At 39.1% G+C, this 549,637-nt stretch overlaps 10 protein-coding genes and 1 long non-coding RNA gene across 23 annotated transcripts; 8 read left to right on the top strand and 3 right to left on the bottom strand.

Moving 5' to 3' along the window:
• Positions 1 to 4,758: 4,758 nt before the first annotated feature.
• Positions 4,759 to 106,555, bottom strand: LOC126380075 (protein phosphatase 1 regulatory subunit 12A-like). 10 transcript variants are annotated; one of them, XM_050029271.1, is made up of 21 exons: positions 105,913 to 106,555; positions 73,427 to 73,557; positions 70,276 to 70,394; positions 69,109 to 69,257; positions 67,607 to 67,762; positions 67,067 to 67,253; positions 64,226 to 64,396; positions 63,906 to 63,984; positions 61,488 to 61,571; positions 59,980 to 60,072; positions 57,682 to 57,789; positions 56,649 to 56,750; positions 54,092 to 54,299; positions 52,927 to 53,061; positions 47,646 to 47,823; positions 46,200 to 46,339; positions 44,078 to 44,137; positions 18,353 to 18,508; positions 13,539 to 13,622; positions 12,677 to 12,775; positions 4,759 to 8,037 (listed from the first exon to the last, which is right to left on the bottom strand). In XM_050029271.1, exons 1-20 carry the CDS (start codon positions 106,153 to 106,155, stop codon positions 12,677 to 12,679), a joined length of 2,682 nt encoding a protein of 893 aa, XP_049885228.1. In that variant the 5' UTR covers positions 106,156 to 106,555; the 3' UTR covers positions 4,759 to 8,037. The 10 variants fall into 10 exon arrangements, with proteins under 10 accessions (XP_049885228.1, XP_049885229.1, XP_049885227.1 ...); XM_050029272.1 differs by lacking the exon at positions 61,488 to 61,571 and adding an exon at positions 61,771 to 61,854 and having other exon boundaries at positions 56,649 to 56,747; XM_050029270.1 differs by lacking the exon at positions 61,488 to 61,571 and adding an exon at positions 61,771 to 61,854.
• A 2,126-nt stretch (positions 106,556 to 108,681) lies between these two features.
• Positions 108,682 to 245,296, top strand: LOC126380064 (disco-interacting protein 2). 2 transcript variants are annotated; one of them, XM_050029256.1, is made up of 18 exons: positions 108,682 to 108,908; positions 143,167 to 143,244; positions 212,121 to 212,201; positions 226,424 to 226,552; positions 226,919 to 227,155; positions 230,431 to 230,552; positions 230,913 to 231,213; positions 232,100 to 232,411; positions 233,495 to 233,687; positions 235,663 to 235,875; positions 236,663 to 236,832; positions 237,091 to 237,294; positions 237,839 to 238,060; positions 238,897 to 239,105; positions 239,757 to 239,988; positions 240,244 to 240,353; positions 240,432 to 242,047; positions 242,232 to 245,296. In XM_050029256.1, the coding sequence occupies exons 1-18, from the start codon at positions 108,824 to 108,826 to the stop codon at positions 242,482 to 242,484; spliced, it is 4,767 nt and encodes a 1,588-aa protein (XP_049885213.1). In that variant the 5' UTR covers positions 108,682 to 108,823; the 3' UTR covers positions 242,485 to 245,296. The 2 variants fall into 2 exon arrangements, with proteins under 2 accessions (XP_049885213.1, XP_049885214.1); XM_050029257.1 differs by lacking the exon at positions 212,121 to 212,201.
• A 472-nt stretch (positions 245,297 to 245,768) lies between these two features.
• On the top strand, positions 245,769 to 254,793 carry LOC126380105 (uncharacterized). Of its 2 annotated transcripts, none has more exons than XM_050029337.1 (6): positions 245,769 to 245,875; positions 251,588 to 251,738; positions 252,140 to 252,499; positions 252,799 to 253,155; positions 253,578 to 253,817; positions 253,894 to 254,793. In XM_050029337.1, exons 2-6 carry the CDS (start codon positions 251,673 to 251,675, stop codon positions 254,293 to 254,295), a joined length of 1,425 nt encoding a protein of 474 aa, XP_049885294.1. In that variant the 5' UTR covers positions 245,769 to 245,875; positions 251,588 to 251,672; the 3' UTR covers positions 254,296 to 254,793. The 2 variants fall into 2 exon arrangements, with proteins under 2 accessions (XP_049885294.1, XP_049885293.1); XM_050029336.1 differs by having other exon boundaries at positions 245,769 to 246,031; positions 253,894 to 254,792.
• Positions 254,794 to 261,044: 6,251 nt separating this feature from the next.
• On the top strand, positions 261,045 to 261,952 carry LOC126380185 (uncharacterized). The gene is made up of 3 exons (XR_007568445.1): positions 261,045 to 261,159; positions 261,438 to 261,493; positions 261,595 to 261,952. It is a non-coding gene; the product is annotated as an uncharacterized LOC126380185 (long non-coding RNA).
• A 577-nt stretch (positions 261,953 to 262,529) lies between these two features.
• LOC126380066 (arf-GAP with Rho-GAP domain, ANK repeat and PH domain-containing protein 2) lies at positions 262,530 to 323,057 on the top strand. 2 transcript variants are annotated; one of them, XM_050029259.1, is made up of 12 exons: positions 262,530 to 264,175; positions 264,398 to 264,593; positions 281,445 to 281,568; positions 307,448 to 307,566; positions 308,416 to 308,539; positions 309,551 to 309,763; positions 311,048 to 311,262; positions 313,509 to 313,745; positions 314,287 to 314,501; positions 314,852 to 314,996; positions 315,384 to 315,508; positions 316,149 to 323,057. In XM_050029259.1, the coding sequence occupies exons 1-12, from the start codon at positions 262,665 to 262,667 to the stop codon at positions 316,279 to 316,281; spliced, it is 3,357 nt and encodes a 1,118-aa protein (XP_049885216.1). In that variant the 5' UTR covers positions 262,530 to 262,664; the 3' UTR covers positions 316,282 to 323,057. The 2 variants fall into 2 exon arrangements, with proteins under 2 accessions (XP_049885216.1, XP_049885217.1); XM_050029260.1 differs by having other exon boundaries at positions 311,048 to 311,238.
• Positions 323,058 to 337,943: 14,886 nt separating this feature from the next.
• Positions 337,944 to 541,059, top strand: LOC126380200 (dynein axonemal heavy chain 5). Its single transcript, XM_050029458.1, has 51 exons — positions 337,944 to 337,997; positions 339,860 to 339,997; positions 340,245 to 340,392; positions 341,541 to 341,664; positions 343,488 to 343,672; positions 350,883 to 351,043; positions 352,452 to 352,568; positions 362,358 to 362,639; positions 364,575 to 364,899; positions 367,120 to 367,343; positions 368,488 to 368,635; positions 368,932 to 369,113; positions 369,335 to 369,538; positions 370,589 to 370,862; positions 371,597 to 371,651; positions 381,927 to 382,066; positions 384,440 to 384,585; positions 391,103 to 391,232; positions 408,007 to 408,176; positions 408,974 to 409,192; positions 409,939 to 410,167; positions 410,606 to 410,805; positions 411,333 to 411,508; positions 412,055 to 412,160; positions 413,852 to 414,111; positions 416,472 to 416,691; positions 472,191 to 472,390; positions 505,386 to 505,861; positions 506,451 to 506,662; positions 510,446 to 510,670; positions 511,920 to 512,092; positions 526,874 to 527,029; positions 527,916 to 528,126; positions 528,652 to 528,846; positions 529,532 to 529,723; positions 530,285 to 530,389; positions 530,596 to 530,714; positions 531,036 to 531,397; positions 531,492 to 532,478; positions 532,614 to 533,106; positions 533,196 to 533,838; positions 534,208 to 535,002; positions 535,075 to 535,323; positions 535,403 to 536,971; positions 537,045 to 537,213; positions 537,291 to 537,443; positions 537,805 to 538,780; positions 538,874 to 539,030; positions 539,389 to 539,541; positions 539,861 to 539,993; positions 540,717 to 541,059. The coding sequence occupies exons 1-51, from the start codon at positions 337,944 to 337,946 to the stop codon at positions 540,968 to 540,970; spliced, it is 13,974 nt and encodes a 4,657-aa protein (XP_049885415.1). The 3' UTR covers positions 540,971 to 541,059.
• LOC126380083 (uncharacterized) lies at positions 354,303 to 359,116 on the top strand. The gene is made up of 3 exons (XM_050029303.1): positions 354,303 to 355,217; positions 357,081 to 357,090; positions 358,610 to 359,116. The coding sequence occupies exons 1-3, from the start codon at positions 354,498 to 354,500 to the stop codon at positions 358,915 to 358,917; spliced, it is 1,038 nt and encodes a 345-aa protein (XP_049885260.1). The 5' UTR covers positions 354,303 to 354,497; the 3' UTR covers positions 358,918 to 359,116.
• Positions 431,007 to 432,785, top strand: LOC126380091 (outer dynein arm-docking complex subunit 4-like). The gene has a single exon (XM_050029314.1). The coding sequence runs from the start codon at positions 431,007 to 431,009 to the stop codon at positions 432,783 to 432,785; it is 1,779 nt and encodes a 592-aa protein (XP_049885271.1).
• Positions 433,295 to 435,076, top strand: LOC126380090 (outer dynein arm-docking complex subunit 4-like). The gene has a single exon (XM_050029313.1). The coding sequence runs from the start codon at positions 433,295 to 433,297 to the stop codon at positions 435,074 to 435,076; it is 1,782 nt and encodes a 593-aa protein (XP_049885270.1).
• Positions 435,771 to 450,476, bottom strand: LOC126380160 (membrane-associated progesterone receptor component 1-like). The gene is made up of 3 exons (XM_050029426.1): positions 450,120 to 450,476; positions 439,230 to 439,379; positions 435,771 to 437,387 (listed from the first exon to the last, which is right to left on the bottom strand). The coding sequence occupies exons 1-3, from the start codon at positions 450,394 to 450,396 to the stop codon at positions 437,284 to 437,286; spliced, it is 531 nt and encodes a 176-aa protein (XP_049885383.1). The 5' UTR covers positions 450,397 to 450,476; the 3' UTR covers positions 435,771 to 437,283.
• A 1,439-nt stretch (positions 541,060 to 542,498) lies between the features above and the next one.
• Positions 542,499 to 547,572, bottom strand: LOC126380201 (ADP,ATP carrier protein 1-like). The gene is made up of 4 exons (XM_050029459.1): positions 547,383 to 547,572; positions 545,493 to 545,754; positions 544,230 to 544,464; positions 542,499 to 542,793 (listed from the first exon to the last, which is right to left on the bottom strand). Exons 1-4 carry the CDS (start codon positions 547,570 to 547,572, stop codon positions 542,551 to 542,553), a joined length of 930 nt encoding a protein of 309 aa, XP_049885416.1. The 3' UTR covers positions 542,499 to 542,550.
• Between the last annotated feature and the right edge of the window lie 2,065 nt (positions 547,573 to 549,637).

The following is a 549,637-nucleotide window of genomic DNA, read 5'->3' on the forward strand; positions in this document are numbered from 1 at the left end:
AATAATCATCAAATGGAGCTTAAATGTTTCATCTTCGATTTCGTAACACTTATTATAAGCATTAACATATCAGGGCAAAGCTTTAGTAACTAAGTATAAAATATATAAACAATCAACATGGTACTAGGAGCCGTAGAATCGAGATAACTTTTAATTCCAAATTCATTTAGTTCCATTGAAATCCGTAGGAGTTCTTTCGTGGCGCGTTTTTATGAAGTTACAACGTGGCTACACACATAACAGATATGACGGGTGTGTAATGGACATCGAAGGTCTGGGAACCTCTGGCTCTTAAGAATATTATGGGCCTGGATCCGCGCGAGAACGCGACAACCGGTTTGGTAATATACAGAATAAGTACAATTTCACATTTATGTTTACACTCTTGAGATCACAATAATGTACAAATTTATTTCATCTACTGTATAAAATTGAAAACCGCCAAGACACCAGGACAACAAAATAGTTTTTTAACCAATTACTTATGTTTTTTTTATTTTTTACGTAATAAAATCATAAGTGCTTATACTTGTAGTCACCTAATTTTATTTTGGGTTATACCTACCTGTCCTTTCCCTTTCGAAGAATAATAAGAAGAAAATGACAGGTAAGTATAAATTAAAATAAAGTTAGGTCTGTTGGAATTGTTAATAATATGTATTATCTATTACAATATTCATTATTTACAATGAAAAATACAATACCAGGGAGAATTTTTGAAAGTGTCTCTTAAGTATTTACTCATTTATTTTCTTGATTTCAAGAAAAGTGGAAAATGGAAGTGGGGTGGAAGCAAGAGAAGTGTGTCAGAAGCACATGGGAAATACGCGTGATGTATGTAAGTATGTCAAAAGTAATAACCGACACTAGAGCGTGAGCCATGAATAACAGCGCCACTGTAATTTAAGTACCTACGTAAGAGGCACTTTTCAAATCACCTTATAACAATTACATCTATTAGCAGTTAATTTACCTACTTATAATTTATACTAATATGTTATTTTCTGGAGTATTAGTAGGTTAACAATGTATTTTTAGATTTCGCAAGTAGGGAGGCTTAGCACGCACTACGATTAAACGCAAGCGGTTTAACTTTTCGGACGCCGGAACGCAGATCTCAACCAGACACAATGTAAACTGTATTGTGCCTGGTGTCTCGGCAGATGAGACTCAGAGGTTAAGAATACTTAGCTGAAAAAGCCAAAACGTAACACGTTTTACGTTTTCAAAATCAGTCACTGAAAAACGTCGCTTGTATAGAGAAACTGGCCTTTACCGAAGTGCGTGCTAAGCCTTAGTATTAGTTTCTCTCTCGTTATTATAGAAAAGTATTAATAGTTTTATATAAAAGTCAGAAAAAATTGTACAATTATTGTAATTTTTTTCTTAAATCCCAATTATGGTAGTCAGAGGTACATCCATCCCAAGATGAACTAAGTCCCACACCTCACAGAGCTTTCTGTTAGACCATGATAGGGTGGTCGCCGTCTATAATCACAGAAGGGCTCTACACTCTACACGCATATAATATATTATTATTGGTGCTAATTCCTGCACGCCTTATTTTAAGTTACACCTGTCATTTTCTTATCCGCCGGAAAGAAAAGTGACGGATAATAGACAGGTATAAAATTCGGGATGTGTTCTGAGGTATAAAATCTATATAACGAACGTCATATAGGTAGTAATGCTATAAATTGACAGTACATATCAAACGGGTTGCGTACCAGAAATATCCTCCTGCGGGCCTAGCACCGTCAACACGCGATTTTATTTCGCCGCGACAGAGATCGTCTGTCTCTTTCTGTGCAGTACTGTGAGAGAGTGACGGGTGACGTATGTCGAGGCGAGAAAGAGCGCGCGCTTACGGTGCTAAGCCCGCTGGCCTATGTTACTTATTAATTTAAATCCATCCCTTTCCTTTTCGGCGGGCAAGAAAATGGCGGGTATAACTTAAAATAAAATTAGGTATCTACAGGAGGGTCATTGTATAGTGTACTTATCTATGAATAAAACGAACTCTTATGGTCCTCCACTCCAATAATGTTTTACCAATAATTCCATGGAATAAAATCCAGGTATGCTCAAAACTGACAGCTAGCATTTCAAGGTTAGCCCAACTGACCTCATCCCATCCTACGTTACCATTTCATAAAAAATATATTACCCACGTCCAATGTTACTTTGCAAGGAAATTTTGTACTTTTAGTAAAAGATTTACGTACAGTTTGAATGATTTTTATATGACAAATAATTAAATACTTACATAAGTCAGTAATTCACTTAATTCTCCATAAAAAATTTACGTCCTTGGAATGTTAGAGATACCAATTTAATGGTAATACTTACGTCATCAAGGGCTAGCAATGGCGGGTTGTCATAGGATTGAGCTTACCTGGTCTTCTTATACCATGAATAATTCTATCTACTTACTTACGTATTCACAAAACCTCACTATTCTATCTTTCAGTCACCCGTGGAAGCACATTATAGTGTCAACAGATGGAAATCAGGGGTCTAAAAAGGCTGTATTGAAGCAACTCATCTAGAAATAAATATTGCAATTTGACAGTTGCATGTAAGTAAAACCAAGTGCGCAATGTCATCATTATGATAAATAGGAATATTGCATTTTTAGATTAATTGCTTCAATGTGACCTATTTACCCTTTCTTCTTGAGACACGAAAACCAGTCATTATACCTAGTAAAATTGATGATGATATGATATGAGTAAGCGGAAGCGGTCAGGTACGCAGGATATCCTAGTAAAATTACAGCTCAATTAATATGACAGCATCACGCCTGTATCTCCAAAAGGGTTGGCAGGGGTGTATGGTGTCACACTCGTCGCCAGCTATGTTCAAGTCCCATGTAATATGGGGGCGAGCCTATGCCATTATCCGGGCACAAGTCCTGGAAAGCACGTGATATCAATTCAAATATGAACATGAATTCCAACTAGCATTCCAAATAGCAAATGATTACGATAATCGACAGAGATAAAATATAACCACCATCTGTCAATCTGTCCATCGGTCAATCTTATACATTTATTGGTGCTAATTCCAGTACACACAATCTAATTTTATTTTAAATTATACCTGTCATTTTCTTAACAGCCGAATATGAAACGGACGGATGATTGACAGCTGTTAATTTTAAAAATAATGGAATGAATGAATGACCCGAATCCAATAGGTATCTCGCTGGTGTGCAAACAGTATGACGTGCGCCGTGAACGTAATTCTGTCGGGTTATTTGGCCGATATATTTTTTTTACAGCACCATTGTCGCTGACATGTCGGTTATCATAATATGCAACTTGGCTAAGGCCAGGGCTATCACGGGTTCCGTTATTGTCCTGAGAGCTCTCAAATTGCTCAAAGACACTTTAGATTAACGAGTACGGTCACGATTACTAATATGTATACACTTTGATACCATGTCACATTAACTTTTTTGACAAATTAAACCGTAAGTCTCATTAAATGTCAAATGCGACAGTGCGACAGGGTTCTAAAGTGCGTGCTATTGCTCATGACTGTACATAGTGATTGTGCTCAGTACTGACACAATCGTAAGCATACGGTCACGTCTAATACGATGCACTTGAGAATTAGAACCGTATCGCATTAACATATTTGACAAATCGTAACAAAATCTCACTCAATTGTCAAATTCGTTAATGCGACATGGTTCTAAAGTATAATCTTCCACATTCTTATGTTGTACATACATATTTCTAGACATGACTTTTAAAAGAAATGTTTAGTTATTTTACACGGCTTGTATGAAGAATAAGTAGTATCTTTCGTACTCAGATATACTAGTTTTTTAACCCCATCCGTAAAACACTAAATTTACCTATTTCCTGACAAGAAAACCTCTCGGATACCCAAATTAACTCCATTGAAGCACAATACATATATCGGTATAAATTAACTATACACTAAAGGACTATTGAACTGCGCGACCGAGGCAAATTATATTTACAAAGTTACAAATCTGTTTAATATAAATCTTTAGTACATGACAGCCATCCGTATTTGAGTTATAAGTAGGTTTTCGATTTAGTATTTTACGAGTAATATCCTTCTTTATTTGTCCTTATTACACTACCCAATAAATTGGACCCGATGCGCCGGGATCGGACAATGTAATAGCACTTCACGTTGGCCACGATTTCGTCATACATTTATACCTACACGCGGTGGGTCGGGCTTTAAAAAGGCCCTATTACACTGCCCAAGGGCCAAGTGCAACTCTTATCGAAAGATAATTCTTTATTTTTGGTAGGTACCTTTGTTTGTGATCCGGCCAAGTAGTTAATGCCATCTGCGGCAAATCTACAATAAGTCACGTCAAAAAAAAAACAAAAAAAAAATTTGTTTGTGACACACGTATACGACGGACGGACCTTACTCATTTACGAATTGATATGTTGTCGCTTCATTTCGGTTACTACAGGACCCAGGGCCAACCAAGAGTCAAAAATGACAACTGTCAGTTGTCAAGTGTTCGTAGGATGAGGTGTTCCGATTATAGCCTCGTGCTAAAAGACTATTTAATTTAAGTCTGTTTAAACCACCCACAACTCAAACAACGGACACGTTTACTCACTACTTGCCCAGAAGAAGAGATTGTTTAAACACTTTGAGCATAGCGCAGCTCGGTCGCACAAACACTACTCGTTAAGGCACACCGTAATGCCGCTCTGTGCTACAACTCAAAAGGAAAAGAAAAAAACCAACAAAAAATAAATTAATCAAGAAATTTATTTCATTTAACTCTTACCTCAGGAAATAAATAAAAACTTCAATGAACAAAAATTTTAGAACCGCTAAGTTATAAAAAGGCTAGAATTTTATACATACAATAGTTTTTTTTAAATATCATTCGACGCCTATACTGCTTCGATAAACACATAAATTAACGTCCAAGATAATAGTGTAAACTTGTAAAGGATTGTACGCATAACTCAAATATATCTTATAATAATAGGTATTTGTGATTGACTCCCTCAACGTTCTTACTGTGGCCTACTGCCATAAAATAGGTTCGGATTAAACCTAAGGAACCCTAAAACAGTAAAAGGTCGTAAAATTCACAATTAGGTTAAGTTAATACATAACTTTTGCCACTAATAAATTAATACTATAGAAATAGGAATATACGCAGCCACTCCTATTCCTACGAATAATACCATTTGTCAAAAAATGATAACCGATTTTTACAGCAAATAAAATATATTGTTGCATATGACGTGGCCCCCCAATCTGAATAAAAACATTACACTTCATTTAAGTATATAACAGTCTATTTCATTAATACGAAAGAAGAACAATTTTAAGTTTTACTCGTGCTCATAAAAAATGGCGTACAAAATCGATATATCACATTTCCAATTCATTCACGACTATTGCTTATAAAACTCTATACATAATATATATATATTAGTAATTCGAGATATATATATAACTACACAAAAGTATTGGCGGGTGCAGGGCCCGCTGTTGGGTTTAACTAACCTACTTTACACTTAACTTTTTAGGAATACATCAAAATATCAACACGAAAGTCACTCGTAGAAAACAATAAAGAAAATTGTTCATAATCCGTCAATGTTCAGCAATACGTTGCATCTTGTTCATGAGCCGCCAGTATGCGACCAATGCGAGGTATCGTATGCTGAGTCGTTATATGCTGTACCTAAGTATAAGTACGCACAAGGTCGACTTTACGTCAGTTGTATTATTAGGCCGCAAATGCGTAAAAGGCCGACAATTGTTGTACAAAGAATAGGCCACAAGAAATGTTCACCTTTACCAACCTTGAATGAAATTATCCACAAGAGTCATTAACAGGAGTTTACAGTCCGAAATACCAAGTGAAATAATGCACGCGGACGAAATACACCAGACAAAAAATAAGATACATTTTACGAAACGTCGAAACGGAAACTTTCTATCGAAATACTGAGTGACGTCATCAATAATAACTGTCAAACGTCGTACTCATTGTTACTTAACTCGTCAGGCAAGAACAGAAAACAGTTGAAGTACTTAATTCGTAATTCAAATTCGAAAATAAATTAAAAAGAAAAAGTTGATATATTTTCGGCCAGCTTAGACTGGCTTCTATTCCAAGCTTATTTTTTTATGTAGCTTTTTAGACGACAGTCATTACAATTATTACATTAGAAACGAGTGATATTATTTTATAGAAGTAGGAGGTTGTAATATCAGACTCATCGGAATATATACAAGACTGAATTTGAAATTGCAAGTATTTTTAAAGATAGTATTCGTTAACAAAGTGATTCAGATTGAAAAAGCATTTCATTGTACAATTATAGTATGAGTAAGAAATAAAGAGAAAGTATTAGGTTCATAGGGGCTTGATCAAATATGTAAGTATAATTCCATTTCAGAAATAAATACAATTCCGATTGTTTATGAACACGTATTTTGTTTATGTGGTCTAGTGGTTAGAGCGTTAGGCTCACGATCTGGAGGTCCGGATTCGATTCCCGACGGGGACATTGTCCAAATCACTTTGTGAGAACAGTGTATTTTGTTTGGTAACGACATTGCAGGCCGAAAAAGTATGATGATTCCGTGTTACAGAGGGCATGTTACGCCGTTGGTCCTGGTTAGTATCCGTAAAACACCTCAACCAACCCTCAGTTGAGCAGCGTGATGGAATATGCGTCATCGGGTTGGTTGAGGGCAGACCTGTGTTCAGCTCTGGGACTTATATAAACTGTTTATGTTTTATGTATGTTGTAACAACTGACACCAAGCTGGCGCGCAAATTGTTACCTTTACGCTTGTAGTATATTACAAACGCATTTTCAGACTAGTCAAAACAGTTACTTTTGACTAAGCGTCAAAGCAATAAATTACTATGGATTTTCGACCAAATTGTTGATTTTTACTCATTAAAAGTTGCAATTAAGTCAAAATTAAACATAATATAATAAAATATATATATGCCGCTCCATTGTCGTGTTCTTAGAACAATAAACAACTGTTTTTTTTTTCTCTAAATAGATAATTTCATTTCAACAAGGTTACGAGGATAATTCATATGGATTTTGTACTGCAATCATTCGTAGAGATTGTTCATATTGATATTTTCACTAATAAACTACAATCGGACCAGCGATCGCCATGTGGACTACAGGGGAAGCGTATAAGGAAGGAGGCCGAACGTCTTCGTCGCTCTCGCTCTAACAAGAGCTGATAGAAAGGGACGGAGACGTGGGAAGCTCTTTTTACATAGCTTTAATGAACACGTGAGCTTGATGTAGTCCGAACAGAAAGCTGGATTAGAGTCACAATGCAATAAAGGAACTATTTGATGTGTATACCGCCGCGAGTGAGAGGCTAAGGCGCAGAAGGCTCAGATCTCAAAATTTTAGTCCTGTATCGACTCAGTTGTCATTTGGAGAAGCGCTTCTGCGCTCAGACCGTAACGACTCAAATTGAAAATGGCGCCACGGGCATATACGTGCTGACTAAAACGCAAACATTTTTCATATTGATAACTAGAGTAATAAGTATAACATTACGTCTTTAATTCGTTAACATAATACATGTATACTAGAAAAAAGATAAGTGACTTGTTTAGACGGGTGACACCTAGCCGTTCTGATCGAACCACATGGTTTGCATGCCACACCGCGGAAGCTCCGTACAGACATCTCGTTCTAGCAGACACTACACCCCGTGTGTGCGAGCGAGACGTACAATCCGGGCGCGCTCCTTACTCCTTACGAGCTGAAGAGGGTACGCAAATCGGGGGTGGGGTGAGGTAGCTCGTATCGGTGCGGGGCCGAGTGTCCCTTCTATACATAGCATTATTGTTTATTCTATGGTCGGGGGTGGCGGGGTGAACTAGAAGTGTGCCAGTGTGACGTCAGCTCGCCACACGGGCACCATATCAATTCACTTTGACAGTTTGCTGATCACTCGAATGAGGGCTCCGTTCTCGTCCTTCAATCGCTGGTTTTCTGCTTGTAGCGCCTGCTGATACTGAAATATAGTAAAAAATATTTTTAGAATACATAAAAGCTTGTAATTAATAACATAGGAGGGATTTTATTATAGGACTAGTTGAATACAAGTCTAAATAGAAATAAAGTTTTTTAATATTTTTTGATACTTTCGGTGTAATTGACACCGGCCAAGTAGTTAATACCACTTGCAGCAAATCTACAATAAAAAAAGATATAATTGAGGACACTATTAGGGACCTTTCGCCCAGCGCGTTATCGTATCAATTGTCTGTTTTAGTATAAGATAACAATCAGGATATCCTTTAAAATCTACATCAATAGGTGTCTGATATTTTTTAAGAAATAATGAGTAATGACGTCATGGTTTTTTTTTTTGAGTAGGTTGTCCAATACTGGCAACCTTAGAATATATCGAATCACGCTGCGCGGAAGGTCACTTAACTGTTGTTGGTCACTTAACGGTCAGCTAGTTGCAAATAATGACCGGTTTTGATGTTTACGAATATTTCACATAAATAAAGAAAAGATATAGACACTTTTTAAAGGGATGGTTCAAGTTGATTTGGTCAGAATATTGGGAAGCACAGAATGACTCAGTCTGTGTTCGTGGCACGCACACGCTGTCAACTACTAGGTACCAAATAAATAAGCTATATTACAGACATTATGTACAAAATGCGCAACACTCTGGTGTTAGATAAACTAAATCACCTAAAGGAAAAGGTAAGGCAATCTTTTCTGAACATTCTGGACACCTAAGATCTGTCAAATCTAAGCAAGCGACTCACATGTCGCTCAAAAGCGACTCTTTGAAACAGGAGGGTTAAAATGGCCGCATCGAAGTGATTCATCCAAAAAAAGCAATATTACAATTTGACATTTAAAAGTAAGAAAGCAATGTCAACAAAAGTCAAATAGCAATATTGCCTTTTTAGATGGAATTACTTCAATGTGGCCTTTTTAATGACCTCGTCATGAATTCTCGTTGCGATCCAATTTAACCGTCAGCGCAAAATGTCAACTTGTATTCTCTTTAGAGCGAAGCTGTGTAATCGTCTGAGGCGCCAACGCCATGTCTACATAACCAGTTTAAAAAATATACTGTTTTAGTCCCTCTGTTCAGTTTGACCCTGAAGTGGATCGTATTTCCTCCAGATTTGCCAAATTCAAATTCTTAGAAGACATAAGGCGCGTCGTAACTTCACAATTGGAATCTGTTTTTTTTTTTTTTCTAAAAAATTGTGGCTATGTACTAGACATTCTTTTGCCAGTTACTCAATAAATAATTTTAGAGTTGTCGAGAACTAAAACGGACAATAACAAAGCATGCAGCACACTCCAGCCGTAATTTGCGGACATTGTGTTTCAACCAGATTCTATAGCCATATTTACATTGTAATCATCCTAAATTGACAATTAAAACGAATGAATTGGAATGAGGAGGAATCAAATACACATCACGCTGGTATACAACCAGCTTGACGTGTGCCGTCAACTTTATTCCGTGGGGTTGTACCCCAACGTTAAAGTTTTGAAAGGGTTGTTTAAGAACTCTGCCTTTAATTGACAAGAAGTCCATTCATTTTTAACATATCAACTACCCGTCCCTTTCCTTTTCGGATGATAAGAAAATGACAGGTATAACTTTAAATAAAATGAAATGTGTGTTACTAAATATGTCAAATATGTCAATGCGAACGGTTCTAAAGTGTACTTATATGTACATAATAATATAATGCTCATGAGAAGTAGACATTTCTTATATTTTGTCTAATAAAATCTAGAAAAACACAATATAGCACGATATGACTGCGACATTCATGGTTCCTATATGAATATTTAACATATCTACCCGTGGTAAACACCCTTCACCCTGACCACCAAACTAGAAGAATACAGGTCAATTCTTGACCTATTCGATTTAAAAAACGACCTTTCTAAATTTCTAGTATCTTTGTTTCCCCACAAACTTGCAATAGAGCGTTGTGGAGTATGCGCCATAAAATCCGCGGCGCAGTAGTTGAATAAAAATGGCGATCGTCCGAGCAGGTAGCGATTGCGGTTGTCATGGTTACACGCTGCCCCTCGCGGCCTCCCCTCATACCGCACTTCGATTGAGACCCAATAATTTGTCACTGCACATTTAAGCTCATTGTTCAAGTTATACGCTGCGATTATACCTTCTCTGACCGGTCAAGAATATCGTTTGAATGTCTATTGACGACGAAATCTTCGAACATTCAAGAAGATAGAAAATTACTTCACTCATACACCTTACCAACTACTTAATCAACAAAATATACTTTGTATATACTTAAGCAAAGTACATTTAACAACCAAATATGATGATAATGTCGCGAGGAATTACTAGTCTTTTATACCAATACCACGATTTTTTATTCTTTATATAGCTGGCAATGAGAACAAACGAGGTTTTTTATTTTTCATATATTATGATAGTATATGAAAATCCATAAGTATCTGTGTAATTATTTGTGTTATACGACTTATAAGTACCGAGATAAAACGAATTGAAATTCGCCGGGCGCTGAGTTTTCGCGGGTCGCCTTGTGACGTCACATCACATTATTCGGCCGCACAGAAACATTTTAGTAGTACAGTCATGTGCAATATAATTTTAGACCTCTTTAGGACTCTGTCGCACTAACATATTTGACATTTAGTGAGACTTACAGTTCAATTTGTCAAAAAAGTTAATGTGACATGGTACCAAAGTGTATACATATTGCTCGTGACCGTACATACTCGCTTTTTCCTTTCGTCGTAACTTTTGAAATATTTGTCCAAATTACGTAGTGTAAAAGACAAAGCATATCTACTTTAATGGTGAATAATCCTGGAAATTATCGCGCTAGGCTCTTAATTTTGTGTTATCTCACAGCCACGAATGCCGCAGTCGACCGTCGCAAGTTAGACACGTTTAAAAGCATGCTGACCATGGCACACGGTTAATGTATTATTCATTATGGGGCTCGCGACAAATAAGGCACGGGGCATGGGGTTCATCTCTCCTTGTGACATATCTCTTATACTCTAAGCCCTTGTACATAAGACGCGATTTACTTGGGTATATGTACCTAAATAATAAAACCAAACTAGTTTTTTTAGTCAGTCCCGCAGTGGAGCAGCGTGGTGAAGTATGCTCCATACCCCCTCCGGTTGAATGCGGAGAGGCCTGTGCCCAACAATGGGACGTGACATTATGTTATATAGAATAATCAAAAACACATTAATATAATAAAGATTACATTTTCGACGCCATTTGGATGACAGCGGGTAACAGAGCTGCGGCGGCAGCCATTATTTATCGTCACACAATTCGCGGCCTTATGACTGAGAAGCAACTTGTCAGTCTCAAGTGCTAGAAACTACTTATTCCTAGTATAACGTAGCTATTTGCCTCTATTTCTCATTCGCATCTCTATCTGTCGAGAATATTACTTGAACTCGTTGTTTGGCGTTCCCTCAAGCTAACGTGTTTAGCCAGACAAGGCGAGGTATAGCGCTGGTAATCAAGAAATTACTGATTGTCGTGAAACATGAGCGTCACTATTATTTTTGTCTCTTGTGCTCTATAAAGCGGTTTGTCACAAGTTTCCTTATACACTTACAGTTGCTTGAAAGCGTTTGTTCCTAGAAATAAGGCCGAAAATAAACCAGTCCAACTAGTCAAAACAAGTACATTTTACTTTTAAGTCAAAACAGTAACTAATACCGAATTTGTGAATAGAAAATGGTTTCCATTAATTTTGGCGCAAAACCTGGGCGGTTAAAACGGCCAAATCGAAGCAGTTCATCTGGAAAAGCAATATTGCTATTTGACATTTGTGTGCATTACGCACTTACTTTTATAAGCGTGAATGTCAAGTTGAAACATTGTTTTTTTTTGAGGAATTGCTTCGACGTGGATGATGATTTTTAACCGCCCAGGTCCAAAATTAATGAAAACCATTTTCTATTATGCTTTATTACTCATAAATTTATAATTATTATTTCATTTAAAATTAATTCATAAAATAAATGAGTATTCATTATATTTACTGTATATATAGGCTACTTGACAACTGTTGGAATTTATAATGAATTTATAAAATATATGAAATAATTCCTTGTGACGTCATGGTAAAAAAATCCTAACATGAGTCAAATAGAAACAGAGTTGCTGTAATTTCCAGATTACCATTTTTTAATTTGTTTTTGACCCAGTCGACTGCAGTACTGTTACCAATTCTTACTAAAACTAGCTGCATCTCTTTCATGTCCATATTGTAAGTAGAGGACGGAACTAATTGGGTAGTATTCTAGTATCCTAGGTCAAAGATAAATTATGAAATGCTGATTACTAAATAAAGACAGATCTAAAACTGACGAAAAACATTATTTTATTTATTCTATTTATTTATTTTTTAACTGAATTTGAATCAAGAACAACGTACTAAGTCAGTTTTTCTATGACGTCACAGTGTTTTTTTTTTTAATTTCGTGTTTTGACGTTTAGTAATAAGTAATCGATTTGTCTAGTTGGAGACTAGCCTATTTAAGAGCTGTCAAACCATAAGTCTGTGTCCGCCCGAGTACGCGCCATTGTAACGTAAGAGACATGTCACGGAGGCCCCAAGCTCACATACAGTTACCTATTTAGCGGCAGAGTTGGTCAGTTTGCTCACGACCCTGGTTAGGGCGCGATTCTCCGCCCTCAACCGTTCGTTCTCCGCTTTTAGTTTTTGCAATTGCTACAAAATGAATACGAACATTACAACTATTTGAATGTATGATCCCGAAGTCGACCGGAGACAATCCGGCCGGTAGCTTTACCTCAATAGACAGCAGGACGGATATATAGTATACAGCCGAGTGCGAAAGAGAGGTGTGTCTCTTACCAAACACTGAGCTGCATAGGTACTTTCCGCTACCAATAAAAAATAAACAAGCGACGAACGTGTGTCTGGTTATTTGAGAGCTAAGCAAAAATACCTAGATACCTTGTTTATGTTTTATTGGTCAAGGAGTAGGTCACAGGACTTTATACAAGCTGGTAGACAAGGTGGTATGCTTCGGCCGAGGCTGGCTACCAGCCTCCAGGCGAAGCCACTATTGAGGAACTTAAGACGTAAGCACAGAAGGCGTTGCGAGTACTAAGCTCAACTTACTAGCATCACGCCTATCCCTGATGGGGTTGGTAGAGGTATCTATGTTTAAGTCCCATACAAACCGTGTTACCAATAAAAACACGCGATAAACGTGTGTTTAAGGCATTTGAGAGCCCAGCAAAATTGAATCCAATTATCAAATAATTCGACTGAACTTTGCTTGGCTGTCAAATACACGTTTGCAGCTTGTTTATCTTTTATTGGTAAGGCGGGAAACACATTTTTTTTCTTGTAACAAACGTCTAGGAGTGTGGTGGAACCAAGAGCCCAACAGACCGTCGCTTATCATCAGCAGAGATTCTAGCCAAATGTGAACCTTATTGGATTAAAAACTAAGTCAATTTACCTTAAGCTCCTCTTCCATCTCGGAAAGTTTCCGCTCCATGGCTCTCTTTTCTCGCTTCTCGATTTCGGATAACGAGTTCTGATTCTGTAAATGAAATAAATCAAATATGAAGAAGTAAATATTGGGCTCGCTTTAGTACATATGGTAAACATAAAGGTTTAGACAAAACAGTTGTATATACATTGTTTTAAGTTATTATCACAATTAAAACACATAATAACGGGTTCATACCGCGTTTAAAATGGGGATATCCAATCCAATCCAGTGATCATGGCACTTGCAACAGTGTCGAAATATCGGTAGTCTCATATCTCCATTTTAAACGCGGTAACAACCCGTTATTAAGTGTTTTAAAACAGTTGTACCTAATGATGTCCCGTTCCAGGAAATGTAGCTTTTGTAAAAACTCTTTAATAGTAAGGACTGGCTGTTTTATTTTTTTGGTTTTTTATTCAAATTGCTCTTACTTGTATTCTGATAATTGACTAACTAATAAAGCTCTTCTTACATAACCTTTGCGCCATTTAAAGTGGGTACATTCACAGAAACGGCACACCATTGGTTGTATTAAATGACTCTGCTCATCCATAACCATTTACCATATTATTTTTTTTGAAATACAGTAACTATTACTATTATAACAACATGTAAAACATAACGCTTAACATTGCACCACATTGTAGGGGTGTATTGTATATTCACACATTTCTAGCCAGCTGTGTTTAAGTTCCACACACACACACACACACACACACACGTCGCATAATAAAATTTATATCGCGTAAATACAGCGCACTTAGACAGGTTTTCGGGTGAAATTTTAAGTTAAAATTTACGTGAATTTCGCACATTTCTTGTCATCTAAACGCAATATTTATTTATTATATTATATTCTAAATTCAAAATCATTCGCGATGCATTATACGCAGCGACTGCAATATCGTTCGCTACAATTGAGATAGCAATATTTAACAATAGAGTTGTTATTAGCTAAAGCAGCGCACAGCATTATCGGAGAAGCATCACATATAAATATAGCTTCATTTCCTTGGCTTGAATGTAATTCAAATACAAATTAAAAATTTCAAAAAAAAAACATTCTAATGTCGTAATAGTGGTCCATAATATTAGACGATTAAGACATATTTGTAAAACAGCTGAGGGGTTAAAATAGCCACATCGAAGCAATTCATCTAAGAAAGCAATATTGCAATTTGACATTTGCGCATATAACGTGGCCATTTTTCACCCCCCTGATCGCGTTTTACATTTTTAACCGTTCCCACTCATCAAAGAATGAGTCTTGCTTTAAATTATTTAAATAAATCTTTAACACTCAAGCAACATTATTATGTACATTTCAGTAATTCGCGGACAATAATGTTGATAGCACGTTTAGACATTCAGGTTTACGCGTTACTACGGGTTAAAATCAGGGCTATAAGGAGTAGAATGTGATTTTAACGCGGTAAGAACCCGGTAGTTTAGATAGTGCATTTATTATTTATCGAAACAATAACCTTAATGCGCTGTTGTTTATTGTCTCCAATAAAAAAAAACCCACGCCTTCCGCGCGGAGGTCCGTTATTCATACATTTGACAGCAGCTTTCGACAGTCGAAGAACGCTTTGTCTTTTCCGTGCTATTTATACTTTTTAAATGACATTACAAAGCTCAGGTTCACCAGTCGAGCGATTCGCGGAGTGATGCGCCAGCGTAATTAGTATTTCTGTTTGTAGTGGGCGATATTACTCAAACGTTTAAAATAGGAGAAATGGTGACATTGGCAACGGGCTCGCCAAGGTACTCGCAGTCATTACCTGCCGGGTCTGCATGACAACCGCGCCGCGCGCGGCGCGATTTATATTGAGCGCTTCGACCAATAAACGATAAGAATGCTAACTACGTAGATGGACGTCAAGCGCCTATTGGTCGAAGGCTGCGATTATTATTATTATTGCGTATGGCAGACAAATATCCTGCTTGGATCAAATATCCAGCTTAAGCTCCCTTAACCAAGTCTCTGCTGCATCCGTCACACAATGCAGCTCGGCTATACCACCTGGGAACCGGTGCAGAGGGCACTCGTTCACTATGTGAGATATGGTTTGGTCCGGGTGACCACATTCACAGTATGGTGACTCATTTAAGCCCCATTTACATAGGTGATGGTTTGACTATGGAAGGCTGCGATATAATTCGGGCACGCTACAGGTACATATCGTGGCTGACTTTGCTAACTGACGTACCTGTATTATTTTGCTAAAGTGATTTGCGACGATATCATACATACATAAACAAACGCTAATGATCATTGTTGTGCCGTCCCGGGATTGTTCCCAAAATTATTGCAAACTTCATAACCTAGCCGTAAGGCAGGTAGGATTAGAGTCATCATCATCACCAGCCCATTAACGTCCCCACTGCTGGGGCACGAGCCTTCCCTATAGATGGATAGGGAGATCGGGCCTTGAACCACCACGCGGGCCCAGTGCGGATTGGTGGCTATTAACGACTGCTAATGCAGCCGGGACCAACGGCTTAACGTGCCTTCCGAAGCACGGAGGAGCTCGAAATGAAAAGTTTTTATTTTTCTGTGGTCACCCATCCTATGACCGGCCTTTGCGAAAGTTGCTTCACTTCAACAATCGCAGACCGAGCGCGTTTACCGCTGCGCCACCGAGCTCCGCAGGATTAGAGTACATACTAATAATCCATAGTAATCCCTAATGGGGTGGGCAACTTACAGATACTTTTGACACAAAGTCCTAAGACGATATTAGACATCTCTAATTGTGATACGCATTTCATAAGCGCAATAGCATTAAAAAATCTTAGTACAAAATTCGCTCAGCGTAGGTTTATAAAAGCCACATGGAAGCTAAATCAACTAAAAAAGCATTGCACCTCCATATTTGCACATGTCAAAGTAAATATTAAATGTCAACAAGCAATATTGCTTATTTGGATAAATAACTTCAATTGCCTTTTAGACCTTAGAATAAAGAATAATATTATGCATAGAACGGACACTCAGGGGGAAATGACGTACAATGTTGCCATTGTAATAAAAAAAAAACAAAACAAAATAAGTGTTGTCGTTGAGCACGACTTAAAAGTTACTAAATATTGTACGTTAATAATTATTTATTAAACAGAAACAATTACGATGAAAATTATTATTAGTGGATAAAGTCACCCAATTACAATGTATTCTTGAATTTTTACATATTTTCTCGAATTATGGTCGTCTAGAAGAAGTCGCTTCAAGCGATATGGCCGCCACTTGCCATGTGGCTAGTCGGGTATCTTTTGTCACTATTTTCTTGTATTGTAAAAATGAAAAATGAAAAATGCTTTATTTACCAAAATAATTAACACAAAGCGGTTGAAGTCTCTTTTAAGTTATTAAAATACTCGTGATGGAGACTTCGCCCCTCCACTGACAATGTTACATTGCTTTTGGTTATATAGCCATAAAAATTAGAATGTTACAAAACTTGTTATACTTACAAAGAAAAGTAAAAACGAAAATTTAAAGTTTAAAGCAAGTACATACGTGTGTGTGTGTTTAATTTCTATTTTAGTGCAATAAAGTATATTTGTACGAAGTGTCCTGGCTGTTTCAGCTCTTTAAATTACTAATACACGAGTAACCTATATACTCAACATATAAATAATAGATCAGCATATTCAAGTCTATTATCAAAAACTAACATATCAATCACCGACGCACCGTCATTGCTCTGTCTTAAATCTCGACTCTAAGCTGGCTTCTTGGAGCATACGTTCTATAGTTATAACGAATTTATTTCATAATTTTATTTTAATATTTAAGAAGGACTTCTTTATTACTGGATTGTATTCATTTTATAATAATTATTTTTTAATGTGTAATGATTATATACGATATAACATGTAATACGAACTATCACTACATAGTATAAAACAAAGTCGCTTTTTCTGTCCCTATATACTATGTACGCTTGAATCTTTAAAACATTGATTATTTGATTTGATTTTTGATTTGAAACTACGCAACGGATTTTGATGGGGTTTTTTTTAATAGATGGATTCAAGATGAAGATTTATATGTATAATAACATCCAATAAATAGTGTAGAAATACTTATTTTTGAGGTTTTTAATGTGATGTCCTAAATTTCTTTTTATTTTTTTCCTCAGCATTGCACCCGAGCGAAGCCGGGGCTGGTCGCTAGTTATGATTAGATGAATATGAATATAAATCGTTTTGGCTCACAAGCAAAAGAACTCATAAACTTTTATAATTATCTAATGATGATATACTCTTTTCTATTTATATACATCGCTTTGCGGTCGTCTTGAAGAACTCGCACATTAAATGCCGATATTCCTTTCTGTTCACTAGTAAACCGTTTATTTGTGAACTAAATAGCATTTCAACATGTTTACAATCAAATTTTTGCAAACTACAAATAATAAAAAGATCTTTAAAAACACATTACGGGCTACACTTTGATGTAAAAAATGATTATTTCATCGCCGAAGTATATTGCGGAGTTACTATCCGGCCTAAACCTGTTAGTGTTGTTGCGGCAAATCTACCATACCACACTAACACAACACACTATCACTTACAGGATAAGCTACGACTAACAAGGTAAGGTTGCCAGTATTGGACCGCGTGTAACCATTTTTGATGACGTCATATCTTATCCACACAAATTCCATAGACACGTTTTAACGTTTCGGAAAACATATTAAATCGTCAGTTGTTTAGATGTCACACGAATCGCGTCGCGCTGTGAGGTTGCAATATAAACATGGACATACCACTTGTGTGAGCCTGGTGATGGTGGCGCGGGCATCGCGCAACTGCTGTTCAGAGGTGGACAGGAGCGCGCGCAGTCGACGAACTTCGCTCTGCGACGCCTCGTACAGCGCCTTGTAGTCGCGGTCTTCGCCGTCCTCCGTGCGTTCACTGCCCGACTGAAAAAAACAACGACATCGAAATTTAAAAATTAAAAAAGAAAATGTCATCATATCAAACTCCTATAATAAGTGCATAGTGATGTGCTGTTGCTGGGAATAGTCCCACTTTAGTAAAACGGCGCAAAACTTACGTAAAAATCATAATACAAGAAAAGCAATGTAAAAAAGCAGCCAGTGTCCATTGTATTAAAAGTTTTTACAACGGGAACATTCCTACTTTTGAAACATTCCAGGGAACGTCACATCACTGGTATTATTTTGTCATCAACAAGACTCGCAGCAATTCCTGAATCGATGAAAAAAAATATAATTATATCTTTAATTTGTGTTCACATTTTGTAGTTGGAATTGCAACGTTTTTCTTTGTCGGATACGTAATTTCGGAGCTGCTTGTTTTTCACGCAACTGTCGCTTATTTCGTTAGCAAAACTTTCAAGAATCACCCATCTGTTTGAATTTGGAATGTTAAATGTGAAATTGAAGTAGCATGTAGTAAAAATGTCTGGTATTGAATGTGTTCCTCTAGTTATTAAATAACTTGTAATGTACCCTCACTGATTTAAAAGATGTGTTGCTGTTGCAGTTTCTTGTCATTTCTTCTGCTCAGCCATAACACCTTGCGGAATAATGTAAATTCAAAAATGTTACATTGACCTTCAACAAGTTTATCCATGATAATTATTTTGAATAAATGATTCTGATTCTGTAAGTTCGTGAACCGTTATTTTATTAATTGTAATAGTTGTATCTACGTACTGATAGACAGATATGTAGGTTCGCAAACATCGCGCCACGTCCCTTATTTACGGGAGCCCTATTCGCATGCGTTATTACCTATATGCATCCTGTGAATTATGCAACTTTTACGTATAGGGCGACGCAATAGATATCCTTGTCCCATGCGTATTATTAGTCTAGTTAAGAGAAAGCCAGTTTTTAATGGGTTTGATTCCGGGGTCCGGTCCTAAACCACGGAACTACGGGTTTCGACCATAAACGATTGTGCGATATCTCAAAACGTCGATAGTGAGGTACACATTACCCGATGTACATGACCCCAAACCAATTGGGCGGGATTTTCCTTCGAGTCGGAAGGTCCAGTGGAAGTCGTTTCAATAATATAACACCCATAACCCTAATAACACCCTCCAGGCTCAATACTTATAATTCTAATTTTAAAAGGAATCGAAATTCAAAACATGCAGACCGAAGCATAATTTCAAAATGGCCGCGTTTAAGTTCTCTATTTTGTACTACGATGAGCCGTGTGTTTTAAGACAGTTATTAAACAGAAACTTTGTAAAAAAAGTTTATTATATTAGTGATTATCTAGAAGATATGAATGCATTGGATTAGCTGTCCGGGAACTGATTAGGGAATGCAATCCCGATATAAACGGATTACATACATACATTTACATAAACAGCTAGCCTATATACGTCCCACTGCTGGGCACAGGCCTCCCTGGGGGGGAGGAGTCATCAGACAAAGTCTGAAAATGTATACAATGAACGTAAGGCCGACTGTAACGACTACTTACATCAGTAAGTAGTAACCGGGACCAACGGCTTAACATGACTTCCCATGCACGGGACGACATGATGATGATTTCTTACCGACGGGGTAAGCAGAGACTCTCACTCCATTTGCTTCGATCCCGACATACTTCTCTTGCCTCCTCATTCATCAATCGTTTCATACAATTGAAAACAAATTCATTTTATTTTTATTAACTCATCACTTTTAGGCCCGTGTCGGATTTAAACCTGCTACCTTACAATGAGAGTCGAACGTTCTTCCAACTAGGATACCACAAGTTTAGAATACAAGTATGCAATGAGTCACAATGAAGGGACAAGTTGTTGAGTTGAGGCAGTGGAATTTCCGTCATCTGAGTCACTTGAATAAGTTTGCAACATTCTAGGCTTGTATGTACAAGATGTTTAAGTATTGACAAACCTACTGTGATATACCTACGTAGTATTCTAGTACAATATTAATTTCTTAATATTGGTTGCTAGAAGGAAAGAGTGGAAGGGGAAGACCAAGAAGAGCTTACATGGAACAGATTAAAGAAAAGGTTAACGTCGTGTCTTATGGGAAGTCAATGGATTGGCCTTTGATACTTTTTTAGACTGGGATGGAAAATGCTACACCGACAAGAGCGTGGCTCTTAAATTGATGATGATGATTAGTTTCTTGGACGTTAACAACATATACGTTATAATATAGAAGCAATATTGCTATTTGACATTTGTTTAAGTTGCGCACTTACTTTTATATGCGCAAATGTCAAATTGCAATATTGCTTTTTGTAAATGAACTGCTTCGATGTGGCATTTTTAACCACCCAGGACTCCTTTTAATCAACAAGAGGGAGAGCATACTCCACGCTGCTCCACTGCGTTGGTGGTATTTCGAAAGTGTATTTATTGTATTCGTTTACTTTTAAGAACATCTGCCCAGCTGTATTCTGTCTAATCTCACGGTCTTTTATAATGGGAAAATCTTGTCGTGTAAGTCAACCTTGACCAGAATAATATTGTGAAAGTTCGAAAGCTTGTGTGTGAATTATATTTATCTTAACATAAGACAATTTTAATTTACTGCATTTTTTTTCGTACAATTTGTGTCTTTGCTTTCTAGTGAGGGCTAAAGTCAAAGATATAACCTATACCGTCGTCTTAAAGTGAAAACCAAACAAGCGCCTTTTTAAAAAACATTTGGATGTAATTTTTGATAATCTTCTTCTATACCAGCCTCATCAACCCTGGTGTCAGGGTTATGATTGAGCCGCCAAAGGCTCATGTAGTTGTTACATGGCTCATGTAACAACTACGTACTTACATCAGTAAGTAGTAACCGGGACCAACGGCTTAACGTGCCTTCCGAAGCACGGATCGTCTTACTTTCGGACAATCAGGTGATCAGCCTGTAATGTCCTAATCAAACTAGGAATCACAAAGTGATTTTTGTGATATGTCCCCACCGGGATTCGAACCCAGGACCTCCTGATCGTCAGCCCAACGCTCAACCACTGGACCACGGAGGCGATTTTCACCGTTTTGTTAATAAAACCTCGCTATAGACACGCTAGGTTAAATCCAGGTATAAAAATTTGTGGTCTATTTTCTTTGTTGAAGAAAATCATAATATCATAATGCTGTTTTCAAAAAGACGTTTACGCGGTATTTAAAATAAGGCGACGATATGCCATAATGCACCTGCATACAGCTGCGCTTCGTATACAAATACAAATGTAGGAGGGATAACCCATGCACACGCTGAGCAAGTGTTACACAGCGGGTGAACGTGTTGAATGCAACGAAGGTACGGCGAAGCAAAGCAACGTACACAGTATCCGTCGGAGGCGAGGGAGTTGAGACTGAGTGAGCGCGTGTTGAGCGGCTCAAGCGCGTCGAGCGCCGACAGCGAGCGAGACTTCTCCTTCTGCAGGGTCGCGGCGCGCTTCTTGCGCTCGGGCCGCACCGGCGGCAACTCCGGCGCGGGCGCCTCCGCCACTTTCGCCGGCGGCACCGCCTTCGGCTTAAAGTTCTTTTGACTTGCCAACAACTTCTTGTCCAACTTTTTTAACACTGGCGTCATCAAGTTCATCGACCCCAACGACGCACCACTCAAGTATACCCCCCCATATCCCGAACTCGTCCCCCCGTATATCCCCAGTCCCGCCCGACCGAAACCGGCACTGTATGGGTTATAGTTCCTGTAACTACTAGGACTGTACGCGTTGGAGGAGTAGTTGGTGGAATACGGGTTGTATTGGTTGCTGAGCATCGAGCTGAACATGCTCGGCGACGAGCCATAGTGCGTGGTGAGGCTGCGCGGCCGCGACGAGTACCTGTCCGACTGTTTCCGACTCATTCTCGATCACATGTCACGGCACAGGGCGCGAGGCGAGCGATCGGCGCGCTACATGAAAACACACTGACTGTTCCCCAAGTTTTAATTCTGAGTGATAATATTGTCGACGCCCACACCAAACACCGGTTCGCGGGCGAGACGATGTGACGCACTCGAGAGTTCAGACGAGGCATACTCCGACAAGTGAGCTGCATCACCTGCGGATATATCGCCAACCAACACCTGCCACGGCCGCGCCTCGTGCGCCGACATTGTCCAGACCCTAATAATGTACACTGTACTATCACTGGCAAGTTATGAGGACGACAATGGTTTATAATTACAAACTACAAGCCAGCTATTATTACCGGTGACGCCTCATCGATCAGTTAGCGGTTTCCTTGGAAATTGGCAAGGGGATCGAAGGCCACGGGTAATGCGTGAGTCCGCCCCACTCGAGCAGGTACGCACGCGCCGCGCTAAAAATACCGCGCGGTTCTTACAACCGCGCCGTATATTATAACTAACATAAATAAAGTGACATGTGGGCTCGTAAGATCTGAATACAGTAGCCGGTGCGAACAACAGCACAATATTGCACTTGAAGACGGACCTGCAAGTGCAGACAGACGAATAACAAACAAACGTAACGAAGTGTGTAACTTTGTTGGGCTGTTAAATCACAGAGCTAACTCGGTTGTCTCGTGGCCCCAAAAATAAACTCTATTCTCAAGTTTACACGACTCCTGTTCATACGACCCAAATACTAGTATCTCTGGTGATAGAGTCAACCACGACTGGAATCCACAGTTCGCTGGAAAGCAAAAATAGATATAACACAATCCGAATGATTTCGAAAGGACCGTTTACGCGTAGAGTGAAAATAGACGAAATGGTTTCGAAACAGGTCACTGAAATTTGTGATGAAATTAAATTGTCGACGATGAAAACACTTTGCGAATCAAAGAAGAAGCAAATCGAATGCGGGAGAATTTTTGACGGACGAATTTTAAACGTTTCGAAAATTGTGACATGTTTCGTAGACAGACACGCAACAAGCACGAGTTAATGTCTTAACTGTATTTTATAGTATGAATGCGATAAATAAGATTTATTAAGTAATGGTGGTTAAAGTGGGATTTGTTTTTCAAGGATCGTTTATTTCACACTGTTTACCAGCAGTTATTTGGTAATAATAGGATTTTCCACTGAGATATGGTAAATGTAAAAAAGAGATGTTTAGACTTTTGAAAGAAAGAAAGACAATATTTATCAAAAAAAAATTGCGACAGTCAACAACCCTGGCATCTGCGTCGGCGTCTGGTACCTGCCGATTAAAGTCCCAAAATGTACGATTATTGAAACCAATTCGGATTTCTACCACCATCACTTGATAAATCTTATGATTTCCGGGTAAATCTCAAGAATTACCGTATTTCGGGCTTTCACAGTAACATATACCTACAACGGAGACAAAGCTAGTCCGAAAATATCGGTTGAAGCAATGACCGAATGGCAAGGAGTAAAGTTCTCAGCAATGACGTACCGCCGCCTCGGTGTGACGCGAAGAAACCGACTTTCATTAATGACTGTCAATTCGCCGACTATTAATCGCAATAGACTGGAAATATACAGTCAGAAAATGCGTTCGGTTGTCTCCGTGATCTGTGACGGACAGAAACAGTGTTCAAACAGTATACTTGTGCGACGGAAACCATATTTCAGTCACGAATCGTGGTTATTGTAATCGTTTGTAATTATTTTCTTAATCCACTGAAGTATACATATTATAATAATTGTGCTCCTAATTATTTTAAATAATCTTCATTATAAAGTTCGTTTCATCATTAATTTAAGAGCCACGCCCTTGTCGGTGTAGCATTCTCTATGCTACTTTTTTACGGATAAATAGGGCAATGGTTTCCCTTTTTCCTTCCGCCCCAGTTAAAAGTTCGTTTATTTAATATTAATAAGTGTTAAGGAATAGTACTGCTAACTGTGAAAGATATCGATTTTATATATCTAACGTAGAAATCGTAGAACAACCTACTGCTTATTACCAATAAATATAAGTATCTATCTCAATGTTCTAACAGAAATCTCTGAGAAGCGTGGACACTTTGTTCCTCTGACTACCCTAACTGGAATACAGTAATGAACTTTCGTTGAGTTACGTGTTATGTTAAGAACAGAAAGCATAATAGATGGCTTTCTTATATAAAACATATATAAACTCACACCTAATTCCCACCGGGTCAAAGCAAAGATTATGGAATTCCATTTCGATTCTACTCTTGTTGCTTTGCTTGATTCTTTTACTTTCCATGTTATAGGTGGCTTTACTGCTCTTCTACAAGTCTACTAAAATCATAAAAAACAGTCTATGAATGCGACATTGACTAGACTTAACTAATAAATATCTTGTTTTCAGAATCAAAAACACTATTCTGTCTGAGATGGTTTTGAAAACCACTAAAGCGCGACCTTGTTGGAATACATTGCCTTAACACTCACACACGTGCTTAACCCCTCGCGGGACAAGCAACATCTACCATACCACAAGTTGGCAAGAGAAAAGTCATAAAACATAAAAATGTCCGGAAATTTTGAGCATTCAGGACGTTAGACAGGCAGTATAAATATATTTTGTTACTTTGTCCGATACTGCCTAACGTCATAGCCATGTGCAGGGCGCTAAAAATAATATACATCAAGCCACGGTACATTTCACCTACATCTTTGGGTTTGCGCACTTCACACCCACAGCCATCATGCGTTTATTACGATGAATAAAAAAGTTACAAGTACCCACAGCTGGTTATGATTAGTGCTAGGCAGTAAGTTGCGTACCTACCCAAGGTCATAGAAAAATCTCATTCTTACCATGAACTGCCTTAGCGCTTAAGTGCGAACAAGACAGATAGTCCGCGCGCGCTCTCCCTTACTCCTTAGCGCTCAGGTGGCGAATTATATCTACCTCGGCGCCCGTATACTAACCGGTGCGGGGCGGAGAGTTACTGTGCTATACGTAGTATTATCCTTTATTCTATGATAATTAACACACATGTGCTCCGGAGGGCACGTTGAGCCGTTGGTCCCGGCTATTAGCCGTAAAACACCTCCACCAACCCGCATTGGAGCAGCGTGGTGGAGTATGCTCCATACCCCCTCCGGTTGTTTGAAGGGAGGCCTGTGCCCAGTAGTGGGACGTATATAGGCTGTTTATGTATGTATGTAATTAACACACATAATAACGGGTTCTTACCGCGTTAAAATCAGGGACACATACACACACACTTTATTCTATGCTTTGAAAACTATAACAGGCAAAGGCAGTGAAAGGTATCGTAAACTTTTATTTTAGTCTGTCTGTTCAACACTTCAAAACGGATCTGTTGTTTTTTATTCAGTGTATAACTTTTATTATATTTATTATATTGCATGCTATACTATATCATACTATACCTATCAAATTATTTTCCATTAGCATACACACATTTAACAATATTATTTGTTTCTTATATCCGCAAAAGGTGTCACCTCAACCAGGTAGGTTTAGTATATTGGATTGCGCACTGGTTCTCTGCATGGTTCTCCTTAAAGTTCTCCGTATTATTTTTGACAATTGATGTTACCTAAGAAGCATAAACATTTTAAAATCGGTCTGTACAATGCGCAATCTCTGAATACATGCGGTGATGAGTTTGTTGCTTTAGTTCAACAATATTCACCTGATATCCTCGCTATTAACGAATCTTGGCTGAGAACGGGCTGTGAAAAACTAGCACCTGCTATTCCATCCTATATCTTTAAAATGGTACCTCGACCCCAAAGCATGCGTAACGGCCGTGGTGGGGGATTAGCCTATTACATTCGGCAAGGTATTAATACTAGGATTATTAAGCACGATAACTCTTCTATTGAGCAATGGTGGCTCAGAACAAATATTAATGGTAGAAAAATAGCAATTGGCACGGCATATCGGCCAGAATGGGTAACTGTCGATGCTCTTCTGGATGTTTTATCGTGTACAATCTCCACTCTTGCGAACTTCGATAACATTATCTTATTGGGTGATTTTAACATTGATCAGCTGACCATTGCAGATAGTAAGTTTAAAAAGTTCCATACTTTTTTACAAGCCGTGAATCTAACCCAAATTGTAACGGAACCCACACATTTTACAGATCATAGCGCGACTCTTGTGGATGTTATATGTACTGATATAGAATACAAGCAGGTTGAGCTGTGCTACCCTTCTGGTTTACGTGGTCACGCTATGGTTTTTGCGTCTCTGAACATAAAGAAAGACAAATACGTGCCCAGATATATTACTTACAGGCCAATTAAGGACATAGACGTTAAAGTGTTTGATAAAGACTTGCAAACTTATGACTGGTTCTCTCTGAGTCATGTTCAATCAGTTGACGACATGTTAATACTTTTTAATACTTTTGTGCTAGACATATTCGATCGCCACGCTCCTAAAAAGGTGGTCTACTTGAAAAATAAACCAATCCCGTGGCTGACCGATAACACAAATTTAATTATGGATATGAAAAACAAAGCATTACAAAAATATCGTTCCACTCATCGTGACTGTGACAAACTATATTATAAACAGTTGCAAAAACAAATGGACATTATGTTTTTTAATGATAAACGTGCTTTTTTTAATCAGTCTATCAATTGCAATGCTGCAGACCCAAAGAGCCTGTGGAAGAATCTTAAAAAGAATATATTGCCCGATTCCTCAAATAAGGAAAGTCTTCCTGCGAAATTTTCTGACCCCAACGAGATAAATAAGCATTTTTTGCAACTTCCCAACTGTGAAAATATCCCCGATACAGAATTTTCTTTTTTTAATTCTCATACTTTTGGTGCAGCCACCTTTTGTTTGAGGGAGGTGGATGAAAGTGATGTCACTAAGGCTATTTTGTCGATACAGTCTAATGCTCAGAGCTACGATGATATTAACATGGATATGGTGTTGATGACACTACCTTTTACTTTACCTTTTATCACGGCCATTATAAACAAATCAATCACTTCTGGGACATTTCCATCCATATGGAAAACTGCTCTCATTACACCGATCCCCAAGAATAGTAATGCAAACGAATTTAAAGACCTTAGACCGATTAGCATCTTACCTTTTCTCTCTAAGGTGCTTGAGAAAATTGTCTTCTGGCAACTGTCAAAATTTGTTGATGATAATAACATCCTACCTAGTAACCAATCTGGTTTCCGTAAGGGTTTTGGCACCAGTACTGCACTGTTGGATGTTATAGACAATGTTTTGGCAGCACAAGAAATAGGGCAGGCTACTCTGCTTACCTTATTAGATTTCTCACGAGCTTTTGACTCAATTAGTATTCCTCTGCTCATAAGCAAAATGTCCTATTACGGATTTGAAGCTACAACAATATCTTGGTTCTCCAGTTACTTAACCAATAGATTTCAATTAGTTCAAATACGTTTAGGCAACGGGAAGACTGTCCGCTCTCAAGTAGAACCTCTGAATAGAGGGTTGCCCCAAGGATCTATACTGGGCCCTCTTCTTTTTATTATTTATACTGCCGACATAACTAAGCACATCAAATACTGCAAATATCACATCTATGCAGATGATGTACAAGTATACATACATGTTGACCCGAATGACGTATCTCCTGCTTTAAACAATTTGAATGAAGACCTTAATAGTATAAGCCAATGGTCTGCTCACAATGCTTTATTACTTAATTCAAGTAAGTCTCATTTTATGATTTTAGGTTCCAAAAATCAGGTGGATAAAACAACTCAACAGAATCCCAGAGTAGAAGTTCTCGGTACTCCCATAGAGTGTGTTGCTAGGGCGCGAAATTTGGGTGTACTTATGGACAGTAAATTACGTTTTGAAGACCATGTACTAAGTGTTGTAAAGAATTGTATGTTTCGGTTAAAAATATTATATAAAATTCGTCCTTTCCTTAATGAAGAACTACGTTTGACGTTATGTGAATCACTAATTTTATCAAAATTAAACTATTGCGACGTAGTTATCGGTCCATGTCTTTTGTCTACTTCGAAGCGCGCCCTACAACGAGTACAAAATGCATGTATTAGATTCTGCTACAAGGTTCCCCCCCGTAGTCATATTACGCCGTGGCTAAATACTAAAGGACTACTCAATATGGAATCTAGAAGAAATCTTCACTTGGCCTCGTTAGTTCTGTCTGTGATAAAAAATAAAAAGCCTCCATACCTATTTGATAAAATCACATGGAAATCTTTCAGGTTTAACTCTAGGTACGTAAATACTTTCCTCCTTGTAACACCTTTCCACAAAACAAGAGCATTCGAGGGGAGTTTTCGCCATCAGGCCACTAAATGCTGGAATGATCTTCCTCCACCACTTCGTAAACCTTCCATGGGTTCTGTTCGTTTCAAACAAATATTAAAAGTCTTTCTGCTCAAAAAGCAAATGTTGCTCTGATGGCCTAGGACTCCAGGAATGGGTTACAATTACAATTATAAAAAAAAAAAAAAAAACATATTATTAATGAACTTATTATTCTTTCGAAGTTTTTTATTTATACTATGCAATGAAACTGGCCTGTTTTTAGAATTAAAAAAAAAAAAAAAAAATACCTACATACTTGTATGTTTAAAAATAAATAAATATAGACATATATTTTGTTGTTATGCATTGTTCGTTGAATAACTATATAAGTATATAATAATACATATCTATAAAAGTATGAAATATTATAAAATAAAGTATCATAATTAGCTATATATATTTAGTTTATCCAGTTTGTACGTTTAAGTTAATTATTTACATATTCAAACCAACATATTATTATACCTATGTATCTAACTGTATCTATAGCTGCTTCCCCGGGATTTGTCGAATGATGTAGGTGCGACTGAAAATCAGCGTTTGCTTCCCTTTGGGGCAAACACATGCTGAGTCGTTTTTACCTTTTCAAATAAATGCGCACTATCTCACACAACACTTTTGTTATTAATTTTATTTTATTTCTTTTCTTTTGGTAAATGTTTATAGCCTATAAGTGTTATTTTAATGTTATGCTTTTGTTTTGTGTGCTGTTTGTTTGAATAAACGTTTTCTCTCTCTCTCTCTCTCTCTCTCAGTTGTGGGCAGTTGTTTGTTACTAACATATATGGATACAGTCCGAATTAAATAATTTGAATTTGAATTTGAAAGGCAAAGGTAGTCAGGATCGGGCAGTGAAATAATTCATCGGGAAAACGAGGCACGATTTCTCATGTTTTAATATGCCACACGACGGGTCGTGCTCGATCAATCGCGTAATATAATAGAGCTTTGAGATCTATTACGATTTGAAAACGCGTTGTGTTTGAGAAGTGACGCAGTGGCATTTGTCTATGAACTGTCTTAGGCATTTGTGTATGTCCTAAGACTTATATCAGTGCGCTTAATAAGTTAAAGTATCTTATTCTGTCGAGTGACGGACCCGTTGGTGGAAACCTGAAAAAACTCATACATATTTCTCCAGTACCATCAGAGTAAGGTGTATGATGAAATTGTATACAAATCGGCGTGCTATGTTTAGACGACCCTTTTAGTCGGCGCACAAGATTTAATGCCACGCGAAGGGCAAACATTCACTCAATATTCAAGACGAAAATATTCAAATTGCACTATAAAAAAATAATCGCTGACTTGTCTTCCAGGCAAGGCTTTTTTTTTGAGTTAGCGGTAACGATTCGGCTGACCAACATCTGCACCTATTCACACACAAAAAGACATTATCAAAATCGATTTAGCCATTTTCGGGTTTTTGCAAGATTAACACACACGGCAATTGTTTTTTTTTTATTATATTAAAACTTCCTCGGATGGCATTCACTAGTACAGTCATGAGCAATATCATGTACCCACTTTAGAACCCTGTCGCGCTATCATATTTGACATTCTTCTTCTGATCGTGTGGGTTGTGAGGTGGAATACCAGCCTCGTCAATCCTTGTGTCAGGGTTATGATTGAGCCGCCAAAGGCCACTGACATGGCTCATGTTAACGATTACTCACTTACATCAGTAAACAGTAACAGGGACCAACGGCTTATATTTGACATTGAATGAGTCTTACGGTTTAATTTGTCAAAAAAGTTAATGTGACATAACTAGCATAAGCAACGTATATTGCTTGAAGCGATATATGTCGCATCTATGTCGATAGCGTGCATCCTGCCGGGGCCGAGTCATAAGTGTTGCCATTAATTATTTTTTAAATAATAAAAACCACAATCTGCGCCAACCAGAAAAACATGTTAAGGAAATGGGAACAGTAAACACACTTGCTTCTGTCAACGCAAACTATTAAAATTTCGTCGCGCATATTTATTTATTGTACTTATAAGTATAGAATCCATACTAATATTATAAATGCGAAAGTAACTCTGTCTGTCTGTCTGTCTGTCTGTCTGTCTGTCTGTCTGTCTGTCTGTCTGTCTGTCTGTCTGTCTGTCTGTTACTCTTTCACGCCTAAACGGCTGAACGGATTTTGATGAAATTTGTTATGGTGATAGATGATAACCTAGAAATGGTCATAGGCTATAAATAATCACGCCATCGTTCGTAGGGGGTAGGCAGTAGGCAGATAACTAAATTGAGTTAGTGATTTTTTGTCGTTTTTGTTGGGACTTTTGCTCTTTCACGTCTAAACGGCTGAATGAAATTTGATGAAATTTAGTGAGGTAATAGATGGTTACCTAAAAACGGATATAAGATCAAAATGATCACGTAATCGTACTTAGGGGCTAGGAAGTAAGTAGAAAACTGAATTGAGTTAGTGATTTTTTATGGTTTTTGCTGGGAGTTTTGCTCTATCATGCCTAAACGGCTGAACGGATTTTTAATGAAAGTTAGTTAGGTGATAGATAGTACCCACCTACCTAGAAAAGGATGTGGGCTATTAATATTCATGCTATCGCACTTAAGGCGTAGGCAGTAGGCAGAAAACTAATTAAGTTAGTGATTTTTAATCGTTTGTTTTAAAAGTTTACCTCATTCACGCCTTAATGTCTGAACAGATTTTTATAAGACGTGGTTTATTTAAAGATAGGATCCTAGGCACGGACACAGGCTACTTTTTACGGCGGGAAAATGCTTCATTCCCGCGGAAATCTAGCGTGATCGTGTCAAGAAGCGCATGACGCCATAGCTACTAAAATGATTTTGATGTTTTTTTTTTTAAACTGAGTGTTACTAAGACTTCAAGTTAGTATTTGATCACTTTTCTAACTTAGAGGGTAGGTATGCGCCATAATTTAGGGAATCCCTACTAATATTATATATGCGAAAGTAACTCTGTCTGTCTGTCTGTTACGTTTTTCCGCTTAAACCTCTCAACCGATTTTGATGAAATTTGGCACAGACAATCTTTAGACCCTGAGAAAGAACATAGGCCTTTATTGCGAAAAAAAGGGATGCAGAGGTTAAAATAGGGGTTGAAAGTTTGTATGGGATATTTTGCGTACGGCTGTGCAGCATGGTTCAAAAAGGCATCTATTGGGACCTACATTACGGACTTAACCAGCGTCCAAAGAATGGCTTGCATGATAATAACGTGAGATATGTCGTCCACACCAACCTTGGCAATGGAGGCGGCACTAAACCTGCGTCCATTCCATCTGTACATAATCGGGGAAGCTAGACTCGCTATGCTCCGAGCTAAGGAAAGGGGTAAGACGACATGGGGATCAACTGTCATGAGAAAACTCAAAGAGGACCTTATGACTGACCCGGTTATGGCGATGCCCTCAGACGTCATGGTCGGGACTCATAACTTTGTGAGTTACTTCAAGGTGGTAATACCAGAGAGAGAGGAGTGGTCTAGAACTCTACCCTCGCCCTTTCCCAGTGCGGATCGGGTGTGGTTTACCGACGGCTCTAAGCGAGATGGGCTTTCAGGGGCGGGTATATAAGTGCCCCAAGCGAAAGAGGGTAACCAACATGGGGGCACACGCCACAGTTTTTCAGGCTGAGATGTATGCCATCATTGATTGTGTGCACCAAAATTTGGGGAACATAAACAGTAACATTCTCATACTGTCGGACAGCCAGGCTGCTCTTAAGGCAGTGGCGGCGACTGAAGTAGACTCATTACTCATTCTAGAGTGTATAGATAGTCTGAATAAGTTGGGGGCCTCAAATTCGGATCGGATCGGATTCGGAGAGAGAGATCGGGAACAAGTCTAATCGGACCCGAACCCTTCTGCGGGATCTCGAAAAGCACCTCTAGATATCATCTGGGGGTGCGACTAGGAAATGAATCCAAGGAATTTTGGCCCAACTCAGTTGGCCTGAAACATTCGAAGCAGCTGATTAGACCTTTTTCTAAGAAATTCTCATCAGAAATCGTTACTCTCACTAGGGGGCAGGCTAGGATTTTAATAAGGGGGCATTGCCGACTCAATAAGCACATACACAGAATGGAGCTGACTGAGTCTCCTTTATGCAGATTCTGTTTAGGGGAAAATGAGACGCCACTACATTTGCTGTGCAGCTGTGAGGCTCTCATACATAGTAGAAGCCGTACACTTGGGGACTACATAATGGATCCCCAGGAAGTCGTGCAACTTTCTCCCAAAAAGACGTTGGATCTCTTCGAACGGATCGGTCTAGAGGAGAATTTTTAAATGTAGGGATTTAGGTCACAATAGATCTGACAAGGTCGCAGTGATCTCGCGGGCTGCATTCAGTTCGGTCTCCACAATTCTCAAATAATAAATAAATAATACCCAAATCTATACCGTTCCTTTAATATAATCCTTAACATTCAAATTAAAAGTACGCAGACGAAGTCGCGGGTACCAGCTAGTATAGAATAATACTAAGTATAGAACGATAGTTCTCCGCCCCGCACCAATTCGTATCAGAAGCAGACCTCACCCCCTCTGGATCTTACTTTCTCTCTCTCTCTCTATTTAAGAGCTGCGCTCTTGTCGGTGGAGTAACCGCCATTCCTCTCTTCTTCCCGCCAAAACCTTCACCTCCCGATACGACACGACCTGCACCTTCTCTTTTATTTGTTTCATAAATGTTATCCTAGGTCTACCCCTTCCTCTCTTCCCTTAAATTTTTCCTTCTATAATGTTTGTTATAAATGAATCGTGTCGTATCAGGTGGCCAATCATATTTCCTCTCCGGTTCTCTATAGTCTTCAATATGGTTCTCTTTTCTTCAACTCTTTCCAGCACTTTTTCATTTGACACCATTTCAGTCCAGCTTGGCTGGAGCCAGCCAGCTTAGCTTACAGATCTTACTTTAAAAATTATAATTTTAATTTTAAATTGACAATGGTATTACTTCCTGTAAACATCGTCTAATTTTATTTTAAGTTATATCTGTCATTTTCTTATCCGCCGAAAAGGAAAGGGACTGGTAATCGACAGGCATAAAATTTACGAAACACACGTCAATTTTAAGCACAAATCTAAAACAACCGTCTAAAAATTTTTACATTGGCCAATAACCCGACAGAATTATGCTGACAGCACAAGTCAAACGGTTTGCATACCAGCGAGATACCTTTTTGATTCGCTCGGGTTATTCATTCATTTACTCATTCTTCTTAAAATTAAGAGCTGTCAATCATCCGTCTCTTTCCTTTTCAGCGGATAAGAAAATGACAGGTATAACTTGAAGTAAAATTAGGAGGTCTCTGCCTGCAGAAAAGTTAAATAAAAATTGGCCAATTTTTATTTAACTTCTTGTAGTTTCTTTTAATGTAATGTTTTAATGGCAAATAGATACTATGGGTCTGAGCCTGAAAATAAAGATAATATTATTATTATATTATTCTAAATGGCTGTAATCCGCTAAGGAGTAAGAGAGAGCGCGAATTTATAATAAGTGTAAAAGTTGAAATGTCGAATAAACTTTTTTCTTTCCATTGCATCACTAAATTACCAAAAAAAAAATAAACGGCCTTGAATTTACGAACATAAATGAAAACTTTTGCAGATGATATCACATATTACATACATACATAAACTCACGCCCGTAATCCCTAATGGGGTGGGCAGAGCCACAAGTAATCAAAGACAACTTGCAGCCACTGTTGATACGATGTCGTAAGCTGGATATGATAAACCTTATGGTAATCATCAGCCTATCGCCCATAACATTAGTCCATCATGTTAGAGGACACGATCCCTCTGTCGGTTTTTACGACATGCCCGGGAAGACGAGCACCTGAACTGAAAAATATTTTTTATTTGCTTCCGGAACAGCATAGAAGATTGATTTCATATATTAAATAAAATAAATTAAATATCGGGAGTCTCATATCCCTGATTTTAACGTTATTATGTGTTTTAATTATGATTTCACATAAACTGTCACTCGTACGGCCCTGTTTTGCAGGATATTTTTTTTCCTTACTACGTCGGAATACGTCCAATTAGACTAAGTAAAGATCCACTGTCGTTGGATTCCAGCCAATATGTCACACTTATCACTCGAACCGCTATTTATCGGGGCTTTAAACAATGAACTGGTCTCATTACATCCTTGAATTAATGATAAACAATGTATTGTATGTATTTTCGTTACAGTTTTTTTTTACGTACAGGAAGACCTCGACATCGCAGCTATTCACCTGTAATTGCGCAATGTAATCAAATACCAAATAGCAATATTGCTTTTTTACTCTGATTGCTTTGATGCGGCCTTTCTAACCTCTCTGGAAAGACGTACATCCCAGAGCAAGCCAAGTAACATAACATAGCATCACGCCTATATCCCCGAAGGGGTAGGCAGAGGTCTGTATAATATACCCCCACTCTTCGACAACTATTTTGAAGTTACATGTAATAGGGGGCGAGCCTATTGCCATTAACCGGGAACAGATCCCGGAAACCACGTGATATTGATTAAGCCAAATAAGCCAAGTAAAAAGGAAACTATAGTAGACGACAGGTCGACATGGGAATTCTCTAGTGACGTGACGTTTTCAATATCGATATATTTTTATTATGTATCTAACAAAATGTGAATAAAATAATACCACGTTTTCATTTAAGTTAATATTTATTCATCTGAATCATCTAACGTTAATTTTATTTCTAAAATATTATTTTTAGTTTTCAATAATTTCTTAGCAAATATATGTAAAATATACTTGCTATATTTATAATTTTGATTGACCATAAATATTTAGATTAGATTTCTTTTAAATCTATTGTTTTTCTTTTGTGTTAATGTTAATTTCTAATTCAATAAATTATGTGAGCGAGATTATAATCGATAAACGCGGTCGATACGGACTCGTGCGACACTAAGACTAAGACGCCGCGGGGACTGTGCGGGTGTGCGGGGCGACCCCGCCTCCGCGGCTCACCTCATGCCCCGATTGCCATGTCGACCTGTCGTCAACAGTACGGTAAAGGGCGTGGGTACAAGCATGGACGATGAGGGGCTTAATGGGCGCGCGGGCAATACGCAAGTTGATCGATGTCGGCCCCCACCAAGTGTCTACGTATATGCTGAAGAACTGTTTTCTTTCCATCACGAAGCCTGTACAGCACGCCTTATATACAGGGTGTTAGTGACATCGTAACGAAAGCTTTGAGGGATGATTCAGACCATGATTCTGAGTTAATATCAAGTGATATTTGCTGTCGGAAAATTCATGAATTTTTTTTTTAATTATTTTCAGTTCCATACTTTTGCGACGGAAAATTCCACTTGATATCAACTTAGAATCATGGTCTGAATCAACCCTCAATGTTTTCGTTACGATCTCACTAACACCCAGTTCAATATATTTGATCATGGTACGTATGTACGTATTTCTCTCTCTCTCTCTCTCTCTCTCTCTCTCTCTCTCTCTTGCGACTCTACTTCATAAATATATTCCGTCTTTCATCTACCTCAACACATCCGAACCATCGACGCATACCTTTCTCAATTCCGCTCTGATATATTTTAATAACAACATACCTAGGTACATAATAAGAACAACTTTATGAGTTGCACTCATCATTATTTAAAGCTAACGAAGCGGATATCTTACGACTTTCGAAATAGAGCTTAAATATATTTTGCTCTACGGAATACGATACTGACTTGGCATGTTTTGGGTATCATGCGATCTTTTTGTTTTGCTATTCGTCATTTGTATTTTTTTGTCATCTATAATGATGTGATCGGAACTGTTATTTATACCGGATGTTAGCAATAGGGTAGTTTTAAACTAGTCAAATCAGTTACTTTTTATTAAACGTCAAAACACGAATTACTATGGAATTTGTATGAAAAACCAGACTGCGACGTCATAGAAAAAAGTGTTAAAATGTCGTACTTATTCTTATTTTTTCTTGATTAAAATTCATAAATAAGTTAAATAGAAAAAAAAAGTTTTTTTGGTTTTAGATCTGTCTTTGTTTAGTTATCACAATGTCGCAACGTGACATAATGTCGCTTACTTATTATTACATTTTTCTTTAACAAAATTCATAAAGAAAACTTTTATGGAAAAGAATGGTAATTAAATCTGTCTTTATTTAGTAATCTGAATTTCATAATTTATCTTTGACCTAGGAAACTACCCAATTCTATGGAGGTCATTCCTGTGGACACTTTTTTATTTTAAGTTATACTACCCTCAGAGTTATATCTGTCATTTTCTTATGCGACGAAAAGGAAAGGGACAGATGACTGACAGCTGATAATTTGAAAAATGAATGAATAACCCGTAATTAAGTAGACGTCTGCCTTTTACGTGTGCCGTCAACTTATTAAAGAAATCTGACACGGGTTCTTCTGATGGGTTATTTTACCCAAGGCTAAAATCAGCAGAAGTCGGCTAACAAGACAATGTCAAATTTTGAGAAGCTTGCTTACATTTATGCCTAAACGTGACAAACTTGTCAGTGTTCCACTGATTTTATGCCTGCCGATTACCCGTCTCTTTCTTTTTCGGTGGATAAGAAAAAGGCAGGTAGAAACTTTAAATGAAATAAGCTGGTGTGAACTGGAATCAGCACAGGTTAAGTAAAGTTGCTATAATTTCGGCTTCGGTGGTCGGCTTACCTAACCTCAAAATTTGACAGATTCGGTTTTTCACAGACAGTCGCTTTTTTTTTATTTATTGCTTTATTTTTTTTATTTTCTTTTTAAATTTTCAAGTTTTCAACCCGAAGAGAAAACCAGCCCAATGCCGGCTCCGTCACATACCTCCAGTATGAAAATTCCTTGAGTATATGGGTTTCCTCACGATGTTTTCCTTCACCGCTGAGCTCAATTACACTTCATTACAACTTATTAAATATGCACTAAATCTGTTAGCAGTGTGAGTACATCGCTCCCACGTCAGAGGTGACCTTGCGCGTGTGCATAAATATCACCGCATGTCACAAGGCTATGAAATAACCCTTGCAAATTACCCCGAAAATTAATATTTGAAACGTAAGAGAGAATTTTACACGGAAATATTAAATTATGCGGTCGAAAACGTCTTAAATAAAAGTGAAGATATCATACATGAATTCAAATTATAAATCAAAATAATACCTACATACTCCCGTCCCGTATCCCCACTAGCATACATTGGACACTCCGTATAAGTGCGAGGGACACATACATAATTTCCCCTTACTTTTAACGGCCATTTATGACTAAAGTAAAACCCAGAGGGGGTGAGGTTGATTTCCGGTACGAACTGGTGCGGGGCGGAGAGTTACCGTTCTACGCGCAGTTTTATTCTTTATTCTATAATACTGAATATGTGACAACTAGCGACATGAGGCCTAAGATGCGTTTGTATAATGAGCTCCAGTAGCCATATACAAAGACTATGCATGACAAATGCTCCTTGCAGTTAGGAGTGAAACATGTCACGTACCAAATTGGTCATCTCGCCCATTAAACAAGATAAGGTCGTCGGTAAGGTCAACGATACCCATGTTTAGACTGAATGACCGTTACTGATACATCTAAATATCTAAAAAGGTAATACTACTTTTTTTGCCGAGCAGTAGTGCCGTGTGAACGAGGCTTCTAAAGGCTATTTGACGTGGTGTTGGGCATTTGCTAGGTGAGCGTCATCAATTACCATCAGGTGAGATTGAGGAGCTCGGTGGCGCAGCAGTAAACGCGCTGGGTCTGCGATCGTTGAAGTTAAGCAACTTTCGCGAAGGCCAGTCATAGGATGGGTGACCACAAAAAAAGTTTTCATCTCGAGCTCCTCCGTGCTTCGGAAGGCACGTTAAGCCGTTGGTCCCGGCTGCATTAGCAGTCGTTAATAATGTGATGGTTTAAGGGCCGATCTCCCTATCTATCTATAGGGAAGGCCCGTGCCCCAGCAGTGGGGACGTTAATGGGCTGATGATGATGATGAGATTGTAACCAAACGCGAATCCATAATTTAAAAAGGAATAAAAAATATATTTTGTGTAAGTACATTGGTTCGACCATTACAGACGGCGATACAGCTCACCACTTATAGCGTTGGTCTAACAGAAAACTCGGTGATGCGCAGGTCATTGCATGCGATCAATGTACTCTCTCTACCTACCCCGATTGGGAATAAGGTCATTAGCTTATCATCATCTCCCTAGCATTATCTCGCTTTTCACAGGGTCCACTTACCTAGCCAGAAGATTTGACAGATTTAGTTTTTTACAGTAGCGACTACCTGTCTGACCTTCCAACCCGCGAAGGGAAAACCAGCCCAATATACGTAGGTTAAGTCACATATCTCCGAAAATGCATTTCTCGGGAATGTTGATTTCCTCATGACGTTTTTCCTTCACCGCTGAGCACGTGATAATCATTTATGATCCAAACATGAATTCGAAAACAAATTCGACAATCATTGGTTTAGGTCTGTGCTGGATCCGAACCTGCGATCAAAGTGAAGCGAGCGTTCTATCATCTGGGCTATCACGGCTTTAAAGTCGTTAGCTTATGTGAAGTACAGCCACGTGAACCGTTTGTAAATCAAAGTAAAGTGAAAGATTTCTTGTTCAAATGTCTTCTGCCTGCCAGATGTCGCGGGTTCATTAGCCTCATTATTTTGATTGCAATTGGAAACTTCTCTCTTCCGTCACAATCTCGTCGTAAATCGTTCATTCGTCATTCACTCACGCGTATTTATGTAGTCAGATACGTCAAGGCAGTGTTTATTATTATTGCGTATCTGTCTACCTAATAGCACACCTCGCACACTTGGTATTTCTTTAATTTTTTGACGTGACTTATTGTAGATTTGCCGTTGATGGCATTAACTGCTTGGCTGGACAAATGGGGAGCGCTGAGGCTCTCACCCGGTAGAAAATTAAGGCAACGGGCCTGAGGGTGCCCAGTTGGGTGCGAACCTAGGCTCAGGGTGTCGTCTGAAAGAATTAATCGATAAAGATAGCGATAAGCGCTGAATGAGGGAAATCGTCGACCACGCCGGCACATTTGATACAAAAATCACATTCCCAAGGCGTTTTCTCATTACATCCGGATCCGTATCATATCCGATCCGAGCCCGTCAACCGTCGTAGAACTATTTGTATTTGCCTCAGACGTATAGTCATCCGATATTAACTATCTGGTTCCTTGTAGGCAAATGTTATTATAGCATTCAAGATTTTTTTGCAAATAAACTAAATACTTAAATGCTTCGATGTCTCTTTTTTCTTAAGTTGTTTTTTTTTTTCTTTTTCTAATCTTGTTATTAAGTTTTACACGTGTGGTGCGGTACACACACTAAACAACTGTATGATATAATTTTGTACGTACCTAATTACTACATAATAATAATTAGTTAGATGTTATAATATTATTATAATAAGGCACCTAGTGTCGCCTCTTTTATATTGCCGTGCCCTTGCAGGGCGTCACATGTACCTTTTTACTATGTTCCACCTTAATTTATGTTTGTGACATGCAATAAATGAATATGAATGAATGAATGAACCTAATATTAGTAAAAAGCGACTGTCTGTGAAAAACCGAATCTGTCAAAATTTTAGCCGAAATTATAGCAACTTTACTTAACCATTAGTGCTGATTCCAGTTCACACCATCTTATTTTATTTTAAGTTATACCTGCCAAATTACTAAATTGTATAATAATATTTTATGTACATACTTTAAAAAAAAGGACGTCTAGTGCGTTGTGCCGAGATTTTACTTGCAGCTTCTTTTCCCCGTCTACACAGGTTGTGAGAAACTGCCGTAGTTTTAGGCGGATGAGATGTTCATTTTGTGAAAAATAAAATCAAATACATCATCATCATCATCAGCCCATAAACGTCCCTACTGCTGGGGCACGGGCCTTCCCTATGGATGGATAGGGAGATCGGGCCTTAAACCATCACGCGGGCCCAGTGCGGATTGATGGTTATTAACGACTGCTAATGCAGCCGGGGCCAACGGCTTAACGTGCCTTCCGAAGCACGGAGGAGCTCGAGATGAAAACTTTTTTTTTGTGGTCACCCATCCTATGACCGGCCTTTGCGAAAGTTGCTTAACTTCAACAATCGCAGACCGAGCGCGTTTACCGCTGCGCCACCGAGCTCCTCAAATCAAATACATAAATAATTTAAATAGAAAAAAGAAATCGTTTTTTGTCACCTTTAGATCTGTCTTTATTTATTAATCAGAATTTCATATAATTTATCTTTGACCTACGAAACTACCAGCTGAGTGAGGCCCTTTTATCTTAGGAAGTCCACCACCACCTTATGATCATTCTAATGAACATCCTCCTATGCTTTTTGTAATTGTTTTGTGAATTTTTTTATCCATTTTATTGTCTTGTCTTTGTGTGTGGCGTCCTTTTATTATAAACAATTTATATTCTATTCTCTTCTATTCTATTCAACTGACGCGGGGACGATATTTTGTTTGATTTTCGTATGAAATTGTGCGCCTACACATATTACGATCGAAGATCTAGCCTGTTTGTCTGTTAAACTAGTATTCTATTCCGGCGTAGCGGAGTAATGTGAGCAACATTTTAGCCGCCCGCTGATGTCACGGGATCGTTCGGACAATGGCAGTATTTTTAGCCTACGACTAATACGCGTTTGACAGACGGCCTCAAAACTTGATATATGAGGCAGACGAGAGAAGCGCGTCGATACATCTGATTATAAAAACTATCTACATTCAAAACAAATTTCATTTATATTCCTTAAAGATGCAATTTCTACCCTTACCTTACCCTGTTCATCTTGCGGGAGATGTACTTCTGACTTCCCCAATAGGGTATTTGACTGGATCAAAGATAAATTATAAAATTCTAATCTAGAAATAGCCAGACTAACATGATCAGAAATCTATCTCATTTAAGTTTCCGATTTATTTTTGAATTTAGTAACAATGAGTACGGCGTCTGCCCGCTTTTATTGATGACGTCACAGGAGAGTATTTGCATACAAACTCCAAAGAACGCTTTCGTTTTGACGTTTCGTAAAAAGGAACTTTTAAGTAGGTTGTCAAGTAGCCTATTGGGTTATATAGTCGTGAGCTCGCCTTTTTTAGTGTCTTTACCAAATTGGGGCGTCGTGGTGGAGTATGATCCATACTTGCTCCGGTTGATTGAGGGGAAATCTGTACCAGGGGGGTTAAAACAGTCACATCGAAGCAATTCATCTAAGAAAGCAATATTGATATTTGACATTTTACTTTTATACGCACAAATGTCAAATTGCAATATTGCTTGGGAGGTATAAAAGGGATTTATTTATGTCGTTATGTATGATGCTATTTCCATTTCATATTTTGAACTTTCAAATATGGAATCGGACTTTACGGAAAGTAGATCTTTAGAGAAGTAGATATTTTGGGAAATGGTTCTTATAGAACTAAAGGCATCAAGTCACCAAACATCCAAATGTAATGCTAAGATCATTATATTATTTTGCGCATTTCATACAAGACAGCGTTCATTCTTGACATATAGTCTGAGAAGACTAGGTAAAATTCCAGAGTCTATATCCGTATTGTTGACTCAACCGGACAAAGTAAGCGTAACCCACGTCAACACACGTTCGCCGGGTATAATATCCAATGCGAGGCGAACATTTTGGCTTTATTGTGGATGGAAATACACCTGAACTACGCCTTAATTTCCATCAGACGGATTGAGCGTACTTAGAGACCTTTCTCGTTTGCAATTTTAGGGTAAGGTTACCAGTATTAGACCACATGTAAAAAAAGCTTGATGTTTTACTATTTTTAACGACGTCATAACTCGTTATTTAAAACTTTCTTAAGCATGTTTTGAAAGTTAAAAGTGTATCTAGGTCGTCATATACCCTGTTCTCAGTCAATCAATCGTGACATCTTTGGATATCGCACGAATTGCATCGCGTCATGAGAAAGCTTAGGCTAAAATGTATCCTACCTTAATAGACCGTAGTTCTCGAAGTACGAAAAACTTTTAAGAAAGAAAAAACTCCTGTAGATGAATCAGGGCAAATAAAAGATTAAAAAAAGAGTTAAAATTAGTGGATGTCTACTAATTTTATTTTAAGTCATTTCTAATCTTTTTTATCCGCCGGAAAGGCATGGATGATTGTCAGCTGTTAATTTTAAAGTGAGTGAGTAACCCGGGAGAATTAAATAGGTATCTCACTGATATGCAACCCTTTTGACATGTACTGTCAACTTAATTCTGTCGGTGTTTAGGCCAATGTATCTTGAGGGTTGTTTAAATTTCGGCCTACGATGTAGTGTGTTCTATAAATTTTATGCCTGCCGATTACCCGTCTCTTTCCTTTTCAGTGGATATTAAAATGATAGGTATAGCTGAAAATTGAATTAGATGAGTGTGTACTGAAATCAGCACCGTTGTGTGTTATTATAGAAAAAGATTTTTTATTTGAAGATTAAAGAGTTCCTATTTGAAACGCTAAATGGCGAAAGTTTTTAAAAACGAGGCAAGTTAGCGCTCTCACAAAATGTTTCTACGAATGAGGCGATTCGACGCAGGTTGTTTTATGAGATTACAATTATTTGATAATTCAAATTCAAAAATATCTTTATTCAGTTGGTAACATAGAAACACTTTAAATCGTCATTGGCCCCGATTCCTGCAGACACCGCCTAATTTTATTTAAAGTTATATCCGTCATTTTCATATCCGTCGAAAAGGAAAGGGACGGATGATTCACAGCTCTTAATTTTAGAAAGAATGAGTGAATGAATGAATAATACGGGCGAATCAAAAGGTACGTCCCTGGTATGCAATCCGTTTGACGTGCTGTCTACTTAACTGTGTCGGGTTATTGACGGATGTAAAATTTTTAGACGGTTGGTTTAGATTTGTGCTTAAAATTGACGTGTGTTCCATAAATTTTATGCTTGTCGATTACCCGTCCCTTTCCTTTTCGGCGGATAAGAAAATGACAGATATAACTTAAAATAAAATTAGATGGTATTTACAGGAATTAGCACCATTTTTTACATAACGAACGTCTCATCCGCCTAAAACTACTGCAACTTTTTATAACCTGTATAGCCAGGGAAAGGCAGCTGCAAGAAAAACGTCGGCACAGGGCCCTAGACGTTCTTTTTTTAAAACATAAAATTTAGTTTTACATTTAATAATTTGGCTGCTTAATATCAGTTCCCAGACAGCTAATGCCATGCATTCATATCTTGTAGATAACTTCTAGATACAAAGTAATTACTGTCTTAAAACTGTTGAAAGGTTTTAAAGGCTTACCTGTAGGGTCTCTGTGTCGCCGTCGCCCTCGCCGCCCCCGCCGCGGTCGTTCACGATATCCTGCCGTACAAAACATCATGGTCACCAACCAGCATTATAAACCCACATAAGCGCTACTTATCCTAAAGCTACGCGGTCACTTAAGCACCATCAGGGGCCTGTTTTATAAAACTTACAATTGTAAATCACAATGACAATTTGGTGTTCGTTACGTAGCTAATATGAAACTGTAAAATATTCGTGATCACACACTCCGCAATGTACATCAAATTGTCATTGTAATTTACAATTGTAAGTTTTATTAAACAGGCCCCAGAGCGGGTCTGTGGTCCAGAAGTTGAGCGTTGCGCTCACGATCCGGAGATCGCGGGATCGAATCCCGGTGGGCACATATCACAAAAATCACTTAGTGGTCCCTAGTTTGGTTAGGACATTACAGGATGATCACCTGATTGTCCGAAAGTAAGACGATCCGTGCTTCGGAAGGCACGTTAAGCCGTTGGTCCCGGTTACTACTTACTAATGTAAGTAAGTAGTCGTTACATGAGCCATGTCAGGGGCCTTTGGCGGCACAATAATAAATAACCCTGACACCAGGGTTGATGAGGTTTGTAATTCACCTCACAACACACGCGATAGAAGAAGAATAATGTTCAGAGCATGTTTGCAGGTTTAAATAGATATAGGCTAAGCCCAAATCAAGTTCCTTTTTTAAAGTAAAGTGACACCGGAAATCCGGTAAAAGTGGCGCAGTTTTCTTGGCTCCCTTTCAGATTGGTGGCGTGGCTAAGGTACAGAATCGTCACATCCACTTTCATAGACCATGGACATCTGCCAATTTCCTATCTTCCAAATAGCATTTCGCACAAATAAATCTTCAAAAAGCACCATTATTTATGCTACACGAAAAAATACATCTCTCTATAACGTTTTGGAACTGTTCTCGATGTAAACACGTATTTCCGACTTCAGATTAATTAGCAGTGGAATATATTACATTGGAGATTGATCGAGACATGTTTTACTAGAATAGTCGTACTAATTTTGTAGAATTAATTGGATCATTGCCTCTTGCATTCTGCATCGATATTACGCGTTGCAAACTGAAATGCCTGCGCAGTGTTATTTACAATTCTAATCTTAAAATCGGGTTTCGGCGTACAACGAAACGTTTTTACAACCTTCATAAGACATATAGTGCAAACCCTGTAAGCTCCTATTTGGAACTAACAATACCTAGAGATTTTTTGAATCAATTAGTATATCTTCATGAATTTTTCGAGAGGAAATTCCACTCGGTATCAACTCAGAATCGTGGTCTGAATCATCCCCCTCAGTATTCGTTACGGTGTCACTAACACTCAAACGTACTTGTATGGCTACCTATTCGTATATGTACGGGGTGTAAGTGACATCGTAACGAATACTGAGGGGGATGATTCAGCTCATTATTCTGGTTTAATATCAAGTGAAATTTTCCATGATATCATGAAATTCGCGACGGAAAATTCCACTTGATATTAACTCAGCATCATGAGCTGAATCATCCGTCTCAGTATTCGTTACTCTTTTACTAACACCCTGTATAATAGAACTGTTGTAAAATATTTCAACAAGACAACTGTCAACAGGCAATAAACTAGGATCAAATAATAATGTCATACTACAAATCACTCGATATATCATACCCAAATAATCTACGATCGTAAACCTAATTGGCAAATGCTCACACGCAACGCATTCCTTGTTTTAATACTCTGTACGCTTGTCCGATGACAGCCGATGCATTATCTGTGTTCTATGACATAAATAAACAACAAAGAATCATACTACATATACAACTGACACTCCCCCACCCCCACCCGCGCGTCGGGGTGAGAAGGGTGGGGAGATCCTCAACAGGCAGTCCGCAGACGCGAAAGGAAATACCTTTTGTACTTTATTATTGTCCATAATAGCATAGCAGTTGGTGGTGCAGAACATGTATGTAGTCCTCGAGCATTATAAGTTTAAGAACCACCAGTCTAACTAGCCGTAAGCCATTAAGGAGTAAGGGAGCGCGCGCGCGCTATCTCGCTCTCACTTACGCGTTAGACAGCACACGGTAAGAACGAGAACTCACATCCATATCGACATGTCCGACGCCCGTGGAGCGCCGCTTGGGCCTGCGCCTGCGCTGGATCACGTTCAAGGCGGCCTGCGTGCTCGCGGGGGACACGCTCGACGACTTGCTCTCCGAACTGCTCTCCCGCTCTTCTTCCCCTGCGCAAATAATATTACAGTCAATTAGAGATCCACGCACATTATACTTACTAGATTTTAACGGGTCTCTGCGTGGTTTAAATGTAATAAGCTAACAACAGTACATTGTTCATTGTTAACGGCCTCCGTGGTCCAGTGGCTGAGCGTTAAGGTCACGATCCGGAGGTCCCGGGTTCGAATCCCGGTGGGGAAATATCACAAAAAAATACTTTGTGATCCCTAGTTTGGTTAGGACATTACAGGCTGAGCACCTGACTGTCCGAAAGTCAGATGATCCGTGCTTCGGAATGGACGGTAAGCCGTTGGTCTTGGTTACTACTTACTAATGTAAGCAAGTAGTCGTTACATGAGTCATGTCAGGGGTCTTTGACCCTGGTGTCAGGGTTACTACCAGCGGGCAGATTACCAACCTTGGTAATCCACCTCACAACCCACACGAGAGAAGAAGTACATTGTTCACCGAGGGAAGAAAATGGCTGATTAGCCAGAGGATGCAATGGGGTCTGTTTACCCCGATGGACAATAGGCGTGTATTTATGTATAGAATTTAAGTAATAGGGTATTTTACTGAGTCAAAGATAACTCATGAAATGCTAATCTAGAAACAAAAGCCAGTCTGCCAGATGATCAAAAATCAATGTCATTCTTCTTTTTGATTTATTGACAAATTTTCGTTACTAATTAAGTAACGATATCCCATGGTTGACACTTTTATTGATGACGTCACTCAGACTATTTGAAAAGCTTCCTTCTCTCTTTTAAACTTCTATTCTGTTGTGCCCGAAAGGGTCTATGATGTGAAACTCATATGTAACTTACAAACTTGTAGACCATCATAGTAGTATGCAAATAAAGAATATTAACAGTACTCGCAAATTTTCGTTTTGACGTCTCGTAAAAAATATCTCATTCGACTATAGATAATTATATAAAATACCCTATTAGAGAACCAAGGCATAAATATTTAATAATTGATATCAAGTTCTAAACAGTCAAGGAAACCATCGTGCCCACCAACCAAAACCATGGTGTTTTCAATGAGGTCAGATTGGCAATGGCTTCTTCAAACAACCGGACCTGGTGCATCTTCAGACAAGGTTAGAGGACCCTGGTTTACTAGCCAGAACACGACGAATTTATTAAAAACATCATAGAGAGAAAGAAAACCAAGAAGAGCTTACATGAAACAAATTATAGAGGAAGTGAACGTCGTGTCTTGTGAGGAAGTCCAAGAATTGGCCTTTGATAGGCAAGAGTGGAGAACGCTACACCGACAAGAGCGTGGCTATTTAATGATGATACTGACCAGCCGTGCGCTCCTCTTTAGCCGGGGTGGGCGGTATGCTGGTGTTGGTGGGGCCGGATGGTGGGCGACGCAGCGGGATGGTGACCGTCGTCTCCGCTGCGCTGGTCACCGTCGTCGTCGTCGTCGACAACGTCGACGTCGTCCGCGGTGGCATCGCCGACGCATCCTCCAACTCGAACTGTCCCATACATATCATTATTAATACTGTACATTGGTTTATTGGTAGGACTATCATAACCAAAGACGCCGTATTTGTATGTTTGAAGAAGAAGAAGTCGTAGCATGCAACATTCATGACGCGTGTAAAACGTGACAAATTAACCAATTGTATTGGCTCACCGTTAGCCACAATATGTTGCCAGATAATGGACACGTATTTTTAATTTTTAGCGTCCCGCAAGATGTGCGGATGCAACGGCAACAAAAGTTGCTGAAATTTATTATTTTACCTCGAATAGCACTACTTAACAAATGACGCTAAAAGCTGTCCTGTCTGAACACGCTTAACTTCTCCAAGTAGTTATCCAGGTAACTGCCTATCCCGGTAGGAACAGGAGGAATATGAATAGTGAATGTATAATACGGCGCCTTTGTCTATGATAGTAATGATGTGCGGAAGAGCTACATACCACAGACACGATAGAATGTTGCCAGTTGATTTTGAAGTTATTAAACATAAAAAAATAGTTTCCTAGGTCAAAAATAAATTATGAAATTCTGAATACTATATAAAGGCAGATCTAAAGGTGACAAAAAACGTTCTCTTTTTTCTATTTAATTTATTTATTAATTTATATATTATTTATATATTAATTAATTTATTTATGAATTTTAATAATGAAAAATTTTATAATATAAAAAATAATGAAAAAAATATATAAGTATAAGGGCAACATTTTGTCACTTTTTCTATGAAATCACATGTTGTTTTTTCATATAAATTCCATAGTAATTTCATGTTTTGACGTTTAGTAAAAGTAACTGATTTGACTAGTTGGAATTCAGCCTATTTATACCATAAAATAACATCACGCCTGTATCCCCGAGGGTATAGTATACGAGTGAACCCAATCCTCGCCAGCTATGATTAATTCCCATGCAATAGGGAGCGAGCCTATTGCCATTAGCCGGACAAAACCCTGGAAACCACGTGATATCTATTACGTACGATCCAAACGTGAATTCAAACTCATAAGAGTCAGGTTCAGCGGTCTAGATGCCGAGGCGGTGGTTTTCGAACAGGACTACCACGATTTCGGTTGGTTTATGTAGTGCTTACATCATCCCCCTAGCACTATCCCTAGCATTACACCGCCTCAGCATCTACTGTTGACGACAGGTCGACATGGTTTAGGCCTGTCCTGGATTCGAACCTGCGACTTCATAGTGAGAGGCAAGCGTTCTACCAACTGGGCTACCACGGGTCCTCCTTTATGTATAACTAAAAAAAAAAAAAAACTTTTTTTTTTTGTATGTGTTTAGCTTTATTTTTTAATAATAACAGCACTCAGATGCTGTTATTTGTTTTTTGATTTAACAACATTATCAAATGGCAACATTTCCGCGATTTCCTCTCCTATACTCCACAACTTGCTAAGTTATAATGACTTTTTGAATCTATGAAATGAAATGTGTAATACTAGGCAATACAATGAAAAGGTGCAAAATGCTGGTCTGTGATAAACACTTACAAGAATGAAGGATTATCATAACAAAGTTACAAAATATAATGAAAAACTAAAATTAAAAAGGTTTTTTTTTTTTAAATAAACCCTCACGCCGCTGTATAAATTACAGTCACTGAAACATAATTTTCATTATAATTTTGTGACTTAATGAAAAATTTCGGGATTCAGAAAATGATAATGAACATACAAATACCTTATAAATACCATAGCAAGCACCAAACTATCATATTAATTGTTATTCCCACACTAGCACATAAAAAGCAAATTAGTGTTAAGATGATATATACGTCTCTTTTGCGCTACGCAATTTACTATATCTCTGTCCTGCGGGATTAAAAAGGCCACATCAAAGCAATTCACCTAAAAAAGCAATTTTGCTATTTGACATTTGTTACATTTTACTATTATATGCGCAAATGTTAATTTGCAATATTGCCTTTTTAGATTGCTTCATGTGGTATTTGCCTTTTTAACCCCTTTTACAAAGTATAAAAGAAAAAGGACTTTAAATTTATAATAAATAAAATAAAACAACCACTTTCCCGCCATTGTGTGTAATAAACTTAAAGAAAATTACATACGGACAACGCTGGGTGGTATAAAAATGTAATCATAACGTATATATAAAATCTTTCTGCACTGCTACAAATGACATTTACGGCAAAAGTTTAGTAGGTATTAGAGGCACTATTTTCCAACTCGAGAAACCAAAATATGATAATTAATTTTATATCTTTATACCGCCTGCACCGAACCATGCAAGGAAGTGAATAGAGTAGTTGACAAGTGCTCCATACACAAAGAGACGATACTGAAATTTGTAATGTTCGCGGTTTTTAGGCACCAGTTACACAATTTAATATGCGGCGTGGTTTATATATTATCCCTTCATTAAGGTGCCACAACAGCATTTCATACAAACAAGTAAAATACAATTACACGTAAACGCCTTTGAAAACGCACATTCGGATTTGATTTTTGTTAACAAAACCTCGCAATAGGCAAGTTGTTTCAAACCAGGTAAAAATTGTAAGGTTTCCCATCAGAATGTAGTTATTCTTAAGGTATTTTACGTGGCTAGGATATGTTCTTTTGTGCCTGTCAATTACGGATCCACACAACGGATTATAAGTCTGTAACCATGGCAACAATTTATAATAACTTCATACAATGCGTTCGGTACCGTCTCTGAATGCATTGTCCTTAAATGTTATGACCCTACGAAGAGATAGACAGAGATATCCCCATGCTACCACTAAGCCAATTCAATACCTACACTGTAAGCTCGTTTCGTACTAGCACAATACATTGACAAAGACTTAAGACCCCGTTTTGTTACTTCAAACCATGCACGATACCCAGATCGTGTGGCGATCGCTAGCGCTCGTCGATCGTCGTCGCAATAAACTCAATTTCAATCTGAATCAGACAAAGTTTTCTTTAGTAAATACGTAAAATTAACCTAATAATTTACCATGACAATGGCCCCGATTCCTGCAGACACCGCCTAATTTTAAGTTATATCCGTCATTTTCATATCCGTCGAAAAGGAAAGGGACGGATGATTCACAGCTCTTAATTTTAGGAAGAATGAGTAAATGAATGAATAACCCGGGCGAATCAAAAAGGTACGTCGCTGGTATGCAATCCGTTTGACGTGCTGTCTACTTAACTGTGTCGGGTTATTGACGGATGTAAAATTTTTAGACGGTTGGTTTAGATTTCTGCTTAAAATTGACGTGTGTTCCATAAATCTTATGCTTGTCGATTACCCGTCCCTTTCCTTTTCGGCGGATAAGAAAATGACAGATATAACTTAAAATAAAATTAGATGGTATTTACAGGAATTAGCACCATTATGAATTCGTTTTTTCTACCTTTTAAAGTCTAGAAGGGGCGTTCTAAATAATAGAAGTAACTGTTAACTACTTATAAACATGTATTTCGAGCTCTAAAAGCAATACACAATGATAACAAAGACGGAAATAATACAAGAGCCACCGTGACAGTTGAAAAATCCCGCCGATCTCTATTTTTTCTTTTTGAGTTTTTTTGTAGATGTGTAAGACTATCATAAATGACAGTGGCGCAAATTAGAAACTTATATTTTAACAGTTTTTAACAATACTAATAACATTTCTATCTCTTTATTTTTTCTATCTTGCAGTTTTCAAGTGAAGGACGGCACTACTTTTGGACATAGACTAAAATAATATATTAATTCAGTTTCGTCCGCCAGAATCAGCACCATTCTGAACCTATATTCAATAAAATATTATCTGGAATGACCCAAAATGTCTTGCAGCTTTAGGCCGGTCGCACTTTGGACTCATTTCCTTCCGATATTGCATCATACTCGTACGTATGCGTATACACTTTGAAACCACGTCACATTAACTTTTTTGACAAATTAAACCGTAAGTCAAATAAATGTCAAAAATGATAGTGCGACAGGGTACATGATATTGCTCATGACTGAACAAATACCGTTCTAGAACAAACATCTCGCTTAAGAGTGGAAGTAAGAGCGTTTCCATAGTACTTGAAAAGTCCAGATTGTTTCAATGTTCGTACGAGACGAACGCAACCTTTTTTAAGTAACTTATTGTAGGTTTGCGTTAGATGGCATTCATGACTTGTCCGAACAAATGGGAAGCTCAGAGAGCTCTCACCCGGTACAAAATTTAATACAATAGGCCTGAGGGTACCCAGTTGGGCGCGAACCTCTGGCCAGGACGTCATCTAAGAGGATTATATTTGAAAGAATCAATCGACCGGGTTGTGAAGCGTGAATGCAACCGGCCTTAATATAAAATCGTCTAGACGTTTATACGTGAATTTTGAAGTAGGTGTAAAGATTAAAAAAAAGAATAACGAGTATAACCGAACAGGTAATAAAGCGACGACGAGCGACTCGCGGTAACACCGTTCGGCCGCGCACTGGACGACAGCAAACAATAGAGCGACAGCAGCGACTGTGAAAGACACGCGCGACATACTGACGCGCGACATAACCATTCGAGATTATAGTGACAAATGATTTAACTACATTTATGATTAAATACACTGATTTTGAGAAGTTATAATTCCGTAAACATAAAGGAGGTTAAATCATTTTCGGCGGTAAAAAAGTATGTCAGGGAATGACTGGGCAGGCTTTCATCTTGATTATGCGTATGCATACGCACGGCATCGCATCGTTTGTTTCATAGTCGTTGCTATCGCGTCGCACATATAGGATAGTATAGGACGAAAATACAATTTCGACTTTGAAAAGTGTTCTCTAATTGAAAATGTTCCATTATAGATAAAAAAAATTGTCTAGTAACGTCCAGATAGCGAGCCGGGGTTCGTTTTCGTATAGACACGGCGAGACTGCACAGTTTAAGAACCACACGGGAACTTATCGATATGAGTAACCGCGCGGTTACGTCCTAACGATTACATAGGTACTCATATAAATAAATTATTACGCGATTCTGAAACGGTGCGCTTCCCGCCGTGTTTGCACGAAGCCTCAGGGTATCGAGAACCGGGACTTTCGATACTGAATCAGTATCGAAAACCGGGACTTTCGGGGTGTTGTCGCGGACCTTGTTGGCGGGGTCGAGCCGCAGCCGCCACGAGGGCCGGCGCTCCGAGTTGGCCGCGATGGTGGCGGTGGCGGTCGCGGTCGCGGCGGCCAGCGCGAGCGTCACGGCCACGTCGCCGCCGCCCTGCGCCCGCGCCTACGTCACAACCAGCCTCGTCACGCCACTAACCTTCACTTGCTCAACAATTTTGAATTTCGACTGTCTAACCACGAATAGTTTTAAATATAGGTCGACAAGGATCTTGTGGCGCTGACTTGGTGCCTATTCGGACAACCACCAACTTAATTTGAATAATTTGACAGATCTAAAACTAGCTCTATCTCTGTCTAGCACTTTTTGTAAGCGAAGGACGGCACTAGTTTAAGAACTGTCAAACTAAAATTAGGTTAACTTTGTGTGCGCCCGAACAGGCACCATTATACAATTATGGTGACAATATTTGACAATAATAACTGTCAAAAGTGACGTTTCCATAGGATGCGTAAGTTCCAACTATGGCCACGTCGCTAGAAATCCTTGTCGCTCTATACTAACCTTCAATCACTGAACTATTTTGAATTTGGATTGTCTAACCACGAATAGCGTTCCAGTAATACGTACAGTTTATACGTATTTAAGTCTATTACAATTTGATACCCTTCGAGGTAAACAGCTCGAATAACAACTGTGTAGTTTATCTGAAACACCTATCCGAGGTACCAGAGAAATTCAAACCGATTGCGAATTTCATTACAAATAAATCGTTCCAAATATGAAAATATGTTAAAGAAAGTTGATAACAATTTGTGAATACTGAATTTTGAACTCTAAATCGATTCTCATGGCACGTGAACACATAATTATTTAGATGTCCGTATTAACACTAGCGACACACAGTAATTATGCATTATTACTGTACAGTTAATCAATTAATGCAAACATGTCGGGACATGGTGAATGGCCAAACTGATATGAACACGTTATCCTTAACAAACTCAACGTATGTACAGTTCTCATACTATAACACTTTACACATTGTCGATAAACTGATCCTAAAATTTAGAAAAATAAAGATTAATTTGCGTCATTAAAAATTAGTCACTAGATCCCCTTTACCAATCATTATTTTTTTTAATAATCCCCTCCCGTTCGTCTACTTTTTTTACTTGTTTCTCGACATGAATACCTGACTTTCCGAAGGGGTGTCGTCGGGTTTCTTAGGGCTGGCGGGTGCTGCGGTGTCGTTGCCCGCTTTCTTCTTGACGAGTTGCTCGGCGGACTTGATCTCGTCGAGGGTGACGCCCTGGGTGGAGCGCCGGGTCTCGCGCACCCTCTTGGCGTGCGCCTTCCTCTGCGTCTCGCTCTCCTCATCCCGCACCGGGGGGACAAAGGACCTGGCATCATACAATCATGTCAAAACCTCTGAAGTGCTACACATCGTGTGCTTCTATTTTCAGGCTACCTTTCCACCGGAGCAGAGCGAGGCAACGCAGCGGAGAAACGGATACATTTTTCGTTCGCAACTCCCTGTATTGAGTGATATCTCTCCGTTTCTCCACTCCGCTGCCTCGTTCCGCTCCGGTGGAGAGGCAACCTTAAATCTCCATCCGCAATCATCGCATTTATTTAAGTTTAGTTTAATTATATTTCACAGGTAACATTTTCGAATACAAGCAATTGCTAATTTTGATGAACATTCATCAATTATTACATTTTATCGTGCATCTGAATTTGAATTCGGAACTAAGTAATTTAATGCTGTTTATTCGCGTGGGAATCAAAAAAATAGAAGCACTGTAAACGTACGTTGATTAGCACGACAGCAGGGTAGAAATATCGTCTCTCGTCCCTTTCGCACTTGGCTGTAAACTATATGTCTGTCCTGCTGTCATTCTAATCATGCTATATTTCATGAAGCATAAAACGTTCGCTATTAGTGCCTAGTTCAACAACCACAAACTTAAATGTATTTTTTTGATAGGTATTATAATAATTCCGTCCTTACGATAAGTGCAAGACGGAGATAGCTTTAGATCTAGCAAATTAGGTTAATAATAAATTGGTGTCTGTTAAAATCGTCTAGGCACCATTATGCAGATAAATTAAAAACAAAAAACTATTAAAAATCCATTTAAAGCCATGAGGAAGAACAGTGGTAGGTATTTTTTTATTATTTTGTGATCTGGCTTAACTGGGTGTACAAGAAAGGTGCGATTTCGTTATTGGTAATTTGGTGACGCAACTAATAGGTAAATACACAATGAGGATAAAAACTAGAAGCTCGAATGTAGGCGGCAGCACTGTTGAGTGTTCCTCAAATTTTGACAGTTATCCATACGGTCCAGCTAAAATGTGGAGCAACGTGGAGTGTCTCCCGTCTTAAGGATGAGTTATGAAAAAGAAATGCCATCAGTTGGAAAAAGGCAAATTTGATTAAAAATATGTTTTTCTAATTTTTCTTCTTTCCGATCTTTAGGGAATAAATATAACACTATGATTTTGCAGTTAAACGCTGCGCAAAGGGTTATAGTGTAAAAATATAACCAAATCAATATGTTTCTTTACTCAAATAGAATGGGGAACTGTCAAAATTCAAGAGCACTCAACAGTAGCGCCACCTGATGGGAGAAATAAGCAGTTTTTTATCCCCAATTGTACGATTTTTATTTTTAATTGCCTAGTCTGTCTGTCTGTGATAACTCAAAACAAGCGCTGCCAAAAAGTAAATTTAAAACCTGTCAAAAACTACGTAGTTAAAGGGTTTTCGATTGATCAATGGCCACTATAAATACTGAAACAATGCAAATTGATTATGGCTAAGTTCTTATAAGTTTTCAGTTTATGTATAAAATCTGTTCCCCTTTATTGATACCAATCAAATTACTTATATCAATAAGAAGTTAAAAACCTTTGCTCCGTGAAAATGACACAATCATAAGAGGCCAATTCTTCAATAGTCAGATAGAGTCTATTCGTAGAACATAGTGTTCCGAATATGTTTTTTTTTATACAAAATTTTGCTAATGATAAATAATTTATCTGCTTATTGAAAAATCAGCCTAAGTACTCATTTTAATATTTTAGATTTACTCGACATTTATAGGTCGTCAAGGATCTTGAAACAATTGGATAACATTGGCAGGGGGCGCTGGTGTGCGCCATCTCCATACATTCTCCATTTACAACAACTGTCAAAAATGACGTTTTCATTGGATGCCGCATTAGTTCCGATAATGGCCATGTGATCATTCTCGCTCTATAGATGACATTTACATATATTTTTATTAAAAAAAAAACAAATTGCAGAAATCACGACGATCCCTATCTACACATCAACATGCAAAAAATGCCAACCAACATAAATCAGTCATGCGAAATTAAAAAAAAAAACAAAATGGCTTATAAACGTCCGAGCACAACTGAGGACGAAGCGAAACCACTAGCACAATACACACTGGCTTATCACTTGGACATACACTTTATAGCCGTCACATACTGATAAATAATCTGAGAGGTTGTCTCTTGAATAAGTGCCTGATAGGTGGAGAAGGATTTTGTGGCACTTGGATGACATTGTCAGGAGGGCGCTGTGCACTCATCTCCTCACATTCTCCATTTACAACAACTGTCAAAAGTGACGTTTTCTTAAAGTGCAGCGTTAGTTCTGACTATGGCCGCTAAAGGTCCATGTAACTCTATACGAGTATGTCCAAGCGATTCGCCATAGGAACAATGTAGTGTACTTGAAGAAGTTCTTGAATATATTCCCGGGCGACAGTTTAGTGGGCGTGGTGGCGCTCGGCGTGGAATTGCTACTGTTCGAGTTGGACTCCGTGCTCTCGCTGCTACAACCACACCAGGACAATTTACTCTATCGTACCATCACACAAAGTACGCCTAGCTACTCATTTTAAAGCCTTCTCTTCTTATCGTGTCGATGGCAAACTAAGTAGTATCGGCCCAAAACTTGGCAAAGTATGGCGCTATCTGCAGCGCTCAACAGATCCTGCGTGCAAGTGTTCGAGCAAGCAGGACACGATGTAAAATGTTCCATCGTTTACTCGTTTTAAATTATTGCGCACAGAACACAGGTGCTAAAACGCCACCACAAAGAATTTGATTGGATGTCTCCTCCCGATTATTAGGGTAAGGTTGCCAGTATTGGACCACATGTAACAGAGATTTTCGTCCACTTTTTAGTGGTGACTTAAGTAATAACATGAGTCTAGTCAGGTAACTCTAAATAAGCCAGACACCAGTTGGTAAAATCGGTCATAGACCTCACAACCTACATGAAAGTGTTTCTATCCAAGATGTACTACTCCTGGATAGAGACACCGTCATAGTAATTCTTCAATATTTTCTTCAGGAAAATTGCTAGATGATATCCAGAAACCTTTTCAAATCAATCAATTCGATATCAAAGTAAAGAATTGATCGGGTCTAAAACGGCCACATGGAAGCAATGATATTGCAATATGACATTAAAATTTGTGCGTATAAAATTAAGTGCGCAATATCGGGAGTCTCATATTCCTGATTTAAACGCGGTAAGAACTCGTTATTATGTGTTTTAATTAAGTGCGCAATGCCAGCAAATGTCAAATCCACGTCCAGCAACCAGCAGTGGAACAGGTGGAGTATGCTCCAGACCTGCCCCGGTTGATTGAGGGGAGGTCTGTGCCCCGCAGTGGGACGTATATAGACAGTTTATCTATGTTATATGAATTGCTTGCATATGGTCATTTTAACGCTCCAGTAGTGGTGTAACGTTACCTCCTGACGGTGGTCTGTGTGGTGGTGGTGGTAGGGTTGGTGGCCGCGGCGGTGGTGGTACCAGCCGTCCATGTGTTCGCCTCCCTGTCCTTCCTCTCCGGAGTTACTCTGGAAAATAATTGAATACATTATAATGGGTAAAGGAGTTTAATGAAAGGTATCGGAGCGATAGCCCCAGACCTAGGACAGAGAGAGACAGAGAGAGAGAACTGCCGTCACTAGGTTGGCAAACGACAGACGTTGTCAAGGCAAACAAAAATGGCGAGCTCCGTTCGTTCGAAACTGCTAAAGACATCTAAGGCTACGCACACGGCGCCTATTCGATTCGATTTTAGCACGTATTCCGCACGAGCGTGGAGCAATATGTCAAACAAACACGCAGACTCAAGTTTTTATATTGACACTGCTAAATTTAATAAAATCTCTAAAATCTTACGGTAAATATAATGTCTTGTGAACGTAGCCTAAGAATGTTCTTGGCATTTTAAGTCCGAATGAATAGATAACAGTGAGGTGAAAGCTACGCTAGCTATAATTCTATAGTTCTAAGTTTTAACACAATCATTTTTTTCTCATAATTATGATGTGTTAAATCACAGCAAATATAATGTGTGTAATAGGGTAGTTTCCAACTATTCAAATTAGTTACTTTTTACTAAACGTCAAAACACGAAATTACTATGGAATTTGTACGAAAAAGCACACAGTGACGTCATAGAAAAACGTGATAAAATGTCGCACTTATTATTAAATTTTTTTTTATTAAAAATCATAAATAGAAAAAAGAAAATGGTTTCGTCAATTTCGAATCTGTCTTTAATTAGCAATGAGAATTTCATAATTTATCTTTGATCTAGGAAACTACCCAATTGGACATAAGTTTCACATAATAAAAAAACTAATGTGCATGTGCTACTCTATTGCATAATTTGTGTACTTTGTTTGTAGTTATAGAGAATAATAAGCAATAGGAAAATGTGGAGGGGACTTAAATACTATAAGTACTTAAAACTAAAAAAATAACAGTACAAAACGTAATATACACAGATACGTACATAGACATAAAAAGCGGAAATACAGGAAGCACACATAGCAAAACGAAAGATAGTATTAGATATGTTACGTGTGATGTTGAATGGTGTCGCTGTTACATCGACGGCGGTTTGGGTTTAACTCTTCATACATCCCGTAAGGGCCAGCGAGAAATTAGGTACGCGCGGACCGCGACAGTTCGCGACTCTTTTATTAACACATGTACGGATGAAAGACTGAATTAAATAATTTTGTTTATTTCTAGATATTTCCGAATACCTTTTTTCATCCTTGTTTGTGGTTCAGGCTTTTCGGCGGGAAACGGGAACGGGACAGTTGCTTTCTTCATTGAGTAATCTAAATAATTAATACGAAGTGGTGTTTTGTGGTTAATGATCGTATTAAGTTAGTCGGAAGACATTCGCGAGTGTTATTATATTGGAGTATTCAATGAACAAAGTGTATCTGCCTATTTTCGCTTCGTGCCGGGAAGCCGCTTCATAACTCAAAAGTTTATGCGGACTTTTGAGTTAATTCGTTTGGGGTTCGGAGTAGGAGTCTACTCCGAGGGTGGGGGCTTAGGTTTCATCATCATCAGCTTTCATCATTTCATTAATCATCAAGAAAAAAATACGTCAGACATGGCTGTATGGGCATAGTTCCCTTTGCCTTACCCTTCGGGGAAAACCAAAACAAAAAAAAATGTTTGTGGTTCATCTTGCGATGGATGTACCTCTGACCATCCCAATTGGAATATAGTCGTAAGCTTATTTTATGTTGTTGTACCTTGTTACTTACTTTATTAAATCATAAAATATGTATATTGTAATTTGTACGCTCGTCTGAAAACATTGTTAACGTACATATATTTCTTAGCTTAGTTCTCAAGTAGGTAAGTAGTATTACTTACTATTACTATTTAAGCGAATTGTAGTTCAATTCTTCTGCCGAGAGGGATGATTCAGACTATGATTCTGAATTAATATCAAGTGGTATTTCCTGTCGGAGAATTCATGAAAATTTGTTTTTTTATTATTATTATTTTCAGCTCCATAATTTTGCGACGGAAAATTCCACTTGACTCAGAATTATCCCTCAAAGTTTTCATTACGATGTCACTAACACCCTGTATAGGTGACGTTTTTACGAAATTTCTGTATAATTTGTTGAATAATACGAGATACGTTATGACGTCAGAGGGAAGCCTAAGTAGAACCGAAACCGTCGTCGAGTAACAGCGGTGAGCTCAGCAGTTTGTGGCGTTACCTGTCTGCGGCGGCGGGCTGCGGGAGCGGCGGTATGGAGGGGCACGAGGTGGCTTTGATCCTTGCAGTGACGTCACGATACCGCTGGTAGAAGCTGTTCACAACACAAGCATGGCCGCACGTATGTACACAGTCGATGGACAGTTAAAGTTAGCTTACAAGCCGACAGTTTAGTCTTATTAACGCAACTTCACGTGGTTTTTAGTCCCTAATAATAGTTGTTATTTCAAAAACCCTGTTTAATTCCCAAAATAAATTGGTCCTAATAAAAAGTTATTCCTTTTCGACTTTCAAAATTCGTCTAATAATGGCATAATTTGAAGACAAAATCTAGACTAATCTCTACATCGATCTATAAAAAGCACTGAGCCAAAACATTAAATAAAAAAAACAAGAATTATTATAATTATCACATCAGTATTACACTAGTAATAAATTGCTTTGGCATTTGTTATTGACAAGTTGTCACTTACTAAGGAGGGACTATCCAGGCTACGTTTCTAAAAAACTATATAGATGGCGCTGTATAGATTTTCCTTCGTTTAACCTTCTAATTTCATGGATAACAAACCGACATATGTATCTTTTATCTTTGTTTTTGGGTATAAATGATGACCCTTTTTAATACACCCAAGTAGAAATACATCTTTCACCGATTATTATTCTGATCAAAATAAAGAGAAGCAATATAGCTAGCGTCATGATTATATACATAATGTGATCCAAATATCAAGCAACGATGGTTTTTATATATGCTTTTGCCATTACATTGTATTTTGGAATAATTATGTACCCGAGTAATGAGAAAATCGGTAATTGGTGCTAATTCCTGTAAATACCAACTAATTTTATTTTAAGTTATATCTGTCATTTTCTTATCCGCCGAAAAGGAAAGGGACGGGTAATCGACAAGCATAAAATTTATGGAACACACGTCAATTTTAAGCACAAATCTAAACCAACCGTCTAAAAATTTTACGTCCGTCAATAACCCGACACAGTTAAGTAGACAGCACGTCAAACGGATTGCATACCAGCGACGTACCTTTTGATTCGCCCGGGTTATTCATTCATTTACTCATTCTTCCTAAAATTAAGAGCTGTGAATCATCCGTCCCTTTCCTTTTCGACGGATATGAAAATGACGGATATAACTTAAAATAAAATTAGGCGGTGTCTGCAGGAATCGGGGCCATTATCACGTTAAAGATGCACAACGCCATCTATATTGTTTTTGGTGAACGTAGCCTGGAAAGTCCCTGAGTATTATACGACAGCGACATTTAACCTTAGCACTGGTCACACACGGTCATTGTTGCCATAAAATAGGCAAAATGTTGCCAGTTATTTTTTCATTATAAAGGATAAATCTACTTTTTATGTTAATATAGACCTTGTCACATTATTATTTGAGTACAAAGACGGGACAAATGTTATTCCGTCACCATACACGGCCTGCACCTGGACAAACAGACTACACTACACATGACAGATAAATATGGCACTAACTCGTCACTCTGGCCGTGCTCGGGCCCCGTCTTCGAGTTGTCGAACAGACTTATCAACATACTCACTACGTTTCGCTTTTTAACTCTGAAAATAACGTGCAAGTTCCTTATCATTTGAAATTAACAAAAGAAACTAATTATCATCCATATTTTTATGTTAATATAGACCTTGTCACATTATTATTTGAGTACAAAGACGGGACAAATGTTATTCCGTCACCATACACGGCCTGCACCTGGACAAACAGACTACACTACACATGACAGATAAATATGGCACTAACTCGTCACTCTGGCCGTGCTCGGGCCCCGTCTTCGAGTTGTCGAACAGACTTATCAACATACTCACTACGTTTCGCTTTTTAACTCTGAAAATAACGTGCAAGTTCCTTATCATTTGAAATTAACAAAAGAAACTAATTATCATCCATATTTTTACTTATATCTTGGAGTAACTAATATGCTACGTAAAAAAGAGGGTTGCCATAACTAGGATATGGTATAACAAAACCAGGTACGCTCCAAAGGGACAGATAACATTTCAAGGTTAGCCCAGCTGACGTCATCCCACACGCCATTGCCATTTTGTAAAAAATAAATTACCCACGATATGTTTTGTTCAATTTTGAACTTTTAGTAAAAGATTTACTTACAGTTTTAATGATTTTTATTTACGTAACAAGTAAGAGTAATGAAATACTATTACTCCTACTATTATTACTGTCAGTAATTCACTCAATTTTCTATAATTAAATGTACGTCCTTGGAATGTTGGAGATGCCAATTTAATGGTAACACTCATGTAAAACTTACGTCATCAAACGGCTAATAAAGGCAGCTTTTCATACATTGAGCATACTTACCTAGTTTTGTTTACCATGACCTAGAAAAGATGTAAAACGCGCGCAAATGACCGATGGCGAGAATTGGTACAAACTGTCAAAGCGGTCATAGCGACATCTAGTTGCTCCATGGCGAAATCCCTACTTATACTACAAAAAAGAGCGCTGGTGGCAAGCATTGGTACTACATAAATCTAAACTTTTTTTATTAAAAGATTGGAGTGCATTTGACCACGACCCTGCCTGGTCTTAAGCTGTGGTCTAAGGTGGCGCACGCAAACTCAAATAGATCCTATTCACTCTTGCCTTGAAAATTCCCATATCATATGTATCGAAGAACAATGACGCGGGAAAAGAATTCCATTCTTTACCATAATGAAGGAGGGACTATATGAAAGGGACCAGAGAAGCTTTTATGCTAATCCAGCAGCTTCTCTCCCTGGATATGTCCTACATTGTGTAGTTCCTAATATGATGGACCATTATATGCGCTGTTAGCATACGGTATATCATAAACATCCTACTCAAATATGACAGCAATTTCCCTTCTGATATAACTATGTATTTTAATATCCAAATAAAATAGCCTAACCTTTTATTATTTACTCAGCAAACATTGTTACTATTACATTTGTAGTGTTTCTGACCGTAACATCATGTTATTCATCGAATAGTCGAGAATAGTGCTGGCATAGTCGGAATAGTAAATATGATTTTCCAGGACATACCAATAAGTGACCAAATACAAACTCTTTTTTTATTGCAGAAGCTAAAAACCGATCTGCGGATTATAATACCGAAACTAGCGACACGACGTGATGACCGTTATGACTCTTGTCCCGCTCATCAAGTTAAGTATTAATTAATTAATTAATGGTGCTAATCCCTGCAGACGCCATCTAATTTTATTTTAATTTATACCTGTCATTTTCTCATCCGCTGAAAAAGAAAGGGACGGGTAATCGACAGGCATAAAATTTATGGAACACACGTCAATTTTAAGCAGAAATCCAAAACAATCGTCTAAAAATTTTGCATCAGCCAATAACCCGACAGAATTAAGTTGACACTACACGTCAAACGGTTTGCAAACCAGCGAGATTCCTTTCTGATTTCGCCCGGGTTATTCATTCATTTACTCAATCTTTCTAAAATTTACGACTTTCTATCATTCGTCTCTTTCCTTTTCGGCGAATGAGAAAGTAACAGGTATAACTAAGTAAAATTAGGAGGTGTCTGCAGGAATCGGGGCCAATAACTACTTTAAAGGAACAAATAGCTGTACTTTATTGAGTTCATCAAGTTTCGTGTTAATTTATAACTGTATTAACGGAGCGAATTCGTGTACTTTATTATGTCAAAGCGGCCGTCGCGTGCTAGTTTGGTTCATTATTTCACTATTTGGGATGCGTTATGGTTGCTTTATGCCTGCACTAATCACAACCAGTGGATGGTTTAAATGTGATATTTAGTCTCGTAACATGCGAATGCAAAGGCAATGAGCTATTCCTTAGCTTTTGTTGTAAAGTTGCAATGAGAATTATTATGTAAGTGTATAAGAAACATTTTCCACTTACGTCTTATCATTTTCGAAACTGTGTGTCCTCCTGAGTATGGTGTCGCTATCTACCGCGTTGTTCGCTGGTTTGTTGTCTCCTGAAAATGGAAAGGTTCATATTAATTTTAACGGCTGCCGTGGTCCAGTGGTTTCAGCGTTGGGCTCACGATCCGGAAGTCCGGGATTCAAATCCCGGTGGGTACGTATCACGGTGATCCCTAGTTTAATTACACAGGCAGACGGACGGACAACAAAGTTATCCTATAAGGGAATGATGGAGCGCTTAACAAGAGGTCGTTGACCTCGACCACGGCAGAAGAGCATAGCGTGAGTACTCACTGGCGGGATCTGGTTGTCTGTTTCTGAAGGAGGCAGATCTGCGCCAGGACGGGGCTTCGTCGTTAGCCGTGACCCCGTCGGCGGGCTCTGCTGTCTCCGGGGACGGCGCTCGGCCCTTCGGGGGCTTCTCCGCGATCTTCGTGATGATCTCAGGAGGCGCCGGCGGCTTGTCTGTTAGATACCATGAGGTGGCTCGTATGAGGGTTACACACGTTTATATACAATCGGGTAATTGGGTAGATGGCTGGGTCGAATTTTAGTTTCAAAATTACATTTGAAGTAAATTGAATGACAAAAAATTAAATAAATAAATTATTCGTCGTTTCTATGTCACTTAATTTTCAATTCTACAATTGGACAAATGACTGGTTAAATATTAAATTGCAAAATATCAATAATATAATAAATGCAAATCTAAAGTGATCAATTAACAATCCAACGTGTCTTAATTTATACATTTTGTTGTTAATTTAGAATTAAGTTATCTATTTTTTTTATAATAATTACGTTACAATGAGTAACACGTTTTACCAAGTTTATTAAATGACGACGTAATTCAGTATTTTCATAAAAAATATCGTCTCCACATTTAAAAAAAACACATTTTTCGTTTAACTAGCTTGTCATCTAGGCTATTGCGTAATAAATCCCTGCATGACCCAACCATCATTATGGGACGGAGCGACAATGAATAGAAATGGGCATTCATTGAAAATATGTGTTAAGCTATAGTTTGTTATAAACAATAGTCAATGAACAGTGAAGGGATCACGTAATGATCCGGATTAAGTACGGTCATGATACATAATAATCATGTACCCACTTTAGAACCCTGTCGCACTATCATATTTGACATTTAATGGTGCTAATTCCTGTAAATACCATCTAATTTTATTTTAAGTTATATCTGTCATTTTCTTATCCGCCGAAAAGGAAAGGGACGGGTAATCGACAAGCATAAAATTTATGGAACACACGTCAATTTTAAGCACAAATCTAAACCAACCGTCTAAAAATTTTACGTCCGTCAATAACCCGACACAGTTAAGTAGACAGCACGTCAAACGGATTGCATACCAGCGACGTACCTTTTGATTCGCCCGGGTTATTCATTCATTTACTCATTCTTCCTAAAATTAAGAGCTGTGAATCATCCGTCCCTTTCCTTTTCGACGGATATGAAAATGATGGATATAACTTAAAATAAAATTAGGCGGTGTCTGCAGGAATCGGGGCCAGTGTGTCTTACGGTTTAATTTGTCAAAAAGTTAATGTGACATGGTATCAAAGTGTATATATTAGTACTCGTGACCGTACATACCTGCTTTCCTGTTTCTGTTTTTTTTTTTGCCTGACCTATTTATTGTGTATATAGTCACTGGATAGGCAAAATGATAAAGAAGGCGAAAGCGCAAAAGGTCATTACAAAAATAAATGCCGTTCTAAGCTTCGTTTTTCCTTGTCTTTTTATTATGACTGTTTACCCATTTATCTTATTTAGATATCGCTTCTGTAAAAAACCGGACCTGTCAAATCTTCAGGTTAGGTAAACGGACGCTGTGAAAAACGGGATAATGCTAGGGGGATGATCCAATTTAGATGACGTCAACGTAAGATTACAATATTCTTTTTTTTTTTTCATTTTCTATATCTAGAGGAGCTCGGTGGCGCAGCGGTTAACGCGCTCGGTCTGCGATTGTTTAAGTTAAGCAACTTTCGCAAAGGCCGGTCATAGGATGGGTGACCACAAAAAAAAAGTTTTCATCTCGAGCTCCTTCATGCTTCGGAAGGCACGTTAAGCCGTTGGTCCCGACTGCATTAGCAGTCGTTAATAACCATCAATCCGCACTGGGCCCGCGTGATGGTTTAAGGCCCGATCTCCCTAACCATCCATAGGGAAGGCCCGTGCCCCAGCAGTGGGGACGTTAATGGGCTGATGATGATGATGATATCTAGAAACATATATCGTAACATGGACTGCTATTTCAGGATATTCAAACATTTTGGCGCTTACTTATTTTTGCCTTTCCAGGGACGATATGTCTATAGGTACCTAGCGAATGATCGTGTAAGCTGGCGAATGCACTAGATAATTAGTTCTGAATTTGTTATACCGAAATACATGTAAATTAGAATTTGTTCTCTTTTTAAACGCTTTCAACCGTAATCGGTAGCCAGCGATGTAGCCAATAAAGATAAAAACTGCCTATTTCTCCCATCAGGTGTCGCTACTGTTGAGTGTTCTTAAATTTTGACAGTTCCCTGTACTATTTGAGTAAACAGACATATTGTTCTGGTTATATTTTTACACTATAACCCTCTGCGCAGCGCTGCAAAATCATAGTGTTATATTTATTCCCTAAATATCGGAAAGAAGAAAACTTATTTTCAATCAAAACTGCCTTTTTACAAGTGTGCTATTATTTTTCCTAACTCATCCTTCAGACAATACACTCCACGTTGTACCGCATTTTATAGCAGTTTATCACGAATTTCAGAATTTTAGGACAATATGGAGATCGGGCGGAAGGCAAGAGGGAAACCACTGCCTTATTTTTCCCTAAAAAAGTAGCATGGAAAATGCTGCACCGACAAGAGCGTGGCTCTTAAATTGATGATGATGATGATGGAGAACGGTCTAAATTTAAGAACACTCAACAGTGCTGCCGCCTACATTTGAGCTTCTAGTTTTCATCCGCATTAGTTCTATATCAGACCTACTTATCTATGATCTAATAATCTCTACTAACCCGCAATGGAGCAGCGTGGTGGAGCATACTCGATACCCTTACCGTTTGATTGAGAGGAGTCCCGTTTATGTCATGTGAATAAATAGCTCACCATTGACGACGTTCTCTGTCTGCCCTGTGATCTGCAGCTCGACGCGTTTGACGTCGTGTTGTGGCGGGCTGCGCTTGCGCTTGTTATTATTGTTGTTGTTGTTCATGCGCCGCGGGGACGCCTTCAGCGACGCCTCCGCCAGCCACGACGATATGCTCGGATCCACCAGGTCCATGCAGGTTTGACCCTGGGAAATAAAATATACGTTGCGCGTTAGGCTCACGATCCAGAGGTCCCGAGTTAGAATCCCGGTGGGGACATGGCACGAAAATCACTTTGTTCACTTAGTTTGGTTAGGATACTCGTATTATAGGCAGATCATCTGATTGTGCGAAAGTAAGATGATCCGTGCTTCAGAAGGCACGTTAAGCCGTTGGTCCCGGTTACTACTTACTGATGTAAGTAAGTAGTCGTTACATGAGCCACGTCAGGGGCTTTTGGCGGCTAAAAAGTAACCCTTACACCGAGTTGATGGGGTTGGTAATCCACCTCACAACCCACACGATAGAGAGATTAGTAAAGCTCTTCACCACAACTCACCGAATAGTTCTTGACATGCGGATCAGCGCCAAACTTGAGTAACAGCGCAGCGGCATCTTTCTGCCCCCATAGGGCTGCGGCGTGGAGAGGCGTCCAGCCTTCATAGTCCACGCAGTCGGGCTCCACGTTGCATTCTTCTAGAAGGGTCTTTGCCACCTGGACACAAAAATAATTAGATCTTAGTCAAGATCTGAATGTAAGAGAAACAGTAGCGTCACACCACACCCCTGACACTTCATACAAACAACCTCGTTTTACACAGACACCACACATTGACGTTATCGTACAAGCGTAGCTGTGTGTGTGACGTCTGACGCCACACGCTTCAAGTCTAAACTATGTCCGAGGGGGGCGAGGTAAACCTAGCTCAGACGCTGGTTGGGAGTGGAGAGTTGCCGTAGTAGTATTCTTTATTCTAATTAAAACACATAATAACGGGTTCTTACCGCGTTTAAATGGGGATATGAGACTCCCGATATTTCGACACTGTTGCAAGTGCCATGATCACGGGATGACTGATGAAATTGGAGTGAGTGGATTGGAATCTCATCAGTCATCCCGTGATCATGGCACTTGCAACAGTGTCGAAATATCGGGAGTCTCATATCCCCATTTAAACGCGGTAAGAACCCGTTATTATGTGTTTTAATTATGATAATAACCGCGTAAACTTAAAACAATGTATTCTTTATTCTATGGTCACACCTGGAACACTCCATCCAATAATTTCATTCTTACTGTAGGCTACCTAACACGTAAGTCGAGCGAGATACCCCCTTCTCAATCTTTCTCTACTCCTTAGCGGCTTACGGCCATTTAAGACTAAAGTAAGACCCAGAGGGGGTGAAGTCAGCGCTACGAATTGGCGCGGGGTAGAGTTACCTTTCTATCATACATAACATAACATAAATAGCCTGTATACGTTCCACTGCTGGGCACAGGCCTCCCCTCAATCAACCGGAGGGGGTATGGAGCATACTCCACCACGCTGCTACACTGCGGGTTGGTGGAGGTATTTTTACGGCTAATAGCCGGTACCAACGGCTTAACGTGCATTCCGAAGCACGGAATCAACTTATTTTTTCAGACAATCAGGTGATTTAAGCCTGTAAAGTCTTTACCAAACAAAGGACAGTCTCACAAAGTGATTTCGACAATGTCCCCATCGGGAATGGAACCCGGACCTCCAGATCGTGAGCCTAACGCTCCTTTCTATCATAACTAATTAATAGCTACGTTCTTGTATGTGTAGCATTCTTCATGCTAGTTTTTAGGGAAAAACAGGGCAGTGGTTTCCCTCTTGCCTTCCGCCCCGCAGTACTCTGTCTGACGCGAGTGGGTACACCGTTTTATATTATAAAATTGCAAATCATGTATTTATAAAATCGTACGCTTCGTCGTACAGATGCATGTATTCATAACAAGTACCTCGTTAGCAAACTCTCCTTTGCCCTGTAGTGGGTCGGTGCAGGCTAAGAATAATAAAATATAATAAAACTTACGTCAATGTATCCCTTGGCCGCGGCGACGTGAAGCGGAGTACCGCCAGTCTTGGGGTCTCGTACCTCCACGTACCCGTTTGCAGCCCAGTTCCTCGCGTCTTGCAGCAGCGTGTCCACTTCCGCGTTACGCGACTTCTCACAATCGACGCCTGAAACCAAAACTTCATCTATGTAAAGTCTCCAAAAAATCTCCATTTATAACAACTGTCAAAAATTACGTTTTCAAAGGACGCGGAGTTCAGATTATGGCCACGTGCCAGAAGATCCCTGGGGGGTTAAAATGGCCAAGCAATTCATTTAAGAAAGCAATGTTGCAATTTAACATTTGCGCATATAAAAGTAAGTGCGCAATGCAAACAAATGTCAAATAGCAATATTGCTTTCTTAGATGAATTGCTTCGATGTGACCATTTTAACCCCCCAGGGATCTTCTGGCACGTGGCCACAATCTGAGCTCCGCGTCCTTTGGAAAATATTTTTGACAGTTGTTATAAAGGGAAAACGTATGGTATGGATAACACCAACACCCTCCTGTCAATCTCATGCAATTGCCACATCTTTGTCGCCCTGTACAGTAAGTAAAAGAAGACATCGCAGGAAATCCCCACGGAACAGAAGAAGGTTGGAAGCCATACAAGTATGAGCAAATAGTTCATACTTCAACTTTGCACTTCACTCATGGAGCTCCAGGATAGTAGGTATATTAAAAGGTCGTCTTGTGGATTATAATCTGCAGGCCAAAAACTCAAATATCGACTATAATTCAAGGAGGTTTCTCCTTATCACAGGAATGGTAAAACCTTTGTATGCTCAGCTTCTTTATTTTATTTTTCCCCAGCTATACAGGTTGTGAGAAGCTGCAGTAGTTTTGTATAAAATTACGATTCAAAATGTTACCTACTGAATAGAGATATTTTTGAATTTGAATTTGAACACCCCTCGCCAGCTATGTTTAAGTCAGCTATGTATGTAAACGAGTGCATTTTTAGGGACCGATGATTTGGCATTTCATTACCTGTAGCAGATAAAAATGGGAGGCAAAAGATACGTTTTCCGAAGGGTGCTTTATGAGAAATGTACATTGTGAAAACGGTACATTTTAAGAAAGGTACATTGCGCGACTGAAGGCTTCTACTACACCTCAACATTGATATGTTAAAATCGCACCTTTGTCATCGATAGCCTTCTGTAACAGTTCCTCCATAGCGTCACTCTCTGCAATGTCAATGGGCAGTTCCCCATCATAGTTGACAGCGCCCACGTCCGCTCCATTCTCCAGAAGGTACCTGAAAATACGATGCGTTACAACTTTTATAAGACACAGAAGCAACGGGAAACCGTCACAGACAAGCATCACCATCATCAGCCGTAAGACGCCCACTGCTGGGCATAGGCCTCCCCGAAGGATCTCCACGACGATCGGTCCTGCGCTGCCCGCATCCAGCGGCTTCCCGCGACCTTCACTAGATCGTCGGTCCACCTTGTAGCGGGCCTACCCACTGAGCGTCCTCCGACACGTGGTCGCCATTCGGAAACCTTTCCGCTCCAGCGGCCATCGGCCAACAGACAAGCATAAAAGTTTATATATTATTATCAAGCTGGAAACTAGCTTGATAATAATAGTCAAATCAGTTACTTTTTACTAAACGTCAAAACACAAAATTACTATGGAATTTGTTTGAAAAAGCACACTGTGACATCGACAAATGAGATAAAATGTCGGACTTATTATTACGTTTTTCTAGATTCTCTCTCTCCTTGGCATTTATTATTCCCATCTGTTTACGTACGTTTTTCTTGATTAAAATTCACAAATAAGTTTATAGAAAAAAGAAAATGGTCTTCGTTACTTTTAGATCTGTCTTTATTTAGTAATCAGAATTTCATAATTTATCTTGACGCTAGTACACGACACAATTTAGAAGCACTGTGTTTGTATGAGCAATTATTGTAGCACAATGAATACAGGAACTCCCATTCGGCTGACTCACCCTTGTTTACACTAATGAACTATCCAGTGTCGTATCAGAATTGCGTATACAAACACAATTATTCATACATCGGTAACCTCATTTCGGTGTTCGCGCAAATAGAATGCGTCGTATTCACTCGAACATACATACATTCATACATTATCCCGTACTGGAGGGTTAAAAAGACCCCATTGAAGCAATTCACCTAAAAAAGCAATATTGCTATTTCACATTTGTTGCCATTGCGCACTTACTATGATATACCTGTATTGTATTGCCTATTTGGACCCCATGATGTTATAAACTTATAACATACACGCATACACAAAATCACGCTTGTAATCCCATATGGGCTGGGCAGAGCCCTAAGTAATCAGAAGACAACTTGCAGTTACTTTTGATGCGAAATCCTGAGAGAAATACGACGATGGTGTACCGTATGATGAAGGAGTCAGCGTCAGTCTATTCTCCATATTAAACGAATACTTAAAAAGATGAAATAAATGAGTATTGTTTTCAATATTAGCCCTTATTTCAACATGTTTCTGGTGTAATAATAAAATGATTCAATAATGAATAGAGGAGATAGAATCCTATCATATGATTGGCTAAAACTTCCAACGAATTTACACGAGCTGTCAGTTTCAACCAATCAAAGGATAGATTTTGTATACTTCAATATAGAAACTGAGTAATACGATTAGGCCTCGTAATTCGCTTATAACTAACAGACAGAGGACTTAATGAGGAGTATTAAGAGACATGAGAGTCTGAGCAATGTGTTCTGCCAGTATTCGCGTCATGACCCTAACTTAGAAATCCGCAGAGAATCTCCGTGTTACTCAGAGAGCAATCGAAAGAGCTATGCTCGGCATTTCCTTACGTGACCGGAAGAGAAATACTTGGGTTTGATCTAAAACCAAGGTTAGGGATGTGGTAAAAGTAATTTCCGAACGCAGATCTACAGATGGGCGGGACACGTTGATCGAAGGAGCAAAGAAAGATGGACCCGGACATTGTTAGAGTGGCGCCCACGAGCATTCAAAAGACCGAGAGGAAGACCACCAATGAGATGGAAGAACGACATCGTGCGGCGCGCAGGATATGGCTGGATGTCGATAGCCCAAGATCGTCGGAAGTGGAAAAACATGGAAGAGGCCTACGTCCGAAATTAGATATGAATTTAGGCTGCTATAGATAGATAGATTAAGGGACATCCGAATCCCAATCTATTTCCTAATGCTACGTAGATGATGACTGTATGAAACAGTATTACCATGTCTGGTTCCATACATTTAACATTTTTTACCAAAGCTCGACGCCGGCGCGGCGGCGCTCTGTTTTTGAAGTATGGGTATTTCGCTATTTCGCCATGGAGTAACTAGATGTCGCCAACCGTACGAGCTTACATTATGTTTAGCCATATCCATATGGACATGGAAATAAGTGTCATCTAGCGACAGTGAGTCGTATTATGAAGATTTTGACAGTTTTTAATTTTAAATAAAATTGGCTCGCTTTTGACCACAATCTCACCTGATGGTAAGTGACGAGTTTGTACCAATATTCGCTACCTTCATTTGCTTGTGTTTTAATGCCAACTTTTCTAGTATGACGAGGAACACTATGTTTCACGTAGTAGGTCATATTAGTTACACCATGGTATTACATACATACATACATAAACTCACGCCTATTTCCCACCGGGGTAAGCAGAGACTATAGAATTCCATTTGCTTCGATCCTGACACACTTCTCTTGCTTCCTCCACATTATTATTCAAATTTTTTGTTCAGTTTGGAAACTTTATCGATTTGCAAATCATCTATTCACATACAGGGTGTTAGTGACTTCGTAACTTAAACTTTGAGGGATGATTCAGGCCATGATTCTGAGTTGATATCAAGTGATATTTTCCGTCGCAAAAGTATGGAATGAAAAGTAATAAAAAAAACACAAAAAAATTCATGAATTTTCCGACAGGAAATTCCACTTAATATCAACTCAGAATCATGGTCTGAATCGTCCCCCTCAGTATTCAGTATTCGTTACGGTGTCCCTAACACCCATACCTACTTGTATGACTACCTGTATGTACTGGTACGGGGTGTAAGTGACATCGTAACGAATACTGTGGGGCTGATTTAGCTCATTATTCTGAGTTAATATCAAGTGGAATTTTTGATCGCAAAAGTATAGAATTGAAAATAATAAAAAAAAAACATGAATTTTTCGACGGAAAATTCCACTTGATTTTAACTCAGAATCATGGTCTGAATCATCCCCCTCAGTATTCGTTACGATGTCACTAACACCCAGTATATAACGTTGAATAAGGATAATACCTGGCTATGCTTAGGAAGCCACAGGAAGCGGTGGCATGGAGGGCCGTCCAGCCTTCGTTGTCCCCTCTGTTGACATCAGCTCCGTGCGTCACCAGGAACTCCACCATGTCCAGGTTGTCGTCGATGCACGCCTGGAAACACGGGTCATGGGTTCAGTATTTTTTCTTTTTTTGTTTTCAATATATCCTTAATCTAAATATGTATTTACCTTATGTATTTAACCACAGAGGTTTGTCTCGGCACCCAAAAATGAAGTTCATCTTACTAACTTAATATAGGATCATCATATGTACCAATGAACAAGCTGATCCCAAAAATAATACAACCGCAATTTACTTGTAGTGTGTCTGACACTGACGATGTTGCTACTACAACACCGTTCTCAGCTGACTCCGAAGAATCAGTTGAGTGAACTTCGTTTTTGGGGTGCAGCAGTGAGTGATGTTTCTTTTTGCATAGCGAGATCTAACATTCAAAAAAGTTTTGAATGTCTTAAGTGTGGGTAAGTCATTAGTAGACTCACTGATTTTTAATTCCCATTGCTTCCTAGATTCATTGTCCAACTTTAAACAAAGAATATAAATTACGATTACATCCCATGTGCTTACATCTATGCCTAAATTATTTAACGCATGAAGACATTCGTTTGTGTTGTCTTTTAAAGATTGACGCACATTGTACACCATTTTTAACGGGTACTTAAGTAAAAAGATAAGGTGAAATACATGACCGTATGACGTAGTTAGTAATGTAGGATTATCAAAATATTCTTATTGAACGTCATAAAGTCGTAGAATTTATTACGGCCTCCGTGGTCCAGTGGTTGGGCGTTGGGCTCACGATCCGGAGGTTCCGGGTTCGAATCCCGGTGGGGACAAATCACCAAAATCACTTTGTGATCCCTAATTTGGTTAGGACATTACTGGCTGATCATCTGATTGTCCAAAAAGTAAGATGATCCGTGCTTCGGAAGGCACGTTAAGCCGTTGGTCCCGGTTACTACTTACTGATGTAAGTAAGTAGTCGTTACATGAGCCATGTCAGGGGCCTTTGGCGGCTCAATAATAACCCTGACACCAGGGTTGATGAGGTTGGTAATTCACCTTACAACCCACACGATAGAAGAAGAGAAGAGTTTATTGACTTAAAATAGAAAATATAATGTACAAACTATAAATCTAAGTGCGTAACTAAACATAAGGTGTTATGTTTAACCAGCTGTGTTGATTTGTGTATCTTTGGACCTACGGCATTTTTGATTGATAGTAATATAAAATACTTAAAAATAAGTTGTTAGTAATTAAAACACGTTAAAATAAGTTATATAAGCCCCCCGATATAAACCGGGTAAGAACCCGGTATCATCATCATCAGCCGTATGACGCCTACTGCTGGGCATAGGCCTCCCCCAAGGATCTCCACGACGATCGGTCCTGCGCTGCCCGCCCGAACCCGGTATAATGTGTTTTAATTGGGTAGTTTTCTAGGTCAAAGTTAAATTATGAAATTTCGATTACTAAATAAAGACAGATTTAAAGGTTTCCTTTTTGTATTTATCTTATATAATGATTTTTAATATAGAAAAAAGTAATAATAAGTGCGACATTCTGTCACGTTTTTCTATGACGTCTCAAGATGCTTTTTAATACAAATTCCGTAGTAATTTCGTGTTTTGACGTTTAGTAAAGAGTAACTGATTTGACTAGTTGGAAACTAGCCTATTATGGGCTTTTTGGCGGGAAACGCGAACGGGACAGTTGCTTTCTTCATTGAATAATCTAATTAATTAATACGAAGTGGTGTTTTGTGGTTAATGATCGCATTAAGTTAGTCGGAAGACATTCGCGAGTGTTATTATATCGGAGTATTCAATAAACAAAGTGTATCTGCCTATTTTCGCTTCGTGCCAGGAAGCCGCTTCATAACTCGAAAGTTTATGCGGACTTTTGAGTTAATTCGTTTGGGGTTAGGAGTAGGAGTCTACTCCGACGGTGGGGCTTAGGTTTCATCATCATCACCTTTCATCATTTCATTATTCATCAAGAAAAAAAATACGTAAGACATGGCTGTATGGGCATAGTTCCCTTTGCCTTACCCTTCGGGGAAAACCAAAAAAAAACTAGCCTATTATGACAATAAACTCGTAAATCTCAAACAATGTAAGTTGTTAGTATTGTACGATTCAGTTTAACATACTTAATTGGGATTGTAATTGCACTTATAATGATTTATCAGTCTACATCCCTCACCGGTCAACGGCGGCTTCTGTGGTCCAGTAGTTGAGCGATGTGCTCACGATCCCGGAGGTCTCGGGTTCGATTCCCGGTGGAGACAATCACAAAAGTCACTTTGTGATCCCTAGTTCGGTTAGGACATTACAGGCTGATCATCTGATTGTCCAAAAAGTAAGATGATCCGTGCTTCTGAAGGCATGTTAAGCCGTTGGTCCCGGTTACTTCTTACTGATGTAAGTACGTAGTTGTTACATGAGTCATATCAGGGGCTTATGGCGGCTCAATAATAACCCTGACACCAGGGTTGATGGGGTTGGTAATCACATCACAACCCGAACAAGAAGAAGACCGGTCAACTGCAAGATTTTCCAACATTTCTCTTCGCACGCTATCTTGAACTCTCAATACATAAAAATACGTTAAAAACACTAAAACGAGAAGATAAAACGTTTGTACATAACACAAAGGGGCCCACCTCTGATGGATGTGCTATTTTAGTGTAAAGTTGCCAATAATAAACCACGTGTTACAAATACGTGCGTAGTAGTCGAACACATATCCCTCCCTTTTGCTTCGCCGCAGTCATGTAAAAGTTTGACGGTTGATCAGTTATGACGTCATAATTCTTTATAACATAGACACGCTTTGGCAATTTGTACAAATTATAATTATCTATGGTAAAGTGCTTTTTGGCGGTAAAGGGACGGTTGCTTTCTTCATTGAATAATCTAAATAATTAATACGAAATGGTGTTTTGTGGTTAATGATCACATTGAGTTAGTCGGAAAACTTTCGCGATAGTGTTATTATATCGGAATATTCAATTAACAAAGTGTACCTATCTATTTTCACTTCGTGCCAAGAAGCCGCTTCTCAATTCGAAAGTTTATGCGTACTTGGGGTTTTGGGGTTCGGAGTAAGACTCTCTTCCTGGCTTAAGTTTCATCATTTCATTAACTATCATCATGAAAAATACATAAGACATGGCTGTGTGGACTTAGTCCCCTTGGCCTTGCCGTTCGGGGAAAATCAACAAAAAATATATCTATAAGTCCTCAAATTGTCACTTGTTTTGATATCGCACGATTGTATCGCGTTGTGAGGAAGCTGCCTTACAGTAAATTAAATAGAATTAATCTACTGAACACAGAAAAGGCCACATCAAATATATCGTAACGTTCGCATCGATATAACCTCCTCTCGTGTGGGTTGTGAGGTGGATTACCAACCTCATCCACCCTGGTGTCAGGGTTACTATAGAGCTGCCAATGACCCCTGACATGACTAATGTAACGATAACTTACTTACATCAGTGAGTAGTAACCGGGACCAACCGCTTAACGTGCCTTCCGAAGCACAGATCATCTTCCTTTCGGACAATCAGGTGATCAGCATGTAATGTCCTAAGCAAACTAGGAATCACAAAGTGATTTTTGTGATATTTCCCTACCGGGATTCGAACCCGGGACCTCCGGATCGTGAGTCCAACGCTCAACCACTGGACCACAGAGGCCGTAAATACCATCTAATTCTATTTTAAGTTATATCTGTCATTTTCTTAACCGCCGAAAAGGAAAGGGATGGGTAAAGCATTACAATACTTAAATATATGCTTCATAATATTACAATCTAGTCTACAATCTAATAAGTAATTTATCTTTAACCTAAAGTACTATAAATAAAATATTATTTCCTAAGAGTTTGTCCAGTGACTCATCTTAGTTTTATTTAAGGGGAAGACACTTTGTTCACGTGTTTTTATACACACCGCTGTCACTGATTCAAACGGTATTGTTTTTTTTTAATATTCTCACTAAAACTGTGTGGTCAGGGAACTGAATAGCCTAGACATTAACATGATGGTGAAGTCTCTGTTCGCGGGCTTCTGCTTACTTTGTGATATTTTTTTCGACGAAAGTTAAAGAAAGATGTAAAGATATCCCATGATTCTGGACACGAGCAATTATATTTCTCAGTCCAATTTATTTTTCCGGTAGAACGGTTAAAATCGCATCGCTCTGGTGTACCCGTCTCTCTTATCGAAGCAATGAAAAATCATAAAGTAGCAATAGAGATTAAAATTGCAATTAACTTAACAGGAAAATCGATCATTCCAAGCTGCTAAACGTAATGTTGGTGTTTCAAATCATTAATAAAATGTAAAAAGGGTCAATGAACTTACATACACATACATAAAATCTTTCAGATGTGGGTACAAATAATCAATAATCCACAGACGGATCTGACGTACTTCATCTTCAAATTATGTCAATTTCGAGTGCGAGTAAGGTTCCCTTAACATTTAATGAAACCAGCAATCTTAATCTATCGTTATCTCGTGTTCACACTGTTCCTGAAGATTTGAGAGGTCCGGTTTTTTACAGAAGCGATTGCCTGTCTCGAAGGGAAAACCACATTTCAGGTTAGGTCACATACCTCCGAAACGCACTTCGAGAATGTAGGTTTCCTCACGATGTTTTCATTCACCGCTGAGCACGTGATAATCATTTATGATCCAAACATGAATTCAAAACCAAATTCTAAAAATCATTGGTTAGGCCTATTCTGGGTTTCGAACCTGCGACCTCACAGTGTGTTCCAACTGGGCTGCGACGGCTTTCTTTTTAAATCAAGAATGTACCTACCTGTTATAAAAAAGATTCGCATCACTGCCCTCGGCTAGACATCTCGCCTATGCAATGTTAATGATAAAAACTAAGATATGAGCGGTGCATACAGTTAGAGCGCACAATGGTGCATTGAATGCAATGTGCAACGGCTTGGAACAGAGGGTCAGTGCCGGGACCATCGGCCCGTGGCGAGCGAACTCAGTTGTATACTACTCCCCATTTCAGGTATAACATAACACAGATATACCTACATATTTGGCGGCGAGGGTGTGCTGCCGCCAAAGGATGTTTTCGGGGTACCGAACTGAGCATAGTACCCCGCTAGCCACAAGTTGGTAGTGTGACTAGGGATCGACGATCCGACAGTATTGTGTTGGAAGTTGTATATATACGTCTTGCCGTGAAAACTTCGATACCGCGTTTCAGGACTGCTTGAAGACTGCATTATTGAATGTGGCGCCATCTGTTGCATGTGAGCGGAACTAGGTGGCCAACTAGTTGGGTCCGCTACATCACTCCCCCCCTCAGACCGGAGGTCGATTTAAGTGCTTCAGTGCTCTTCAGGAATGCCGTGTTGCCTGTACTCCCAGTGAGTCGGGAAGAGGTGTGTACGGCGTGGGTTGTGCTCCTGTCCACGGTGAGTCGGGATGGGGAGCTGCTCCTATCCGCGGTAAGTCGGGATTGTGGAGCCGGCGACTGGCGTGAGGCGAGAAGGCGGCCTGCCACGTGGAGCGCGTGCTCGACAGCGTGGTGTGGCAGTGGACCTCGTGTGCTGTGTCGCTGCTGCGTGCGGAGTGCCAGGTCCAGGCAGCTTGGGCAGCTGGTCATGGAACTGTAGATGCTCCGAAGTCCTGGTGTGGAGTGTCAGATGTCCAGGCAGCGTCGTAGGCGGCTGGCAGGTGGACGTGCTGATGATGCTCCGACTGAAGGCTGATGATGAACGCCTGTTGAGGGTTGATGCGGGGTGATTGATGCTGGTGGCGGATGATGCAGGTGCGATGCAGTTGACTCCGACTCCCAGAAGGTGTAGGCAGGAAGTGTTCTGTCGAGGGTCACCAGTTTGGCGGCGAGGGTGTGCTGCCGCCAAAGGATGTTTTCGGGGTACCGAACTGAGCATAGTACCCCGCTAGCCACAAGTTGGTAGTGTGACTAGGGATCGACGATCCGACAGTATTGTGTTGGAAGTTGTATATATACGTCTTGCCGTGAAAACTTCGATACCGCGTTTCAGGACTGCTTGAAGACTGCATTATTGAATGTGGCGCCATCTGTTGCATGTGAGCGGAACTAGGTGGCCAACTAGTTGGGTCCGCTACACATACATTAATATTCTCTGCTACTTCTCTTCTTCTATCGCGTGGATTGTGAGGTGGATTACCAACCCTGGTGTCAGAGTTATTACTGAGCCGCCATAGGCCCCTGACATGACACATGTAACGACTACTAAATTACATCATTAAGTAATAACCGGAGCACGGATCATCTTACTTTTTGGACAATCAGGTGATCAGCCTGTGATGTCCTAACCAAACTAGGGATCACAAAGTGATTTTTGTGATTTGTCCCCACCGGGATTCGAAACCGGGACCTCCAGATCGTGAGCACAACGCTCAACCACTGGACCACAGAGGCCGTAGGCCGTTCACTGCTACTTAAAACACATTATACCGGGTTCTTACCGCGTTATAATCAGGGATATGAGACTCTCGATATTTCTCTAAATTACTCAATTGTATAACAATATTTTATGTTTTGTTTTTTAAAGAACGTCTAGGGCCCTGTGCCGAGGTTTTTCTTGCAACTTCTTTTCCCCGGCTATACAGGCTGTGAGAAGCTGTAGTAGTTTTAGGCGGATGAGACGTTCGTTATGTAAAAATTGACGATTCAAAGTGTAAACTATGTTACCTACTGAATACAGATATTTTTTAATTTGAATTTTCAACTCTGTTGCCTTAGTCTCTTCTATCATGTGGGTTGTGAGGTGTCAGGGTTATTATTGAGCCGCCATAGACCCCTGACACGGCTCATGTAACGAGTACGTACTTACATCAGTAAGTAGTAACCACCTTACTTTCGGTCAATCGGCTGATAAGGTCGGTCATTGATCTCACAACCCACACGAGAGAAAAAGAAATGAAATATCCGGGCTGACACGTAGCTTTTTTACTTTCCTAACCAAGTCGGAACGTATGTTTAACACAATTTTGACGTTTGACACGAAAAATTACAACGCCGACTTACATTATAAGAAAAAGCCTGATGCGATTTCTTCAACAAAATTAGGCTAGTTTCCAACTAGTCAAATCAGTTACTTTTTACTAAACGTTAAAACACGAAATTACTATGGAATTTGTATGAAAAAGCACACTGTGACGTCATAGTAAAACGTGATAAAAAGTCGGATTTCATTTATCACGTTTTTCTTGATTAAAATTCATAAATAAGTTAAATAGAAAAAAGAAAATGTTTTTCGTTAGTTTAAGATCTGTCTTTATTTAATAATCAGAATTTCATAATTTATTTTGAACCTAGTACACGATCTCAAGGACGTAATATACGATCCCGACGACCCGATTACTCTAGCCATAGAGGCGGCCAATCAGCTCGTGACACCAAACACTTCAGAACCCCGATACCGACCCCGCCGGCGTGTTCGACGATTTCCCTCATTCAGCGCTTATCGCTACCGATCCACTAGGGTCGATTACTTCTTCCAAATATTCTTCCTCTCAGACGACGCCCTGAGCCGAGGTTCGCGCCCAACTGGGCACCCTCAGGCCTGTTGTCTTAAATTCCGTACCGGGTGAGAGAGCCAGAAATCAGAATCATTTATTCAACGTAATTATCATGGATAAACTTGTTGAAGGTCAATGTAACATTTTTGAATTTACGTCATTTTGCAAGGTGTTATAGCTGAGGAGAAAAAATGACAAGAAACTGCAACAGCAACACATCTTTTAAATCAATGAGGGTACATTACAAGTTATTTAATAACTAGAGGAACACATTTAATACCAGACATTTTCATCATTTAGGTTATAATTAATCTTATAATAAGATTTTTTACATAAAGTAAGCTTTAAATTTATTTTCACGTGAGCTTTAAATTTATTTTCTGACAAATTTAAAATATTATCTGGTATTTTATTGTAAAAACGTATACATAACCCCAAAAAAGATGAATTTAATTTACTTAATCTAGAATTTTTTAATAACAATTTTATTTTTATTCCTTGTATTGTAAGTATGCCTTTCACAGTTTCCCGGAAGGAGAGATACATTTTTACGTACATACGTAATGTTTTCATAAATATATTGACTCAGCGCTCATTTGTCCGACCAAGTAGTTAATGACATTTGCGGCAAATCTACAACAAAAAGTCACGTCAAAAAAATTACACGACCCAATTTCATTACGAGTAAAAGTTGAGACTGCAAATTACCTGGATTGTGGCAAGTGTTTTTTGAGAGGTTTTGATAATAAAAGTCACATCTCATCACATGTTTACGATTTTTCCACAATACGACGATATTGCCGTAAAGTTACGCACACAGAAATGTCTGCATTCATTTTTGTGATAACCATACAAAAACCGAGCTACGTTTTTGTGATACGAAACTTGCCGATAGCTGGTTCCGGATGCCTTTGAAACGCAATTGTGTGCAATTTCAAAAAAGGAACGTCTCGTCACTTTTTAAGAAAAAAACATTTTGGCGGGTGTTCCGTCTGGGACTACGAAGAAAAAAACAAGTGAAGACGGATTTTGTCGAGAGAAGCGAAAACTGAAAGACTAGTTGCTGTATTCGATTTTATTAATATTTCTTATTATAATTTGTAGTAATAATATTTGGTATTCGTAATAAGAGTGATATTTGTGGTAATATTTACTGATTAAAACTGGGTATGTTACTAATATTTATGTTTATTGTAGAGTTTGCTAACACAACGTCAAAATTCATTCTTGTCCAGTCGCTTAGTCTCCGCAAATTCCTTTTACATTCGTCATACTTTCGTTATTTGTAGAATTCGTTCGTTCGAGACTATTACTTTGGCTCATTCACAACTACGAGATATAGGTACGTCTGTCGACTAGTATCATATTTCATCGTTTTATAGCCCTACCACACCCCGGACACTTCATACAAACAACCTCGTTTTACACAGACACCACACATTTGACGTTATCATACACGCGCATCTGTGTGTTACCTCTGGCGCCATACGAATTAAGTCTAAACTATGTTCGAGGGGGGTGAGGTAAATGAGCGGAGAGTTGCCGTTCTATACGTAGTATTATTCCTTATTCTATGGCCCTACTAGGTTTTAAATCGCTATTTTGTAACCGACTTCAAAAAAGAAGGAAGTTATTTAATGGGTGATCACAGTCAGGCATAAAATATTACTCGAATGACAACCGTCATTTATTACATTGACTAAAACCACTTTTAGCGAGATCCTATATGATGGTAACTATATCTTCTCCGAGTCATCACACCCCGGATACTCCGTACAAAAATCTCATTCATACAGCATGCTTACTGTGTAAGTGCGAGGGAGGCAGATAGTCCGCGCGCGCTCCCTTACTCCTTAACGGCTTACGGACATTTAGACTCAGAGGGGGTGAGGTAAATCTAGCTCGGCACCCGATACAAATTGGTGCGGGGCGGAGAGTTACTGTTCTATACGCGGTATTACTCTTTATTTTACGCTAGGGTAAAATTGTACATACGCGTAGCCGGATTGAGCCGCTAGTAATACATTCGCAGGACATTCGCAAGGCAGTTCACTAATATAAGCATTCGCCATGCAAAAAATAATACTGCGCTGTTATTTTCTATATAAATACAAACAGAATAGTTGATGTTTGTTTGGAGATACGCATGCTACATACACTATAATTCGGATGCTTTTCATCCGGTTGAAAATATTCAGCCATCCTTTCCATGTATGAATTGCTCATATTATGCTCACAGCTGGGTGTAACTACACCCCGGACACTACATACAAAACATCTCTTTCTTACGTTTTTCTTATTTCCCTCTAACGCATAAGTGCGAGCGAAACAGACATTCCGCGCTCCTCCTCTTACCTCTTAGCGGCTTACAGCCATTTAAGACTAAAGTAAGACCCAGAGGGGGTGAGGTTGACCTGATACAAATTGGTGCGGGGAGGAGTGTTACCGTTCTATAAGTAGTGTTGTTCTTTATTCTCTGCCACTGTCAAGCATAGGCCTGCCCTCAAATTTCTGGAAGGCTAAAGAACATAGGGTACTGTCATTACTATTCAGAGGCGGAGCACAGGAGTCCTAATTAGGCTTTGAAATAGACTACTCTGGGCGCCATCCCACTCGCGTCAGACAGAGTACTGCAGGGCGGAAGGTAAGAGAGAAACCACTGCCCTATTTTTCCCTAAAAAGTAGCATGGAGAACCCTACATAGACAAGAGTGTGGCTCTTAAATTAGTGATGTGATGAACGAACATAGGTACTCCAACACGCTTTTCCACTGCGGGTTAGCCATATATTGCTTTTAACAGAAAATATAAAAGCATAAACACCTATTTAAAAAAAATAGTTTGTACATATTCGCTGTGGCAAAAACAATAATAATTATATTTAACAGAATTATCTATTTATTATTCGCTTTGGCAATATGACACTAAGGCCATTGTCGATACATGACAGTGACCCTCAAACTGTAATCGCATTATTTCATACAATCGCTTTAACACGAGCCCTGACACTTGCTGTAAATTATTATTGTGAGGCAGCGTCAAAAGAAGGGTTATGATTTTAGGCTACTTTGTCTTTCTTTCTGTAACAGTTTATATTTTACACAGAACAGGGCGGTAAAAATGGCCACATCGAAGCAATTCCCTAAAAAAGCAATATTGCAATTTGACATTTGCGCATATAAAAGTAAGTGCGCAATGCAAAAAAATGTCAAATAGCAATATCGCTTTCTTATATGAATTGCTTCAATGTGGCTATTTTAAGCCCCCAGAACATAAAAATAAAATAGATTAGCCTTCTCACCAATCATAATTCAACAAACGAGGCATCGTTACACATTTCTTGATTGTCCGCTGATTGGCTATTTGACGTGACATTAAATTCAAAATGGCGCCCTCTAAGCAACAAAGAATAGGCTAGTTTCCAACTAGTCAAATCAGTTACTTTTTACTAAACATCTAAACACAAATATACTATCGAATTTGTATGAAAAAGCAAACTGTGACGTCATAGAAAAACGTGATAAAATGTCGGACTTATTATTACGTTTTTTCTTTATTAAATAAGTTAAATAGAAAAAGAAAATATTTTTCGTTAGTTCTAGATCTGTCTTTATTTGTTTGTTTATTCTTTGATCATTAGAGCAGCGAGGTGGAGTGGCCGGTAAAGTTACCAGCAGGGTCCACATAATACCAGCGTCATGGTTCACACCTTAAACGTTGTACCGGGTGAGAGCCTTCAGTGCTCCCCATTTGTCCGGCCATGTAGTTAATGCCATCTGCGGCAAATCTACAATAAGTCACGTATAAAAAAGGTTCACGCCTGCTGAGTGAGGCCCTTTTATCTCAATGCTTTCACCACCACCTTATGATCATCCCATCCCAACGAACATCCTCTACGCTTTTAAGTAATTGTTCTGTGAAAATTATAAGCGATTTTATTGTCTTGACTTTTTGTGTGTGGCGTCTTTATAATAAGTAAGTAGTTGTTACATGAGCCATGTCAGGGGCTTTTGGCGGCTCAATAATAACCCTGATCCCAGGGTTGATGAGGTTGGTAATTCGCCTTACAACCCACACGATAGAAGAAGAGACAATAAACAATTTCTATTCTATTATATAAAAGCCATAAAAGGGGAGCTTCTATTCTGTATCCAACATTAGGCCGTATAAATAAAGGCTGTTTATTCAGAAATCAGAATCATTTATTCAACGTAATTATCATGGATAAACTTGTTGAAGGTCAATGTAACATTTTTGAATTTACGTCATTTCGCAAGGTGTTATGGCTGAGGAGAAGAAAATTAATAATAATAACATAACAACTACCCATACCTATGTTCCACTGCCGGGCAAAGTATATATTATTTTTCTCCACTGAGGGTTGGTGGAGGTGTTTTCGCCAAGCAGCCGGGACGTACGGCTTAATTAACCTTCCGAAGCAACGGTATTTTGTTTATGTAATAGGTCATTTTAAAATGGTGGGAGACTAAATTTGTTATCTCACCGGAAATAATGACCACAGTCTATCATACAATAAATTACGTTGCCTGTACTAAATGGTACAAAAACATACAACAAATTCTAAAAAATCTTCATAAACTACAAAATCTACAATATGGAATCTCGCATTTTCACATTTTGCATGGGTGTAAAAGGAAGGGCACATTGACAATGTCAAGTAGCAATATTATTGTTTTTATATTATTTTTAAGGGGTAGTCAGAGGTGTATAGTCTATACACCTAACTCTTCGCCAGCTACGTTTAATTCCCATGTAATTGGGGGCCATTAACCCGGCACAAATCCTGGAAACTACGTGATATCAATTATCGGCAATTCTAAGTTTACATTACGAAACTACTCGTAAAACTCGGCGTATAAATACACCGGTTGTCATTTTTCGTTCAACACGTAACACTGAACGGCCTATAGTAGAATCTACTACAGAAAGTGCGCGCGCATTTAAGAGGACGCAAATAACAGCACCGGCTCGGCTCACTTCTAATCGGATGATAAACTTCCATTGCAACCCGCTTACGTCACCATACGCTAAACTTAAAAATCTCGCGGCACGATGACGTAACCAAACCCGCTGTCTCCGAGGCGACCTCGACAAATTTTCGTCCAGATCTAAAATTACGCCGCGTTCTGTCATTCAGCGATACATCATTCCGAAGCGCGTATGTGGGGCGGTCAATGACAGAGGATCTACAATTCTAGACTTTGTTATTGAAGGCTTTTTATCTTTGTAACGTAACGTTGAAGATAAAAACACTAACATCCATAGTATAGAACGAGATACAAGTACATTATCGCTAACCATATTGTAAATTAATTATGTCAGCTACACAAATCAGAGCATGAACTAATCTAACTATATCCTAACTAAATATCAGTCTCGGACGACTCAAGTTAGCGTTTCATTTAGACCTCGTTTAAGGAAAAGCGCAGCGGCGTGTCGCGCGGCGAATACAAACATACGGCGATATATAAGAGCGTTCACGCAAATGCGTTGATATGCCCACGCACCGATCAAAGTCCTGCGCCTCCGTAAATGAGACCTTAGCATTAGCAACAAGCCATCTAAAATTTAGAACACGCCACAATTAAGTCAATGGGGGATCGGCAGATGTTAAACTCCAAGATTTTTAACTAGTAACGGGTTCTATATCCATTTAGTTGTTTAATTCGTGAATTCCATGTGGAGCCGTGGTAGCCCAGTTGGTAAATCACTTGCCTCTCACTTTGAGGTCGCAGGTTCGAATCCAGCACAAGCTTAAACCAATGTCGTTGCCTTGTTGCCTGTTCTAGAAGTGGATGGCGGGTGACGGCTATACGTTGGGTACCAACAATAATAGCACATAAGAACACACACACACTTGCGTATCTCGAAGGTCCCTGTCAGTTTATCCTTTTCTTATTTTTTTCTTTTATTTCAGTTTTTTAATATATTTTTTGGATTATATAATATACATTTCTCTAATATTTCTAGCTACTCAGTAACGCATTAAAATAGATTAAATAATTAGCAAGGGTTGGGGCCTGGTGACCTGTAGTACAAGGGAAATCCTTTTACAAGCACCACCTTTTACACTTGTATTATATCACAATGTTAGCGTACTAAGAATTTTTTTGTTTTAAATGGAGAAATAAACCTTTTTATTATTATATTAATCGTATTGCTTTGAAATAATTTTACATATTTCTGTTCAACTGGCCTCCACATTTTACATGTCAACAGACATGGTACAAAATGTCTGATATTGTTTAGAACTTTACCGTAACATATTTGTTACAATCTTCTTCTATCGTGTGGGTTGTGTGATGAATTACCAACCTCATCAACCCTGGTGTCAGGGTTACTATTGAGCCGCCAAAGGCCTCTGGCTCATGTAACGATTACACAGTTACATCAGTAAGTAGTAACCGGAGGCTTCCGAAGTGCGGATAATCTTACTTTCAGCCTGTAATGTCCTAACTGAACTAGGGATCATAAAGTAATTTTTGTGATATGTCCCCATCGGGATTCAAACCCAGGGCTTTCGGATCGTGAGCCACAGAGGCCGTTTTTGTTACAATGAGAAACAATTCAACGAGCAATTCCATTTTGCTATCACATTGTTATCAGTGACTTAATCGCTTCTACCGATTTAGCAGTTCGTGTGCTCTGAAATGTCACAAACGGGTGACTGGTCATGAGCAATATAATGTACCCACTTTAGGACTCTGTCGCACTAACATATTTGACATTTAGTGAGACTTACATTTCAATTTGTCAAAAAAGTTAATGTGACATGGTACCAAAGTGTATACATATTAATGCTCGTGACCGTACTCAAGTGTACTACAATACAATACAAATACACTTTATTGCACCAAAATAAAAAAAATATACAAAAAGACTCTTAACTAAGTACTCGCGCTTACTACTAAAAAAGTCAGTTGTTGACAAATTAGTTTTTCTTATTATCATTCCTATACCAATTAAAGCTTGTAACTTCTACTTTTTTCTGCTCCTTTTTTGGTTAGTCTTACAGTAAAACCTATGTGAGGTGTGGGTACTTAGTTCATCTTGCGATATACATCTGACTACTCCGATTGGGATTGAAGTAAAGCTTCTATGCTTGGACTATTGCCGTGGACTGGAGCGAATAAAAAACAAAACACGCTCAGCTGCTTATCTTCCCGGGCGTGACGTAAAATCCCCTGTCACCAAACCAAGACAGCTGCAAACTGTCTTTGATTCCTTGTGGCTCTGCCCTCCCTACTTACGGATTACGGGCGTGAGTTTATGTATGTATGTATTCACAATAAAAAAACAACTGCTTTCAGCCCCGCATCAATTCGTAACCGTTGCCGAACTCTGCACTTTCTGGGTGTTACTTTAGTCTTAACTGGCTGTAAGCCGCTAAGGAGTAAGAGGGAGAGCGCGGACTATCTGTCTCGTTCGCACTTACGCGTAACGCGGCACACGGTAAGAATGAGATTTTTGTATAGAGTCCGGATGATGGGACATTGTACACCGTTTAAGTTTTTAGGGTTCCGAACTTCAAAAGGAAAAACGTAACCCTTATAGGATCACTTTCTTGTCCGTCCGTCCGTCTGTCAAGGCCTTTATAATGTCTTACATTATTTTCAGCATTCTATTTGTATTGTGACATTTCAAAGTACGGTGACCATAATTCAAGCGCAATCGGTCTGGATGAGGTATTGTTTTGGCAGGGCGCGCGTTGATGCGTTCGTCTGTTGCGTTACCGGCGAATTGTTTTATACATAGTATTTATAGTCGGCCCGACTAGACGGAGAATTGGGTTGTTGACTTTCGTTAGCTTCCGCTTTGAATAGCAATGTTAACTGGACGTAAACGATTCGGTATTAACCGTTTTTTAATGTCCACTGTTCATTTAAGGGTGTAGCGACCCTAATCTAGTTCTTATCCGTTACCTAGATGGCGTAGATAGCGGATTCAGTGTAAAACGTAAATAAATTAGTATTTTTCTCATTTATCATTCTTTCTGCAGCTTCATTTTATTTGTGCCACAAGAGGTAAAATAATAATGTATTTTCTTTACATAAAACCAATAAAAACCAACCAACCAACCAATAATGTAAGATGTTTCCGTGCTTCGGAAGGCACGTTAAGCCGTTGGTCTCGGCTATTAGCCGTAAAAAAACCTCCACCAACCCGCAGTGGAGCAGCGTGGTGGAGTATGGTCCATACCCCCTCCGGCTGATTGAGGGGAGGCCTGTGCCCAGCAGTGGAACGTATATAGGCTGTTTATTTTCTTTAAATGATCGATTAAATATACATTTCCATAAAAAATATTTACTAAGTTTCTGTATTTTATGTTTTCCATTCGACTTAGAAGATCAGCGGGGTTTAAAAGACTACATCGAAGTAATTCATGTAAAAAACAATATTGCTTTTTGTCATTTGCGCATATAATAAAAATAAGCGCGCAATGTCAACACATGACTTTTTTAGATGAATCAGAATCAGAATCAGACATTTATTTGTAGATATGGGTACATTAAGTTGGTAAGAGTAGGTACAGTTAATAAAGTATCTCCACATCTTGCCATGTTGGCGTACAAATATTTAGACTTAAAACTATAATTATACAATCAAAACAATTAAATTTTCAATTAGACCAATACAGCAGGTATATTATACATTCAATTTAAATTGTGGTACAGTCTGAGAGGTAATCATTAATTTTATAATAGCATTTTTCTACCAAAAAATTATATACGAGCCACATTGAAGTGATTCAATGTGGCTCTTTTTTTAGTCCTCCAGCCGCCAATTTCTTTTGAAAAATGTTAGAACTGTCAATATCTGCAGATTGGGTTTTCCTTTTTTTTTGACGTGACTTATTGTAGATTTGCCGCAGATGGCATTAACTATTTGGCCGGACAAAGATTGGGTATTCAAATCCAGTGAAATTGGGATAAAATAAAGAGATGATGCTACAATTCTTTTTTTGATTTCAGCTGCCCATTTGGATCGGCATCGGTCTCCAATAAAGTAACTACATGCATACAAAGTCTGGCAGCAAAGTTCTGCCAAACTTCTCGTCAAATGTGACTATCGTTTTACAAAATGTCGGGCAAACAGAATGTGCCAAAAATTATGCCAGACGTGAGCCAGACTCGTTTTCGATTCGATAAAAGTAAAAGCTTTTTAGTTAATAGTCTTTTTGGACATTCATTCGGTTATTTATTATACCATTATACACATGCATTTTTGGTTACTTTAATTAGTGTGTGTGTGTGTGTCTTAAGTGCAGTTTTCACTAACGCAGTTGGCTCGACCATAATACAGGGTGTTAGTGAGATCGTAACAAAAACTTTGAGGGATGATTCAGGCCATGATTCTGATTTAATATCAAGTGGAATTTTCCGTCGCAAAAGTATGGAACTGAAAAAATAAAAACACAAAATTTTTCATGAATTTTCCGACGGATAATTCCACTTCATATTAACTCAGAATTATGGTCTGAATCATCCCCCTTAGTATTCGTTACGATGTCACTAACACCCTGTATACGGCGACACGGCTCACCTCACTACCTATCACGTTGGTCAAACAGAAAGCTCAGTGAGGCGTGGGTACTTAGTTCATCTTGCGATGGATGTACTTCTGACTACTCCAATTGGGATATAGTCGTGTACCTCGGCGGTCCAGTGGTTGGGCGTTGGCTCACGATCCGGAGGTCCCGAGTTCGAACCCCGGTGGGGACATATCACAAAAATCACTTTGTGATTCCTAGTTTCGTTAGGACATTACAGGGCGATCACCTGATTGTCCAAAAAGTAAGATGATCCGTGCTTCGGAAGGCACGTTAAGCCGTTGGTCCCGGTTACTACTTACTGATGTAAGTAAGTAGTCGTTACATGAACCATGTCAGGGGCAGTTGGCGGCTCAATAATAACCCTGATACCAGGGTTGATGAGGTTGGTAATTCACCTCACAACCCACACGATAGAAGAAGATAGTCGTAAGCTTGTTTTTTTCTTTTTTTCATGTTACATGCGTATTGTCATGTATATCTATGTCTAGCTGATCTGAGGCAACCAACCGCACTTAATAAATTGGGCACATTGGTCCAGATGCCACGCGTATACACACAACGGATATAAAAACTTAATAGCAATCGATAAATCGATGCGAACGGCCCTATGGTGTCGACTAGTCGAATACAGACGCACTTCACGCCTGTTCTCCCTATCGGAGTGGACAGTGCCACAAGTTACAAGAATATTACTATATATATATTACTAAGATGTATTTACAAGGTGTTCAAAAGAGTGTAGCTACAAGATGATTAAGAAATAAGAAAAACTAATAGTAGTAAAATACATTTTTTTAATTTCATTTTTTTTATGTTTAAAGTTTTATCCATCTGGGGTCCAGATTTACAGACACAATAATTAATATAGTCAAATAAAGGGGTTAGGATTTTAAAAAAATATGGACCTTAACACGTTAAAATACATATTCTTTGTTTTTTCTATTTTTTATATAAAAAAACGCAGCCTGAAGATTTGTATGTTAGAGACAGGTGGTAAACTCTAGTGAAAACGAGGTTTCTATTTCCCTCCTAATAATTCCTAAGTAAAATCTCAATTCACACCAAAGTGTGTATTCACTTATCTTGCAGAAGAGCATTTACGTCGACATATAGGTCAATTTGGAGTTACATCATTCAAATAAATAGACGAACTTCATGCGCACGCGATTGTTAAAAGCGATGGATCTCGATATAGGGCAAGCTATAAAACTGTGTTGCCCTTATTACGCATCTATGCTGGGGAGCGGATAACGAACGTAGATATCGTTCAGCTGTTTATCTTCTATAGCATGTCGTAAAAAATTTTGTCGGCTTATAATGAAAACCTCCTAAGCTTGTTAACAAAACCTCGCAATCCGCAATGTTAAAAAATCCAGGCAAAAAAAATGTAGTCTTAATTTTTACCCGGAATAAAGTTAATTGAATAGGCTAACTTCCAACTAGTCAAATCAGTTACTTTATACTAAACGTCAAAACCCGAAACTTCAATGGAATTTGTATGAAAAAGTAACCTGGGACGTCATAGGAAAACGTGATAAAATATCTGACTTTTTACTAAGTCTTTCTTGATTAAAATTCATGAATAAGTTAAATAGAGAAAAATAAAATTTTTAACAAAAAAAAAAACCGACTTCAAACGCAAAACTAAAAAGCAATAAATAAATTTACTTCGCACAAAGTAATTAGTACGTATTTTCAATTAGTTAATTAATTTATAATTCTGAAGCCGGTGCCAAGGAAATGCTACAACGAAGTACCGATTCATATATTTTTCAATACTGATTGTTTTGTAATTTTTTGTTTGACATTGTTTTGTAATTGCTTTGATATAGGTATTAAACAATATTGTGTGTACATAGTAATTTGATGTTGTAGTAGGGTTGTTGTAGCATTTACTTGGCACCGACTTCAGAATTATAAATTAATTAACTAATTGAAAATACGTACTAATTACTTTGTGCGAAGTAAATTTATTTATTGCTTTTTAGTTTTGCGTTTGAAGTCGGTTTTTTTTTTGTTAAAAATTTTATTTTATTTTACGATTTTAAGTGATGGTTAGACCGAGCAAGGATGCAGACAGACAGATTTTCTGATTTATATTCATATATAATAATATAATATATTATTAGTAGTGATCCCAATTATTATTGATGAACATGTTTACACACACACACTCACACACGCGCTAACGCACACGAGCACACGCGCACGTACACACGCACACACACAGATACACGCACACACACAGACACACGCACACACACACACACACACACACACACATGTGTATGTGTACATACACACATGTGGTTGTCAGTGGAAGCTGCTATCATACACACTCACGCATACATATAGATACAGTAGATTTCGCGTGGTTCGCTCGCTGCTAAAGCAGCTCGCGTGTCCTGTTTATTCGAAACTGTCCCTCTTCGTATGGCGGCCATCTTGTTTTTCCGCCATTTTGTTTTTTTTCACCGGCGACAGAATTTGACCAAGATTTAAATGGGTGTCGTGGAAACAAACAAAATCCAGGTGCAATAGGTTTGCCAGACCGTAGGATGTCTCCCTGATTGGGAGCAGTTTTCAAAGATGACGTTCCGATCACACCCCTATACATCATTTTTACCCCCAAGACATTTTCTGGAAAAACAAAATTTTGTATGGCGGCCATCTTGTTTTTTCGCCATTTTGTATTTTTTTCACCGGCCATTAAATTCGACTAAGATTTAAATAGGTTTCGTGAAAGAAAAACTGGTTCAGGTGTGATAGTTTCGCCAGGCCATAGGGTGTCACCCTGATGCGGAGCAGTTTTCGAAAATCGGGAAGTATTTCCATACTTAACATGACGATCCGATCACAACCCCGATATATATTTTATATCCCGAGACATTTTCTGAAAAAACAAAATTGTGTATGGCGGCCATCTTGTTTTTCCGCCATTTTGTTTTTTTTTTACGCGCTATGGAATTTGACCAAGATTTAAATAAGTGCTCTGAAAGAAATATTGGTTCACGTGCGATAGTTTTGCCAGGCCGTAGAGTATCTCTCTGATGCGGACCAGTTTTTGGTGACCAGAAAGTATTTCCGTACTCTACATGACGTTTTGAGTAAGCGCCCCATACATTATTTTTACCCAAACGGGCTTCTTCCAAAATCGACAAAATTTTGTATGGCGGCCATCTTTTTTTTCCGCCATTTTGTTTTTTTGCACCGGCGATTGAATTTGATCAAGATTTAAATACGTTTCGTGAAAGAAAAATTGCTCCAGGTTGTATAGTTTTGCCAGGCCATAGGGTATCTCCCTGATGCTGACCAGTTTTCGAAGGTCGGGAAGTTTTCCCGAAGCCTAAAGATCGATCCGATCAATATGACTTTACAAACGCACTAGTCGCTCCTACGATTTTTGAAAATTCCCCTCGATTTCTCTGGTCTTCCATCATCAGATCCTGACTTCCTTGACATGGGACCCCCTTGGGTATATCTCCTTTCAAACAAAAAAAGAATTATCAAAATCGGTTCATATACGACGAAGATATGCCCGAACAAACATAAAAAAAAAAAAAAAAAAAAAAAATATACGGTCGAATTGAGAACCTCCTCCTTTTTTGAAGTCGGTAAAAAGAAAATGTTATTCGTCAATTTTAGATCTGTCTTTATTTAGTAAACAGAAATTCATAATTTATCTTGAACCTAGTAAACGACCTTATTGAATCGAGGTTTCGTTGGAGTGTGATTTTCCGAAAACGCGCATGCGTAGTTTTCACACGCGACGATATACTATATACATCTGCCCACCCCTACTGGGATACAGGCGTGACGCTATATTATGTAACTAGTGCAAGACACAGCCTTTATTGATTGAAAATATTTCTACTAGTTTCAATTATCACTATGTTTACCCGTGGTATCCCATTTAGTAGAACGCTTGCCTCTCACTTTGAGGTCGCAGCTTCGAATCCAGCATTTTTTTTTTCGAATTCAAGTTTGGATCATGATTATCCCGTGCTCAGCTGTGGAGGAAAACACCGTGAGGAAACCCACATTCCCGAGAAATGCATTTTCGGAGGTATGTCACATAACCTGTATTGGGCTGGTTTTCCCTTCGCGGGTTGGAAGGTCAGACAAGTCGCTTCTGTAAAAAACCGTACCTGTTAAATCCTCAGGTTAGGTAAACGGACCCTGTGAAAAACGGGATAATGCTAGGGAGATGATGATATCACTACGTTTAGCGCATGTCACACCAACTAACTAAATATAGTTAATACAATAGTACCGTAGAATGTGCAGAGGAAAATTTCCTACAATTGTTTCAAAAACAACGTCGGTAAGTTCGCGAGTCGTGCGCCCGAGTAAAATCATAGTCCGAGAACAACTCCCAACACCGCGTTCTTTTTTTAAAACTTCTCCATACTCTGAAAGCCAGCAAGAACTTTGTATGCCAACTTTACGGCTCTGAAAAATTTCGTATCGACCTGTTCAACATTATGCTATTTCATATTTTGTGTACGTTAAACGTAAAACACAAGCCATTTCGCGTTTTAGGTACATTGAATAAATGATTTTTCTTTCTTTCTTTTTCTTTCATTGGACACGAAATAAATGACTAAATAGATTACTGTTTGTAAGCTTACTGTTTGTAAGCTTACTGTTTGTAAGCTATTTAGTCATAGACCAAAAACACCTACAAAAACATAAATTTTATAATTATGACAACTAATGGTTCATAATTTCACCACTGTTTACAAATAATTCGCTGGGCTCAGTGACTGCACTTTTGCTCTTTGATGGTACGTTGAATCGAAATAGCTTATTGTATAAAAACACTACTCATACTTAATTTTTAAATATTTATTGTACATAAGACAGGACGAATTTATTAAAAAACATCATAGAAGGGAAGCTACAAGGAAAGAGAGGAAGGGGTAAACCAAGAAGAGCTTACATGGAACAGATTGAAGAGAAGGTGAACGTCGTGCCTTATAAATGAAAGAATCGGCCGTTGATAGACAAGAATCGAGAAGAGCGTAGCTCTAAATGATGATGATGATTATTGTACATAATTTTAAAACAAAAAAGAAATAAAACTGTGTTATATATGTTCCTTTGGTGCAATGAAGAATTGTGTATTATAATATTGCACTAAATATTCGTATTTTTTAATGTTGATTGTCTCCGATTACTATCCCAAACACCTCCACCATACCGCGGTGGAGCAGCGTGGTGGTGGATACCCTGCCCTTTTAAAATTTGTAATTTTTGAAAGAAATAAAAACTAAAGAAAGAAAGAGCAGAGTATTTTTGCAAATACTCGGTAACAAAACTTAAGTCGAACTTGTCCACCTGCGTAGATAAAGTATAAGAACCTTTCAGCCTACCTGAGTAAGTTGCTGGTTGCTTATAGAACCGTATATTATTTCTGGTTTGAATAAATTCGATGACTAGCAGAGCCCATCTGACAAGAGCACGTGGCGACAGTGACGTAATGAGTTGCGCTGGCGCAACATACCGGAGATTTACAGCTGGGCGCTCGCGCTCACTCCGCTCAGGTGGCCTTACTAATCTGACATGCGACAGACGGACAGACAACAATTGTACTGTAGTTGTTGGTATGTTTTTTAAACCGTGGATCGAAATTCGATGCTAAAAAATTTACATTAATGGCTTCTATGGTTCAGTACAAAATACACACACTTTAATGCACACGCAACTTTTCAGGCGACATTATTGCTCCGCATCCTTATTTGCCGCAACCAAGAGTCATCTCCCTAGGATCCGCTTGCCTATCTTGAAGATTTGACAGGTACAGTTTTTTACAGAAACGACTGCCTGTCTGACCTTCTAACCCGAAGGAAAAACAGCCCAATATCTGTAGGTTAGGTCACATACTTTCCAAACGCATTTCTGGGGAATCGGGGTTTCCTAGCACATGAACCATGTATTCGAAAAAATCCCGTACAGTAAGCAAAAGCTATCAACCTAAAGTAAAATTAAGTTTTGTCCGCCAAAGTTACATATTACCATTACAAAAAAAATAACGTAAAAAGTGCAATTTATCATGTACTTCCTCAAATCTACTTGGGGACAAACTTTGCGGGTTACCTTTGATGACTTCGCTCTGCCCACCCTGACGGGCGTGACTTCATATCTGTGTAGTACAATGTTCAACTGAGTGATACTTCAAAACTTACACCGCATTGATCATTTTTCATGCATGGCCGGCTGAAAACGCTGTTCAAATATAAACAACCTTGTGTATTTATAAATAAAGTGCGGTGTTGAGCATTGCGGGGGCCGGCGCGGAAACGGGGATCTCTTGAGACGGCGCTACGTCATCGACGGACATTAAAAAAATATAAAAAAAATGTGACGTTTTTTTTCTCGGCCCACGCACCTTGAAAGTAGCTCGACATACAGTCACAGGCCCACACATAAGATCCCGGGGCAAAAGCACAAGAAATCAAAAAACTTACAGTCACTTTTGGTACAAAGCCACAAGGAATCTTAAGTGAACCGTATAATAACAGGCGACCATTCCACTTTTACATCTGAAAAATTAAATCTTCGAAAATGTGATTCCAATCAAGAACAAACATGCAGAGGACCGTAACTAACAATAGAAACACATTACTCGAACTATAAAAGTGTTTCGCAATTAATAAAAAAAAGTTAAAAAGCTACGGTGTAACTATTTATTCAGGTAATATTTCCAATTAAGCGCGGCTCATAATGAAAAACGGAAACGTCAATTAGCAGTTAGGCCATTCGTTTGGCAAGAGTGCAGGCGCCGTTGAAAAAAAATGGCGAAGCGCACGAGTGCCCGGCGAGTAAGTTCCATCTCGTTAATCCCTCGCTATACACCGGAAAGCGTGAATTCACCACAATCGGTCCCTCACACGGGCCTATGCCCAGCAGTGGGCGTCATACGGCTGATGATGATGATGGTCCCTCACACTTATTATGCTATAAAAAGTTAAAAACTCCGCCTTCTTGCATTCATTAATTTCAGAATCAGAATCATTTATTCAACGTAATTATCACGGATACTTGTTGAAGGTCAATGTAACATTTTTCAATTTACCTCATTTCACAAGGTGTTATGGCTGCGGAGAAGAAATGACAAGAAACTAGCAACACATCTTTTAAATCAATGAGGGTATTACAAGTTATTTAATAACTAGAGGAACACATTTAAAACATTCATTTAATTCAAATATACCTACACCAAACCACTTTAGAGTATCAATTATATTTAGAAGATCATTAAATTCGAATAACATTAACACGCCTATATCCCAATTGGGGTAGTGACATCATAACGACGAACTTTAAGGGATGATTCAGCTCATTAATCTGAGTAATTGTGTAGTTAGTTATATAATTTGAAACATCAAGAATTTTTCATAGGAAAATTCCACTTGATGTTAACTCAGAATCATGGTCTGAATCATCACCCTTAGTATTGTTTGCGATGTAACTAACACCCTGTATAAGTTTCCTGAACTATATCATTCCGTATTTCCTCGTATTTTGTCTTCACTTCACAATTACCGTTCATTCACAATTGGTCGCTAATCGTATTTTATTGAATAACATGACGTTTATGTCTGCGCACACGCGTAATATTGTTTCATTGTTTGTCATCGGTAATTTAATAGGGGCTGCGGTAAATTAATACATATGGGATCAGTTACGTGTGTGTAGAAAGATAAAACATAAGCTATCAGTAATGCATTAACGGCCTCCGTGGTCCAGTTGTTGAGCGTTAGGCTCACGATCCCGGGTTCGAATCCCAGTGGGGACATATCACAAAAATCACTTTGTGATTCCTAGTTTACAATCATATATATTTATAAGACAATAATATTATAATACATTTATAATTCCCGATGGGGACATTGTCGAAATCACTTTGTGAGACTGTCCTTTGTTTGGTAAGGACTTTTCAGGCTTGAATCACCTGATTGTCCGAAAAAGTAAGATGATTCCGTGCTTCGGAGGGCACGTTAAGCCGTTGGTCCCGGCTATTAGCCGTAAAAACACCTCCACCAACCCGCATTGGAGCAGCGTGGTGGAGTATGCTCCATACCCCCTCCGGTTGATTGAGGGGAGGCCTGTGCCCAGCAGTGGGACGTATATAGGCTGTTTATGTTATGTTATGTTACATTTATAATTGGGTATGTGACTGGGTCAAAGAGAAATTATAAAATGCTAATCTAGAAACAGAAGGCAATCTGCGATGATCAATAATTAATCTAAGTTTACTTTTTGACTTATTTTTCAAATTTTATTTATAAATTAAGTAACAATAAGTACGGCGTTTGACCGCTTTTATTGATGACGTCACAGGACAGTATTTCCATGCAAACTCCAAAGAAAGCTCAAACTCTTTTGAAACTCTTTTGATTATTTATTTTGAAAACTTTTGTTTTGACGTTTCGTAAAAATTATCTCATGTGACTAAGTTGTCAAGTATCATGTAGCCTATTAACAAGCGCAAACCAAAGATTTAATAATATGCGAGTTAATAATATGATAGAAATAGCATAACGCCGCGTCGCTGCCAAAAAATACCTGATGCCAGAAGACTGCAGGTGTATCATGAATCGGTGATACATTACTCTGGCTGTGCGCAAACGTCACTGAATCACGATGGTTACAACCAGTAAATGCCGTCCCGCAGTACAAAGGCGCAAAAGCTATGTAAAAATATACGGTCGAATTGAGAACCTCCTCCTTTTTTGAAGTCGGTAAAAAAGAGCTTTAATGCCTAGCCTTTAGGCGGAAATCAGTGGAATTAAAAAAGACACAAAAAAGTCATGAATTTAGCGAAGGAAATTTCCACTAGATACCAACTCAGAATCATGATCTGAATCACCCCCCTTAGTATTCGTTACAATGTTACTAACACCCTGTATAAGTACAAGAAAGAACAATTTGGAAAAAAGAAGTTCTTAGGTACTATTAAAGAGTTTTTACAAGAGGAACATTGGGAAGAATCCCGAGTACCGCACATCACTGGTTGCAACTACCGTCATAAAATAAAGAATACGTGTAGGACGGCAACTATCCGCTCCCCACCAGCGGCTGAGTTAGGTTTACCTCACCCCCCCTCGGTCATACTTTAGCCTTGAATCGTGAAGGCTGCGCGCGGACCATTGATTTAATTTTTTATTATCTGTTTATTGTATATGTTCGATTTTTTTAATTGAACGCCGACGTTATTTTGTCTGATTCGAATATTTGATCTCACAGTAATTATCCGCGTCGGCGCGCCTGCGTGGCGCCTATAAATATTTATTTTCATGGTGATTGTTCATCACGACAAGCTAATAATTTGCAATAAAATTGAACCTAGGCTAATTGTTTCATGAAAAAATAATGTGAATGTCGGGGAGTGTGCACATGAGCTCCATCAGCTCATTCCACCAAGTCCATTCCATCTGAGGACATCCAGACGTACGGCGGGTTACCATCCTCACTTGGTTGACATACCACTAATCCGCACCAAGCGCTTCGCTTCATCTTTCATAATGCGCACAGCCAAGGAATGGAATGGGCTGCCGGCGTCGGTGTTTCCTGAATCTTATAACCTGGGGTCCTTTAAATCACGGGTGAATAGGCATTTTCTGGGTAAACTCGTTCCAACCTCGATCTCTTCTTCTCCTCGTGAAAGAACAAAGTCAAGAGCAAACCCATCTTCATTAAAAAAAATGTAATTAATTCAGTGATTTTTAAATCTAAAACCTACGTAATTATATATAATGTGAACTTCTATTGTTCATTTTGCGGTTGTGATTTCTGTGGTAAATAAATAAATAGATATTGAGTAATATTAACTGATGATTATAAAAGCTTCTTTCGTAAGTACTACCTACTTAATTAATGACGATTAAATTAGGTATTATAATTGGCAGCCCTATGCGTGTACGATAACGTCAACGTGTAGTGTATGTTTATCATCCGTCCCTTTCCTTTTCGGCGGATAAGAAAATGACGGGTATAACTTGAAATAAAATTAGGAGATGCCTGCGGGAATCGGGGCCAATATTAATGACGCAAACCGACGAATGCTAATCAGTGGTCGTATCACGAGTAAATCCGTAGCAATTGACAGGTCAAGGGCCGAATCCTGTCGGTCATATTAATTGCACCTATTAAGCTTCGTCTCGACTTCCCTTAGGGCACTGACTTAATCTTTAAATAGACCCAGACATGGTATTTATAAACATTACATAACATCACGCCAGTATTCCAGATGGGGTAGGCAAAGAGGGGTGGAGTAGGGAGAGATGGAGTCGCCCGCTATGTTTAAGTCCCATGTAATAGGGGCGAGCGTATTGCCCACAAGCATTGCGTAGGGCACAAATACTGGAAATTACGTGATTCATATCCATATATAAAGTCGAATTCAGTGGTTTAGAGCCCGAAACGGGATTCCAGCCCAGGAAACTACGACGTAAATTTTCTTTGTATTTTAAAGCAATAAAGAGTATACAAACAAACAAACGTAAGTCACGCGTTCCCCAAACGTCCCAAATGAACCGTCAAAGTCCCGGGTTCGGAACCCGGTGCGGACATATCACAAAAATAACTTTGCGATCCTTCATTTGGTTAGTACTTTACAGGCTGATCTGGTTGTCCGAAAGTAGATGATCCATGCTAGAGCACGTTAAGCAGTTGGTCCCGTCTCGAATACTATTTTCTCAATAGTAACCCTGACACCAGGATTGATGAAGTCGGTCATTGATCCCACTCCGGAACGTGTCACGGCCGAGAAGCGGCGCACGACTCTTCTCAACAACACGATTTTTTAAACTTCGAATCCTGACGCTAGTCCTATAGGTAATATTGTTATTTTAAAGTAATCAACAGTTACGATTGTGCTCCAGCAAAGTAGTGCCATTTGCGGGAAACCATAAAAAAAAAGAAATCACGTAAAAAAACATCTGATTGAATATGATTCTATTTATAAAAATATGTGCCAACTGTGTTATTAGGTATCCATACGTGATCCATACTAATATTAAAAATGTAAAAGTGTATGAGTGTGTCTCTCTGTTTATTTGTCTATCTTTCACGGCAAAACAGAGCGACGAATTGATGTGATTTTTAAGTGGAGACAGATGAAGGGATGGAGATTGATATAGGCCACTTTTTGTCTCTTTCTAACCCCCCACTTCCCTAAAATGAGGGGCGGAAGTTTGTATGGAGCGTTCCGCTAGTAGGCTATAAATTAAATTGCATGAATATAATAAAAGTGCTGTATTATCTAATCAACCAGTCTAGATGATGACAAGAACAGTTAAGTATTCCTTATGTCATAAATATTTTTATGCATATCTTTTTCTTGCTTCTTTATCTACAGAGTACGACTTTTTGTCGTACTAGACATGCAAATACCCTCTACACTTCTCAACATAAAAAAAATAATCACCTCGTAAGCACAGATTATGATCAGAAAAATAATAAGTATTAAAAATAAATGACATTTCACAAGGGGTGTTATAAGGTTTTTAATGTTAAATGTTATGTTCCAAATTCAAATTTAATAAAAAATGTGTTTAGTTCAACAAAAACTTTTTGTTTTGATGATGTGCTCGTATTAATACGGGTAGGTCAGTTTTCTTCAAATGTGCAAAATTTGTTGTGAAAGAAAATCACAGAAAATACATTTAAGTACCCAGCTTTTAATAGAAGAGAAGTGCCTTCGCATAAAATAGGATTAAGCATAGTTCATAAAAAGAATTGTAAAGGAAATCTGTCTTTAGTAAATAATTTTGTTGTGAATGATTTTTCTATCTCTATTTCATATTTTCATCAATACATAATATATTATTCTGAGAAAACCCCGTCATAAAAAAATATAGTCTGTCCCCCTTCTGGCCAAGTAACAATCGCCATCCTAGGGAAGATACATAGTTATAAAACTACTATGACTATGTGCTTTGAGAAATAGCCATAAACATCAATGGAAAAGCACCCTAGGATGTCACAGAAAAACGTGATATTCTTGGTTAAAATCCATAAGTTCAATAGAAAAAAGAAAATGTTTTTTGCCAGTTTTAGATCTGTCTTTAATTAGTGATCAGAATTTAATTATTTATCTTTGACCTAGGGCAGTACCGATGGTACATAGGCGAGAGAAGAGTCGCCGAATAAAAAGTCACGATGGAAAACCTTCCGCAAATGTTAGACCGCACGAGTACGCAACCCATCACGTGCTCCGATTAGAACTCGGAATATCTTGCGATTGTTCGACCGACAACCGTCACAGTACAGAATTAGAATCCCACGACTGACGCACATAACACTCTCCGCGACGTGCATTGCGCCGCCAACGCCGACTCATTCACACCCCTCCCTTTTCTAAACGGGAATGGAAATAATGTACGACCTAGGTGCAGTAGTTACGATATTGCCGCTAGTTTTGGGCACAAACCTCGGTTTTAGGTCAACCTATTTAAATTAAATCTATCAGTTTATCGACAGTAGTAGTAGTAGTACATTGATTCTATTTTCTGAATGCTCCTTGGCAACTATGGCATTTTCGAATACAAACGAATGCTAATTTCCATGTTCATCAATTATTTGATTATTGTGTATCAGAATTTGAATTTAGAACTAAACACTTTTTTATTGTTTTATTCACGCGTATCAAAACAAAACAATAAAGTATTTATTCCGAATTCAAATTCTGATACACAAAAAATATAATAATTGATGAACACGAAAATTGGCTTTCGCCTGTATTTGGCAATGCGATGATTGCCGAGGCCCCATAGGCGCTTTCTCATAACCCTTAGGCAAAGGATTGATCAATGGAGTAAGTAGGTTTTACTTAAATATGTGAAGAAGTTTCTTACTAAAAATATAATTTAATTTTCTACAAATAAGTATTCTTTAAAAAGCGGGAATTTATATTGTTTAAAGGGCTTGTCACTTGTTTGTTGGCAATAATAATGCAACTAGTTCCAAGTTCTGAGGGATTAAAATGGCCACATTGAAGCAATTCATCTAACACAACAATATTACTATTTGACATTTGTGTGCATTGCGGACTTACTTTTATATGTGTGTATATGTGTGTGTGTCAAAAAGCAATATTGCTTCAAAGTGGGCTTTTCAAAGTGGGATTATTGTGAGTGTTTCCAGCCAGCAGTGTACTTCTTTATATTATGTAAAAAAAAATTGGTATCGGCAGAAAAGGTAACATACAGTAAACAGAGAAGAATTTTTAACCCACCAACTTTATTGCAATAAATCTCTTCTAGAACTTTCATTTCTATCATGTCTTTGAAGTTTCCAAATCAACATTGTTAGCAATAATATTAATGGATCTGTGATAGCTCTGTTCCGAGAACAGTGACTTACATTGCAATGCTCTAAACCACTGAATTCAACTGAATGAATTTTAAATCATATTTGGATTATAGATAATTGATATCACCTAGTTTTTCCAGCTGCTGGTTACCAGCAATAGGCTCAGCCCTTATTAAATGGGACTTAAACATAGCTGTTAAGGCAAACTGACATCTGCCAACCCCATCGGGGGTACAGGCGTGATGCTATATAACTACTACAACATAATTCACATCATACCAGAGACAGACGGACATAATGAATGCATGTAATTCCTATCAACATAGGCAGGACCACAAGACAATACGTAGGCACACTCGCTGGCACCTTCGGAATTGTAGTTTGAAACCAAAGTTTGAACAATCAACCATGCAATGGAAATACAGACACAAAAGCATTCATAAGACTGGCAAAACATTTGCCTGGACAAGGATCTGCGGAAGAGGAGAGGGGAGGCCTGTACTCAGGAGTTGGACATGATACATACATACATACATAAACTCACGCCCGTAATCCCTAATGGGGTGGGCAGAGCCACAAGTAATCAAAGACAACTTGCAGCCACTGTTGATACGAAGTCCTAAGATGGATATGATGAACCTTATGGTGATAAGGGATCAGCCTATCGCCATAACATTAGTCCATCATGTTAGAGGACACAATCCCTCTGTCGGTTTTTACGACATGCCCGGGAAGAGAAGCAGCTGAATGTGTTCTATGTTTCTAATATGCTCCCAGAACAGCATAGATATGATAGGCTAGAGAAAAAAGAAATATTCATTGGACTCCACTCTTATACTCTGAGATGTAAAGTTTCTCAATGGCAAGTGAACCTTCACAAGCCTATGGTTAGACTACAGAGCCATATGCTCTGTAAGTCATAAGACCGAACGTCCAAGTTCCAACATTTAGCTATTGTGTCTGGAAATCTCGGCTGAAGGACATGGGACATGGAAATGGTTATGGGCTTATTGAAGTCTGAAGTAACATGCCTTTCTTCTCATCATTCAATAATGATGATTTGAGAACTAACGAGACTCTTGTTTAAAGTAGTTAAATATTTTTGCAATACAATTATTTAGGGTTTGCAAACAAACTTTAAAAAACAAATTATTAATAAAAAAATATTACAATTGATTTAAGAAGATTGGAGAAATCAAGCCTTTGTCCATCAGTGGGATCAAGTGGGTAGACAAGAAGATAAGATAAATCCTTCCGTATCTGGGTCTCCGAACAAGGAGCGCCTAAGATCAATTTGTCAGGTACATAGCACAGATCATGACACTTATAGTAAGGAGTAACTTTACACTATTCTCACCCATTACAGTTATTCAACTAACCACACCAACGCCAACTTTAAGGCCAATTTAAAACTTCAAATTAAGGAGAAAGAAATTGTCCAATAAAGTTACTTGTATTAAGAACAAACTAATAAATATATACACAACTGTTGTGTAGTGGGAGCAATGGTTTTGAATGACTACTGTTTATTAAATAAGAAAGGGCAGTGATCTAAATAGTTCACTATCAGTAACTAAATATAGCCAGCAAATGTCACAGAAGATAAAAATCACATAAGTTCACACTTGTACAAGTAATTATAATGGTTCATTTATTCAAAAGCTGCATAAATGCCTGTACTCTTGGAATATTTCAAGTATAACAATGCCTCATTAATTTTATATACATAATTTGTAAATTTATTTTTATAGTAACTTCATCATTATCATATTTAACTTCAAAGGCAATAATTGCATCTTTTAGAACAGTGAACAACTGAGTTACAGTTTCAAATACACTTGCTACAAAATGTAATAAGATGTGAGGTGTCATAACATGAATCTGAGATGTATGAGTAATTAGGCCATGTATTCAGTTACCAAGCAACATGTGAGTTTACAGATAGGTATTTGGGCGAGGTTTGGTGTGATGTGGGGCATGAGCAGTGTACTGACCTGGTGCAGGGCGGTGAGGCCGTCGACGTTGGCGGTGTTGATGTCGGCGCCCATCTTCAGCAGGCGCTGCACCTCATCCTTATCACCGGCTGTGCACGCCGCCAGGAACACGATCCCCGATGAGAACTGGATCCGCGACGCCCGCTTCGGCAGCGCCGACTGCTTGTTCGTGTCCGATTCCTCCCATCGCTTCAGCTGCTCGGCCCTCTTGAACAGCGCCGACGACGACCGCGTATCCGTCATTTTTACTTCCTAACTCGACACTTGGCACTCAATTCGACCTCCGACCGCACTTTTCACGTCGCATAGATTATGTTTTTATTACATATAGTACACAAACGCCGAGTCCATAACTTAATTGCCATAAAAGGAAACATGAAAGAAGAAACGTTCCAGGGAGATTGATACTAAACTGCTTTCATGCGATCATTGTTCGAAACACTTGTTGAATTATTTCGATTGCACATATGAACATCGATCCTATATACATGACATAACCAATAACCTACACATTTAGCGTGGCAGCCATTACGAGAATAAATTTTACCATTTTACAGCCAACAAATCTAGCTACGAATGTAAAAAGAAAACTAGAACTAGACGGCGAATGAGAATGACGGGAAGAAGAGGAAGCTAGCGCTACCTAGCGGATCGCGATAACTAAGTTTTTGTTGCCATTACTAAATAATTTTAAATTTGTCTATGATCAATAACTTTTAATGAAAATTGAAAGGCTTGAATCAGTCAGTGCAATACAGACGAGACAAATTGGTTTTACTTGTACATGAGGCTTTATGATGATAATGTTATTTTGAAAATAGAAGGATGGAAAGCAAGGCACTTTAGAGTTTGGTGGCCCCTAGACATCTGTGGTGATGACGAAGAAAATAATAAGATTTTCTTGTTTTTGTTTGTACTTTGAATATGGAAAATACTAGTATCGAACTTTTTCGTATACTTACCTGATTTCTGGCAAGCAAGAGTGATGATTCCTTTTGTGGTGTGGCCCCTTTGTGGTGAAGGCTTTATATTATTTATAACCAAATTCGTTTATTTATATTGTAATGGGTTTTGTTTCTGCCTTTAATAAAGAATTATTATTATTATAACCAATGTTAGCCCGTGCTCGAGCGACCATGGCGGGATAAGTATTTACTTTATTTGCCTGCCTTTAAATGTCCCCGTTGCAAAACAGTCACTGTAGGAAAAATATTTTGGTTTAGCCAAAATGCTTTATTAATGTAATAAATAACACTATGGTACAAAATAAAGATATTATTTGTATGTCGTTTCCATATCTCGGGACTATGGATTCCCGGACTTTTGGAAGGCGTGCGTGGGGCCGAAGCCAACACGTAGAGGCCCATAAAGACAATTTAATCTAAATGTGATGTGACACCAACCGGCGATTATCCCTGTATACACTATGGGAGTGCACCCAAAGACAATCCCCGGTTCGTGTAGGACTATTGCAGATTATGGGAACAAAGGGAACTAGGCTATTGGGTTGGGGGTTAATGGACCGGATACTGGGGCTATGGGCGACTATGGCGCCTGCTCGACCAATGTTGATAACATGGATACAATGAGCAGGCGGTGACTCGCCGCTCACTGGATGGGCCACCTATCTAGCCGACGCGACTGGACGGCAAGGCAGCGAACCTGGTGAATTCAACAGTGACGACACCACGGAGCTGAGATCCCCCGAGAGTCGGTCAGGCCCTCCGTCTCCGGCTTGCCTTCACTGGCCGGCCGAAGTGGACCCCAGCGGGGGCCGCAGGACTCTCACCTCTGGCTTGCCTTCATTGGCCGGCCAGAGTGGGGTGTTAGAGCTATACGCTCGCAGGTTGGAAGTGAAAGATGCATAAGTCGCGAGTTTATGCATCTTTCACTTCCACCCTGCGAGCTATAAGACCCACAGAAAGCGGTGTACACCTCTCGACACCCTGAGCTGCTCACGACCATGCTATTATTATTATTGTATGTCTTTTTCATATCTCGGGCCTATGGAGGCCCGGACTTTTGGCGTGCGTGGGGCCGAAGCCAACACTATTATTATTATTATTATAACATGTTGATTTTACAGACAGACATGTTCTGCCATTTATATAGGTATGTTACGTCGTGCATTGACCAAGTATATTATGATTGCGGTATATAGAGCAAGCCTTGTAGGCGATTTTAGTCTGAACCTGGTAGTACTATAGATCCGCTTTGTGTTAATATGATCACGGAGCGAGCTTGATTTACATCACCCTCGATGGGAGCCACCTTAAACCATAAGCCACTTTATATCGTGGACTGCCTGCCTCACTCGCATTCACAGAGTAAGGTGACACACGATAAAAACGAAATTTTTGTACGTAATATGGGCTGTTGCCACGAGATTATTAATTTTCACCTTGGTGTTAAGCCCGATCGACACTAATAATAATTTACATTCTAAAGATACACGCACCGTAAAGTTACATAAAGGACAATATTTTTTGTTGATGATTGTATACTAAGCTTTAGATGTGGCATTCTGCACGTATGTATACGTTTCCGTATTATTGACAAAATAAGTTTAGAAAATAGCGTTGGAGAGTGGTTGGACACTTAATAAATAATAAGAATAAAACAAAAAGCTATAATAATAATAATATCTTCAAAAATATTGATATATTTTTTTTTATAGCATGCCATAGACATTTTTTATTTCGGATTTAAAGTAACTGAAAACATACTAACTATTTCTATGGAGGCTCCCTCTAGCGATCGACGCTGGAATATTCAGTTGCAGCTGCGAGTCGCCAGAAGCTAAGGCCAGAAGTTATTCAAAATTCAAGATGGCCATGTGTCACGATGGTGTCTTGACTTGAAGTGTTGTCGTTAACTTTATTGTTTTGTGTGAAAATAGTGTTTTTACACGATGGCTGACTTAAGTGTTGATGTATCAAAGTTACCGGATGAGATAAGAGATAAATTGGCGGAGTTAGATTTGGAATTATCTGAAGGTAAGTGGGTCCTAAATCCTGCTTTTCTCGTAAATCGATAATTTGTTAATTTTGATTATTTTGCTAGAATAAGTTTTCTGTCCAGGATCTTGGCGTGTATATTATTATTGTAGCGTTTATTTTAAAATTAATTATAATTGATAATAAATTGTTTTTTTAAGAATTGACGTAATCATTGACAGCTGATGTTTTCGGTAAATAAAGATGTTGGGTCGAGTAGAAACGGTTAGTGCAGAGTGTCGAGGTTTCTTGTTGTGATAATGATATTGGGGCTAGCTCACGCTCGACTTGGTCCGTTGTCACACATCGTCTGTTCAGGAATGCGATGGTCTGCATGCTAGTGTTTAATTACGATCGCTAAGAGTATCGGAAACTTTGCATTGTGCTGTGCAACTTTGTCTGTTTCTTGTGTGCGGTATCGCCTCGAGCGCATGCAATTTACGCTCATTTACTTTAATTTATTGTCCTCCCAGCGTCGTAGTATAGTAATCCTCTCTGTCATGTACATATCTAACGTTAGCTATAAGTATAGCAATAGCAAGCCACTTCTCGAGCGTCCTGCGAGTCCAGTATATAAAGAAATTACTCACATCCTTTCTCATTCTTGTGCCTAATTTGGCTCCATCATTCCTTTTTAATCCACAGGAAGTTGCACATAATATATGGCTTTAATGTTCCAATATTTAACAAGTATATTATAAATACTGCTATTCTTTTTACTTATAAAAAAAGGTGACCTGAACACAAACATTATATTAATAATTCCTTATCATGTTACTTGCATACAGCTGCAATTAGATTTATTGGTTGGTATGTTGACTAGATTGTTTATTTTTCATATAAGACTACTAACTACAATTGGCTTATTAGACAATAGGAATGTAAGAGATATACAGTTCCACTGAAACTTAGTTAACTACCTAGGTTGGTAGTTAACATAACACATAGAGTAGGTACTCTAACTTGTATATTTTACTTTTGATTTTTGTTTATTTTGCACAAAAACAAGCATTTTACAAATTCAATCCATAACATAATAGTTCTTCTTAGTCTGTATGACAGACAAACAATTGTTATTGGCAATTCTACTTATTCAAATCTTTATCATTAATTTATTATCTCCTGCTAGCAACGTAAGAATCTTAACAATATAGATGATGCAAGTTCCGGGGTGTAAAAATGCCGGGAATCACCATTCAAGCTCCTGTTCCTTTGATAATATAATACTGAATGCTATACATGGTGCTATGGCGACAATATGCGAATGTTTATCCTTTGAAATGTCTGTGCGTGATTGTTTACTCACTACGATACTGCTTCTGCGAATTAAACGTGATCTGTTGGACGGTCATGTCCCCTTGCAGACTTTTCTTATTGTATAACCGACTTTAAATGACAAAATGTGAATAATTATTTATTCAAAACAAAACTTGTGAACAAATTTGATGTATAAAACAATTGATCAATGTGAAGGAAGCAAGAGAAATACATCAGGATCAAAGCAATGTAATTCCATAGTCTCTGCTTACCCTGGTGGGAATTAATTGTGACTAAATGGAAATATACCTGTTCATGACCCTTGTAGCAAAGTAATGCAATGGTTACACAATAAGCAAGGTCTGAGATTATAAAATGACTCATCAAAACTTGTTAGAGATACCATCATTTAGTGACACTGCTGCAGACTCATGGGAACTATTATCGTGGTTGGTTATTCTAATATATAATAATCATTTCTAAAGACTGTATATAACTTTTAAAGACCCCATCTATACGACCCCTGTCCACTTGTCAAACAAATAGTGGCATCTGAAACAGGTTTTACCCCCTTTTTATTTCATATAAAAATATTGAAATGGTAAGCGGACCCTGTGGAAAACGGGATAATGCTAGGGTGACGATGACAAAAATATTGAAATGCCATTGAAGTCATTGAAGGGGAGCCTTGATGATTTTTACATCTATGACACTTTTTGCAAAACATTATGTAACTCATAATTATGACGAGGATAGGTAATTGCCGCATTGTTCTAAGTACATAATTTTAATTAACGTAAGTTCTTTTAATCGTCAACATAATTCAAGAGCCACGTTATTGTCGATGTAGCATTCTCCATGCTACTTTTTTAGGGCAAAATAGGGCAGTGGTTTCCCTCTTGCTTTTCGCCCTGCATTACTCTGTCCGACGCGTGTGGAATGGCGCTCAGAGTAGTCTATTTCAAAGCCGTACCTGAATAGTAATGACAGTTACTGCTGTCGGTCAGGTTCCAGGGTACAGTCCTTGCGACTTGCTCTTTCCGTCCTGCATCTCCGCCTCTGCAACCGTTGAGGTATTTACCCATATTCCTGAGCAAAGGTTATACCCCGAAGGTCTGAGTCCCTATCCGAACTCGGCCACCATCTCACTTCGGCCTACTGAAGTAGGAGGCGCCCACTCCCGCGGCCGCGGTAAGAAAGCTCCAAATAGGAATGCCCCATTGGAGGACAGAGAAGATGCTTCTCTACCCCCGGGGCCGGGTTAATGGTCTTGTATGAAACGAAAAAGGGCTCTTAATGTACATGTAATATTGATGCTAAGGAAAAAAACATTTTGTGTAACGGTAACTTAACCACATGAGAAACAGACAAATAATTGCACAGTTGGTACTTTTGTGAAAAAATGCGTCATTATTTTTTAAATATTATTTTTATTTTATCAATTCTCAGTTCGTTAAAATAAAATAAATCTATTTTCAGAGAGAAAATTTTAAAGAAATTCTTTCAAAGGCAGTTGAAGTAGAGATTGTTGAAGAGCTTGTGCCTCGTTTCTTTGAATACCGACTGAAGAGGCAACAAGTAGTTGAGAAGAAAGAAACTGTTGTTGTTGTAAACATAAATAAAACTTTCCAGTCTTGCACAATATTTATTACTTTTAGGGACAATTAAATGACTCTGCACTGCACTTAATGATAACTGTCTGATAGGCTATCCGACATTCATTTGGCATAGACAAAAACAGCTATCAGATACTTTATCACGCAGATATATTTTTATGAACAGCAACTTCACCGAAACGCCGCGGCGTATCGAAATGTTTATTTCCTAATAAAAAACCAATAATTTCTACCTATAATTCACATGACATATGGCGTTTAACCACGTTTAACTAGAGTTTACCCCTATGCGAGTCGCGGGCGCAGGCGCGCGTCGCCGGGAAAGCATGACGCATCAACAAACCCGTTTGTTGTGACGCGCTGAGTAAGCGGCCGACGCGCCCGCGCACCTCGCAGACCCAGATACACCGCGAACATTCTGATCTGAAACACGTAAACTTCTCTTTCGTACATACTCAAAGATATTGCTATCGTATTCGGTTAACAAGATGACAAAGAATGCATCCGTGAACTCTTCCATCATGTCGGGTTCACCAATATGGGATAATAGGTCCGTCTAAATAAAAATACGTATTTTTCAAAGGATCGAACTGAGCATTGTGATAATGGTACGTTTTGTGCATGAGGTGCACTTTGCGAAAGGTAAATTATGCGACTGAAGGTATTTTCTTAAATTAATTACATATTCGATACAGAGAGTATAAAGTTTGCGCTATCAAAAACAATATTAAGATTCTTGGAGTCGACGCCACATTAAAATAATAGTTATAACGTTGTGCCACATCGGGCGTACTATAATTTATCAAAACAATAATATAATATAAAATGTCAAAACAATTTAATACGATTATAAAAAAACCCATACATATCGATACATAGATAGGTACAGTTGCTATAGTAACATAAAAGTAGATACAACAAAGATACCTACATGCTTTGAGTAGAGACATCTCACCATAGATAAAATGAATTTTTTTTTTGGCCTGGTTACTATAGTCCGGCAATCTCGTGCGCGACCCTCCTGCGGGGCGACAGACGGTGGCGGGGACGGGGTAGCTAAGATGTCAGAGGGTAGCAGGTGATGTAGCGGGGAAGGGAAACGCGTGCATCTGCGCGTCAAGTACGGCAGTCTCGGCCGCGCAGCCGAAGCGGCAACACGTGCTTGATAATCTGTACTACTTTGAGGGCGACGCACACGAGATTAATATCTGAGGATGAGTGAGGCGATCTCAAGACAACTTAAGGAGGTTGTACATAAATAATTAATGAGCAAAACACGGAGAAATCAAAGAGAAGTGACGAAGAATATCAAACGGAGAGTGAAAATGAAAGCGATATGGAAATTGATTTATAATAAAACAATCTATTAATATTTTAGTTTTCCTAATAATTGGTCGTCAAGCATAATAATAAAAATAAAATAAAATAGTTCTATCTTTTTATTCACTCCTACATATATTACGTCACAAGTAAGTACAACTTATCGCAAGATTTATTCTGGCACACTTCTCTACGTGTGCAGCCGTGTTCTAGAATGTCAAGATGATGACGCGCTACCCCGTCCCCGCCACCGTCTGTCGCCCCGCAGGAGGGTCGCGCACGAGATTGCCGGACTATAAGACCTTCCTGTGTAACTCACCATAGTGAGGTGGCAAGAGTCATTGTATAGTCATGAGCAATGTAATGTACCCACTTTAGGGCTCTGTCGCAATAACATATTTGACATTTAGTGAGACTTACAGTTCAATTTGACAAAAAAGTTAATGTTGTTTATATTTAAAGTTTCACGGCGCATTGGCGCCTCTGCACTGTAAAGTCGTGAAATGTAAAAATGAAATAAGTAAATGTGACATGGTACCGAAGTGTATACATATTAATGCTCGTGACCGTACCTACGCTACGTATAATGATAATGAGCCGGTGATTTCGGTTATTTGAAATTTAAAAACATGTTCATTACATTTTAAATTCATTATGTCACTGACGGCAATGTTCTGATTATGAAACTACTAATTTAAACTCGAAATACCATATATTAATAAATAAATAAATTAAAATTTTAATAATAATAAACTTTTTATTTTTACTTCAAAGAAATTTTACTTTGATAATCTGATTACTGTATAAGTTTGACGTGTCAAACTTAAACTAAATTAAAGAAACTAAAATCTTCTATCGTGTGGGTTGTGAGGTGGATTACCAACCCCATTAACCCTGGTGTCAATGTTACTATTGAGCCGCCAACGGCCCCTGACAAGGCTCATGTAACGACTATTTAATAGAATAGAATAGAATAGAATAGAAAAAGTTTATTATAAAAGGACGCCACACACAAAAAAAAGTCAACAACATCATATCAAATTTCCACTAAAACAATTACAAAAAAGCAAGACGGATGTTTGTCGAAATGACCATAAGGTGGTGGTGGACGTCCTGAGATAAAAGGGCCTCACTCAGCACAAGTCGCGGCGTGAACCACGACGCTGGTATTATGTGGACCCTGTTAGGTGACGCACGAACATCTACTTACATCAGTAAGTAGTAACCGGGACCAACAGCTTAACGTGCCTTCCGAAGCACGGATCATCTTACTTTCGGACAATCTGGTGATTAGCCTGTAATGTCCTAACTAAACTAGGGATCACAAAGTGATTTTTATGATATGTGTGGGGATTTGAACCCGGGACCTCTGGATCGTGAGCCCAACGCTCAAACCACTGGACCAAGGAGGCAGTTCGACCAAAACTAAAATAAAACGTGCTTTATTGTTCGTTCTGCGAATTACTACAATTAAAGCTGAATTGTATCTCGAATGGATGATACAAAGTATGTTCTCTTCTGTCGTGTGGGTCAGATCAATGACCTAACTCATCAACCTTAGTGTCACGGTTACCATTGAGCTGCCAAACCCTCTGACATGGCTCAAATAACGACTACATACTTAAGTAAATACACCAGGCCTTGACGACTTACCACCGAACTGATTAAGGCTTTAAAGTGTTTCAAGGTCATAAAAGGGCCGTATTCCCGGAAGGACATGTAACAAAAAAAGTCCCTAGTATCGTTAGGACAGTTCATTGCTAATCACCCGACTATCAGTAAGTAAGATGATTCGTGCTTGGAAGGGACGTTAAGCCGTTGGTCCCGGTTATTGGTTGATGTAAGTATGTAGTCGTTACATGAGTCATGTCAGGGGCCTTTGGCGGCTCAATAATAACCCTGACACCAGGGTTGATGAGGTTGCTCATCCATCTCACAACCCACACGATAGGAGAAGAAGAACCGCGTAATGTAATAGGGAATTTAACCTCCTAAGGCCGAGATTTCCAGACACTTTTTTTTTTTGACGTGACTTATTGTAGATTTGCCGCAGATGGCATTAACTAGATTTCCAGACACAATGATTGGATAGTTTCTTAGGTCAGTAATAAATTCTGAAATTCTGATTATTAAATAAAGACAGGAGAAAAAAAAATCTATTTAACTTAATTATGAATTTTGTCACGTTTTTCTGATGTCTCAGGTTGCGTTTTCACAGAAATTCCATAATAATTTCGTGTTTTGACGTTTAGTAAGAAATAAGTAATTTGACTAGTTGGCAACTTGGTTGAAAGGACATTCAGTTTTACGGCTTTATTATGTAACTTTTTGCATTTAAATTATAACTTATTTTATGGTTACGGCAGAATGGAGGTGGCCCCCGCGCCGAATCGTAACTAGTGTAGCACATTTCGCTGGCAATCCAGCGCGGAAACGCCGCCAGCATAAAGAGCACTTTCCCAACTGGTGCCATTCGGAGCGGTCTTTTTGATTAGACCTACCTGTTAAGGTCAACAACTCAACATGTATTATGAAAAAAAAACTTATTTTATTAGTTCGTTCTAAAGCATCCAACCAACCTGTTACTAGTCACATGAGCCTTCCAACCCTCCCAACAACCGGATGTTTGCAACCGCAGACTGGCAACCGTGGAACCATCGCAACCAAATGGTGTTACCTGCTATTTGATAAGGAGGCTTAAAAGGATGTGTTTTATAAAAAAAAAAAGTTTCTTAGGAATTTTTTACACCTTTGTAACACTATAATTGTTTACGCTTCATACTTGCTTTACTGTTCTGAGTATACTAAACTCTATAATCTATTTAGACATAGTATGAACCTGGCAAGATTTAAAAAAAAAAATTTAAAAATTCATTTAAGCCACACAGTAATACACCCATACCTATACAGTCATGAGCAATATCATGTAGGTACAGGGTTTAGAAGTAGGTACTTCAAAACCCTGTCGCACTATCATATTTGACATTTAATGAGACTTACGGTTTAATTTGTCAAAAAAGTTAATGTGACATGGTTTCAAAGTGTATTATTTATTATTATTTATTTATTTAGGTACACATACAGCAATACATATGAAACTTTTACAGACTGCATTATAAATAGACCTGCAATGCAATTGCAATTTAGACTTGGACAAAACAATTGCGACGGAAAACAGACAACGTCTTCACAACAGAATCATGGTCTGAATCATCCCTCAAAGTTTTCGTTACGATTGTCACTAATACCTTGTATTATGTAAAAGGGACATTTGATATAACGGTCATCCTGCGGAGAAAGGAAATAAATTAATGTTTGCTAAAGCTGTATCGTTATTTATGTTACAAAGTTGTTTATCTATTTCGAGGTGGCTTCGAGTATTTGTGCTCAGTTCACAAGACTCGCTTCATAGACAATTAAAAGGAGAACCACTAACTTTATAACAAGGAGAGTTTACTAACGAGATATTTATTTGGAATGCATGGGTATGTAGGGCAAAGCGTGCGGTTTTAAAAATACTTCATTTGCAACTTTGTATTTTGTTATCATCAATATATACATGAACTCACGCCTGTAATCTTCAGTGGGGTGGGCAGAGCCACAAGCAATCTTTTTTTTTTGACGTGATTTATTGTAGATTTGCCGCAGATGGCATTAACTACTTGGCCGGACAAATGGGGAGCGCTGAAGACTCTCACCCGGTACAACGTTTAAGACAACAGGCCTGAGGGTGCCCAGTTGGGCGCGAACCTCGGCTCAGGGCGTCGTCTGAGAGGAAAAATATTTGAAAGAATTAATCGACCCTAGTGGGTCGATAGCGATAAGCGCTGAATGAGGGAAACAAGCAATCAACACGTGCAGCCACTATTGATACCAAGACCTATGATAGATAAGATGGAGTTTATGGTGACAAGGCACCATCCTATAGTATAATGGTAAAGTGACTTACATCATAATGTCCAGGGTTCGAAACCCGGTTCGGGCTCTAAAGTCTAAACCATTCGACTTTCAGTTTGAATTCACGTGTGATCGTAGGTAACAGATATCAAATTCAAAAATATCTTTATTCAGTAGGTAACATAGTTACACTTTGAATCGTCAATTTTTACATAACGAACGTCTCATCCGCCTAAAACTACTGCAGCTTCTCACAACCTGTATACACTGTATAGCCGGGGAAAAGAAGCTGCAAGAAAAAATCTCGGCAAAGGGCCCTAGACGTTCTGTAAAAGATAAACATAAAATATTGTTATACAATTGAGTAATTTCGCTGCCTAATATCAGTTCTTAAACAGTTAATCCCATGCATTCATATCTTCTAAATAATCACTAACTTAACTTACTTATCAAGTCTTCTTCTATCGTGTGGGTTGTGAGGTGGAATACCAACCTCATCAACCCTGGTGACAGGGTTACTATTGAGCCGCCAAAGGCCCCTGACATGGCTCATGTAACGACTACTTACTTACTTAGTAGTAACCGGGACCAACGGCTTAACGTGCTTTTCGAACGGATCATATTATTTTCGGACAATCAGGTGATCAGCCTGTAATGTCCTAACCAAACTAGGGACCACAATGTAATTTTTGCGATATGTCCCCACCGGAACTCGGGACCTCCGGATCGTGAGCCCAACTCTCAACCACTGAACCATGGAGGTCGTTATAGATATCAAGTGGTTTCCAGAATTGTGCCCGGTTAATGGCAATAGGTTTGCCCCCTATTACATGGGTCTAGGCCATAGCGCAACCGCGTCTAAGCTGGCAAGAGGTGGGTGTAAATACGAAAACACTACATACTTCTGCCTACACCTTTGATGAGACACGCGTGGTGCTATGTTATGTTAAAAGGCACATTTGTCTATTGGTTATTAATATATGCCCGTGAAGCGACTAGATGTTTTTATACGAAAGGGGAGTTTGATTTGAATACGAAATAGTTTTTATTGTGTAAGTAAAAAGTAAAAAATAGATAGATAAAATACTTTAAAACACAATGGACACAAAATACCGTAGCAAAATACAGAGATAAGGACAACATATACAAAAAAAGCACAACAGGTGGCCATATTGCTCATGCAGTAATTTCTTCCAGGCAACCTTTGGGTACAGAAAAAAAATGTACAAATATAATAATAGCGGGTTAGTGCATTCTAACAAAATAAATAATTAAAAGAACTACCAACATATAATAAGTACATTTAAAATAACTACCGACAATCTAATCTTTTCTTTATAAAACTACTTTTACTGATGAGGTCACTATACAGTATTTCTCTCATTTCCATTCAAACTCCTAAAAAACATTTTCGTTTTGACATTTCGTAAAAAGTATCTCCAATCTCATTTGACTAGATTGTCAAATAGCCAATTGTGAAATTCTGATTACTAAATAAGGTTGGATCTAAAGGTGACAAAAAAGTTTTATTTTTTCTATTTAACATATTTATGAATTAAAATAAAAATGTAATAACAAATGCGACCTTTTGTTACGTTTTTCTATGACATCTCACTGTGCTTTTTCGAGGCTTTTTCATACAAATTCCATAGAAATTTCGTGTTTTGACGTTTAGTAAATAGTAACTGATTTGACTAGTTGGAAAATAGCCTATTGTTACAATATCTTTTTTTTCACTCTCACTTCAGAATAGAATCAATATCATTATAGTATTTGGCGTTTTCGCTACACCACGTCAAACATTGCGCATAAATGTGGTAACTTCGTCGTGAATTGAATAGCCTTATTATTACTTAAAGTTCAAATCAATTGGAAACTTGAAAGCGCTCGTATTACGATGTCGGAAAGGTCGCTGTCACAAACTTAAATTAAACGTCTCAAAAGTAACTTTCAGCCACCAACGGCGACACGGCACCTACCTATCACGTTGGTCTTAATGTCGTCTTAATCTGCCTACTCTTAGACAGAACGACAGTTCGGTACAATTAGTTATTATATTTCATAAAACATTTTACAATAGCCTCAACGGCCTCTGTGGTCCAGTGGTTGAGCGTTATGTTCACGATCCGGAGGTCTCGGGTGCGAATCCCGGTGGGGACAAATCACAACAATCACTTTGTGATCCCTACTTTGGTTCGGACATTACAGACTGATCACCTGACTGTCTAAAAGTAAGATGATCTGTGCTTCGGAAGGCACGTCAAGCCGTTGGTCCCGGTTATTACTTACTGATGTAAGTAGTCGTTACCTGAGTTATGTCAGTAATAATAACCCTGACACCAGGGTTGATGTGGTTGGTGATTCACCTCCACAGCCGACACGATAGAAGAAGAATAGCCTCAATGCACGGTAAGAATAAGATCTATCAAAGTACGTAAGCTAGTGTTGTGACGTTCATTAGCATAGGGGTGTATTAGTCGATGCACCCGAGATTAGATCGATCGATTCTTTTCTATCTAACACTACCTACTACGCTTTTAGTCGTCTCGTGGAGTCACAAGTTCGAACCCGGCTCGGGCTGAGTTTGAATTCACGTTTGGATCATAGACAATTGATATCACATGGTTTGAAAGATTTGTGGGCGGTTAGGCCCTATTGCATGTGATTTAAACATAGCTGTATATACATTATTATATACCCTCTCCAGTTGATTGAGAGGAGGCCTGTGCCCAGCAGTGGGACGTATATAGGCTATTTATGTATGTATGTATATACATTATTTATACACCCACTTCTCGCCAGCTATGAGCTGTACCTGAGACAGACATTATGTTATGTGTAAAAAAAGTTTCAAAGTTTCATACAAACCCCCGCTTCCCTCCGAAACTACCATATAGACTCTGTATGTGAAGTTTTTTATCCCAAAGATCGATTACACTGCATTCGAACTACTCAAACAGCGCATATAATATCGTACGATTTATTTTAGTCTCTATAAGCCCGTCGCGGCCTAATTTCTAACACATTTTAGCTCATGCGTTTCTAAAGCGCATTCCCGCTATAGCCGACTAGTTTAAGCCCGCGAGTGACCGCGTGGACTCCAACAATACCACAGAATAAAGAATAATACTGCGTATAGAATGGAAACTCTCCGCCCCGCACTAATTCGCATGCGCCGACCTCATCCCCTCTGGGTCTTACTTTAGTCTTAAATGGCCGTAAACCGCTAATGAGTAAGAGAGAGCGCGCGCGGACCAACTCGCTCGCACTTACGGTAACGCGGCACACGGTAAGATTTAGATTTTTGTATGGAGTGTCCGAGTTATGGTCTTCTTCTTTTCGAGTCGACGGCCGACTTATATAGTACCGAGGTATGGTAATCCCGTGGGAAGTCAAGGTCCATACATACATACATACATAAACTCACACCCGTTATCCCTAATGGGGTAGGCAGAGCCACAAGTAATCAAAGACAACTTGCAGCCACTGTTGATACGATGTCGTAAGCTGGATATGATGAACCATATGGTGATAAGGGATCAGCCTATCGCCCATAACATAAAGGTCCATCTTAGTAAAAATACCTCATCAGGGTCTTTGATCGATCTATTTTGGTTTTTTTTTTTGCTGCGGTGGGAGATTTATAATAATTAGTTATTGGGGTGACTTATTCCTTCGCCTTGGAAAGTCAGATAGGCAGTCGTTTCTGTAAAAAACCGGACCTGTCAAATAATCTCTAAACAAAAGATTCGAAGATTAGAGTCCGTGTAAAACGGGATGACAATGGATTATGAGTCCTTGTTTGTAGTAAACTCATCCCCGTAATCTCTATTGAGGTGGGCAGAGTAATCAGAAGACATCTTCAGCTGGAACTCTAAATTACTAGATATGATTCAAAGCTGAGATTGAAATGTATGATGACAGGTGACCAGCTAATCACCCATAATGGTCATCACGTCACATCACATCACGTCAAGGATAATCCCTGTCTGTTTTTACGACATGTCTGGAAATCATCATCCCCGTACCTTAGACCTTAGTTTACAACATGTATGCTTCTACTCATCTCTTTCAGTCGTCATTTCACACTTCACACACATCCTCCACACATAATCCGTCCACACTTTCTTGGATTGTCCCCTGCCCCCATCCATCCACATTCATAGTCAGTCGACTGCATAAGACCACTAAACCTTTTAATAGGCAATATATACGTTTTTACAATAAGAATCCCATTGACATTCAGAATTTACCTTTGAACAATTTTAAATCAGTAACTTTATAAAAAAGGTTAGTGATTATTTACAAGATATGAATGCATGGGATTAATTGTCTGGGAACTGATATTAGGCAGCCTTATGACTAAATTGTATAACATAATATTTTGTTTTTCTTTTAAAGAACGTCTAGGGCCCTGTGCCGTGGATTTTCTTGCAGCTTCTTTTCCCCGGCTGTACAGCTTGTGAAAAACTGCAGTAGTTTTAAAATGGCGGATCAGTGACGAATAAAGCTATTTTTGAATTTGAATACCGAACGCTTAAATTGTTCTATATTTTTATTACCTCCCACCACTGAAGCATGTGAGTGCAATAAAGAATACTCTATAGTGTTGTAAAGTGGGTATACTAGCTATACGGATAGGATACAATAGATACTCTGGCATCCCGGGCTGTCGCTCATCCCAATTGGATATTAACCCATTGACACACATGAGGGGACACAAACGTTACATAACACGTCCAATAAATGCGGACACTTGTTGCTAACGATAATACGGTAGTTTCCAACTAGGCAAATCAGTTGCTTTTTACTAAACGCCAAAAAACGAAATGATTATGGAATTTGCATGAAAAAGCAACCTGTTACGTCATAGAAAAACAAGTGACAAACGGTCGCACTTATTATTAAATATTTCTATATTTTTTTTTTTTAATTCATAAGTAGGTAAGTTAATTAAATAGAAAAAAGAAAACGTTTTTTATCACCTTTAGATGTGTGTATGTTTATTTATTAACAGAATTGTATAAAATGTCTCTGACCTAGGAAACTACCCAGTTGTATGATTATTTAAACATATTTTTTTATTTTTTACAAAAATCCGTGATAGCCCAGTTCGGAGAATGCATGATTCTTACATCGTAGAAGGCACTGAATTCGACTTTATGAGTTTGAATTCATGTTTGGATAATAGATAATTGATATCACGTAGTTTCTAGGATTTGTGCGCGGTTAATGGCAATAGGCTCGCTAGGACTTAAATTTAGCTGCCGGTGAGTGGGTGTAATACTATACAGCTCTGCCTACCCTTTCGGGGAAACAGTCGTGATGCTATGTTATGTGTCTACTTGCAACTCTATTCCAGGCTTATGATTTCCTTCACCGCTGAGGGCATAAAAACAGTTCTGATTTTTTTCATTTTTCATCGCTGCATATAAAAACATGTCTCGAACATATTTTCCAACATTACATTTCACTTTGTGTAAACATGTAATTTCATGTCTAACTTGTTTTCGTCATAGCCAATGTATGGACCCAGTCTTTTGTAGGCAGGAAAGCGAAACAAGCTAACAAATAACTGTTTATGGCACACACTGAGTTGTTAGACACTTAGCACTCGGCCTACGGAGAAACACTTTCCCTAATATTGCAAAATACTTCTTGTTTACATCATTTTCTTAGACATTTACGTGAATTAAAATATAAAACTACCTTATAGAACAGTGGTTCCTAAGCTTTTTAATGTCACTACCCCTGTGAACAAGTATGGAAATTGAGTTTACCCCTAACTTAAAATAATTAAAACCACACAAATTCGAACGAATATACCTATGTTTATTACGTAAGTAAGAAAATGCACGTTTAGGTAACTAGTCAAGTAATATATAAATCTCGGAGTTACCTAATGTGAAGGTTGAAATTGCTTTGCATTCGCAAGTTTGACAATATTAGGTTCGGTTCCACTCAACGCGCATTTCATGTCATGCTCAACATTCAGACGGTTTCTGGCTTTTGTTTATAATGTAACAAGAGTTATAATACTACATCACAACCCACTCGATAAGAAGAAGATACTGTTTCTTGCCATCCCGTGTTACCCCCCTAGAATCGCCGTGTTACCCCTGAGGGGGTAATTACCCCCAGGTTAGGAACCACTGCTATAGAACGTTGCCATTTGTTTTGACGAAATCGAAATCGGTATCTATTATTTTTTATTTTATTTCTAATTGTATTAAATAGTTTTGACTTCAATTTTTATTATTTCTCATGCAATTTTTATTTTTTTTATCATTTTTTTTTGTAGTGTTGCTACTACTTTATTTTTGCTTTAAATTCCTTTTGTTATTCCTTTTTTGTTCTTTAACCACCTATTCCAAATTCTACATGCATGTTAATTGCAATCGTGCACGTTTGTAAATGGTGCAAGCATTAGCACTAGTCTATAACAAAGTTAACTGTTGTGTGTTTGTACTGTTTATGTGCCTAATAAATAAATAATAAATAATTATTGCACGCCCGTTTGGGTACGTTGTAAGAACTTTCATTTTAATATGTTTTGATATATTTTTAACCTACTACAATTGCGATACATATAATTGAATTTGACGTTAACCCTCCGCCCGCACCAATTCGTAACGGGCGCTGACCTCACCCCTTCTGGGTCCTACTTTAGACTTAAATGACCGCAAGCCCCTATGGCCGCTAAAGTGCAGAGCGTGGACTGGCTGTCTCCCTTACACTTCCGTGTTAAACAGCACGCGAAAAAAATCGTAAGTCCATGCTTTAGTAGGTATGTGGATAGATAAATAATGGAAAACGGCCGTAAGTCAATTTGCATCTTTTTACTACTATTTTCCTATGTTTTGTGTACAGTCGGGTGCCTGCAATGTGGGATATATATAAACGCTATCTTCTAAATATATAAAAGGAGAAACTGACTGACTGACATATCAACGCACAGCCTAAACAGCTAAACGTTTTTTAGCTAAAATTTGGAAGGGACGTAGATTAGGTACCGTAGAGGTGCACTAAGAAAGGAATTTCCGAAATTCCCACGGGAACGGGAATTAGCGGGAAAATCATTTTGTATGAAAAATCTAAACCGCTTAAGTTAGACGCTTGAAATTTGGCATGCCGGTACCTTAGTAAACGTAAAACTTAGTTGCAACAGGACATTGCCAAATATCCACGGAAACGGGAGTTAGCGGGAAAAAACATTTGTATCCAAAAATCTTAACCGCTTAAGATAGATGTTTTCAATCTAGCATGCATGCATACCTTAGTAAATATAAAGTTTAATTATGGCTGTAATTAAATTAAGCATTTCTTAACCTTTCTCCCACACACACAAATATCTCTCTTTTATAACACGCCACGCGGACGAAGTCGCGGGCAAAAGCTAGTGTACGTATACATATATGTTATGTAGTGTGCATTATGCATGTTCGAGTGAGTCTGTCTTTTCAATAATACCAAACAAAACTTTGTCCACGCAAAAACAGGTACCTATATAGTCACTAAATAATAAGAACTAGATAGTATATTTACGTAGCATATTTACGGTCTATTCCTGTTCTGAAGTCTAGACGCATCAACTATTAATTATGTAATATTAGCGAAAAAAAAAGAATAATTAGCTGATCTTTATTGCTTTATCTAGTATTACCAGTTTAACTTCAAAAGGTCGTCGCCGCAGAGGATTTTAAATACAGAATTCGACAATAAAACTATAAAATGAATAAATGTCAAAATAAGAATTAAAAATGAGATACTAAGATATGAAATTACCTTATGAAAATCAATGTACGTATGTAGCGACATAATTGTTTTAAACAGGGGGTCTAAAAAGGATTGAAGAAATTCATCAAACGAGCAATATTGCAATTGAACATTTGCACGTATAAAAGTAAATGCGCACACGTCTTGACAGACAGACGGACAAGAAAATGAAATTTAAATTAGGAAGTGTCTGCAGGAATCAGGATCAGTAGGTACTTTATTCTATGTTTTATAATAGTACTTCTCATATTATTCTTAGTTTGCGAGAATATTACACCAAAATAACGCAATAATTCTATTTCTAAATAATATTCTTCTAAAGTTTTATTGTAAAAGTCCATAAACCGTTTGTCCCGCATTAACATAGGTACGTAAAAGTCCACAACCGTAGGTACGTAAAAGTCCGTAACATAGGTACGTAAAAGTCCATAAACCGTTTGTTCCGGATTAACATAAGTACGTAAAGGTTTCTCCTCACGGCTGTAACAGGTAGAAAACTAGAAAATGTTATTTTTATTAAGTGTATTTGCGGCACACCTCGCTTTCAAAATGTTCAACTTAATGCATTGAGTTTGAACATAAAAGCGCCGTATTCTAGGATGAACTCCCGTCTAAGCTATTTAGTGTGTCCCTTACTACACATAATTTCTAAACTTTGGGTAGTTTACTAAAAAGAAATATATTCTGCTTGGTAGGTCCTAAACATAAACATAAATAGCCTATATACGTCCCACTGCTCGGCACAGGCATCCTCTTAATCAACCGGAGGGGTTATGGAGCATACTCCACCACGCTGCTCCACTGCGGGTTGGTGGAGGTATTTTTACGGCTAATAGCCGGGACCCACAGCTCAACGTGCCCTCCGAAGCACGGAATCAACTTATTTTTTCAGACAATCAGGTGATTCAAGCCTGTAAAGTCCTTACCAAACAAAGGACAGTCTCACAAAGTGATAGCGGTAGGTTAATACTTCGTATAGAACGGTAACTCCAACGGTGTCCCATTCCATACAAAAATCTCTTGTTAAGGCTAAGTGCAAGCAATACATTGTCCGCGCACTCTCCCCTTTACACCTTAGTGACTTACGGTCTTTTAAGACTAAAGCACGACCCAGAAGGGGCGAGGTCCTGGCCCGATACGAAATAAATAAATAAAAAATAAAAAGTAAAAATTGTTTATTTTCAGATAATTACAAATCCATAGATTGTTAGTAAAAAAAAATGCTTAAGAAATGCTGCCGGGCGAAGTGTTACCGTTCTATACGTAGTAACTTTCTTTAGTCTATGACGACGTAAGTACTTAGTAATTAAAAAAAAATTCGAATAAAACGATTCAGAAGGTAGCACTAAATGGAGCGGGTAGAAACACACCTCCAAGCTTGGTGGTAAACTTAATTCCACTACAATAGGAAACCAGTGAATGGCTGCGTTGAAAGTTTTCCTTGGCTACAAATAAACTAGAAATAAACTAAAACGAAGTTTTCTCTTCAGTGGAAATGTTATACAAAGTGCACGGAACTTAATAAAATCCTAGTTTGTTTAAGGCGAGGTATTCTAATAAGGCCGTGTTTGTGAGTTTTCCAAAACTATCTCAGACATAAACAACGAAACAATTTCAATTTCGTGTATGAAACGATTGATGAATGTGGAGGAAGCAAGAGAAGGGTGTCACTATCGAAGCAAATGGAATTCCATAGTCTGCTTACCCTGGTGGGAAATAGGCGTGATTATCTCAGACATAGAACTTAATGTTTTAGATTGTGAAAATAAAATAGGATCTAATATCCGTGGATCTACTCTAGTCACAGTCGCATTCAGTAACACAATGTGATAACGTCAAAAGATACCGCGCGAAGTGAAAAAACCGCGGGCGGCCCACACCTCACGCCCTGAAATTATAGTTTTCGTTGATGACAAATGCGCAAATGTAATGCTACTACTGTTATGTTGAAAGTGTTTTTTATGTTGAAACACGGAATAGAAGAAAGTTTGGTAGTGAGCGCAAAACGCGCGCCATACAAGTATGAGCAAATGGTTCACACTTCAATTTGTCCGCAAACTTTGCGGCGCACGGAACTCCGTGATAGTACTTGCAGGGCAAAAAATAATATATGAACTATGATGCAAGGAGATCACTCCTTATCACAGGAAAGCTAAAAACCTTGGCTATTTATCAAAAAAATTGCAGCCTATTACATAAAATATTCATTGCCGGTAATGTGGCTATGGAATTTGAGAAGCAGTAGAACTATCGTAGTTTGCAGGAGTAGTAAATGAGAGTAGGGTTGAACCGGCGACAGCGGTTCTCGTTCAAAGTGCGCGTTAGGGTCTTTCCAACCTCTTTCTTCTTTTTTAGCCATTGCGGCTCACGCAAGCTGCTCGGCGTGAAGGGTCCATATCAGTTAGCGTCAGAACCCCTGGACCAAGTGCGATATTTTATATTTGGAAACTATCAAAGTTCAATCATTATCATCAGCCCATTAACGTCCCCACTGCTGGGGCACGGGCCTTCCCTATGGATGGGTAGGGAGATCGGGTCTTAAACCATCACGCGGGCCCAGTGCGGATTGATGGTTATTAACGACTGCTAATGCAGCGGGGACCAACGGCTTAACGTGCCATCCGAAGCACGGAGGAGCTCGAGATGAAATTTTTTTTATTTTGTGGTCACCCATCCAATAACCGGCCTTTGCGAAAGTTGCTTTACTTCAACAATCGCAGACCGAGCGCGTTAACCGCTGCGCCACCGAGCTCAAAGTTCAATACCTTTATGATACTATTTGGTTCCTACATTAAATTAGCTAGTACCTCAACAAACAGTGAAAAACATTATAAAGAAAGTGGCCAGACATTCTGACGTCAGGTTGATAGTCTCCAAACATAAAATATCGCACTTGGTCCAGGGGTTCTGACGCTAACTCCATAGCAATCGGAAGTAATTGAAGCAAACTCTACAGCTTTATCGTTCTATCTTATCAAGTGCGGTGCATGGATAATGCGGATCGTGACGGTGTTACTGATTGGCAATGCGTTCATTACCGGTTCATTATTATTCTTGATGGTGACCATACTCCTCGCATATCATGCATTGTGATGACACCGAAAATCAAAGAATATGACGCTTATGCAATTCAAAATTCTAAAATTCAAAATCATTCTTCTTCTTATCGTGTGGTTTGTGAGGTGGAATACCAGCTTCCGCAACCCTGGTGTCAGGGCTATGACCGAGCCGCCAAAGGCCCCTGACATGGCTCATGTAACGATTACTCACTTACATTAGTAAATAGTGCTTCTATGCTGTTCTGGGAGCAAATAAAAAACATAGAACACGTTCAGCTGCTTGTCTTCCCGGGCATGTCGTAAAAACCGACAGAGGGATTGCGTCCTCTAACATGATGGACTAATGTTATGGGCGATAGGCTGATCCCTTATCACCATAAGGTTCATCATATCCATCTTAGGACTTCGTCTCAACAGTGGCTGCAAGTTGTCTTTGATTACTTGTGGCTCTGCCCACCCCATTTGGGATTACGGGCGTGAGTTTATGTATGTATGTATGTATCAGTAAATAGTAACCGAGAGCAACGGCCTAACGTGCCTTTCGAAGCACGGATCATCTTACTTTTTGGACAATCAGGTGATCCTGTAATGTTCCTAACCAAACTAGGGATCACAAAGTGATTTTAGTGACATGTCCCCACCTGGATTCAAACCCGAGGCCTCCGGATCGTGAGCTCAATAATAACCCTGACACCAGGGTTGATGAGGCCGGTTGAATTTATTGATTTTACGTTATTTCGCACGCAAGGCGTTAGCGCTGGAGAGAAGGAATGGCTAGAAACTCTATTGCAACAGATTCGATATCCCAGTACTTTGTTATGTACGTACACCATTCAATTTATCAAAGTTCCAACCAGTGATGTGCCGTTCCCAGAAATCTTCCCAAAGTGGGAATGTTCCTGATGTTTTTTTTATTGATTTTTTTAGGTTTTGGTTTTCCCCGAAGGGTAAGGCAAAGGGAACTATGCCCATACAGCCATGTCTTACGTATTTTTTTTCTTGATGATTAATGAAATGATGAAAGGTGATGATGATGAAACCTAAGCCCCCACCCTCGGAGTAGACTCCTACTCCGAACCCCAAACGAATTAACTCGAAAGTCCGCATAAACTTTCGAGTTATGAAGCGGCTTCTTGACACGAAGCGAAAATAGGCAAATACACTTTGTTTATTGAATACTCCAATATAATAACACTCGCGAATGTCTTCCGACTAACTTAATGCGATCATCAACCACAAAACACCACTTCGTATTAATTATTTAGATTATTCAATGAAGAAAGCAACTGTCCCGTTCCCGTTTCCCGTCAAAAAGCCCTTTTTTATTGAATAGTTAAGTTCCTGTTGTAAAAACTCATTAATAGTAAGGACACTGGCCGCTTCTTATTTCAAATTGTTCTTCAAGTTTAAATATACTTTATTCCACCAAAATAAAAGAAAATAGTTACCAAAGAGACTTAACTAGGTAAATGGCAATTCTTATCGCTGCTTTTGACTTTTTGGCGGGAACGGGACAGTTGCTTTCTTCATTAAATAATCTAAATAATTAATACGAAGTGGTGTTTTGTGGTTAATGATCGCATTAAGTTAGTCGGAAAACATTCGCGATAGTGTTATTATATTGGATTCAATGACCAAAGTGTACCTATCTATTTTCGCTTCGTGCCAACAAGCCGCTTTATAACTCGAAAGTTTATGCGAACTTTTTGAGCTCTATCGTTTGGGGTTCGGAGTAGGAGTCTGCTCCGAGGGGGCTTAGGTTTCATCATTCATCGTCATCACTTTTCATTATTTCATTAATCATCATCATGAAAAAAAATACATATGCGTATACGTATGGGCATAGTTCTCTTTGCCTTGCCCTTCGGGGAAAACCAAAACAAAAAAAAATATCGCTGCTTTTTTTGTTTTTTCTTGTACTCTGATCCTATCCGCTTCTGAGCTTTTTTTAAATATTTTTTTGCCTTTTACTGCCGGGAAGTTCCCAATGTGAAAGAGGACGGTACATCACTAGTTGCAACACTTGGAACAGAGTTCAACTCACAAGTGTTTCTGTGAATAGTTTATCAAACCTGTCTACTAACTGTTCCTGGACAAATAATGTACTAGAAGTCCGCACTAACTAGGGTCTGATGTTGTATCACAAGATGCGTCTGCAATGAAACTGCAAACAGGGAGTTCTCTCGAGTTTACCCACTTCCATACTAATATTATAAATGCGAAAGTGTATGTGTGTGTCTGTTTGTTTGTCCTTTTAAGGCAAAACGGAGTGACGAATTGACGTGATTTTTTTAGTGGAGATAGTTGTAGTGACGGAGAGTGACATAGGCTATTTTTGTTTCTTTCTAACCCATTTCCCTAAAATGGGGGCTGAAAGTTTCTATTGAGCATTCCGCAATTTTCAAGGTAGAAAGCTAAAAATTGGCATGCGAACTACTAAATATTGGACTGATTGTGACTAACAAAAAAATCGTGCATCATTTATTTTGGAAATCTGTCCGCAACCCCTGAAAGAGGGGGTGAAATTTTATATAAGACTTTTCGCAGTTTTCAAAGTAAGAAGCTAAAATGGGTACATTAGGAAAGGGGAACCGTGTTACCCCGAATTTAACGCGAGCGAAGCCGCGGGCAAAAGCTAGTACTACATAAACTCAGAATTTTGAATTCAATGTAAACTACTTCGTGTACTCCTTACTCAAGTTCCCGCCAACAACAGCTGTAAGACAGAATTGTCAGGCAGACATTGCTCGCGACCTTAACCACTATCGGGGTGAGCAGCGGATTGTTCTTCAACCAAACTTCCATGTCAACAGAGGACATCTTGCGTCCTACTTGCTACTGGAGTCCTAAGGTGAAAAAATGTATCTAGTCATCATTATCTCCCTAGCAGTGTCCCGTTTTTCACAGGGTCCGCTTACCTAACCTGAAGATTTGACAGGTCCGGTTTTTTTACAGAAGCGACTGCCTGTCTGACCTTTCAACCCGCGAAGGGAAAACCAGCCCGATACAGGTTAGGTCACACACCTCCGAAAATGCATTTCTCAGGAATGTGGGTTTCCTAACGATGTTTTCCTTCACCGCTGAGCACGTGATAATTATTTATGATCCAAACAATTTTTTTTAAATGATCCAGACATGAATTGGAAAACAAATTCGACAATCGTTGGTTTAGGCCTGTGCTGGATTCGAACCTGCGACTTCAAAATGAGAGGCAAGCGTTCTATCAACTGGGCTACCACGGCTCGAAAAAATGTATTAAAAATGACGTCAGATGACACCTGCTATCAACTTGTTTCAGGAGTAAGACGAAAAATTCTCTTTTGTAAACAATAAATTCGAATCCTCGTTGGAAATTAATAATATCACAAAAATGCTTTGTGGTTCCTAGTTTGGTTAGGACATTACAGGCTGTTCACTCGATTGACATAATGTACTTTAGGTCACTAAAAAACTGATATGTATTGACTGATATCCTATCACCAAATTCATTTATCATTCCCATCTTAGGACTGGTCGTAAATGTTTTCCAAAATGATGGTCTGTCTTTGGGAAATGGCGTTAATTTAAACCGGCGACCATGCATGAAGATTCAGATGAGAGTGTAGGCAGCGAAAGTGGTATTAGAATCGTACTAAGTGATCCGTGGGCTCTGCCTACTAGGCGTGATCTCAAAAATCAAATCAAATCTAAAAATCAAATCATTTATTCGCATAGGATTCATGGTTTTGTAAAACAGTTGAATTCATGTTGAGTTGAGCTCATGTATACGTATATATGTTAGGGAATGCCGATCTCTCGATCTCGCCTAATTTTTCGGGATCAATCCCGAAGCATAATATGACGAGATCTCGTTTGAGATTGACGGGATTAGGCGAATCTCCTTGAGTTATACTTTTTGTTTTGATTATGCTGATTTCCAAAGAAAACTTAATTATTTAATTAGTAATATTGAGATATTTGTTTTTGTTTTCTTTCAAAAAATATTTTGTTTTAATTAACCTTACTATCACAAACAAGCAGTCTTCATCGTTTTCAGTCATCAAAAAAGAAAATCTTGGGATCGCGCGGGATTGATATTTCCAATCCTGCGGATCCCGAATTTGCGATCTCAAGTCGGGATTGCATTCCCTAATATATGTACTTCGAAACGAATAAAGTCAACAATGAATCCACACACAGTTTTCATATCTGTCATCAAACTAAAACTAATTAACGCACGGAATGCAATATACGGGAACACTTGACAAATTCAGGTCAACAAACAATGCTTCCATATTCGGTATTGGCCACTGCTGTGGCTATCGCGGATTCGAACCTTGGCACTCTATAAACAGAGGTTGTTTTTGATAGCCTGCAGCCATAGTGTGACCATCGTGGTGACAATACATTCATCCGTTCACGTGCATGATTGATAAAATGTGTCAGCCTGGTCCTGTTAAACGAAAGTACTTTGGACTGTCTTTTTTTGACGTAACTTATTGTAGATTTGCCAAAGATGACGTTAACTACTTGGCTGGGCAAATGGGGAGCGCTGAAGGCTCTCACCCATTGCCCAGTTTGGCGCGAACCTCGGCTCGGGCGTCGTCTGGGAGGAAGAATAAATAAAGGAATTAATCGACCCTAGTGGGTCGATAGCGATAAGGTTTAAGGCGTCATGTATTAAGAAAGGAACTGCTACGCTGGATAGGCAGCTATAAAAAGATCCCGTCAAGTGCGATACTTTGACTTTGCCGCTGACTATTGTCTTCATACATCTCTTCATATTAACATAATTAAAGCACATAATAACGGGTTCTTACATACACATACATAAACTCACGCCCGTAATCCCAAATGGGGTGGGCAGAGCCACAAGTAATCAAAGACAACTTGCAGCCACTGTTGATACGACAAACGATAACGGGTTCTTACCGCGTTTAAATGGGGATATGAGACTCCCGATAGTTTATTAACTGCAAAAAAGTTTGCAAAAATATATATTTTTGTGATGGACAACTACGGTTTTCGAATGTTTTCTTTGTACTGCAAAAGCGTCTTACCAAACTTCATGATTCTAGGTCTATGAGAAGTACCCCAAGGTTTTGTCTGCAACGAATCGTTGACGAATTGTCTGCAAATAAGGCTAAAACTGGATTTTGAAGGTTGATTTATATACATGAGACCGCTTACATAAGTATTACTTTCAATTTGATGTCTCCACGCGTTTATGAGAAAAAAGTTTTGACAGACAGACGAACGGGCAACAAAGTGACCTTATGCACACCCCAGACACTTCATACAATTTTTTTTTTTTTTTTTTGGTTTTCTTTCCCCGAAGGGTAAGGCAAAGGGAACTATGCCCATACAGCCATGTCTTACGTATTTTTTTTTCTTGATGATTAATGAAATGATGAAAGGTGATGATGATGAAACCTAAGCCCCCACCCTCGGAGTAGACTCCTACTCCGAACCCCAAACGAATTAACTCGAAAGTCCGCATAAACTTTCGAGTTATGAAGTGGCTTCTTGACACGAAGCGAAAATAGGCAGATACACTTTGTTTATTGAATACTCCAATATAATAACACTCGCGAATGTCTTCCGACTAACTTAATGCGATCATCAACCACAAAACACCACTTCGTATTAATTATTTAGATTATTCAATGAAGAAAGCAACTGTCCCGTTCCCGTTTCCCGCCAAAAAGCCACACTTCATACAAATAACCTCGTTTTACACAGACATTTCACGTTGACGTTGTCACGTCACGTTATGACGAAGACTAAAGTAAGACAGAGGTGTAGCGTAGCTCAGCCGCTGGTGGGGAGCGGAGAGTTGCCTTTCTATACGTATTACTCCTTATTCTATGCTATAAATTAGAGTTCCGTTTATCTTTTTGAGGTTTCGGAACCCCAAAAACTAACGCGTTAAGCAGTGTCTTAGCCATAACCAGTCCCCGCGGCACAGTAACCGCACCGGGCACATAGCGTGAATTATATCGAGGGTATCGACCAATAGCGTACGACGTTTATTTGCGGAGATAGCATTCACTGCGTCTATTGGTCGGATGCCCTCGATACAATTCGCAAAAAAGCTGCTACAAAAAACGTACCTCTTGATGGAAGTCCTACATTGGATTTGCTTGCAGTACCTTCGTCCCGGATCCGCAGTAGGCCGGCCTTGAAGAAGCGTTGGTAACTCCAGTTTAGCAAGGCGTCCGTGAATACGGGTACTTACATCCCGTAACTGTATCAGATTTAACGCAATTTATTGCCGAGTGCGTAAGTATCTATTGACCAACGGAAACACAAACAAGTGGACCACAATGCTACAATGCCTACTTGTTCGGTCAATGACCCCTGTTTCATAAACATATTCTTGAACTTTTAAATGTCTTGAGTACCTAACCTAAATAGATGTTATACTTTGTGTGTATTCTGTACTAGCATGGAGTAAGAGAGGTATTACATCTATCCACCAATTTTTCGTCAATCACGACTTTTATTCAAACAAATATCGACCTTATTATTTCTGAACTGTGATCGTTATTTGTAGGGTCGTATTCTGATTGATATATGGAATACCGTGAAAATACCACGGTAAAACCACGATCACACCATAGAGAAAATTATTGCCGACGAAGTTTAGAAAAATCTTCAAGTGGAAAGCTTATGTTATACTAGCTTTTGCCCGCGACTTCGTCCGCGTGGCGTTTATCTATATTACGCGGTTTAGACTTTTTCATACAAATGTTTTTTCCCGCTAACTCCCGTTCCCGTGGGAATTTTGCAATATCCTGTTGCAACTAAGCTTTAAGTTTACTAAGGTACCTGCATGCCAAATTTCAAGCGTCTAACTCAAGCGGTTTAGATTTTTCATACAAAAGGATTTTCCCGCTAATTCCCGTTCCCGTGGGAATTTCGGGAATTCCTGTCTTAGTGCACCTCTACGGTACCTAAGCTACGTCCCTTCCAAATTTCAAGTGCCTACTTTTAGCCGTTTAGGCTGTGCGTTGATATGTCAGTCAGTCAGTTTCTCCTTTTATATATTTAGATTGAAGTCCCAATAAGTATGGTTGTAAATTGTCTCGCTGACTTGTATTCTGGCCACCCCGTTAGTTTGCGAGTGTGAGTTCTGTCTGGGTGGACTAAGTTCGCTCTACATTGAGCTGTAAACTGCAAGTCTCTTGTACTTAGACGAAGTTGTTAGTGCTGTACACACTTGTATACTGTGACTGGCAACTACGGAACCATTTGTTGCGCGTGTCCCGACACACACTTGACCATTTTTTATTATTTTTCTTATGGCAAGAACAGTAACGGTAACTACTTGGCCGGACAAATCACGGAGAACTGAGGGCTCTGGTTCGGTGTTCCACTGTTACATACATACATAAACTCACAAGTCGTCCCTGACAAAGCATAAGGGCGTATCTCAGTTTTCCTAACTTTTCAGGAGAGCGTAAAAACTGTTTTTTTCTCCGAGTTCCTCAGGTTTTCAGTTCATAAAATCTAAAGTAATATAGATACAGCCATGAAATTTATAAGGTGGATAAAGGTTGAATTAAGGCATAGATTTATAGTTCTTACAGTTCCGTAAAATGCATGGTTTCCTGAAAAAAAGGCCTGAAAGTCACTAACGCCCCTTTGTGGCGCCTCTCTTAATAGGTATGGAGAGTTGAATATGGGTGCAAGTAGAAAGTGTTACTAATTATCCTATATTTTAAATAAAACAAATTCATTACGAACGGCAAATTATCTATATTTGATGTCGAAAACACAATTTGTCATCATTTAAAAACACTTTTAAAAAATATGGAACGTAGGAACATAAGAAGTTAAAATGTGCGTGTGTGTGTACGCGTTTGTATGTATTTATGTGTTTGTTTGTTTGTATATAAAAGCGATTGCGTGTGTGTGTGTGTGTGTATGTGCGTGTTTAAATGTACTTTCATGTGTAATATTTTATATCGTATCCAAAAAAAAAAACAAAAACATTAAAGATCTAAGATCTGTGCAATTAAGAAACAAAATATTCTTAAAACTAAAGAGATCAAAATTTCAGACAGACCTTAGGCTACAATACATTATCTTATGTTATAACAAGATATGATATTATATTATTATGTTATTATTAATGTATTGTAGCCTAAGGTCTGTCTGAAATTTTGATCTCTTTAGTTTTAAGAATATTTCGTTTCTTAATTGCACAGATCTTAGATCTTTATTGTTTTTGTTTTTTATGTTATACCTACTGTTACTTATACATAAATTCCAGGACTGATCTGGTCCATTGAACTTGGCACCCATTTAGATCTCACTTCTTTTGTCGTTGAAGTCAACAACCAAGGCATTTATCATTATATTAAACTTGGCTCTCATATCACATTTATGTTTTTGAAAAAAAGAAAATTGCCATTTTTTTATATATTCCTTTGTATTCATCTAATTACCTATCAGCATACCAAATTTTAACTCTCTTGGTCATCTGGAACTGGGTTAGAGTTTTAATATATATGTCATTCAGTCAGTCAATAACCGTAAATAGTAAATAAAACCGTTTGAGATAAGCTTATGAAATTTAGAACACATAACATGTGTTACATAAATATTATGTACCTCGCAAGTCTCAATATATGAGCCAAATTTGATACGTTTATGTGAAAAAGTTTTTGATTTATGAGGATATCAAAAGTGGCTCCAAATGGTTCGTGTAATATTACACACGGTGTGGCTCGCTAGTTCTGTTTCTTGAACTTGGCTTGACACGCTACCGCGTGCCTAGATAGAGCATCGATGACACGAGCTGAATACTTCATTCATTCAATCTGTGACTTCACATGATTGCGGTACATATACAAAGTTTCCGTAGCCTATGTTGTGCAATTTTTTGGATCCATGCGTTGTACATTGTAGATCGTCTTCTTCGAAATGCACTTTGCAGAGAAGAACGGAGCATCGAAAACATTTCTTTACAATGTCCTACTTCACATGATTGGTGGTTGTTACAATCTGGAGCAGATATATATATTTTGATGATTTATGAGACGTCATATAATCAGGCATGTAGTCAGGATCATTTAGGCCACCGAGGTCTCCAAACAATTCAGGCGTAAAACTATTAGAAGGGCAGAAAGTTTCAGCATCTTCGTAATCACGATCTATAATCTTACATACCACTAGCTGAGCTGAATTCATATTTTCATGAATTTTTAACAGGTTTTGAATATTATCAGGAAAATTCTCGTTTTCATTTTTGTTTGTTCTAAGACTTGATTCGAATAAAATGTTTTTTTCTGTTGTGACATCTAAGACTGGTTGTATGGAATTGGAAAAAATTGAGTTGTCTGTACGAAGCATTGCTGTGTCTTCAATTCAAGCGTGCTTAAATCACGTAAATCATCATCGTCGAAATTAGTTAAGCTGGAAGTAATAAAACTGGCAATTGCCATCATACTGTCTGTGGTTTCTACTTCAGCTGTCGACAGTGCAATGGATGAAACAGAAAGATGGTTTAAATTGTCATAATCATTTTCATTATCTTCTTTATTAGAAGTCAAAGGATTACCTGCATTTTCACAACTTACCTGTGAGTTGGACATTCGGTGGCACACAAAATTTTACTTGGAGGCACTTAAAAAATATATATTCTGTTAATAACACCGGAAGATATTTACTTCATGCGGGCGCAAGTAAACAAATAAACGATAATGAAGTCACTGAGTAAGGGCGTATCTCAAGTTGAAGAAGTACGACATAATGGCGTATTTCAATTACGTCCTTTTGCATTACTCTTTTTTTTCGTGATTTGAGATAAGCCCTTCCCTTAAATTCTTAAATACTGTGATTAGAGCTACACCCTTTTGCGACGTTGTAGATCTCGTTTAGACGATCAAAATGGTATAAATAACTCATTTTTGCAAAAAACTGAGATACGCCCTTATGCGGTGTCAGGGACGAAGTATTTCCCGCCGAGGTAAGCAAGGACTATGGAATTCCATTTGCTTCGATCCTGACACACTTGTCTTGCTTCCTCCACATTCATCAATCGTTACATACACGCACGCAGGTTCAGAGTAGCTCGTACTGAACCTTTTCTACAGACATCTCCAATTTAGTCAATGTACGTCCTTCTAGGTCTTCCTTTCTCTCTTTTCTTGTTTTATTTTTTAGATAAGTCACGTAAAGGAACAAGAGAATAGTAAAACATTGGATGAAAGAAAAGAAAGAATGAAAGTATTTATTATTATAGGACGCCACAGTAACAATACAAACACAGTAGGGGGAAAAAAAATATTACACAAAATCACAATTATTAACAAAAACGTAAAAGAAACAGAAAAATAATAATAAAATACAAAATATTGGTCGTAATGTAAAGTCATGTCACATGTGGCGTGGTTGTGTGGTGTGGTCATGTGGGATTTATTTATTTATTTTATTTTTATATATTTATTAATTGCATGTAATGTTACAATATCATCATTAATAATAATAATTCATACTATAACATACCCTGTCAGGGTGTCGCAAAGAGGGCAATTACATTATAACTTATACAATATTTACATTTTCCAATTGTAATATTAATGGTGAGTTAATTATCATCTTGGTAGAGTTAAAGTTAGGGTTAAATAAAATTATATTACTAGCATGCAGTTAGTATGAGAACCTTCTGCTCCATATTTGTCCAGCCAAGTAGCTGTTATCTTCTTGTAAAGAAGAAGAAGACCTAATTTTTTTTTAATGTGATTCAAGTGCAATAAAGAGTTTTTGTATTGTATTGTAAGAAGCTGCTATCTGAGGCAAACCTATAAAGTCACGTCAAAAATAAACTGTGGAATGATCAAAGAGTGCCTTTTATCCAACCCTAGGATCAAAGTGGTAATTTGTAGATTTCGTAATTTAAATGGTGAAATCCGCGATGGTCCTGTTCGGAGAATGTGTGACTCATCGTAGCGTCAGTCCGGTTCAAATCCTGGCTCGGGCTCTAAAACTGAATTAGACATTATGAGTTTGAATTCATCAAAAAAAATCATTCCCAAAAATTGTGGGATGGGGCATGAAGGAAACGATTATATTTGTTTACCTTTGTTTATTTAAAACGTTTTTTAATTTTGTACGTTTTCCCTTTTTCAAATAACCGTCCGCCATCTTCCTGTCATTCCGCAATCCTCTCTTCTCTCTCGCTCACTCCTCGCCCTCTCTTTCACACACCTTTACGTTACGTTTCATTCGGCCTTCCATTCCTACACTAGGCCATCCTGCTATCAGTCTGTCCTCAGACTGGCGCATCCTGTTATTACATTTACTTACACTAAATTCTTTTCAATAATAACAACTTTTACACTAAAAGGAACTAATTGAAAGTTACACCATTGTAACACAAATACCTACTACTTGACAAACATAACATAAGACAAAACATAAAGTTCGAATTAATGTGTGGACCATAGATAATTGATATCACGTGGTGTCCATGATTTGTATCCGCGTAATGGGAATGCGCTCGTCCCCTATTAGGTACATGGGACTTATACTATGGCGACTGTACTGTTGACGACAGGTCAACATGGCAATCGGGGCATGAGGTGAGCCGCGGAGGCGAGGTCGCCCCGCACACCCGCACAGTCCCCGCGGCGTCATAGTCTTAGTGTCGCACGAGTCCGTATCGACCGCGTTTATCGATTATAATCTCGCTCACATAATTTATTGAATTAGAAATTAACATTAACACAAAAGAAAAACAATAGATTTAAAAGAAATCTAATCTAAATATTTATGGTCAATCAAAATTATAAATATAGCAAGTATATTTTACATATACTTGCTAAGAAATTATTGAAAACTAAGAATAATATTTTAGAAATAAAATTAACGTTAGATGATTCAGATGAATAAATATTAACTTAAATGAAAACGTGGTATTATTTTATTCACATTTTGTTAGATACATAATAAAAATATATCGATATTGAAAACGTCACGTCACTAGAGAATTGCCATGTCGACCTGTCGTCTACTATACTTATACTTAGGTGGGTGCATTTACTATACACTTCTGCCTACAGGCGTGATGTATGTAATGTAATTTGAAGTTATGACGTCATACCGCGATATAACCGTTTTTACCGATATTTTTCGGTTATTCAAACCCTGAATAATAATGATGTAATTAAAACATTGCTATCGTCGCCTTTCGACCCGATTGTAATATCCTTCGAATAATTGATCCTATGTAAGGTTAATTATTGACCAATTTGCTATTCTTTGATTGAAAAATTGCTCTTCCGAAGTTTATCCTTTAGAAATCGTATGCATTTAAAGATAGGTCTGCATTGTATAAGTTATAGCTGTTACCCGTGAGTCCGCGATTACATTAGGTACGAACTTTGCCACCCCTTTTTACCCCCTAAGGAGTTGAATTTCGCATAATCCACTCTTATTGAGCAACTACGTCCTAAAAGTCATGAGACTTGTAGAACTTTCAGTTTCTGGGATCTCGTGATGAGTGAATCAGTCAGTAAGTGACCTTTCGTATAGGTATACAGACTGTAAGTAGAGTACCTAAGTTATAAAGGGGAAACTGACTGATTAGGTGACATCAGCAGCCTAACACAGACCACTGGGACTAAAAACTGAAGCTTCCATTTATAATGTAGGTCAATGCTAAGAAGGGGTTTTATAAAAAAAATCAACCGTTCAGGTTAAAGTTATGTAAAAAGAGTTTTATTGCCTAGCGTTTAGGAAGACAGGAACATAATACCAGAAAGAACAATTTGAAAAAAGCAGCCAGTGTCTTTACTATTAAAGAGTTTTTACAAAAAGTTTTTTTTTACGACATTCTCACTTTGGGAACATTCTCGAGATCGGCACCTCACTGCGCGAGTCTGTGCTTACGAAGGCAAGCTTGTTTACAATGTGTACAATACTTAAATAGTGCATCATTTTATGTAATACGAATTATCATTTTCCTTGTTTAAAACTCTTTAATCGAGCCATTACTTAACAACGCTTCTACTAGTCAAACGTGTTTCGTTTGATGTTGTTTTTTTTTCTAAGATGTGTGTACATTAAGTTTAAGTCAAGGTTGCGGTTTGCTTCCTCGTTATGTTATTTGCCTAATTGAGGACGTGTACCTACACTGACTCATAGATAACAGAGGTATGTCAATGTTTTGATAAAACATGCAAAATAATCCATTATTGAAGATTTTTGCCAATTAGTTTCCTAGGTCAAAGATAAATTATGAAATTCTGATTACTAAATAAAGACAGATCTAAAAGTGAGAAAACCCGTTTTCTGTTTCTATTTAACTTTTTTATGATTTTTAATAAAGAAAAATATAAAAATAAGTGCGACATTTTGTCACGTTTTTCTATGACGTCACATGTTTTCATACAAATTCCAAAGTAATTTCGTGTTTTGATGTTTAGTAAAAAGTAGCCTCTGGAATAGGCTACTTAACAACCTAGTCAAATGAGATACTTTTTACGAAACGTCAAAACAAGTGTTCTTTTGAGTTTGTATGGCAATACTGACCTGTGACGTCATCAATAAAAGTGGTCAAACGTAATCATTGTTACAAATTCGAAAATTAAAATGAGATTGATTTTGATCATCTTAGACTGGCTTCTATTTATAGATTAACATTTTATAATTTATTTTTGACCCAATCAAATATCCTATTGAATAAACATTTTATTTATTTATTTATGTATAAGAGATACTGCTTGTATTGACACATTTCAAAGCTAACATCTAGGTACTAACTTATGATTATACTAATTCAAGCAAAATTATGCGGCTATATATGTGATAAGTATTTAGTTATTATGATGTAGAAATATTATCGAGCGAAAGTATTGATGGGTTATTGGAAGCAAGTTAGTACCTACTATCTATCGTACGTTATCTAATCTGTACCAATGACTAATGCTATTATGATTATCGCACAACTGCACAAAAGATTGCATTGTTATGGATGCTTATGTTTTTTAAATTATTTATTTTTGTATCTATTGTTTCTTATTAGCTTGCCGCCTTCTACTCAGTCCGCGACGGCTTCCATTGGCGCGTGCGGTCGGTAAATTTTTCACCCCTTAACGGTCGATTTCCGGGATAAATACTATCCTATGTTCTTCAGTTCGGCGGTTTAACCTCTTAAGACCGAGATTTCCAGACACAATAGTTAAACAATGGGGTTTGGATTTATAAAGAACATCCGATCTTAGGAGGATAAGGGTAAAATGGTAACAAGGTGTGACACTCAGGAAACGACATAGGGTAATTTTTATCCCATAAATCATCTCTTAAGGGGATGAAAAGGAAGTGGAAAAAAGTACGTGCCGCGCGCAATGGCGACAGAATTCTGACGGATTCGCGGTTGGGAATTAGTATCTATCACATTCGCCGAAAGTTATCAATGCCATATCAGATATCGCCCTGAGTCAGATTCCATGAATGTGGACAACACTAAAAAATATTTATGAACTATGTAATTCATAGCTTTTTAACATATTTTTCTTAAAAGACGCCACAATAACAATCAAATAACGCACATATTTATACAATAAAGCAATACCTTCGGCATATGCCACGGCGCTACCAACACCATAATAACACACATAACAACAAATAAGGCTACAATGAATAGGCATTTCCTAGTCCTATAAGCGACGACAATGAACTTTAACCTAATTTATTGTGATTTATAATATACTTAATATTTAAACACGTATATAAAAAGTAAAAAGTATAAAAAGCAAAAGAGAACGCTGCGTATGAAATGGATAAAGAGGAAATGCCTAATATTTAAATTCGTTCTAATGAGAAAAACCAAAGAGAACTTAAACTCTAAAATATAATCAGCCAGAACGCTAATTTTTCAATAAAGGATGTTAAGGATGAGGTTGACACCATTACGTCCCGCATTAGGGAACGCAATCCCGATTCGGGATCGCAAATTCGAGATCTCGCGGGATTGGAAATATCAATCCCGCGAGAGATTCGGGCTTGCTTTAATCTTTATTCCTCAATATTGCTGACTAAATAATTCCTCAACCTCATCCACTACTTACAACGTTGCATCGATGTCATCTGACCCCGGGCCGCTGGTCACCTTTGCTTAGTCTATAAAAACGTTATTTACCAAAATGAAATATATTAAGCTGAAACACATAATAACGGGTTCTTACCGCGTTTAAATGGGGATATGAGACTCCCGACTCGAATTCGGGAGTCTCATATCCCCATTTAAACGCGGTAAGAACCCGTTATTATGTGTTTTAATTATGATAATAACCGCGTAAACTTAAAACAATGTATATTAAGCTGTTACATTTTTGTCTACAGGTGACATCACACAGAAGGGATATGAGAAGAAACGGACGCGACTCCTCACGCCATACATTCAACAGCAGCAGCCACCAGGTGAGACGGGATGAATGGAGCGAATGCTAACCTGCCTGGACTAATGAATGCCCTTGATCACCGCAAGTACTGGGCAGCCCAAAGTTCTAGTACTTGCGGGCCCAAGGTCGCGCAGACGCGTCGGGGTCAAATGTCAATTAACGACCGCCGCTGGGCTCTGGACGTCTCGACACTCGACTCCAGTAAGACGATGCCCCGATTCCGCAACGAGGGTCAAACGGAGAGGCCATCTCGAATCTGGACTCGAATTTAGAACAACTCGTGCAATGAACCTTTCTTCCGATTGGACGGATTTCACGATGCTTTTTTGTTTATATTGTTTTTACAATCGAACAAAAAATTAAAGTAATGAGGCCAGAATGAGTCTGACCGTAATATCTGGCGTCCAGCGGCGTTCGTTGTAACATTAATTTTGCTCTTATATTATTTTGTTACCCTAGTTATGAGTTTATTATGGTTTAGTTGGTGATACACACGCACGTTGACCACACTTTATCACTACGGTACTCGTAATCGCACATAATACGACACTAGATACAAGGCACTTAAAGTGGAACAGCTTTTTGCTTCGGTGCAAGTTTGCGTATAAAAAAAGACCTTGGCTTGGTGAAACCGAGGTGTTTATGAAATTGTCCGGTGTCTGAGGCTCGAGCTGTATTCGGGTTAAGGGTGAAGATAATGTACAGACACTTTGGCCCGATAAACTTTCGCTCTAAGACAGGGTCCGCATCCGAAGATCCGAACCGGCGACCTATTTTGATTAACTAAAACTTAATATAAACAAATCAAACTTTTATTTCCATTTAATTCTCATATTTTTAACATACATACATACATAAACTCACGCCCGTACTCCCCGAAGGGGTGGGCAGAATTACAAATAAACAAGAAACTATTTGCAGCCACTTTTGGATAATGATAAACCGTATGATGATAGGTGATCAGCCTATCGCTCTTACAGATGATCCATCATGTTTGACAGGACGCTGTCCCTTTGTCGCCTTTTACGACATGCACGGGAAGATGGGCAGCTGAACGCATTCTATGTTTTTTCTTTACTCCCAGTCCAGCAGAGGAGTTTCATATTTTTAACTTCGTTGCTGTTAATGTTACACCAAAATGGTAGGCCAGTAGGACCGCGACTGTTACTTATTGTATATATAATTTTTAATCAGCATCAACCGTCTGATTTCTATCTTCTAAATAAGTATATATTTAAAATAAAATACATAACAATAACGATAAACTTATTACATCAAATTCGAACTAATTAACTGTCTTTTATAAATCATAATAATTTATACGCTTATCATAAATTAAGTTGTTTATATTGATGATTAGTTTAATAGTAACTTGGACAATAATGCTGTGTTTGCATTATGAACACGATACTCATCTCGTATTACTTAGTATCTTTTTAATATATGTGGGATATACATAATAAATAAGACGGGATAGTTTAAATATCTTTACTCCTTATATTTTAACAAAATCCTCTAACCCGACCGACATCGCACCATAGACTCCCCTTTCTTACTTTTTAAAACTGCCTTACCTCCCATTCATTAACCATCCTCCTTTCATACCATAAACAATCAAATTCCCATTCATTATCCTTCCATAGTATTCTCACTTTCCTACATATATTATACTAGCAGCTACCCGTAACTTCGTTCGCGTGACGACCTACTAGGTATTAAAACTATAAAAGCTTCATACAAACTTTGATAGATAAATAGATGGATAATATACATTAATAAGCACGGTGGACATAAGATATAGAACTAAAGACAACAGATACAGAAAGGCACAACAGTCCGTCTAATTGCTCATGCAACAACCACCACCAACTTTGCCACCTCTTTTTACCCGCTTAGAGGTTGAATTTCGCAAAATTCCATTTTAGTAACCATCTACGTCCTAAAAGGAATCTCTGTGCAAAATTTCAAACCCCTAGCACTTGTAGTTTCTGAGATTTCGTGATGAGTGAGACAGGGAGAGACTTTTCTAAATAAGGCCACTCGCCGTAAAGAGACTCGCCGTAGCGCGGGTCGCCGTTCGGAAAGTCACTGTCAACGCTACAATTCTCTAAATCTATAGATTATTATTGTACAATATATGTGCGTACATAATATCTTGTCTTATAAGGCAGTCACAAGGAATCAGAAGACAATTTGCAGCCAGTTTTGAATCCGAAATATGTGTAAAAATATATGGGATTGACTTGCCAGCTTACTTCGCTTTTGGAAATCGTTTGCAACTTGGCTAACCCTTGCAAAGAAATTAAGAAGCAGTCGAGATATTTTGCAATCGTTTATTGCAAGCTCAGAACGGAGTATGCAAAGCAGTTATTGATTTCAGGTGGCTTCATGTGCTAGTAAACAATATTATTATTCCCCGTAAACAATGGAAACTCATTGTGGCTATCAGGCACTTATCATAATGGTTCTCTATAAATAGTAGCTGTAATCATTATCGAATGAATTTTCCTCGCTGCACAGGTGGCCATAAAACCCTCCGTCAGCGTTTCCTAAACCACGTCCAGTCTCCATCCTCTCCACGTTCTGACGCCGTTCGAGAGTTAGTCACTATCGATTGTTCAAAACTATCGATATGATAGTTTTACTAATGACTATTGCAAGAACAATCGACGCAGCATACAGGGTTTTTAATCTTGAATATGGAATGCAATCCCGAATCGAGATCGCAAATTCGAAATCCCGCGGGATTGAAAATATCAATCCCGCGAGATCCCGAAATTTTCGGGAACGTAGTCTAGTTCATAAAAAAATGTAAAGTTAGGATGGCTGAAAACGAAGAAAACTGCTTTGTTGTGATAGTGAGGTTAATTAAAACAAAATATTCTTCGATATTACTAACTACATAATTAAGTGTTCTTTGGAAATCAGCATAATCAAAACAAAAAGTATAACTCAAGGAGATTCGCCCAATCCCATCAATCTTGAATGGGATCTCGTCATATTATGTTTCGGGATTGGTCCCGAAAAATTAGACGGGATCCCGCGAGATCAGGATTATCGGGATTGGAAATCTTGAACTGTCGACACGATTGAAGATGAACACAATATAAGCTCACGACTAATCGCAAGATGAATTGAGTACTCACACATCACAGTGCTTTGTGTCCAACATGATAGGTGGTGAGCCGTAACTCCGCGCCATCTACACAGGTCGAGCCAACTGTGTTATAAGATGTTTTTTCTTTCCTTATTGTATTCTGCTACTTGGCGACCTGTTGTTCAACAATGAGCCAATTTGAGGCCTGACTTTTGAAGTCTGATATGGTTTTCTTTGTTTAGAAGGGCATTCAGTAATGCCACCTCTTCTCTTTCACTTCTTCTTCTTCGTCGTTCCCTCACTGCTGAGGATCGCGACCACACGTTATGGTTTTCCACTCGGTACGGCTATATGCTGCGTGGACCGCCCTCTGTATGCTGCCGCCCACTGTCTTTTTCAGGGTGTCAGACCACCGCGTAGGCGTCATTCCTCGCGCACGTTTTCCATCCATTTGCCCAACGATGATCTGCTTCTCCAGACTGTACTTCGGAGACCGCATAATATGTCCGAAGAAGCTTAGGGCACGATTCCGGCATATTCACAGAGAAGATGAAATTCGAAAACAAATCTATAGCTTTGTAACTGGTGTGTGTACGCCCCACGCTGTCGTGTGATGTATTGTTATCAATATCGTAAATTGATGCTATTATTGTCACAAATTGAACGTATTGATACATGTGTAAAGGACAAGTGTCCGCTGAAGGCTCATTCATTGGCTGCAAGTGACTTGTTGAGATAATAATGTGGAGCTGCAGTATTGTCTATCCTACAGTTACCATCCGCACTAAGTATATAGTACGCAAAACTTTGATATCGCTGATTAAATGAGCCACTTTCCAGGCTACTTTCCCGAAAACTAATACAGGATGTTAGTGACATCGTAACGAAAACTTTGAGGGGTGGTTCAGGCCATGATTCTGAGTTGATATCAAGTAGAAATTTCCGTCGCAAAAGTATGGATTGGAAAATAATTAAAAAGAAAAGAAAAATTTTCATGAATTTTTTGACACGAAATTCCACTTGATATCAACTCAGAATCATGGTCTGAACCATCCCCCTCAGTATTCGTTACGGTGTCATCGTAACGAATACTGAGAGGGATGATTCATCTGATTATTCTGAGTTAATATCAAGTGGAATTTTCCATCGCAAAAGTATAGAATTGAAAATAATTTAAAAAAACTAAAAAAAAATCATGAATTTTGCGACGTAAAATTCCATTTGATTTTAACTCAGAATCATGGTCTGAATCAACCCCCTCAGTATTCGTTACGATGTCACTAACACCCAGTATAGATGGCGCTGTCGGGAATTAATGTGATTACCTATCACTTCAATTCTCTGGTACATCACTATTCATCTTCTATCGTGTGGGTTATGATGTGGAATACCAAGTTCATCACCCCTGGTGTCAGGGTTACTATTGACCCGCCAAAGGCCCCTGACATGGCTCATGTAACGACTACTTATTTACATCAGTAAGCAGTAACCCGGACCAATTACGTGTTAATTATTGAAAATACAATATAATGGCAGAAGCATTTATAAAAATAATTGTTGCTTGATATTTGGAACACATTATGTATAAAATTACGTTGCTACGTATATTGCTTCTCTTTATTTTGATCAGAATAGGAATGGATGGAAGGTGTAATTGTGCCTGCGTATAATAAAAATGTTCATCATTTGTACCTAAAAACAAAGTTCAAAGATGCATGTTATATCTATGAAATTAGAAGGTTAAATGAAGAAAATCTTTACAGCGCTATCTATAATATTGTTTTTGAGGAATATAGCCTGGATAGTCCCTTATTAATTGCAAACGGACGCGTCTAATAGCCCTATTCTCAATTTTATCTATTCGATAATTAATAAATGTGATTTACCTATTACTTCAATTAAAAAAATATTGAGAATCCTAAAGTTAAAATAATAATAATAAACTAATAATAATTGAATAAAAATAAATAATTAAAAGTTATTAGTTTTTATTTTCTTTTATTTATTATTAATAATTTTAAATGAATATATTTTGGTCAAGACATCAATTTAGGCAGATAACATACCTAATAAAAAGTGTAGTAACGCTAAAATCTGTGAACCGTTTCGCCGTCTGTGATGGTCGATAGCCGACTGTGTTTACACAAGGTTGGAGGTTTCTTTTTTAATTGTGTTTAATTAACATTAAATGCTCATTCAAATTAGCCACTCTGCTGTCGCGCGACATAGTTTGTTCCAATTTATCAAGCATCGCGACTAATTTGAAGGCCCTAAGCCGGCCGCCAGACTCCCGTTATTCCGTTTCCTGTGCGTTTACGTTTAAACCCGTTGGTTGCTGTTCACAATTCGATCTTCCCAATGCCCTGGATTTCCATTTCTCGTAACTAATGACCATATAAATGAGGCTCGGACAGTAATTGGCTATTAATTGGTAGTGAAATCGCTAGAGACGCCGAGTAGCTGGACTAAACGGATGCGGCCGAAGTGATGGCCACTTGGCTAGTTCGCAGGGAGGCAGGGCATGGTAGCGAGCGGAGCGGGCAGCGGATACACAATCGATCCCTGTAGGCTCTGCACGGTAACCGCGCCGCGGCGCGAATTATATCGAGGCCTTCGACCAATAGCCGTTTGACGTCCATCTACGTAGATAGCATTCGTATCGTTTATTGGTCGAAGCGCTCAATATAATTCGCTCCGCGCACGGCGCAGCAGAAAAAGCTAAATAAGTTTCAAGGTTTTAAGGACAGCTGACGCTGAGTGACATTGTGAAATAAGGCGGACAAAACTTACCTACTAAATGTCTGTTATACTCCAGCCTTGCTTCCAATATTTTCATGTAGGGGAAATTCCAATTCTTCGCCGTAACGTATGAGGATCTCTGCTCCCGGTTTGCTACTTTGCTTGACCGGGATTAATGAAAAAAGACAATTACTTTAGCTGTTTGACATCCCGGGGTAGTCGTAAAAAACAGAGCAATAGTTTACTAGAACAAGATTATCGGTCCTAAGTATGTTCGATGGAGTGGTAATCTATCAAACTCACATACTAACTGCCACTGCATTTTTTTTGTGATTTGTGGTGAGGTGTGCGTCAGCCATAGAACTAGGATTTTCTCGATGAGAACAGTAGCGTTCGAGCGTCGTTGCCGAGGGAGATTCCGCACAGCATCGCCGCAGCGTCGACGAACGCGGGTGCACCGCTGGCGGCGTCGCGTCACCGTTGTGTAGTCGACTCTCTTAATAATAACTCTAGTATGAAGAGGGCGCTTAGTGTCAGGCCGATTCCCGCTTCCGCTCCGCTCGTCACAGTGTCCACATCTGTTCATCGTTTCGGAACGATACGCACTGGATGTTTTACACATTGTGCTGTTGACCACTCGACGAATAATGCTGATAATGTACTATTAGGTATAATATTACCTTGCGTGAGATACGACGCCATGTTTTTTCTCCGAGTGAAATGTTACTGTTCAGTAGCCAATTATTTCAACAATCATAACATCATCAACATCATAGTTCTATAAGTATCCGTATAGAGGTAACTGTATATTGTCTCTATTTCAGTTTGTTGTCGAGAAAGTAATTACACCGTACTCTTCTCGAATAAAATGTGTCAATACACACTTATATAAACAGCCAATACAGGGTGTTAGTGACATCGTAACGAAAACTTTGAGGGATGATTTAGGCCATAATTCTGAATTGATATCAAGTGGAATTTTCCATCGCAAAAGTATGGAACGGAAAATAATTTAAATAAGCTCTAAAATTTTCATGAGTTCTCCGACAGGAAATTCCACTTGATATCGACTCAGAATCATGGTCTGAATCATCCCCTTCAGTATTCGTTACAGTGTCACTAACACCCATACCTACTTGTATGGCTACTGTATGTACTTGTATGGGGTGTATGTGACATCGTAACGAATACTGAGAGGGATGATTCAGCTGATTATTCTGAGTAAATATCAAGTGGAATTTTCCATCGCAAAGGTATAGAATTGAAAATAATTTAAAAAAACTAAAAAAATAACATGAATTTAGCGACGGAAAATTCCACTTGATATTAACTCAGAATCATGGTCTGAATCATCCCTATGAGTATTCGTTACGATGTCACTAACACCCTGTATACGTCCCACTGTTGGGCACAGGCCTCCCCTCAATCAACCGGAGGGGGAAAGGGGAGGGGGTTGAAATGTGTCAATATTAATGCATAATTTAAAATGAACGTAAGTATTTATAAAACCTAAACTGATGTATATACATAACACTAGATACCTAACTAAAGTATATCTACAATGATACCTTCTTGGCTCAGATGAACAGGCTATATATAGACATCTCACTCTACTAGCATTATTCCGTATATATCATACTATGTAAGTTACAAAATCAACTATAATTAAACGTTAGTATATTGAGAAACCGGTACCTCTAAATATCTTATTAAGTATCTCGAAGCCCAGTTATAAGCTATTATAGATCGTTATTTCAGTTATAATTTAAATGCGAGATAAAAATCCTTTCGAAATGTTTGACAATAACTTGTTGAAAGCTATATACACACAAGGCGAATAAATCGTTAAACACACACAAACATACATAACTGGGTTTCCGGCCAAGTAATTAATAATAAAAAAAAGAACATTACTGGAGCTACATATCTCACTTCGGATGCTATGTTTATATAACATAACTCGCACCTGTGATCATTAACAGGATGGGCAGTGCCAACCAATTTTGATAATTACAAAATCTTAAAAATAACAACAGCAACTCTATACACACTAACCTGCACTCTAATAGTGGTCTACTGCCGCCCCCCCCCCCCCTCCCACTTCTACTCATTACTCTTTTCTACTCGAATTTTCGACCTAAGTTATGATTACAATTCTATGTATTCCGGGAATTCCTTTCTTAGTGCACCTCTACGGTACCTAAGCTACGTCCCTTCCAAATTTTAAGTGCCTACGTTTAGCCGTTTAGGCTGTGCGTTGATATGTCAGTCAGTCAGTTTCTCCTTTTATATATTTAGATATTCCATCACTGTGATGAGAAATGACATACCTAATTTTAAAAGTAAAAGGTTAGCGACCACTTTTTAGAACAATCCACCTCTGGCTTATGTTTTATTTATGAATATTATTCTCTCATTCGCATACACTTACTGCACAACAGACGACGGTTCCACGTGCGTTTTGCTCGCTCTATGTGAACAGAGCTTTACTTCAAGGTGCAAGGCTAGACGCAACGTGCTCGATATTACGAAAGTTTCAACTTTCAATTGATTCCGAGTTGCTTGGAAGTGTACTCAAGTCCTGTTGCTGTCTGCATCGACTGTTAAATCCGAGTCAGACTTATGCATATATACACACATACATAAACTCACGCCTATTTCCCACCAGGGTAAGCAGAGACTATGGAATTCCATTTGCTTCGGTCTAGACACACTTCTCTTGCTTCCTCCACATTCTCTATCGTTTCACACACGCACACCGGTTCAAAGTAGTATGCTTATCATCATCATCAGCCCATTAACGTCCCCACTGCTGGGATACGGGCCTTCCCTATGGATGGATAGGGAGATAGGGCCTTAAACCATCACGCGGGCCCAGTAAAACCAACATAAACATAAATATAAATAGCCTATATACGTATGCTGAATAGCAGATCACAAATCTTCCGCATAATACGCGCGGTTTTAATTTGAAATATGGAATTATTATCACTTCGGGATTTGCGCCCGATTAATGGCAATAGACACGCCCTATACATGGGACAAACATAGCTGGCGAGGAGTGTGTGTATGCTATACAGCTCTGCCCACCCCGTGTTATGTTATATAAATATCGCATCCTAAAACAAGCCTAAAACCATGGTATAAGAATGCCAGGTATGCTCAATCCTATGACAAGCCACCATTGATAGCCCATTTTTATTCTTTTTGTTTTGGTTTTCCCCGAAGGGTAAGGCAAAGGGAACTATGCCCATACAGCCATGTCTTACGTATTTTTTTTCTTGATGATTAATGAAATGATGAAAGGTGATGATGATGAAACCTAAGCCCCCACCCTCGGAACAGACTCCTACTCCGAACCCCAAACGAATTAACTCGAAAGTCCGCATAAACTTTCGAGTTATGAAGCGGCTTCCCGGCACGAAGCGAAAATAGGCAGATACACTTTGTTTATTGAATACTCCAATATAATAACACTCGCGAATGTCTTCCGACTAACTTAATGCGATCATTAACCACAAAACACCACTTCGTATTAATTATTTAGATTACTCAATGAAGAAAGCAACTGTCCCGTTCCCGTTTCCCGCCGAAAAGCCTGACAAGCCACCATTGCTAGCCCATTTTTATATTTTTTGTTTTGGTTTTCCCCGAAGGGTAAGGCAAAGGGAACTATGCCCATACAGCCATGTCTTACGTATTTTTTTTCTTGATGATTAATGAAATGATGAAAGGTGATTATGATGAAACCTAAGCCCCCACCCTCGGAGTAGACTCCTACTCCGAACCCCAAACGAATTAACTCAAAAGTCCGCATAAACTTTCGAGTTATGAAGCGGCTTGTTGGCACAAAGCGAAAATAGGTAGATACACTTTGTTTATTGAATATTCCGATATAATAACACTGTCGCGAATGTCTTCCGACTAACTTAATGCGATCATCAACCACAAAACACCACTTCGTATTATTTATTTAGATTATTCAATGAAGAAGGCAACTGTCCCGTTCCCGCGAAAAAGCCTGGGCTAGTGTTACCATTCAATTGGTATCTCCAATATTCCAAAGACGAAAATTTTATTATTGAAAATCAAGTGAATTACTGACTAATATTTAATTACTAATATTTGTCACGTATACAAAAATCATTTAACTGTACATAAATCGTTTACTAAAAGTACAAAATTTCCTTGCAAAGTAAATTGAAAACATTGGACGTGGGTAATTTATTTTTTTACGAAATGGCAACGCAGTGTCAGATGACGTCAGCTGGGCTAACCTTGGAAATGCTAGCTGTCAGTTTTGAGCATACCTGGTCATCTTATACCTTGCCTAAAACGAAGTGAAGTAGTGACAAATTACCTTCGGGTAACATGTTGGTCTAAAGTACCTATGTCTGACTGTATTTAGTGGGCTTAGTTCGCCTTGTGTAGATAGCTTTCAACAAGTTCTTGTCAAACGTTTCGAAATAATTATCGCATTTAAGTTATAATAGAAATTAAAAAGATGAGGTGAAGTGAAGTCGGTGTCGGATACAAATTGGTGAGGGGGGTTACGCCGTTCTATACGTAGTCATCATCATCAGCCCATTAACGTCCCCACTGCTGGGACACGGGCCTTCCCTATAGATGGATAGGGAGATCGGGCCTTAAACCACCACGCGGGCCCAATGCGGATTGATAATACTATACGTAGTATTATTATTTATTTATTTAAAATTAATATACCTATTTAGTTTTTAATAAGGATTCCGTCGCTAAAAAGTTTGAGAACCACAGCACTAGACCATAGACGTTTTATCCCATTATGTGTCGGTACTAAAACTATCGATCGAGCACCTTCTGCCCTGCATTGCGCCACCTGATAACACTATCAGGTCGATGACCTGCCTGATATCGCTAACTAAAAGGCGTGAACCAGTTTTTTGGGAAACTCATTCGTTATCGGCCATTGCTTGTTTAGTGGAGAAAGATTTAGGTTGTAAACTATTGAAAGTTTTAATACATACATGTGCCTATCACAGAGCAACATGGTAACAGAGTTTTTGTATGGTTTATTGAAGATTTGCTTCGGATTTGTTACTTAGCCTAAGGAGCACTAAGGGCTCTCACCCCTTAAAAATGAAGCCTGAGGATACTCAGATGGCTTGCGATGAAAAGTTATGCTCATCAGATCAAAATCCTTTCGCATCATACGCGCAGTTAGAATTTTTAGTTTAGTTTTATATGGGTTTTGTTGGATGATATAGTCAACTGAAGTTATAGAAGCTATAGTTCACTGAAGCGACGATATAGTCAACCAAGACTGGTCCGCACTGGCCGCAAACTATAACTTCATCGGGTTCGATTGTGGCCACATAAAACTCATACCGGGTGGCCGTAGACACCATTTTTAAAAGATAAGCAAATTTCGGTGGCCGTTAACTAATGAAAACGTTTTTCGAGGAGCTCGGTGGCGCAGCGGTAAACGCGCTCGGTCTGCAATTGTTAGAGTTAAGCAACTTTCGCAAAGGCCGGTAATAGGATGGGTGACCACAAAAAAAAAACATGTGAGCAATGACGACAGACAACAGGGAATGACGACCTCCGTGGTCCAGTGGTAGATTCCCGGTGGGGACATAATATCACAAAAATTACTTTGTGGAAAGTAAGATGATCCGTGCTTCGGAAAGCACGTTAAGCCGTTGGTCCCGGTTACTACGTACTGTTATAAGTGAGTAGTCGTTACATGAGCCATGTCAGGAGCCTTTGGCGGCTCAATAATAACCCTGTCGGGGTTGATGAGGTTGGTACTTATAATCCACACGATAGAAGACAGAGCAATAAACATCATTGTTAGTTACTAAGTACCTAACACATACATTAAACGTAACACCTTTAACTTATTTATTTTGTGCTTATGATTTTCGTTTTTTCAGTTTATGTTCCTTTTTATTTTAACCGACATTTGACCCGGTAAGTTATGTGATGTTCAATGAAAAATGCGACTATTTATTTCAGATGAAAGTGACAATACTTTAAAGGGCTTGTATGAAATGCAGTGTGGCGAGAAAACACTTAGTTTCAGATTCATGTGGCTTGTTCAAAGTCGAATTTAAAAGAGGCGGTTGCTTCGCAGATTGCGAGCTTATTGAATAGAATTACCTTGGCAGGAAATTGTAATATCCTTACGACTAGGTCTTCCTTGTTGGGGATCAGATCATCTAGTCGACTGCAACTAGTCACAGATATGATTACGTCACTAGTGCTCGTCGACATAACTGACGTATGAAGGCGATAACCGCACACGCACAGTTTTAAGAGAATAACACTCCTGAGAGTCAAGGCAAATGGCAATTCCTATTTCATACAATCGCTAACGTATAACCCGTCCGAATTAAATAAACTCCTCGCTCTACGCCGAGTCGTCGACACATCTCAATTCGCGCGGGCTGCACGTTAGCGAGGGTAGAAATAGAAATTATCACTTATTTAACTCGAGCGTGCAGCGTGGTGGAATCAGTGGCGACTATGAAAAGAAGCGCGGGCGCTTGATTCATAGTCGCCATAGGCTGCTGTTGTCTGTGTGTAGTGTTAGTGTAGCGTAAGTTTCGTGGTACACACTGGGCATGTCCGCAGCGGGCGCGGGGCAGCCGTTCCGCGGGCCGCGCGGCGATGGCGGCAGTCGGCAGCACACGCGCAACCGGCGCACGCACCGGCGCGTCACCCACAACGAAAAGCGATACCACTCAGGTATCTCACTGTTGCTAGACGCTGACGAACAAAGTTCTAACATTTTATTTGCTTAGAGGCCCCATACACTAGCGTCGCTATCTTATGCCGTTCGACAGCCGTCTGGCGTTGACTAATGTCAACGTTAGTGTAGAGGGTCTCTCGACGTTGTTTTGTAGAGCTAAGATATTTTTTTTTGCTAGCTAGTTGGTTTGAACGTAGTATTTAGTATATCGACGTAGATATGGTATTTCAATAAAAATGTTTAGATGTGTATTTTTTTAACGTATTTGTAAATGTCCGAAGGCGTTTATTTCAATTGAAAATTGAATACCTAATATTACATGAATTAAAAAATATAAGAAACTTTACAAACTTAAACCCGATACGACGTTGAAACCGAGGTTTTTATACCACACAATATACTTACTTAAACAGCCTATATACGTGCACTGCTGGGCACAGGCCTACCCTCAATCAACCGAAAGGCGGGTTGGTAGAGGTGTTTTTTACGGCTAATACTCGTAGCCTGGACCAACGGCTTAATGTGTAAATCGGCTAAATCTTATTTTTTCGGTCAAGGAGCAATGTCCTTACCAAAGGACAGTCCTTACCAAAAGACAGAATATTAACTCAGAATCTAAAGTCTAAATCATCTCACTTAGTATTCGATACGATGTCAGTAACACCTTGTATGTTATATTATACATATTTCGTAAACGACATTCGTTGATAATTTGATGAACTAAAGTGAATTATTGGGAAATGTTGATTTTATTTGGATCGCAGACCTCCTTGAAGTGCGAGATGTCTAAAGAATGCTAGCATTCTAGATAGATAGAATAACACTTCCGCTTACAAACATCTGTTTTGATTCACCGCGTCTCGAGTGGGGACTTTTATAAATATTTTATGTTTTAACAGCCGTAGTATTATATTCCGCTGTTATTTTGTAAACTAAGAAATAGATTATAACATGCCGTTAATTTACACGACCAATTCTATTCAAGGTAGACGGGTGAGAGAGGGTCCGCTTCTATGCGCTAAAGTTATATACGAATTACATAGGGTGTTAATGACATGTGACATCGTAATGAATACTAAGGGGATGATTCAGACCATGATTCTGTGATGTTATCAAGAATTTTTAAAAACACAATTTTCATGAATTTTCTGACTGAAAATTCCACTTAATATCAACTCAAAGTCATAGTCTGAATCATTCCCCTCAGTATTCGTTACGGTGTCACTAACACTCATATGTTTGTATGGCTACCTGTAAGTACTTGTACAGGGTGTAAGTGACATCGTAATGAATACTGAGGAGGATGATTCAGCTCATTATTCTGAGTTAATATCAAGTTTAATTTTTCATCAGCCCGTATTAGTAGGTAATATTGATGATTCAGAAATCAAAAAAGCCCCAAGACCAGAGGGTGGTTTACAGGTTTGATTCTTTATGGATTCAAAAGTACCTGAAAAAGTGCCTTCTAAAATCTGTACAAATCACATGGAAAAGACGTGTGATAGTTTATTGGTTCATATAGTGTGTGTCTACAGTAATATTTATGTCTGCACAATCCACATTGTAGTAACTGAAGCCTGAACGATATGGAACTGAAATTGCAAACTGCAGGGTTGCAAGCTGCAAATAAGTAGGAGTAACCGCATACGCAACCAGTGGGAACAATGGCGCACGATGCAACGGAGTCGGAAGGATATTTGTCTCCACTTTGTTCGGAACTATCGCAAAGTCTATTAGAACTGAGCCGACGCGGTCTGTGGCTGTAATACTTACTTCCATGCTGGACTGAAGCGAATAAAAAACAGAGAATAATAATATGATAAGCTGCTTGTCTTCTCGGGCATGTCGTAAAACCCGCAGAAGAATTGTATCATTGAATCGACAAACACTCTGACATGCATCACGCAACTAAGGCATGCTTAACTAAACAGTAGCCGGGACCGACTGCTCCACGTGCTCTCCTAAGCATGAGTGTTTTACCCATAGGTCTTGAATCCAAAACAAGAGCGGCATAGGCTCAATGACCGTATCTTTGGATTGCGTTGATTTGAATCTTGATTTTCACGTTACAAAAAGGTTCGTTATATTATAAGTCGCCAAACTGCACAGCAGTTTCCTGGCAACGTATGCTTCAAGAAATCGCAGACAGTGATAAGTATTAGATGTCCGAGAAAAAGTGTCTTTGACTCTTGACAGACAGACGGACACATTATATCCTAACTGTAATGAACGTGTATTATTGATAACAATCCTCCACGCTTAATCTTCAATAAATTACGTCAAAAAGTAGGTAATAGTAATGTTTTTTGAGGTTTACGCGGTTATTATCATAATTAAAACAGATAATACCGGCTTCTTATTATCAGGGATATGAGACTCCCTGAGTCCCAGAGTCTCATGTCCCTGATAATATCGCGGTAAGAACCCGGTATTATGGGTTTTAATGTTGCCATACAGATTGATTAATATTTGTGCTTCAGATTTATTCGACCGCGTTTTAAACTAAAAACTATATTTAAAAATAAACCGGCCGTTGGTACCTTCAACTCTCACTTACAACTCGCTTATCGGCAGAAAAAGTTGTTTATCTTTGGATTTTTTCACCGTTTCCCGTCTAGTCGTGATCACGAATCAAATGGTAAGTAACAATTATGTATTCAAATCGTGAAAGTATGGGATGTTCTATGACCGGTACTTTGGTTCGCGTTAAAGTTCACGGTAACGATTACTGGTTGCGTGCGCGGGAGTGTTTAGCGACGCAGGCGCTGCGAAACCGGCGGCGACGTCGGCGCATCGCTACATGTTGCAATAACATACTTACAGAGTTACTTTTTATTCTCGAGAGATCAATTAGTCAATTATTCCGATTAACATTCCAAAAACAAAAGTACCCTGGCAAATATCATATTTCGAAATTCGAAACGAATGCTAATTTTCGTGTTCATTTATTATAAGATTTATCACGTATCACAATTTGAATATAGAACTATGTACTTTATTGTTGTTTTGTTACTAGGTACAGTAACATTAGTAACATATTTATACATTAATGGATATCTTAAGTAGGTACATATGTACAAATAACGGTAAGAAATATAATAATAGTATTCGCTGTTTTGGTGGGCACATCCGAAATGTTGTGATTGCGATGCGTCCGCGCACGGGCCGCGGGCTGTCAGATACCAGTGTGTGTTCTATTAAAACACAAGTGTTCTACGAGTAGATAGTATTATGAGTAATACGGTTCTGTATAACAGTTTTTTTTAATTTTGGTTTGGTCTGCCAAAAATCATATAAAGGTGCTGATTCGTTCAGACACCAACTTAATATTAATTTAGTTTGATTAGACCTAGCTTTATCTCTGTATTTGCAGGCGATGAAATGGTAATCCGTCAACGTATTTTATTGCTTAAAGCTTTTCTCCGACGTGTATTTTGGGTGTGAGTTTTGCATGTTACGTGTAAAAAGTCCATGGGTGTTTAGGTTTACATCTGTTATAGTTGTTAAGTAAGACACGGCGCGTTGTGTGGGGTTCTCATGTCAAAAACACGGTTGATAATACTTCTGCATGAACACTCTTTTGTATCACCAATATAAAAAAATATATATAAAAAAAAATAAATAAAAATAAATATGTTTTTATGAATAAATAAAAATTATTTATTCATAAATCATAACAAAGTTCGCTGACGAGACTTCCTAGTAAGTAACAGTAGTACTTGTGTTGGGAAAAATATAACATTATAAGAGTGGAGCTTAACGGGATCTTGTGTCACTTGGACGACATTGACAGGAGGGCGCTGGTGTGCGCCATTTCCATACATTCTGCGTTTACAACAACTGTCAAAAAACGTTTTCATAGGGTGCGGCGTTAGTTCCAACTACGGCCGCGTTAACAGCCTCCGTGGTCTAGTGGTTATAGGCTCACGATCTGGAGGTCCGGGGTCGCTTCCCGATGGGGACATTGTCAAAATCACTTTGTGAGACTGTCCTTTGTTTGGTAATGACTTTTCAGGCTTGAATCACCTGATTGTCCCAAAAAGTAAGATGATTCCGTGCTTCGGAGGGCACGTTAAGCCGTTGGTTCCGGCTATTAGCCGTAAAAACACGTCCACCAACCCGCATTGGGGCAGCGTGGTGGAGTATGCTCCATACCCCGTCCGGTTGATTGAAGGGAGGCCTGTGCCCAGCAGTGGGACGTATATAGGCTATTTATGTTATGCATGGAAGATACGTGGAGGCTGGAGTGGAACATGTTCGACGGCACAAATTCGGACCTTATTCAGGATCCCTCGCGGAGGGTCCCTGGCTTTGACTCCAAGCGAAAAATCTGGACACGACTGAACCGGTGTAGGACCGACTATGGAAAGTCAAACCATCACCTATGTAGATGGGGCTTAAAGGAGTCACCATACTGTGAATGTGGTCACCCGGACCAAACCATATCTCACATAGTGAACGAGTGCCCTCTGCACCGGTTCCCAGGTGGTATAGCCGAGCTGCATTGTGTGACGGATGCAGCAGAGACTTGGTTAAGGGAGCTTAAGCTGGATATTTGATCCAAGCAGGATATTTGTCTGCCATACGCAATAATAATAATAATGTTATGTATGTATGTGTCGCTCTTTCTATCTTTCTGTAATAAAAATGGCGGCAGATGAATTGCCTACAGTAAAAGGCTAAAAGCCATCGTCTTCGCCGCGGATCCCTAAAACGACGCAGGCGAATCACTCGCTGCACTCTCGCATATAGGCTGCGATGCTTTAAAAAAGTCCATCAGACTCCCGCCCGTAATGGATGGGCTTTCGTAACGCCTTGGCAATACAACAGAACATCAACAGTTGTTTTTTAGGTTCATTGTACTTTTTTACCACAGAGCGACACGGACCTCCGCGGACCTTTTTTACACATGCATACATATAGTTACCAAAAACCACATTGAAGCAATTCATCTAAAAAAGTGTGAAATCAGAATCAAACACGTTGGATTTTATTTGAATATCTTTTTATTTGATGTAACTTTATCACTGAAAACACAAGTTATTCGTACAACAGCTAAACACCGACTGCCCGCTCTTCGTCGAATGTGCCGAGTCTCGTTTTGCTAACTTGACATTTTAAAAGATATGATATTTCAGTGTTGCCAATAAAACAATATTATACTTAGTAGTTATTTTAGTAACTATTATCGAATACTAGTTACAACTATTTAGCAATAACGTTACAAAAGCAATATTGTTATTTGACATTATGTCGCCATTGCGCACTTACTTTTTGACAAATTGCAATATTGCTTTTTTTAGATTAATTGCGGTGACGTGGCGTTTTTAGACCCCTCTGCAGAGCCACTAGCAGTTACACAACAACTTGCAGCCACAAACAAATTCAGGTGGTGGATTTGAACCTGCGACCTCAGAATGAGAGACAAGCGTTCTTCCATTTAGGTTACCAGGCTGTAAGATAGTTATGACGAACTGTGGTACTATATTTTATTCTACACACAACCGCATGCCAACCTCAACAATAGAAAATAGAGTGTCGACTTGTTGCGTCGGGAATCGAAGCAGGTTTCGGGACAATGCTCTAGACATCAAGTCCGACCTATTGTTTACTGCATTCGTTACTCCTCCTCCGCCTCTCATTTTTTTCTGGCTTATACAGAGGGTCTTAGCCCAATTGATGTCGATCAACAAAGTGAAGCAGTATTGCTACCCTGCTAGTAGTCTGTCATTGGATTGGTGACTGTTTATGTTATTTTTCTTGCTACATGGAATTGTCGTGGCCAGATCTTAGAATTGATCATACAATACAATACAAATACACTTTATTGCACCAAAAAGACTCTTAACTAAGTACATGGCAAAAGGCGGACTTATCGCTTAAACCGATTTCTTCCAGACAACCATAAGGATCATTTCATGAAATGGTCATATTTCATGAAATAGAATAACACTCGCTGGCCACATCATGATGTAGTTTTGGTCAGATGAAATATGACCATTTCATGTAATGGTCGAATACATTATGAAATGGTCAATTCTAAGATCTGGCCACGATAGAATCTCGTATAACTAATAATAATAAGAAGAGTAAGGGTCTGCTTCCCCACTCTCTGATAGTCTATCTGTCGGATAAGTTTCCAGTCACTAGGTACAAGTATTATGACTCCAACCAATGTGTTGGCGTGGTTATTTGTCATAGCTTTTGTTAAGTGGAATGTTTTCACATCGTGATCATAATCAATTATTTATTTATTAATGGATCACTTACAGCTATGCACACTATAACATTTAGTTAGGACATAATTAGACAAAGTTAAACAGTACTTATGTGTAAGCCTATTACAAGTGAACACAACATTCATCATAAAAAAAACAACATCTAGTCTGTTGAGGCTAACTAAAAACTCACTATTAATAACATTAGTTGTTACAAAAAACAAATAGACTATACTTTAACTAATTTTAATGGAGATAGTGCCTTGTCAGCTTGTTCTACAAAGCTCGCTGTGAATTGAGAAAACATATTTATGTGGTTTTAGCTTGAATATAACCTAGCCTACCCAAGTTATGATATGATAATATGGCGATTCTTTAAATGTACGTACAAACCTTTCTGTTTTTTGTTACACTTGTTTCTTTATGTGTTTTTGTATATATTTGTATAAATAATAAATAAAAAAAGTGTCTGATACCAGTACTATTATCATTGCTATGTATCGTTTTCGAAGTAGACAAGATCGTCATCCCACTCTCTACTCGATGACTAATTCATAAGCAGATCCTAACTTCATTAGTATTCAAAAACTCAAGTACAAATACGTTAGAATACGTCGGTTCGCCATGATCCACGGGTTGGTAAACCGTATTAATACGTTGATCAATTTTGCTTCAAGCCGGGATATAAAATAAGTTAAAACTAGCTGGATTAAAAAAATATCATACTCCAACGATGGATGGCTGAGCGAGACCGTCGCAAATGTAATTTCAGATCGTTTATATCAAATTTTTCTTGCGGTTTCCGGGAAAATATAAACCGGGACGTACATAAATACTTTTAAATTTTTTTTTTTAGAAATTGCTGTTTAGCAATAAGGCCGCCTATTGTGCTTATGTTTTATTCGTATGTTTATGTCCTTTATATATGTTCTTGTGCAATAAAGTTTTATTGATTGATTATTTTTATTACACCCAGGCACAATTACATCTTACACCCATTATTATTTCGTATCTTATTTAGCCTATTCGATCCCACTGCTGGGCATAGGCCTCCCGTTGATTTTTCCATTATTCTCGGCACAAATCTCCGGCCAATCCCTCCGATAAGCATTGAGGTCGTCACATTATTATTACGATCAAAATAAAGAGAAGCAATATAGTTAGCAACATAACAACAATAATGCATAAGACAGACTTTTTAACCTACTATAAGAATTGGACAAGATTTTGAATTAGGTTGCATTTTGTAAATATTTTATAAATACCTACCTATTGATTGATTGATCGTCGACTGTTACGAGGCTAACGGGCAATTAAAAAGCTGGACCGCGAACCTCAGCATTCTTCAGAGTACACAATGTTCTGAATGTTTACGTTGAAATCGGAACACTAATAAAAAACAAACTCGACCTACTAAACGTGTAGCACTAACTTTTAAAACTGAAAATACATTCATACTTACAAAACTCTAGGGTTATGTCGACTATTTACATGTCTGAATTGATCACCCTTATGGAGCAACGGCTAGGTATCTAGACTCTCAATCTAAAGCACCCGGGTCCGATTTCCGGTGTTTAGGAAATTAACTGAAAGTGGTGCTGGTCTGAGCGTTATCACACCCCGGACACTCCGTACAAAAACCTGATTCTACCGTGTTTAGGGAATGCAATCCCGACTCGAGATCGCAAAGTCGAGAACCCGCGGGATTGGAAATATCAATCTCGCGAGATCCCGATATTTTCGGGATCTTGACTAGTTCATAAAAAAATGTAAATGATGGCTGAAAACGATAAAAATTGCTTTGTTGTGATAGTGAGGTTAGTTAAAATATTCTTCAATATTACTAACTAAATAATTATGTTTTTTTTGGAAATCAGCGTAAACAAAACAAAAAGAATAACTCAAGGAGATTCGCCCAATTCCGTCAATCTCGAATGGGATCTCGTCATAGTACGCTTCGGGATTGATCTCGAAAATTTCACGAGATCTCGCGACATCTGTCGCTAATTGCGAGCGAGACAAATGGTCCGCGCTCCCTCTTACTCCTTACCGACTTACAGCCACAGACTAAAGTAAGACCCAGAGGGGGTGAAGTAAATCTAGCTTGGCGCCCGGTACGTATTGGTGCGGGGCAGAGCGTTACCGTTCTATACGCGGTAAATACAATAAAACATATTTTTTTATTTAGAGTTTCGTACCGTCACGGGACCCTATTGCGAAAACTACAGGGCTATATATTTTTAAAACGTATAAGATGAACGGTTGAAATTTTCACAGAATAGATATGTGTTATTCTAGCGAATAAAAATAAAGTAAATGATGTTCTTCAACTCCATAAAAGTATTTTTTTTTCTTAATGCAGGTAATTGTAACAGTGTTCTGCGTGTTCTCATGCCGTTTGCATTGAAGAAGCTATTTAAGAATGCGTGAAATATGTTTGGTACCAGCTGGTGTTGCGTGCTATACTCACATTTATCGCACTTCAGCTATATAATCCGTATGATGCTGTTGAGTTTCGCAATGTTACAGTTTCTGGTCGGTAGTCGTTCAGCTAATTGGAAAATGTGCTTCATTCATACATAAAATCACGCCACGGAAGACCCACTAGTAATAAAAATAATAATAAAAAAAACTAGTAATAAAAAAAATAAGTAAGTAATAAAAACTTGCCAATGGATAAAATATGATGAACCGTAAACGTAAGTAGAACGCCTCTACTTTCTTAATGTCTCTCCCCTCGGCAATTATCGCATTCCCGTATACAAACGAATGCAAATTTTCATGATCATCAATTATTTGATTTATAGTTCATCAGATTCATCAGAATTTAAATTTAGAACTTACTTTTTTGTTGTTTTGTTCTTCATTAAAGAATAGTTCTGAATTCAAATTCTAATACCTACACGATAAACATGGAAATTAGCATTCGTATGTTTTCGGAAATGCGATGATTGGACTTTAAGAAAATAGAAGCGCTGTGCATCCATAATATGAGCGATATAGGCCGATAACTAACGCGTTACTTATATGTGGTTTTCTTTATTTGCTCTATTATAAATATTATAATGTATCAATAGCCGTGGTTCGGTGGTCACATATACCATTATAGTAATTATGTTTAAATAAAAGCCACATTTTAAAGACAAATATAAAATAAAAAGGCAAAGCAGTACTAAAGCGAGAAGAGTGTTTTATTGGAAAATGTTGAATTTCTCCATTACTAAATAATTGTTCGTTGCTAATGGATTAAATAGACAAAAGCAACGCTCCAGTGCCTCTTCTCATAGAGATGCGACGGTGCAAACTTTAGTGCTGCCATAATGTTATTAGTGGTAATAGCTGCAAGGTATGTAAACTGTTACTTTTATAAATATTAGCTGTAGTATTTAAAATACAGAATGGCGAGTATCTTTAAATTGCTATAAGTAAGCAATATCAATGTCATGCTTTTCTTTAGTAACCTCTTCATTGCTTTATTAAGAGCAATATACATAATTATTTGAATTTAAGTTATCTGGCAGCAGGCATTTTAAAGCCTTTTTTATTAGTATGATTGTGATTTCAACAATGTCATAGAGTATGGAATAATACTACATATAGAAAGAACGGCAACTCTCCGCTCCCCACCAGCGTCTGAGCTAGGTTTAACAATCGTGGTCCTGAAGTGTTTGGTGTCGCGAGCTGATTGGCTGCCTCTATGGCTAGAGAAAAAAAAACTTCACAACCGTTTATTTAAGTTTAATTGTTGTACTTATGTGTTATTTGTGTATTTTTAATATTTATTGTTGTTGATTTTAACACAGATTTATTAAAGATTAGATTTAAAGCATGTTCCTTTAATTATAAATTATTAATTATTCGCACGCTATATGGTTGAGTGATCTTTTTGTTACTATATATTTGTACCACTCTAGAGCGAATACATTTTATTTCATTTCCATCTCAGGAATTCGTATTAACAGTGGCTGCAAGTTGTCTTTCACAACTAATCAAAGACAAATACAAAAAACAAAACGCGATACAAAAAGTATATCTTAAAGTGTTACTATGGCACGCATCACTAGCCACTAGTACTATAGCACTCGCCGTTTTGTCCGTTAGTGTGTCAGTGGAACGCGCCTGCCCGATGACGTCATCTGCGCGAAAAAACGCGAAGAATGTGACGTCACACGCTTTGTATTCTTTAATCAAATTCTCAATTCAAATCCAGTTTGTAAAATCAAATTAAATTTTTGCTAATACATTATTTATTATTTTATTTTTATTTTATTTTATTTGGAGAACTTACAGACTAAATATACATTAAATGAAATAAATATGCATGAGACGATGCTAACAACTAGTTCCCGCCAATAGAATTCCCTTTCTGTAATGCAACTTGCCAACCTAGTAAAATGAGATACTTTAGACGAGACGTCAAAACGAAAATTTTCTATGGAATTTGTATGAAAATTAGGTCGTATGACGTCATCTATGAAAACAGATAATCAAATTCGAAAATCAGTTAACGCCATCTAAGGCAAATTTACAATAAGTCACGTCAAAAAAAGAGGTTTTTCTTCGTCAACCCGCATTATATTAGCGTGATAGAGTATGCTCAGTACCTCCTCTAATCGTTTAAGTATATAGGTTGTTTCATTTTACGTAATTTTTTTTCTGTTTTTTTTTTAAAGTTGTATTCTAGTTCGGTTCGAAGCATGGTACCGGATTTGCACCAATGAGTTATTAATTTATCTTAAGTACAGTTTTCACAGCCTCCACAGCCCCCGTGGTCTAGTGGTTAGAGCGTTAAGCTCACGATCTGGAGGTCCGGGTTCGATTCCCGATGGGGACATTGTCGAAATTACTTTGTGAGACTGTCCTTTTTTGGTAAGGACTTTTCAGGCTTGAATCACCTGATTGTCCGAAAAAGTAAGATGATTCCGTGCTTCGGAGGGCACGTTAAGCCGTTGGTCCCGGCTATTAGCCGTAAAAACACCTCCACCAACCCGCAGTGGAGCAGCATGGTGGAGTAAGCTCCATACCCCCTCCGGTTGATTGAGGGGAGGCCTGTGCCCAGCAGTGGGACGTTATAGGTAGTTTATGATGACAGTTTTCACTAATACAGTGGCCTCGGCCATTATAGACGGCGATATGACTCACCATCTATCACGTTGGCGTCAGAAAGATCGGTGAGGTGTGGGGTCGTTCATCTTGCGATGGATGCTCTGACTACCCCCATTGGGAAATAGTCGTGAGCTCATGTTATGTTGCTTCTAGTGTCAGGGTGAGGACCCTGCAGCTGAGGAGCTACATGCGGGCAGGAACATCGAATAGCTTTTAGCTCAACTAACCGTTCCGGTTGACCGGTTAACCGTTTTTCGCTCAAAACCGGTTTGTTTACAAGTAGGTACACTGGGTGAAGCCTTGAAGCGTTGTATTTTAGACGTTATTTGAAGTTTAATGTAAGCCATTCAACTAGACATCACGCCTGTAACCCCGAAAGGGTAGGCAGAGGTGTATAGTATATACATCCACTCCTTGTAACAGGGGGCGAACCTATTGCCATTAACCTGGCACAAATCCTGGAAACCAATCCACACCACAATTCAACCCACAAATTCTAATTCAGGGATATATAGCCCGAGCCGGGATTCAAACCGTGACACGTGTTCTCCGAAGAAGGCTAACACGGATTGTATTTTTTGTATGTAGCATGTATGCTACCCTACATACATACGTCTGTATGTATACGTACATACATCTGTATGTACATACATCTGTATGTATGTAGTGACATCGTAACGAATACTGCGAGGGATGATTCAGCTGATTATTCTGAGTTAATATCAAGTGGAATTTTCCATCGCAAAAGTATAGAATTGAAAATAATTTAATAAAACTAAAAAAATAACATGAATTTTGCGACGGAAAATTCCACTTTATATTAACTCAGAATCATGGTCTGAATCATCCCCCTGAGTATTCGTTACGATGTCACTAACACTCTGTATAGGCAGAGACCCTATTACGTTTTTGCGGGTACTTTGTTCGTGATAAGATGTACAGAATACTCCCATTGGAAAAAAGAGTCACCAATTACTTCGGCGACAGAAACCTCCGCAAACGAGTGCCGTATGTCTTGTAATAGGCATTTTACTTCGTAGACATCGTGCATATTAGTTACATCGAGCACACCCCGGACACATCATACAAACAACCTCATTTTACACAGACACGACACATTGACGTAATCTTACACGCGCATCTGTGTGTGTGACATCAGACGCCATACGATTCAAATCTAAACTATGATCGAGGGGGGTTGAGGTAAACCTAGCTCAGATGCAGGTGGGGAGCGGAGGGTTTCCGTTCTATATGTCGTATTTCGCGATCTACACGAGCTCATTCCACCATCCCCCTTTTATCTTCGGACTTCCAGACGTACGGCCGGGTTCCATCCCTATTTGGTAGATATCTCAACTATTAGCACAAAGCGCTTCGCATCGTCCTTCATTATCGCACTGCTAGGGAGTGGAATTCTCTGCCGTCTTCTGTGTTTCCGAATGCATATAACCCGGGTGCTTTCAAAGCCAGAGTGAACAGACATCTTCTGGGCGAGCTCGCTCCATCCTTCGGGTAAGTTTGAGGCGAAGAGCAAACCCATCAAAGGTAAAAAGAAATCCTTATTCTATTCTTCGAGTTCAGCTTCAGGTATCTTGCGTTTCAGGTCTTCTTCTATCGTGCGGGTTGTGAGGTGGAGTACCAACCTCATCAACCCCGGTGTCACGGTTACTATTAAACCGCCAAAGGCCCCTGACATAGCTCATGTAACGGTTACTCACTTGCATCAGTGAATAGTAACCGGGATCAACGGCTTAACGTGCCTTCCGAAGCATGGATCATTTTACTTTCGGACAATCAGGTGATCAGTCTGTAATGTCTTAACCAAACTAGGGATCACAAAGTGATTTTTGTGATATGCCCGGGATTCGAACCCGGGGCTTCCGGATCGTGAGGCCAACGCTCAACCACTGGACCACAGAGGCCGTTCCTTACAGTGTTGCCTATAGATAGGCTATTGTCGATAATTAAAAAAAAATCAATAGGCTATCCTTAATCAGCATTACTATCAATAGTATTGCTGACTTTTATATGCGCAAAATTGCTTTCTTAGATGAATTGCTTCGATGTGGCCATCTTAACCCCCTTCTACTCACTTTTCTATTTTTTTGACGTGACTTATTGTAGATTTGCCGCATATAGCATTATCTGCTTGGCCGGAAAAATGGGGAGCGCTGAAGACTCCCCCGGTACTACGTTTAAGACGGCCTGAGGGTGCCCAGTTGGGCGCGAACTTCGGCTCAGAGGAAAAATATTTGAAAGAATCGTCTCTAGTGGGTCGATAGCGATAAGCGTTGATTGAGGGAAATCGTCGACCACGCTGGCGGGGTCGGTATCGGGGTCTTGAAGTGTTTGGTGTCGCGAGCTGATTGGCCGCGTGTATGGCTAGAGGCCTGGATACATACACACATTCATGAGATCACGCTTGTTTCCCGTTGGGGTAGGTACCCCATTCCGTGAATTCACGGAATGGGGTACTCATTGGGACATTCAATTTAAATTTCACGGAATTCTACTTACGATCTACGATTATTAAGAGTTACCCTCACGTGTGTATTAGTATGGATTTCAACGTGGAATATCAGTGGTTACCGCGTAATTAGGCCATTAGTCCAGACAATATAATAACTGCTTGTGGTTACAACTAGTGCTAGGTAACTTCATTACCTGTGGAATTTCAATCAATAAGCATACTAATTGGGTCGTAGGTATACTATGTTCAAGAATGGATGGATGGTTCCGAACATTCCGATATCAAAAACATATTCAAATTCAAAAATATCTTTATCCAATAGGTAACATAGTTACACTTTGAATCGTCAATTTTACATAACGAACGTCTCATCCGCCTAAAACTACTTCAGCTTCTCTTGCCTGTATAGCCATAAACAAGCGGCAAAGAAAGAGGGTAGACAGATATGTCTGCCCGTAGAAAATTATGGATCTGCCTACTCCACTCCAATCTCAACAATCATCCCGTGATCATGGCACTTGCAACAGTGTCGAAATATCGTGAGTCTCATATCCCCATTTAAACGCGGTAAGAACCCGTTATTATGTGCTTTAATTAGGTTCAAGATACATTATGTAATTTTGATTACTAAATAAAGACTTATCTAAAACAAACGAAAACTATGTTATTTTTGCTAATTAATTAATTTATTAATTTCAAACAAGAATACGTAATAAGTTCGACACTTTGTCATCATCATCCCATTAACGTCCCCACTGCTGGGGCACGGGCTTTCCCTATGGATGGATAGGGAGATCGGGCCTTAAACCATCACGCGGGCCCAGTGCGGATTGATGGTTATTAACGACTGCTAATGCAGCCGGGACCAATGGCTTAACGTGCCTTCCGAAGCACGGAGGAGCTCGAGATGAAAACTTTTTTTTGTGGTCACCCATCCTATGACCGGCCTTTGCGAAAGTTGCTTTACTTCAACAATCGCAGACCGAGCGCATTAACCGCTGCGCCACCGAGCTCCTCAACACTTTGTAATCCCTACTTTCATTAGGACATTACAGGCTGATCACCTGACTCTCCGAAAGTAAGATGATCCGTGCTTCGAAATGTACGTTAAGCAACCGGCCACGACAGCAAAGAAGATGTCTATCTTATACCACATAATAAATAATAGTAACACCTAAATATAGATCGCTGTTATTCTCAACTGATTACTCAGCTCTGTCTACCCCGTTGGCGTGAGTGTGAAGAGGTAGTTCTCATTTCACTAACATAGTTGGCTCGACCATTATAGACGGCGATACGGCTCACCACCTATCACGTTGGTCTTAACGGAAAGCTCGGTGAAGTGTGGGTACTTAGTTCATCTTGCAATGTACAGTCGTGAGCAATATAATGTACCCACTTTAGGACTCTGTCGCACTAACATATTTGACATTTAGTGAGACTTACAGTGCAATTTGTCAAAAAAGTTAATGTGACATGGTACCAAAGTGTATACATATTAATGCTCGTGATCGTATGTACCTCTGACTACCCCAATCGGGATACACGTATAGTTGTAAGCTTATGTTATACGAGTAAAATGCATAGTTGGCTTGTTTAGTGCAATGTGGGGCCAACGAGTTGTGGGTGAAGGTCGCGAATTGTGCAACGTGTGCGCTGACGGTGTGACAAGTAAGCATGCGCACGCGCACACTAAACAACAAGTGTCTGACATTTTGCTGACACGCTACTATGCTGTCTGGTAGAGTTTGCTTATTGTGGGTGTAGATAGTTTTTTGTTATGCCTAGTAAGAGCTTAAGTACAATAATACTATTTTACATTTCTACTTTATATTTTGAGAATAATGCATAAATAAAATATATATATTTTATAACATAACATAAACATTTATATACGTAGGAACTCGTAAACATCCTAACATCGGAAATCGTAATCTGGCCCCTGCGATACAAGCTGAGCTTAGTGCAGAGACCGCCGCATATCTAGAGTAATTGGTCATATTATAGTTGTCTGTATTTTTGTTAATGTAAAATTGTAAGTCTATGTTCAATAAAGATTATTATTACCTCCCACTGCTGGGCACAGGCTTCCCCTCAATCAACCGGAAGGGGTATGGAGCATACTTCACCACGCTTTCGTATTTTTTAGGTATTTCATTTTTATCCTATTTTGCGCGCTACAGTGCAGTCTATATATGTGTATATATTTATATCCCCTATCGAATGCTGTTTGGAAGAGATCGCTTTTAGCGATAAGGCCTAGTAATATTGTAATGTTATTCAATATCGATAGTCTGTCGACCGGCAACAGTACCTAAAAGTTTGGCAGAAATAACTCCAAATCAAAGCATCAGCTATGCAAAGTGGCGCATGGCGTTTGTTTCAAAATACCCGAAGTAATGGACGCCGAGCATTCTCATTACCGCGCAGCATTTGACCCACTTCAGTCCGGTTATTTTGAGTTCGTACATCGACGGTATAACCTAATAGACGCCAATTGATTTTTTATCCGTAACTGAATTTCGAATCATGTTATTTCGATTTATCTTAGTGCAAAAGTATAAAAGCACGAAGTACGCTTGTTTGAACATACGTGGAAAATACAGTGTTGTGTATTTTCGAACTAACATAGTTGTAATTTTGAACTCGTTAATTCTATGTTTAGTTGACGGAGCCCATTATACTTAATTCCTTCTGAATTGTAATTTCGCATTGTAATTCAGATTGAATTAAAATACAAACTCGATTTTACAATAAAACACCAGACGATATTTTTATAATAGAAAATAAATGTAAAGCTCATGTTAAGCATACTTTACGTAAAAAAGCTTATCAGATTAATGATTACGTAAATGATAAAAATGTCTGGTATTATTAAATTTGTTCTGAGTGTACGTGCAATGATTTAAAAGATGCGTTGCTCTTGCGGTTTCTTATCATTTCTTCTCCTCATCCATAACACTTATAAATAGACGTACTATATTCAAAAATGTTAAATAGACATTTAACAATTTTATCCATGATAAATCTTTAATAAATGATTCTGACTCTGAAAACTAGCTGAGGTAAAGGGGGTGAGGGAAGCGAGCTGCTGCGTTTTGATTGGCTCACTCAAGATCCTAAACACGTCGATGGGTCACAAAAGTAATCGCGATTGATCGAACGTTGTATGGTAGTCTAGTTATATCTGATAAGGATCTGATCTGTTTGTCAGATTTGCTGACATTACCCATTTATCCGTTATCAGGAGTCTAGAACTTGGATCGTCGATGAGTTCGTACCACTATGCCGGTGTAACCTCAGTTTTAACTTTGGCCAACTGTCATTTAGAGCATTAGTTATCCTATTAGTTTTCCTCCCGTGTGTTTCCTCTCTGTTGTGAACTGTGAGATCACCGTCCGACCTCATCAACCCTGATGTCAGAGTTAGAATTGAACTGTCAAAAGCCCCGTGACATGGCTCAACGTACAGCCGGGAAATCGTGAACGTGAGCACACCGCCATAGAAAAAGGAATAATACTACGTATAGAACGGCAACTCTCCGCTCCCCTCCAGCGTCTGAGCTAGGTTTACCTCACCCCCTAAGAACATAGTTTAGTCTTCAATTGTATGGCGTCAGACGTCACACATACAGATGCTCGTGTACGATAATGTCAATGTGTGGTGTCTGTGTAAAACGAGGTTGTTTGTATGAAGTGTCCGGGTTTTGCCACCGCTTAACCACCGAACTGAGTGAATAAAAAATAATCTATTTCATGAATTCAATTTTAACAAAACAATTCGATGTGCATTGCAAAGTGTGTGATTAGAAATATTTTTCAGCTTTAAATTAGTTACGCAAAGGACACCCAATTATCGCTGTAATTAATAATTGTAAGTTTTATGAAATAGGCCCCTAGCACTGTGTTTGTCTTCGTTTTGTAGTAAGGCGGTTGTAGTTCTATCTAAAAATTACCTGTGCGGTCACGAGCATTAATATGTTATACATTTTGGTACCATGTCACATTAACTTTTTTGACAAATTAAACCGTAAGTCTCGTTAAATGTCAAATATGATAGTGCGACAGGGTTCTAAAGTGGTATTGTGGTTCATGATATTGCTCATGACTGTACACATGCGTATATTCATGTAAAAATATTAAAATAATATTTATGTATAAAAAGAAAAAAAATATAACAATGCGTTAAGGTTTCTACTGGGTCTTCCAAAATTTTGTAGCGCATAAGGCGTGTGTGCTGATACATTTGAAGAGAGTTGCCTCAATCATGCGGCGATGGCGTAAGAGCCCCAATTTAGTCCTGAAGGCAAGGTGACAGACCCGGTTGCCCAATCTGGGAACATAATGGTTTTATACCATGGACTTGACTATGAGAAAATAAAAGTTGAAATTCTGATCTACCCTCCGCTGTAAAAGTTACCATAACAATTTTCGTCTCAAGGCTTACTCACGCGTTGCACTTCAAGTACTTTCGACATTATAACTGTAGGGATTTTGAACATTCGGCATTGTGACCAATCGGCATTGTGACCATTCGGCATTGTAACCATTCGGTCAAATGAAAATCGGTATTTCGGATATCGGTATTTCAAACATTCGGTATTTCGCTTTTCGATGTTTTGACTGTAGGTGTTGTGACCGTAGGTGTTCTGAACTTTCGATATTATGATATGTACCCCTCCATATTATACCAGTTAAGCCGGGATAGGGAAGTCAGGTTTGTTTTATTTTTATTGCTATTTTGTTTCCTAACATTAACATTAAGTTCCTTTTGTACCTAACCTATGGATCTAAATCCGAAATAAACATGTATTCATTCATTCATTCAAAAAGGTCTACCGAACCAAAGTCCCTTTCCACATTGTATGCCATGTTATCGAAATCATGTACTTTTCTTTTTTTTGATAGAGTCGGGTCGATAGTTTTTTCTGCCCGCGTTATACTTAGTCACCATCGTGATATAACGTTGAATACATTGACGTGCTGGCGCTTTTTTGTTTGTTTTTTCTTTTTTTTTCACTATCAGACAATGCGTGGACCTGTTTTGGGCGAAGGCTGACAACTAGTGAAATCGGTCGTTATTGGTCCGAATTAGTTTAGAGGGACTTACAATGAGAATTAGAGGGACTTTCTAGGCTACGTTCCCCCAAAAAAAATGGCGCTATGAATGATTGGCCATTTTCTCATTGCTCGGGTACATTCGCATATTCACAGCAGCCAATCAGCTCGCGACACCAACTTCAGGACCTCGATACCGACCCCGCTGGCGTGGTCGACGATTTCTCTCAATCAGCGCTTATCGCTGCGACCCACTAGGGTCGATTAATTCTTTCAAATATTTTTCCTCTGAGCCGAGAATCGTGCCCTACTGGGCACCCTCAGGCCTGTTGTCTTAAACGTTGTACCGGGTGAGAGCCTTCAGCGCTCCCCATTTGTCCGGACAAGTAGTTAATGCCATCTGCGGCAAATCTACAATAAGTCACGTCAAAAAGAAAAAAAAAGCATATTCACAAACGTTGCAGGCGAGTTCTATTTATATCATTTTGTCTAAAATAGAGTTTGCCAACGTACGCTTTGTTATTACAGCCCACGTGTTACTCTAGTTTTATAGTTTCAATAACAGAAAATCGATACATGCATGGACATACGCCCGGAATCGCTTATAGGGTGGGCAGCGCGCAGTCTTCGCGTGGGTGTGTGTGTATGGGGTGAGTGTATATTATGTGAGCGTGTGTGAGAGCTGAGATTAGTTTATTAATACCACCCTAGAAGACGGATCGTAAAAAAAATATAATTAAAACACATAATACCGGGTTCTTACAGCGTTAATCAGGGATATGAGACTTCCGTTATTCTACTCCACTCCAATTTCATTAGTTGTCCCGTGATCATGGCACTTGCAATGCAACAGTGTTGAAATATCGGGAGTCTCATATCCCTGATTAACACGAGAAAAATATAAGTTTAAAAACTAAAACTCGCGCACAAAACTGTATGCTGTGGTAAGCAAACTCATAACAAACAGATTGGTATATGACTATACGGATATCTCCTAAACAACACGCATCACTATTCGGAAGAATTTCAGAGAAATATTTTCTTATTTCATACTTTTAAGACGATTCCAGAGACACTTGTTTTAAAAAAAATTGTGAATAACTATAAATACATAAGTGTGTGTGTAGGGGTGAATGTATATTATGTGAGCGTGACTGTGAGAGAGGGTGTATGTGTTTGTGTGCGAGTTATACGAGGGTGTATGTATGTACCAGAGATAGCTCTATGTTCAAAAAATCGAGATCGGATCTAATAAGTGGTTTCCACTGTCTCCGAAGTAAGGGAGATCTGCCCTCAGCATTACATTGATGTGTGATGTTATGAACCAGTGAAGCGGATCGGAGCAGAGACATAGGAATCCAGTCTTGTTCTATCGTGTGGGTTTTGAGGTGGATTACCAACCCCATCAACCCTGTTGTCAGGGTTACTATTGAGCCGCCAAAGGCCACTGACGTGGCTCTGTATAAAAATTAAATATTAACACATTTACAGACTGAGAATTGAAAAACTAGTCAACTTGTGCTAGCGTTCATTCTGTAATATTCGTGCTTCGTATCAAAAATTGTTTCAGCTACTGAGCGCCGTAAGATGATCCGTGCTTCGGAAGGCACGTTAAGCCGTTGGTCCCGGTTAGTACTTACCGATGTAAGTAAGTAGTCGTTACATGAGTCATGTCAGGGGCCTTTGACGGCGCAATAGTAACCCTGACACACGAGAGAAGACAAATTTATTTGCCTCACTCAAGATGATGTTGATCGACAAATTGATACAAAGTCTCAGTAAATACATAATATTAATGCGAGAGGATTCTTTCTTATATTATTTAATTGCCTGTGTGAAATGTGTCATATGCCTGCAAAGGAAAAAATTGTGAGACGTAATTCGCAACTGTAACTGCAAATATTATTTGTACCCAAGTTTATACACAATACGTAATTATATTTCCTACTACACAAACTAGAGAACTAGGGCGACGTCTGCGAGATCGTGGTCGCGACCCCCGCTCCGGATCATACCTGGTTCAGCACATCTCGCTGGCCATCCAACGCGGCAACGCGGCCAGCGTGATGGGTACATTTGAGCTGGGTATGCTCCGAGGCGGGCTATTTGACTAACTTTAAGTTTAATTAATATCTAGTTTTTAAGCAATGACATGTGTTTTTTTTTGTTTAAATATATCCAATAATACTTTATTATAATTTTACTACATAAACGTACCTTAGTGAACTTCTGGAACTGGTATCGTAGGAGTTTCAGAGTGTTCGAAATTCAAACCGGCGACAAGTCCTTTCACGTTCAATCTATTCGGTTGCAAGCGGAGCGGATATGACGTGCCTGCGGCCCCGCCCTCGTGCACCATCTAGCCCCACCTACATCCAGCCAACTGCCACATCCAGCTTCCTCCTTTCCTCATCCATACATAAACAGTCTATATACGTCCCGCTGCTGGGCACAGGCCTCCCCTCAATCAACCGGAGGGTGTATGGAGCATATTGGTGGAGGTGTTTTTACGGCTAATAGCCGGAACCAATGGCTTAACGTGCCCTCCGAAGCACGGAATCATCTTACTTTTTCGGGTAATCAGGTGATTCAAGCCTGAAAAGTCCTTACCAAACAAAGGACAGTCTCACAAAGTGATTTCGTCAATGTCTCCGTCGGGAATCGAACTCGGACCTCCAGATCGTGAGCCTAACGCCCTAACCACTAGACCACGTTGGGTTTTAATGATCATTATAATGTTTTGAAGTCACTATGGTCCTGTTTGAAGCGGCTTGCTTCTCAAACGACAAGGTACCGGACTTGCACCAATGAGTTATGAATTTATCTTAAGAGCAGTTTTCACTAACACAGTTGGCTCGACCAATTTAGATGACGATACGGCTCACCACCAATCACATTGGTCTAATAGAAGTCAAGCCAACTGTGTTAGGGAAAACTGCACTTAAGATAAATTAACTCGTTGGTGCTAATCCGGTACCGGGATTCAAACCGGCGCTCCCTGTTTGAGAAGCAAGCCAGCACCACAGTGGCCCCGATTCCTGCAGACACCGCCTAATTTTATTTTAAGTTATATCCGTCATTTTCATATCCGTCGAAATGGAAAGGGACGGATGATTCACAGCTCTTAATTTTAGGAAGAATGAGTAAATGAATGAATAACCCGGGCGAATCAAAAGGTACGTCCCTGGTATGCAATCCGTTTGACGTGCTGTCTACTTAACTGTGTCGGGTTATTGACTGATGTAAAATTTTTAGACGGTTGGTTTAGATTTGTGCTTAAAATTGACGTGTGTTCCATAAATTTTATGGTTGTCGATTACCCGTCCCTTTCCTTTTCGGCGGATAAGAAAGTGACAGATATAACTTAAAATAAAATTAGATGGTATTTACAGGAATTAGCACCAGTGACTCACTTATGAAATATTTTTAAATTTATTTTAAGAACTCGAAAAGCGTTCGTGACAGTGAAAAATATGATTATTATTTGCTGCGCACCCGATCGCTTGATCCTTACGATAAGTCGTGTTTCCACGTCGATATTACTTTTTAATCCTTCTTTACCTTTTAAGAATATACCCAGCAGATCGCAGTTGCCCTCATTTAGTCAGCTTTTAAAGTCAAATGGAGACGGCTGCAATTCAAATGTCGAATGCGTAATAGAACTGAACACGCAGTAACTAATAGGATATTTGACTGGGTCAAAGATAAATTATAAAATGCTAATGTAGAAATCATCATCCCTGATCCGGGCAGCAGCGGTATCAGTACTGGTTGGAGGCCGAGGAAATGGATTCTGGTAGGGCTCTAGCTAGAACATCACCGATTGAGAAATTGGTCGGTGTACTGCGGAACGGAAGGCGATTGGGGCAACCACCGTTCTACACGCCCTATCTATGGAGTATTGAAGGCGATTACTCCACCGACAAGAGCGCAGCTCTTAAATAAAGAGAGACAGAGAATCTAGAAATAGAAGCCAGTCTAAGATGATCAAAAAACAATCTCATTTTGGTTTGCTACTTATTTTTGAATTTTATTTATGAATTAAGTAACAATAAGTACGACGTTTGACCGCTTTCATTGATGACGTCAGAGGACGGTATTGCCATATAAACTCTAAAGAAAAATATCACTTTGACGTTTCGTAAAAAGTATCTCATTTGACTAAGATGTCGTATTCAATTCATCTTTCATCTCTTATTACATTCCTCCACATTTATCCACTTGCTCTTGCACAACCAATTTTACAGGCGACTCCTATAATCCTACCACATAATTATAACAGCGGGCTATCCTTTACGTTTTAATTCCTTCGGTTTGCGCAGTTTAAAAGCTTCGCGGCCGAGTCAAATGTCACGTTGGGCTTTCGGTTTGTAGACTGAATCGGGCCTTCTGAATTCAGTTGCTTTGGCGAGATATAATGCATCTGTGTTATTCTCTTGTAATCACAACGAATATATAGACAAGCAGTGCGGCAGCTACTGCAAACGGAAACCTGTATAGTATACCTAGCGTACTAGTAGATAAATTACCTATCCTTCAAGCGAGAATCTAGATTATGTTAATGCCACAATCATCACCAAAACTAACTCTGGAATTAAAACGCGATTATTTATTTTAGTTTAATGTATTTTTAGTCATTATCAAAACTTGTTTTTGTGCTGTTTTCAGAAGTGATGATTCTAGCTTAAAAATCTTGAAGTTACAGCACTGTGTGTATATATCGTGTTGTAGTATTAGAATGACATTTCTCAACGGGTTTCTTCAGTCGGGTCAGTGGTTGCGTTGTATAAACAAACATGATGTCTTCGCGGCGTATACTGGCCTCTTAATGGCTGTGTGTACATAAATAACTCTGACTCTGACTCTGTCCACATGGATTTCGCTTTTTTCACCCTCTTTTCGACCACTTAAGGGATGAGTTAGGGGATAAAAGCTACACTATGTTCTACGCTATGGCCTGGGTCTCCAGTTACCTCCTCATCTAAGTCGCTTCAGCGGTTTAAGCGTGATCAGATAACATACAGAGTTCTTTTCGCATTTATAATATTAGTATCATCATCATCAGCCCATTAACGTCCCCACTGCACGGGCCTTCCCTATGGATGGATAGCGAGATCGGGCCTTAAACCATCACGCGGGCCCAGTGCGGATTGATGGTTATTAACGACTACTAATGTAGCCGGGACCAACGGCTTAACGTGCCTTCCGAAGCACGGAGGAGCTCGAGATGAAAACTTTTTTTTTATTTCGTGGTCACTCGGTGGTGCGTTTACCGCTGCGCCACCGAGCTCCTCAATGTTAGTATAATGTATAATAAATGTAACTCATAACAGTGTATTCGTTTGTCTCGCCAATGAACAATCCAATTGTTTTCACTTTACAAACACACCCAGTCGTCGAGAATGCATTCTATTTAGGTTTTCACAAGATTTTTCATCAATACTTGTACTTGCATCGTCCGAGCGAGAATCGAAAGACATACATACATACATACATAAACCCACGCCTATTTCCCACCGGGGTAAGCAGAGACTATAGAATTACATTTGCTTCGATCCTGACACACTTCTCTTGCCTCCTCCACACTCATCAATCGCTTCATACACGCACGCCGGTTCAGAGTAGATCGTATTGAACCTTTTCTAAGGACATCTCCAATTTGATCATCGTAAGTCCTTCTCGGTCTTCCTCTGCCAGCCCTACCATCAACTTTCGCTGTATATACCGCTTTTGCAATTCTATTATCCTTCATCCGCTCAGAATCGAAAGAAGTGTTTTCTTTTTAAACATGGCGGTCAAAAAGAAAAGGCGGGAATTTGAAATGGGTGGGAATTATTTAAACTCAGATACTCAAATCAAAAACCATACTAACCACAAAGCAGTGTGCCTTTCCATCTTGATTTCTGGTACATATTTATGTACCTCAATAAATACTAAATTTTGTCATTTTGCTGTCCTACCTAGGATACAGCTAAACATGTGTCTGTCAGTATATCTGAGTTCTTTATAATCTCACTCCATTAGCAAACGACTAACAGGAATAGTTGGGAATCAAACTGAAATACAAATGATCTATAGAAATGCTCGAAGTAGGCGCATGGCATAGTCCGCGCGCCTCCGAGAAGCGGAATTTTATTATACTCCTCTGTGCTGGTTACCTGCACAGACCACGAAAACAAATCATGCCCGGGCGCTACCAGAGGTGCCTGTCATTATCGTTGACCAAGCGTTATCCCGTTTTTCACAGGGTACTTAATTATTATATTACTCGTATTGTGTATAGCAGACAAAAATAATATATCCAGCTTAAGCTCCCCTAACCAAGACTGTTCCTTGCGAATCTCCCTGTGCTTTATTCTGCGAATTCAGGGTACTTAATCGAAGATTTTTACAGAAACTGCTTATCTGACCTTCCAACTCTCAGGGAAAACGTAAGGTCGGCGAGTTAATGTCGTTGATTAGTTTTGTGTGTTCTAAGATGTCACTCAAGACTGCAGTGACATTAAATATGCTTTCTTATGTGTTTAAATACTTTAATATACTACAAAGCTACTCTACTAGCAACGAGCGCACTTTGGTTCCTTGCTCTATGGCCACCTGCATTCTGAAGTATTCCAAGCATCGCCCGTGCTTCACTGTAGAAAATAAGAAAAATCTTATTTAGATTACCTTCAACAAATGAATTGTGCGGTTACCTTTCTCCGTGAACAGAAACGCAATAAAGGGGAATTACCTACTGATATATTTTCTTGTTGCGTTTTGTTGGTGGTGTACAAACCATGCAGTTTGTACTGTTCTGATATTCATTTATTTAAGAATAAATTAAGGGTAAAAATACTTAGGCGAAAACGGATCAATTCGGAAGTTCTAAATAAAAAACAAACACTAAAATTTCCATGAATTTTCCGACAGGAAATTCCGTTTTATATCAACTCAGAATAATGGTCTGAACCATTCTCGAAAGTTTTCGTTACAGTGTCACTAACACCCTAACACCCTGTTGGCAACGCAGGAATACAACTATTGTATTGGGAAATACGATGATAGCCGAGGGCCATCAAGTAACTAGAAGCACTGTACCAACGAGCATTTTTCAAAATATATTTTACTACATGCCTTGTAGTCTGACGCCGCGTCGCCGTTTCAATAAAATTATTCGAAAACCTACTCATAACATTACTGTAAAGATTTCAAATTTAATATTTCCTGAAGAAACTTCGGAGACTGAAGGGGGAAGCTTTTCATTCGCTCGCGAAGAATTTTCCGCGTTTTATTTCCGTACGATGTATGCGTTAGGGTGTATTCCCACTGAAGCTAAGCGGCGCGGAGCGCAGCGGCCTCATGTGGGATTGACCGATCACATCGAGCGACAGAGCATCTTCACTTACTTGTATTAAGAAAGAAAGAAAAAAAGGAAATATAATGTATATTACTGGATCTCTGTATGTGTCTGCTCTGTTCCGCTTCACTGGTAACATAACATAGCATCACCAATGTAGTGCTGAGGGGAGGGGGTTTAAAAACGCCACACTTGCGATTCATCTACTCGTAAGAAAGCAATATTGCTATTTGATATTTGTTTGCATTCAAATTGCAATATTGCTTTTTTAGATGAATTGCTTCGAAGTGGCTTTTTTAACCCCCCTGATTTCTCTTATTTCGGAAACAGTCGAAACCTGATCCGATATCTACTTTTTGAACGTAGAGCTATCTCTGGTACATACACAAACCCTCGTATAACTCGCACACAAACACATACACCCTCTCTGACACACGCTCACATAATACACACTCACCCCATACACAAACTGATGCATTTATAGTTATTCATAATTGCTTTTAAAAGAAGTGTCTCTAGAATCGTTTTAATTAAAACACATAATAACGGTAATTCTTTTCGGGCAAGGAAAGAGGGTAGACAGATATGTCTGCCCGTAGAAAATTATGGATCTACCTACTCCACTCCAATCTCATCAGTCATCCCGTGATCATGGCACTTGCAACAGTGTCGAAATATCGGGAGTCTCATATCCCCATTTTAAACGCGGTAGGAACCCGTTATTATGTGTTTTAATTATGATAATAACCGCGTAAACTTAAAACAATGTATCGTCTTAATTGTCTAAAAAGCTTGAAATAAGAAAATTATTCTCTGAAATTCTTCCGAATAGTGATGCGTGGTGTTTAGGAGATATCCGTATAGTCATATATGCCAATCTGTTTGTTATGAGTTTGTTTACCACAGCATACAGTTTTGTGCGCGAGTTTTAGTTTTTAAACTTATATTTTTCTCGTGTTAATCAGGGATATGAGACTCCCGATATTTCAACACTGTTGCATTGCAAGTGCCATGATCACGGGACAACTGATGAAATTGGAGTGGAGTAGAATAACGCAAGTCTCATATCCCTGATTAACGCTGTAAGAACCCGGTATTATGTGTTTTAATTATATTTTTCTTACGATCCGTCTTCTAGGGTGGTATTAATAAACTAATCTCAGCTTTGAGGACTGCCCTCAACATCATGTCAATGTGACAGTTCTTATATAAATGCAGGGACTTGAGCATCATCTTGAGTGCAGCCTTGAGGGGAGACTGCCTTCAAAATCATGCTCAAGTTTCTGTTTTATATATATATAAAAGTTTAATCTTTTGGTACATAGTTTTTACTGGGTTTGGAGCCACCTTTTAAGCATAGATATGCTCGTATTAGGTGACTCTGCTCTATATAAGAACTGTCACATTGACATAATCTTGCGGGCAGTCTCGAAGCTGAGATTAGTTTATTAATACCGCACTTAGACTCTAACTAGCTTTTGCCCGCGACTTCGTCCGCGTGGTGTGTTATAAAAGAGAGATATTTTTCATACAAAAGGATTTTCCCGCTAATTCCCGTTCCCGTGGGAATTTCGGGAATTCCTTTCTTAGTGCACCTCTACGGTGCCTAAGCTACGTCCCATCCAGATTTCAAGTGCCTACGTTTAGCTGTTTAGGCTGTGCGTTGATATGTCAGTCAGTCAGTTTCTCCTTTTATATATTTATAGATTAGATAGGTAACGGAAAAACACACGAATGTAGTCACGGAATAGATGCAGTAAGAAAATAACTAGGTACGAGTACAATTGCCCGTAACGTGTGTTTTGTCCTTCAAACGCGTATGTCATTAAATAATGGGTTTAATATTCACATACCGGATGTGGGCTTCCGTGGTGCATTGTTATTGTTACTGTATGTTGATGTCCCACAGGTGGGTATTGCGAAAAATGAACCATTCTCCTAATCCCATACTATTAAATGAGATATACTTGTGATGACATTCTAATGCCACCAGCGATTGAATCCATATTTTACATAGCATAACCCATATGTCCCGGTGGGGACATATGACGAAAATCACTTTGTGATCCCTAGTTTGGTTAGGACATTACAGGCTGGTCTCCTGATTGCCCGAAAGCAAGATGATCCGTGCTTCGGAAGGCACGTTAAGCCGTTGGTCCCGGTTACTATTTACTGATGTCAGCGAGTAATCGTTAGATGAGCCATGTCAGGCTTTGGCGGCTCAATAATAACCCTGACACCAGGGTTGTTGAGGCTGGTTTTCCACCTCACAACCCACACGATAAGAAGATAATAGCATAACATATCCCTAAAGGGGTAGGCAGATTTGTATAGTGCACCCATAAAAAATATGGATAACTTACCATAACAATGTTGTGCAATCCATATTTTAACGCGTAAATAGCTCTGTCTGTTTCCTCTTCACATCTGGATCATTGGACCGATTTGGATGAAAATTGTGATAAGTGTAGCCATAGAATAACACTACGCATAGAAGAGACACTCCCCGCCCCGCGCCCCTTGAGGGACTTTAGTCTTTAAACCGTAAGCCGTTAAGGAAAGGAGCACACTCGGACTATTTGTCTCGCTCGCACTCACGGGGTAAGGCGGCTCTCGGTAAGAACAAGCTTTTTGAATGGAGCGTTCGGGATATTTAATTTAATTTCAACAAAATAGGTTTAGTAATTTAGGCGTGAAAGCGTAACAGACAAAATTACTTTCGCATTTATAACGTTATTATTATTATTATTATTATTGGAAGCACAGGCAGCACTTTGTGCTGATGCGTGCTTATCACTTCACTTGTGTTCATGATTGTTCATATATTTGTCAAGTCTATTTTTAAAAGAGTTCACTGAGGGAGCACTGATCACAGATTCTGGCAGTTCATTCCACGCGTCCACTACACGGTTGGGCAAAAAGTGATATCGAGGGTTGCTAGTACCTTTGGAGCGTGAGAGTTTTAACGAGTGTCCTCTCAGATTGATGTTTTGGTTCAGTACATAGATGTCTTTCAAGGCATCTTTCAAGGTCTTTCACGTTAGTAGGAATTGTGCAGAATAGGTCAGATGCATTTACCTATAATTCATTATGTTACTATTGCAGTCAGATGTGTATACGGAACCCGTTCATCTGTTATAACAAACCTACCCACTACTAATGAGTAGTGGGGAGGGTGTATCGCCGATGCTAACTTGTTATCGAGCGCAGCCAACTCGATACTCATAATAATTTTTTTTTATTTTTTTATTTTATTTATTCAGGTTAACAACAGCTCATTTACAATACTTTACAATAATATTATGTTATAAGCTAGTGAAGCTAATTACAGTTAACCACGTACTTATTAATTAAAGTAGTAGGGGCAGACGAGTTCACGTATATCAGTGGTACGCGTGTGTGTGTATGTGTGTGTGCTATGTGTTATTTGTTATGTGTTGTGTTGTGTGTTGGCCCTGCGAATTAGTAATTCTTGGGATCGGAGGCTGCTATGAAAGGAGCTTCCATAGCAGCCTCCACCAACTATACACGGGTGTGTGTGAGTGTGTGTATGTTTGTGTGTATGTGTATGTCAAAAGAAAGAATTCACATTTGTTCGGAGTTAGAGTTGACAAGCTTATTATTGATATATTTTTTAAGTTGGTTTTTACTTATGTTGAATAGGTCAATTTCATTGAAGTAATTATTGTATTTATCAATAATTCTACAGAACACGCCGTTCCTCACATAATTAGTCGAATGAAACTGCGACCAAAGCAGCGGTGTATGTCTCGTCCGTCGTTTTGGAACATTAAAAAAGATTTGCTCAAGCATATCAGGAGCGTCAAGTCGGCCATTAAGAATATCATGCAATAGGCACATGTCCATCATATCGCGACGATTTTCCAAAGTGAGAAGAGTAAAATTGCGGCAGCTTTCGGCATAAGAAGAGCCATATGTATGGGTTTTAAAATTTAAGTGTTTTACAAATTTTCGTTGGATACGTTCGATACGATTTATATAAACGTTGTAATATGGTGACCATATCTGACTGGCGTATTCTAAAATACTGCGTACATACGCGAAATATACAATTTTTAGGCTAAGAGGACACTTGAACGGCTGGCAAGTTCTAATGACAAAGCCAAGATTGCGGTAAGCTCTCTGCACAATTTTTTCAATGTGGTCTGAAAAGAGCATTTTACTGTCTAAATATACTCCCAGATCGCGTACCAGATTCACTCTTTTTATGGTTACAGTATGGAAGTTGTATGTGAATGCGATTGGATTTCTCTTTCTTGTGAATGTAATAATCTGACATTTATCAATGCTGACTGTGATCCTATTACGCGTATAATATTCTATTAAATTGTTTAAGTCTTGTTGTAATAGTTCACAGTCAGCAACGGTGGAGATCTTCATGTAGACTTTTTTATCGTCAGCATATAGAATATGTTTGGCATTCCTGAAGCAACCTGCTATATCGTAAATGTACGCATTGTAAAATAATGGGCCTAAATGCGATCCTTGTGGGACTCCTGAAGGTATGGAAACATAGTCCGACCTGTATCCACCGATCACAACCGCCTGAGAACGATTTGTGAGATAAGAACGAACCCACCGAAGCAAGTCCCCATGTATTCCCAAAACTTCCAGTTTATGAAGCAGAATGTCGTGGTCCACACGGTCAAATGCTTTTTCAAAGTCCGTGTAGACCACGTCAACCTGTCCACCACACTCCATATGTTTTAGAACAAAGTCTGAGAAAATAGCTAGATTTGATATAGTTGAGCGCCCTTTCAGAAAACCATGTTGGGTGTGTGAGATGCCTTTGAAGATTAACGGGTAGATTGCGTTGTAGATGACTTTTTCAAATAATTTACCAAGAGTGTTTAAAATAGATATGGGGCGGTAGTTTACGATAGACGATTTTGAACCTTTCTTGTGAATAGGAACTATCTGCGCTTTCTTCCAGACAGCGGGGAAAATGCTTTGTTTTAGAGACATGCGGAATAATATAGCAAGGGGCTTTGCGAGACTCTTCGCACAGGAAGACAGAAAAATTGGTGGAATACCGTCACACCCAGCGCCCTTACTAATGTCGAGTGAAAGCAGGAGCTTATGGACTGTATCCTCTGAAACGTCGACGCGAGATAAAACTTCGTTGCTTGAGTATTCGATAGATTGAGATGGTTGGAAATTACTATTCTGAGCTGGTGTTAAAAACACGCTCTCAAAGAACCTGTTAAATGCAGAACTGATACTGGGACCGTCACTGAATTCTGTATTATTTATATGAAATGTTTTAGGATAATTGGAACCACCTCTTTTTGATTTGATATACTTCCAAAAATACTTAGGTGTAACTTTTATATTTCTTTGTGCATCATTCGTGAATCTCTCAAAACATTGCGATTGTATTTTATCTTGTCTTTTTCGTAGTAAAGAGAATGCATCATAATCTCGGGGATTACTAGTTTTTTTCCATTTCTTATGTAGTTTAGCTTTTTTTTTTATTATTTTTATTAGGGCAGAACTATACCAAATAGGATAAAGATTATTTAATTTTGGATTATGAATTGGGACTAATAACGTTAAACATTCATTTATTTTATTATAAAAAAGTTCAACAGCTGCTTCAATAGATAATGTATTTAAAAGAACGTTCCAGTCAACCTTATTTAAGAAATCATTTACCTTAGTGTAATCGCATCTATGGAAGTTATAACGGGATTCAGATCGCTCATTTAAAGGTGTTATTTGTAAATCCATCAGAGAAATACAGAACGACGGGTGTGCTGGGTCTTCTTTTATGAGAGGCCTTGAGCATCTAGATATTAATAAGGGAAGATTACTAAAACATAAGTCTAACGTATTACCTTTTACGTTTTTAAAAAAGTTATATTGAGTAAGTCCACAATATGTAAATCCATCCATTAGTGCGATCGCAGCGTTGTGAGTTTGCGTACATCCGATGTTTACAAAACTAAAGTCGTCACTACCATTCCACTCTATACAGGGCAAATTGAAGTCGCCCGTGATTAAAAAGTTATCACAAGGGAACTTAGCTATAAACTGCGTAACACGCTGCCGAAAGCATTCCACGCGAGGAGGTCGGTCACTGTCCGGTGGAATGTATGTCACAATAACGTGCAAATCCACAGATGACCCCAGCACCTGCGCAGGTAAAGTAATACATAATGTCTCGGCGAGCGATTTCGACCATGTTTTGTTTAGATATGCACCTATCTCACGCCGAACGCAAAACATTATTCCTCCGCCGGTTTGTTTATTAGTTTCTAAAAGATTACGATCGCCACGAAACAAATCATACCTACCGTCACAAAGCTCAGAGTTTAAAATGTCATCTTGTATCCAGGTTTCCGTTAATAAGATTAGATCATATTCGTTATTTAAGATATTATTAAAAAGTTGTGAACATTTTGTCCGTAAACCTCTTACGTTTTGGTAAAAAATATTCAAGTTTCTAACGTTTAAAAGTCCATTGCTAGCCATAATTAACTGATGGATTCGACTATAACTGTATTGACATTTTTGTAAAAAAATAAATTATGCAATTGCATATTAAACAAAGAAAAGGGCCTGGTTGTGATATTATGTATAAACCGCGGAGACGTAGGCATGGAATAGAGAATAGGTAACAGGCATTGCAAAGAGATAAGGATAAATATACCTATGCGTAATTGTACCTCCGTCGCCGCTGCCGACAGAATGTTACCGTTATGAGTTTGATTAGTTATAATGTTTAATACGATTTTAGTCCAACGTGATGATATCCGTATACAAATCCCTTTTATATGATATGGTGAAGAGTGAGGAATATCAATATAGTATATTAATATTATAATGTGAAATCTTTCATTGATACGATTGTGAGGTGAGTATATAGCTATTACAAGTAGATAAATAAATAAAAAATATGATTTGTAACTGTGAGTTGAGAGTGTACGTGTTATGTATGTGTTAGTGATGTCCGTGTGGGTACTGAGTATGTGGTTCGAATGTAGGTAGGAAAAACAGTGACAATAATTAAAGAGTTTACATAGTCTGTTTGAGTTACTTAAAGTAAATGATTGCGATAAGTGAAAGTGGGAAACAAGTAGTACTGACATAAGAAGTCATTTTATCTTCCGCAGGTCACTATCATCTCTAATCACAAAGGAGTTCGATGTGTCGTTTTTTCGTACATAGATTTTGCAATTGCGGATCCATACATATTTGTAACCAGCTGATTGCGCGGCTTCCTTAGTCATCTTGAATAATGCCTTATAGAAAGGCGATAAATGTTCATTAACGTAGATGTTTGATGGTTCACCGGGAAGGCCGATTTCAGTCGTGGTAATATATTTTTTTTTTCTTATAGCTGAAATGAGGGTATCCTTCATAATAAGTGACTTTAACTTCACAACAATATTCTTCGGCCGACCTGGAACTCGAGTAGGTACGCGATGAGCATGTATGATTTCGTCATCGGGGATCCGCACATCAACGACTTCGGCTATTGAGAACAGGTACCCGGCTACGTTCTCATTGTTTTTCATCGGGATGCCTACTATCTCCAGGTTCGAAATACGTTCACGTTGCTGTGTAAAATTCTGTTCATTTTGGATTTTACCAAGAAGTTGTCTAGCCTCAGTAAGGTCCTGTTCTATGCAACTTATTTTTTTAAAATCTGCAGTCATTGAATCCACGCGTAGCTTTAAGTCATCATGCTCTTTAGACTGATATTCGAGAGAATGAGTTAAGCTGGATACATCTTGTTTTATTTGGCTTTGTTCACGAACTAAGTTTTCAGTCGTTTTTTCCAGAGATGTGAGCTGATTCTTTATATCTGACACATCCGACCTTACATTTTTGAATTCTTCGCACTGACATTTTTTGAAGTCATTTAAAAATGCCAGTAGTTCCTGTCGGAGATCGGATATAACTTCCTTTACTTCCCCATCGCCGTCAGGAAACTTGCGTTTTCTAAATGTTATTTGAGGGTCTGGAACATATTTTGACAGATCGGGTTGAGAACCAGTTAAGCTAGACCCGCCGTCTGCCTTTGGTGGAGTGCGCATCGGGTTCATCTTATAGCGGCTGGCGATTGCTTCGCGTAGATAGGTACTCAGTGCGTACGCCGAGCTCTAATATATAATAATCGGTTCTAATCTATCTCGGCTCGAGCGTCTATCGATTACTGTCTCTAATTACTCGTTATCAAGTTTCACACTAATATCCCCAAAGCACTCGGTTCCCGGTTGATGGGTTGATACGCCTTGAATTGGGTTGCTTGGGTTAACGGCTGCGAAGCCCGCGGCGAACGCAATGACTGCGATATTGAAACAAGTGACGATTTAAAAATCGGGTAATCTATATGTAGTTGTTCGAAACGTCAATACGTGTATACATTGTTTTAAGTTTACGCGGTTATTATCATAATTAAAGCACATAATAACGGGTTCTTACCGCGTTTAAATGGGGATATGAGACTCCCAATATTTTGACACTGTTGCAAGTGCACCTGACTTTGGTGCGAGTTCAGACGGTTCCGAACATTCCGATATCAAAAACATAAACAAGTGGCAAAGAAAGAGAGTAGACAGATATGTCTGCAAAATTATGGATCTACCTACTCCACTCCAATGTCATCAGTCATCCCGTGATCATGGCACTTGCAACAGTGTCGAAATATCGGGAGTCTCATATCCCCATTTAAACGCGGTTAGAACCCGTTATTATGTGCTTTAATTATGTCAATACGTGTATAATGAAAGTATGAAATACTTATGAAGTTTTGATAACATATATGTTTACAGTACGAGTATAATGTACACACGTTCAACTCGACAGCTATATTTAAGTCGTAACCGGGCACAAATTCTGGAAACCACGTGATGTCAGTTATCTAATTCAAAGTCGAATTTAGTGGTTCAGTTAGACCCCGAGTCGAGATTCGAACCTGACACACAACGATGCAAGTCACGCGTTCGCATTACGAGTTATAATATCGTCAAAATACGGTCAAACGTAACTTTTTGGTACAGTACTTTTTGTATGTGACTCACATAAATATATACGTCCCACTGCTGGGCACAGGCCTCCTCTCAATCAACCGGAGAGGGTATGGAACATACTCCACCACGCTGCTCCACTGCGGGTTGGTGGAGGTGTTTTTACGGCTAATAGCCGGGACCGGGACCACCGGCTTAACGTGCCCTCCGAAGCACGGAATCAACTTACTTTTTCGGACAATCAGGTGATTCAAGCCTGAAAAAGTCTTTACCAAACAAAAGACAGTCTCACAAACCGATGTCCCCATCGGGAATCGAACCCGGACCTCCAGATCGTGAGCCTAACGCTCTTACCACTAGACCACGGAGGCTGTATGTGACTTATATAGTAGATTTGCTCCGAATGGCATTCACATTTGACCGGATTACATGTGGTCTAATACTGGCAACCCTGCCCTAAAATCGCACATCTCTGCGATATCGAAGCGTCGTGGGGAAGGTCCGTTAATTGGCACGGAAACAGACCTAGCTGTCTCTAAGCAGTGGTCTACCACAGATTAGCTCAACTCAACCAATCCATTGCATTCGGGTGACAAACCGCAACCAGAATGCATTTACTGGTAGCACGATACGTACCCAATAGAAGCGTATACGGGTCGTTCTTCTTTTTTATCGACAATAAAAAGACATTTTCTCAATTTATCGGATTTAACATCTTTAAAATTATAACGGCATTAAATATTTTAAAACATCATATAAAGATGTGTCTGTAGAGGACCATTTAGAGGTTCTCTTTATCTTGGTAACATACTTTTCTTTGTAGACACATTCCAAAAAATATTGTGACAGAGTGGTCCTTTTCATCGGAGACAGCATTTTAATTTACCACTCTGTCACAGAATTTTGTGAAAAACAATCAAGCTTCTTTAAGGACTAATTGAGGAACCGATTAGTATTTTGCTTGTATTTTGAGTATAATAAGATAACTATATTTTTGGACAATGGAAACATGAAACAAAATTCTAAAAACATAACTTATCAGAAGCAGAACGAAGGACAGATCATTGTCGATAAAAAAGAAGAACGACCCATACACTGTATAAATACACAAACACACATATATTTTGGGGTTATGTATACGTTTTTTCTTTTGAATTTGTCAGAAAATATTTAATGCTCATGTGAAGCTTCCTTTGTGTAAAAAAGCTTATTAAAAGATTAATGATTACCTAAATGATAAAAATGTCTGGTATTAAATATGTACCTCTAGTTATTACATAACTTGTAATGTATACCCTCATTGGTTTTTAAAAGATGTGTTGCTGTTGCAGTTTCTTGTCATTTCTTCTCCTCTTCAGCCATAACACTTATCACGGTCTAACAGAAAGCTCGGGTAGGGCGTGAGTGCTTAGTTCATCTTGCGATAGATGTACCTCTATATGTAGATGTATATAGTCATATATAGTCATCTTCTGTTATGTTACTATTATCGTAGCAACTACTTTAGTCGATTTTACTCGTAAAATAACTTTAACCCTAAAACGGAGCCGATAAACAAATATTTTGTTCATTAAAACATTTTGTTTTGTTGTCAATAACTACTACACAACAGTTGTGTGTGCCCGAACTCGTCTGTTTAAAGTTTACAAATGTTATTTACTATTATGATTATTCGCTACGCTTCGTACGCGAGAAAACATATATAATAACGTTTAATTAGGTAGTTACCTAGGTCAAAGAATAATTATGAAATAGTGGCCCCGATTCCCGCAGACACCGCCTAATTTTATTTTAAGTTATATCCGTCATTTTCATATCCGTCGAAAAGGAAAGGGACGGATGATTCACAGCTCTTAATTTTAGGAAGAATGAGTAAATGAATGAATAACCCGGGCGAATCAAAAGGTACTTCGCTGGTATGAAATCCGTTTGACGTGCTGTCTACTTAACTATGTCGGGTTATTGACGGGTGTAAAATTTTTAGACGGTTGGTTTAGATTTGTGCTTAAAATTGATGTGTGTTTCATAAATTTTATGCTTGTCGATTACCCGTCCCTTTCCTTGTCGGCGGATAAGAAAATGACAGATATAACTTAAAATAAAATTAGATGGTATTTACAAGAATTAGCACCACTGATTTACTAAATAAAGACAGATCTAAAATTGACAAACTTCATTTTCTATTTAACTTATAAGTGTGACATTTTGTACGTTTACTATGACGTCACAGGTTGCTTTTTCATACAAATTCCATAGTAATTTCGTGTTTTGACGTTTAGTAAAAAGCAATTGATTTGGGCTATTTGGCGGGAACGGGAACGGGACAGTTGTTTTCTTAACCATAAAGTTGAAGTTGAAAGTGGAAAGAGATAATTGCAACGTATTTCGACGTACGAGACAATAGTTTTTCAACGTCAGAGTCAAAGCTTCGGAACCCTCAGTGCGCGAGAAGCACTCGCAATTGCCGTTTTTTTTTCTTAACTCCCATTCCTACAAAGAGGTACTGAACACGTGTCCAAAATAAACAATGTATGGAGCAGTCCACTAGTCCACGGCAGTTTGAGCACCGCAATGCGCCACCACGCACACAACTGCACGAAAAACACAAACCAAAATTCAATCTCATATTTTGGAAGGGTGCAACCGTTAAAAGTAGACTTTATAAAAGGTTTACACGAATATATGTAGGAAAGTGAGAATACTACGAAAGGATAATTAATAGGAATTTGATTGTTTATGGTATGAACGGAGGATGGTTAATGAATGAGACGTAAGGCAGTTTTAAAAAGTAAGAAAAGGGGTGTCGATGGTGCGAAGTCGGGCGGGTTAGAGGATAAGGGAAATCACAAAGTGATTTCGACAATGTCCCCACCGGGAATCGAACCCGGACCTCCAGATCGTGAGCTTAACGCTCTAACCACTAAACCACAGAAGCTGTATTTAGCATACCATGCTTTTTTCTTTTTCAGTGTAAAAGAAAAGTAGCCCCAGTGCCATTGACTTGAAACCAATTATGAATTTGGGCGAACAATACCCAAAGTCCTTAACCGTGAACATAAAAGGCTATTTCGTAACTGGCGTGTGTTTTATCATCTTTTTACATCTTCTCGTTATAATTGCCTCTGGTAACACCGGATGTTGTATTTACTATAGCAACATATACAGGATGTTAGTGACATCGTAACGAAAACTTTGAGGGATGATTCAGACCATGATTCTAAGTTGATATCAAGTGGAATTTCCTGTCGGAAAATTCGTGATTTTTTTGTGTTTTTTAATTATTTTCTGTTTTATACTCAACTCAGAATCATGGTCTGAATCATCCCCCTCGGTGTTCGTTACGATGTCACTAACACCCTGTATTATTATACATCAATGGAAAATGTGTAGAAAAAAGATCTTGTTGTAACGTGATAGGTACTTATTTTTTTTTTTTTTTTTTTTTTATGGCACTAGTGTTGCTTTGTAGGTACTTATTTTTATGAGTAGTCTTAATTCAAAAACATATTATACCTAGTGTCCAATTACTTTTATGGTCTTCTTCTTCTATCGTGTGGGTTGTGTGGTGAATTACCAACCCCCTGGCATGACTCATGTAACGAGTACTAACTTACGGTTTTGGTCCGCCAGTGTACATTTATGAAACTTAGCTGCACACACAGTTTAAACGTGCAACGGGTTGACATAAAGTTGGATTGAAAAAGTTATTGTCTGCGCCTTACACTCGGCGCATTCGCATGTGCGGGTCACCACAGAAGGGGGGTGGTAGATGGTGGTAGGTGGCAGCCAGCTGTTACCACCCGAACCCCCAGCCACCTGTATGATGGTAAATTGTCCCCCTAGTTCGTTTCCTGGATTTTTAACTGAATCAGTGCCATAGATTAAAGAGTTATTCTACGTATAGAACGGTAACTCCTCCTCCCCCCCCCCCTCCCCCCCGAACCATTTCGTATCGGGCGCTTTTACTATACACAACATACATAAACAGCCTATATATACGTCCCACCGCTGGGCACAGGCCTCCCCTCAATCAACCGGAGGGGGTAAGGAGCATACTCCACCACGCTGCTCCACTGCGGGTTGGTGGAGGTGTTTTTACGGCTAATAGCCGGGACCAACGGCTTAACGTGCCCCCCGAAGCACGGAATCATCTTACTTACGGCCTTACCAAACAAAGGACAGTCTTACAAAGTGATTTCGACAATGTCCCCATCGGGAATCGAACCCGGCCCTCCAGATCGTGAGCCTAACGCTCTAACCACTAGACCACAGAGCTTTTACTATGTTGGGTTTCAAATGTAAGGGTTACCACATTTCAAATGTGTCATATTTCTAGATTTTGCCCGCGAGTTTGCTTGTATTTCCTCGATAACTATATTTAATTGATAATATACATTATGCGTGCTCAGACACGTTCCGGATAGGCTGTATTTACAAATCTTGCATAAGTTAATATTGTTATTATGTTTGATATGTCTCCGCCGGGAAATGAACCACCAGCGGACGCATACTGTTAAAGAATGTTTCCATTATACATATGCACTTAACAGCTGTAATGTAATAGTAGTACTGTAAAAGTAACTCGCGAGGTGGGAGTGAGCAAACTCTGCAGTAGCATCCTCAATCACCGCGTCAATATCCGCTCTGCAAGGGGCCTGCAGGGTTGCTAGCTTGGAAAACATTAATTCTTTCTAAGCCCCAGAGCCTCAACTTCGTTGACGAAAAACGACAGCGAAACTGTAATAAAATAAAATAGGCCTGACGGATTTAGCTAACGCCACAACGCTCAAGGTTCATACGACATGTCCAGGAGTTCCCCGGTTCTTGGTTCAAAACCCGGTGGGGAAGTATCACTATAATCGGTTTGTAAGCCCTGGTTTGGTTAGGACATTTCAGGGTAATCACCCAAAAGTACGTGAAGCCGTTGGCCCCGGTTACTACTTAGTGATGCGAGTACGTAGTCGTTACATGAGCCATGTCGGGGGCCTTTTGCGGCTCAATAATGAAGAATATTACTAGGTATGCCAAATCGCTTGAAATGTTGTCTCAGTAAAGCCTGTATGTATACAAAGACACTAGTTTTTGTTGTAGTCAAAAATACTTAGTAGTTTTGATTTTATAGGCACTCAAAGTTTCGAAAAATATCGAGTGCCGCTAACAGTCACGTGACCGCTTGTGACGTCGTATCACAACGCGCGCAATCCACCTCGTAACTCACTCGATAGAAAATTACAGCGTTACAGATTCCGATGTGGTAGTACTTTTACAGCTAGTTACATAATATGTAAGTAATTTAATTTTGTTTGACGTTCAAAAAGCGCTAACTTTGTAAGCCAATTTTGAAAAATAAATATTTTTGAATTTTTGAATTTATTTGAAAAAGCGCAGTTATTAAAGATGGCAACCCTGTGTTTATCCTGAAGCGGTGTAGTATCCGCTCGCACGAATGTCGTCTTTACACTTCACTCAGCAATGGGGGGGGGGGGGGGGGGTTTGAGATCTGAGACAACTTGAAGAGTCAAAGTTTATTCAGGTTTGTTCAGCCCGGCGATAGGAGCCGGCCCGCGGTTCTAGCCACTTAGGATTCCTTAAGTAAAGGGCGTTTTATATTCGCCAGGCTTATCCGCCATTATGCTATTACAAGGGGATTTTGCAATGTATCGTTATATTGTAAGTACCAATTGTTAAATTAATTAACACCAAATATATTATAAATAATAATAATGTATATAATTCATTTTATAAATAATAAGATTTACTTTCCCAACCCGCAGTGGAGCAGCGTGGTGGAGTATGCTCCATACCCCCTCCGGTTGATTGAGGGGAGGCCTGTGCCCAGCAGTGGGACGTGTATAGGCAGTTTATGTTATGTTAAGATTTACTTTCATTCATTTAATTTTTCATTCAAAAAATAACAAAACCTTTTTTTCTAAATGGTAACACCATAATCTAAGTTTTTGTATGTTGCCCGTATGTTTTTCTTCTCAAATTTCTGCATAATGGTTGTAATTTGTTAAACTTCATTTTAATAATAAGAAAGCGCAAGTGCTAGAAAAACATCACAACTGCAACAGATGGAAAACGTTTCTCGCTTTAAATAATAATAAATTACTTACGCACCAAGTTTAATACTTGTTCACGATTAGTCCGGCCAAGTAGTTAATGCCATAGAGGCACACTACGACATATGATGCTTTTTTAAAAAGACAGATTCTTCGATTTTTATTTCTTAAAAATATACGTTTCTTGTAGGTGTGACGTCTTCTAGCATATCTTCTGTCATAGCTGTGCGTCTGCGCATGACACGGACCATTCATGACCCCTGCCAAGCCGGGAACATGATGTCAACAATTAACCTTCTGGCATCACAATGACATAGTCTAGATGCCATGTTGTTTGCGGTTATGTACCATTTGTACCCACTGTTAGTCTGTGAAGGAAATAACTATGGTATATCTATAAAAAAATTCTCGTGCCTTTTTAAAACGACCATTCGCCTTATTACCTGGTAGATACTAGAATCACTTACTTTCTAAAGTAATAGGTACTCTTTGATGTAACTACAGTTCCTCTATTCGAATATATGTAATTTATTTTTACGCGGGAATCAAAACAAAACAGTAAAGTAATTAGTTCTGAATTTAAATTCTCATACACTATGGTGACAAAAAACCCTTTTCTTTTTTTCTATTCACCATATTTATGAATTTTAATAAGGATGTAATAATAAGAGCGACACTTTGACACGTTTTTTTATGACGTCACAGGTTGTTTTTTCATACAAATTCCATTGTAATTTGTTGTTTTGATATTTAGTAAAAAGTAACTGATTTGACTAGTTGGAAACTACTCTATGGCGAACATGGAAATTAACTCGGAAATATGATAATTCCATACATAAGGGGGACGAAAAATTCCACTTGATATTAACTTAGAATCATAGTCTGTATCTTCCCTTCAGTATTCGTTACCATGTCAGTAACACCCTGTGTACATTTAATTTACTTTGCTCAGGCTGCATATGAATTCTATCGCGCGGAACGCGGATAGCATCCCAGGCTTAAATCTAATCAACACTATTGCTGTTTGCTATTTAGATATTTGTCCTGTCGCGGGCGATTGGGTTTTGACATTTAAGCCTCTTCTCTGGAACTAGAATATAATCACATACACAATAATTGCTTGCCTGCTGTGAGCTTGCCTCAGAGTTCAGACACGGTTCTAAATTAATTAATCTAGACAACTTGATGCATTCAAAGCAGATTCAAGAGGAGGTTTCTAGTTTATGTCAGTAATACTGTTGCAAAACGCAACTCAAAGGCTATAGTTTTGAACAAGGCGTGCTTCCGTCCTTGTGAGAGAAGAAACGTGCAACACAGTAGCGTAAATATAACCCGTCTAAGTGTTAGATGTAAGTGTATGTTTAGAATAGATTAGAATATGTTTATTACTCGCGGAAACCCTGTATCGCGGAGGTCCTAAACACATAATATATGCTCACGACTATATCTCATTTGGGGTAGTCAGAGGTACATCCATTATAGATGATTTTTTTTTAAAGATCGTCTAGGGCCCTGTGCCGAGGTTTTTCTTTTTCCCGGCTATACAGGTTGTGAGAAGCTGCAGTAGTTTTAGGCGGATGAGACGTTCGTTATGTAAAAATTGACGACTCAAAGTGTAACTATGTTACCTTACCGTAAAAATATTTTTGAATTTGAAAAATTTGAATTTGAAGTAAGTACCCACACCTCACTGAGCTTTCGGCTAGACCAACGTGATAGGTCGTGTTCCAAACGTTGGTTACTAACAGTTTTTATAGTCCCGCAAACTAGGCTTTCATAATAATATAACAAAATAACAAAAGCAAAATGTAGGTATGTAGGTATCATCACTAAGTTAAAAGTCACGCTCTTGTCGGTGTAGCATTCTCCATGCAATTTTTTTAGGGAAAAATAGGGCAGTGATTTCCCTCTTGCCTTCCGCCCCGCAGTACTCTGATGCGAGTGGGATGGCGCCCAGAGAAGTATATTTTAAAGTCATCATTACATCGTTGAGGTTTTCACTCGTATCCTTAAGCAAGGGTTCTACGTTACACTCCGAACTCAGCCACCATCTAACTCCTACTGAAGTTAAGAGGCGCCGAACCCCACGGCAAGGATGCGCGGACAGGAATTGCCGCAGTGTATTCACACAGTCTCTGGTCTGCAAAAATTGTAGAAATTTAAGCTCGGGATTCGTTTTTTTGAAGTGACTTATTGTAGATTTGCCGCAAATGGCATTATCTTCATGGCCTTAACTGTAAACTGAATTCGACTTAATAAGTTTGAATTCATATTCGTAGATAACTGATATCACGTAGTTGCCAGGATTTGTTCCCGGATCACTCCATTACCTACATGGGACTTAAACATAGCTGGCGAGGAGTTCATGTACTATAGGTACACCTCTGCCTACCCCTATGGGGATACAGGCGTGATGCTATGTTATATTCATTTCAAAAGTGAGATAAATGCTGAAATTACGCCAATTACATTGCGTTTTTGTGAAAACTGCCGAAGCAGTAAATAAGGAGTTAAAACACGAAAGCTTTCCGCGTAGTAAGTTTAAAATAGCGAGCGTTTGAGGTAGCGCTTTAGATTTCTTCACGTTGAAGATTTTTACATTTCTTGGACATTTATCCTTATACTTTATACTGGCAAAGTTTATCAAAGGAGAAATGTTATGAACTTGTTATTGTTCATACCTACATACTGGTAGATCTTCTATCGTGTGGGTCGTGAGGTGGTTTACCGACCTCATCAACCCAGCAAGGCTGAAATCGTGATAAAATTATCGATCGATTCAATAGATTTTGTCGAAATTGATAAGTTTTTCCCTAAAATGCGTGTCACGTGATTTTGTTCGTATTTTGACAGAACTACATGATTTATTTGGGTTCACATATTGGCACCAATCGATAAAATTACCGTGACAACATTTTATCAAGTTGCGTATGTTAGCCCTACTGGTGTCAGGGGTACTATAGAGCCGCGAAAGGCCCCTGATGCTGATATATAGAACATAATCGACCGGCCTACTCTCGCCTGATGCGTCAATAGACGCAGTATCATTCTTGGTCATGTGCTTGATTTACCACAACCGTAGATACAGCGCTTGATACAAAAATGCGGCGAAAACTTGGCGCTTGTTTAGCTATACATTCGTACACAGCGGTATATACAATCTCAATAAAATTTATTATAGTTACAATGTCAATAAAGTATATCATCATCATCAGCCCATTAACGTCCCCACTGCTGGGGCACGGGCCTTCCCTATGGATGGATAGGGAGATCGGGCCTTAAACCATCACGCGGGCCCAGTGCGGATTGATGGTTATTAACGACTGCTAATGCAGCCGGGACCAACGGCTTAACGTGCCTTCCGAAGCACGGAGGAGCTCGAGATGAAAACTTTTTTTGTGGTCACGCATCCTATGACCGGCCTTTGCGAAAGTTGCTTAACTTCAACAATCGCAGACCGAGCGCATTACCCGCTGCGCCACCGAGCTCCAGAATAAAGTATATAACATAGTCAAATTAAAAATCTACATTAAAATACGTCGTGTCAAATTAAGAAAGTACGCATCGTCTTATTACGTATATTAGCGCTTGGTGCTTCGTAACGCGGTTGGTTTATACTGCGACTCGGATTGACCGGGAGTACTTGTTTTAGTGTATTTTAAACTAAAATAATAATTTAGGTGGGATTACTGCGAAAATTAAAATGTTTATACTATGATAACATGCACAATGTCATTACTTATTAGAAATATGATGTGCCATATTTCTTTTTTGCTTTGAGCTTCTATTTTTGCAAGTTTAGCACGCACTTCCCCGTGTTGCCAGTTCGGTGCCTAATCGCACACTGAGGTAGAGTACTGTCAACGTCGCTATATTAACAGTAACTTTGCGTCCCACTTTTTTGAGCGCTGATGTTCAATCTACAGTAGTAGTAAATAATACAGGGTGTTAGTGACATCGTAACGAATACTGAGGGGGATGATTCAGACCATGATTCTGAGTTGATATCAAGTGGAATTTCCCGTCGCAAAATTCATGATTTTTTTTAGTTTTTTAAAATTATTTTCAATTCTATACTTTTGCGATGAAAAATTCCACTTGATATTAACTCAGAATAATCAGCTGAATCATCCCTCTCAGTATTCGTTACGATGTCACTTACACCCCAAGTACATACTGTACCCATACAAGTAGATATGGGTGTTAGTGACACCGTAACGAATACTGAGGGGGATGATTCAGACCATGATTCTGAGTTAATATCAAGTGGAATTTTCAGTCGGAAAATTCATGAAAATTTTTGTTTTTCTTTTTATTATTTTCTGTTCCATACTTTTGCGACGGAAAATTCCACTTGATATCAACTCAGAATTATGGCCTGAATCATCCCTCAAAGTTTTCGTTACGATGTCACTAACACCCTGTATTGCTGTAACGCAAAATATACACCTAGTAGTTGGTTTGCACAACAACACTAACACGTTCCTCGGTGTAATTCGCATAATTTTAGCGCACGGCGGGGGCTGCTATCTCCTACAATACTCGTATCGCGGGAATTGTGTCCACAGTCGACCGTCGACAGATGGCCTTCCTAATTCAACTCAAGGACTTATCTTTGCGTAGAGCACGGCCAAATGTATATTCCTAATGCATCTAAAATTAGTATTTAGTCGTATATGCGCCGGTCATGTACTGTTTATAACTTTAGCATCACGCCTGTATCCCCCGAGGGGTAGGCAGAGGCCTATAGTATTTTCACCCACTCCTCGCTATCTTTAAATCTCATGTAATAGACAAGCCTATTTATTAAAATTGTTATATTATTACTCTATGGTAAATTTTCGCCTTTTTACTTTTTTTGTCTGTGGCTCTCACAATAACTGTTGTACTTACCGTATTTTATTCAATATATAAAGTAATGATGATAAAGTAATCTCAAGTAATATCATAGTTTTATTCCACTAGTGCAACACTATTGCCATTAACTTATTATAATGAGATTCAGTGGTTTCGAGGCAGTGGTACGATGTAAGTCACGCGTTCTCTGACTTATCACGGTTTACATAACATACATAAACAGCCTATATACGTCCCACTGCTGGGCACAGGCCTCCCCTCAATCAACCGGAAGGGGTATGGAGCACACTCTACCACGCTGCTCCAATGCGGGTTGGTGGAGGTGCTTTTACGGCTGATAGCCGGGACCAACGGCTTAACGTGCCTTCCGAAGCACGGAATCATCTTACTTTTTCGGACAATCAGGTGATTCAAGCCTGAAAAGTCCTTAACAAACAAAGGACAGTCTCACAAAGTGATTTCGCGAACCCGGACCTCCAGATCGTTAGCCTAAGGCTCTAACCACTAGACCATGGAAGCTGTTTACTGTATCACGGTTTACTGTAGATTATAATGTAATTATTCTCTTATAGATACATTTGCCTTCTCTGTAATCTTTCTTGGTCTTCCCCTTCCTCTCTTTCCTTGTAGCTTCCCTTCTATGATGTTGGCGGACGTCGCGTCGTGTAAGGAAGTAAAAGAAATTGGCCTTTGATAGACAAGAATGGAGAATGCTACAGCGTCAAGAGCGTGGCTCTTAAATTAGTGGTGATAAATATATTACGATGTAAATACATTCATCACATCACTAATTTAAGAAGTGTAGTATTCTCCATTCTTGTCTATCAAAGACCAATTCCTTCACTTCCTTATAAGACACGACGTTCGCCTTCTCTGTAATCTGTTCCATATAAGCTCTTCTTGGTCTTCCCCTTTCTCTCTTTCCTTGTAGCTTCCCTTCTATGATCTTGGCGAACGTCGTATCTTGTAAGGAAGTGAAAGAATTACCACTGATAGACAAGAATGGAGAATGCTACACCGACAAGAGCGTGGCTCTTAAATTAATGATTAATAGTTTTTAATTTTTCTTTACACAAAACATTTTATCTAACAACCAAGTAAGTATATAAACGTGTATACATGCTGCCTCACCTAAATATTTAACAGCCAAGCAAAGTTCAATCGAATTATTTTGATAATTGGATTCAATTTTGCTCGCCACTTGTTCACACGTTCAGCCCTTGTTTATTTTTTATTCGTACGTCGGGAAAAGTGCAAATATAAAGAAGTGTCTATTAACTAGATAGAAGTACTCCATCTTCCTCATCGCGCGATCCGATGTAGGGTAAAGTTGTCAGTATTAGAGCACATGTTGTGGTAGATAGAGTACCTACCTATAGGTATAGCTTGTAATTTCTATTAAATATAAGACAATCATTGTGACGTGTGCAACAGGCATCGAGACAAACTTTTGCGGGTTTACCGATGTCTGTATTCCAGTGTTTGTAACATTGTTTTTATAAGAAAATAAATAAATAAAATAAAAATGTAAGAAACAGCTCGATGTTTGACCATTTTTTAATGACCTTCTGCTTATTATATCGAGTGGGTTGTGAGGCGGAGTACCAACCTCATCAACCCTGGTGTCAGTGTTACTATTGACCCGCCAAAGGCCCCTGACATGTTGATGGGGGTGGTAATCCTCACAACCCACACGATAGAAGAAGTTACCTTTCATTCACCTTTCTTCATGTTATGTCTAAATTCAAATCGTCACTTGTTTCGATATCGCACGAATGCATCGCACCGTGACGAATCGCGCTAAGCCGGCGGGGTGGGGGCGGAGGCCAGCGAGCCGAGGGCTTCGATACTCAGGTTTCCTGTCTTCGATGAAGCGACGAACGCGCTGGACTGTGAATGCGAGTATGTCCGGCGGATACTTAGCTAACTTGCAACTTTGAGACTAGACGGAACCGATAACAATTTTATATTACGCGTTCGTTTGTATAACTTACAAGTTTCCTTTGAGAAGTTTTCGTTTAAAATGCGTTTTTAGCAGAAACGTCTGGCACGTGTTGTTTTGTATTTAAAAAAAAAAAATAATTATAATTTACACATATACAACAGACTTACGCAATCCCAAAGGGTGCATATTAAACCTACAAATCCTACTTCAGTTTAGGTTCCAGAGTGGGGTCAACATACATACATACATAAGAAAAGGAATAGGTTCAATGCCCTAGTGTCCCCATTGGGAATCGAACCCAGACCTCCAGATCGTGAGCGCAATGCTCTTACCACTAGACCACGGAGTATGGTTTTCGCGTGTTAATCTCCAGGAAATCCTAGCTCAATTCGTGTAATCAGGTGCCTTAGCCAAGTTGGAAACGACTGCCAAAATCGACAGAGACAGTGATAGAAATATATTGGACCGAGATGTTACTTTATGTCAATCCTATCTGTATCCCAAACACATAACCCTCGTTTTTCATTCGCCGCAGTCGGGTAACAACTAATCTCAAGCAACAGGAACTAAAACACACTTGAAAAGGAATAATAATGCGATTGGCTGTTTATTGACACATCTGCTCATTCGTCGCGTAAATGATTTATTCCAAATGAGTAAGCTCGGCTCTGATTCATAGCGAGTCAGTCTATCGTGAACAGCTGCAGGTACAAGTACCTATAGATAGGTAGTCGCTAGTTAGATACGAAATGGGAGCACTGAATAATAGGAAAAAAACAATTGCGTCACATGATGAACACGGGTCTTTTGTCGTTTCCGCTGTAAGGTCGATGACCGACCGCGCCAACGGTGGTGACCGCGTCTACTACAGACCATTCAAAAGGCTAAAAAGAAAAACATTAACAGTTCTATTTTTAACTTAGGTATTGGGTACTACAAAGTGTTAGCAAACTCTACAATAAAACGTAAATATTAGTAACATACCCAGTTTTAATCAGTAAATGTTGAGTACTACAAATATCACTCTTATTACGGAAACCAAATATTATTATTACAAATTATAATAATGTTATACAAAAGAATACAGCAACTAGTCTTTCCGTTTTCGCTTCTCTCCACAATAATCGTCTTCATTTGTTTTTTCTTCGTAGTCCCAGACGGAACACCCGCCAAAACGTTTTTCTCTTAAAAAGTGACGTGACGTTCCTTTTTTGAAATTGCCAACAAAAGTCCTTGCACCAAAGAGTTACTAGTTTACGTTACGTTCAATTTTGACTAACACAGACAAAGATGAGTGGGGGATAAGGGTAGGAGGAGGATGATGATGATTTTCACTAACACAGTTGGCTCAACTTTTATAAATGCTTTAATAATGAAGTATCTTACGAAAAGTAATGATAAAATAATAATTGTAGCATATCGCATAAAATATACGTTGCCGGTAAAGACTTAAGCCAAAGATAAACGATGAAATTCTGATTACTAAATAATGATAGATCTAAAAGTGACAACAAACCTTTTCTTTTTAATATTTAACTGAAAACGCGGCAAAAGGTCGCAACTTTTTGCCACGTTTATCTATGACGTCACAGGATGCTTTTTCAAACAAATTCCATAGTCATTTCGTGTTTTGACGTTTAGTAAAAAGTAACTGATTTGTCTAGTTGGAAACTACCCTATTTGAGAAGCAGTAGAGCTATCGTAGTTATCTGTTTGCAGGAGTAGTAGTAAAAGAGAGCGGGGTAGAACCGGCGACAGCGGTTCTCTTACAAAATCCTTTCTTCTATTCCGTGGTTAATACAAAGTTTTTCCCTAAAATGCGTGTCACGTGATTTTGTTCGTATTTTGACAGAACTACATGATTTATTTGGGTTCACATATTGGCACCAATCGATAAAATTACCGTGACAACATTTTATCAAGTTGCGTATGTTAGCCCTACTGGTGTCAGGGGTACTATAGAGCCGCGAAAGGCCCCTGATGCTGATATATAGAACATAATCGACCGGCCTACTCTCGCCTGATGCGTCAATAGACGCAGTATCATTCTTGGTCATGTGCTTGATTTACCACAACCGTAGATACAGCGCTTGATACAAAAATGCGGCGAAAACTTGGCGCTTGTTTAGCTATACATTCGTACACAGCGGTATATACAATCTCAATAAAATTTATTATAGTTACAATGTCAATAAAGTATATCATCATCATCAGCCCATTAACGTCCCCACTGCTGGGGCACGGGCCTTCCCTATGGATGGATAGGGAGATCGGGCCTTAAACCACCACGCGGGCCCAGTGCGGATTGATGGTTATTGACGACTGCTAATGCAGCCAGGACCAACGGCTAAACGTGCCTTCCGAAGCACGGAGGAGCTCGAGATGAAAACTTTTTTGTGGCCACCCATCCTATGACCGGGCTTTGCGAAAGTTGCTTAACTTCAACAATCGCAGACTGAGCGCGTTTACCGCTGCGCCACCGAGCTCCTCCAGGTAGGTAGTACTACTTACGAAAAAAGCTTTTATAATCATCAGTTAATATTTATTTACCACACAAATCGCAAACGAAAAATTTAGCAATGAAGGTTCACAATATATAAAATTGCATTCGCTTTATTTTTACATTAAGCACTAAAGCTAGGTTCAATTTTCAACCATGAAAAATAAATCACACAGACGCGCCAGCTCGGGTAATTAATGTGAGATTAAATATTTGAGTCAGATGAAAGAACGTCGGTGTCCAATTTCAAAATTCGAACATATAAACTAAACTAATAATTAAGCAAAATTAAAAATTTTGAAAAAAAACCCACGACGGTAAAAATCTCATCGAAAAAGAATAAAATAACTCAAAACCCCCGGCTTAACCCAATTATTATGTAACGAAATATTATAATATTAAAAATACTTTCTAAAAAAGAGTTGATAGGTATCTCGAGAAATCGGTAATAGATATACTTAAGTACCTAAACAATGAATATGGATGTTTACAATTTTTTCCTAACGTGTCTGTTTCTCGAAGATATACTTAAATGTAGCGATAATAATTTTACCATAATACATAACCGAGGAATATCCGTCGGGGGCTGCCTTTTCTACATGAAATTTCATCGAAAATTTAATCATACTCATAAGTCTATTTTATGTCGTCGTTAAACATCTACAATTCTTCAATAATTGTGTTCATGTCTCTAGAAAAACTTTAGCTGGGTTAATGGCAGCCCCCGACGGATATTCCTCGGTTTTGTATTATGGTTATGCAGAGCCACACGTGCCGAAGACATCTTGCATCTAATTTGGAAACGAAGTCCTAAGATGTATGCTGTATGTGTACCTAAATAAATAAATAAATAATTAAATAAATAAATAATCTAACCGTATAGCGAAAGATGATCAGCCGATGAATCCCTCTATCGGTTTTTACGATAAAACTAAAAGCTTCCAAACACCCAATCACACATAGAACATAACATACCAATAGCATCACGCTCGTATCCCTAACGGGGTAGGCAGAGGTGTATAGAGGAGTGTGGTGGCGCGTACCCACAAGCGAACTCCACTTGGCACGATCCTGATAAAAAATGATATCTACTTAGTAATTATATTAAGTGCTACGGACCAATCGATTTTAACAGCTATTCGATGTTAAACGAAGGGTTGGGCTAGGCGCGCCTTTCTCTCGTTTAATATTTAATATTAGGTGCCATTACACCTGTCAGAAGTAGACGTTTTGTGATACACCCTTACGTTTACTGAATATTTTAATACTATTACCTATTACTTTCCACGATTGCAGTATCCATTTTACTGCTTATAAGAAACCACTTATGCATAAAGTCGAATGCCAGCATTAGTACTGTTACCTGTGTACTAGATAATAATATAATATATTCAATGTAACTCGATGGGAACACGGAATGGCAGGAACAGACGGCATTAAATGGAAATACTTTACAAAATTATACTCAAAGTTACTCGTTTCAATACTTTCAATCGATTGATGTTCTTATCAATATTCTTTCTTTAGAAACTCTAGAGCGTGTTACTTTATTGGTTGTAAAACAAAAATGAAACTCGATTAGTTCTCTCATTATTTGTACCTATAATAGTAGACAAATAATTCATACATTTCGTACATAGAACAATACGGACCTCCGCGGACCGGATTTCAATTATACAGTGTGTTAGTGACATCGTAACGAACACTGAGAGGGATTGATGTATTTTCTGTTTTTTTTTTTTTAATTATTATCAACACTATACTTATCAACTCAGAATCATGGTCTGAATCATCCCTCAAAGTTTTCGTTACTATGTCACTAACATCCTGTTATATTAGAATAAATTAGGGACAGGAATTAACTTCGTGCTCCGCGGCAAAATGCTCTTCGAGAGCCGACGACGTCTCGAATCCGGCGAAGCATACTCCACACAAGTATTTCTTTGCGGAATGATTCTTCGCGATGTGTTTCGCCAATCGCATGGCTGTTGTGAACATTTTGTGGCAATTCTTGCAGCGGTAGCCGCCTTTTCTGTGTCGGTAGAGAAAGTGGCTGCGTAGGGCGGAGACGGAGGGGAAGGGTCGGGCGCACCAGTCGCAGCTGGTTGCTCCTGGTTTGTGCACGGTGGCGGCGTGGTTGCCGAGGCCGCGCGCGGTGCGGAACGAGCGCCGGCACGCGCTGCACCAATGCTCGCTGTTCCCTGGGTGCTTGTACTTGACGTGGTTCCGCAGCGCCACCTGTGACGCGCACACCTTCCTGCAGTGCGGGCACGGCGTCTCTGTCATGCCGCAGTACTGCTCGTGCTCCTCTGGAATAATAAAGAAAATAAATTCACAAGCTCACGTGTATCCGAAATACAGACGTGACGTTACGTTGTTGCTCACGAGTACAACACTATTTGTCAAAGGGACACTCTCCGCTCCGCACCAACTCCAGCTTCCTCACCTCACCCCTATAATCGTTACCGACTACACGAGAATCGTTCAGGAACGAGTAAAAGGTCGAGTAATAGGGCTCTGTCAAGACTGGTACTTGCTCATCATGCGATGCTGATGAACTAAGGAATTCCCAGCTGGGGTAGTCAGAAGTACAGCATCGCATGATGAACTAAGCACCCGCAGTTCACCGAGATTATGTTTTACCAATGTGTCATCATCTCCGCGTTATTCCATTTTCACAGGCGGACCCCCGCTTACCTAACCTGAAGATTTGACAGGTTCGGTCTTTTACAGGAGCGACTAGGCAGTCTCGTCTAACCTTCTAACCCGAAGGGAAAGCCAGGCCAATACAGGTTAAGTGGCATACCTCCGAATTCTCCGAAACGCATTTCTCGAATTTATGGGTTTCCTCACGATGTTTTCCTTCACAGCTGAGTAGGTGATTATCATTTTTGATCCAAATATGAATTCGAACGTGCAACCTCAATGTGAGACTCTGATTTTTTTTTAAACATTTCTTGCTAGACAAGATAAGAACTTACTCTACACGTTCTCTCCCTCCCGGGAATACGTTACAGATGAAAAGGAAAAGTTACGGTATTGATCCGAAGATTTCGTATTCAAAGTTAGGTGAGGTGACCGCTTTACTAACTAAATCAGAGTCAAAGTATAAATTGATATCACGTTTAGATGTTTTTTTTGAATGCTAATATTATCGTTTATTGACCATAGACTTACAATTTTACAACAAAAAATACAGATAAGTATAATATGACCAATTGCTTTAGATATGCGGCAGTCCCTGCACTAAGCTCAGCTTGTATCGCGGGGGCTAGATTACGATTTCGTATAAAACACATGAAATTACATGAAAAATTATAACTATAACAAAAGACCCATTAATGAAATATTATAAGTTAGTGACCACGATTCTGAGTCGATATCAAGTGGAATTTCCTGCAGGAAAAGTCATGAAAATTTTAGTATTATTTTAAATTATTTTCAGTTCTGTACTTTTGCGACGGAAAATTCCACTTGATATCAACTCAGAATCATGGTCTGAATCATCCCTCAAAAAGAAAACGACGACCGTGATTTAATTCTCTTCTTGTTTTCGAAAATCCGTGATAGTGTTTCGCAGAACCCGTGACTTACAGTATTATTATGATGAGAAAATATTAAAATACCTTGTTCCAAGAATATAATAATAATATTGAGTTCGAAAGAGAATGTTGTTATGAGCCTATTTTTAAAACTAAATCTTCTAAGCCTTTTATTCCCTTGTGGGCTGTAGGGCTGAAACAACGGATTTCCACTCCTCGCGATCTTTTACAGCTTGCTTCCATGACATGTCGAAAACTAAATTAAAGATGTTTTTATTTAACTCATTTGATGAATGCCCCGATATCGTTACACAAACATTAGTTGGTCGGATTGAGTTCAAAGCTCTATAACTGCCTGCATGTAGGTTTGTAGCATATCAAGGATAAAGTTAAGTTTACAACTTGCTATAATGGATATAAGTAATGAGTGCATGACTTCGTCAACTTTCTTCCAGTTTGGCGAATGTGTTTAAAATTGTAAACAGAACTTATTCTGTTTTAAATAAATAATTTAAAAAAAGACGTTTTAGTGTCTCGCTTTAGAATTCCAGATCGGGCTCTAAACCACTGCATTCGAGTTTGAATTCATGTTTGGGTCATATATAATTGATATCACGTGGTTTGTAGGAAGGGACTTAAAACTAAACTGGCTAGGAGTGGGTGTATATCTCATACACCTCTCCCTATCCCAGGGATAGGGAGAGGTGTATAATATCCAGGGATCCAGCGTGACGCTATATTATGCTATGTTCTTTTTCTTTTAAATTATTTCTCTAATAATCTCAAATTTTCCTAAACTTTAAGATTATGTAGTAAATACTTGAAAGACCTTTTAATTTTTCTAGTGTTACAACTCTGGTAACAAAAGTGTGAGTGAGGGCAAAATCCAAACATACGTAGGTACATAATCTCACGCTTATATCCCATCGGGGTAAACACAGGCTATGGATTTCTATTTGCGTCAATACTCTCTTGCTGTCTCGTTCATACCTCTTTCAAACACGGACAAGAAAACATGAGACACTATACCTACCTAAAATTTCTCTGGACTTGAAGCTTTTATAGCAAGCGGTGCAGCGAAAATTATATCGATGTTTGTACTGTATGTGCTTTTCTAAGCTCTTGAGGGAGGGATATGTCTTATCGCACGCGGTACATGTCGCGGCCGCTTCCGTGTCGGGGTCAGGGTGCTTCAACTGCCGGTGCGACTGCAAAGTACTCAGGGTTTTGTAAATCTTCCCACAATCCCCGCACATGTGCCCAACATCCACAGGCTCCCCCAACAACATGTCATGCAACGCCTCCGAAGAGTTCTGCAAGTGCTCGTCCAACTCACACTGCCTCTGCACCTCAACCTTCACTTCCACCTCCACAATTCCACCCCCGTACATCTCTAAAGCCTACTTAAATATCCAATAAACAACTTAAAACCGTATATTCTGTCTATTATTATAAATCAGCAAGCGCCACGTCAACTAGTTAAAAAAAAGAATAGCGGGAAAAAAATAACATTTATTTTTTTGTGCCGCTTTAAAAAAAAATGTAGACAATCTTTTTCGTCAATTTATTTTGTGTGGCGCGAACTTATATGGAATTTATGGAACATTTTTATACTTTTTTAAACGTAATATATTTTTGTGCGAATTATTGTTTGGTTGTGAATAGGCAAAGGTTTTTCGCCGTTGGAATATTTTGGCGAACGGTAATATTAATTAATTAATGTTACGTGACAATTATTATATTGTGATTTTGTAAACAAAAGCGGCGGTAAAATGTGGTTACGGGTGTGTGTCTCTATTGTACAAATGCAATGTAAAATTGTCCAACAAACTGCTATAGTGGTCTCACCATTGGTGTACGTGTCTTTGTAAACTAATTATAAGACAAGTTTAAACATCGTTTGGAAGTTGTAAAAAATAATTAGCTTTTTATTTATACCATTGTTCTAATGACTCACGTTAGTTTGGGTAAACGTAAGTCATTAGTCTAGACATGAATATTATTTTATTTTTAAATTATGTTGTTCAAACTTGTAAACGTAATTGGAATCGAAAGTGTGTTCAAATAACTTACAAAATATATGAATATGGTGACAACACTGAAGTCGTAAAGTTTTAAAGTAAAAAGGTTTACTTCTGTGGAACCATTCAATGTGTCAAATTCACTTTTCGATTCCATATTCAAATTCGTTGTCGATATTGGTATGTGCTATGAGGTTGTTTATCGGGTCGCAGTGAGGTCTGCCGCGGCGCTCCGCTCGCCGCCGGGGAGGACCAACCGGCGACTCACGCGCAACGAGAGTCGCTACCATTCTGGTGAGTCAGCACTATAAAGAACCTAGCCGCGCGCGCCGGCCAGTGTGATGTCATACTTACTTGTTTTTTTAATTGGGTTGGTTTAGGGAGCAACTTTGTTGTATTCTTCTAATATTAGTAGTAATAATATTTACTGTGTTCTTGGTTTTGGTGTCTTGGTTTTCTTCAATATTTATGTAATTCTATATTTTATTGTATTTATTTATACCATCTTTTTTCACTTTAGTGTATGCTAATGGTGTAATAAATAAGTGGTCGTGTTCTAATATTTGTTCTCGACGTCAATATGGTTTCAGCAGTGATTAATTTTGATAGAGATCGCGTCTGTTTTTATTAAATGTAGAGTTATAAAATATTTAATCATTTTTGAATTAAATTAATTACTTACTTATGAGGATGTTTATAAGTGTAAACGAGTGGTAAGTATCGGTTAGTCTTGGTAATGATGTCAAATGAGAAATTGGCATCTACAAATGTACTCCCGCCTAATGTAATGAATGACACAACCGGTAAAACAGGGTTACAACTTTCTATGAGTCACTCATCGCTCGATCTGCTTATGTATGTTATAACCTTAAGAAACCGAAAATTATCAAGAAGTAATGATGGGTATCTAAATTACATGTTTACTAATCATAAATATATCCTGACAAGTTATCCTTAAAACACCATCTTTAATACTTATAGGTATACTTTGAACTGCAAATTAGGTTGTATGGATGTGATCCATTGCCTTCTCATTTGAGATAATGAAAATACTATTACTTATAAGTACCACACGATAGAAGATTTAAGTACCATTCTACTTCTTAAATAGTTTTCCGCTCTGTGGCAAATACGAAAAACCGCGTCATGCCAAAAATAAAAAATAATAACTTGATTAATTTGATCTCTCGCACTTTGCTGTTTTTTCTCTTTCTTTCTTTCGTTGTAATGGAGCATAAATGAGTACACACTGTACGTACATAGGTATAATAATTTTGAAGTCATGTGTCGGTGAGTCAGCCTAACATGATTCCTTCTCTCATTCGTGTTGACCGCAGGTCATTATGAATGTACTTCTAAAAATGGAACACACGATTTTCAATAAACGAGGCTGAACAATAACATGTCTCAATGCTTTATCAACTATGCTTTAGATGACTGGGTTTAAAAAGGAAAAATACATTTAGGATGGGGAAACGATTATATTTCTTTAATCCATGTTTATTTAAAGCGTTTTATTAATTTAATTCATTTTCCATTTTAAAAACAACCGTCCGCCATCTTCCTGTCATTCCGCAATCCTCTCTTCTCTCTCGCTCTCTCTTTCACACACCTTTACGTTACGTTTCATTCAGCCTACCATTCCTACAATACATTATTAAATGCTAGTCTATAAATAGAATCCATTTTACAATAATCAGGAAACAGTCAAATCCTTTTTGACTTATTTTTATTCAAGAATTCATTAAGTAATAATTAGTACGACTATTGACCATGTTTATTGATGACGTCACAAAACTTTCGTTTCAACGTTTCGAAAAAAAAGTATCTCAATTGAGTTGGTTGTTGATTAGGTACCTATTTATTTTTGGCGGGAATCTTATTGGTCATAAGTTGGCATAGTACTTTTCGATAAGTATATATATTTTTTTTAGTTTTTTGGCCTGGTTACAGAGCCCATTTTTTTATTGTCTTATAATTGTGATGCGTTTTTCTTGGAATTCTATTGTATTACCAGACAAGCGCGTATCGCTCTTTAAGTGAAAATCACATAAGACCGAGGAAAGTCATTCGTGTGAACCGTTTTTGTTGAACGTTTATCAAATCAACACGCTCGTATTACGATTTCTTGACAAGTAAACTAGGTACACATTATTAGTAGGTTATATTAATTGGTATGTACTAGGGTTTGCAGTACCGGAACTGAACTGGATTTTCGAATTCCCGGTACTGGAGCCTATCCAGTACCGGGAATTATCGGGAAGTTTCGAAACTTCGGTACCTACTGAAAAAAAATTAAATTCGTAATTATTTTATGAGTATGACGAAATTAAACACCAAAACGCTTTTTAAAATATTTAATCCACTTACTACTAAATATACTTACTAGTAAATACTAAATATACTTAGCTTTAAATTTGGTAATTGAGATCACGCACACATTACTTCTACATTAAAAAATAACAAGAAACAATGCAAAAGCCAAAGGAAACTAGCCGTGAACACACTGTGTTTATTTTATTGAATGATTCAAAGCATAAGGTTATTTACGAGGGTTGTTCCGAAAATTTTTAGTAAAATAAAAATTAGCCAAGATATGGTAAAGAAATATTTATATTTTTTCAAAATATTCCCCTATACACTTGTGCATTCGGCTAAACCAGCTTTCAAAACATTTGAAAAACGCATCTTGCGGAAGGTCGAAAAATTGCTGTCAAAATTCTTCCACGGCTTCGTCTGCTGTTTCGAATCTTCGCCCACGAAGCATTTTTTTCACCGTAGGACATAAAAAAAATCGCACGGAACTAGGTCGGGACTGTACGGAGGATGTGGTAACATTTGTACCCCCCAAGTTGACAAATAGTCAACAGTTCTTGCAGCTGTGTGAGCGGGCACATTGTCCTGGTGAAATAGAATACCACGGACGCCGGTACTTGGGCGTTCATTATTCAACTCCTCGAAAGCCTGTGGCAGACAAACGTTGCAATACCATTCAATTGTAACTGTTCTACGATCTTCTAGCGGAATAACAGCAACTGGTCCACTGCTTCGAAAAAAAGCCGCTATCATTTTTTTATTCACGCTCCGACCGCAAACCACTTTCGTAGGCAACTCGTCCTCTTCAAACACCCATTGCGTGGATTGCTGCTTTGTGAGAGGATCGTACCACTAGATCCAAGATTCGTCAGATGTAAGAATATAGGAAACGTTTTGCGAAGTTCCTCCTTCGAATTTTTCCAGCATAAATTTGCACCAATCTACACGTCGGGACTTTTTCTCATCGGTGAGAGAATGAGGTATTCCTGACTTAGCAACCTTCCTGACTTTCAAGTGTTAATGCAAGATGGTGGAAACTGCCCGGTATCCGATCTTCAGTTCAGCCCGAATCTCTCTATGTGTAATATTTCTATTTTCCTGGATTAGCCACTCTACTCGAATAACGTTTTCATGAGTTACTGCAGTTGATGGTCGGCCGGGTCTGGGGTCATCGTTCAAGCTCTCTTGACCACGTTTAAATTCACGATACCAATAAGTAATCGTTGCTAACGCAGGGGCAGACTCCCCGAAAGCAGCCTGTAAATTTTCCTGTGATTCCTTAAATGTTAACCCTCGTTTATAATCGTACAAAATCATAGCACGAAAAGCTTCCCGCAAGACGCCCATTGTTGTAAACAAAAGAAGCATGACAGCCAATTTAAAAAAATGTTTAAAAAAATAACGACTTCTTAGTGGCCAATGATTTTCAGCAAGGAGATTAGTGTTGAAATTAGCCGTTAATTCAAAATAGTTTCAGGAAAAAAGAGATTATATTTAAGGTGTGGCTAACAATTTCCGGAACAACCCTCGTATTATGCACAAAATATAACCTACAATATAAACAAACTACCTAGTTCACGATAAATAAACAAGGGTATATTAAAGTACTCACCAGTCTATTACTTTTAAACAAAACACTCACTACATCGTTGCTGTACCAAGATTGGGGCGGCACTGGCATGGCGGAACGGGCCGAGCGGCCAGAAGATGCCAGCGAGCTAACCGAAAACTGCCAAATATTACCGATTACTCTAGAGTACGTACGACTCGTGCACGTACTTCTATCTTGGTTGCGTGCGTTAGCGCGCCTCACGCGTGGTTTTAAAAATTAAAATTTCGTGGCAGTATAAGTGTTTGTACAGTACCGGGAATTACCGGGACATAGTTTAGATTTCCCGGTACTAAAGATTTTTGCATTTCCCGGGAATTCTCGGTATTTTCAGTACCGAGAATTCCCGGGAGCAAACCCTAGTATGTACACTTTCATGTATAATATTTGTACGTACATATCAGCAAAGGTACATAAACAATCCTATCTTTAATTTCAAAAATCGAATCAAAATCAAATCAGACTGAGCTGAGTTAGGTAGGTTAATGTTTATGAGGTTTAAAAAAATTAACCTAAGATTTGACAGATCCAGTTTTTTTACAGAAGCGACTGCCTATTGTTCTTCCAACACAAGAAGGCAAAACCACCTCAATATAGATTAGGTCATATGCCTCTGAAATGCATTTTTCGGGAGTGTGATCCCGATCATTATTTATTACATAAAATCAAAAATAAAATTCTTGAAAAATAACAATACGTCACAAATACAAATTTAAAAACTAGTCATTAAATAACCCGCCCCTCACTCTTCCCGGAGCAAAGGTGCCCACAAAACTAGCCGCATTACCGCGCTGAATGGCAATGGCCAGCCTTTGGACCAGGAACGAGCCGGAGCAGGAGTCACCTGTTTTCTCCCTGAGCCTGAGACCCAATTCTGATACAAAGATTTTGGTGTCCGCCCCCCAGCTACCAAAGGTCTCCACGGCAACGGGCACGAAGTTATAATGATTTTAAATAAAAAATACACCTCATAAACGATAATCATAAAAATCGAACTCGCCTATGTTGAATAAGAAGTTGAACTCTTCATTAACTCGACTATTATAAGTTCGGAAGACCCGGGATTTTTTTAATAATGGCGCAGGTTACGTGCCCGCTTTTGCTCCGTTTTTGTCACATCGGACAATTGCAATACTAGCCTAGCTGTAGATGTCTCGTCTGATTATGCCTTTGACGAGAATACGGGTCAACACAAGATATCTAGATCTCTGCGGCACGCTGGGTGGTGACGATGGTATCCCGACGTGCCGGCAGAGTAGAGGAATGATTGGTGATGACGATGATAAAATAACGTATTAAATTCAGCAGGAATAATAGTTTATTTATAACACTTCACAAACAATTCCAGAATTAGAGGGCACGGCCAGAGCTAAACAGTAGAGGTAATATATTTATGTTGTTCTTGGAGATTATTTTGCAGTATTGCGCTATTGCGCTAAAATTATATATTTAAGAGGTACATCATATTAACTCCGACCTGCAGTCGAAAGACAAAATGGATGCACTATGCCGATTAATTAGGAAGTACGTATATTAGTTACTCTGTGGTTATGTACACAGAATGGAAAGGAACCTCTTTCTTTCCTTCAGTAGTTATACATGCTGGCACGGAGTAACTAAATAATATTGGTACTTTAAATTGAAATTACTCCATAGATAGGGCGTGTAGAACGGTGGTTGTCCCAATCGCCTTCCGTTCCGCAGTACACCGACCAATTTCTCAATCGGTGATGTTCTAGCTAGAGCCCTACCAGAATCCATTTCCTCGGCTTCCAACCAGTACTGATACCCGCCCTATCTATGGAGTAATGAAGGCGATTACTCCACCGACAAGAGCGCAGCTCTTAAATAAAGAGAGAGAGAAATTGAAATTGGACTTTGGACCTATATTAAATGGTGTTGCGTGAGTCCGGCGCCCGATACGAATTGATGTGGGGCGAGCGAGTGTTACTGTTCTATACGTAATTATTCCTTATTCTTTTTTTTATGTGGATGACTTCGGTGCAATGATAGTCTTGAATCGCTTGAAACAGACATATGAAGCAAATAAATCTACATTAAGGTACAAGTGAAATTAATCGTTGTCGTCTATACATTGTAGGCGGTGGTCGTCATACGTCGTCGCACGCGCAACAAATGCCGCACATATGTCGCGCAAGTGCAATGACAGTAATAATGCTGGGAAACTGCGCCCGCCATGCTGCACTCACTTCGAGCAGACACGACCCACACTGAAACAGGGACGCAGAACCGCAAGTCTCCTGAAAATTAAAAAAATAAAAATAAAGTCGAATACAAAATACTTAATAGGATTTCAAACTTCTTTATTTTAGGGTTCAGCTGAAAATCAGCGCTGTGTTAATCCTGTGTCTTCACCGCCTTTTAAAAACCGAAAACTAAAGATAAACTTAAAGAAAGCGACGGATATTTTGGGAACTAAATGACAATATAGAATTTGCGACAGTAGCGCCGCGGCTGCGGAACTTCTTTTCTAACACGGACTGTATCTTAAACCTAGATTATATTTTAGTCTTCATTTTGTAATAACATTGTCAAAGTTTGATGCTGAGCTCCAAACCCTTTTTACCTATAAATTCTGTTTTATCTACTTTATCACGCGTTAATGGATAAATTAATGGATAAATTAATAACTTATTTATCTCTCTACGTATCTATTGAAGTCCTAACATGAGACTTGTTAGTAGATCTTAAGTTGTCTAATGTACCTACTTACCACGCAAAACTGGGGCCCTGATTTTTACCACTATCAATCACTGGCTGATCAGATCTTCTATCGTGTGGGTTGTGAGGTGGATTACTTACCTCATCTACCCTGGTCAGGGTTACTATTGAGCCGCCAGAGGCCCCTGAAATGACTCATGTAACGACTACGTACTTACAACAGTAAGTAGTAACCGGTACCAACGGCTTAACGATCTCTTCATTTTGATACTAAAATGGATGTTTTTATACCAACTTCTACAACATACAACACTAAAATATGTTTGTCAAATGAAAATACACATATCATTTGTACAGAAATTGGACCTGTGTCTCGAATAGCAATTAGGCTTGCCTACAGTTGCAATGTCCGTAGCGGTTTGATATTATCATGATGAGTTCATACCACGGGTATATTATACAAACTTAACAAAGATACTCGGATGTGTAGCATGTTACCTGAGAACAATGGTTAGTACCTACACCGTGACGTCATACAGTTGCTATGCAAATATGAAGTCTGCGAATAACCTACACATAGCATAATAATATAATAATAATAATAATAAAATGTTTTTATTAAAGGTTGCTTCTATGCTGTTCTGCGAGCAAATAAAAAACATAGAACACGTTCAGCTGCTTGTCTTCCCGGGCATGTCGTAAAAACCGACAGAGGGATTGCGTCCTCTAACATGATGGACTAATGTTATGGGCGATAGGCTGATCCCTTATCACCATAAGGTTCATCATATCCATCTTAGGACTTCGTATCAACAGTGGCTGCAAGTTGTCTTTGATTACTTGTGGCTCTGCCCACCCCATTTGGGATTACGGGCGTGAGTTTATGTATGTATGTATGTTTTATTAAAGGTAAAAACTCAATGATGACAAAGTTAATAATAATATTATTATAAATATAATTGTATAATACGAATTACAAATTACTTAAAGGTACAATAGTACCTACCGTCTATAACACAAAAAAAAAACACAAAATAAAATAATAAATAAAAAGGCTAAATAAACTCTTGATTAACCGGAGTATTCACCACGCTGCTCCTCTGCGAACTAGTACCCTGGGACTAACGGCAGGTTCAGGTGATTCAAGCCTGCGATGTCCTAGCCAAAGAAAGGATTGTCTCATAAAGTGATTTCGACAATGTCCCCATCGGGAATCGATCCCGAACTGCAACATCGTGAATGACCTAAAGTTTTTCGCACATTAGTTACACAGAGTAGATAGATAGACGAAAAGACAGTAGTAGGTACTAGATAAGAATTTTAGAATTATTTTTTTCCTACTTTGAAGGTGGAAGACGTCCAGTCTAGTTTTATTTATAATCTATTATGACAATACTAAACATTAATGCTTCCTGTTAACGTCGGGTTAGTTGCAACATCGCCGTTTTTAATAACCAAAAAACAACTACATAGGAAACATTTATTATGAATAATGGATTGCCAATTAGTATTAAGTAATTTTGAAAAACACAAAGTATAGTCAAGAAAGGAAAGAAAGCCTTGGAAATGAAAACGTATGCCGCTTATCATCCCTGGCATCAACCAATAAAATAATCGATAATAAATAGATTGAAAATGTTAAAAAATCGTGACACTTTTAAAATGTATTCAAAATACGATTCTAATCAAATTTAAAATTTGAATTTGGAACATTAAAAATAAAAATCTTATAATGCCCACTGTAAAATTATATTTATTCCTAATATTTTATAATTACTAACGAAATGCGAGTGAAAATGTACGTAATATAATGACTCTAGTACGATAGGTAATAGAGGATGTACATTTAACAAAAAACTAATGGTGACATGTGGTGACCTTGGAGTATGGTGCACGGAGTATAGTTGTAGCGGACGCGACTACAGGATCATGTGGCACTTAGATGTATTTGACAGACTTTTTGGCGGGAACGAAAACGGGACGGTTGCTTTCTTCATTGAATAATCTAAATAATCAATCAATACGAAGTGGTGTTTTGTGGTAAGTTATCGCCTTAAGTTAGTCAAAAAACATTCGCGATAGTGTTATTATATCGGAATATTCAATAAACAAAGTGTACCTATCTATTTTCGCTTCGTGCCAACAAGCCGCTTCATAACTCGAAAGTAGGTATATACGGACTTTTGAGTTAATTCGTTTGGGGTTCGGAGTAGGAATCTCCTCTGAGGGTGGGGGCTTAGGTTTCACCTAGGTTTAGGCTTGAAGAGGTAACAAACAGACAAAGTGATTTACACATTTATGATAATTAGTAATTCAATTCTCAATTAATGGCCTTTGTGTGATTACAATTCTGTCAATATCACGTAATTCTAATATTAGTAAAACAGCCCTTCCAATGTCCTAGGTAATTTCAATCATTTCTTCGAATTTCCGATGGAGAAGCTTTTATTTTTCAGTGAATTTTGCTTTAACGCTTTTATTAGGTACTTTATCTTCATCCAGTTCGTAACCTTTCTGAAAAACCGTCTCGTTAGTATCCTAAGTGTGGACCGGATAGTTAATTTCCTTTTTTGAGTCTGGCAATTTTATTGGCTGTCAGTGATTTCCTGTAATAATTCCTTTTCCTGTCTTCTCTCCGGTGGCGGTAAAACAGTTCAGTCTGCAATAGTGATTAGAAAACTCTGACAGCGCGTATGACGCGGAAGTATTTCAGCTTTAACTTATTAAAGTGGTATTAACGCTATCGCTTATGACATGAGTTTCGTCCCTCGCTATCAATTAAACGAGTTATTAATTTGACACTTATTCATCTTGTGTTGTGCACTATATCAGATGATATCAGTTACGTAATACACCGCAACGGACCTCTGTGTTTGATTGAGTAAGCGATAAGCGTCTATGAGGTATCTCTAGATCAGCGGTTCTTGTGCTTTTTTGGTAATTAAAAAACATTTTAGTGTTGACAATCCCCGATACCGACGCCGCCGGCGGTCGACGATTTCCCTCAATCAGCGCTTATCGCATCGACCTACTAGGGTCGATTAATTCTTTCAAATATTTTTCCTCTCAGACGACGCCCTGAGCAGAGGTTCGCGCCCATCTGGGCACCCTCAGGCCTGTTGTCTTAAACGTTGTACCGGGTGAGAGCCTCCAGCGCTCCCCATTTGTCCGGCCAAGTAGTTAATGCCATCTGCGGCAAATCTACAATAAGTCACGTCAAAAATAAAACGATTTCTTGTAATTGTTCAGAAATATTGGGACATGAAATTAAATTAGTGGGGGTCGTAAAAAACTATAAACCGTGTAAGTACCTGCGTTAAATCCGGATTCGGAATTTCCGAACGACGCAGTAGACGGGACTACTTTGCAATATTATTTGTTTGAAACCGATTACGAAAAACGTCAGTAATAAAAACATACTTACTGGTATACAGGATTGACATGTCATCTTCACCTTATGCATTTTGATGACCATTGCTGTAGCTTTTCGAAATCGTTTGCAACTTGACTAACCCCCCGCAGTAGTGTCGCCTACCTTCGCGTCATATATCGTCACCGTTCGCCGTTTGCTGCTTCCATTGATGTATAATATAGTCCACGAAGGATAAATAGGGGAAATAATTCGTGTAAAAGCGTGGGGGTGGACCTAACGGGTTATCTCCACCCCCATCTTTCAGTACTTGTAGCATGTCGTTATAAACACCATTCAACTATGCCAAAGGGTATAGCGAGGTAAGGAAGACGAAATGGCCCCCATGGCCCATGACGGAATTATCATTTGTACTGGTATTGGCACTCTAAAAGAATACGAAATGTAAGGTCGTTGACCCCTGACCTTGACCTGTCTTTGAGATATTCGAGAAAGTTCGTACGCGCGCCGAGTTTTTTCAATTTTTTTTTTCCGAAAAACTATAAAAGCTAGAAGGATGGAACCAATTGCGTATAATTAGGGATACTTTGAAAAATATTCTGTATTTTTTTCAGAGTTCTGGTGAAATGACAACTGTGCAAAATAATTAAACAAAATATAAATATATTTTTTTAGTACTGTTCTGTTATGTTTACCGCGCCAAAAAAAATATATAATACTCTTTGATTTATATACTTACACCACACAAAAACTGATCAAAATCAAAGAGGCGCTTCTTGAGTAATTATGAATTTACTTAGTGTGCGTACGGCTGGTAGGAACTAATTAAAGAGGTCGTTTTTAGATTAATTATTATAATTACATGTTAAACATAATTTCAATCATCATCATCACTATTTTCATTTATTACAACATTGATTGCATCATTTGAAAATATTTTCGACAGAATTTCAGCAGGACGTAAAATGCGAGATAGATATCTCTCATGAGCTAAATAATATAATTATTACACTTGCGACATATGAAAATCGACTTGCGAAAATCATATTCTGGGCAAAAGAAAACCCATTTATGCAAACCGTTTACAATCTGTACTCCGAACGGGTTTATAGTTGATTTTGGTGGGCCACGATTTCGACGTAATAGAGTTTTAAGTTTAGCATCCTGTAACACTTTCTTCATAATAGTGGCATCATTTTCCGTACCATAAATTGGCCCCATTTAGGCCATCTTTTGCCCAGAATACGATTTTCGCAAGTCGATTTTCACATGTCGCAAGTGTAATAATTATATTATTTAGCTCATGCGAGATATCTATCTCGCATTTTACGTCCTGCTGAAATTCTGTCAAAAATATTTTCAAATGATGCAATCAATGTTGTAATAAATGAAAATAGTGATGATGATGATTGAAATTATGTTTAACATGTAATTATAATAATTAATCTAAAAACGACCTCTTTAATTAGTTCCTACCAGCCGTACGCACACTAAGTAAATTCATAATTACTCAAGAAGCGCCTCTTTGATTTTGATCAGTTTTTGTGTTGTGTAAGTATATAAATCAAAGAGTATTATATATTTTTTTTGGCGCGGTAAACATAACAGAACAGTACTAAAAAAATATATTTATATTTTGTTTAATTATTTTGCACAGTTGTCATTTCACCAGAACTCTGAAAAAAATACAGAATATTTTTCAAAGTATCCCTAATTATACGCAATTGGTTCCATCCTTCTAGCTTTTATAGTTTTTCGGAAAAAAAAAATTGAAAAAACTCGGCGCGCGTACGAACTTTCTCGAATATCTCAAAGACAGGTCAAGGTCAGGGGTCAACGACCTTACATTTCGTATTCTTTTAGAGTGCCAATACCAGTACAAATGATAATTCCGTCATGGGCCATGGGGGCCATTTCGTCTTCCTTACCTCGCTATACCCTTTCGCTTTAACATGAATTATTTCCCGTATTAGGCAATTTTTGCTCTTCGTTGAGCGGGCTAATTTTACTAATTCCTGTAGACACCCATCTAATTTTAAGTTATATTTGTCATTTTCTTATCCGCCGAAAAGGAAAGGGACGAATAATCGACAGGCATAAATGGAACACTCGACAATTTTAGGCACAAATCTAAAACAACCCTCTAGAAAAATACATTGGCCAATAACCCGACAGAATTAAGTTGACAGCACACGTCAACCGGTTATTCATTCAACCACTCATTCATTTTAAAATTAACAGCTGTCAATAATCCGTCCCTTTCCTTTTTTGGCGGATAAGAAAATGGCAGGTATAACTTAAAATAAATTAGATGGTGTTTACAGGAATCGGGGCCAATATGTTACTATAGAGTAAGAGTATTGCATCTCTATTGGTTAACCTCATTGGTTGCTTCTATCTGCCGCGCCGTTGATCAGAATTGCATCTCCAGAGGGTTTAGTGACTATAGCAATTTAAATCTTATCAGCCATCTGCATTCATCAAAGATCTAATGAATAGCTCTAACTTTATATATGCATGACTTAACATCATGACTGGCTTGTTCACTATTGCTTGTTTTTTTTTTCTATTCTTACGGTTGCACTGCACGTTTTTAGAAGTTAATAATTGATATAAGATCCTGACATAATATCTTACCAGGCATTTCGTAAAAACCGACAGAGGAATTGGGTCGTATACTAGCTTCAAGATAAATTATGAAATTCTGATTACCTATTAAATAAAGAACGAATAACATTTTCTTTTAATCAAGAAAAGCGTAATAATAAGTCGGACATTTTATCACGTTTTTCTATGATGTCACAGTGTGCTTTATCATACAAATTCCATAGTAATTTCGTGTTTTGACGTTTAGTAAAAAGTAACTGATTTGACTAGTCGGAATTAGCCTATTGTAGTCTTTCCAACATAATAGGGCTGATTGCTTATCTATCGCCTTACGGTTGATGATATCTGTCTGAAATGTATTTTTCTAGAGGGTTGTTTTAGATTTGTGCCTAAAATTGTCGAGTGTTCCATTTATGCCTGTCGATTATTCGTCCCTTTCCTTTTCGGCGGATAAGAAAATGACAAATATAACTTAATTTTAAGTTATATTTGTCATAACTTAATTTTAAGTTATATTTGTCATTTTCTTACCCTCTAGAAAAATACATTGGCCAATAACCCGACAGAATTAAGATGACAGCACACGTCAACCGGTTTGCATACCAGCGAGATACCTATTTGATGCGCCCGGGTTATTCATTCAACCACTCATTCATTTTAAAATTAACAGCTGACAATAATCCGTCCCTTTCCTTTTTTGGCGGATAAGAAAATGGCAGGTATAACTTAAAATAAATTAGATGGTGTTTACAGGAATCGGGGCCAATATGTTACTATAGAGTATGAGTATTGCATCTCTATTGGTCATTGGTTGCTTCTATCTGCCGCGCCGTTGATCAGAATTGCATCTCCAGAGGGTTTAGTGACTATAGCAATTTAAATCTTATCAGCCATCTGCATTCATCAAAGATCTAATGAATAGCTCTAACTTTATATATGCATGACTTAACATCATGACTGGCTTGTTCACTATTGCTTGTTTTTTTTTCTATTATTACGGTTGCACTGCACGTTTTTAGAAGTTAATAATTGATATAAGATCCTGACATAATATCTTACCAGGCATTTCGTAAAAACCGACAGAGGAATTGGGTCGTATACTAGCTTCAAGATAAATTATGAAATTCTGATTACCTATTAAATAAAGAACGAATAACATTTTCTTTTAATCAAGAAAAGCGTAATAATAAGTCGGACATTTTATCACGTTTTTCTATGATGTCAAAGTGTGCTTTATCATACAAATTCCATAGTAATTTCGTGTTTTGACGTTTAGTAAAAAGTAACTGATTTGACTAGTCGGAATTAGCCTATTGTAGTCTTTCCAACATAATAGGGCTGATTGCTTATCTATCGCCTTACGGTTGATGATATCTGTCTGAAGACTTCGTATCGAAAGTAAATATTTCTTTTTAAGTCGTAAGATTGAATGTTCTTTTAAAATCCGAACCCCATCTTACGAGCCTGGTTACGATCACAAGTTCCCTCTTCTGTCACGTTTAAAAAACTGACGTAATTGGTTCGGTGCCCTTGCTGTGCAGATAAAATGTCTTAGGTATAAAGTCCCGTTAAGACTTGGTGGACGTTTAAAACATACAGTGTAGAATACTTTTTCAAGATAGTTTCTTGCACCGAGACGCGCGCCATTTCTTCTTCTTAGCCGTAAAGGCCATACCCCACTTACAGACTCTGCTACCACCTGACTAATGATATTTTATCCAAATATAAGGCTTTAAGTCATAGTCTTGCGATATAGTTTGTGACAACATAAATTAGCAAACATCTCGCTGTCAGCAATGACGGGTAGCCATTCAGATTCGCCAGCAGTCGTTTTAGTTCATGGCGGTGTTGGAGCAGAGTCGTGTAATTATTATAAATAGTTTTTTTAAAGATTTTACCTAATATCTAATACGCATTTGATGGTAATTTCAGAAGTGAGACAGGAGGCGGTCCAGCAAGCGCTGGCGGAGATGCAGAACCGGCCCAAACCCTCGCTGCCCATGCCCTCGAAGAGGACCTCCATGATGGCCAAGAGTCCTGACAGAGAGCGCCATGAACTCTGTAAGTTTTCCATATTCTTTAGAATTTTATTGTGCAGGGTGTGTGAATTGTAAAATTACGGATTTTCATTTCTTTCTTTCAGCCATGACACGTTTAGTGGTGGTGGAAGACTAGGATTGGATTGGAGAACAAAAGTTCTAAGATAGAATCTTGACTTTCTATAAGCGTTTTCTGCTGAAAGTCATCTCCCTAGCGTTTCCACTGGGTCCGGTTACCTAACCTGAAAATTTGACAGGTCCGGTTTTTTACAGAAGCGACTGAGAACGTTATAAGTGCGAAACAAATTGGCCCTTAAATAAAACCGGATGAATTAGTAGTAGTAGTAGTCGTTCTAGATTGAAAATAAAGTGATTTTTCTTTTGCCAGCATCGAGCTCGGACGAGGACTCCTGCGCCGGCGATGCTGATCTTCCGCCGCCGCCGGAGCTGGGGTCGCCGCCGGCGCGCCGACCCGCCGCGCCACACCCTCGTGCGCACGCGCACCCGCTGCCGCAGCCCTACCACCCGCGCGACAGGGACCGCGACCGCGACCAACGTGACAAGAAACATCCTCCCCGGGAACGCACCGAGATTGATCTTAACGAGTTGACTCACTTCCCAGCGTGTAAGTTTATGATTTATTACATATTCGTAAAACACCAGAATAGAGATATAGTATACATCATACAGGCTAGTGTGAAAGAGACAGACTTATCATGAAACTGTACCGGGGGTCTAAAACGGCCAGATTGTAGCAATTCATTTAAAAATAAATATTGCAATTTAACATTTGCGCATATAAAACTAAGTGCGCAATGTCATCTCCTCGTGTCTCGAAGGGGTAGGCAGAAGTATATGGTACACCCACTCCTCGCCAGCTATATTTCATCATCACTAATTTAAGAGCCACGCTCTTATCGGTGTAGCATTCTCCATTCCTGTCCATCAAAGACCAATTCCTTCACCTCCTTATATATCAGCTATATTTAAGGCCCATGTAATAGGAGGCGAGAATATTATCGTTAATCGACCACAAATCCTGGAAACCACAAACATGAATTCGTGGTTTAGAGCCCAAACCGGGAATCGAACACGTAACATAACAATGTAAGTCACGCGTTCTCCGAACAGGGCTATCACGGAAACTCACGAAACATGTCTGGTCTTGTACCGAACCCAAGGAAGTAAAAACCGTAGGGCGTACAGGGTTGACGTAAATATAAGTCTGTTAACAACGGGTAGTGATAGACACACGCACACAGACACACACACACACACACACACACACACGCAAACACACACACACACATACACACACACACACACACACACACACACACACACACAATCACACACACACACACACACACACACAAACACACACACACACACACACACACACAAACACACAGAGAGAGAGAGAGAGAGAGAGAGAGAGACACATACACACACATGTATTATGTTTAATTTACCTAAGTTTTACTTAAAGACAATATAGTGTAAATCAAATTGTACTGGTTGCGTTGGAAGAGCGAGGCATTCCCATCACAAGTGTCATCTGACTACTTTAAGGGAAGCCCCTGTAACTTGTTTGTTATAGATTTACAGAAATAAAACCCTTTTTATTTTTATTTATTTTATTTAAACATTTTATCCCGAACATAGAGTATGCAGGATACTAGATTCCAATTCGATTTTGTCGACAACATGAGCAGCCAGTCGTGTGACGTAATTGTAGCACAAGTAAAAAGACACGGGTCAGACGAACCGGTTCGTTAGTAAAATCCGGGATTCGCTTAAATAACACACCCGTTTTCGCGTCACCATAAAATAAAGAACTAGGTACAGAGGGTCTGTAACTTAAGTTCGAATGTCAGTTGTTCGATGAATGCTTCGGTCAAGCTTTCGGGCAAGAAGGGGCTTGATACTTCCACAGCATAATGTCTTACGGTATTTTGCTGTAGGGTCGAGCCGCTGATGTAGAAACTATTTTCATCATTCAAAAAAGAGCAGTTCGAGCTATTTATAATCTGCGTTGTGGGACTCTTTAAAAAGTAAGACGATTCCGTGTTTCGGAAGGCACGCTAAGCCGTTGGTCCCGGGCTGCTAGCCCAAAAACAACCAGCAGTGGCAAAGCATGGTGGAGTATGCTCGATACCCCTTCCGATTGATTGAGGGGAGGCCTGTGCTCAGCAGTGGGACGTGTATAGGCTGTTTATGTAGAAGAAAACAGTCACTGTCCTTACTATTAAAGAGTTTGTATAAGGGGAATATTTCCGTGCACGTCACGTCCTTGGTTAGGCGACATACGGTAAAAATGAGATTTTTGTATGAAGTGTCCGGGGTGTGACGTCAGTCAACTATTTCCCAGGGCTTTTTGGCGGGAAACGGGAACGGGACAGTTGCTTTCTTCGTTGAGTAATCTAAATAATTAATACGAAGTGGTGTTTTGTGGTTAATGATCGCATTAAGTTAGTCGGAAGACATTCGCGAGTGTTATTATATTGGAGTATTCAATGAACAAAGTGTATCTGCCTATTTTCGCTTCGTGTCAGGAAGCCGCTTCATAACTCAAAAGTTTATGCGGACTTTTGAGTTAATTCGTTTGGGGTTCGGAGTAGGAGTCTACTCCGAGGGTGGGGGCTTAGGTTTCATCATCATCACCTTTCATCATTTCATTAATCATCAAGAAAAATATACGTCAGACATGGCTGTATGGGCATAGTTCCCTTTGCCTTACCCTTCGGGGAAAACCAAAACAAAAAAAAAACTATTTCCCACGTATTGGTTACAAAATTTCAATGGCGTTCATTTGTTTTTCGTAACTACGTAAGTATCAGTGCGACACGGCTGCTCTTAATTTGTCTCCAATGTAAAAGCAATTTTGTCATCAAACGTAATTGAGTGCATGTGTTCAATTTAATGATAAAAAGGTCTCATTTTACACTAGGTACCAATTGCAGTCGTGTTCGAGAGACTCGAAAATAATGATTGCAGTAATATAATGACCAGTCACATACCTAAAGAGGCGAAAGAAAGATAAATTATAATAATAATCTACAAATAGAAGCTAATAGAATCTACCCATCTGCCCAATGGATTAATCTATAAACGAATAAACATTATTTCACACACAGACACAACGCGTATAAGGAAAAAACTAAAAGTGGTACAATTCGCGGCGTATAAGTTGAACAAACTTGAATGTGCAATGGCAAATTATTGTGTTGCGGTATGAAGGGGACGGGCGAGGGGCAGCGCGTAACCATGACAACCAGGGACGCTACTTGCTTTTTGTTAAACTTATACGCCGCGGATCTTCTTCTTCTTATCGTGTGGGTCGTGAGGTAGAATACCGACCTCATCAACCCTGGTATCAGGGTTATAATTGAGCCGCCAAAGGCCCCTGACATGGCTCATGTAACGATTACTCACTTACATCAGTAAATAGTAACCGGGACCAACGGCTTAACGTGCCTTCCGAAGCACGGATCATCTTACTTTCGGACAATCAGGTGATCAGCCTGTAATGTCCTAACCAAACTAGGGATCACAAAGTGATTTTTGTGATATGCCCCTACCGGGATTCGAACCCGGGGCCTCCGGATCGTGAGTCTAACGCTCAACCACTGGACCACAGAGGCCGCGGATTAATTATAATGTTATCGACTTGGATTTATACCATATTTTATATAACATAAGTTCGCGTATATATCGTTGGGGTATTTAGAGGTATGTATATCCATCGCAAGATGAACTAAGTACCCACGCTTCTCCGAGCTTTCTATTAGACCAATGTGATAAGTAGTGAGCCGTATCGCCTATAGACAAAGTTATACCTTTTATTGTTAACTTAAATAAATAATTGATTTCGGTTTGACGTGATTTTTGATGTTGCAGACATCCAGCCGGACGTGACACACACGTCGGCGGGCGCGCGACGCGGCGGCGCCCACGTCGCAGACCGCGTGCAGTGTTACGCGCAGCCCGAGGACAGCGGCACTGGCACCGGCCGCTGGAAGGTAAGCCACACACGCCAACATTCTGAGTTCGATTTCTGGTAACCAGCTGTAAAACCAGCTCAATACAGATACGATCAGATAATAAGTTATGACCCAAACATGGATTCGAAAACAAATTCTCAAAACATTGTTACCCATGCTGGGATTAGAACTTGAGACTTCACAATAAGAGTCGAGCGTTCTTCCACTGCTGCTACTGTTCACTAGGCTACCGGTAACCGAATTACAACCTCCACCCAATTACCTACAGGTTATGTAAAACCTTTCTCGGGAATGTGAGTATCCTCACTAAGTTTTCCGAACAAATAGATCCGAACATGAATTGGAAAACGAATCCTCAAATTCTATACTAATTCGCAGGTATCAGCAAAAATCCAGCAGCTCCTGAACACGCTGAAGCGACCGAAGAGGCGGCCGCTGCCAGAGTTCTACGAAGACGACGACATAGAGTTAGAGATAGCCGCCAACCCTAAGGATCCTAATGCTCCCAAGCCTGAGGGGGGCACGATGACCCCTGCGGTTGGCGAGCAACTGGTGGTCCCCTCGGGCCTGCCGAGGAACCTAGAAGCGGCCTTGCAGAGATACGGCACCGCCTCCTTCAAAGCCAACGTCGCCACCGTGCTAGACCCCAACGGGAAGCTCAGCAACTCCCTCACTTATGGTAAGAACTCATAAGGGAGACGAATACCATTTCGAAATACAACTCCAAGATCTGTCTATAGTTCTTTTACTTTACAACTCAAACGTCTTATTGAACTAGGGTTGTCACTTCTTGACGGAATTGCATTTTCACACTAATAACATAACATAGTATGACGCCGATTCACGCCTGTATCCCCGAAGAGGTAGGCAGAGGTGTATTAGTACACCTAGTCCTCGCCAGCTGTATATTACACTAATATTAGGGTAAATACACGTATTATTCACATTAAAAAAATGTGAATTTAATCCCTGGCTGGCAGGCCCGGATCTTCAGGAGAGTAATTGGATTGGGCACAAATGCCCTGTGAATTAGACCTCTTAGCGGCCACATAAAACTCATACATTTAATGGGTGGTCGTAAACGACAATTTTAAAATATTTAAATAGGTATATTTCGGTAGCCGTAAACTATTCGAAAAAAAAAAACTGTATTTTAAGGGGTGCCACTGTGAGGTCTCCCACCACCTAAATATTTTTCTAGGGCCGCCACTGCAATTAAATAATGGAATTTGTCAATAATAAATGTTTTTACTCTAATAGAGAGTAGTAGAGTTGAATGAGGAAGGCCTAGACATACATACCGCGATCAAGTCCAGGTCAAGAGTATTCTAAACATGACTTTGATGAGAGTGGAAGAAGCGAAGGTGGTGTGTTAGGATGATAGTAAGCAGAATTCCGTGGTCTCTTCCTCAATGGGTAATACGAGTGATATTATGTATGTATGTAACCCTAATAATACTGTTCAACACCTTACTTTTTCCATCTTCTATCGAGTCAATGACAAATCGTGACCAAACTCTGGCACTCCCCACGTTACAAATGCCAAACCTTCCTCTTGCAAACAGGGAAGCTGCTCAGCCGCTCGCTGAAGATCGCGCATGCGCTGCTCAACAAGACGTTTACATCGAAGACGTCGAGCGGGGGCCCCCTCACGGGAGACTGCAGTATCAAGCCGGGGGACCGCGTGGCCCTCGTGTACCCCAACAACGACCCGATCAACTTCATGTGCGCCTTCTACGGCTGCTTGCAAGCTGGCGTGGTCCCCGTCCCTATCGAAGTGCCTCTGTCGCGAAGAGACGCCGGGCTGCAGCAAGTAGGCTTCCTGCTGGGCTCCTGTGGCGTACAGTACGCTATGACGTCCGATGCCTGCATGAAAGGTGGGTTTAACTTAGCTCCAGCGTGAAGCCAAATGTTTTAAAACTTGCCTAGGTGATCTCAATCGGCACAAATGACTAAGAATAAAATGACGGCCGTAATCCATAATAGAATGGGATTTTATTTTTATATGATGTCCTAAGATTAATACGATGACCATCGCCAACAGAAATTATATAATTTCTCAAATACTAAGGACTTTTATCCAAAACATTCATATTCATTTCTACTATTATATGTATACGTAAGCGCCATTTTGTAAAATCACATCTAAAAACTGAGACTGCAAATATTTACTTGGATTGAAACTTGCGTGCCCGTTTCATGGTTTTCTTGAAGAGAATCACATCAGATTCTGATTTAAAAAAGGCGCTTAGATGCTTTTCACTAAAAGAGGAAGACATATAAAAGTCTGAGAGAACTTTAAATCTATAAAAGCGTTTCAATTAAACCATTCAACAGTTTTTATAACAGGAATCATTCCGAGCGCTCCTAAAAATACTTTTCCAATTTAATTTTCATAACTGTTCAGCGAGTCTCGCGTTGGTGTTCATAAATAGTTATTTTATTACATTTAATCGTAAAATCGATATTTCATGCGATTGGGCGAGCTATTCGCGCAAAAATATTTAAAACTGTACCTCGAGTTTAAAAATAAATATTTCTACGGGTACAATTTTGAATGCAGTCGTCTGTGAAAATGATCGATTCAACCGGCAAGCCTCACTGTGACATGATATGACAGGTGATTTGAGAATCTATTTGCGTTACCGCTCTATATGAAATCAATATTCAAATCATTGCTTTGTAATTATATGTTCATTGAAGTTTTTAAGATTGCCCGGTTCGTAATATAAGCCAGATAAAGTAATTCATACAACATTATACGTGTATGAGCCCATGACTCTAGTCACAATTTTACTTGTCAGAGGTACAGCCATCACAAAGTGAACTAAGTACCAGAGTTTGACATAGCCGTTTGTGAGCGACTCTCGCGAAGTTCCGATTATCGGAGATGAGGTGAGGGAAGCTCGGATTAGCGTGGGGAGAGTGCCTTTCAATATTGTTTATTCCACTGTTTCCAGGTCTGCCAAAAACGTCATCCGGCGACGTAGTCTCATTCCGGGGCTGGCCGTCGCTGCAGTGGGTATCGACGGAGAAGCTGCCGCGCCCCCCGCGCGATTGGATCCCACCCCCGCGCCCCGCCGAGGACAGCCCCGCGCACATCGAACACACGAGCGCCGTCGACGGCTCCGCCATGGGCGTTATCGTTACTAGGTATGAAACGCCGGTACTAGTGTTCGTAAAACATCTATCTATTCAGCCTGTATCTACCCACAGCTGGGTACAGGCAAGGATGTCGCTTTCACGTCATCCTTTCCGGTCCTGTACAAGTATCATCCATTGCTTTCCGGCATACTTTACAATGTCATCCGACCATCGGGCTGGTGGTCTGCCTCGATATCGCATACCATCCCTTGGCCACCATTCCGTAACAGCCTTAATCCATCTGTTGTCTTCCCGTCTTGCCAAGTCTCCACCCCATCTCCACTTAAGCCTAACGATATAACATAATATAATGTAACATAAATAATCCCACGTTCCACTCCTAGGCACAGGCATCTCCTAAATCAACCGGAGTACCCTCTCCGGTACTATGTTCGACCGAAGAATTGTCATATTGAAAAATGTTGCCGACCTAAATAAAAAGTAGTTTACCACTCGAACTCTTTAGACAAATATATACGTTGTGCTATTTGCATAGAATTTACAATTCAAATGGTACTATTTGCGGAATAAGGAGTTAGTCATACGCGTCAATTGTTAACCGCAGACACAAATAATATGAACAACACAAACAGACTTTTCTTGAAACTGAGCGCTCTAAGTGCGTATATAATAATTATTTAGTTGTGTCACATAGACTTAAGGAAATTAGTTATTATAGACGGCGATACGGCTCACCTATGACGTTGGCCTAACAGAAACGCGAGGCGTGGAAAGGTAGTTAGTTCATCATGCGATGAATGTACCTCTAACTACCTCAATTGGGAGCATAAGGGGTTCTGCTCAGCAGTGGTATATAGCATACATAACACAAGCTCACGACTGTATCCCAATTGGGGTACAACCATTGCAAGATCTTCTATCGTGTGGTTTGTGAGGTGAATTACCAACCTCATCGACCCTGGTTGTTATTAACCGCCAAAGGCCCCTGACATGGCTCATGTAACGACTACTTACTTACATCAGCAAGCAAGCGTTGCAAGATGAACTAAGACCCATACCTCACCGAGCGGAGCGACACGTGACGAATACTGAAGGGGATGACTCAAACCATGATTTCTAGTTATTATCAAATAGAATTTTTCGAATATAATTTAAAAAAAAAACACAATTTTCATGAATTTTCCGATGAGAAATTCCATTTATATATTTATTTATTTATTTTCATTTTTTTTATTTTTTTTTATTCCATAGATTCACTCGTTGTACGGCTGATGTTAAAATAACGCTTTTCAAAGCATTTTGTCAGAGTTTCTACACGAGTGGTTTATGGGCCAGTTTTACACAAAAATCGTACAACGCTTTGCGAATACAGTATAATAACATGTTTAGGGTTCTGTTGAGGCTTCCACGTTTTTGCAGCTCATCAGGTATGTTTGCGAACGCAAATGTCGATTGTTTTTATACAATTATGCGCAAAAAGACCACCACATCGGTGTTGCAGCGAATGCGGGGCAGCACCAATGGAATCCTAAATATGATAGAGGCGAGAATGGACTCTGATGTTTTTGGCCGGTTCCTGGATCTGCACGTTAAAGGGGTAGACCGAGGGATGGGCTAATTATTATTATAAAATTCCCACGCTACATCATTGTTGTTACTAACATAGTTTGTAAGTTACATTGTTACTAACAAAAAAATGGGCACTATTAGTCTGAAATAAAAGATTTTTTTTTTTTAATATCAACTCAGAATCGTAGTCTGAATCATTCCCCTCAGTATTCGATACGATGTCACTAACACCCTGAGTAAGCTGTTTGTGTTCTGTATGTGTCGTCTCTTCTCTTCTTCTATCGTGTGGGTTGTGAGGTGGAGTACCAACCTCATCACCCCTGGTGTCAGGGTTACTATTGAGCCGCCAAAGGCCCCTGACATGGCTCATGTAACGACTACTTACATTCATCAGTAAGTAGTAACTGGGACCAATGGGTTATGTGTCGTTATAAACCGTTGTTGATGTCCTTAGGGCGTCAATGCTAGCGCACTGCCGGATGGTGTCAGTGGCGTGCAGCTACACGGAGGGCGAGCACATGGTGTGCGTGCTGGACTTCAAGCGGGAGACGGGGCTGTGGCACGCCGTGCTGGCGAGTGTCCTCAACGGGATGCACGTCATCTTCATACCGTACGCGCTCATGAAGGTCAGCCCCGCCTCCTGGATGCACATGATCACCAAGTACAGGTAATTGCGCAGTGTTCTAAAGATATTCTTTTTTGGGGTTATGTACACGGTTTTACAATAAAATATCAGATAATATTTTTAATTTGTCAGAGAATAAATTTAAAGCTCACGTGAAGCTTACTTTATATAAAAAAGCTTATTATAAGATTAATGATTACCTAAATGATAAAAATGTCTGGTATTGAATGTGTTCCTCTAGTTATTAAATAACTTGTAATGTACTCTCATTGATTTAAAAGATGTGTTGCTGTTGCAGTTTCTTGTCATTTCTTCTCCTCAGCCATAACACCTTGCGAAAAGACGTAAATTCAAAAATGTTGACCTTCAACAAGTTTATCCATGATAATTACGTTGAATAAATGATTCTGATTCTAATAAATTGTTAAAGTAAGATACGTGGCTTGGCCGTTTCGCTACCATCATCACATGAGCGTAAGGTGAAAAAAACTATTTTATGCCATCACTATACGCAACTTTATTGACTGTTTATTGCCATTCTGTTACTACAGTTCTTGTAGGAACGAAACATACAAGCCCCATATAAACATTTTATAAACATTTGGGTTTGCATAGAAGCTTGGCTCTACATGAGATCTGATAACTTTTTGACATTGTGATCGATATGATCTCGTCTTGACACATTTTACATGAAAATGTTTTGTTGGGATAGTACTATTCTCTATTTAGGTCAAAGACCCGAATAAAGACGGGTCTCAAACTGATGAAAACCATTTTTCTATATTACATTTGAATGTGTGTATTATTTACGATGTGGATGGACCCGCAGGGCTTCAGTAGCGATCGTGAAGTCTCGCGATCTGCACTGGGGGTTGTTGGCGACGAGGGACCACAAGGAGATCGCGCTGGGTTCGCTGCGCATGCTGCTGGTGGCTGACGGCGCCAACCCCTGGTCGCTGTCCTCCTGCGATCAGTTCCTCTCCGTCTTTCAGAGCAAAGGTATAATTTCCAAATACTTGCATACATCCATACTCCAAAAAGCAGCAGTATTTTATGTGTGTTTGTACTTTTATCCCACTTATTAAGTTTCGTATTAATTAATAACTATATTACCAACTGTAGAAATAGTTTTTCCCACACAATTGTTGCTGGACACGTAGTCGACATAATTATCTGTCAGCATTTCATAATTTATCTTTGAGGTAGGACATTAAGCGCTCGTATAAAGCAATAGTATATAATGTGTACTGATTGCAGGCGTGCGCGGCGACGCGATCTGCCCGTGCGCATGTAGCAGCGAGTCGCTGACGATGTGCGTGCGGCGCGCAGGACGCGGCGGGTCGTCCGCGGGCCGCGGCGTCCTGTCCATGTCCGGCCTCTCGTACGGCGTCGTGCGCGTCGACGCTGAGAACTCGCTCACCTCGCTCACGCTGCAAGACTGCGGGCAGGTCATGCCTTCCTGTGAGTATACACTACTATAGGAACGTAAAATCTGTCATGAAATAGAGTATTTTTATATTTTCGGTCCAAAATAGTCCAAATATCTCGAAATCTTATGTAGTTGGTCCCAAAACTCTGTCACTAGCACATCATTTTTAAAATTCGAACATGAATGTTATAATTGCATTACATAGTCGAATTGGGACTGCCTGTAATGTCTATGTAATTTGTGTTAATAAATAAATAAATGATTTTCTTGCTTCCTCCACATTCATAAAAGATGTAATGTCGCTCTTAGCTAGCATAAAGAGCGTGCGGGCAGACTGCGGTTCATTGTGTTGGTTGTGTTATGAATACAATGAGAAACTTTACAGGCTACATTCCTAATTAATTACCTATTTTCTCATTTTTCGAGTACCTAATCGAGGCCCCACTTACCACAGGTTAAAAGTGCTTTCTTTATGGTTGACTCACCGGAAAGGAATGACAAGGCTATCGAAGCTCGCCTACAAGATGCCTGTTTTCTCTGGTCTTAAATATTGTCACAATAATCCATAATTTACAGGCGTGATAGTGGTAGTGAAGATGGAAGGGCCGGCGTTCTTATGCAAGACAGACGAAGTGGGGGAGATATGCGTGTTGTCCGGGGCCACAGGGTCGGGCTATTGGGGCCTGCCGGGGCTGACCAACACCGTGTTCAGGGTGCGCCCGCTCGACGCAGACGGCGAGCCCATAGGGGAGGAGCACTACGTTCGCAGCGGACTGCTCGGCTTCTTGGGGCCTGGAGGTAAGCTTATAAGCTTTTTGTGATTGGGTAGTTCAAAGATAAATTATGAAAGATTACTAAATAAAGACAGATCCAAAGGTGACAAAAGACGTTTTCTTTTTTCTATTTAACTTAGGATTTTAATAAAGAAGCATTTCTATTACGTCTCAGGTAGCTTTTCATACAAATTCCATAGTAGGTAACTTCGTGTTTTGACGTTTGAAAACTGACTTGACTAGTTGGAAACTACCCTATCTTTTTCAAACAGAAGGGGGATTAGCTAAGTTGCAAACTTTGTGAACCGGGTGTAAATGGTAGTCTAAAGAGGACCCTCACATCCTGAGTTGATGAAGATTATGAGGATAGTTTATGATGAAGTAGCGAAAGTGACATAATTTTGAATTGTGTTTTTTCGTGGTAGATACCACCGCTGGCCTTTCAAGCGGGAAGTGCTGGTTCGTCCCCAGGTACCGGACTTGCACCAATGAGGTTTTAATTAATCTTACGTGCAATCTTCACCAACACACTTGACTATTAGCCTCTCAATCTAACAAAAAAAAAATCGATGAAGTGCGGGGACTTACTACCTCTGAGCAGCCCAATTGAGAATAGAGTCGTGAGCTTAGGTCATGTGTACACCAAATAGTATTCGTTATGTTGTCTTCTAGTCAAAACCTCGCAATCGATACACTTATTTCAATCCTGGTAAAAGTAATGTAATATGGTAAAAATAATTAATTAAATGAAATCGAGATTTCGTTGAAGATAATGACGTCAGAATATGATGTTTCAAAAAGGGAGCTTTCGAGATTTCACTATAAGGCGAAGGTACAAAAATAATCATAATGTGTTGTTAGGCCTGGTGTTCGTGTGCGGGTCGCGCGACGGCCTGATGACCGTGACGGGTCGCAAGCACAATATGGACGACATAATAGCGACCGTGCTCGCCGTGGAGCCTATGAAGTTCATCTACCGTGGCCGCATCGCAGTATTCTCCGTGCGAGTGTTGCGCGACGAGAGGATCTGCATCGTCGCTGAGCAAAGACCAGACTGCAGCGAGGAAGAGGTACATCATTACTTCCACATTTCTTTCAAGCAACTTTCAGTGTGGTCTGACTTTATTACCAGCCTGCACCATCCCACTGCAAGGGAAAGGTTTCTCCACTCCGCCACTCCTATCTTCGCATGACGATGCCTGCCTGGAGAATCTCAAGCAGAAAAATCTTTGTCGTGCTTTACTGCTCAAGACTCATGTTTTGTTTGTGATCGATGTGGCAATAAATGCCGCGCTGGTATAAGGCTATAGTCATCGGCGGCGTTGTGGAAACCAATCTTTAAAAACAATCTTCTACAGATATTGTGGCCAATGATGATGCCCTATCTTCTAAGATGTCAAGTGTGCATCTAACTCTTGACGCCATCTTTTTCGCGATGAGCCACCACGCCTCTTGACATTTAGCGCCCAATCTGTGGTCTTCTTTGCCAATAGTGCGTCCGGCATCCAGGCAACATGACCAGCCCAATTCCACTTCAAACTAGCAGAATTTTGAGCAACATCAGTGATTTGACTTATGAAACGCAGGGTTCCAAATTTGGTTAAACTTAATTTGGCACCAAGATTGCTGCGTTCCATATTGCGCTGGCAAACTCTGAGCCTGAGCTTATGGATGTTGGTCAAAGCGTTATAGGTAAGGTCTAATTTAAATTCTTCTTCCAGTCATTCCAATGGATGTCGCGGGTGCTACAAGCAGTGGACTCCATCCATCAGGTGGGCATCTATTGCCTGGCGCTGGTGCAGCCTAACTACCTCCCCAAGACGCCACTTGGGGGCATCCACCTAAGCGAATGCAAGCGGCGCTTCCTCGAAGGCACGCTGCATCCCGCCAACGTGCTCATGTGCCCGCACACTTGCGTCACCAACCTGCCCAAGCCAAGGGAGATACATTCAGGTAACATTCCTTTATTCATATTGAGGAATACGGCTATGAAGATATTTAATATAGGTCGGAAAGTCGGTTCGGATATTGCATTTTAAAAAGTCAAGTAAAGCGACAGGATTTGCTGCCTGCCAAATTTCAAGCCTGCCTGCCAAAGTAAATTGCACTTTATTATTATTCACTAGCGGCACATTATAAATTATAACCTATGTGTTAGTGGTCACGGAAGAATAAGTGCAAAAATGTAATAAGTAATAATGATTACAGATGTTGGTCCGGCTTCAGTGATAGTCGGCAACCTGGTGCAAGGCAACCGGCTGGCGTCGGCACAGGGTCGAGACATGGGGTACACTGACGATTCGGATGCTGCCAGAAAGGTATATTCAAACTAATTGTAATCAATTTGTTAAACATCCTTCGTTCAGTTTCTGAAACAACCGTTTCTCATTTTACAGTACCAGTTCATATCCCAGATTCTGAGGTGGCGAGCTCAAAGCACATCGGACCATGTCATATTTACATTGCTCAACTCTAAGGGCGCAGTTGCCAAGGTGCTCACTTGCGCCGAGCTGCACAAGAAGGCGGAGCGCATCGGCAACCTGCTACTAGAGAAAGGGCGCGTGAACACTGGCGACCACGTGGCGCTCATTTTCCCCCCTGGCCTTGACCTCATCTGCGCCTTCTACGGCTGCCTGTACGTGGGCGCCGTACCCGTCACCATCCGACCCCCACACCCGCAGAATCTGCACACTACCCTCCCCACCGTGCGCATGATCGTCGACGTCAGCAAGGCTACTCTAGTCCTCTCCAACCAATCTGTGATAAAGCTCCTCCGATCCAAGGAGGCCAGCAATGTGCTCGATAGCAAGGCGTGGCCACTGACGCTTGATACCGACGACATGCCCAAGAAGAAGCTGCCCATCTTGTACCGCGCGCCCACCGCCGAGATGCTCGCCTACCTTGACTTCAGCGTGTCCACTACCGGCATGCTGGCCGGCATCAAGATGTCGCACGCCGCCGTCACCTCGCTCTGCCGCTCCATGAAGATCGCGTGCGAGCTCTATCCGTCGCGACACATAGCGCTCTGCCTGGACCCCTACTGTGGGCTTGGCTTCGCGCTCTGGTGCCTCAGTAGCATATACTCCGGCCACCACTCCATCCTCATCCCACCCTCCGAGGTCGAGATCAACCCGGCGCTCTGGCTCAGCGCCGTTTCGCAATACAAAGTGCGCGACACTTTCTGCTCGTACGGCGTCATGGAATTATGCACGAAGGGTTTGGGTAGCTCGGTAAACCAGCTCAAATCGAAGGGCATCAATCTGGCCTGCGTTCGAACGTGCGTAGTCGTGGCCGAGGAAAGGCCGAGAATCAACCTGTCGAACTCCTTCTCAAAGCTGTTCTCCGCTCTGGGCCTGAGTCCACGAGCGGTGTCGACATCTTTCGGATGTCGCGTGAATATTGCGATCTGTTTGCAAGGTGCATCTAGTCCCGAGCCGTCGACGGTGTACGTCGACCTGCGAGCGCTGCGCAACGACAGAGTGTCCCTCGTCGAGCGAGGCAGCCCTCACTCGCTCTGCTTGATGGAGTCCGGCAAACTGCTGCCCGGCGTCAAAGTGATAACGGCTAATCCGGAAACGAAAGGACAATGCGGAGATTCTCATTTGGGAGAGATCTGGGTGCAGTCGCCGCACAACGCCAGTGGCTACTTTACGATATACGGCGACGAAAGCGACTACGCGGACCACTTTAGCGCGCAGCTGGTGACGGGCAACACGGGGGAGGTGTACGCGCGCACAGGCTACCTGGGCTTCCTGCGGCGGACAGAGATCACGGCAACGAGCAGCGCAGACGACTCGACGTCGCTGCTGGCACGCGACAGCGACACGGAGTCGCTGGTGTCGGCGTGCGGCAGCGCGAGCGGCGGCTCGCACGCGCCCGACACGCACGACACGCACGACGCCGTGTTCGTGGTGGGCGCGCTCGACGAGACCATCATGCTGCGCGGCATGCGCTACCATCCCATCGACATCGAGAACTCCGTCATGCGCTGCCATAAAAAGATAGCCGAGTGGTGAGTTAATAACATAATATATTATTCTCTTAATCTCGTCAGTCTACTCTTAGTTTGATTAGCTACTTCCTCGGTCTAGGAGCACCAGTAACGAATCGTGTCCGTTTTAATTTAATCGGTTTATTCTCTACGTAAGTAATCCGTTTTTCCGCCGTTTTCTGAAGCGTTGTACATTTATTTGCAGCGCGGTGTTCACGTGGACGAACCTGCTGGTGGTGGTGGTGGAGCTGGACGGTAATGACAGCGAAGCACTCAACCTGGTGCCGCTGGTGACCAACACGGTGCTGGAGGAGCACCACCTCATCGTCGGCGTCGTGGTCGTCGTCGACCCCGGCGTCGTGCCCATCAACTCGCGCGGCGAAAAGCAACGCATGCACCTCCGCGATGGATTCCTCTCCGATCAAATCGACGCCATCTATATAGCTTATAATATGTAAAGGTAAACCATACGCCATATAGAGTGGTTAGATCAGCTTGAAACTACAGCGTTGTATCGGCCTTCAGCTGTAGAATGTCTAGTCCGGATCTACATTGGCGGGAATTTGGAATAGTACTGTTTCTGTGCACCGCTGTGTGTGTGAGGCTCTTTAAGGCAGACAAGGAATCCCTGGCTTATTGAAGAGTGGCTCACGTTCGACTCGCAACGATCCAGACTTTCAAAAAACTTATTTGATCGTTCGTACGTTCGTAGTCCTATTGCTAATCATAAGTATTTGATGACATTCTGTAGGGTCAGTGTATAGTTTAACTCTCAACTTTTAGAATATTTTGTAATCGCACCATTTGTACTTCCCGACTTTTCCGAAAACGTTAAACGCCAAATTGACTTCAAAAGTATCGAATTGTTTTTAAGACTGTTCTTATTTGTAAGCGTAGTGCTTTTCTACACTGATAACAACATTTGGCTCGTATTCAAACGAGTTGTGACTGAACTAAGTCTGAAATCTACAATTGATTAAACGTTACTTTAGAAATGTTTTTCCTATCCCCAAGTTTAGTGGAGACTAGTAGAGATTATGAGTGTTGTGAGTTTTGTCCGCGCGTGGCGCGGCGCACGGACAGATCCGGGGTTATACCAAGTTATTATTACTCGAGGAATGTTCGGCTTGTAACGTTTATTATACACAAATATATTGTTGTGATTATTATGAATTATGAATCAAGTAATATCTAACGTGTACGTTGTACTACAATGGGTAATTAAACCTGAAACGTGTTTTTATTTGCAAACAAATAAGCTGGCTGCGTCATTTGCTACAAATTATTGAAAAATACTTTTTCTTTGGCATAAGGTAATAATAACCGTCTGTTTGTCTGCAAGAGAACACGTCATTAGTGTTAGTGAATATTGATAATAAATAATAATGTATTCAAATGTATTGCATTTATGTGTTACTTAACTGTTAGTTTGGTGATTCTGTTTTTAAAGTTGACAATAAAAATTGGCAAAACTAATTGCTCATATCAAAACTCAAAGTGGAGCGGGCCTCGGGTACTTGACAGATGGAATTCTCTGATGAGTCTGAGTTGTCCGTTGGATGCCGTGTGCATATAAAATGTACGTGGATACTTACAGACAAATTCTTCGTATAAAAGTCTGGTATCAATATTATACCGGGAATTAATGACATCGTAACAAAAACTTTGAGGGATGATTCAGACCATGATTCTGAGTTGATATCAAGTGGAATTTTCCGTCGAAAAGTATGAAACTAAAAATAACTTAAAAAAACACTATTCATAAATTTTCCGACAGGAAATTCCACTTCATATCAACTCAGAATCATGGTCTGAATCATGCCCCTTAGTATTTGTTACAGTGTCACTAACATCCATATGTACTTGTATGGCTACCTGTACGTACTTGTACGGGGTGTAAGTGACATCGTAACAAATACTGAGGAGGATGATTGAGCTCATTAAAAATTTCACTTGATAATAACTCAGAATCATGGTCTGAATCATTCCCCTGAGTATTAGTTACAGTGTCACTAACACCCTGTTTTTGCACGCGGTCATGGGGTGTATCGAAAGAGCTCAAAAATGTGAAGGAAGTGGAATATGTTGAAAGCTGGGATATGCAATATAGAGACTGGGACAAGGTTGGAGTTCTGTATTCGCCGGGGCTACTGAATACTGTTTTAGTGTTTGACTTATTATCACATGTTAAGTGACGAGTAAAATAGTTGTATGTAATCTAGCTGTGTATTCCAGCAAGTAATTCTAAATGTAACTTTACTTAGTCGGTGGTCATTAAGCAGCTGTTTGTAACTTCCAGCTTATACTGATAATTGTTAAATAGAATTGGTATCGTTAAATAGTAATTTTTATTGATAAGTACTTGATGCGTTTTGCGCATCCGATCAACAGTTCTATACCACACCTAGCTCATTCGGTAGAGTAGAACAAGTAAATAATTATTATTTTGTTTCCATTCCATTCTACGTTCAGAACGAAAGTGTCTAAATTTTTATTATTAACTGCATTAAATTTATTTTCACTATAGATTTCTTATTTACTATATTATTCTTTTGTAATTATTTATTGCTAAATTGTAAATATATTTTTGTTATTTAATTTTATGTTAATTTCGGTATTCTAGTTTTAATGTTGTTTTTAATAATATATCAACTCGGCAATATAATATTAAAGCTGAATGGTGAAAATTAGAAATTTCTGTAGTTCGTTTATTATTATACCTACTTTAATATAAAAATATGATTTTTATGGATATTTGAAAATGTAGTCATCGTATGATATAAGTATACAAGTAGTTAAAGAACTCAGTTTAATGAACAAACAATGTGTTATTTGTAATCCTTCATATTATTGTATTTGTAATGCATAATGTACTGGTAGGAGTACGAGGTCCTGTAACAGGTTGTAAATAAGGAGGAGGGTAGATGTCGCGTGCCGCCGCAGCGGGGTGGATGCAGCGGGGCTCGGTTGACAAGCGGTCACTATGGCACGAAATACGCACGTCGATAAATTAAACTGTAAAGATTATTCACATCACATAATAATCGCACTCACCCAGTTTTTTTCCAACAATTTCCTTTCATATCGTATTGTTTAAACGCACAAATTCGAAACATCTTTTTTATATAAAATATATTTCGAAGATTAATAATTCTACATCTGATTTTCTTTGTATTCAAGTCGCCAAAGAGACGTCTTTTGAGACTCCGTAACCGCTTTTACAAGTTGTGATTTTTTTCTGAAAGTAATTAAATAAACATGCATTATGAATGTCGGTTATTTTATTTGTTCTTTATAAAATAATTGGTGAATACCTAACCCATTATTATTTTACATTTTGTTCCAATTTATTACCATTTTGGTAAAATACCAACCTACTAACAAATCTCCACACACTTTCTTTTCCCGCTCTTTTTAATTATTTTTTTTTTCCAAAGTAAAAAGCAAAACGCCAAAGCAGCGTTTCTGCCGATCGGGAGACGTGACGCTTCCACCTTGGATTGGATGCGGCAATCGTATCACGGACAGCGCGTTTTAAAATTTTAGCGGTACTATAATACAAACGGATATTTACACCACACACTGAGGTGGTGTCACTTAATTTCAAATCTGAATTCCAGATCGAAACCAAACGTTTGCAGCCTAAGAATACGAGAGCCAAATCTAGAAAATAATATAAAAAAAAGAAAGTCATAACAAACCGGCATGGGTGGCGCGAGAATGTAACCACAACGGTGCGGCGCATGACTGCGGGGTCTGCGGGACCGGGGTCGCTGCTTCGCCCCTTCGCCAGACAAACAAAACATCCATATTGATTTTCTTCCTAGGAAGTCTATATAAGTAGCCTAGGTAGGTCATGCCCGGGGATGATTTATGCGCCGAACGCACAGCGTAGTTCAGTTTGTTGCCGGTCGTCGAGCTAGACGCGCCTCCCTAGCACTTTAAAAATTCTGATTAAGTGAAGTACCTTCTCAAAACTCAGGTGCTCTGGGATTTATTATCGTGGTAAGTATGTTGTGATATTGAAAATTGAGTTTGTTGGTTCATCCTATTTCGCGCTTTATATAATTTCTGGGATACGTTCATATATTTTATAACTTATGGTAACTAGTTCTAAATTTTTTTTATACAAGGAATTAATTATTATTTTGAATTATTATTATTATCATAAATGTTGCTTATAGTTATTAGAAGGTTTATACCCAACAGTGGAGCTATGTGGGCTGATTGGATTGCGAGATGAAGATTGTGTTTATTTTCTTTTCTTGTGTCAAATATTTATAATTCTTTTTTTACTTATTTAAATTATTCCTTATTTGTGATCATTATATACTGTATAATATGAGTGTAAATTAAAAGATGTTTTTTATAATAACATATTAAGAAAATTGCGAGCTAGACTTAAAACAGAAATATTAAAAGATATACTATTATCTTAAAAGAAGCTAGCGAGTGGACTTTCATCATGAGGCGGCTGGGAAGTTACTTAGAAGCATGCCTACTTGTGCGTGGCCAGACGAACTTGTGTCAGTGAGCGACAAAATGTTTTATACTATGCTATGCTTGTAATGCCATGTACATTAAACAATTAGCTAAAACTTTTATAATATAATAGCAGAAGCGAAACCCAATATAAAAATAAAATTTTGTATTCATTACCATAATGCTAAAGCAATAGCGAATTTAGGTTTCAACCCTAGTAGGTGCTCTGTATAGTAATTATCGTTAATGAAATACTTAAGCTCATAGCCTTCATGCTTTTCTAAAATATATAAATTGTTTAACATACTTTCAGAAGATTTTGCCTAATTCTAGAGCTTAGAATATTTTTAAATTCAGTATTTCATAACTTTTGGGCCCCAAACAAGTTTTTATATAGCCACCTAGAGTAGCCAATAGTACCTACTTACATTAAATAAAAGCTAGTAGAATTAGAACAATTTACAATTAGTTTTTTCTCATTAGCTGTATGAAAAAGCAAAGCCTTCTTGGCATTGCTTTTTCACTTTGGATTTAGTTGTACTTAGTTTAACTGAGTGTCAACTGAGAGATACCAATATCGATTACCGATACCGTTTTATACCGATCGATTGCAATGTTGGGTGGTCGCCGCCATTTTGTAAAACAGGCGCATGCGTAACGCACGGTTAGACGCGTTACAATATGGCGCCGTCGAGAGGTTGCAGTGGTGCTTTGTACTCAACAGGTGGGTCGATAAAATTGCATTGGTCGCAAAACTGGCGTGGGCACTGAGATTAGCCGTATCTATGCATACGATACAGATTTTTGAGATTCCTAACTATTATGTATACCATATACGCATATCATTTAAGTAAAATGAAAACATGGTTAAGTTTAAAACGAAAAAATAAGTAAATCCTTACATAATTCTTTTGCGCCTACAAATTAGTCGCTCTGAATCGTACGTATAGCCAGATATAAAGCTTTTTCGTTTTATTTTGAATGGCTTAAAATAGATAAAACTTTTTAATGGAATCAGTTTTTTCTCCTAGGTCGTGGGTTCCCAGAATTTTTAACGGATTAACTTAAATACGAACAAAACTTTTATAGGTACGAAATACATAATAATAAATCTTGTCGTGTAGAAAAAATATATTTTATTAATATTTGCCGTTTGCAACATTTACTACATTTCAGCATAATTATGTTCAAACCACTTAATAAAACCATCCCCTCTCGTATTTCTTTAGGAATCAATTCGATTTCCCTTTAAAAATTTTTACCTTTTCTTTCCTTACAATAGCATTAAGTACCAAAAATATCCTAGAATCTTTTGTCTTTTCCAAATATCCAGTGGTATGTCGCCAACTTCCACTCTTGCGTTGAAATCTTGCGGCCTTTCAAACGCTACTTCACATATGGATATAAACCAAAATCACAAGTTGTGAGATCAGGGGGGTTAAAAAACTTATTTTTACATGCGCAAAATGTCAAATTGCAATAATTTTTTTTAGACAAATTGCTACGAGGTGACCTTTTTAACCCCGTAAGACTGTCTAGGGAGTAGCGGCGGCGCTGGTGCATTCTAGTGATGAAGGAACCGGAGCTAAGTCTTGAAAAAGCTTCAAAAAGTTTACTTAAATCATTTGTTATGGGCGGATTCACGTTTCTGAACTTGCGTCTGTCGCGCCTCATCTTCAAATACCTGTAACTAGCTCTGTGATTTTGTGGGTACATCGTAGTAATAAGACAAAGTGCGCATGTACTGCGCACAACTGGGCTTAGCTTGGTTTACTCCACAGGAGAAAACCTCTCCCGAAAGGATTTTTTGTTAGACGTGTCCCCACCGGTAATCGAAAGCATAACTTCCGGATCGTGAGCCCAACGCTCAACTACTGGATCAGAGAAGCCGAAACAAATAACGTTGCGAAAGATGAATTTATTTCAACCAAATTGTAAAGAAAACAATTGTTGTTGCTTTTGAAGCACCGACACTGAAAAAGGTATAAAGTTTTAAAAGATTTACAATGGTCGACCGCCCCGCACCTCCCAACTTGTACAATGCTGGGCTTCCTATGGCTCACGGCCCATTGTACAACACTTTCATAACTTTTCGTTCTCTTCTATCTTGTGGGTTGTGAGGTGGAGTGCCAACCTCATCAACCCTGGAGCCAAGGTTACTATTGAGCCGCCAAAGGCCCTTAACATGGCTCGCGTAACGACTACTTATTTACGTCAGTAAGTAGTAACCGGGACCAACGGCTTACCGTGCCTTCTAAAGCACGGATCATCTTACTTGCGGACAATCAGGTGATCAGCCTGTAGGTAATGTACTAACCAAACTAGGGACCACAAAGTAATTTTTGTAATATGTCCGCGCCGGGATTCGAACCCAGGACCTCCGGATTGTGAGCCAAAGCTCAACCACTTGGCCACGGAGGTCGTTCGTTAAAGAAAAGTTTGTCTTCTTCAATAGCAAGGTACCTACGCTGCTGACGAAAACGAACCTGTGTAACTTATTAAAGAAAAAAATAAAAACGGAATTAAAATAGTCATAAGTACATAGGTAACTAAAGCGCCCATATATGGTACACCATGTATTATCCAAACCCAATCATTCGCGGCCAAGAGTCACGAGCGAATGTGAGCCGTCTCTACAAGAAGGGACGAACTTCCAACCCGCGAAAGATAAAGCCTAATACAGGTTAGGTCACGTACCTTCGAAAATACATTTCTCGGGAATGTGGGTTCGTCACGATGTTTTCCTTCACCGCTTCATGTTCGTAACGCCGACAGTACTTTTAAAATTCAAACTCCATTGTTTTACTATTGTGTCTGGAAACCTCAGCTTTACGAGGATATTGAACATAGCAACATAACATAGCATAACGCCTGTATGCCTGAAGGGGTAGACAGAGGTGTATGGTATATAGGTACACACAATCCTCGTCAGCCATGTTTAAGTCCCATGTAATAGGAGACGAGCCTGTTGCCATTATCCGGGCACACAACCTGGAAACCACGTGATATCAGGGGGGTTAAAATCGCCACATCGAAGCAATTCATCTAAGAAAGCCATATTGGTATTTGACATTTGTTTGCATTGCGCACTTACTTTTACATGCACCAAGGTTTTAGATGAATTGCTTCGATACATATGGCCTTTTTAACCCCCAGTTATCTAAGATCGCAACATGAATTCAAACTTATGAGAGCACGATGAAAGTCACGCTTTCTCCGAGTGGGCTATCACGGATTCTTAGATACCTATTAAGATATTGCTGTAATGAAGTAGGTGTTAATTTAACTTCTGATCTAAACTTGGCGTGGTTGGCAGTTGGACTAGTTAGCTGCTATAGATAGGCCGGGTGTCGCTCTGAATCTAACTTGTGTACTGTAGAATAGCGTTGCCGAACTATCGAGTTTGACTATTGACAGTTGACCTTGAAGATCATCCATGTAAGAAAACCAGGTATGCTCAATCCTATGACAAGCCGCCATTGCTAGCCCTTTGATGACGTGTTACCAATGTGTTACCATTAAATTGGTATCTCCAACATTCGAAGGACGTTTTTATTAATAGAAAATTAAGTGATTTACTGAGTAATGGATTTAACTATTATTATTTGTCACTTATATATATATATATATATAAAAAAAACTAAGTTGTAAATCTTTTACTAAAAGTTCAACCTTGCAAACATCGGTCGTGGTTAATTTATTTTTTACGAAATAGCAACGCAGGGCAGGATGACTTCACGCTAGCTGTCACTTTTGAGCGTACCTGGTTTTCTTATACCATGGATCTATACTATTTATAGTATCGATACCTCTTACCTAGGTGCGCTCTAGCAATTTTGACTATACTATGTATGGTATTTAGGTACCTAGGGTCACGCCTATTTGTAGTTGGGGTAGGCAGCAACCACGGAACTCCACTTATTACGATCATGACAAACCACTTTCGCTTCTTCCTCTTCTTCTTCCTCTCATCAATGTCTTCCATGCTTGCCGGTTTACTGCTCTTCACCTGGCCTTTCTTAAAAACATCCTGAATACGCTTTTCGCTTCCTTTCTCTTCTTTTTCCCTCAAAATCTTTTGAAACCGTCAATGCAGCAAACACATGTGACATTTATTATTAAATTTGGATGTTTCCAGTTTAGCTTGGTATCAATCACTCCGTAAATTCACAGCATACATTTCCAAATTCAAATTATTTATTTCGGACTTCATGGATGAAGTTATTAGAAATATTTGAGAGTCAGTCATTTATATGGATATAAATATGTTAGTAACAAACATCTTATATTCTAAAGTCTGTAATAACTTATACAACTTAAAGCTAATACACTCGCGCGTCCTTGGTCACAAGCAGCATTTGACAGATTCAGATTCAAAAAGTATCAAACTACAAAGGGCTGGAACTGTCTGCCGTCGTCTGTTTTTCCGACTCGTTATAATCTGGGAGTTTTCAAAGCTAGAGTGAATAGGCATTTGCTAGGTAAGGTGATCCACAGACCACATCGCCACTGGTTAGTGGTGAGATTGTGGCCAAACGCGAGCCTATTATATTAAAAAAAATCTAATAAATAATGGTTGCGCCTTTAGATCTGATTCTTTTTTTCTTTAAATAGTTAATTTTAAATCTAGTTTTAGGAAAGAAGTTTTATCTATATTTCGAAAGTTGTACCTTTCCAGTTTCTCTCACATTTATTTAGTATACCTACTTTAATCGTGACGTTAGCCTTTTCAGAGGCTTTCGGCGGCTCAAGAGTAACTGCTTTGGTGGGTCGGTTATCGATATTACTACCTTCACGAGACGTAGACGATTATTTAAAAAGAAGATTAATATTGTTCATGGATGAAGTACTAGTACTAAGTACCTAGTTAATATAGACAGTATTTTGCTTCCATTCTTTCTAAATTTTGTCACGTTATCTTAGCCTAACTCCACAATTAATGATCCTTACTTGCATTTATAACTAAAGCAATTATAATAGTTGTAGCAGTATAAACTACTTATAATATGATTGGTAATTCGTTTCGTTGTTTTATTTGCGAATTAATTATACATAGATTTATTTTTTACTTTTTAACAGGCTGGCGACGGCATATTGATAAACGAAGATTAAGAATTATGCACTAAGCAAAGAACTTTGCGTAAGACTATAAATAATATACGTGATGAGCGACAGTGGGGTAGACGACGAGTATGTGGACCAGCAACAGAGCTCTGAACAACACGATAGCGTAAGTAAAATCCGTCACACGACAGTTACACTTAGGTTTAACTTTGCCTATTATATTGCTTAACAGCCTCCGTGGTCTACTGGTTAGAGCGTTAGGCTCACGATCTGGAGACATTGTCGAAATCACTTTGTGAGACTGTCCTTTGTTTGGTAAGGACTTTTCAGGCTTGAATCACCTGATTGTCCGAAAAAGTAAGATGATTCCATGCTTCGAAGGGCACGTTAAGTCGTTCCGGCTATTAGCCGTAAAAATACCTCCACCAACCCGTATTGGAGCAGCGTGGTGGAATATGCTCCATACCCCCCTCCGGTTAATTGAGAGGAGGCCTGTGCCCAGCAGTGGGGCGTATATAGGCTGTCTATGTATGTTATGTTATGTATTGTATTGCATTGGTGTAATAGGACGAAGAGGCGGGGCCGTCGTATGAGCCGGGGGGTTTGGCTGAAGGTGCGCGGCCGCTCAGTCCAGACTCGCAGGAACGCGAGCGGCTGCTGCGCGAGGAGGAGCGCGAGCAAAACTTGGAGCGTCAGCGGCAGCTCATCCGCCGCCGCCTGCACTTGTTCCAACACGTGCACGAAGCCGGGGTCAACGGCGAGGTGTTCCTGGCAGCCAACATGGTGCCGGAGGAGCGCCACGCGCACTTCCTAACCGCGCGGCGCCTGCTCGAGTTGCTGCCGGTAGACCCCATGGTGCTCGGCCTCTACGCAACGCACCTCGTAGACGGGGTTGGCGAACCTACACCACAAACGCTCACCAGCCACGTAAGTTTCACGCGTTGTGTCTGACCATAATAGCACCAGATGGTCAATGTAAGTGGGGCGTAGTAGAGGGTCACCTACTAATACCAATTCGCTTTGAAATTTCCATGTTAGTAATGAAGCCATTCCAGTTATTTGACGTTGTTACAATGAACTTCATTTTTTCTTTTTAATTAATGGAAACAACAGGGTTCCACTTTTCTCGATCTTTTGCAGCCTCTCTAATTGAGTTCGTGATCAACCGAAGCCAGATCACTTTTACGTTAAAATACAGACTATAAATGAAATATATCGTTCACCAGTTAACCAACGGGTATTGCGAGTCGGAGGCTGCAGAGTGGTGGACACACGAACAGGTGGTGGCTTCGGCGGGCGTGATGTTGACGGGCAGCCTGGTGACCCCCGGGCCGGAGGCGGAGCACGCGCTGCACCGCGTGATGGCGCGCGCGCGTCCTGCGCAGGCGCGGATGCTAGCGTCGCTGGCGTCCGTGGCGGCGCGCCAGGCCGGCGAGGCCGTTGAAGACGACGTGGCTGCCGCGCACGTGCTCCGCGAACTAGCAGAGACGGCCGCCTCAGGGCCGGCGCCCGCAATACTGCTCGCGGCCATACTCGTGCACCACGCGATCTCCATCGTAGTCCCCGAGTTCACCACCGATCATGTAAGTCCAGCCAATATTTGTTAGTTTGTGGGGATGTGTGGATGTTTGTTACTCTTTCACGTAAATCAGACTTTGACTTCAGTATAATATTTGTTTAAGTATATCTGAATAAAATAATGCCATATTTAAAAATAAAGATATATACGCGGACAAATTCGTGGATGGTAGCTAGCTTCCTTGATCCGATAGATAGGTATATTGGCGACGAGCATTCATTAATTGGCAGAATTTCTTCCAATTTTCCGACAACGTATTTAACTCTACGGAGATGACTTGCAGTGTTGACTAAGAATCTGAATTCGGCATGCATTCCAAGAATTTCCGTTGATTGTTATAAAGGACTTAGAAATGCTCCCGGATGAAATTAGAAGAGTGTGTACTTAGTAAATATAGAAACAAAAAACGTTGTTTTATTGTCCCAGGTGCTGTCGGAGCCGTTGTCCGATGAGGAACTGTATCTGCTGGCTGATCTAACGAGGATATCAGTTGAAATGGAGGCTGAGACACGTCGGGTGGTGGACGACCTGGTGACGTTCGGGCTGAGCCTGTCCATGCTGGGCTGGCAGCTGCCGGGCTTCGGATTCGGCCGGCAAGGCCGCTTATCGCCCCCCGCGCGCTCCCCCTCCGAACCCAGCTTGGACTTCGATGCAGAGCTGCCTGACGTGAGCGCAATACCTATCCACCCAGTGTTCTCCCGCGTCGGCTCGTGTGTTACCTGATCGTGGTATGTCTGTACAGTGGGCGGCCGACTTGATCTTCGTGGCGCACTGCACGTCGCCGCTGCCGCCGCCGCCGGTGCCCCCGCCGCAGCCCCCCACCCCGCCGCCGCCGCCGCCGCCACCGATGCCCAACGTCAGCACATCAACAAGCGACTTGTCGCAAGCCAGCGGCTCCGCGAAGGACGAATCTCGCGCACGCGCCGCCGGCACCGAGTCCGTCGAGTCATCGGCCTCTCCCAGCCTTAACGGCTCTCAGGGGAGCTCCCCACAGTCCAGCGGATCTGGGGCCATTTCACTGTCGTGCACGCGTGTGGTCATCCAAAACGCATCTGACGACGAAGACAGCACGGAGTACTGGTTGTCTGTGATGACAGAGCACATGCCATTCTCAACCGGCCAAGACGTTAAGCGCAACGATTAAACAAGTTTATGAGCTTAAACAAACTTTTGTATATATTTTTATTGTATACATTTTTGTCTGTAAAATCCTGAAGGATTTACGTCTAGAGTTCTGTGCTGAGGTTTTTATTGCAGCTACTTTTCCTTAGCGATACAGGTCATGAAGCTGCCGCAAGAGACGTTACATGAAAATAATACAAAGATAGCTATATAAATATTAACGATTGAAAGATTTTCACTTGGGTACACAGATTACTGGAAACGGCCGGTAGTGGACCCACTTCGAATCCATGATTTTTATATAATTATTATACATTTTTGTGTGACGTTCTCTTGCGTATTAATTATTGATAGTATATTGAGAAAAGCCGTTAGAATATTAATTGTTAAAAAAAAGTTTTATTACTTTATAAATGAGGCGCTAATCAAAAATGAAAAAAGGTGCTATAAGTACTTTTATAATTTTCGGAAAATTTAAAATTTTTAAATGAGAAGCATAGACTTATTAAACATAAACAAATCTGATATACACTTCTCATCAAAAAAATCGAAACACCTTGCAAGTTTACGTTTTGTCAGGATTATCAGAAAAATGTGTACATTTAGGACTAAATGTTAAATGTCGTTTAATAGTGAGTAATATGAGCTTATCAAATCTTAATGTTAATGTTCTAAATTTAAATGAATTTTTCATAGGTTTCGTATTTTGTTAAATGAGTCATTTTTATTCCGTATGGAGTATAAAGGAAATGGATAAAACAACACACGTAAATGAAAAAAAAAGCTAAAAAACGTTTATTTAATAACTTGTATTCCCTCCCCGAGCTCTAATTACTGCTTCCATACGGTTCTTCATCGATCGGATGAGAGTCACGATCACATGCTGTGGTATATTGTCCCATTCCTCTTGGATTGCATCTTGCAGCTGGCTAAGTGTTTCTGGGGCAGGATCTCTTGCTCGAATTCGTCTCTTTAATTCATCCCACAGATGTTCAATGGGATTCATGTCCGGGCTTCTTGCTGGCCATTCCATAATAGAGATATCGACTTCGTTAAGATAATCTCGTACGACGCCCGCGGTGTGAGCCCTAGCATTGTCGTGCATGAATATGAAGCCGTTGCCAATAAAATGTGCATAGGGCATCACATGAGGCTCGAGACACTCTTCGACGTACCGATGACAGTTTAGTGCAGGCAGACGTGGCCCAGACACGAAAGCAAGCTCTGTCTTACGTCGGCGCTGATTCCTCCCCAAACCGTCCACGAACCGCCACCATAGCTGACCTTTTCTTCAATGCAGCATTGTGCATAGCATTCTCCGTCTCTTCTGTAGACCTTGTTCCTTCCGTCGTTACCATACAGCATAATTTTACACTCATCAGAAAAGAGAACTTTGCTCCACTGTAGGTATGACCAATTTAGGTGCTCACGTGCAAAGTTAAGGCGCGCTCTTCGATGGTCTGCAGTTAATTTCGGCCCATTTGCTGGCTTATGCGGTACCAGTCCACGATCCTTCAACCTTCTTCTAATTGTAGAGTCACTTACAGCCACCCTTCGTACAACACGAAGCCGCTGCTGCAGTTGAAAAGCGTTAAGGCGTTGATTTCTTAAAGAAGTTGTTACAATAAATCGATCATCTCGCTCAGAAGTGACCCGATTCCTGCCAGATCCTGAACGGCGCGTGAACAAACCAGTCTCCCGATAACGTTTATAGACTCTATGAACAGATGACAGGCTTAGATGCAGTCTTGCAGCCACAACACGCTGACTAAGGCCAGAATCCAGCAATGCCACAACTTGGGCGGCTTCTGTGGGCGAAGTATCCATACGTTTTAGAAAAAAAACCTTTTTTCAGACGTCCCAAAGTCACAGTATTGAAATAAAAAACAAAAAGTTTAAGGATAGGCGCCAATTTTTAGTTTTTAAACGCTAAATGTACTCCAACCCTAAACACACATTTGTCTCAAAACAGTGATTCATTTCGTTTATAAGATAAACAAATGAAATTCTAATTTTGAATTTAGAATTTTCGCTTATTACTGTAATGGCCAAACTGCCAGCTATACATTTTATGTATTTTTTTTCATCGTATGAATTCTTTTTTGTGTTAAATTCGGACAGAAACAATGAAAACGGAAGTGTTTCGATTTTTTTGATGAGAAGTGTATATATATATACCTATTGTATTTATAAAGTGACATGACGAAGCTTCTAAAGATTTCCCATGTCCCTTCGGTTCCTCTTAGGTACCTATTTTCACGTCTTTCTAGTCACTAGAAATACGTGATTGTGTTAGAATAAGTGATATTTAATCAATTCTTAAATATATACTCATGTGGTAACCGCGTGTTTTATTTTAAATCCTTCAGTATCTAAAATCCTTGTAGACAAACTGACATTCATCATTCCTAATGGGGTGGGCAGAGCCAAAAATAAACGAAATACACCTTTTCACTATCGGGCCACATGGCGTAGGGAGGGATTCCGTCCATATGTGGTCGACATTCCTCCTCTTCTGACCGCTAGATTCGCCATCCTTCGTTATGCTCACTGCTAAAGAATTGGAATCCTCTCCTTGCATCGCCGTTACATAAAGGAGATCATCGGAGTTCGGCCCAGAAGTCAAAGTGCCGGCCAAAAAATAATTTTGCTATATTCCATAAATAATTAGATCTTATCAGTCTGAGCATTTATTACCATGGCACCAAAGCTGTAGGGTCAATATTTTAACAGTCCTTTGTAATACGCCTGTATCACTGTTTTTGCCAACAGACATAATAATATTATTTTTTACAAAATGTATGAAAAACCGAGATTTTAGTATCCAATTAAAGCCAAACTAATGGTCATACACGTTTGGTGTCATAGTAAAAAATGTTCATAGCAATCTACTCGAAAGGTTCAACACATTTTTTTTCTCTGGCCGGCACTTTCAAATTTGGGCCGGCCAAAGTATCTCCTTTCGGGATGTTTAAGGCAAGAGTTCTTCCTGTGATTTAACCCCTTACCGCATGCGAAGCCATTTATGGCCTCTAAACTTTATGATTTTTTTTCTATATAAAGTGAACATCGAAATAAAATAAAATAAACTTTATTATAATTAGTGTTCTATTGTGAAGCAAAACGTATTTTTTTGTCTACGGTAAGTCATAAATTTCAAAAGTATTTGAAGTTACAATGCAAGGCGCCCGCCAAGTGAAATGCAACAAGTGAAGTGAAGTTTTGATCAATGAAAAATAATAGTTTATCGACGTTTCAGATCTTCAGTAAAAATAGTTATGTGCTCATTGTATCTTCGACCATACCAACAGTAAGTTTTTTTGTATGTGCATTTATATTTATTTGATTTATGACCCTTTTTTTGTAAAATCCATATATGGCTTGGTATGCGTTCCCGCTAAATTGCTGTCTTGTCATATCTGGCTTTATATGCACTCAAAGGTATACAAATGCAAAAAAGCTTTTTATCATTTCTTCAGATATGGACTGTGCACGGTTTTATGGTTCTTCAAAGCATGTAAATCCTGTCCCTGGTGATGGTGTTTTGAGTGAAGATGAGCTTGTTTCCGATTCTGACCGGAGTACGAACTTACTACGTCACGTTCCCCAATAAAAAAGCATGTTATGTAAACAGCGACAGTTACATGGCACTGTTTGATTTCAAGCTTGCAGTTTCAGAACATATGCGCAAGACAGCGACACCCAGCCAGCCTTCTTAGTACACCGATAACGTCAAGAGCCGGAACTCCATCTAGTCGAGCTGAAACTCCAAATAGCATGCCAATAAACCTCGAAAAGCACCAACCAGGCATCAAGATCTGCCATTGACTTCTGTACGCACTGACGGTGTCGATCATTTTCCTATTTGGGTAAAAAATCAACGTCAATTATATCAATTCTGCTCAAAGCTACGTAGATATACAAAATGTGATAAGTGCGAAGTGTTTTTATGCTACAATGACAAGCGCAATTGTTTTAGAGATTTCCACAAAATGTAAACGCTACGCATACGAAGCCATATATGGCCCATACGATTTTTGCTTAAACACATACGAAGCCAAATATGGCTCTTCAATTTATTTTTATAAATAATAACTATAAAAAATATTGTCTTGTATTTTTTCTCAAATAATAAATAAATAAACACATTTTCGCAAAAAAATATTTTTTTATTTACAATCTTCATAATTCATGCAATAAGGGGTTAAGTGCGTTCTCGTACAAAGATCGCATACTCTCAACATAAGTTTTCAGCAACTTAGGTCTTGACTACAAAAATCCCATGTTGTAATGAGTATTATTTTTGATTTTATAAACTTTGAGAGGCGAGCTACTTTAGCCTAATAAAGTGGCATATATAAAATACCCACAGTATGTAACATTAATTTAAATAAAGAATTTACAAAAACAAATGGCAAGAGTTAATAGGCACTATAAAGAGTTTACGTGTTCCACCTTATACCACATCGCTGCTTAAAAGCAGGCTGGATCGTGGTCAAACACCACTCAAATCTTTAATTTAAAAAAAATGATGGCAGACATGATGTTATATGTATGTACGCTGCGTAAATTTTGAAAGCTAAAGGCGAAATATGGGGACGAAAAATTTAGATTATTTTAAAGTGCCTTATAAAATACTATCTGCAATTGTCTCTCCAATTAGTATTGCAAAAAATATTAAGTAGGCATCTCTTACATTGAATATGCAGTGAATTTTTATGTATGTATAACTCCGCGCCTGTAATTCCTATTGGGCTGGGCAGAGCCACCAGTTATCAGAAAACAACTTGTTGGTATCAGGGTTATTTTGTACCGCCAAAGATCCATGACATAGCATTGTAACGTCTACTTGAACATACTTATAAGTAAATGAACCAATCGCACCGGGCGCAAAAATCAGCCAAGATGGGACCACACTGGTTCGCAGCCCCTTATCGACAGGGTAGTAACTGGATTGGGCACTCGATATAAGTAAGAAGAAAAGAAACTGATTGGTAAACTGATAGATCAACGACAGCTGAAGCATGAAATTTTGCATAGGTAGATGTTTCCTAAGTGATGTTAATGAGAACTAAGAAGTGGACAGCGCAGAAGCAGAATAGGGCCATACTTGAGTCCCTTAACTTTCCTGTTGTGTCTTGTTTGAAATTTATAAGAGACTACCTTCAGGAGGGAATAGTTTGCCAGGACAGAACTATTTTGCCAGGATGAGAAAACCTATACAGGGTGTTAGTGACATCGTAACGAAAACTTTGAGGGATGAGTCAGACCATGATTCTGAGTCGATATTAAGTAGATTTTTCCGTCGCAAAAATCATGTATTTTTTTAGTTTTTTAAAATTATTTTCAATTCTATACTTTTGCGACGGAAAATTCCACTTGATATTAACTCAGAATAATCAGGTGAATCATCCCTCTCAGTATTCGTTACGATGTCACTTACACCCCGTACAAGTACATACGGTAGCCATACAAGTAGGTATGGGTGTTAGTGACACCGTAACGAATATTGAGGGAGATGATTCAGACCATGATTCTGAGTTGATATCAAGTGGAATTTCCTGTCAAAAAATTCATGATTTTTTTTGTGTTTTTTTTTAATTATTTTCTTATCCATACTTTTGCGACGGAAAATTCCACTTGATATCAACTCAGAATCATGGTCTGAATCATTCCTCAAAGTTTTCGTTACGATGTCACTAACACCCTGTATAATGCATAGCAGTCAGAAATAATGTAAGAAAAGACGGACGTCTTTGTACTACTACATCTATCTACTGTGCTGCTACTAATGACTAGAAAGGTTGTCTAACTTAATTCTAAATAATTATCCAAATAAGAAGAAGTCGTGTCCGGTTGTCGTTCGAGAATATAATTTTTTTTTTTTTTGTTTTTGTTTTCCCCGAAGGGTAAGGCAAAGGGAACTATGCCCATACAGCCATGTCTGACGTATTTTTTTTTCTTGATGATTAATGAAATGATGAAAGGTGATGATGATGAAACCTAAGCCCCCACCCTCGGAGTAGACTCCTACTCCGAACCCCAAACGAATTAACTCAAAAGTCCGCATAAACTTTTGAGTTATGAAGCGGCTTCCTGACACGAAGCGAAAATAGGCAGATACACTTTGTTTATTGAATACTCCAATATAATAACACTCGCGAATGTCTTCCGACTAACTTAATGCGATCATTAACCACAAAACACCACTTCGTATTAATTATTTAGATTATTCAATGAAGAAAGCAACTGTCCCGTTCCCGTCTCCCGCCAAAAAGCCCTCGAGAATATAATATCCGAACTAGCTTTTCTACCACAGCAGCGTAATCTATTCTATTGTGGTAGAAAATATTGAAAGTATATTAATGCTGGCAACTCTAAGTATGTCATATGTCAGTCATTCGGCCGTCGCTGAGGAGGGTTCTTTCTTTATTTTATTTTCTTTATGTATTTTTAGTTTACTATTCGTTACTTTCTTCACAACCCACCCTTTGTAATGTAAATAATTGATAAAGTTGTAGAAACCCTGGCCGGATAAGCCGTATCGACACTAATTAGGTCAACTTAATAACCACTCTACAGTCGTTGGTAATTATAGCTACCGATTCCAAATTCACCTCAGGAGTCGATGGTAGCTATACTTACCAATAGTCGGGGTTCCGTTAGGGTGACCAATTTTATGGATTAACTAGTTTTACAAGCTAGTATAGATTATAAAATTATACTAGTATTGTGTACTATAAAAATCCTTACTAGGTGGTATTTGCATCTCTTCCCTATGAGTTGGTAACATTAAAAAAACAACTGTCGAAGTCAGACGAGTGTTGGTCGAGTCTACTGTCAACTACTGTGTTTGCGATTGAGTGTTTTAGACAAGAAATATGCCGTAAGTATATAAAATATATTATTTTTATTGATTAGCATACATCTTGAATATATCCTCTACCGTTTTCTACAAAAACCTGAACATTTAAGCCATGATTTTGTTCCAAAAACATTAAGAGAAAAATATCGTATCAAAAAAAACGTCTCTTGACACTAAAATGGAGGCAAATTACGGAATATTACACGACGCATTATATTTTATAATGTTTTAAATATACCACGTTACTTATTAGTTACTCGTGGAAACACATTATTTACCGAAATAAACAATTATTTCAGCAGATGCCCAGGATATTGATTGCAGGGTACACCAAATTTGGTCAACTTTCATCATGGTAACTAAACCTACCATCGACTTATCTGGGTTTAAGGGTTCGTACAAACGGAGCGCTAGCGTTATTTTAATTTCAGTTCTAAACAATGACTTTTTTTTCAGAGATGCTATAGTTCAGCTATAGAGAGGACACAGAGAGTAATTACAAAAAAAAAACGAATTACTAAACTGCCAGTAGATGTCCGACAGGAGCTTACGGACAGAAAGCGGCAGGCGCAATTAGATTTAGCAATAAGGCCGCCTTTTGTCTCTAGTGTCTCGATTTATTTGTTTGGTACGTCATTTTGTGCAATCAAGTATATTGTATTGCAAGACTGTAATTTTAAATTCTAATAAAAAATATATATTTTTAAGGTCCGAATGTTAAGTGCTTGGTAAAAAATGTAAATAAAACAAGCATTCAATTATAAATTGGTTTTAGTTCATATTAATAAACCTTAATTTTTCTACTGGTTTTCTTTAATTCCTGAAATCACACACACAAAATGTCTATGTCAATCTTACCCGTTATTGGTAACCATAGTTACCATCGACTTAAAAAGGCAGAAACGCTCAGTGCGAACAGAAACTTAGCGAGGGCGGCCATCTTGGTAAGAATACGGTGTTACAAATAAGTCGTGACCAGGTGTTATATTTATATTTCTTGTGTTTAAACTAAATAACATTAAAATATAATTTGAATACTAGTAAAAAGTGTAAGAAATGCGCTTTCAAATAAAAATTATTACAGTCCCTAGAACATGATACTTTACATGCTATTAACAGGCATGGCTGGGATAACTGAAAAAATGAGCGGATTCTGTCAATTCTAATTGGATTTGAGATAGATTTTATAATGTGATCTTTTTTATTTTTATCTAATTAGAATCATTGCACATCTGGCTTGCTGTTTCTGAATTTTCTTTATTATAGCCACAGTAGTTTTTGAGTTACAAGCCTATTTATAACACGCCACGATATCGCCCACCGAACGCCGCGCAAGTTCGAAATGCCTGGACTGTTGAGGCTAGATTTGCTAGTGCGCCTGGACTGTCAAGTGGATAAAGGAGTGTATTCAATTCACTGTGCTGTGTGACTCATTTTTGTTTGTGATGTGTATTTAATGGTTCCACAATGTTATCGTTGTTCTGTAAATAGTTATTTTATAATAGTGGAGGAAGCATTCTTGCCTGATGGATACGCCTCCGGTGCCGAAACCCAGGACCGGTGTTTTACCCCAAAGTGATCCACTGAAACGGCCAGTTCCTCTCCCTCGGACTAAAGTGCCAGCCAACAATGACAGGGTAACAGCGTCCGATATCTTGCGCTCCATCAGCACTGCGTCTAAGCAGCTGACTGAAGATGTGGCAGCAAAAGTGAGCAACTCAGCTAAGAGTGCTAACGAAAAGATTGAAAGGTCTATCATAGATGGATCAAGATTCGCAAAGGGCACTCTAGAAAAGACTATCACTACGTCTAGAGCTGTGAGAGACTCCGTGACCAAGTCAGTTATAGAAGGAACTAGAACTGCTGGACTGAAGTTGAGGAGGGTAAAAAAACCTGACTGCCCGGAGGACGGGGACCAGAGGTGTGTGTCTATGCCAGTGGTTGATGTCAGTTTGTTTGATAACATTCAGTTTCACTCACCACTTTTAGAACAGAAAAGGTATCGTAATGAAGGAGAGTGTTTACAAAGTAATCAGGATGTGCCTTCTCTCAACCTGAATGCATCACACTTGGATGACCTATCATTATTCTCAAGCAACTCTGATTCTAATGCAGACACAGTGAGTAATTTTTCTCATGATAGTAGAGAGTCTGAACAGAATATTTCAAGTTTGACTTTAGAAAATGAACAGTTGACCTATGATACTCCAAAGTCATCTCGAGCAAACAGCATAGTGAGTGTGAGGTCCACTCCGGACGTGCCAGAGAGGAGGAAGAAAAGGGAGAGCAATTTAGAATTTATGAGGCAAAATTCTCTTTATGAAAATTGGACACTTCCACAACAACCTAAAATGGAAAGTGGTAGACGGCCTAGTAAAAGTACAATTTTCGAATTTGACCCACTCAATGCGAGTACAGCAACTAACAGATACGAGGGCATGAGCAATGAACTGCTGCTGCTGGAGTCATTTTTAATAGGAGACACTTATGGCACCATTGTTACAACAGACAGCGGTGAAGACTGCTTCGAGGATTTTGGTGAGAGTGATTACTTCAACCCACCAACACCACCTGAAAGAACTGACAGTCTTCTAACAGAAGATGCAGAGAGCAAGCCACAGACATTGCCTGTTGATAAAGATAGAAATTCAAATTGGTTTATAACTGAGACTGATGTTAAGCCTGTGACAGAAGATGAAACAAAGTCAGGTAATTCTGTGATGCAGAGATTTTCTCATATGCTCAAATTAGATAATGTTTTGAACAAATCTTTCAAGCAGAACACACAACCACAGAAGGTGGAGCAGGTGGAGCGTCCACCAGTGAACCGTCTGCCGGTGCCGTACTTCAGTGGCACGTTGACCCGCATAGTGTCAGGAGTTGTGGAAGACTTGTTCAAGAATTCACAGACCCGGTACTGTGTCCTATCTGATCAGAAGCTCATGTGTTACTCGGACCCTACCAACTCAGTACTGAAGGAGGCATATACTTTGGACAGTATCTACTCTTTGCAGATTGTTCTCCCTCTTTCCTCTAGGTATGTGATATTTCGTATTTAATTCTTCACAATAGAAGTATTTAAAAATGAAATGGAGTGGTGTTTGTTTGATCACATATATTGTTGCAAGTTACAGACAGAGTTAGGTAGAGATAAAGAGAAAATGTAGCTAAAGCTATTGAATTGAAATTGAGTATAATTAAAATTATGAGTTAACCTGAGCTTTAAAGAGATAATTGATATCATTAAAATTGTTGTTAGCACAACAAGCAATTCATACTGCTTCGAGTTGTCGGTGGCGTCGAGCGGTCGCGGCGCGCCCCGCAAGGTCCTGTTCAGCTGCGCCAGCGCACCCGAGCGGCGGAACTGGGCGCAGAAATTCGCCGAGCATCTCGCCTGCGGCTTCCCGACCAAATACACTGCTGAGTTCACCAGATGTGGCTGGTGCTATCTCAAGGTACGTGGCACACTGAAACTAGATACATTTTATTAAACTCAATACTAAACTAGCCAGTATAATTTACTTACATAAACTCACGCCTATTTCCCACCGGGGTAAGCAGAGTAAGGAATTCCATTTGCTTCAATCCTGACACACTTCTCCACATTCATCAATTGTTTCATACACGCACGCCGGTTCAGAGTAGATCGTACTGAACCTTTTCTAAGGACATCTCCAATTTGGTCAGTATAATTGACAGTAGGTATATTTTTATTTATCATAGGTATTCAAAAGATAATCTTTTGTTTTATATCGTGAGTCTCTTTGGTTTCTTTTACAGTACTAGTAAAAATCTCGGCTCAGAAGCCGCTCGGAAATTAAATTTCTGAATTAAGAAAAATAAGTCCTTATTCTGTGTCCACATCATAACGGAAACAAAAAAGCCTTCTAGGTTGATTGTTGAGTCTTTCAGGGATTGAGTGAGTCAATACCTTTCCTTTTATACGAATTGACGATTTTAGCGAATAACTTCCTTCCTGTAAAGTAGATGAAACTTGTTATACAAGCTGTTAACATAAGCGGAACAATTCCTAAGCACAGGCAGTTATTGAGGGGGATCGCGGGGGGGGGGGGGGGGGTCGAAATGTTGATGCAATTGCTGCGTTACATAAGGCACGTATAGGCAATGAGCTAGAATGGTATGCAAGCGTCTATCTGAACTACAAGTCGTGGGAGACAACTGGACACCTCAAGCTGATGACGTAACTGATTGCCACCGTATGTGCGAGGATCGGAACGGGCCCCCCCGTTAAAAAGCTATGTCGCAGTTTCACATTTGCGCACATAAGAGTAAGTGCGCAATGCACGCAAATGTCAAATAGCAATATTCCCTTTTTAAATGAATTGCTTTGATGTGGGCTTTTTAACCGCCCAGAGCTCACTCTAGTCTACTCACAAGGCGAAAGCAGGGCGCCGCGTGGGGAAGCGAGAGAGGGATTGCATTCCAGCGAGGTGTCTAGCCTATTCGCACGCGTACCTACTATGTGCAAAGCATTTCCTTTCTAGAGTTAATGGCTAGATACTTCGGCCAACAAAGTAGAGGCATAGAATAAAGAAGAATAAATACTTATAGAACGGATACTCCGTGAATTTTAAACGGTATCGAGCTAGATTTACCTCACCCCCCGCTGGGTCCCACTTTAGTCTAAATTGTCGTAAGCTGTTGAGGAGAAAGTGAGCGCGCGAGGACTGTCTGTCTTGCTCTCACTTACGCGTTAAAACAACAATCGGTAATACGAAAATTTTTGTACGGACTGTCCCGGCTACGCTAAATGTGAGGTCTTAGTTTTTTAATAGACTCGTTTCTACATTTTTTCAATGTTAGATTGTTTTGCCTTTATTCATGCTTTATTCAAATCAAAACAATTACACTTTATTACACAAAACTTAATTTTTAAATGCTGACATTTTAGACATTTTAGAGTATAAAAGAAGACTCGTTTTTTTAAAAAGATAGTTTTGTTCTTTTTTATCTACTATTACCCACCAACCCGCAACTTCAACTTTATGGTCAATGGCAACCGGTCGTCGAATAGTAGACAACCATTACTGCCAGAGTCATGTATAGAAAAGACACTCGTCCATAGAGAATGTCTGAAAAATGTAACCAAAGTCAATCCAGGGATAACTACATACCCCCTCCGGTTGATTGAAGGGCGGCCTGTGCCCAGCAGTGGGACGTATATAGGCTATTTATGTTACTACTAAACAGGCACAATCATCTTCATGTATTTAAGCACGTATTCAGCAAGTCTTGATAAATAAACTAGCGTTTTATTCAACGGCAATGGTGCTAATTCCTGTAAATACCATCTAATTTTATTTTAAGTTATATCTGTCATTTTCTTATCCGCCGAAAAGGAAAGGGACGGGTAATTGACAAGCATAAAATTTATGGAACACACGTCAATTTTAAGCACAAATCTAAACCAACCGTCTAAAAATTTTACATCAGTCAATAATCCGACACATTCATTTACTCATTCTTCCTAAAATTAAGAGCTGTGAATCATCCGTCCCTTTCCTTTTCGACGGATATGAAAATGACGGATATAACTTAAAATAAAATTAGGCGGTGTTTGCAGGAATCGGGGCCAATGTTTTGTAAACACAGGAAGTATTTCGTATGTCAAGGTCGAAACGTTCGTTGGAATGTGCTCCACGTGAATTTACACGTTAAACCGTTTCCTATAAGAACTATTTCGTTTTATGATTGAGGGTATTTGGCTGGGTCTAAGATAAATATAGAATATTTATCTAGAATTAGAAGCCAGAAAATCTGATTTTATTTTCGACTTATTTGCGAATTTTATGTATGAATTAAGTAACAATGAGTACGACGTTCGACCGGTTTCATTGATGACGTCACAGGACAGTCATCATCATCATCAGCCCATTAACGTCCCCACTGCTGGGGCACGGGCCTTCCCTATAGATGGATAGGGAGATCAGGCCTTAAACCATCACGCGGGCCCAGTGCGGATTGATGGTTATTAACGACCGCTAATGCAGCCGGGACCAACGGCTTAACGTGCCTTCCGATGCACGGAGGAGGTTAAGATGAAAACTTTTTTTGTGGTCACCCATCTTATGACCGGCCTTTGCGAAAGTTGCTTAACTTCAACAATCGCAGACCGAGCGCATTAACCGCTGCGCCACCGAGCTCCTCAAGTCACAGGACAGTATTGCCATACAAACTCTAAAAAAAACTTTCTTTTTGACGTTTCGTAAAAAGTATCTCATTTGACTAGGTTGTCAAATCCGCTATACATTACACCTTGACGCCAGGGTTGATGGGGTTGGTAATCGACCCACAACCCACACGATAGAAGATGAAAACAATACAAAAAGATTTACTGCAACCCTCAACATTAAAATCTTACAAAGTGACAAGAGCCCAATCGGCGACCTTACATAAACATCACGCCTGTACCCCACAAAGGTGTAGGCAGAGATAGATGTATTGTATACGTACATACACCCACTGCTCGTGTAATAGGGGGTAATAGGGGGCGAGCCAATTACTATTAACCGGGCAGAAACCTGGTTTTGACCTCAGCCGGGATTTGAACCTATGACACTAGGATGTGAGTCACGCGTTCTCCGAACAGGGCTGTCATGGATTTCCGACTAAACACATACCTAGAAACCACGTAGGAGCTCGGTGGCGCAGCGGTAAAACGCGCTCGGTCTGCGATTGTTGAAGTTAAGCAACTTTCGCAAAGGCCGGTCATAGGATGGGTGACCACAAAAAAAAGTTTTCATCTCGAGCTCCTCCGTGCTTCGGAAGGCACGTTAAGACGTTGGTCCCGGCTGCATTAGCAGTCGTTAATAACCACCAATCCGCACCGGGCCCGCGTGATGGTTTAAGGCCCGATCTCCCTATCCATCCATAGGGAAGGCCCGTGCCCCAGCAGTGGGGACGTTAATGGGCTGATGATGATGATGATGATGACCAATTATCTATGACCTAAACAAGAATTCAAACTCCTTAATACAAAAAATACGGTATAAGAAATTTATTTCTCCAAAAGAATATTCACTTAACTAGAGAAATACAAAATACCTTAAATTAAAATTATCTTAGTGAGCAACGGATGGACGCGTAAATGCTATTAGTGGTACAATAACTCAGAAAATCACTATGAGACAAACAAAATGTGCTAATAAATATTGGCATTAATTTTTATATAAGTAGAGTGAGAATTTAACTTTTAGTCGCACATCTGTACTTCTAATCAGAAAACCAGGCTTAGATTTTTAGTTTTTAATTTAGCAAAAGAAAGTTTCCGAATTGATTGGTCTGGGTGTTTTCCAACTCGCTGTGCTCCTGCGCAATAGGGATTACGAGAGCGAGTTATGCGGGTTGTTATATACGTAGTATGGTATTATGACATTGAGCTCATCATCCGGAGGTCCCGGGTTCGAATCCCGGTGGACATATCACAAATATCATTTTGTGATCCCTAGTTTGGTTAGGACCTTACAGGCTGATCACCTGACTCTCCGAAAGTAAGATAATCCGTGCTCCGGAAAGAACGTTAAGCCGTTGGTCCCAGTTATGTAAGTATGTAGTCGTTATATGCACCATGTAAGAGACCTTTGGTGGCTCAATAATAACCCTGACGCCAGGGTTGGTGGGGTTGGTAATCCACCTCACAACCCACACGATAGAAGAAGACTTTGTATGGTAGTAGAGGTCTGCGAAGATACCTCTTCACTTAATTGTTACCACTTATGTCCTTAAGTCGTCACAACACTTCTATGTCGCTGCGAGGCGCATGCGCGTATCCCGTCAATTTATCAATTTCCAATCCGGTTGGGGCCCGCCGTCACCGATTCGGTTATTCACCTCTGAATGTTTGCTTTTGTACGGATAAATGACTGTGCGAACTGACCTAAGCTTTGAATGGAACTGGTTTGGGATTCTGACTCGAGTCACAATGGTGCAGTTTGGTGAGCCTAGTATTTGACAACGTTAACATTATTTCATCGTAGCTTCGAATCCCGGCTCGAGCTTTAAACATCTGAATTCGGTTTATTGAGGCTGCGCTCTCTGTCCGTTCCCTGACACCGACTCCGCCGGCGTGGCCGACGATTCGCGAGTCGACGAGTCCCTTATCCAGAGCTTATCGCTACCGGCCCCCTACATAAACATAAACTGCCTATATACGTCCCACTGCTGGGCACAGGCCTTACAGGAGGTGTTTTTACGGCTAATAGCCGGGACCAACGGCTTAACGTGTCCTCCGAAGCACGGAATCATCTTACTTTTTCGGACAATCAGGTGATTCAAGCCTGAAAAGTCCTTACCAAACAAAGGACAGTCTCACAAAGTGATTTCGACAATATCCCCATCGGGAATCGAACCCGGACCTCCAGATCGTGAGCCTAACGCTCTAACCACTAGACCACGGAGGCGAAGACCGGCCCCCTACGACCAATTAATTCTTTCAAATATAATAACTCTCAGACGACGCCCAGAGCCGACGGTCGCCCCTAACTGGGCAGCTTTAGGCATGTTGTCTTAAATTTGGTACCGGGTGAGAGCCCTCTGCGCTCCTCAATGCACGGCCAAATGGTAATGCCTAAGTCACGTTAAAAAAGAAAGCCAAAAAGGAGTCCGTCAGAAAAGTAGAAGTTGCCAATGAAATTCCGATTAATTGTTTTTAATTTCTGAATGAATGTCGATAACGGGCGTGTATGCCGATGCGATAACAACGTGTGGTGTACCGTACCTACTTGCATGGTGCATACCAGATTGGTGCATGTATAATTGATTAGCGCATTTACAAGTTTTAGGTCACTATGGCGATTTGCTTTCAATGTCAACTTTGTCGAAGGTTGTCTATATCTTTTTCTTCTATCGTGTGGGTTGTGAGGTGGATTACCAACCCCATCAACCCTGGTGTCAGGGTTGAGCCGCCATAGGCCCCTGACGTGACTCATGTAACCACTACGTATTTACAGCAGTAAGTAGTAACCGGAGCCAACGGATGGATCATTTTACTTTTGGACAAAAATATTACCCACGTCCAATGTTTTTGATTTACTTTGCAAGGATGAACTGTTAGTAAATGATTTACGTATAGTTTTAATGATTTTTATATGTGTGTCAAATAATAGTAATTAAAAACATTAGTCAGTAATTCACTTTTTCAATAATAAAATTTACGTCATTGGAATGTTGGAGATACCAATTTAATGGTAACACTTACGTCATCAAGGTCTAGCAATGGCGGCTTGTCATAGGATTGAGCATACCTGGCGGGGTTAAAATGGCCACATCGAAGCAATTCATCTAAGAAAGGAACATTTGCGCATATAAAAGTAAGTGCATAATGCAAACAAATGTAAAATAGCAATATTGCTTTCTTAGATGAATTGCTTCGATGTGGCCATTTTAATCCCCCCAATCTTCTTATACCATGGATATGAGAATGATGATAGGTATACACTGGCCCCGATTCCTGCAGACACCGCCTAATTTTATTTTAAGTTATATCCGTCATTTTCATATCCGTCGAAAAGGAAAGGGACGGATGATTCACAGCTCTTAATTTTAGGAAGAATGAGTAAATGAATGAATAACCCGGGCGAATCAAAAGGTACGTCGCTGGTATGCAATCCGTTTGACGTGCTGTCTACTTAACTGTGTCGGGTTATTGACGGATGTAAAATTTTTAGACGGTTGGTTTAAATTTGTGCTTAAAATTGACGTGTGTTCCATAAATTTTATGCTTGTCGATTACCCGTCCCTTTCCTTTTCGGCGGATAAGAAAATGACAGATATAACTTAAAATAAAATTAGATGGTATTTACAGGAATTAGCACCATTATTTTTAACGGGTTTATACGTTCGTTCCAAGGACATGTCCAATTATATGTTAACACATTTTGTCAGTTACTTTTCATCAGACGAATTCAAGGCATTATTTATTTATATCGTTACCTAAGTGAGGTCAAACAATGAATAAACGCGTAAGCGCTTGAGTGTTGATAATAGATAAACGTTGACAGTTGACGATAAACACGACGTGGTGACACATGGCAGTTTCACTTCGTACCTACTACTTTTTCTTAACGTGTGGGTTGTGGGGTGGAATACCAGCCTCATCAACCCTGGTGTCAGGGTTATTATTGAGCCCCCAAAGGCCCCTGACATGACATGGCTCATGTAACGACTACATACATAGTCGGTACTACTTACATCCGTCCCGGTTACTACTGATATCAGTAAGTAGTAACCGCGACCAAAGGCTTAACGTGCCTTCCGAAGCACGGATCGTCTTACTTTCGGGTAATCTGGTAATCAGCCAGTAATGTACTAAGTAAACTAGGGACCACAAAATATTTTTTGTGATATGACCCCACCGGGAATCGAATCCGGGATCTCCGGATCGTGAGCCCAACGCTCAACCACTGGATCACGGAGGTCGTCTTTGATTCGATTATTTGTTGAGTTGTATGCGAAACACATTGTAATAGAATATTGTAACGTACGCGTACGATAAAACGAATTTTGATTTTGAATTTCGAACACTTGTGTGTAACACTACCATCTGTTTATTAAAACTTACAAGCCCTGTATTAAATAATTAAAATAAAAGAATAAAAAAAAAAACATTATTACGAGAATGTGTTTATCAAAAATACACATTGTAAATTACGTGTTACAAGTGTCAATATTTGTTTCACAAGTATATTTTACAATCCCTCAACTTTTTTAATAAACGTAATTTACACGTATTTATGAGTAACTTGTAGCGTGTGAACGTTTAGACTTGTAATTTTTGATAAACACGGCACAGATCTATAGCTACGTAGAAACCAAATTAAACTTACATAACGTAAGCTCACGACTATATCAAAGTTTTATTTTGCAATAACTTTAGTTTTCGTTTTCTTTTTTTCATACCATTTAAACGTTGTTTAAAGAAAGTTCATCCGGCCAAGTAGTTAATGCCATCTGCGGCAAATCTACAATAAGTCACGTCAAAAAATTAAAAAAAATAAAGAAAGTTTACACGATCCATGTTTTTTCTCTTTTATAAATTTTATTTTCAATTAATGTTCTCTTTAATTTGTTAACTTTAGTTTCTACTTTTTATTATCAGTGTTGTGTGGACCGGAATTTTCCTTATGTGTATTTTATTTTGTGTGTTTGTGTATGTACTGATGTTGATGCACCATAATAAATAAATAGTCTGGGGTAGTCAGAGGTATATCCATTGCAAGATGAACTAAGTATCCACACGTCATCAAGCTTTCTGTTATCAGCAACGTGATTGGTAGTGAGCCGTATCGCCGTCTATAATGTTCGAGCCAACTGTGTTCGTGGAAACTGCATTTAAGATAAAGTAATAACTCATCGAATAGAATAGAAATAGTTTATGATAAAAGGGCGCCACAACAAAAAAAAAGACAACAACATCATATCAAATTTCCACTAAACATTTACAAAAAAAGCAAGACGGATGTTTGTCGAAATGATCATAAGGTGGTGGTGGACGTCCTGAGATGAAAGGGCCTCACTCAGCACAAGTCGCGGCGTGAACCACGACGCTGATATTATGTGGACCCTGTTGGGTGACGCACGAATATCGTGTTCCGTAAAAATGTGTAATTGGTGCAAGTCCTGTACTGGGGTTCAATTGAGAAGCAAGCCGGTACACACCACAGTACCGCAGTGATCTAGTATTTTGAGTCTCATTACATTTTTTTTGACTACCTCAAATATCATATATACAGTCGTGAGACTATATCTTAATTTGGGGTCATCATCATCACCAATTTAATAGCCACGCTCTTGTCGGTGTAGCATTTTCCATTCCAGTCCATCAAAGGCCAATTCCTTGACTTCCTTATAAGACACGACGTTAATCTTTTCTTTAATCAGTTCCATGTAAGTTCTTCTTAAAAAAAGAATTTGGGGTAGTCAGAGGTAAATCACAAGGTACATCATAACATATTAAACCAGTCGCGTCATTTATCTCCTTTTGTAATCTGGCTAAATGTAAAAAATATGGCAGGTTTTAGTTTGACCCCGATACCGACCCCGTCGGCCTGGTCGCGATTTCCCTAAATCAGCGCGTATCGCTATCGACTCAATAGGGTCGATTAATTCTTTCAAATATTTTTCCTCTCAGACGACGCCCTGAGCCGAGGTTCGCGCCCAACTGGGCACCCTCAGGCCTGTTGTCTTAAACGTTGTATGTACCGGGTGAGAGCCTTCAGTGCTCCCAATTTGTCCAGCCAAGTAGTTAATGCCATCTGCGGCAAACCTACAATAATTCACGTCAAAAAAAATTATTAATTCTTAGGGTGGTATTAATAAACTAATCTCAGCTGAGACTGCCCTCAAGATATGCTCAAGATGCTCAAGTCCCTGTTTTTATATGAGAACTGTCACATTGACATGATCTTGAGGGCAGTCTTAAAGCTGAGATAAGTTTATTAATACCACCCTAAGTCGAGAATCTAAAACGCCAAGTACGAGTCAATGTTTCATTTGTGGCTGGTGAATGCTCTATCTACTAATATAAGGTAATCATGAGCTGTGTTATCTGGTGTAGATATCGCATGCGCTAGATAGCACGCCGTTGATTGGCCGAGTCTCGCTGATCGCTTGCGTCGTAGGCGGCTGGGAGCGTGCGTTTTACTCGTATATTCTCTCCCTCTTGAATGTTTGTTTTGTTACATACACAAGCTCACGCCCGTAAGCCCCAACGGGGTGGATAGACCCACAAGTAATCAAACACAACTTGCCACTGTTGATACAGTCTCAAGATGGTTATGATGAACGCTGTGAGAAGCTGCAGTAGTTTTAGGCGGATGAGACGTTCGTTATGTAAAAATTGACGATTCAAAGTGTAACTATGTTACCTACTGAATAAAGATTTTTATTAATTTGAATTGAATTTTGAATTTAACGTTATGGTAGCTACAGAATAGGGTAGTTTCCAACTAGACAAATCAGTTACTTTTTACTAAACGTCAAAACACGAATTACTATGGAATTTCTACGAAACAACCTGTGACGTCATAGAAAATCGTTAATTATGTTAAATAGAAAAAACATTTGCTTTTGTCACTTTTAAATAGATCTGTCTTTATTTATTTAGTAATTTTGTGATCTAGGAAATTACCCAATTCGTTTGCGCAATCGTGAAAAATGTGCATCACTGCGCGACAAAGTAGTCATAAACCGTCTGCAACAGACGTAAAATGCCTATGATGGTGATGATGATCATGGAGACAAGGGATCAGCGTATCGCCCATAAAATTAGTCCATCATGTTAGAAGTGACACAATCCCTCTGTCGGATTTTACGACATGCCCGGAGAGACAAGCAGCTGAACATGTTCTAGGTATGGTGTATGTTTTGTTCTCTACGAACATATAGAAAGAAAGAAAGAAAGAAAGAAAATATTTATTTCCATATTGGATGCCACATTTACAAACTTACATTACAGAAATAAAAAAAAATAGAAAAAAAAAACAAAGACAAAAAGACAAATAATACAGACATTAAATATATATAAGAAAATACACTATGACTGTCGCTTGAATCACCTTAACGTTTACAAATAATGTTTTCAAGCTACGTTTGACGCAATATTGTAATCTTGGTGAATGGCGAAATATGATATTTAGACCTTCAATATACATTAACGGCCTGCGAGGTCCAGTGGTTTGAGCGTTGGGCTCACGACCCGGAGGTCCCTGGTTTAAATCCCAGTGGGGACACATCACGAATCACTTTGTGATCCCTAGTTTGGTTATAGGACATTACAGGCTGATCACCTGATTGTCCGAAAGAAAGATGATCCGTGCTTCGGGGGGCACGTTAAGCCGTTGATCCCGGTTACTACTTACGTAAGTAGTCGTTACATGAGCCATGTCAGGGGCCTTTGGCGGCTCCAGTAGTAACTCTGACACCAGGGTTGATGGGGTTGATAATCCACCTCACAATCCACACGATAGAAGAAGAATATACATTGGACATTTACATTACAGATGCACCGTTCTATGCGAAAATTAATAAGAATAACCTTCCCGCGTCAATTCTCATGGATATTACTTCAAGTAATTCTAAAAAGTCCGAAAGTGTCGTACGGTTTAATCTAATGAGGAACTTTCTGAGAGATCTGTCTTTATTTCATCATCATCATCATCATTTCCCTATCATTATCCCGTTGTTCACAGGGTCCGCTTACCTAACCTGAAAATTTGACAGGTCTGGCTTTTTACAAAACTGCCTGTCTGACCTTCCAACCCGCGAAGGGAAAACCAGCCTAATACAGGTTAAGTCACAAACCCCCGAAAATACATTTCTCGGGAATGTGGGTTTCTTCACGATGTCTTCATTTACCGCTGAGCACGTGATAACCATTTATGATCCAAACATGAAATCGAAGACAAATTCGACAATCATTGGTTTAGGCGAACTTACTTTAGATCTGGGGGGTTAAAATGGCCACATCGAAGCAATTCATCTAAGAAAGCAATATTGCTATTTGACATTTGTTTGCGCACTTACTTTAATATGCGCAAATGTCAAATTGCAATATTGCTTTCTTACACGAATTGCTTGGATGCGGCCATTTTAAACTTACTTGTACTTTTTTTAATAATCAGAATTTCATAATTTATCTTTCTCCTAGGAAACAAGCCAGGACACGAATCTAGGATAGGTATCGTGATGCCTCTTGCACTGAGATAATTTGCACGGCCAACCTTCTAGTGACCTTGGTCGTATCTTGCTGCGCTCGATCTATTCAGCCTATTCCTAATATGGAACGCAGTAGTCAATTTACTTCTTTGTACTTCGCTCCGTTGTAACTCAGTCAATGAGTGGAATAACTGTGATAAATAAAACTGTTACAAAAAGCATTCGACGTCATTTGTTTCTGTTTGGCCAATTGAATAGCTATTGTAACTTACGGGTACAGTTTAGAGGAAACTTTGTTAGTATGCGGGGTGTTAGTCAGAGAGATGATTCTGAGTTGATATAAAGTAGAATGTCCCGTCAGAAACATAATGAAAATCTTTTGTGGTTTTTTTACTTATTTTCAATTGCATAAAAAAAATAAGTATCGATCGCCATCAACTCGCAAAGAAGAATTGTATACTTTTGCGACAGAAAATTACACTCAGACTTGATATCCACTCAGAATGATGGTCTGTAGTCTGAATCACCCTCAACGTTTTCGTTACTATGTCACTAACACCCTGTATATTTTCATTGTTCATTACCCTACTGCGGCGAAGCAAAGAGGAGGGTTATGTTTTTGCTCGCTATGTATGTGTAGTTATAGGCGGATGAGTCGTTCGTTAAGTAAAAAACGACAATTCAAAGTGTACCTATGTTAGCTACTGAATAAAGATATTTTTAAATTTGAATTGAATTCGTTTGCACATCTGATCCAACCTAACTTCTAAACCACTTGTCAGAATTTAACAAGTGAGGTGTCACAAGAAGCGTCTTGATTGCCTGGTGATTATAGGCGTGACTTCTAAATTCCATGTGGCGCCCTTCAGAGCCTCTGCAGGCCTCGGATTCAGAGGACATAAACTAAAGAATAAATTGTTTTTTGGAATGGTAGGGTGATGGGTATCAAATGAAAGGGCTTAATTAGCATATTTCAAATATGTACATATTACTAGTTTTCACTTCCGAGTTTCTTTGTATTTACTCGATAAATACGTTGAATTGATAACATGACTGCTCAGACAGTTAGGTTTTATCTCCAAATATTATCATAAAACACGTATCGGAAGCACGTATCCAAAGTTATATAAATAAAAATATAAGTTTATAAACTAAAACCCGACTACGCACAAAAAAAAAAATCACGTTCTAAAAAGCATACAACAAAGAAATAGGTATCTCCCGAACAGTATTGTTTAGAAGATAGCCGTAGCGACGGATATTTTTTTGTATTAAATTGTTTAAATGAGCTTGTTCGAAGTTTTAACGGTTACTTTTGTAGCCTCAAGAACATCATCTATCTCTTACGCTCTTATGGTGCGTTGTGATGTGACACTTGCCAGTCTGAGTACTACACTTATGTACACGCATTATACTTTGTCCTTTTCGTTAATGATCTAGCATTTCTTCGTATTTAACGAGTTTAGGAGTTAGGATTGATTTTCTGTTTCGATATTGAGGCTGGCTGAGCGAGGCGATCAAAAATGTGTTTTTCTTTTAAAGCCTTTCTGATTTCTTTGTTACGCAGAAACGTGACACAGATACATATTTTAAAGATAGTTTTACAGCTAAGTTGACAGTGTCGTTGGACTAGATTCAGTTTTTTGTCTCTATCCATTGTACTCGGTGTGGCGAAACGGTTTGCGATCGCTCATACTCTTTTTGTTTCCAAAAGATAAACAGCGTTACTACAAAACACAAACTAAAAAGAAACTAGGTTTGAAATAGTATTTCGCGCCACGAAAGAAGTCGGCGGATTTTAATGAAACTAACTTGACAAGTCATAATAATTCTATGCAGGATCTGCGACAGTAGCGCCGCGGCGTTCGGGACTTCTTTCGTATACGGATTATATTTTAAACATAGTTTATCTTTTAGTCTTTGTTTTGTAGTAACACTGTACGTCTTTAGAAATAGGTAACTTTAAACGAGGGGTAAAAGTTGATGTTGATAACCATAAATTACGTACATAAAATTATGCGTAACCCAGTTGGAAGAAGGTTTGACTCTCTTTGTGGGGTCGTAGGTTCAAAACCAATGATTTTCGATTTTGTTTTCGAATTCATGTTTGGATCTCTATCACGTGCTCAGCGGTGAAGGAAAACGTCGTGAGGAAACCCACATTCGCGAAAAATGCGTAGGTGACCTAACCTGTTACCACGACCACGTGGTTATATGGGCCTCCCCGGGTGAAGAAACCCTGTATACCCACTAAAACCCAACGGTGTTCTCCTGGATACAGAAACGCAGTTGCACACAACCGCGACTGCCTTGGAGTGTCTGGCCAAGTAGTTAATGCCATCTGCGGCAAATCTACCATAGATCACGTAAAAAAAAACCGCCTTGGAGTCCCTGGGTAAACCTTACATCCGTCGAGACACCAGACACAAAATATTTTACATTGTGTTTCGTGATCTGTGTCCCGTCAAGCAAGAGGTTAAATTAATCAATCAATCGATAATTATTTAAGAATAATATAAACTCTGGATCATCATCATTGGCCTTATACGTCTGTTTCAGACGATTTATGACGTCATTGCATTGCATCTTAAACACTGGATACGTGCAGACGAATAAAATAAGCACAATAGGCGGCCTTATTGCTAAACAGCAATTTTGCCAGGCAACCTTAGGGTGAAAGAAGTTTAAGGAGCGCGGGAGGTTGCAATACAAAAATAAAAAAAAATAGTAAAAAATAGGAAAAATAAGAAAAAAAGTGTATGGCAGTAAGGTCGCCTGTTGTGATTATTTTATTCGTCTATACATGTCCTGTGTTTATGTTTTTGTGGAATAAAGAATTATTGATTGATTGTTTGAAAAATAAACATAATCCTACCAACATAAATAAATCAATATCATTAAGGCGTTATTTTTTAAATTTAATGTACGATTATTGTGCTACTTCTTCTATCGTGTGGGTTGTGAGGTGGATTACCAACCTCATCAACCCTGGTGTCAGGGTTACTATTGAGCCGCGTAAGGCCCCTGACATGACTCACAATTGTGCTACTGTGAGTGTGTTTTATATGAGTTTTGGCGTCAATAATCAATTGCAGCGGGTATGTCCACAGTCGCTTGGGAAATCTCGAGTATCGTGTTCATCTCGGGTATGTATGGGGCGTCAAGTATGCATTGAATCATTTGATTTGAACTCAGATGTTATGACAGCCGCGCGCGCAAGCCTGAGCGTCGGATTCACACGTGCATTGTAACAACACCGCACTCAGTTTATTGATCTCAGACCGAGAATACAATCAAGAATACACTATTATTATCTTCTTCTTCTTGTATTATTATTATCTTAATAATTATAAATAATAATAAAATAATATTAGATTATTTTGATTGTTTTATATCCCAAACATTATATGTATATGTATAATATAAAAACAATACAATAAACAATATAATATAAAAGCAAATATATATTTATTTTTATTTTATTTATTTATTTTATTTTTATTTTATAATTTATTTAATTTATTTTATATTAAGTAGCATGGAAAATGCTGCACCGACAAGAGCGTGGTTCTTAAATTGTGTATATCTCCTAGACGGTTTAGCCTTAAGAGCTTCTGGTCTTATGAATTTCTAGTAGGAAAATTCATAAACATTATAGCGTTTTTTTTTAAATAATTTTCAGTTCCATATTTTTGCGACGGAATATTCCACTTGATATCAACTGAGAATCGTAGTCTGAATCATCCCTCAAAGTTTTCGTTACGATATCACTAAAACCGGGTTACTATAAACCTCTGCCTACCCCGTCGGTACAGGCGTGTTATTTTATTAATTGGAAGGAAATTACGTTAATGAAGAACAGGAAGGTAATATTAAGGTTATTCATTCTCAAGTCGTCATTAAAAGTACTTCCTGTAATTAATCATTATGCGCTATGCGAGATATTTTTTCAAATGCCTGGCCTTTGTTTAGTCTGCTATTTCAAGTTAATTTAGAATAAAATAGAATAGAATAGATGTTTTTGTAACTTTATACTGAGCTGGTCCGTGCGTTGGAGGGCCCGTTAAGCAGTCGTTCCTGGCTACTATTTACTTAATGGAGTCGTTACATGACCCATGTCCGGGGTTTTTGGCGCTTCTATAGGAACCCTGACACCAGACGAAACATACAACACAGGACGCTACATAAAAAAAATCTTAAAAGTTTCATAGACATGTTTTGTACATTTGTTACAATGACGTCAAAACTAGCGGCACTCAATGATGGCGGTTTGTCCAGCTCAACAAGTTTCGTATAATTCGTAACTATATTGACGGAGCGAATTGCTGTATTTTATTACGTTAAAACTGCAGTATTATCTGTCCTGCACTCAAATTGTCTATAGTAGATATACTCAGCCTGTATCCACCCACTGCTGGGTATAGGCCTCCTCTCTTTCACGCCATCCTTTCCGGTCCTGTGCAAGTCGCATTGCTTTCCGGCATACCTCATAATGTCATCCGACCACCGGGCTGGTGGTCTGCTTCGATATCGCATACCATCCCTTGGCCACCGTTCAGTAACAGTCTTAGTCCAAATTGTCATTTCTTCAAATATCGCACGAACTGTATCGCGTCGTGGGGAGCTCGCTAACGACTGAATACTGAGGGGTTAAAAAGGTCATCATCATCATCACCAGCCCATTAACGTCCCCACTGCTGGGGCACGGGCCTTCCCTATAGATGGATAGGGAGATCGGGCCTTAAACCACCACGCGGGCCCAGTGCGGATTGGTGACTATTAACGACTGCTAATGCAGCCGGGACCAACGGCTTAACGTGCCTTCCAAAGCACGGAAAAAAGGTCACATCGGAGTAATTCATCTGAATAGCAACATTGCTATTTGACATTTGCGTATATTTGCGTAAGTGCGCAATGCAAACAAATATCAGAAAGCAATATTGCTTTTTTAGATGAAAGAAATATTGCTTTTTTAGATCAATGTGTCCCTTTTAACCGCCCTGTTTATAAAATGCACTTGCGACTTTTGTTTTGTTGGTTTTGCTTGCATTCGGCGAAAAAAGAAATTTGCGAAATACAATGAATATATCAGAATAGCGTTGCGAGATATATGATTTTACTTTATAGATTTTGTGATTATGTATTTTATTATCTATTCTCTTGCGCTTCATCTCCTCAGCCATAAAGTAGTGGTACATTAAGGTTACATTAAAGTGGTTGTCAATTAAGGAAAATGTTACAAAATCCGTGATAGCCCTGTAGCTCGGGCTCTAAACCATTGTTTTCGGCTTTATTTTCTTTGAGTTCATGTTTGGATCATAGATATAATTGATATCACGTGGTTTTCAGGGTTCGTGTCCGGTTAATGACAATATGCTCGCATCTATTACATGGGACTTTAAATGGAAATTCAATCGAAAAAGTCTGACTCGGACGGGGTTTGAACCCGCAGCTCCTGTTAAAGGACGAGCGTGTTAACCATTAGATATCCTGAGTGATGAACTTTCTTTCGAACACCGGACCGCAAGTCTTGAGCAGACACAAAGTAAAATCTATAGTGTTTAGTGTACCGGAGGATAAGAGGTTACTGTATGTGTTGTGTGCACTGTCGTGACGTAGAGGTGTGTTCACAGGAGGGGGTGACGGGCCAGTGGGGCGGGGCGTGGGTGATGCTCATCAGAAGGGTGCTGGTGTACGGCGGCGGCGGCGCGGACGCAGCCCTCAGCGTCGTCGACCTCAGGAAGACCAGATGCGTCGGTGAGATCATTTTTCTTTCAATATTTACTATAAAGAATAAGACTGAAGAAGAGGCCTTTCCTGAATAAGGTATATGCAAGGAGCGAATGACAATTGAAAATGACTAGCCGCTAATACAAAACAATTCGGGTTAAACATTTCACACACACACATACACGCTAAGTTTCACTGTGGGTTAACTATACGATAAAGGCTAAAAGTTTCCCAACTAGACTGTCCTAGTAGAATAGGCTATTTGACAATTCAGTCAAATAAGATATTTTGTACGAAACGTCACAAAGAAAAGTGTCTATGGAATTTTGTACGGAAATACTGGCCCGTGTTGTCATGTCAGTCAAAAGTCACAGAAAATAAGTCGAAAAGAAAAATGAGATTGATTTTTGATTATGTTAAACAGGCTTCTATTTCTAGATAAACAGTTTATAATTTATCTTCATCATCATTAGCCCATTAACGTCCCCACTGCTGGGGCACGGGCCTTCCTTATGGATGGATAGGGAGATCGGGCCTTAAACCACCACGCGGGCCCAGTGCGGATTGGTGGTTATTAACGACTGCTAATGCAGCCGGGACCAACGACTTAACGTGCCTTCCGAAGCACGGAGGAGCTCGAGATGAAAACTTTTTTTTTCTGTGGTCACCCATCCTATGACCGGCCTTTGCGAAAGTCGCTTAACTTCAACAATCGCAGACCGAGCGCGTTAACCGTTGCGCCACCGAGCTCCTCCTCAATTTATCTTAGACCCAGTCAAATACCTTATTGTTAAGAAGGTATGAAACTTGGAGTTATTGATTCATCACCTCCAGTCGCCGTTGCCGCTTGTCGAGTGGTTGCCAAGTAAGTGAAAGGCATCTCCTGCAATTATGTCTCACACAGCGACACGACGCTGTAACGAGGTCTAGCGCCCACAGTAAACATAATTGCTGATTTGCTCAAACAAAACACTCTCAGAATAATAAATAAATAAAATAATACTATCACTTTAAAGAGCTTTATTCTCATAAAAAAAAATATACATAGTCACTTACCATGAGCAGTAAACATTTTAACAAAGATAAGTTAATTTGTCCTGTTGAACAAGCGGAGAGGGTATATACAAAAACTTAACTATAATTGCATAAAAAGCAAATTGAATGCAATAGCTCCGATTCCTGTAGACACCTCCTAATTTTACTTTAAGTTATACCCATCATTTTCTTATCCACCGAAAAGGAAAGGGACGGGAGATAGACAACTGTTAAATTTATATTATTATTATTATTATTAGCCTATATGATCCCACTGCTGAGCAAAGGCCTCCCCCACTGTTAAATTTAAAATAAATTAATTATACGGTTTGTTAGTGACATCGTAACGAATACTGAGGAGGATGATTCACACCATGATTATGTGTATTTTTTTATTTGATACTATAACTTCTGTTTGTCGTAGTATTTTTTCAATTTGACGTCAGTAGAGGGCAAAGTCTGTTACAATGCTCACATAGGAACAAGTTTATAACAATACTAAGGATAATACCAAATGTGGTTACGTCCAGCTGGTGTCGGCATATTCCGACTAATATTTGTCATGTGCATCCAAGCTTACGGGCGTTGATCGGTAGGCAGCCGGAACAAATCCAAATTCAAAAATATCTTTATTCAGTAGGTAACATAGTTACACTTTGAATCGTCAATTTTTAAATAATGAACGTCTCATCCGCCTAAAACTACTACAGCTTCTCACAACCTGTATAGCCGGGGAAAACAAGCTGCAAGAAAAACCTCGGCACAGGGCCCTAGTCGTTCATAAACATAACATTAAGTTACGGCGTATATCTTACATATTTTTTAGCCCTAATGTAATAGGTTAAAGGACTCGTTTATAATCGATATAATTGTACTATCGATCGATAGTAATACCGATATTTCGATGCTATTGGGGCTCCATAATCGATTAAGTAAGATTAAAAGATGAATAGTTCTCATAAAAAAATCGAAACACTTTGGAGTTTTTGTTTAACGAAATTCCACTTATTACGGTCCTTGTCGGAATACACCACTTCTGTTTCGTCCACTTTTATCAAATACTCCCTCACATGGGTCAAAGGCCTCTCTAATTTAATGTTTTTCTGATAATATAATCCACTACGACCTTGACACACCATTTTCGCTTCTTCCACTCTCATCAAAGATCTTCTGACACAAGGGGTCCCAAGGGTCAAGGGTCTCTCTTATTTAATTCCTGATAATCCACTAGAAATCTGACACACCACTTCCGCTTCTTCCACTCTCATCAAAGACCTTCTAACACAAGGGGTCTCAAGGGTCAAGGGTCTCTCTTATTTCATTCCTAATAATCCACTACAAATCTGATACACCCCTTCCCCTTCTTCCACTCCCATCAAAGATCCTCTCAAAGGATCTCAGGGGTCAGGGGTCTCTCTTATTTAGTATTTTTCTGATGATCATTACGAAACATAAACTTGCAAGGGGTTTCGACTTTCGATTATAGTAGTTTGAGTATGCAAGCTATATGCCGTTCCTATAAAAAAAAACCAAGATCTTTATTGTGTATAATAAATAGGGAATGGAATTCTCTGCCGTCTTCTGTATTTCCGAATGCACATAACCCGGGTGCTTTCAAGATCATAGTGAACAGGCACCTTCTGGGCGAGCTCCATCTTAGGCCTCGTCAATGCCTTCGGCTATGTCTGGGGCCAAGAGCAAACCCATCAAACGAAAAAATAAATAATTGCAGTTCTAAATAAAAAAATACGTCATAGAAGGAAAAAAATAAGGAAAGAGAGGAAGGGGTAGACCTAGAAGAAAATTTATGAAACAAATAAAAGAGAAGGTGCAGGTCGTGTCGTATCAGGAGGTGAAGGTTTGGGCGGGAAGAAGAGAGGAATAGCGATTACTCCACCGACAAGAGCGCAGCTCTTAAATAAAGATAGGGATAATTAAATGTTGCAGTTATAGTTTCAATTTACATCACACTAAATTTTTCCTTATAAAATAACGAGTCATCTATGAATTCTAGCTATTGCAGTGTTTTAATGAGCGGATGTCATTCATACAACAAAATTTGCCATTATAACAACACCATACATTCATGCATATACACCTACACACTGTCACACGATTATAAAATGCAAGTGTGTTTCTGTTTCCGCGAGATAAAAATATTCGTTTTGCAAGGTTATGTCGACCGGTGTGAATATCCTCTTGTGGCCAGTATTTGCAGGCAAAAGTTTGACAATGGGGTTTGGATTTAAAAAAAATACTTCGGGCCATACGACTATCTCCATCGTGTGGGATGTGAGGTTGATATCCAACCTCATCAACCCGTAGTATTGAGCCGCCAATTATACCCCTCATGACTTATGTAACAACTACATTCTTACATCAGTAAGTAGTAACCGGGACCAACGGCTTAACGTGCCGAAGCACGGATCATCTTACTTTCGGACAATCGGGCGATCAACCTGTAATAGTGATTTTTTATGATATGTGACTCGGGATTCGAAACCTTGACCTCCGGCTCGTGAGCCCAACGCTCAACCACTGGACCACTGTCATCATTCATTATGAGCCGTACGACGCCCACTGCTGGGCATAGGCCTCCCCCAAGCATCTCCACGACGATCGGTCCTGCGCTGCCCGCATCCAGCGGCTTCCCGCGACCTTCACCAGATCGTCGGTCCACCTACCCACTGAGCGTCGTCCGAAATGTGGTCGCCATTCGAGAACCTTTCCGCCCCAGCGGCTATCGGTTCTCCTCGATATGTGTCCTGCCTACTGCCACTTCAGCTTGGCAATTCTCCGAGCTATGTCGCTGACTTTAGTTCTCCTGCGGATGTCCTCATTTCTGATTCGATCGAGCAGGGAAGTACCCAGCATAGCTTTCTCCATTGCCACTGTAAGCGGCCACTGTATTTAATACGATTTACAGTAGTTTGCTTATTGAATTATTAGCACAACCAAAACACGAGTAAGTTTATATAACAACACGTGTTTGGCTTGTAAATATGCAGTGGGATAATAAGTACGTCTGTCTGTTAACATACACTCGCATACCTTCAGGGTGAGTACCACATACCTACCTACCAACAGTGAGAAGTGAAAACACATAATACTGGATCACATATCTCTAACGGCCTCTGTGGTGCAGTGGTTGAGCGTTGGACTCACGATGCTGAGGTCCCAGGTTCGAATCCCGGTGGCGACATATCACAAAAATCACTTTGTGATCCCTAGTTTGGTTAGGACATTGCAGGCTGATCACCCCAATGTCCGAAAGTAAGTTGGTTCATGCTTCGGAAGGCATTTTAATCCGTTGGGGTCCCGGTTACATAATTACTGATGTGTTCCACCTCAGAACCCACCCGATAAGAAGAAGAAGACATATCCCTGATTTAATGCGGTAAGAAACCGGTATTACGTGTTTTACTAGTCTCAACTAAACGTAATTGCCGAACGCAAGTGGAGATGGGCGGGACACATTGCTCGAATGAGCAAGGAAAGATGGACCCGGAGATTGTTAGAGTGGCGCCCACGAGCATTCACAAGACCGAGAAGAAGACCACCAATGAGATGGAAGGACGACATTGTGCGGCACGCAGGATATGGCTGGATGTCGATAGCCCAGGATCGTCGGAAATGGAAAAACATGGAAGAGGCCTACGTCCAAAATTGGATATAAATTTGGGTCCGAAACCGTAATACGAAAGACACTTAGTCGACGAACGCAATATCGAATGAATTCGTAAACGACAGTCTGTAGTTCGAATGGTTGCTTAATCGACGAACGGAATATCGAATGAACATTTCAACGACACATTGCAGTGCGAATGGTTGCTAAGTCGACTAACTGAATATCGAATGAACTACAAATCGAACTACAATCGGCCGGTATCACGCTTTTTCGATTTCATGCGATTTTTAACATTAAATAAAGATTTTTCAATAAATATAAAATTCCATGTTGTTATAAAATATTTAAACCATAAATTGAATGAGTTTACAATAAGGAAAACCCCTTTCTATTCCACAGATGAGTATTTTTATTTATGAACGTAAAAAGTAAACCAACGAAAAAAGAAGAATACTGAGTACTTATATTCATTTTCTACATCATAATATAGTATGTAAACGAATTTGCCAACAAAAAAAAAAACAATTTCAAATTCTACATCGGTTCTCGGTGAAGTTGGAAGAAATGTAAAATTTTGTTTTGGAACTGATATACCTATCTATTATGTAGAATTTGAAATTGTTTTTTTTTGTTGGCAAATTCGTTTACATACTATATTATGATGTAGAAAATGAATGTAATTTTTCTTATAAGTACTCCCTAAGTACTCTCTTCTTTTTTCGTTGGTTTACTTTTTACGTTCATAAATAAAAATACTCATCTGTGGAATAGAAACTAATAGGTTGGTTTTATTGTAAACTCATTCAATTTATGGTTTAAATATTTTATAACAACATGGAATTTTATATGTATTGAAAAATCTTTATTTAATGTTAAAAATCGCATGAAATCGAAAAAGCGTGATACCGGCCGATTGTAGTTCGATTTGTAGTTCATTCGATATTCAGTTAGTCGACTTAGCAACCATTCGCACTGCAATGTGTCGTTGAAATGTTCATTCGATATTCCATTCGTCGATTAAGCAACCATTCGAACTACAGACTGTCGTTTACGAATTCATTCGATATTGCGTTCGTCGACTAAGTGTCTTTCGCATTACGGTTTCGGACGGGTCTGATATAGATAGATAGACTAGTCCCAACTAGAATAAAATTAGGTGGTGTGTATTTGAATCAGTGCCATTGTCTGTGGCTATAGCTAGTCAGTCAATAAACAATGAATCTATAATGTGTAGGTCATTTGTCTATTCTACTGTATACAAATACAGGGTGTTAGGGACATCGTAACGAATATTGAGGGGGATGATTCAGACCATGATTCTGAGGTAATATCAAGTGGAATTTTGTGTCGCAAAACGCATGTACTTTTTGATAGACAATTACTAAATTATTGTACATTACGTTAAAATTATAACATAAAATAATATTAATATCGATTATATCGATATATCGTATTTTCTGAATCGATTAAAAGTTATTTTTTAACGAGGCTTGGCAACAATTTTTTGACAGCTATGGTATTCCCGCCGATTCTCATCGAGCAGTGTGTGTTGGAGATAATTGAAAAAGATTCATGTAATTAGAGAAAAGTAAAGCATTAATTACCACCAGCTGTGTTTAACTGAAGTTTGGAGAGAGGATTCTAACAGATTCAGAAGTGGGATTGACGAATTGTAAGTGAAATCCACGCTCAATCAACGAGTTTGTCATGCATTATGATGAACGGTAATCAACAGGTCAGTGATTAAGACTATCTTTGTATACTTACATATCAACAGTGAAAAATTTTGTGCGATTTAAAAGTGAAAAGTGTCGAAATTATTTATTTACCGAAATTATCATATTAGTGTTTACGAAGTGATTAATTTAAATACCGATAAATGACTATTAGCTAGACATGTAATCCTCCTTTTGTTTTGTTTGGTTTAATGATTTTTATGTAATTACGTAGAAATATTCTTATTTATGTATAGTTTGAGCAGACATTTAAAGTAATAGATAAAATTGTCCCTGTTGACAGAAGCCATTTAGGAGAAAAAAAAAAAAAAAAAAAGTAATAGATAAGTAAGTACATAGACATTCATCCTTCCATGCATATTAACCTTAAAAAAAAAACATATTCACATTACTAGGTATGTGTATAACAATAATACTTTAGGGTAAAAGTTACGTGTACAAGTACAATGGGGTCGAATCGTAGGTCACGTTCGCATACTAGACGTGCGCATAGTCACTCGCGTAAACGGCGTCGCACTCGATATTCGCCACTGTCGTCGACGAGTTCATATACTACAAGTTCAGGTAGATCAGAATCGCGTAGTCGACGACGACACAGTACTAAAAAGAGACGCGAATGTTCTCGATCGACATATCGTCGTGATCATCGCGACCGTCAGCGTAGTCGTCATAGTCATGGCACACGAAATCATGAAACTCGCTCTCGTGGTAGAAAACGAGATCGGCGAAACAATGTCAGAACATCACCACTAGCGGATATGCCTGTAGGGCCACCGCTAGTTGGTGCCGCACCAGTAGCGTCGCATGTCAGTAATTCTCAACCAATGCGCAATTCTGTAGACACGGCGGTAAATCCTTCGTGTTCCATATCGCAAATATCGACAACAGAGCGTATTGTTGACCCAGCCATTGTCGCGAGTGTGCCTAGTCATTCGAATATGGGTACAGGAGCGTCTACAACGGCACAGCCGGTTAATAACTTTGCAGCTAACTTTAATCACATGATACCCGAATTTGATCCGTCTGATGACAGCCAAAGTGTAGACTGGTGGATTCACAAGGTTAATGAGTGTATAAAAATGTTTTCTTGGAATGACAGGCAGGTATGTTACTATGCTCTGCCTCGGCTAATAGGTTTAGCGAAAAGATGGTATCACGGACTTCCTTCTTTATCATTTACTTGGGAAGAATGGACCCATAAACTGAAGGCAGCTTTTCCGTCAAACGAAAACTATGGTGACTTGCTTACTAAAATGCTAAAGGTACGGTGCAAATTTGGTCAGGCGCTTGACACCTATTACTACGACAAGATTGCATTGTTGAATAAATGCGAGATAACAGGACCAAAGGCAGTTGGTTGTCTGATCCATGGTATCGATGACAAGTTTGTGCGAATGGGTGCCAGCGCGTGTATGTTTGAGGAACCTGAAAAACTACTGTCTTATTTAAGAACTGTAACGCAAAATGATAATCAATTACAAAGAAACAGACAACCGAGCGGTCCACAATTACGGAATAATAAGTTCGCAATAACACCTCCCGAACCAGTAAACCGATCTGATTCAGTTCGTTGCTTCAATTGTGGTGAAGTCGGTCACATCAGTGTCAAGTGTTCAAAACCTATTAAAAAATGTGGGTTTTGTCATCGATTAGGGCATTTAACTAAGGACTGTCGCAAAAGAGGTACCGCTACAACAGCTGTCGAAGATAGAATCGATACCATAGAAGAGTCGGCTAACAAGATTATGTGTATCACACGCCGAAATGATGATGCAAATAATAAATACTACAAAAACGTCAAAGTCAACGGGGTTGAGCGATTAGCTTATATAGATTTAGGTAGTAGTTGCACTTTGATTCGAGAATCCGATGCTAAAGATATACTTTATAGTTGGGATTACTCAGTCACATTGCCCAATCTACGAGGATTTGGAAATTCATGTGTAAGTGCATTAGGTATACGAAGGGCTGCAGTTGATGTAGATGGGATATGTACGGACGTAGACTTTGTAGTTGTTTCGGATCAACACATGCATGTGCCTATTATAATAGGTCACACATTTACAGAGCAACCTAATATAACCATTTATAAAACCGTAGATGAACTCATATTTATACAAACACCACAGGCTGACTTCAACAATGACAAGAAATTCGAGCTTTTTGTTAATGAAGATACTGCGCTTGACATCAATTGCACTTCACCAATTTCTGTCCATATGAAATCAGAAAGTAATGTAAGTTTATTTGTATCGGGTGGTTATAGAAAAATTCAAGAAACATCTTTCTTTGTATTGCCAGGTATATACAAGTTTGATAAGGGACAAGGCTACTTGATGATAACAAACTTGAATAGAACCGAAATAAATATTAAAAGTAACTTTATGATTGCTAGGGGATTTGTTTATGAAGAGGTTGATGACCTTTACGTTGGCCTTACAAGTTTTACTGAGAGTTACCAGCCTTTGCCTTTAGATCAGGTAAAAATAGGAGCCGCACTGAACAAGACACAGTTAGATAAATTTAATGAGCTGTTAGACAGGTACAGGGATTGTTTTGCTCTTAGTTTAGCAGAGTTAGGTAAGACCACGTTAACACAGATGCAAATAAAACTGGTAGACGACACTCCGGTCGTGTACAATCCTTATAGGATGTCGATCAAAGAACGTGAACAACTGTCCACAATTATAGACGATTTATTAAGGCATGGTATAATCAGGGAAAGTAGTTCCTCATATGCAAGCCCGGTTATTCTCGTTAACAAGAAAAATGGCGAGAAAAGATTGTGCATCGATTACCGTGCACTTAACCGTAAGACTTTGAAGGATAAGTATCCTCTCCCCAGAATTGAGGACCAATTGGATAATTTAGGCGGCAACGCTTACTTTACAAGTTTAGATTTAGCCTCAGGCTACTATCAGGTCCCAATGGCTGAAAATAGTAAACACTTGACTGCATTCGTTACCCCTGATGGATTATATGAGTATAACCGCATGCCTTTTGGGCTGGCAAATGCACCCAGTGTCTTTCAACGAACTATTAATACAATGCTCAAGGGATCTGGTAGACGTTTAGCCTTAGCCTACATGGACGATTTGCTGGTCGCTTCTAAAACCGTGGAAGAGGGTTTAGATAAGCTCGAAAAGATTTTTCAACTTTTGCGTAGCGCAAAACTTACACTGAAATTTGACAAATGCCATTTCTTCCAAACCCAGGTAGATTATCTGGGTTACGAAATTTCAGCGGAAGGGATACGACCTGGCAGCGCAAAAATAGAAGCTGTACAGAAATTTCCAGAGCCCAAAAATGTACACGAAATTCGTCAATTTGTTGGGCTCGCCAGTTATTTTAGAAGATTCGTAAGAAACTTCTCTGTTATTGCGAGGCCATTGACGAGTCTTACAAAAAAAGATGTTCCATGGAAGTTTGGACCTGAACAGAAACAGGCATTTGAGGATCTGAAAGGGAATCTAGTTAACCGTCCCTTACTTGCATTGTATGAACCATCTGCTAGCATAGAGGTTCATACTGATGCCAGCAAATTAGGAATCGGGGCGATCTTAATGCAGAGGCAAGGGGACAGCTTACATCCAGTCGCTTACTACAGCAGGCAAACGTCGCCGGAGGAGCAGAGATTTCACTCATATGAGCTGGAAACTCTAGCTCTTGTGACGGCGTTACAGAAATTTCGGGTGTATTTATTAGGAACCACCTTTAAAGCTGTGACAGATTGTAGCGCAATACGAAATACTATGACTAAACGAGACTTAATTCCCCGTGTTGCAAGGTGGTGGATCTCCATGCAGGAGTATGATTTTACGGTAGAGTACAGACCTGGTACTCATATGGCCCACGTCGACGCATTAAGTCGGAACCCCACGGGAAAAGACGAAAGCGGGATTAGGGATATAATTGAAGTCCTAGTGATCGAAGATGATACTGCGTGGTTAGAGACTGTACAATCGGCAGATTCGGAATTACAACGGATGATTAAAATCTTACAAGACCCTGAAAGTGATAATATAAAAGAGATAAAAGACAACTTTACCATGAAGAATGGTAAAGTGTACAAGGTGCAAAAACAGGGAGATGATACGGTGTTGCTTTGGGTAGTACCTAAATCAGTTCGATGGCAAATTCTTCGAATGAATCATGATAATAATGGCCATGTTGGGTTTGAGAAAACATACGAACGCATAAAAAAGGTATACTGGTTTAAAAAAATGAGAAAGTTCGTAAAAAAGTACTGCAGATCATGCCTCCAGTGTGCCCATAATAAAGTGCCATCTGGTCCAAAGGAAGGTATGCTTCATCCAATTGAAAAGGTGAGCAAGCCATTTGATACTTTACATGCTGACCATTGCGGGCCTTTTCCTACTAGCAAGAAACGCAATCAATATGTCTTGGCTATTATTGATTCGTTTACGAAATATATTTTCCTGAAGGCCGTTAAAGATTGCAGAAGTAAAACGAGCATACATGTATTTGAAGAGTACTTTTCTTTATTTGGGGTGCCCAGAAGACTTATAACGGATCGTGGGACAAGTTTTACGAGTAACGAATTTAGTAGATTTGTAACGGATAAAGGGATGAAACATATATTAAATGCCGTAGCGACACCCCGCGCCAACGGTCAGATAGAGCGTTACAACAGGACGTTCGTTGATGCGCTCTCTGCTGCCAATCACGGAAGGCCTGAGAATGAGTGGGATGTTGTTCTTCCAAAGGTCCAATGGTCCCTCAATAATACGACGAATAAAGGGACTGGAAGAACACCATCACAAACATTGTTCGGTATAAATCCTACTGGTGGCTGTGACAGTTTCATGAATACGTTGGTATCGGAAGCTCACCAACCTCAGAATTTAGACGATATACGCGCGGGGGTGGAGAAACATATTGCGTCAGAACAGTTAAAGCAAAAATCTAGGTTCGATTTGAAGAGAAAAGAGGCTAAGGTTTACAGTGTAGGTGATCTCGTACGTGTAGAACGAGAGGTTAGTACCGCACCTGGACAGAGTCGAAAGCTGGCCCCGAAGTGTTTTGGGCCGTATCGAATCACTAAAGTATTAAGTAATGATCGGTATGAGGTTCAAGATACACCTATAACACGAAGGGACGGTAAAGGTATATGTACAAGTGTATTTTCTGTTGATAAGATGCACCCCTGGTTGGTTTTTTCAAACGATCCTATGAGTAGCGATACTGAGTAAAATTGATATCGTGAGGAAAACAGAGGAAAGTTATTGATTTACGTTAAAACAAAAATAACATTAGAATTTTACAATTACAATCATTTATTACTTAATAACATGTACATGATATTAAGGACATATTATTTAAAATAAAAATATTTACATTATAAATTCCAACTACAAACTAACAAAGTAATTTACTTAGATAGATGAATAATAAAAAGCGATGAATAAATATTAATAAAAAGGAAAATTATAAATTATAATAATAGTAAAACTTTTATTGATATTTTTATGAATAATATAAATGACTGCTTAAACAAATAAGAGATTTCATGGGTAATAGAGTATTTTAGTAAGTAAATTAGTAATAAAGAGAGCCGTTTTGCGAAATGGCTTATAGTGACATATTTATAAAGTGAGCCGATGTTCTATCGTGGGCACATTTATCGAAAATATTGTGAAAGTGAGCCGATGTTCTATCGTGGGCATATTTATCGAAAATATTGTAAAAGTGAGCCGATGTTCTATCGTGGGCATATTTATCAAAAATATTGTGAAAGTGAGCCGATGTTCTATCGTGGGCATATTTTTCGAAATAGTAATAAAGTGAGCCGATGTTCTATCATGGGCATATTTATCCTAAATAGTGATAAAGTGAGCCGATATTTATCGTGGGCATATTTATTCATGTAACATTAAAAAAAATAATAATAATAATAGCGAGCTCTTGCAACAGGCATCAGTTGGGACCGTTCTGCGTAACGACATATACATATACTTATAAAGATATAAAATCAGCCGATGTGTTACCGTGGGCATATCTTTATTATTATTATTGTCAATTCATATACCATATGTATATAATTAACTAGCGCTCGCTCGCGATTTTGTCTGCCCTGTGTCTTTATAAATATTATAGTAGATATCGAGTGTACTGATGCCACGTTACAGTATATTTTTATCATCGTGGTCATTTAAATATGCATTATTTACTATATGTATTGTATTATAAGTATTACAGGTAAAATTTGTTCTAAGTTTGAAATACTACGCGGGGACGCTTTAGTTGTTGGCCGAATGATAGACAATTACTAAATTATTGTACATTACGTTAAAATTATAACATAAAATAATATTAATATCGATTATATCGATATATCGTATTTTCTGAATCGATTAAAAGTTATTTTTTAACGAGGCTTGGCAACAATTTTTTGACAGCTATGGTATTCCCGCCGATTCTCATCGAGCAGTGTGTGTTGGAGATAATTGAAAAAGATTCATGTAATTAGAGAAAAGTAAAGCATTAATTACCACCAGCTGTGTTTAACTGAAGTTTGGAGAGAGGATTCTAACATTTTTGTGTTTTTGTTTTATTATTTTTAATTCTATACTTTTGCGATAGAAAATTCCATGATTTTAACTCAGAATAATGAGCTGAATCATCCCTCAAAGTTTTCGTTACGATGTCACTAACACCCTGTATATAAATAAATAGATACAGGGTGTTAGTGACATCGTAACGAATACTGACGGGGACGATTCAAACCATGATACTGAGTTGATAACAAGTTGAGTTCCCCGTTAGAAAAAATGTGTTTTTTTTATTATTTTCAGTTCCATACTTTTGCGACGGAAAATTCCACTTGATATCAACTCAAAATTATGGTCTGAATCCCCGTCAGTATTCACTAACATTCTGTATAATTACATTGCTCTGTACATTATAGACGGGGCGATACGACCTTTCACGTTGATCTAACAGAAATCTCGATGAATCGCGGATACTTAGTTCATCTTGCTCAGTTATCTCTCTCTCTGGACTAGTCATGTAACTATTATGACCACAAAGGTTAGCGTGTACAGTCATGAGCAATATCATGTACCCACTTTAGAACCCTGTCGCACTATCATATTTGACATTTAATGAGACTTACGGTTTAATATGTCAAAAAAGTTAATGTGACATGGTTTCAAAATGTATACATATTAGTACATTAGTACCTAGTAGTATATTAGTACCCTCACGCTATCGTTCTCGGAAGTTGAATCACAAATTTATCATGCCTATTTCCTAGTACCTACTGCTTGCTAAGGCTAAAACTAAAGTGAGCCACTGTTTGGAACTCGTCACTTAGCAACGGTGACTAATTTTGTCAACTATTTTGTGATAAAAATAAAACGTTTAGTATCCGTTTAAGCGAAAGATACATTAGGGTTTGTAACAATCTATACTAATATTATAAATGGGAAAGTGTATGTGTGTGTCTGTGTGTTTGTTTGTCTGTCTTTCACAGCAAAACAGAGTGACGTCATAGGCTATTTTATGTCTCTTTCTAAGCTGGGGGCTACTTCCCTAAAATGGAAGGTGCTTTGTATTGAACTCAATTCTCACATCATTTTTTTTTGCAAATCCGAGAGGTGTGAAGTTTTCTATGGGATTTTTCGTGTTAAGGTAGGTACATTATACATCTCGGCCTTAGGAGGTTGAGTTGCCTTTGAATATCTGTTATCATAATTAGTTATACTTTACACGTTAAATCAAGCAAGCAAGAGCAAGAAGCAAGAGAAGTGTGTCAGGATCGAAGCAAATGGAATTCTATAGTCTCTGCTTACCCCGGTGGGAAATAGGCGTGAGTTTATGTATGTATGTGTATGTACACGTTAAATATGGAAAACTCACCAACGTAATTCGAATCAAGATGGGTAAAGCGACTTAGTGTAAGACGGTCTTTAAAGCTGCAAATCGTCGTGGAAAAGACTGATGTAGCTATTTTGATAAAGTGGAGCACCCTCGGGGAGGCCTAGACTGAGGAATAGACGAGACGGGCAACAGGTGTGGGGATACCTTGCTGCAGAACGTATACGTAGATAGATACATCGGCCAGAACACTTTCGAACTCAACCGGAAAACCGTACGTGCGGTACAGATTCACTTTTCTTACTTTCCTACCTACTTCAATAACATAAACGTCATTCATCATCATTAATTATTTCTGATGTAAGTTACATGAGCCATGTGAGGGGCCTTTGGCGACTCAATAACCCTGACAACAGGGTTGCTGAGGTTGGTTTCACCTCTTAACCGACACGATAGATGTATAACATAACATAAACTGCCTATATACGTCCCACTGCCGGGCACAGGCCTCCCATCAATCAATCGGAGGGGGTATGGAGCATAATCCACCATGCTGTTCCATTATGGGTTGGGTGTTTGGACTAGTAACCCGGGAGCAACGGCTTAACGTGCCTTCCGAAGCACGGAATCATTTTATTTTACGGACAATAAAAAAAAAACAAATAAGGACAGTTTCACAAAGTGATTTGGACAATTGTCCCCATCGGGAATAGAACGTGGACTTCCAGATCGCGAGGCCAACTCTAATCACTAGACCACGGAGGCTGCTTACTTCAATAATACATCTCATTTTGTTGTTTTCGCAGTGGAAAGTTACAAATAAGCGTTTGGTTGATACAGACTTTATTAGGTACAAACCAAAACAAATTGAATGACCGGCTTAAATACTATGTTTCTATTATTTATAACTTGTGTACTGTATGTCTAGACCAGGTAACCATTCGGATCGATGTTTGGAGTCTGCGCTTTGATGGGCTTAATTAGTTTATTGGCGATGCATGTGTGCAGCGCGCCGGCCGGGATGCGCCGGATCGATGCAGCGGAATCCTCCCCGGTGCGATGGCACAGATAAAAAATAACAAGCTCACGACTACTGGGGTAGTCAGATACAACCATCGCAAGATGAACTGAATACCCGCCAGACCAACGCGATAAATGTTGAGCCGAAGCGTCGTCTGTAATGGTCGAGACAACTGTGTTAGTGAAAACTGCACTTAACATAAATTGATAACTCATTGGGGCAAGTCTTTGGGAGGCAAGCCAACGAACTACAGGAGTACATCTCAAAATATTACTACGTATAGAAGGGACACCCCGCCACGATATAAGCTTGATTCCTTTATTCCGGGCCACTTAAACACAAAGAGATTTTTTTTAATGTAAAGAAATCTTACTCGGACGGGACTTGAAAGCGTAGCTCTTGTCAAGTGGTTTAACCATTACACCACCGGGTCCATGTGAAATTCTTTCAATCAATATAATGATTATGCAATTTTTTTCGATTTAAATTTTCTCTTTCGAAAGTAAGGTGTAAAGCAACATACAATCCCCTGTACCTGAAAGAACGTAATTTTTGAATGGATTATTATTCGTCCTACCTACTAGTACCTAACTAAACTTTTATTTAATTTAGAAAATAAGTAAACGAGACAAAACTTCTCTTGTTATTCACATTCTGTCGGTACATGCTGATAAGATTCTGTTTTCTTTCCTCGTTACTTTTTACCTCATGCGGGAGTTTAAAATTAGATCTTTTAAAACTCGGTATTTTGATCTTTCGAGGTTTTAAGCAATCGACCTTTAGGTATTAGATGTTTTAGACTTCGATGTATTCTTCATCTATCGTGTGGGTTGTGAGGTGGAGTACCAACCTCATCAACCCTGGTGTCAGGGTTACTATTGAGCCGCCAAAGGCCCCTGACATGGCTCATGTAACGACTACTTACTTACATCAGTAAGTAGTAACCGGGACCAACGGCTTAACGTGCCTTCCGAAGCACGGATCATCTTACTTTTTGGACAATCAGGTGAACAGCCTGTAATGTCCTAACCAAACTAGGGATCACAAAGTGGTTTTTGTGACGTATTGATTGTCGGTATTTTAATCTATTCGATATTTTGAGTGTCGACGTTTTAAGCATCGACAATTAAGCATAGGTATTTTAAGTTTATTTTGTAATATGTAATACAAGAAGCCAAGTTGAGCGCATGCAATCTTTCAACCCCATTTTAACCCCCTTAGAGGTTGAATCTCGCTAAATCCCGTCTTAGCAAGCCCCTACGTCCTAAATGGAACTCTTATTAGCATTTGTAGTATCTGAGATTTCGTGACGAGTGAGTCAGTCAGTGACCTTTCACATTTATGTATTACGTAGGTCATGCGTCATAGGTTGCATTTGCACACACGTATGTTATGCAGCGCAGGCTCCCTAGTGCTCTATCGATCTTGTCCGGGCCGCCGTGCGCTCTCAATAATATACAACTATTGATAACCAACACAGCTACAGGTAGTTTTATTGAGTACTTTTATAAGTGATTTTTAGTTTGAATACTCCTCACGGCGAGATTTCCAGACACAATAGTTGAAGAATGGGGTTTGTATTTTAGAAGGTTCGTCTTACCACTTTGAAGCACTACTAAAAGCCTCCGTAGTCCAGTGGTTAAGCGTTGGGCTCACGATCCGGAGGTCCCAGGTTCGAATCCAGGTGGGGACATATCACAAAAATCACTTTGTGGTCTTTAGTTTGGTTAGGACATTACAGCCTGATCACCTGATTGTCCGAGTGTAAGATGATCCGTGCTTCGGAAGGCACGTCAAGCCGTTGGTCCCGGTTACTACTTACTGATGTACGTAGTCGATACACGAGTCATGTCAGGGGCCTTTGGCGGCTCAATAGCCCTGACACTAGGGTTGATGAGGTTGATGAAGAAGAAGCACTACTTGTGGTCAACTCAAAAAGAGAAAAGGCATCCGTCCTGGTTTGACAAGAAGTGCGGGCTCGAGCATCTTCTGAGACGGATTTTTATTTATCTTTCCTCTTTCTGATTTTTATAAGTTACTAATTAGAATTAAATGTTACCAAGAAGTCGGCAGTGATTTGTCTACCCCTCCGGACTCGTGGTCACACCAGGTTGTCACACCAGTTTTATTCTTTAAATTTCTTTGAATTTTATTCTTGTTTGTCACACCGCTAACAATACAACACCTTTTATCACACCATTGTTAGTGCGGAGAATATCCCTATGATAAAATATATATCGATATTTGCCATAAGGCATTATATTTGTGCAAAGAGATTAATTATGTTTAATAGCGCATTCTTTTTGTTTATTCCTATCTTCTATTACTGGCGATCTAATGGATTTTTACATAATTACCAGTTTTTTTTTGTTTTGACAATAAGTTATATTATCGCATTAACTACTTAGCCGGACAAATGGGGAGCGCTGAAGGCTCTAATCCGGTACAACATTTAAGACAACAGACCTGAGGGTGCCCAATTGGGCGCGAACCTCGGCTCAAGGCGTCGTCTGAGAGGAAAAATGTTTGAAAGAATTAATCGACCGTAGTGGGTCGATAATAATAAGTGGAGTGGGTAAATAAAATCAATTTTAATTTATACGCCGATAAACACAGCACTACTTATAATGACAAGTCAGGATAAAAGGTGTTGTATTGTTAGCGGTGTGACAAACAAGAAAAAAAATCCTGTTTGTCATACTGGTGTGACAACCTGGTGTGACCTCGTGGTCACACGTGGACGCGGACTCGTGTCCGTAAGGTTGTCTACATCCCTACGGTGCAATCCACCAAAAAATATATTTTACAATGAAGCAAAAAGAAGGGTTACTTGTTTTACCGCTATGTATGTATGTATATATGTTATGTTTTATACATCTTAATGCGATAGTTTAATGCACGTGTGCTTGATTCATTCACTTCCTAGTTCGGAGTATCTGAGCCTTAACTATGCAGTCTTTGAGGGCCGCACTCGGAATACACGATTCGGGTCCTCGTCCCATTAGGAGGGTAAATATTTCTTCAACTTCATTGCTAATGAGGCTGTACTTAAGCTTAAGATATAACAAAAACATCCTATATAAGTCACACTGCTGTAGGGCACAGGCCTCCCTTCAATCAACCGGAGGGGTTATGGAGCTTACTCCGCCACGCTAATTGTTAATTGTAATTATAATTTTTTTTTTAAATTTTACTTAATATTTCTTACGTTTATTGAAAACATAATTAACACTTATACAGTGTTAGTGACAACGTAACGACAATTTTGAGGGATAATTCAGACCATGATTCTGAGTTGATATCAAGTGGAATTTTCCGTAAAAAAACACTAAAATTTGCATGAATTTTTCCACAGAAAATTCCACTTGATATCAGGGGGGTTGAAATGGCCACATCGAAGAAAGCAATATTGCTATTTGACATTTGTGTGCATTGCTTTACTTACTTTTATATGCGCAAAATGTCAAATAGCAATATTGCTTTCTTAGATGAATTGCTTCGATTGACTTTTTAACCCCCCAGCTCAGAAACATGGTCTGAATCGTCCCCCTCAGTATTCGATACAACGTCACAAACACCCTTTATAGTACAGGAGCCAAACAAGGTTCCACTTAAAAAATAGACCGTACCACACATTACAGGTCAGATTAGATTATAAAAATGAAATAAATAAAAATATTTTTTTCTTTAACAGAGATGGTACATAAATTATTACCATGGTACCAGGGTTGATGAGGTTGGTACTCCACCTCACAACCCACACGATAGAAGAAGAGTACATAATAATATTATGTAGAGAATAATATTATGTTAGATTATACCCCAGAACTCTACAATTCATATGTTGGTATGAAATGTTGGCAAAACAATTTGTGTTTTGAATATTTATAGTGAACACAACAAAAATAGCTTTTGTTTCTTGGCTCTCCATTTGTTTGATATAACAGCTGCTCCTTGTCACAGTGGGGTATTTTCACAATGATATTGGAATAGGCTAGTTTCCAACTAATCAAATCAGTTACTTTTTACTAAACGTCAAAACACGAAATTACTGTGGTATGAAAAAGCACACTGTGACGTCATAGAAAAACGTGATAAAATGTCGTACTGATTATTACGTTTAAAATTCATAAATAAGTTAAATAGAAAAATTAAAAAGATTTTCGTTAGTTTTAGATCTGTCTTCATTTAGTAATCAGAATTTCATAATTTATCTTTAACCTAGTACCATTGATTTACCACACAGTAGATACAGCTAACGTCAATGTGTAGTGTCTGTGAAAAATGAGGTGTGAATCATCCCCCTCAGTATTCACCTGTATAAATGTACACACATGTATTCGCCTGTATGAAGTGTCCGGGGTGTGCCTAAAGCCTCGTATCCACTAGGCAACAATTAACGCGCAACACGTAACGCTCAACATGCACGGCAACGTTGCACAACAGCGCGCGACGTTGCCAGCTGAAGCGCAACATGTCACGCGGCTCGTTGTTTGTTTAAAGAGCATCGTTACTTACATAGGTATATAGGTTAGGTATATAATTATATATTTGTATGTATGTTGTATATTTATTTGCATGTTTTTATTGGTAAGTTGTACTTATAGTTATACCCGCAATCTTTCAATTTTTACAGTTTTCCTCGCCTTATGGTTGTCTGGAAGAAATCGCTTTAAGCGATAAGGCCGCCATTTGCCATGTGCTTAGTAAGGTCTTTTTGTAATTATTCTTTTTTATTTTGGTTCAATAAAGTGTATTTCTATTGTATTGTATTGTTGTCGACGACGAACGTGTATGAGATGCGTAGACAGACAACGTTGTTAAACATTTTCCGCGCTCATTTTCTACATGTTGTGCAATGTGTCGCGCGCCAAATGTTGCCAAGTGGAAACGCGGCTTAAAAGTAGGGCCCCCAGGTGGGGCCCCCAAAAGTGGGTCCCCAAGGGCCTGTTTATGAGGTGTGTATGCTATGCAAATTGCACGCGGTCGTGAGACCCTCGTCCTCGTCGTCGTATTATTAGCTCTAAACACGAGTAGCATTACAGATTATCCTCACGCCACGGCATGTTCGGATATCGCATGGATGAACTTCATTTATTTTTACTGACAAACACCTCGAAAGCCATTCTTCTTCTATCGTGTGGGCTGTGAGGTGGATTACCAACCCCATTAACCTTGGTGTCAGGGTCACTATTGAGCCGCCAAAGGCCCCTGACATGGCTCATGTAACGTCTACTAACTTGCATCAGTAAGTAGTAACCAGGACCAACGGCTTAATGTGCCTTCCGAAGCACGGATCATCTCTGGTGATCAGCCTATAATGTCCTAACCAAACTAGGGATCACAATATATTTTTTGTGATATATCCCCACCGGGATTCGAACCCGAAACCTCCGAATCGTGACCTCACAGTTTACCTCTAGTACACAAAGCCCGGGTTTAATCCAGGTACATTTTACCTAGCTGTCAACACCCACAGTGTACATAGAACCGATGATCAATAGCGAATGTTCCGGTTGTTGGCATGGCGACTGTTACCATAGTAACAGCTCGCTGCAGCCCGGGCCCGTTTCCTGTTGCATCCATGCAGTCTAATTGATGTTACATCGTTTGTGATCGCCGTACACGTACGTCTAACTAACCCAGCATCGTATTACGCTGTACATTGAATTCACACTGGACTTCACTTGTTGCGCACAGTTTATTTAATTGATTCACCTCGAGTATTTACTAGGAGATTTTCTCTAGTGTTGGGACGAGTGATATTGGGTCAGTGAGTCAAGGATATCAAGACAGTATCTTTTCTTTCAACTTCCGATGCAATGTAATGTGGTTTTTAAAGTCATATTATATCATTGCGTACCGTGACAATCTTCTTCTATCGTGTGGGTTGTGAGGTGGAGTACCAACGTCATCAATCCTGGTGTAAGGGTTATTATTGAGCCGTCAAAGGCCCCTGACATGGCTCATGTAACGACTACATACTTATATCAGTAAGTAGTAACCGGGACCAACGGCTTAATGTGCCTTCCGAAGCACGGATCATCTTACTTTCGGACAATCAGGTGATCAGCCAGTAATGTCATAATCAAACTAGGGACCACAAAGTATTTTTTGTGATATGTTCCCACCCGGAATCGAACCGGGGACCTCCGGTTCGTGAGCCCAACGCTCAACCACTGGACCACGGAGGTCGTGACAATGACCCCAACTTAATGCCTCCAATTGGCTACTTGACAGTTTTAACAATAAAATATGAATTATGTCGGATATGGTAGTTTATCATTTGACGATAATTATCCAATAGTTTTTTATTAAAAACATTTTTCATATTTTTTTACAAAATAAGAAAACCTTTTTTGTCTGTGTATTGCAAGAACCCAAACACGGACGGCCATGATTGAGCTTTGTGTGACGTCACATTTCACTAAATAAACAAAAACTTTCCGTCAGGTTTCATGTTGTACTGTTTGACAGTTTCTTGGTTCGTTGAAATGTGACGTAGTAGCGTGACGTTTTCGCGCGAAATTTAAAATAATTGAAGAAAATTTTTTTTTATTATGTAAAGCTTTTTTGGGAAAATAAAATATTTTTAGTGGTATAAAATAAGTGTCTGTAATTTTTAAAACACTTATCCGAAAATGACAAGTAGCCAATTCTCCATTGCATCGGAAGTTGGTAGAAAAGATACTTACTATAGTCATAATAGTAGCAGCTAGTAAAGTAAATTGCAGGTTAATATTGGTGTTATAGTACTGACTCACATCAGTCATTCGGTGAGTCACTCTTTCGCATCACTAGTCGGTGCGTCCGTGTAGTAGATAGTGGATTATAAGGGTGGTACATAGTCCCGGCCCACTGGGCCCCGACGGGCTGTTATATAGCCGGGAGCGTTTCCCGGGAAATGCAATTATTTGATCATACTGTACAATGGAATTATATTTCCTTTGTATTCAGAGCCTAGTGGAAAATAATGAGGATTCTATTTCTATCATGTGGGTTGTGAGGTGGATTACCAACCCCATCAACCCTGGTGTTAGGGTTATGCTTGAGTCGCCAAAGGCTCCTGACATGACTCATGAAACGACTACTTACTTACATCGGTAAATAGTAGCCGGGACCAACGGCTTAGCGTGCCTTCCGAAGCACGGATCATCTTACTTTCGGACAGTCAGGTGATCAGCCTGTAATGTACTAAACAAACTAGGATCACAAAGCCACTTTTGTGATATGTCCTCACCGGGATTTGAACTTGGGACCTCCGGAGCGTGAGTCCAACGCTCAAGCCACTGGACCACGGAGGATAAAACTGCCTATTTCTCCCATCACGTGTCGCAACTATTAAGTGATCTTAAATTTAGACAGTTCCCAGTTTCTAGTGTACAGTCATGAGCAATATCATGTACTCGCTTTAGAACCCTGTCGCACTATCATATTTGACATTTAATGAGACTTACGGTTTATTTTGCCAAAAAAGATAATGTGACATGGTTCCAAAGTGTATATGTCGTGGCCAGATCGTAAAATTGATCATTTCATGAAACGGTCATATTTCATGAAATAGAATATCATTCGTTGGCCACATCATGATGTAGTTTGGCCAGATCAAGGAACACAAAACGTTTAACGATATGAGCAACTAAATGCATGATTACTTCATTATATCGTAAAATTAGTAACATTATCCACCGATAGTGGCGCTGGTGTCGATTATATTTAAAACTTGATTGATATTATAATCGATGAATCAATGTAATTGTACAATTTTCCATATCGAATAGGTACATAATTTTGAACCTAAGAAATTAATCGACTATTGGCATTTTTATTACACCACATAGCATGGACACCGCCTACATTAACGATATGGCCAAACGTTGATTGAAATATCATTGAACGTTGACGCTTCAAAGATATGGTCAACTTAAGTTGATGGTCGAACACATCATGAAATGATCAATTTTACGATATGGCCACGACATATACATATTAGTACTCGCTCCACCAACCCGCAGTGGAGCAGCGTGGTGGAGTATGCTCCATACCCCCTCCGGTTGATTGAGGGGAGGCCTGTGCCCAGCAGTGGGACCTATATAGGCAGTTTATGTACTCGTGACCGTACGTATTCCGAATTTCAACTCTTTTTTTCAAACATAACATTACATAAATACACCTGCACTATTGAAGACCTGTACGAAGCCACTGACAATGCCGTAAGCGTGGCCAATTATTGGTCAGCAAAAATTTGGCTTCGATCGCCATCGACTCGCAAAGAAGAAGAATACACGGCCTTGCTTCTCAACGGGGGAGCGCCGCCGGTTCGATCTCCGGTTCCGGACTTGCACTAATGAGTTATTAATTTAAGTGCAATTTTCACTAACACAGTTGCCTCGGCCATTATAGACGGCGATACGGATCAGCATCTATAACGTTGGTGTAACATACAGCTCGGTGAGGCGCGGGTACTTAAATCATCTTGCGATGCTTGTACTGACTAGTCCAATCGGGATAGCGTGTATTCATAGTCGTAAGCTTAATTCGTGGCTTATATCCCTAATGAACATATATTTTTTTTAAATAAAAAATAAAGAATATGCTCCATACTACCTCCAGTGGCTGAGGGGAGGCCTGTGCCCAGCAGTGGGACGTGTATAAGCTGTTTATGTTATGTTACAAAATAAAACGTTATCAGCAAGAGAAACTGTTTAAGAATTGTGATTATTACATAACATAAAAGAAAATGAATTTTCATTATCAGGTTTAAGAAAATGCATTCTCATAAGAATTTTACAATTCACTCACATGAGAAACTTAACAATATTTTATTATATTATGTTTGACAAAAGCGTACGAATTACAATATTTCTTATTTTCTACTATAAAAATGAACGAGGTATGTAGTTGACGAATGAGTTGCATGACGTGGTATTGTGCGAAGCGTTATAGGCACTACTCACTCAACGAGCAAGGCACACAATTATGACTTCAATAACAATGAGATTCGACGGTTTGGCCAATTTTATTGATGGAGGCTTTGTACTTGTCATCATCATCACCAGCCTATTAACGTCCCCACTGCTGGGGCACGGGCCTTCCCTATGGATGGATAGGGAGATCGGGCCTTTAACCACCACGCGGGCCCAGTGCGGATTGGTGGTTATTAACGACTGCTAATGCAGCCGGGACCAACGGCTTAACATGCCTTCCGAAGCACGGAGGAGCTCGAGATGAGAACGTTTTTTTTGTGGTCACCCATCCTATGACCGGCCTTTGCGAAAGTTGCTTAACTTCAACAATCGCAGACCGAGCGCGTTTACCGCTGCGCCACCGAGCTCCTCGATTCCATATCGATACCGATTCCATACAAATTCTACAGAAAAAGAATCATTTTCCCGTAAGAAGTATACCTATCTCTTTGTCTGAGTTGCCAAGGTGCTTACTTGACCCCCCCCTTCGGTTACCTAGTTACGCCACACGGACCCACCCGCGCGCCCCTGCACCCGCTGCAGCCGTGTACTTACAGCCTGTATGCGAGCTTTATTGATTTACCCCCGCCATCCAGGGTTCACGACACTACCTAACTTCACGCAACAATCTTTCTGCTACTTATTTAGGATAGATAATGGTGCTAATTCCTGTACACACCATCTAAATTTATTTTAAGTTGTATCTCTCATTTTCTTATCCGCTGAAAAGGAAAGGACGGGTAATCGACAAGCATAAAATTTACGGAACACACGTCAGTTTTAAGCACAAGAATCAACCCTATAAAAAAATTATATTAGCTAATAACCCGACAGAATTAAGTGGACACGTCAAACGGTTTGCATACCAGCGAGATGCCTTTTTGTTTCGCCCGGGTTAGTCCATTCTTCCTAAAATTAAGAGCTGTCAATCATCCGTCCCTTTCCTTTTCGTCGGATAAGAAAATGACAGATGTAACTTAAAATAAAATTAGGAGGTGTCTGCAGGAATCGGGGCCATTCTATGCGTTAGCTGGTAATGTTGACTTTCTTAAGATTTCTGAATGGTGAAGCGTAGGTTTTCTCAACAATACTTCTCATCAAAAACATCGATCGAAACAGCCTATGTGGTCCAGTGGTTGAGCGATGAGCTTACGATCCCGGGTTCGAATCACGTTGGGGACATATCACAAAAATCATCTTTGTGATCCCCAGTTTGATTAGGACATTCGAGGCTGATCACCTGAGGTCCCGGTTACTACTTACTCATGTAAGTGAGTAATCGTTACACGAGCCATGTCAGGGGCCATTGGCGGCTCAATAATAACGCTGACACCAGTGTTGATGAGGTTAGAAAGTCTCCTCAGAACCCACACGATAGAAGAACTCCAAAAAATAAGTAGTAAGTAAAAATAATGCCGCATAAGGTATTTACTACTTGCAAATGAGGTGCGCTGAGGGGTCTCACCCGGTACAAAATTGAAGACAACAGGCTTGATGTTGCCAAATAGGCGAACCTTGGCTCACTAGTATGACGATAGCGATACGCGATGAATGAGAGAAATCGTCGACCACGCCGGCGCGGTCGGTATCACGGTCCTGAGGTGTTAGGTGTGAAATTCGGTTGTCAAAATTGGTAGAAAAAAATCGTATGCATTTTGAATATGCCTTATTTCTGTTGCAGTGACGCAGGAGCCGGATGAAGAAAACAAGCAGGCTTGCGGGGTGGAGGGCAACAACCTGCTGCTTGACTGCCCACGCGCCACCCTCTACCTCCGCTTCCCTCACGAGAGAGAGCTCAAGGTATAATAATTACTAAGCCACCATAAAAGCCTAGCCGACCTACTAAAACTGTCTCTCGTAACAACAAAGTATTCAGAGGGGTTAAAAACTCCACATCGGAGCAATTCATCTAAAAAGCAATATTGCAATTTTACGTTTGCGCATATAAAAGTAAATGCGCAATGCAAATAAATGTCAAATGGTAATATTTAGATAAATTGCTTCGATTTGGCCTTCTTAACCCCCCAGGCTCGACAAGCTCGGTGGCGCAGCGGTTAACGCGCTCGGTTTGCGATTGTTGAAGTAAAGCAACTTTCGCAAAGGCCGGTCATAGGATGGGTGACCACAAAAAAAACGTTCTCATCTCGAGCTCCTCCGTGCTTCGGAAGGCACGTTAAGCCGTTGGTCCCGGCTGCATTAGCAGTAGTTAATATCCATCAATCCGCACTGGGCCCGCGTGATGGTTTAAGGCCCGATCTCCCTATCCATCCATAAGGAAGGCCCGTGCCACTGCAGTGGGGACGTTAATGGGCTGATGATGATGATGATGAACCCCCCAGGACTCAGTTGAGATTAATTTATTCATACCACCCTAAGACAAGAGAAAGACAAGAGTGAGATGATGCAGACCATGATTCTGGGTCGATATCAAATGAAATTTCGTGTCGGAAAAGCCATAAAAAATTTTAGTATATTTTAAAATTTTCAGTTGTCTATACTTTTGCGACGGAAAATTCCACTTGATATTAACTCAGAATCATGGTCTGAATCATCCCTCAAAGTTTTCGTTACGATGTCACTGACACCCTGTATAGTTTCTATGATATTACGTCAAAGAAAGTCAGTCTTGACTGGATGCGTGGGTTCCAGGGGTGGCGGTACATGGTGAAGCTGGCGGCGCAGAACAACGGCGCTCACATCCACCACCAGCAGCTGACCAAGGAGGACGTGCCCGCTATCGTCGACAAGTGTCTCAGCTTCATATACGCACACGGTAACATGACCCAACATGAAGAAATTAGATTCACTAACTCACGCCTATTTTCAAAATTGGAAGAAATTAGTCAGTATAATTACATTGACACGTGTTAGATTGAAAAAGGCTGACTCGGACGGGATTTGAACCCGCAACTCTTGCCACGCTGGGACGGGTGTGTCAACCATTACAGCAGCGGATGATTCTGAGTTAATATCAAATGGAATTTTCCGTCGCAAAAATCATGATATTTTTGTTTTTTTTTTTTTAATATTTTCAATTGTATAATTTTGCAATGGAACATTCTACTAAACTCAGAATAATGAGCTCAAACATTCCCCTCATTATTCGATATAATGTTGCTCACACCCCATACAAGTACGTACAGGTAGCCTTACGGGTTACAAATACTGAGAGGGATGATTCAGACCTTTATTCTGACTTGATATCAAGTGGAAGTCATGCAATTTTTTGTGTTTTTTTGCAAGAGAAGTGTGTCAGGATCGAAGCAAATGGAATTCCATAGTCTCTGCATATCCCGGTGGAAAATAGGCGTGAGTTTATGTATACCTATGTATGTTTAGTGTTTTTTATTGTTTTCAGTTCCATACTTGAGACGAAAAATTCCTCTTGATATCAATTCATATCACCCTCGAAGTTTTCGTTACGATGTCAATAACGCCCTGTAAACCCTGCAAAGTCGAAAGCTTACGTTATGTCTACCTACTTCTCAATTCAAATTCAACTTGAATTTCATTTTGTATTTACTGTTTTCCACTACGCATATGGATTAACATAACTCTGGTCTGTACATTACTCCAACGCTTTGCCAGACTCACTGACCCCTAAGATACAGGTTTTTACCTAGTTTAGGGGACAGCGAATCACATCCTTGTATTTTAAGTACAACCATTGTAAACTTCATTGTAACAGTTATTTTTTGGAAATAAATTTATTATTATTATAGTTATACGAGTGTATGATGAACTGAGAGACATTGTTTTTACATGTTTTTCTTGGTTGTCGCAGGCAGCCTGACGGAGGGCATCTACCGGCGCGCGGGCAGTAGCTCGGTTCTATCTGAGCTGCTCGGGCGGTTCCGGCGCGACGCGTGGTCGGTGCAGCTAGCGCCGGGGCAACACTCCGAGCACGATGTCGCCGGCGTGCTCAAGCGCTTCTTCCGCGACCTGCCCGAGCCGCTGCTGCCGCAGCACGAGCACCACGCGCTCGTCAATGCTCTCAGTAAGTTACATACAAGTGCAAATGCGGCACTGTTCCCCAAACGATGGAACATCTTACATCGTGTCCTGCGTGCCCAAACACCTGCACGTAGGAGGATCTGATTAGCGCTGCAGATAGCGCCATACTTGTAGCCAAGTTTTGGGCCGACACTATTTAGTTTGCCATCGACACGATAAGAAGAGAGAAGTTACATACATTACAATTTTCAATCTCTCTCTCTCTTTATATAAGAGCTGCGCTCTTGTCGGTGGAGTAATCGCCATTCCTCTCTTCTTCCCGCCAAATCCTAACTAATTATTACACACTAACTACAAATCTTTTATTACTAATTTTCCCTAACACAGTTAAATTCAAATAGGCTAGTTTCCAACTAGTCAAATCCGTTACTTTGTACTAAACGTCAAAACACGAAATTACTATGGAATTTGTATGAAAAAGCTCACTGAAACGTCATAGAAAAACGTGATAAAATGTCCGACTTATTGTTACGTTTTTCTTGATTGAAACTCGTAAATAAGTTAAATAGAAAAAAGAAAACGTTTTTCGTTAGTTTTAGATTTGTCTTTATTTAGTTATCAGAATTTCATATTGTATCTTGAACCTAGTACACGGCCCAATTCTATTCTATTCTATTTTCTTTGTTTGTGGCTGCATCGTTCAGAAACGATGATTCTGCCAACGACAAGGTTCACGAGAAAATACTTAACATTAAAATATAATTTTGATCGGTTAGGTTAAAATAATCGGTGGATAGTCCAATGGTGAGGATTGAACCTAGAAAATAACAACACAATTTGTTAGTATGATATTACAAAACACAGGGTTACGGCCCAATTCAAAAATTGTTCATTCGGACAACGTGAGATCCATAGGGTTAGTAGCAAAAACTTACAAACTAAGTTAGTTTACAAAATAAGGTGGGAGATATTCGGATTTAAATACGCCCGCTATATCAACTACGTGGCATATTAAGTACGTATTGTGCTTGTGTTATACATAATATTTACATACTACAAAACACAACAGAAACAAAAAGCGTAGCAGAAAAGCTTGGGTATTTAGTTCATCTTGCGATGGATGTACCCCTAACTACCCCAATTGGGATATAGTCGTTAGGTAATACTTCGACGGTCAACGACACATATTATTATTACGACTTAGGTATGTGACTGTTTTCAGTAACTATCTCCTTTCTAATCTATATCGAAAAAATGAAATTCCTTAGTCATAGGTGGGAAAAAGGCGTGATGTTGATGTTCTAAGCTTTATTTGTCAATCTTCCAGTGATCCAGGACGAGACGGCGCGCCACGCGGAGTTCCGGCGTATAATGACGTCACTGCCCCTGGTCGCGCGAAACACATCGCGCAAGTTGTTCGCGCACCTGCACTTCATTGCCAGCATGGCGCACGCCAACAAGATGGGCGCAGAGAACCTCGCCTCGGTGTGGGCTCCCACCATCATGCCCGCGGCCCTGGTAAGAACCACAGACGAAGAACAAGTCAGTACATCTCTTTGGATTTTTGCAGCTTTCTGTTAAATGTGCCCTGTGTTGTGTTGTGTTGTGTTGTGGAAAAAACTATTACGTCGTCGTCACATAAAATCCCGTAAGCGCAAAGCGCCAAATACGCAAGACTCGACCGAAACCCTCCTATAACTACACACTCAATTCGTCAGGCCAGCTTTATTATGTGCCGTGTGACCGTATCCTCAAGCCCAAGTTCGGTTTCACCAGTCCAGGATAGATATTTAGGAGTCGCCGTCGCCGGATACGGTTTGCACGGCATTCGGATTTGATTTTTATTACTAAAACCTCGCAAAAGACAAGCTAGTTTCAATTTAGGTAAAACTTTTGGTCTCAATTTTCTTGTTCTATTCTAAAGCTTACGAAAACGACTTCAAATTCGAAAATATTTTTATTCTGTAGGTAACGTAGTTACACTTTGAATCGTCAATTTTTACATAACGAACGTCTCATCCGTCTAAAACTACTGCAGCTTCTCACAACCTGTACAGCCGGGGAAAAGAAGCCGCAAGAAAAACCTCGGCGCAAGGTCGAAGAAGTTCTTTTTTAAAAAAAGGATTTTGTTAACGCCCTATTTTCTCATAACCCGAAGCCGTTGTACTCCAGCAGAGGCCCAAATCAATGATTTTCGGATTTGTTTTCGAATCCATGTTTGGATCTTATACGATTATCACGTGCTCAGTGGTGAAAGAACACATCCCTATGAAACCCACATTCCTGAGAAATGCGTTTCGGAGGTATGTGACCTGATCTCTATTTCGCTGGGTTTCCTTTCGCGGGTTGGAAGGTCAGACAAGCAGTCGCTTCTATAAAAAACCGGACCTTTCAAGTCTTTAGGCATGGAATAAGGAATAACACTACGTATAGAACGGCAACTCTACTCTCCCCACCAGCGTCTGAGCTAGGTTTACCTCACCCCCCTCGAACATAGTTTAGACTTCAATCGTATGGCGTCAGAGGTCACACACACAGATGCGCGTGTACGATAACGTCAATGTGTAGTGTCTGTGTAAAACGAGGTTGTTTGTATGAAGTGTCCGGCGTGAGCTTCTGGTTAAGTAAGCGGACCCTGTGAAAAACGGGATAACGCTAGGGAAATGATATTCCCCAACCTAAGCATTAACCTTGCTTCCTAGGGTTGCCTCATAACTTGTTGCTTAAAACAAGAAATAAACACTTTTTATTTATTTATTTATAAATGATGCCCTATGTTCTAATACATGTCCATTAACCCTAGTTGTATGACATTATTAATCTTCTATTAATACGTTGCGTTAATTTCCCGCTGTTGTGTTTATCGTTACTCCTTAAGCCATGTTTATAAGTGATAGTTTAGGTATTTGGTCCAGTATACCTCTTAAAACCTAGCATGATTAGAATTGGGTAGCTTCCTAGGTCAAAGGCAAATTATGAAATTCTGATTACTAAATAAAGACAGATGTAAAGATGGCAAAAAAAAACGTTTTCTTTAATCTATTTAACTTATTTTTGAATTTTAATACAGAAAAATGTTAAAATAAGAGCGAAATTTTATCACGTTTTCTACGACGTCACAGGTTGCTTTTTATACAAATTCCATAGTAGTTTCGTGTTTTGACGTAACTGATTTGACTAGTTGGAAACTACCCTATTACATATCTTTTGTCTCTTTCCTACTAAGCTGTATACTGATAGTGCGATAGAGACATATCTTTTGTTTTTAAGGTTGTCGTGCAGACGTTGATGTTGTCATTCCAATCATGCTACGTTTTAAGAGGTGTAGTGAAATATCATTGTTAGTGAATGTTGATGGCGTCTAATACCTACCTATCTATTATTACGCTATTATGCGACACTGGTGGCCGAATCTTATTTCTATTTTAGTTCAATAGCTCCAGTTCACTTCCGCTTCGACACCTCAAAACTATTGAGCTAAAAAAGAAATAAGTTTATGTTTGCTTCTTTGCTAGAATGGAAGCGAAAAAAATTCAGAATACGTTCGGCTGCTTATCTTCCCTGGCATGTAGTAAAAGCTGATACAAGGATGGTGTCCTTAGTAAATTGTCGCATTTTGAACTCCTACATCCTAAGAATCCCCCGTGCAAAATTTGAGACTACTAGCATTTGTAGTTTCTAAGATTTTGTGATGTGTGAGTGACTGAATATATTATGGAGACTTGGTCATAAGACGATGGCGAAGACGACGGAATGAAACTCCTAAACAATCCTTGTTTTGTCTTCAGACGAGCAACACTCTTCAGACGGCGTGGTCATCGAAGGAGGTGTACGTGGTGCGCGAGCTGATAGCCAGCTTCGAGTCGGTATGGGAGCCGACCGAGGCGGAGCGCAGGCGCGAGGCAGCCGTCAGGAAGATCCTTGTGAGGGTGCTCAGTAATTCTGCGCCCACAGCGCCCATGCCCGCCGGCGACCTGCGCGCCTGGGTCTACATCCACGACCGGAACACCTGCCATCAGATCGCGGTGACTATTTTATTTACACATTATTTTCGAGCCGTCACACACAAGGGCAGGCTATACAGGGTGTTAGTGACATCGTAACGAATACTGAGGGGGATGATTCAGACCATGATTCTGGGTTAATATCAAGTGGAATTTTCTGTCGCAAAATTCATGTATTTTTTGTGTATTTTTTTTAATTAGATGTCACTAACACCCTGTACCCTGCACCCTGTAGTCGATGCTCAAAACCTAAGTAATGATTTTCAATGGTTTATGATTGTTTATTACTCTTAAATAATGATGATAAAGCTATCCTAAGTTTTGTCTTGGGTCTCAAACTACCTCCAAAGCCCACTCCCCGTTTGAGATCGCAACTCAGTAAACCAGAAGAGCGGTCTTCGCACTTTTCGCAATTGTCGACATTGCGCACTTATTTTTGTATGCGCAAATATCCAATTGCAATATGGCTTTTCAGATAAATTGCTTCGATTTGGCCTTTTTAGTCCACTAGGTTTTCTTAGATACATTGTGTTGGGAGTTGAGAGTTTCTGTTCTCCGGCAGTTAACACCAAGCAAGACAAGCGCGGACGTGTGCATAGAACTGTGCGAGAAAGCCAGCATGGAGTCGCACCAGCTGATGCTGGAAGAGGTGGTGTGCGGGGGGGCGATGCGGCGAGTGGTGCACCTGGATGAGGTGGTGTTGGATGTAGTGCTGCGGTGGGGATACTGGGACGACGACGACCGCAAGGACAATTACTTGCTTATCCGGGAGAACAGGTCAGTCTTCTTCTTCTTCTATCGTGTGGGTTGTCCCTGGTGTCAGGGTTATTACTGAGTCGCCATAGGCCCCTGACATGAGTCATGTAACGACTACGTACTTACATTTGTAAGTAATAGCCGGGACCAACGGCTTAACGTGCCTCCCGAAGCACGCATCATCTTACTGTTGGACGATCAGCCTGTAATGTCCTAAACAAACTAAGGATCATAAAGTTATTTTTTGAGGTATGTCCCCACCGGGATCCGGATCCGGGACCTCCTTATCGGGAGCCCAACACTTAACTGGACCACAGAGGTCATTACAATGATGATGATGTGCAATAATGTATTACATATAATGTAACCAGATTGCTGCACGAGATGGAGGGCGTCCGCGGAGCGACGTCAATGGTGTGCGGCGAGCTGAGGCTGGCCACCGAGGGGGCCCGGGCGTTCAAATTGCATATGTTTGAGTTCCAGAACGCGAAGCTCTCCTGCTTCAAGGACAAACAGGTCAGTTGAAATAGTTAATACATGATTTTTGCAGTGTAAACGCCCTGCGACGCAAAATACTAGTTCCTAAATCAGTTACTTTTTATGTAAAGCACACTGTGACGTCATAGAAAACATGATAAAATATCATGCTTATTATTTTTTTATTAAAATTCATAAATAAGTAAATGGTTTTCGTTAGTTTTAAATCAGTCTTTATTTAGTAATCAAAATTTCATAATTTTTCTTACAACAGGAAAAACAATATCTTTGACCTAGACGACTCAATGCGATGCAGCAGCGGTACATTCGTAAATCTTCGCGCACGCTTCGTATAGCCATGTGAACATAGGTTTAGTATCCTTTATTGATTTAAAATTGTAATAAAATTATACTTTATGCTTTCAGGGTTCCCAAAAGATTGAGGAGTGGCACATAAAGGACATTCTCTGGTACGTGGGCCACGAGCCGCGACGGAACCCGCAGTCGCGGTGGGCGATCACCTTTATACCGCGAAACAATAAGCCGAAGAGGTTTGTACAACACACCATTATCGTCGCCCTAGGGTAAACTTCTTAAGCGCATTTTCAAAGTTACATTCGGATGTGAATTTAGTTAACAATACCCTGCAATATAGACGCATGTTCGGTGAACAAATGGCTCAAAATATTTGTTGTAGAGTGCGCGAGATATTTCGTCAGGAATGTGTTCAGGGTGTTAAGTGTTAGGGAGGTAACATACTATAAAAGTCCCCACGCCTAGGGGGCGAGCCGGCGGGGGATTTTTGGTTAGGTCTAGTATTGTATTTTTCGTTAATTTATTAAAAACGATGCGTCCTAGACAAAAAAGTTCTAAGCTCATAAAAGGACATTGACCATTGTATGGGACTTGGTCCAATTATCCACTACTAACAAGACCTATTTACCGAAATGGACCATTAAATACTGAGTAATAAATACCAAACCGCTGTCAGTAAAAAGTTATGACTAAATAAAAAAATCACGTTTTTAACCTTTAAAAGCCTTTAAATATTTAAAATGTAATAAAATTGTCGTTTTTAGTATTTTCATCGATTCAGCTGAACTTCAGCCGTTCTTTAGTTTTAGCGTGTTTAACGAACATCAATTCACTTTTGTATATCAATGATTATAGTAGTATACATCGCGATTGCAGGAGCAAGGATCGCCCGTGGTTCGGGGCCACGATCGCGGGCGCGGTGACGGAGGACCAGCTCAAGTGGACCGCCGCCATGACCTTCGCCGAGCACGCGACCATCCTGCCCACGCCGCGGCTCGTCATCACTTAGCTTTAATACCTGGCACATCTAAGGTACGGCGCGTAGTGTATAGAAAACCGGGCTATCTTCATTCGAACACCTGTTATTTGTTTCTAGTGTTATAGAACAAAATAGACCGCCATTCTCCAATGTGTCACCGCAAAAATGTCCTGGAGTCTTTTGTTTTTTACCGACTTAAAAAAAGTAGGAGGTTCTCAATTCGACCGTATATTCTTTTAGTAAATATCCGCTTGGTGCTTGTAAGTTTTGCATAATAGGCGATGAAGCAGTTACCAAATATCTGATCAATATGGAGGAACCAAGAGAAGTGTGTCAGGTTGGAAATAAGTCACTTACCATCAGGTGGGATTTAGGTCAAATGATTGCCTATCTCCCGTAAAAAAAGCAGATTTTTCTCACATACATAACGGTACAGAACCCATCGTGCGCGAGTCCAACTGGAATTTAAACTAAATCATAGTAAACATATAAAATAATACTTAAAATATAAGTGCAATAACATTGTTAAAATATAGTATGATAAATATAAATTGTATCACTGACTAATGATTAAGTATGTTGTCCTCTCTACCAGTTGCAGTGCCCTTACCGGGTCCATGTTGATACTATAATACTTACTTCTGTATTTTCACAACACCACAATTTGTACGAACACATGGTCACAATAAAACATTTCTATTCTATTCTTGGTGTGGTTTTTTAATTACGCGTCAATATGACGATCAACTTTAGTCTATGCTACTAATGAATAAGACACGTGTGTTAGCGAAACAAGCTGTATATATGGAGATAGCCCGAATGTTTTCTTTTCACTATGCTTGTAGATGTACTGCTATCGCAATGTTTACACTGTAAGTGGTAGCAGTACTTGCTATGCTGGCGACAAATCAAGTATGAAATAAGTCACGCGAACTCCTCAAGACATTGCTTAGTTTCAGATCTTTTCTGCCATTTGAACATTTATATGACCAAAAGGATTTTTAGTTTGACGGTTTTCTGTCGTTGTTTATCATTGATTGCTGCTCGAGCAATTATGAACTGAACAATTACCCTATTTGGCGTTGATTCCGACAAGCATTCGTTTTCATTTTATCTACCACTACTACCCGTCATTATCTAAGCTGGAATTAATGAGAGACGTTCCCAGAAAAACTTTAGATGGCGCTGTACAGTTTTGTCTTGGTTTAACCTTCTAATTTCATGGGTAACAGACATATTCATCTTTTATCTTTATTTTTGAATATAAATTGTATTCTGATCATAATAAAGAGAAGCTACATAGGTAGCAACCTAATTCTATACATAATGTGATCCAAATATCAAGCAACAATTATTTTTATACAGGGTGTTAGTGACATCGTAACGAAAACTTTGAGGGGTGATTGAGGCCATGATTCTGATATGGTATCAAGTGGGATTTTCCGTCGCAAAAGTATGGAACTGAAAATAATTAAAAAAAACACAAAAAATTTCATGAATATTCAGACTGAAAATTCCACTTGATATCAACTCAGAATCATGGTCTGAACCATCCCCCTTAGTATTCGTTACGTTGTCACTAACACCCATACCTACTTGTATGGCTACTGTATGTACTTGTGCGGGGTGTAAGTGACATCGTAACGAATACTGAGGGGGATGATTCAGCTTATTATTCTGAGTTAATATCAAGTGAAATTTTCCATCGCAAAAGTATAGAATTGAAAATAATTTAAAAAAACTAAAAAAACAACATGAATTTTGCGACGAAAAATTCCACCTGATATTAACTCAGAATCATGGTCTGAATTATCCCCCTGAGTATTCGTTACGATGTCACTAACACCCTGTATGTCTCTGCCATTAGATTATATTTTTGTATAATTATGTACCTCGAGTAATGAGAAAATAGGTGGTTATCACGTTAAATCTGAACAACTCCATCTATATTGTTTTTGGGGAACGTAACCTGGAAAGTCCTTCATTATCGTAGTCACAAAATTGACAATTGATTGTTGCCATTACATTTTTTGTTTTTTTTTTCGGCCTTGTTTCGTTGCTTAGGCCTTTAGGCCATTGCTATATTGCAACTAGGCCAAGCCAAAAGACAAAAATCGAATAGGACAACAATGATTGTCTATTCGCGGGCTATCATCATTCAATTCAATTTAAACCAGCCGGAAAGGAAATATGTAGAAAATTGTCAACAGGAAAATGTATCAAATTTTAATTTCTTAAATTCAAAGGCAACCACTTAAGTTTATTTTAAGTTATCCTTGTCATAATATATTTATCTGCCCAAAAGGGGAGGGACGAAAAATCGACAGGCATACAATTTATGGAACACACGTCAATTTAGACAAAAATTTAAAAAACCCTTCCAAAATTTTATATTGCCCAATAACCCGACAGAATTAAGTTTACAGCACACGTCAAACGGATTGCATATGATCGAGATGCCTATTTTATTCGGCCGGGTTATTTTTACATTTTAAAATGAACAGTTGTCAATCATCCGTCCCTTTCGTTTTCGGCGGATAATAAAATTACGGGTATATCTTAAACTAAAATTAGGAGGTGGCTGGAATCGGGGCCTTGTTTGAAAAAATAAGCAGACATATCTCAATCATTCGACCCTTTCCTTTTTGATGGATTCAAAAGTGACAGGTAGTGGTGAAAATAAAATTAAAAATGTCAGAATCGACATCACTGTCCATTACTTGAGTTCAAGTTGTCTTACTATATACAACAACAGCCATGTAGATAGTATGCATGCATTTACATAGCTCGATCTTCCATTGTTTCTTGTGCGTTTTGAATGAATTAATATAAATCAAATTGCAAATATAAACAAAATACGTGATTTGCGCTGTGCGAGCCTTCTACAAGATACAAAATTACAAATATTATTTTTAAAAATGTGTAAATATTATCATATGACAGAGTATATTACAGTCGTCGTGTTATAGTGCAAACTACCTGCAAGTGCCTTTCCGAATGTGATTTAAATTAAAAAAGATTTTAATTTCAATTAAAAAGAAAACATTTTTGTCCAGATAGAAATTAAATAAAAAAATCGTGGTCTTGTTAAATCATCAGAATGTGTTTTTTAAAAAGGCGCTTTCATGGTTTACACAATAAAGACGACGGAATATAATGAATTTACCATTACCAACGGAGTACCAACATACCAAATAAGGTGTAATTATAATTATTATAGTCACAAGTGTTTCGTCAGATAGTGTTAAGGATACGTTTACGTAGATGTAATTATTTCTTTTTGTATCCAGGTCAGGATTGGAGAGATAAATTGAATTATTGCTTTTAACCAATAGTATACAACAACTATATGCTTTGATATAGTATAAATAGAGTTTTATGTAAGTATTTCTAATGCGCAAAAGCAGACGCTCATATTTTATGATCTTTCAAGGTACATTCATCGACAAAAATATTTCTCATGTGACATAATTCATAAATGGGACCTGAAAATTTTTATGGGTGACCTATACCTGACCTTAAGATTTTATTACATTTAGGAAATGTTTGCTTTGTCCATAAAAGTAATTAATTTTCGTCTATAAAATGACGCTCTCGTATTTTATCTATTGAAATTATACTATTGGAATTCTTTTTGTATCTTCGTTACGGAGGTGAGTTTTTGACGCTGACTGTATAATATAGTGTAAAAAAATATTAATTAAAATGAGATAAGTCTGAATCGGTGCTAATGTTTCAATCACGCGATTGGCACGTAAATACGGTCACATTTAAAAGGATTTATATGTCAGCAAAGATTTATAAATATTTATCCGGTTATGATTACAAAAATCACATCAACATACATGGGTGCATTTTAATGGATATTTGCTGACGTTTATATATTTTTAGAAGAGACTGTACAATGAGTTCCTTTGCACAAAAATAGCACAACATAGTAAACAAGAAGTTTATGGTCGTGTAACACAGGGTGTATCTCGCGACATGGTCGTCGCGAATTTACACATAATTTAGGATAATAATTAAGCGTTTTTTGTCGCCAAAAGAAAAGGTGAAGTGAAATAATTTATTGCGCGCAGAAAGTGATGGAAATAACGCTTGGTGCTCACAGACGGGAAAGCAGGGCAAGCTATGAAAGTGCAAACATAAAATCCCGCGTACAGCGGGGCCTGTACTCCCCAGCTCTGTGTGTGTCTAGCTTAAAAGGGAGAACTTTCTATGGACAAGGCGCCGTGGCTAGTACATATTGAAGTGTATTGTACAATTGGGTAGTTCTCTAGGTCAAAAACAAATTATGAAATGCTAATTTACTACATTACTACAAGTCTAAAACTAATAGAAAGCATTTTCTTTTTTGTATTCAATTTATTTACTAATTTTAAATAAGAAAAACGCAACAATACGTACGGTATTTTATCACGTTTTGCTTTGACGTCACGGTGTATACAAATTCCATAGCAATTACTTGTTTTGACGTTTGGTAAAAAGTAACTGATTTGACTAAATGGAAACTGCTTAATTGGGGATGTAAGAAAGCGAAATATGTTCTAGAAAGTTCTCTTGTATTCCTCACTGGGTAAGTCAATGTAAAAAAAGATTTTATGTGGGAATAATATGTTTGTGTATAGTACCTATATTAATATAGTAAACAAATAATATGATTTCTATATCCGGGTGTCATTAGCGGCAGCTTGGAAAGGATGCATGCCAATGTAATGATATGTAGTTTTAAGTGTACAAAGTGGTTCTAGTACGTACTGTATATAAAGGGTATAGCGAGGTAAGGAAGACGAAATGGCCCCCATGGCCCATGACGGAATTATCATTTGTACTGGTATTGGCACTCTAAAAGAATACGAAATGTAAGGTCGTTGACCCCTGACCTTGACCTGTCTTTGAGATATTCGAGAAAGTTCGTACGCGCGCCGAGTTTTTTCAATTTTTTTTTTCCGAAAAACTATAAAAGCTAGAAGGATGGAACCAATTGCGTATAATTAGGGATACTTTGAAAAATATTCTGTATTTTTTTCAGAGTTCTGGTGAAATGACAACTGTGCAAAATAATTAAACAAAATATAGATATATTTTTTTAGTACTGTTCTGTTATGTTTACCGCGCCAAAAAAAATATATAATACTCTTTGATTTATATACTTACACCACACAAAAACTGATCAAAATCAAAGAGGCGCTTCTTGAGTAATTATGAATTTACTTAGTGTGCGTACGGCTGGTAGGAACTAATTAAAGAGGTCGTTTTTAGATTAATTATTATAATTACATGTTAAACATAATTTCAATCATCATCATCACTATTTTCATTTATTACAACATTGATTGCATCATTTGAAAATATTTTCGACAGAATTTCAGCAGGACGTAAAATGCGAGATAGATATCTCTCATGAGCTAAATAATATAATTATTACACTTGCGACATATGAAAATCGACTTTCGAAAATCATATTCTGGGCAAAAGAAAACCCATTTATGCAAACCGTTTACAATCTGTACTACGAACGGGTTTATAGTTGATTTTGGTGGGCCACGATTTCGACGTAATAGAGTTTTAAGTTTAGCATCCTGTAACACTTTCTTCATAATAGTGGCATCATTTTCCGTACCATAAATTGGCCCCATTTAGGCCATCTTTTGCCCAGAATACGATTTTCGCAAGTCGATTTTCACATGTCGCAAGTGTAATAATTATATTATTTAGCTCATGAGAGATATCTATCTCGCATTTTACGTCCTGCTGAAATTCTGTCGAAAATATTTTCAAATGATGCAATCAATGTTGTAATAAATGAAAATAGTGATGATGATGATTGAAATTATGTTTAACATGTAATTATAATAATTAATCTAAAAACGACCTCTTTAATTAGTTCCTACCAGCCGTACGCACACTAAGTAAATTCATAATTACTCAAGAAGCGCCTCTTTGATTTTGATCAGTTTTTGTGTGGTGTAAGTATATAAATCAAAGAGTATTATATATTTTTTTTGGCGCGGTAAACATAACAGAACAGTACTAAAAAAATATATCTATATTTTGTTTAATTATTTTGCACAGTTGTCATTTCACCAGAACTCTGAAAAAAATACAGAATATTTTTCAAAGTATCCCTAATTATACGCAATTGGTTCCATCCTTCTAGCTTTTATAGTTTTTCGGAAAAAAAAAATTGAAAAAACTCGGCGCGCGTACGAACTTTCTCGAATATCTCAAAGACAGGTCAAGGTCAGGGGTCAACGACCTTACATTTCGTATTCTTTTAGAGTGCCAATACCAGTACAAATGATAATTCCGTCATGGGCCGTGGGGGCCATTTCGTCTTCCTTACCTCGCTATACCCTTTACCCTGTCGGGAAATTGGAAAATGTAATTTCCATAATTGAATTAAAAGATCTTTTCACCGGAGAAATACGGATAATGATTTTAACATTAAAGATTTTTACAATTTAATCTTTTATATTCATAGTGAAATTTTTTATTCATTTTAATACAACAAAATTAAATGTAGATCAACTCAAATCAATCAAAAAAGATATGTTTACTTTATAAATGTTTTGACTAAATAATAAATATAATCATGGAAAACATAAATAGGACAATCATAGTAAATAGTCTCAGGATATGTAGTTAACCAGATTTACGTACATTTCATGTAATTTACATTCCTAATTAATTATGTACTGCTGTTAGCGTATTTCGCATATATTGACATGTAATAAACAATTTTCTATTTCGAATATACTCTGTAGCTGTAGTACCATTCAATAAATACATTTATTTAAAATTTGTATTTGTTTTTTTTTGTCTTTATTTTATTTTAAATGTGTTTTGCTATAACATTAGAACGCAGCGATATTGCAGACAATAATTGTGCTCTGCGAATTGTTTCAACGTTAACTGATTAATTATTTAAACGAAAATTAATTTATTTTCGATGCTTACGAGGTGCTTAGAACGTGGGTAGTCGGGGTAAGTATTTGTAATGTATTATAAGTATTATAGCGATGGATGTAAGTGAAGCGGTTGGCATGCAATGTCGGTACGCGGGCGACTAGCACACAGCTGATTATATTACATTTTAAAGTATAGGATCGATCCGTGCCGGGCGGTGCCGGCGCCCGTAGCGTGACCGCCCCGCCGCATCCGAACAAAATTACTTTTAACATTAATAAACCATATTGCTCTAATTTGCCTTACTTTCTCCTTCTTTTAATAAACCTCTGGAAATGTCACCGTAATGTGTACCAGTTGTTTTTTACCTCCGCCTCGGTCGGGTGACTTTTTTTCTGGTCGCCCTTTCAATTTAATGAATTTAAATGTCTGCGGCGGTAATTAAGCGGGACGGTTTTGTGTAGCGTGGATTGGGTTCTAGTAATTATTAGTAGATCGAGGATAAGCGGTAACCATGGAGGAGCATGAGCCGCCTAAACACAAGCAGCTGACTGAGGAGGAGATAAATAGGGTGAGTGCCGGCACTCTGTTTGCGGAGTGCGAATGAGTGCCGGCACCATGACTGCGGTGTGTGGTGAGTGCCGGCACTCTGTGGGGAGGCATGTGTGAACGCACACACTAGCTAAATGGTTCGTATGTAAACCACTATGGAACTAATCAAACATAGATAAGTATTCTTCAATAAGTAATATATCTATGAACTAAAAAAGCGGTTCGAAAATCATTATAATGTTTTTAGAAACATTTTCCATCACAAATGTTTGTAGCGGTGCTTGTGTATGAAACGGAGACAAAAATGACAGGATCGAAGCAAATAGGATTCCGTAGTTTCTTTTTAAACTGATGGGAAATAGGCGTGTGTTTACGTATGTATTATTTTTTCCTGCGAGTTTATAAACTTGGCGTACAGTCATGAGCAATATAATGTACCCACTTTAGGACTCTGTCGCACTAACATATTTGACATTTAGTGAGACTTACAGTCCAAGTTGTCAAAAAAGTTAATGTGACATGGTACCAAAGTGTATACATATTAATGCTCGTGACCGTACCAAGATTCGTAAATAAGTAATAGAGGAGTTGGCGTAAGTCTTGTGGAATGTGGAGAAAGGATTTAGACATTGAATATATCACACATGACTAACAATAAGGCGTTTAGACGCATGGAACTATCAACTCTATAACTTTACGGCGATTGAATACCCCGGGCACGCTATGATTCACATAAGTTTCATTCGAGTATGTACCTGTAGGTCAGGTATAGATTTCAAGAGGGTATGAGCGGCATTTTATTGAGAGCGCTTCGAATTCATCATCCATCTCAAGATAATCTAATTACGGTCATGAGCATTAATATGTATACACTTTGGTACCATGCCACATTAAGTTTTTTGACAAATTGAACTGTAAGTTTCACTAAATGTCAAATATGTTAGTGCGACAGAGTCCTAAAGTGGGTACATTATATTGCTCATGACTGTAACACCTCACCGTGCTTTTTGTTAGACCAACGTAATAGGCAGTGAAGCCGTATGGCCTTTTATAAAGGTCGAGCCAACTGTGGCGCATGTCCAGTGTCGAGGTTCGAACCGGCGCTTTCCGTCAATGTATCGTATCTTTTAATGCATTGTTATCATCTTTCTCTGTCACGTTTCTCACAGGGTCCGCTTATATAACGATTACACTCGCTGGTCTGACGTCAGGTTGGCGGCCATTTTCTTTTTCTAATATCTCTGAATTCTTGGTTAAGATACCCAAAAATCGGCTCATCGTTTATAATGCGTAAGGGGCAAAGAAGGGTAACCTAAAGCATTTTAGCTATCGGTGTTCCCTGCAACTTATAACTTGAGCTCCTTTATGACAAGATTGAATAGGCATCTTTTACACTGGCGACACTTTCTTAAATGCGGCAATCGTATAGCAATCGTGTCCTTGATATCGAACGACGTCGGCAGACTCCGGCGCGGCGCGGCGCTCCAACTATAGATGTAAGTTTCCTAGGTCAAAGATCATCATCAGCCCATTAACGTCCCCACTGCTGGGGCACGGGCCTTCCCTATGGATGGATAGGGAGATCGGGCCTTAAACCATCACGCGGGCCCAGTGCGGTGGGGCGGTGGGGTTTACTCCTAGGAGTAAAGACATGACTTAGTTTGTTCGGTTTGGTCATATTTAATTTATTTATTTGTACACAATAAAACAGACACATGAAACATACAAAGAAAATAGATAGAACAGGTAAGCTTATCACTAAACAAAGAGATTACTTCCAGCAGACCTACGCGACAAGAGAGACATTCAACGTATAATATTATATAGATAGTCTTAGTTAAGATACTACTACTACATGACTATGCATTATAGGTATAATCCAGACAAAATATAAATTCAACTTAGATACGTTTAATTATTAGTTTAATTTAATACCAGTAGTAGTAAAAGGTATGTGTTCCTCTAGTTATTAAATAACTTGTAATGTACCCTCATTGATTTAAAAGATGTGTTGCTGTTGCAGTTTCTTGTCATTTCTTCTCCTCAGCCATAACACCTTGCGAAATGACGTAAATTCAAAAATGTTACATTGAGCTTCAACAAGTTTATCCATGATAATTACGTTGAATAAATGATTCTGATTCTGTATGACTGTTTTTGCCGGAGTATAGTCATGAGAAATAACATGTACCCACTTTAGAACCCAGTCGCACTACGATATTTGAAAATTAATGAGCCTTACGGTTTAATTTGTCAAAAAAGTTAATGTTACATGGTATCAAAGTGTATATATATTAGTACTCGTGACCGTACCGTTATTTAGAATAGAAATAGTTTATTATAAAAGGACGCCACACACAAAAACAAGACAATGACATCATTTTATAATTTTCACAAAACTATTCCAAAAAAAAAAGGAAAACGGATGTATTTCGAACATTGTAAAGTACGCGCATGAATAAATTAATTTTAAATAAGTAGGCGTCATATTATATAAGTTTTAACTAGTATTTGATAAATGAAAAAGTATTCTACGATATTTTTGCATAATTTACAAAATGGATAATATTGACTTTCGGTGTTCTGAGTGCGTAACAATAAATAGGTACCGTATTTTGATGACGTCATTCCTCAGTATTTCCATACAAAATCAACTAAAATCAATAGAAATTATCATTTCGAGGTTTCATTAATCTCAATTCAATTCTTAATTGATGACTTTTGTGTGATCGCAATTCTGCCAGCATCACTTATTATACTGGGTCAACATGTAAAATATAATTCAAATGTCAAAAATATCTTTATTCATTTGGTAACATGGTTACACTTTGATCGTCAATTTTTACATTAATATATTTTTTGGTGAACGTCTCACTCGCCTAAAACGCAGCTTGTGACAACATGTATAGCCGGGGAAAAGGAAATTCATAGAGGCAATATGGAAATTCACCCGCGTACATGCAAGGGCTGTCGAACGCAGTGCATGTCGGCCGCCCATCGCAGGCCCGGCGGCGCGCCTCCATCAGCCGCTCGCGTAATCACCGCGCCACCCCAACACCTCTTGTTTTATCGATACATTCACACTCCACTTACATCCACATACTAGTCCAAACAACTTACCAACTTCACCTTTCTAGTTTCTAAATTATTTAAATCAAAATACTTAAAGTTCTCAAGTGCTCAAGTTGTTGCGAAGTGCCCTTGTTGTCAGCTTTGTGAAAGTTTAAGTGTAGTTATTGCGTAGATACTACTGATTTGCATATTTTACGAATTCAGTTTTATGGTTGGCTGTAGTGTAAAGTCAAGCAATGTGTTACATAATTAGGAACTTTCGAGGCTATGTTCCTCAAACAATATCAATGTGGCTGTGCATATTTTTCTTCGTATACCTTCTAATTTCATGGATAACAGACATGTATCTTTTATCTTTGTTTTTGGGTATAAATGGTGACCCTTTTTAATACATGCAAGCACAATTACTGATCAAAATATAGAGAAGCAATATAGGTAGCAACGTAATTCTATACATAATGTGATCCAAATACCAAGCAACAGTTATTTTTATATACGTTTCTGCCATTACATTGTATTTTGGAATAATTATTTACCCGAGTAATGAGAAAATGGGTAATTATTTTTGGTGAACGTAGCCTGGAAAATCCCTCGTTGATTTAAGACATGAGAATATTATATATTTACTTACACTAATACTTCTTCATATTCTTCTGCATACGTTTATAGAAACTAAAGCTTCATTGGTTAAACTCACAGCAATTATTCACATTTAAAGTCTAGAAAGTAAACAAAAGTGTTGTTGAACATAGTTGTGAAGTCGTTGAATTAATGAGGTGACAACATTTCGTGACTAGATTCTCAAGATTCCGTTGAAGTCGTGAAAGTACGGATTTGCCCGTACAGTTCAACGACACTTGAGTTTCCGACTGTATAGTACAAGGATCGCAGCAGGATGCAGGATATGACGGCCGCGGAAAAAGCGGAGGCGCGAGAGCATTTTGAGAACCAGCTGCGATATGCTTTCGCCAAGTTTGACCCCCCGCCTGTTGACGAGGACGAAGACACTCTCGAGGTGAGTACTAGTTACTTAACAGTGCCAATTCGGACTGCCACCAACCTAATTTTAACTTAATTTGACAGCATCAAAAGTAGCTCTATCCCTTTCTTGCACTTATTGTAAGTGAAGGACGGCACAATTTTAAAAGGTCAGTCAAAAAAATTAGGTTAAGTTTATGTGCGCCCGGATAGGTACTAATGTTTTCATTATTAGATAAATAGATAAAATACTTTAATGAGCACAATGGACACGTGCTACAGAAATAAGGATAACAGATACAGAAAGACACAACAGGCGGCTTTACAGCTCACAAAGCAATTTCTTCCAGGCAACCTTATTATAAGTAGTATTAAACACAACAATAATAGCTTCAATGCACGGTACGAGTTAGATCTGTATGAGAACAGAAGCCAGTGTGACTGTGACGTTCAATCATGCATGAGCAATATCATGTACCCACTTTAGCATCCTGTCGCACTATCATATTTGACATTTAATGAGACTTACTTGTCAAAAAAGTTAATGTGACAGTGAGTAAGTCGGGTCTTAATATTTTGTTTTAATGTAACCGTCAAGTTACACGGCCGCTTAACCTGACCTATGACGAAAGTAAAATCTAGTAATTATGCTAAAAACAAACGGGGACGCAAGGTTTTCCCCTAAAACAAATAAAATACCATAGAGACTCCGCCAAGCGATCGATTCTTCTGCTTGTATGTTGGCCCAACTTGGAAGCTCATTACGATCCCACGCAAGCGTAATATATGCAAATTACCCATTTTTATAGAAGACATGCTACCGAACATGTTAGGGGTATCATAGTGGATCAGGGTGCTCAGTCTCGGGCCTGACATGCTCAGGATATGGCTCTCACGGAAAATTTCGAGACGACCAAACTGGCGATTACCGGGGACTTTGAAATGGCCCCTGAAGTGGGGCAGGTCGTTGACGGGGTCGTGCTCCAGGTAATACCTAGTGTGACGTCAAATGACTGTGTATGAGTATGAACCACTTGTTAGTGTTTTATATACATGTGACACTTCCCTTTTCAAAACTGAAGAATACGCATTCGATTTACAAAATAAATCCCCAGTGATCAATAGTTTTAGGTAAACTGTTCGAAGTCACGTATACGCTCATATACCTTATCTACGTACACTTGATTATTCTACTTGATTTGACTAATTGTTTCAAAATGGTAAGTCATACAAATATAAAACAGGTAGATCAGAGTAGAGTACATTTCAGAGTAGATCTGAAACGCGTTATGAACGATTAATTGCGCGATTGAGCCATGTTAGGGGCTTTTGGCGGCTCAATAATAACCCTGACACCAGGGTTGCTGAAGTTGGTAATCCACCTCACAATCAAAGAAGAAGAACGATTTATGAATGTGGAGAAAGCAAATTAAATTTCATAGCCTCTGCTTACCCCGATGGAAAGTAGGCGTGAGTTTATGTGTGTATTAACTGTGGCATAGTTTACAAAATAGTTTTTTCGGAAAAGTTGATCTGTTTGTAATAGATGCGAAGAACTCGTTAAAATAATGGTAGGAATGATCTATTATACGGGAGGCTAGCACGCGATGTATCGTAAACGTAGTTTAACGTATTCATGATACAAACTTGCACGTTATCTCTAAAGGGATGGGCAGGGCCACAAGTTACTTAACGATGTCGATATATGGATGACGATGTAAAAAACATAATATAAACAGCATATAAATATACATCCCAGCAGTGGGCGTATCTTAAGCTGTTTTTTATCTTACAAACCTGAAAATCAGCCGAAGGGGGTATGGAGCGTACACTGAATAAAGCTTTTAAAATGCACGAGTTTGATATATATTTTTTTACACACTGTAACATTTATTTTTTACATTGTTTTAAGTACGCGGTTCATATCCCCATTTTAAACGCCGTAAGAACCCGTTATTATGTGTTTTAATTATTTATTTTTTATTTTCTAATACTAGTTTTTAATATTTTTTTGATAATCCTTACAAAACATAGACTTAGAAGATGTTTTGTTTTTTTGATCCACCTTGCAGTATTCCACATACCCATTCAGAATGATTGAGGGAAGCCTGTGCCTAGCAGTGGGACGTATTGACTGGTATTGTTTTTTTTACAATATTAAATATGTTGCGTGAATATCATTTTCAAGCAACGTCAAAAGACAAAAATATCAGTTAAATTTCAGAATATACAACACTAATTCATTGTATACCACATTCATATTAAAAATAAAAATAAATATTTATTTTTATAAACATATTTAAAATTTTAAAATAATTATTTTGCGAGTAAATGTTAATTCTCATGCAGCTGCGTGAGTTTAATGTTATACGGACTGAAAATATCATCCGCACCAGTACTAGGTTGACAGGATTCGTAGGAGCTGTTTGAGTACTGGAACGGATACGACCGTGACGTATGATGTAGAATATGGACCAGACTATGCATAGAACAACACGGGCTTTGGGTGAAATGGCCCACTAGGGCGCCCTGAGCCAAGGTTCGCGCCTAACTGGACACCCTCAGGCCCAGTTATCTTAAACGTTGTACCGGGTGAGAGCCCTCATTTGTCCGGCCAAGTAGTTAATGCAATTTGCGACAAATCTACAATATGTAACGTCAAAAAAAGAATGGAATTGAGATACTATGCAATACTTGCAATTTTATTATCGATTCCGGAGTTAATATACGTAACCGAATTAGACTAGGCTAGTTACGTATTAGAATTATATTATCTCTCGTAGCGTTTATTCAACTTTCTATAGTCTGCAAGAGGCAAAGTCGATGAAACATTCTCAGACATTAAAAATCAAATAAGAAAGATCAAAATTAGGTTAGTCGATAGTCCCTGTCAAATTCCGATGACACGGCTGCGACTTTGTCATCAATATTTGTTGTTCTTTATTTTGTTAACGAATAATACTTTTTTTTCTGTGTGCAACAAAAAAAGAAAAACAATTGATGAAGTTTAATATTAATAAAATTTTACAAGCATCATGCTATCATTATTGATTTAATATAGACTTATTGATTTAATTATTTTTTTAATATAATTTGTTAAACTACCCGCGACAACTATGTTGCAGGTATATTGTGTGCTTTTCATTTCCGTTGTTAGAGGATAAAAATATCATTAAAACACAGTAAATACAAGATTAATTTATTTTAGACCACATTCAAATTGTAAAAAACAAATTATTATAATTTCTACGTACATTATTTGAATTAATAATTGATTGTTTTGCAAGTAAAATATTGCGTGCGTGACTTTCACGTGAACATGACGCTAAATTTCATCCGCATCAATACTAGGATGTCAGGATTCGCAGGAGCTGTTCGAGGCTGTACGAGACGGGCCGCGGTCCGAGTGAGAGAGAAGCATTTTCAGTTTACGCTGCATTGTTCACAACAAACAATCTAAATTCACCGTTATTGCTTTCTGTTAGGGGTAGCTTTCAGGCACTCCATTACTCTTACTACCCCACCCCCTAACAATTTCAATTGGTATTTATTTTCCCCGTTATCGTACAAGATTTAAGGACAGTTATCGAGTAAAAGCCTCATATGTCATTTGTTCACTCGAGTAAGTGATTCACAGATTTATACGCACCACACATTCGCATGGCGTACAGCCAGCTTTTGCCACGTGAAACAAACAAAAACACAGACTCGTCGAAACAGACAGTGTACCTGCAATCCTGCATACTGTATACCCAGACTTCAAAGGTATAATAGACATTGAAATGTTGCACTAAAAAGTAGTGTACATATTCTCTTTGGAGTTCCATCTACTTGCTTCATAATCGTATTGTCGTTAGAAATACTCATAATCATTTTTTTTTTGTTTTGGTTTTCCCCGAAGGGTAAGGCAAAGGGAACTATGCCCATACAGCCATGTCTGACGTATGTTTTTTCTTGATGATTAATGAAATGATGAAAGGTGATGATGATGAAACCTAAGCCCCCACCCTCGGAGTAGACTCCTACTCCGAACCCCAAACGAATTAATTCAAAAGTCCGCATAAACTTTTGAGTTATGAAGCGGCTTCTTGCAGATACACTTTGTTTATTGAATACTCCAATATAATAACACTCGCGAATGTCTTCCGACTAACTTAATGCGATCATTAACCACAAAACACCACTTCATATTAATTATTTAGATCATTCAATGAAGAAAGCAACTGTCCCGTTCCCGCTTCCCGCCAAAAAGCCATACTCATAAACAATGAGAATGAACAGGAGGAGGACCCGGTGGTGTAATGGTTAACACGTCTCTCGACCCGGTTTGACAAGAGCTGCGAGTTCAAGTTCCGTTCGAGTTAGATTATTTTTAGATTTACTTTCCCCTTTGTGAGTTTAATCGCTGAAATAATTAAAAAATAAGTATGGTCATCTTTACGATAAGTTGAAATCATGATACATGATTTTTGCACATAAATGTTTGGATTTTCTATGTAGATAGATAGATAGATAAAATCTTTATTTAGGTTCAAGACGTTACATTAACTTGAACATATTTTAAATGTAAGACTTAAAACTAAAAAGGACACTAGCTCGGCTAATGACGTATCGACCACATGAGGAGCAATAATATGGCAACTCATGTCGCCTTTTTTATATTGTTGTGTCCTATACAATTTCCCAAGTTCAATTTCTTTTTATGTTTTTTATACAATTTCCCGCTTCCCGTCCAACTGAATCCGTTTCTATGTATATTGAACTAAGTAACAAAAACTCCATGCAAATAATTTGAGATTATTGTCTAAATTCTTGCTATACTTTCCGTGCCTCTGTTACGATTTATTAAATTCTTGGCTGGCGCAGTAATAAACTGTCTGTCACACTACATTGCTTGAAGTTCACAAAGTTTCCGTAAGCTAGAAATATTTATCAGTGAACTCTGTACTTTTGCTTGAGGCGTACGACATGTATGAATATAAACCTCTGTCTCGATCTGATCCGTCGTATGAGGTACGTTGTAAAATACCATTTAATTGCTTTATATTTAATATTTAATTGTCCCGGGTGAGAGCCTTCAGCGCTCCCCATTTGTCCGGCGAAATAATAATGCTATCAGAGCCAAACATGCATTAAGTCGCGTAAAAAAAGAACTGAGTGGTTAAAAAGGCCACATCAAAGCAATTCATCAAAAAAAGCAATCTATTTAACATTTGCATGCATTGCGTAGTTTACTTTTATATGCGCAAATGTCAAATTGCAATATTGCTTTTTTAGATGAATTGTTCGATGTGGCCTTTTTAACCGCCCCTGGATGACGAATAGAAAATGTATGAAGAAATTCTCAATACTTTATTATTATGAATTACTTTACTTAATAATGTGCACTGTGGTCCTGTAGTTTACACAATAAATACCAGCTAGCTCAATTACAACTCGGCACAGGATAAACAATCATGTGAAGAAAAAAAGTTAAAAAAGTAGTAGGTACTCCTAGGTTTGAATAGCGTCGTAGTTAAAAATCGATTAGATATATCACGTTTCATGTGTCGTCTTTTCCCATGCGACCTCGTAAACTTTTTATACCATTTTTATATCGCTTTCGTGATAAGTGCCACTATATCCTAGTGACAGACACAGATCGTATCGTTCGACATATGGGCGAGGAAATTCGAACATTCTCTAGCTGTCACGTAGCTTTGTGGTTTAGTCTTGCGATTTCTTTCGCACGCATTCAACGGAGCTTTTTTCGTATCCAAGTTAGGGTACGAAGCCTAGTCATATGGTGCCGACGTGTGGTGTGACAGCCGTGAACAGTGCTACAATAGGCTAGTTTCCAACTAGTCAAACCAGTTACTTTTTATTAAACGCCAAAACACGATATTACTATGGAATTTGTATGAAAATGCACACTGTGACGTCATAGAAAAACGTGATAAAATGTCACATTAAATTTATTATCACTTTTTCTTGATTAAAATTCATATATTAAATAGAAAAAATAATTATTTTTTCGTTAGTTTTAGATCTGTTTTTATTTAGTTATCAGAATTACATAATTTATCTTGAACCCAGTAGACGACCCAATTACACGCGTTGCGTTTGCGCTGACGTGTTTTAAAAAAAATGTTTTTTTCTGTTACGTTAGTGGTGCATAGGTAGTTACAGTCACGGCTAATATTTTTTCCGTAATAGCTGAAATTAGGTTAAATAAAGTCTAAATCGGTTTAAATATTAGTGATCGCTATTTGAAACAAATCATAATAATAGCAGTTTGTGAAGCAATCACTCAAAATGGATTTGACTGTATTTGGCAGAGTTATCAGCAACTTCGTAAGTATAGAGGATTTTTTCGGATTATTACAAATACTTACACAGGAAGGATGTTAATAATAATGCTTATCTTATGGTTGCCTGGACGAAATCGCTTTAGCTGCTGAATTAACACACATTTTGTGAAAACTGGACACCTATTATGACTTAAATATCGCAGCATTTAAATATTGTCATGCAAACGGCTTTGCGCGCCCCATGCTACGCGCTATATCTCAAGAACGGATAAATTTATTAAATGTTGTCGTAGACCAAAATTATAAAAAATATAATGTTGAACTTTTACTTTTATTGATGAAAAAAATAAAAACAAAAAAAATACCTTTTCACACGCTTCTTAGTACCTATGTTGTTTAAACACCACACCCCGGCGGCTTACCCCGGTGGGAAATAGGGGTGAGTTTATGTATGTATGTTTAAACACCATTGCCTACAAGTTTGCCAAAATTCGCTTGTACATGAATCATGTCCTCTCTTCCTTCGTATTATGTTGCCGATTAGATCTGTATTATGTAGTTTGTTTATGTACCTAATAAAAACATAAAAATAAATAAGTTAACATAAAAATAAATACATTGTTTTAAGTTTACGCGGTTATTATTTATAGTTCTTACCGCATTTAAATGGGGATATGAGACTCCCGATATTTCGACACTGTTGCAAGTGCCATGAAGTGTACCCGTTATTATGTGTTTTAATTATAAAAATAAATTAAAAAATAGAATAAAGTCGTGACGAACTCCCTACAAACGTTGCAGCCGCTGCAGGTAAACAATAATTTTAAACCGACTGTACCTATTCAAGTCGAGTATTCACACTAATCTATCGGCGTTCGAATCCCGGTGGGGACATATCACAAAAATCACTTTGTGATCCCTAGTTTGTTTAGGACACTACAGGCTGATCACCTGATTGTCCGAAAGTAAGATGATTTGTGCTTCGGAAGGTACGTTAAGCCGTTGGTATCGGTTACTACTTACTGATGTAAGTGAGTAATCGTTACATGAGCCATGTCAGGGGCCTTTGGCGGCTCAATCATGGTTGGTATTCCACCTCACAAATCCACACGATAAGAAGAATAAAAACATTAATTTATTACATCTTTATCAATTGAAATACTTTTTACGAAACACCAAAAGGATTTCTATAGAATTTGTATAGAAATACTGCGGTGACGTCATCAATAAAAACTGTCATCCATCGTACCCATTGTTACTTAATTCGTATTTAAAATTCGAATGTAAGAAAAAAGAAAATTAAATTGATTTTAGAACGGTTTCTATTATCTATGAACAACAGCCTCCGTGGTCTAGTGGTTAGAGCGTTAGGCTCACGATCTGGAGGTCCGGGTTCGATTCCCGATGGGGACATTGTCGAAATCACTTTGTGAGACTGTCCTTTGTTTGGTAAGGACTTTTCAGGCTTGAATCACCTGATTGTCCGAAAAAGTAAGATGATTCCGTGCTTCGGAGGGCACGTTAAGCCGTTGGTCCCGGCTATTAGCCGTAAAAACACCTCCATCAACCCGCATTGGAGCAGCGTGGTGGAGTATGCTCCATACCCCCTCCGGTTGATTGAGGGGAGGCCTGTGCCCAGCAGTGGGACGTATATAGGCTGTTTATGTTATGTTATGTTCTATTATATTAACATTTTATAGTTTTTCTGTGACCTAGGAAAATACTAGTGTTTCGTAGAGTACCTATCTAATACTATTTGTTTATGTGACGTCACAGTCCATGCACCGTTGCACTCCTGGATTTCATATCGTCCTGGTACCCGTGGCTAAAAATAGGTCCGAACGTTGCACCGGTCACTGAAACACCTGAGACGGAGTATCGTACTTTATATTGCCCTCTCTGTCTCTCATTGTGCTATCGAACAGAATCTAGGTTAGACCTAGATGTGCATCTCATTTTCCAGCATTATTAGCATCTTAACATTTACATGGCTACTATCAAACGTACAATCGTCATACGATTTCCGCTTCACTGGAAAACGGCGTAAATGTATAATACAAGAAACATACTTAATATAAATAATTCTGTAATTTTTGCCAAAAAATCCTCGCAACACATACGTTGTTTCGTAATCTCTCTCTCTCTCTCTCTCTCTATTTAAGAGCTGCGCTCTTGTCGGTAGAGTAATCGCCATTCCTCTCTTCTTCCCGCCAAAACCTTCACCTCCCGATACGACATGACCTGCACCTTGATGCCTTTTTTTTGTTTCGTAATATATCTTTGGAAATCACAAAAAATGTTTCTCGAGCAAAAATTCGGTGAGGTACTTAATTCATCTTGCGATAGATGTACCTCTGACTACCCCGATTGGGATATAGAAGTGTTATGTTATAAGTTTATGTGTGTTAAAATAAATAGCACCTAATAATTTTATGTAGCGTGAACAACTTGATATCTATGTAATATAAATGTAGGTACGGTCACGAGTACTAATATGTATACACTTTGATACCATGTCTCATTATTTTTTTTGAAAAATTAAACCGTATGTCTCATTAAATGTCAAATATGATAGTGCGACAGGATTCTAAAGTCCAATGATCACTAACCATAGATATCATGGAGCCTGCACTACACGCGAGACGCGATATTTTAACCAATAGAATTGGTTTACTTATCGCGCAGCCAATAGCGTGTGTTCGTATAGATACATATCGCGTCGCGTGCGATACATGGTGTCTATTTCGACTATCAATCGGCAAAATAGGCAGTATAGCCGTACCTTAATTTCAAATGACTAAAAGATAAATGGGATTTGCTTTCTTCAGTAAATTGGTTTCAATTACTATCTTGGAACCGTGACTGTGCTCTTCCTTTAATACGGACATTTCGCTAATTTTTTACGGAAGTCAATGGCGTTTTGTTGTATGGTTCTGCCTCGTGAGTCTAATCTTGCCAGTGATATGGAGATCCTGTGTGCTTCCGGTTCCGATGAACAGGCAAGCTTTTCCAAAGTTTATAACCACAGATTTCAGCCGGATATATGAAAGACACATTGTGTAATTTTCTTTTCATTTATTGTAGATTTTGCCGCAAATGACATTAATTACTTGGCCCGAAAATTGTGAAACAAAGCATACTCGTTTGTATGATGTTGTAAAAATGTTTAAAACATATTTAGTGCCTGTTTTACCGCGGTTTATAATAAGTAATTTATACTTACGTCTACGCAAGAAGGTATGGTTACGCAAACATTCGCGAAGTAGCTGAAATAGTTTGTTAATTTCAAGGTCTGTAAATTCTAAGTTCGCGGCTGTACAACGCGTAACAGACGGCAATCACTGACGTGGCACGCCGCTGCCAGTGCCGCCAGTACGGCCAAGTGCGACGCCCCGAGCCGTACCACCCCCTTAATGACAACCCCCCCACTTGTCCGATTAATTTGCATAACAATAAGTTTCGCCCATTCTTGTACTAACTCCGTCGCCTGGCAGTTGAGAACACTGAGCACTGTGAACAGCATAAGATACTAAACTTTAACATTAAGTTTTGAATAAAGAACGGAAATTCTAAAATTTAAAAATAAATTTAATTTGAGTGAATAAATGCTACCAACGTCTCGGAACAAAACCAGGGAAATACGAAGTTAAATTAGCGGTTGGAATGTTTTGTTGAAGTTTGGAAAAATATTTTTTTTATAAAAATAATTAGAAAAACACGCAAGGGAGTACAGGCAATCTGTTAGTATATCTGTACTGATGGGGAATCGTGTCAATATCGTCTATGTTTGAAACGCAATTTCTTAGACACTTTGATTGGAGTTGTTAATTGGCTGAGGCAATTGTTGTTGGAATTGTTGTCAGTGTTGTAGTAACAATGTTCGTGTGCGGTATGCGAGCTGGCTCCAGCGAGGAGGAAGAGGAAGATGTGATGGACATCCTCCAGGTGCGTGCGATTGGATTTGTCCACAAATATCTGGTTATAATCGCTAAGAATCTTTTACACTTGTCTGTAAAAAACTGGACCTGTCAAATCTTCGGGTAAGAAGGGGGTCGGGAAACGGGATAATGATAGGGAGGCGCGTAAAAAATGTTTTTCCTCGCCATTTTCACTGAAGTGTACTTATTGCATGTTCGATTACTAAAAGTATGGAAGTTTAACAGGCTAGTTTCCAACTAGTCAAATCAGTTACTTTTTAATAAACGTCAAAACACGAAATTACTATGGAATTTGTATGAAAAAGCACACTGTGACGTCATAGAAAAACGTGACAAAATGTAGTGCTTATTATTATATTTTTCTCTGTTGAAATTTATAAATAAGTTAAATAAAAAAAGAAAACATTTTTTGTCACCTTTAGATCTGTCTGTATTTAGTAATCAGAATTTCATAATTTATTTTTGACCTAGGAAACTACCCAATTACGATAGAGACCTATCTGCAAACCATAATTAATCAGCTACTTTTTATAAAATCATTTTAATTCACTTTTTCACCTAACTCAGGTTGCAAGATGGGGTTTGTCATTTGACTGGGTACACATTTGTATTAATTTGTCGAACGGATCATTTCCATCTTGCTTTGTGTCCATTAATCCAGGTTGACTCAAATGTATTTATCCTGCACCAAAAAGGGAAATTCCAGTTATTTCAACTTTGATACTGTTTTGTAAAAGTTCAACTTTTTGGACAACATTCGTCCTATTAGGTCAACTTTTTCATAGAGATTTAATTACGGCTATCCTGCGCAACGATTGCATGAAGAAGCTGGTTGTAGCAACCCGCAGTGAAGTGTACTTCTGACGTGAAAAAAAAAAAAAAACATTTTTAGCTAACTAACAGAACGCTAATGTTTATAAGTAATTTCATTCTATTACTAACGCTTCGGCGTGCGCGTCGAAGCTGAGGAGAAGTAGGTAGCAGTGGAAACAACCTAACGAGTTTTGTACTGTGATTTTTTTGTGTACTTTGGGTGGGTACCAAGTTTTATTAAGTATAAAAGCCTTTTTTTATTAATGTGGTGTTTAAAACTCGCATGTCATTTGCGAGCCGCTTTTCCACAACCATCCATCTAGCGCATAATTTAGGCACGCGATTTGTCTTTTTTTATCTTTCTTTCTTCCAAAGTAAGTTTCGTATCGTAGATTTTTCTTGGATGGCATTCACCTGGCGCGAAATTTTAGACAACTGAGAAACGATAATCGGCCCCGTGTGGTAATAACCACACCAGGGCTATTGGTATCGGGGTCCTGAAGCGTTTGCTGTCGCGAGCTGAGCTAATCAGCTCTTCTATGAATAAATACAACGGCCTCTGTGGTCCAGTGGTTGAGAGTTGGGTTCACGATCTGGAGGTCCCTTGTTCGAATCCAGGAGGGGACATATCACTAAAATCACATTGTGATCCCCAATTTGGTGAGAACATTACAGGCTGCTCAACTGGTTGTCCGAAAATAAAATGATCTCTGCTTCGGAAGGCACGTTAAGCCGTTGGTCCGGTTACTACTTAAGCAAGTAGTCGTTACATGAGCCATGTCAGGGGTGTACGGCTACTCAATAAAGCCCTGGAGAATTGATGAGATTGGTAATCCACCTCATAACCACACGATAAAAAGAAGATGATCTGTGAAGATATTTTAAGAAAAACAAGGACATGGGTTGTCTGTGCTACACACTTGAATCCTAAGTCTATAATACAGGTATACTTTTGACGGAAGGTAAGGGGACCCTGGGGAATTGATGAGGTTGGTAATCCACCTCACAACGCACACGATAGAAGAAGATGGCTACCTTAACGGGTTTGTGTTTCAGAAACGGCGCGAAGAATGCGAGCGCAAGGCACGGCGCGGGGAGATGGACCCGCGGCTGGAGTTCACCTTCCAGCTGCTCATCGACGGCACCGGCCTGCCGCGCCACGCCATCATGGATCACGTCTTCGAAGGGAACATGGTACATCTTCATTCGTTGATTCAAAAATGTACGGGAAGAAAGAGAAGTGTCAGGATTGAAGGATGGAATTTCTGTTTGCTTAATCCGGTGGGAAATTGACGTGATGTATACAAAGTCTTCTTCTTTTATGTGCTTGTTATTTGACGTGACTTATTGTAGATCTGCTAAAACCTACAAAACGTTAAAACGCTACATTTCTATGAAATTTATCATGAGTTATGAAAAATGATGATTTATGACTTTCCAGCTGGACGACATAAACCAGCTGTTTCTACCGCACATGCGCAACAAGCTGCTGTGGTACTACCAGGACGTGGAGGAGGTGGAGCAGCGCGCGCCGGTGGAGGGCACCAAACCCCGCCAGCAGGGCCAGGGCAAGCAGCCGCCGCCTACCGGTAACACACACATACATACAACGTACTCAGTAATTCGCAAACGTACGTACGGAGACACACACGAACATTCAGTCAAAGGAGATTTTTCTATCGTATTCAAAAAGGCATTAGTCAAGCTAATGTTCTCTCTAATCTAATCTACCTTATTTTGCGTATTACGTATGGCAGTAGGTACGCTAGCCTGTCCATAGAAAGTACTCAGAATTCGTTTCTGGCGATTACACTATACTTTCGTTTCAAAATAGCCTGGACCTGAAACCCACTAACCTCGTATGTCAATGGGGAAACCTTTAAATTGTTAGATCAAAGTATGATTTTTGTAGGATGACCAACAATGCGCGGGACTTGGTCGAGAATATCGTTAGAAAGTTTGGTACATGTTGATTAAAGTCCCTCCTGAAAGAGGAGTAAGTACCTACATTAGAAAGTATTCAGGTTTTTAGAGCTCATCGGTGTTGGTGGATTAGACCATAGTGTTGCTGAATATACCAGGGGCTTAACCGGATTCTAACTGTTACGATTTCGCTACTAGATAACGTATAGTAAAAAATCGAGATGCGTCGTGTACGCATCGTCCGTGACGTAAGATGGCTGAAATTCTTCCGCATCTTACGCGCTGTCAGAATTTTCGGTACTTTCTGCGGCTCCCAGCAGCTGAGCTCCTATTTTTTTTTTGACGTGACTTATTGTAGATTTGATTAAATACTTGGCCGGACAAATGGGAACCGCTAAGGGGTTTTACCCGATACAAAATTTAAGACAACAGGCCTGAGGGGGCCCAATGGGGCGCGAACCTCGACTCAGGGCGTTGTCAGAGAGGATAATATTTTATGGACCCTTTGTTGCTTGAATTTGGAAGATAGATCCTTACTAATGTTAGAAATGCGATAGTGTGTTTGGTTGTTGCACAGTAACACCAAAGAGTTAAGTCTCTCTTGGGTCTTAAAAACAACGCACGACAGAAGAGGATGCTCCTGAAAATCAGAGGCCCCAAGCACGTGCTTACAATGTTTATACGCTGATCCGCCACCGCGGACGTGGATTTTTTACTTTACCGAATATTTTGCACATTGAAACGTGAGCAACTTGCTTAGGCTCGCTGTATTTGAACATTGTCAACCCTTCTTCTTTTTGGTTTTTATTTTTAGTGACCCTGAAGAAGAAGCTGTTCCTGTCCGACGGGTGGGACGTCCGGTTCACCGGCGTCTGTATCTACATGTTTCGCATCAACGTCAGCAAGCAGCTGCCAGAGGAAGGCTTCCATAAAGACCTGTAAGTTGCAACTCCTTTTCCTCGGCTATACAGATTGTGAGAAGCTGCAGTAATTTTAGGATGACACGTTCAAAAATGATGATTCAAAGTGTAACTATGTTACCTACTGAAAAAATATGTTTTTGAATTCGAATACGAGGACCTTTAATTAAAGCACATAATAACGGGTTCTTACCGCGTTTAAATGGGGATATGAGACTCCCGATATTTCGACACTGTTGTAAGTGCCATGATCACGGGATGACTGATGATATCAATAACATAAACAAGCGGCAAAGAAAGAGGGTAGACAGATATGTCTCCCCGTAGAAAATTATGGATCTACCTACTCCACTCCAATCTCACTAGTCTTCCTGTGATCATGGCACTTGCAACAGTGTCGAAATATCGGGAGTCTCATATCCCCATTTAAACGCGGTAAGAACCCGTTATTATGTGCTTTAATTATGATAATAACCGCGTAAACTTAAAACGAGGACCTTTTCTTCATGACTAACTATATAAGCCAATACGAGTGCGGCAAAGTCTACCACGCACTTTCTTGTCGCCTGGCCCTTAAACTCCATCCATAACTAAAGTTATTAATCATTTTTACATATTCATTTAATTTAGTTTCAATATTGTGTATTCTTTGTGAGAATAAAGTTATTTATTTACTCTATTCATTTGTTAACTTTTTTAAATATAATAATCTTGTTTATGAGATATCTATGTTACAGACATTATCCTTGCACTCCTGCACTTCATATTGTCCTGGTAGCCGTAGCTTAAAATAGAACGCCGTCAGTGCACCGGTCACTGAAACACCTGAAACAGATAATTGCAGTGTATATCTCCATCTCTGTTCTCCCTATTGAACCGGTGTAGGACCAACCATGGAAAGTCGAACCATCACTTACATGAATGGGGCTTAAAGGAGTCGCCATACTGTGAATGTAGTTATCTGGATCAAACCCTATCTCACATAGGTTATTTGTATGTATGTTTATGTATGCGTGTATATGTGTGTATGTTTATATTATATATATATATTGTATTTTTTATATTATTTCTTTAGATAAGTATATATTATTTATTATTCATATATATTTTTTTTGTTATGTATCATTATATGTTTATTGCACCAGCCTGTGCTCCAATGAATAATCTTCTTTCACCCTAAGGTTGCCTGGCAGAAATTGCTGTTTAGCAATAAGGCCGCCTATTGTGCTTATGTTTTATTCGTATGTTTATGTCCTTTGTATATGTTGTTGTGCAATAAAGTATTATTGATTGATTGATTGATAGTGAACGAGTGCCCTCTGCACCGGTTCCCAGGAGGCATAGCCGAGCTGCATTGTGTGACGGATGCGGCAGAGATTTGGTTAAGGGAGCTTAAGCTGGATATAAGATCCACCCAGGATATTTGAATTTTGTCTGCCATACGCAATAATAATAATCTGTTCTCACTACATTTTAATTGTGAATAGTAGGTATTTGATTTTTGATGAAGTGTTTGTTCTCTATAATACTGAACTATTCATTCGGTCTGTAACAAATAGGAGGACATTTGCGAAATGACTTTGTGAATTGTCCTTTGTTAGGTAACGACATTGCAGGCTTGAATCACTTGATTGTCCGAAAAAGTAAGATGATTCCGAGCTACGGAGGGCACGTTAAGCCGTTGGTCTGGGCTATTAGCCGTAAAACACTTATCCCAACCCACAGTGACTCCACTGTGGTTGTGCAGTGGAGTATGCTCCAGAGCCCTTCTGGGTGCTTGAGGGGAGACCTATGCCCAGCAGTGGGATGTATACAGGATGTTTATATTATGTTATGGTTAGATTCTGCGGCATCCTGAACGCTGAGAAGGTGGGCCTGGTGACAGCAATCGAGCGAGTGATGGAGCACGTGTACATGAGTGCGCTGGCGCACCCTGGCAGCGACGCCGACGAGGAGGAGTCGCGCTTCCCCATCGTCAAGAACCAGCTGCTGCCCGGGTTGAGGTCTTTCTGCAGCGCGCTTAAAGGTAACATCTTCTTCTTCTATCTTGTGGGCTATGACATGGATTACCAACCTCATCAAACCTCGTGTCAGCGTCATTATTGAGCCGCCGCAGGCCCCTGACATGGCAAATGTAACGACTACGTATTTACATCAGTAATTATATAACTAGCGGGCAAGCTAAGTTCAGCAGCATATGCCGTCAGAAGGATCCGACAACTTACAGATGTACTCACTGCTAGACTTGTCTACTTCAGCTACTTCCACAGCATAATGTCTTACGGTATTTTGCTGTGGGGTCGAGCCGCTGATGTAGAAACTATTTTCATTATTCAAAAAAGAGCAGTTCGCGCTATTTATAATCCGCGTCGTCGGGACTTAAATAAATAAATATACTGACATGACGGTCGCAAGTCAATATATTTATGAAAACATTATGTATGTACGTAAAAATGTATCTCTCCTTCCGAGAAACTGTGAAAGGCATACTTACAATACAAGAAATAAAAATAAAATTGCTATTCAAAATTCTAGATTAACTAAATTAAATTCATCTTTTTTGAGGTTATATTGTATACGTTTTTACAATAAAATACCAGATAATATTCTAAATTTGTCAGATAATAAATTTAAAGCTCATGTGAAGCTTACTTTATGTAAAAAAGCTTATTATAAGAGTAATGACTACCTAAATGATTAAAAATGTCTGGTATTGAATGTGTTCCTCTAGTTATTAAATAACTTGTAATGTATACCCTCATTGGTTTTTAAAAGATGTGTTGCTGTTGCAGTTTCTTGTCATTTCTTCTCTTCAGCCATAACACCTTGCGAAGTGACGTAAAAGCAAAAATGTTGCATTAACCGTCAAAAAGTTTATCTATGATAATAAAATTACGTTGAATAAATGATTCTGATCCTGATAAATTAGTAACTGGGACCACGGCGTAACGGGTCTTCCGAAGCACGGATCGTCTTACTTTCGGACAATCAGGTGATCAGCCTGTTATGTCCTAAACAAACTAGGGACCATAAAGTTATTTTTGAGGTGTGTCCCCACCGGGATCCGGATCCGGGACTTGCGGATCGGGAGCCCAACACTTAATCACACCACAGAGACCAATACAATGATGATGATGTGCAATATAATAATATGTATTACATATAATGTAACCAGATTGCTAGGCAAAATATGTGGCTTGGCCGTTTCGTTACTATAAGAAGCACGTTACAACAGAATGGCAATGAACAGTCAATTTTGCTACCTATGGTGGCGATAGCGAAATAGTTTTTTCACCTTAAGTTTATGTGATGGTAGCGAAACGGCCAAGCCCCATATTTTGCTTAACGTATCGAGTTTGTGAACTTATAGTTTGTATAATTAGGACGTGTAGAGTTAGAAACTTGGCGCTACATGAGATCTGACGACTTTTCGACATTGTGCTCGATATGATCTCGCTTGGCAACATTTTTACATGAAAATGTTTTTGTTGGGATAATGTTTTAGTCACGTTGCATACGTCACGATGGACAGAGATGGAAATTGGAAAATGAACGGCATTGCGTGAGATACCTAGTGCCTGTAGTATTGATCTTAAGAGAACGTGGGATGAGTAATTGCTGTGTATAGCTGTTATCACACTATCACCAGTACACGCACACACAGCCAGAAGCAACCAAACGAAACTTCTTTTATTTATGCTCTCCTAGCACTCGGCCAAGCTTACGAAACTGGCAAAACACGTGGAACTCATTTTACAGATTTAGGACCTGTGAGGAATAAATACGATAACTATCTGTAATTAAAGCCAAAATTATAGAACAAATAGCAAAAAAATAAAATAAAGAACCGGCCTTTCTTATGCTATTGAAGTCGTTATGAATTTTCACGTATTTAAATAAGAATTTTGCGTTTATAAAATAGTCAATAATTTGTGTCAAATAGGTTTATGTAGATTTTGATGAATTACTGACTGAAAACAACATATTTTATTCCATTAACGCATGGTTTGTAGTTTGCTCTATCAAACTAGTTATTCTTTACTGCGTGACAGGTTTTATTTTAGAAAATACATTGATCGATAACAGGAAGTTTGAGGTTATATTGTAACAATTATTATTTCCTTAAGGTTTCTGTATGAAAAAGGGTCGAAATGCATGGTTACTTCTTTTGTTAACGGTTTTTAACTTTAATTAAATTACTTAGCTAAATAACTCGGTTGCAATAATCATAGATTAAATAAATAACTTGCAACGCTCGCTCGACCGCGGCGCGCTTTTTCCAGTACACGTGGTTTTATTAGAGCGAGGCCCCATTAGTGCGTTGCGCTGCGTTGCGTCGCGTCATCGCAACGGAACAACGCATTGTATGCCACACCTGTGTTGCGTTGACGCTGCGCCAACGCAACGCAAGAGGGTATGCACGCCGACGCAGCTGCGTCTCAGTTCAGCCTTTGCAATGGATAGATACAAACGTGTTCTTTTGTTGCTTTTATTACGGCACCGCCGAAATAAACGTAGAAATCATAGAAGATTCTGGATATCTCCTTTGATAGCATTAAGAAATAGTGATGGTCAGTTTTTTATGCAGGAATATAGGGAGTTGTTATTAGATGAAAATACATTTTTTAATTTTTTTAGAATGAGTGTGGCCAGCTTTAATAATTTGGTTGAAACCTTAAAACCACATATAAAAAAGCAATATACCAAATTCAGGAACCCTTTAGAACCAATTGAAATGATTGGTATTACATTGAGGTAAGTAATTCAAATATCATAATACTCGTAATGTTAATCAGTTATTAATTTATTATCTTTAAAAACAGTTTAATTCAAGTATTACTATTAGGCAACAAAGCAAAGTTATAATCTTCCTCTTGACTATCATCAGTAAAATTATTAATCGTAGTGTTGGTTGAGTAGGTAGCTTCGAATTCATCTGTTCGATACGATGATGGCGATGATGACTGGGCATGTTGTCCAGTTTGATATCCGCGTGACTGCAATGGTGTTGCTTGATACTGTTGTCCAGTTTGATATCCGCGTGACTGCAATGGTGTTGCTTGATACTGTTGTCCAGTTTGATATCCGCGTGACTGCCATGTTGTTGATTGAGTCTGTTCCCCGAACCCAATTTCGGTAATGATATTTATAACTTTGCTTTGGAATGTCAAAGTTTGTAATTCCGTAAAGCTGTCCAAAGAAGGTAAAATTCCTTTGAAAAATGATAAGTGGCGGTTTTCTTTCTCTTGCAACGCTTTTAATGCTTGCGCCTCGAAATCATCTATTGCTTGGTTTGATCTCTTACGGCTTGCAGGCACGTAGCGAGAAGGACCTGGGGGTAACGAGGACATTTCTTTTGTAGGAAATGGAGAAGATGATGCTGTGTTTTCATTTCGTTCCGTTTCTTCAGACACCATTTCAAGGCTACTATCAGTTTTATTTTGGGCAACTTTCATCAAAAACAGCAACTGATTGTAATAATGATATTTCTTCAATTGTTTTGCCCCTGATCCCGACGAACTGTTTTCTTTTATTTTTTTTACGTATCGAAAAAAGTTGTCCTTCACGCTTCTCCATTTTTTCACAACCTCGTTACCTGCAAAGAAAGAAAAAAATGTGTAAGTACCTAACTTGTCTACACTGACCAATCTAAATGGGCCACCCTGTTTATTTTTTTGTGTTTCTATTTCAGGTACTTAGGCAGCGGAAATTCGATAAACGACTTGCATTTCAAATTTAAACGTGGAAGAGCAACAATTTCTAGAACTATTTCGTCAGTTTGTCAAGCTATATGGAAATATGTTCGACCACAGTACATAGAAGAGATCACAGTAGAAAAACTACAAAATATTGCATTAGATTTTGATCTCAAAGCTAACTTTCCTCATTGCTTCGGGGCAATTGATGGGAAACATATACGTTTAATAAAACCAGACAAAAGTGGCTCTCTGTTTTATAATTATAAAAATTATTTTTCAATTGTTTTGCTGGCGGTTGTTGACTCAAATTATAAGTTTGTTTTTGTCGACGTGGGTGCATATGGTAAGGAAAGTGATTCTACTATTTTTAGAAATTCGACACTGTACAAGATTTTAATGAGAAATGAATTACCATTGCCTGATCCTCAACCACTTGGAAATGATCATAATAACGAGCCACCAATCCCTTATGTACTCGTCGGTGATGAAGCTTTTGGTTTAAGTAAGCATGTTATGCGCCCATACGGCGGATCCAATCTCAATGTGAAACAAAGAGTTTATAATTATCGCCTTAGCAGAGCACGTAGATACGTGGAATGTGCATTTGGGATCATGGCAAATAAATGGCGCATTTTACATAGGCCAATTGATACGTCATATGATTTAACTATTAATATTGCGAAAGCATGTTGTGTTTTACACAATTTTGTTATACAACACGATGGGTTAAAACAACAAGACAATATGGCAATAAGTAGGTTCTCACAATTGAGACCCCATAGCAATGAAGAATCATTAGCCGAAAATTTTATCAGAGATCAATTTGCTAATTACTTTATGAGTCCAGAAGGGGCTTTACCATGGCAGTTGAAAAAGATATAAATTAACTTATGTATTGAATTTACAAATAATATAATAAATAACAACTCACCAATTTTGTTCTTTTTTTGGTCCTCAAACTCCTCGTAATCTTGAAATATTTTTTTACAAACAGCTACCCATTCATTCGCTTTACGAAATTTATCACTGTAATGTTCGTGTGATTTATCCCATATAATGGGTCTTTCTTGGACCAAGGATATGAGAAAATCTATATCAATATCCTGCTCACTCATGGTAAAATAAAAAATGTCGTTACGCTCGTCTAGCTTCCTCCTCTAGCAGTGCATCACTGTCCGTCGTCGCAGCGGAGCTCCGACAACGCAGCGCATCACCCTCCCTCCCGCTTCGTCTCTTGTCCGTCGATCCGTTGAAACGTCGCGCGCGACGACGCAACGGTCTAATGGGGCATGTCATAAAAAATGTATGGAAAACGACGCAGCGACGACGCTGCGACGACGCAACGCAGCGCAACGCACTAATGGGGCCTCGCACTTACTACCGCGCATGCGTCAAATGAAATTGTTTAGAGCGAGGCCCCATTAGTGCGTTGCGCTGCGTTGCGTCGCGTCATCGCAACGGAACAACGCATTGTATGCCACACCTGTGTTGCGTTGACGCTGCGCCAACGCAACGCAAGAGGGTATGCACGCCGACGCAGCTGCGTCTCAGTTCGAAATTTATCACTGTAATGTTCGTGTGATTTATCCCATATAATGGGTCTTTCTTGGACCAAGGATATGAGAAAATCTATATCAATATCCTGCTCACTCATGGTAAAATAAAATATGTCGTTACGCTCGTCTAGCTTCCTCCTCTAGCAGTGCATCACTGTCCGTCGCCGCAGCGGAGCTCCGACAACGCAGCGCATCACCCTCCCTCCCGCTTCGTCTCTTGTCCGTCGATCCGTTGAAACGTCGCGCGCGACGACGCAACGGTCTAATGGGGCATGTCATAAAAAATGTATGGAAAACGACGCAGCGACGAAGCTGCGACGACGCAACGCAGCGCAACGCACTAATGGGGCCTCGCCCTTACTTCAGTCAGCCAGCTCCCGCGTAAATTAATAGAGAAATAATTATAGCTACGTAAAGCATAAGTTTGCTAATTTCACAGTAATTCAACTTGGGCACTGACACATCTCTTTCGCTTCCTCCACTGCCTTGCCAAAATCTTCATACTTGTCGGTTTACAGTCGGTACTTATGACCAGGCTTTTGTGGATTTAAATGCAATTTTGTCTTTAGTCCATTTAATCCCACTGCTGGTTTAGGTAAAGACATTCACACCAAAAATATATTGTCATTGGAAAGTAAGAACTCTTTAATAGTAAGGACACTGGCTGTTTTTCTTTTTCAAATTGTTCTTTCTGTGTTCTCTGGTTTTATCCGCTTAAAGGATAGGTAATAAAGTTGTTTTTCCATAAATTTTGCGCCTTTTTACCGACTTTAAAAAAGGAATTGACGGTATATTTTTTTTACTGCTCCGAAATCTGCCGTTTTTTGGTTTTTCGTTCACTGTTAGGAAGGCAAAAGATCGAGAAAGCATAACTTTTGACCCATTTCTCCAATTTAGACGACATTAACATACATTACAGATTTTAAATTTCCATAATTAACAATACATATTTTTTGAAGTGCTATTTAAGGATATTTCGGTGTTCACTTTATTTTGCCTTGCCGATAATATCTCTCTCTATTTAAAAGCTGCGCTCTTGTCGGTGGAGTAATCGCCATTCCTCTCTTCTTCCCGCCAAAACCTTCACCTCCCGATACGACACGACCTGCACCTTCTCTTTTATTTGTTTCATAAATGTTATCCTAGGTCTACCCCTTCCTCTCTTCCCTTCAATTTTTTCTTCTATAATGTTTGTTATAAATGAATCGTGTCGTGTCAGGTGGCCAATCATATTTCCTCTCCGGTTCTCTATAGTCTTCAATATGGTTCTCCGATAATTATAATCCCAACAAAACATTTTAAAGACGAGATCATATCGATCACAATGTCGAAAAGTCGTCAGATCTCATGTAGCGCCAAGTTTCTAACTCTACACGTCCTAATTATACAAACTATAAGTTCACAAATTCTATACGTTAGGCAAAATATGCGGCTTGGCCGTTTCGCTACCATCACATGAACTTAAGGTGAAAAAACTATTTCGCCATCGCCACCATAGGTAACAAAATTGACTGTTCATTGCCATTCTGTTGTAACGTGCTTCTTATAGTAACGACACTACCGTGCCCCCAGATTTGAATTTTTGTCCACTTCCCATACAAAACCCCCTATTCCCAGTAGTTTTACCAAGTAGTCTTACCAGTTGAACTATTGGGAATTTCCTTCCCAATAGACTTACTGGTAGTCCTACCACTGGGAATTTTGTACCCAGTAGACTTGCCAGTAAAACAAAATTCTCAATAGTCCTACTCGTATGTAGATCTAGGTAACGTGAACGTGAATGTTATTTGAATGTTATCAGTCTATCAATTACGAGGTCTATGTTTAAAAAAAAGCGAAGTCTTACTATAACGTAAACGTCCGAAAATAAAGAAGACAATCGAAATACAAATTGTACTATACAAATAATAAATGGTATTTATATCTTTTTGAAAGGTATTTTAATGTTCCCTCTAATAATAAACCTTTTTCCTTATTTCAGTTTGCGAAGACGTGTGCAACCAGGTGAATCTGTTCGAGGATGGACAGGCGCTGATGGCCAATGTGACTGAGCACGCGCAGCTCAAAGAGATGACCAAGAATCCCACCACCATCACACTGCTCGAGGACCGCGTCAACGAGTGGATCAAAAAGGTTATGGAGGTCTGTACCCTTCCTAACAACTACGCTTTGCACCGTATCCCGTTCATCATAGAGTCCTCTTACATTTACATCACATAAGGTGAAAAGAAGACCAGTTTCCAATTACTGATATGCATAGTTGCGTATGTGAAATTCTAGCTTTTGCCCGCGACTTCGTCCGCGTGGCGTGTTATAAAAGAGACATTTTTGTGTGTGTGGGAGTGCATATCAAATTTCAAGCATCTAACTTATGCAGTTTAGATTTTTTCATACATTTTTTTTCCCCGCTAACTCCCATTTTTCAAAATACAGCCATAACTAAACTTTATATTTACTAAGGTATGCATGCATTCTAGATTTAAAACATCTGTCTTACGCGGTTTCGATTTTTCATACAAATGTTTCTTCCCGCTAACTCCCGTTCCCGTTTAGCCGTTTAGGCTGTGCGTTGATATGTCAGTCAGTCAGTTTCTCCTTTTATATATTTAGATGCATGAGTTTTTGTCTTTCTATTGAAGTACGTAAACATACATACATAAAGATATACACTATATATACCTCCTTATGCTGGGTCAGCATTCTTCAGGATCCAAATACCAACGAATTGTTGCGTTGACAGCGACTCTCCGAACGGTGATTCCCGCTACGGCAAGTCTCTTCACAGCGAGTGGCTTGACGTCGTGCGATTTTATTTGTGTAGTACAGAACCCCGCCGGCGTGACTGGCGTTTTCCTTTATTCAGCGATTATCGCTTTCGTCTCAATAGGGTCGATTCATTATTTTAAATATAATCCTCTCAGATGTCGCCCTGAGCTGAGGAAATAGGCATACTCAGGCGTGATGTTTTAAATTTTGTACCGAGTGAGAACCTTCAGCGCTCAACATTTGTCCGGCAGATTACACGTACGTAGAAGTCACGTCGAAGAAAAAGCTAGCTGAGCATCGGCCTCCCCTCAGTTAACTGGAGGCGATATGAATCACACTCGCCCTACCACGCTTCTCCACTGCACGTTGGTGGAGTAGCCCTAAACGAGGTCTTAATGTGCCCTGTGAACCCTAGAACTTTCTGTTTTCGGATAAGCAGTTGATTCAGCCTGCAATGACCTATGACTCAAAAATAAATTCTTTCGGTTCTTGGAGAATGTTGTCCAGATTTATTGGGTACATTAATCTAGGATATAGAAATAACACGGGATATTTAAAATATCCTTACTCCTTATATTTTAACAAAATCCTCTAACCCGACCGACATTGCACCATAGACTCCATTTCTTACTTTTTAAAACTGCCTTACGTCCCATTCATTAACCATCCTCCATTCTGACCATAAACAATTAAATTCCCATTCATTATCCTTCCATAGAATTCCCACTTTCCTACATTAATTCTTAAATTATAGGCGCTTAAGTTAAACATTCCATGATTCCAGATACTAAGTGAGAGTGAACAACTCCGGCGCGAGGTGGACTCCAGTGGGCCTCAAGATGAGCTGGAGTACTGGAAGAAGCGCGGCGCGCAGTTCTCACAACTCGTGTCTTACCTGCAGGTATGACATACAACCGTCGACGACACAACCCGGGTTGGAACCCGCACTCACTCTAAGATTAGATTAGATTCCTTTATTTCACATTTTAGACACAATATAAAACGGTAACAACATAAATATGATCGTCGAAAATGATAACAAAAGAATGTCAACAAAGACAAATTAAATTAAAATTGTTCCGGCCAGCGCCTTCTTAAATCAAGTCCGCAATTATCACCCGCGTATAACAAAACCAGCATTTTGCATAGGAGTTTCTTGCCAATAAATTTGCAATCTCACTTTCGTTCTGACCTCTTGACCGAACGCATCATTTACACAATTTGTACAATTTTATAATTAATATAAGTTCAAGTTAAAAAAATTGGGTTTTATTCTAAATTAAAACTCACATTATGTCTGCCTAAGACATAAATTGGAGGCCCCGGCGAGATTAAAGGGCAAAACAGGAAGAAAATCCGTTTTTGTTCGGACCGCCAAAACCGAAGCTATCAACGCAGTCATCGGAGATTCCTGAGGGTTCCAAAGCTTCCAGACCTGCAAGGTTCGACCAGTGGCGCAGCTAAAGCATCACACCGCAGTGCAGATCAGCAGAAACAATCGAGATAAGTGCCCTTCCTTTGTTCTTCGTCATACCAAATCCATAACCAAATACCTACCTATATCCTAAAAATAATATTCTAAGTCCATAAATTCCGTTCCAGTCGGCTCATTTAAATAATACACTTGTGCAATTAGTATTCTAAATTGATTTTTTCTACTCCTCTACTTTAATCTGGCATTTAAATAACCAAAAAGTCTAATATAAGTACATACATAATTAAACTCTTTGAAAAAGTGTACGCTCTATGGCCTATAACAGCATTGTTTACAAAGTGTAACTGTACTATAATGTCGCCAAAAAAGCATTGTTGTTGTTTTTTTTTTTTTGACCTGGAAACTGGCACCTTTACTTTGTTTGGTGCCATAGATATACTATAAAAAAAAGTATACATTTGCCGCCATTTTCCCGCGCGTTGGAAAATAAATTGGAAAATTTTTGTGTTTCGTTTCAAAACACTAAAAAGTATAAAATAAAAAGGAGAAATGACGTCGTCGTAGAAAAAGTATTGTATGCAACGTTGTATAACTAGGTCAAAAAATGCTCGTGGCGTCTCTTATTGCGATGTTCGCCAAGGCTCACATCGCAACTCACGCCACTCGCATTTTTTGACCCTTCTTATACAACTGTTGCATAAAATACTATTATTGCATTATAAATATTCTACTTGTAATCAAAAGGTTTTTTACTCGCTCGTTAACTTGAACCGACTTCGTGGTTGGTGCATATACCTACAAATTCGGATGGCAATTGCGATTCTATTTATGGTTTTGCTATCTAATCCATGTAAATTCTTGTGAATTCTACAATATAAGTCCAAAGTATTGTATTTAATTTACTTTAAATAAGTTATATTTTATTATGCTGGTCTAAAGTTATCTTTTAGACAGATTGCTTTAGGTATTTAGCAATTCACGTTATTTAAAGTTTTCCCATTAGGCGTAGGCCTATAAATAATATCGAGGCCATCTCGAGGTACCTAGTAATTTGTTTCGCCGACTAATTCCAGTGTCGTCACCGGCTGCAGCCCAGTGCGGCCGTCAGCTGATTGCGTGGTACCGCTCGACGATCAGCTGTGCGCGGTACCGGTTTCCCGAGCGGCAAGCATCGCCTAATGAGGAGCGTGAGCTAAATGATATTTTTCTATTATTCCTATCGTTGTTGACAAGAGGTGAGTTTAATACTTGAACACTGTCGCGTTAGTGTGTTTTATTATTTAATAGTTTTGAAGCTTTATCAATATTGCGGCACATCTAGATTTTATACATTTTAATCAAGTTATTTTTATATTATTGTACGCGCATCTCTTTTTAGAATTATACGTATACACGATGACGTCAGTCAGTAGTGAACTCACTTCTGGTGTCCGTACCTTAAAGGAGTTAAATGCAAGGCGCGCTTCCGTTAAGGGACAAGTTACCAAGTTTAAAAATTATTTAAATGGTTTTCAAGTCGGAAGTAAGTTAACTAATATTCAAGTAGCTGAATTGAAACTTAAACTTGGTAAAATTGAGACACTGTTAACAAAGTTTGACGAGTTGCAGGATCAGATTGAGGTTTTAAATTCTGATGCCATAGAAATTGAATTGCTGGAGCGGGAAAATATTGAGCATTCTATAATTGCTGAAATGGCAAGAGCTAACTCAATTCTTAACGGTCAAGGGGAATCATCAAGACGTGAGTCTATCCTTCCGGATGCTCAGTGTGGTCTTGATCACGATATGGGATTTAAATTACCCCAAATACAAATAACTAAATTTAACGGAAAGTATTTTCGCTGGCTTGAATTCCGCGACACCTTTTCTAATCTAGTGCATAAAAACGATCGCATTGCACCCATACATAAGTTTTATTATCTGAGTTCATATTTGGAAGGTGAGGCGGCTAGCGTGATTGAAAATTTAGAAGTGTCGGCTGATAATTACGGTCAAGCATGGGAGTTGTTATGTAATAGATATGACAACAAACGGTTACTCATTAACGATCACTTAAATTCCTTGTTTAACATTCAGACGATGTCGCGAGAATCCGAGAGTTCGTTACGTCATTTTGTGGACCACGCCACAAAGAATTTACGTGCTTTGTCTAGCCTTGGACAGCCTACTAAGCATTGGGATACATTAATAATATTTATGTTAACATCTAAGCTAGATAACCGCACGCTTGCGAAGTGGGAGGAGTTTCGCAACACATTAGACGACGATGTCCCTACCTTGATACAGTTCAATAAATTTTTGATCGATCGCGCTGATGTGCTCTCTGCCCTGGAACGCAGTAAATCTAGTGGTACTAGTAACAATAACCCACAAAAATACAATTTTCAAATTCACGTCCTACGCAACTTCCTCCGTCTAACAATAGTCATAATAACTACAAGTCACAACAAAACAACAATATTTACAGAACTACACAAAACAATAATTACAAACAACCATTTACAAAAACATTTAGTGCCAAAATAACCCCTAACACTACGTCTAAAGTTACTTATGTGTGCATAATATGTGGTGAGGATCACAAAATATATGACTGCCCTGTATTTCAGTCGAGGAGTATTCAGGACAGATTAGCAGAAGTGACAAGGTACAAATTATGCCCAAACTGCCTAAAGCAAGGACACCCTGTAGCCGAGTGTCGTGTAGGCCCGTGCCGGGAGTGTAAGAAGCCTCACAATAGCCTTCTGCATTTCCCTTCTCCATCTAATTCTGTAAACAGTCATACAGCAGTCAACCAGAGTGATCCTATAGCTACTTTCTGTAAAGAAAATAATTATAACATTCTATTATCTACAGCTATAATCGAAGTTCATAATCCTAAAACAAACGAATGCCAACAGGTTCGCGCGCTTCTAGATTGCGGCAGCCAGTCTACATTCATAAGCAAAAGCTTACAGCAATCTTTGTCCTTGAAAACAAGGAAAATAGATTCAATAAATGTCATTGGCATAGGCAATAGTGCCACTAATAAAGTAGTGGAAAGTTGTATTGTACAGCTAAAGTCAATTAACAATCCATTCAATGTTTCACTTTCATGTCTAGTACTCGATGAATTGACAGGAGACGTACCTAAAGCTCCAATCGAGTTACAAAAATTGCAGCTTCCTAAAGGCTTATTACTGGCCGACCCTAAGTTCGACCAACCTGCGCCAGTAGATATTCTTATTGGTGCAGACATTTTCTGGGATATCCTAGGATGCGAACAGCATTCCTTAGGACCCAAAAATCCCCAGCTAAGAAGCTCTCAGTTTGGCTGGCTATTGGCTGGTCCGATAATTTCTTCGTCGTCGAAAGATGTTCACTGCAACCATGTTATGGTTTCAGATGCAAACATTGACGTAATGCTCCCTAAATTCTGGGAGCTGGAAGAACTTCCTAAAAAATTAATTCTTAGTAAACAAGAGATAGCATGTGAAAGGCATTTCAACAGTCACACTTCTCGTCTCATCGATGGCAGGTTCAGCGTCAGGCTGCCTCTTAAGCAACCACCTGCCTGCCTAGGAGATTCATATCACCTATCTAAAAAAAGGTTATTGAATCTAGAAAAGCGCTTCAGAAAAAGTCCTGATTTAAAATCAAGATACTGTAATTTTATCAAGGAATATCAAGACTTAGGTCATTTATCCGTATCGGATATTCGAAGGCCTGAACCTGCATATTTTTTATGCCATCACGCTGTCATCAAGGAGAGCAGCGAATCGTCCTGTGTGATTTACCAAAGGATGTAGAGATGCATTCATTTAGCGACGCCTCGCAACGCGCTTATGGGGCTTGCGTCTACATAAAAACAATGGATGCTGAAAATAATGTCTCTGTTAAACTTTTGTGCGCGAAATCAAAGGTGGCGCCACTAAAGCCCACCACGATCCCACGCTTAGAGCTTTGTGCTGCTCTGCTTGCTGCCAGATTGTGTAAAAGCGTACTAGAGTCCTTACGATTCACCCCATCAGCTGTTGTGCACTGGTGCGACTCTAGCGTTGTACTCAGTTGGATAAACAGCGAGCCTAGTAAGCTGAAAACCTTTGCAGCCAATCGCATAGGTGAAATTTTAGAGACTACACTACCTTCTTCATGGCGCTATGTACCTACCGCCTATAATCCAGCAGATCTTATTTCCAGAGGGGTCAATGCGGTCCAACTGCTGCACTCTGAACTCTGGTGGTCAGGTCCGAATTTTCTGTCAAAAGACGAAACTTTCTGGCCTACATTAAAACCGACTCCATTAGAATCTTTGCCGGAAGTAAAATCCATGAAAGTAACTGTCTCACAACCCTTAATTGATTTCATTAGATATTCTAAGCTAAACAGAATTCAACGATCCTTCGCATATGCTAAAAGGTTCATACATAATGTAAAAAATCCTAATAGTAAAATATTAGGCAATTTAACTATTGAGGAATTAAATGATTCATTTAATCATCTTTGCAGCATAGCTCAGCAACAAAGTTTTCCCACAGAATATAATTTACTATCGAAAGGTAAATCATTGAGTCCAAAGTCCAGAATATTGTCATTATCACCATTCTTTGAAAATAACTTAATAAGAGTAGGTGGTCGGATAAACGCATCTCATTATACTTACGACAAACGTCATCCCATTCTTCTCGATCCTAGACATCACTTATGTAGGCTTATATTTGCACACGAACACTGTAACAACATGCATGCTGGACCGCAATTACTGTTAGCCATAATTAGGGAAAGAGTCTGGCCGATAGACGGGAGGCGCGCGGCGCAGCGCACGGTATATAACTGTGTACGGTGCAGGCGTGTACAAGGGAAGACTTTGTGCCCTAAAATGGGCGATCTGCCGGCTCAGCGAATCACGGCGGACTTTCCGTTTGTCTCCGTAGGCCTTGACTTTGCAGGTCCTTTCCTGATTTTAAATCGAAAGGGTCGAGGAGCTAAGCTTGTGAAAATGTATTTATGTTTGTTCGTATGTCTGAGATATAAATGTTTGCATTTGGAAGCTGTTAGCGATCTCACCAAGAATTCTTTCATAATGACCTTACGTCGGTTTGTTGCTCGCAGAGGAAGGCCAGCTGAAATATTCTGTGACAATGGTCGTAATTTTATAGCCGGTGCTAAAGAGCTAAATAGTTTTTTAAAGGAAAATGTAGAATCTCTTTCGGCTTTTGCAACTCAAGAAGGAATAAAATTTAATTTCACACCAGCATACGCTCCTCATTTTGGCGGTATTTGGGAAGCCGGTGTTAAATCGGCCAAATACCATGTTAAACGCATAATGGGAAACACTCATCTCACATTCGAGGAGATTACTACTTTATTTGCACAAGTGGAAGCCATTTTAAATAGCCGCCCCTTGTGTCCTCTCTCTTCATCTCCTGACGATCTCCTTTTCCTATCCCCAGGGCACTTTCTCATTGGCAGACCGCTAAGAGCTCTACCTACACCAACCCTGGACGATTGCAACGAAATTTATCTCCAACGCTACGCTCGCGTCGAAAAGTTGCGCCAGAGTTTTTGGAAACGTTGGCAAGGCGAATACATCGGCGAGCTGCAACAAAGATGTAAATGGAGAGTGAACAAAGCCGATCTAAAGGTTGAAGATATGGTCCTGATTCATGAAGAAAACACGCCACCCTTATGCTGGCGCCTTGGACGAGTCCTGCGTCTGTTTCCTGGTCCGGATGGAGTCTCCAGAGTAGCTGACGTCAACACAACGAGAGGCACCATACGGCGCCCTCTCACTCGCCTCTGCCCGCTACCGACGCCTGAGGATCTATGCGGTTGAAGTCGATGTCTTCAACAGGGGGGAAGATGTTCCGGCCAGCGCCTTCTTAAATCAAGTCCGCAATTATCACCCGCGTATAACAAAACCAGCATTTTGCATAGGAGTTTCTTGCCAATAAATTTGCAATCTCACTTTCGTTCTGACCTCTTGACCGAACGCATCATTTACACAATTTGTACAATTTTATAATTAATATAAGTTCAAGTTAAAAAAATTGGGTTTTATTCTAAATTAAAACTCACATTATGTCTGCCTAAGACAAAAATGATTATGTATAAATAAAAAAATAAATATGTAAAAATAAAATTAAGATAAAGTCAATTTTTCATAAAATCGTCAACAGAATATAGCTCCATATCGAACAAAAAAAAAAATTCAGTAATATTTATTTTTCAAACATAATTAAATTACATATTATGTAACTAGCTGTAAAACTACTACCACATCGGAATCTGTAACGCTGAGGGAAAGACGTGGCCAGAAAACCTCCCAGCACAGGGCCCTAGTCCTATACTGTTTCATGTTTTCCTTTCTTTTCTTTTAATCCAGTTTGTATTACATAATTTATAGACTTAAATACAATGGTATTCCAATTACAGTAACAACAAATAAGGTAACTCTAAAGATTATACGTGCTGGTCTGGAACTCCCTCACGACTATACCCCAATTGGTGTAGTCAGAGGTAGAGGTACATCCACCGAAAGATGGACTAAGTACCCACACCTCACCGAGCTTTCTATTAGACGCACATGGTAGGTGGTGAGCCGTATAGCCGTCTAAAATCGTCGAGACAACAATGTTAGTGAAAACTGCTATTAGGATGCGAAATCCCGGGATATCTGCCTGCCCCAATGGGAAATAGGCTCACTTCTAGCTTAATATAAAACAGGTATTTAGTTATTAATGCATTATTAACCAGGGTTGATTAGGTCCGTGTTTGGCCCCACAACCCACACAACCCCCACGATAAGAGAAGACTAGAATTACCATGGAATTTGTATGGAAACGCTTCATACATTGTGGTTTGAATGTATTAGGAACAAGCTTTATGAATTCACTTCAATGATAAAATAGCTTATTAGCAATTATTGTGCATATCATAGAAAAAAAGTATCGTGGATTTTATAAAAAGAATTGAAAATCTGTTGCTTGAAAGAGGTCATTTTTGTAACATTTTCCTGCCATAAAACAGTGTAAGTATACATGTAGTATTGGAGGACTTTGGAATACCAGGAGCGCATCAATCCCGAGAAGATCGTTAGATCGTTATCACTGTGGTGCAACTTGTTGATGTGTAATATGTTACTATGTGCAACATACCAACACATGCACATTTTCCGGAGTAGATATAATCAAATCACTCTCTTGAATGAGAAATGAAATGAAATTAAAACTTCTACAACAGATTTAATTAATTTTATTGTCACATTAAACAACTACGAAACACGATCGTCTTTTCTATAAACTTAACAGGATGTAAGTAATTAAAAGTATCTAATTTGATTAGCATTCCATCTTTAGATTCCGTCTCATTTTTCATCAAAGTTGTTGTATATGTCTGTCTCATTCCTACTCCTGTTCCATTTTGTTGAGTGATTGGGCCAAAGATAAATTATAAAATGCTAATCTAATAATAGAAGCTAGCCTAAGATGTTCAAAAATCAATCTCATTTTTCTTTTTAACACTTTTACGAATTTTAATTCCGAATTACATAACAAAGAGTACGACGTTTGACCTTTATTGATGAAGTTACAGGGTACAAATCCGTATCGATTTGACGTTTCGTAAAAAGTATCTCATTTGACTAGGTGGTCCGCTTGCATATTTACTACTTCCGGTGCAAAACAAAATGTATGCGGTAGGCGCCATTATTCGACGCAAAAATCTTTGAACGATGTGCAATTTAAAATTCGAAGGATGTATAATTTAAAGTTGCAATTCATTCACGACCATAATCGGAACGAGTAACTTTAAAACGCTTTTAAACGCTTATTAACTATAGCTTATCGTAGAAGTCGATTTCGGTATTAAGTACATCCGATCAATACTTGTAGTGCACAAGCAAAGCTGATGTTATATTGTTCAGAGAGGTTAGCCGACTTGCAACAAACGTATCAATTGGTGTAACCCTCCCGAATTAAATCGCACCTTACCATCCGTCAAGGTCGATGCATCTGCGAGACGTCTCGATTCATGCAAGTTACAACGCTAAGGAGTGACAAGGATAAAAAATGACTTGGCTTGGCGATACCCTGGATTAACTTTCCTTTCACTAAACAGCCATTCAAATGTATTGTATTAGATGGAAAAAGTTTATCTTAATTTTTATGAAAGTGTGAAAGGGGTGTCTGGGTGAAAATTAAAAAAATGCTAATCTACTTAGAAGCCTAAAATGATCACTTTTTACTTTTTAAGTTACGTTTATTGATGCCATCATAAATCACAACTAAGTATTCCATAAGAATGCTATAATAAAATTTCGTTTTGATATTTCGTAAAAATGATTTCACTCGACTAGGTTCTCATCTAGCCCATGAGAGCTATAGTAACATAATACTTACCACAGACTACTTACTATTACTTATATGATTGAAGTTTTTAGTCTGGGTAGCAATGCGCATGCCCGAAACGCGCTCGTATAAATGTAAAATCCATCCAACAGCCCCCGTTACCGACACTACCAGGATTTTATAAACCACAGGAGATTTATGACCTACTAGACCCATCTATAGGTTCTAGACTGAACTAAATAGTCGAGGAGCTAACTCAAGAGTTCCACTATCTACCTCCCATCTCCATATTGTATCAGAAAAAACTTGAAACTTACAGTTACATAGTTTCATATCGATATGATAGTTTTAGAAATAAGTTTAAATTGGTTTCCAGGATTTGTAGTTAATGGCTCGTCCCCTATTACATGGGATTTAAACATAGCCGGCGACGGTGTATATTCACCTTTGCCTACCCCTTTGGGGAGGGGAGGATACGTACATAAACGAGGTAGATGATGATATGATAGAAGCCAGTAAATTGGTCAAAAATTGAACTACCTGTACGTACTTGGACGGGGTGTAAGTGTCATCGTAACGAATACTGAGGGAAATCAGCTCATTATTCTGAGTGAACATCAAGTGGAATTTTCCGTCGCAAAAGTATAGAATTGAGAATAATTACAAAAAAAATCAAAATCGTAGTCTGAATCATCCCACTCAGTATTCGTTGCGATGTCACTAACACCCTGTATATGTTACTAACAATTATTTGAACAAGTTTTTTGATGACACCACAATTAATATTGCACTTAGGTAAATTATATAAATTGCATAAAAAAATGTGCGATTTATGAGGTTTTTTTAACAAACATAGGAATGTGATTTCTCTAAAAGACGCTTACCTAGTTATTCCTCGTTTCTGAAGTCGGATAAACTCTTGTTGCAGGACAGCGAAGTGCAACTAACTCTTACATGTCTACAACTGGCCAACTCTAAGGTGATCAAGTTCTGGCGCGAAACTGACCACAAGATCACGTTCTGCTACAACGAGGCAAAGGACAACGCCAAGTTCATCCAGGCGATGGAGAAGTGTTGCCACTCGCTGTACCTGGACGACCCTGTGAAGATAAAGGACTCCATCCTCAGCCTGCTGCAGACTGTCAGGCTGATCCACAGTGTCTCACAGTTCTATAACACTTCTGAGAGGATCTCTTCTCTGATGGTGAAGGTAAATAAGCACATGGGGACTAAAAACGCTATATTACAGTAATGCATCTAAATTAACAATATTTGTTGCCATTGCGCACTTTTATATGCGCAAATGACAAATCGCATCATATCTTTTTTAGATATTTTTTTTAGTGTGGCATTTTTAACCTATCCCCCCGGTTGACTGATATATAGACAATATCTTTCTACAAAGACAATATCTGTTTAAGTCACTTGTCAGGAATACATGTACATTTTTGGAGGAGGAGTACATTTCCTGGTCTGTCTCTTTCCCCTGGTAGTTGCGGCTTCCGAATACATCCCGCTTAGGGACGGTACCGAAAAGTATCGGCGTCCGAAGGACGTAATATACGATCCCGACGACCCGATTACTCTAGCCATAGAGGCAGCCAATCAGCTCGCGACACCAAACACTTCAGGACCCCGATATCGATTAATTCTTTCAAATATTTTTTCTCTCAGACGACGCTGCTGGGCACCCTCAGGCCTGTTGTTTTAAACGTTGTACCGGATGAGAGCCTTCGGCGCTCCCCATTTATCCGGCCAAGTAGTTAATGCCAAATAAAATAAGTCACGTCAAAAAAAAGGTCTATCTCGTTCGCACCATCTTAGAGTGCAAGTACCTTACCTAACTTGAAGATTTGACAGGTCCAGTTTTTTACAGAAGCGACTGCCTGTCTAACTTTCCAGCCCTAAGGGAAAACAAGCCCAATACAGGTTACGTCACAAACATCCGAAACGCAATTCTCAGGGATGTATACATTTTATGAACGAAACATGAATTAGAAAACAAATTCGAAGAGCTAGAACCATAATACTCATAATTATGTACAAATCTTGGCCAATATCACCGCTAAATAAAGATGCGTGTTTTTTTAGATTTTAAATATATATTAATTTATTTTGTTCATTGGAATGCATATAGAAATAATTATAAAATTACGTAATAAAATTAAATATTTACGTTTTTTTAATCATCATTTAATTCTCAATCAACTCGTAAAAGAATGGAAGTAAAATAAATCGAATGATAATCAAACAACTACTACTTTGTGTTAGCGTGCTTGCGATTAAAATGGTTGCGTGCGTTCCATTTCTACCTGAACGTCTAAAGATAAAAATAACTTAAAAAACTGGAAGCATAACACTTATTTAAAACAAACCATTTTTAAATGAACATTTAAAAAGTATTTAAATTTTTATTGTCGTATTTTACAATTTTCATTCGTTGTTTAAAAAAAGACATGCAATTGCGTGACTTTCTTGTAAATGGACTGAAACTAAACGCGAAATCCATCCGCACCAGTACTAGGTTGGCAGGATTCGCAGGAGCTGCGTGTATCGCCACTACCCGAGTGAGAGGCACCACTTTTCTCAACGCCACTATTAAAATTCACCGTTATTGCCTTCTGTTAGGGGTAGCTTTCATCTACGCTTTCTGGCATGCGATTGCCCTACCCCCTTTGCCTACCCCACACACCAAATAAACTGTTTTAATTCAATTTATCCGTTATTGCTCAAGATTTAAGATGGTTTTTCGATCGCTTTACACCGGTAGTCATACCGGTGTAAAGATCTTACTTCTGGACAATCAGGTGATCAGCCTGCAATGTCCTAGCCAAACTAGACACCCGCTAAGGTTGATGAGGTTGGTCATCCACCTCACAACCCACACGATAGAAGAAGAAGACTGCCTACTGCAACGATGCAAAGGCTTACTTTTTACTTGAAACATTGTAGGTTTGCCTCTAATGGCGATAACTGTCTACTTGGCCGGACAAATAGGGAGCGCTGAGGGCTCTCACTCGGTACAAAAATTTGAGACAACAGCCCGCGTGGCTCGGTGATGGGACCGCTATACTATCCGGCAGATAGGATTTCAAGTTATCAGTGAATGAAACAGGCCTTGAAAAATCATATTATTTTCTTGCAGATCACCAATCAAATGATTGAGACGTGCAAGCAGTACATCACGTGTCGCTTCAAGGAGACGATCTGGTCCCAGGAGCGCCACCTGGTGCGCGAGAAGCTCATCCACTGCATCAACCTGAACAAGACCTACAGAGAGACCTATCTCTTCGTCAAGAACCAGCCGTTCTTGCCCAACGCTGAGCAGTTCAGTTTCTCCGAAAACTACGTGTTCGGGAAATTCGACACCTTCTGCAAGAGGCTCCACAAAATCATCGCCATGTTCGATCTCATGGACGACTACAACCACTTGTTTCAGAAGAGGATGGAAGGTCTACTCTTGGGAGAAGGTAATGTTGTGTTTTATTCACATACATGAAATTCACTACCGTAGTCCCGAAAACGGGTGGGTACAGCCATGAGACATTAAGAATACTAACCACAGCTTCTGATGTTCTTTTTAAGAAACGCGAAGATCTGCGTGCTTATAAAGATTTTGGAAAGGATACGCCCACACTTGACAGGATTGACATTCATTACGTACATAACATAAACTCACGATAAAATCCCAAGTAGGGTAGTCAGAGGTGCATCCACCGCAAAATGAACTAAGTACCCACACCTCACCGAACTTTCTGATAGAGCAACGTGATTATGGGCGGTGAGCCGTCGCCGTCTTCCGGCCAAGTAGTTAATGCCATCTGCGGCAAATCTACAATAAGTCACGTCAAAAAAAAAAAAAAAAAACGTCGCCGTCTATAATGTACGGTAAGGTGCAAAAGTCCAAGCAGTTTCTTGCAAAGTAATAAATTAACTGGTTGCACTTTAGAGCTCCTGGTTACATGTCGTTTCTGTAATAGACCAGAAACACCAACAAGATGATCCGTGCTTCGGAAGGCACGTTAAGCCGTTGGTCCCGGTTACTACTTACTGACGCAAGTAGCCGTTACATGAGCCAAGGCCTTTGGCGGCTCAATAGTAACCCTGACACCAGGGTTGATGAGGTTGGTACTCCACCTCACAACCCACACGATAGAAGAAGAGAAGACCAAAAACAATAAAAATAAAAAATTTATAATTATGATAACTAATGGTTCATAATTTCACTACTTTTTACAAATAGTTCACTGGGCTCAGTGACTGCACTTTTGCTCTTTGATTGTACGTACATATTTACTACGTACGTATACATTTACATAACCTTACGCACTTAACACAACAGAGCAACATAAATCTTCTCATAGTGATGCGTTCCTAGTACTCGCACGTCGTCGGAAGATTGGAATTCGATCAATAATACCGACAAGCGCTGTTTGAACGTTTTCGAATACTCAATTTCTAGAATAAATTACAAGAAAATTGCAAATCCAAATATCGAAAGGGATTTACAAAAATAATACTTCTTAAATTGCCTTTGAAATGCTATAATTATATCCATATTTTAGAGGAATCGAGCGATTTTTATTATTTCAAAATGTCGCGTGGTCTTTGTAGTTTCGATTTTATGCGTGATTTGTGACTTAAACCTACATCAATTCTATCACGTTATGTTAGGCATCCTTCCATGATTTAGATAAAGTATTTTATCACGTGTGCCAAGCGTTTTTACCAGAGTTAAAGATGTTTTTACCAACTTGTACTAATATTTAAGGTTATGATGTGGCGAAATAATCTTTAATATTTTTTAAATTTTCTTGTGTTATCGGGGATACTCTGTTAAATATTTAAGTTCGACATTTCGTAAGTTTACAGTGATTTTCGAAGACCTTAATTTAAGTACATTATAAACTGTGAAGTTTAACTAAATTGACTGTGTGAGTACACGTGGTTTGGTCGTTAGAGCGCAAGCGCTGTTCAAGTGTTTATATTGCAAAGGTAGAGCTATATTGCATCTTATATTGCATCGCGTGATGTACTCTTGGTACCCAAATAACTCTGAACACCACCGTTTCATTGGCGAAATGATTGATTATTTCAAGGTCGTGTTGCGTCTGTTTATAACTTTGCACTACATTTTGCTGGCATAGCAGCGCGGGGAAGTATGCTCCATTCCCCTTCCAGTTGTTGGTGGGGAGGCCTGCGCACAGCAGATTATGAGTTATTATTATTATCCATATTATGTTACCTTCAACAGCCTAAATAGTTTAGTGGTTAGCGGGTTGGGCTAACGATCTGGAGGTCCATCAAAAATCACTGACAGTTCTTTGTTTTGCTAGGACATTGCAGGTTGAATCACCCGATTGTCCCAAAAAGTAACATGATTCCGTGCTTCGGAAGGCACGTTAAGCTATTGGTCTCGGGTTACTAGTTTTAACATCTCCACTAACCCTCAATGAAGCAGTGTAATGGTGCAAGAGTTAATATGAAGTGGAACTTTCCATCGGAAAACTCATGAAAATGTTAGTGTTTTTTTAAATTGTATCAGTTCCATACTTTTGCGACGGAAAAATACACTTAAGATATAAATTCAGAATAAGTTGAATGACCTACCTCAGTATTTGGTACGGTGTCACGGACACCTTGTTGATTCATTTGTCTGTATATATAATATAGTATACATAATTTGTCAGATCTAGAAGAAGCGATGCACGTGTTCGAGGAAGCGAAGAAGGCGGTGACGACCTGTCAGTACGACTATCTGGACTACCGCAACAGCGAGTTCGACAAGGACTACCAGGCCTTCGAAGAGAAGACCAACTCTCTGCGCGAGTCCATCGGCAACACCATTGAGATGAATTTCTCCAGCGTCTGGGAGACGCCGCAGGGCATAAAGTTCTTGACGAGGTTTGAGAAGGTAATACTTAAATATAAACACATTAGTCTCTTCTTTTTAATGTGAACAGCGAAGCCGCAACAGCTTGCCGCAGTCTATATTTCCCAATCTTAGTTTTGAAGGTTAGAATTAATTCTTCTTCTAATCCTTTTATATCCTGTTCGAATATCATTCATATTTCTACTCGCGATCTTTTGTGGCCTCTGTAGCTTGCTCCCATGAAATGCCGAGAATTTTAAAACCTCGGTCAACTGAGCATCAACAAGTCTGTTTGGGTCGCCCTGTTTTGCGTTTTCCACGCGCAGACCAGGTCAGAGCTTGTCGGGACGGGTGTTCTATACATCTTCTAAGGACATCAATTCACCGCCGTTTTCGTGTGCGAATATCAGCCTACGCATTATTTTGCCCAGTCAGTCTTTACAGTTCTGTGTTTGTAATAGTTTTAGGCCAGAAGATTATTTATCGAAGCAATAAAAGTAAGTGCGCAATGCAAACAACTGTCAAATAGCAATATTGCTTTCTTAGATCAATTGTTTCGATGTGGCCATTTTAACCGCCCTTGTCTTTCCGGACAAACCACGTCTCGCGCCCTATAGGTCTGTGTTTGTAATAGTTTTAAACTTTTATACTCGTCTTAATAGCATCCGTATACTTACTGAGAATATCTTCGCGCGCGGGTGTAATCCCTCTCCATTCTTTAGAAAATATGAATGGTATTGAATGAAATGGAAAATATGATGTTCTCTTTCGCTCTAATCCTATAGATCGGAAACCGGCTGCTACGTCATAAATCATAACTTCTAACGTCTTCTGCGTTCCTAGGGGTAGCCCGTGGTTTCACACCCACGCAAGCTGCAACTTGCCAATTCTTCTTTTTCTCTCGTGTGACTTGGTGAGGTCGAGCATTACCTAGTGCTATAAAGCGTGTAATTGACATGGCTAATGTAACAATTACACGCTTACTTAAGTAAATAGTACGGTCACGAGCACTAATATGTATACACTTTGAAATCATGTCACATTAACTTTATTGACAAATTAAACCGTAAGTCTCATTAAATGTCAAATATGATAGTGCGACAGGGTTCTAAAATGGGTACATGATATTGCTCATGACTTTTCGAATAGCGTGTCAGGCAGGATTATGTATCTTAATGTATTGCAGGTAAGCCAGAAGATCCAGATAACGAAGCTGAGCGAGAAGTACGACAGCGTGCTGCGGTACTGTGAGCGCGAGGTGGACAAGATCACGCGCATGTTCAAGAAGCAGCGCGAGGACCCGCCGCTGCCACGGAACTACTCGCCCGTCGCTGGTCAGTTACCCGTGTTTCTCCGATATTTACAAAACTTCCTCCACTCGACTCGACCTCAACTCACACACATACATACATAAACTCACGCCTATTACCCACCGGGGTAAGCAGAGACTATAGAACTCCATTTCCTTCGATCCTGACACCCTTGCTTCCTCCACATTCATCAATCGCTTCATACGCGCACGACGGTTCAGAGTAGATCGTACTAAACCTTTTCTCACATATTGCCTAATTGTATGTTTATCACATACTAAAGAAAAAAAACTATTTTTATGTAAGTAAGTTGTCTGCAGGTCGCATCAAGTGGTCGCGCTGCCTGATGCACAACATGACGGAGACGGTGGAGAGCGTGTGCACGCACCCGGTGTTGCGCGTGCGCCCCGCCGCCGGCGACATCCTGCGCAAGTACACCAACACGCGTGCGCTAGTTCATACGTATGAGGACACCATGCGCGCCGTCTGGATGAATCAGAACGTACGGGATGATTTTAACCTTTTTTTTTTGACGCGACTTGTTGTAGATTTGCCGTAAATGACATTAACTACCTGCTGGATAAATGGAGATCGACATCTGCAATAGCAATCATCACGCCTGCGATAGTTGCCAGCTAACACTTGAGACTTGTTGTGTGCATTTTGTATAATAATTATTTATTAATTAAACCATTAATTAAACTTATTATGTTTTACCTATAGCTGTGGGACGTGGATGACAGTTTGAACAATACCCTGCTGCGCATTGACGAGTCTGGGCGCATCGTGGTCAACCTTGATCACACGATCAGGTTGCTCATCCGCGAGTCTGACTGCCTGGTCAAGATGGGCGTCGATCTGCCCATCGTCTGCCACTCCCTCTACGCCAAGAAGAACTACTTTACCCTTGTTAATGACTCTTTGCAGGTAACAATTTTTACAGTCCGTGCGTGCGTGCTTGCATGCGTGCGTGTGTGCGTGCGTGCGTGCGTGCGTTTGTGCGTGCGTGTGTGTATAAAGATCGTGAGGAGTGGACATCTGTTCGAGCGCTATACTGCACCGCACTGTGTGAGCACTACATCCCAGCAAGGCATAGAAAAGTTAGAAGAAGAAGAAGTGTATAAATGCTAGTGTGTGAAGTGTAGTGTATGAGCCATGTCAGGGGGCCCTTGGCGGCTCAATAATAACCCTGGTGTCAGGGCCTGGTGTGATGAGTTTGGTAATTCACCTCATTACCCACACGATAGAATAACACGAAGTGTATAAATTCTAGAGCTTGGAGCGAATTTAAACGTAGAAAACGTTAAGTTGCTTATCCTTCCGGATATGTCACTCACAGATAGACAGAAAGATACATTAGTTGACAAATATAATATACTTTTTGTAAAATACGCATATACCTATGTAACAGGTTTTCTTTACACAAGAAATCCTGTAAAGCACGTGGTATCAATTATCTAAAACACAAAGCATTTATTTATTTTAGTTTTCCATCCATCCTTTCAAGAGCAAGACAAGAAAGAGTGTGTGAGGCAAGAGGGAACCACTGCCCTATTTTTCCCTAAGAAAGTAGCAATCATGCTACACCAACAAGAGCGTGGTTCTTAAATGAGTGTGTGTGTGTGTGTGTGTGTGTGTATTCATCCTGTCATTATATTCAATTATTTATTTAAAGCTGAAGTGGCAGTGGGCAGGACACATAGCGAGGAGAACCGATGGCCGATGGGGCGGAAAGGTTCTAGAATGGCGACCACGTGTCGGACGACGCTCAGTGGGTAGGCCCGCTACAAGGTGGACCGACGATCTGGTGAAGGTCGCGGGAAGCCGCTGGATGCGGGCAGCGTAGGACCTTGGGGGAGGCCTATGCCCAGCAGTGGGCGTCATACGGCTGATGATGATGATGATGACTTGTGTAGTTCGATGAATCTCAAAACTTTTTTTGGGCTTTCTTAAAATACATTTAAATGTTGTAATTAGTTCCTCCTGGAAGACTACCTGCGCACTGTGCGGCGCGTCAAGCTGGAGGTGCGCCCTCTCTTTCTCCCGCAAGTGGTGCGGCTATCTTCCCTCCTGCTCCCCGGCCTGAAGTCCGTCACGTGGACCAGCGAGGAGTGGAAGGAGTTCATCGACCGCGCCAACGCAGCCATCAAGAGCTTCGACGTCCTCGTCACGAGAGTCCATGACATATATACCAATAGGATCATATATATGCTATCGGGCATGCAGGATGTCTCGTTGATCACACTGCCAGGTCAGTTATTCAGTCTTCTTTCCGCAAGGTCCATTATCCACCTCCGTGGTCCAGTGGTTGAGCCTTGGGCTCACGATCCGGAGGTCCCGGGTTAGATTCCCGGTGGGGACATATCACAAAAATTACTTTGTGATCCCTAGTTTGGTTAGGACATTACTGGGTGATCACCAGATTGTCCGAAAGTAAGATGGTCCGTGCGTCGGAAGGCACGTTAAGCCGTTGGTCCCGGTTACCACTTACTGATGTAAGTAAGTAGTCGTTACATGAGCCATGTCAGGGGCCTTTGCCGGCTCAATTGTAACCCTGACACCAGGGTTGATGAGGTTGGGACTCCACCTCACAACCCACACGATAGAGATTATCGACCTCATCGAACCTGATGTCAGTTTTATCATGAGCCCATAAGGCACCTGACATGGCTCATGTAACGACTACATACGTAGTATGAAGTCTATGTAGTTTTTCCAGTAAAAGGTCTCGACTCCACCAATATGGGCAACCTTTCTTCTCTTGTGAGTTGTGGGTGGGTTCTATAACCGACTTCATCAACCCTAGTCTCAGCCATACTGTTAAGCTTTCCTGTTAAAATAAATTTAACAGGTATAAAATAAGCGTTTGTAATTTTTAAAATACTCATACCAAAACTGTCAAATAGCCAATTTGAATCTATAACTACTCGTAGTGAACGAAATTCTTCCAATTCACAATTATTATGATTGTCGTTTGATTTGCAGAAGATACGCCATGGACTGTTGAAGAATTCATAGAAAATGTCGAAAGCGGTTGTCGGTAAGTGATTGATAATAATATTAAATTAATGTCGCCACTTATACCATGCGGGGTTGGCTGGAAGAGGTCTGTTTTAGAGATAAGCCTACCTTTTTCAACAGCTACTCTTTTTGCTGTCGTTTTTTAATATGTGTACAATAAAGAATCGAGCCGTGGTAGCCCGCTTGGTAGAACGCTTACCTCTGACTTTGAAGTCGCAGGTTCGAATCCAGCACAGGATTCCTAACCTAACCTAAACCAATGATTGCCGAATTTGTTTTCGAATTCAGGTTTGGATCATAAATGATTATTACGTGCTCAGCGGTGAAGGAAAACATCGTGTGGAAACCCACATTCTATTTCTAGATTAGCAGTCAAATACCACCTAACAAGTAATGGGCTGGTTTTCCCTTCGCGGGTTGGAAGGTCAGACGGGCAGTCGCTTTTGTAAAAAACTGGACCTGTCAAATCTTCAGGTTAGGTAAGCGGACCTTATGAAATAAACGGGTTACTGCTAGGGGGATGATGTACAATAAAGAAAATGTCCCGGGTTCGAGTCCCGGTGGGGACACACTACAAAAGTGACTTTGTGATCCCTAGTTAGGACATTACAGGCTACGCTGTTTTGGGAGCGAATTAAAACATACAACACGTTTAACTGGTTGCCTTCCAGTGTATGTCGTAAAATCAGACAGGGGGATTGTGTTCTTTTTTTTTCTTCAAAAATACTTAAATCTAGTCAAGAGAAATAAATAAATTATAAATAGTTTGCCCTTGTGTTTGTCGTAGCCGCGTCGTAGCAGCGTTACACTATCGTAGCGAATTTGTAGTGTCTCGAGGTCATTTATTTTCGCTGCAATGCTTTTCACTCGCCTAATGTGACTGGTCTCCTAGCATTGCTGTTGCCCGGACCCCCAACGTTGCTCCACCGCCCTCGCTCCACGTTCCAGACACGTGTTTACTCCATTCATGAAAATCATTCCTACAGGGTCATAACATTTACTTTTTTATTTCATTTTTTGGGCTGGCATGTTTCACTTTTAAATTTTTACGGGTCATTTTGTTAGGTTTACAGATTAAAATTTTGACGAATAAAATGCTCACGAGCTCACCTTATTGGGATAGTCAGAGGTCATAAGAATTGGGATCTCAAAGTTACAAATTAGGGTGGTATTAATAAACTAATCTCAGCTGAGACTGCCCTCAAAATCATGCTCAAGTTCCTGTTTTTATATGAGAACTGTCACATTGACATGATTTTGAGGGCAGTCTCGTAGCTGAGATTAGTTTATTAATACCACCCTTAGATAATTAGATATATACTTAAGTATACATAAACTCACCCCAGTCATTCTCAATGAATAGGGCAGAGCCTTGTAGTCACTTTTGTATGGTGCTTCGGATGGCCTTTACGTGCCATTGCGTTGGATTCTACACTGCTTACTGTTGTAAGTATGTTGTCGTAACATGGTCTTTGGCGGCTCGATTCTTCCGTTAACTTAGAAGATAGAATAGTTAAAAAATAGATGCATGTCTCAGCCCTATAGCGGCTTACAATATTATTTATTTGTGTGTGTATCTGCGTAAGTGTGTGTGAGCAGTGTCGAACTGAAATTGTATTGAGTGAAACAGATATGTTCTGTTGTGAAGGCAGAGGTCAACAGACATGTTCTGTTTCACTCTAACACTAGGGGTCGTAGCATTTTGATTGACCCAGTAGGGGGTACTTTTTATTTTGAAATCGTTAACCTCCTGCAGTTTCTGTGCTCCTGGATGCGCCGAAAGTTCCGCCGCCCACCGATTCTACAACTTGGCGGCGATTCTAACGGCCTCTGTGGTCCAGTGGTTGAGCGTTGAGCTCACGAGGCCCCGGGTTCGAATCCCGATGGGGACATATCACAAAAATCATTTTGTGATCATTATTTTGGTTAGGACATTACAGGCACCTGATTGTCGGAAAGTAAGACGATCTGTGTTTCGGAAAGCACGCTAAGCCGTTGGTCTCGGTTACTACTTACTGATGTAAATGAGTAATCGTTACATGAGCCATATCAGGGGTCTTTGGCGGCTCAATAAAATAACCCTGACACCAGGGTTGATGAGGTTGGTTATCCACCTGACAACCCACACGAAAAGAAAAAGAAGATCAACCCTATTAAGCCGCCAAAGGCCCCTGGCTTATGTAACGATTACATACTCACTGAAGGAATTAGTCGGAACCTACCGTTTAAAGTGCCTTCCGAAGCACGGCGTTTAGCCTGCGATATCCTAACTGGAGACAGAATCACAAAGTGTTATTTTGTGATTAAGTTTCCAATGGGATTCGATTCAGGAGCTCCGGATCGTGAGCCCAATACTCAACCACTGGACCACGATGAAAGAAGGCGATTACTTTGATAGGTACTGCAATATGGTGCTGCCCACTCCATTACGGATTACGGGCGTGAGTTTGTGTATGTGTTATGAAATTATGATTATTAAATATTTTATACATAGCGTAGAAAGAAGTCGTTTTTCTGCATGTTTGTAGGAGAGTGGGTATAATACATACTATACAACTGTGCTTACCCCTTTGAGGATATAGGCGTGATGCTACGTCATGTTAACAAAAACAAGATTTTCCATAACACAGTTGGGTCAACCACACGTTGGCACACACGGACACTTCATACGAACAACCCCGTTTTGCACAGACACCTCAAATTGACGTCATCTTACACGCGACCGAAGGGGTGAGGTAAACCCAGCTCAGCCACTGGTGGGGAGCGGAGAGTTGCCGTTTTTTTTATACTTAGTATTATTCCTTTTTCTGTGACGTTGGTCTAACAGAACGCTCAGTGAAACGTACTTAGCTAATCTTACGATGGATGTACAACATTGCACTACCCCAATCAAGAAGACTTACTTTTTCTTTAAGCCTATTAAAGTGTCCCACTGAAAAGCAAAGCTCAAAATATGTAGTACGCACCCAAAGCAAGGTCGCGTCGTATTGTTAAAAAAAATAACTTAAGGAGAGGTATTATCAAAGCGGAAGATGGCCAATATCTACTTTGATGTAATAAAGATAGATCTTAAATTGGAGAAGATAGAAGTTAATGTAACATAAGATAGCATCACGCCTATATCCCTGACGGGGTAGGCAGAGGTGAATAGTATATAGTAGTAGTATCCACTCATCAGCTATGTTTAAGTCCCATGTAATAAGCGAACCTATTGCCGTTAGAAAGAAAGAAAGAAAGAAAGAAACGTTTATTATAAAGGGACACCACAAATTAACCGGGCACAAATTCTGAAAACCGCGTTATACCAATTATATCTATGATCCCAAAATTAATTCAAACAAAAAAGAAAAGTAAAAAATATTTACGCTGAATATTAATTATGTCGATGCAGTGCAGTAAATAGCAGTGTCGTGTAGTGCAAATTGTTTTAAGTATATTGTATTGCTCATTTTGTTTATTACTAAATAAGTCACTAACGTTATATCGATTCCACGTCCTCAAATCATCATCATCAGCCCATTAACGTCCCCACTGCTGGGGCACGGGCCTTCCCTTTGGGTGGATAGGGAGATCGGGCCTTAAACCATCACGCGGGCCCATTGCGGATTGATGGTTAACGTCCTCAAATACTCCTATCTCACTTTCATCATTTCCATCATCTTCATACCTTCGTCAACACCTGGTGCGCTTTTTCCGCTTTGATAACGTATCCTAGCAACGAACGCACGTTGGATTCAGGCTACCAGGAACCCATATACCACAGATAGGATAGCCAGCTTCGAATGACGTCACGATGTTTATTTCGGAAGCATCTGGTATCCTAGCAACGTGGTTTCCATGGAAACGAAGACGCGGCGTATAGAACGTCAACAAAGTACTCAAACTATAACTTACTTATTACAATTTATAATGATACAAATACGTACATAATAGATAAACTCACGCCTATTGCTTACTGGGGTAAGCAGAGACTATGGAATCAAGCCGGAAGTGTATCGGGCACAATCAAAGAGCAACTCGGGAGGAGTAGACATTCAGTAGAGCATAGGGGACTCTGCGAACCTATATGTACCCAGGACTGGTAGTTTTATAACAACTAGTTGCAGTCGGCCTGCACGCTAGACTGAATCAAGGTGCGCGCGCAGCTGCGGTGCTTGTCACACGCCCCGCCCCGCGAAAAGTGGCAGAAAATGTTGTATTGATAACTGACGCCATGGCTACTCCTCTCCGGTCCGCGGAGGTCCGTGTTGCTCTATGGGTACAATATTTTGGTACTACCAAACTCATTTCGTACATATCCTAGCAAGATCGCTCTTTTACTAGGTACCGCTATCCAGGAACGCATAAGATTTAAAGAGGTTGCGTTGTTTCTGTGAAAATACTTCAACCTTTTCAACTGGACGGCCCGAACTACGTGTTAGAGAGAGAACGATGAGTTTTCGCAGCGTCCATGCGTTGGATCCTCCCGCAACGAGGTGCAACCTCCGCGGGTACAACGCATCAACTGGCAACAGCTACCCCGTAAAACTATGGCCCAGGAATACATATTTGCAAGGAGATCGTCGTTTCGTTCTACGTTTGAAAACCGTAATGATGGACTTTTCAGGCAACCTTCACCAAAAACAATAGAGATGGCGCTATAATAAATAATATAGATGACATAATTATTCCAAAATACAACGTAATGGCAGAAGCTTCGAAATCAGACAGGCAGTCGCTTTCATAAAATACCGGGCCTATCAAATATTCAGGTTAGCTAAGCGGACCACGTAACAATGGCGTAACGCTAGGGAGGTGGTTGCTAGGCAATATTAGATCGTAAATAAACTAACCTTTAATAAAAGAAAAAAAAACATCTCTAAGTTTCCCAACTTAGAGATATTTTTTAAACACATTTCATAGCTCAACTTAGGTAAGCGGAATCCCTGAATTTGCCAAGAGATTATTTTAGAGCAATAACGCCGCTTATTTGTACTATATTCATGAATTGCGTAAGTTGTTATTGTGCAATATAATGTTAAAGTATTTGATTTGAAATAACGCGATAAAGGCTAAGGTGGTTGATTATAGAAAATCTGACTCGAGCTAAGCGATCAACCTATATGCACTTGAAGGCACGAAGACCTCCCAGTGCTCCGAAAACTGTCGGGAAGGATACCAAGAGCACATACTACGTGCAGAGATTGATTTTATAACATGAATGGTAGAGATAGATAACAAATAATAGCAGCCGTTTCACGTATCAACCGGAAATACGCATGCGCTATGACCAGCAAACCACGTGTTCAGGCATAACCTCACTTGTCATATTTGCACAGATTATTTTCATTCAAGAGGGTCCAGAGCCCGCTATTTACAGTATTTCATATCAAATAACGAGTAAATATAAGTACCATTATTTTTTTAACGCAAAACAAGTAGTATTCTATACTAGAACAGCGATATTGTTCAGCTATTAAGATAACCTCGAAAGTTTGCAGTTTTTTCACGTCAAATAAGTACGTAAAAGTCAAAAGTCGTTTTGGGGTTCGGACTTCCGCGTTTTCAGATTTTTTTTACATAAAAAAATATTCATCAGGCTGTTTGCAACTTTGTCGAAATTATTGATTTTCGTCAAAGTCAGGTTGAGTTATCAGGAGTAGAGAAAAGGATGTAAGGTGGCATTACAAATCACAGTGGCTTATAAGCCGAGTCGGGATTCGAACTGATAAAACTACGATGACTGTAGTAACATATGCTACGATGTTGTATGTCGCGGAGCTACGATTACAATAATAAAGAAAATAGTGTCAAAATAATAGCACTTGTTTGATTTTATGCGGCAATGCATTTTTAAAGGTGTTTCCAGCATGTCAAGGTCGCTTTTCTATGCTTTTCTACTCGTAGTTACGTCAATTGGCGTGAACAGCCATTATATGTTGTGTCTCACTCACACGTAGCGAGAAACTGCCATTGCCAATTGCCAACAAGTGGAATTAAAGTGGGGTGGGCATTTCTCGGGCACGCGCGTCTGTGTGTTGAAATTGAATGAAAATCTCTAGCTGTGTGAAGGGAAAATAACAACATAAACCTCCCCGGACATGATGGTCTCCTGGTACTCCGGTCGACGATCGTGGCGTATGAACCCGATCAATAATCTCTACAATCTTTTCGCGAACTTTCTTATAACCCTTATTTTCTATGTAATAATAAATGAAAACTGCAAATCCAAATATCAAAACTGACTTGTAAAAGAATCGTGTTTCTAATTTGCTACTAAAATATTTGAATGTTTGACGACTTTGGTGTGAAAACGGCGATTGAAAATTTTTCGGCGTTATGCGTGGATTGGTTTTTTACAAGTTTTGGATAGTTCCTGACTTAAAGGTTAGTTTATATTGATACAAGACCTTAATTGGGAGCATATCTTCGTTGTACAAGTATGAAAATGACGAGCCCTGCCTTGGTTTCTGAATTATAGGCCCTTTTGCCACTCTTGCGGTAAAATTATGTTCACCACGCGCGCCGGTGTGCGTGCGACACCTTTGAATATAGAAACACATGGAGTTGACATACTTAAAGAAAAAAAAATGAAAATGAAATTCTTCACTTCTTTTTCTTGTTTCCCCAGTATTTCTTATTAATTCTTCACTGAATACTAACATTTTTGGATGTTCGTTAATATTTTTTTTCGATGCATATTTATTCTTCATTGAATACTAAAATGGCGGATTGTCATAGTGAGGCCTATAGATGAGATGTTCATTGATGGTCATACACGTTGAATTTTTTTTAATACTGGTGTCAAGTGTGTCCATGATTAAAAGATGATCATTAACGTCATATGAAAAGTTAAAATCAAGTGGTAATGAATATTCGGAGCATTTTTTTTATGTTAGCCACTATGAATTAAAACTCCGAACACGGCAACATGTTAGCGATTTGAAATACTGAGAGAGATATTACCTACTTGTATTTTTTGTCCCAACACAGTCAATTTGAGCAACTACTGGTCAATAAATAACGTACATAAAGTAATAAAACAAATGTTTTCAAATATATTGTTTTAATTTATTATTTTTATTAAACAGAAAAGAAACATTAAATTAATAAACAGTAACTCTCTAAATTAAATTCCATACAAATAATCTCATGTGAACTATTTGTCAAAACAACATATTCAACAAAATATTTGCGAAGTTAAATCTTGTCAAAATATGGCACAAAACTAATTTTTAGCTTCACTAAAGTACTAAAATGAAATGATGCCTTTGTAAACGTGAGTGACTTTGTTAATTGTATGAAAGGAAATATTGAACTAAATATTTGATTTCAAACATAATGAAATTAAACTGCATTCTTATAACACTATACTTAGTCATTGTTTTCTATATCACTTTGTAGTTTAATTAATGTTAGGCGTCGTTTAAAAAGGTTTATTTATCAAATTAAAGTAAAATCACAGGACTCACGTCGAGTACTAAAATGGCCGCTGAACTGGCACGCTCGACCGCGCAGTGACATTTGAAAACGTGATTGACTTTGCTACTGACATAATTATTGCCATCTCTGTTTTTTACCGAAATTAACGACCTCCATGGTCCAGTGGTTGAGCGTTGAGCTCACGATTCGGAGGTCCTGGGTTCGATTCCCAGTGGGGACATATAACGGTGAGATTTATTTTACTTTGTGGTCTCTAGTTTGTTTAGGACATTACAGGCTGATCACCTGATTGTCCAAAGGAAGATGATCCGTGCTTCGGAGGGCACGTTAAGCCCTTGGTCCCGGTTACTACTTACTGATGTAAGTAAGTAGTCGTTACATGAGCCATGTCAGAGGCCTTTGGCGGCACAATAGTACCCCTGACACCAAGGTTGATGAGGTTGGTACTGCATCTCACAACCCACACTATACATAGAAGAAGACCGAAATTAATTTTAGATAAACAGAGGTCAACATCAAAATGCATGCTATTTGTATAACAGAACTCCAGCTATAAATATTGACATTATTTCATCTCCATATGTTTTTATACTCAAAGGTCGACACGGGATGACACTATAGATAGCTGTGTGAATGAACAACAACACAAACCTCCCCGCACATGATGGATTCCTGGTACACCGCTCGACAGTCGTAGCTTACGAACGCGATCAATAATCTCGACAAACTTTTCGCGATCTTTCGAATAACTCGATTATCTAAGTAATAATAAATGAAAGCCGCAAAACTGAATATCAAAACCGACTTATTAAAGTTTCATTATTCTAATTTGCTATTACAGTATTTTAATATTTGACGATTTGTATGTGAAAACAGCGATTAAATATTTTTCAACGTTTTGCGTGGATTGTTTTTTTTCCAAGTTTTGGATAGTTCGTGACTGAAAGGTTAGTTTATATTGATACAAGATCTTGATTGGGAGCATATCTTCACAGTACAACTACTGAAATGACGAGCCCTGTCCTGGTTTCCAAGTTATAGTCCTTTTTGCCACTCTTGCGGCAAAAGTTGAGATATTCGCCACGCGCGCCTTCTATAGACATCTGTGTGAAATAACAACAACATAAACCTCCCCATAGGTACTATGGACTCCTGGTACACCGGTCGACGATCGTGGGTTACGAACGCGATCAATAAACTCGACAAGCTTTTCGCGACATTTCTTGTAACCCTTATTTTCTACATAATAATAAATGAAAACCGAAAAACAAAAAATCAAAACTGATTTTTAAAAGAATGATTATTCTCATTTTCTATTCAAATATTTGAATATTTGACCACAATGGTGTGAAAACAGCGATTGAAAATATTTCGGCGTTATGTGTGGATTGGTTTTTTACAAGTTTTGAGTAGTTCCTGACTTAAAGGTTAGTTTATATTGATACAAGACCTTAATTGGGAGCATATCTTCGTTGTACAAGTATGAAAATGACGAGCCCTATCTTGGTATCCCAATTATAAGACATTTTTGCAACTTTTCTAGGACCTAAACCGGCGTGCGTGTATTAAACGATTGATGAACGTGGGGGAAGCAAGAGAAGTGTGTCAGGATCGAAGCAAATGGAATTCCATAGTCTCTGCTTACCCCGGTGGGAAATTGGCGTGAGTTTATGTATGTATGTTTGGCACTCTTGCGACAATTAACCGTTACCTGCGCCTGTATGCAACGACATCGAATGACATCTATAGATCAGTGATGTACTGTACCTCAGGATATTCTTACTTTGTGAACATTTTAATAGTAACAAAGCAGCCAGGCTCTTGTTACTGTTAAAAAGTTTTTACAACAAAAACAGTCCCAGTTCGGGAACGTTTCTGGGAACATCACTGGGATAATAACAACACAAACCTCCCAGCACATGATGAACTCCTGGTACACCGGTCGACGGTCGCGGCTTACGAACGCGATCAATAATCTCGACAAGCTTTTCGCGATCTTTCTTGCAACTCGATTATCTAAGTAATCATTAATGAAAACTGCAAAACTAAATATCAAAGCTGACTCATTAAAGAATCATGTTTCTTATTTGCTATTAAAATATTTGAATATTCGACGACATTGGTGTTAAAAGAAAGATTGAAAAATATTCGGCGTTTTGCGTGGATTGGTTTTTTCGAGTTTTCGAATAAATCGTGACTTAAAAGTTACTTTCTATCGATACGAGATCTTAATTAGGAGCGTATCTTTCTAGTGCAAGTATTAAAAAGACGTGCCATGTCCTGGTTTCCAAATTATAGGCGTTTTAGGGACTCCTAGGGCAAAAGTTGAGGTTATGTGATAAAATCTTCAAGTGATTCTTGTAGGTTCTTACCAATTTTTGATTTTCAATAGCTCGTAAGTTGTAATGAACTCATGAAACTTCATCAGAGACAAGAATAAGTATTTAAAAGCAAGAGCATTTAATATTCGGTAAAGTAAACAACAAGACACGTGGTTTGGTCAAAAGAGCGCATGCGTTTGTGAGAATGGAATAAATTCATTCATCAATTCGGTAGTCTCATATCCCTGATTTTATCATGTATTTAAGCCAAATGCCTCCACTAAACCAGTGGAGTTGATTGAGGAGAGGCCTGTGTCCAGCAGTGGGACGTATACAACGAGTTAGTGACATCGTAACAAAAACTTTGAGGGATGATTCAGACTATAATACTGAGTTGATATCAAGTCGAATTTTCCGTGGCAAAAGTATGGAACTGAAAATATTAAAAAGAAAAACTTCTTGAATTCTGCTAAGATGAATTATCGCTCTCAGTATTCGTTACGATGTCAGTAACACTCTGTATAGGCTGTTTATGTTTATTGTTATGTCAGTAACGCGTGCGTGGAGCTGAACCGCAAGAGCCTGATGGTGGAGGAGGCGGTGGAGGAAGTGCTGGACTTGGTGCGCAAGGCGGCGCAGCAGATCCGCCCCACGGAGATCAACCCGGACTTCGAGTTCCTCATCGCTGACGGTACACCTCTTGTTATTTATTTAACATAGCATAGCGATGTCGCGGCGCACGTAGGGCGTTGGGCAACAGTCTCCTGGACGTGGTGGCCGACCGTGTGGAAGGCAGACCATTTAATGGACACTGTTGTCATATTTGTTATTACTTATCTTAACTCACAAACTGTACCTACCCCTTGGGAATTGCGAGACATTCCCGCCACAAGTATCCTAGGATTACTTAACGGGAGGTCTCGGCCACGATGTAACTAAAATTTGTGAAATAAAGAATATTTTATTTTATGTTTATTTTATTTGTTGTAGCTACATAATCGGACGCGAATACACTCGTATTGATTTTGTGTTATTTTTTTTTTGTATTTTGGAATGGATATGTATTTTATATTCTGTAATCAGAAAAAATCAGAAATGATTTAATAGGACAATGTATAGGATGTGTTGTCCCTATACAGGTTGTTAGTGACATCGCAACGAAAACTTTGAGGGATGATTCAGACCAAGATTCTGAGTTGATATCAAGTGGAATTTTCCGTCGCAAAAGTATGGAACGGAAAATAATTTAAAAAAAAACTCTAAAGTTTTCATGACTTTTCCGACAGGAAATTCCACTTGATATCCACTCAATCGTGGTCCGAATCATCTCCTTCAATATTCGTTACGGTGTCACTAACACCCATACCTCAAGTAGGTATGGGGGTTAGTGATACTATACGGTATGGCTGCCGTATGTACTTATACGGGGTATGAGTGACATCGTAATGAATACTGAGAGGGATGATTCAGCTGATTATTTTGAGTTAATATCAAGTACGAGTAGAATTTTCCACCGCAAAAGTATAGAATTGAAAATAATTTTAAAAAACACTAAAGTTTTCATGAATTTTCCGACAGGAAAATCCACTTGATATTCACTCAGAATCATGGTCTGAATCATCCTCTTCAGTATTCGTTACGGTGTCATTAACACCTTGTAAACGTTTAAAAAATAAACGTTTCTTTCTTTCATAATTAGACTGACAGCAGAGTAGAGGTACAGTACATCGCCTAGCGAGAGAGAGACGAGTTATGTCTCTTTTGCACTCCGATTGCGAAGATAGGTTTAGCTCGACAGTACAGGTGTCTGCTTTAAACTTTTTTAATTCAAATGGCAATTCCAGCGATAAAGTAATTAAAAAATTGCAACATTTATACCATTTTGAAATCTCGATTAAACTACTTAAAAAGGTAGTTTTTAAAATCTTGTTTAGTAATGAAAAAAGAATATTCAACAAAATTCAAAATTATGTTTTTATGTCTTTATTAATTAAAACAGAGTTACAATATTATTTTACATGATGATAACTCCTTTTAGACTACAAAGTCTGTGTTAGGAGGCATCGCTCTTCACTCCCAGTTACAATTAGAAACATTCTTTGTGCCATTTTTTTACAAACTGCTTGTGTCATAATATAGTAAAAGAAGTTAATACAAAATGACGTACGTATTCAATCGATAGCGTTATCATTCAAGACAACATATCAAGAAGCAGAACTCAAAAAACTTTTCATTTGCAGAAATCGCATGTGAAGAAAAGAGCGCGCATAGGTCTTTTCATAAAGTACTAAAGTAAAACAATCTCGAAAGCTATAAAACTTGTCGGTTATTTCTGTCATTTTGGCCACTCTATATTTGTACCTAATATCATTGTGGTTGAACCACTTCTTGTTCTTATTTCTTGTTTATGTTTCCCTGGTAGGTTGGTCCGTAAACTGTACAACGTTAGTACCTTATTACTTGCATGGTAGAGCCTCTGGTACGAATTCAACTGGCTACCTGACAGTTGTAACTTTTTTTTTGACGTGACTTATTGTAGATTTGCCGCAGATGGCATTAACTACTTGGCCGGACAAATGGGGAGCGCTGAAGGCTCTCACCCGGTACAACGTTTAAGACAACAGGCCTGAGGGTGCCCAGTTGGGCGCGAACCTCGGCTCAGGGCGTCGTCTGAGAGGAAAAATATTTGAAAGAATTAATCAACCCTAGTGGGTCGATAGCGATAAGCGCTGAATAAGGGAAAACCAGTTGTAACTTGTAACATTAAAATAATATGAATTATGTCGAATATGATCGATCGTCGTGGAGATCCTTGGGGGAGGCCTATGCCCAGCAGTGGGCGTCATACGGCTGGTGATGATGTCGAATATGGTAGTTTATCATTTAAAGATAATTATGTATGTTATAGTCATAAGGGCCATTTAAAGTCGTAAGACCGAATGTTCTTTTAAAATCCATTGTTTAACTATAGTGCCTGGATCCATTAATACATTTATAAACCCTTAGGAGGATCATAAAATGACTGAGTTGTTAAATGAGTGTTAAGCTTGATGTTGTGATACAGATGAGGGCGCGGCGAGTGCGCCGGCGTCATCCATGAACGAGTCTACCAGCAGCGGGCAGCAGGACTGGTCGGCTGTGTGGGAGTGTTTCGAGAGCCCTCACCGCCTGCTGTCCACCCCCGCTGGAGGACTTTCCAAGAGCATGCAGGTACTTTTTCCTTGTTTCATTTGTTTTTACCACAAAACCTGATGAGGAGTGGGTGTACTGGCAGAAGCATAGGCCTACAGCCAGCAATATGCTGTCTAAATCAAGTAAAGGAGCAGGTGTGCTATACATAGAGGTGTATGGGCAGAAGTATAGGCCTACAGCCAGCAATATGCTGTCTAAATCAAGTAAAGGAGCAGGTGTGCTATATATAGAGGTGTATGGGCAGAAGTATAGGTCTACAGCCAGCAATATGCTGTCTAAATTAAGTAAAAAAAACACAACACAGCATCGTCTATTTCAGCGTCGTCCCCGAAAGGGTAGGCAGATATATTTAGTACTAGCTGGTACCCGCGACTTCGTCTGCGTACTTTTAATTTGAATGTTAAGGATTATATTAAAGGAACGGTATAGATTTGGGTATTATTTATTTATCATTTGAGAATTGTGGAGACCGAACTGAATGCAGCCCGCGAGATCACTGCGACCTTGTCAGATCTATTGTGACCTAAATCCCTACATTTAAAAATTCTCCTCTAGACCGATCCGTTCGAAGAGATCCAACGTCTTTTTGGGAGAAAGTTGCACGACTTCCTGGGGATCCATTATGTAGTCCCCAAGTGTACGGCTTCTACTATGTATGAGAGCCTCACAGCTGCACAGCAAATGTAGTGGCGTCTCATTTTCCCCTAAACAGAATCTGCATAAAGGAGACTCGGTCAGCTCCATTCTGTGTATGTGCTTATTGAGTCTGCAATGCCCCCTTATTAAAATCCTAGCCTGCCCCCTAGTGAGAGTAACGATTTCTGATGAGAATTTCTTAGAAAAAGGTCTAATCAGCTGCTTCGAATGTTTCAGGCCAACTGAGTTGGGCCAAAATTCCTTGGATTCATTTCCTAGTCGCACCCCCAGATGATATCTAGAGGTGCTTTTCGAGATCCCGCAGAAGGGTTCGGGTCCGATTAGACTTGTTCCCGATCTCTTTCTCCGAATCCGATCCGATCCGAATTTGAGGCCCCCAACTTATTCAGACTATCTATACACTCTAGAATGAGTAATGAGTCTACTTCAGTCGCCGCCACTGCCTTAAGAGCAGCCTGGCTGTCCGACAGTATGAGAATGTTACTGTTTATGTTCCCCAAATTTTGGTGCACACAATCAATGATGGCATACATCTCAGCCTGAAAAACTGTGGCGTGTGCCCCCATGTTGGTTACCCTCTTTCGCTTGGGGCACTTATATACCCGCCCCTGAAAGCCCATCTCGCTTAGAGCCGTCGGTAAACCACACCCGATCCGCACTGGGAAAGGGCGAGGGTAGAGTTCTAGACCACTCCTCTCTCTCTGGTATTACCACCTTGAAGTAACTCACAAAGTTATGAGTCCCGACCATGACGTCTGAGGGCATCGCCATAACCGGGTCAGTCATAAGGTCCTCTTTGAGTTTTCTCATGACAGTTGATCCCCATGTCGTCTTACCCCTTTCCTTAGCTCGGAGCATAGCGAGTCTAGCTTCCCCGATTATGTACAGATGGAGTGGACGCAGGTTTAGTGCCGCCTCCATTGCCAAGGTTGGTGTGGACGACATATCTCACGTTATTATCATGCAAGCCATTCTTTGGACGCTGGTTAGGTCCGTAATGTAGGTCCCAATAGATGCCTTTTTGAACCATACTGCACAGCCGTACGCAAAATATCCCATACAAACTTTCAACCCCTATTTTAACCTCTGCATCCCTTTTTTTCGCAATAAAGGCCTATGTTCTTTCTCAGGGTCTGAAGATTGTCTGTGCCAAATTTCATCAAAATCGGTTGAGAGGTTTAAGCGGAAAAACGTAACAGACAGACAGACAGAGTTACTTTCGCATATATAATATTAGTAGGGATTCCCTAAATTATGGCGCCTACTTACCCTCTAAGTTAGAAAAGTGATCAAATACTAACTTGAAGTCTTAGTAACACTCAGTTTAAAAAAAAAAACATCAAAATCATTTCAGTAGCTATGGCGTCATGCGCTTCTTGACACGACCACGCTAGATTTCCGCGGGAATGAAGCATTTTCCCGCCGTAAAAAGTAGCCTGTGTCCGTGCCTAGGATCCTATCTTTAAATAAACCATACATACATACATACATAAACTCACGCCCGTAATCCCAAATGGGGTGGGCAGAGCCACAAGTAATCAAAGACAACTTGCAGCCACTGTTGATACGAAGTCCTAAGATGGATATGATGAACCTTAAATAAACCACGTCTTATAAAAATCTGTTCAGACATTAAGGCGTGAATGAGGTAAACTTTTAAAACAAACGATTAAAAATCACTAACTTAATTAGTTTTCTGCCTACTGCCTACGCCTTAAGTGCGATAGCATGAATATTAATAGCCCACATCCTTTTCTAGGTAGGTGGGTACTATCTATCACCTAACTAACTTTCATTAAAAATCCGTTCAGCCGTTTAGGCATGATAGAGCAAAACTCCCAGCAAAAACCATAAAAAATCACTAACTCAATTCAGTTTTCTACTTACTTCCTACCCCCTAAGTACGATTACGTGATCATTTTGATCTTATATCCGTTTTTAGGTAACCATCTATTACCTCACTAAATTTCATCAAATTTCGTTCAGCCGTTTAGACGTGAAAGAGCAAAAGTCCCAACAAAAACGACAAAAAATCACTAACTCAATTTAGTTATCTGCCTACTGCCTACCCCCTACGAACGATGGCGTGATTATTTATAGCCTATGACCATTTCTAGGTTATCATCTATCACCATAACAAATTTCATCAAAATCCGTTCAGCCGTTTAGGCGTGAAAGAGTAACAGACAGACAGACAGACAGACAGACAGACAGACAGACAGACAGACAGACAGACAGACAGAGTTACTTTCGCATTTATAATATTAGTATGGATATACATCCCATCCTCGCCAGCTTTGTTGCCCCGTGTAATAGGAGACGAGACTATTGCCATAGAATAAGAAATAATACTACGTATAGAACGGAAACTCTCCGCTCCCCACCAGCGGCTGAGCTAGGTTTACCTCACCCCCTCGAACATAGTTTAGACTTGAATCGTATGGCGTCTGACGTCACACACACAATTGCACCTGTACCATAATGTCAATGTGTAGTGTCTGTGTAAAACGAGGTTGTTTGTATGAAGTGTCCGGGGTGTAGTTTTCTGTAACAAAATCGTCAATCTGATTTCTCATAAAGGCGCTTATCTGGTTTTCGATATAGAACGATATAGAAAATCTACATAAAACGAAAATATTGAACATATAAAATATAGAACAAAAGAAAAATAAAAGACGAGCTAAATCGTGGTTCCTTAATTTTTTTTCTCTAACCATTTTCCTTCTGAGTAAACATTTCCGATAATTCCGATCTATAACGATATAAAGTTTGTTTCCATTCTCACAAAAAAAAATGACTACACGCGGTTTTATTGTGGTCTGGTCGGGTCGTGTTCTTGGACACGTGGTTTGGGCATCAGAGCGCATGCGTACTTCAGGTTAACATGTGAAACGGCTGCAATTATTTGTTATCTATCTCTATTGTACAGTTTGACGGATATAAAATGCACCTCCGCACATAGAATGTGCTCCTGGTATCATTCGTGATGGTTTTTAGCGCACTTGGAGAGAATTGGACCTTCAGGTGCAAACTAAAGGAGTCAGATTTTATATAATCATCTCATAGCTTATAATTTATACCGGGTGAGAACCTTTAGTGGTGGAGTATGCTCTATACCCCTTCCGGTTGAATGAGGGGAGTCCTGTGCCTAACAGTGAGACGTATGTTATGTCATGTGAGAAACCCTCACAGGCTTTTTGGCGGGAAACGGGAACGGGACAGTTGCTTTCATCATTGAGTAATCTAAATAATTAATACGTAGTGGTGTTTTGTGGTTAATGATCGCATTAAGTTAGTCGGAAAACATTCGCGACAGTGTTATTATATCGGAGTATTCGGTGGACAAAGCGTATCTACCTATTTTCGCTTCGTATCAACAAGCCGCTTCATAACTCAAAAGTTTATGCGGACTTTCGAGTTAATTCGTTTGGGGTTCGGAGTAGGCGTCTGCTCCGAGGGTGGGGGCTTAGGTTTCATCATCATCACCCTTCATCATTTCATTAATCATCAAGAAAAAAATACGTAGTCATGGCTGTATGGGTACCTATAGTTCCCTTTGCCTTACCCTTCGGGGAAAACCAAAACAAAAAAAAGAAACCCTCACATGACATAACATACGTCACTATTGCTTTTTAGATAAATTGCTTCAATGTGGTATTTATACATGAGATCCCCTAAAGTTCATTTTGTTCATATTCATTTAAAGCTATAGGAATTGACTGAGCTAATTGCTATACTTTTTTATGTCAAAGCGGCCATGATAGATGCCGATTTTTTTACGTTAGTAGTTGTTTTGCCGCATGTGGCTTTAACTACTTGGTAGGACAAATGGTGAACGCTGAAGGGTATCACCCGGAACAAAATTTAGGGCCCAGCCTGAGGCCTAGTCATCTCCCTAGCATTATCCAGTTTTTCGCGGGGTCCGCTTACCTAACCTGATGATTTGACAGGTCAGATTTTTTACAGAAGCGACTGCGTCTCTGATTAATGATTAATCGATCCTAGTGAAATTAATTATAGAAATCATCGACCACGCCGGCGGGGTTGGTATCGTTGGTTGTTTGTCGTGACCTAATTGGCCGCCTCTAGAATAATGGGGTTGTCAGGAGCGTCTATTAATTACGTCCTTCGGGTGCCAATACTCTTCAGCACAGTCCCTAAGCGATATTTGGAAGCCGCAACTACTAGGGGATTTGGGTGGTCCGGAGCAGAATCGAAAAAACGTTTAGAAACTAGTTTGAACCACCATGCAACTACTACATTCACAGTCTATTTTAAAACTTCAAACAATTTCCTCATATTTATGTTACCCTGGTACAGCAACGTAATATTGGACTGTTTTACCACATTCTACCGAACTGTTTTAATCTTCCGGTTTGACTGTTTTAGGAACTGTTTTGAACCGAGCATGCGCAGTGCGATATCAGCCTGGTTGATATTTGACGGGAATGGAAAAGTAACACAAAAGTTACTTAGAAGATAGGCAGCAAATATCTAAGAGTATTAAATATCAGTGTACCAGTATTATTAGATACTTAAATACAAACACAAATACACGCTTGAAAAAAAAAGAAATGGAATTGTCACGGACAGCGCCATCTAGCGCATATCTGACGAACCTTCAGAAGCATCATCTGCTGCCCACCACCACTGATACTATGTTTTTTTCTTAGTTTTTCAGTCCTGAAACTACTACCATAGTGAAAAATTATATACCTACTAAGTATAACAGAGTCCCTCGCCATACTAATTTGCCATGCCAACGAAATGCGCGCAAGCTGGGTGACAGTACCAAGCGGTTATACTATAGCAAGTAATAACTTATAATAATACATCAATGACGTCACTAGATGGCACCTATTTCCATACAAAGTGGGATAGAACGTATACTATAATCCCATTGCGCATACCACCCAATCTATTTATAACAACCTAGTTTACAACTAGTCAAATCAGTTACTTTTTTACTTAACATCAAAACACGAAATTACTATGGAGTTTGTATGAAAAAGGACACTGTGACGTCATAGAAAATTGTGACAAGTTATCTAGTTTCCAACTAGTCAAATCAGTTACTTTTTTACTTAACATCAAAACACAAAATTACTATGGAATTTGTGTGAAAAAGCACACTGTGATGGCATAGAAAAACGTGATAAAATGTTGGACTGTTGGAATGTTGGATGTACGTTTTTCTTTGTTAAAATTCATAAATGAGTTAATAGAACCAAAAATATATTCATTAGTTTTAAATCTGTCTTTATTTAGTTATCAGAATTTTAAAATTTATCTTGAGCCTAAAAAGCACACTTGCTTTTCCATAGTAATTTCGTGATTTGACGTTTAGTAAAAAAAAGTAACTGATTTGACTAGTAGGATACCAGCCTATTCTAATACGCTTTTAATGAAGTTAAAAAGTTGACGAACTTAGAAACAGCTTTGGCAACAACTTGCTTACGATTACTCCTGGCTAAGCTGTGGTAGAGGAGCTCGGTGGCGCAGGGGTAAACGCGCTCGGTCTGCGATTGTTGAAGTTAAGCAACTTTCGCAAAGGCCGGTCATAGGATGGGTGACCACAAAAAAAAAGTTTTCATCTCGAGCTCCTCCGTGCTTCGGAAGGCACGTTAAGCCGTTGGTCCCGGCTGCATTAGCAGTCGTTAATATCCATCAATCCGCGCTGGGCCCGCGTGATGGTTTAAGGCCCGATCTCCCTATCCATCCACAGGGAAGGCCCGTGCCCCAGCAGTGGGGACGTTAAAGGGCTGGTGATGATGAAGCTGTGGTACAATATTATGAGGAAACAGCCTGGAAAGAGATAGGTATCTCCATTTACGTACAGTAAGAAAAAGACAATTATGAACAAATGTGTGTTTCTTAGGAAATGGTGAAGAACGCAGTGAATGAGATGCGGCGCTACTACAGCCGCAAGGTGGTGGACGTGCTCATCAGGGTCACCAGGAGGACCCTCGACCTCGTCATCAAACCCTTCTCCGCTGAATCGCTCTCCAGTGCTGACTGTGAGTTTTTCTTTTACATACTCGCAATAAACCGCTTTTGGGCGTCTATTTTAGGTTCCGCACTTAGTTCCTTTGTGAGAACTTATATATTTAAAAAATATAAACTTACATTTTGTTGACTTCACTACCTGTCTAACATTCGTGTCTGTAGTATACGCTCTGTATTGTTCCGCGTCTTACCGCAAATAAAAGTGTTCGTTCAAGTACCAAGGTGTTTACTTTGCAGTGAAGACAGCTCAAACTTACAAAATTTTAAAACAACAACAGTTAAAAATTTTAAAATTCATAAATAAGTTAAATAGAAAAAAGAAAACGTTTTTCGTCAGTTTTAGATCTGTCTTTATTTAGTTATCATTTCATAATTTTTCTTTGACCTAGGAAACTACCCATTTCAAATGGTGTTGCCAACACTGCACGCTTAGTACTGTGCAAGTGTTCACAATAGCACGTAGTTTCATACAGGATGCATGTGTGAGTGCAATTTTCCAGTGCAGTCATGAACACACACCGCGCAATTATGTCGTCCTGGTAGCTCTACGTACATCCAGGCTAGACTCACTTAGGACCTTTATGGTGCCGCTGTCATGAGAGCATGCGCGATGCGAAGCATTCCTTTACAAGAGAAAAGTTTAAAAAAGGAATCGGTCAGTTTCTAAAACGGAAAAAATCTCCTTATCTCTCTCATCAGGGGTTAAAAAGGCCACATAGAAGCAATTCATCTAAAAAAGCAATACTGCTATTTGACATTTGTTTGCATTGCGCACTTAATTTTACATGTGCAAATGTCAAATTCATCTAAAAAAAGCAATACTACTATTTGACATTTGTTTGCATTGCGCAGTTAATTTAATATGCGCAAGTGTCAAATAGCAGTATTGCTTTTTTAGATGAATTCCTTCGATGTGGACTTTTTAACCCCTCTTGTGTCACTAGAGTGTTCTTAAATTTTGACAGTTCCCCGTACTATTTGACTAAACAAACATTGTTTATTTTTACACTATACCTTTGCGCAGCGTTTAACTGCAAAATCATAGTGTTATATATATTTCCATAAAGATCGGAAAGAAGAAAACTTGGAGGAACTTATTTACAATCCATTATCAAACTACCTTTTCCAACTGATGGCTTTTCTTTTTCGTAACTCTTCCTTCAAACGGGAGACACTCCACGTTGCTCCATATTTTATAGCAATCTACCACAAATCTTAGCTGGGCAGTATGGAGAACTGTCAAAATTTAGGAACAAACAGTAGGTACGTAGCTAGTCTAGTGTAGCCTTTGCTGTGGCCGTCCATTTTTGTCCGGTCAAGTAGTTAATGCCTTATGTGGCCGCACACGGAAGAAATCCTGCCGGAAAAATGGCTTGATGGCAACCATTTTACATTGAAAGAAGAAATAGTACGATGATTGAACTGGTTGCACTTAAGACCTCATGTATACATGAAGTTTCTGTAATAGACCAAAAACACCAACAAAAACATAATGGTTCATAATTTGACCAATATTTACAAATAATTCGTTTGGCTGAGTGACTGCACTTTTGCTCTTTGATTTTTACTTAACCCAGCAGTTAAGACACTAAATAAGAAATTTAAAACTAGACAATTTTCAATAAGACTAAATCTACACAAAATATACATTTTTTGACAAGTAAGAGAGAGTATCACATTTTTTCTGTAGTACACAAATCATAATCTAAACAGGGCTGATTTGGTCCGCATTACCATAAAGAAAAATAATGAAGTACTTAGGTATTCATTACTCTTTAGAGTGACATAAATCTCGTTACGACGTAGCGTGGACGTAGCACGTAGCATACAATTTATTCTATGCAGCCTTCGTCGTCGTAACTCTCTCCATCCGTGGCAGCAAGGTTCCTCATTCCTCCATCTCCCGATCTTCTGGCATGTTTGGTCCCCTGGTATCGCTGTAGCAATCCTGCCTTCGACCCGGTCGTCGGCGAGTCCCAAGAGCATGCGCCCTGGGCAGCAAAGTTCATCGTTACCAGCCCCAACTGTTGCCTCCTAGCTTTATATTGTCTCCTGGTACGCCACGAGCGGTTCTGCCTTCGACCCGGATGGCTGGCGCGGTGCGTCGCGATAACTTGCGCGTCTCGAATACGTACGTACATGGCAAATATTCGATTCGATTTTTGCACGTATTACGAACGAGGGTTTTTATATTGCCACTACTACATAAAATACGTACAATAAAATATTCCTTTACTACACTCGGAGACTTCTACCTTTTTTAAAAAAGGGAACGGACAGTATAGCATCGCTGTTATACAAAAAAAGTGTATTTGTCCATTATTCCTGCGCTTTTTATTACCTTTTAACTTTTAGGCGTGTCAAAGGACATTTTTTTTAAATCCGTTTAGGTTCGCTTTTATCTGGCATTTGATGTATATTACGTTACAATAGTGTATTTAAAAGAAAAACAATTTAAAAACATGCGTATGACGTAATTACCTATGTTGTTTTTTTTTAGATATGAAAGAGGCACCAGCCAATTAACGTCCCCACTGCTGGGGCACGGGCCTTCCCTATGGATGGATAGGGAGATCGGGCCTTAAACCACCACGCGGGCCCAGTGCGGATTGGTGGTTATTAAGGACTGCTAATGCAGCCGGGACCAACGGCTTAACGTGCCTTCCGAAGCACGGAGGAGCTCGAGATGAAAACTTTTTTTGTGGTCACTCATCCTATGACCGGCCTTTGCGAAAGTTGCTTAACTTTAACAGTCGCAGACAGAGCGCGTTTACCGCTGCGCCACCGAGCTCGTTTTACGTATCTATACAAAATTACTACTATCTTTATTAGAGGCATAATAATTATTTTATTCCATAATCACATTTCGAAAGCACACTAAGATTTTAATTACCAATCGATTATCGAGTAGGCGTTGAGGAAACGATACCCGCGCAATTGCTTTTTTAGGTGTACCTAATCATTTTTCATATAACAATATATAGAGTTTTAATATTATATTTTTTTCAATATTTACTAGTAATTAAAAAAAAAAATGCATTTCTTCGAGACAATGACGTCATAAATCCTCTGAAACAGACGTATAAGGCCAATGATGATGATGATGACCAGTAATTAATAACATTGAGCGAACTTGGATAGAAAAAGAAGTATTTGAGTAACTTTTGGCCTTGTGTATTTTTAAATTTCAGATTCTACTTACGTTGTCCAAAAAATAAAAATGTGGTAGGTTACGGATTATGCGAGAAGAAAATGCTCATACCTATTTTTTCCCGCATATTTGCATGGCAGTAACGTCGTATTTTATGGCTCCAATTAAAAAAAAATGAAGTTAGAACTTTCAGAGGTGGCGGAACAATGATTATTATTGTTATATTTGAGTTTTCGCTCGATTCACACTTCGACTCAACTCACAATAAAGCGTTGAAATGTGAATTTTGTGTCGTGTACACTTCAGTCCATTTTTCTAACTGAAAGAAGTCTGCTACCGCGTAGCTCGGCCTGCTATGTTGCTACGCCGTAGTACCCGTAGCAACGCGGAAATAGACCTCCTTGAAAGTATCAACTCCTGGTACCGCTACGAACTGTCTTCACCTCGCCTTTGGTGGGCGGCCTCTCGCGAGCATGCGCACTGCGACCTGACTGCCACCACTACATTTTTGTTTTTTATAATAATATCTAGAATCTCGTCTGGGCCTAGATTATGTTTTAATGTGATTTGATTGAACGTCGGTACGGGACTCACAGCGGAAAAATGGTGCAACATGAAATGATGGACTTCCCAGGCCACGTTTCCAAAAATCAATATGTGACGGTAATTTTATCGATCAAATTCAAATTCAAAAATATCTTTATTCAGTAGGTAACATAGTTACACTTTGAATCGTCAATTTTTACATAACGAACGTCTCATCCGCCTAAAACTACTGCAGCTTCTCACAACCTGTATAGCCGGGGAAAAGAAGCTGCAAGAAAAACCTCGGCACATGGGCCCTAGACGTTCTTTAAAAAAAATTTCTGAATTTCAATGGGAATCTTATTGTAAAAACGTATACATTGCCCCTTAAAAGATTTAGTAATCTTATGTAATCGACTGACTTGTAAAGCAAGTTTATTTTTATTCCGGGTATTAACAATGTGCCGATCGCTATTTTTTGCAAATAATTCTATATGTTTTTTACATATATTAAGTATTCAAAGATATATTGTGATGCCAAAGTTAAAATATTAATTTCTTTAAATTTATTTCTAAGTGACATCTTGGGTCCCAATTTGTAAATCGCCCGAATGGCCCGCTTTTGCAGAACAAAAATGCTGTTCACATCTGCAGCATGACCCCACAGCAAGATGCCGTACGACATTAGACTGTGGAAGTAGACAAAATAAACTAATCGCGCGGTTTCTACATCGGTTATTAAACGATTTTTTTTGACCGCGAATGCTGCTGAGCTGAGCCTTTTGGACAACTTATCAATATGAGGACTCCATTGCAACTTAGCGTCCAAAGTAATTCCCAAAAATACAGCAGTATCGTGAACACTTATGGAAAATGATAAACTTTACGATTTCGACAATCGAATTGATCGATAATATCACATTGCATTGCCCATGTTAGCCCTGCTGGAAAGTCTCATTGTATAAACGTGTCTTGAAAAGGTGTTCATCAAAAATCAATCATTAATGGTTTCAAGTCAACAAATCATCAGAACAAAGTGATATTTTGTATGACATATACCCACAGGGAATCGAACCCTTGCCCTCCGGAGTCCGGATCAGGGGCCCAACAGCGTTCTAACCACTAGACCACCAAGATGGGGCAGAGCTATGACCCGGAAAACTAACCGCATTGAACTGGAAGCAGAATGGCCGATACAACCCCCTGTAGTTTATTATCCCCTGGTAAAACAACATCCAGTGGACAGCCAGTGTTCAGCCAACTTCATCGAGCTAGCAGCGTAATGAGCATGCGTACTTGGACTTTCCAATCGGCGTTCCCCAAAAACAAGATAGATGGCGTTGTTAAGTTTTTTCTTCGTTTGAACTTTTAATTTCATGGATAACAGATATAACTAAAAATAAAAAAATAAAAAATAAAAATAAAAATAACATATCATAAACAGCCTATATACGTCCCACTGCTGGGCACAGGCCTCCCCTCAATCAACCGGAGGGGGTATGGAGCATACTCCACCACGCTGCTCCAATGCGGGTTGGTGGAGGTGATTTTACGGCTAATAGCCGGGACCAACGGCTTAACGTGCCCTCCGAAGCACGGAATCATCTTACTTTTCCGGACAATCAGGTGATTCAAGCCTGAAAAGTCCTTACCAAACAAAGGACAGTCTCACAAAGTGATTTCGACAACAGATAACAGATATATGCATCTTTTATCTTTGTTTTTGGGTGTAAATAACGGCCCTTTTTATTACACCGAGGTACAATTACAACCACCCATTATTATTCTGATCATTAAAGAGAAGCAATATAGGTAGCAACATCATTCTATACATAATGTGATCCAAATATCAAACAACAATTAGTTTTATATCATGCTTCTGCCATTACATTACATTTTTGAATAATTATGTACCCCAGCAATGAGAAAACAGGTAATTATCACGTTAAAAGTGAACAACGCTATCTATCGTGTGTTTGGGGAACGTCGATTGGAAAGTCCTTCATTTCACACCTAGTGCTTAGTACTAGAGTACTCACGATGTTTTCCTTCACCGCTGAGCACTTGATAATCATCATCATCATCATCATCATCAGCCCATTAACGTCCCCACTGCTGGAGCACGGGCCTTCCCTATGGATGGATAGAGAGATCGGGCCTTAAACCATCACGCGGGCCCAGTGCGGATTGATGGTTATTAACGACTGCTAATGCAGCCGGGACCAACGGCTTAACGTGCCTTCCGAAGCACGGAGGAGCTCGAAATGAAAACTTTTTTTTGTGGTCACCCATCCTATGACCGGCCTTTGCGAAAGTTGCTTTACTTCAACAATCGCAAACCGAGCGCGTTAACCGCTGCGCCACCGAGCTCCTCGACTTGATAATCATGATGATCCAAATATGAACTCGAAAACAAAAAAAGAATTAAAACTTATGAATATAGCCTACTATAAAGAATTACGATTCCACTTCAGAATGAAGGGTACCTACGCTGATAAGTTTAATTTCGTAATTGTTTATTTGAAGTTCAACAACCCCCGTGAACACTTTCGAAATCGGGCGATGATGTTCGAAAATGAACGAAAGCGATGTAAATGAACGAAAGTCCTGAAACGCGCTAACGAAGTTTTCCCATTTAGAGGTAATATACCGAGTGTACGGTACTAGGTGCACCGAACTTAAATATTTGTTGGATTGTAGCACTGTTGTGGGTCCACTAATGCACTACTTTAATAACACGCACTAATTGTTACTGATAATTAATATTTATTATAATTAAATGAGGAGCACAATGTCGTTGTTGTAATGGTTCGTAGCAGAGAGAGAGACACAATTATTGCCATATTAAAATAATATAAAAAAGTAAATTTGTTGGGTTGCCAACACCGAGGACGATGTTTTCATCTCGAACTTCTTTGCGTTTATCATCTGTTGGTTGCTTTAGCCTGTTCAGCCTCATTTTATCCGGAGCTTGAGCTATTTTCTGAGCATGCGCATTTCGACTCTTGTCGGCTACTTTCACTTCCACTGAGTCCCTCGCCACCTCTTTTATGTTAATAAATAGAGATTTAATACTCCTTATGTTATATTGCGTGGTACCACTGATCACTTTTTATAAGAGTCAGTATTTTTTGGTTGTTTGTTTAGTTAGAAGTTCAACAAAATCATCAAGATAATTCCCTTTAATCCATGTTAACTGACTTTTGGTAACCAGATACGAACATGGATTTACGAACGTGAATTGAAGGGATAATACTCGAGAATCACCAACAAAAAGCTAACAAACAACCTCTTCATTCATAAGCAAATGCACAGCAACATGCAAGAGTGTTGTTAGTATCGTAAACAAACACCTCTGCATGTTTCTGCGAACCTGGTACCGCGACGTGTTTGCTCCACGTTGCCTGTACATTTGTGTCCGATGTTGCCAACGCAGAGCTCAGTGCGCATGCGTGCTACAAGTTCCTTTCACGTGCTTCATTCACTCGAGTTAACCATAAGCTTTATTCAATAACCTGCCTTAAATCTTGTGCAATAACGGGGAAAATACCAGGGTTAGGGGATGAGGGAGTAAAAGTAACGGGAGTGACCGAAAGATACCCCTAACGGAAAGCAATAACGGTGAATTTAGATTGTTATGAACAATGCAGCGTAAACTGAAAATTATTCTCACTCACTCGGGCGGCTTTTCTCGTACAGCCTCGAACAGCTCCTGCGAATCCTGACAACCTGGTATTAGTGCGGATGTTTTCGCGTTTCAGGCCGTCTTCGTGAATTCACGCAATTGCACGATTACACCGTTTTGCCTGTAAAATAATAAACTAAAAATTCCAAAAAACCTGTTAAAATCATAATAGTTTTTAATTCTTAATTTAAATGTGGTACTTAATGTGTAACCATGTTTTTTAATTATATTATGGAAGTATGAAAGGCACGCAATATCTAACTAATATCTTTATATTTAGTTAACTTAAAATTCAATAATTATAGAAATAAATAAATAAATACGAATATGAGGTCATGACTATAATTACTAATTGGGGTAGTCAGAAGTAAAGCATCGCGTGACGAGCTAAGTACCTGCGTCATAGAGCTTTTTAATAGACTGTTTTTTTCTTTTTATTATATTTTTACATAACATAACATAAACATAAATAGCCTATATACGTCCCACTGCTGGGCACAGCCCAGGTAGCACAAAATTGCTGCATAAGCGCTGAACAAGTGCTGGTTAAGAATATCAATGCTGTATGACGGTATTTAAATTGGCTGTATTAAAGCTGAAAAAGCGCTTTTTCAGCCAAAAAGGGCCCCAAATTAACCAGCCTTTGGTATTATAATGGCTGAAAATAGGCTGTGGTTTACGTTAATAAAGGCTTAATTAAAGCTGCAATAAACACTTTCGAAACGTTTCAATATGTTTAAGATTACCATATCCAGCGCTTGCGCAGCTTTTGACGTACCCGGTATCCAGTTGAAACGTTTTTTTCAGCTTTCCATATAAAAATATTTAATATTTTTAAATTTTTAACGACAGAAGAATAAGTTTCTATTCAACAGCGACAGGGCATCCATTTTTAATTAAAATATTACTGCTTCGAGTTACGGTAACTTGAACCAGTGATTATTATAATAAGTTCAGATTGCGAGTGCAACTTTATCGTGTAGTATATACTAATTTATAACTAATAATTGATGCGCCCTTAGAATTATTTAATTATATTGAAAGAAATGTGTAGATAAGTTTCGAGTGAAAAAGCTTTTGGTAAAATTTTACTTGTAATCATATATAATACCCTTTTATGAACGTACTTTAAGTTAAAACATAGTTATTATGTGAAATAAATGTGTAGTTTTGAAGAATTTAGGATTTAAAATTTGATACAAACTGTATTTTTGAGGTTAGTTATGGCGTCCATAAGGTTTCAGCTTAAGTCGTTGAAAAAATATCTTGTGATTCTATTTGCTGAAAAGAATACCAATAATCAGCCACAGGCTGCTTATGTTCTGCATAAGATACTTTCAATTACACTTTTAGTTTTTACAAGGTTTTGGGGTACGCAGTTCTAATGACTAATGAGGTATATCGTATTTCAGCAACTACTTTATGCAGCATATTAGGGCTCCTTTGGCAAATAATAAAAACCGTTAAACCGGTATTATCTATCTATATATAAAATCCTTTGTTCTGAATGGCGGATCACAGCCCAAACCTGAGTCATCAAGAGCAACAAGTTCCATAAGGGTTTGCCGAAATGTGATAATCTTTATAAAAGTACGCATAAATGACACTACGTTTCTACAAGAATTATAAGCCACTTGTAAAATTAAGGTTCATCATATCCATCTTAGGACTTCGTATCAACAGTGGCTGCAAGTTGTCTTTGATTACTTGTGGCTCTGCCCACCCCATTTGGGATTACGGGCGTGAGTTTATGTATGTATGTATGTATGTTGTAAAATTACACAAAACAGCTTTGCAATCCAAGCTGTTAAAATATACGACTCGATATACTTTTACAGCTTCAGGAGTAATTAAATTATACTTTAACGTATTTTAAGCAGCTGCAGGCTGTTTAAAGTATTTATTTTACAGCTTTAACCAGAAGTCTGTTTATTGGTTTCAAAATAGACCACAAGTAGTGTAAAAGCTTGATAAAAGATGCCTTCACCAGCTTTAAGCGTTAGAACACCACTGGGCCGTACCATTAACCAGCTGCCGTTATAAAAGAATATTTTTCAGCCATTCAACAGCAAAAAACGTTATAAAACACTAACTATGAACTCGTATGCAGTCCACAGCTTAATTACGTATTTTAGATGTACCTTTTACCAACCATTGATTAACTAACTTATTTCAAAGTTTCATAACAGCCTATGGAAGCTAAAAAAAACCATTAAACATCTTATATAACACTTTTACACTTAAATAAGAGGAAGGTTCGACATTTAATCAGCCAGTGTGCTACCTGGGAGGCCTCCTCTCAATCAACCGGAGAGGGTATGGAGCATACTCCACCACGCTGCTCCATTGCGGGTTGGTGGAGGTGTTTTACGGCTAATAGCCGGGACCAACGGCTTAACGTGCCCTCCGAAGCACGGAATCAACTTACTTTTTCGGACAATCAACTGATTCAAGCATGAAAAGTCCTTACCAAACAAAGGACAGTCTCACAAAGTGATTTCGACAATGTCCCTATCGGGAATCGAACCCGGACCTCCAGATCGTGAGCCTAACGCTCTTACCACTAGTCCACGGAGGCTGTATATGTTATATTTGTGAAATATTTGTATATATATGTTATGTTTGTGTGTGTTTGTATATGTTATATATGTGTGATATTTTTACATATTTTTTTATATAAAAAATGAGAATGAATGAAGTGAATGATGATGAATGAGATGATGGGAGAAATGGGACAAGGGCAGAGAGACCTTTGCCCTGTAGTGAGACATCGAGGCCTATTAATAATATTTTTTTATATGTATAGCGGCCTATCTGCAAAATGAAATTATGCTCACCTTATAGAATCGCGTTATATTACTTGTTTTTACGTCTTGTGCATTTGAATGCACCTTGTTATCGTTCTATACGATCCGGATTGATTTGTCAATCGTAACATAATTGTACATACATCAATGCGTCAGTTGTGTCGTATGTCGTATTGATTGGGATGTGTGTGTGTGTACATAAATAATGAATAACTCTCCTGGTGTTTCTATGATCCTAGTACTGCTACAGAGTGAAATCGCATTCAGTTTTGTACACGTACTCGTGAGTTCTAGTCATTTAAATGAAACACAACCTTAACGAGTAAATAAGTAATCTGCGGGTTTAGCACCGTAAGCGCGCTACTCTTTCTGGCCTCAACATACGTTACCCGTCACTCTCTCACAGTACTGCACAGAAAGAGACAGATGATTTTTTTACGGATTCCTAAGGCAGGTTCCCAAACAGGCTCCGCCTAGTTTGGGTACCTCCGTTCATTTGGTTATATTTTTAATATGAGTACCCATCCTACTATATGTGCCTCATTATTTATTCGTAGGCCTCATTGTAATGTTTTCTGATAATAAAAACATTTTTCATTTCATTTCATCTGTCGCGGCTCAGACTTAAAGTGCAAGTGCGACACTGTTCCCCAAACGATGGAACATCTTACATCGTGTCCTGCGTGCCCGAACACCTGCACGCAGGAGGATCTGATGAGCGCTGCAGATAGCGCCATACTTGTTGCCAAGTTTTGGGCCGATACTATTTAGTTTGCCTTTAAAAATAATTTTAAACAATAAATGCTGCAATCTAAATAATCTGCTTGTTAAAAAGTCCTTTTCTCACAAAACAATAACAGATTACTGTTTTGAAATGCAAAAGGGCAGGCAAATACTCTACTGTGGTGGTGTTTGCGAGGGACGTTCCCAGTCCAACACAATGAATGACCATTCTGTCACATCGAAACACGAGGGGACAATATTATAGCCACTGCATAAAACCGGCACAGTGCATGCCAGCTTACCAAGTAGAGACGGTCCGCCCATCTGACAAACATCGTCATCGGTATATATATCTCTAATTGAGAAAACTTCGATATCGCGTTTCAGGACTTTCGTTTAAATGCAGTTTCCTGAGCGTCTTAAATACTCAAAACTGGGCTTTCTGCTTACTTTTATATCTTATACTCAAAGTGGAAACACAACAATTATATAACAATTATATTGCATTTTCAATTTATTTTTATAAATAGAATGCGCCTCGTGGCTCCGAAGAGAAACAAACAAATCACATTCATGTGACTGTGACTGCACTTGTTGCGTTGCCGTTGGTTGCATCGTACATAGTTTAAGCTGATAACCTGAGATGGCGCGCCGCTATGCTGTTCATTAACTCACGGCAGAGGGCAATACTCAAAAGGGTTCGTATCCAAGTTAACATACATAAACATAAACATAAATAGCCTATATACGTCCCACTGCTGGGCACAGGCCTCCTCTCAATCAACCGGAGGGGGTATGGAGCATACTCCACCACGCTGCTCCACTGCGGGTTGGTGGAGGTTTTTTTTTACGGGCAAGTTAACATATAAAATTTAAATTACAATTTCACAGTTTGAGTATTAAAAATATAACACATCGAAAAGATAAATGCAGCAGTGAAATCGCAATATATTCTGTAACTCGTGTATCTTTTGACATATTTTGTTACTTTATTTTTTTATTATATTAACACAAAATATAACAACAATATAAATATTACATATAGAAATATCTTCAACAAGTGCTCGGTCTGAGATTAGATTTGATGAGATTTAGGACTTACCTAAAGCCAAAACTTTGTCGTATTTACCTTCATCTTTTTTTTAGTCCAAAAGTAATATTTGGAACCGATCTTTCAAAAACACATTTACTCACGAAACAACAATAGATTGTTGTGAAAATGCAAAAGGGCAGGCAAATACTCTACTGTGGTGGTGTTTGCGAGGGGCTTTACAGTCCCACGCAATGGTTGACCAATCCGTCACATCGAAACATGGGACAGAGAATTTCATCTCTGTCAATATTAGTCACTGTATCAAACCGGCACAGTGCAGGCCAGCTTACCAAGTAGAGACGGTCCGCCCCTCAGACGAACATCGTCCTCGGTATATATACTTCCAACCTGGGAAAACTTCGATATCGCGTTTAAGGACTTTTGTTAAACCGCAGCTTCCTAATCGTCTTAAATACTCAAAACCGGGCTTTCTATATAGAAAACTGTATTAAACGCTTCTTGGTTATGTAATGAGACGGATTCACGGGGCCTTTTTTTAGTAATAATTTGAAATGCAGTATTCGTAATTGCAAGTGTAATTTCCGTGAGCAGGAAGAGTGCGGCGGCTCCCCGTTCACCCGGCGCGGAGCACCCTCTCCGCGGGGCGGCGGGGGTGGGGCTTAGCCTGACAACGCAGGCTCGCAAAACAGAATCACCCACATCACACACACAGCACCCGACATGAACTCCCAACTGATTTCACAAGACATTTAACAAATAATTTTAACAGATATGAATTTATTTTCTTTACTTCTTTTAAATAGGTAGTAGTATTAATTTTATCCAGATAATTAATGCGCTGATTTTCCTTTCTATTGAACGTAAAGCTCAAGTTTTCCTTTTTGTCGGCATGCTTGAAGTGTTTTTATGTCAAAGTCGAACCCGATTTATTTACCGGCAATCAAAAATAATTTTCCGTCTCTTTAATTTACTAGGTGTATTATACGGGGTGTTAGTGATATCGTAACGAATACTGAGGGGGATGATTCAGACCATGATTCTGAGTTCATATCAAGTGGAATTTTCCGTCGCAAAATTCATGATTTTTTTTAGTTTTTAAAATTATTTTAAATTCTATACTTTTGCGATGAAAAATTCCACTTGATATTAACTCAGAATAATTAGCTGAATCATCCCCATCAGTATTCGTTACGATGTCACTTACACCCCGCACAAGTACATATTGTAGCCATACAAGTAGGTATGGGCGTTAGTTACACCGTAACGAATACTGAGGGGGATGATTCAGACCATGATTCTGAGTTGAAATCAAGTGGAATTTTCAGTCGGAAAATTCATGAAATTTTTTGGATTTTTATTAAGTTATTTTCTGTTCCATACTTTTGCGACGGAAAATTCCACTTGATATCATCTCGGAATCATGGTCTCAATCATCGCTCAAAGTTTTCGTTACGATGTCACTAACACCCTGTATATATTATTATACTATAGCCCTCGTCACATAGCCACGTTTTCTAGGAAAACATAACATAAACTGCCTATATAAGTCCCACTGCTGGGCACAGGCCTCCCCTCAATCAACCGGAGGGGGTATGGAGCATACTCCACCACGCTGCTCCACTGCGGGTTGGCGGAGGTGTTTCTACGGCTAATAGCCGGGACCAACGGCTTAACGTGCCCTCCGAAGCACGGAATCATCTTACTTTTTCGGACAATCAGGTGATTCAAGCCTGAAAAGTCCTTACCAAACAAAGGACAGTCTCACAAAGTGATTTCGACAATGTCCCCATCGGGAATCGAACCCGGACCTCCAGATCGTGAGCCTAACGCTCTAACCACTAGACCATGGAGGCTGTATATGTTATATTTGTGAAATATTTGTATATATATGTTATGTTTGTGTGTGTTTGTATATGTTATATATGTGTGATATTTTTACATATTTTTTTTATATAAAAAATGAGAATGAATGAAGTGAATGATGATGAATGAGATGATGGGAGAAATGGAACAAGGGCAGAGAGACCTTTGCCCTGTAGTGAGACATCGAGGCCTATTAATAATATTTTTTTTATATGTATAGCGGCCTAGGCGGAGGAAAACATCAGCTGTACTAAATCCAAATTCCATATATGCCCCATGTTGGGCGCCAATGATATATTTCATTAATACTATTTATATGAAGTAAAAGTCAAGTAAGAATTAAGCAGGTAGTTATTGTAAGATTTAAAGCTCGTTTTATTTTCGATTGTGACTTCGTCACACTATAAAGCAAAAAATAAAGGTTAGTAAAATTGGCGCCCAGCGTGGGGCATCTGTGGTAGTTGAAAAAATAATATATTAAAAACAGAGGCTTCGATCTCAGAGCCTCCTTTTATTTTAAATTCATTAGAAAACCAGGCTTCATTATTGAAAACTAAGAAAAAATGGGATTTGAAAGTGGTAAGATTTTGTTTGGCTAAAGAATCATATACTTGCGCGCGTTCTTTACTATCCTTCCTAAAAGTGTTCAGGCAGTAGCGTCGGGCCGCCTGTGGCCCTGCTATGCCGCGCATTGCGAAACTATAACAACTGGGTCGTGTACTAGGTTCAAGATAAATTATAAAATAAAGACAGGTCTAAAAGTAACGAAAATAATTTCTTTTCTATTTAACTTTTATGAATAGTCAAGAAAAACGTAATAATAAGTCCGATATTTTGTCACGTTTTTCTATGACGTCACAGTGCGCTTTTTCATACAAATTCCATAGTAATTTCATGTTTTGACGTTTAGTAAAAAGTAACTGATTTGACTAGTTGGAAACTAGCCTACTATATGTTTGAGTTTTAGGCACATCCTGGTAGGTAAAATCGATGTTCTTGGTGATTTATTCTCCTTCATTCAGCGCTTATCGCTTAAAATATTCTTCCTCTCAGACGACGCCGTGAGCCGAGGTTGGCGCCCAACTGTTCACCCTCAGCCCTGTTGTCTTAAATTTTGTACCGGGTGAGAGCCGTCAGCGCTCCCCATTTGTCCGGGCAAGTAGTTAATTCAAATTCTAATTCAAATAATGTATTTCAGAAAATATAAATTCCATAGTTGTTAGTAATATGACTTATTCTATGTTAGTATCATTAAATTATGCGAATAGTAATGGTTAATGTCATCTGCGGCAAATCTACAATAAATCACGTCAAAAAAAGGTGATTTAATTGTTACGTAGTAATCATTAAGTAATTATTTATCGCGACGCGCGCTCTGTGTCTGCGACTGGTGGCTTGTATCCGATAGAAATTACGGGTGTGAATTGTTTGTGCCCGTTTTAAATTCTAGCAAGTGTACTACGAAAATTTTTCAAACTGTTGAATGAAAATCGTAGGCACTCCTAGCATTGCTGCTCCCCGGATCCCCATCGCTGCTCCACCGCCCACGCTCCACGTCCCAGACACGTTCACTCCATTCATGCAAATCGTACTTCCTCCCACATTCCCCAGGGCTGTGGAATTTTATTTTTGCCTAATTTACTATCGTACGGCGAATATTCGGTCCAAACAAATATGATATACTCTTAACATTATAGTATGCATTAAAGTTACTAATTTGATGGTTATCGTTTGGTTTAAAACAAAGTCGCGGGCAGAATTACTTACTTCTGTTTTATTTTGATATAATGAGATCAATTTAAGTAATTTTGAGTAATTTGAGCTTGTGTGTGTCTGTGTGTGCGAAAGATATAAGTAAAAAATATAAGTTCAAAAACAAAAACCCGACTACGAATTTCAGAGTAATAAAGAGAAATACCTATTTTTCGTTTCATACATATTAGAGCGTCATTTTTCCGTAGTCGAATTTTAATTTTTAAACTTATTTTTATTTATGTTAATTGAGGGTCTTATTTATTAAGATAAGATGCTTCCGATACGTGCAAATAGTTAATTATAATGACATAACAATACAGCTAAGAAATAGCTTACTGAGTTTTCTGTTATAAATTAGAATACTTAAATGCTCAGCCCTAGGCAATAACGGCACATCGTAATAAGTGTTGCGTAGTATATCAAATATACATTGCTTAGTGTGAGTGCAATAATGAATAGAAAAATATGAATTGTATTGAGTGAAACAGATATGTTTTATTTCGCTCTAACACTACAGATTTGAGTAACCGGCTGCTACGTCATAAATCATAACTTCTAACGTCTTCTGCGTTCCTAGGGGTAGCCCGTATTTTCAAGCCCACGCACGCTGCAACTTGCCAATATTCAGTGTAACGAATTGTGACCACTCCAACATAATGGACCAATTTTATATGGGTGAAGCTCATATGCCCGTATATTAGGATTTTGTATTAAAAGTGGATGCAAGTTGTGATCTGATAACTTATCGCTGTGTCCATTAGGCGTGATTTTGTGTATAAATATCACTACGATGACGATCGACAGGGGGAAGACCAACATAGGGGGAGACCGACATAGGGTGGAGACCGACATAGGGAGAAGAACGACGTAGGGATAGAAGTCCGTAGGTTAGATGGTTAAAAATTAACCGAATATTTTAATTTGGTAATTAAAATTTAAAATTAAAATTTAATTATACTCGTGTTTATATTCGTTATTATATTCGTTATTAAATTTTGGAGTCTATATTTATTTGTAATTGACATGCGCAGTTAAAAAAATTGGTTGCCGCGGTATGTAACTTATTAAACTAAATTTGTCCCTGGACATACTATGTCTTCTTCGGTACTCCTGACAAAGTGTACGTATGCAAAATTTCATCATAATTAGTTGAGTAGTTAAGGCGTGAATGCATTACAGACCAACTCTAACATCCCTAACGATTTTCCAGTAGCGAGCGCGAAGAAGCCCATCTTCCTGCTGCAGGCGACGCTGATGATCCCCAACGTGTGCGTGAACCCAACCCTGGAAGAAATTCAAGAGGTGCTGGTGGTAGCCGGAAAGCTCATCTCCGGACTCGCCAAGGGCGTGGCGCAGTGGAGCGGTGGCAAGACTACCTCCCGGGTATACTGCACAGATTAGCACACTATACACTTTCTCTATAATCTCTATTATTCGTGTATAAAATGCATCCCTGGGAATGTTTTGTGCTCCTGATGGATGAGTTTTCGGAGCACTGGGAGACATTTATTGGTGTGAAGCTACTGAATCGCCTTGTTAAATAGATTGTCATCAATAGCCTTTCTTAGGGTGATATAAATAAACTAATCTCAGCTTCGAGACTTCCTCAAGATCATGCCAATGTGACAGTTCTTATATAAAAAAATTGACTTGAGCATGATTTTGAGGGCATGCTCAGCAGAGATTAGTTGATTAATACCACCCTTAGACACTTTTTATGGGATATGCGGCAGTGGTTCCTTCTTGCCTTCTACCCCGCAATACTCTGTCTGACGTGGATGAGATGATAACCCCAATAGGTGTTAAAAGAATGCAGAATATTAGGAAGTTTTTGTTGTGACATGAATAATGACGTAGCTGTTGTACATGCATTGCTATTTACAGAAAATCTAATACTTATTCACATTGTGTTCTAGGTTTACAATCGTTCGACGCATGTGTGTAAATATCACGATTACTAACATTTGTGTTTTTCACTCTTCCTTTGTGACGTTAATTGTCTTGTGTGATGTGTACCACATGTGTCTGTGTCTTGTCCACGCTTGTCGTTTGTTTGGTTGCGTCACTTGGTGTGCTTGTTGCGTTGTGTTGTGCTGCTGCTGATCTAGGTTGGCTGGAAGAAGCTGGCGGGCCACCAGTCGAACCAGCTGCTAGAAGTAGTCACGAAGCTTGACGAACAGGTGCAATCGGTCTCGGCGCCCAATGTGGCCATGGCCCAGAAGTCTCTCAAGGTCATGGAGGCGGCTAAGATGCGCAGGAAGAAGCACTATCGGCTCGAGTCGGAGGAGAAGCCCTCCTTCCCCTACCAGCAGAAGAACTTCTACAACCACATCATGGAGAACAAGGAGATCGTCAAGACGCTCTCCTTACTGTCCACCTGCACACAGAATGTCAAAGTAGTGAGTACTCCAAACAATAGTCCATGAACATGATAAAAGTAAATGGGATTGGCATAAGGTGTCATGTCAAACCCATATCGCTCATCATTTACAACTAGGCCAAGGCGCCATTTGCACATTCCAAGACTAATTATAAAATATTCAACAAATATAGATTCCATTCATTTAAATATATCAGTTTTTATTAAATACTGTACGCTCATGCTTATTTTCCGGTTGAGTAGGCAGAAACCACGACAATCTGCTTACTACGGAAATAACCTATAATAATACTTGACTAAAACATACTCGTTTACTACTATCCCCGTATCTTCTAACGCTAGTATCAACTTACAGTCCATGAATCGCCAGTTTAATTCAACATGCGATGGCTATACCTCTAACTAGCTCAATAGAGTCGTGAGCCTGCGCCAGAAGGAGAGTTATAATACAATACAAAAACTCTATTTCACTTAAAATAAAAAAAAAATATTATTATTTATTATTTATTGTTTATTAAAAATGAACAGTCATAATCAGAACAATTATAGAGTTACGTTTTTCGACAGAGTATGTTCTATTTCCGCACGCTCTGAAGTTTAAGCGGCTTGATGGATTTTAGCATAACGTCTCTAATGTCGCGAACTGACGTATCTGCAATTTTTGGCGTAACTGATTTGCACCTTTTACAATTATCAGTAAGAGAAAAATCACTTTAAGATGCGTCAGTTAGCAAAGTCCGCCACGATATGAGGTGTCATTACCAGGATCTCAACACGCTGGTAAAGCGTTGGCGGCCGTACCACTACCTGTGGAAGTGTGAGAAGACGCTGCGGCAGCTCCTGACGTGGAACCTGAACGACTTCGACTTGGCTTTGAAGCGACACAGCGAGCTGGAGGCCAAGCTCGCCACCGAGCCGGACGTGCTCATCGTTGGGAACTGCCTCGCCGTTTCCACCGAGAAACTCAAGCTTGGACTCACCACCGAGCTTAAAAGTGAGGCTTCAAGTTTACGTCCGACCCTGCGTTACCAGTTTTATCTATCTAGATAGATAAATATTAACAGTGTTATTACAAAACGAAAACGAAAGGTGAAATAGGTTTAAAATAATAATCCACACCACGAAAGAAGTTAACGGTTTTTGATGAAACTAATTGACAAGTCATAATAATTCTGTGCAGAATTTGCGACAATGGCGCTCCGGACGCGGGGCATGTTTTCGTGACACGAACTATATTTTAAACATATATCTTTGAATCTTCTTTTTGTAATAACACTATAATTTTTTTTCATTTGAGAGTTGTTCAAATAACCCGAGCCGTTCTCTAGTGATGCGCTTACTAACGAATAACATTGAATTTGAGCCGACTCGGTAATTTTCTGGACCTTACATTTTTATTTCTTAACCCGTTGAAGGCATCAATACTTTTCAGATGGTACGCACAGGATAAGCCAGGCGATGAGGAAGAAGTACAAACGGGAGATGGACTACGTCTACGCTATCATGAACGATCTGGAGCGCAAGTTAGAGCGACCAGTGCGCGACCTCGACGACGTGCGTACCGTCATGGAGACACTCAAGAAGATCCGCGAGCAGGAGGTCGATATGGAGCTCAAGATAGATCCTGTCGAGGTACGGTAAAAAGTTTGATGGGTTCGGAAATCCTTGGAAATGCAATAGCGATCTCTGACCAATCTTCCAAATCCCAAAATGCGAGTGCAATATCGAAACTAGTAACGATTTGCTATTAGTAAACTAACTCTGAAGTCGTTATGTCTGGGTTATAATTATTGAGCTGCCGAAAGCCCCTGACATGGTTCATGCAACGATTACATAGATACTTATTTAAGTATAATAAATTTTATATTTTTTTTTTGTATAATAAATTTTATATTTTTTTAAATTTTATATTTATAATAAACTTTTTCTATTCTATTCTATTCTATTCTATTCTATTCTATTCTATTAAGTAAATAGCTGCCGGGGCCGACTGCTTCACGTGCCCTCCGGGCTTCGAAGCACGAATCATCTTACTTCAACTAAATTTGGGATCGATCACAAAGTTTTTTTTGGAATATATACCTGACGAGACCGGGTTGATAAGGTCATTCATTGATCTCACAACCGACACGAGAGAAGAAAACTATACTTTTGTACAGGAAGCGTTCAACGTTATCACCCGGTACGAGCTGCCGGTGAGCAAGGAAGACCTGGAGCAGGTTGACAACCTGCGCTACACCTGGCAGCAGCTACAGGCGACGGCCCTCGCCTCACACGTGCAGCTGCTGCGGATGCAGCCGCAGTTCGAAGACGACCTCAAGAACAACCTCGACAGGTATACAATATTATAGGTATACATGTGGGATATAGAAATAACACGGGATATTTTAAATATCTTTACTCCTTATATTTTAACAAAATCCTGTCACCCGACCGACATCGCACCATAGACTCGCCTTTCTTACTTTTTAAAACTGCCTTACGTCCCATTCATTTACCACCCTCCTTTCATACCATAAACAATCAAATTCCTATTTATTATCCTTCCATAGTATTCTCACTTTCATATTCAAATTCAAAAATATCTTTATTCAGTAGGTAACATAGTTACACTTTGAATCGTCAATTTTTACATAACGAACGTTTCATCCGCCTAAAACTCTGCAGCTTCTCACAACCTGTATTTCCTACATACAATGTTGTACAATGCAGTAGATTCACAAGGGTCTTGTAGTACTTGGACAAGATTCCCAAGAGAGCGCTGGTGTGCACCATCTCCATTTATAACATCTAGTAGGTTAGCTGAGCGGTCTCCCTGTTATGTTAGAGAGTTGATGATGATGACTAGGAAAGCATACTTTTAAGAAGGAATGTTATCCAGGTTCCGCGAGGACAACGCGGAGTATGTTCACGAGTACCGACACGCCGGGCCCATGCAGTCAGGACTGTCTCCCCGGGAAGCCTCCGACCGCCTCATACTCTTCCAGGTCTGTAAAGTTAGAAAGAGAGGAAGAAAGAAGAAACTCATTATTTATTTTTAAAGGACTCCACGATAACAACTTCAACTATTTAAATAACATACATACACACGCATACATAAACTCACGCCTATTTCCCACCGGGGTAAGCATAGACTATAGAATTCCACTTGCTTCGATCCTGACACACTTCTCTTGCTTTCTCCACATTCATCAATCTCTTCATAGCCGCACGCCGGTACAGAATAGATCGTACTGAACCTTTTCTAAGGACATCTCCAATTTGGAAATTTTGATTTGTTTGGCATTAAAATAACACTGTATGAAAAAAACATTTCTTAAAAGTAGGCAGAGACTGCGGAATTACAATCGTGACCTTTTTCACTTCTTCCACTATCGTTCCCTTTCACCCGTTATATTTATTTTTGCTTGCTAATGCTTATATTAATTTATTTCTTCCAATTATTTTTCCCAACGATGAGCCGGAGGTGCTCATCGTTGGGAACTGCCTCGCCGTTTCCACCGAGAAACTCAAGCTTGGACTCACCACCGAGCTTAAAAGTGAGCCTTCAAGTTTACGTCCGACCCTGCGTTACCAGTTTTATCTATCTAGATAGATAAATATTAACAGTGTTATTACAAAACGAAAACGAAAGGTGAAATAGGTTTAAAATAATAATCCACACCACGAAAGAAGTTAACGGTTTTTGATGAAACTAATTGACAAGTCATAATAATTCTGTGCAGAATTTGCGACAATGGCGCTCCGGACGCGGGGCATGTTTTCGTGACACGAACTATATTTTAAACATATATCTTTGAATCTCCGTTTAGAACACTCCTGACTTGGCCTTTATCCGGCCAAGTAGTTACTGTGGCAAATCTTCAATAAGTCACGTCTAAAAAATGACCTGGCAATTTGGCAATTTGCTTATGTTACTGGCTTTTCTTCACTCTTCTTCCTCTTTTATCTTCTTTCTTGGCCATTTGGAGTGTCACTGTAGTCCTGCGGTACACCGGCTTGCTTCTCAACCGGAGAGCGCCGGTTCGAACCCCGGTAACGGACTTGCACCATCATCATCAGCCGTATGACGTCCACTGCTGGGCATAGGCCTCCCCCAAGGATCTCCACGACGATCGGTCCTGCGCTGCCCGCATCCAGCGGCTTCCCGCGACCTTCACCAGATCGTCGGTCCACCTTGCACCAATGAGTTATTAATTTATCTTAAGTGCAATTTTCATTATCACAGTTAGCTCGACTATTATAGATGGCGATACGACTCATCTATCACGTTGGTCTAACAAAAAGCTCGTTTAGATGTAGGTTATTAGTTCATCTTTAGATTGATGTACCTCTGACTACCCCAATAAGAATATAATGGTGACGATTAAAAAAATAATTCAAAAATATCTTTATCCAGTAGGTAACTTAGTTACACTTTGAATCGTCAATTTTTACTTCACGAACGTCTCATCCGCCTAAAACTACTGCAGCTTCTCACAATCTGTATAGCCGGGCTGCAAGAAAAACCTCGGCGTTGTTTGCTTAAAAACGAAGTTCTTTTTTTAAAAAGAAATACTTAAAATATTGTTATACAATTGAGTAATTTAGCTGCCTAATATTAGTTCTAAGACTCCCATGCATCCATATCTTACTGGTCTTTTTGAAAAGCGATTATTCTTTTGACTTTTGTGATCAGAATCGGTTCGACGGCATGTGGCGCAAGCTGCAGACGTACCAGAATGGGGAGGAACTGTTCGGTCTCCCGCACACGGAGTACCCAGAACTGGCGCAGATCCGCAAGGAGCTGAATCTCCTCCAGAAGTTATACAAACTGTACAATGACGTCATCGACCGCGTCAGCAGTTACTATGACATCCCCTGGGGCGAGGTCAACATCGAAGAAATCAATAATGAGCTCATGGAGTTCCAGAACAGATGCCGGAAGCTGCCCAAAGGGTGAGGATAACTTTTTTCTTAAGCCAGACCTATCACCCTATTACATCTTCAGGTTAAGGCTGCTTTTCCACCAGGACTGTGCGAGTAAAATGTGTCCTACGAGGATATGTAGCTGTGCTGTGGAAATGTATAGGTTCGCTAAACCCTTTTCCACCAGAGCTGAGCTGAGCGAGGTTAGGAAAATGAAGTGATTCTACTGGTGGATTTTTTCCTCGCACACCGCTTAGCTACCTCACACAGCTCTGGTGGAAAAGCAGCCTTAGTGAGCGGACCCCGTGAAAAATGGAATAACGCTTGGGAAATGATGATGATGATTCTTCAGCTAGTCACCCAGCTCCGAAAAACCTAAAGAGAGATTGGGTACTGTCTAACCAGCGCAATACCCACTAAAGACTGTTTCCGTCTCGAACCAAATAAAAGTAAATTAAAAAAAAAACTTAAACATTACCTTTTAGACTCGTGTCCTGGCTAATTCATGGTACTTATTATTTGGTTAATTTATGTGATACACTTATTGTGAAATACGTACATATTACTATTAGATATACATGTTATTACTAGAGACTCTTTCCTGCAGACTAACTGTTTAAACAGTTTTGCAGGGCATTGATAATGATATTAATAAATATAATAATAATCTGTACAGTTTGTACCCTAGAGATCACACCCCTATCGTTAACTTTCATATCGTAGCTGCTACGCGCCTACGATCCATTCGTGCGTAACACCGTTACAGTAGCAATAATTTATAACTTCTGCGGATCCTGGGTTTATAAGTTCCTAATTTTTCTCTAATTTTACTAAAGATAAATGAAAAAGTTATTTCACTGACATTTATTCATAGTACATACATAATCATATAGATGGCACTAGTTTTGGGTACGGTACAGCTGAAATCGGAACAGTGACTAAAGCATAACTACCTATATCAACTGAATAGCAAAAAAAAAAGAAAAAAAATATGTCTCTGAAAGTCGTTGTGCATTTTCGTTCGTATCCGTTTAACTTTGTCTTAAATAATTATTTTTTGCCCATAATCCTTTAATTTTTCTGGTCCAAGAGGTTTGAGTAGTTTCTTTATATTAATCATAAAAAAGCATGTTTGTCGCTCAGTCCACTTGATGCGATGTTCTGTAACAAAATATGTATAAAATTAATAAATAAAATTGCTTTATAAAATTTTGTAATGAGTTAGCAAAAAGTTTTGGGTTCGAATTTCGACTGGGACTCAAACCCTAGGAACCACTAAATTCGATTTTATGAGTTTGAGTTGAGTTGTTTGGAATAGTTTGGATCGTAGATAATTCTCATCTCTACTCAACCTCAACTCAACCTACCTTTTAGGGATACAAGCCTGATACAATGGTATATTATATTTGCCTAATATAAAGAAATTAAATAATAATATGATATATGACGATGACAAACCAGATTTTATTGACCACCCTGGTTTATTCGAAGTTCGAATTTACACTTGAAAGATAAATTGTGTAGGCCAGCTCTCAGAATAGTAAATTTTCTTTGTCTATCTCTTTCGCACTAGGTTTTACTCTATTTTTCTATACGCACCATAGCGCAAGAACTGATTGATTTTCAAGGCTCTCCCTTAACCTCTGCATCAACAGGGCAGCTGATGAATGATGCAGCAGAATAATTTCCATCCGCTATTATTGTATCCAGGTGGTGCATCTCATTTCACTGTGCCAGTCACCAGGAAATATTCCCACACGCTGTTCAGGTCTCTGTGTTTACTTTCATTATACCTTGCCCTGAAATATGCGACCACAAAAAATAATAATTAGCCAAATCGATCGAGCTATTCTTATGTGACGGTTCGATTAAATATTTAATTACTTCTGATTATCAAAACTTTGGTTACTGTTTACACTAAAAAAGGTGACTTGACAACAGATGCGTAGGGGACGACCTAACAACGCGTAACAACAATCGATCAACAATAGATTGTGTGAAGAAGGATGTGCGTGAAAGGTGTAATACAAGGAAATCGATGAGAAGGAATGTGGACGGATATAGGAGGGGAAGGGTGGACACAACAGTGCGAGACAACAATGGATTGTGTGAAAAAGCATGTGTGTGAAAGGTGTAATACAAGAATTCGATGAGAATGAATGTGGGCGCATATAGGTGTGGTAGGGGATGACCCAACAACGCGTGACTACAAACGAACAGCAATTGATTGTGTAAAGAAGGATATGTGTGAAAGGTGTGAGTACTGAGACGAATTGTAGAAGGATTCATGTTGTGCCTATTCCACTTAAAGTGGAGTGAAGGCATGAATTGTAAAGGCATTGAATGAAGCAGTATAGTTTTTTATACAACCTGTATGTGTCGTTTGGCAGTCTCAAGGAGTGGCCAGCGTTCTTCGCGCTAAAGAAGACGATCGACGACTTCAACGACATGTGTCCACTGCTTGAGCTGATGGCCAACAAGGCGATGAAGCCGCGCCACTGGCAGCGCATCATGGAGGTCACCAAGTACATCTTCGAGCTGGAGAACGAAGACTTCTGCCTGAAGAACATTCTCGAAGCGCCGCTCCTGCAAAATAAGGAGGATATCGAGGTGAGTGGATAGGTATTCTTCTCTTTTTAATCCTTTTATTGTTTAATGACGCTTCGATTAAATATTCAACCAGTTACGCGTTACACGACTTGAAAACTGAGTGTTATTGTTCAACAAGTTTCTCCTTGATAATTCAAATAGAAAAATGATTTTGTTATTTTTTATTTATAAGGTTATGTGATGAGGGGGGGAAGGTGAGATTTAGGTCATATTTCTCTCAATTCTTTACAACCTCAGTAGCTTGCTCTTGAGATGCCGACTGATCTGACTCATAACACGTTGAGAACTTCTACTACTTATACTTTTACTTTTTTTTTTCTTCTTATACTTTTAGCATTTTTGTTGCGGAAAATGGGGGATTTGTTTTGTGTTTTGAAGCATAATATGCATAAAAAATTCGTGTGCTAAGGTTATACTTTCTATACCTAAATTCACGAGCTGACAAATATCAAAACGATCGTTACGAGTAAAATATGACGTGCCGCTAGTTATAAAACAACAAATCACCAGCTGTTTGGCAAATATAGATTGATACTTACGCGGAATGAGCAGACCCACGCGTCACCAGAAAGGTTACCGCCATACTTGATATTGAAGTCCTAAGATCGATTTAATTTCATTAACAGTTACATACTGGTGATCAGCCAACCTACCTATATAACAATGGATATATGTAGTATATTTAGTTATTCCATGCTTATCATTATTAAATCTAAAGTACTTTAGTGCATCCTACTGAGTCTAGGCACAGAATGCTGGTCTCAACTTGTATATACTACCTGAGTTAATTCAGACTTACTGCGCAAGTCTAGAAATTGTGAGGTTTGCCCGGCCCAGTACGCATGTCTAGTCAGCTTCATCGGCGTATTCCGTGGCTAAGGTACCAGGAACCCACGAACTGTGGGAGGTTATCACACAACTGCGCAAACTCTCGCAACACAATACAACAATTAGTAGTATTATGGACGGCCCTACCTCACGGCGCGGTCGGATATTGCATGAATGCGATTTTAGAGATGCCAGTATTAAATCACAACAATAAAATTACTACTTTGACGATGTCATAACTCATTATTTCATACCATAGAGCAACACGGACCTCCGCGGTTGTTTCATACAAACATTTTGTTAATTTTCAATAATTATACCAAGGCTGTCCCCTGTACAGCCCTGTAATTCTACTACATACCTGTACTGTACAGTCATGAGCAATATCATGTACCCACTTAAGAACCCTGTCGCACTATTATATTTGACATTTAATGAGACTTACGGTTTAATTTGTCAAAAAAGTTAATGTGACATGGTATCAAAGTGTATACATATTAGTACTCGTGACCGTACTATACTTCTACTATATACTATTATATACTACTACTATGTACTACTATATACCCTGTACTACTAAAATCGGCACTTGTTTCGATATCGCTCGAATTGCATCGTGCCGTCAGGTAGCTCGCGTACATACTACGAATACAGCGTATTACTACGTCACTTCTACACCGAACTACGTCACACTTCAGGAATGCCAACGTTTACTGAAACCTACCTTTCGCGACTTCTGTCATCTTGGTAGTCTAGCCTGCTAAAATTCTGTGCGTTGCCAAACTTTCGCCGACTTCTATTCTAGAACTGCACCCGAGATCAATAAACTAAGCACGTCAACGATGGCGGGAGAGTTGCACTCAAAAGGAAGTTTTGAAACAATGTTGTTATCTACCTACTTTTAAACTTATTTGAATATTTACTTCAGATCAGTAATTAAAAACCAAAAATATATCCATACTTCGGTTGCATAAATGCAAGTGTACGACACGCGCGGTGAAAAGGGGCGAAATACCTTTTTCTTTTGTTGTAAATATTTATTGTTGTTTTTTTGTTTATACATCTAACAACTCGAGTTCCGCACCTATATGCGATACCCTTAACTAAGTATCCACTATAATTAATTGGTACGGTGAAAGAAACATATTCACAATAAGTATATTTATTTTTATCTGTGGGTTTGTTGGACGATGTTGGCCAATGTTTGCACTTCGGTTGGTACGTTCCGTTGGCTGTCTAGGCGGCGAAACGTTCAGAAATACATTTTAGGTACAAAGTTACGCGAATCTAGCAGTAATAATTACAGATTTTGTCTCGTTTATTTGTTTTTATAAAGTTTTGAAAGGATAATAATAATAATTGATACCGATGCGAAAAAGCATTCTTCCGGTATCGTCTGGAAAAGCGAAGGAATTGTATTCGAATTTCGAACGCAATGGGCTAACACTAGGGGTGTTGCATCTATGTAGCGCTCACTCACACTAAGAAATGGAAAAAAACTGGGCCGAAGAGGTCTCTTCCCATGTTATGTGTTCCTGGTACTCGGGTCGAGTTCCGAGGCAGTCAAACACGTGTTGTCCATCCGAACCTGATCCCGACATTTCCGTCAATGGAAAACAATTTGTCAAAAACTATAGACCAAAAACGATTAGCGGAGAAACCTCAGGGATAAACGATCTTTTATCTGTCATAGTCTTTACCGTTAAATCATTTTTAATGTGATTGTTGTTGTTTTTTTTATTTTTAAAAACTTATAAACTAAAACTGCCAATTCGGATTACGACTTCCGACATGTTAGTGCGCACGTGAGACATTTGATGTCGCGTTCCTAGCCATGACGATAAAACTTATGCATCTTTACAATACTCAGCCGTGTCAGGGGCCTTTGGCGGCTCAATTGTAACCCTGAACCCACATGATAGAAGAAGACTACAATACTTAGTAGGTACTTTGGTTATTATTAGGACGTAATATACGATCCCGACGACCCGATTACTCTAGCCATAGAGGCAGCCAATCAGCTCGCGACACCAAACACTTCAGGACCCCGATACCGACCCCGCCGGCGTGGTCGACGATTTCCCCCATTCAGCGCTTATCGCTATCGACCCACTAGGGTCGATTAATTCTTTCAAATATTTTTCCTTTCAGACGACGCCCTGAGCCGAGGTTCGCGCCCAACTGGGCACCCTCAGGCCTGTTGTCTTAAACGTTGTACCGGGTGAGAGCCTTCAGCGCTCCCCATTTGTCCGGCCAAGTAGTTAATGCCATCTGCGGCAAATCTACAATAAGTCACGTCAAAAAAAAAAAGTTATTATTATTAGTAAAATAAATAAAATAGGCTCTATGCATGGTTAGGGAGGAAAATAATAAATAGAGTAATTTAAGTTTTAATTCTGAGTAGATTTTGTTGGCGTCTCCTGATGGAGATGCCACGCGCTCTATTTCGCCTCCGTGATCCAGTGGCTGAGCGTTTTGCTCGCGATCCGGAGGTCTCGGGTTCCAATCCCGGTGGGGACTAATCACTTTGTGATCCCTAGTTTGGTTAGGACATTGCAGGCTGATCACCTGATTGTCCAGAAGTAAGATGATCCGTGCTTCGGAAGGCACGTTAAGCCGTTGGTCCCGGTTACTACTTACTGATGTAAGTACGTAGTCGTTACTTGAGACACGTCAGGGGCTTTTGGCGGCTCAGTAATAACCCTGACACCAAGCTTGATGAGGTTGGTCATCCACCTCACAACCCACACGATAGAAGAAGGCTAAAATAACAAGTTCACGACTATATCCCAACTGGGGTAGTCAGAGATACATCCATCTCAAGATAAACTAAGTACCCACGCCTCACTGAATAAGCTTTTAATCTTATTATAACTAAGAATACAAAGAACTGTAATAACCTCCAAGGACTACTTACTGATGTAAGTACGTAGTCGTTACTTGAGTCACGCCTTTGGCCGCTCAATAATAACCTTGACATCAGGCTTGATGACGCTGGTCACACCTCACAACCCACACGATAGAAGATAAGGTAGTAACTATGTATGCACCTGTAACAACACTTAAAAATCAATCACGTTAAGGTGAATCTAAATCTGTTTTCAAATATTAGTGAGTTCCAAATCAGAACTGCAATTTCGTGAAATTAATTGTTTAATTAATTACTATTGTCGGCGCAATATTGGAGTATCATTCCGAAGTTCAACTATGACTGTTGGCTCATCTCTGCTATAAACATGTTGCCTTTGGAGGGCCTCCTGGGGGCGATATTGAGACCGTCATTTTCGCTGAACTAGTAGCTGAATGCAGATCCCGAAAATAAATGATTATCACGTGCTCAACGGTGAAGGAAAACATCGTGAGGAAACCCACATTCTCCAGAAATGTATTTTCGGAGGTTGTGACCTAATCTGTATTGGGCTGGTTTTCCTTTCGCTCTATTTTAAATGACAAAAAGAAAATCATTCAATCATTATGTGCCCACTCCATAGTCTAAATTTATTACTTAGTAATGTAACATAAGAATAATAAAATTTAATTTGGGACATTTTTTTTTGACGTAACAATCATAAAATGTTTGTTGTCCCAAATTAAATAAAATAAACCTTAATAATTTAAGTTAAAATATATTATTTATGTTATAATACTACATTATATACTGTATTATAGGCCTACCAGAATCTGATAGCATAAAAAAAGTAAAAAATATATTGATTTTCCTATGGTAATGTTAAACTGTCTCCTGTCAAGTCAAAGTACATGCTGCTTATTTATTTCCCCATTTGCCATGAGATTCTGGTACACCTATATATACTGTCGTCCATCAATATGTCTAAGTCTATAGACAAAGGGTAATTGTAATGCGCATGTCCGGAACTGACAGGTTACGCGGACATCGTGGTACTAGAGGATCAGAAACAATAAGGGATGTTAAAGGGATGTGAAACTTTCCGGAACCCACATGCATCCTCCTACTTAATAATGCACCTTATTGCATAATGCACTAGGGAGTAGAATAACCGATCAACATGGAATATTTAAAAAAATAAACTATGAAATATTTTTGATCCAACTATATAAACTGCCACTAAACTCAACACAGCTATTTCTAACTATGAAACTACCCCGGTACCAGGATTCAATAACTTGCAGATGGTTTAAGAGTTGGATCAATATTATAGATTCTCGTATAGTACACCTACTTGATAACAAACAAAAGCAAACTAGGAAAGGAGATAAATATTAAAAGTTATTGTGGGCAGAGTGGCAAGATGATTTGGATAATTATAAAGATACGAAGAATTTATTAAAAACATCATAGTAGGGAAAATAGAAGGAAATTGAGGAAGGGGATGATCGAGAAGAGCTTATATAGGACTAATTAAAGAGAACACGAGTGTCGTGTCTTACAAGGAAGTCAAAGAATTGGCTTTTGATAGACAAGAATGGAGAATGTTGAATGACCTAGGACAACAAGACCCTGGTTTTGATTTGACAACCGCTGAAATACCGAAACCTGCCAAAGAATGCAGATGTCTACATCACCTGTTTTATTACCCCAGCATGGCGAAAGTGTCTCAAATAATGCATCTTGCTGTGGGGTCATGCTGCATATGTGAACAGCATTTTTGTTCTGCAAAAGCGAGCCATTCGGGCGATTTACAAATTGGGACCCAAGACGTCACTTAGAAATAAATTTAAAGACATTAGTATTTTAACTTTGGCATCACAATATATCTTTAAAAACTTAATATAATGTAAAGTTATATCTAACTGTCTTGATAAATATATAAAGCAAATGTTATATTGACCTTCAACAAGTTTATCCATGATAATTACGTCGAATAAATGATTCTGATCTGATCTGCAAACTATACCAGATCACCATTGGATTCCGCAGAAACTATGGATCAATCTTTTTTTTTTTTGATGTGACTTATTGTACATTTGCCGCAGATGGCATTAACTACTTGGGAGAGAAAGTCCATAGAGTATGTGAACACATTAGAAGAGTCCTTGAAAATGAGATATATTGCTCAGGAATGTTTCTTGATGTGCATCAGCCGTCAGGCATTCGACAAAGTCTGGCTCAAGGGGCTGTTCTACAAGTTGAAGAAGCTACTTCCACATCACATTTATCTGCTCCTCAAAAACTATTTAGTGGATTATAATCTTTTATCTATACTTATAATAAATCTGTAGAGAGGTCAATTCTGTACATTAAATATTTTTTCAAAATAACTATCAGGGGGTGATAAGTGGTCAATACTGATGCCAAAAATGCAATCAGTAAAATTTTTGTCTGTCTGTCTGTCTGTCTGTCTGTATGTTCCTTATAGAAACAAAAACTACTGGACGGATTTTAATGAAACTTGGTACAATTATTCTTCACACTCCTGGACAGGTTATAGTATACTTTTCATCACGCTACAATCAATAGGAGCAGAGTAGTGAAGGGAAATTCTTTTGTATGAAAAATCTAAACCACTCAAGTTAGACGTTTGAAATTTGGCATGCAGGTACCTTAGATACCGTAGAGGTATACTAAGAAAGGAATTCCCGAAAATCCTACGGGAACGGGAATTAGCGGGAAAATCCTTTTGTATGAAAAATCTAAACCACTCAAGTTAGACAATTGAAATTTGGCATGCAGGTACCTTAGATACCGTAGAGGTGTACTAAGAAAGGAATTCCCGAAATTCCCACGGGAACGGGAATTAGCGGGAAAATCCTTTTGTATGAAAAATCTAAACCACTCAAGTTAGACAATTGAAATTTCGCATGCAGGTACCTTAAGTACCGTAGAGGTGCACTAAGAAAGGAATTCCCAAAATTCTCACGGGAACGGGAATTAGCGGGAAAATCCTTTTGTATGAAAAATCTAAACCACTCAAGCTAGACGTTTGAAATTTGGCATGCAGATACCTTAAGTACCGTAGAGGTGCACTAAGAAAGGAATTCCCGAAATTCCCACGAGAACGGGAATTAGCGGGAAAATCCTTTTGTATGAAAAATCTAAACCACTCAAGTTAGACCTTTGAAATTTGTCATGCAGGTACCTTAGGTACCGTGGAGGTGCACTAAGAAAGGAATTCCCGAAATTCCCACGGGAACGCGAATTAACGGGAAAATCCTTTTGTATGAAAAATCTAAACCACTCAAGTTAGACGTTTGAAATTTGGCATGCAGGTACTTTAGTAAACTTAAAGCTTAGTTGCAACAGGATATTACAAAATTCCCACGGGAACGGTAGTTAGCGGGAAAATCCTTTTGTATGAAAAATCTAAACCACTCAAGTTAGACAATTGAAATTTGGCATGCAAGTACCTTAAGTACCGTAGAGGTGCACTAAGAAAGGAATTCCCAAAATTCTCACGGGAACGGGAATTAGCGGGAAAATCCTTTTGTATGAAAAATCTAAACCACTCAAGTTAGACAATTGAAATTTGGCATGCAAGTACCTTAAGTACCGTAGAGGTGCACTAAGAAAGGAATTCCCAAAATTCTCACGGGAACGGGAATTAGCGGGAAAATCCTTTTGTATGAAAAATCTAAACCACTCAAGTTAGACGTTTGAAATTTGGCATGCAGATACCTTAAGTACCGTAGTGGTGCACTAAGAAAGGAATTCCCGAAATTCCCACGAGAACGGGAATTAGCGGGAAAATCCTTTTGTATGAAAAATCTAAACCACTCAAGTTAGACCTTTGAAATTTGTCATGCAGGTACCTTAGGTACCGTGGAGGTGCACTAAGAAAGGAATTCCCAAATTCCCACGGGAACGCGAATTAACGGGAAAATCCTTTTGTATGAAAAATCTAAACCACTCAAGTTAGACGTTTGAAATTTGGCATGCAGGTACTTTAGTAAACTTAAAGCTTAGTTGCAACAGGATATTACAAAATTCCCACGGGAACGGTAGTTAGCGGGAAAAAACATTTGTATGAAAAAATCAAATCTAAATAAAAGGAGAAACTGACTGACTCAGTGACTGACATATATCAACGCATAGCCTGAACGGCTAAACGTAGGCATTTGAAATTTGGAAGGGACATAGCTTAGGTACCGTAGAGGTGCACTAAGAAAGGAATTCCCGGAATTCCCACGGGAACGGAAATTAGCGGGAAAATCTTTTTGTATGAAAAATCTAAACCGCTTAAGTTAGACGCTTGAAATTTGGCATGCAGGTACCTTAGTTAACTTAAAGCTTAGTTGCAACAGGATATTGCAAAATTCCCACGGAAACGGGAGTTAGTGGGAAAAAAACATTTGTATGAAAAAATCGAAACCGCGTAAGATAGATATTTTCAATTCAATTCAATTAAATTATTTATTGCATTCCATGTAGTACAATAGGGTGTTACATAGGCATAGGAACTAAAACATGGACCCTATAGGGCACAGCAACGTTGAAGGGAAGAGAGGAAGTGTGTATTAAAATTAAAACTCAATGAACAATCAATTAAAAAAAAAACAATTCAATCAATTGATTCAATCTAGCACGCATGTATACCTTAGTAAATATAAAGTTTATTTTTGGCTGTATTTTGAAAAATGGGAGTTATTGGGAAAAAAAAATGTACTTATGAAAAAATCTAAACTGCATAAGTATGCACTCCCACACACACAAAGATCTCTCTCTTATATAACACGCCACGCGGACGAAGTCGCGGGCAAAAGCTAGTGTAAAATAAAACGACATACTCGAGTTTCTATGTCATTAAAGTAGGAGTTCCACAGGACTCGGTCTTGGGATCATCTCTATACTTGCTATAACCAGCTTGTGTGTCAGATTCTGAACATATGACATTACCTTCGCTGATGGTACGGCCGTACTAACGTCTCACGAAAGCCCAAACACTACATCACCTAAACCTTACAGACACATCTTAATAAAATTCACAAGTGAGTTCCATGTTCAGTCACTTTAGAACCCTGTCGCACTATCATATTTGATATTTAATGAGATTTACGGTTTAATTAGCCAAAAAAGTTAATGTGACATTGTTTCAAAGTGTATAATGTACTCGTGACCGTGCAGGTCTTTTTGTAAACGTAGAATGTTCGCGCTTCCGGTAAAATCAAAAACAAATAATAAAATGCTCGTTTATTTGAAATAACAACACAACACTACCAATACATAAATATTAAATAGCCTATATATGTCCCCCAGTAGTGGGACACAGGCCTCCCCTCAATCAACCGAAGGGGGTATGGAGCATACTCCGCCACGCTGCTCCACTGCGGGTTGGTGGAGGTATTTTACGGGTAATAACCGGGACCAACGGCTTAACGTGCCCTCCGAAGCACGGAATCAACTTAGTTTTTCGGACAATCGGGTGATTCAAGCCTGTAATGTCCTTACCAAACAAAGGACAGTCTCACATAGTGATTTCGACAATGTCCCCATCGGGAATCGAACCCGGACCTCCAAATCGTGAGCCTAACGCTCTAACCACTAGACCTTGGAGGCTGTTAACAATATTCGTAGGTATTCACGCAAGGGTTCTTCTTATCCCTTTTTTGCGCCAAGTTTTCCCTAACAATTTACCTCTATCTACCTTTTTATTTATATTGCCTCACACTGCCTTCTCGTTTGGTCACGTGCCAGTTCGCTAAGGTTTGCGAAATGAAGTACCAGGAGATAATAACTCAAGTAAAGATGTCCAGTGTCTGTGAGTGTGTAGAATTGCAACGGGAACAGCAAACTGTTGCACGTTTTTACGATGCTGACGACGACGGAAAGTAAGTAAGTAAGTTAAAAAAAAAGATAAACGAAAAAAAAGAAAAGAGGAAAACTAAGGAAAACTAAGACAGTTTTTAAAGTTAGTAAGCACATCGAAATTTTAAAGACGTACAGGGTGTTAGTGAAATCGTATCCAAAACTTTGAGGGACGATTCAGGCCATGATTCTGGGTTAATATCAAGTGGAGTTTTCCGTCGCAAACATATGGAACGGAAAATAATTAAAAAAACACAAAATTGTCATGAATTTTCTGACAGGAAATTTCGCTAGATACTCGTATCAACTCAGAATCATGGTCTGAATCACCCCCTCAGTATTCGTTACGGTGTCACATTGCACGGGGTGTTAGTGACATCGTAACGAATATTGAGAGGGATGATTTAGCTCATTATTCTGAGTTAATATCAAGTGGAATTTTCCACCGCAAAAGTAGAGAATTAAAAATAATTAAAAAAAAAACTAAAAAAAACATGAATTTTGCGACAGAAAACTTCACTATACATTAACTCCCCATCAGTATTCGTTATGATGTCACTAACACCCTGTATATTTAGATATGGTTTTCTTAGGAAAAGGGCGATATATTTGACTTGCTCCTTCCAGGAGATCGGCTTGCCAAACGTCTTGACGAATTTGATTGACGGCAGCGTGACCGTGGCGTGTTATAATAACCCTTTGTTACACTACTGCACTTGAAGGGTTTAAAGAAACATTTATTACTTCCGGACACCACAGACACAGACAGACAGGTATATTACACCTTGATTCCCCATTTGGGAAATCAACGCATTGGCCGGGCGTGAGGATTCCAGTCATCATAACTCGATCTCGGCAACAACAATATATGGCTGTGTTTAGTGTCTATTTAAGTGTTTGAGAATTTTTAAGAGGGAGTTCATTCTTGCCGTTAGGAAGAAGAGGAGGATAGCACCGAAGTTTTTAGGGACGCAATTAGCTGCCATCATCATCAACATCAACCCATTAACGTCCCCACTGCTGGGCACGGGCCTTCCTATGGATGGATAGGGAGATCGGGCCTTAAACCATCACGCAGGCCCAGTGCGGATTGATGGTTATTAACGACTGATAATGCAGCCGGGCCCAACGGCTTATCGTGCCTTCTAAAGCACGGAGGAGCTCTAGATGAAAACTTTTTTTTGTGGTCACCCATCCTATGACCGGCCTTTGCGAAAGTTGCTTTACTTCAACAATCGCAGACCGACCGCATTAACCACTGCGCCACGGAGCTCCTCAATTAGCTGTCAAAAGCCTTAAAATATGTATTTCGAGTGACCTAGGTATTTCCATTGGGTAGATTTGACGTGACTTATTATTGATTTGCTGCAAATGCCATTAACTACTTGGCCGAATATACTATTTGGCTGAAATTACATTGGATATTTCAGTAAATAGTAACATAAAACAAAAAAAAGGAATAACAAAAGGATTTAATGGCATTACCTATTCTTTATTAAGGTCATCTGCTATCGTTTGGGTTGTGAATTGAATTACCAACCTCATCAACCCTGGTGTCAGGGCTACTATTGAGCCGCCAAAGGCCCACGACATGGCTCATGTAACAACTACTTACTTACATCAATAAGTAGTAACCGGGACCAACGGCTCAACGTGCCTTCCGAAGCACAGATCATTTTACTTTTTGGACAATCAGGTGATCAGCCTGTAATATCCTAACCAAACTAAGGATCACAAATTTATTAAGGTGAGTTTACATTAATTACCCGGTTGCGGCGAAAAAAAAGGAAGGTTATGTGTTCGACCGCTATGTATGTGTATGCACGTCTGTTACCACCTAAGTTGTCGTATTGTGTTGTTTTATATATAGTCAAACCTTGCATTTATGGGGACATGCAACGCCGCTGGGTGGCGTAGCAAAAGTCTGACCCCGGATTACCGACATTCGTCAGCCAGTCGGTAACGGGCACTGTTTTACCCCACAGAGAGAGATGAGAGAGTTTTCGTATCTATTTGTTCATCCACCTATCTCTCTCTCAGTGAACTGTTGCACCCAAGAATGGCTATTTTTAGATGAGGCACCAGGACAACATAAACTTGCATTATGAGATACAATTTTCAGTACAAAGATCAAAAATCGTTTAAATTATGACGGCCTCCGTAGTCCAGTGGTTGAGCGTTAGGCTCACGATGCGGCGGCCCCGGGTTCGAATCCCTGTGGGGACATATTAGAAAAATCACATTTTCAGGACATTACAGACTGGCTAAGACGATCCGTGCTTCGGAAGGCACGTTAAGCCGTTGGTCCCGGTTACTACTTACCGATGTAAGTAGTCGTTACACGAGTCATGTCAGGGGCCTTTGGCGGCTCAATAGTAACCCTGACACCAGGGTTGAAGAGGTTGGTAATTCAACTCACAACTCACACGATTTAAGAAGACCTTCACATGTGACATGACTCACATGTCAGAGGCCTTTGGCGGCTCAATAGTAACCCTGGTGTCAGGGTTGATGAGGTTTTGATCTCAACCCACACGAGAAAAGTTTAAATTATAGAAAGAAGATTGACTTCCATCCTATCCTATAATCTACAATGTTAATCTACCACCAATTTGGTACTTGTTATTATGACATGGCAAAAGAAGTGGCGTAAGAAACTCCTTCACAACACGAAACAACTGAACGCAATACTCCATAGGTGAACCCACTCCATTAGGAAGTACAGGCGTGAGTAATAATTCAAATTAAAAAACAAAACTTGTTTGAAAGTATCCAGATAGTGTCGTATCCGTGGCATGGACGCCTCGTAGTTATTATTATTGATTGAAGACCTTTCAATGTGTGCTCTTCTCATAACACTGCGGCACACTTGCACTCACACCCCATTCCACGTCTGAGTGAAACAGTGATCTGGAATGAAACACACGTTCGATAGAGACAACAACTGCGGACTGAGACCTAACTGAAGTCTAGCTGCACGGCTTAAATAGGTATTCAGTTTTAGTGTTTATAAAGTCGAAAGTTAAATGACGTCTTCCCGGGGGTAAAATCTCTTGTAGTTTTCCCACTTTCCCGCTGCTATGAGAGCCTGGTAGCAGATATCAAATCACTGCTCGTTGCTAGGATACGGATGACGTCATTATTTTTACCTGTTGGACCCAGAATGCTGATTATTGATTATGGATGCTTTCATAGTGCGTAAAGGATAAAACCCGCAGTGGAGCAGCGTGGTGGAGTATGCTCCATACCCCCTCCGGTTGATTGAGGGGAGGCCTGTGCCCAGCAGTGGGACGTATATAGGCAGTTTATGTTTGTTATGTATGTTAAAGGATAAAAATAAAAGTTTTGGCGACAAATAGTTACAATATTCGGGCTCCTTACCGATATATTCTCGCCTTATTTTTTTTATGACGTGACTTATTGTAGGTTTGCCGCAGATGGCATTAACTACTTGGCCGGACAAATGGGGAGCGCTTAAGGCTCTCACCCGGTACAACGTTTAAGACAACAGGCCTGAGGGTGCCCAGTTGGGCGCGAACCTCGGCTCAGGGCGTTGTCTGAGAGGAAAAATATTTGAAAGAATCAATCGACCCTAGTAAGTCGATAGCGCCGGCGCCGGCGGGGTCGGTATCGGGGGTTATATTCTCGCCAGAAATGTTTAAAGACATTGTAAAAGAATCATTTCTTTTGGAGGTCCGTAGTTTATTATTGTCTTTGGAAATAGGTTTGCTTCTATGCTGTTCTGGGAGCAAATAAAAAACATAGAAAACGTTCAGCTGCTTGTCTTCCCGGGCATGTCGTAAAAACCGACAGAGGGATTGTGTCATCTAACATGATGGACTAATGTTATGGGCGATAGGCTGATCCCTTATCACCATAAGGTTCATCACATCCAGCTTACGACATCGTATCAACAGTGGCTGCAAGTTGTCTTTGATTACTTGTGGCTCTGCCCACCCCATTAGGGATTACGGGTGTGAGTTTATGTATGTATGTATGTATGTGTTTGGAAATAGGTACTAAGATGTATGATGTTGACTTCTATAATAGTTACAACTCCTTCAGGATTGCCGTACATTATTTTTCGCCATTCATAGAAAAGATTACGAACAATATAGAACGCACTCATAGACAAAGAATAAATAAATCATAGAGTTTCTTGTGTTCACCATCCAGCGTAAGTTAAAAAACTGAAGCTAAGCTACTAAGTTACATTTATGTTCAGTCTGCATTTGTTTCAATCCTGCAGTATTTTTGATCAAAAGCATTTCAAAAGGTACTTACGAAGCCCGTACTCTACTGGTACTTAAACCATCCCCTCCGGACTCGTGGTCACACCAGGTTGTCACACCAGTATTGACAAACAGGAATTTTATTCTTGTTTGTCACACCGCTAACAATAGAACATCTTTTATCACACCATTGTTAGTGCGGAGAATTCGAAGCTTCTATAAGTAAATTCTGTGTTCCGTCTATCTTTTTGTTTTCTATTTTATTATAGAAAAAAGACCATATGTGTATTTCTTAAGAATAATTAGAACCAAAGAGGATATAAAAATATATAAAACCGTTAAAAACACTATCGAGATCGACTCGTCTGTCAAAGACTGTAAATGTCAGATCCATGATAATTTAGACTATTGTGTACTTAATTGTTATGGTTTTTAGAAGATAATCTTGTAATTGTTAACTTTTATTGCTTACTTATTTGCAAGGATTTTATTTAGATACAATAGTATATATTTAGTATACGTATATTTTGGTAATGGAAGAGAAGCAGCTTTTCGGTGCCCTCCAGGTGTACCGCGAGCGAGGTGCGTACCTCCGCAGACTCGAACAATTTGAAAAATCCAAGGCTTCGTACGATGAAGCTTATAGAAATACCCAAAATGATGTGCGGCTGCTGATCGGGCGCAGCCAAGTATGCGCGGACGCAGTTCGGCCGCTGCAGGCGTACGACGACGCCGAGCTGGCGCTCAAGCTAGAGCCCAGTAACATGAGCGCGCGCAACATGCAGGCCGTTGCGCTGTACACCATGTCCGACTTCGAGCGGTCCGTCGTTGTCAACTACCGCGGCTCGAGGTTACGACGGCAACCACCATACTTCATGGAAGGTATCATCCAAGGTTTAGAGACCATACAGGACTGTGTCGGCAAAAACTCCGGCCACGTAATGCTCGATTTCTTGCCAATCATAAAAAAACACGAAGAAATGCGAGGGGATGAACACGAACCACAAAAAGTGTTACGAGTTTCTCGTATTCCCCATCCAGAGCAAGTTAAAAAACTGACGCAAATGCAGGCGCGCAAACATTTGCTTTTGTCGCGGGTGCTTGCTATGAAATACCTCGGCCCTATGGCTTATGATAAATTTTTCTTAAAAGAACTTACCGAAGATCCTCGGATTAAGTCCGCGAATTCAAAAGGAAGTAAAGTATTACAAAGACTAGTCGACGAAACTCTACAAACGCTTACCGAAAGGCAAGAAATGTTGCGCACTCAACGACCTTACTATAGCATCAAATTAGCTGAAAAGTCAGTATCGAATTACCAAAATAAGTTCAAGGAACAGCTGCTCCAAAATGAGCGCGTCACAAACACGCGGACAGCTAATCGATTAGTACAACAAATAGAGGCTTGCATGAGGCAGCGTCGCACCATGGAATTGATAGCAAAAGCTGATCGAATGCAGATGTTCCTTGATACTAAAACTCCACGTACATTACCAGATAAAGAACTATTTATAGATCGTTTATATAAGGCTGTGGGAGAAGGTTATCTGTTGCAACACAGGGTCTCTTACAGACTCAGCGAACGCGGTGTTCGACGCCGCATAGCTTTCTTGATGGGATTACCGGTGGGTCGACCCAAGTCTTATGATTCTGTCATAGCACAGGCTCCTGCTAAAGTCGATATTAAGGTAGCTACTGAACGGGTAGCGACAAGGCTCGAGATGTGCGAGAATTCTTTTATGAGATGTTGGTTATTGTACGAAATGGCTCGTTTACAAACCACGCAGAAAAACTATGCGCTCGCCAAATTTTACGCTAAACGATGTCAACGTGAAGCTCAGGAGCTGAACAGCGTGACTTGGTGGTTGAATGGGTGCTTCGTTCTGATCGGCGGAGACATGCAACAAGGAAACTCGAACGAAGTGCGCATTGAAGTGGAGGAGGCGTTCAAATGGACGCAGCAAATGCAAGACCCGGAACTGGTACGAACGTTCCTTCTAAAGTGTTACGAGATGGCTGCAGAACCGTTCAGTGTGGATGAAACTAAGGCAATAGAACAACGTGAGAAGGACATCCTGAAAGTAATGGACGATACTACGCGCGTTGAGACCCAAGTGTTATTCAAGCAGATCTCCCGGTTGCCGCCTGGCCGTCGCTTCCATGTGCTGCCGCGAAAGCGCGAGCATGGGCCGATGACCTCGGAGCGTCGCAAGCACAGGCAGCGCGGGCTCACCGTCGTCCCGGGGATGGAGAAAGGCTTACCCCCGGAACCGAAGTCTGATACTCTCGGATTCCAAATATTTGACATGTAGTAGCATTGTATTTTGTAAGACATTATTTTAACGCTTTAGTATACTTAAAAAAGAATAATGTGATAATTGTATTTTATTTGGTAGACATGTTAAAACTACTGTAGCTATTATCTTCCGTGCATCCATTTCAGAACACTTAATACAACCTATAATAGCATACACAAAACTACGATTATTTACAGATACCTGAGACCAATACAGACTCAGTTAATTCTCCCCATAGAGCAACACGGACCTCCGCGGAACGGACTCCCCCTACAAAATCATCTATATTGTAATATTACCTCCTTCTGCCAATCCTTCTGCAAACAATATTTTCTTTCTTTGATAAACTATAAACTTCTGTCAAATAAAATTACAATTTGACGTTATATAAACAACACATGTTGTGCCAAGGTTTTTAGATAGTTGTCTTATATTTTGTAGTCGCTATTTATTTATTTGTTTGAATACTTAAGGATTTATTTGTATAAGAATTTATTTAGACACAATTTACTATATACATCAAAATGGAAGAAAAACAGCTGTACGGTGCACTGACGGTGTACCGTGAGAGGGGACTGTATCTCCGTCGATTGGAACAGTTCGAAAAATCTAAGGCCGCGTACGATGAGGCGTTTAAAAACAATCCGGAAGACGTGCGACTGCTCATCGGGCGCAGCCAGGTGTGCGCGGACGCAGTGCGGCCGCAGCAGGCGTACGACGACGCGCAACTTGCGCTCAAGCTCGTGCCGGGCAACATGAACGCACGCAACATGCAAGCCAACGCCTTATACACCATGTCCGACTTCGAACGCTCGGTCGTCATGAACTACCGCGGCTACAGGCTGCGGCGACAGCCACCCTACTTCTTAGAAGGTATCAACCAAGGCTTGGAAACCATACAGGATTGTGTAGGCAAAAACTCGGGCCACGTCATGTTAGATTTCTTACCACTCATCAAGCAAAATGAAGCTCACAAGGTGGACGACACCGAACCTAAAAAAGTGCTTCGCGTGTCTCGCATACCTTATCCAGAAAAACACAAAAAACTCACGCAGTTAGAGACTCGTCAACATATGATATTATCACGGGTGCTTGCGAATAAATATCTAGGCCCTATGGCTTATGATAAGTTTTTTCTCCAATCTCTCGCTGAAGACACGCGGTTGAAGAGCGCGAATTCCAAAGGTAGTCAGGAATTGAAAGCCTTAGTAGACGAAACTTTAAGATCATTATCTGAGCGACAAGAAATGTTGCGGGCTCAACGACCATACTATACTATAAAGTTAGCTGAAAAATCCGAATCCAAACATCAAACTCAGTACAGAAAACAGTTATTGATCAATGAACGCCAAATAAATACCCGTACAGCAGAGCGCTTAGTAAGACAGATCGAAAAATCTATGAGAGCTGGTAAAGTCATGGATTTAATTGCTAAAGCGGAACGTATGCAGATATTCCTTGACAGCAAGACTCCGCACACTTTGCCAGATAAAGATCTCTTTATAGACCGCTTGTATAAGGGTGTGGGAGAAGGATACCTGTCGCAACACAGGCTGTCGTACAAACTGAGCGAGCGAGGCAATCGGCGCCGCATCCAGTTCCTCATGGGCCTCCCGGTGCCTCGGCCCACTTCTTTCGATTCCGTGATAGCGAATTACCCCTTTAAGTTTGTTGATACCAAATACGCTACTGAAAGAGTCATGGAAAATCTTGAAATGTGCGAAAATTCGTTCATGAAATGTTGGTTGATGTACGAGCTAGCTCGGCTCCTGACAAGTCAGAAGAATTATGCGCTGGCCAAGTTTTACGCCAAACGATGTCAGCGTGAAGCGCAGAGTATAGGCAGTGTAACGTGGTGGTTGAACGCGTGCTTTGTGTTAATAAGCGGAGACATGCAGCAAGGCAACACTAATGAAGTGAAAGCCGCAGCTGACGAAGCGTTGGATTGGACCAGGCGAGTGCAAGATCCAGAGGGACTGCAAGCATTTCTGACGAAATGTGCGGAATTAGCGGCTGAGACTGTGGCCGTAGATGAAACGAAGGCTATTGTACACCGTGAGAAACAAATTCTGAAGATTATGGACGACGTTTCCCGCGTAGACACAGAAGTGTTGTTCAAGCGGATATCGACCGTGCCGGCAGGGCGTCGCTTCTCAGTGCTGCCGCGTAAGCCGGAGCACATGCAGATGACGTCAGAGCGGCGCCGGCGCAGGCAGCGCGGGCTCACCGTCATACCGGGGATGGAGAAGGGCTTACCTCCGGCACCTAAGTCTGATACTCTCGGATTCCAAAAATTCGATATGTAGCATTTATATTTTATTTTGTAAGATTTTATTTAGTTTTCTGTAATAAATAGAGTAACATGATAAAAATAATATATTTAATTAAAATACTTAGATTTTTGTCACATTAGGGTTCGTCATATACATTTTAGGACTTGGCAGCAAGTTGTCTTCAATTACTGGCTGTGACCACCCCGTTAGAGTTACGGGCGTGAGTTTATGTATGAAATATTTAAGGTGACTCTCTTCTGTAGTGTTTGGCTTTCAGTACACAAATAAAACTTAGAAAGTGTATATTTGTTCAGCCTTGTAGTGAATGTAATGCGAGCCAAATCTACAACAGTCATGTCAAAAATATGATGTGTCTACACTCAGCGGGATCCCCTGTCTAGGAGACATAAGAGTGATGCAGAGAATTAGATCTGAATAATAACCTTGACCTTTGTTTTGTTGAACAGAATAAATACAGATCTAAAAGTTAATACCACTTTATACTTCATCAGACTTAACTTTGGGAAATATCCCGCTGGCTGGAGGTCGGTTAGAAAACTTTGTATTTCCGTTTTTTTAACGGAACAAATTCTGTTTTCAGGATAATTCAGTAGAACAAATTCAGATCTAATTCTCTGCATCACTCTTATGTCTCCCAGACAGGGGATCCCGCTGAGTGTAGACACATAAAAATATGAGAGCGAAGAGAGAGAATAAAATCACCTGATACTGCAACTCAAAATTTAATATCACAAAACAGAATATCACCTAACATACTCATATAGTAAAAAAAGTATATTTTAAAACAGTTAACGAGGAAATTATAATAATAATCATATTATTTATGTTATTCTATAAACATTACATTAACAATTCAGTACTTATACATTGCGTGAGTCTACTTTTGCTTTTTGGCCAATAAGAAAGTGACAGGTATCACATTAAAATGTATAAGCATCGATGCGGCGCGGGCGCAACAATAAGGAAATCGCTACGTCCGCGCCGTGTCCTCAGCCTCACGCTACAAAAATGACGTAAGGTATGTTACAGTCCGCTCTTGCACCGTATGTTCTAATTTGTCATCATCAATCAGACAAACGATCGTAAGATATCCTTGCGGTGATACTAATGATACTGGCATCGAGTGCTCTCAATCTCATACGCAACAGCACAGTGGGCAACGGGCTGGGTGAGGGCGTAGGTGAGGGCTTACCCAAATTGCAAATCTTACTAATGCCCCCGATACCTGCAGACACCTAACTTTATTTTAAGTTATACCCGTCATTTTCTTTTCCACTGAAAAGGAAAGGGACGAATGATTGACAACTATTCATTTTAAAATGAATAACCCGGGCGAATATAATAGGTATCTCGCTGATATGCAACCCGTTCGACGTGCGCTGTCAACTTAATTCTGTCGGATTATTGGCCAATATAAAGTTTAAAATTGACGTGTGTGTAGAGTACACCTTTTGTATACTGCCATGATTTGGCTCGCCAACACACCATCACTCTGTACAGGCAGACCGTCCTGCATTGACTGACTATTTGTCTTGCTCTGTATTCGGATGACGTATGCGCCCGAGACAAGGATAGCAATATCAATACACTACAGTGTGTTCCATAAATTTTATGCCTGTACCCCCCCCCCCCCCCCCCCCTGTATCCTTTCCGTTTCGCGTTTTCCGTTGCGAATAAGAAAATGACAGGTGTAACTTAAAATAACACTCGTGTATTGAAATCAGCACCAATGTAGATATATTATACAACGAATTAAAAAAGGATGCGTACCAGCGAGGCGTTTCTTTTCGAGCGAGTTATACGGTATCGAGCATAGAGCAATATGGACCTACGCGGACAGGAGGTAGCGAGTGATATGAACATTTGCAACTTGACTAGGCCCTTTGAACGTAGCACAATTAGAATGACAGCAGGACAGAGATAAAGTACAGTCTCACTTTATCATACGAGTATTTGACATTTAATGAGACTTCCGGTTTAATTTCTCAAAAAAGTTAATATGACATGGTTTCAAAGTGTATATATATTAGTATTCGTGACCGTACATCGGCTAGAGTGAAAGAGACGAGAGATAAGTCTCTTTCGCACGTACGGTGAACAGCTTAGAACGATAGAGACGTAAGATTTGTCACTCTAATCATGATACGTTGTAAGAGGTGTATGAAACTCGCTGTTAAACTAGACTAACTCTACGCGGACGTATTAAAGCATAATTTTGTCTACTGCGTCTTCTTGTCCTCGGTCTTCTCTTCACTCTCGTCGTCGGAATACACGGTCGGGACCTCCCCCGGCCTCAATAGCTTCCCCACGATGTCGTACTTCTCTGAAATTAATAAAAGACAAACATCATCATAATCATCATCATCATCAGCCCATTAACGTCCCCACTGCTGGGGCACGGGCCTTCTCTATGGATCGCGGGCCCAGTGCGGATTGATGGTTATTAACGACTGCTGATGCAGCCGGGACCAACGGCTTAACGTGCCTTCCGAAGCACGGAGGAGCTCGAGATGAAAACATTTTTTTTTTTGTGGTCACCCATCCAATGACCGGCCTTTGCGAAAGTTGCTTTACTTCAACAATCGCAGACCGAGCGCGTTAACCGCTGCGCCACCGAGCTCCTCAAGACAAACATAATCAAAACAAATTTATTGCGACACATTAGATTAAGTAATGGTGTACTGTGGGCTATCGTTAATGAAACACATAGTCATCATCATCTCCTACCATTATCCCGTTTTTCACAAGGTCCGTTTACCTAACCTAAAGATTTGACAGGTCCGGTTTTTGACAGAAGCGACTGACTGACCTTCCAACCCGCGAAGGGAAAACCAGCCCAATACAGGTTAGGTCACATACCTCCGAAAATTACATTTCTCGGGAATGTGGGTTACCTCAAGATGTTTTCCTTCACCGCTGAGCGCGTGATAATCATTTTTGATCCAAACATGAATTCGAAAACAAAGATAATCATAAGTTTAAGTCTGTGCTGGATTCGAACCTGCGACCTCAAAGTGAAACAAGCGTTCTAATTTACCAACTGGTCTACAACGGCTCTCAATAAAACACAATGTCACATTCATTGAAAAAAAAAAAACAACACTTAATAATACCGCACCAATGAGTAGTTAATTTATCTTAAGTGCAGTTTTCATTAGCACAGTTGGCTTGACCATTATAGACGGCGATACGGCTCACCACCTTGGTCTAACAGAAAGCTCGGTGAGGCTCGGGTACTTAGTGCATCTAGCGATGGGTGTACCTCTGACTACACCAATTAGGATGTAGTCGTGAGTGTAATAATCAAGCAAGCAATCAAGCAAGATTTTGTGGAATCGCTGGTGATGGTTCTGGCTGCCATGTTGCCTTATTTAAATCACTACATAGTATAAAACAAAGTCGCTTATAACGGATTTTGATGCGGTTTTTTTAATAGAGTGATTCAAAAGAAAGGTTTATATGTATAATAACATCCATTAAATAGTGGATAAATACTGTTATTTTAGAGGTTTTTAATGTGTAGTTTCATTGACAAAAACTATCCTTGCCTCTTTCTTGCGGTCTATGGTATGACTCAAATGTGTCAGTTGGAATCGGTTACCCCGCGGGCGTTATGTATTTAGACTATTATGTTTTTTTTTTTTATTTTATTTTATCTGTTTTATTGTGTGGGTTGTCAGGTGAATAACCAACCTCAGCAATGGTCCATTAAGAAATCCCCACTGATCTTCTATAGTGTGCGGTGGATTACCGACCTCATCAACCCTGGTGTCAGGGTTATCACTAAGCCGCCAAAGACTCCTGACATGGCTCATGTAACGACTACATACTTACATCAGTAAGTAGTAACCGGGACCAACAGCTTAACGTGACTTCCGAAGCACGGATCATCTTACTTTTTGGACAATCAGGTAATCAGCCTGTAATGTCCTAACCAAACTAAGGATCACTATTAAGGTGAGTTTACATTAATTACCCGGTTGCGGCGAAGCAAAAAGGAAGGTTATGTGTTCGACCGCTATGTGTGTATCTACGTGTGAACGCACGTCTATTACCACCTAAGTTGTCGTATTGTGTTGTTTTATGTCCAAGTGGGGATAACTTGGACATGTTATCTCTACGGGCAAGATGGTCCATTATGGTTGTTAAGAACGTGTCACGTTACCTCTGAACTGGTCTTCCCACTCCTTGGCGGAGGCGACCTCGTCGGGGGTGAGGTCACTGAGGTCATCGTACTCCTGGTCCGACCCCGCCACCTGCGCAGTCGCAAGTCCGCGCGTCGCGTCGCGCCCCGCGAACGCTGCATACGGACCACCTGGAAATCGAAGACAACACCATAGAATAAACAATAATAGGTATCAGACTCCGTGGTGTAGTAGTGGTTGGCCCACGATCTGTAGGTCCGGGTTCGATTAACGAAAATCAGTTTGTGAGACTGTCCTTTGTTTGACTAGGACATTGCTGAATCTCTACGTTGTCCGAAAAAGTAAGATGGTATCATGCTTCGGAAGGCACGTTAAGGCGTTGGTCCTAAACTCCAAAAATGCATTTACCGGGAATGTGGGTTTCCTCACGATGTTTTCCTTCACCGCTGAGCACGCGATAATCATTTATGATCCAAACATGAATTCGTAAACATTGGTTTAGGCCTGTGCTGGATTCGGACCTGCCACCAAAGTGAGAGGCAAGAGCCAACTGGCCTACCGCAGGGCTCTCTTAATTAAAACACATAATACCGGATTCTTATCGAGTTAAAATCATCATGGTCAGAGACGTCATTCCGTGCGGTCATGGCACTTGCAAGTGTTGAAATATCGGGAGTATCATATCATTTTAACGCGGTAAGAACCCGGTATTTTGTGTTTAGCGTGATGCATGTCTGTCTTATTTATTGACAGACTATAAGCTGTTCCAAGATAATTGTGTGTAAATAAGGTTTTATCTATCGCTGCGCCGTGGTTCCTTTCAACAGTTCTTTGTAATCTTAAGACTCTGAATCTTAAGACGCTGAATATATATATATGAGAAAAATTTTAGATTATTTAAAGCTCAACAGATATTAATTACTTACTTATATTTTACTTTTTTTACATATACTTATAACTTTCTAATTTCTAATTTTTAAGTTTGATGTGTAATTTTAATTTTACTCTATTTTTAAATACTTAAGTACCCTTAATCGTATAAATTATGTACGCCGTAATTTATTTATTTATTTATTGCAACACACAACAGGACATTGACAATACATGATAAAATATACAGTTACAAACAAAAATAGTCAGTCAACATCCCAAACACGGTGCGTTGACAGCATGCAAAATCATATAGCAACTAAAAAGAGGTAAAGAAAAAAATAAAAAATAAGATTACAATTCAAAAAACAAAACGACTTCAGTTTTTGACTGATTTTAGACTTTTGATAATTTGTGTTCTAAATGTTCCAAAATTATTAAAAATATCCAAATTTTTATCCATGGAGGCGACATTATTGTAAAACCGACACATGCGTATGATAGGATTGTTCGAGTCTCTTTGTGTTCCGAAGTTACGCAGCCAGAAAGTGAGGTCACGCTTAGCCGCACGAGGTAAACGAGACGGTGTGGTTATGAATATTTCTGAAAGAAGACTAGTGTGAAGTGACCCATGCAAAATTTTATGTAATGTGCATAAATCTATTTGTTGCCTTCTTGTCATATAATTAATTAATTGTCATATATATTAGTCACAATACCGTAACCTTATAAATGTAAAATGTTTTAATATATGTGATGTGGTTGTACTTTATAAATAAATAAATAAAGACTCAGGCCACAAGACCTTGCTTATTGCTAAGAGCCAATCGTCTCGCTTAGTAAAAAACTGATCATAAGCCTACATACGTCCCACAGCTGGGCATAATCCACCACACTACACTTGCTAGAGTTGTTTGGGCTAGTAGCCTAAGACCAACGGCTTGTCGTGCCTTCCGAAGCACGGAATCATCTTACTTTTCGGCCAATCAGGGATGTTCGAATCCTCATATATGACAACGCTAGTTTTTAAGTTTTTAATTTGACCACAAGATGGCGCGTTTACCTACCTTACTTACTCACTCAAAAATGTAAAACTTCACTATTATAAATACAGTCAAAATTTAACTTTTATGTACAATTTTATTTAATTTCACTCCATCTCCGCACAAGGGACTCAGCCAAATAAAGTACAGCCTCACAAAGTAATTTCGGCAATGGAAATCGAACCCGGTCCTTCAGATCGTGAGCCCAACGCCTAATAACTAGACCCCATAGGCCAGCCTTAACCTAAGGTTATTGACCCTAAGCGATAAACGACACCAAACGAGTAACAACGAACAAGATCACGTGGGACGCCTATCGAGTCACTCGACCAATTACGTAGCTATTTGGTCGGAGTATTTTGTCGCTCAAGATCTGGAGGTCCGGGTTCGATTCCCGATGGGGACATTGTCGAAATCACTTTGTGAGACTGTCCTTTGTTTGGTAAGGACTTTTCAGGCTTGAATCACCTGATTGTCCGAAAAAGTAAGATGATTCCGTGCTTCGGAAGGCACGTTAAGCCGTTGGTCCCGGCTATTAGCCGTAAAAACACCTCCAACAACCCGCAGTGGAGCAGCGTGGTGGAGTCAAATTCAAATTCAAAAATATCTTTATTCAGTAGGTAACATAGTTACACTTTGAATCGTCAATTTTTACATAACGAACGTCTCATCCGCCTAAAACTACTGCAGCTACTATGAGTATGCTACTGAGTATGCTCCATACCCCCTCCGGTTGATTGAGGGGAGGCCTGTGCCCAGCAGTGGGACGTATATAGGCAGTTTATGTTATGTTATGTATTTCGTCGCTAGAGTTTTGGCTGTTGTCGTTTTAAAGAGCATAACTTAAGCTCACGGGTATATCCCAATTTTGGTAGTCAGAGCATCCGTCCAAAAAGAACTAAATACCCACACCTCAAAGGCAAAGAAAGAGTATTTCTATTTCTCACCTAGCTTTCTGTTAGACCAACGTGATGGGTAGTGAGTGTGTCACCGTCTATAGTGGCCGAGTCAACTATGTTAGTGAAAACAACACTACCTGAACTTAAAAATCAAAAATGCTTTTACAATGTTAGACTCCTCATTTACCCTATCGTTAGATGAATCATAAACTGATGGACCAGAGACTGAGTCTAAATATGAACTGGTAGTAATGGAGAAGCAGTTATAGGAAACCGAATTACTATGTATAATTTTTTTTCTTTATCTTGCAGCTACTTTTCCTCGGCTAGATATAAACAATATGAGAAGCAAAAGTAGTTTTAGACGGACGTGACTTTCGACATAAAAATATACACTACAAAACTAGTACTCCACTTTTAAAATTACAAAATAACTTTTTGAGTACACAATATAAACTTTCGAAATAAAAAGAAATCGAAATGTTTAATACTTATAAAGAAAGCTGATAAAATTATTTATAAATCGCTTCTATAATTTAGAAAAAAAATAATATTTTCGTACCAGTGCATTTACGTAACAATCGACAATTCAAAGTGTAACTGTGTTACAAACTGAATGAGATATTTTTGAGTTTGAGTTAAATAATCTCTGCGGTTTCTAACCACAGACGTTCTAACTGTGACCAAAATAACATCCAAACTTTCCCTCTAATAGTTGGTTGCGTCCAAGTGACCTCAACGACCTCTTTAGGGGACCCACATCACTAATCGTATGGCAGCTACAAAACGTTTCCACGTTTTCTGGTTAGGTAATTCTTGGGCTCTCGCATGGTGTGTGTGTGAGCGGGATAGATAGATGGAGTACAGTTAAGTGTGAAAGATATGGAATAGATAGAAAATGCAATGTCGTTGACGTCTTCAATAAATTGAAGGTTATCGATAATATGTCACTGTTGATTATTTTTATTGAAATTTGGGTTCTATGCAGCTTAAAGCAAATATGTAACTGAAAATAATTAACAACAAAACTCAAAATTTCATGAATTTTACGACGGAAAACTCTACTTGAATTATGGTCTGACTGAATCATCCGTCAAAACGATGTCACTTTTTTTACGTGACTTATTGTAGATTTGCCGTAGATGGCATTAAGTACTTGGCCGGACAAATGGGGAGCGCTGAAGGCTCTCACCCGGTACAACGTTTAAGACTACAGGCCTGAGGGTGCTGAGTTGGGCGCGAACCTCGGCTCAGGGCGTCGTCTGAGAGGAAAATAGTTGAAAGAATTAATCGACCCTAGTGGGTCGATAGCGAAAAGCGCTGATTGAGGGAATTTGTTAGAAGAAAATACACAACTACTCTATGATTATATTACGTCTGACCTATCTAGCGTCGTATGATAATATTGATGAGTAATCTATGATTAGTAATAATTGTTTATGTAGAGCCCTAGTCAGTTTTGTTTTTATTATTTTCTTCTGTCTTTGTTTGAAACAAGCTTCTGCACTATGGGACGCCGGAGTTGTGGAGATAAAAGAGTGTCACTTCTAAGACCGGCGTTTATTGTCTGTCTGTTAATGTGGTATATTAATTATGACAGAGAGTTATAGAGTACTTGCATATAATATAGGTGTGAAGGCACAACACTTCTCTGCCTACCCTGAATGTCTAATACATATTATATTCGCGTGTTTATAATAATCTACAAACATACATAATGCTTACATACTTAATTCTGGTCCCAGTCAAGCTCAGAAGTTATTATGTATGTATGCCGTCTGGGACTATGTCCGAGTGGAGTTGAGTTTGTTTTTGTCCATCCTCTTTTAATCCCTTTACGGGTTATTTCCGGGATAAATTATCTTCCTTAAGTCTTAAACTATCTTCATACCAAATTTCATCTAAATCGGTTCAGCGGTTTAAGTGTGAAAAGGTAACAGATAGACAAGGGCTAGTTTCCAACTAGTCAAATCAGTTATTTTTTACTAAACGTCAAAACACGATATTACTATGGAATTCGTGTGAGAACGCACATTGTGACGTCAAAGAAACACGTGATAAAAAGTCGGAAATATTATTACGTTTTTCTCGATTTAAATTTATAAATATGTTAAATAGAAAAAATAAAATGTTTTTCGTTAGTTTTAGGTACTTATGTTTTTATTTAGTAATCAGAATTTCATAACTTATCTTGAACTTAGCAGATGACCCAAATACTTTCGTATTTATAATTCATTTATATTGGTATAGTGTGGATTGTTCCAATGCTTTTTCTTATAGGTACACATTTATATATATACACTGATTGTGTAATTTATATACTTAGGTCATCTATTATTGCAATACTTAGAAATACTACGACGTTCTACTCACTTATTTAATTAGTAATTAGAGGATAACTGTTATTGGCTATGGTTTAGTAAGTAACATTGTAAAACAATTAGATTAAGCTGTTGCTATCCCAAATAAAAATAAATAAATCAGAAAAAAAAATAGAAATCTCTTTGTTTAGAGATAAGCTTGCCTTGACTATCTGTTTACTTTGTATGTTTCTTGTGTCTGTTTCATTGTGTACAAAAAAAAAATAATAATAAATTGTGGTAGACGATACGACAAGCATTTGCCGTTCACCTTATCAAGAATGAACCGAATACAAGTGTTTCGTTGTAGTTATCAGAATAATTCGCTATTTTGGTCAGTTTATCTTTGTACGTGTTAAGCATCTCGTATTTTATGTATTTCTTGTTATTATTAATTGAAATACTTTTATTATTAACTTTAGAAGGAAAAACGGAACGGTCTCTTCGTTATCCCCTTTTTTTCTTTTTTATTCACTCTCTTATCCGTGTAGAATAGTCTAGATCCCATATCGTTGCCTTATAGTAAAAACCACGTATTTTATTAAAAGATTTGAGTGCTTTTAACCACTATAAAGTAAGTAAGTAAGTAAAAATCTTTATTTACTCTACAAAAACACATGGATACATAAATACATCACATCACCAGCCCATTAACGTCCTACTGCTGGGGCACGGGCCTTCCCTATGGATGGATAGGGAGATCGGGCCTTAAACCACCACGCGGGCCCACTGCGGATTGGTGGTTATTAACGACTGCTAATGCAGCCGGGACCAACGGCTTTACGTGCCTTCCGAAGCACGGAGGAGCTCGAGATGAAAACTTTTTTTTTGTGGTCACCCAAAAAAAAAAACATTCATTCATTATAAAAAAAAACAAACATTCATCATTATCAACATAAATACATACAAAAATACAATATTGTAGAGGCTGGAGCCTAGACTAGGATACCCTGTGTTTTAGGACTCCAGTACACGACATTGTGTTTTAGGACGATCCCGCGTGTGGCGCACGAAATCTCAAATAGTGCCTATTCTCTCTGGCCTCGAAAATCCCCAGATTACATGTATCAGGGAGCATTTTTGACGTTCAAAAAGCGCTATGTAAGCCAATTTTGAAGAATAAATGTAGGAAAGTGAGAATACCATGGAAGGATAATAAATGGGAATTTGATTGTTTATGGTATGAATGGAGGATGGTTAATGAATGGCACGTAAGACAGTTTTAAAAAGTAAGAAAGGCTAGTCTATGGTGGCATTTCAAGGTTGGAGGATAAGGGAAGAAGTGTTTTTTTGTTTTGGAAGATTAATTAAACTACAAGGAGTGAAGATAATTAAAATATCCCGTTTTATTTCTGTATCCCACATAAATATTTTTGAATTTTGAATTATTTTTTTGAATTAATAAGCAACTTTTTGAAAAACCACATTCTGATGTGCTTGTGGAACAATCGTGAAACGTAAGTGTATACTTACGTCAACAAAGGTCATTGTCAATGAATGCCTATTACTTAGAAACATCCATAAATTACGTGAGGCATTTAAGGAGAGGTCGCACCGATTTCCACATAATCTCACGTGGGGGAGGTCCCGACATATATCACGTAATTTTTTCCAAAAAAAAACTGTCTAAAATTGCTAAAAACAGATAAAACATGCCTTGTTTCTCTACCAAAATACGGCGAACCTACACATGTGAACGGAAAAAAAATTGCAGATTCGTTCCTCGTTTGTTTAAAGTTTAACCGCCATCGAAAAACCAAACGCGTTTTGAAAAATGTCACGGAAAATTCTCACTCGTAATTAATGGAAGGCCCCTTATAAATCCGGTTTAATTAAAAATATTCGACGAGTAATCGTCGTGGAAGCATCTAATTACATAGCGTGGAGTCGTGAGACGTCAATCATGTCACTCACGCCCGTTATCCGAATAGGGATAAGCAGAACCACAGGTTATATGAAAACAATTGGTTAATTAGGCTACTTGACGACCTAGTCAATTTTCTTTTTGTTTTGTTTTTCCCCGAAGGACAGGGCAAAGGCATCTATGCCCATACAGCCATGGCTTTTACATTTATTTTTATTTCTTCTTCAGACTTCTACTCCGAGCCCCAAACGAATTACCTCAAAAGTCCGCATAAACTTAAAAGTTATCGTCAGTTTTAAATGTCTTTATTTAGTAATCAGAATTTCATAATTTAACTTTGACCTGGGGTACTCAGTTATCATTACCCGTTTCGTTGCATTAGAATAAACATAACTATATTTAATGTAGAGATGGGTGAACTACGCCGACTAGCCAATTAGTCGGCCCGAAAAAGCCGACTAGTTGGTCAATTGTCCAGCTAATTTAGTACGCGAGTAATGAGAAAAAAGGTAAATCTACAGCACACCCCAGACACTTCATACAAACAACCTCGTTTTACACAGACACCACACATTGACGTTGTCGTACACGCGCATCTGTGTGTGTGACGTCTGACACCATACTATTCTAGTCTAAACTATGGTCGAGGGGGATGAGGTAAACCTAGCTCAGATGCTTAGGGGGAGCGGAGAGTTGCCGTTCTATACGTAGTATTATTCCTTATTCTATGTCTACAGGTTAATAACATTAAATTACAAATTTTAAAAACCTCCGACCAAAAAAGTATTCAATTACTACGTCAAAAGGTTAAAAATACTAAACCCTATAAAAAGCAAAAAATAATTTATCCCACATATGCTTGCAAGCAAACTGAGCGTGTAACATTCTTATCACACTTAACAAACGACCTGATGACCTTGAAGACCTGAACCGATTTCCACCAAACATAGCTAAGAACACTCTCGACTGATATACCTTTCAAACAAAAAAAGCCGCATTAAAATCGGATCATCCGTTTGGGAGCTACGATGCCACAGACAGACACATACACATTTACACAGACACGTCAAACTTATAAGACCCCGTCGTTTGTGCGTCGGGGGTTAAAAAGAGGTTAAATCTGGACAACGCCATCTACAGTTATTTTTGGGGAACATAGCCTGGAAAGTTCCTCATTGTATGTAAATGACATAAAATCACTATTGCACGCAGTTCAAAGGAGACTGATTACTATTCATGCTGAAATGTACACTTCGGTATGTTGGCCTTGACTTTTAAACAGCTACACTTGAAAAATGAAATGCGCATTGATACATTATCATGTTTTATACAGTGTGTTAGTGACTACGCACTGAAAAAAAAGTAATTGAACGCGTACTTAATTGCGTATACTTAGTTTAGCGCTCGCGTTGTTCAATTTACATACTGAGATAGTTTTTAATAATTCGTAAATTTTATTTTTCATTTTAATGGGTCATGGTCTATGCAGCTTAACGCACAATATAGGCATAATAATATAAAGTAATTAAAAAAAAACATTTATTTTCCGACAGGAAAATCCACTTGATATCAGAATCATGGTCTGAATTACTTTATTACTACTGAATATTGGCTCCTAGCACAGGCTCCTATGCTTAAAAGGAGTCATCAACCCTAACTTAGAAACATTATTGTAAAGTGAAATAAAATATTTTCAATTATTCCCCAAAGTTTTCGTTACGGCGTCACTAACACCCTGTATAAACATGTATACAGAATATCTTATACCCGTCTGTCTGTCTGTTACGTTTTCAGTTGTAAACCGCTTTAGCAATTGCGATGAAAATTGGCACATAGCTAGATCGACAAACACATGGCGATAAACGAAGACGATGAAGTCGCGGGTAACAACTTGTCAATAATTATGAAACAAAACATGAGTTCGCAGCCACTGTTGATACAAAGTCCTAAGATGGATATATTAGATATAGACCTTATGCTGAGAAGGGCTCAGCCTATCGCCCATAACAATTGTCCATAATGTTAGAAAGAACACAATCCCTGTGTTGTCTTTGATTACTTATAGCTCTGACGGCCTCCGTGGTTCAGTGGTTGAGCGTTAGGCTCACGATCCAGAGGTCCCGGGTTCGAATCCCGGTGGGAAAATGTCACAAAATTTACTTTGTGATCTCCAATTTGCTTAGGACATTACAGACTGATCACCTGATTGTCCGAAAGTAAGATGATCCTTGCTTCACACGTTAAGCCGTTGGTCTCGGTTACTACTTACTGATGTAAGAAAGTAGTCGTTACATGAGTCATGTCGAAGGCCTTGGGCGGCTAATAGATGGGTCTACGCACCCCATTGGATTGCGGGCGTTTATTATATATTATGTATGACAAGATTTTTTGCGGAAACAACATAACATCATAACATAAGCTCTTCATCATACATCCATCCATCGCAAGACGAACTAAGTACCCACACATCACCGAGCTTCCTGTTAGACCAACGTGTTAGGTACAGGTACTGGTCTGAGGATATTAATGTTAATGTGTGTATATTTTAATGTTGTAAATGTATACATATACATTCTGCGACACACACGTGTCGCAGATTTTACCTAAATAAACTTTTTTATTATTATTACTGAGCCGTATCGCCGTCTATAACGATCAAGCCAACTGTCTTAGTGAAAAATGCACGTGAGATAAATTAATGACTCTTACAAGTATTAATTATTATACAATCTTACAAGCGAGGAACGCACAGCATTACCCTTCTGACCTTATCCCACTCTTGGTGTGATCGGCACAACATGCATTCCTCTTCCATCCATTTCTGTCAGTAGTCATCTTGATACACACACTTTTCACACACATATCCTTCTTAACACATTTTTTTTAACGTGACTTATTGTAATTTGCCGCAGACGGCATTAACTACTTGGCCGGACAAATGGGGAGCGCTGAACTCTCATCCGGTACAACGTTTAAGACAACAGGCCTGAGAGTGCCCAGTTGGGCGCGAACCACAGCTCAGGGCGTCGTCTGAGAGGAAAAATATTTGAAAGAATTAATCGACCCTAGCGGGTCGATAGCGATAAGCGCTGATTGAGGGTACTTGCTTGTCCGAAAGTAGCGCCCGTTAGTGGGAAATTGAAGAGCAACAGGTTGGCATGGTATGGGCTTGTAATGAGGGATGAAGGGAATATAACGAGGAAAGTTATGAGTATATAAAGATATAGGGGTAGGAGACGACCCATGAAAGTGTGTATGGACTGTGTAAAGACAATCCATCCACACTTTTTTGGGTCAGACGACGCCCTGAGCTCGCTTCCAACTGGGCACCCCTAGGCCTGTTGTCTTAAACGTTGTACCGGGTGAGAGCCTTCAGCACTCCCCATTTGTCCGGTAGTTAATGCCACCTGTGGCAAATATACAATAAGTCACGTCAAATAAAAAAATAAGGACAAGCAAGCATTTAAGCAAGGAACGCACAGCACATTATCTAAATGAATAACTAATTGAGCGGCAAATTGGTCATCAGAAAATTGTTTTACGTCAGCGCTATGTTATCAATTATCTGGTGTCTTTAATGATACTTATTATGAATGCGGAAGTAACGTCTGTCCGTTTGTTAAGTGTTCACGGCTAAACCCCTAGACTGCGTTGAATGAAAATTGTCTCATATATTATTGCTACTTTTCTTGGACGAATTTGGAGTACTTATGTTGCCTAGTTACCGCGATAAATCAAAACCACGCGAACATAGTCGGAGCTAACGGGTAGAGTAGTATAAACATTTAACAGATACTGTTTTAATTTCAACGAGTGCGAAGAATTAGTTGTTTTTAAATGAATCAACGTAGATTGTTCAAGGTTTAAAACTTACCAGGGCCATAGAACCTCTTTCCCCTGGTGACATCGAAGATTATTCCGTTGACGGCCAGGAAGACCCTGCCGTCGGGTTGGGTGCCATCATACTTGCTCAGTTCTGCGACCGTCAGGTCCTTCCTGATCTTGGGCAGGGGCGGTGGAGGCGGGGGGACTTCCACCTCCGTCTCGAACTTGGACCTGATGATCTTGTAGATCAGGTACACGATGAATAGAACCAAGATGAGGTTGACGGGGCTCGTCAGCTCCTCCCAGAAGGTCGGTTCTTGCGACATGTTGACGTGCGTGTGCGCTGAGCTCTCGGTGTCGACTGCGGCCTGCGCTGCGCCCGCGCACCGCTGCTCCCGCGACCGTCAACTGTTTGTGATATCGGAGCGGATATTATTGTGTTGCGTTACCGTGATTTTGCAGATTTGAACGTATTCGATTAGGTATTTGTATGACTTGACGTCTCCGTTACACATTGTATAGAATAATGATAGTTTATGAGTTATTGTTTTACCCCCTCTATCTATTAGGTACCTGAAATAGGAAAGGTTTGTTCAACGTAACTTTACTACGAGGAAATCGTGAATATAGAAATTACTACCTACTTAATTTGATTCTGGCTGGCAGGAACGCAAGTCATGCCACAACGTAAATCGTAAATTCATCATGAAAACTCCATTGTGAACAGTTTATGTTGGTCGGTATTTTCTTATCTTTATTTTTATGACATTGTAGATGTTGTAGGTTGTCGTGACAATTACATTCTTATCAGAATATAGGTAAATGTTATTATACCTTTGTATCTAAAACATAAACTGCTCACAAGCGTAATCTAATCACAATCGGTCGGAACATCGGCGACAATTTACCTAAACTTAGTGATAGTACATAACATAGAGTTGATATTACCTATCGTTCACCTGAATTTTTAAAACGAACGATTACAATGTTTTTGCATCGCAAATATAATGTTAGAAACTACCTCCGTGGTCTAGTGGTTAGAGCACTGGGCTCACGATCTTGAGGTTCGAATTCGATTCCCGATGCACTGTGAAAGTACTTTGTGATTCAAATTCAAAAATTCAAAATTATTTATTCCTGTCCTTTGTTTGGCTAGGACATTACAGGCTGAATCAAGTAAGTTTATTCCATGCTTTAGAAGGCACGTTAACCCGTCTTGTCCCGAGCAATTACACCAAACGCCTCAACCAACCCGCAGTGGGAGTGGAATTCTTTGCCGTCTTCTGTATTTCCGAATGCACATAACCCGGGTGCTTTCAAGGCCTTAGTGAACAGGCACCTCCTGGGCGAGCTCGGTCCATCTCAGGCCGAGTCAACGCCTTCGGGCAAGTTTGAGTCCAAGAGCAAACCTATCAAAGGTAAAAAAAAGCATCATAGTTGTGTACGTTCCATACTCCATACTTATTGATTAAAGGGACGCCTATGCTGCCCAGCATTAAGACGATTACATGTATAGGCTATTTGTTATGATATTATTATGTTATAAAGAAACCGCTTGATAGCCCAGTTGGTAGGGCGCAGGTTCGGATCAAAAACGGGCCTAAACCAATGCAATTTTTTTTAAATTCATGTTTGGATCATACATATCGTGAGGAAACCCACATTCCCGAGAAATGCATTTTTGGTGGTATGTGACCTAACCTGTATTGGGCTGGTTTTCCCTTCGCGGGTTAGTGGGTCCGACAGGCAGTAGCTACCGTAAAAAAACCAGACCCGTCTAATCTGCAGGTTGGGTAAGCGGACCCTGTGAAAAACGGGAGAGTGCTATGGAGATGATGATGATGATATTAAAACGAACGAAATGCTCGGGAAGATGAGCAGCTGAAGGCGGTCTAAGTTTTTTTTTATAAATTCGCTGCCAATCCCAAATCAAATAATTTATTGGTAACAAATATGGTATTTGAGGTGGTAACAATAATATTTAAGTACATAATATATTTTGGCCATAACATAGGCATGCAAAAAAAGAAATTTGTAAAATCAAAATACTCGAAACGAAATGCCAAGAAAAATAAATAATAAAAAAAATACCTAAATAGTTACTTGTCAAATATATGGTTAGTTATCAGTTATAAGTTATTAAAAATCAATAAAATCTTTAATTTTTTAATAATTTCTAGCTAAAATCCATTTATATATTTTTTGATATTTTTTTTTCGACTTGACTTATTGTAGATTTGCCGCAGATGGCTTTAACTACTTGACCGGACAAATGGAGAGCGCTGAAGGCTGTCACCCGGTACAAAGTTTAAGACAACAGGCCTGAGGGTGCGTAGCCGCTAACCTCGGCTCAGGGCGTCGTCTGAGAGGAAAAATATTTAAAAGAATAGGCTAGTTTCCAACTAGTCAAATCAGTTACTTTTTACTAAACGTCAAAACACGAAATTACTATGGAATTTGTATGAAAAAGGACTCTGTGACGTCATAGAAAAACGTGACAAAATGTCGGACTTATTATTACGTTTTTCTTGATTAAAATTCATAAATAAGTTTAATAGAAAAAAGAAAATGTTTTTCGTTAGTTTTAGATGTGTCTTTATTTAGTAATCAGAATTTCATAATTTATCTTGAACCTAGTACACGACCCAATTAATCGACCCTAGTGGGTCGATAGCGATAAGCGCTGATTGAGAGAAGCCATTTTACAATCCATCCAATCCCTTTATACAAACGCAGTCAGATAAATTACCGTATTTGAACGCAACATTCAGTTACTTAATGTTTGTTATTATGTCATTCGGTTGAAGGCAAACCAGTAGGAAATGTTCCCAACACTATTTAATTTATATTATCCTTGTACCTATTTAGTTAAACAAACAAGTTATACTATAATATTATTATAAACAGTCTGAACAGTGTTAACAGCCTCCGTGGTCTAGTGGTTAGAGCGTTAGGCTTACGATCTGGAGTTCCGAGTTCGATTCCCGATGGGGGACATTGTCGAAATGACTTTGTGACACTGTCCTTTGTTTTGTAAGGACTTTTTAGGCTTGAATCACCTGATTGTCCGCAAAAGTAAGATGATTCCGTGCTTCGGAGGGCACGTTAAGCCGTTGGTCCCGGCTATTAGCCGTAAAACACCTCCACCAACCCGCATTGGAGCAGCGTGGTGGAGTATGCTTCATACACCGTCCTGTTGATTGAGGGGAGGCCTGTGCCCAGCAGTGGGACGTACATGGGCTGTCACCAAACAAAATATTATAAACTATTTTTGTTTTTCTACTTACCACGTGACCACGTGAAACCACGATTTATACATGAGCAATATGGCCGCCTGTTCTGCCTTTCTGTATCTGATGTCATTATTTCTTTATCTTGTGTCCATTATGCTCAATAAAGTATTTTATCTACCATAGATTTATCTATCAGACAGACAATGGTTAATATTTCTCTTTGATAAATTTTCTAATTAGCAATGAATAAGGGATTTTTAAGGGATGAGGAGCTCGGTGGCTAAGCGGTAAACGCGCTCAGCCTGCGATTGTTGAAGTTAAGCAACTTTCGCAAAGGCCGGTCATAGGATGTGTGACCACAAAAAAAAAGTTTTCATCTCGAGTTCCTCCGTGCTTCGGAAGACACGTTAAGCCGTTGGTCCCGGCTGCATTAGCAGTCTTAATAACCACCAATCCGCACTGGGCCCGCGTGGTGGTTTAAGGCCCGATCTCCCTATCCATCCATAGGGAAGGCTCGTGCCCCAGCAGTGGGGACGTTAATGGGCTGATGATGATGAAGGGATTTTCCAGGCTACGTTCCTCAAAAACAATATAGATAGCGCTGTACAGTTTTTCCGTCGTTTAACCTTCTAATTTCATGGAACAGACGTTCATCTATTATCTTTGTTTTTGGGTATAAATGATGACCCTTTTTATTACACCCAGGCTCAATTACATCTTCCATCCATTATTATTCTGTTCAAAGTAAAGAGAAGACATCATCATCATCAGCCGTACGACGCCCACTGCTGGGCATAGGCCTCCCCCAAGGATCTCCACGACGATCGGTCCTGCGCTGCCCGCATCCAGCGGCTTCCCGCGACCGACTCGTCGGTCCACCTTGTAGCGGGCCTACCCACTGAGCGTCGTCCGACACGTGGTCGCCATTCCAGAACCTTTCCGCCCCATCGGCCATCGGTTTTCCTCGCTATGTGTCCTGCCCACTGTCACTTCAGCTTTGCAATTCTCCGAGCTATGTCGGTGACTTTAGTTCCCCTGCGGATCTTCTCATTTCTGATTCGATCGAGCAGGGAAATACCGAGCATAGCTCTCTCCATTGCCCGCTGAGCGACACCGAGCCTCCTCACGAGACCCGTAGTAAGCGGCCACGTTTATTTATTATTTTTATATATGCTTTTGCCATTACATTGCGTTTTGGAATAATTATGTACCCGAGTTATGAGAAAATAGGTGATTATGACATTAAGGATGTACAACGCCATCTGAACGTAGTCTGGAAAGCCCCTTATTGTATAGTCCGTTCAAGAATGATCTTCATAAAGGGTTAACAAATATGGCTGCCGATATTTTTTATCTGTGTCAAACTGCATATTAGTGAAGTGCTGAATTGATTTTAACTCAAGTTATTTTATTAAAATGAACTGACTCTCTTGGGTTGTTTGAATATTTTGTATGATAATATTAAAATATATATTGTATGTTTCTTTGCGGTTACACTAATTCACTTTGAAAGTCATTTTTTCTGCGCATTTCGGCTTATTAAGTACAGTACACTCACTCACGTTATTCACGGAACTGACTCGTTTTCCTGACCTGAATGAAATGTCTCATCACTAATCGTCAAATTGACAGCTAGCCACAGATTAACAAGAATTTATGATGTCAACTTTTTTGTGTGAGGTTTTGTTTGATTTTTGTTTTTACATGAAAAAATGTGTTTTTAATAATTATTTTACGTTAATTTCACATTGAGCTAAGAAATCATACATCTATTGAGTGCTACGGATGTTATTAGAAGAATACTTTGCGTAATTTAGGTGAAATTCGAACATTCTTTGTAGTAACAGTTTGTTTACCTTTTATGAAGATCATTTTTGAACGGACTATAAGAATATAACTTTTAAGCGCCATCCGTATCGCATTAGTTGAACTATTACTAGACGTAGAGCATGGTATAGAATGGTGTCATGACATTCTTAGTCATTCGAGTCACCATCAAGAGATGGCGTTACAAAAACCGGCCAAGTGCGTATCGGGTCGAGAGTTCTATAAACACTTGATACCGCCAAACAATATATTTACATGTGTATTTATATTTATACACAAATATGAAATAATAAATACAATATAAAATACTGGGGGGGATGTTTCAGACCGTGATTCTGAGTTAATATCAAATGGAATTTTCCGTCGCAAATAAGTATCAAGAAAGTGTTTTTTTAAATTATTTTCCATTCCATACTTTTGCGATGGAATATTCCACTTGATATCAACTCAGAATCATGGCCTGAATAATTCCTCAAAGTTTTCGTTACGATGTCTCTAACACCTTGTATATATTCGCCGGTTTTGAGTACCCACTCTAGACCTCACCTTTCTTTAAAACATCCTGAACCTCAACACGGTATGTGCGCATAGGCTTATTGACAAGAGCTTTATAGAGTACCTAACTCACCTGTATAGCAGTTAATTCATCATGATATGGTTAGTCTTCTTCTATCGTGTTGGTTGTGAGGTGGATTACCAATCCCATCAACCCTGGTGTCAGGGTTACTATTGAAACGCCAAAGGCCCCTGACATAGCTCATGTAACGACTACTAACTTGCATCAGTAATCAGTAACCGGGACCAACGGCTTAACGTGCCTTCCGAAGCACGGGTCATCTTACTTTCGGACAATCAGGTGATCAGACTGCAATGTCCTGACCAAAATAGGGATCACCAACCACCGGGATTTGAACCCGGGACCTCCGGATCGTGAGCCGAACGCTCAAACCACTGGACAACAGATGCCGTTGATATGGTTGGTTAGACATAAAATAAACAGAAGCGTCTATATTCGCGCCGTGGTGCGCATGTGCAAATAAGGCGGAGGACTCAACCTTGTTACATGACACGGTATTACATTGCTGGTACCAGGAGTTCATAGATCAACAGAGCTCGTCCATTGATCGTATACGATGTACGGTGAATGTGATTGATTGGGTGTTTTGTGAACTTTCAGGTGACATCGCAAAAGAAGTAGTTTTTTTTTTACTTTCGCTATCGCAGTAGAATATAACGTAGTACTAAACCGATAATTGATATTCGCCTAGAGGCGAGACGGCCCCTTACACCGAACAAATAGTTCAATCGTAAAATAGTGCTGTCGGTGTATCACATTTTCAGCGAATCGTGTTGTCAGAAAGTATTTATTTATTTATTTGTACACAATAAAACAGACACAAGAAACATACAAAGAAAACAGATAGTACAGGCAAGCTTATCTCTAAACAAAGAGATTTCTTCCAGCTGACCTACGTGACAAGAGAGACTTTCAACGTATAATAATATATTATATAGATAGATATACATACGCGTACAAAATTTTTAGAAATTACTTAATTATTTATACTAATATAAAACAAAATATTAACCTAAATGTATTGTATTCGGCAAACGAAGCTATCGGCGAACCACGATATCGACGAATAAAACTTACGGCAAACAATAGGCTTGTTTCCAACTGGGAGTCAAATCTACTTTTTACTATAAGTCAAAACACGACATGACCATGGAATTTGTATGAAAAAGCAAACTGTGAGGTCATATACAAACGCGATAAAATGTCGGATTTATTATTACGTTTCGTTTTGATTAAAATTCATCTATCTATCTATCTAGTCAGCCTGTATCCACCCACTGCTGGGTATAAGCCTCCTCTCTTTCACGCCATCCTTTCCGGTCCTGTGCAAGTCGCATTGCTTTCCGGCATACCTCATAATGTCATCCGACCACCGGGCTGGTGGTCTGCCTCGATATCGCATTAAAACTCATAAATATGTTAAATAGAAAAAAGAAAACGTTTTTCGTTAGTTTCAGATCTGTCTTCATTTAGTAATCAGAATTTCATAATTTATCTTGAGTACACGACCCAATTACATCGATGAATGGTTTTTTGAGGTACATTTCCAGGTTCCTAAGTAGAAGCGAGATACAATTCGCGAGCTCTCCCTTACTCTAACTTACATACATGCTTGACTATTTTCAACTAATTGTAATTGTTAAGAGAGGATCCTAAATTAAGTGTAGGAATGTTAAAGTCAAGGCTAAGGGACACACTGCTTAGCGGAGAACTTCTCTACCTAACGTTCTTGTTGGGTTATGTTCGAACTATGTATACGTAGAATGGCATCTAAGCTGAGCGATGGGTTTCTTGGACCTTAAGTTACCTTGATTGTTATGGTTTTTCTATTTTATTATTTATCTAGGTGAGTAGAAATTTATGTTTATTAGATAAGCGCATCTCGCCATCAAACGTAACAGTTTGGCGGGTTATTATTGTAAGAAATAAAATTGTACTTACCAATTTAACAATAAAAAAAATCATTTAGACAGTTTACAGAAATACGTACTTCATATTTTGTTACTGCAACATTATAAATTGGTACAATCTTCCGTTTCATTCCATCTCACTATGCACTCTGATGTAAGGCGCGATAGCAGATCTGTTGACATGGATGAAAGATAGGGCGTGGCCTAGGCTAGGGTTAGACTTGAGAAATCTAGGCTAGAGGTTATTCAACTGTAGACGACCACTCCTGTGCAATGATTACACACCTTGATTAGTTGGTCACAGTCAGAATGGCTGGTTGCCTATGTCATTTTGATGTGAGAGTTTTTAAAATTGCTACAGGTGCTTATATTTGCTTCATACAATAAATAATTGCTACTCACAGCGAAATGGCATAGGCAAACAGCCATTCTGATGATGACTATTCTGTACCGTCGGTGAAAAGTAATACAACTCGAGTTGTATCACTTTTGAGTTATTAGCACACACTTCATGTTCAAAAAATTCTCTTTCTTTCTGTCTAATTCTCGTAACTGTAGCTATTATAAATACGGAGATAATTTTTGTGTCTAGTGATATAAGTACTGTTTGTGAAGGATTCATGCTGTTATAACACGTGTAACATAATTCATCTTAACTTGCATTAAAGTGAAATGAAGATTTTCACTAAATATTTTGGTGTAAGTAAATGCAACTCAACATATATTAAAATACACGCAATCCTTGAATTCTCACAGTCCGTGTTTAATGATATAATTTTAGTTGTAACATCAAACACCAAATTTATTTTTTCGTGAAAAGTAATATAAATTAATATATATCAAAATATTTCAGAAAATACGATCTTAGATATCAATAACGTGTCGTGTATAATGATACATACAAGTTCGATTCCATGCGCCACCAGTGTGTATCCTAGGGTGACCTCCGCATAAACCTGTCTATGGGAAGACATTTTGTCTAGAACCACAGCAAACCATATCTGATCCGCATTGCGAATGGGTATAGGTTAAGTTAGTACTTCAGACCAAACCGTGTTTTTTCTCTTTCTGCTATAACCACCTTGTAGTACTTAATTACAGTACCTCAATAAGTTGTGGGTCCTGATCATGGCGTCGTTATCACATGGCAGGGTTAGTCAAGAGGTATTTGAGATTTGTCATAACTGTCGTTAGTCTCCTTCCCTTAGCTCGAAGCATAGCTGTTTTACATAGTTTTCTTGATTACATGCAGGTTAAGCGGTGGCAGATTGAACGCTGCCTTCATTGCTAAGGAGGTTGTAGACGTGAAATAATGGCTCCAAATATTATCGAGCTCCAATTAATATGCAAGCCATTCAATACACGCTGGTTAGATCTTTTATGCAAGCGCCGGTAGTGGTATTTTTGAACCTACACAGCCGTAGATAACAGCTCGGCATCGGCAGCATCGGGATCTGCCACATCTTCTCAAGAGAAGATTACCAGTTTCTCAAACACGTTGAATGGTGTAAATTTGTCGAGCTTCCTCATTTTTATAAAGGGAATAACTGCTCTGAACTCTTGAGCACCACAAGTAATATTTGTTTTCTGTATTTTGATTACATAAGAGAGAATTACGCACAGGACTGTGAAAAATGGAAAGAGGAAGGGGAGGCCTTTGCCCAGCAGTGGGATCTTGTAGGATAGATTAGATTAGAATAAATAATTGGCAACACTACGGGCACAACCCCTTAATTAAACCAGGTCACAAAGTTTATAAAAATCCCAGGAGGTATTTGAGCTTCTGAAAGGAGTTAGTTGGCTTACATAGTCAATAAAAGCACGCATAATGGACCACTTGTGTTTATGCGGAAAACTGAGCCCATTAAAATAACATTACATATGGGACATTCGAGTATTCATTGAGTCAAGTCAGGGGCCTATGGCGGCTCAGTTATAACCCTGACACCAGGGTTGATGGGGTTGGTAATTCACCTCACAATCCACACGATAGAAAAAGAAGAAGATGGGACATTTGCCCATACATGTTGTGCCGACCCCACCTAGAGTGAGATAAGGGCAGGAGGATGATGATTATATAGTGGGAAGTTTGCCCACTTCACAATAGTGGTCCATACGCGAGGATACGCTGAAAGTCCCCCACGTGTGCTTACGTGTAGAGTTTTGCGGAAACGAGCTCATTTAGCTTAACCATAACAGACCATGGTCCATGGTGGTCATGGTCATGGTCTGAGGATAGCCCTGTGTAACCTATAGGTTTGGAGGTGAACCAATGATCTTCATTTTCACTACCTATTCTCATCGTCAACATTGATTCGACTCCGTTTATCATTCTGTCAATGTTGCGGGCTACCATTAGACCGGGAATTTTGATAATTCGAAATATCGAATTTTACTTTACTTTAGGGGATTTTGATTGTGGAATGAGTTGTGATCTTTTAAATAGTTTCAGCAAGAAAGAAGTAACACTTACCGGTTTGTGTGATTTTGGTTTAAAAGTACGTAGGTACATCACCTTTATCTCCAGGCCATACTGCCAGGCTAGCCCGAAACATTCCTAATGACTAGTCTTAATATGATTCCTCTTACCTTCATTTTTTAGGGGTGGAAATATTATCATAATTGAATTTGTAAGATTTTGACTGCAAAAATGAACCAAAAGTGGTTTTGATTAGGGGCGTAGTGTAGTGGACAAAATGTGTTTGTAGTGGGCAGCAGTGGTGGTTTTGACCGGTTATTTATGAGTTTTGAGAGTAAAATCATAACAAAAATATCTTATTATCGTCACCTTACACTATATATACGTGTACCATCTTTATATGTATTTATTATTAGAAATTCGTAAAAACATGTATCATTTTACACAATAAAACCGAAAAAATAAGTCATGTTAAACCACTTGACACAAATTCGTTATAGTTTATCGTTTGTGTCAATTGATATAAGTTACGTTTCTTTACTTTTTAAAGAAAATAAATAGAATTTTGCCTTTCTACAACATTATGAAATAAACTTTCTTCCAAGACATTTTGTTTTTTGTAGAATAAGACTGTAAAATTAATAATTGAAATATGATATATCAACGATGACTTTTTTATAGTTATGTGTGTAAAAAGGTATAAGTAGACTTGTATCAATTTACACAATATAAAAGTTGGTGTCAACTGATACATGTAATTTATTTTGATCCTCTACCATTTCTGTTTAGGTTCTAAATATAACTAAATATTAGAAAAGAAACCTTCCATCATCACCTATCGACACATCTAACTTCTGTTCCATTATTCCTTATAAGTCGCGAGCTAGAATATTTTTAACTTTAAACTCGATTTTCTCAAAACTTGAATTTTGGACTTGTATTACTTTTCACCGACGGTACAGTATTGTGCTTTGATTCCGGTCCGGTTAATTTTACGACATATTGAATTAAGAAGGTCCTGTGTGGTTCTATTATTACCTGTGTGATCCTACAATAGGCTTGTTTCGAACTAGTAAAATCAGTTACTTTTACTAAACGTCAAAACACGAAATTACTCTGGAATTTGTTTGACAATGCACACTGTGACGTCATAGAAAAACGTGATAAAATGTCGGAGTCATTATTACGTTTTTGATGATTAAAATTCGAAAATAAATTAAATACTTAGAAAAAAAGAAAATGTTTTCCGTTATTTAGTAATCAAAATGTCATAATTTATTTTGAACCTAGTACAAGCGCCAATTGACAAGTACCTAGCAACCGGGTCAAAATCCAGGGCGAAAAAACGAAACGAGCATTAAGTCATTTTCGAACCGGATATTTCCAGAATATTCGATAGAAATTACGATTATTTATTCTAAATTATTAAGAAAAAATATTAGAATTATAGAGAAAGAAATTATTTATATTACATTAAAAGAAGTTATTTATTACTTACTTGCTTTCTTTCTATAACTATTGAGCCACCATACCATACCATAGGCGCGTGATATGGCTCAGCGTAACGACTTACCCATATTATAATGTTTTCATGACTTACTGTTGAATAAAATCACATCTCACATTCAGTACAAAGAAGTGGGGGAGTTTATGTGTGTGCGTGTGACCTTGCGAACCCTGACCCACTAACCGTCATAGCGTCAATCGATACACACGTGGTCGCGGAAGCTTCACTTTTTACGAAAAAAAAAGATAACAAAGAAATAGAAGGGTCTGTTCCGCGGATGGCTATTCTTCATCTACCCTGGTGTCAGGGTTACTATGGAGCCAACGCACTTACTTAAGTTAATAGTACCCGGGACCCACTGCTTAACGTACCCTCTGAAGGACGGATCATCATATTTTCGGGAAAACGGGTGATCAGTCGCAATGCCCTAACCAAGCTAGGGACCATAAAGTGATTTACCTATATCAGGAAAAAAGAAAAGAAAGGAAGACTGTAATTGTCCCGTCTGTTCAGAAAAGTTTTGATGGCTTACTGTAGATTTGCCTCGGATGGCATTCACTACTTGGCTGGCCAAATAGGGAGCGCTGAGGGCTCTCACTTAGTACAAAATTTAAGGGTAGTTGGGCGCGAACTTCGGCTCAGAGCGTCATCTGACAATACTGGAACGCCTAGAACCTTCTAGTAGTTATGTGCTCCTTGTACTCATGCGGCATACCAGCGGCAATTTCACCCGTCACCCCTTGCAATAATGCTTTTAGTACACAATAGTAAAATGTTCAAATTAATTAATTTAAAAAGTAAGTAAACAGAAAAGGCGGGAACGGAAGTGAGAATTACGCGGCGAGAAAAACAAATGAAGAACGGGGTTGGATTGGTTCCCCGACTTTTCTAGGAGACGTTGGTTGTGGAAAAAATTACGATGGAAAATAAATAGTCAGCACCCCAACCAGGTATCAATTCTATGACAAGCCGCCATTGCTAGCCCTTTGATGACGTAAGTGTTAACCATTAAATTGATATCTCCAACATTCCAGGGACGGTTTTATTATTGAAAATTAAATGAATTAGTGACTAATGTAAGTACTATTATTTGTCACACATATAAAACACATTAAAACTAAGTATACGTAATTTTTTTACTAAAAGTTCAAAATTTCCTTATAAAGTAAACTAAAAACATTATGCTCTTATATTTCCTAATTGGGTACTCCGAGGTACATCCACATATGGCAAGATGAACTAAGCGCCAACACCTCGCATCCATTTCAGTACAAGTTTCAAATAATTTGTATTGACGAAATGGAAATTATGCCAGTTATTGGCCATGCTACGATTTTTTTATGTATTTTATCTCGAAATGGTTTTGAGCTGCTGGATTTAATGATAATCTGTATTTTTAGTAATGTACCTTATGAAAATATAGGTAGGGACCAAAGCCGGTCCGCAGAGGTCCCCGTTGCTCTATGGTTGAGTAGGGACCGACAATGGCTCTTGTAACATTTAATTGCAATAAATAAAACTTATTTTATAAAAAAGAAACCTATTAAACCAAAAGAAATCAAAACAAATTCGTAAATTAGAAATATCTTTCTTTTATTAAACTAACTAACTACTAACTAGTCCGAAGCACTTCAAGTTGCGGATACAACTACAGAATAGATATAATCTTGTCGACAGAGTACTAGGAAAGCATAAATCACAGGATACTGAAATTCAACAACTAGACGAACACAGTACGAGTACAACGTAATTTCAGCTAATGCCCGAACACTAGTCCTTGCAAATGTCGATTTCATTGATAAGAACTGTGTTGTATTGGGGTAGTCAGAGATACATCCATCGCAAGATGAACTAAGTACCCACACCTCACTATTGTCCTACTAATCGCCGCAATGCTGGGCAAAGGCTTTCCCCTGCTTTTCTATCCTTTGCTTTCCTAAGGAGATTATCTATTTGAAATACATAGTCATGGGAACAAGTGAAGTAAGATGATCCGTGCTTCGGAAGGCACGCCGTTGGTCCCGGTCACTACTTACTGATGTAAGTATATAGTCGTTACATGGCCCATGTCAGGGGCCTTTGGCGGCTCAATAATAACCCTGACACCAGGGTTGATGAGGCTGGTATACCTCCTTACAACCTACACGATAAGAAGATTACACTAAAGCATTAGGCTTTTAGTGTCTATAAACTTTTACGGATTTTTCAGTCACCATTGAAGTGCAGTTGCATGTCAACCTTCTCCCGTTTATAATTGCCTGGGAACCCGTATCCAAGCAAAATGCACTGCTAGGATACCGGACGCATACCTGAAACTATAGGTACTATAATTATATGCCTAGGTGTCTTGGTAGATGAATATGATGTATATTCGTTTCTCTTTCCAATGCATTGGCCCCAGTGGTGCCTGAGGTCTCCTTGCATTTATAACTGCCTGGCAGCCCTTACTTTGCTGCTAGCATGCCGGATGCACCAAAAAACTTACTGCAAAATGAATATGATATATATCTCTGTCTCTCTTTCTCCTGCATTGTTTTACATGGAGACATCTGATGAAATCTCCTTGCTTTCATAACTGCCCGGCCATTCATAACCAAGCACAGTCCGTTACTATGAGGAAAACCGACCTTATCAATTTTGTGTTTGCTGTGTCGGATGCATCATGTCGAAAATGTGCAACATGAATATGCAATATCTCTCTGTCACTCTTTCTCCTATAACAGCGCTGCACTGGTGGAGGCTCTTTGCAGTTATAACTGCCTAGGTGGTCGTTTCCAAGCGACGTTCGTTGCTAGGATACCTAATGCATCCGGAACACTCCAGCAGGGTGAATACGCAATATCTTTTTTCTCCTTTCCTTCTGTGCCCTGAGTGGCTGTGTGGTGATGTGGACTCCTAGCATTTATAACTACCTGGCTGATCGTATCTAGGGAACGTTCGTTGCTAGGATGTCAAATGCATCAGAATATGCAATATCTCTCTGTCACTCTTCTATAACAGCGCTCCACTGGCGATGACTCCCTGCAGTTCTAACTGCCTGGGTGGTCGTTTCCAAGCGACGTTCGTTGCTAGGATACCTAATGCATCCTGAACACTCCAGTAGGATGAATACGCAATATCTCCTTTCTCCTTCTTTTCTGTGGCCATATGGTGATGTGGACTCTTAGCATTTATAACTACCTGGCGGATCGTATCTAAGGAACGTTCGTTGCGAATCAATGCGTCGGGTGCTTATAGGTTTTTGGTGTAAACCTACTGGTAATTTTTAAAGTAACATTGAACTATTTGTTTAATTTATTTTTTATAAAAGGTACACCAACAGCTTATATAATTAAAAATTAAATAAAATAAAAGTTACATCAGACAATCTTAAACGTAGGTGCACACAACAATTGCAGTGTAAGACAACGTAATCGTTTAAGTAGATAAATTTATTATAGAAATATAATTATACAGATAATCTTAAACTTGAAAATTATGCTGCAGGACATAAATATTTATAAATTTTATCTTCATACTGCCCAAGAACCCAAACCCCCACCCACCTGCATTCGACCTAAATTACGGCGGAAGGCAAGAGGGAAACCACTGCCCTATTTTTCCCTAAAAATGTAGCATGGAAAATGCTGCACCGACAAGAGCGTGGCTCTTAAATTGGTGATGATGGTTTCCATGTTAGCTATTATTTTTATGTACCGTCTAGCCGCTTTTCTTATTTTATTTTTTTTCTCCTACCCTTTTAGTGATGACAAACATCTATTGGCGGGAACTTGTTATTAGCATCGTCTCATGCATATTTAGTTCATTTAATGTATAATTAGTCTATAAGTTCTCCAAATAATATAAAATAAATAATAAATAAATATGAGAGTTGAAAACTAAGCCTGGGTCAGATATTGCGGCACTTAGTTCATTATGAGTCACGCAGATGTACTCAACGCTGTATAACTACCGACATTGGTTCTGTTAGCACGGGGACGAAATGTTTTGCTGATGGACTTTCTAGGTAATGTTCTGGGCACTGCCCATCTAAGACGAGAGAGAAGTGGTTCACATCTAAACTGCAGATTGTCTTTACGTAAGCGACTTGCTCTAGACAGAGGTAAGTCCGTCACAACGTGATAGGTGGTGAGCCGCAAAGCCAGAAATCAGAAACATTTATTCAACGCAATTATCATGGATAAACTTGTTGAAGGTCAATGTAACATTTTTGAATTTACGTCATTTAGCAAGGTGTTATGGCTGAGGACAAGAAATGACAAGAAACTGCAAGAGAAACACATCCTTTAAATCAATGAGGGTATACATTACACGTTATTTAATAACTACACACCATGATAAACACTTGTCATAAAAAAATATTATATGCCACATATGGTCCGGGAAGGGTATAGCATTTTATTCTACCTACTTTATTTTTAAATACTTAACCTTAATTGTATTTATAAGTAATATACGCCAAATAGTAATATATTGATATCAAGTGGATTTCTTTTCCTTAGTCATAACATATTTCGAAATGAAGTAGATTCAAATTTATCCTTGATAGCTAATTAATTAATTCTGATTTAATCAAGTAAGTTTTTTGGGGTTTTATATGCACTGGCCATGCTACGGCATTTGCAAAATAAATAATCGTAGTATGAACAGGACGACCTCCTTGCATGTATGTATTCCTGCGAACCGTTACGGCGTAGCCTTCGCTATGTTGCCAGTTGATGCGTTGCACCCCGTTGCTAGGGAGGATCCGATGCAGGGATGCTGCGAAAATACATCCTTCTCGCTCTTGCACGTTGTACAGTCCGTCCAGTGGATAAGGTAGAAATATTTGCACAGAATCAATGCAACCTCTTGGATGTTATGCGTTCCTTGATAACGGTACCTATTGAAAGAGCGGTCATTGGTACTAAATGCGTTTGGGTACGACTAGGCCGCGTACAGGGAAACGCGGGGAGGTGCGCGGGGAGGTGATGCGTTTTCTTCGTTCATCAAGCGGCGCCGGCGCGTCAAGTGGCGCGTCAAGCAGCGCGCAGAATTTAGTGACATAGCAGTTCAAGATACGAGGTCTAAGATAAATAATGAAATTCTGATTACTAAATAAACACAGATCTAAAACTAACGAAAAACGTTTTCCTTTTTCTAATTAACTTATTTATTAATTTCAATCAAAAACGTTATTATAAGTCCGAAAAATTTCTTACGTCATAACGTTACAGAGTGCTTTTTCATACAAATTCCATAGTAATTTTGTTTTTTGACGTTTAGTAAAAAGTAACTGATTTGACTAGTAGGAAACTACCTTATTCAAATAGACGCCTGCAAAAATGCTTCTCCATGAACGCTCTGTACAATGTTATATGTTTGTATTCCGGCAGCCCGCGCCTCGCGCCGTCCGGGCGCCCCTAATCTCGGCCTTAGTTACGACTCATAAGCGCAACACGGATCTCTGTTGCTCTATGTATATGTGGGGAAATCAAAGAGATATTGCTTGAAAAAAAAATACAACTTCTTTTCTTTTGAATAATAATAAACAACCATGGCATTTCTCTGGTAGAAAATCCGAATGACATTCGCCGACAGTGTTGCCAAAAAACAAACTACTATACTAGAGTAACGACCTAATGTTACAAAAAATACTTTTATTTAACTTATTATCCCACATATATACTAAGTATATAAACATTTATACTTGAATTCACAAACACACGTTCTGGCTTGGCAAGAGTCACACGGGTTCGAATACCTTGTGAGTCTTAGGAGCATTTTCTTCTACCATCTAGATTTTGGAAGTACGAAAGTGTAGGTACTTTCTAGCAAACCATGCCGAAACTCGCATTAATCATTGAATCACGGATATATTTATTGTATAAAATTTTCATCTGTAACCAGCCACAGAGCACACGGACCTCTAAGGGCTAGATCATTTTTTTGACGTGACTTATTGTAGATTTGCCGCAGGTGGCATTAACTACTTGGCTATGAATTTTGTTAAAGATAGACAAGAATCCGCACCCGAAAGAATTGCGCGTTTTTGCTAGAGTTCGCGTCACGAAAGATGTCCCGCGGCCACAGCGCTAGTGTCGCGCTATCTACATAATATTGTCAATTAGTTCCATTTAAATCCGTGATATTTCTTTCATGGAGCGTACTCTACTTAGTACGCAATTTGCAGCTAGGCCGTGTGGTTGTCGTCTCCTTGGTGTGAGATCTTTCGCCGCCCGCGAATACGGGCAATCCGGTGGTGCCGCCTGCGAGTCAGCCCACCAGGTTTGCAGCTAGGTTTGCAGTTACGACAGTCTATGCGCCACGCCGCTTCCATGGAGATCCCGTTGCTAGGATACCAGATGCGTCCGAAACAAAATTCCGTGACGTAATCCCAGCTGCAATTGTATGACGTCGTGGAATGTACTTTTCGCATATGGTTTCCTGGTAGCCTGTAACCAACAGGCGTTCGTTGCTAGGATACGTTATCAATTAAGCGAAAAGCGCGCCGGTACGGACATGCAGAAAATGATGAAATAAATAAATAAATGAATGAAAGTTAGAAGTATTCGAGGAAGTCGAGTCGATGTCCTAACCAAACTAGGGGTCACAAAGTAATGTCCCCACCGGGATTCGAACTCGGGACCTCCGGATCGTGAGACTATCTCAACCACTGGACCACGGAGGTCGTTGCTTCTCTTGTCTGTGTATTTGTTTTGCCCGGAAGGGCGTACGAAGGTGCAAAAGTCCAATCAGTTTCTTGCAAAGTAATAAATTAACTGGTTGCACTTAAGTCCTCCTGGTTACATGTCGTTTCTGTAATACACCAAAAACACGTACAAAAACATAATACATTTTATAATTATGATTTACAAAGAAGTCGCTGGGCTGAGTGCCTGCACTTTTGGTCTTTGATTGTACATTGACCAAATTGCAGATGTCGTTAGGTTCAGTAAGATCTATTCTGAACCGGCGTGCGTGTATGAAACGATTGATGAATGAGGACGCAAGAGAAGTAATCAGGATCGAAGCAAATTGAATTCCATAGCCTGCTTATCCCGGTGGGAAATAGGCGAGAATGTATGTATGTATACCCTATCTGTCTGATTTGAGCAATAAATGATTTGATTGAAGAAAAAGAACTCACAGATCAGTTGTAGCATCGGTGGGCGGCGGAACTTTTGGTGCATCCAGGAGCACAGAAACTGTAGGATGTTAACGATTTCAAAATAAACACGTAGTACCCACCTCACTGTTCATTCAAAATGCTACGACCCCTAGTGTTAGAGCGAAACAGAGCATATCCGTTTTACTCAATTCAATTCATATAATTTTAGTTCGACACTGCTCACACACATTCGCAGATACACACACCATTAAATAATGTTTTATGTTTGATACATCCTAGGCATAGCGTCGCCTCATAGCGACAAAAAACCTAAGCGCTTTTTTAAAAAAACATATTATTCTGATGTGGTTTTGTTCAAGAAAACCTCGATTTCTTTCAAATAATTTCACTCCTGGTAAAAACCGAGACTACAAATTTTTACTAACTCAGTTTGTCTATTGCGAGGTGACGGCCTCTGCGGTCCAGTTGTTGAGCAATGGGCTCGCGATCCGGAGGTCCCAGGTTCGAATCCCGGTGGGGACATATGACAAAAATCACTTTGTGATCCCTAGTTTGGTTAGGACATTACAGGATCACCTGATTGTCCTAAAGTAAGACGATCCGTGCTTCGGGAGACACGTGAAGCCGTTGATCCCGGTTACTACTTACGTAAATACGTAGTCGTTACGTGAGTCATGTGAGGGGCCTTTGGCGGCTGAATAGTAACCTTGACACCAGGATTGATGAGGTTAGTAATCCACCTCACAATCCACACGATAGAAGAGTATTGCGTGGTTATGTGATTTTTATAAAAGGTGCTTACGTGTTTTTCACTATAAGGTGTCGATATTGCGATTTAAGCCGCTGTAGAGCTGAGACGTGCATTTTTCTTAAATAATTCTGTCTAGAAGACAGAATGAATGAGTGAATGAATGAAGAATATGGGTATATTCTTAATTCGATTGATGATGGCAACATATGAACATACCCCCTACGCGATAAGGAATGACACTTATATTATTCAGAATCAGAATCAGAATCAGAATCATTTATTCAACGTAATTATCATGGATAAACTTGTTGAAGGTCAATGTAACATTTTTGAATTTACGTCATTTCGCAAGGTGTTATGGCTGAGGAGAAGAAATGACAAGAAACTGCAACAGCAACACAACTTTTAAATCAATGAGGGTACATTACAAGTTATTTAATAACTAGAGGAACACATTCAATACCAGACATTTTTATCATTTAGGTAATCATTAATCTTATAATAGGCTTTTTTACATAAAGTAAGCTTCACGTGAGCTTTAAATTTGTTCTCTGACTTTAAAATATTATCTGGTATTTTATTGTAAAAACGTATACATAACCCCAAAAAAGATGAATTTAATTTACTTAATTTAGAATTTTGAACAACAATTTTATTTTTATTCCTTGTATTGTAAGTATGCCTTTCACAGTTTCTCGGAAGGAGAGATACATTTTTACGCACATACATAATGTTTTCATAAATATATTGACTTGCGACCGTCAGTATATTTATTTCTTTAAACAGCTCCCTTAAAGAGTCCCGACAACGCAGATTATAAATAGCGCGAACTGCCCTTTTTTGAATAATGAAAATAGTTTCTAGATCAGCGGCTCGACCCCACAATAAAATACCGTAAGACATTATGCTGTGGAAGTAGCTGAAGTAGACAAGTCTAGCAGTGGGTACATCTGTGAGTTGTCGGATTCTTCTGACGGCATATGCTGCTGAACTTAGCTTGCCCGCTAGTGATACAATATGTGGGCCCCATTGAAGTTTTGAATCTACAGTAATTCCTAAGAAAACGGTGTGTTCAACAAAATCTAGTTTCTCGTCGTTAATTTTAATGTTATTATTTACTTTCTTTACGTTTGGTAGAACAAATTTAATACACTTCGTTTTCTTAGCATTTAGAACTAGGTTATTTACTATAAACCAGCTTAGAACCTGCGACACAGCGCTGTTTGCTTCGTCAAGTTCCTCTAACTTTCTATCGATTTTAAATATAAGAGAAGTATTCTTGTGAGATTCTTGTGTACACATAAATTATGTCTGGACGTGCGCGGGGTCCGAGCGAGGTAAGCGGGCATAGAGCTGGCCCGTCGGCGACTGCTTCAGTCTTTCCTTTTGCCGAAAAAAGAATATTTTCTTACAACCTGTAGGACTGTAGGAGTTACATGATTTGCATGAATAGAGTGAACACGTGTTGGAGCAACCCTGGGAGCCCGGGGAACAGCAATACTAGGAGTATATATTTAATCAAGTCTAGTAGAGCATTCACATTAGGCGAGTGAAATTCATTGCAGCGGAAATGCGTAATTAGTGAAATTTCCTCGGCGCAATTCTGTCAAAATTGACAAAAAAATGTCAAAATTTATTTACACCATAAACAAAGCAGTTACTTTTTACAAGTACGGTCACGAGCATTAATATGTACTCGTATACACTTTGGTACCATGTCACATTAACTTTTTTGACAAATCGAACTGTAAATCTCACTAAATGTCAAATATGTTAGTGCGACAGAGTCCTAAAGTGGGTGCATTATATTGCTCATGACTGTACATTACAAAAACAAATCTTACAGCTAAAATATTTTTTACAAATAATAGAAAATAAAACAGCACAATAAAAAATAATAAAGGAAACAATATAAAAAATCTATTCAAACAACCTCCCTCTCAGTGACCCCTGTACAAAAGTGCCCACAATGCTGGCCGCATTGCCTCGCTGGACGGTCAGTGAGATTCTTTGAATTAGTACTAAAGAGCTATAATATTCTTTATGGCGTAAACTTACTTGCACAAATTCTAGAAGAAAAGACTCTGTGTTGCATTTGGATGACATTGTCAGGAGCGCGCTGGTGTTCACCATGGTATGAGGAAACCAGCCGGGTCTGCATGAGCAATTAACGATAAGAATGCTATCTACTCAATATAATTCGCGCCGCGCGCGGCGCGGTTACCGTGCAGGGCCTACAGGTATGCTCAATCCTATGACAAGCCGCCATTGCTAGCCCTTTGATGACGTAAGTGTTACCATTAAATCGATATCTCCAACATTCCAAGGACGTAAATTTTAATATTACAAATTAACTGAATTACAGACTAAAGTATTTACTTACTATTACTTGTCAGATATATAAAAATCATTAAAACTGTAAGTAAATCTTTTGCTAAAAGTTCAAAATTTCCTTGCAAAATAAATTAAAAACGTTGATCGTGGGTAATTTATTTTTTCTGAAATGGCAACACAGGGTGGGATGACGTCAGCTGGGCTAACCTAACCTCACCTTGAAATGTTAGCTGTCACTTTTGAGCATATCTGGTTTTCTTATACCACCTCCACCATCACCGTGTGCACCATCTCTATACATTCTTTATTTATAACAGCTGACAAAAATTACATATCCGTAGGATGCGGTGATAATTCCTATTATGGCCACGTGCCTAAAGCTCCTTCGCGCTTTATAATGTACCTCATTGATGTATAACATGTTACTATAGTAACGTGTGCTTGTCTCCAGGACATCTGCATATCAGCTATGAAGGAGAAGGACATCGAGGCGAAGCTGCGGCAGGTGACGAACGAGTGGTCGGTGCACGAGCTGACCTTCCAGACGTTCAACAACCGCGGGGAGCTGCTCCTGCGAGGAGACACCACGGCCGAGACCATCGGCCAGCTCGAGGACAGCCTCATGATCCTCGGCTCTCTACTCTCCAACCGGTCAGACTTTTTAAACAATAATACTATACAGCTTGTTAGTGGCATCGTAACGAATACTGGAGGAGATGATTCAGATCATGATTCTGAGTTTATATCAAGTGGAATTTTCCGTCGCAAAATTCATGTAACTTATTGTGATTTTAAATTATTTTCAATTCTATACTTTTGCAACAGAAAATTCCACTTGATATTAATTCAGAATAATGAGGTGAATCATTTCCCTCAGTATTTGTTACAAGGTCACTTACACCCGTACAAGTACATACAAGTAGCCATACAAGTAGATAGGGTGTTGGTGACATCGTAACAAATACTGAGGGCGATGATTCAGACCGTGATTCTGAGTTGATATCAAGTGGAATTTTCTGTGGGAAAATTCATGAATATTTTAGTGGTTTTTTTTTTAATTAACTTCAGTTCCATACTTTTCCGACGAAAAATTCAATTTGATATCAACTCAGAATCATGGTCAGAATCATCCCACAAAGTTTTCGTTACGATGTCACTTAACAGCCTGTATAGGTAGTCGTATACTAATGTATAGTGTAGTGTGTAGTGTAGTTTTGGTTTGTTTTGTTTTTTTTTTGTAATAATTTTTAATCTTAGTGTCTTTTTTATATTATTTTCCGTGTGGTTTCTGTTCTGTGTTAAATGTAATGTACCTGTCTGTCTGTCTGTGGTGTCCGAAAATAATAAACGTTTTTTGCTATCTTTTTTTTCTTTATATATTTGATTCCAACATATTATATTTTAGAAATATTAAACTATTGTGTCTGGAAATGCGGGCCTTACGAGGTTAAGGAAGATCAAAAATAAAAACTAAACTTTATTGGCGTACCAACAGAGGTTAGTCTAAATTTAGAGCCTGGTAAAAAGGGAGAAGAAGAAAATGCTAAGAATGTAAATGATTTACCCCGTCTACCCTGGTGACATGGTTCCACTTGGTCCATATAATCCAGATTGTGTATTCCCACCTTAAATACCTTTACTACGTAAGCTACGGTACTACAATAGCGTAACGCTGTGCTACGATGCGGCTACGACAAACGCAATTCATCTTGAGATCTAAACGAATATTGAAACATATTTTTTATAAATAATTCAAAAAGAAAGGTTTTTAACAAAAATGTTTCAAGTGAAGCTATGGTTAGGTTTTTGTTATGCCGAAATAAAATAACACTAATTTTATTATTTTTAAATGTGTTGAAATAATTATTTTAGCACGTACTTAATTGGACTTTAGAGATCCTTTTTTGACGTGACGTAGGTTTGCCGCAAATGGCATTAACTATTTGCTCGAAACCTACTTAGGATGATGTTAAAGCCACCTGCTCTATCTTTCATATTTCTGTTAAAGCCTAGCTATCGAAGGGGAACACACTAAAAAGACATAAATTACATTTAAAAAATATATAATTTAAAATTTTTTGGTCGTCTATCGTGTGAACCGCAAACGGTTAGTATTGACGACTTTTTTTTCTGTGCTGTTTTGCAATCAGTATCATAACGTAGAAACTAATTAAACTCAGACTTTGCATTGTCTGTATACGGGGTGTAAATGAACATCGTTATGAAAAATAAGGAGGATGACTCAGCTCATTATTATTCAAGTAGGATTTTCCATCACAAAAGTATAAAATATAAAAAAAAACAAAAAGCATGTTTTTTTGTGAAGGAAAATTCCACTTGATATTAACTCAGAATCAAGGTCTGAATTACCTCTTAGTATATTCGTTACGATGTCACTAGCACCCTGTATAGGACACATAAAATAAATAAAACACTGCAGCCCCAGTGCGCATGTGCCAAAACATCGAATGGCATTCCGATAGAAATATTACCAGGCTGGCATAAATCATAGGCGATTGGAATGTGACGTCACTAGTTTTTCATTGAATACTGACATCTAGTGCTGCCGAAGGTTCTAGTGCCTGCGGGGAACTATCTAGTCTATCTGGTACTAGGTGAAACGATAGGTCTCCGTCAATCCACATGGATCCACTGGATGGCTCCACTAGTAGAAATAAAAATTAAAAACTTATAGACTTAGAACTTTCTCGCTGTATATTTCTAAATTCGGTATTTGGCTGGGTCAGTTTGTGGAGGCCACAGCACAGAGTTACAGGAGGTACATGTCTCCTGAAAGTCTTCCCAAGTAGTTATGCCATCTAAGATAAACCTACAATAAGTCACGTCAAAAAAAAAACAACAGTACTTTCAGCACTTATTTTTTTCTGTTCCTCTAATCCAGCCCTTTAAAAATGTAGCTGCCTTAATATTAATAAACGTACGTACTGTACGTACAACTAGAATTTTCTACATAACTCACATATATGTATATTATACACATTGTTTTAAGTTTACGCGGTTATTATCATAATTAAAACACATAATAACGGGTTCTTACCGCGTTTAAAGCAGGATGTGATATGTAATCCCGTGATCATGGCACCTGCAACAGTGTCGAAAAATATCGGGAGTCTCATATCCCTGCTTTAAACGAGGTAAGAACCCGTTATTATGTGTTTTAATTATAGTATACACATACTTACATAAGATTTCCAATTCCCATTTCCAATCGGGTTAGGCAGAGACCTGAGAGCTCTTTCCCCGACCCTGACTCAAGTGTAGTACCATATTATATATCAATGCCCTGACAACAATATTATAGTATAGCCCCGTTGATATTCACTATACATTCGTCTACTATTCACCAACTCGAACGAATAATGTCATAAAAAGCTTTATTCGATAAACTATCTTAAATCATGTATGATAACGGGGAAAATAACTTTTGGTGTGTGGGGTAGAGAAGTGTAGTGCTTGCATAGCTGAAAGTTACCCCTAACTGAAAGCAATAACGGCGAATTTTAATTGTTGCGTTGTGGAAAGTGCAGCGTAGAAAATGCTTCTCTCTCACTCGGACCGCGGCGTGTCTCGTACAGCCTCGAACAGCTCCTGCGAATCCTGACATCCTAGTATTGATGCGGGTGAAATTTCGCGTTTGGTTTCACGTCACGCAATTTACATACATGAAAATTATCTTCAACTTGCCAAACTATAAAATAAAAAATAAAATAATACCTATCAGTAAAAATTAAAACATATTTTCCTTGCTGTCATAAAGCGATTTAATATTTCTTCTATAATTCGCGAGTTTATTTTTTTGTGTATTCACGTTAACTTGACACGGAACGAACGTACGCAACACCGTTAGTCTTTTAACGTGTTTTTTTTTCCCCCAAATAAATATAATAAAATTAACTAGATGATAATCAGATAATTATAAATTCGTTTTTGGTAATATTTTGTGCAATATGTTAGGTGTTTTTATTATCCTTGTAGCAAAAACGCAAAATTCTGCATTTAAAAAATAAATGTCAATGGCCAAAAATAACAAAATATTTATTTTGTGATATAAAATAAGTTATTGTCGTAAATGAAAGCTTTTATTGGTAATGATTACATAATCAAGTTTTAGTCGGCTACAAAGACAACTTAAAAACTTTAAAAGACCGCATTTAAATGTTAATAAAACAATAAAATATTTTTTTTATTGATTAATTTACAAAAAGAAATTGCACTTCAGATAAATTAAATAATAAAAAAATATATCAATATTTAATGTTACTATTTAATAAATGTATTTTATTTTCTATTCAAAAATGAAAGAATTTAAGTTAATGGCTTTAAAACGTAGTAGGCAACGAACCCAGTAGTGACTGTGGTCGTTAAGTGTGCTTTGGATACGCCGCCGTTGTGTTATTCAAAATGTCAAGAGATATATTATATCACTAATTATAATTATTAATTACACTAGGTATAATTACATTGTTATATTCATCACTGATTTAAGACCCACGCTCTTGTCGGTTTAGCATTCTCCGTCCTTGTCTATCAAAGGCCATTCTTTCACTTTCTTATAAGACACGATATTCACCTTCTATTAATCTGTTCCATGTAAGCTTTTCTTGGTCTTTCACTTTCCTTGTAGCTTCCATTCTATGATATTTTTAATAAATTTGTCGTGTCTTATTGAGGGTCCCGTCATCTTGCTTCTTATGTCCTCAATAATTCTCAATATTTGCCTCTTTTCCCATACTCTTACTAGGATTTCCTCATTAGTAATCCTTTCAATCCAATTTATTCTTTCCATGCTTCACCAATACCACATTTCAAAGGCTTCGAGTCTCTCTCTGTCTTTCTGTGTCAGCGTCCAAGTTTTACATCCGTAGAGGGCTATACTCCATACGAAAGTTTTGATGCATCGTTTTCTGATTACTTTGGCTATCTTAGCCTTGAATATGCATTATTATTTTACGTACAGATATTGCTATATTCAGGGTCTTATACTAAAGATAGGGTGAGTATCGGGGTCCTGGAAAGTTTGTTGTGGCGAGCTGATGGCCGCCTTGGCTATTGCGGAAACGCGCGGGTATTTACGTGTTTTTTTCTGACGCATTCGGTACTGGTACTGTATACAAGACACGCAATGTAACACATCAAAGGTTATTTTAGTCGAGGGCCCACCAGGAAATCATAGGTGGGGGGAGTCTGTTAAATTACAACCACCTTCCACGTCATCGATAACATCTGTTGATCGGCTATCTCACTGCGTACGCCTGTGCAAGCTGCAACGGCGATACAACTTGAATTGGTGTGCCAATTGGTCCAGCCGTGGTAGCCCAGTTGGTAGTACGCTCGCCTCTCACTTTGAAGTCGCAGGTTCGAATCCAGCACAGGCCCAAACCAATTATTGTCGAATTTGTTTTCGAATTCATGTTTGAATCATAAATTATTATCACGTGCTCACCGGTGAAGGAAAACGTCGTGAGGGAACTCACATTCCCGGGAAATGCATTTTCGGAAATATGTGACTTAACCTATATTGGGTTGGTTTTCCCTTCGCGGGTTGAAAGGTCAGATACGTAGTCGCTTCTGTAAAAAACCGGACCTGTCAAATCTTCAGGTTAGATAAGCGGACTTTGTGAAAAACAGGATAGTGCTAGGGGGATGATGATGACTGTATTGCCTATTGGGGTAGATAGAGGTAGAGGCACGGCATCCTGCGTTTCCCCGAGCTATATTAGACCAACGTGGTAGGTAGTAAAAGTGAGGCTGAAAAAAGTAGCTTAAAGTTATAGACTAAAGAATAATATTACGTACAGAATGATAACTCTCCGTCCCGCACCAATCGTATCGGGCGCCGATCTCTCCCCCTCTGGGTCTTACTTTACTCTTCAGGCCGTTAAGAAGTAAGTGAGAGCGAGAAGACTGTTTGTCTCGCCCGCACTTGCGTGTCAGGCGGCTTAAACGAAGAAATTGGGTTCCGACATGAAAAAGGATAGTTCTAGCTACGAGGTGACTTGTTCTTTTCATGTCAGAACCTAATTTTCACGAAAAAATAATATGAAAGTTCGCCACCAAACTTGACATTTTGATATTCACCCAGAGTGTCATTTTTTGCATGGAGAGTCTAATACATAGTACTATTAATTATTAATAAAAAGTGTCATAAAGTTTTCAGAAGCATTAAACGTAGCATTAAAACTAATTAGTAAGATTACACCTGTAACGAATGGATTTGGAGTAGACGTGTCCGTTCAAAGCGGTTACGTGAATATTATGTATTTTATTTCATTCGTAAGACACATCCATGATTTAGTGCTTGCTGAATGCTCTAGTCTAGACTTTCCCACCCCTTGCCGGGAGGGGTTGTTGTCACCCTCTAGTGTTTATGCCTCCCTGGTACCCGTGAGGCGTTCATCGACTACTAGTATGGTCGTAGTTTGCAGGATTGCTAGCCTATCGAATTTTTAACGTAACCAAGCTTTTATTGTGGGAAGTATGTTTTGTGCATACTTTTGTACTACACCTAAAATTTCGAACATACGAGAAATGGTTTGAAATTCCTTGGTAAAAAGCCACAATAGATTATCGTGATAGTTTTTGTAAAATGTGCGTTGCAATATTTTGGAACGCACTATTTACTGAGGTCTATCGATGTTGTCTGCAATATTCATTTGTTTTAAGTTACGCATGCGCTCTAATAACCAAACCACGTGGTTGATAAAATCATAAATATTTGTTTCTTTGTTTTTATGACTACTTTTTTAATGTATAGTAAATTAAATGATAATCAAAAATACCATAGTCTAAGTTTTTGTCAGGATAGTAAGTATATAGGTAAAGTTCTAATAACCTCAAATGATGCGAGTGAAAAAATATGCATAATTCCGTAAAAAAGAGTTGACATATAAAATGCAGTAAGTATTACATTTGAAGCATCACAGTAACCTTTAACAGTCTGTTGAGAAAATAAGTTACATTTAAGTTATAATTTTGAAGAAATCGTTAAAACTTTGTAAGGAAATTTAATGTATTATGTAGTTTCTTCATAAAACATCACCTAAAGCAAACTCATTACTTTATTTTAAAACATTTAATTTCGTATGTCGCTTCGGTTGTCCGGTTCTTCAGAATAATTTGAATTTATCCTGAAAATCCATCCGAAATTCGTAAGCTGAATCTTTGTAGAAATTATTGATTTTGTTCGAAGTCGCGTAGGATACCAAGAGTGCATCACTTGCGAGGAGATACATTTATCATTCACGTATCTGGCTTTGCTAAAAAAACCTGAACGGCGCATGCGTTCTAGTGACCAAACCACGTGTTGGTAGACCAAAACACGCATTTTATTTAGTTTTGCTTATTATATGCCAAATTATCTTTCGCTTTAACCCATCTTTAACTGGCTTATTGTACCTTGGCTACTTGACAACCTAGTCAAATGAGATACTTTTTACGAAACGTCAAAACGATAGTTTTCTATGGAGTTTGTATGGTAATACTGTCCTGTGATACCTGGTGAGAGCCTTCAGCGCTCCCCATTTGTCCGGCCAAGTAGTTAATGCCATCTGCGGCAAATCTACAATAAGGGTGGTATTAATAAACAAATCTCAGCTGAGACTGCCCTTAAGATCATGCTCAAGTCTCTGTTTTTATATGAGAACTGTCATATTAACATGATCTTGAGGGCAGTTTCGAAGCTGAGATTAGTTTATTAATACCACCCTTATTGTAGATTTGCCGCAGATGGCATTAACTACTTATTAAAAAACTACTTATGAAAAACAAGATATTTTCCTTAAATTCTTCATAAATCCAAATGTTTCTTCAAAATCAAATTAAGCAACTGAGTCTTTATAAAAATAAGCTCAAAAATAAGTTGTTATGTTTGTTTCTAGTTCTATTTTTGTTCTGTTTTGATAATCGCTTCTCAATCGGGAAGCGCCGGTTCCAATCCCGGTACCGGAATTGAACCAATGAGTTATTAATCTAGTTTTAACTAACACCGTTGGTTCGTTTTGCAAATTGGTAGGCCCGTAAGGGACCGCCAGGCTTGAGACCACCCTCTCACTAAAGTCCGGCGCCAAGTACCTTGCTGCGTTCTGTCGCGTGTGTGAGAGTGCCAGTGCCTTTCTGGGTAGCTCGTTCCACCGCCGATCTCTTCTTCTCCTCGTGGAAGAATGAAGTCAAGAGCAAACCCATCTTAATTAAAAAAAAAACATTTTAGACGGCGATACGACTTTAGACCTATCACGTTAATATAACAGAAAGCACTGTGAGGTGTGGGTACCTTGTTCATCTTGCGATGGATGTACCTCTGACTACCTCAATGGAGATATAGTCGTAAGATTATGTTTATTGTGCTGTTTTTAAATTTCACATATTTTCGAACCTGGGACTTCGGAATCGTGAGCCCAACGCTTAGGCCGGGTTTCCACGGACGCGGTGAAGGGCGGAGAAGAGCGGAGATGTGCGGATTTGACCAATCACAGCGTTCGAGAAAGCGAAAAACGAAGACGCTCTGCCACTCTCTCCCTCACGGTGATTGGTCGATTCCTGCACATCTCCGCTCATCTCCGCACAGCTCCGCGTCAATGGAAACGCAGCCTTAACCACTGGACCACCGAGGCAGTCGTGAATTATTACTACTATTCCTAGTTTCTGTTTCCCTGGGTCCCAGGGTTGCTCAACCGCCCACGGACCTTTATACTTGCGCGTTTGAAAATATTTAGGGTTGTAACATTATATTTTTAAGTACAAGAAAGTTAATGTTTTTATTAAATTGTAATTTTTTCGAATGTAGCCACGGAAGGTACCTGAGATTGTTTTTTTTTCAGGAGAGTCCTTTGCACAGCTATGGGATCTTGTAGGATAATAATTTAAAAATGCAAACTGTAATTTCGAATATATTCTTTCTACCCAATTACGCCAACTTGGAATGAAAAAAATAATCGAAACACACATATAGTACAACTAAACTTTCATACAAATAGGTACCTACTTACTTAATAAGTAAAACGCATGCGCTTTGCATGTTTCGAATAGGCGGGAAATAAACCGCTCTTCGTCTTCTATCGTGTGGGTTGTGAGGTGGATTACCAACCCCAACAACCCTGCTGTCTAATAACCCTTTATTATGGAGCCGCCAAAGGCCCCTGACATGACTCATATAACGACTACGTACTTACATCAGTCAGTAGTAACCGGGACCAACGGCTTAACGTGCCTTCCGAAGCACGGATCATCTTACTTTTGGACAATCAGGTGATCAACCTGTAGTGTCCTAACCAAAGATCATAATGTGATATGGTCCCCACCGAGATTTGAACACGGGACCTCCGGATCATGAGCCGAACGCTCAAACCACTGGACCACGGGGCCGTAAACCGTATATTTAATCCAGTAAAACAGTGTTATTATAAAAATGTAGACTAAATGATAAACTAGGTTTAAAATATAGTCTGTATCGTTCATCATTTTGACTTTCTCTACCGAGATTGCTACAGTCATGCGACCCCAGGAGGCGCTATTCCGATTAGTGGATACAGCATTTGTACCGGGGTTGGCTTCAGGCACCCAGTAATAATCAACAGCTATCATCCTGTGCCGCAAAGGCTGAAAAGTCGCAAAAGTTTCGCCAAGTGTGTGTCGCCTCTACGTAATGTTGACCGCTCTAAGGAAAGATGCAGGATCTGGCAGGAACGGGTACACCTCCCAAAACCTTTTGTTTCGCCGTCCGAGAGACTTCCGCCAGGTCTTGATTTGCCTTGGCTTACCTGGAAGTCTCTAAATAGACTTCGGACTCAGGTGGGCCGAAGTAAGGACAATTTGTTCAGGTGGGGTTTCTCGGATGGCTCGGCCTTAAAGCGCAAGTGCGGCACTGTTCCCCAAACGATGAAACATCTTACATCGAGTCCTGCGTGCCCGAACACCTGCACGCAGGAGAATCTAATGAGCGCTGCTGATAGCGCCATACTTGTTGCCAAGTTTTAGGCCGATACTATTTAGTTTGCCATCGACACGACAAGAAGAAGATATATAGTCTGTGTCACGAAAGTACTTAATTAATAAAAGTTTATCTCTGCATGAATATTCTAATTCTAGTAGGTTTTTAAAGTTACTTTTAATTGATTTACTTTGAATTTAGAATTATTACTTCTCTTTTTGTAACAACTCTATACCTCTATCTGTAATTTGAATTGAAAAATTGGAACTAAGTGGCGGGAAAAGGGAATTGTAAAACTGCTAATCAAAATTCTAGATTAAGTAAATTAAATTCATCTTTTTTGGGGTTATGTATATGTTTTTACAATAAAATACCAGATAATATTTTAAATTTGTCAGAAAATAAATTCAAAGCTCATGTGACGCTTACTTTATGTAATAAAGCTTATTACAAGATTAATGACTACCTAAATGATAAAAATGTCTGGTATTGAATGTGATCCTCTAGTTATTAAATAACTTGTAATGTACCCTCATTGATTTAAAAGATGTGTTGCTGTTGCAGTTTCTTGTCATTTCTTGTCCTCAGCCATAACACCTTGCGAAATGACGTAAATTGAAACATGTTACATTGACCTTCAACAAGTTTATCCATGATAATTACGTTGATTAAATGATTCTGATTTCTGTTCTTTTTTCAAAACTGCATACTAATTTAATCCATTTTACAAGAAATGTATTGTGCATTTGCCGCAGATGGCATTAACTATTTGGCCGGACAAATGGGGAGCGCTGAAGGCTCTTACCCTGTACAACGTTTAAAACAACGGGTCTGAGGGTGCCCAGTTGGGCGCAATGCCCAGAACGGAAATGACGAAAATTTGACTTTCCCGCAGGATGCGGTCATAGTTTACGAAAAAACTTGACAGATCAATACTGTCTGTAAAGTAACTTGCAAGCGAACTCATGCGCAGGTGCTTCTTAGTATATAAAAGGTGGATGTTTATCAATGGACTTAAAATAAGTTATTTCGATTTTTAAAGTTTCAGCCCTAATAAGCCGCTTAGCTGCGTAGTTCGATAGGCGTGGTAAATATAAAATAATAATAACATAAATATCATGAATGGAATCGTGCGAAACCGATATATTGTTCGGTTTCACTCCATGCGGCGCATGCGCAGGCCACGTCACAACTCCTTCTGTTTCTGAACTCCTAGATGAAGCCAGCGTTAGTCCACCCACGGATGCTGCAAAATGCTAGTTTAGTAGTAGATATAATATGCGGCGTAACCTGTATTGGGCTGGCTTTCCCTGCGCGGCAGGAAGGTCGGGCAGTCACTTCTATAAAAAAAACTGGACTTGTCAATTCTTCAGGTTAGATAAGCGGATTCTTACTAGGATAGCTCCATAAAACCACCCGAACATTTTTCATGTTAGATAACAGGCTAGTTTCCAACTAGTCAAATCAGTTACTTCTTACTAAACATCAAAGTACGAAATGACTAAGGAATTGTGGAATACCAACCTCATGAACCCTGGTGTCAGGGTTATTACTGAGCCGCCAAAGACCCCTGAAATTGCAGCTGGAAACAATGTGGCGCGAACACACATGAGCCACAGCGCTTTGTGTAAGCTCCTCAGATATGCTGCTCTCCCGGAGACAGCGCCAGCTTGAGATAAAGAATGAGATGTGATCTAAAGGGAATACAATTCATCAACGCTGAATCGTCATTTTTTACATAACGAACGTCTCAAATCTCATCCACCTAAAACTAATGCAGCTTCTCACAACCTGTATAACCGGGGAAAAGAAGCTACAGGTAAAATCCTCGGCACAGAGTCCTAGACGCTCCTTCGACGGAGGTAGGCCTCTGATTACGAGCCGGATCATGTAATGGCTACCACAACAAAGCTTCAACTGTAAAAATGTTGTAACATCGGTGGGTTTAGTTATTATTAACATCACATTCAAAAGCTTTTTATTTTTGACGCGACTTATTGTAGATTTGCCGCAGATGGCATTAACTACTTGGCCGGACCAAAGACATTCAAGTGCCACGCTCTTGTCGGTGTAGCATTTTCCAGTCTTGGCTTGATAGCCCGTCAGAACGTCCCGTCCCGATAGAACGTCGTGATCGACGTTCGCCTTCTCTTTAATCTGTTCCATATAAGCTCTTCTTAGTCTTCCCCTTCCTCTCTTTCCTTGTATCTTCCCTTCTATGATGTTTTTAATACATTCGTCGTGTCTTATTAAATATCCAATCATGTTGCCTCTTCTGTTTTCAATAATTCAATATTATTATTATTTTAGTTATAATTCCTATTCTCTCTTTTATGGGGTAGTTTATACCACACGGACCTTAACCAAGTGTAGTGGTCGAGGTGATTCGATGAAATGGTGGGAGAAGTAAGGAACTTTTGGGTTATGCGACAGGTATTTAATATTGTACCTTTTTTATGGTGATGATGGTATATCAAGGTTTTTATGGTTATTTAGGCTTTTGGGGATGACACCAGTTGAGGATATAACAATTGTTATTATAAACCTTAATTTAGGCTCGGAACTTTTCTTTTAAATTATATATACCTCTAGAACACAACTAAGGAAGGAAAATCAATAATTTAGACAACGAAACGATACCTATTGGTACCAAGATTGCATCACATGCGAGGAGATGCATTATTATTGTGACATCTACCTTTGCAATATAAAACTTCAACAGCGCTTGCGCTCTAATGACCATGCCACGTGTAATCATGCAGCTATTTAAGCAAAATTATATCGTTAACTATGCCAATTTTATATCTTAATAAATCACAGTAAACGTACAAAATGACCATCTGAAATATTTAACGGAGTATCTCTGAGAAAAATATATTACTTATAATTAAGAATTATGTCTCCAGAACTTAACCTCAAATGTTACCACAAGTTGGTTGAAATACCTTTAATTGTGGTAACAATGCGTGCCACGCGTGATGTGACACTTAATCTACATCTTACAAAGGTGCCCCTAACATCATGTGGTAGAAGTGATGTAGGTTTAAGTCACAAATCACTCATAAAACTGAAACAACAAAGACCAAGCAACATTTTTAATTTTTAATAATCTCGATTCGCCCAAGATACTTATAGAAAAATAAGAAATATTTTTATGAATCCCATTCGATGTTTGGTTGTCAATTTTTTCTTAGATTTTATTCATAAAATTTGAGTATTCAAGCGTTCAACACTTGTTGATATTATTGATCGAATTCCAAACCGTCCGACGATGTGCGAATACTAGGAAGACATAAAGCTGAGAAGATACATATCTACTGTTATGTATTACGTTGTATGAAAGCAGCTTTATATGAACGTAAACAATCACACAGGACAGTGTGTTGCTAACCACATATTACACAAAAAAAAAACAAAAGGACAATGGACGAATTTGGTTCGAAAGTCTAATTATTATCAAGAGTGTAATTTTTTTTTTTTGCCTGTTCGCGAACATTATACTTATTTATAATAAAAACTTCTCAACCGAAAAGAATCATAAACTAAGGTGACGCTTTGTTTATTTCGCTCAGCCGGCGTGGTCGACAATTTCCCATCATTCAGCGCGTATCGCTATCGACCCACTAGGGTCGATTAATTCTTTCAAACATTGAGCCGAGGTTCACTGCGAACTGGGTACCCTCAGGCCTGTGGTCTTGAATTTTGTACCGGGTAAGAGCCTTCAGCGCTCCCCATTTGTCCAGTCAAGTAGTTAATGCCAACTGCGGCAAATCTACAATAAGTCACGTAAAAAAAAAGCTTTTTATTTCTTCTAAAAATCACTAATTTAATTTAGGCACGTACGTTACGACATCTGTCATCGACAAAATACAATATTAGCAACCTAACGTCACCATCTAACGTCACGTTTCGTAACACATAGTATTTTCATCTGGACAGATGGCGTTAATCAAAGCAGTGCATAGTGGTGTTGCGGATGCAATGTCAACAGAATGATCTCTTCGGATCTAATGTGTTCCTGGTACATCGACCGGCTTGCGAGGACGGCATTCAGACACGTGGTTTCCAAAACTTAAGTTATGATTTGACAGTTCACATAACCTATAACGTACATACAATACAGTTTACAATTTATGACTGAAAATTGCATGTCTTTTGTAATTTGTCTCATGCGGTCCTCATTAAATCAGCTTAAAGAGCGATATGTGTGCTTACTCACCGCAGTTAACCATTATCTCTCACAGACACAAACTGTTTGAGGTTATACGACTTTGCCGCCCGTTAACGAAACACGTGTTTTCTTCACTAGTACGCATGCGTCCCGTAGTGACGTGTACCTATTGACAAACAAGACTCAAAATAACTCTAGTACTGCAAATGGATTTAGCCTGAATCAAAGATCAAATATACAATCCTAATGTTGAAATAATAGGTAGTTGTATTGATTAAATTGCCATCAAATCAAATCATTTATTCATAACATGTATTGTCAACGACACGACGATGCCGCAATTTTTTTTTTTAGGTAACCCCACTGTCGACTATTGATGTCTAACGTGTATAAAAACAAATCAGGTGTCAATAAATGAAAGAGATTAAAAACTGAAGACAAGGCTTTGGCCTAATAAGAATATTAAATGAGAGATTGAAAACTGAAGACAAGGCACTGGCCTAAATTGGATATTGACTGAAGACAGGGCTTAGGCCTATTTTGATCGTGATTTTCGAATATTAAATTACTAAAGTCAAGGCTGTATGGTCCTTAGATCTTTGCCTGCCTTATATAAGGCGAATTTAAACAACAACAACAAAATAATTTTAAAAATATTTTATATGCAAGAAGTAAGTAGTATATGACAGCAGTTGACAATCAAATATCAATAAATATACATAGGAACTTCATTATTGTGGTGTGGTTACCTAAAAAAATTGTAAACGACACCACAGTGGTATAGTATCGTGGTGTCGTTGACAATACATGATTCATAATATTAATTATACGTAAGACAAAAAATAAATAAGTATTGAAACTAATAATAAATTAAGTAATAAATGAAATGTAATTTAATTATTTCGGATTTAGTATAATTTACATCGTAGTTATAGATAGAACGACTGCTCAACGAGCCATTGTTTTTTCTCTCGAAGCCATTGTTTTTGTGCTCGAAGCTTCCAGAAACTTGACGCATTCGTGCGGGCTCTTGGCGTGGATGGTCCGCGTCGTCTTCTTCAGTCGAACCTGGATGGAATTGAGGCGGTCTCTACATTATTGGTTCTAGAGCCCCAGTTTATCAAAAACTTGTTTGATAAAACCAATTAAACGACATTTTAAGACTAGTTTTTAGCCCATTCCTTGCGTTAGCATCCAACGTTATAACTATGAAGCCTAGTTACTACTATGGATATACCCAAATAGCCCAAACACCTACGTTTTATTAAACGTCAAACGTCAAATCATGACATCATATAAACGGGACAAAATATCTTCAATAACTTGTTTTTCATTAGTTTAAGTTCAACACTGTTCGTCACTGTTTTACAAAACAGGCTGTTAGTAAAATAAAGACCTGTATTTATTTTATTAACAGCCTGTTTTGATTTATATTTGTTCTAGAGATATGCGCATGACAATCTTTGATGACGTCCATGGAAAATGGTTTGGGAAAAATAATAACATTGCTTGTAATAAAACAACTATTTCGTGTACAAAACTAGTTATTGAATAAAGACGAAAATTTGTTTATAAATCCCTACAATTTTACAGATCCACCTTACAAAGTGGTGTCCCTGTTTGGGCGCCATTTATAACATCATGTGAATTCATGTTTAAGTTTAAAATAAAGTTATTTTGAATATTGCAAAAATATATTACCATTAAAAAATGTGTCATCATTAGGGTAGAGAATTAGAATTGGAAGTTATTTTAATTTACTGCTGTAGTTTTTTAAATGAAACATCTTTTAACTCAGCATTATAATAAAGAGAAAATACATGAAACACATTATATGCAATTGCAACGTTGCTTGCAGCTGACTGACATATATTTTGATACATACATATTACACGTACATAGTTAGATAAATCACAAGATCAGACTGACATTCAGAATTCACAACAGTTTTAAGATCATGTTTAAATAAAACTTTTGTCAAATAAATGTTACTGAATTATGAATCAATATTAATGACTATTACAAAATAGGCATGCTTGAAAATAACTGTCTGGGAAATAATATTAGATGAACTTAATTTTTTTCAAAGACTGGCACTTCTCGACCCTTTCCCGAGATTGTTGCATAGATTTTTCTTTAGTTACAGAACCATATAAGATGATAATTGACAAGTTTATATAAACGTAAGAGGTATTACAAAATAGTTTACGAATAATTTTGTGAAGCTGCTGTAGTTTTAGGCGAATGGCAGGTTCAACAAACTATCCTTAGGCAGCTATACAATAATGACAGTTCACAGAGTAATCATAGACATAGGAGAGATATGGACATTTTGTAAGTGATATGATATTATAGGCGGAAGACGGCAGTCGTACGGCTTTGACATAGACTACAGTTACTCTGGGCGCCATCCCACTCGCGTCAGACAGAGTACTGTGGGGCGGAAGGCAAGAAGAAAACCACTGCCCTATTTTCCCCTTAAAAAGTAGCATGGAGGAAGCTACACTGACAAGACCGTGGCTTTTAAATTAGTGATGATGGTGATGTTATAAATTGATTATAAATGGATTTAAAAGTAGGAAACAAAAGCATCCTAAATTAGGAAACCCTCGCCTTTAGTTTAATTTAACGCGTTGCTTAAAAAATGTTACATCATCAGCTTGATAAATTAAAGTATGCGAATACGATAAGATTATAATGAATTCATAATTTGACACAATTAATGTTTTTTTAATAAATATTTTGTTGTTATGGTTACATCACATCTTAAGCTCTTGAGTGTAGATTTTTTTATCACTATGATGAATGGAATGTATGAATAGTTACAGAATTACATCGATTATTATATTTAAAAAAAAAGTGTTTCACTTTTTAAGTCTTCAATAAAAATGCGTTCTGCTTCGCTTTTTAAATTTGTAGCTTCAAGTGGCATGTTTCTAGAAACCGCCTTAAGGTCTTTTAGGGCCTTAAGGGCTTAGCCCGCCATAGCGCCGACAGGCCGCGTAGCGCGGCGGCGGCGGCGATTATATTCCATGACTTCCATGATCCTTATTATTCGCTGCAACGGCGCTGGTAACCCGGCCCTCATGATCTCAACTATACACTCGTCGCGAATCTCCACTCCCAACGCCTGAAGTTGCAGAACCCAATCAGCAATATCACACGCGTAATCCAATATTCTGCCATAATCTAAAAGCCGAATGTCTTGCAGACGTCGTAACAAATAGAGTTTTCTATCGATTGTGGAATCAGGTTCGTCCTGTCCCGACATTTCTACGCACTTTAACGCACAATAGGGTTTTTAACAAATAATTTCTCGTAATTGCGCTTCGGACTCCACTCACTAATATTTTAAAACAGACTGAGATACTGCAGATGGCATCAGTTGTAGAAATGCAATTGATTTATAGGTCTGTAATTCTGTATGGTTTATGGTGTGCATATTGTGTGTTTTATACGGATACCAAACCATAAACTAGCCACAATGCAATTTGCTCAAAGTACTCTTAAGTCGGTATTTTCCAACCTGGCCATGCTTGAAACGTAGGTACATTTAGTATTTTATTACCAACAACGCACCAACCAACCAACGCACTATTGGTTCTAATGCATAAGTAATAAATCATGACTATGTATATTCGAATTCCCTTATCGATGTCAAATGTCACACATGCGCGGTAATGACTAAGCCACTGCACGTGCGAATGGGCGAGATCCCGGCATGTTTTAATTGCAAATATCGTAATTTTCATTTGGATAAACAGTTTTTCGTACTTAGAAGTCGTTTCTAATGCTAATCATACAAAAGGATCCAATATTACACGTAATATTCTGTCATGAAAAGCACAAACCGTGCAATTTTAGAGAAAACATAACCTCAATTCTTACTTTTCTAATAGATTAAACTTGGTTATTTTAAAAATAACAATTGGTCGCATCAAACAAGTGCTCCTATATTGGCCAAAAAGTTACATACTACCAATTTACAGCTTAATTTATCATGTTTTCAGTCATAAATCATTCAAAATCTTCAACAAAATCTGTGATGTTAAAAGTTGTTTAAAATGCAATCATTAGTTTCTCCCTAAATACTAGGAATTTGTCGACAAACTCTATAATACATAAAAGATCGTTTCTTCGCTAACTGTTTCTGGTCTATAGTTTTCGATAATTAATTGTTTTTCATTGAATTTTATCAATTGTTACGGAGATGTCGGGAACGGGTTCGGGTGGACAACACGTGTTTAACCGCCTCGGAGGTCGACCCGAGTACCAGGAGCGCATAACGTGAGGAGAAATCTCTTCAGCATATTTGTTGATTTTTAATGAAAGTGCACGCAAACACTACATAGGTACACAAATGTGTTTTACTCTTGTATTAATTTTTCTTTTTTCGCATCGATATTTAGTCAAAACTCAGCGACAACAAATAGGTCATTAGAGAATATATTATTTTAGCAACTATGTCTCTTGGCCAGTTTTGACACAATAAATCATAAAATATTAATTGTAATGTAATTTCTTATGATTTATTTTTATATGCGGTTATATTTTAGCAATTGTGTCTCTTGGAATATAATATTATGTTAGAATTAATATTTTATGATTTATTGTGTGAATATGAATACCTGTGAATTGCTTAAATATGTGATAAGGGTCCGTCATGGAATATTCTGAGCATATTTTTTGCCCACAGTCAGGGACAATAATCGTATTTTATTTATTACTGTTTAAATTATGGCGGCCGCTACATTTGTTTTACACCGGAAGTCAGCAAAATAAGACAACAGTAGGAATGAGATAGACTTATACAAATTTCGTAACGAAATGAGACGTAAATTCATGATGGATTTTAAGTCAAAGTAGATACTGATTACGCCCTGTTAAGTTCCTAGAAAGTCTAACGTCATTCATAATTTGCCTATATTAAAATTCAATGAATTGTGTTTTTAAATTAATAATCCGTCTATTTTTTAATCTAGAAAGTAACTTTATTGAATTTTAACCGGAAAGGGTGCAAGGCTGTATCGATTTGTTGCACAGATAACTACAAAGATTTTTTTTTGTTTTTTTTTTGACGTGTCTTATTGTAGATTTGCCGCAGATGGCATTAACTACTTGGCCGGACAAATAGCTACAAAGTACACACCATAGATTTAAAACGAAAATACATATATATTATTATGTCTATGGTCTAGTCCATATTGTACATACCTCTACGTAGATGTCACTAGTTGCTAATGTATCAATTTGAGATATTGAAAAAAAAATACTGTGAAGTTGTTTGGAATATTTTTTTAATCCAGATAAAATACTTTCTGCCGTATTAGACGAATATTACTTATTTTATGCATTAAATATTTTATCTGGTTTATTAAATAATACCTTTTTAATTAATTGTAAATAAATTGCATGACATACGATATGCGATTATTTACATTCTTTTCCTTTTATATGGATATATGTGCAATCCAACGGTGTGTTCTATTATTATAATTTTTTACGTTTATGTGTACCTATGTATTAGGATTTTGGCCACGCCGCAAGACCGAAGCAGTGTCATCTGTCATCTCCAAAATGCACAATTACACATCTCTTCTCACTTGACCACCCAACAGCACCACCTAACGCTGTGCTTTCGTCTGGACAGGTGGCGTTAGTCAAAGTAGTGCATAATGTGTAAATGCGTTGTCAACTGAATGATCTCTTTGGATCTGATAGGCGCCTGGTACAACAGCCGGCTCGAGGCCGGCTTTCAGACACGTGGCTTCTTGGCTAGGTTAGGCATGTTTCTATTAAAGTTTTCTAAATAATGCAGTGGGCAAAACCACTAGTAATCAAAGACAACTTGCAGCCAATGTTGATACGAAGTGATTAATATGATGAAGACTCTAAAGAGTTTTTATTTATATCAAATAACGAACTAAAATTTTAAAGAAATTAAAATAAAAATAGAAATCGAAAAACTAAAATTAAATTAAAATTTAATTAAATTATTGAGATTTTTTTTTGTAAGTTACAACGATTTTAACAGCAGACGAAAATACATCAAGTAATAAAAAGTATAATAATTATAAAGCAAGGCATATGACAAAAACACTTTATGGGCCCTCTCAAGGCGAGCAAAGATCGTGTTCTGCATTAACACACTTTGAAATAATTTTCTGAAAAGATAAAAATACAATTATATTTTTATAATTAAATCCGTATATGTGAACGAAAAACATTTTAGTTCGTCATTTTCTTACGTAAAAAACTTAAAAATAAAATAAATAAATCAATTCTTCGTTATTGCTTCGGAAATTAACCCAACTTTCTTTGCAAGGCAAATCAATAATTTCGACAACGAAACGGCGTCCGACGCTTTGGGTACCAAGAATGCACAACATGCTAGGAGAGTAGGAGATGCATTATTATTCTGACATCTACCTTTGCAATAGGAAACTTCCACAGCGCTTGCGCTCTAACGACCAAACCACGTGTAGTCATGCATGCAGGTATGTATTTTTAAGCATGCTATGTATATTGCGAGATTTGTGCGCATAAAATTGAAATATCAAAGGTCACGCATTTTTTTAATTTATAATAATCTCGACTCGCCTATTATAAAAACAACATTTCAAGTGCTATTTAATAAGAAATATTTTTATAACTCCCATTCGATGTTTGGTGAGTATTCGCAAGCGTTCAAGAGCACTTGTTGATATTATTCAATCTGACCGACGACATGTGGGTACTGGGAAGACATAACGCTGAGAAGATACATACTATTTGGTATTACTTTGGGTGAGAGAGAAAGAGATAGAGATAATCAGTCTTTGGCGCAGGACAGCGACGCTATCTACTCCATTTGCCCCCTCTCGGAGAACCTTCCACCAAGTCATGAGCTGACAAGGCCGAACTGGAAATATTTAAATAGATTCCGAACACAGGTAAGCCGAAGTTAAGATAACCTATCCAGGGGCCTGTTTCATAAAACTTACAATTGTAAATTACAACGACAATTTGGTTTTCATTACGTAGCTAATATGACACTGCAAAATATTCGTGATCACACACTCCGCAATGTACATCAAATTGACATTGTAATTTACAATTGTAAGTTTTATTAAACAGGCCCCAGGTGGAGTTTTCTGAACGGATCGGACCTGAGCAGCGGGTTTGGTGTTACGCCACGGACTTTGGCTTACATGACGTCCTGCCCCGCGTGCCCTGACACCTGTACCCGGGACAAGCTTATGATGCTGCCGAAAATGCTGTCCGGGTGACAAATTACTGGGCTGAAAAACTGGACCACAAATATTATATAGAATAAAAACAACGTTTTAGTTAAAAATCGATCGATCGATTCATTCACTTTGCCCCGGTGTGATGCTTTGGAAGAGTTCTACTTGTAAAGAATTGTATATTGTTCTTAGTTTGTTAAAAATCTCGCGTAAGTAGTCTTCTTCTTCTATCGTGTGGGTTGTCAGGTGGATTACCAGCCTCATCAACCCTAGTGTCAGGGTTACTATTGAGCCGCCAAAGGCCCCTGACATGACTCATATAACGACTACTTACTTACATCAGTAAATAGTAACCGGGACCAACGGCTTAACGTGCCTTCCGAAGCACAGATCATCTTAATTTCGGACAATCAGGTGATCCGCCTGTAATGTCGTAACCAAACAAGATATCACAAAGTATTTTTGTGATATTTCCCCACCGGGATTCGAACCCGGGATCTCCGGATCGTGAGCATAATGCTCTACCACTGGACCACGGAGGCCATAAGTAGTTATATTATTTTCATTAGTTTTTCGCAATAGTTTTACTAGACCTTTTGGAACCCGAAAGGAAAACTGCTTAAAGGGAAAGAAACTTAGACGAAGTTCATTTTTTAATATGCTTCTATGACAGTACGACATCTATCATCTACAAAATGCAACATACTGATACTGCACTTGCTTGCAGTAGTACCATCTAATGTCACGCAGTGCGTTCATCTGGACAGATGGCGTTAATCAAAGTATTGCATAGTGGTGTTGCGGATGCAATGTCAACAGAATGATCTCTTCGGATCTGATGTGTTCCTGGTACATCGACCGGCTTTCGAGGCCGGCATTCAGACACGTGGTTTCCAAAACCTAGGTTAGTTTTGTTGTGAATAACCTAAACTTTTGTAATTCGTCGTATGTGTTCTTGATTAAATCAATTTGGAGCATAGATCGCAACGAACCTCCATCGAAGGAACCTCTAGAGAGTGATAGGTTTGCTATAACGCCACAGTTAAAATATACAGATTAATTTGAGGTTATCCGGTCTTGTCGCCTCTTAACGAAACACGTGTTTTGGTCAGTAGTGCGCAAGCGTCAGTGATGTGGCGAGTATTGGTTATTAAACAATAGTAATGCAAATAGACTTTGCCTAAGTCAAATATCAATTATAATAATATATTATAATCCTTGTTGAAATAAATTAAAAAAAAATAATTTTAGGTATTTCTAAGTAAACACGATTATTTAGGACGTTATAAACGAGATATGCTCACAGGAATCTATAACAACGTCTATGTAAAGTTATTGTTGGTAAAATTATAATTAACGTCAAGTTTAAAAAAAAACAATTATTTCGTGTACTCAACTACTTATTGAATAAAGATGATCTAGTCATATTTTAGGTTAACCTAACCTAACCCCACCTTACAAAATGGAGCCCCTGTTTGGGCGCCAATAAGCAATTAACTTCGTTTCGAATATTGCAAAAATGTTAGTATAAAAATTTAGCATAAATTATACCAACATTAGCGGGGTGAACTTGGCTTAAACTTGTATTAATTGACTGCTGTAGTTTTGCCAAAAGTGAATAACTTCTTTTAAATCCAGGGTACTCAGCATTACAATTAAGAGAAAGTAAATAAAACACTTTTGCAGTTGCAACGCTCCAGTTGACTGACATTTATTATATATTTAGTATACACTTACATAAGTAAAACAAGTCTTTGAAAGGGAAATGTGTTTCTACAATAAGATTACCAGCAAATGATTCAATATTATGATTCAATTTTCCTATGCCCAAAGATTGCCTGGAAGACATTGCTGCATGAGCAATAAGGTCGCCTATTGTGCCTTTCTGTATCTGTTTTCCTTAATGTCCATTGTGGTCAATAAAGTATTTTATCTATCTATCTATTATTTATAAATAGAAAGAAATGGCAGCCTGGGAAATAATATTAGGCAGCCTCCTAATTCATTACAATGATAATGTCACAATTGACATGTATATATTAACATAAGAGGTGTTACAAACTAGTACAAGAAGAATTTTGTAAAGCTGCTATAGTTTTAAACAGTGTAAGCATGTTACCTACTGAATAACGATATCTTTGAGTTTGACATAGGACATAGTTCTCACATAACATGACGAAACATAAACATAACATAGGAGAACGTAGGAGTCAAGGTCGATAAAGTTGGTAATTCCACCTTGAAGATGGAATATTTTTTTTAGTAATTAAGTTAATTTATATGTTAAAGTTAAAAATAAATGATATCATTACAGGATATGAACCCAAGTCGATAACATTTTCACTTAAAGAGATAATTACCTACTTTTATTATTTTTTAAATAACACATCATTATTGAAAAGTAGACAATATAAACTATTAAATGTAATACAATCAAAATAACTATTCAGAACGATAAACAAAGGTCAGGTCATTTAACAACTATCTAACATATGGTAAAAAAATAAATGTAACCTGAACTAACGACTTTACTCATAGGGAAAAAGAACTGGTGTTTGTTGCTAGCTATCGAAACTTTATTCATAGTCAACGCTTGCGCGAAAGGAACATGCTTTGACATATTTTTCCTACCAGTAGGGACCCCAAAATCACAAGCACGAGGCCCTAACCGCCGCTGATTTGGCACTTGGAGATTCATCCGATCAAGCTCCTAAGAAAACTCGCATCAGAACACTTTAACAATTAAGGGTGGTATTAATAAACTAATCTCAACTGAGATTGTCTTCAAGACATTCACATGATCTTGAGGGCAGTCTCGAAGTTGAAATTATTTATTAATACCACCCTAAATATCTTGAGATATGATTAAAGGAGCATCACTGAAGAATGTAGATTATGCACTTGATAAAGAATATGAAGAATTAAGAAATAAAGAATTTAACTCGGATGACTATGTTATTGAAATATGGGAGGTGGTTATGGAAGTGATGGCAAACGGAAAATTCGAAGAGTATGAAAATTTTGAACGTGGTTTGTCACAAGGCAACCAGCCAGGACGTGTTAGGGGCCAGGATGCCATCCAGAGAGGTCGACAATTTGTAGTACCCCAACATATCTAAGACAAATAATTTATTTATTTATTTATAAAGGTACATACAACATTACAGTGTAACCCAATGCGCTGTATGGCGAGAAAAAACAATATAAAAAATAATATAACAAAAATAAACAATGAATGAAAAAAGAAACAAAAGAAAAATAAGACTTTGAACATGAAAAACACTAAAAAATAAAAAATTACAATTTCAAAATTAAAAGGTAAACTATCAAACATAATGAAGAGTATATGAGTGGGTAGTAAAGATACACTTCATATTGTTTCCTAAATTACCTTCTGATATAATATCACGAAAAATCCTTATTACATAATCGGCGAATAAGGTTTCAAAATCACCCAAAATTGAGAAACTTTCGCCTTTGGTTTAATTTTAAGCGTCTTTATAAAATTGTTACATCATCAGCTTGAAAAAATACAGTTTACCAATACGATAAGATTATAATTAATTTATAATGTGAATAGATACATTTTATTTCCGGAAAACACTTTTTTACAGGAATATATAAATATTATAAATAAATTATTGTTATAGTTAAGACATCACATTTTAAGCTCTTTGAGTGTAGAAATTAATAATTTTAAAGTTGAAGTCCAAACACAAACCCCCATTTTAATAGTTGAAGAATTAAATCGATTTCTATCTTCATGAAAATTTAATTCGATTCTGCTCAATCTGCTTCCCTTTTTTTCTGGATTCTGTTCAGGTGGTCTGTTTATAGAAACCTCCAGAAGGTCTAGCCCGCCATAGCGCCGACACGCTGCGCAGGGCGGCGGCGGCGTGCACTTTCCATGACTTCCATGATCCTTATTATTCGCTGCAACGGCGCTGGTAACCCGGCCCTCATGATCTCAACTATACACTCGTCGCGAATCTCCACTCCCAACGCCTGAAGCTGCAGAACCCAATCAGCAATATCACACGCGTAATCCAATATTCTGCCATAATCTAAAAGCCGAATGTCTTGCAGACGTCGTAACAAATAGAGTTTTCTATCGATTGTGGAATCAGGTTCGTCTCGGACCGACATTTCTACGCACTTAAACTCACAATAGGGTTTTTAACAAACAATTTCCCGTAATTAAGGCTCGGATTCCACTCACTAATATTTTAAAACAGATTGAGATTCTGCAGTTGGCGTCAGTTGTAGTGACGCGATTGATTTTTATGTTTTGTTACACAAACATACAAACAACTCGCGCCATTAGATTCGGATATACACACCATTAAATAGTCACAATAGAATTGAACAAAAAAAACAAACTCTTGAATCGATATTTTCCACCCTAACTTTGCGTGAAACGTGTAGTATTTTATTATCAACTATAAACAATCTAAAAATTTTACTAGTGTATAAATTATACATCACGACGATGTATTCGAATTAAATTATTGACGTCAAATACCACACATGCGCAGTAACGACCTAGCGTGTCGAGTGAGTGGGATCCCGGCATGTATTGTATGAAAATTACGATAAACAGTTTTATGTACTTACTTTCTTTGTTCGTTTGTAAATATTGTAGTGCTACACATTTATATGCTCATCAATGTTTAATCAAATAAAAAAACCATTGATATTCTGTCATGAAAAACACAAACCGTGCAATTTTAGAGAAAACATAACCTCAATTCTTACTTTTATATCAGATTAAACTTGATTATTCTTAAAAGTAGGATTGGTCGCATCAAACAAGTGGTTTTATATAGCCAAAGAAGCTACATAGTAGAAATTTACAGCTTCATTTATAATGTTTCAGTCATGAATCATTCAAAATCGTTAAAAACACATTTTATGTTAAAAGTTGTTTAATATAAAATCATTATATTTCTCAGTAAATGTTGGGAATTGGACAACAAACTCTATGACAGGTGAAACATCGTTTCTCCGCTAATTGTTTTTTGTCTATAGTTTTTGATAATTAAATTGCTTTTCATTGAATTTTATCAATTGTTGCGGAGATGTCGGGCTCAGGGTCGGGAGGACAACACGTGTTTAACTGCGTCGGAGGTCGACCCGAGTACCAGGAGTGCATAACGCGGGAGGGGATGCAATATGTTGAATTTCTTAGTGTGAGTGCATGCAAAATATATACTACATTCGTCACTTTGACCTTTAATGAATTAATTGGGGGTGATATGTATTTTGTTAGCGGATTTATCTGTCGAAATACACACACACACATACATTATATTTTACTTTGTGTCTGGTCGAGATGGGTTAGGGTGGTATTAATAAACTAATCTCAGCTTCGAAACTGCCCTCAAGATCATGTTAATATGACAGTTCTCATATAAAAACAGAGACTTGTGCATGATCTTAAGGGCAGTCTCAGCTGAGATTTGTTTATTAATACCACCCTAAGACTACATTTCGACAGACAAGTTGTTATAATAACAAGTAAAGGCCTATTACAAGCTCAAGATAAAAACTAGAAGCTCAAATTTGAATTCACAGTTGAGTGTTCCTAAATATTGACAGTTCTCCATACAGTCCAGATAAAATTCGTGTTAAATTACTATAAAATGTGGAGCTAATTGGAGTGTATCCCCAATATCTAAAGAATGAGTTACATAAAAGAAAATCAGCCAGATATAAAAGCCATAAGATTTTCTAAGTTTTCTTCTTTCCGATTTTTAGGGAATAAATATAACATTATGTTTTTGCACTTAAACGCTGCGCAAAGGGTTATAGTGTAAAATTATAACCAAAACAATTTGTTTGTTTACTCAAATAGTACGAGGAACTATCAAAATTCAAGAACATTTAACTGTAGCGACACTTGATGGGAGAAATAGGCAATTTTAATCCTCGATAGATAAGAATGTGAGTAGAACTACTGAAACAAACATAAGTATACCTAATATAGAATAATTACTTTATAGGACCCTCTCAATGCGAACGAAGATAAAACTGAGACGATATATTATAAAAATCATACTAAGTTTTTAACATTGTTTCAGGTTTTTTAATTATTTCTTACCTATATCTCCTCGTAAATTTATAATACAGCCATGCAAGGCAAAATCAATGATTTCGACAACGAAACGTTATCCGAAGCTGTTGACTACCAAGAGTGCATCACATGCGAAGAGATTCATCAATATTGTGACATCTACCTTTGCAATATAAAACTTCAACAGCGCTTGCGCTCTAAAGTCCAAGCCACGTGTAGTCATGCAGCTAGTTTAGTTAAACAAGTTACACTTAATTGTTTATTTTGTCCAAAAGGCTTAAAAATCACAGTCAATGTGCGAAATGACGATCAGAAATATTTAACAGAGTATCCCTGATAATACTACGACAAATATTTATTATAATTTTAAATTATTTGGCCACATATATAACCTTAAATGTTGTACAAGCTGTACAAACTTAACTTACGATTAATTTTGGTAATAACTCTTGGCACGCGTGATAAAATACCTAATCTGCATCTTACACGGGTGCCTAACATCATATGGTAGAAGTAATGTAGGTTTAAGTCACAAATCACGCATAAAATTATAACAACTAATATCACGCAAACATTTGAATCAGTAATAATGGCTCGATTCGCGTAAGATGCGTAAATAATTATAGCATTTCAAGGGCATTTTATAAAGAAATATTTTTATGAAACCCTTTACACAGTTTTTCTATTAATTTATTCAGAAAATATGAGTATTCGCAAAGTTCAACACGCACTTGTTGATATTATTGATCGAATTCCAAACCGTCTGACGACGTGCAAATACCAGGATCGCATAACGTTGAGAAGATAAGAATACAGTTGTGCACCTATTACTTTGTTTCAGTGCAGTTTTATACAAACGTTTAACATGGTGTGTGTTGCTGACCAAATATTATATTAAAAACCCAATTTTTATTTATTTATTTTTAAATTAGGAATAAAAATACTTAATATATCCGCTGTAAAACGACATTTATGTTTTATTCTTAATGCTGGTATGTAATATAATATCTCATTGTACTGATAATCCTTACAAAACAAAACTTGAGTGGTATTTAAATTTTGATTTGAAGTGTAGGTTTTTTATCCGAATAAAGTAGGAACTTGTCGTCATAAGTGGGTTTATAATGGAAAGAGCGTGTCTTCGCGGGTTGAAAGGTCAGCCAGGCAGTCGCTTTTATAAAAACGTTTGACCTGTTAAATCTTGAGGTTAGGTAAGCGGACCCTGTGAAAAACGGGACAACTTTAGGGAGACGATGATCAATATTTCTATTGTCATTGGCCTGATAGGTTAATAAGTATTTTATAGATGACTTTTGCATTTTGCGACTTACATTTCTATTCGTTGGTTTTCGGATATCATCTAAGTAATGCAAATAATTAAATGCCTTACGCAAATGAATGTCAATTACCTAATATTATTTGAATAAATAAAATATTATAATAATATAATATCAATGGTGGCTTTTCCGAGAAACGTACCTACTTGCAAGGAAATTGGCGGTAAAGGCTCAACTAGCTAGTAAAAGCTGTAAAACGTCGCACCTAACCGCTCGCGTCTATGAAAGCCTGGTACTAATGCGGCGATTGTGCGGCAACTGTGCCCTACTGCGACCCCAATGAAGTTGGCTTCAAAACAAATAAATTGACATATCCATAAGTATTTAAAAGACATAATAACGGGTTCTTACCGCGTTTTGCGTTACAGATTCCGATGTGGTAGTAGTTTTACAGCTAGTTACATAATATGTAATTTAATTTTTTTGACGTTCAAAAAGCGCTAACTTTGAAGGCAATTTTGAAAAATAAATGTTATAGAATTTTGAATTTTTGAATTTTAAAATGACGTTTCCATACTGTTTGAGTAAACAAACGCCCAACTGGGCATCCTCAGGCCTGTTGTCTTAAATTTTGTACCGGGTGAGAGCCATTAACGCTCCCCATTTGTCCAGCCAAGTAGTTAATGCCGTCTGCGGCAAATCTATAATAAGTCACGTCAAAAAAAAGAGTAAACAAACAAATTGTTTTGGTTACATTTTTACACATTTATTCCTTAAAGATTGGAAAGAAAAAAACTTAGATAAAGTTATTTTCAGTCAAAACTGCCTTTTTCCACTTGGCTGGTTTTCCTTTTTGTAACTCATCCTTCAGATATGGGGGATGCACTCCACGTTGCTTCATATTTATGAAACTTATCCACGAACTTTAGCTGGACAGTCTGGAGAACTAACAAAATTTAGGAATACTCAACAGTGCTACCGCCTACATTTAGTTTCTAGTTTTTAATCCACATTGATATGTGACATCCATCTATATCATTTTTGGGTTGGTTTTTTGTGAATTATTCTAAAATTGTGTACGGTTTCAATATATTGTTGTTAAAGTTTTTATTTGTTTCAAGGACCCAACTTGAAAGTAAAGTCATTTTTTTTCTGAAAACCTCACGACTACATCCCAATTGGGGTAGTCAGAAGTACATATTTTTACGTTTAGGAGTCAGAGTAGAAATACATGATTTTCACTCTTGGTAAAACCATGTAAGTAAGTAACTATCTTATCGAGTTGGCAAACGGTCTGGTGCTACACGATGTCCAGGTTCTGAAGGTGGAAACGGAAGGTGGTCAAAGGAACTTCGTCATTAAACCACACAACGTTATCACATGAATTTGATATCATTTATTTTATCTATTTGTGCATTGTGAAGCGATTGCTAAATTGGTAAAAACTGTATTTTCTGTTGCAGCATGCCTCATATCGAGTAGTGAAAAGAAAGGTGCATGACGCAGGAATCAATAACCTTGTATAATATGTTGACTTGAGTTTATGCCTTCCTGGTATTTTTTGAGTCGAACAACACTTTGGATCAATACTCGGGTGACTGAGTTATTATTGCACGTTAGTGTGACATGTGCGGAAAGATCTACGTGAATGACATGAGATAACTATATACTTAGTCACTTTTATTAGACTAACGAAACGACCCCGCAGTACATCCAGCTATAGAACCACCAGTAAGAGAAATATCTATAAACTCCCAAAAATATTTGTATAAATAATGATAATATATATCATCATCACCAGCCCTTTAACGTCCCCACTGCTGGGGCACGGGCCTTCCCTATGGATGGATAAGGAGATCGGGCCTTAAACCACCACGCGGGCCCAGTGCGGATTGGTGGTTATTAACGACTGCTAATGCAGCCGGGACCGACGACTTAACGTGCCTTCCGAAGCACGGAGGAGCTCGAGATGAAAACTTTTTTTTTCTGTGCTCACTCATCCTATGACCGGCCTTTGCGAAAGTCGCTTAACTTCAACAATCGCAGACCGAGCGTGTTTACCGCTGCGCCACCGAGCTCCTCACAAAAATCATTATTATATACGTATAAATCATTATTTAGAGGAGCTCGGTGGCTCAGCGGTTAACGCGCTCGGTCTGCGATTGTTGAAGTTAAGCAACTTTCGCAAAGGCCGGTCATGGGATGGGTGACCACAAAAAAAAAATTTCATCTCGAGCTCTTCCGTGCTCCGGAAGGCACGTTAAGCCGTTGATCCCGGCTGCATTAGCAGTCGTTAATAACCATCAATCCGCACTGGGCCCGCGTGATGGTTTAAGGCCCGATCTCCCTATCCATCCATAGGGAAGGCCCTTGTCCCGCAGTTGGGACGTTAATAGGCTGATGATGATGAATGATTTTTGTATAAGAAATAATTAAAAGTAGAATTATTACTTCAGAAGTCAACTAAGAACAAAATACTTACAGCAGAAATGTATTTAGGTTAAAATAGCTTTTTAATTTAGAGATTCATATTTTTTAGAGAACAGATTTTAAGTACCTATATTAAAAAAAATGTGTGGGTGTATCAAAAATAACGTTAATTAAAAACGTTCAAATTTATCTAAACAATCCAGTTTCTAGTTTTACATTAATTTAACAATAAGTACAACATTTTTTATAAACTTAGATACTCAGGAATATGATGAGACTGAAATATTAACTCAGCGTCACTTATATCACCAAAGGGAAAGGGAACGAGGCATTCCGATACGCTACAGAGGTGTATACATATTAATAATATTTATTCAGAAAATATGAAATACACCCACACAGAAAACCACATTTTAATGAAAAAAGTTATACCTGTTTAATCGTTTTATAAAAAAATAAAAATGTTTATTACTCTCACCATAAAAATATACAACTTCATGCTGTCTTAGCTTAAAACTTATTTTTTTTGTGGGAGCTGATTCTTATTAAAGGCTTTACGCCTGTGCTACAAGTAACCAGGCCCCACGCCTTGGATATAGATAATGACTCGAAGGTTACAAAAAGAAACATACACTATGGTAAAAATTGCAGAAAAAAAGTAAAAACGGTTTGAACCAGTTTTAGTTAAACTAAACTTAAAATTAAATTAAAACTATAACAGTTTTGAACACTGTATGGGACTAAAATTGATTAACAACTCAACATACTTACATATTATACTTTTTATTCTTCCGACTAAACCTTGAAATAATAAACGAAACATAAACTTGTGAGGAATTAGTTAGCCGCTTATTACATTTTGCAGTGGGTATTTTATAGTACCAAATTCATAAACTTTATCTCTTGTTTTATCGAAGAAAAAATAGGTATTGATTTTTACGAGATGTATAATATTTCTTTACACAATAACTTTTGATTTGTCGTACTTAGCTGTAAGGCTGTTCACGATTCTAGGCTACGAATAAATTCGTAGGTTCTAGGCAATGAAAACGGCCGAACTCCTCGCGTACATGGGATCCTGGGATGCAGAATCTAAATATAGTTTGTGTTACTGAAATACACTCGGTGCATCTACGTACCAGGGCATGCAACTGAAATTGTGCACCCTTTATTTTTTCATCCCGTTTATTGAACCATTACGGGAAAAATAGAGCCTTAACGATAAACGAATAGGATGACATTGCATTGCTATATTTTGCATTAATGACTTGAAAAGTTGAAACCTTAAGTCAACAAGGTTGGCCCTCATCACCCACATACTACTTATTAATGTTAAAATTACAAATCCTTGCTCAAATTTTGTAACGGGCCTTCAGCGCTCCCCATTTGTCCGGCCGAGTAATTAATTTCATGCGGCACCGGCTAGCGAAAGCTCCGGGCGAAACTGAAATCGTTAATTTACTGTACCTCCTTTTTATGATGTCCTAGGAGCATGTAACTAAGGGACGGACGTTGCTAGGATACCGACTAGCTGAACAGCTAGGTGCATGTGCAAGCTAGGTATCCTATTGTCTCCCTCTCTCTCGTTACGATAACTGGATGTCACATGCCTCTGTCTCTGTATTCTGTGCATTTGCGTCATGCTTGCATTATCTGTCTCAAAGTTACGGGATGCATCTGAAACTTCTGAAAAAGCAAGTAGCTTTTTCTCTTTCTTTCTAGTGCTTTAGCGCCACAAATTAATGTATAATATGTTACTATATACGCCGCACGTAGATGGGCTATCCTCGTATTTATGCCCGCCTGGCTGCCGTAACCCAGGAGAATTGGTATCGGGCGCCTCTCAAACTGTGCATTGTGCATACTGGCTGCGCCGGTCTGGGAACTGGTCCTCTCTTTAGAGTATGATTGCTTGGTAGTCCGTTTCCAAGGGTTGTTCGTTGTTAGGAAACGTGAGTTCTGGGAGGCTGTTAATAAAGCTTTGTGGACACCCACCCCCCGGACACGCCCACGATAGGGTTCCGTACAGAATTTACAGACACAGATGCCGAAACTGTGAACCTATACCGTTGACTACAACACTCAAATACTTTTTTTACCTAATTTTCAAACTATACACATAACATAACATTAACAGCCTATATATCTGCCCACTGCTGGGCACAGGCCTCCCCTCAATCTACCGGAGGGCGTATGGAGCATACTCCACCACGCTGCTCCAATGCGGGTTGGTGGAGGTGTTTTTACGGCTAATAGCCGGGACCAACGGCTTAACGTGCCCTCCGAAGCACGGAATCATTTTACTTTTTCGGACAATCAGGTGATTCAAGCCTGAAAAGTCCTTACCAAACAAAGGACAGTCTCACAAAGTGATTTCGACAATGTCCCCATCGGGAATCGAACCCGGACCTCCGGATCGTGAGCCTAGCGCTCTAACCACTAGACCACGGAGGCTGTTAAACATTAAATACACAATGAAGCGATAATTTACTTATTACAAATTCAAATGTTTATTTTTTACAGTTACAACGCGCCGTTCAGGAAACAGATCCAACAGTGGCTATACGACCTTCAGAGCACGAACGAAATCCTAGAGCGATGGTTGCTGGTGCAGAACATGTGGGTGTACCTGGAGGCAGTGTTCGTGGGCGGCGACATCGCCAAGCAACTGCCGAAAGAAGCCAAGAGGTTCTCCAAGATCGACAAGTCTTGGCAGAAGATCATGCAACGGGCCCACGAGACCCCAGGTGTGGTGTCCTGCTGCGTCGGGGATGACCTGCTTCGCCAACTTCTACCACACCTTCAGGAGCAACTAGAACTCTGCCAGAAGAGTCTCAGCGGCTACTTGGAGAAGAAAAGGACCATGTTTCCTCGATTCTTCTTCGTGTCAGACCCGGCGTTGCTGGAGATTCTAGGCCAGGCTTCCGACTCTCACACAATACAGAACCATCTACTGTCCATATTTGATAATATTCGCTATGTGAAGTTTCATGATATAGGTAAGTTGACCGGCTTAACTTATACTTGGTATTTTCTTAACATACGTTTCGAATTTGTCGCAGCTTTTTAACTATTGTTGAATACAGCAAAACTAAAGCAGAATTTTGACTTACAGGAAGTGATCTTTATATATTTTTTTATATTTAATGAGTTATTAATTCATCTTAAATGCAGTATTCACCAACACAGTTGGGTCGACCATTATAAATGGCGACACGGCTCACCGGTTCACGGTTAGTTTAACGGAAAGCTAGGTAAGGGGTGGAAGTTCATTTTGCGGTGGATGTGCCGCTGACTACCCCAATTGGGATATAGTCATGAGCTTCTTCTTCTGTCGTGTGGGTTGTGAGGTGGAATACCAACCCCATCAACCGTGGTGTCAAGGTTATTATTGAGCCGCTAAAGACACCTGACATGGCTCATGTAACGGCTACTTACATCAGTAAGTAGTAACCGGGACCAACGGCTTGACCATCTTACTTTGGATCATCTTACTTTCGGACAATCGGTGATCAGCATGTGATGTCTTAACCAAATTAGGGATCACAAAATGATCGTGAGCTTATGTTATGTTTAATTTTTGAACAGAATACAACAAGATGACAGCGATAGTGTCGTCAGAAGGCGAGGAGATCAAGCTGGAGCGCGCGGTGCGGGCGGAGGGGTCGGTGGAGACGTGGCTGACGTCACTGCTGCAGTCGGCGCAGGGCTCCCTGCACTCCATCATCCGCAACGCCGTCGCGCTCCTCAACGACCCTACCTTCAACATGCTGCTCTTCCTTGACAAAATGCCTGCGCAGGTTAACATTTTTTTTTGTATTCTACGTTCCGAATTCCCGATGCTTATGAAAGCCGAGTGAAAAATTATAATTTAAAATTTTAATAAATTACAAAAAAGTCGTCAAATAACGCTAAGTTAAAATTACTTAACCTAGAACCCACTCCGTGTCAAATTTGGCCCAAAAGTGTCCATGACACTAGCAGCGTTACCGCGCTGGATTGCCACGGACAACCTTTGGGCCAAGTAAGACCCGGAGCGGGGGTGTATACCTTACCCACGGATTCATATGTAAATCTTTTTATTTCAGGTAAATTAGACTTTTTGAATTTTACGCCTTCAGAGAGACTAGCTATGTATAAGAGTAAGATCTTGCACTCACTGACTTACTGACTCACTCGTCACGAAATCTCAGAAATTACAAATTTGCATGGGGGTTTTTTAGATGTAGGTGCTCTGCTCACTAAAATGGGATTTTCCGAAATTCAACCCCTAAGGGGTCATAAAGGGAGAATAAATACATTGTGCTGTACAAAACGAAATAAATGAGCTATCGTCGCCAGACTCATACAAAAATCCCATTAAAAATATTTTTCAATTATTCCACATTTTCCAATTTTCCGGCAACTGTTTTTTATATGATTCTAGTATTTTATTTAAGTATATTATGATTTAATTGATTGCCGCATTCTATAAATAAACGTATCCTGAATAATCCTATCCTGGAGTAAATAAATCGCATGCAGAACACGTAGTGCACCTCTCGTACTTATCGGAGGCGTGGCTATTAGACGGGTTACTATCGAGGACAGATACCTCCAACTCCTAGATTTCGTGGGGCCCTAGTACCTGACTGGGCAATGAAAAACCTAGTGCACGGCGGCGCCTTGCAACGCGATTGCATTGCATTATATTGCCGCGGAAAAATTCTAAGACCTCGCTCGCGGACACGCGGCCACACACACAATCCGAAGGTCCCGGGTTCGAATCCCGGTGGGGACATCACAAAAATTACTTTGTGATCCCCCTAGTTTGGTAAGGACATTACAGGCTGATCACCTGATTGTCCGAAAATAAGATGAGGCACGTTAAGCCGTTGGTCCCGGTTACTACTTACTGATGTAAGTAGTCGTTACATGAGTCATGTCAGGGACCTTTGGCGGCTCAATAGTAACCCTGACACCAGGGTCGTTGAGGTTGAAATGAAGGACACGCGGGCGTCAGGAACTCGTCACACGGGGCGTGCTGCGGCGCGTTTTCTCCGTTTATTTATTTATTTATTTATTTATTCATGGAACTCCAACACAGTACATTTCTTACATGACATTAAGTTTTTTTTTTAGAGGGTTTTTGTTTTGTTTATGTAGAGTATACGTCATATGTTTGTTTTTCCCGCTCCGCGCCCCTCGCCGCTTGACGCCCCGCGCGTCTCTGAACGCGGCGTAAGTCTTAGGTGTACTTCACTAGATGATATTTCGACTAGCTTTTTTGGAATTGTCATCATTATTACTAGATGATGTCTTCGGCATCATTTTGATTATAAACTAAGGGTAGTATTAATAAATTAACCTCAGCTTTGAGACTGCCCTCAAGATCATGTCAATTTAACAGTTCTTATATAAAAACAGTGACTTGAGATTGATCTTGAGGGCAATCTCAGCTGAGTTTAGTTTATTAATACCACCCTTAGTTACTTTGATAATAAAGGCACTGGCATTTATTAAACTAATATTATACCCCCTGAGCTCAGGTTCGCGCCCAACTGAGCGTTCAGTCCTGTTGACTTAAGCTTTGTGCCGGGTGAGAGCAAATCTACAACATAAATAAAACAAAAGGGTTAGCAATCTTAGGACAAAGTGCAGATTTTTACGGCGAAGGAACCGCGGAGCTCTGCATGAAACGATTTTGTATCACCCACCAGGCAATAGATTGGTGAGGGACTGGCCTGAACGAACACGACCCCTGCATGCACATGCATGATATCATGACCTCGTGATCGGACGGATCCAAACGAATAATAAAGGGGTAATGTGATACTTTCCTCGATATAATTTCAACATTTTTCTTATTTGGCTGGATATTGGTTTCTGCCCTAAGCCAAATATAAATTTTGAAATTCTGATACATTTAAAACTAACGAAAAACATTTTCTTTTTCTTTTCTTTTTTTCAAGAAAAATATTATAAGTCTGACATTTTATCACGTTTTCTATGACGTCACACTGTGCTTTTTTCATACAAATTCCATAGAAAGTAATTACGTATTTTGACGTTTGGTAAAAGGTAACTGATTTGATTAGTTAGAAACTAGCCCATTATCATTTTTTTAAGTCTTAAATAAAGAGTATGCACTTCATATCGTCCTGGTACCCGTGGCTTAAAATAGAACACGGATAGCGCCGGTCACTGAAACAGAGAACTGCAATTCATATCTCCCTCTCTGTCCCTCACTGCACTTAAATCCAGATTTTTCTTCTGCTTTCCAAAATTAAATAGCGTACGATTTTTTTTATTTATTCTTAGGGAAACTAACAGCGAAGTAATCATATAACACATAAGCCGCTCCATTGTCTTGTTGTATAAGTCTTTTTCGTTTATTTGTGGTAGCTTGTAATTGGCCTTTATTTACTACTAAGTGTAACATTGTGTGAATTAAGCTGTAAGCTCCCCAAACAAGATAAAATAAATAAATAAAATAATAAGCTCACGATTATATCCCGATTGGGGTAGTAGAGGTGCATCCATCGCAAGATATACTAAGAACCCACACCTCACAGAGCTTTCAGTTAGCCCAATGTGATAGGTGGCGAGCCGTATCGGTCTATACTAGTCGAGCCCAACTGTGTTAGTGAAAACTGCACTTAAGGTAAATTAATAACTCATTTTTGCAAGTCTCCGTGGTCTAGTGGTAAGAGCGTTAGGCTCACAATCTGAAGGTCCGGGTTCGATTCCCGATGGGGACATTGTCGAAATCACTTTGTGAGACTGTCCTTTGTTTGGTAAGGACTTTTCAGGCTTGAATCACCTGATTGTCCGAAAAAGTAAGATTCGGAGGGCACGTTAAGCCGTAGGTCCCGGCTATTAGCCGTAAAAACACCTCCACCAACCCGCAGTGGAGCAGCGTGGTGGAGTATGCTCCATACCCTCTCCGGTTGATTGAGAGGAGGCCTGTGCCCAACAGTGGGACGTATATAGGCTATTTATGTTATGTTATGTATGTTTCGCAAGTCTGGGGTTTAAACCGGCGCTCCCGGATTGAAAAGCAAGCCGATGTACCACAGGATTACAGAATCTATGTATAATAATGTGATATCGATTTTATAAACTGCAAGAAGCGATCATATTTTGCGTTAGTCGGTTGTCCGACCCATATTGACTCCTGAATCACTCATTGCTTAGCTAATAGGAAGCAATACCGAAGAGAGAGCCGCGCCGCGCACCGCCGTTGCCTTTGCTTGTTTTACTCATTATTTTAACCGACTTAAAAAAAATATGTATGTAGTATTTTTGGAATTGGTCATGTACCTAAATAAAGACAGATCAAAAACTAGCGAAAAACATTTTCATTTTTTCTATTTAACTTATTAATGAATTTTAATAAAAAAAGACATAATAATAAGTTTGACATTTTATCACGGTTTTCTATGACGTGATAGTGTGCTTTTTCATACAAATTCCATAGGAATTTCGTGTCTTGACGTTTAGTAAAAAGTAACTGATTTGACTAGTTGGAAACTAGCCTATTGCATATATACTTCATTGTGAGTTCCTAACCCCGGGTTACTAACACCCTGTACATTCAACAGGTTGGTTTGTTGGGTATACAAATCATCTGGACTCGCGATGCGGAGCTGGCGCTGATGCAGGCTCGCCAGGACAAGAAGATAATGATGGAGACGAACAATAAATTCTTAGAGCTGCTGAACACTCTCATCGACCAGACCACCAGAGACCTCCTGAAGATTGAGAGGATCAAGTTTGAGACCCTCATCACTATACATGTGCACCAGAGGGATATCTTCGATATGTTGGTAAGTCAACAATATCTCCCATAGTACACCCCAGACACTTTTTTTTTACAAACATCCTCGTTTTACACAGACACTACACATTGACAAGGTCGTATACGCGCCACTGTGTGTGTAATTGGCCTAAGGTGGTACACGCTTACATAATTAATCTTCTAAATATATAAAAGGAGAAACTGACTGACTGACATATCAACGCACAGCGTAAACGGCTTAACGTAGGCACTTGATATGTGGAAGGGACGTAGCTTAGGTACCGCAGAGGTGCACTAAGAAAGGAATTTCCGGAATTCCCACGGGAACGGGAATTAGCGGGAAAATCCTTTTGTATGAAAAATCTAAACCGCTTAAGTTAGACGCTTGAAATTTGGCATGCAGGTACCTTAGTTAACTTAAAGCTTAGTTGCAACAGGATATTGCAAAATTCCCACGGAAACGGGAGTTAGCGGGAAGAAACATTTGTATGAAAAAATCGAAACCGCGTAAGAGATATTTCCAATCTAGCATGCATGCATACCTTAGTAAATATAAAGTTTAGTTATGGCTGTATTTTGAAAAATGGGAGTTAGCGGGAAAAAAAATTGTATGAAAAAATCTAAACTGCATACTTAATTTAGATGCTTGACATTTGATATGCACTCCCACACACACAAAGATATCTCTTTTATAACACGCCACGCGGACGAAGTCGCGGCCAAAAGCTAGTATTTTATAATTAACCACCCCCCCCCCCCCCCCCCAGCCCACTCCATTATACATAAAAAAACATAAGGAGTAAGGAGGTACGAGCATCGAGTCTCATTCAAAGACTTATTTTGTTCTGTGGTCTCAATTCATCTCATCATCATCAATTTAAGAGCCACGCTCTTGTCGGTGCAGCATTTTCCATGCTACTTTTTAGGGAAAAATAGGGCAGTGATTTCCCTCTTGCCTTCCGCCCCGCAGTATTCTGTCTGACGCAAGTGGGATGGCGCCCAGAGTAGTCTATTACAAAGCCATACTAGGACTCCTGTCCTCCGCCTCTGAATACAGACACTGACAGTTACTGCAATATTGCTATTTGACATTTGTTTGCATTGCGCACTTACTTTTATATGCGCAAATGTCAATTTGCAATATTGCTTTCTTAGATTAATTGCTTCGATGTGGCCATTTTAAACTACTGATTCGCAATCACATTTCATAATTTAGCCAACTACCCAAAACGGGTGCAAATTAAAAGAAACGCTTAAGCCCGTGGTATGTCGAACAGTGTCGCCTGAACGTGCGGTCGGCGATGGACTTCGAGTGGCTGAAGCAGTGCCGGTTCTACTTCAAGGACGATGCGGACAAGACCTGGATTTCAGTCACTGACGTCACCTTCACCTACCAGAATGAATACCTTGGCTGCACGGAGCGACTGGTGATCACGCCGCTCACCGACAGGCAAGTGGAGCTTAAATTAATATCTTTGTAAGATAGTATTATCGGCAAGGCAAAATAAAGTGAACACCGAAATATCAAATAGCAGTCCAAAAAATATGTATTGAAATCTGTAATCTAACGTTAATGTCGTCTAAATTGGATAAATGGGTCAAATGTTATGGTTTCCCGATCTTTTGCCTTCCTAGCAGTGATGTGCCATTTTCGGAGCAGTAAAAAAAATATACGGTCGATTCCTTTTTTGAAATCTGTAAAAAGGCGCAAAATTTATGGAAAAAGAGCTTTATTACCTATCCTTTAATCTTTCGAACGCCGGAACGCGGATCTCGACCAGACACAATGTAAAATCTATTGTGTCTGGTATCTCGGCATATGAGAGGTTAAGCAGAACAGACCAGAGAACACAGAAAGGACAATTTGAAAAAGAAAAGCAGCCAGTGTCCTTACTATTAAAGAGTTCTTACTTTCCAACGACAATATATTTTTGGTGTGAATGTCTTTACCTAAACCAGCAGTGGGATAAAATGGACTAAAGACAAAATTGCATTTAAATTCGCAAAAGCCAGATCATAAGTACTGACTGTAAACCGGTAAGCATGTATGAAAATTTTGAAGGCAGTGGAGAAAGCGAAAGTGACGTCTCAGTGCCCAAGTGGAATTACAGTGAAATTAGCAAACTTATGCGTTACTTAGCTAGAATTATTTCTCTATTAATTTACGCGGGAGGTGGCTGGCTGAAAGTAAACAATTTCATTTGACGCATGCGCGGTAGTAATAAAACCACGTGTACTGGAAAAAGCGCGCCGCGGTCGAGCGAGCGTTGCAAGTTATTTATTTAATCTATGATTGTTGCATCCGAGTTATTTAGCTAAGTAATTTAATTAAAGTTAAAAACCGTTAACAAAAGAAGTAAACATACATTTCGACGCCTTTTTCATACAGAAACCTTAAGGAAATAATAATTGTTGCAATATAACCTCAAAATTCCTGTTATTGATCAATGTATTTTCTAAAATAAAACCTATCACGCAGTAAAGAATAACTAGTTTCATAGAGCAAACTACAAACCATGCGTTAGTGGAATAAAAAATTTTGTTTTCAGTCAGTAATTCATCAAAATCTACATAAATCTATTTGACACAAATTATTGACTATTTTATAAACGCAAAATTCTTATTTAAATACGTGAAAATTCATAACGAATTGAATAGCATAAGAAAGGCCGGTTCTTTATCTTATTTTTTTGCTATTTGTTCTATAATTTTGGGTTTAATTACAGGTAGTTATCGTATTTATTCCTCACAGGTCCTAAATCTGTAAAATGAGTTCCACGTGTTTTGCCAGTTTCGTAAGCTTGGCCGAGTGCTAGGAGAGCATAAATAAAAGAAGTTTCGTTTGGTTGCTTCTGGCTGTGTGTGCGTGTACTGGTGATAGTGTGATAACAGCTATACACAGCAATTACTCATCCCACGTTCTCTTACGATCAATACTACAGGCACTAGGTATCTCACGCAATCCCGTTCATTTTCCAATTTCCATCTCTGTCCATCGTGACGTATGCAACGTGATGCAACGGGACTAAAATATAATACGTTAATATAGCAACTACAACTCTCTCTCTCTCTCTCTCTCTCTCTCTCTCTCTCTCTCTCTCTCTCTCTCTCTCTCTCTCTCTCAACAGTTGTCACTTCCTACATCTCTATATCTTTGAATCTACCTCAGCTTTTCGATTAACGCCATCTATCGAGATAGTTGAAAAGCATTACGTTAGCCTCACGGTACACTTTAGTTGCGTAGGTACTGTCGTTCGTCATCTTGTTTATATTCCTAGGGTGGTATTATTAAACGAATCTCAGCTGAGACTGCCCTCAAGATCATGCTCAAAATTGTTTTTATATGAAAACTGTCGCATTGACATGATCTTGAGAGCCGTCTCGAAGCTGAGATTAGTTTATTAATACCACCCCCAGATTGACATTTATATTAAAAAAATATATATCACTAGCCTCCCGCTGAGTAAGGAAAACTGTGCTATCAACATATTAACTAGACGTAGAGCTATATATAATATAATAATTAGGAATTCTTATTCGTCCTTCCAGTGTTAGGACATTCAACTTAGTACGATATATCAGTCATATCCTCAAGTCATATCATAAATAAGTATTAAATAAGTAGGTATGCTTAACTTACTTTTTTGCTACCGTTGTTTAAGGTCGAATAAACTTTTTCTTCTTTCTTATTATTAAATTCAACTTTTCATTCTATGTTCTTACTTTTGATTCAGATAATATCTAATCTTCTTTTTATTATTGATTTTAAATAAAATCTATTCCCTAATTAAATACCAACAAAGGTCATAAAGCAGAAAAAAACTTAGTTATGTCGTCATCGTCAACAACCTCACGCATGCGCATTAGCGGCCAAACCACGTGGCTAGTTAAAGCGCGGCAAAGCGGTAGCTATAACCTAAAATTATTTGATGCTCGCTTATTTCTCTACAGACGACAAGATAGATGCTTCATAATTATCACAATCAAGTTAGCTCGGATAATACCATTAAATTAAACTGCAATTAATACCGATTTTTTGCGTATTCCGAAATAATAACCTAAGTTTTGGAAACCACGTGACTGAATGCCGGCCCGTTAGCGTACCAGGAGCGCATCATATCCGAAGAGATTATTGCTACCTTTCTGACATCGCTATTCGATATCGCAGTGGTCTGTTTTGGGAAAAGTTGCTCGTAAATGGACCTACCTTTATGCATTGACCCTTAACTGTAACAAAAAGCAACGTGTAAGTATTTTACAGTTCAACTATTATTCATGACTCATTACGAGTACTCGGCGTTAACGGCCTTCGTGGTTGGTGGTTGAGCGTTGTACTCACTATCCGGAGGTCCGAGGTTCGAACCCTGGTGGAGACATCACAAAAATCACTTTAAAAGCGCCCTTGTTTGGTTAGGACATTACAGGCCGATCACCCGTTTGTCCATAAGTAAAATGATCCGTATTTCGGAAGGTACGTCATTTGTCCCGGTTAGTACTTACTGACGAACATGAGTCACATCAGATACCTTTGGCGACTCATATACTCCTGACACCAGGGTTGATGAGGTTTGTAATCGCCTCATAACCTACACGATAGAAGAAAAAGACTCATCCATACTAATATTATAAGCGTGTAAGTATGTCTGTTTGTTCGCCCGTCTTTCATGGCAAAACGAAGACGAATTGACGTGATTTTTAAGAGGAGATAGATGAAGGGATGGAGAGTGACATAGGCTATATTTTGTCTCTTTCTAACCCCTTCCCTAAAATGGGGGGTGGAAGGTAATATGGAGTATTCCGCAATTTTCAAGGTAGAAAGCTAAAAATTGGTGTGCGGACTACTTATTTGTGAGTAACAAAAAAAATCGGTTTAATTTTTTTGTGGAAATCTGTTCCCAACACCTTCAACGAGGGAGTGAAATTTTATATGGGATTTTTCGCAGTTTTCAAGGTAGGAAGCCAAATTTTGGTGCATTAGGAGTTAGGGAAGCCACGGGTAATAGCTAGTTATTTATATATTCAAATCGACAATTATTTTCTGTGTGGTAAATCCCACAGTTAATATCAAAAAACACATAAATACATAAACTCACGCCCGTATTCCCCGAAGGGGTGGACAGAACTACAAATAATCAAAAAAACTATTTGCAGTCACTTTTGATACATAGTCCTAAGGTGGATAATGATAAACCGTATGGTGATAGGGGACCACCCATCGCTCTTACAGATGATCCATCATGTTCGACAGGACGCTAAAAATAAAAATATAATATCAAATAATTATCCCATTAATAATAATAAGGCACTTTACACCTAACCGTAAAGTTCCTTATTCCGTTTTTTGAAAAGGAGGCAATAAATAATTAAAACACATAATAACGGGTTCTTACCGCGTTTAAATGGGGATATGAGACTCCCGATATTAACCGAAACGCGGTAAGAACCCGTTATTATGTGTTTTAATTATGATAATAACCGCGTAAACTTAAAACAATGAGGCAATAAATAATTTCAACATGACTGTCACACAAATAAATTGTCGAAAAAGTGTACGTAAATAAAGTGGTTTCCAACTAGACGAATCAGTTACTATTTGCTAAATGTCAAAACACGAAATTTCTATGGAATTTGTGTGAAGAAGAAACCTTTGACGTCATAAAAGAACGTGACAAAATGTCGCAGTAATTTTTACATTCTTCTTTATTAATAAAATAGTTAAATAGCAAAAGAAAAGCTTTTTGTCACCTCTAAATCTGTCTATATTTAGTAAATCAGAATTTCATAGTTTAGGGTCTGGGAAACTACCCAATTATGCATAACTAAATAATAATCTCATAAGTTAATTTTTGCTGCAAAATGTTACTGGCCATTTGCTTACACTGCCCGTATTTTAAAAATGAATGTGTTCTTATTTAAAAAAATACATAAGTAAGTAAGCATTTTTTCTTTCTCTGGCGTCATACCACGATACCGATCCAGCCGGCGTGGTCGACGATTTCCCTCAATCAGCGCTTGTCCGGCCTAGTAGTTAATGCCATCTGCGGCAAATCTACAATAAGTCACATCAAAAAAATCTAGCGTCATGCGAAACGTAAGTTTAAATCTAGGCGGCGATCACATTTTTTTTTAAAAGGTTATGGCCTAGAATCAAGTCCATTGGGCCAAATATTGGTCGCAGATACGGTGCGTGAAATAAGACCTGCATAGCCCCCAGCTTAAAAAATTAAATAAGTAAGTTACTAAATAAAAAAATAGTAAATAATAATTTTGTTATGCCTATCGAAAATTATAATAACAATATTCCCATAGAATATTCCGATTCTAAGCCATAAATATCCAGACACAAAATTTGAAGAGATTTTGTAGAACACAATGTTTTGATGCTGGCAACTAGAACTGACGCACAAATACAACGCATTCGTATTTTGTTACTAAAATCCTTACACTAAAAACCGTATAACGTTCAAGTACCAGGGCCGCATACTATTTGAGGAGATCGGTACATCGACGCGTCTCGGCTTGTCACTTTCTAGTAGTACCTATCTATGCACTTATCTATGCAATAAATCAATACAAGCTTACCGGCAAACTACAATCAATCAAACGACTTTCTAGAATTAAAATTTATAAACTGATTTTAGTAACGGAAATACCAAAATACTACCTTATCGAAATTACATTTATTTATGATACACAACTTATTAGAACTTCACTAGCCACGTAGATTAATTCAAAAGTTTGTATTTCTGTTGAAATTCCATCTACGTATATTCCGTCTCATTTTTCATCACAGTGAGTACAATAAGTCTATCTCACTCCTGCCTTTTTCATTTGCTAACTTCCGGTGCATTACAATTTGTATGCGGCACCCGGCAATGTTCAAATAATGAACAACTTTAGTTTTAGTGTGTACTCGTACTTACTGCCAACAAAAACAGCCATAAAAATCCCCATAAGTTCTTTTTTCTACTCCTCTACTTTAATCTGGCATTTAAATAACCAAAAAGTCTAATATAAGTACATACATAATTAAACTCTTTGAAAAAGTGTACGCTCTATGGCCTATAAAAGCATTGTTTACAAAGTGTAACTGTACTATAATGTCGCCAAAAAAGCATTGTTGTTGTTTTTTTTTTTTTGACCTGGAAACTGGCACCTTTACTTTGTTTGGTGCCATAGATATACTATAAAAAAAAGTATACATTTGCCGCCATTTTCCCGCGCGTTGGAAAATAAATTGGAAAATTTATTTATTTATTAATCTTCATAATATAAATAAAATTTTTCTTTGTATAATTTTTGTTTCATTTAAAATTACGTCGTCGTAGAAAAAGTATTGTATGCAACGTTGTATAACCAGGTCAAAAAATGCTCGTGGCGTCTCTTATTGCGATGTTCGCCAAGGCTCACATCGCAACTCACGCCACTCGCATTTTTTGACCCTTCTTATACAACTGTTGCATAAAATACTATAATACAACTAAAATAATTGACATACCTATATAGGGTCCATAGAATATGGTGCTTTTTAGTCTATGGCCAAAATATTCATAGCTACTTCCCCTTTGGGGTATTCGAATGAGTTGTGATCGTTATAGTATTTTATGCAACAGTTGTATAAGAAGGGTCAAAAAATGCGAGTGGCGTGAGTTGCGATGTGAGCCTTGGCGAACATCGCAATAAGAGACGCCACGAGCATTTTTTGACCTAGTTATACAACGTTGCATACAATACTTTTTCTACGACGACGTAATTTTAAATGAAACAAAAATTATACAAAGAAAAATTTTATTTATAAAAATGAAGATGTAAATTTTGAATGGTATGGGAAAATGGCGGCAAATGTATACTTTTTTTTTATAGTATATCTATGGCACCAAACAAAGTAAAGGTGCCAGTTTCCAGGTCAAAAAAAAAAACAACAACAATGCTTTTTTGGCGACATTATAGTACAGTTACACTTTGTAAACAATGCTTTTATAGGCCATAGAGCGTACACTTTTTCAAAGAGTTTAATTATGTATGTACTTATATTAGACTTTTTGGTTATTTAAATGCCAGATTAAAGTAGAGGAGTAGAAAAAATATTTTCTATCGTATGTGTGTGCTTATCTTGCAAAGAACACGCATATCAAAATACATGTTTTTGTTTTTTAATAACAAGCAAATTATTTATAAGCTCTTTTTAGCTCTAAAGATTTAACTTTTTACAAAATGGATGGATGTTTTTTTGATATCTCGCACCTGTGGCTCGCACTAAGCGCCGAAAATATGCAGCATTGGTGGAAACACGCGCTTCATCTAGGAGCTCAGAATCTGCAGGAAGTCGTTACTAATGTCAGAGATGCAACATTATTATGAGACAGATGCAACTTGCAAGCCCTCACAAACTATAGTAAGTATTACATCTACGCGAGTTGTGAAGTCCTGGTACTACAGTTGCAAACCTTATCGAACTGGCACGTGTCCAAATGAAATGATAGGACATTGGTGCAGGTACACCCATCTAATTTAATTTTAAGTTACACCTGTCATTTTTTATCCGGGACGAGGGAAAGAAATGGGTAATCCGACAGGCATATTTATGGAACCCACGAGAACCCACGTTTATTTTAGCAGAAATATTTAATATGTTTCTTGTAGTTATTATGCGTCGTATTTCTAATGCAAAGGTGCCCTGATAACAAGAAATAGTCAAAGTGAAACCATGACATCAACTGGAGACATATGAAATGTATCATCATCATCATCAGCCGTAAGACGCCCACTGCTGGGCATAGGCCTCCCCCAATATGCAGCATTGGTGGAAACTTGAGCTCATGAAATGTATATCGTGCTGCAACTTCCCCTCACGCGAAGAGCCATGGTAGTTCCGGCTTCTGAACACAATCCGCCCACGGACCGGTACTGAAAAATATCGGCGCCGTATATAACGTATACTTTATCCTCTCAGACGTCACCCTAAGCCGAGTTTCATTCACATGAGCCCGTAGCCACAGTCTGTGCATCAGCGCTCCCCATTTGTCCGGCCATCTGCATCAAATCTAACAATAAGTCCATCAAAATAAACTGAAAATGCCACGTGGCTGTATACCTCATGAGCCGGCGCGAATACCAGGAGCGCATAACTCTATAATGGCGCATCCACACATGCCCGGCGGCACGGCCGGCGGCATGGCCGGCGGCCGTGCCGCCGGCATTTGCCGCATCTCAGCCGCGGCACGCGCGGCTTTTGGTTGCCGGCGGCAGTTTGCTTGCGGCTTCGATACGGAGCACTGCTGCTGCTGTAAAGCCGGCGGCCTGCATTCAGCGGCAAGGCGGTCTGAAACCCGGCGGCATAAGCCGGCGGCATGTGTGGATGCGCCATAAGAGATAGTTTTGTTTTCACCGTTGTTTGTGTGTGTTTTCACGACATACTTATTCAAGAAATTACGCTATTATGTGCATTATTTAAATGCAAGACGTACCTACTTCCGTTGGGAATAACTCATTGTTTTTACCACATATCTATTTCACATGAGTGAGCCTTGCTTGTGAATATTGACGAGTCGATAAGTGCATTATTTAGGTATAAAATGACGACAGGTTCAGAATGCTTCAGAATTGGAAGCAAACTTAGTTATGAAGGAAATAGAGTTACTATTTACTTAACCTACTTACTACTTTAACAGGCATCATCATGAGTTGATGAGGCATCATCAGTTAACTTAAATACGAAACTTAGCAGCATGAATATCAAAAGATCGGTAGGTAAGGAATGACGCAATACACGTGGATTGGTCATTGAAGCGCATGCGTAGTTCTGTATTTAATAATATTTATAACCCTCGCAAGTGATGCACTCTTGGTATTCAACACGAGTTTCGTCAAAATCAATAATTTCTACAAAATTTATAGTTTTACGATCTGCCATTTTTAACAGAAATCTAAGGTAATCCATTATCCGAACGACTTCCTTTTCAACCTAATTGATGTCCTACTGCTGGGCAAAGGTCTCCCCCTTCTCTCCTATCATCCCTGTCTTGGGCATCGTTCTACCAGGTGTTCTGGAAGGCTTCTAGCTCATCCCTCCATCGTCATCGTGGTCTGCCTCGACGTGGACGACCCTGTAGGGTTCAGTCAGACATAATTTTGGCGGACTATACAGGGTGTCAGTGACATCGTAACGAATACTGAAGGGGATGATTCAGACCATGGTTCTGAGTTAATATCAGGCGCCGATACTTTTCAGTCCCTAAGCGGGATGTATTCGGAAGCCGCAACTACCAGGGGATTTGGGAGGAAACAAGAGAAGTATGTCAGGATCGAAGCTAATGGAATTCCATAGTCTCTGCTAATCCCGGTGAGTTTATGTATGAACGTCTATGCAGCGACTACATCCGCGTAGAATGTGGCTGGTGGCTGTGTGTTCTTCTATCGTGTGGGCTGTGAGGTAGATTACCAACGTCATCAATCCGGTCATTATTGAGCCGCCAAAGGCCCCTGACATGACTCATGTAACGACTACTTGCTTATATCAGTAAGTAGTAACCAGGACCAACGGCTTAACGTGCATACCGAAGCACGAATCATCTTTCGAACAATCAATCAGCTTATAATGTCCTAAGCAAACTAGGGACAAAGTGATTTTTGTGATATGTCCACACCGGGATTCGAACCCGGCACCTCCGGATCGTGAGCCCAACGCTCATCCACTGGACCACGCAGACCGTCCGCATTTTATAATATCAGTTTACACTAAAATTTTGTGCCGCCCAGTGGAAAGGATTTTTATATTATTTTTCTTTTAAACTCGCTCATGCGCACTGATCACCAAACCACGTGGCTCACAAATACTTCCCTTGAGATTATGCTAATTATTTAAAAAGTAAACGACTTCCATGTTAAATTACTAGCCTATAAACCTCAAAAACTCCGGTACACTAAGTTATTAGTTAAATTATCCCATTGTTCTGTCATAATAAAAAAAAAATATCGCCAGTTGAGTTACAAGATAACCTGTTTTGAACTAAACATGTAATTTTTACACCTTTATTTTCAAAACAATTGCGAGGCGTATAAAAATAACGATTTCCATAGTGCCAGCAAACTAAGAAGTATGGATGAGTTGCAAAATCAATTAACTTTTCAGTCATAAATTGTCAACAATCCGCATTAAAGTGATCGACATGATTAGCTAGAGAAAATGTTTTTCCTTATTTCCCACAAAAAAACTCTTAAAAAATAAAGTAGTTAAACGTTAAAACATGGGTCATATCTTTATAAATAATTCTCATTTAAAAAAAATCGGGATTGATTGACTATTGGGTGATTAATTGCTTAAATGAAACACGGATTGAGGCCGTTCTGGATTGACTATCACGTGGCGGCATACCCCGCGAGTGGACCTGAGTACCAGGAACGCATAGCACCCGAGGAGATCTGTTTACAACGGATCCTTGGTCCACTACTCGCGTTGCGCAATAGTGCACCTTGCACCGTTTGCACCCCATTCCACTTCCTGCGTTCTAGTGACAGTGACACACATTTAATATTTTTTTTGTTTTGGTTTTCCCCGAAAGGCAAGGCAAGGGGAACTATACCCATACAGCCATGTCTTAATTATTTTCTTGAAATGATGAAAGGTGATGATGATGAATGATGAAACCTAAGCTCCCTCCCTCGGAGCAGACTCCTACTCCGAACACCAAACGAATTAACTCAAAAGTCCGCATAAACTTTCGAGTTATGAAGCGGCTTGTTGGCACGAAGTGAAAATAGATAGGTACACTTTATTTATTTAATATTCCGATATAATAACACTATCGCGAATGTTATCCGACTAACTCAATGCGATCATTGACTACGAAACACCACTTTGTATTAATTAATTATTTAGATTATTCAATGAAGAAAACGTCCGTTCCGATCGAGTTCCCGCCAAAAAGTCCCGCACATTTCAATAAAATCCCGTTCCACTTTGCTGCGTTTCGGACACACAATTTAAGAAAATACTACAGTGCGCAAACCAACTCTGTAAAAATCCGCCAAATGCAATTCAGACTCGCTGGGAATCCTTCTTAGAAGAGATTTGAATCATTACCCTTATTCCACTTTAAGTGGGGTCGGCACAACATGTTTTCACGATACTCACACCTTTCACACAAAGTTTACCATTCTTTGAAAAAACCTACGTGTGCGATGGACACTTTTTCTTATTAAATTATCTTAATACATAAAATAAACTAAAATGAGGAGCTTGGTGGCGCGGCGGTTAACGCGCTCGGTCTGCGACTGTTGAAGTTAAGCAACTTTCGCAAAGGCCGGTCATAGGATGGGTGACCACAGAAAAAAGAAAGTTTTCATCTCGAGCTCCTCCGTGCTTCGGAAGGCACGTTAAGTCGTTGGTCCCGGCTGCATTAGCAGTTGTTAATAACCACCAATCCGCACTGGGCCCGCGTGGTGGTTAAAGGCCCGATCTCCCTATCCATCCATAGGGAAGGCCCGTGCCCCAGCAGTGGGGACGTTAATGGGCTGGTGATGATGATGATGATAAAATAAACTCACGCCTATATCCCAAGGGACTATCCAGGCTACGTTCCTCAAAAACAATATAGATGGCGCTGTAAAGATTTTCCTTCGTTTAACCTTCTAACTTCATGGATAATAGGAGACTATGCATGTTTTATGTTTGTTTTTGAGTATAAATGGTGACCCTTTTTATGACACCCAGGCGCAATTACATCTTCTAAGTACCCGGCCCCGATTCCTGCAGACACCGCCTAATTTTATTTTAAGTTATATCTGTCATTTTCTTATCCGCCGAAAAGGAAAGGGACGGGTAATCGACAAGCATAAAATTTATGGAACACACGTCAATTTTAAGCACAAATCTAAACCAACCGTCTAAAAATTTTACATCCGTCAATAACCCGACACAGTATGTATTCGGATTGCATACCAGCGACGTACCTTTTGATTCGCCCGGGTTATTCATTCATTTACTCATTCTTCCTAAAATTTAGAGCTGTGAATCATCCGTCCCTTTCCTTTTCGACGGATATGAAAATGACGGATATAACTTAAAATAAAATTAGGCGGTGTCTGCAGGAATCGGGGCCACTATTATTCTAATCAAAATAAAGAGAAGCAATATAGGTAGCAACAGAATTCTATCTCTACATAATGTGATTCAAATATCAAGCTACGATTATTTATATCTTATGCATCTGCCATATCACATTGTATTTTTGAACGATTATCAATCAATCAATCAATCAATAATACTTTATTGCACAACGACATATACAGAGGACATAAACATACGAATAAAAACATAAGTACAATAGGCGGCCTTATTGCTAAATAGCAATTTCTGCCAGGCGACCTTAGGGTGAAAGAAGTTAATGCATTGGAGCACGGGCTGGTGCAATAAACATACAATGATACGAACAAAAATAAAAAAATAAGAAAATAGTAACCCAGCAGTAGTAGTGTATTATGTACCCGAGTAAGGAGAAAATAGGTAATTATCACATTAAATCTCGACAGAGCTATCTACATTATTTTTGGGGAGAGTCCCTCATTATAATAATGTTGAGAATTTACCCACAATATCGCAGCATTTATAATTAACACTTTCAAGGACAGAACGTCTAATGACGTTCCGATTCCAAGGTGTCATATTACCTATTTTAGTTGAGAGTATAACAACTTGGAATCGGAACGTCATTAGACGTTCTGTCCTTGAAAGTGTTAATTGTGTTGGGAAGAACTTCTAGGACCATGTACGACTAAAAATAATGATTATTTGTTTCTTTTCACTGTATATTTCTAGCGGAATTAGCATGCAGAATAAATTATTTTATATATGTTATGTCGTCTCTTTCGTTCGATCACATAGCCGGAGACGATGTATCCTAGCAACGATCAAACGAACTTTAGACACGCTGTACCAGGCTTTCATGGCCGAAAGGGGATAGCTATAAAACGTCATCCTGTGACGTCATTCGTAGTTGCAAAGTTGCAAAGTATATTTTGTTTCAGTCAGACGCATGGCCTGGTCAGTACTGCTGTTGCCATGGAAACGAGGGCCTGTACACGTGCATTGACTTCTATACCCTTTCTATAACCTCATATGCCTGGTTCGGGCATTACAAAGCCGCTCGTATCCCAGCAACAGACGCACCTTAGCGACGGATCCACCAGGCTATCATAGCCGGGAAGAGACTTTATTAGCCTGTATAGGTATCCTGTTGCACCCTACACCGTAGTGCATGCGGAGATGGACTATGAGAGCAAAAATCAATCACAATTCACGTAGGACCTGACATGCGCAATCATTATTTACCTACATTATTTTCGTCATACTTATCAAGGTGTGCGGGTGTGCGTTTTCAATAAATAACGTCAATAAATAAGCAAGTCATTTGTTTTAAATCTAAAAGCTAAATTCTAATATTAACTTCCTTCGTCTTGAAACCGGACCATTGATCATTGGAACTTTATCAATAGAGTGCAGAAAAACAATTAGCCAATGACTAACAAACAGTATTCAGGAAAGTGATAATTGTCTCATCTATCTTACGGAACACGTCACCTATTCACGGCTAAAGGTATTCTACATTCTTATAATAAAATTTTCTTCAAACATAGCGTTACTTTTTTATTTATTTTTTAAATGACCAAGATTTGTGTGCTGTTGGCTCTATTAACATCATTATTCAGTTTGTTCGCTTGTGCTGCCAAATAAGTATTTGACAGGTTAATAATTAGTATAAGTTAGCATTACACGATAATCTAAGTCGGGCATAGCCAATGCTGTAATAATAGGTACGAGGTTACTACCTACTTCTCATCAACAAATCGAAACTCCTCTTTTTTTGATGTGACTTATTGTAGATATGTGGATTTTTTATTCGTTACTTTTATTTATTAATTGAAATTAATGATTGATAAATTATTCTGCATGACATGTAGGAATTATTATTCATCATTATTGTTATTGAGTTAAAATTTGAATTATGTTATTGAATTATTGTCCAGTTCATATTATTATGTTGATTTCTCAGGTTAATTTAGTTTGTTATATGCATGACAACTTTAAATTCGTATGCCAATTCTTGGCTGAATGTGCTGATATTTAATCGTAGGCTGAGACCGATGACAACACTGTAATATCTTGTAACACGCAACATTCACGAATATATGTTTTTGTATTTACCCGGATAAAATAATATATATATATAATACTTGCCCGGATAAAATAATATATATATAATACTTGCCCGGATAAAAAATAATATATGTACGTATAATACTTGCCCGGATAAAATAAATGGGGAGCGCTGAGGGCTCTCATTCGGTAAAAAAAATAAGACAACAGGCCTGAGGGTGCTCAGTTGGGCGCGAAACTCGGCTCAGGGCTTCGCGCGTCGTCTGAGAGGAAAATATTTGAAATTAATTTATCGACTCTATAAGGAAAATCAAACTGGCAAACGGATGATAACTTACGAGGGCGCACAACTTTTTAACAACTTACCTTCACATATAAAAAATATCGAATCATTAAATGATTTTAAACGTAAATTAGCTCAATATATTATAATTAAATATCAACCATAACTTGTTTTTGGAGGGATCGTGATGGGAATGTAATTTAATTTAATGTGAAATAAATTAAGTGTGGTGAGTTGTGAAGTTAACTGTGAATTTTCTGTACGAGCGAACATTAGTATTTATTTTATTGTAATCTGTTCTCATGTAAGTGACTTATTTCATGTCTTAATGAGAATAAAGAATCTTTGAACCTAAAATCGTCAACAACGCCGGCCGGGTCGGTATCGAGGTTCTCCGAAACACCTTGCAATGTTGTTTCGTAATAATTATCAAAACTATATTAATTTAATAACATAAAAGTGTTATCTGTGTTTACATAACACAAATACAGAGTAATAACATTAAGATGATACTCGTAATAATAACAATAAGATGTTAATGTTATTTTATAGTAGATATTATAAGGTTTTTTAGTTTGTTAGTGAATGAGTTCATAATAAACAATTTCTATTCTATTCTATTCTTCCGGAATGTGATCCCAAAAGGTCAACCACTGAATCGCAAGAGTGCCTGTAGATACATAATTTCTATTTCTGTTACTTGAACTTGGCTTGACACGATCCCGCGTCTAGATGTTATGTATGTTTGAAATAAAAATGATGTTAATGAATTACCCATTTCTTTTTTGTGTCAGATGCTACATAACCCTGGCGCAGGCGCTGGCGATGAGCATGGGCGGCGCGCCGTGCGGGCCCGCCGGCACAGGCAAGACGGAGACAGTCAAGGACATGGGCAAGACCCTCGCCAAGTACGTCGTCGTCTTCAACTGCTCCGACCAGATGGACTACAGGTATGTGGGAACTTCTAATAACATCTTAAATTTACCCACTATATATCTTCTTAGCTTGAGGAGCTCGGTGGCGCAGCGGTAAACGCGCTCGGTCTGCGATTGTTGAAGTTAAGCAACTTTCGCAAAGGCCGGTCATAGGATGGGTGACCACAAAAAAAAAACGTTTTCATCTCGAGCTCCTCCGTGCTCCGGAAGGCACGTTAAGCCGTTGTTCCCGGCACCAATCCGCACTGGGCCCGCGTTTAAGGCCCGATCTCCCTTTCCATCCATAGGGAAGGCCCGTGCCCCAGCAGTGGGGACGTTAATGGGCTGATGATGATGATAATGATATCTTCTTAGTAACACGACAACACTAATCTCACTTGCATATTCTATAAGAGCTTTCCACGTGAACTCACCTCGCTGTTCCCTTTTTCTCTCCTCACTCACTCCTCAGTTCATCTTACGAACTGGGCACCCTCATGCCTGTTGTCTTAAACGTTGTACTGGGTAAGAGCCTTCATCGCTCCCCATTTGTCCAAGTAGATAATGCCATCTGCGACAAAACTAAAATAAGTCACGTCAAAAAAAAAACATCTTACGATGCATGTACCTCTGACTACCCCAATTGGGATATAAATAAAAAAAAATATTTCGGGTATTACCCATATAGAATACAATTAGTGTTGGAATTATACTTAGGTGTATGTTAGAGCAAATAAAATAAAATTAAAATCATTAAGTATTCAAAATTAAAATAAAAATCAACTTCAAATTCAAAATTAATAACAATATAGCCGTGACCTTATATTATGTTCAAAAGACCTTTCTCGTCGCTGTTCAACATAAAGCAACACGGACCTCCGCGAGCTTTGATGTTCAACTATTATCATGCTCATCCTTGCAGAGGTCTTGGCCGGATCTACAAGGGTCTAGCGCAGTCAGGGTCGTGGGGTTGTTTCGACGAGTTCAACCGCATCGAGCTGCCGGTGCTGTCGGTAGCTGCCCAGCAGGTGGCCGTGGTGCTCTCAGCCAAGAAGGAGAAAAAGAAAACCTTCATCTTCACCGACGGAGACTCCTCCGATATGTGCCCCGAGTTCGGAATCTTTATCACTATGGTCAGTAATGGTTACATGACGGTCAAAGTGACTATGTTATGGTCAATATCGGTCATTAATCTCAGTGTCTCAGGCAGCCTCTGTGGTCTAGTAGTTAGAGCGTTGGAGTCACCACTTTCTGAGACTATATCTCTGTTTGGTAATGACATTGCAGGCTTGAATCACCTGATTGTCCGAAAAAGTAAGATGATTCCATGCTTCCGAGGGCACGTTAAGCTGTAGGTGCCAGCTATTAGCCGTAAAAAACATCTCCTCCGACCCGCAGTAGAGCAGCGTGGTGGAGTATCCTCCATGCCCCTCCGGTTGATTGAGGGGAGGCCTATGCCCAGCAGTGGTAGGATAGGTGGTTTACATTATGTTATGTTAATTTAATTTATAAATTAATTGACTTTCTTTTGTCCAGTACACATTATTCCTGACGATAATTATCTGATAACCGAAATCTAAGCAAACGGAGTCGGGAAAGATCAATAATTGAAGAAGAGAATGAAGAAGAGAGATAAATAATTTCCTTCTTTCATTCAGAACCCAGGGTACGCTGGCCGCAAGGAGCTGCCAGAGAACTTGAAAATCCAGTTCCGCACGGTGGCCATGATGGTGCCGGACCGGCAGATCATCATCAGAGTCAAGCTGGCCTCCTGTGGCTTCCTCGAGAACATCACCCTCGCCCGCAAGTTCTACACGCTCTACAAGCTCTGTGAGGAACAACTTACTAAACAGGTAACGTACACACACACACACACACAGACAAACACACCAGCAACACACACGCCCAATCAACAACACAGACAGCCACACAACACACAGCCTAACACAACACACCAGCCACAGCAACACACACCGAACACACAAACAGCCTATTACACCCTATATGTATACACAACAACCTAACAGCCTATACATATAGGGCGGTTCGAACCCCGGTCGCAACCCAGGTACTTAACACAAAAGAGATAGCAAGTGTAAGACTGGGAAAATTTGGATCTTGACCAAATCTGGGGGTTAAAAAGGCCACATCGAAGAAATTCATTTGAAAAGCAATATTGCTATTTGACATTGGTTTGCATTGCGCTCTTACTTTCATATTATGTACAAATGTCATAGTGCAATATTGCTTTTTTAAATGAATGCCTTCGGTGTGGCCTTTTAAAAACCCTCTCTTCTTATCATGTGGGTTGTGAGGTGAAATACCAGCCACGTCAACCCTAGTGTCAGGGTTATGATTGAGCCGCCAAAGGCCCCCCCTGACATGGCTCATGTAACGATTATTCACTTACATCAGTAAATAGTAACCGGGACCGACGGCTTAACGTGCCTTCCGAAGCACGGATCATCTTACTTTCGGACAATCAGGAGATCAGCCTGTAATGTCCTAACCAAACCCCCATGAATTCATGTTTCACAGGTGCACTACGACTTTGGGCTGCGCAACATTCTGTCTGTCCTGCGCACGCTGGGCGCGGTGAAGCGCGTCAACAGCAAGGACAACGAGAGTACCATAGTGATGCGCGTGCTCAGAGACATGAACCTTTCCAAGCTGATCGACGAGGACGAGCCGCTGTTCATCTCACTTGTCGCTGACCTCTTCCCCAATCAGGTCCTCAAACTCAAAAATACAGGGTGTTAGTGACATCGTAACGAAAACTTTCGAGGGATTGATTCAGCTTATTATTCTGAGTTAATATCAAGTGGAGTTTTCCGTCGCAAAACTATGGAACTGGAAGTACCTACTTAATTAAAAAAACAAAAAATTTCATGAATTTTCCGATAGAAAATTTCATGAATTTTCCGATAGGAAATTTCACTGGTCTGAATTTCTTAAGTAGAATTTCAAAAAAATTATAATAATTAAGAAAAACATAAAAAAGCTTTAATTTTGAAACGGAAACTCTGAATCATCTCCCTCAGTATTCGTTACGATGTCACTAACACGGTAACGCCCTATATCCTAATTGATAATTAAATGCGAAAATATATGTCTGTCTGTATAGAACCTTCATCCCATAACCGCTGTGAATATGTATTTATTACTTTACTTAAACATGGCGCTCTGACCACAGCGATTCGATTCTTAACGGAGTTTCAAACATATTGATCTGTTGCATTGTGCATCTGTTAAAAGTTTCGCCTAAGAACTATAAATTATTTATTTACGTAGGCACTCGAGAAAACAACATATCCCGAGCTGGAAGAAGCCATCAAGAAAGAGGTCGAGCGAACTGGACTCATTAATCACCCGCCATGGATCCTGAAGATTATTCAAGTACTTAAACTTTTTTTATTATTACAGATTTACCACACTTTGATACAACGTATAAGATATTTTTAATAACTAACGCCATCTATAATTAATACACATAATACCGGGTTCTTACCGCATTAAAATCAGATATATATGAGACTCCCGATATTTCAACACTGTTGCAAGTGCCAGTCACCTCATGGTAACACCATCTATGTCGTTCACAGTTGTATGAAACACAAAGAGTACGTCACGGCATAATGACACTGGGACCGCCAGGAGCCGGTAAAACCACCTGCATACACACCCTTATGAACGCGCTCAATGAGACTGAAGACCCTCACAGGTAATCTATGTTTTAATTACATAAGCGATTCTTTTCTATGCCCTCTTAATTCCAAGACCCTTTTTTCTATACCTGACTTATTGTCTGGATTTGTCTCGGATGGAAGTTTCCGACAAATGGAATAGCAAAACCTGGTGTAACAGTTCAGAAAACAAGCCTGAGGATGTTCAGGTGTGCGCTCAGGCCGTCGACTGAACAGATTATGCTTGAGGGAACCGGTCCTGTTTGAGCGCATACCAAGAACACATACTTAAATAAATATTCTAGGCATGCAATCAAAAGTATCAAAACAATTTATCCCAACCTTACTTTTGCCTTCAGAGAAATGCGCATGAACCCAAAAGCAATAACAGCGGCGCAGATGTTTGGTCGGCTGGACGTCGCCACCAACGACTGGACGGACGGCATATTCTCCGCGCTCTGGCGGAAGACATTGAAGATCAAGACTGGCGAGCACATCTGGCTGGTGCTCGACGGCCCCGTCGACAGCATATGGATTGAGAACCTCAACTCCGTGCTCGATGACAACAAGACCCTAACGCTAGCCAACGGCGACCGTCTCACAATGTCCCCTACTTCCAAGATCATATTTGAACCAGAAAATATTGATAACGCGTCACCTGCCACCGTGTCCAGGAATGGAATGGTCTACATGAGCTCTTCGGGACTCGACTGGGATCCAGGTTGGTTGCTTTCTACTATACGTATACACTGTATCTGACTAATATAGAGAAAATTTTGTCATTTTATACAATGGGTATTTTGTTTTGTTTACAGTGCTCCGAGCATGGCTTAAAACTCGTTCTCAGCGAGAAATTGAGGTTTTCAGCGACATATTTGAGCAGACGTTCCCGAACGTGTATACGTGGTGCACCCAGAACCTCGTGTTCAGCATGAGAGTGCTGCAGAGCAACATCATCCTGCAGATGCTGAAGCTACTGGAGGGGCTGGTGCCGCCGCAGGTGGAGGAGCCCGACGACACGTCTGCCAGCAAGTCTGTCAACGGAGACATCGACGACGACGAGGAGAAAGAGAAAGTAGAGGAAGTCGTCCTCTTCACCCACGAACATCTACACAAGATTTACGTGTTTACTCTAGTTTGGGGCTTCGGCTCGCTTCTCGAGACCACAGACAGGGTACGCTTTGACACATACCTCAAAGCTAACTTCTCCGAAATACTGGACTTCCCTAAGCATCCAAATAACAAACCTAGCGTCTCTTTTGATTTCTACGTCAAGTTCCCTGGAAAATGGGAATTGTGGGACGATTTAGTGACGAACTATCAGTACCCAGATACGGCTACCCCCGACTATGCGAGTATTTTGGTACCGATTGTCGATAATGTAAGGGTTAATTATCTTATCCATTGTATTGCTAAACAAAGCAAAGCGGTGCTTTTGCTGGGAGAACAAGGTTCAGCTAAGACCGTCATGATGAAGGCCTATATGAAGAACTCTAATCCAGAACAATTTATGGCAAGATCATTCAACTTCTCATCCGCCACGAGCCCGTACCAGTTCCAAAAGACCATAGAGAGTTACGTCGAAAAGCGCAGTGGAATGACATTTGGTCCTCCGGGAGGAAAAAAGATGCTGATATTCATAGACGACATCAACTTACCTCAGATCAATGAATGGGGCGATCAAGTCACAAATGAAATAGTGCGCCAGACTATGAGTATGGGAGGTTTCTATAGTTTGGAGAAACCAGGCGATTTTACGACCATAGTCGATATTCAATTTTTGGGAGCGATGGGTCAGCCAGGTTGGTACATTGAAAATGAATTTAAGCATAATTACATTTAAACAGCGTGTATACGTGTAGGTCAAGGCTGGAGTCCTACCACGATGATTATTTTTTCACAAATAGGCATACATTTAATCAGTTATCTGTTTACAGGTGGTGGAAGAAACGATATCCCACCGCGACTGAAACGTCAATTCGCGATATTTAACTGCCCCCTGCCTAACAACGACTCCATTGACAAGATTTTCAAAGTCATCGGTGAAGGTCATTACAATGCCAAACGTGGTTTTGCTATAGAAGTGAGAGGTCTTATCAAGAAAGTAATACCACTGACTAGGGAACTTTGGATTAGAACAAGGGAGAACTTGCTGCCGACACCGGCGAAGTTCCATTACGTCTTCTCTTTGAGAGATTTATCTCGTGTGTGGCAAGGCATGGTCGGAACATTGCCAACTGTCATCGAATCGGAAAAATGTCTAATGTTGTTATGGAAACACGAAGTTTCAAGGGTCTTCTCCGACCGCTTTACACATCAGAATGATAAAGATTGGTTCAATAAGGCCATGTATGAGAGCGTTGAACAAATCTTAGGAGCCGAATATAAAAAGATGATGGAAAAGGATCCGGTGTTCGTCGATTTCATGAGGTTTGTTTACTAAATATCACTTACATGATCAGAGATGGGATCACAATTTTACGCATGATAATACTTATTATCATGTTGGTTTGTTTCAGAGACGCACCCGAGCCTACTGGTGAAGAAGGCGAAGACGCAGACATGGAGTTACCCAAAGTTTACGAACCTGTGTTTGACTACAGCGAACTCCGTGATCGTTTGGACATGTTCCTTTCACAATTCAACGAGATGGTTCGAGGTTCCGGCATGGACCTGGTTTTCTTCCCAGACGCAATGCTGCATCTTGTAAAAATATCTAGAGTGATCAGACACCCGCGAGGAAATGTGATGCTCGTGGGCGTCGGTGGCTCTGGAAAACAATCGTTGACTAAACTGTCCACTTTTATAGCTGGATATCGTTCCTTCCAAATCGCTCTTACCAGATCATACAACGTTGGCAACTTCTTAGAAGACCTCAAACTGCTGTATCGATCATGTGGCGTACAAGGCAAAGGAACCACGTTCATATTCACGGACTTAGACATAAAAGAAGAAGGGTTTCTGGAGTATCTGAACAACATCTTGTCATCAGGTGTAATATCAAACTTGTTCACCAAAGACGAGCAGCAAGAAATAATTTCGGAACTGACTCCGATAATGAAACGTGAAAATCAGAAACGAACCCTCACAAACGAATTAGTTATGGAGTACTTCTTAAACAGAACTTGTCAAAACCTCCACGTTGTGCTTTGCTTCTCACCGGTAAATTTATTTTACAATTTACATTTTACAAACTGACCACACAACAAACTCTCATGTGTGGTTAGTTTGGTGGTAATTTTATGTGCAACTATTTTTATGTTGGAAAATTCGTTGTATTTATATTGATAAAAGTTAATATTTTCTAATTTAGGGTTGTTTTAAATACTGTTTACTTTACCAACACATACATGGTTTGAGTTCGACCATTATAGATACCTACAGCTCACCACCTATCACATCATCATATTATTATTATTTTGTGGTGGATGTCCTCTGGCAACCTTTATCTTAAGTTATGTGTTACATATATATTGTACATTTTAAATCGTGAAAAGGAAATAGAAGATAACATTGTAATTAAATTTTCAGGTAAGCGAAGCTTTCAGGTACCGCGCGCTGCGGTTTCCGGCACTTATATCAGGCTGCACTATAGACTGGTTCCAGCCGTGGCCAAAGGACGCTCTGGTATCAGTAGCTGACCACTTCCTCGCCGAATTCGAAATTGAATGCACTAAGGAAGTTAAGAAAGAACTTGTCACGGTGTTGGGTACCATACAAGATGTTGTGTCACAAGTTTCGGCAGAATACTTCCAAAGATTCCGACGTTCGTCACACGTTACTCCAAAGTCATACCTCAGTTTTATTGGAGGCTACAAAACAATTTACCAGATGAAACAAAAAGAGTTAGGTGACGGAGCTTTAAGAATGGACACTGGCTTAGAAAAGCTCAGAGAAGCGTCTATATCAGTGGAAGTATTAAAAAAAGACTTGGCTGTTATGGAACAGGACTTAGCACTTGCTTCAGAAAAAGCTGACAGAGTGTTAACAGAAGTAACTGAACGAGCGATGCAAGCTGAGATAGTCAAGAACGAAGTACAAATAGTGAAACAGAAAGCGGAAGCGTTAGTTGCATACATTGCTGAAGAAAAAGAAAAAGCTGAGATAAAATTAGAAGCAGCCAAACCTGCCTTAGAAGAAGCAGAGGCCGCCCTTAACACGATCAAACCAGCACACATAGCGACTGTGAGGAAGCTTGGCCGTCCGCCACATCTTATCATGAGGATCATGGACTGTGTACTGATTTTGTTTCAAAGAAGATTACACCCGCTCATACCAGATACAGCTGCACCCTGTCCCAAGCCGTCATGGGCGGAATCTTTGAAGGCAAGAATAGATTATAAAGACACACATACTTTTAGTAAATGACAAACATTTATAGAAAATTATATATTTCAGATGATGGCGAGCACAACGTTCCTGCTTCAACTACAAAACTATCCAAAAGACATAATCAATAATGAAATGGTCGAGCATTTAGTTCCGTACTTCGAGATGGAAGACTACAACATGGACACCGCCAAACGCGTGTGCGGTGACGTCGCCGGGCTACTTTCTTGGACTAAAGCCATGGCGTTCTTCCACAGCGTTAATAAAGAAGTGCTTCCATTGAAGGCAAACTTGATGTTGCAAGAAGCTCGATTAAAGGTTAGACTACATCCATTCTATCAGTATTTTATTTTCGCTTCCTCCAAACAGCGGTTAATTGCAATTTTTTATTCTACAGGTTGCTATGGACGACTTAGCTTCAGCAGAACGACAACTGGAAGAACGTGAAATGTCCCTAAGAAAAGTGAAAGAACAATATGAATCAGCAGTGTCGGAAAAACAACAGCTAACTGACGCTGCTAACGTATGCTTGAGGAAGATGACAGCAGCCACCGCGCTTATTAACGGACTAGGAGGTGAAAAGATCAGGTGGACACAACAAAGTAAGGATTTCAAAGAACAGTTAGGTCGGCTGGTCGGAGATGTAGTCCTGGCCACAGGATTCTTATCCTACTGTGGACCATATAATCAAGAATTCAGAAACAGCCTTCTCAACACCTGGATGGGTATTTTAAAAACCAAACAAATACCTGTAACGGATAATCTGAACATCACTAATATGTTGGTGGAAAATGCCACAATATCGGAATGGACGCTGCAGGGTCTGCCGAACGACGACCTCTCAGTACAAAATGCCCTTATTGTAACAAAGGCAAGTTCATACCCATTGCTTGTAGACCCACAAAGCCAAGGAAAAAATTGGATAAAGAATAAAGAGAGCACAAATGAACTTCAAATTACTTCTCTAAATCATAAATACTTTAGAACGCATCTTGAAGACAGCTTGTCATTGGGTAGACCATTGCTAATAGAAGATGTTGGGGTCGAGTTAGACCCAGTAATTGATAATGTCCTTGAGAAGAATTTTATTAAATCAGGTTCCATCGAAAAGGTAATAGTAGGCGATAAAGAATGTGACGTCATGCCCGGATTCATGTTGTACATCACCACAAAATTACCTAATCCGGCATACTCTCCTGAAATAAGTGCTAAAACGTCTATAATAGACTTTACTGTTACAATGCAAGGTCTTGAAGACCAGCTACTGGGCCGAGTAATATTAATGGAGAAATCCGACTTAGAAGAAGAAAGAGTTGCTCTTTTTGAATCTGTCATGAAGAATCAAAGAAGTATGAAAGAACTCGAAAGCAATTTGCTATGCCGTCTAACGTCCTCTGAAGGCTCGTTAGTAGACGACGAGGCTTTAATACAAGTCTTACAAATTACAAAGACAACTGCCGAAGAAGTTAACGAAAAACTTAAAGTAGCGGAAGTAACAGAAAAGAAAATAATCAAGGCGAGAGAAGAATTTCGCGCAGTTGCAGCCAGAGGATCTATATTATACTTCTTGATCGTGGAAATGAGCAATGTAAATATTATGTATCAAAATTCTTTAAAACAATTTTTGAATATTTTTGACAATTCTATAACAAAATCAACTAAAACTAACGTCACAGAAGAACGAATCAACATTATTCTAAAATACTTGACGCATGAAGTATGGGCGTTTACTTTACGAAGTTTGTACGAGAGGCATAAAGCGTTGTTCACGCTGATGCTGGCGATGAAAATTGATTGCCAGCGGGGGTTGATCTCGCATGACGAGTTCATGGCATTCGTGAAGGGAGGCGCCTCACTGGATCTCAACGCGGTGACACCAAAGCCTTTCAGATGGATCCTTGACATCACGTGGCTCAACTTGGTGGAGATCAGCAAGCTAAACACTTTCTCAGACGTTCTCTCCAGGGTAAGTAAATATTGAAAATGACTGCTTGCACAACATTTAACTTTGTGTTTAATTTTTATTCCGATATCGACAGATATCTTCGAGTGAGAAAGAATGGCGTGTCTGGTATGAGAAGGCTAAGCCAGAGGAGGAGACCATCCCCAGTGGTTATCAAGAGAGTCTGGATGTGTTCCGCAAGCTGCTGCTCATCAGATCTTGGAGCCCTGACCGCACTCTCTCCCAAGCTAGAAAGTATATCGTTGGTAAGAATTGCTACTTCAATATAAATCAAAATAGATATTTTGATAATGTCTCTAAACGTGAAACTTTCTATATCCAGATTCCCTAGGTCCTGAATATGGCGAAGGCTGTATCCTCAATCTAGAAGCAACGTGGGAAGAGTCAGAACCGCGCACCCCGCTCATCTGTATATTGTCAATTGGATCAGATCCTTCGGCGCAAATTGCTGCACTCGCCAAATCAAAAGAAATCGGTACGTGAAACTCATAGATCAGATTACAAAGAAGAGTAGTACTGTAATACAGTAACTGTAGTACTGTAATAGAGTAACGCGGACCTCCGCAGACTGTAATATGTTTGAACGTTCATTGATATTGAGTTTTGACCAGTGGATCAAAATTAGTCAACTTACAGTTTCTTGAAAATCCTACAAAATTGATGTAAAACAGAAAACAAATATTGTTCGCCCAAGTAGTTAATGTCATTTGAGGTAAAGTCACTTCCAATAACAATATTATGTAATTATACCTAATACAACGACTAACATTTTTCTTCCTGCACTTAGACCGAAAAGTAATGCATGTTTAGCATACTAAAACCTTTTTTTTTTTCAGTGTTAAAAGCCGTTTCCATGGGACAAGGACAAGAAATCGTTGCTCGACAGATGATATCAGATTCCATGAGTGAAGGCGGCTGGGTGCTGCTCCAGAACATTCACTTGTCTCTGCCTTTCTGTGTGGAAGCCATGGACGCTCTCATCGAGACCGAACACATCCAGGAATCTTTCCGTCTTTGGCTCACTACCGAGGTCCATACAGACTTCCCCATTGGTTTACTCCAAATGGCAATTAAGTTCACCAATGAACCCCCACAAGGCATTAGAGCCAGTATGAAAAGAACCTATCAGAACATAACACAAGATACCTTGGACTACTCTTCTCTTTCACAATGGCCCCCTCTATTATACGCTGTTGCTTTTCTACACACAATCGTACAGGAGAGAAGAAAGTTCGGTCCATTAGGATGGAACATTCCTTACGAGTTTAACCAAGCCGACTACGCTGCAAGCGTTCAGTTCATCCAAAATCATTTGGATGAAATCGACCCCAAGAAGGGCATATCGTGGCCGACTATCTGCTACATGCTGGGCGAGGTGCAGTACGGAGGCCGAGTGACGGACGACTTTGACAAGCGGTTACTAACGACGTTTACCAACGTTTGGTTTTGTGATGTTCTTCTGAGACCAGGCTTTGAGTTTTACAAGGGCTACAAGGTTCCGCAAACAAGAAACTTGCAGGGGTACGTAGACTACATCAACCAGTTGCCGCTCACCGACACTCCGGAAGTGTTCGGGTTGCATAGTAACGCGGATATAACCTACCAGATCAACAGCGCTAAGGACATTTTGGATACGATATTGAGCGTGCAGCCTAAAGAGGGAGGAAGTCAAGGAGGTGAGACGAGAGAGAGCATAGTGTACCGGTTGGCTGAAGATATGTTGGAGAAATTGCCCAAGCAGTATGTTAGTTTTGAGGTCAGAGAAGCTTTGCAGAAGATGGGTGCGTTTCTCCCGATGAACATATTTGTGAGGTACTACTAACTACCTAATCAATCCAATGTTTAAATTATTTGAGCCAGTTACCTATGTGATTGAGTGTTTGTATCTGTTGGATGACATTCCAGGCAGGAGATCGACCGCATTCAGCGCGTGATCAAGACGGTGCAGTCGACGCTGTGCAACCTCAAGCTAGCGATTGACGGCACTATTGTCATGAGCCAGGGGCTGCGAGAGAGCCTCGACGCTATGTACGACGCGAGGATCCCGCAGCAGTGGCTGAAGGTAAGGCAAACACGAGGCATGGCCTATGCTAGTCTTCATTACCTAAAGAACTAATAATGGCCTTGACTTTCGACTCCCAACAAAGGTTCACTATGTTAGGCTGTTCCTAGTTAGTGGTTTGTTGGTTGCTTGTTGTGGTTTTTGCTTGTTAGATGCAGACTGATTGTCCGAAAGTTACGAAACTTCCGTTCAAATACGAATCTGAGTCAGAACTTTTTAGATTTAATTTTCTCTTTGTATGCTTGTATTCAAGATGGTTTAATGAAATGAAAGATTCAAAGTGGATGAATCGAAAATGGTGTGCCAGGTTTGTATTAAGGAAATGGGAGTGATTTTTATATATCTTGAATGGTTGCAGGTGTCATGGGAGTCAGCAACACTGGGCTTCTGGTACACCGAGCTGCTGGAGCGCGAGCAGCAGTACCGTGTATGGCTGCGCAACGGCCGCCCCACGGCCTTCTGGATGACGGGCTTCTTCAACCCTCAGGGCTTCTTGACCGCCATGAGACAGGTACCAACACTATAGAGTGACTAGGACCATTTGGTACGAAGCCATAATCGGAACTAACGCCGCATCCTAAGAAAATGACATTCTTCACACGTAACATAACATATGCTCACCACTTAAGAAGTACATCCATTACAAATTGAACTCACGACTTACCGAGTTTTCTTTTATTCTTGTCAGTTGTCAGTGTCACCAGCACTCTCCTGTCATTTCCACGCCAAAGCCACAGCTATGTCGATAGTAAGAGTTATGAACTGAAAAACCTTATGAAAAGTGATGCCGCTAGGATGAAGATGTTCTGACGATAATGTGTCTGGTGTAGGAGGTGACCCGCAGCCACAAAGGGTGGGCGCTGGACTCGGTGGTGCTACAGAACCACATCACCAAGCTCAATCGCGAGGACGTCCACGAGGGCCCGCAGGAGGGCGTCTACGTCTACGGACTTTTCCTCGAAGGTATGTCTCAAATATACATTATCATGCCATAGAAGAATATCGTTAGTGACGTCACTGAGTTAGTAATGGAAGTTATGGAGTGCTGGTATTCCACCTCACAACCCACACGATAAGAAGATGATGATAGTTATGCCAGTAAATTAAAAAAATATCCCTAGATTCGCAAACCCACGTATATACGCAGCAGCGAGCCCTTCTTTATCTTTTTTCTTTAGACGCAGTGAATATTATCTACGGTAGACTGTGACCGCGCAAGAGAAGACGAACGATTCTGTCGTCTGATTTGAAATATATTAAGTTCGTCAACTGGTTGTACGTGTATCCAGTTCGCCAGAGGCCCGTGTTTCTCTATGGTCTTCGTTTTCTTTTAAAAAGTTATTAGAGAAATCAATTTACATTTAAAACTTTTATCATGCCAGCGGGACCCTTTTTTATTTTGGGGCTTCAGATTCTTGTAGTTGTATAGGGCGGTGAAGCCGCAAGGAGGGTGCATTATAACCACCACCTGGTATTTGATGTGTTCCTCTAGTTATTAACTTGTAATTACCTTCAGTGATTTAACAGAGGTGTTGCTGTTGCAGTTTCTTGACGTTTCTTCTCCTCATCCATAACACCTTGCGAAATGACGTAGATTTAAAAATGTTAAATTAACCTTCAACAAGTTTATCCATGATAATTATGCTGAATAATTGAATCTGATTGAATTGTTCCGATTGTTTCCAGGTGCTTCTCTGGACAGGAAGTCTGGCAAACTGATTGAATCGAAACCGAAGGTGTTGTACGAGCAGATGCCAGTGATTTACATCTTCGCGATCAACACGACGGCAGGCAAGGACCCACGGCTGTACGAGTGTCCGATTTACCGCAAACCGCAGCGTACTGACGCTAAATACGTCGGATCTATTGACTTCGAGACCGACAGCAACCCGCGCCACTGGACGCTCCGCGGCGTGGCCCTACTCTGCGACATCAAGTAAACCAACCGGGTACATTACCCACTCTGGGTAAGTGCCCAGAGGGCGTTAGGGGTCCCAGATTATTCCAGATATTACCGATACATACAGAGTGTTAACACTCTATAGTCATTAATGACACCAAACGACGCGAACAGTCGCTAAACAACGTACTTATGCGTATGTCTTACGTTAATAATTTATTATTTATATTTAGTTAGGGTTTATGCAGCTTAAAGCACTACATATATATGGGATTGAAAATAATTTAAAAATCACTAAATATTCAAAGAAAGGAAATTCCGCTTGATATCATCTTAGAATCAGTTTCAAATGGTCCTGCATTAGTTTTTGGGCTCTTTCCTAAAATGTCCTATTCGTAGAATACCTTATTCGTAAATACCCTATTCGTGAAATACCTTATTCCCGAAATTCCAAACTTATTTGAGGATGTTAGTATAATCCATAGTTAAAATTTATAAGGAGTCATCATCCCCCAAAGTTTTTGTTACGATGTCACTAATACCCTTATATATATTGATGTAAGTAATGTGATTGTAAATAAATATAAAATTGACATTTGATTATAACTATAATTCTCTATTTCTTATTGACCGTTTTTAACGAAATAGATTGGATACACACACAAATGGTTACGCGGACAACATGCGGATACAGTGTGCGTCGCTTTTAAACCGGACCCACACTGTATTACTAATATTCTATAGACTCTGAAGCAGCGTGGTGGGGTATGCTCAATACTCCCGGGATTAGTGGGGGTTGGTATTCCACCTCACAACCCACTGGGGGGATGCATGTGTCCAGGCTGTGGGACGTATTATTGCCGTTTATGGTAACTTAATAGGATCCCCTACTAAATGTGCCTAATACCCTCAATAGGTTGAATGCGACCATAGAATAATTAATAACATAGAACAGCAACTCTCCGCTCCCCATCAGCGGCGGCTGAGCTAGGTTTACCTCAACCACGGTCTTACTTTAGGGCCTGTTCGTGTGAACAGGCGATTGGCGAAATCGCTGGACAAATCGCTAGTGTGAACAGGCCTGTTATGACTCCTAATCTCACTGGCTCGACAATGCACGCACGCCAACTCCACAACGTCCACACTCGCCCTCGGCTCACGTGACACTGACGTTTGTACATTTACGCGCGAACACACGAGACAATGTATGTACGTCTTTATTAGACATACACTACAAGGCCCTTAGTCTTCAATCGTATGGCGTAAGACGTCACACAGATGCGATACGATAACGCCATTGTGTGGTGTCTGTGTAAAACCAAGTTTTCTGTGTAAACAAACTCGTTAGGTACGTTCAGAAAGACTTTTTATTAAGTATATTCATCCCACGTCGCACTGAATCAACAATGACTTACATTTAATACTTTAACTATAACTTGAAAATCTAACTCTGTCACAATAATAAACTATAAATAAAACATTGCGTCGGTACAAAGCTCAGCCTTAGAAATTATATTAATACAAAAATAGTACCTAAAATTTGACAGCATCAAACGAGACAAGCGCACATTGTACATAAGTACATTGATTTAGTTATACAGATCACTGAAGAGATCCTTATTATAGTAAATTTTTAATTTCGTCGTACAACACCAGCACGAAGGCAGCGCCAGTGCCTCTGAGGATGTTAGAGAAGGCTCCTTTGAAGAAGGCAGTGGGGCCCTCTGTCTTGAGGATCTTAGCCCAACAGTGGGCGGTGCTCGTGTACTGGCGCTCGGCGAGCGGCTTGCCGGACTGCATCATCATGCGACGCCGCACCGTGTCCAGCGGGTACGACGTGATGCCCGCTATCGTCGTCACCGTCTGCGCACACGCACACACATGCTCATTAATCTACGTGCATTCTAAGCGGGCACTATTTTCACACCAATATTATTGTATCAGTACTGGTGTCATTTCGGCGGTATAGAAAATGATAGGTCGTAACTCTTAGTCATCTTCTTATCGTGTGGGTTGCGAGGTGGAATACCAACCTCATCAACCCTGGTGTCAGGGTTATTATTGAGCCGCCAAAGGCCCCTGACATGTAACGACTACATATTACATCAGTAAGTAGTAACTGGGGCCAACGATTTAACGTGCCTTCCGTAGCACGGATCATCTTACTTCCGGACAATCAGGTGAACAGCCTGTAATGTCCTAACCAAACTAGGGATCACAAAGTGATTTTTGTGGGCATATCACACCACCGCCACCAGGATTCGAACCCGGACCTCCAGTTCGCGAGTCTAACCACTAGACCACGGAGGTTATGTAATGGCACATGCATGCATAAAACTAATTGCTGCTTGATATTTGGATCAGGTATGGTATAGCATTATGTTGCTACCTAGAATAATAATGGGTACATTGTCGAAATCACTTTGTGAGACTATCCTTTGTTTGGTAAGGACTTTTCAGGCTTGAATCATCTGATTGTCCGAAAAAGTAAGTTGATTCCGTGCTTCGGAGGGCACGTTAAGTCGTTGGTCCCGGCTATTAGCCGTAAAAACACCTCCACCAACCCGCGTTGGAGCAGCGTGGTGGAGTATGCTCCATACCCTCTCCGGTTGATTGAGGGGAGGCCTGTGCCCAGCAATGGGACGTATATAGGCTGTTTATGTCATGTGCCATTACATCATATTTTTGAGTAAGTATGTACCCGAGCAATGAGAAAATAGGTAATTATCACGTTAAATCTGTACACTGTACGGTCACGAGCATTAATATGTATACACTTTGGTACCATGTCACATTAACTTTTTTGACAAATTGAACTGTAAGTCTCACTAAATGTCAAATATGTTAGAGTGCGACAGAGTCCTAAAGTGGGTACATTATATTGCTCATGACTGTACAGCGCCATCTATTTTATTGGGGGGGAACGTAGCTTGGATAATCCCTCATTGGGACCACTTTCATCGAATAGGTAACATTCCGTTTCCGAGTTATTTTTTGTCCTTTGTCCTTTTTTTCTTTTTTTTTGACGTGACTTATTGTAGATTTCCCGCAGATGGCAGTGACTACTTGGCCGGACAAACGGGGAGCGCTGAAGGCTCTCACCCGGTACAACGTTTAAGACAACACGCCTGAGGGTCCAGTTGGGCGCGAACCTCGGCTCAGAGCGTCGTCTGAGAGGAAAAATATTTGAAAGCATTAATCGACCCTAGTGGGTCGATAGCGATAAGCGCTGATTGAGGGAAATCGTCGACCACGCCGGCGGGGTCGGTATCGTGGTCTTGAAGTATCTGATCATTTACCTGTGCGATAACCCATTTAAAGAAGAGCGGCGTGTTTTTGGGGTCTGGCAGCAGACCTCGTGCGGTATCGAACAGGCCGAAGTAGGTGGCTCGGTAGATGATGATGCCCTGCACCGACACGACGAACCCACGGTACAGGCCGATGATCCCGTCAGACTTCAGAGTCTTGGTCAGGCAGTGAACCAATCCATTGAACTCTCTCTGCCCTTTTCCTTTTCCAACGTCTGCCGCCAATCTGTTGAGAACACCTCACTTTAGTATTTACACTAGCCGCATTTTAGCCGCGGCTTTGCTCGCGTTAAATTCGGGGTACACAGGAAAATTTGGTACAAACATAATAATAGTAGAGTTATGTATGTGTAAGTGTTATGTTTGTACCAAAATTTCCTGTACGCAAAGGTTGCATGGAAGAAACTGCTGCATGAGCAATAACCGTGTAAGGTTAAGGTTAGTAATATTTAAGGTGAGTTAAAAAGAGAGCTATGAGTGAGTGAGGGAGAAGAGATGATTGCGGAATGACAGGGAAATAGCGGTCGGTTGTTAGGGTTCCGTAGCCTAATGGCAAAAAACGGAACCCTTATAGATTCGTCATGTCTGTCCGTCCGTCTAGTCTGTCCGTCCGTCCGTATGTCACAGCCACTTTTCTCCGAAACTATAATAGCTATACTGTTGAAACTTGATAAATATGTATTGTGTATTCTGTGAACCGCATTAAGATTTTTATGCAATGATAAAAAAAAAAAAAAATTTGGGGGTCCCCATACATAGAACTGCAACTCAAAAAATTTTTTTTCATCAAACCCATACGTGTGGAGTATCTATGGATAGGTCTTCCAAAATGGTATTGAGGTTTCTAATATCATTTTTTTCTAAACTCAATAGTTTGCGCGACAGACACTTCCAAAGTGGTAAAATGTGTCCACCCCCCTCCCCGTAACTTCTAAAATAAGAGGAGGATAAAACTAAAAAAAATATATGATGTAGATTAGCATGCAAACTACCAACGAAAATTGGTTTGAACCAGATCTAGTAAGTAGTTTTTTTTAATACATCATAAATCGTAAACCGTAATTTACTTTTCATTCAATCAACTCAAGTATAGGAACGAAAAAAAAACTTTTATATTATGTTACTTGCTGTTACGGAACCCTTCACGAGTCTGACTCGCACTTGGCCGCTTTTTTTTTAATCGACGATGTAAGAATTGTAAATAATGAAATGATTAACTATATAACAATACCGGCAAGTAATACAGTACGTTACCTTGTTCGGGCGTAATCTAGCGGATAGACGAAGCAGAGCGACGTGGCGCCGGCAGCGCCCCCTGACGCCAGGTTGCCAACGAAATATCTCATGAAATTCTTCTGCTTATCGACTCCGGACAAAAATATCTCCTTATATTTGTCCTTAAAAGCGAAATTGAGAGCTTGCGTCGGGAAATATCGGATCACATTAGCCAGGTTACCTCGCCATAACGACCCAATTCCCTGTTCCTTTGGTATGCGAATAAATGCATCGACAATACCTGTACCAAACATTATTCTCATTACAAATTGTACGCGCAGCTTTATGGTACTTATATTCAAACAGATAAATGGTTATTCTGTGGCACAATAACGGTCTTCGCAGTGGTTGAGCGTTGGGCTCACCCTTATAGTGGGCGATACGGCTCACCACGTACCACATTGGTCTAACAGAAAGCTCGGTGAGGAGCAGGTCCTTAGTTCATTTTGCGATGGTTGTACCACTGTCCCATAAGGATATACTCGTGAGAAGTTATCTTAAGGTGCTGATAAACTTGAGCATTCACTTGTAATGAGCATTTGTGCGAATGTAACAATACGAGAAAAGTACGAGAACATTTTAGCGAGCATTCTATCGAACGTTCTTGCTCATGAAAACGTTCATAGCAATGTTTGGCTCTATGCTTGGCTCGGCTCGTGACAAATATCATAAACTGCCTATATACGTCCCACTGCTGGGCACAGGCCTCCCCTCAATCAACCGGAGGGGGTATGGAGCATACTCCACCACGCTGCTCCACTGCGGGTTGGTGGAGGTGTTTTTTACGGCTAATAGCCGGGACCAACGGCTTAACGTGCCCTCCGAAGCACGGAATCATCTTACTTTTTCGGACAATCAGGTGATTCAAGCCTGAAAAGTCCTTACCAAACAAAGAACAGTCTCACAAAGTGATTTCGACAATGTCCCCATCGGGAATCGAACCCGGATCGTGAGCCTAACGCTCTAACCACTAGACCACGGAGGCTGCGTCGACAAATATAAAAACGGCGAATGCTCCAAGTTCTGTTACAAGTAAATGCTCAAGTCTATCATCACCTTTATGCTCGTTTGTTGTTTTTTTTTTTGTTAAAATACAAAATGACGAAATATGTTAAACTTCAGTATTGGAGTACGATTACGTTAATAATGTAAATGGAACACATACATTATACAAACATTACATTAAGATTTGAATTTTATATCTTTACGATGTGTACCTACTGTTTATGATGACAATGTGTGCATGTTAAATAATATAAAAAAGTCCGCTGTTTTCAGTTCAAGCATAGAATAAGCAATAATACGTATAGAACGGCAACTCTTAGCCCCCCACCAGCGGCTGAGCTAGGTTTACCTCACCCCCTCGGTCATACTTTAGTCGGCAATCGTATGGGCGTCAGACGTCACACAGATGCGCGTGTACGATAACGTCAATCTGCAGTTCAAATTCAAATTCAAAAATATCTTTATTCAGTAGGTAACATAGTTACACTTTGAATCGTCAATTTTTACATAACGAACGTCTCATCCGCCTAAAACTACTGCAGCTTCTCACAACCTGTATAGCCGGGGAAAAGAAGCTGCAAGAAAAACCTCGGCACAGGGCCCTAGACGTTCTTTAAAAAAAATAAAAATAAACATAAAATATTGATATACAATTGAGTAATTTAGCTGCCTAATATCAGTTCTCAGACAGTTAATTCCATGCATTCATATCTTCTAAATAATCACTAACTTTATAATAACCTTTTTTGGAAAGTTTTTGTTTAACTACTGTCTTAAAGCAGTTGAAAGGCAAATTCTGAGTGTCTGTAAAACGAGTTTGTTTGTATGCGGTGTCCGGGGTATGCCTCAAGTTGTCGTACTTACCTTTGTATTTCTTGTCCTCGGGTATTTGCTTGTTTATATGTTGCACCTGCAGGATAAGCTTTACTCGCTCTATAGGGGCTGAGCAAGTCTTGGCCGTCGCCGCAGATATGCCACCCGCCAGGAAATCTTTCATAAAACTCCCCTTGTCCTCTTTGGGGCCTTTGTCCCCCTTTTTATCATCTTTGCCCATCTTTCTTTTGTATTTGTCACACTATACGTTACTTAAAGCTGTAAAAAAGGTCAGTGCTTTAATTTCAAGAGTTAAGTGCATCACGCCTGTATCCCCGAAGAGTTAGTACTCCTTGCCAGATATGTTTAAGTGCCCTTAAATATTATTTGAAGATAATAAAGAATCCGTGATAACCCTGTTCGGAGAACGCGTAACTTAAATCTTAATGTCACGGGTTTGAATCCCGGCTTGGGCACAAAACAAATTAATTAGTTTCGATCCTAGATATTACGTGGTTTCCAGAATTCGTGCCCGGTAAATGGCTCGCCCTTTAATAACACAGCTGGCGAGGAGTGGGTATTTATACCTCTACCTGCGTCATCCAAGAACTTACTGAACAGGATATCTTATAAAGACAATTAGACTAACACAAGACAGAAACCATTCAGCTTATTTCTAGTAGAAACCTATTCGAGCTGACCGGGAAAGAGATAAACTTAAACTAGGAGACGGCATATAGTGGGCATCAATATCAAGATAAGCAAGAGATACAAAATACTTCAACCACTGTCTATCTATAGGTAGTTTCTTTTAAAATTGCATAATGTTATTGGTGCTCGTAAATTACTTTCTAGGCTAAATATTATACAACAATTTCTGCAAGTTATTTTGACAAATCATTATTACTATTAACTTAAGTAATCCTTCGTCTTCCCCGTGTCACAAGTAAGATATCTTACTAAGATTAGCGATTCCGCCTTCAGGGATTACACTAGTCTTTACGTATGACTAAAAACGTACCTACACGACTTCACTACAATAAGTATATCAACTAAGGATCATATGGTCACCTTTCTTTAGTTGCAATCTTTGAGAGAAATCCTAAAAATGCATTTCCTTAGCATTTTGTGTTAGAAATCCTCCAAAACAATAATTTTCTTTAATTCCGTTTAGAATTTTATTTTTTAGTGTAATAAATAATATATTTTGACTTTGACATTAATTACAAAAGACGCGCGTGTTGCGTCACAATCCTTTTGAACTAAGAATTAAAAATTGTGTAGTTCCGTTGACGTTAGACAAGCCAAACTGTTTTGAGGAAATAATTTGTAACCTATTTTTGATCGTCGCTGTTGTTCATAGAGCGACACGAACCTTCGCGGTTGCTGTGGTCCTACGGTACGGTCACGAGCATTAATATGTATACACTTTGGTACCATGTCACATTAACTTTTTTGACAAATTGAACTGTAAGTCTCACTAAATGTCAAATATGTTAGTGTGACAGTCCTAAAGTGGGTACATTATATTGCTCATGACTGTACACCGCATAAAGGCCTAAAGCAACACGGACCTCCGCGGACCGGAGGGTACACCGGCTTGCTTCCCAAACGAGGAGCATTGGTTCGAACCCAGGTAGCGGACTTGCACCAATGAGTTATTAATTTATCTTATGTGCATTTTCAAAGGCTCGTCGACCATTATAGACGGCGATACGGCGCACCACGTATCACCTAATAGAAAGTTCGGTGAGTTGTGGGTGCGATGAATGTACCTCTGACTAGCCCAACTGGATGACCTTATGTATTTTTGTTCCACTGACCCGCAGTGGAGCAGCGTGGAGCCTGCGGACAGCACTGGGACTTAGATAGTTATATTAAGCTGTTATTGAGCGTTACACTGTATCCTGATGTTGAGCGTAAGAATTTATGATGAGTTCTTCCGGATTAGAAACCTGAATTGAACAATCTCTGTCCAGGAGCCCCTTACCAACACAAATATCATGTCATTTACACAAAAAAATATTTATTTTCTAAAGAAAATATGCCTTTAGAGGTATGGTTTCATTTTCTAGTAATCTTTACATAAACATATTATTATTATTAGAAGTAGAGTTTGACAGCTTTTTGTGCCGTCCTTTACTAACAATACGTGCAAGAAAGGGATACAGCTATTTTAGTCTTGACAAATTGTTTTAAGTTTGTAAGCCTATAGGCACCAGTGGCGATTTCAAGTCCACTAAAATCCATCGAATGATCTTATGGCCTCTTTGAATTTTTGCGATGCTACATCTGCCGCACTTCCT

The sequence above is a fragment of the Pectinophora gossypiella genome, chromosome Z (genome assembly GCF_024362695.1).
Source record: "Pectinophora gossypiella chromosome Z, ilPecGoss1.1, whole genome shotgun sequence".
Taxonomy (NCBI): domain Eukaryota; kingdom Metazoa; phylum Arthropoda; class Insecta; order Lepidoptera; family Gelechiidae; genus Pectinophora; species Pectinophora gossypiella.

What these genes read in the sequence shown, in the direction of transcription:
- LOC126380091 (XM_050029314.1), top strand. Translation starts at nt 431,007, where the DNA reads ATGGAAGAGAAGCAGCTTTTCGGTGCCCTCCAGGTGTACCGCGAGCGA.
- LOC126380064 (XM_050029256.1), top strand. Translation starts at nt 108,824, where the DNA reads ATGGCTGACTTAAGTGTTGATGTATCAAAGTTACCGGATGAGATAAGA. An exon ending in CTCCGTCTTTCAGAGCAAAG is followed by an intron (nt 236,833 to 237,090) that starts GTATAATTTCCA and finishes TACTGATTGCAG; the next exon opens with GCGTGCGCGGCGACGCGATC. An exon ending in CAGACTGCAGCGAGGAAGAG is followed by an intron (nt 239,106 to 239,756) that starts GTACATCATTAC and finishes TTCTTCTTCCAG; the next exon opens with TCATTCCAATGGATGTCGCG.
- LOC126380200 (XM_050029458.1), top strand. Translation starts at nt 337,944, where the DNA reads ATGCGAGCTGGCTCCAGCGAGGAGGAAGAGGAAGATGTGATGGACATC. An exon ending in GGATCAAAAAGGTTATGGAG is followed by an intron (nt 351,044 to 352,451) that starts GTCTGTACCCTT and finishes CCATGATTCCAG; the next exon opens with ATACTAAGTGAGAGTGAACA. An exon ending in AGCTAGAAAGTATATCGTTG is followed by an intron (nt 537,214 to 537,290) that starts GTAAGAATTGCT and finishes TTCTATATCCAG; the next exon opens with ATTCCCTAGGTCCTGAATAT.
- LOC126380201 (XM_050029459.1), bottom strand. Translation starts at nt 547,572, where the DNA reads ATGGGCAAAGATGATAAAAAGGGGGACAAAGGCCCCAAAGAGGACAAG. An exon ending in CTAGATTACGCCCGAACAAG is followed by an intron (nt 544,465 to 545,492) that starts GTAACGTACTGT and finishes TGTTCTCAACAG; the next exon opens with ATTGGCGGCAGACGTTGGAA. An exon ending in TTAAATGGGTTATCGCACAG is followed by an intron (nt 542,794 to 544,229) that starts GTAAATGATCAG and finishes GCGTGTGCGCAG; the next exon opens with ACGGTGACGACGATAGCGGG.
- LOC126380066 (XM_050029259.1), top strand. Translation starts at nt 262,665, where the DNA reads ATGGATACGCCTCCGGTGCCGAAACCCAGGACCGGTGTTTTACCCCAA. An exon ending in GTTCTCCCTCTTTCCTCTAG is followed by an intron (nt 264,176 to 264,397) that starts GTATGTGATATT and finishes AATTGTTGTTAG; the next exon opens with CACAACAAGCAATTCATACT. An exon ending in TTGCTTATCCGGGAGAACAG is followed by an intron (nt 314,502 to 314,851) that starts GTCAGTCTTCTT and finishes TAATGTAACCAG; the next exon opens with ATTGCTGCACGAGATGGAGG.
- LOC126380160 (XM_050029426.1), bottom strand. Translation starts at nt 450,396, where the DNA reads ATGTCGCAAGAACCGACCTTCTGGGAGGAGCTGACGAGCCCCGTCAAC. An exon ending in AAAGAGGTTCTATGGCCCTG is followed by an intron (nt 439,380 to 450,119) that starts GTAAGTTTTAAA and finishes TTCGATTTCCAG; the next exon opens with GTGGTCCGTATGCAGCGTTC. An exon ending in GTGGGAAGACCAGTTCAGAG is followed by an intron (nt 437,388 to 439,229) that starts GTAACGTGACAC and finishes TATTAATTTCAG; the next exon opens with AGAAGTACGACATCGTGGGG.
- LOC126380075 (XM_050029271.1), bottom strand. Translation starts at nt 106,155, where the DNA reads ATGACGGATACGCGGTCGTCGTCGGCGCTGTTCAAGAGGGCCGAGCAG. An exon ending in TCACCAGGCTCACACAAGTG is followed by an intron (nt 13,623 to 18,352) that starts GTATGTCCATGT and finishes TTTCATTTACAG; the next exon opens with AATCAGAACTCGTTATCCGA. An exon ending in AGATGGAAGAGGAGCTTAAG is followed by an intron (nt 12,776 to 13,538) that starts GTAAATTGACTT and finishes TTCATTTTGTAG; the next exon opens with CAATTGCAAAAACTAAAAGC.
- LOC126380105 (XM_050029337.1), top strand. Translation starts at nt 251,673, where the DNA reads ATGAGCGACAGTGGGGTAGACGACGAGTATGTGGACCAGCAACAGAGC. An exon ending in GCTCTGAACAACACGATAGC is followed by an intron (nt 251,739 to 252,139) that starts GTAAGTAAAATC and finishes TTGGTGTAATAG; the next exon opens with GACGAAGAGGCGGGGCCGTC. An exon ending in CACAAACGCTCACCAGCCAC is followed by an intron (nt 252,500 to 252,798) that starts GTAAGTTTCACG and finishes ATCGTTCACCAG; the next exon opens with TTAACCAACGGGTATTGCGA.
- LOC126380083 (XM_050029303.1), top strand. Translation starts at nt 354,498, where the DNA reads ATGACGTCAGTCAGTAGTGAACTCACTTCTGGTGTCCGTACCTTAAAG.
- LOC126380090 (XM_050029313.1), top strand. Translation starts at nt 433,295, where the DNA reads ATGGAAGAAAAACAGCTGTACGGTGCACTGACGGTGTACCGTGAGAGG.